At 46.2% G+C, this 487,587-nt stretch overlaps 1 protein-coding gene across 1 annotated transcript; it reads left to right on the top strand.

Annotated features, from left to right (window-relative positions):
* Nucleotides 1-9,248: 9,248 nt before the first annotated feature.
* Nucleotides 9,249-421,773, top strand: MGLL (monoglyceride lipase). The gene is made up of 8 exons (XM_086939284.1): nt 9,249-11,035; nt 149,844-149,982; nt 228,186-228,292; nt 323,146-323,282; nt 328,767-328,877; nt 362,852-362,941; nt 403,678-403,893; nt 417,044-421,773. The coding sequence occupies exons 2-8, from the start codon at nt 149,855-149,857 to the stop codon at nt 417,215-417,217; spliced, it is 963 nt and encodes a 320-aa protein (XP_086795410.1). The 5' UTR covers nt 9,249-11,035; nt 149,844-149,854; the 3' UTR covers nt 417,218-421,773.
* The last annotated feature ends 65,814 nt before the right edge of the window (nt 421,774-487,587 follow it).

Genomic DNA, 487,587 nt, shown 5'->3' with positions numbered 1-487,587 from the left:
CAGTGTAGGCGCCAAGCGGGGTGGGGAGATGCTGCCACCGTCGTCCCTTACCGCCAGGAACCCCTGCCTCCTCGTTGCCTATATAGCCTTATGGGGAGGAGAGCTGCAGCGCTGATCGCTCGCCTTCCTGGGAGTGTCTTGCTCTTGCCTGCCCCGCCCTCCGCTCAACGGTATAGGCTACCGAGTCGGACCAGGGCGGGCAGGCTTGAGTATTGAGCCAAGACAACAATTAAATGCCGTGGGAGCCCCTCTGAGCCCTGTCAGGCGCTAGTAAGTTAAAACGGGTGGTTTTAAAAGTTATTATATCAATTCTAAAACCAGTCAGTGCAAATACATCCAAACTTTAAAATTTTCACATCAATTTTAAAATGAAATGCACATAAAAATACGGGGTCAGTGCTGGAGCGTATTAAAATTATTATTCAATTTTAGCAGTGAGTAAATTGGAGCGCCTTGTGACAGCGCTTCCGCTCAAATACCAGTGTAGGCGCCAAGCGGGGTGGGGAGATGCTGCCACCGTCGTCCCTTACCGCCAGGAACCCCTGCCTCCTCGTTGCCTATATAGCCTTATGGGGAGGAGAGCTGCAGCGCTGATCGCTCGCCTTCCTGGGAGTGTCTTGCTCTTGCCTGCCCCGCCCTCCGCTCAACGGTATAGGCTACCGAGTCGGACCAGGGCGGGCAGGCTTGAGTATTGAGCCAAGACAACAATTAAATGCCGTGGGAGCCCCTCTGAGCCCTGTCAGGCGCTAGTAAGTTAAAACGGGTGGTTTTAAAAGTTATTATATCAATTCTAAAACCAGTCAGTGCAAATACATCCAAACTTTAAAATTTTCACATCAATTTTAAAATGAAATGCACATAAAAATACGGGGTCAGTGCTGGAGCGTATTAAAATTATTATTCAATTTTAGCAGTGAGTAAATTGGAGCGCCTTGTGACAGCGCTTCCGCTCAAATACCAGTGTAGGCGCCAAGCGGGGTGGGGAGATGCTGCCACCGTCGTCCCTTACCGCCCTTGTTGAAAGCTGTAACTTTAGTGGACCTAAAATACCTTATTGACAGTCGTGCTATTTGAGAACACGTTCCCAGTGCTTAACCCCTCTCCTGCTGATGAAGGAACCGCTCCGTCATCAGCTACGGTTGGGCTGTGCTGATGACGGAGCGGTTCCGTCATGGCCCGGCCGCCGCGCCTGCGCGGCAGGTTCTGTTGAGCGGGGCGGGCCATGACGGAACCGCTCCGTCCTGAGCACAGCTCAACCGCGGCTGGTAACGGAGCGGTTCTGTCACCAGCATGCGGCCGACGCGCGGCCTCCCCGCCCCGTTAGCGCTGCGGCGGAATGGCCGCCGCAGCGAAAGGGTTAATTTGTAATAGAATGGATGCCGATGTTTACAGCACTGCTCAGAGACCCATGGCTGGTGCTTTTAAACATCAACACACTGAAAGCCTAGGCTCCACAGACCTGAATCGACTTTGTGGCGCTTCCCTCCACTACCAGACACTCCCTGCCCCTTAATTTCACTTGTGCAGGTTCCTTCTTTCTCCCGCTGCGACAGATTTTCCTTCTTTCTCTTCCTATTTCTTTCCCCTTTGTGTGTTTTTCTCTCTCTTGCTCGTGAACAATGTCAGTTGAGGAAAAATAAGTGCAAAAGTGAGTGCAGGTGGTCCCTGTCGGCAAGCACCGGCTTAAATTAATCACTGCACATTCCTGAAGATGTAGATCTGTGGAAGGCTCTCACCTACAAAACGTTAGAGGGAGAATAATAATTTTGTTTTCAAATCAAAAAGTACATCTTTTGCAGGATTATGCCCCTACTTCTCTCAGGAGATGAAGGCCTGTGATAAAATTGTAGGATTGTAGGGTTTCAATGAGTACTCTCAATATATACTGGTTGATTGCAGTACTCGAACTACTGTGAAAGAAATTGACGAGATTTAATTGTTAATAACCTAGTTGAATTTAGGCATCTTCAGGTTTCCAGGCATACTCCTGGGAAAGGCATGAGTCTTATTGCCAATCTGGATGTCTGGATCGGCCAGGCCATGGAGGCATTGGCCCCTTTGAAGCCTATTACAACTCACAGGTCAGCACCATCAGCCCCTTGGTATTCTGACGATCTTCGCCAGAAAAAAGCCTTGTGTAAAGCCCTGGAACGAGCCTGGAGGCAGAAGTATTCCTTGGAAAGCAAAGCTATTTACAGGATGGCCCTTACGGAATACCGTAGATTGATTGTGGAGCATAAAAGGGCCTATTTGGCCACCAGAATCAATAAAGCCAGCAATGGCGCTAGAGAGATTTTCAGCATTGTTAGATCCTTTACGGACCCTCAAGTGCTGAATCGGAGCCAGCCTGCCTCCCAGTCTCTATGTGACAAACTATCGGAATTTTTTGAGGAAAAAATAGAGACCATATACGCCTCCTTCCCCACAACCAACTGTTCAGGACTGGAGGAGGAACCGATTACTCGGAATATGCTGTCCCCCGCCCTTTTAGAATTTGCAGATATTTCAGAAGCAGACACCCTTGAAGAATTACTTAAGTGTAAATCTGGATCACCTAATGATCCCTGGCCGGCGAAGTAATATAAGGCACTGGCAGCTCTACTTAACGCCTTCCTCAACTCTATTTGGAATGACTCTTTGAGAACGGGTAGGTTCCCTGACAAATGGAAGCATGCCTCCTTAGTTCCCATCCTGAAAAAGCCCAACGCGGATCTGGCCAATCCAAGTAATTACAGGCCAATATCCCTTCTGCCTGCCCCAGCAAAGTTCCTGGATAGACTGGCACACTCTCAGCTTGCCAATTACATAGAGTCCCATGGGCTTTTGCATGATTCACAGCATGGCTTCCGGTCTGGCCACAGCACGGAGTCAGCCCTGATCGAAATGGCTGACTCGGTGAGATGGACGCTGGACCGCGGGTCGAGGGCGGTGTTAGTGCTGCTGGATCTTTCAGCAGCATTTGACACCGTCTCTCGCAAGATTCTGCTGAAGAGGTTAAGGGCTCTGGGCATAGGCGGCACCGTGCTGAAGTGGATCACCTCCTTTTCATCTGACCGCACTCAGCAGGTATACACCCCTCCTTATACATCCTCCATCAGACCACTTAAATGGGGAGTTCCCCATGGTTCTTCCCTGAGCCCGCTCCTCTTTAATGTCTATTTCACCTCCCTGGCTGAAATGATTGCACAGACCGGTGTCAAAACCACCTCCTATGCTGATGACATTCAGCTGCTCTTCACCTTTGACGAGCCCACTGCTTCTGCATTTGATCTTTTGAAATCCTGTCTCGGGAAAATATCAAAATGGATGGACTCAAATTCTCTGAGACTTAATGCAGGAAAAACGGAGATCCTGTTTTTTAACACACCGTCCCCTCTGGAATCCAGCCTATGGTGGCCGGAAGATTTGAGTCAAGCCCCCATACCTAAAGACTCAGTTAGGAACCTTGGGGTCCGCTGGGACAACCACCTCAATTTTAGTGCCCAGGTGCAAACAGTAGCAGCTTCTTGTTTCGCTAAGATCAAAACAATAAAAAGGCTTATTAACTATCTGCCTACTGACTGCCGTAAGACTGTGGTCCACGTCTTGATAACCTCCCATCTCGACTATGCCAATGTGCTTTATCTGGACTTACAGCTGGTCTATGTAACAAACTTCAGACAGTCCAAAATGCTGCAGCTCGTCTGGTGGAGGGAATCCCTCCCAGACAACATATTACCCCACACCTTCGCAGATTACATTGGCTTCCCATCGCTAAGAGATGTGAGTTTAAAGCTATGACACTGGCCTATAGAGCTATGATGGGGAAAAGGACCAGCCCATTTGAAAACTAGCTTATGTCCCTACCATAATTCCAGAACACTGCGCTCGAATTTCCAAATTCTTCTGGTTACCCCCAGATTTAAAAGAACCCGCTCGGGAGGGAAAACATTTAAAGTTTGTGCTTCTCAGCGCTGGAATAAGCTCCCGATAGCCCTCCGTGCATGTCAGATAGAATCCATATTTCGCAAGTCCCTCAAGACCCACCTCTTTGGCTTATAACCCGGTATTTTGTGTCTTTTGTTACCAGTTCTACTAGCGCCGGGACGCCCCGTTGGGGCAGCTGTGCGCTTTAAAAAATACACAAATAAATACATTTTTTGAGTGATAGCATTTTCTTGATACAGAATTGTATGCACAGCACCATGTCTTATTGTTAAAAGGCAGCACCACTATGCAAATGTTTTTCTTTTGCTTTACAAAGAGAAAATATTTTCCCAATGGATAAACCCTTTCTCTTACAAAGTTTGAAGTCATCCATCTCCTGTCCATCTCAAAGAGGGATTTAAACCAATGACTGCTGCAAATCTGACTTTTTCCATCCATGGTGGGAAAGAATTGGTGAGAATACTGTGAATGCCCACAGACAGCCCTGTTCCTGGGCATACAGAACCTTACATGGCAAATTACTATTTTATTCTCCTACTCACATTTCCATAGCATGGTATTTACTCTTGCTTAATATTATGCTAGCACGTGGAGAGAGTGCAGGAGAGTAAATGTATTTATATCTGTTAAATCACGTGTGTGGTTCGCTGGCCATGATAAATCCATCTAATTTAGATCATAAAAGTATTTTTGCCACCAAAATGGCTTTGTGAATTGGGCCCATTATGTCTTATGTGTTTTCTCTACTCAGCCTAAAAATGCAGTTCCTCTGTGCCAAATAATTATGGGTAATGGTATCAATGAATGTGATGAAAATGTTAACTTTAATGAAATCAATAAATAATATATATACAGATGCACAAACAGTAAAATGATATTTATAACCATATTTGGGAGTGGAGAGGAGCCATGAGCCACGAGAGCTGAATCCCCTGGGGTCTCTTGTTCCTTGTCCCCTCCACCCCCCAACAATGGTAATAAGTAGAATATTACTCTCAGCTGTTTTGCGTGTATGGATGATACCCTTCTGCTTTTATCATATGTAGAAATTATTATAAGCAAATGTAGTTAACATCAATGTAGGAAGGTGGCTACCTGACTATGGTTCCCCCAGATTTTTTGCCTTGTGTTTAGCTGGTTTTCGACTTAGTTGGCCTGGTTCCCTGCTAATCAGGGCCCCAGGCTATCTGCTCTCTCTGTAAAATGGATTCCATGTACCCTAGGTGCATAATTAAATTGGCTTGGGTCACCTTATCAGCCCCTGTACGGAGCACTATAGGTGCCCAGGGCATAGGTGCATCCAAGGCCTACCAGGGGCTGCAGCATATCTTTTGCCACCCCTGGCTGGCTATCCAAAATTGACACAACTGGCTGATCACTCAGCTGGGGCAAGGTGGTGTAATCACCCCTTGCTTAGATATAGTATGCCTATATCTAAACCTATCTGGACACATATATACCTATCAGTCACTCCTATGGCAGGCCTTAACAATCCTGGAGGCAGAGTGCGTGGTTTAATGTGAGATGGTGCTCTAGCATGAGCTGAGCCTGTCTGCAGCTATCGGGACCAATTCGCTAAGCAGTTCATGGATAATGCCATACCATATACTATTAAGTGCATTATAATCCTCGCGGTTATATGTTAACTTTGGTTTGGCTTTATCAAAACATGTCGTGTAAGTTGTCATACGATTTGGAATACTACCCCCTCGCCAGTCCTGGCGACGGGAGTAGCATTCCACCCCTCTAGAGGGAGACGACATGTTACTTTGCTAAAACGCGGTTGATTTTAAAAGAGCCTCAGATCCACAAAATGGATGCTTCTGCCACAGACACAAGTCTGACCTCCTGCTGCCGACCGAAACTCAGCACAGGAGGCCTGGACAAAGGCTTTCCTGTCACAGGGAGGTGTCACACCACCCCAGACAGGAGATAGTGGATTGTAGCAGGGAGGTTTGAAAGAAACCAGACACTGCCTGGGGAGCACAAGGCTGCCCCTTACATAATCCGGCCAAACCGGTTCTGGGGCACACCAGCCCCAGTCCCAGCGCGGCCTGGATCAAAGGAAAGGGGTGTATCCACCCCCTTCCTGGGTCCCACCCATAGGAGGGGACCTAGCAGGTAATCCAGCCCCCTAGATTGGTATAAGAATGGGAGCAGTGCCAACGCACTCAGATTATCCTGATGAAAGATTTGAAACAAAATTCTGGACCCTTCAACATCCTACTCAACGTAGAAGACTGAAGAATCTCCCTTGTGGTCAAGAAGTGACCACCCTGTGCAAACAGGCACCATCCCGACCCTCAACGTCTGCTTTGTTGCAGTTCCCGCCGGAACTCAAGCAACAGAGATCAACGAGATCAAGCTTGCCTGCCTTCTTACAGCCCGATCCACAGTCCCTGCAGAGCTGAGACCCGTGGAGGTGACCGGAAGCGTGGGGAAACGCCATCTTGAAAAGACCACAAGACGCTGACCGTGCAGCCCACGAGTGACCCTCGAAGCTGTCCACCGGGGTTTGAGAAGCTCCAACCCTGAGCCACTCTTGCACCGAAGCTCACCCCTCTACACTTGACGAGTGCTGCGTGGGGCCCTTCTGCTCTCTTTGGCTTGACGCGTTGGCCCGGTCACTTGCCAGATGGTTTGTGGCCCTTGTGCCGGTGAAAACCTAAAACCAACTTGTGATTCTGGTTGCTCCAGACTTGCACCAGCTCCTCTGAAAAGGAGCACCCGCTCTAACCCTCCTGGTCCGATTGAGGAGCAATCTTCCAGTCCTGCGTGGATTGCTCTTGCCAAGTGTTGTTTGCTCCGATCTTAAAGCCGACAGCGCCGACGGTGAGAACCTATGTGGGACAGCTCGTGACCCGCTTTTGGACGTCGCAGATGCCCCAGAGCCCACGTGGCAGCGGAGAGAAGCTCCTCAACAACCACCTGATTGCGCCCGACATTGCCTGGTTCCGTCCTGGTTCCTCCCTGGTCACTGCTGAGTGACCCAGACTCTGTCCCCTCAGCTTTCAGGTACTTTACGACTATGATCCACCCTTGGATCACATCGGACACTTCTCCTTCACATCCCCTGCAGCATCTTCAGCTTCAAGCACCAACAGCCTGCGTGACGAAACCCGACGCCACTTCGACCCTATGCACCCGCTTCCTGTGGGTGAGGTAACTCAGCAACGCCAGTGTTCCCACACTGGTACACACCTCTAGGGTCTGTGTCTAAAGTTTTGTCCTTCTAGGTTCAGCGGAAGTATCCTTAAACTCTATTTGTGTAACTTTTACGCACCATTGACTTTGCATTGGTGCATGCGAGCGCTTTAAGCGCTACACCCGAATCCCGCAGGCTTTTCCCGACTTCAGCATTGCTTGTCCCGACTGCTCCCAGCAATTCCCTAGGCCCTAGGCCTAACCACTGTTCGATTGGTATCTCTTATACTACTTTCTTAATATATGGTTTGAGTGGCCACCCGCCCTCATCCATAATTGTGCAACTTTCATATGTTATACTGTGCTTTTGATTTAACGCTTGTGCCCCTTTGCTCATAAAGAGTACTGGGGATTATTTTAGAAATAAACACATATATTTTTATAATATATACTTGTGTGGTGTCCTTTCATTTGATATTACAGGATTGTGAGTGGTAAAACAGCTCGCTTAACACGACCTCTTGAGTTTAGCCTTTAAGGCTGCTTAGTCTATGCTACCATTAGGATAGCTTGTCTATAAGGTTGACTTACAACCAGACACCATAAGGGATTGTTTGGACTGATACAAGGTGGTTCCAGAATTGGAAACATCATATATCAGGCCAACTTCTCACAATCAATAAGAGGGCTAAATCAAGGACTTCCAGGGGACTGGGTCCCTCGGGGTCTCAAACCAGGTAGTAATTAAAAATGGGCATTGAAACAGGTCCCTTTCAGGCCCTGTATTTGTGTCTGTAACTCAACTGGCAAAGCCCTGATCGATTTCTGAACAATGAATGTAAACCAGTTAAGGTAATCCATGACGGTCCTGTTTATATGTCATATGCTTTACTTAATATTGCATTCCCTGAGAGTATTTTCTCCAGGATGTTATATTACAGTAAATGTAATTTCTTTTGTGTAGCATACCACTCTCGAATAGTGCATACTTTGAATTGAGTCGCATCCAGGTGTTTATAATAGGCCACATTGTGCTGTGGTCGAAACAGTGCGGATTTCTCACAGAGCCTGTCAGTGGGTTAAAAGCTTTTTTCAGAATTCATGATCATCCAATTCTTGGCCTCTCTGCAGAGCACAGAGCAACGATGTCAGTGTCAGTTGCATTTGTGATTATATTCACACACACATACACACTTATTTGTAATCCACTTAAAGCCCTGGCAAAGTCTGTGCAGCAAGCTTAATTCTCAGAAAACGTGTCTCGTGAGATTACTTCTCTCTTCTGTGTGGTGACCAGAGCATGGAATGGGTGAGGCGGTAAGGAGTGTTTTTCCACATTGCCCTTGTTGAGTGTGCAGAGGGTCCATGAGGGGGATTATGCCACCCGTGGGTCAATTCAAAGTGCCCTGAGGCATCAGGATACATGAAAAACATGGTTCACGACACTAATTAATATAATTCCATGCAATAAAGAATCGCAGTGAAATACACGAAGATGCTATAATAAAACCACTCACAGTAACGAGATGAATGACAGTAAAGATCACAAATCAATATAAACAATTTCGAAAAGTAGTGAAATATTGGTAATTAAATGAATCACAGTAACTTCCCTCTTGGAAGTTCGCTCTTCGTTGTAAATGTGTATTTTTTCATGTACATCCCTGCATGCTGTGTTGGATTTTGTATTTCTGTACCCTTCATTTTTAGTCTTTGTAATATTCTATTTTGTACCACTTCTCTCTTGTAACGTAACTTGCTCTATGGTACAGCGCTCTGAAAACCTTCGGGTAATGTCCGCGCTTTATAAAAATGCACTAAATAAATAGAATAACAAAATTAAAATAAATAAAAATTAAATAAATGTGTGCAGTTGAACTACTGAAAGTTCTGAAATAAAAAAGTATGAAACAATACAAAGTAAACGCAATGAACACATCTTTTTGTGAAGCCCTGCGACTTGTAAGGGCAGTAGGAGCTTGTGTGAGGAGGGAGGGCACCTGTGGTCACGTGACTCGCCGTCCCTGCCCGTCCCCCGGCCTCCACCAGTGACTGTGCCCCATTGTGTGTGTGTGTTCCATACAGTAGGTGACGTCATGCGGGCACTGGGCGCCCACTGGCCCGCCCCCGTCCCGCGGCCCCGCCCACCCCGGCGGAGCGCGTGCACTGGCGAGGAGCCTGCCTCGGCCGCGCGCGCCGGCCCCTCGCGCCCCGGGCTCGCTCGCACGGTCGGCGTGTAATGTATGAATGGGCAGGAGGTGGCAGGAGGCACCGGAGGGAGCAGCAGTACCGTGGCCCTACTGCCCGCAGCCTGACGAGCCACGCCGGGACCCAGCGCCGCCCGCTCCGAGAGCCCCAGCGTAGGCAGGCAGCAGGCAGCCTGGTGCCAGTGTGTGCAGGCATCCAGCATCCCTGCCGGGGAGGGTGCAAGGAGCGCCCGAGACTCTGCCAGGCTGTCACCGAGGAGGGGGCCCTGAGGAAGTCACAGCTGCTGTCACCGAGGAGAGCTCACTGAGGCTGTCACTGCTGTCACCGAGGAGAGCTCACTGAGGCTGTAACACCTGTCACCGAGGAGAGCTCACTGAGGCTGTCACCGAGGAGAGCTCACTGAGGCTGTCACTGCTGTCACCGAGGAGCGCTCACTGAGGCTGTCACCGAGGAGAGCTCACTGAGGCTGTCACTGCTGTCACCGAGGAGCGCTCACTGAGGCTGTCGCCGAGGAGAGCTCACTGAGGCTGTCACCGAGGAGAGCTCACTGAGGCTGTCACAGAGGAGAGCTCACTGAGGCTGTCACAGAGGAGAGCTCACTGAGGCTGTCACACCTGTCACCGAGGGGAGCTCACTGAGGCTGTCACACCTGTCACAGAGGAGAGCTCACTGAGGCTGTCACTGCTGTCCCGAGGGGAGCTCACTGAGGCTGTCACACCTGTCACAGAGGAGAGCTCACTGAGGCTGTCACCGAGGCTGTCACCGAGGAGAGCTTACTGAGGCTGTCACTGCTGTCACCGAGGAGAGCTCACTGAGGCTGTCACTGAGGATAGCTCACTGAGGGTGCCACTGGAGGAGCGCTCATTAGGACTGTCACTGCTGTCATCAGAGAGGCACCCGGAGCGTCAGTCACTGACTGCTGTCACTGGGGGAGCAGTCTCTGTCTGTCTGTGCTGTCACTGGAGGAGCGCTCACTGGGGCTGTCACTGCTGCTCCCAGTGGAGCGGAATCACTGCTGTCATCGGAGGCATCCAGAGAGTCAGTCACTGACTGCTGTCACTGGAGGGGCAGTCCGAGTCTGTTCGTGCTGTCACCGGAGGAGCGCTCACTGGGGCTGTCACCGGAGGAGCGCTCACTGGGGTTGTCACTGTACTTCTCAGCGGAGTGGGTTCACTGCTTTCACCAGAGAGGCCCCCAAAGAGTCAGTCACCGACTGCTGTCACTGGAGGAGCAGTCTCTGAGTCTGCTGTCACTGGAGGAGCGGTCACTGAGGCTGCTGTCACTGGAGGAGCGGTCTCTTAGTCTGCTGTCACTGGAGGAGCGGTCACTGAGGCTGTCGCAGAGGGGCGTTCCCTGAGGCTGTCACTGCTGTCCCCAGAGAAGCGGAGTCACTGATGTCATCTGAGAGACACCCATAGAGTCAGTAACTGCTGTCACTGGAGGAGCACTTCCTGAGGCTGTCTGCAGAGGAGAGCAGGCTGTTGCTACTTTCACCGGAGAGGCACTCAGAGCGTCAGTCACTCACTGACTGCTGTCACTGAAGGAGCATTCTCCGAGTGTGCCACTGCTCTCCCTGCAGGAGCGCTCCCTGAATTTGTCACTGTGGTCATCAGGAGAGCCCTCGGAAAGGTTGACACTGCTGAGAGGAGAGCCTGTCACTGACACCACTGGACGAGCGCCAAGAAACTCTGCGAGAGCAGTCCACGGGGAGTGCTCACACGCCTTCACTCACTGCTGTCACTCAGCGTCCAACGCGGTAAGTGTGTGTCCGTCACTTTCAGGCTCACTCACTGTTCCAAGTCGTCAAGTCGTCGTCCTGCTGTCGCTGAGGTGCAGTGAGTTAGTGTACGTGCCTCTGAACCCCCCACTGCTAACGAAGGTGCACCTGTCAGCTCTCGGGTGTAATTAATGTAGTTCGACTCTTTGCTGTCACTCTTTCTCACGCGCATTAACTGTTCCCTGTCTGCCCGCAGTCACTGAAGTTTGTATGTCCAGTAAGACGGTCACTCGGGGAGTCCCGCACTAGAGCGGTGTTTAAATCTGTCACTATCAGTAGCAATCGCCAGAGCGCGCCTGTCGCTTCCATCCTCTCTCGGATGCAGTCGCTACTCCAACCTGTACCGGCTGCTAACCTGCCAGGTGCACTCATCACTGCTGCGAGCCTGTCTCTCTCACTTGTGACACTTGTCCCGTGGTTGTCTTGCTGTCACTGGGGTGTGCTGTGTGCGGTAAATGTTGTCACTGTGAAAGTCTTCGTCAGAACAAGTTTAACCCTAGTTCCTAGAGATACTGTTTACTTGCAGTCTCTCTCCTGCAACCACCGCGCCAAGACTGTCTCACTCTGTCGCCAGTCGCTCTGGTGCATGTAGGTCACTGCAGGGAGTTTGTAGTACTCGGCATGTGTTGTCGCTTTATTATGTGCAGTCACTAGACCATGGCTGTCTCTGAGGTGCTCTGTCTACAAGTATAGCCGTCACATTCAAGCGTAGCTAAATATAGCGCTTCTCTGCGCTAAGTTTCATTCGCCTCAGTGGGTGTGGGTGTGCACTTCCACGCTCAGGTGTAGTTCCGACAGTGGGCGTGTCTCTTGCAACTCTGCCAGGTGCACGCACTACAGACCGTCAACCTGTCTCTGCGCTCAGTTTATGAGGCGAACTCACTACAATTTACCGGTCTCTTAGGTCACTGTACTAAGTGCATTCATTCCAGTGAGCCTGTCTGCTGTCAGTTTGTGAGGCGCATTCACAGCCGTGAACCTGTCTCTTCGGTCCCTGTCGCAGGTGTGCACTCACTGCGGCGAACAACCACACTGTACTGTCTTTCACTAGAACGATTCTGTCTCTGAGATGCATTTATTTCAGCAAGCCTGTCTTTGCTGTCAGTCTCCCGGGCACTCAGAATTACTCCCTGCATCGATCCCATGCTGTCACTCTTAAGTGCACTGGCAGTAAGTGCTCTGGTGTCACTGCCCCACGTTAGTCTCTGTCACTTTCTTATTTAATCAGTGTTTTCCGGTGGCCCCCAGCCTGTCACCGCCCCTGGGCACGTGTGCCCGAGGGTGCGCGTGGTGGTCAGTAATTAGCGCCAGTGTTGGCATTTCGCGGGTCCGCAGATCTGACAGACATGGTTGCCTCTGGGGACAGGGTGAGCGTAGGTGTGCTAATAAGGGGGTGGAGCCAAGTTCTACGGGGAGCAGTGAGTGCAAGAAGGTACCTTCCTTTGCTAAGACGACCCGGTTCCCCACTAAGACATGCTACAGGGCGAACCCCAGCTTGAGCAAGGCGTATTTTCGTTTTTAAACATGAAATATTATATTTTTTTACCTGTATTTAGTCCAGGCATCTTGAAACCCTAGTAGATGTTGGGGTGTGTCTGGAGTGGGGTGTCCAGCCTGCCTAGAAGCCCCGCCCCATTATTGATAAAGGTGTGTGCGTGGTGCCCAGCCGGCCTAGAAGCCCCGCCCCATTATTGATAAAGGTGTGTGCATGGTGCCAGCCTGCCTAGAAGCCCCGCCCCATTATTGATAAAGGTGTGTGCATGGTGCCAGCCTGCCTAGAAGCCCCACCCCATTATTGATAAAGGTGTGTGCGTGGTGCCCAGCCGGCCTAGAAGCCCCGCCCCATTATTGATAAAGGTTTGTGCATGGTGCAAGCCGGCCTAGAAGCCCCGCCCCATTATTGATAAAGGTTTGTGCGTGGTGCCAGCCTGCCTAGATGCCCCGCCCCCATTACTCATACTGTTATGTGCATGTGCCCGGTGCACAGAGTTTGCATTTTGTTCCGTGCCAACGAAGGGACTACTAAGCCAGGGCACATTACATACATTTTTTTACTGTGCAAAATCGACACGTTTTGCCCCATTTGTGCTTGTTTGGTTATAGGAAATGAAGCACTGCATGTTTTCTCCATAAAAGCGCTGGCATGTTGGCAAAAGTGAAAGAAATAGATTGTCAACCATTGGGAATATTCGGCATCACAGTTATCACTTATAAATAAATCGCTTTATATTTACAATAATTTGTTTACCAAACATTCCTGATCCCCAGATCACCTTTGTTAGCGAAAAAATGGAGCAAAATGCTTTCGTACTTTCAGTTGCTGCGCGTGTGAGGGCGATGGAACAAGGTGCTTTTCCGCAGGCTTTTAAACCTTCCTTTCACGGGTCAAAAGTGGAGAAACGCGCGCCTGCCCCATTTCTCATTAAGTGAACACAGTGAAAACTGTGAGATCAGCTTAAGTGTTTGCGTCAAGGGGACACATAGTTCTGAGTCCGAGTTACAACACAATCAATGCTTTATTGGACAGTTTAACAAGAAGAAAGTGACGTGTGGCATGCGTTAATTAATCTCAGACACCTACTCCAAGCCACCAAGATTCTTTTTTATTTAACTCATTGTGCCACAGCTTAAGGGGACAAACCAGACGCAAAGCGCCTTGGGCCTGTCCCAAAAGTAACACTGCTAGGGCAGGCGTCCTCTTAAAAGGAGTATAAACAACCCCAGACTTGTTCTGGCGAGGAAGATGGACGGACTAATGAACATTGTCAAACACTCACCACCAGTCACAGATCTGGGTTTAATCCATGTTTTTTTTTTGCTCACCACACCTCCCTAGTTTGGACTCAACCATATGCAAATCAATCTTGACCCTGCTTCTTCTGGGACCAGTCCAGCCCGAACTGTTTCGGGGTATCACACCTCATCAGTCTGGCTAGCTTGAATCCAGTGGCGCAGTGAGCACGGGACCCACATCTGGGCACACCGTTCCCACTTAAGGTGACAAATGTAAAAGCAACAGATGATGGACGGGATGCTGTACAATGTCAAACATTCACCCCCAGTCAAGAGATCTGGCATAAATCCATTGTTCCTTTGCTCATCCTTCCACCCCAGTTTAGACCTGGCCATATGCAAATCAGTCTTGACCCTGCTCCTCATGGGAACAGTCAAGTCTAAATGGCCCCAGGTCAGGTCCTCCCTGGACCGGAAAACTAGTGTTATAAATAGTATAGCTCAGTGAGCTAGCGGGTCTATGACTGGCAATACTGCCACCTATGGAGCATGTCACTGAGGAGAACAAAAAAGTGACGCATGTTTATCGTCAATCCCCTTCTGAAAGGGAACAGGCAAGTGGAAATGACGATATGACATGACATGCTCCAGGCAGTTTCCATATGTTTGGACTCCCTCCGGAAAAAGCATGGAAGAGCTAAGAAGCATTGGCAAACCCAATAGATCTGGATTTTTATTAGGGGAAGTCTTAGTTAATAGTGCAGCAGCATTGTGTGTTGTTGCTAGTTGTCCTGGAAAGAAAATTCCCTAGGGATGTAACACTCGAGGCCTCAAAAATAGAGAGGCTGGCAGCATGGCACTTATGCCCACCAGACTGCTTTAAAAAAAAAACCTTTACTTTTCAATTTGATAAAATTCAATACCGCAGGTAATGGAGCATGCAGAACATGGTGTAGTAATTTCAATCCCAGTAGGCTATCCATCACTTACTCGTGTTCGCAGACACCCCGCGGGTGGCATGCGATCACCCCATGTAGGCATGCTACAAACTGCTACTCTGTTTTTCGGGGTTCTCTTCCCCTCTGTGTCCACATGCCTAGCAGACTGCTTTACCAAAGTCAGGCTGGAGCATCAAAGCCAGTTTTCAGAAAAGGAGTCACAAGATGAAGTTTGCGTTGTAAACTTTAAAGGCAGACCAAGCAAAAAACTGGCAAAAGGTTACTTTTTACAAAGGGTAATATTTAAGTTGCATCTTTACGAAAGCCCATGTGTGCACTCATCTTTGTGAATGAAAAGTTATTAAATTCTACATGTTATCAAGTAAAACCAATCAACTTGCAAGGGCAAGCAGTAAATAACACTGTCTCTTTATGAAAGGATATGTTATCCAAACAGCAAGCCCTCCCTAAAAAAGCCGGAAATCAGTAACTAAAATGTCTCTGTGTCAGCAAAGTAAATATACCAAATGACCTACACTGAGTCTTAATTCCAGCCTACACGTCTTGTTGCATTTGCAGTCTTACAAAAGGACGACTTGATGTCCCATCATCAAAACCTACAGGGAAGACAAATGGACAAAATGACAGTCCACTTAATGCCGGGGTCTTGATAGACAGTTCATCAATAAATAACAAGGCAAAGAGGCCTTGAAAAAACAGGACAGATAATGGCTTAAAGGGAGGTACCCACAGTCCACTCTGTTGCATGTTCTCTTATTCTACTTTCTGCAAGATTTAGCAACATAACATAAGGTCTCCTAGACTGGCAAAGCTGCCTGTAGTCAGACCTACAACTCACTGTAGTGGAATGCACCCAGATGAATTAATAGTGGTCCAGGTTAGTGGAAGACTTTCCAGACATCCCTAGTTATTGGCAAGATTATGCATACACGTGTAGCAAGGCTTGTTTGTTAACAGTATTCGTGTTCTATGAATCCAGTCACTGTTGCACAAGGGGTAACATTGGGACATGTATTTGCTTCTAGTCTTTCAACTGTTGCAAACGTTTGTATGACATGACCTCTGGTGTGGCATGGCTTCCCCTTTCCGCCTGCGTCCAGTGTGCTGTGGGTTTGCATCCGTTGGAGTGTTTGGGGAAGTCTCTTTCTGTGGCCTTACAAGTGTCTCGTCTTGGCTGGTATTTCTGTGTTCACAGTCACTCGGTGGCTGGGCCGCAGGAGTGGGTCTTCCTGGGAGGTCGTTCCTTTGTTTACAGTGATCTGCACGGTAGGATGGAGCTAGTCCAGAGGGCTTGGACCCCAATAGAACTAGTCCGGAAGGCGGGTCCCTCATAGAACCAGTCCGGAAGGCTGGGGCCCTTATAGAACTAGTCCGGAAGGCTGGGGCTCTGATAGACCTAGTTTGGAAGGCTGGGGCCCTGATAGAACTAGTCCGGAAGGCTGGGGCTCTGATAGAACCAGTCCGGAAGGCTGGGGCTCTGATAGACCTAGTCCGGAAGGCTGGGTCCCTTTTAGAACCAGTCCGGAAGGCTGGGTCCTGAAAGAACCAGTCCGGAAGGCTGGGGCTCTGATAGACCTAGTCCGGAAGGCTGGGTCCCTTATAGAACCAGTCCGGAAGGCTGGGTCCCTGATAGAACCAGTCCGGAAGGCTGGGGCTCTGATAGACCTAGTCCGGAAGGCAGGGTCCCTGATAGAACTAGTCCGGAAGGCTGGGTCCCTGATAGAACTATTCCGGAAGGCTGGGTCCCTGATAGAACTAGTCCGGAAGGCTGGGTCCCTGATAGAACTAGTCTGGAAGGCTGGGCCCCTGAGACGTATTCCGGAAGGTTGGGCCCTGATAGAACTAGTCCGGAAGGCTGGGTCCCTGATAGAACCAGTCCGGAAGGCTGGGTCCCTGATAGACCTAGTCCGGAAGGCTAGGGCCCTGATAGAACTAGTCCGGAAGGCTGGGGCCCTGATAGACCTAGTCTGGAAGGCTGGGGCTCTGATAGACCTAGTCCGGAAGGCTGGGGCCCTGATAGACCTAGTCCGGAAGGCTAGGGCCCTGATAGACCTAGTCCTTAAGGCTGGGGCTCTGATAGACCTAGTCCGGAAGGCTGGGGCCCTGATAGAACTAGTCCGGAAGGCTGGGTCCCTGATAGACCTAGTCCAGAAGGCTGGGGCCCTGATAGAACTAGTCCGGAAGGCTGGGTCCCTGATAGACCTAGTCCAGAAGGCTGGGGCCCTGATAGACCTAGTCCGGAAGGTTGGGCCCTGTTAGAACTAGTCCGGAAGGCTGGGCCCCTGATAGAACTAGTCTGGAAGGCTGGGCCCCTGAGACGTATTCCGGAAGGTTGGGCCCTGATAGAACTAGCCCGGAAGGTTGGGTCCCTGATAGAACCAGTCCGGAAGGCTGGGTCCCTGAGACCTAGTCCAGAAGGGTGTGGCCCTGAGACCTGGTCCGGAAGGGTGGGGCCCTGAGACCTAGTCCGGATGGCTGGGGCCCTGAGAGAGCTAGTCCGGAAGGCCGGGCCCTTGAGACCTAGTCCAGAAGGGTGCGGCCCTGAGACCTAGTCCAGATGGCCGGGGCCCAGAGAGAGCTAGTCCGGAAGGCTGGGCCCCTGAGACGTATTCCGGAAGGTTGGGTCCCTGATAGAACTAGTCCGGAAGGCTGGGTCCCTGATAGAACCAGTCCGGAAGGCTGGGGCTCTGATAGACCTAGTCCGGAAGGCTGGGGCTCTGATAGACCTAGTTTGGAAGGATGGGGCCCTGATAGAACTAGTCCGGAAGGCGGGTCCCTCATAGAACCAGTCCGGAAGGCTGGGGCCCTTATAGAACTAGTCCGGAAGGCTGGGGCTCTGATAGACCTAGTCCGGAAGGCTGGGTCCCTGATAGAACTAGTCTGGAAGGCTGGGTCCCTTATAGAACCAGTCCGGAAGGCTGGGTCCTGAAAGAACCAGTCCGGAAGGCTGGGGCTCTGATAGACCTAGTCCGGAAGGCTGGGTCCCTTATAGAACCAGTCCGGAAGGCTGGGGCTCTGATAGACCTAGTCCGGAAGGCTGGGTCCCTGATAGAACTAGTCCGGAAGGCTGGGTCCCTGATAGAACTATTCCGGAAGGCTGGGTCCCTGATAGAACTAGTCCGGAAGGCTGGGTCCCTGATAGAACTAGTCTGGAAGGCTGGGTCCCTGAGACGTATTCCGGAAGGTTGGGCCCTGATAGAACTAGTCCGGAAGGCTGGGTCCCTGATAGAACCAGTCCGGAAGGCTGGGTCCCTGATAGACCTAGTCCGGAAGGCTAGGGCCCTGATAGAACTAGTCCGGAAGGCTGGGGCCCTGATAGACCTAGTCTGGAAGGCTGGGGCTCTGATAGACCTAGTCCGGAAGGCTGGGGCCCTGATAGACCTAGTCCGGAAGGCTGGGGCCCTGATAGACCTAGTCCTTAAGGCTGGGGCTCTGATAGACCTAGTCCGGAAGGCTGGGGCCCTGATAGAACTAGTCCGGAAGGCTGGGTCCCTGATAGACCTAGTCCAGAAGGCTGGGGCCCTGATAGAACTAGTCCGGAAGGCTGGGTCCCTGATAGACCTAGTCCAGAAGGCTGGGGCCCTGATAGACCTAGTCCGGAAGGTTGGGCCCTGTTAGAACTAGTCCGGAAGGCTGGGCCCCTGATAGAACTAGTCTGGAAGGCTGGGCCCCTGAGACGTATTCCGGAAGGTTGGGCCCTGATAGAACTAGCCCGGAAGGTTGGGTCCCTGATAGAACCAGTCCGGAAGGCTGGGTCCCTGAGACCTAGTCCAGAAGGGTGTGGCCCTGAGACCTGGTCCGGAAGGGTGGGGCCCTGAGACCTAGTCCGGATGGCTGGGGCCCTGAGAGAGCTAGTCCGGAAGGCCGGGCCCTTGAGACCTAGTCCAGAAGGGTGCGGCCCTGAGACCTAGTCCAGATGGCCGGGGCCCAGAGAGAGCTAGTCCGGAAGGCTGGGCTCCTGAGACGTATTCCGGAAGGTTGGGTCCCTGATAGAACTAGTCCGGAAGGCTGGGTCCCTGATAGAACCAGTCCGGAAGGCTGGGGCTCTGATAGACCTAGTCCGGAAGGCTGGGGCTCTGATAGACCTAGTTTGGAAGGATGGGGCCCTGATAGAACTAGTCCGGAAGGCGGGTCCCTCATAGAACCAGTCCGGAAGGCTGGGGCCCTTATAGAACTAGTCCGGAAGGCTGGGGCTCTGATAGACCTAGTTTGGAAGGCTGGGGCCCTGATAGAACCAGTCCGGAAGGCTGGGGCTCTGATAGAACCAGTCCGGAAGGCTGGGGCTCTGATAGACCTAGTCCGGAAGGCTGGGTCCCTTATAGAACCAGTCCGGAAGGCTGGGTCCTGAAAGAACCAGTCCGGAAGGCTGGGGCTCTGATAGACCTAGTCCGGAAGGCTGGGTCCCTTATAGAACCAGTCCGGAAGGCTGGGTCCCTGATAGAACCAGTCCGGAAGGCTGGGGCTCTGATAGACCTAGTCCGGAAGGCTGGGTCCCTGATAGAACTAGTCCGGAAGGCTGGGTCCCTGATAGAACTATTCCGGAAGGCTGGGTCCCTGATAGAACTAGTCCGGAAGGCTGGGTCCCTGATAGAACTAGTCTGGAAGGCTGGGCCCCTGAGACGTATTCCGGAAGGTTGGGCCCTGATAGAACTAGTCCGGAAGGCTGGGTCCCTGATAGAACCAGTCCGGAAGGCTGGGTCCCTGATAGACCTAGTCCGGAAGGCTAGGGCCCTGATAGAACTAGTCCGGAAGGCTGGGGCCTTGATAGACCTAGTCTGGAAGGCTGGGGCTCTGATAGACCTAGTCCGGAAGGCTGGGGCCCTGATAGACCTAGTCCGGAAGGCTAGGGCCCTGATAGACCTAGTCCTTAAGGCTGGGGCTCTGATAGACCTAGTCCGGAAGGCTGGGGCCCTGATAGAACTAGTCCGGAAGGCTGGGTCCCTGATAGACCTAGTCCAGAAGGCTGGGGCCCTGATAGAACTAGTCCGGAAGGCTGGGTCCCTGATAGACCTAGTCCAGAAGGCTGGGGCCCTGATAGACCTAGTCCGGAAGGTTGGGCCCCTGATAGAACTAGTCCGGAAGGCTGGGTCCCTGATAGACCTAGTCCTTAAGGCTGGGGCCCTGTTAGAACTAGTCCGGAAGGCTGGGCCCCTGATAGAACTAGTCTGGAAGGCTGGGCCCCTGAGACGTATTCCGGAAGGTTGGGCCCTGATAGAACTAGCCCGGAAGGCTGGGTCCCTGATAGAACCAGTCCGGAAGGCTGGGTCCCTGATAGACCTAGTCCGGAAGGCTAGGGCCCTGATAGAACTAGTCCGGAAGGCTGGGGCCCTGATAGACCTAGTCTGGAAGGCTGGGCCCCTGAGACGTATTCCGGAAGGTTGGGCCCTGATAGAACTAGCCCGGAAGGCTGGGTCCCTGATAGAACCAGTCCGGAAGACTGGGTCCCTGATAGACCTAGTCCGGAAGGCTAGGGCCCTGATAGACCTAGTCCGGAAGGCTAGGGCCCTGATAGAACTAGTCCGGAAGGCTGGGCCCCTGATAGAACTAGTCTGGAAGGCTGGGCCCCTGAGACGTATTCCGGAAGGTTGGGCCCTGATAGAACTAGCCCGGAAGGCTGGGTCCCTGATAGAACCAGTCCGGAAGGCTGGGTCCCTGATAGACCTAGTCCGGAAGGCTAGGGCCCTGATAGACCTAGTCCGGAAGGCTAGGGCCCTGATAGAACTAGTCCGGAAGGCTGGGCCCCTGATAGAACTAGTCTGGAAGGCTGGGCCCCTGAGACGTATTCCGGAAGGTTGGGCCCTGATAGAACTAGTCCGGAAGGCGGGGGCTCTAACTATGTAAATGATTTCTCTTAAGTTTTGTAGGCCTCATTCTCAACGCTGGTTGTGTATAACTAAAGTACGTATGCACAAATAGCTTGATTTACTAGTGCAAAACCACGTTTCCATTTCAGCTTTACACTAATAAAAAGGAAGTTCTTGTGCTGAGGTTTCTGTGTGAGTAAATCTCACCATATGGGTGGGTAGTGGACATTACAGAATGGGAATGTCTTGTATGTCAGGGACCACCCACAGCATTATTTGTTTGTGGGTATTTAAAAAGGAAATTTGGCAACACCTTCCCACTCTGAAAATAGACATTTTTACTCCTACAAGGACCTGAAGTCAAAGGGAACACTCCCCAAAGGCGGTGTAGGTGTAAGAGGAGGGTATTTTCCATAAACAAAAAAAGAAAGGGGAGAATCATCCAGTCTATTTGAGAGTTTGTTTTTACATAAGAATGTACATATTCACTAAAGTTTTCAAGGGTTGTGGCTGGAACGCTGCCCTGCAGCTGGGGAAGGTTCCCAAGAGTAACCTGTAAAATGTTTATGGATTCTAAAAAGTTGTAACTCTGTACTCATGTGAGGGTGGAACCCTGCTGCTGCGTTTTACATTTTAAAGTGAGAATGAAGCCCATTTCATGTTTATTTATCTTATGTGGACATCTTTAAATTCTGAACGGTTCCTCCAAGGCGTTTAACATCTCTCATGTTTTCCCTTTCTTCATTGGGGTTGGGACAGTTTCTCGGGCTCTTGATTAAACGAAGTTTCCATCTGTGCCCTGTGCCACAACTTCTGCATAGGACCTGTTTAGCAAAAGTCAGACTTCTCCCTTATAAGGTATACTTGGTTCTGGCAATCGGCGACATCCGACCTGCTCTCGAACTTACATCAATCAATCATGATTTATAAAGTGCGGCTAATCACCCGATAAGGTATCCAGGTGCTTGCAGGTCCTGGAGGCTTCTTCGAGCAGCCAAGGCTTGAGGGGCATTCAGCATTCCGGAAGTGAGGCGATGGCACAGAGGTGCATGGGGAGAACGTTCCCGGTCTTTGCTGTGATGTCATTGATTGTAATTTTCGGTGGTGCTGCTTGGTCACCTGAGAGGGAGAGTGGTTAGTTTGAGGCATCATGTATTTTTTGTTGTGCCTATGGTCGTTTGCTGCCTCTCCTTTAAGAAGAATGACTGAGTCCTCTCAGAGCAGACAGTAACACTCCCTTTCCGTCATGCACATCTGTCTGTAGGAGCTTCTCATCTAACGGATCCCACCGCGTCGAAAGATTGCAGAAGACCAGAGCTTCAGACTGATCCTGCCTTGGGATGCCACAGAGACCCTCCTCTATATTTCCCTCTCTGGTCTCTGTATCCACATAGGGTCTGAAGCCAGCCCTTACATGTGTGTTGTATGATTGTGTAACAGTTCTTCATATGCATCGCTATTTCAGTTTCCAGGATCTTACTCCACAGTGTAGGTTTGAGATTCGCGAGTCCTAAGTATCCGCAACAGATTTCTACAGTAGGTCGGTGATTGTTGTCTGCCTCAGCTGGTAGTGGGTTCTGCTGTGTATGAGGGGGTGAGCTAGCACCTATCTAGAGGTCATTTATTACTAGCTTCTCAAACACAAGTTACACAAACACAGTCAATAAACATAGGTGTCCAACAGATTTTTTATTTTTGCAGAGATTTATATAGCGCAAACTTGACCCAAATCGGGTATCAGAGCGCTTTACATAGCACCAGTTACGTTGCTTGAGGACACACTTTCATTTTTTAAGATTAAGTGATTTGCCCACAATCACAGGATGTTTTAGCGTCATTACCGAGACTTGAACCCAGTTCCCCAGGTCCGAGGTCGAGCGCCCTAGCCATTAGGCCGACTCTTCTCGACAGATCTAGGTTTGCCCGGTAAGTGTTCCAGCTGTAGAGGCGGAGATAAGTTGTTCCGTAGCATACCTTCCAATGTGGAAAAACGACATCAACCCTCATCATTCTGAAGCAAGGTCTAGGTCTGGTGGTTAGTTCCTGACAAGTGAAGTTCTTCAGTGTCACGAGATTTCTGAGTCACCTATTGCAATTACAAAGGGTCTTGTTGTCAACTCAACTCCGTATAAGGCAGATTTAACGTATCCGCTACCTGAAGGACTCTGGCTTAGCTCCTTAGATTTCATCTGATTCTCTTGCACAGCCTCACTGAAGAATTTCCAGCTATTTCAAATAGTTTTCCCAGTTTTGGGAAATGTTACCATTATCAGCCAGAGGGTTCACCACAGGCACAGCGAAGGCTTGAGGGAGCCAGGTGGGTCCCTCGCTTTGGTCTGGGCAGAGAGAAGGACATACTGTGTTCTGCCATATTGAACCCATCCCTAATGGCTCATCTAGATAGACGGCACAGCATTTAAATTTGTGGATTAGACCAGCGCTTAATTTGTAAACAAATAAGGGACCCAACGTTTTTCTTAGGGTGCAAACCAGAGCTGTAATATCAAGTCTCCCCGGTCTTATGTCCTTTTCATGCCTCTTTCTTCCAGCAACCTACACTTCTCATCTCTTTTTCTCAATCATGCAGATTCGTTCTCATGCTTGCTTTCTCCCTCTGTCACTCTGTTCCTAATTTACGGCCTGATTACGATCGGGACAGATATCCCATCCACCAAATTACAATTCCATTATATCCTTTGACACTTGTAATAGAGCAGACGGAATGCCCGTCATGTTCGTGACGGACTATCCCTTCCGCCAAGATCATAACTAGGCCCTTCGTGTTCCTCCTTCTTGCTCCATTTTCTAGTTTTCGCTTCTTTGCTCGGGATCAAACTCTGGGAATGAAAAATAAGTGCTGGTCTCAAAAAAAGAGTGTTGGGACTCGCCACTTATAACCACTGGCACAAATTAAGCAGTGGGTTAGAGAAATGCTGGGGAGAAGAATTCAGTCAACTACCTGGGATGCTTGTTGTCCTAGGCCTGGCTCTGAGTGTGAAGATGATGCCTTGCTTTGCAGCATTAAACTGGACTTTCTTCATTTATATTGTGCACAAATCAAATCGAAGCGCGTCTAGGCCTTAAACAGTAGGGAAGCCCAAGTCGATAATCTTCTGTCAAAACTAGTTTGCCTCCAGAAGAGTTTATCTTTGAAAGGGGAGGGCTCGCAAAGGAGTTGCTGCATATCAACATTCATAGGTGTAGCCTAGAGCCTTGAAGCCTATGTAACAGGCAGCCGCTGCAGAGCGCCTCTGGGACCGGCTATTTGTGCACTCTAAGCCAGTTTTCTTTTCTGTTTTTAATGCTATTATATATTCTATTTCATAGATAACAAAGGCTTACAGTGACAAGTTATCAAGGCTGCCTGCTCAAAAAATTTACGGCACAGGAACACATTCCCATTGTGGTTTATAATGACATGAAATAAAATAAAAAAAACTATTTATAAGGATATATATCTTGTGTTCAGATCCCACCAAGAGAAGTACTAAAACAAACTTACAGGTCTAGAAACAAGACAAAAGAATGAAGCTACATGTATGATTTTATCAATAACTGATGAACATCTCTCCAAATGAATACCATTCAGATGTGGATAGGCTGCCCCCCCCACCCCCAGAATACCCATCACCTGTCGAGTTATTTCATTACCTCTGCTAATGTGTCGTCTCCTTGGTCGGTCTGTTTCCGCTGCTGCTTCTCTCTATTAGGGTCCAGAGGAGGATAGATTCTTCCTCCTGCTCAGGGGTACAGTCCTATGAGTCCCTGTCATGCCACAGCCCTAGGACATCTTGCACCATGAGTATATAGTACACCTGTCTTGCCCCAAGTCCTCAGAATATCTTCTTGTATTACTACAAGTGACATCACCAGCAACTTCCTGTTCCTGGAAGAACAGAGATTTCAGTTTTGGGAGTTCATGGAGCAGGCTACTATGTGGTTGCTTCCACATCTAGTTTAGTTTGGGTGTTTTGTAAAGCTCAGTGGTCACCCAAAGGTGGATCAGTTTATTGTGGCGCGATGGTCCTTCAGTTTTGGTCAGTAACGGGTACCAGTATGGCTGGAAGCGTGGACGTTCCCTTGGTTTGTGAACAATAGCCCGGATGGGATTTGGGGATCTCCAGCCTGTAGAGTCATCAGTTACGGATGCTTTGATGACTTTGGAGAGCGCCCATGTGGAAGTTTAAATTGTCCTAAACCAGTCCCCATTTATTCACCCATCCCTCTATTGTGGGAGCACAGTACCAGCTTGGAATATTAGTCTACTGCCCAAGAATGGTTTGTGTCATCGGTGCATGGCTGTAGTTAAAGGGTGAATGGTGCAGGCAGTTGTAGTGTCCGCTGAGTTTAAGGTACAAGGGAAGATGCAAAGGGTGACCGTCCTTTCGGTTCGTGGGAAGGTATCCTGGTCATGAAGTTTCTGAGCTGAGGACCTCTGATGGCTAGCTGATATGGTATCGGGGAAAGGTCCTAGTAGATTTGTGGTTGAACGTCCAACGAGCTTTGATACCTGTTAGCAGAGCAAGGCTTGGGTTGTATGAATACACAAGTAGGTGAAATCCATCCTCTGCGGCTTGCTTATTCTTTTCCGTGTAAACCCTGAGTTTGAAGTCACACTTCCACAAAACAGTCCAAAGGTCCCTCTTTCTTGGGCAGGCCCTGGAAGCATTTGCCTCGCCAAGGCTTTGTTGGCGGAAGGCAGTGCCTTATTTCACAGTCTGTTGTAGGGAAGGGGTTGGGCCCTTGATAGCTAACTAGATTGGGCCTCTTAAAACTGTAAAATCAAACAGAATATCGAGTTGCATGTTTTTATTACACTGACTCTACATTGAAAGGACCAATAATCTCATTTTCATTAGAATTTGTGATTTAATTCACATTTATTCATTATTCACTCAGTAACATTTAGGACATCTCATTACATGTCTGATGAAGGGCAAACTTTTTTGAGAGAAGAGTTAAAATGTTGGACAATCAGCACAACAAAAAATACATAAACATGTAATGAAAAGAACATAACAATGGGGAACAGCGTTTACAACGCAAGTTTTACAACGAAGTACAATTACGACGCAACCATTACAACGCAAGTCATTACAACGACTTGCGCTGGGGGGCGCTCTAGGATAGGGAATGCTTTTAATTTACTATCCAACACCTTCCCTACTATCCACGGGGACTGGAGTTGTAATAGTAAATTAAACTATTCACTATCCAGCGCCCCCCAACGCAAGTCATTGTAACGACTTGCATTGTAAAAGTAGCGTCATAAAGGCATGCGTTGTAAAAGCATGCGTTGTAACGACGTACATCCCATAACAATTATTCTGTTCAATTCAATGAGTAGTGAGATTGATAATTCATAGACCAGTCCTTCATTCAGAAATAAAAACACACGGGGTAAATTAACTTTTCTCATTTTTGACAAAGTCTTTACTGCCGGTATAGGCTGCTGGGGGTCGCTAACTATAAATGTTTGAACCAGTGGAATAGGCAATCTGCTACTATTTATTTATTTAAGAAGCTTATAGAGCGCGCAGCTACTCCAAGGGGTCTCCCGGTGCTAGAGGCAGACAGAACACAAAGATGCTTAAGAAAACTGGAGACACAGCAACATACCAGGTGACACAAACTTTTTCCCAACTTGGATGGTTTCTTGCGGATATTTTACCCCAGGCGCTTCCTCTCAGTATCCCCTGCAGGATCCAGTTATTACTGGTCATTTTAATTGTTTATTTAATTAGATCTTTTGTAAAGTAATTGACATCGCTGTTTGGTAGTACATAGTGTATGGCAAAAGGTGTGTATGGAGGGATGTGCAGGGTAATTGCATCTTTAAATGTGTGCTGGTGGTTGCAGGTCGTGGGCATCAACTCTCAGTTTTACTCATATTCTGATCTATCAGTTGTTGTTTCTGCAGTGTTTACCATTTAGGTGGAAAAACGTGTAAATGTTCTGCCTGCTCGAGCAGGTGGGTAGTGTATGCGGGACTGCCAGTGGGGGATGGGAGGGTGAAGTGGGCGTGCGGGGGTTCAAGCCACCCTTGCGCCTGTCCTAGGGGAACACTGTATGCCCCCCCCCCAGGCGTAATGCATTGAGAGGGCGCTTCTCCTAGGCCCAGTGCCTCTAGGCACAGGATGACCAGATCTGGTGTTTTTGGACCCAATATTTGCAGACTCTGACTCTCTAATACATGCCAACCCTCCCAATTTCAAGGCTAGTCTCCCGCCTCCCGATTCCTGCAGACAAAAACCCGACTCCTCGGCGGGCTTCAGCTGTCAGGGGCTGGTCTTGTGTGACTCGGATTATGCACTGCCAGTAACCTGCTCCTCCAAGCAAGTGCACAACATTTTAGTCACGCTTTCTCTGCCTGCCATAGCGATTTCTCTGTGCTCCTGACAGGTATGGAAAAAAAATAAATGTGAATTTCTGATATCCGGTTCTGCAGCAGCACAATTGCAAGTCCCATACACGCCAATAGACCCGATGCAGGCCGCAACAGAAGTCAATGGGAGAAATACATTCTCCCGATTAGTTTTAAAAAATCTCCAACTTTCCCCTTCCAAAATGTTGGCATGTATGCCCTCTAGTAATTGTTAACACTCTGGGTGACATAACACAACATGTAATGCGGGCCAATTTGCGGTGCCAATGTCTGCAGTCTCGTCCACCACTCATCTTTACGCAGGATGTATTATCACAGGCTACCTACCTCTTTTAGGTCTTTCTGTGGCTCTTGTACACTCCTTTCAAGCTCTTCTGCATCTCACGTGACTGACCCAAAATGCCCCTTCTAGCACCAGAAGCAGGTCCAGCAACCAAGGCAGTGATATGTCCCAGCAAGTGAAAATACCATAAATATTTAAAACAAATATATATACCTCTTCTTGGAGGCACATTTTACTCTTTATGTACTATGTTTCTGTGCTGGCTGTTTATTTCTTTTCCTGGTTTATTTCTTGTTTGATTTATGCATTTTTATATAGCATGGACATTACCCTAAGGTGTCATAGCAATTTACAATAGCGCTATTGCTCACTGCGTCAGGTTATTTCCTTTTTATTCTCTTTCCCTTTTTCACTAACTTTTCTAGTCCACAATTTCCGAGATTCAATATATTTTGGTCAATTTTACTGACTGTGTTTATATGTTTCACTCTCCTCTGCTTGCTGTTTGGTATGTTATTTTAGTAGCACTTTCACAGTGCTCATGCACCAATGGTTTCATGGCTCTAGGATGCCAATCGTGACCAGTGCTTAATTTGAGGCGGTGGTTTCCAGGTGCTCCGCATGGGCACTTTATTGACGGCACCAGCACTTAATGGCTGAAACCTGCACTTATGATAGCTGCCACATGGTGGAGCTGTTGGTGAAATTTAAAGATGAGCAGAAAAACAGTTTTTTGTTAATTTAATATATATTAAAAACAACTAATACCAGCCAAGCAAGTCTTTCTTAAAGCTTTGGCGTCCTCAAACAGTCTGAATTATCACACTTGTAGCAGTGTGATGTAAATGTAAAATGTAAATTGATACTTGTATAGCGCACTACTCATCCGCAAGGGTCTCAAGGCGCTTGTACGAATACCGCTGTGGAACCCATCCTGGCTTTCCCTGTGAGGCATCCACTCCTGGGCACCCCCAAGGTGGAGGCCAGGCATCCTTAGCGTTGTGGGGGCCGTTGTGGAGATTAAGCAAGCTATTGCCCAGAGTTGCAGAGTGGGACTCCATGATTGGAATAGGCACTGAGGCGAGACTTATCAGGTCCATGGAATTTTGAGCCAAAGACCCGCCGAGGCGGGGAATTGAACCCTTGTCCCGGGCTAGACCTCTGCATCAGGGTCTGCCACTCTAATCATTGAGCCACACTGTCACTGTGTAAGTACAGTGACAGTGTTTGGTGGAAACTGTGTGACACCCTGAAGAGATCCCCGGCACATATTTTTTTTTTACAAATTAAGCTCTGACCATGACAAGCATAGGATAGGTTTGAAAAGGGGCGAGCTGATGGATTACCAGACCTGTGAAAAGAGCCACATACTTTTAGACTGTCTGAAGATAATTAAGTAAAGGGGGATGGTGAGAGTAAAGAACCCTGGGGAACTCCACAGTCCAATGGTAGATCAGTGTCAGCGAAGAGAGGAAGGTACACAGATTTTGGGTCTGCCAGTAAAGGTTGAACAAAATCATACCAATGATGAAAATGGAAAACCCACCAGAATGGCGTAGCTAGAGGCCACCAACAGTGCGCTGACACAGCCGCCATGAAGCGCCACCCTGTGGTCGCCCAACACAGCGAATTTCGCAGACTCTACTGGGGGCGGGGTGGAAGTCCCTGGGTGAAGACTTACAGCTATATATACTTGTAGAGTTGTTGAGAAATGAGGCCTTATAACAATGTAGCTGCTACAGTTAAAAGGGCATTGGCATATAGCATTTAATGCCTGTTGGAGCAGTCGGTTTACAAAATATGGGAGAGAAAAGAGCATCTGTAAATTGATCTGTCTCCCTCCCTAATCCTCAGAAACATTAGTCAAGTCTTTGGGTTCCAAGGTGAGCATTGATCCCGGGAAGGAGCACCTGACTTCAAATTATATAAAGCTTCTGTGCCAAAAGTATCAACATGACCATGTACTACTATTTCTAACACTTTACTCTCCTTTTCATGAGCTGTTTATGCCAGCTTTTCAGTTTTTTCCTGCTGCTTACTCAACATTTTTTTTCATTTGACAAATTTGCACATTTTACAGATAACTTCTGTATTTTTCTATATTTGTTACATTTACTGAATGTGTCTTCTTATCTAAACAAGTCCCCTTGCTCTCGCCTGCTTATGTCTGACTTTGCCTCACAGTTCTACTAAATGTTTTTGCCTACTACAGTGACTACTCCTATCTCCTCATCTGTTGTGTGTCCTTTAGTCTAATTTTCTAGGTCCACAACTTGCCCCCTTCGTTTTGGTGGCTTATTGCTTCTTTTTCTCAGTTTGCAATCCTCTGGCTTTCGTAGACTTCGTGTGTCCATTTTATTATTTCCCTAACTTTTGTTACCTAGTTTTGTCTGCTTCAGCAGTTCTTATGTGATCAGCAGAAAAAGAGGTTTCAGAAACACTATTGAGAGAGGGGCTTTGGCAGGTCCACATGTTAATTCTCTTGAGTACAGCATTTAATTGGGCAGGAGTTGTGTTACTCCAATTAAAAAGAGTGCTTGCTTTGCACTTTTTATCTTGTGGGAAAGCTTACGGCCAATAAAGCAGGTCTGAGTTAGTTATGGGGATTTGCCAAACATCACAGTAGCCCGACATATTTCTTGTGGAAAGCGTATTTCTTAAAGACAACATGCATCAAAGGGTGGATTGTGACTTCAATATTTTACAGTGTGTAGAAAGGTAATTTGTTACACGGAATGTCACACATTATAGCTGGCAAGGATTTTGTTATTGCTTAACCCTTTGACAAAACTCGGTGGTAGAAAATTTGCACTGGGATAATTGTTGCTATGCCCTTTTAGTGGGGATTGTATTTTGCCAACTATCATTTGGGTGAGAGGGGGTGCAGCACGGACCACGGACACACGGTTTTGTGTGAAAAAGGCCGCTTTTTATTGAAACAGGTGCACATCACACATTTTCCTAGGCATTCTGCCTAACAAAACTAAAGCCTCAATATGCAAATAACGTCATCTATAAATCACACTACCCCACCCCTAAATGTCCCACCACATAACCTAACCCTGTAACTATCTACATCCTACCGTAACTGAACATCTGCAATTGTGACCTTTAACCTTCCCTACTGCTTATCACTGCATCTATTAACATATAAGTAAACTAACTTCCTATAGTGTAATCTTTCACTTCCTGTCTCATCCAGGTGTGAGCTTGTTCACACCCTCCCTTTCAGCCGGGTTCGCGAGGACAACAACAATAAAGTTATCTTAACCCGTGGAAACTTCTTGGCCAACCACCACCCAGAAAAAAGTCTTAGCCATCATTCTTTTTCTGCCACCCTCCCCCAACTCAACAAAGTTCCATTTCACCACAATGAAGCATGTAGTGTTCTTACCAACACTTCCCGGAACTGAAGCAGATGCCATACCGGGAAAGTTGTACACCATCCCCACGAAAAAATTCAATATTCTTGTACTTCAAACCTGCATGCAAAATCCTACCAAAACCCTCATTCCTACAAGAATTGCTCATTTCTCTATTGACCTTCATCGGGGCTTGTGAATGGCTGTTGGCTTGTGAGTGCCGCATCCAAATCCACCTGGGAATGAACTCTGTCTAAATGAGAAACAACCACACCACCGCTGCTTGATCTCCCTTAGATCTCGTTTCATGGACCGCAACAAGGCCAAACCTTTCTTACCACCAAGTCATTCTCACCTAAACTGATTGCCAGCACGTCTGGGCATCTCCTACCAACACCTGTTGAAGCTGAGAAGCAGTTCTCTCCAACACATATCACCTTTTCCCTGCCATGCCACTGTGAACAACCAAGGGTCTAAACCTAAATTAACTCCATAGCCACTCTGAGCTGCTTGCCTCTCCGCCTATTTTACAAACGAGTGGCCCACGATCCAAATGATAGGTCTTCACATTACGGAAACAGAACAGAACGTGCAAAAAAATACAACAGCCTATACCGGTGAAAAGGAAAACAGGACTTAAACACCCTCCCCCGCATTCCTCACATTCCTCCTGTAGCAATCAGGCGGCCACTGCCCCAACTGCATGATGTCCGCCTGGCTCCAGCCCCTCCTCCCTGCTTCTGTGGCTGCTCCAATTCAGAATGATTGTGCTCCATAGTCCCTCGCTGCCTCCAATTGCTTGAGCGATTTTCTCAGAACCGCGAGTAGCTGAAAAGCTGTCACTTGTAAACCATCTTCGCGTAAAAGCAGAAGGGGCATAGTCCCACAGCAACTTACCCATAAACGCTATGCCTGCCAACTTTCCTGCATTGGGACCTTCGATAGCCCCTTCTCTGTCAGAGATAAAATAAACTGTATCACATCCTCTGTTCTCCGCCACCCTGGTGCCCTACTCTGAGGCCCCAATTCCAAGAATTCCCTCCGAGCCTGTGTATAGGACCTCCTCATAGACTCTGCAACGACCCTATCACCAGTTGTAACATCCTCTGTTGCCTGCGGTCCAAAGCACCTTTGGCACTGACGTCTTAACTCTGTCCGCCTCCATGGCCAGCCCATGAAATCTCTTCCACGAGTCGGAGCATTTGCGATGCCATTGTGCACTCCTGGCACGTGCTGTGCTTTAAACAATATATCATGCCTCAAACAGCCCAGCGCGAAAACCCTCAACATCATTAGCACTCAAGCATCCCTGGCCGGCTGCCTGTTCACAATTTGCACCACTGCCATATTGTCTATGCAAAATAGCACTTTCTTGTGTGACAGATCAGCCCCCCCCCATAGGGTAGTCTCCACCACAAGCGGAAAAAATTCCAAAAACACAATACTCCTACCTTCCAATCCTCTGGCCACTGCACCCCCTCACCTCCCCACCAGTACAGACCGAAATGTATGCCCCCGCAGCATCAGAGGAAATCTACACATCGCATGCCATCTTGTTGGGACTGAGCAACAGAAGGCCATTGAAAGATTCTAGAAAAATCTTCCACATCCTTTAAGTCCTTCCCTACTCCTGCAGACAGGCGCAAGTGATGATGGGGTAACAACAGACCTGATAATGATAGACCAAGCCTTCTACAAAACGTCCTACCCACCCGCACCACTCTGCAAGTAAACTTCAAATGACCTAGAAGCATTTGTACTTCCTTTACTCGTACTTTGTCTTTCATCAGCATGGCATGCAACAGCGCCTGCATTGTCAACTTTTTCTCTGCTGGTAGCCGCGCTTTCATTGCCACAAAATCAATTTAGATGCTCAGAAATGCCAGCATTCTACTGGGGCTTACTGTCTTATGCGGGGACAGCGGGACCCCTATGTCTCCCATGAGCTCATTAAAATTTACCAGGAGACGCTGATAGTCCACAGGGCAGGGTTCGCTTACAAAAAGAAAATCGTCCAGATAGTGTGTCACAGCAGCGTGGCCCATGCACCACGTAAATAACCCCTGCAGGAAGGAACTGAAGCGCTCAAATAAAGCACAAGAAATGGAGCACCCCATCAGTAATGCCTTGTCCAAATACCACTGTCCATCAAATTGAACCCCCAGTAACTGGAAATCATCTGTATGTACCGGTAGAAGTCGAAGGCAGATTTGATGACACGCTTGCACATTTCCACTCCTTTGCCCACTCATTCCACCACTGCATTACTACCTCTACCAAGGAGTAAGATGCTGAGGCCAATTCATCTGAGATAAAGTTATTCACAGACCTCTCTTCGGGCCAGGATAAATCGTGTTTATATAAAGCTTACTACCTCTGACGAAATGTCAAAGTGGTTTTTGGCGAGTAGCACGCTACTCCGAAACCCAAAAGGATTAATGTTGGATTAACAAAAATTGCGCTTTCTGTTTCTTGGGACCAACTCCAATAGGTTATGCGATTAAAACGTCCACTGGCCAAGTGTAAAATGGGCTTTTCATCCCTCCCTGCTGTATTTCTGTGTGCAGTTTGCCATGTTCCACCTGTTTATGCTCCCTTATGGATTTCAGGTTATCAGCCCACCTTCTCACTCGAGGTCCAAGATACCCCAGTCAAAAACCCTAACAAAACCAACCTGCAATACCTTGACATCATCCTCCCAGTCTCAGAACTGCAACCTGTACTCCAGACTAACTGGCGTACCAGCCCTCTCCCCCCAATCCTTGTGCTCCTGAACCCCCTCTGAAACTTGGCTGTTGCACCAGTTGTGCGTGTATCCCTTGTGAGCCTCCACACCACAGTGTATGTGCATGTGTCTTCCGGTACATTTAGAGCACCCATCCCTGAACTTGCAGTACCCTCTCATGCAGAACCCTTTGTTAAAGTCCCAGCTTGCCCTCGTTGCGCCCCTCCTTGGTCTTGGATTGCTGTTCCCATCTCCGCATGGTTGGGGAGGCCCTTAATGGGCCGATACACTATGGACAAACCGCTAGCCATAAAAATGGTTCCCACAAACTTTCATGGCCCCATCGTGTGTTGCCATAAGTGTGAATCAATCTCTCCCATTTTGCCTCCGAGTCCAGCGCAATCCAGGCCCGAAACTCGTCATCATAATGTACCGCATGACCTCCATATGTTGCTTGTGCCATCCGGAACACATCCATGTATTTAAACAAAGCGATGATCCGCTCCGGCAACATCGTACAATATACCCTAGCATATATCAAGAATACGGCTGTCCAATTTTCAATTGTCATTGACACCCTGGGCCTTTTAGACAACACGTATTCCTCTCCCTTCGACACCTCCTTAGCCCGCAGCTCCCTCTGCAGCATTTTTTTTTTACATATTCCCTCTTCCATATCTTCTCTTTCGCTGAAAGCATCAGATGTGCCCCCCAGACTTTGTCACACCCATACAGGTCAGTTTCTTGATTTTTAACTCCCTACTTTCCTTCTCCTCTGGCTTGTATCCATAGCCTCCTTCCAAGCATTGCCCGTCTCTACTGCTTTGCCTCCCCTTTACATGTTTCTACACTCAACTTAGCCCCCTCTTTCCTGCCTGCCCCATTTTGTCCCTCACCCTTTACTTTGCTTCCGTGTGTCACTACATCTGTGCCAACCCCTCCATCCTTTGCATACCGTCCCTTCCGCAGCCATGCCCCATCACACTTTTGCTCCAACTAGGCAGCCACACCTGTCGATAACATAGTAGGGGTGTTCGTCACTGCTCCATCAATCTTACCTGGTGTTAAGGTCAGTGCCCTCTCCACAGCTGTGCGATTGGGTGCCTCTGGAGACCACCTGCTTGGCAGCCACACCCTGCAACAAATTAGGGATGGAAAGGTTATCTGGCCTCCCCCCCCCAACTTTAGCATTTGGCTGCCACCATCTCAATTCTGCCTCCAAAGGTGTGTTGCTGTCCACTTTCTCTTCTTCCTCCAAGCTATCATCCTGATAGTCTAACATTGTATGGTCATGAGCCTCATCTTCCACTTTCCAGCTGGGCCCCGATTGCTCATGCCACTGTTCAATCAATCAGTCAGAATTTATTAAGCACAGCAAATCACCTGTGAGGGTATGAAGGCGCTGGAGTTGCTGGCTGCTTCGCAGTGCTTTGTTCATTCGAACAGCCATGTAAGCAAGGAAAATGACGAAAAAGCAGGGGAAAGCAGCCAGAAAAACAGGAGAGGAGAGGAAAAATAAAGCAGCAAAAACAAGGGAGAAGCAGGAGAAAGCACTCAGAAAGATGGGGGAAAGGAAGGAGAAAGCATTAAAACACAAGGCACAAGCAGGAGAAAGCACAGAGAAAAACGGGGGGGGGGGGGAAGGAAGGAGAAAGCAGTAAAACACGAGGCAAAAGCCGTAGAAAGCACTCTGAAAAACAGGGGGAAAGGAAGTAGAAGGTAGTAAAAAAACAAGTCATAAGCAGGAGAAAGCACTCTGAAAAACAGGGCAAAGGAAGGAGAAAGCAGTAAAAAACGAGGAAGAAGCAGGAGAACGCACTCAGAAAAATGGGGGGAAGGAAGGGGAAAGCAGTAAAAAAACTAGGCAATAGCAGGATAAAGCACTCAGAGGAATGGGGGTAAGGAAGGTGAGAGCAATAAACAAGCACTGGCGTTGCCAATAGGTCTCGCATTAGGAAAGTGCGAGCTATTGGTATTGTAAATGACAATTATTTTTTTTAATATGTGTTTGCATTGAAAATATATAAATTAATGGCATTGCTATTTACAAAGCCAATAGCTTACACTTTCCTAATGCGAGTCCTATTGGCTATGGGAATGCTTGTTGTTAGCCAGCAAGGACAGTGCTGTTGTGGTGCTGAGTGATGCTGTTATGGTGCTCAGTGATGTGGTGGTGTCCCAGAGTGATGAGGTGGTGTCCGTGAGTGATGAGGTGGTGTCCGTGAGTGATGAGGTGGTGTCCGTGAGTGATGAGGTGGTGTCCGTGAGTGATGAGGTGGTGTCCCAGAGTGGTGTGGTGGTGTCCCTGAGTGGTGTGGTGGTATCCCTGATTGATTTTGTGGTGTACATCAGTGATGTGGTGGTGTCCCAGAGTGATGTGGTGGTGTCCCCGAGTGGTGTGGTGGTGTCCCCGAGTGGTGTGGTGGTGTCCCCGAGTGGTGTGGTGGTGTCCCCGAGTGGTGTGGTGGTGTCCCCGAGTGGTGTGGTGGTGTCCCCGAGTGGTGTGGTGGTGTCCCTGAGTGGTGCGGTGGTGTCCCTGAGTGGTGCGGTGGTGTCCCTGAGTAGTGTGGTGGTGTCCCTGAGACACACAGGTGGGGGGAGGGCAGCCGATCCGGGCTGACTCACCGGCGGACTAAATTTACACTAAATATTAGTGTATTGGGAAGAAAACTGTTTTTATTAAAGATTTGTCAAATAAGATAGCATCGTTATTAGGAGCACCGCCAGTGCGGGAGGAACATTCTATTTACAATGAATCGGCTCTACGGCAGGTGTAGTATTGGCAATGAAACGTAGTGTTCCTTGATGCGCGGAGGGGGGTTTTAAGATACTGCAGGAGTCTGCAGGGGGGGCGCCGTGAGCTGGAGGTCTTGCGGGGGTGAGCGAGGGCTGAGGGGAAGGGTTATGACTGAGTCTGGGTAGTTAGAGGGGGAGCTGGGTAGTTTCCTAGGGTTATAGTGCGATGGCATCTGGTGTTTTGAAGGGTCCATGAAGAAACGGCGGAGTTCTGTAGTGGTCGGGATGAGGGGATGTGGCGGACAGTAAGGGGGTCTGCAAGGACCGAAGGAGAGGGCGAGCAGCCCGGGACGAGAGAGCTGCAACGCGAGGATGTGGATGCCGGGGGGGGGGGTTGGTGGGAGTCTGCGATGATCAGGAGCGGGGGAGGGGGGTCCTGGGGGCTTTGATGTGAGAGATAAATTAGGGGCGGGGTGGACTCTGGCAGGGGAGGGAACATGGCCTGGAGAGAGGCCGAAGGGAAGCCGGATGGGGGCGGGAGTGCAATTAACATGGTGTAAACGGTCCGAATTCAACGTAATGTGGGGGCTCTGTGGTCTCTGTTCCTCACAGAGTCTGGGTAGTTAGAGGGGGAGCTGGGTAGTTTCCTAGGGTTATAGTGCGATGGCATCTGGTGTTTTGAAGGGTCCATAAAGAAACGGCGGAGTTCTGTGGTGGGCGGGATGAGGGGATGTGGCGGACAGTAAGGGGGTCTGCAAGGACCGAAGGAGAGGGCGAGCAGCCCGGGACGAGAGAGCTGCAACGCGAGGATGTGGATGACGGGGGGGGGGGTTGGTGGGAGTCTGCGATGATCAGGAGCGGGGGAGGGCGTGAGGCTGTGGGGAAAAAGCCATAATTGAATGTTCTGTGAACGTGCATGGGTGAGAAAGTGAGATCTGCCCTCTGTGACTGAAGCCTGCTGTTTGGAGGTAGGGAGGGAGGGCGCGCGGGGAGGCTGAGAGATACCGGAAGAACAAATACATGATTGGAGAAAAGGAGGGAGGAGAGCACGACGAAGAAAACAACAGACATCACGAGAGAAGAGAAAGTGGGGAAGACTGAGGAAAAATTGAACTAGGGACGGACAGCCACAAGCTGCGAGGTCTCCGGCTCTGTCACTGCCCTTCTGCTACGACGAATGTTGCCATACCATGCTCTCAGGGCGGAACTGAAGTGCATGGCTGTGGTTTTAAGATACTGCAGGAGTCTGCAGGGGGGGCGCCGTGAGCTGGAGGTCTTGCGGGGGTGAGCGAGGGCTGAGGGGAAGGGTTATGACTGAGTCTGGGTAGTTAGAGGGGGAGCTGGGTAGTTTCCTAGGGTTATAGTGCGATGGCATCTGGTGTTTTGAAGGGTCCATGAAGAAACGGCGGAGTTCTGTGGTGGTCGGGATGAGGGGATGTGGCGGACAGTAAGGGGGTCTGCAAGGACCGAAGGAGAGGGCGAGCAGCCCGGGACGAGAGAGCTGCAACGCGAGGATGTGGATGCGGGGGGGGGGGGGGTTGGTGGGAGTCTGCGATGATCAGGAGCGGGGGAGGGGGTCCTGGGGGCTTTGATGTGAGAGATAAATTAGGGGCGGGGTGGACTCTGGCAGGGGAGGGAACATGGCCTGGAGAGAGGCCGAAGGGAAGCCGGATGGGGGCGGGAGTGCAATTAACATGGTGTAAACGGTCCGAATTCAACGTAATGTGGGGGCTCTGTGGTCTCTGTTCCTCACAGAGTCTGGGTAGTTAGAGGGGAAGCTGGGTAGTTTCCTAGGGTTATAGTGCGATGGCATCTGGTGTTTTGAAGGGTCCATGAAGAAACGGCGGAGTTCTGTGGTGGGCGGGATGAGGGGATGTGGCGGACAGTAAGGGGGTCTGCAAGGACCGAAGGAGAGGGCGAGCAGCCCGGGACGAGAGAGCTGCAATGCGAGGATGTGGATGACGGGGGGGGGGGGGGGGGGTTGGTGGGAGTCTGCGATGATCAGGAGCGGGGGAGGGGGTGAGGCTGTGGGGAAAAAGCCATAATTGAATGTTCTGTGAACGTGCATGGGTGAGAAAGTGAGATCTGCCCTCTGTGACTGAAGCCTGCTGTTTGGAGGTAGGGAGGGAGGGCGCGCGGGGAGGCTGAGAGATACCGGAAGAACAAATACATGATTGGAGAAAAGGAGGGAGGAGAGCACGACGAAGAAAACAACAGACATCACGAGAGAGAAAAAGTGGGGAAGACTGAGGAAAAATTGAACCAGGGACGGACCGCCACAAGCTGCGAGGTCTCCGGCTCTGTCACTGCCCTTCTGCTACGACGAATGTTGCCATACCATGCTCTCAGGGCGGAACTGAAGTGCATGGCTGTGGTTTTAAGATACTGCAGGAGTCTGCAGGGGGGGCGCCGTGAGCTGGAGGTCTTGCGGGGGTGAGCGAGGGCTGAGGGGAAGGGTTATGACTGAGTCTGGGTAGTTAGAGGGGGAGCTGGGTAGTTTCCTAGGGTTATAGTGCGATGGCATCTGGTGTTTTGAAGGGTCCATGAAGAAACAGCGGAGTTCTGTGGTGGTCGGGATGAGGGGATGTGGCGGACAGTAAGGGGGTCTGCAAGGACCGAAGGAGAGGGCGAGCAGCCCGGGACGAGAGAGCTGCAACGCGAGGATGTGGATGCGGGGGGGGGGGGGTTGGTGGGAGTCTGCGATGATCAGGAGCGGGGGAGGGGGTCCTGGGGGCTTTGATGTGAGAGATAAATTAGGGGCGGGGTGGACTCTGGCAGGGGAGGGAACATGGCCTGGAGAGAGGCCGAAGGGAAGCCGGATGGGGGCGGGAGTGCAATTAACATGGTGTAAACGGTCCGAATTCAACGTAATGTGGGGGCTCTGTGGTCTCTGTTCCTCACAGAGTCTGGGTAGTTAGAGGGGAAGCTGGGTAGTTTCCTAGGGTTATAGTGCGATGGCATCTGGTGTTTTGAAGGGTCCATGAAGAAACGGCGGAGTTCTGTGGTGGGCGGGATGAGGGGATGTGGCGGACAGTAAGGGGGTCTGCAAGGACCGAAGGAGAGGGCGAGCAGCCCGGGACGAGAGAGCTGCAACGCGAGGATGTGGATGACGGGGGGGGGGGGGGGGTTGGTGGGAGTCTGCGATGATCAGGAGCGGGGGAGGGGGTGAGGCTGTGGGGAAAAAGCCATAATTGAATGTTCTGTGAACGTGCATGGGTGAGAAAGTGAGATCTGCCCTCTGTGACTGAAGCCTGCTGTTTGGAGGTAGGGAGGGAGGGCGCGCGGGGAGGCTGAGAGATACCGGAAGAACAAATACATGATTGGAGAAAAGGAGGGAGGAGAGCACGACGAAGAAAACAACAGACATCACGAGAGAAGAAAAAGTGGGGAAGACTGAGGAAAAATTGAACCAGGGACGGACCGCCACAAGCTGCGAGGTCTCCGGCTCTGTCACTGCCCTTCTGCTACGACGAATGTTGCCATACCATGCTCTCAGGGCGGAACTGAAGTGCATGGCTGTGATTGCGTGGAGAGAGAGGGGAGGTGCTGGTGTGGGATGGGGAGGCGGAACTGAAGTGCATGCCTGTGATTGCGTGGAGAGAGAGGGGAGGTGTGGGAGGGGCTTGCATGCGGATTGGGAGAGAAGCCTGATGGGGGCTGGAGAGCCTGGTGGGTGGGCGTGAATGAGAGGAGGACTGGGCTGGGCTTGCATGCGGATTGGGAGAGGAGAGAAGCCTGATGGGGGCGGGAGAGCCTGGTGGGTGGGCGTGAATGAGGGGAGGACTGGGCTGGGCTTGCATGCGATGCGCGTGCATGTTGACGGGCACTGCATGAAAACCGCGGGCTGAAAGCCCTTTGGTTTGACGAGAAAATAGCCGACTTGAATTCTCCCCATTTCCCATTCCTGCGGAATGGTAAAGGCTCGACCTAAAAATGAGGCAAAATTCAGAAGAAAGCACTCCGAAAACAAGGCAAAAGAAGGAGAAAGCTGTACAAAACAAGTGAGAAGCAGGAGATTGTCCTCTGAAAACGGGGAAAAGAATCAGAAAACAGTTGAAAACGAGGCAAAAGCAGGAGAAAGTGCCCAGAAAAATGAGGAAGAGGAAGGAGAAAGCAGTGAAAAACAAGGCAAAAACACATTGAAAAACGGGGGAAAAGAAGGAGAAAGCAGAAAAATGAGGCAGGAAAAAGCACTCAGAAAAATGGGGGAACGGAAGGAGAAAGCAGTGAGAAATGGGGAAAAAAGCAGAGTGGTGCAGCAGCACGGGGAGAACTGAGCCTGGCCCCCGCCCCCTTAGGCAGTGTTAGCGATGCATGAGCGACATTGTCACACACAGACTTTGCAGACCAACCTGCCTGCCCCTCTGAAGCAGGCTGTCGCGACCCATACTGCTGTTCGCAGGAGGCTGCTCATAACCTTCTCACTGTCAAAGCCGCAATGAACCTTCTTCTGTCAGCAAGTGCCATGTCCCACGGCGTCTTCCAGCCCGCTGCACCATGCCCTGCCTACTCTTCCCCTCTGAACTTTCAAGCTACACCTTGCTCTCCAGAGTCAGGCACCTTGTCGGCACCTGCAACTGGAAAAGAAAATGACAGGTCTGGTGTATCAGCCCCTTTAACCCCTGTCCTGGTGCTCGACCTTACTTCTGGCACCCAATGCCACTTGATGTAAAAAAATGTAAATTGATACTTGTATAGCGCACTACTCACCCGCAAGGGTCTCAAGGCGCTTGTACGAATACCGCTGTGGAACCCATCCTGGCTTTCCCTGTGAGGCGTCCACTCCTGGGCACCCCCAAGGTGGAGGCCAGGCATCCTTAGTGTTGTGGGGGCCGTTGTGGAGATTAAGCAAGCTATTGCCCAGAGTTGCAGAGTGGGACTCCATGATTGGAATAGGCACCGAGGCGAGAATGATCAGGTCCATGGAATTTTGAGCCCAAGACCCGCCGAGGCGGGGAATTGAACCCTGGTTCCGGGCCAGATCTCTCTGAACCCTTGTCCAACTGGTACCCCACCATTGTCTTGGATGCCCCTCCCCAGAGTACAAGACTCCCGGACACCACTGTCCCCTTCGCCCCGTCAACTAACCCTCCCCAATATGGACCGAGATAAGCTCTGGCGTCTCCCCTTTACCTTGCTCTGCGGGAGTGTACACTCTCTTGGACTGACTCACCTCGTTTACTCGCTCACTTTCCTGCCACGCTCCCAATGCGGAGACCCCTTCCATCCCCCCCATAGTCTATCTCCCACTCATGCCTCTATTCCAGCAAGACTGCAACTATTACAGATGCTGGACTCCTGCTGGTTGAAACAGCCGGGACAGGGCTTAGTACCCCCTCTCCACCTACCCCCATTTCTACCCCCTTACTTGCAATGGGCCCCCCTGCCACTCTCCGCTCTCCTCCCTTTCTCATCTAGAGAAGCCTTTCCACTTCCTCAGCATGGCCTGTGGGGCCCTGGACTGCTAGTCTTTCTTCTGTAGTCACTCCTCCAGTTTTCCCTCAGTCCACAACAATTGTCATCATTCATATTATTATTATTATAATACAGATTTGTGGAGCGCATGGCTACCCAGAAAGGGTTTCCCCGAGCTATGCTCCTCCCGGTACCACTGTTCATGCCTTTGCTGCACACAGAATCAGAACAGCCAGGTTTTTTAACAGTTTACGGAAAACCAAAAGAGAGCGACATGAAGAAAGTAAGGAATTCCACAGTTTAGGACCTAGATAGGAAAACGCTCGACTTCCTTGACAGACTTCCTCACTCTGGAAATGAATGCAAGATCAGAATTGCTGGAACGCAAAAAAACATTGGGTTTGTATGGCGGCACCAGGGATCTGAGATAGATGGGCCGGAAATTGATATACATTTATGCATGTAGGATGGTGCTTTAAATTGCACTCGTCATTAAACTGGTAGCCAGTGAAGGATATGGAGAAGGCTGGCCGTAGCTGTAAATTTTGGGGGGTGCAGTAGAAGTCTTGCAGCAGCATTTTGTACTTTCTGAAGTTGCTTGAGCAAGACCTTCAGGATGCCTACGTAAATAATAATACCATAGTCCAGCCTGGAGATAATCAAGGCCTGAATAACTGTTCTTTGGACTGAGACAGGAAGACAGCCAAGAATTTTCCTGAGCCATCTTAGAATTCCAGAACAGGTGAAAGCAGCCTAGGTGATCTGATGACTCATAAACAACTTCTTGTCAAGCCAGACACCAACATTCTTGACAAAAGGTCCTAGGGTTAGAGATGCACCCAGAACCTCAGGACACAGATGAGGTCCCCAAAAGTGGGGGTGGTTGACCACCAACAAAACCTCAGCCTTCTCCTCATTCAACTTAAGGGAGTTAGCTTTTATACAAGTTGAAACTTTTGTACGGCAGATATTCAAAGCGTCGGCATTCTGATTCTCCCGAGATGCCAGGGTGACCAGAAGCTGGGTGTCGTCAGCGGTCGAAAAAAGTGTGAGACCACAGCGTTCCACAGTATCCGCACGTGGCCCTACATAAAGATTGAAAAGAGTTGGACTGAGGGTAGAGGCCTGAGATACGCCAGAAGATAAAGGGTAAGTCTTTGAACAATGCTGCTAAGTAAGTCCCTGGAAGACATGATCCTGCAGGAAAGAATGTAGCCAAGTCAAGGCCTTGCCCTGCTGGTAAAAGAAGGAACTCCACGACATCATAGGTAGAATTAAGAGTTATTTCTTCTTTATTCAGATAACAGGTTTCTTAAGCCACGGTGCGGAGCAGTGTGTTCCCTCGGATCACGATCACCAACAGCTGATCGAATCCACGAGAACACACACTCCAAGAACATCATTACATTCTAACCAAGTACATTCCAAATAAGATGACATGCACAACATTCCCTTAAGCCCCATAAAACACCAGTCCACTACAACACCTCCCCCTTTATATAAAAAAAAAACAATACATAAGCTAAAAGCAACAAATAAAGTTCAATAAGTAACAAAATCCCCAAACCTAGCAGGTAATCTAATAGTGCGCCCACTTCTAGCAGACCTGGCCCCCATAACATCCCTTTCCACCGGAACAGCGGCATTGGAAGGTGGAACAACAAATGCACTGCCATTAACACTGGAAGCAGGAGCTACGACTACATTATTTACACTCTGATCCTGCAACCAAAAAGTCCATTCCAATTCATTAGAACAACTACTCTAAGCATGGGCAAATTTTGCGAATTTGCGATCCGAGAATTTGCGGATTTGCGAATTTGCGATCCGCAAAATTCGGGAATTTGTGCGAATTTGCAGATTTTTTTATATTTGCATGTTCGCGGGGCGCTTGACGTGTTCACGTGGCGCTTTGCGTGTTCGCGGGGGGTTTTTTTTGTGCGAGACCGCGATGCGCCCTCTGGTTCATCACTGCCACCCTCTCGTTTTTGTGCCATTCTGCCCCCTGCCCCACTCGTTGTTGTGCCCTTCTACCCTCTGCCTCACTCGTTGTTGTGTCCTTCTGCCCTCTGCCCCACTCGTTGCTGTGCCCTTCTGCCCTCTGCCCCACTCTGTGACCTTCTGCCCTCTGCCCCACTCCTGTTTTATTTTAGAATGGCGCCAGCAAGCTGCCAGCGCTATTCTAAAATAGTTACTAAGTTAGCTTCATCAGGAAGCACTAATAGATAAAATAAAGCAGGTGCTCGAGCACCTGCATTTTATCTATTAGTGCTTCCTGTTGAAGCTAACTTAGTAACTATTTTAGAATGGTACTGGCAGCTTGCCGGCGCCTTCTAAAATAGTTACAAGCTTGAAGCTTGAACTTTTGCCCCCCGGATCCGTTCCGCTCGCGGATTTGCGGATTTTTGGCAAATTCACAGGAATTCGCGGATCGCTAATTTGCCGAAAATCCGCAAAATCCGCGAGCTGAACAGATTTTGCGCCCATGCTTAAACTACTCTTCTTTTTTTTTTAAAATTAACTCAGCCTGATCTTTACGTAACTTGACTAACTGTCTCTTATTCCACCAACCTCTACCGTTGAGGAAAACAGACCCTTTACTAACTTTACAAACCTGAATTGGATCATAAAAATGAGACTCACCTTTCTTAACATTAAAGGGTTTTTTACATAACACCTAATCAACAACAGAAATATCAATATCAACCACTGACCCTTTACCGTCAAAACGTTTTTTCATCAGTGCCTGACTACGCACCACCTTCTCCAACAAACCTGAAGTCTGCACTTTCACCTCATTCTTACCAACCAACCAAGAAGGAATAAGTAAGGAATTAACTTTTCTTCCCCTAAGTAACTCAAAAGGAGTTACCCCAGGGGTGCAATGCGGAGACACATTGTAACTCCAAACTTTCTCTTCCAAAAACGAACTGACATCCAAACCAGAGGCCACAGCTGTCTGAATCCCTTCTTTAAGAATCTTATTACCACGTTCCACCAAACCATTAGATGCGGGGGAGTAATTAGCCACTTTCAAATGTTTAATATCCAGTGACCCCAAAAACGAACACATCCGTTCTGACACGAAATGTGTCCCGTTATCAGTGACTAAACACCTAGGAGCTCCTTCAACCAAAAACAATTTCTTTAAAAACAAGATTGTATTCTCAGTATTAGGCGCGTCAACAAACTTATAATACATCCATTTGGAATGATAGTCAACAGCCAGAATCAAATACCTACACACCTCAGGGAGAATTATATATGGCCCGGAAAAATCCAGCCCCATCTTAACCCAAGCTTGCTCAGGAAATTCAGTGGGATGAAGTGACAACTTTGGAATCTTCCAGTGCTTATCAGAAAGCAAGCACTCTTCACAACCATCAATAAGCCCTCTAACTAGAGCTTCCAACACTGGCCACCAATAATGCTGTCTAATTTTCATACAAGTTTTGGTAACACCAAGCTGGCCTTCATGACCCATCCTAACAATTACTTTCCTCAATTTAGACGGGGGCACAAATTTATCCCCCCTAAGAACAACATTATCCTTTACAGAAAGTTCATCCGTAACCAAAGCAAAATTCTTTAAATCCCCAGAAAGATTTCTCATCTCTGGCCAACCATTTTTACAGCAGTTAAAAACTTTAGTTAGAACTAAATCTTCCAGAGAAGCTTTACTCCAGTCCTCTTCAGAAATAAGGGAACCACAACCTTCCACTGCGTCCAGCATCGCCACACATTCAACATCATCCTCCTCAAAATTCGCCTCATCATCCCCATCCATCAGCATTCTGGACAGACAATCTGCACGAAAATTCTTACTACCCTGAATATGTTTTATATCAAAATTGAACTCCTGCAGCTTTGAAACCAACCTTGATAACCTAGCAGACGTAGAATTAGTATTTGAAACTTTGTTAAAAATGAAAGACAGAGGCTTATGATCCGTCAAAATCTGAAATTTCCTTCCCCAGATATACATTTTAAATTTCTGCACCGCCCACACACAGGCTAGTGTCTCCCGTTCTATTGTGCTGTAATTTTTTTCAAACGGCTTAAGTGCTCTTGATGTGAAAGCCACAGTTTGCTCATGTCCCTTTACATCTTGACTAAGAACTGCACCTAGCCCATTTAAACTAGCATCAACAGTGATCATTGAAGGACAATCATCACAGAAAGCATGCAATGCCTTTGCAGAAATGACTAGATCTTTGACTTTCTCAAAAACACTCTTCAATTCCTCCGACCAGATAAACTTTTGTCCCTTCTTAAGCAGACAGCGAAGAGGTTCAACCATCTGAGCGTAATTGCACACAAACCTAGCATAGTATTCAGCTAGCCCAAGGAAAGAGCACAAAGTATCTTTATCAGTTGGAGGTTTAGTATCTTTAAGAGCTCTAATAACTGAAAACTTTGGACTAATGCCTCTATCAGAAATCGTATGCCCCAAGTAATCAAGTTCATTCACACCGAACTTACATTTGTCAGCCCTGATTGTCATTCCATTGCCTTCCAAAGTGCCCAGAACTCTTTTTAAGAGAGTTAAATGCTCATCACGGTTCTTTGTAAAAATCAGTATATCGTCCAAGTAAGCTTAGACCCCCACCATTCCCTTGAACATAGAGTCCAACAACCTCTGAAAAATACTTGCTGCCGAGGCCAGCCCAAAAGGGAGTCTCAGAAACTTATACGTACCAAAAGGTGTAACAAACGTAGTAAGTTCCTGAGACTCATCACTCAAAGGAATCTGGTGGTAGGCAGACTTTAAATCAATAAGGGAGAACCACCTATCCCCCCCCCAAATTAGCTAAGAGTTCGAGGATCTTAGGAAGGGGATGGCAATCCACCACAATATTTTTATTCAACCCCCTCAAATCTGCGCAGAGCCTAATCTCCCCTGTTTTTTTTCTCGCCACGACAATCGGGGCGACCCATTGGGAAGACTCTGTAGGCTGTATAATTTTTTGATCACAAAGGTCATTTAACATTTTCTTCAACTCCTCCCTAGCACTCAACGGTACAGGTCGTACCTTATGCATGACCGGTTGAGCGTCAGGAACCAGTCTGATTTTATGACTAAAATTCTTTATGCACCCTACTTGATCTTTAAAAACATCCTTAAAATCTTCAAGCAAGCGCTTACAGTCAATTTCCGAACTTCCCACACTCATGACCTCCAAACTTCTCACCTTAATGGGATTCTCATCCCCTGGTACCAAATACAAGCCCATTTTTGCGAGATCCTTCCACCCCACAATATGTTTCCCCTTAATTGCAACATACACTTTTGTCATAATACATCGACCAAGAATTTCAACCTTTGACAAAAAGAACCCCCAACATGTTGATGTCATTTTCTCCAAACGCCTTTGGATTAATATCAGGGGGAGCTAAGTGAACATCTTTTCCCCAATTGTCATAAAAATAAGAGTAACGTAAAATTGTTATTGGAGAACCCGAATCTCCCATCACTGTTGTCTGAATTCCATCAATCAACGCTTCGCAAAAGGGACCCTTTATCTCCAAAAGATCTTCCTTATGATCCAGAGTGAGCAGCAAATTGTCAAAATCTTCAGAACAGGACTCAAAATCGCTGTTCACATTGCTAATTTGAACTACTCTCTTTTGCGCCTTACAGAACTTTTGAAAGTGGCCAAACCTTTTGCAACTCGAACACCGCTTATTCAAAGCGGGACAATTAGGAAAGTTGCCAATGTGAAATTTTGATCCACATCTGAAGCAAAAAATGTGAGGCTTTCTTTGAACTGACATTGAAGGAGTTGCTGGTTTCTTTTCGCTGCCCTTTCCACCTATAGATAGAACCTCCTCATCTGCGGAATCTTCTTGCTGATAAACTATATTAACTTTAGCAGCACAAGCTTGCAAAGCTTTAGTAGAAATAGTGGACCTTTCGATGCCCAGAGCCAAGTCAACTACTTCCGAAAGAAGAGGATTTTTACAACTTAAAATCCTTTCTTGAATTTTATGTGAAGAACAATTAAAAACAAATTGGTCCCTAATCATATCGTCAACTGTTGGACCAAATTCACAAGTTATAGCTAATACTCTCAATGCAGAAACATATTCCTCTACCTTCTCCTCTTCTTTTTGTTTTCGTTTATAAAACTTATGTCGCTCTAACATAATGTTAGGTGTTTCTGAAAACTGGTTTTTTAAGCCTCTCTATAGTCTCCAAATAGACATTCCAACGTCTATCCCCAGACCCAGACTGACCAGGTGGAAGAGGAATAGGAGGTAAACTCTGAAAAATATGCTGTGCAGCCAAACCCAAACTGCCAAAAAGAAGAGCATATTTCCTTTCTGGAGATTATTCTGTTGCATCTATGGCTACTATAAGGTTTTCTAAAAGCCCAAACCACTCAGACCAAATAAGGTTTGGTTTACCCGGCTTTGCCAAAAATGGAGGAGGTTGTGTAAGCTGACAAATTTTTTGTTGATTCAAAGCCATCTTTCAATTTCCCAAAAATTGCAGTTAAATAAAAATAATGTTATTTCAAACTGAACCCTGACACTGGCTACCTTATTGAAGGTTTATCACTAAACAGAGTTCCCAACAGCTCCACTGCTTTAAATAGTTCCAGATATAATTCTTGGCACCAAAGAGTAAAATCAAAAGGGATCAAAAGAAACAACACAGGGGCGTGGCCAAGATGTCGGGGTGAGCGGACGCTTCTTCCCGCAGCTCCTCCGGCCCGACTAGGCCCGAGCCCTTTTTCGACAGCTTCTCTCCCCCGCTGGAGTTCAGCGGCCGTGGAACAGGTGGCGGAGACCTTGGTGCATACACTGGTGTTAAACTTTGGCCCCGGGCTCTTTTGCAGGAGCACACTCGGGCTTCGACGATCTGGCTGCGGAGCACCATTGAATCGAGGTGGAGCGGATCGCCGGACGGAAGGCATGGGTGGGCCCCGGCCCCAGAGACTGGCTACTTGGAGTGGCGTTTGCTTGCCTGCTCGCATCGGCTTGTGCCTTGGAAGCTGGTGCGCCGGATGACTAGCTAACGAGAGATGCCGCGAGGAGAGACAGCTGTTGCCTGAGCATGGAGGCGGTAGCCTGATACACTGCGTGTGCCTCGGCCCCGTAGCCAGTTTGGGAAGGAGTTCAAATAGAGAGCCAGGACACTCGGCCCTCCTACGGCTCGAAGGGCCCGGAGGGGACTCATTTGCTGCGGCCCTGACTCTCTGCATGGTTCGGGCAGTGACCATCGGACTCGGAGGGTCTGCCCGGCTACGCCCAGCCGCCATCTTATCCCCACAGCGGCGGTGACGAAGATCCCCTACGGTGCCGTCCTGGAACACTTCCTGCGCCCCCGGCCCTGAGCCCCGTCATAGGTGATACCACGGACCGGGAGGTCCTTGTAGTGGTCAGCAGTTTTGATATCAGCTGGAGGTGTGGGACGGCCTCCGCGGCAGGACCTGGCCGCCATTTTGTTCTCGAAAGCACGGAACGCGCAGCGGCCCTGCTGCATCAGTCTCCACCCTCGGTGGTGCCTTGCCCGTGAGTGGAGACTCAACGACACCGAGACCTGCTGCCAGTAGCCCGGTATCGCCTCTTTGGCTGAGTGGCGTGCTGCGGTCCATAGTGTACAAATGTCGGGGAACCGTGGCGCGAAGAGAGGTGATCGCACCCTCCCGGACATGCTCAGCAGGGCCCAGCAGCAACGCGAAAGGGCGCAACCATCCCCGAGCTCTTCCAGAAACACAGGAGAACCGGCTGGGGGTGAGCTCCCAGTCACAATATCCTTCATGGAGGACCTGTTCAGCTCACTCAAGGCTGACTTTCAGACGCTGAAGCAAGAAGTGGCCAGCGAGGTGCGTGAGGTCCGCAGAGAAGTGGAGGGCCTTGGTGAACGGGTGGAAACGGTGGAGGCAGCGGCTCAGCGGAGGGATGAGGAGATTGTCCATCTACAGCAAGATGTACTCCGCCTCAGGGAACAGCATGTCGACCTCCAAGCACATAATGAAGACCTGGAGAACAGGTCGAGATGAAATAACATTCGGGTCCGGGGAGTTCCGTCCGCAGAAGAGGGAATGGATCTGGCTGGCTACCTGAGGGACATGTTCAGGGAGATCCTGGGTGAGCCTGCGGACTTCCCGATCCGGATCGATAGGGCCCATAGGGTCGGCCGGCAGCGACAATCGGCGGCGCCTCCTCCGGACATTCTGGCCTACCTCCCGGATTTCCCAGTGAAAGAACGCATAATGGCGGAGGCCCGCAAGAAACAGCCGCTGACCTTCCGTGAACGGCCCGTAGCGCTGTTTCAGGACCTGTCTGCCATCACGCTGCAGAAGCGCAGGGCCTTCAAAATCGCGACGGACTTCCTAAGGGAGAATGAAACACCGTACTCTTGGGGACATCCCTGCCGCCTTATATTCCGCTGGAATGGCGTACTGCACCAACTGCGCTCCTTGCAGGATGTCTGTGGAGTCCTGGGTCTCACGGCTACGGAGGAGGGTGAAGTGACACCAGGCCGGAGGCGCCCTGATCGAGGAGGACGACAGCGATCGGCGAGGCGGAGGTCGACGGCTAGTGCTGGGAGGCCGGACTCACCCACCATCAGGGCAGAAATGGCCAGCGCGCTGAGAGAAGCAGCCAGGGACTCTGCTGCCACGAACGGTGTGGCCATGACGGCGTAGAATCGCTGCAGGGGGAGATGGACATAGCTTCTGCAACGACAGGTTTGGGGGTTGGAGAGGGGGTCTGGGGGGAGGCGGGAAGAACAAGTGGCCGGACGTCCACTTTTTGTACTTTCCGCGGACTTGTCCGTTTTGGGACATGACTGGGACGGTATACACCTGTTACAACGCATTTTTTACAACGCACTACCACTACAACGCAGGCATTACAACGCATACCATTACAACGCATTGCGCTGGGGGGCGCTCTAGGATAGGGAATAAGTATAATTTACTATCCAACACCTTCCCTAGGGTCCACGGGGACTGGAGTTAGAATAGTAAATTATACTTACCACTATCCAGCACCTCAAAGCGCTATGTGTTGTAACGGTATGCGTTGTAAATACCGCGTTGTAATGGTATGCGGAGTAAAAGTATGCGTTGTAACGTCATACATCCGACTGGGACAATGGGTTGTTTGGGTTTGGGTGGGGAGTTGGCCAGTTGCCATGGGGTTGATTCGAGGGAAGTTGGGGATTGTTGGGGGGTGGAGGGGACATCGTCCAGTGTCTTACATGTTATTGCATTGTCTCATTTTGCTTCTCCTGCGCTGCCGTCCCGTGCCCCTCCCCCGCCGATTGGGCTCCCGCGGCCTAGTGCACACAGTCCTTCAGGGATATGGCGACACTGAAAGTAGTGACCCTTAATGTTAAGGGTCTGAACAATCCGGTTAAACGGAGAGCAATCTTATCTTTGTTGGAAGGGACACAGGCAGATATATGTCTCCTGCAGGAGACCCATTTACTAACACAGGATTGTCACAGGATGCGCTCTAGCAAGTTTCCCACACAGTTTTTCTCCTCTACTGCATCTAAGAAAGCGGGGTGGCCATTTTGATAGCAAGTTCCTTCAGGGGGGAGGTGCTGTACAAATTCGCAGAACAAAAGTGGAGGCTGTTGGCGTATCGCCTCAAGCTGGGAGACACGACGTTCACTATCGGCTCTTTGTATAGCCCGAACGACCACCAGGAAAGCTTTCTTGACTCAGCGCTGGTGGACGTGACTGCCTTCCCGGACAGACATGTCATTCTGGGGGGTGATTTGAATATAGTTTTTGACATCTCACTTGATAGGTCCGCGCAGCGACACCCGCAAACTGGAGAACTCTTGCAGGCAGGAAAGGCTCGACTCGCTGATATGGACCTACACGATCTTTGGCGCACACTTCACCCCACGAGTAGGGACTATTCTTACTATTCACATGCACACCGGACATATGCGCGGTTGGACCACTTGTTGGTCAGCGGACCGATGTGTGCCTCCGCTACGGCGGCGGACATTGGGGTCCTATCATTATCTGATCATGCACCGGTTGTGGGCACATTTGCGCTTCCACCGGTCCCCCCCTCTCGTGGTGTATGGCGACTTAGAGACACCCTCTTATACAAAAAAACAGTTGTGAAACACATTGAGGAGTCGATCCGGGAGTATCAAGCACATAACGACAACTCGGACACCTCACTAGCGACGCAGTGGGCGGCGTTGAAGGCGGTCCTCAGGGGGGAGTTCATTTCCATCTCCTCGGCGGAGAATAGGGAGAGACAACGCAAGAGGGAGGAGCTGACTTTCAAAGTCCGAGAACTGGAGCATGTACATCGCCGTACCGGGGCTCCTAGGGTGTGGAAGCAACTGAAGGCTGCTAGGAAACTCTTATCGGCGTTAGACATGGATAGAGCGGAATACGCGGCGCTGCGATTGAAACACGCGTTTTACACGGGAGGGGATAGGTGTGGCAAACTCTTGGCGAATAGGCTTCGTATAGCGCATCAGCGTAACGTGGTAAAGGAACTGCTCGGTTCTGATGGGGTGGCAGTCTCTGACGACGCGGCTGTGGCGGAGGTGTTCCGTAGGTTCTATGAAGAGCTTTACACAGGGGAGCCCCCTTTGCCGCAGGATACTGCGGACTATTTGGAATCAGTGCCCCTTCCGGCCCTGGACCCAGCACAGGCGGAGCACCTGGAACGCAGTATTCATGTGGAGGAGGTGATATCCGCTATATCCAGGCTCAAACATGGGAAGGCCCCGGGCCCGGACGGTTATACGTCCCTGTTTTATAAAGCCTTTTGCCCGGTTGTGGCTCCTATTCTTACCCGCCTATTTAACTCCTTCTCCACGCCGGGGGCCATACCGCCGGACCTGTTGGGGGCAACGGTCTCAGTGATCCCGAAACTGGGGAAGGACCGGACCCTCTGCGGTTCGTACAGGCCTATATCCCTCCTGAATGTTGACCTTAAACTATACACAGGAATTCTGGCGTCTAGACTGGCTCTACATCTGCCGGGCCTAGTTGAGGCTGATCAGGCTGGATTTGTCCCAGGCCGACAAACAGTCGATAACACCAAGAGGGTGGTTCACGTCTTGGAGAAGGCCTCACGGATCCCAGGAGAGAGGATGTTGCTGGCGGTAGACGCTGAGAAAGCATTCGATCGCGTTCATTGGCCCTATCTCGAGCAGGTACTCCGGAAAATGGGTATTGGAGAAAAATTTTGCTCGATGGTTTTTAACTGTTACAAGTCCCCTTCGGCTACAGTTAGAGTTAATGGGTGCAGCTCCCGCAGCTTCATGATTGAAAGGGGTACCAGGCAGGGATGCCCGCTTTCCCCCCTCCTTTTTGCTCTCTATATGGAGCCGTTTGCCCAGAGAATTCGCCAGAACCCGGATGCGATTGGGGTCAAGATGGGGCGGTATGTCCATACGATTAGTCTCTATGCGGACGATGTCCTCTTGACCCTGGATGATCCAAGACGGGCCCTCCATGCATTCAGGAACTGGACGCTTTTTCGAAAGTGGCGGGCTTTAAGATGAATATGGGCAAGTCAGCGGCCCTGGATGTATCCCTGGCTGCGGATACGAGACGTGATCTGCAAAGGCTTTTTCCCATGCAGTGGTCGTCATCCCTGGTGCCTTACCTGGGGATTCTGCTCGCACCGACGTTGCCAGCGATGGTAACGGCCAATTATGCCTCCCTTAGTAGGAAAATCAAGAAGGAGCTGGGCCGCTGGGGTAAAGGAATGTTGTCCTGGCTCGGCAGGATTGCTGCGGTCAAGATGACGGTCCTGCCCCAGATTTTGTATCTCTTTCGAGCTTTACCGCTCCAGCCACCTGCGGGATGGATTAGGCAGCCGCAAGCAGACATTGCGCGTTTCATCTGGCAGGGCCGTAAGCCGAGAATGAAGAGGGTTATCTCCACGCTGGCCCCGGAGTCGGGAGGCCTTGGCATCCCGGACCTCCGGAAATACTTCCAGGCGGTGCAGCTGCGCTACTTGGTAGAGTGGAGGAAGTGGGAATCTGACAAGCACTGGCTCTTTCAGGACCAGGCAGTGGCGGGGCGTCCCCTTCAGGAGGTGCCATTCTTGCGACGGATTCACCGCCCTCCCAACCTATATGCTTCCTACGTCACGCGAGTCCCCTTGAGGGTGTGGGACGCGGTTAATGAAGTTCATGAACTCACCACATTCCCCTCGCCTTTCACGCCGATAGTGGGGAACCCTGATTTCTCCCCGGGACTGGAACCGGGCGCTTTCTCACACTGGAGGGAGGCGGGTTGCCATGCACTCTTCCAGATGTATGACTCTGAGGGAGTGGTCCCCTTTCAGCATTTGAAGCAGGAGTTCCACCTGACTGAGACAGATAGGTTACGATACATGCAGGTCAGGCACTGGGCGCTTCAACCTCAAGTGCGAGACACTGCTGATCGCCAGATAACGCCGTACGAGCGGTGGTTGGTAACTCGCGCCTCTGACGCTAAGCTGATCACGGACCTCTACAAATTCCTGCAACCCCTCCCCCCGTTTCATTTTTATAACCCGGGTAGAGAACGCTGGAATAGGGAACTGGGGAGGACGCTTAGTCATAAGGAATGGGATCAGGTTGCACATCGGGCGAGACACTCTGCATACCACACAGGTCTCACAGAAACACTCACGAAGGTGTCCACGTATTGGTATTATACCCCGGAGAGGCTACATGAAATTAATAGGAATATTGGGAGGGAGTGTTGGAGGGAATGTGGACACACGGGGACTCTCACACATGTACTTTGGGACTGACCCTTGTTGAAGGAGTACTGGACGGAGATCATTGATGAGATAGATGCTCATTTTGAGATTGAATTGCCACGCTTCCCGGCGTATGTTCTGCTGGGCCTCCCGAATGGGCTAATGTACCCGCTGAAGTCCCGCAAAGGCAGGCAAATAGCAATAGCGCTGGGATCGGCGATTCAGAACATATTGATTCATTGGCGCACCACCACGGTCCCCTCCATCACGGGCTGGCTGCACAGACTCTGGCACGTTTTAGGTATGGAAAAGTTATTGCTTATGGTGGCGGGGGACGTGGAGCTATTTGACGAGTTGTGGCAACCCTTTCACGCGCTTTTGACCACAGAATTCAGAGAACTCACCTGTCCAAGGTACCTTAGACTCCTGAGACTGACACCTCCTGTAGTCCCAACCGACTAGGAAGATATGTGAAGGGGGCTAATGGGGCGGGGGGTGGGGTGGGGCGGCTGGACGCATTATTGCCCAGCACTGGACGGGGAAGGTTGGGAGGGAGTTGGGGTGAGTTGGGGTGTTTGGGGGGAGGGGTTCAGGGGGGAGGAAGAGTTGGCTCCTTGCTTTTCTGCCTTTCACTTTTTAGCCTGCTTGACGGTGGCAACCATGTTTAGCCTTTCTATTTTGCTCATTGATATTCCCTTTGCAGCAGCCCTGTTCGCCATCACGCTCAATTATTTTCTCTTTGCTATTTTGATTTGTAATGTGTATACCCTTACCCTCCTTGTCCCCTTTCCTCCTATGTTTTTGCCTTAATAAAAAAGCTTTAAACCTAAAAGAAACAACACAACAGCGAACAAATAGTGCCAGAATCACCAGAATCACCGTGTTGAATTTTCAAATTGCCCAAACCAGGTGTGTGTATCACCGCGATACACGGAGATCCAGACGCGAAGAAATCGGATATTCAGACACAAAGAAATCTGAGTTTGGCACGCAGCCCGTTTAGGGCCGGACTGGGAACCAGAACCGGCCCTGGCAAAGTGCTCGGCCGGCCCCCCTCCCCCCTCCGGGAGGAGAGGGGAGGGGGGAGAGGTGCGACCGCGCTCTGTGACAGGGCCGGTTTTCGGCCGTTTTTGTTACAGGGCCGTTTTTGCAGCATAACGGCCCTGTAACAAAAACGGCCCCAGGGGCCCAAAACCGGCCCCCAACCATGCGGCCCACCGGGGAATTGCCCGGTGCCCTCAACGGCCAGTCCGGCCCTGAGCCCGTTGCCAAGGAAACTGAAGTCACTTTCAACACTTAAAATGGCCGCTCCCTCACGTCATCGGCGTCAGCACGCTTTCCCGGCCTCTTCCCAGGATCTTTTGCGCCAAAACGCTACTGTGACGTCACACGCAAACACTGCCCCCAGCCGTTAGCCTCAGCGCGAGCCTCCGCTCGAGCCGCCAACGACCTCCAGATCACGGACTTCAACAAACTGGTAAGAAAATGAGTCCTACCAGTTTTTTCCGATAACATCCGAAATGCGGTTCCAGACCAGATATAGCACCAAGTTTTTCCGCCTTCGAAATGACGAGATGACGAGTTAGGGGTTCCAGCAAGAAGCTTGCAGGTGGCAAAAGAAAGTCCAATCGTCGCCAAATGTTAAAAGAAGGAACTCCACGAAATCATAGGTAGAATTAAGAGTTATTTCTTCTTTATTCAGATAACAGGTTTCTTAAGCCACGGTGTGGAGCAGTGTGTTCCCTCGGATCACGATCACCAACAGCTGATCGAATCCACGAGGACACACACTCCAAGAACATCATTACATTCTAACCAAGTACATTCCAAATAAGATGACAGGCACAACATTCCCTTAAGCCCCATAAAACACCAGTCCACTACACCTGCACACCCATCTCCTCTTATCCTTGAAGAATAATGCTATAGTTAACCGTGTCAAACGCAGCACTAAGATCGAAGAGAATCAGAGCAGCAGAACCACCTTCATCAAACTGCCACCTTAGATGTTCAGTAATGCAGAGAAGAGCTAAACCCCATTTGCGAGGGTGGAGCAGACCATTTAGTTCTGTATACATTGTGAGTTGTTTATTCATATGTTTTTCCAGAACTTTGGCCAAAAAAAAAGCATTAAAACACAAGGCACAAGCAGGAGAAAGCACACAGAAAAACGGGGGGAAAGGAAGGAGAAAGCAGTAAAACACGAGGCAAAAGCAGTAGAAAGCACTCTGAGAAACAGGGGGAGAGGAAGTAGAAGGCAGTAAAAAACAAGTCATAAGCAGGAGAAAGCACTCATAAAAACAGGGCAAAGGAAGGCGAAAGCAGTAAAAAACGAGGAAGAAGCAGGAGAACGCACTCAGAAAAATGGGGGGAAGGAAGGGGAAAGCAGTAAAAAAAAAACTAGGCAATAGCAGGATAAAGCACTCAGAGGAATGGGGGTAAGGAAGGTGAGAGCATTAAAAAATGAGGCAAAATTCAGAAGAAAGCACGCCGAAAACAAGGCAAAAGAAGGAGAAAGCTGTAAAAAACAAGTGAGAAGCAGGAGATTGTCCTCTGAAAACGGGGAAAGGAATCAGAAAACAGTTGAAAACGAGGCAAAAGCAGGAGAAAGTGCCCAGAAAAATGAGGAAGAGGAAGGAGAAAGCAGTGAAAAACAAGGCAAAAACACATTGAAAAACGGGGGAAAAGAAGGAGAAAGCAGAAAAATGAGGCAGGAAAAAGCACTCAGAAAAATGGGGGAACGGAAGGAGAAAGCAGTGAGAAATGGGGAAAAAAGCAGAGTGGTGCAGCATCCCGGGGAGAGCTGGGCCTGGCCCCCGCCCTCTTAGGCAGTGTTAGCCATGCATGAGCGACATTGTCACACACAGACTTTGCAGACCAACCTGTCTGCCCCTCTGAAGCAGGCTGTCGCGACCCATACTGCTGTTCGCAGAAGGCTGCTCATAACCTTCTCACTGTCAAAGCCGCAATGAACCTTCTTCTGTCAGCAAGTGCCATGTCCCACGGTGTCTTCCAGCCGGTATACAGACAAAATATCGACTCCAAAATATCGACTGGACATAATATCGAGTTTTAAATATAGACTGGACAAAATATCGACTGGACATAATATCGACTACAAAAATATCGTTTTTCAGGTAAGTGAAGTAATATCGACTGTATAAAATATAGATAGCAAAAATATCGAATTTTTAATAATATATAATATTTTATAGTGTATTTTTATGTAATAATATGTGTGAAAAGTGTGTATTAATGTTATAAAATATTTTATTAAATAAATTTTGTTTTTATAATATTTGCGTAATGCAATTCTGTAGCGGGTTGTGGGTTTATAGGGGAATAGGGTGGGAAGTAATTTAATAATAATTAATTAATTAATATATGTTTGTTAATATTTTTAATTAATAATTGATTGATAATTAATTAATATTAATTAGTTAATTAATTAATATAATTTTGAACATATTTTGTATTAGTAATTAATTGGTAATTAATTAATTGTAATTAGTTAATTACATTAATTAGAGTAAATTTTTAATATATATAATTTTGTGTTATTTTTAAGTAATTCATTGGGAAAAAATAATATTAATTATTAAAATAATTACAGCTAATGTGCTAATATATTTACTTTATTGTTATTGTTAATTAATAATTAATTGGTAATTAAATAATATTGATACATTTTGGGTAAAGGAGCATTTTTAGGGTTCAGGGTCAGTTTTCAGTTTTAGGGTAAAGGGGTATTTTTGGGGTTCAGGGTCAGTTTTCAGTTTTTGGGTAAAGGGGCATTTTTAGGGTTCAGGGTCAGTTTTCAGTTTTAGGGTAAAGGGGTATTTTTAGGGTTCAGGGTCAGTTTTCAGTTCATGGGTAAAGGGGTATTTTTAGGGTTCAGGGTCAGTTTTCAGTTCATGGGTAAAGGGGTATTTTTAGGGTTCAGGGTCAGTTTTCAGTTCTTGGGTAAAGGGGTATTTTTAGGGTTCAGGGTCAGTTTTCAGTTCATGGGTAAAGGGGTATTTTTAGGGTTCAGGGTCAGTTTTCAGTTCTTGGGTAAAGGGGTATTTTTAGGGTTCAGGGTCAGTTTTCAGTTCATGGGTAAAGGGGTATTTTTAGGGTTCAGGGTCAGTTTTCAGTTCTTGGGTAAAGGGGTATTTTTAGGGTTCAGGGTCAGTTTTCAGTTTTTGGGTAAAGGGGCATTTTTAGGGTTCAGGGTCAGTTTTCAGTTTTTGGGTAAAGGGGTATTTTTAGGGTTAAGGGTCAGTTTTGGGTTTTTGGGTAAAGGGGTATTTTTAGGGTTCAGGGTCAACAAATAAGATTGTAAAAAATTATTTGTATTATTTTCATTTATTATTTAATTATTATAATTTAATTTAAGTATTTTTAAGTATATTTTAGTAATTAAAATTTAATATTAATTTAATTTAACACTGTTTTTAATAAAGTCGATTTTTTTTACATCTATATTATTGTTAACGATATTTTGTACTCGATATTTTTGTACTTACCTGTTTGTAGATACAAACTCGATATTTTGACTGTCGATATTTTGTCCACAATATTTTGGCAAGTCGATATTTTGTCCCTCGATATTATTTCAGTGATCCCTTCCAGCCGGCTGCACCATGCCCTGCCTACTCTTCCCCTCTGAATTTTCAAGCTACACCTTGCTCTCCAGAGTCAGGCACCTTGTCGGCACCTGCAACTGGAAAAGAAAATTATAGGTCTGGTGTATCAACCCCTTTAACCCCTGTCCTGGTGCTCAGCCTTACTTCTGGCACCCAATGCCACTTGATCCTCTCTGAACCCATGTCCAACTGGTACCCCACCATTGTCTAGGATGCCCCTCCCGGACACCACTGTCCCCTTCGCCCGTCAACTAACCCTCCCCAATATGGCCCCAGATAAGCACTGGCGTCTCCCCTTTACCTTGCTCTACGCGAGTGTACACTCTCCTGGACTGACTCAACTCCTTTACTCGCTCACTTTCCTACCACGCTCCCAATGCGGAGGCCCCTTCCATCCCCTCATAGTCTATCTCCTCCTCATGCCTCTATTCCAGCAAGACTGCAACCACCACAGATGCTGGACTCCTGCCGGTTGAAACAGCCGGGACAGGGCTTAGTACCCCCTCTCCACCTACCTCCATTTCTGCCCCCTTACTTGCAATGGGCCCCCCTGCCACTCTCCGCTCTCCGCCCTTTCTCATCTAGAGAAGCCTTTCCACACCCTGAGCATGGCCTGTGGGGCCCTGGACTGCTAGTCTTTCTTCTGTAGTCACTCCTCCAGTTTTCCCTCAGTCCACAACAATTGTCATCATTCATATTATTACTATTATAATACAGATTTGTAGAGCGCATGGCTACCCAGAAAGGGTTTCCCAGAGCTATGCTCCTCCCGGTACCACTGTTCATGCCTCTGCTGCACACAGAATCAGAACAGCGAGGTTTTTTAACAGTTTACGGAAAACCAAAAGAGAGCGACATGAAGAAAGTAAGGAATTCCACAGTTTAGGACCTAGATAGAAAAAAAGCTCGACTTCCTTGACATATTTCCTCACTCTGGAAATGAATGCAAGATCAGAATTGCTGGAACGCAAAAAAACATTGGGTTTGTATGGCGGCACCAGGGATCTGAGATAGATGGGGCCGGAAATTGATATACATTTATGCATGTAGGAAAGTGCTTTAAATTGCACTCGTCGTTCAACTGGTAGCCAGTGAAGGACATGGAGAAGGCTGGCCGTAGATGTAAATTTTGGGGGGTGCAGTAGAAGTCTTGCAGCAGCATTTTGCACTTTCTGAAGTTGCTTGAGCAAGACCTTCAGGAGGCCTACGTAAATAATATTTCCATAGTCTAGCCTGGAGATAATCAAGGCCTGAATCACTGTTCTTTGGACTGAGACAGGAAGACATCCAAGAATTTTCCTGAGCCATCTTAGAATTCAAGAACAGATGAATGCGGCCATGGTGATCTGATGACTCATAAACAACTTCTTGTCAAGCCAAACACCAACATTCTTGACAAAATGTCCTAGGGTTAGAGATGCACCCAGAACTTCAGGGCACAGATGAGGTCCCCAAAAGTGGGGGTGGTTGACCACCAACAGAACCTCAGCCTTCTCCTCATTCAACTTAAGGGAGTTAGCTTTTATCCAAGTTGAAACTTTTGTACGGCAGATTTTCAAAGCGTCGGCATTTTGATTCTCCCGAGATGCCAGGGAGACCAGAAGCTGGGTGTCGTCAGCGTACGAAAAAAGTGTGAGACCACAGCGTTCCACAGTATCCGCACGTGGCCCTACATAAAGATTGAAAAGAGTTGGACTGAGGGTGGAGCCCTGAGATACCCCAGAAGATAAAGGGTAAGTCTTTGAACAATGCTGCTAAGTAAGTCCCTGGAAGACATGATCCTGCAGGAAAGAATGTAGCCAAGTCAAGGCCTTGCCCTGCACACCCATCTCCTCTTATCCTTGAAGAATAATGCTATAGTTAACCGTGTCAAACGCAGCACTAAGATCTAAGAGAATCAGAGCAGCAGAACCACCTTTATCAAACTGCCACCTTAGATGTTCAGTAATGCACAGAAGAGCTGGCTCTGTGCTATGGCCGTCTTTAACCCCTTGCATGCTGGTGACGGCTCCCGTCCGTCATGGCACACAGTGCTCGTGTGCTGATGACGGCCGGGAGCCGCCACGACCACGCCCGCGATCGGAATGTGCCGCACAGGAGCAGAATTCCGACCGCAGGCAAAAGGTTAAAACCCATTTGCGAGGGGTGGAGCAGACCATTTAGTTCTGTATACATTGTGAGTTGTTTATTCATATGTTTTTCCAGAACTTTGGCCAAAGCAGGCAAAAGGGAGATTGGCCTATAATTGAACCAGGCGAAAGGGACAAGATAAGGCTTTTACAACAGGGCATGACTGCTGCATGTTTCCACGCTTTAGGGACGCAGCCTTCTGAGCGTGATGCATTCAAAAGCTGAGATTGTGGGTCAAGTTTGCAAAACACCGAAGGTGGACAGGGTACTAAAATTGAGCCTAATTTGGTGGCATTGAGAAGCAACGAAAAAGTTGGGCTGTGCAAAGGCAGAAAGAAGCTCAGAGAGCAAGGCAGGAAGCCTTGCTTTCTGAGCAGGTAGGGTCAGGCGTGGAGGAAAAGGAAGCCTGAATGTCTGCAACTTTTTTGGGAAAAAGCTTGCAAATTTGTCACACTGAAGTTGTGAAAGGAAGGAATATGGTGCAATATTGGTGGGATCTGACAATGTTTTTACTTCTTGAAAAGGGATTTTAGGGCAGTTGTGTGCCGAGGTTATTTTTCCAGAATAGAAAGAGGTTCTAATAGAGTTGCAGTTTTTGGGATACTCCTTTCGAGCCGACATATACTTAGGGTTATCCTCCTCACAGACGTATGCCAGACTTTTTCCAAGTGTTTACAGAGCTTTTTGTTTTTGCACAACGCAGCATTAAATCAACGAGCTGGATGAAGGGTTAATAGGAGCTAAAGAGACAAGCAAGAGCCCATGCCATTTATCAATGATGGGGGAGTCTGATTCCACTGAAGCTCTCATGCTACCCATCCCCCCCGCAGCTCATCTGCCTCACCACTGTCTATTTGGTCAGCACTCCAAATGGGATCCGCTATCCCACTCACCCCACCTCTTGGACTCCGCCCCCTCCCCCTCCTTTTTCTCAAGAAGACATGCGCGCTGCCACATGGGCGTGCACGCCTCCACCTGCCTGTTCCCCTGAGCCCGCCTCCGCTGACTCAACAGCGCCCCATGCTCCTTTATTGCTAGCGTGCTTCTTTCCTTTCCATCGTGCGGGCTCTATCTTGTGACCGCTATCAGGCATCACCCGACCACTGCCAGGGATCACATCAGCTCCTGGCATGGCCCTCCTGCCCATGGCCACTGTCAGGGCCACTTGCTGCACTTGTGAGCTGCCCATTGGAGGCCACTCACCTTTTGGTACATTTTGGTGCTGTTCCACGGTGGAGAACAGGCAGTGCTTAATTTGAGCCGGTGGTTTACGGTGCTTGGCACTGGCACTTAATTGTCAACACTGGCGCTTGTGACAGTCTGCCACAAGGTAGCACTGTCTGGCAACACAAAAACTGTTAATTATTAATTTAATATATATTAAAGATTACTATCACTTGGCGCCCAAGACATTGTAATAGCTTTGGGGGCCTGAAATGGTCCAAATGTTCACACTTATAGGAGTGTGATGGTTAGTAGTTGTGTTGTTAGTCATTGGCATCATGGCAGGGGCAATGTGTGGTGCACGCTGCAGTGGCCTCCTGACGAGAGCCCTGGCAGTAAGTGTGGAGTTTGTACAATCTTTTCATCTGTCATGCTGCCAAACCCCACAGCTATCCCCTTGAAACCTTTTTCCTTTATCTACAAACTACCAGATACCAGGTCACTGATGTAAATGACTTGCAGACTACAGGAACTGGTAAGCTTTGTATAAGCTTTATTGCAGCACAGAGATTAGTAGGTCAGCTCCCCGTCCAACCAGAGCTCCAACTGCCAACAAGGCGAAGGAGAACTCCAGAACCCAGAACACAAGGAGAGATCTAGAGTGCTAGCCCAAGGAAGGAGCAAAGCACTGTACAACATATCTCCCCTCCTTGCAAGGAAAGAAAACACAGGAACAAAAAGGAAAGAAACACTAATGCACATAGTCATTCAAATACATGGGTGGGCGGCGGGAGCGAGAGCTCCTCGAACAGACATCAGCTAAGGAAGAGGAAGAAAGAGCAGGAGTACGAGGTACAGAAGAAGAAGCAAGAGAAGTAGAACCGGAATCAATCACAGAACTACTATGATAAGTACACAAGGAAGTGGAGGCATCACCACCACCCACCTCCCCCCGTCCAGCTGACAAGGGAATGGGAGAAGAAGGACCACCAGAGGACAATAAATAACCATTACAGCCATCCACCTTGGCAGGAAACAGGTCATCAGAAGAAGAATCTTTACGTTTCTGGTAGAGAGCTACCCTCCGGTAATTCCAACTCTCACCATTGGCCAATACAATGAAGTGGGGAAAAACTTTCCTGACTTTGTAGGGGCCTCTAAACTTGCTAAGACCCTTAGTAAGTCTGCCCGGCTTAACCTTGACCAAATCACCCACGGAGATGGGCAAGGAGGCACTGTCATGAATTAAGGGAATATCGCTGCCAGAACTCAGCCAAGAAGGGGTCAACTTACTCACTGGTGTGCGACCACGCATTAGTTCAAAAGGAGACTTTTCACCAGTCCTATGGGGTGTGGAGCGATAAGCCCAGACCAGTTCTTGGACACGCTCATCAGAGAAACAGCCAGACTCCACAAACATCTGAATCACGCCCTTAATGAGGCGATTCACCCTTTCACAAAGGCCATTGCCCTGTGGGTTGTAAAGACTCGTCTTCTGATGCCTGATACCACAACCATTAACAAAAGAAGTCATTTTTGAGGACGTGAGTTGAGTCCCATTGTCTGAAATGAGGACAGAAGGGTACCCTTCGTTGTTAAAAATGCCCTTCAAAAACTTAATGGTAGCATCGGTAGTGATCTCCTTTACAAACTGTACACACAACCACTTTGAAAAACAGTCGATAAGGACGATTGCAAAACGGTGATCAGTAGGAAGCTCACTCATGGGGCCTATGAAGTCTATGCAGACACTATGCCAGGGAGTATTCTCAAAGACAATCTTGTGAGTGGACTGAGAGCCTAAAATTTTGAGGCGCTTCTCACCCTCCCTACAGAAACTACACTTCAACACGCAATCTACTGCGTCATTATCAATAGAGGGCCACCAAAAGGTCTGTTTGACACTGCGTTGCGTGAGGCTTTGACCCAAGTGTCCCTCATGGGCCAAGTCCAGAATTCTCTTTCTTAACAGATCAGGGGGAACAAAGCGATCACCTCGCATTAGAACATCCTTTCCCTCTAAAGAAAGTTCATCCAAAATTTTCAGGAAGGGTCTGACGGAAGGACTAACAGTGCTTTCTCTCCTAGCACCATTAGAAATGAGACTGATAACGGCCTTCAAAGTCAGATCCTCCTCCATGCCCTTGGACCATTCATCACGGGAAAATGTACCACCACCTACCGACAAGACATCTTCCATAACAGCAACTGCAAGGTCATCGGACTTGACTTCAGAACTACAATCAGTGGAAGGCATAGGGAGCCTAGACAGACAATCAGCTTGGATGTTTTTCCACCCATGAATAAATTCAATCTCGCACTGAAAGTCCTGCAAACGAGAAGCCAGTCTCGCCAACCTCGGAGAACCCTTACCAGCACCACCAGGAGCTAGAACGTTAACAAGGGGTTTGTGGTCGGTACGTAAAACAAACTTGTAACCCCACAAGTAGGTTCGAAAGTAACTCGTACCCCAGACTGCGGCAAGAGCCTCACGCTCTATTACCGAGTAGTTTGACTCAGAAGTGGACAAAGGTCTAGATGCGAATGCAATTGTCTTTTCAACGCCACCATGTCTCTGTAAGAGAACTGCGCCCAGACCAATGGCACTTGCGTCCACCATCAAGATGGAGGACCGAGTAGTGTCAAAAGGGGTGAGGACATTTGCAGATTTGAGCTCCCTTTTGATCAATTTAAAACAGGATTCATGTTCAGTGGTCCAACTAAACTTGACACCTTTTTTAAGTAAGGATCTAAGAGAAGCCGTCTTGGAAGAAAAATCCCTTACAAATTTCGAGTAGAACTCGATCAAGCCCATAAAGGACCGAAGTTGATCCTTATCAACTGGGGAGGGTGCTAGCTCAATAGCTTCAATTAAATTCTTTTTGGGTTTAATGCCATCTTCTGACAAACAAAATCCTAAATATTCTATCTCTTTCAATAGGAAGGCACACTTCTCTTTTCTTAAGGTTAACCCAGCTTCATCTACTCTAAGTAACACATCGTGTAAGATTTTGTTGTGTTCCTGTAGTGAACTACCATAAATCAAGATATCGTCTTGAAAAAACAGCACCTTATCAAGACCCTTAAAAACTTCAGAGACAAGTCTCTGGAATACGCTAGCAGCTGAGACTAGCCCAAAAGGTAGTCTAGTGAATTGGAATGTGCCTTCACTGGTGATAAATGCAGTTAAGTGCTTTGAGTTACCATCAAGACAAATTTGGTGGTAGGCGTGTTTAAGGTCCAACTTACTAAAGAACCTTGCTCCTCTAAGGGTTGACACCAATTCGCCAATGTTTGGGAGGGGAAACACATCGGCTACAACACACTTATTAAGAGAACGAAGATCCACACAGAACCTGATCTTGTTGTCCGGTTTCTGCGAGATCACGACAGGCGAAATCCAAGGAGATGCCTCGATGGGTTCAATGATACCTCCTTGGAGCATTTCCTCAAGAGTAGCCTTAACTTCATCTCGTAAAGCAAAGGGCACTCTTCTTACTTTGTGTTGTACAGGCGAACTGCCTTCCTTAAGGATTATGCGATGAGAGTATCCGATAAGTTCACCCAACTGGTCCCTAAACACATTTTTAAATCTGGCCAAAATATCCTCCACAGACGAGGTCTCAACTATGGAAACAGGGTTATCAGACCTGGGATCAACTACAATGTGCAGATCGCATTGGTGATGACGGCCTAGGATTGCTGGTCCATCTGCTGATATGTATATTTTCCCATAGGCTGATCTGCCCTTGAAAACAATTTCCGCTTCGAAGAAACCCAGCATGTTAATTCTCTCACCCTGGTAACCAGACGGGAAAATGTCGCATGTCTTCAAAGCTCTTTCTCCCCACACATTTTTCATCAAGGAAGTGGGAATTATGGTCCACTTTGAACCGGTATCAACCATGAGTTTAACAGTTTTCCCATCAATAACAAAATCATCTTTAAAAGGATTACCCCTCTGGTTATCACACGCGCACACAGTGTCAGTCAAGACTAAGATTTTGTTAACATCACGTCTCAAAACATCACATTCATCAACAACTGTAACTTTTGAGTTATTCTTATTCCTACACATTTTAGCAAAGTGTCCTGTTTTACCACACCGTAGACACTCTTTGTTGTTTGCGAAACAAAATTTCCCATCCGAAGGATGAGAAAAGCTACCACATCTCGAACACATTTTTTGATTATTCTTGCTAAGAGATGTCTGTTGTACATTCTTTTTCTGAAGAATGTAGCCTTTCTTCCTGACGATTGCAATGGCGGCAGATTCGTCGTCACTATTTTCACTAAAGGTACTCTTATGAGAGATTTCAGCCACTTTGGTTTCTAAGCCACTTTTTTGCAGTTCTCTCATACACTTTTCGCTTTCTTCAACGACTTTGGCCAGCTCTATGGCGTCTTTCAATGTTGGGTTCTTAGCCGCCCACAAACGTTCTTGCACTTTCCTATTGTTGGCTTGAACAACTAATTGGTCTCTAATTAATTTGTCTGCCATCTGGCCAAAGTTACATTTAATAGATAACTCGCGTAGTCTTGCTACAAACTCATCAATACTCTCTTCAGCCAATTGTTTGTTTTTATAAAATGTATATCTCTGAAGGATGAGATTCTCTTCTTTACCAAAGCGAGTTTCTAATCTTGTTACGGCCTCTTTAAACTCGTCAAAATCAGCTTGTGATCCTGCAGGTAGTACTTGTGGTAAGTATCTGAACAAGCGCTGCCCCTCTTTACCTAACGTGGTCATTAACAGTGCTTTTTTGCGTTTAGGTGAATAGTCTTCTCCATCCAGAGCTTCAATATAGTTATGGAACATGACTATCCAGTCCTCCCATGCTATAGGGGGATTGCCTGGCTCTGACAAAAATTGAGGGGGAAGAGCAACATTGATCGATTGAGCCATGTCCTTTAATAGTTGTCAACAGATTAATAAGAAATAAGTACACCAAACAGTAGAGTAAAAAGAGTTGATGATAAACGCTTACTGTTATTACAGGTGAAGAACTGTGATGAATGGCTGATGCTTACTGCTTCATCACAAGCGTTTCCAACAATGCCCAAAGCGAGAATCTGCACAAAAGTAAGTTTCAAGAGCGTTGTGTGCGTTACTACGCAAACGCTGTATGCACTCCGGTGACACTTTCACTGGAGTGACGCTTTTCTGCTTCCAAACGTGTGCGCGAAACTCTTATGTTCCCCGGCGTGTAACCAGGGTAACAACAATGCCGCCAAAATGGCCGACAACGTCGTGCGTGTACGTCACACGTCAGACGTTCCGCGTCAATCACAACGTGAATCTGCGCGCATAGGAAGACACGCTCAGTGACGTAGCGTTGCCAGGCGACTCACCGGACAAAGAAAGTTGGCTCCGGTGACGTTGCTGCTTGCGATGTTCGGGGACGTAGGCTGGTGATGTAGCTGCCAGTGGTCAGTTGCTAGGAGACGCGTTGCTCCAGACGTTGGTAGAGATGACGTCACCCACTGCGCCACGAACAGGAAATCGGCATGAAAGTCCACAAATTATTCATTACGATGACGCTGTCACTGAGAGGACGGAGGCAATACTCCGCATTCACGCTGTATATCGCACGTGGATTCTTGAGGGAGTTGATACGCTACTTCTCTGGAAAATCACTTCAGGCTGCAGCATTCACAAGGAAACAGTGGTCGGACGTCTCGCCAGCCCAAGTCGCCAAATGATGTAAATGACTTGCAGACTACAGGAACAGGTAAGCTTTGTATAAGCTTTATTGCAGCACAGAGATTAGTAGGTCAGCTCCCCGTCCAACCAGAGCTCCAACTGCCAACAAGGCGAAGGAGAACTCCAGAACCCAGAACACAAGGAGAGATCTAGAGTGCTAGCCCAAGGAAGGAGCAAAGCACTGTACAACAGTCACCTAACACAAAATGGCTGGAAGAAGCTCAAACTGCCCTGGGTATACTCTTGCTACAGCATTGTAGCCCAACACCTGCACAGTCGCCTGGACTGTGATACTCCCCCATGCATCCCTCGGTCAGCTGCCCCCAAGCCCCTATTTCTACATATGTGTGATTTTATGAATGTGTGCCTCGTGCCTGTCTGGTGGAAAATGTATGCTTAAAGCAGAAGGCCTAAACTGGTTATGATGACAGGTCTAATGATAATGGTGATTAGGCCTGAGCGGTTAACTGAAAAAGGTTATGCTCGTACCATAGGTCTGACCTGTTTATAATTAAAAGTTATGACAAAGGTAGTAGGCCTGGGTTATTTAGTGTGAAAAACATTTGTTATAGACAATAGGCATTTAAGAGTAGATTCGTATTACACATTGTTAAAGGCTGTGCAAAGTTATTAGTTCCATAATTTATAGTTAGTGTTGTTTTTCGTCATCATTACTCCATCTGACAAAGTCTGTGGTTTGAAAAAGAGTTGTTCGGCTGCTTAAGAGGGGTTGTTTATTGGTCTGTCAACTATAATTGTGTACATATTTGTAATTTTATAATTGTTTGGCTGATGAATGCTGTACAGGAAAGCTTGTGCTCAATACAATAGGCCTGAGTTGGTTATGTTGATAAATTAAATCTAAAGGCTGATGGCCTGATTGGTACATTGGAAAATGCTATGTCAAAGGCTTAAGCTCTGATCTGTTTCTTTTGAAACTTGACAACATAGACAGTAAGTCTGACTTACATTAAAAGATCCACTATAATTTCCGTTCTCTTTTATTATTGTGTTTTCTTTTTTTTGTTGCATATTGCAGCTCCACAGACTCTGTTACTGGGCCATTGACTTGCTGCACATTTCATCTGCATTGCTCTGCATAGCATGCATCTCCTGCATCCAAACCGGGCAGCCATCTTGGAATGGGTGTGTCCATAATGTATCATAGTATAACCCTCTCAAGGTGGCCAACACTTCTAAATGTGGCGCCTGTGGTATCGTGTTATGTGTTGTGCGCGTGTGTGTCTCGTGTGTATGGCGCGTGTATGTGTATGTGTGCGCGTGTGTGTATGTGCTCGTGTGGAATGCGTGGAATGTATGTCAGGGAGAATGCTGTGAGAGGTAGTCGGTTACTGGAGGGGAAGGCGGAGGATGTGCTATCATGTCGCTGTATTGCCTTCTACTTACATGTCATTAAAGAAGACTTGAAGAACCCTATCTGCCTGCGAGATTGTTTACTTACAATACATGGCGACGAGCGGGATACGGCAGCAGCGACATTGATTTTTTATTTAAAAAAAAAAAAAAAATTCTTCTTCGTTTCCGTTGGATTATTCAACTTTTGCTTGCAACCAAATTCAATAAGAAGAAATGTCCATCAACTGTGAGTAACAAACTATATAACTGTATGCAGTAAACTGGTATGCTGTGGAAAGTTTACCTTCTTACAACGACCTTCGGCAACGCATGGTGCATCTTTTAAACTCGACTCGTGAATGATCAGTCTGCGCGTGCGGATCGTCATTGTGAACCTCCTGACTTCCCGTAGCTGATGTCATCGCGTAGCCAATCGTCATCACCACGCGATATTGTCATCACGTATCACGCATGCGTGTAGCCATTTTGGATCTATTCTGGTATCATAGCAACGCGGCAACCAACTTACACATCAACAGAGGAACGCTTCACCGCGTAACGCGTCCAGATTAACGCGTTCAGTTTCCGATTCTTATTTCAAATGAATACAAATTACTACGTTTATCAGCAAATTCAACGCTAGCCATACCAGTTGATCTACGTTGTTGGTAACATTCATATGACTTATTCTAACATCATTTTTAATTTTTAAATTACTAGTACAATTTTATGTACAATTTCAACACTACAATTTCAACATTATTAAAACTTTGGTGAACTTTTTGTACAAGAAAAATTACATATTAGCTTGAACTTTGGTGAACTTTTTGCGCAAGTATTTACAGAGGAATGTTTTTTATTATTTATTTTCATTTTTGTCAAAGTGTTAAATTGTATTAACTTACATAGTAATTGTAATGTCTTCAATTCATCCACCTCCATTTTTTTTGGCGGAGTCTGGTGAACCTCCTATTGCATGGGATTTATGGATTGATATGTTTGAGGCTTATGTTGAAGTGTTAGCTGAAGAGGAATCTTCTCAAGATAGGAAGGTATCATTACTTAAACATAGATTAGGTGCTGTAGGTTTAAGGGAGTTCAAAAATTTACCGAAAATTGAAAATGCTGGTGATATGGGTGCTTATCAATGTGCCGTCAAACAGATGCAAGAAAGGTTCGGAAGGAAAATTAACGTAGTGATGGAAAGGTTTAAGTTTTATTCAAGAGCTCAAAAAAGTGATGAGTCAATTGATCAATTTGTTTCAGCTCTGAGGGGTTTAGCAGTCACGTGTGAATTTGAAACCATCACGTATGATCAGGTTTTGCGAGACCAGATCCTTATGAAGACCAAATCTAAAAAAATCCAGGAGAAATTATGGTCATCTGGTAGTACTTCATTGAAAAATGCTATTGAAGTTGCCAGAGGCGTAGAAATTTCAGACCAATGCATTCGTGAGGTTAGAAATTAAAAAAATGATATTGATTCTACCTCAATTAATGCAGTTAATAAGGTTGATAATTATAAACCCAAGACTGATAGTAAGATGACTAGCTATTCATCTTATTCCAATAAAAAGGGAAATGAAAAAACTTATGAGAAAGCTAATGAGTCAAAAAAGTTTGCGTGTTTTAGATGAGGGTCTTCTACTCATCTAGCAAACTATAAGTGGTGTCCTGCTCTCGACAAAATATGTACTAATTGTAAAAAAAAGGGACATTTTACTAGAGTTTGTCGGAATTTTAAAGCTAAAGTTAATTATTTACAAGATGATGAGCAAGATGACATTAATTGTGTCCACGCAAATAATCAAGATGATGTTTTCCACGTTGTAGGTGATGTATGTAGTATACAGGACGAATCTGTTAAAGGGACAAATAAGGTAAAAAAACTACCATCATGCCTTGTCAATATCGATGGTTTGGAAGTAAAGGTCATGGTAGATTCTTGTGCGCGGTATACCATTATGGGCATGGACTTGTTTAAATCCCTTTGGCCTACCAGACCATTATTAGGTCCTGATGTACGTCCTGGTAGTTATACTGGGCATAAAATACCTTTAGAAGGGTTCATAATTGCCAAAATAACCTTTGGGTGTAATTCGTGCCAGGGTAAAATTTATGTGGCCGACAAAGGTGCGACTATTTTGGGGTGGCCACACATTTTTGATTTGGGCATGAAAATCGACCCCAGACGGGAGTGTCCTGTGTACTCTATTCAGGACGAATGCGTTGAGAATAATGCTTACTCAAATCTACAAGAAAAGTTTCCTGATGTATTTTCAAATGGGATCGGTAAAATGGTTGGGTTCAAGCACAAAATAATATTAAGAGAAGGTGCATGTCCTATTCGACAAAAACTTAGGAATGTTCCCATCAGCTATAGGGAAAAGTTAGGTGAAATACTTAAGAAACTGTGTAGTGATGGTATTGTCGAACCTGTTGAAAGTTCTGATTGGGTTTCGCCAGTCGTGATTTCGCTTAAATCTAATGGCGATTTACGACTGTGTGTGGACCTAAGGTGTTTAAATGAAGCCATCTGGGTGGACACATTTCCTCTTCCTAATCTGCAGGAACTCACATCTTCTGTTGGTGGTTCATCTTGGTTTTCCAAGATAGACTTAACCAGTGCATACCATCAAATTGTGTTAGAGGACGATTCTAAACACTGCACTGCCTTCATTACCACAGAAGGAATGTTTAGGTATAAACGTATGCCATTTGGTCTTGCCAGTGCATCTGCTGTGTTCCAAAGGGAAATGTGCAGGGTTTTACAAGGTATTGAAAATGCTAAGGTGTTTCAAGACGATATTTTGATATATGGGAAGGACAAAGAATGTCATGATAAGAGTTTATTCGAAGTTCTAGATGCATTGAGAAGAAGTGGGCTGACTATTAAAATGAGAAATGTGTATTTGGGAAATCTGAAGTTGAATACTTAGGACATGTTATATCTAAGGATGGCATTCGACCTAAAATCAGTCATCTAGACGCTATTTTAGCTGTCCCGGAGCCTACTAGTAGAGAACAATTGATGTCATTCCTTGGACTCACAGAATTTTATTCACGTTTTATTGAGAACTATGCTTCAAAAGTTGAACCCTTGAGATCATTATTAAAAAGAGGTGTAGTATTTACATGGGGTGAGCAACAAAAGACATGTTTTGAGAAAGTGAAGAAGGAGATAGTTACTACTCCTTGTCTGAAACCCTTTTTGCCAACGACTGAATGTGTGTTATCTGTGGATGCTTCTGGTTATGGAATTGGTGCTGTATTTTCCCAACGGGTTAAGTCTGAAAAATGATTGGTAGCGTATGCTTCACGCACCTTGACCCAAGCGGAGCGGAATTATTCCGTAATAGAGAAAGAATTATTGGCTGCTTCATGGGCAGCTGAAAGATTTTGAATGTATGTGTGGGGGAGGAAGTTTAAAATTTGCACTGATCACAAACCATTGGTGAACATTTTAAGACCTGAGGGAGGAAAAAATTTAACTCCAAGGTTAGCTCGTTTAGCTTCAAAGCTGCAGATGTTTAGTTTCGACATAGAATACATTCCAGGTAAAGATAATGTAGTGGCGGATGGTTTATCCAGATTACCCAATGTGGATTCTGAGGAGGTTAAAACCAATACTGATTGTGAAATAGCATTTACTGCTAAGGACGTATTTCTTGTAGGTACTCAGGATGCCATTAGTGGTATTTCTGAAACATCTTGGATGAATGAGATGGAGAAGGATGTAGTTTTGAAGGAGGTTAAACGTTTTATAGTTGAGGGTTGGCCAAGAGAATCCAACTTACGTGGTGAATGTGTTGCGTTTTCTAAGATCAGAGATGAATTGTGTATTGTCAATGACATTATTCTAAGAGGTGACAGGATTGTTCCTCCCATTGGTTTAAGGAAAGATATTGCTGAGAAAAGCCACTTAGGGCATGGTGGTATGTCCAGTTCTAAAAGGAGGGTCAAAGAGTGGTTTTGGTGGCCAGGTGTAGATTCCATGGTGGACCGATTGGTAAGGGACTGCAAGATTTGTGGTACTAGTGATAAAGTGGTTAAACCATTAAATGTACCATTAACTATGGTGGAGTTACCTGAATACCCGTGGCAGAAGCTAGCTATCGACTTTATGGGGCCATTCTCAGCTGTGTCATCTATGGACTGTTATGCCATTGTACTAGTTGATTATTATTCAAAATGGCCCGAGGTAAGAATGGTAAGTGGGATGTCAACCGATGTGGTTATTGAATTTTTAGAGGATGTATTCTCAAGAGAGGGTGTTCCTGAAATATTAGTTTCAGATAATGGTCCCCAATTTGTATCACAGAAGATGGAAGAATTTTTACTGGTGATGGGTATCAAACACACTAAATCATCATTATATCACCCAGAAGGAAGCGGCCAAGTTGAACGCTTCAACAGAGTAATTAAGGAAGCGATTGAATTGGCATTGAGTGCAGGCTTGCCTTGGAGGAAAGCTTTGCAAGAGAGGCTGACTGCTTATCGTGTCACTCCCCATTCAGCTACAGGGAAAACACCCTTTGAGATTTTGAGAGGTAGAAAACCATTCTCTGGGTTGGTACCTTGGTGGTTGAGAAAAAGAAACGATAAAATGCAATGCAACACTAAGAATATTGATAAAGAAGTCAGATCTGAGGTTAAGAAGTATCAAGACCGTAATCAGCAGTATCATAGTAATAGACGTACTTGGCCTTTAGTTAGGATCGGTCAGATGGTTAGGGTGAAGAACCCTAGGAAGGTATTGAAAGGTGAAAGTGTATGGTCTACACCCCTAAGGGTAATAAAGGTTTTTGGTAGTGCTGTTGAATTAGAAGATGGTAAAAGATGGAATTTTCGCCAATTGAGTCTTTGTAATGAGAGGAGTGGTGTGGTAGGTGCACATTATGATGGCGGGTCTTGTAGCGGCTATTTGTTAGGTGATGATTTTGGCCTAGTAAAAGAGTTGGCGTCATCTAGCAACACAGGTAGCTGTAGTACCGACTGTGTGTCTGGAAATGGTGTTGGGGATGTTGGTGATGTTGGACCTTCTTCTTCTAATTTTGGTGTTGACGATGAATGTCTTCGCCGTAGTGAAAGAGTAAGGAAGTTGCCTGTCCGGTTTTCTGATTTCAGTTTAGGATGATTCTGTTTGCGGGTACTTAAGCTTTTTGAGGAGGAGGGTGTGTGGTATCGTGTTATGTGTTGTGCGCGTGTGTGTCTCGTGTGTATGGCGCGTGTATGTGTATGTGTGCGCGTGTGTGTATGTGCTCGTGTGGAATGCGTGGAATGTATGTCAGGGAGAATGCTGTGAGAGGTAGTCGGTTACTGGAGGGGAAGGCGGAGGATGTGCTATCATGTCGCTGTATTGCCTTCTACTTACATGTCATTAAAGAAGACTTGAAGAACCCTATCTGCCTGCGAGATTGTTTACTTACAATAGCGCCCATGTTGTCTACCATTGCAAGACCCATTGTTTCATTTTATTTTTTTATTGCAAGCTAGCACCTGTAATGTTTAGGTGGCAACATGTTTTCTTTTTTCAACTTTTACTCATTTAATTTATTTGGCATATGTTTGTCCAATTTGTGTTTGTGTTTTATTGTGGATGGATAAGTGCCTGAATGCAAGAATGAATCTGTAGGTGGATGAAAGGATGCATGAATGAAAGGACGAATGACACAGTACAAATATGAGGACATATTGAGTGCCTAAACTCACCAGTGACTAAAGAACACTCTTAGTTATAAGCCAGGCCTATTGACATTACAGTGTTTGTTATCAGGCGTTTGATATGCCAGTATCTTTGTCTGTTTCACTTTCTCTTTGTATTTCTTAAGCCTCTGTCTTTCTCTCTATGATTTTCTTTCTGTCTCTCTCAAATTGTTTTTTGTCAGATTTACAGCAATAGCTACTAGTTATGTATTAGTAACAAGATAAAATGATACAAACTGTTTGTGATGTCTAACATTTTTCTAATAATCATTGTTTGTTTTTTTTTTATTTATTTTTTATTTTTAGATTTATAAAAGTTTTTTATTGAAAAATATAAAATATATTTTGTAGATTGTGATCATACAAATGTTAGTTGCAATTATAGCCCGAACGGGAACAGGCATCAAATTCTCTCAGTAGTGAGGAACAAAGGAGAAACATTAAAGTACACAAACATATACGTCCTGAAATATTAGATAATAAAAATGCAATATCTCCTATTAACATTTAATTTTAAAAAATATGCATAGCTGAGGATTTTAAGAGTCTGCCTCTGGAGACACTGTTTCTAAACAGCAAGCATGCGTTATACAAATAATACATTTAAGAATGACTGATATGTATGAAGTTAACATAACATAGGTCTGTAGCCCAAGAGGGCAGCTGAGAATGACGTAGGTTAAGCCGGATAATCGATTTACTACATTGTGATTACAGGGCTTTCATGAAGAGGACACGGTGCAGTAGAAACAATATTCCCTGTATTTATTTCCAGATTACAGGGTGCATCTCATTTTAAATTCCTCTTCCTTTCTGTAGCCACAATGGGCTGCTTAACCCACTGCTGTCATCACAGATCAAACATTGTTTACCTGCACTCAGAGCCAGAGAGTAAATGAAAGCCTCTCTGAGAGGCTGTGCTCTGCCAGAAGGGGTTTCAAGGATCAGCCGAGATGCATTTCGAGTCACTGGCTTCAGAAGAGAAGGTATTTTCTGATGTAACTCGAGGGCCTTGTTTCCATTCCTAATAAATCGCTAAATTGAGAAGGTGAATTCGCCTGCCAGTTATATGAAGACGTCTTGAAGCATCCCTCAGAGTTAATCTGATCAGGGTGGTTATATCTGTTGTACAGGGTCATTTCTACTCAATGTGCTGGGAGGGAAGGATTGTGTCTGATAGACAGGCAGGTGCATAGACAGACTATGTAGCTACTTAACTACCAGTCTGTCTATATGCGTGTAAATGCATTATTTGTATAGTGCATGCTTGCTGTTTAGAAACAGTGTCTCCAGAGGCAAACTCTTAAAATCCTCAGCTATGCATATTTTTTTTTAATTAAATGTTATTAGGAGATATTGCATTTTTATTATCTAATATTTCAGGACGTATATGTGTACTTTAATGTTTCTCCTTTGTTCCTCACTACTGAGAACTTTTGATGCCTGCTCCCGCTGGCCCAGCGAATTCAGTTCAAAACATTATGTCTTTCTTTTAAAATTCTAAAACTCTCAACTCCCAAATTACTCTGTAACCTTTTGACCCCATATGTTCCTACCCGTGCACTACGCTCAGCGGAACAACACTTGGTCAGTGTACCTCGGGTCAAATGCTGCAGAGCGGGAGGACGTTCCTTCGGCTATGTGGCAGCAAAGTTGTGGAACTCATTACCCCCACACATATGAGAACTTGAAGATCTGCTGGCCTTTAGGAAAGCAATTAAGACCCCTCTCTTTCCCCTAAACTAAGCTTATTGGACACTGTCTTGCTGAGCTTCATCAAAGTCAGTTGTTTGTGTGCTGCCAGAAGCGCCGGGACGCCTCTTTGCTGGGGCAGCTGAGCGCTATATAAGTCAATATAACATAACATAACATAGCAATACAGCTCTGTGTCAGACAGGGAGAAAGACACATATTAATATAGACTAACTACCTAGGATGACCAGATTTTCAGAATGAAAAACCGGGACAGACCCAGAAATAGAAATAGGACTAAATGTCCTATTAGGTCTTAGGGCTTCTTAATATACAAATATATATCATTATATATATATTTGTGTTCTTTAAACAAAAAAATCACTTTACTTCATTACTTTACCGCCCGTTCTGGGAAGAGCTCCAGAGTCCAGCTGCTGGTGGGCCTGGCCTTTCCCTATGGCCTCTGCAGCCCGATTCACACCTCATTAAATCCTGCTGTGCTGCTTAAATGAGGGGAAGCAGCACAGCAGGAGAGTATAAAGAATTGAACTCTGTCCAGTTTCTAAGAGAGCTATTTGAAATGTGAGCCTGCACATCACTGTGATTAACGTGTGGGTTCACCCGACCCTCCCTTAAAAACTGGGACATAACCCAGGCACTACGGCACTACCCAAAATTTGTACAATTTAGAGAAAAGTGTCAGGGCACCGGGACACTTCTCCAAAAACGGGGACTGTCCAGGGAAATCCGGGACGTCTAGTCACCCTATACCTACATACCTTTTTTTTTTTTTTTACTTTTATACAGCACAAACTAGACCCGAAGATATCGGGTATCAGAGCGCTTTACATAGCACCAGTTTCGTTACATGATGACACATTCATTTTTGTAAGGCACAGGAAGATTAAGGGATTTGCCCAGAATCACAGGATGTTGAGCATCGTTGCCGAGACTCGAACCTGGTTCCCCAGCTTTGACGTCGACCGCTCTAGCCATAAGGCTACATCCTCTCCCATATCTGCCTGCCTATTTATCTATGCGGTCTGTCGGTCTGCCTGCTAACCTACTTCATACTATCCGTCTGTCCATCTATGCGGTTCGGTGCTGTACACATGACCACTGAAGCTCCTAGGCTGATGCCTTTTGTTATTTCTTCCTTCCACACCGTGGCTGCCCTCGGCGCATGCGCAGGGTTCACTGTGTCTCTTGACGGACGGATGAATAAACCATGAGCATTTGGAAAACACTTTCCATTAAGGACTGAGGCAGAGTTGCAGAGGCGATGCCTCATAACACATTTAGGGATTGGTTTCAGATGTTTGTGGTCACAAATGATGCCGGCTCAATAAGTGTTGCTTTCTCTCCCTTTATGTACATCCATTATTTTTATGTCTCGCCTGCAGACAGCTTTCAGCCCTTCCACCTCTACTGAAAGTTCTGGTAAAAGTTGAAGCAGACCAGTGAACGCAGCTCTCAGAGCTCGCCGTGGGTCACACCAGAGGCTGGTTGGGTTCCCAGACAGTCCTCTCTGAGGAACCAGACAGGAGAGCTCCTTGCAGCCCCGGCCTCCTTCCCAGATCTCCGGAAGACCCCTACTACCCCCAGCCTTTAGTGTCAGAACCTGACTTCCTGACCCTCAACTCTACCCCATGCACGTGTGAAATTCCTAAAGGATGATGTGAATGCAAAAAAGATGCTTAACATCCCAAAACCACACCCAAGAGGCTGTTGTGACTTCAAGTGGGTGAGAATCTCTGGGGTAATCCATGGAAGAGATGGTGCTACCTTACCTTCTGCTCATGGCTGAATAGAGTTTAATCTGAAGTACGCATGGGGGGCAGGGAAGGAGGGGGAGTACAACACATCACAAATGTCCTTCCTGAGCATCCTCTCATATTTTCCTAGAAATTATTGTTTTTTGTTAAAGAACGCTCCAGTTCAGGCCCGGACTGGCCATTGAGGGCACCGGGCAATCCCCCGGTGGGCCGCATGGTTGGGGGCCGGTTTTGGGCCCCTGGGGCCGTTTTTGTTACAGGGCTGTTATGCTGCAAAAACGGCCCTGTAACAAAACGGCCGAAAACCGGCCCTGTCACAGTGCGCGGTCGTACCTCTCCCCCCTCCCCTCTCCTCCCGGAGGGGGAGAGGGGGACCGGCCGAGCACTTTGCCAGGGCCGGTTCTGGTTCCCAGTCCGGCCCTGCTCCAGTTTCTGGGATTGGATCACAATGCTTTCAAAATGTATTGGCCTGTCTTCTGAAATAAGTCTCCGTCTGAGCTTAGTAAAAAAAAAGTCGAAATCTCAGGATGCTTGTTTCCGGTCCAGGGAAGACATGGCTTGGCAGTTCGGGCTGGACTGTTCCCTTGAGGCACAGGGTCAAGGCTGATTTGCATATAGCTGGGTCTGAACTGAGGCACCGAAGTGAGCTAAAGAACGATGATGGATTCAACCCAGATCTGTGACTGGGGGTGAGTGCCCGAAAAGTTTCATCTCCTTGTCTTTGCTTTGTGAGGACTACTGAGCACAGTCGTGCGTTTGGGCGACACTAAACTATGCTCAAAAGAGTCTTACATGGCATTTCAACATAAGAGTTTTTTTTAAGAACTCATACTTCCTGGAAAGACACTTCAGCTTTTCACAAAATTATTACTGTCCTCTTTCCTCGCGAACCCTTCTTTCCTTGTGGGAACTCATTCATCAAATTAATATGAGAAGCGCACTTAGATGTTATCACTTTAATATATGGCATGAATATAACATATATAACTTTAGAGCTATCCATACTGGCTTGGCTTCTTCGACTCAAACATAGAACTGGATGGACAGTGTCCTGTGTGACAGCTTGGTATCAAAAAGGTAGAACAAGCCTTCTTGGTTTTCACAGGCCTTATTCCACCAAGGGTATAGCAGATGTTGCTGTTGTTACGATGACTGCCGCTGCTGCTCTGGCCCCTTGTAGATAACTCCAAACTATATGGACATTGTCCTCTGTTACGTCTTGGTACCAAAACACTAGTAATAACTTTCTGGGTAAGCACATGGCTTATTCCACTAGCAGTAAGTGCTTTCTTGAAGAAAGTCACCGAAAACAAGGTTTACGGATGACCAATTTGACATCTGGTCATACATTTGACAAACCTTACTGCTTGGAATCTGACTCCGACTCACAATTAGGCTGACCAGGTCTCTTTGTGCAGCCTGGTTGCTTAACTGATTTTCCACGGGTAATCTTCCCTCAGTTTCTGGTTTAACTTACTTCTGGTGGCGGTAAGCACCCCGTTCTAGTCTAATTTGTATATCGTAGATGATCGAATGAAGGAGAAACACAAGCAATATACTTGTAATCCTAATTCTCAGGCCTAGGCATGTTCTTTAAATTCCTAAGTATACGCCCATCAGAAGGGGAGACGGGCAGAAGGGACATTATTTCTCAGGCCTTGCTCTGTTTAAGGGCCCCATGCTCCTAATGCAACATTTATTAGTACATTTTACAGCAAAACGGCCCTATTAATGACATGGCTGCTAACATGAAATGACAAGGCTTTCTAACCTGACTGAAACCACATTATTATTATTTGGAGTTTTGTATAGCGCACGGTTACCCTCGGGCATCCCGGCGCTTGTTCAACTCCAGGGGGTAGGAGTAGAAGGAGGCATTAAGCGGGAAACAGGTAGGTCTTAAGTAGCTTCCAGAACCGCATAGTACAAGTCTCTGCACGTAGATTCAAAGGCAGCGCATTCCATAAGTTGGCTGTGTTCACTGAGAATCTTCTACCGCCCATCCGGGCTCTTTTCACTCTGACCGTTTGTAGTAAGTATTTGTGGTCCGAGCGCAGGGCTCTGGTAGCCTTATAGGGGAGCACCATACTGCCCAAAATGGGAGGTCCCTTCCCCCGAAGGATTTTATGAGCCGTACAGAGGGATTTAAATATTATCCTCTCCCGTACCGGGAGCCAGTGCAACGCCCTCAGTGCTGGTTTTGCTGATTGTCTCTTAGGGATGTTCATCAACAGCCTTGCTGCTGCGTTCTGCACTTGTTGAAGTTTATTGAGCGTTGCTTCCGGAGCGCCCAAAAAAATCGCGTTGCTATACTCCAACCTCGAGACAATTAATCCTTGGATAAGAAGTTTCCTGGAGGCCAGTGGAAGGAGAGGCAAGATCTTACGGGCTGACCGGAGCAGGCCAAAACAGACTCCCGCAGTTTTTTTAGCATGGGTCTTGAAAGACAAGTCTTGTTCCAGCCACACCCCCAGGCTTTTGATCTCCTTTTTTAGGGCTTGGGGGATCGCCCAGACAGCTAGGCCAGCTGCCTGGCGGCAAAAAAAGTCCTGAATGTCCGAGCAGCATCATCTCTGTTGTGGAGCCATTCAGTTTTAATGCTGAGTTGCACATCCATGTGTGCACCTTGGATAAGCAGGAGTGAAGTAGGTCAGGTTGATTTACCAGCTGGGAAAGGGCCACCACCAACTGGGTATCATCAGCATAGCTGATGGTTTTGATACCGAATGGTGCCACCACATCCTCCAGCGGGGCCATATAGACATTAAACAATGTGGGGCTCAAGGAGGAGCCCTGAGGCTCACCACACTGGAGGGGGATCGAACCTGACTGTGCACTCCCTTCCCAGACTTGGTAAGTTCGGTGGTTCAGAAAAGACGCAAGCCATTTCAAGGCCGTCCCTGTAAGGCCTACATCTGACAGTCGCTGGAGCAACACCTGATGGTTCACGGTGTCAAAAGCCACACTGAGGTCCAGGAGGATCACTGCCACCGATCCTCCTGAATCCAAAATGCTCCTGGCTTCTTCCACGACTGCCAGAAGGGCAGTGTCAGTGCCCTGGCCCGGCCTGAATCCCGTTTGGGAATTCCGCAACAAACCATTAGACTCCAGGAAGTGTGATAGTCGCCTGTTCACCAGTCTCTCCGCGATCTTACCGAGCCCGGGCAGCAACGAAATTGGTCTGAAATTTGCCAGGTCAGATGGATCCAGACCAGGCTTTTTCAGAAGGGCCTTTACTACTGCTTTTTTCCAACTGGGTGGCACCACCCCCTGCGTAAACAATGAGTTGATAAGATCAGTTACAGGGGCAGCGATGGTAGATGCTATCTGTTTGAAATATTTCATCGGGACAGGATAACTAGGCGAGCCACTTTTTATGGCCCCTAGCACCTTAAGAACTTCATCAGTGGTCACTGGTCCGAAGTCTTTAAGCTCGATTTCCACAGCACCCGCTGTTTACCTGTGTCTAGTTCCAGGGCTGGTCGGGGTAGGGAACTTACAATATTTTCTACTTTCATGTGGAAATAGTTGGCCAATTCCTTACATTTCTCTCGAGGACTCTCATGGTTCACTGGCGGTTATGACTGTTGCTTTCCTTATGGGTCCTCTCACAGATCCTATTACGGTTGTTACCGTGCACTGATGGCGGGGTTGGGGGGGGCTTTGGTTTGGTTCATAGTGTTTTGAGGGGGGGGGGTTCTTTTGGGTTTCTTTGTAGGATGGTTTAGAAAAGCAGATGACGGATAGTGGATCATCCGGACCGGCTTCGACTCCCTGTTGAGTCCCCATTGGGTATCGCCGCCCGACCCTTGGGTTGTGGGCTAAATGGCTGTGTAATAGTTCATCCTGTTGGGGGACGGAGGGATGTATTCTACTAATTTTGATCGAATTGATAATGCTGGTCGTTTTGTAAAAATTTACTGATTCCTGCAATAAAAATATATTTAAAAAGATCTTTGAAGATTTTAAAGGACTCTCTAGAGGAGTTAGCCGAATTGCCAATTCTCTCCTCGAAGAACTTAGCTTTGGCGTCCCGGAGAGCGGCTTTATATCCTCTAATTGTCGCCAGATACTCTTTTCGAGTTACCTCTCCCCAATCCTTTCTCCAGCTCCGCTCCAGCCTCTTGCAGCCTTTCCTAAGAGTTCTTAATGCCTGGGTATACCAAGGGGCTGAGCTCATTATGGCACAGAAGCTTGATCTGTCTTCTCTCCTTTACCTTCAGGGAATTTATATCAAACATTGAAGTAGTCCGTCATCCTACCAATGGCCGCGCGTCAGTGTGTTGCTATAGGCCCTGCAATAGCTTCTGTCATGCCTGCCTAAATAGCACCCAGCCCTTCCTGTTAGACCAGGAGCATCGCTGGCACCAGATCACTGCCTTCTTGTTCAGACCTTCTGTCACAATGATTTTCCTAACTGTCTCTGCGGAACATCTTGGTGGTTTGACCCTCCTGGAACCCTTCGAGGAGCCATTTCAGGATCCTCATATCTTACAATGCATAGATGCACCATGTCATGCTGTGCATTCTTCTTCTTTCAGCCCAAAGGATTGATATTGCAATGTTGTTCACTAAAATGGCACAAAAAGCCATAAACTGTTCCTTCTTCATTAGATAATTTTCAAAAATGCTCATATTTGACCCTGAAGATGTGTTTTTGGATCCCCTACATAGGTGAAGATGTTCTAATGTTGATGACTTTCAAGACGAAACCCATATTGGAGAGCTAGGAAAAATAGGCAGAGTCTCTGATCTCGAATACTGCTCTCCTCTGGATGACTCCTTCAAGCACCTCCTCTCCACATTTCAGATTTCGTCTTGACTAAGTCATAGTACCAAAGCTGCTCCAGCCTGCGTTTCTGTGCACGTGTCACCAAGTCTGTTTCAGCTGCAGTTGACAAAGTGATTACTCTTACGGTGATGCCTGACACTGTGCAGGAAATAATGTGCATTTAGATGGTCCTGCGAGAAGACTGTGAGGTTGCAGTACTGTCAATTGTCTCTCCTCCTAGCTACGACCTTCCCTCCTCCCTTACTCTTCCATCTTCCATCTTCCTCTCTTCTTTTCTCTACCTCCCTAGGTTCAGTCACACCCATTTCCACTTCCGCCCTTCTTTCTCCCACTTTCTCTCCATTGTCGTTTCCTCTCTTTTTTCACCACTATTCCCCCTCCTTCTCCTCCCTTCTTTCCATTCCCTATTTTTTCCCCTTATCCTATTCTTCCGTTTCTTTCTTTATGCTTTAGTGCCTTGTCTTCCACTGAATCCTTACAGGGGCTAACTCAAGTTTTGAAAATCCCTGCGTCTTTCCCCAGTATTTGTTTCCTCCTTGTATTAGTTATTTAGATTTTTTGGAGCGTGTAATGGACTTCACAGCCCTGTACAGTGAAGGCAAGCAAGCAGGAAATATTACAATTTTTAAAATTAAGGTTTCCTTTGTGCCAGCATAATGAAGAAGAAAATAAATACACACCAATACCAATAATGGAATGTCATTTGCAAACGTGAAATTAACCCATTGCGGGTTTGAACACAGTCTTTAAAATGGAGAGGTGAAAAGGTGGGTTACATTAATACAAAAATATAACTTTAAGATAAAACTATAGACGTGGAAACTTTATGGCATGCCCTAACGGAAACAGAATCTAAGAGTAAGTGTACAAACATAGAACAAGCATTTACAATGCAATGGTTTTGCCTTTGTTAAAGTTAGAGCTATTGGCATTGCTCTTGACATTATTTTTATTTAGTTTTTTTTTAACATAAATAAATGGCATTGTCATTTACAATAGCAGGGCAGGGCACAGGGAAGGGGGGGGCGAGGAGAGACGAAGGAGAGCTGCGGGCTCTTGTTGTAATGCTTGCATGGATGAGTTGGTGGATGCATGGATGGGTGCATGCATGGATGGGTGTATGGATAGATGCATGGATGGGTGGATGGATAGATGCATATATACAGCCAATCCCTCAACAATTTATGCAATCCACCAACCCATCCAACCAACAACCCATCCATGCATCCACCCATACATCCATGCATCATGCATCCATCCATCCATCCACCCACTGCGTCCCACTCCGACCCCTCTAAATATAACTAATTTTTTCTGTATATAGAGATGACTGTATTCACTAGTATATGCAGTAGACCTTTCTACTCTAACATTCCTATGTGACTCTTGCAGTACATCTATTCATATCCCTTCTATATGTATATAGAAATATAACGAGAATCAACAGTCTCTTCTTTGTTTGACTACATCTAGTACATTTCAATTGTTTTCCTGTTTGTATCTTTTACTTAACGCATGTAAATCAAAGTCCTTAGGTTTGGCAACTGGTTCTTATGTAAAGCGCTCTGACACCTTCGGGTAAAGTTCGCGCTACATAAAATCACATTAAATAAAACTTTACCCCACAAATCCAACCATCCATTTGTGCCTAGGCTTACATTTTACTGCCTCGAAGCACACAGAGAAGGGACAGTTTACTAAGTCGAGGCTTTGTAGGGTGCATGGCAGGGGACAGTTTTAGGCGCCAAGGGAGGGTAGGGAGCAGAGTCAGAGTACTTCACAGAGGTAGGGGGCAGGGAGGATGATTCTAAGGGTGGGCAGAACGGCACAAAACACTAGGCAGACAGAGGGCAGAAGGACACAAAAACGAGGGGGGGGATGATTGTAACGCAGGGTAGAACGGCACAAAACACCAGGCAGACAGAGGGCAGAAGGACACAACAAGCCACGACACAGAGCAGCATTAATTATCATAAATACCTGTAACCTAAAAAAAAAACAATTCCAGCACAAGAGGCATTCAGGCATTCCTCCCAAGGCAGCACACATCCAGACCCCATCACCAACCCATGAACAGGACTCTGATAACCGGAATCATACTGACAGCACTCGCCCCGTGCACTTGACCATTCCCCCTCGCCCTCCAGTATTACACACATTTATAGACACTCCAACCTCTCAATGCGCGAGACTATCACAGGCTCTAGTGCAGAAGGAATCCTCTTACATGAAAGGGCGAATAGAGCACCAGGGCACACAGCTTGAACGACCAGCCCCTCTCACAATACTGGGATGAATTGCCACCTTTCTCACAGTCAGGGCCGATCTTGGGCGAGCTGGGCCCAGGGCCGGGGCGCCAATACTCCGAGGGATGCAGCCGGGAGCTGCAACTTAATGTCATGCAGAGAGCAGCTTGTCCATCCCACTTGGTCTCAAAAGTGTCTCGTTTAAGACTTTGTAATTAGCCTTCCTTTAACGCACCTCATCAACCCCATGTCCTCCCTCCAAGCGTCCTCACAGCTCAAGGACACCCGCCCCCACAACAAACATTGTCCTTCTGCCCAGGGTTACTGTCCCGGTCAATCCGATTTAGGGCCGGCCCTGTGAGTCACATGGCAAGTTAGAGGCTACCAACCACAGCCTCACCTCCCCTCACACCACCAGCAGCCAGACGCAACGGCCGCCGCCCCCACAACAAACACACCGAATTGTATTTCCGCCCAGGGCGCTGTCCAGGTCAATCCGATTTAGGACCGGCTACCAACTAGGACTGAATGCCAGAACGACTCCACGCTCCCTTGAAATAATATACTATGAACATAGATGGCAGCTCTGCACCGGTCTAACGAGGGCATGCGTGTTTGCTGTCCGCTTTGCCATGAAAAGGCGCAGCAACGTTAGCGATATAATTAGGTCTCAGCGGGGACTCCGAAGTTGCAGTTCCAGCGATTGGCAAGTTTTCCTCAGCTGTCCGTGATTGGCTGCTTGCCGGCAGTAACTTGTCCTTCAGTGGCCTATGAAGGGGCTGTTCATCTTTGTTTCACCAATGGCGGGAGGCTCCTGGGACAATCAAGCTGCTCTCCCTGCAGCCAAGGGCGAGTGAGTGAACAGAACGGAATATCTGTGCACCGAGGGCGGTGGTAAGGCGGGCTGCCCCGCCCACCTTGACAGCCTGAAAGCCTGCCTCAGACTTTCTTGCTGCCTGTCAATTTGTAACTGCGGCGTTCAAAATTGGTTTCTGTTAGTAAAATAAGACAAGCAGTGAAAAGTGCTCGTAAGTCGTAACACTGAAAGAAACGTGGTGAACGTGAAAGGGTGTACTCGGAATCGCCGAGGTTAATGGTGGGGAAAAAAATTCCAGCCAATGGGATGAGGAGAGGGCGGGACTTAAAAAAAGACCCAGAAACGCCCCCAAATCGCGTTCTGACGGGGAAAGAGTGATTGACAACGATGTCTTCCAATGGCTAGCCTCCATTTATGGAGCTAGCCAATGGAAGAAGGGGCGGGTTCAAGTCCCCAATACTGAGATAATATTAAATTTTGCCTGCGCGAGCACTGCTGCGCAGTGCTACGGCCAGGCGAAACCTAAAAAAGGCATGCGTATGAAGGAGCAGGTCCTGCCGTGATTGCTGATGAACAATGGCGCTGCTGGGTGAAGTGTGCGAGTGCATCTGCACAAGGAACAGTTTAAGGAATGTAGAGGCTGGGGGCATGGGAAAAGAATATGCTTGCTGGCGCTTCGTGCTACTGTCTGATGCGTGCGAACGTGCATGGAGGGTCGTGTGGGTGGGCGAAGAAATCCGGTGCCAAATTAAATATGCGTGTGGTAATTATGAAAGCGGGCACGTGCTAAACATAAAGGCAGCGCCCGTGTACGTCATAGCTATGTGCTGCGGCCTATAAAGTGTCTGCTGTTGCTAGTCATTACAATTAAATTTAAAAAAGTAGTCCACAAAGGAACCAATAAACAAGTACAGAGTAAGTAAACTGTACTTAGTCTGTGCTGCTTCCTCCAAAATCGGAAGTGACTTATTGCATCCATAGCCAACCATAAGCCTGCTAACAAAAGCAATGCCACAGTTAACCAATGGCAAGTGGCAGGAGAAGTTACCCTTGATATTGTATTTACTACAGGTCTTGCGACAGCTGCGCTGTCTATGCGAGACCTAACAATTGGGGCTTACACAGTATGAAAGGTCAGTGAGCAGCATGTAAATGTAAATGTATAGGCATTTAAATAGCGCACTACTTACCCGGAGGGTCCCAAGGCGCTTCGACCGCTGCGAAACCCTTCCTGGCTTCCCTGAGAGATGGTCCCTTAATGGGTATCTCCAGGGTGAGACCAGGCATCCCCGGCGGTCTGGTGGGGCCGTTAGTGAAGATGAGGCAAGCTAATGCCCAGAGTTGCCGAGTGTGATCGCTGATCAGAGTGGGCACCGAGGCGAGAGAATTATCGAGTCCGCTGACGCTGGTCCAGAAACCTGCCGCGCCGGGAATCGAACCCTGGTCCCGGGCCGTCCTCTGCTCTCGGGTCTGCCGCCTCTAACCAGTGAGCCACACTACTTCACATGAAATACTAAATAAATAATAACAAGGAAAAGCGAGAAAGAGAAGAGACAGATGCCAGACCTTAATACAGCGACGTCATACAGAGGTCACGGCCCTACTCTCAAAATGTTGGCTTCAAGTTTTCTTCATCAGGAATATAAATGTGTTCAGAATCTAAGATGACATGTATCAAAATTACCAAAATAAAAAGTGCATATGTCGACAATGAACATCAAAGGAAGAGTTCCAAAAGAAAAATGACCTAAGCAATAAAGACGCAAATGTACAATGAGGTAAATACTCCAGGCAGCAACTCTGGAGTGCTCCGAGAATTGCCCCTGGTATCCCTGGTGTTAGACTTGTGCAAAAGGTTTGTTACATTAGAGCAATTTGGAGCATTCCACATTATGCAAATTCCATGACATTTCAGAAATTACACTAGTTTACAATTTCTTAGACTTTTTTGCCACAGGAACTTGGGGGGCAGAAAGTGTATCACAGTAGACTGGTTCGAGCAGACACGTTTTTTCGCTCCAGACATTTTGTGCTAGTTTCTTGAGTGACTTTTGAAGACAATGTATACCCTTATGTTTAATTTTCGCTCGAGGCACCCCAGAGTGCATTTCATAAAATGTCGGTGTAAGGCCTGGAAGGTCTGAGCAGCTGACAGGAATCCCATCGCATCAGTCTAGGGTCCAATGGTCAGCATAGGGGGGCCTTGCACCCAGAGTGCCTGGTTTGAAAGAGGAGTGGGCCAGGCGGATGGGTGGGCATGGCTGACGTCGGCCTGAGCCAGATGACCAGCAGTTTGAAGTTAGATCTTCCATAGAGACAGTGTCAGAGAATGCATCTATTCATGCAATGCCCGACACCCTGAGAGGCGCTTCCTGGACAAGTCCCATCCTCCAAAGGGTATCCCAGGCAGGTCCTTGGGAGGATGAGCAACAGGTGCAGCCTGACATGCTTCCTGGTGATCCATGGAGCTAGTGTACACTCCCTAGGCCTTCTGCGGGGTCAGTCCATTGCCTTTTGTCGAGGCTGGGTGCAGCCTGTAGCCTAGGTCTGCTAGGCATCATCTAGACTCCCTAGAGTGAGGCATCACAAATAGCCCACTCCACATATGAGTTCCCTGAAGAAGGGACACAAGGGAGAGTTCCCTCCTCAAGACCCCAAAAGACACAGCCTCACCCATGTGGCTATTTCCAATCCCCCTCACCCATGGGAGCCCCCACCATCAGGGATGCATCAGAGCCGATGAAATGAAGCAGCCCGGAGACCCCAGAAAGTGTAATAACCGTGGGGGGCGCAGGTGAAGCTGTGACCCATTATCCAGCACCCTATGCTATGTGTCATAAAACCTCTCAGGCGGTTACACTGAATGAGTACTTGTGTCCTTGTGCAAATGGGATATGAGGTATGACGTATGCCACTGTTGGCTCATGAGGGCAGGCTAACCCTAATAATGAGACCACCTTTCTGTGAGTGTCCTGGAGAGTTCCAAGCCTGCATTCATAGATTACGAGTGCTTTTGATGTTGATGGGTATATGGAACATGTCAGGAGTCACTTAGGGGCGTATTTATGAGAAAGTCTGGCAGATCAGAGCAGCAAGTCACCTTGCTCTGCTGTGTGACAGGGAAAGGGCGAGAATGTGCTGCATTTAAAGGAACACGGCACATTCCTGCCTTTGTTCCTGCGCTGGTACCATTTTGGCAAGATGCAAGGGAGCCTGTGTAGCAAGCAGGATTGTTTTTGTGCAGGAAAGGACACCTTCCTGCAGAAAAACAATCCTGCGAGGCATATTCCTCTTTCATCCTGCGAGGTATATTCCTCTTTCATCCTGCGAGGTATATTCCTCTTTCATCCTGCGAGGCATATTGCTCTTTCATCCTGCGAGGTATATTCCTCTTTCATCCTGTGAGGTATATTCCTCTTTCATCCTGCGAGGCATATTCCTCTTTCATCCTGCGAGGCATATTCCTCTTTCATCCTGCGAGGCATATTCCTCTTTCATCCTGTGAGGTATATTCCTCTTTCATCCTGCGAGGCATATTCCTCTTTCATCCTGTGAGGTATATTCCTCTTTCTATGTGTGCTGCAGAATGCAACACATATAGAAAGAGGAAGTAACGAGAAGACATAAAGATACGTCTCCTTGTTGCTCCTCCCCTGGGAAGGGGCATCTTTTTGATGCAATCTTAGGTGAACCACTTTTGGTAAGTCTGGGAATGCATCAAAGACCATGGGTGTCACGCGGGAACTCCCACGCAACACCCATGGAACGCCTTCCCAGGCAGAGTAACGCAACGCAGCGATTTGTGCTGTGTTTGCTTTAGTCCAGATTTATGAAGCCACTCAGGGTGGCCTTCCGTGGCTTCATAAATCGCATTTTGGACTTGTGTCGCGCTTGCACCATGTTGCGTGGTGCGAGAGCGACGATATATAGGAAGACACGCAAGGCCACGTTGCGTGGCCCTAAGTGGCTTCATAAATCTTGGGTAAAGCAACGCAGCGCAGATTGCTGCTTCGCCTCACTCTGCGCCAGGGAGCGTTCCTTGGGTGATGTGTGGGTGTGCCCACGCAACATCCATGGATTTCAATGTATTTCTAGATTCACCAGAAGGGGCGGACCTGGGAATGCGCCAAAAGCCTACACCTTCCCAGGGGAGGCGTAATGAGGAGAAATATGTTTATTTCGCCTCATTTCTTCCATTGTTGATGGGTGCTGCATGCAGCACACACAGAAATAGAAAAATTCCTCTGTGGATTGCTTTCGTGCAGGATTGTGTCCCTCCCTGCACAAAAACAATCCTGCATGCGATACAGACACCCTTGCACCACGGAGCAACGGTGCCCGAGTTGGCGCTAGGCTGCAAAACGGCGCCAGCGCAGGGAAATGGCAGGAATGAGCCATATTCATTTAAATTCTGCACCTTCCCGCCCTTTCCTTGTCATCCAGTACAGTTAGGTGACTTGCTGCGCTGCACTGTGCGATAAGCTCATAAACATGCCCCTTAGTTTCTATGGCTGAGGTAAAGACCTTCAGACAGACTTGAGGAAGTGAAACCCTGCACAGTAGGCTGTGCTTGCTGGATGCACCACTGAGGGACGGCCTTGCCCTGACACCATTTGGTTGAAATGATGAGTCACGGATCCAGGTGGGCTTGCCCTGACACCCTTTGGTTGAAATGATGAGTCACGGATCCAGGTGGGCTTGCCCTGACACCATTTGGTTGAAATGATGAGTCACGGATCCAGGTGGGCTTGCCCTGACACCCTTTGGTTGAAATGATGAGTCACGGATCCAGGTGGGCTTGCCCTGACACCATTTGGTTGAAATGATGAGTCACGGATCCAGGTGGGCTTGCCCTGACACCCTTTGGTTGAAATGATGAGTCACGGATCCAGGTGGGCTTGCCCTGACACCATTTGGTTGAAATGATGAGTCACGGATCCATGTGTGTGCCCTGTAGGTTCCCTTGCACTGTAAAAATGCGCTCCAAAGCAACACATCCTTTAGGACAGACCGCAGCGCGTAACCCCCCTGGGTGTGGGGGGTCCTGTTTCCCAAGCACTGGCATCCTCTGTCAAACCACAGTCACGACACGCGCCACTTCCTTTTTCTGACATTTCTTTACCCTGCCCAGTTACCTAAAACGCTTCCCTGTGCCGCGGCTAGTAGTCACTTGGACTCAATAGCCCTCGGCAGCATCGGCTGGAAGCCCTCCACGAGCGGACATCCTTTCATCGGCTGGAAGCCCTCAGCGAGCGGGACATCCTTTCATCGGCTGGAAGCCCTCAGCGAGCGGGACATCCTTTCATCGGCTGGAAGCCCTCAGCGAGCGGGACATCCTTTGGAGAAAGGTAAATAATTGAGTATTGCATCCGCCTGTATTAGAACAGCTCAGGGGGTGAGGGCGTCTGCTGTAAACATCTGTTCGGATCCTGTCACCTTACGCTTCCCTCAGTGCCGCTCAGCCGGTTGAGAGCCTGCTGCTGACGTCCTCTGCACCCTTCACGTATTTGAACCCATGCATCGGTCAGTTCAGCCTTCCATCCTTCCGTGGTCGGTACGCTAAGGAGCATTGCATGGGGCAAGGGCAACCCTGCTGGTTAAAGTTCTCAGAACGTTTGACATGAAACACAAGTTGTTATTATGCCTGCAGTGTGGCAAACACAGACGTTCATCATTGTAGAGTTGATCTAAAGACCTCTATTGACCTCGGTGATAGTAACTTCTTCCGTAGCATCACTTAGATGGAACATGGTGGAAAAAAACTCACTGTGAACTCCATGTGAAGCCCAATACAGAAGTATTAGTATTGTTGTTGCTTTTGTTGTATTACCTCTCAATTCATTTCATCATCATCATCATCCTTGTTTCACTGTTGCTGGCTCCATGGAGTCCGCGAGGCTGTGGTGAAAGACCTCCGATGCAAGTAGCCAGAGTCGACTTCACACCGTTCTTCCTTCAATCATTGCGGAGCCTGTTGCAACCGCATTGCTGAGTTGTGGGGGATTGCACCCGAGGTGGGCTTCCGCCTTCCGCCCCTGCACAGCTGAAGTATTTTCGATGGGTCGAAGAGCACGGTAATATGTCTAGAAATCTGCACCGTATTTTCTGATCTGCAAACCCCGAGGCTGTCCCCTTGTGTGTGAGGAGTGGTGCAAACCCCGTGTCGAGGAATACTGAGTGCACCGGGTGGAGGCTGAGGTGTGAACTTCCATTGATCGCACCTCAGAGTTGCAGTCAGCTGCTTAACAAACACGCATTGACAAAGCCAATGGCATTTGCTTTTTTTTTAAATGAGAGGATTTTTTTCATGCATCACTAACAGTGCAAGCGTCCCTCATACATTGAACATACACAACACAACAGCAGTTTAGCGAGCATACAACGGCCCACGGCCTGGTCGCCCCCACACCCCCTGCCTGCTCCTCCTTACCTGCTGCCAGACACCGAAGCCGAGCCTACGCCCCAGCCGCCGCAGGGCCGCCCCAGCGCCCCAGCCGCCGCAGGGCCGCCAGCCGAGCCCCCAGCTTCTCCCGCCGTAGCAGCTCCGAACCCGCCCCCCCCGCCTGCCGATTGGTCCCCGCGCTACCCGCCTCCCAGCGGACCCTCCCTCACCGCTCCCTTCTTAAGGGGACCCACACCACTGTCCAGGAGCGACCACTGCGCCCACGGCCTGGTCGCCCCCACACCCCCTGCCTGCTCCTCCTTACCTGCTGCCAGACACCAAAGCCGAGCCTACGCCCCAGCCGCCGCAGGGCCGCCCCAGCGCCCCAGCCGCCGCAGGGCCGCCAGCCGAGCCCCCAGCTTCTCCCGCCGTAGCTTTTCCCGCCGTAGCAGCTCCGAACCCGCCCCCCCGCCTGCCGATTGGTCCCCGCCCTACCCGCCTCCCAGCGGACCCTCCCTCACCGCTCCCTTCTTAAGGGGACCCACACCACTGTCCAGGAGCGACCACTGCGCCCACGGCCTGGTCGCCCCCACACCCCCTGCCTGCTCCTCTTTACCTGCTGCCAGACACCGAAGCCGAGCCTACGCCCCAGCCGCCGCAGGGCCGCCAGCCGAGCCCCCAGCTTCTCCCGCCGTAGCTTTTCCCGCCGTTGCAGCTCCGAACCCGCCCCCCTGCCTGCCGATTGGTCCCCGCGCTACCCGCCTCCCAGCAGACCCTCCCTCACCGCTACCTTCTTAAGGGGACCCACACCACTGTCCAGGAGCGACCACTGCGCCCACGGCCTGGTCGCCCCCACACCCCCTGCCTGCTCCTCCTTACCTGCTGCCAGACACCGAAGCCGAGCCTACGCCCCAGCCGCCGCAGGGCCGCCCCAGCCGCCGCAGGGCCGCCAGCCGAGCCCCCAGCTTCTCCCGCCGTAGCTTTTCCCGCCGTAGCAGCTCCGAACCCGCCCCCCGCCTGCCGATTGGTCCCCGCGCTACCCGCCTCTCAGCGGACCCTCCCTCACCGCTCCCTTCTTATGACGCCCCCAGAGCGACCGCGCAGCGGACGCGCGCAGCGGGCGCACCGATTGAGCGCCGAAGGTGCGCCAAAGGTAAGCCCGTCTGCGCCCGTCCGCGCCTGGACCGCGCCCAGTGCCAGGACCCCTGGCTCCCGAGGACCCCAGCCCGCCCGCCGGACGTACGACGCCGCCACCATCAACGCGCTCAACACCGGCCGAATCCCGGGATGCTACCGTGCCACCCCGAGACGCACCCACGGACCCTTCAGCTGTCTCGCCTGCAAGTTCTCCTGCATCCGGACCTGCCCCGCACCAGCACCCGCCAAGCCGAACACCAGCAGCAACCACCTCAAGTGCATCCTGCTCAACACCCGCTCGTCCACAGACACGCCATCGAACTCTGGAACCTCCTCGACACCACAGCTCCTGACGTTGCCTTCCTCACGGAAACCTGGATGAACGACTCCTCAACGCCCGACATCGCCATCGCCATCCCAGAGGGCTACAAGATCACCCGGAGGGACCGCACCGCCAACCAGATGGGAGGAGGCATCGCCATCATCCACAGAGACACCATCCACATCATGACCAACACCGACGACACCCTGACTACCGCCGAACACCTACACTTCCAGATCCACACCGACCGAAGACCACCCTCAGAGGCACCCTGATCTACCGACCCCCGGGACCTCGCACACAATTCAGCGAGGACATCGCCGACTTCGTCAGCCCGCATGCCCTCCCCTCCGCTGACTACATCCTCCTGGGGGACATCAACTTCCACCTGGAGAACAACAACGACCGCAACACCATCACCCTGCTCGACAACCTCGCCAACCTCGGACTCAAGCAGCTGGTGTCCACCCCCACCCACCTCGCTGGACACACACTCGACGCCATCTTCTCATCCAGCAAAGACATCGCCTTCAGCCACGCCACAGGACTCCACTGGACGGACCACAGCTGCGTCCACTTCACCTTCAGAAGAACGACGATCCACCACCACCAGCAACAGGTTGCTCGAAGAAGCTGGAACAAGATCACAGCCGACCAGCTCGCCGCTTCCCTGAGCCAGCACCCTCCCGCCAGCTCAGCGAACCCCAGCCAGGCCGCCGTCAACCTCACGAAGTGGATCAGCAACTGCGCGGACAAACTCGCCCCACTGAGGACCGCGCCCAGCAGACCCGGCAGCAAGAAGGCCCCATGGTTCACCGACGAACTCAAGAGCTCCAAGAAGAACTGCCGAGCCCTCGAGAAAGCCTGGAGAAGGGAACCAACACCGGACAACATGACCACCCTCAAGCTTGCCACCCGGAAGCACCACCAACTGATCCGCGCCACCAAGAAAACTGCATTCAAGGACCGGCTGGACAACAACGCACACAACTGCAAGGAACTCTTCAACATCGTGAAAGAGCTCTCCAACCCCAACGCCGGAAACAACGACATCACCCCTTCGCAAGACCTCTGCAACTCCCTCGCCTCCTACTTCCACAACAAGATCGCGGACATACACAACAGCTTCAGCACTCAACCGACGCACGCCACGACCGCACCAACGCCCCCCACCACCACCCTCCGCGCCTGGACTCCGATCAGCATCGAAGACACCGTCCACATGATGAACTCCATCCACTCCGGATCTCCGACCGACCCCTGCCCTCACCACGTCTTCAACAAGGCCGACGCTGGCATCGCACCCCACCTGCGGGACATCATCAACACCTCCTTCGACACCGCCACCTTCCCGGAGAGCTGGAAGCACGCCGAACTCAGCGCTCTACTAAAGAAACCAACAGCGGACCCCACCGAACTCAAGAATTACCGCCCCATCTCGCTCCTCCCGTTTCCAGCCAAAGTCATCGAGAAGACCGTCAACAAACAGCTGGCCGCCTTCCTCGAGACGAATGGATCCCTCGACCCCTCACAGTCTGGCTTCCGAGCCAACCATAGCACCGAGACCGCCCTCATCGCTGCCACCGACGACATCCGAGCCCTGATGGACAATGGAGAAACAGCGGCCCTCATCCTCCTAGACCTCTCCGCGGCATTCGACACTGTCTGCCACCGCACCCTAGTGCAGCGCCTCAGCAACGTCGGAATCCAGGAGAAGGCACTGGAATGGATCATCTCCTTCCTCGACGGAAGAACACAGAGAGTCCGACTACCACTGTACAAGTCAGAGGCCACCAAAATCATCTGCGGCGTCCCTCAAGGATCCTCGCTGAGCCCCACCCTCTTCAACGTCTACATGAGCCCCCTCGCGGCCATCGCACGCCAACACAACCTCAACATCATCTCCTACGCCGACGACACCCAGCTGATCCTCTCCCTGACCAACGACCCCGCGGCCGCCAGAGCCAACCTTCACGAAGGGATGAAAGACGTAGCCGAGTGGATGACAACCAGCCGCCTGAAACTGAACTCGGACAAGACGGAAGTCCTCATCCTGGGCTCCTCGCCCTCCGCCTGGGACGACTCCTGGTGGCCCCCCGCCCTGGGCACCGCACCCAAACCGACAGACCACGCACGCAACCTGGGCTTCATCCTGGACTCCTCCCTCTCCATGACCAGACAGGTCAACACCGTCTCCTCGTCGTGCTTCAACATCCTGCGCATGCTACGGAAGATCTTCCGGTGGATCCCCACCGAGACCAGGAAGACGGTCACCCAGGCCCTCATCACCAGCCGACTGGACTACGGCAACGCCCTCTACGCCGGAACCACCGCCAAGCTCCAGAAGAGACTCCAGCAGATCCAGAACGCCTCGGCCAGACTCATCCTCGACATCCCACGACACAGCCACATCTCCGGACATCTGAGAGACCTGCATTGGCTCCCTGTCAACAAAAGAATCACCTTCCGTCTCCTCACCCACGCACACAAAGCCCTACACGATCAAGGCCCGAGCTACCTCAACAACCGCATCAACTTCTACACTCCCAAACGCCACCTCCGATCAGCCAGTCACGCCCTCGGCGCCGTCCCCCGCATCCGGAGAACGACAACAGGAGGAAGGTCCTTCTCCTACCTGGCCGCCAAGACCTGGAACTCCCTCCCGACCGACCTGCGCCTGACCCAAGACCACCTCTCCTTCAGGAAGAAGCTCAAGACCTGGCTGTTCGAGCAGTAGCAGCACCCCCCCCCCCCAAGCGCCTTGAGACCCTCCGGGTAAGTAGTGCGCTCTATAAATGTCTTTGATTGATTGATTGATACAAGGTCGAGGGGCCAAGAGGGTGAACATAGAAAAGGGACAAAACGGGAGAAGGGGCACACTAGGGAAAAGGTACATTTCAACCTTTATAGGTCTGCTTTAGCAGTGCATCTGTAGCCCTACCTTATGTAACAAGCAAAAAAAAAAGCAAGCACTCACCTGGATTTCTTACGGGTGCCGTCAATGCCGGACCAGATTCGGGGGCGTTCCCGAGGGTTTTTGGCTGACGTAGTGTGACGTCGCCAAAAGCCAAAAATTCTCGGGAACGCCCCCGAATCTGGTCCGGGATTGACGGACAGAGCCGTCTCCCAATGGCTAGCCTCCATTTATGGGGCTAGCCAATGGGAGACTGGGGACAGACCATGCCCCACATACTATATATCAATAGGTTTTCGCCTAGCGAAACGATGCTTTCGCATCGTTTACGCCAGTCAAAACCTAAAAAAGGGATATTATGTCTTACCAGATTGTTCGGATATCAAACAGGGGCTCGAGATTAGACTATGGACAAAGGACGAAGGGAAAGGAATAAATTGATCCCTGTTCCTTTGTGCTGGGCTTCAGAAGTTCTCGTCCATCTAATTTAGTTTCGTTTATTTCGCTTTTCATCCATTTACTATGACGTAAGCTTCAAGGCACTGAACATCAGTACAATACAAATGAAACATTACAGTTAAAACTGAGAGACAATCGCATAATAAAATACTCACAACATGCAAATGCACAAAATATCCCAACACATACAGATAATGTACAGAAGTCACTTGCAAGTACAATAAAATATACCAGGCATCATCCTAGTGTTCGAGAAAATACACCCCAAGGCTCTCTTTGTTATTTTTTTATTTTGTTTTATCCAAGTATAAATCCACTCCCTAGTTTAGGACCCATCAATAGCATTTCCGATTTACTTGAGTTTATGCCTAGGAAGTTATTGGGCATCTGCTTTTTTTAAAGTCTTTAGCCGGTTTCAAGTTTTTGGTATTAGTGAACTCGTCATGGAGATCCAACAAAGTGTGGGTATCTTTGGAGTACAGGAGACACTGAAGAATGTGGGCCGTTATGATTCCAGCTTGGATTACCGGCTAGTGCCCCACATTCTACAGGGAAGACTACAGTAAAAAAATTGGCACAAATAGCTCTCCTGCGACTGATTTGTAAAAAAAGGATCGCAGCCAGTCCACTATCCCTCCACTCACTCCGGCTACGCATGCAGTAGGCCCTGGCTAAAAGTGTGAAAAACTGCTGAGAAGTCAAAAAGTTCTAATGCCCTTACATCATCCCTGTCCCTGATTTCCAGTTACTTTTGCAAGCCAAGGGTAGAATTCTCAGAGCCACAATGTCTGATACAATGCATGGGACCCCAGGGAACTTTGCAGATTAAGCACCAACACAGACCTGATTATTTTAGGCAAAAATGACAAAATGGAAAGTAGCCTAAAACTGACTAGAATCTTAGGGTCTAAATCCTGCCATTTTAAGAGAAGGGTTACTATGGCATGTTTCATAGAATCAGAATAAATCTTCCTCTTACTTTTACACCTTCTTGTGCTAAATGTACTTCTGTTTATGCAGTCCAAAATTCCTTGTCGGTCTTATGACCAGTTGGATATTTACACTTCAAAAGCTTCCTCCTACTACTATACCCAGCTGATTCTCTCCCTCACCAACGACCCCGCCACCGCCAGAGCCAACCTTCACGAAGGGATGAAAGAGGTAGCCGAATGGATGAAGAACAGCCGCCTGAAACTGAACTCGGACAAGACGGAAGTCCTCATCCTGGGACCCTCACCCTCCGCCTGGGACGACTCCTGGTGGCCCCCCGCCCTAGGCAGCGCACCCAAACGGACAGACCATGCACGCAACCTGGGCTTCATCCTGGACTCCTCCCTCTCCATGACCAGACAAGTCAACGCCGTCTCCTCGTCGTGCTTCAACATCCTGCCCATGCTACGTAAGATCCCCACCGAGACCAGGAAGACGGTCACCCAGGCCCTCGTCACCAGCCGTCTGGACTACGGCAACTCCCTCTACGCCGGAACCACCGCCAAACTCCAGAAGAGACTCCAGCGGATCCAGAACGTCTCAGCACGACTCATCCTGGACATCCCCCATCGCAGCCACATCTCTGGACACCTGAGAGACCTGCACTGGCTCCCGGTCAACAAGAGAATCACCTTCCGACTCCTCACCCACGCACACAAAGCCCTACACAACCAAGGCCCAGGATACCTCAACAGCCGCCTCAGCTTCTATGCTCCCAAACGCCAGCTTCGATCGACCGGCCACGCCCTCGCCACCGTCCCCCGCATCCGAAGAGCCACCACAGGGGGACGGTCCTTCTCCTACCTCGCCGCCAAGACATGGAACTCCCTCCCGACCCACCTCCGCCTGACCCAGGACCACCTCGCCTTCAGGAAGCAACTCAAGACCTGGCTGTTCGAGCAGTAGCGGACCCCCCTCCCCTAGCGCCTTGAGACCCTCTGGGTGAGTAGTGCGCTATATAAATGCTTTGATTGATTGATTGATTGATTGATTGATTGATTTGCACAGACGTCTGATTTACAGGGATTTACTAAAATCCCCTAGAGCAGGAGATGTATGTGCACATTGTGGATGTTCTGGCGTATGCCTTCTGTTCCCTGCATGCCTCTCGGCTCAGTGGACAGACATGAAAATCCTTAGTATTAGGTGTAGCACAAATACACATTTGCAGATCAGACTATTCCTTTTTATCATGTGGAAAAACATGTTTCCAAGGTGTGGAAATCCCTTCCCTGTCCCTCCAGAAAAAATGAATATTTGGATCTTTGTAGCTCCCGATTTGAACACTTACTCCAGACTTTTGGCACTAACCTAGGCGCACAAACTCAGTGTGAAAAACACTTTGTGAAGTTACAAGTTTGTGAGTGTTCACTGCTGCTACAGCCAGCCTGGGGAACACCTTTGCTCACACCCCTCCCTTTAAATTTGAAAGTGAGGACAATCCTACAAATTTGTTACATTTCTACAGTTGCAGGTGCTATCTGGAGGCATAAATGTTCACACATTCTATTTCTTTAATGTGGGATCTGATTTTTGCATCCCATCATGGCACATTGCACGGAATCAGTCACAGAACTGAGGAAAAGTGATCCATGGATGAAATCCTGGGATTCTCTTTATTGCAACCAATCGGGTTTGCGTAGGAGACAAAAAACTAACTCTTTCCATGACCAAACTTTCAAGGTTTTATCAAGTGTTTGTCCATCAATTCTGACCTACTAAAAATGCCAGTGTTAGAAATCTTTCTTTGCTTTGGCTTCCTCCCCTTCTAACATTTCTTCAGTTGTGTTCAATTTAGGCGGATGCAAAGTCTTTCTCACACAAGCAAAGTCTTCTGAAGATCCAGAATGTTAAGCTAGTTTACTTCACATAGTTTCTTGGTTTATCCAAGTTAAGATATTGGGACAGTTTCTCTACGCATATTGGCACTATTTCCCCACAAATACGAGTTGGCACTGAAAAGGTATGTCTCTTTTTCTTGTGAGTCCGCTCTTTTTCCATCAACTGTGTAAAATGGATGTGCGTTGTTCATCTTTTTTCTGACTTTTGTGAAAGAAAAACTTTTTGCCCTCACATACCCCTAGTTACATTTCATATTTCATATCACTTTTTCATTTTTACTTGTAAATCTGAAAAGCACCTGGGGAACACACTTTCATTAAAATAAAAGATTTGATTCAAAGATGACTACCTACTTGACTTACCTTGAGCTATCCTTTAACATTGGACTGGCTCAGTGATGTATGGCCACCATTATCCTTCCGCCTCCTTATGTTTACTTGCTAGAACAGCGCATCACAAAGTCCTCATTTGATTAAAATTGACTTCTCTGACAGAGTCTGGGAATGGGAGGGAACTGTTCGTACTCTGTTTACTGCTATTCCAGAGCTGAGATGCCTACTGGTGATTCGAGCGCTTTATACAGTACCAAAAACATTAACAATAACTTGTGGGAGTTTTCATTTGCCATCTTTGCTAATGCCCTATTAGGAAGACAGCCCCAAACCCCCAAAATGTATGCAGGGCCTTCACTTTTCACACACCAGGGAAGGTATAGAGTTGGAAGCCATCTTGGATGTTCACAATCTAGAATTCACCCTGGAAAAATTGGTCAATTCCTCCAATCCTTGCATCTTCCCAAGTTATAAAGGATGGGGCCGTGTGTCAATTATTGATTTGATTTTTGTGTCTGGGCATCTATTTCAGCACATTTCCAATTTTTATATCATTTATAGCCCATTTAGCAATCACAATCCCCTGTCCTTAGCTCTAGAAGCAGGAACTGTTGGTGACAGTGCACATGGGAATGCCCAGAGTGAGCTCTCTCTGATTGATCAGGGCTGAAGACTCAAATGGTCTTTGGTGGACCTAATGGCATGCCTTTCTATTTGCTGGTTGCACACAAGAGTTTTCCACCTGTTTGGACCTGGATGCAACGGAGAGCGATGTATTACAAACCCTTGAGGTGATCCCCCATGAAGTATCTAGACTATTGTTACTACCGGCACCTAAACCGGGCCTACATGACCCTAGGTGGTTTGACAGAAACTGATGGAGGACCCTGTGCTTCTTAAGGGCAGCCCTCAAACAGGTTTCTACGGATAGGAGCCTAGTTGCAACTTGCAGGAAGGCTCTTGCCACCTGTAAATCTACCCTGCACGAGAATGCTTGGAGGCCATGCATGGGCCAGTTCCCTCTTCCGGAAGGTGGTCAATAGTCAGACATGGCATTTGTGCATTATCTTGCACTAAGGCCCCAGATACAATTGGATTCCCCCAGATCTTTTCACGGCTGATCCCAGGTTATGGGGGCGACTCTTGACCCTGGTCCTGAATGCGGCCACTTGAGCCGGGGCGATGATTTCTTGGTCATCGGGGGTGAGTGTGCCTGTGTTTAAGGAGGACAGGGACAATATGCAATGTTATCCTCCCCTTTCCCTGATAGATGCTTAGGGAAAGGGTCTAGGGAGGGTAGTCCTTAACAGGTTTCTGGAGTGGGCTGACACCAATGACATTTTGAGTGATGTCCAATATGGTTTCAGAAAAGGTAGGTCTACATCTGACCAATGTGAAAAGACAAGGGGAAGTCCCAAGACACTCAGCTAAGAAGAACCCTTTCGTGTGTTTGCCTATTGTATCTCTGAATGCCAAATACCATCTACGAATGTACAATCTTATGAAATTAACACCATATAATACATGAATCAAGAAAATCTTAAACAATGTGTGAGTTTCTAAAAAATGTACAGTTTATTACAAATCGATAAAAACAATGTTACGCAACATGATGAATAGTGCCAAAAAATCAAGTACAATTTCAGTATAAACATAAAAACATTAAAATACACAATTAAAAATGTTCAAGAAATCACAGTTGTTGGAGTAGTCGACGCAGCGTTTCGGTGTGTAAGGATACCACCTTCTTCAGGTCAAACAATTGTGTGAAATGAGTATTTACTATTCCTCTTGTGTACAATTTAGGAGGATGACTGAATCGATGTCACTCAATTTAGTAGAGCAGCTGGTATGTTTAATTCCAGTGCGAGTTCCCTTTCTAATTTCCTCTGGAACTTTGTATTTGAAGAGGATGATGCTGGAGGGGTGCCTACGTATTTATCAATATAAAATCACCGTGATGTGGGGTTATATGTCCCACTCTGCAGTGCCACTTGATGCCCTTAATTCAGCAAACAGCCTCAGAGTGCCTTCAAACACGGTCTTTCTTCAATCTGACCTTTTTGCTTGTAATCGGCCTCCCTGCTCCCCTCACAGCTCCTCTCGAATCTTCTTTCGGGCACGAACACATTCGACTGATCGTGCCCGAAAGAAGATACGAGAATTGAACATACCAGCTGCTCTACTAAATTGAGTGACATCGATTCATGTATTACATGGTGTTAATTGCATAATATTGTACATTCGTAGATGGTATTTGGCATTCAGAGATACAATAGGCAAACACACGAAAGGGTTCTTCTTAGCTGAGTGTCTTGGGACTTCCCCTTGTCTTTTCACTCTCTAGCTCCTTGTCCTAGATTGCAATAAAAAGGAGGCCTCTCTCTCTTTTCTACATACATCTGACCAATGCCTGAACCTCTATCTGATAATTAACAAATACACAGTTGCCCTGCAGAATCCTTCCATTTAGCATTTATGGACCTTACGTCCACATGTGACAGAGTTAATCGTACCAAATGTTGGGCCCTGTTGATCCCGCTGGCGGTTGACTTAAGCATCGTGGCCCTTTGGCTGGCTTGCACTCTGATACTACTACCTCAGTGCGTTTTTCGCAGGGGTTGGCCCACACACGTCGATCCCAATGAGAAGTGGTGTCCGCCACTAGTGAATTTTAGCACCATTCCTGTTCACACTGTATTTAAATGGGCTTGAGCATGCCCTTCTTTCTGTTGAGGCTGACTGTCCACGAGTGGGGGCTAGATGATTTCCGGTATTGTTATATGCTGATGGTGTGGTCCTTAGGGCTCGCACGGCCAGGAGTCTGCAGAAACTTCTGGACTAATGTATCTCCTTCATGGGGAGCCTGGACCTATCTGTATACTTTTGGAAGTCCTACATCATAGTTGCCGGGCCTCGATCCACGAGCTCCAAAATCCTCAAGGTGGCTGATCACTCCTTGGCGAAAGTGTCTACCTTTCCCTACCAATGGGCTTTATTTGATGTGGAAAACAACTGGAAATCCCTAATTGAGGGTTAGACATCGGAACTTATCAAAACCATTGGAGCAGTAAATAGCTTTGCACGTAGGTTCGGCTCTTGGTCCCCACAAGTGTTACTTAAGGTATATCAGGCCAAGTGTGAATCCTAGATGCGAAGTGAGGTTTGGTGGTTCGCAAATTTTGAGAAAATCCAAGTTGTTGAAAACCACATCCTCCGTCGGTTAGAGTAAGCTCTGCAATGCACTCCGGCCTTTTCTGGGGGGGGGTGGAGCATGGATGCTCACATTTATCCGATTTAGTTGCCCTGAGCCCCTTGTTAGGCTGGTTTCAGATTTGCACTAGGGAGGACTTAAAACGTAATCGTCTGATTGATCCTTTCAGACTGTTTGTCCCTTGACTACACGCATAGAATCCCTTGGATAGCATATGTAAAGACAGCTTTTGCCACCATGGGGACAGCTAACCTCTTTTTTGACTCGTATTCGTTGCCCACCCCCCGAAAACTGAAAAATACCAAGAGTTTGCTCCTTGAGCGAGACTTGAGTTCAAGGGAGCAGCTTGAGTTATGGGACACTTGCTTCTGAAGACTGTACAGGGCATGGAGCCCTACCTAAGGTTGGTATGCAAGCCGCAAGCTAGGTTTTTACTGGCTAGGTTTAGATTCATTCAGTTACATTCAATTACATCATCTACTAGCTGTACCCAGTGGGAGGGGGGCTGCGACAGTCGGTCTCCACAGGACATCTTACACTTTTTCATTCTATGTGATTATTTGAGTTGGCCCAGGAAGAGGTTTTTAGTCCCTGTGCTGAAATTACTCAGTTTTACCCACGTATGTCCTGCCCTTGTTTATTTGCGGATGCTCCCAAAAGAATTGTTTTTATTTGCTGTATCTTGCGTTTTACGAGCTGCACTAATGTCTAGGCGGTCGAGACCTGATTGATGTTAGGATTGTGTTAAATGTACTGTATTTTTCTAGGTTCATATATATCTTGTATTCTGTATGGTAATATGTTTTGCCAAGATGTTTTATGGTACCAAGATGTTTTATGGTATATTTATTGTACTCTTTTATGGTTGTTTTTGTCAACCCAATAAAGGGTTTATAATACTGATGATGATGATTAAAATTGACTTTTTCTGAACAAATTCAAAGCCTGTTAATTCTCCCTTGAAAAAGCAACCTTATTAAGAAAAATGTAAAACTTGATGATATGTTTGCCTCTTCCCGCTCATTACCTCGGCTGTAACAACTACTGGCGCGCGTGTTCTAGAAAACTAGACGGCTCCATTTTATGTCCTGCAGCGTTAGATGCAGATTGAAAACTGTCTCCGAGTGAACAACATTAAAAACACAACTGCACATCAAAAGATAAAGCTCTGAAATTTCTATCTGAAAAGGGTTCGACTCCCTTGGAGACTCGTTGAACCTGTACGAACAAGATGGCTAAGCAAGAAATCATTTTAGGCGCTTTTAGATGTTTTACAATTATATTGTTTGCGGGTCATTGTTTTTAAAGCTTGTACGCTTTTTTGTAAGAATATAATGTTGTTAGTGAATGGACGCGAGCTGCTTTTTACATTGAAAATGTAATCTTATATTATTCTTTTTTAACGGTTTTGAAGGCACCTCAAAAGCTTCTACGTACATTTCATTTCCAAAAATGTCTCTGAGCCTTTATTTACTACTATGTCCTTTTTTTAAAAAGACTCTGCAAATATGTACCAGCATTAATATAAAAAGATTTGTTATACAAAAGATCTTTTCATTAGTGTCCCACACAAGAAACATCCCTCTAACATTCTCCATAACAAAGCCTTGAGGAAGCAACCTGTGGTGCGAAACACGTTGGTTGTTGTTTCTCACCATTACTTTAACATTGGTTATTCTTTTTGTGACTGCCTTTAAATTGCTTCTGTGTGCGCTGATATGGCTCTGAATTGTGTAGAACAGTACAGGAATTTTTCCTGTATGGTACAGCAATGGATTGAAAGAAGTTTGATATATTGAATGTCCTTGTGTTAAAGTGATGCATGTTTTAATCCCTTAGAGTTGAAATAAAGGAACATTTTAGACAGCCTGATTTCATTATTTATTTGAAAAGTTTTATAAAGCGCGATCAAGACCCAGACGGGTATCAGAGCGCTGGTGCTCCAATACCTATATTCGTAATAAACATGCACAAGAGCGGTAACTGGTGTTATGCGGGGCACCTTGGTGGCGGAAATGTTGAGTCTAATTTACTTCCATTTAATTAATTTCACATTAGGTTGTGTTGTGTGACTAGTATTTGAATGGCTCACTCCCACCATCTGCATGGTCATGCCCTGCTTTTGGAGTCTGGGCATCCCTTGCGGTCCTGATTGCTCATTGGCGGGAGTCATGGTAGTCTGGTGGTGTTATTGTGGATCTGTTGGATTAGAGAAGACCCGCCTCTCCTGTGCGTTGCTTGCTAATGGTTTATGTTGGATAATGGATCAAACAGAAGGTGTCCAATCTTGTCAAGGATCTTTATAATGAAATATTTATTTCAGAATTTTATATCAAGGCAGTATGCCGCTTTTTAGCCGCTTCTGAACACCAGGTAGAAAGTTGGGGACTAGTTGGTGGTTAGTTGAAACAGATAGATGTTAAACTTAGAGTTTGTAGTCTATACACCAGTTGCAACTAGCATTAATAATTGATGGCGGACACGATGGCGCACAACTCACCATAATACGGAGTGGGAGCTCGATCGGTACGGTATTAATCTGCCAGGATCCTGCTTGTCCACGAGCAGGAAAGGGATGAAATTCCCTTCCTGCTCAGTGGAGCGCGATTCAACCAATCCTGAAGCTACTCTCAAAGCATGAGAGTAGCTTCAGGATTGGGTGGAGCAGGCTAAGCCAGCGCTCATTTTGAGGCTGGGGGCGTGTGTCAGCAATCTCCAGGCTGGCTGTTTCACAACCGTTGGATTTCTGGGTCTACAGTGCTCATGTCGGACTATCCGTCACAAGACAGCCGGCCAATCTGACATGCGCACTGTAGACCAGTGCCATCATCCTGCATATGCAGGATTCACCACCACCTCCACCCTCGCGATGTACACAGTGTCAAATAAATAAAAAGACATAGTTATGCCATTTTATTTATTTGTGTTTGCCTGCTGCACTCGCAGCAGGCGGGATGACGCTCCTCCGCTCTTGAGGAGGAGCCACCCCAGCTATACTCACTTCAAGTGCAGTACTACTGGAGTGATAGCTTGTCAGTTATTAGTAGTGTGACTACCAGGTTGAAGAATAAAGACCAGGTTTTCGAAGAGGGTGCATTGCCTTGCGAGCTTCAAGCACTCTCAACCTTTGGGAAGGTTCTACGGTCCAAAGAGAGCGGGAGGTGCACATCGCCCATCTCATTAATATTAATGAGGGGAGAGTTGGTGGTGAGCATTTTTGGACCAGCGTGAAAGCATGCATGGGACAGGAGACCTGTGTCTCAGCACTTAAACTTTTGATCTGCCAATCTTGTAGCCCCTCTGCCTTAAAGAGCCAACAGCCACATTCCCACAAAAAGAGGTGCCTTGTGAATGGGATATCGGGCACAGCATGTCGTCTGAAAATGAAATACCAGTATTTGTAAAGCGCACAGCTACCTCCGGAGTGGTGTCCCAGCGCTGGGGGCCCTCTGGAAGATTAAGTGAGCTATTGCCCAGAGTCACATGGTGCTGGGCTAACCAGCCGCCGGCGCCCGAACTGCGAACCCCGTAGTCCGGAGTCAGGCACCCTGCCTGCCGCGCCACACCTCTTCCTGATCCCGATGCCCGCGGCCTGCTCATCCTCAGACGTCAACAGCTTACACTCCGCGATTGGTCACCGACTGCCGTCGACTGTTGGCAGCCATTTGTTCTGGGTGACCACAGGGCGGTTGCAAAGCATTTGTGTATTCTCCTACAAGTTGCAAGGAGCATGAAAGACCCTTTCCCACCGCATTGCGACTCGCAAACGTTCGTGATACATGCATTTGCGAGTGGCAAGAGTCATAGTGAAGTGGTACTTATCAATAGCAAACTTAGCCAGACTGACTTTGCAAATTCACCCTTTTCAATATGCCCACCCTGTGTCATTTAACTATTGATTTAAAGGCATTAATATTAATTAAGCAAAACGTTTTCAGTTCCGTAGTTTGAGGCACTTCTGTCTTTGCTTCCTATGCTGCGTTTTATTTTACAATGGCCATGGGTATTTAAAGGTCTGCACTAGAGACAGTCTTAGCTGTCTCACAAACCATGTTTTAAAAAGTCATAATAAACATGCATACATAGATTTATACGTAGAGGAGTTTTCAGCCAGCTCCATGTATCCATTGGTTTGTTGAAGAGTCATTCACTTCCTGCTTCCGTCCACAACAGCATAAAGCATGGGTCAATGGGCCATCCACTTCAGCAATTGTCTCTCTTCACTGAGAGTGATGGTTTTTACCCTTGCACATCCCCCTAGAAAGCAGTCCAATTCAGTGCCAGGGCTGGTAGGACAATCCCTGCTATTCAGTTTTTGGTTTAATTTATTTACTTTTATACTATGTCAATTTTTGCTTGCTTTTTTGCAAACATATGCATGCCTTAAGATGGCAGTGTATTTACTTTTGAGCTCTTTTATGTTTGTGAGAAAAATAAACCAATAAAATATGCTGGTTTGCAAAGGCCATTCGTATTAGCTTTGCCAATGCTCGTTTCTTGTTTCCATTCCTGGAACCATGTTTAAAGAATCACTGCTTGGTGTTTTTTGGAAGAATACCTGACATATTGTGTTTTTGTAAAGTGCACGCTCCCCCCTTAACAGAAGTTTATTCGTACTCAACTCAGTGGCACTCATTTCATCAATCTCAGGATAATGAAAGGCCGAGTAAACCTAATGGGACTCAAATAGGGTTAGCACTTCACAACAAGGCCACCACGTTGTTTCCTTTCCTGGCCTTTCACCCCACAAATCATTTTTACCCGGTGCGTCAGTCTAACCAGCTCTGTGGAAGCAAACAGAGACTAGAGCACTCAGAAGGCACTGCGCTTTCATATCAAAGCCCAGGAAAGAAACTGTGTCCTTGATGACGTGGAGTAAAGTGGAAATCATCGACTCAAACCCGTGGCCAAGAGATGAAACAGATTCCTAGTGTGAATAAATTAGTCCAGTGAGCAAACAGGTGCAGCTACATTTGGGGGGTCATAAAGTCCGCCCCCATCCTATTGGGGGGACCGCCCGCCTTAAGGGCGGGGGTCTTGTGGGGGCAATTAGGATGCGCCCGCCTGCATTCCTGTCATTGTGGCTGGTGGGGTCGGTTCACGCGGGCGGATCGCCACCGCCATGTGGGCGGTGGCGATCCGCCCGTGATCCTAATGGGCCCCAAAGTGTTTTCCCTAATTAGTTTGCTCTTCTAAGCCCTTCCTCAGGTGAAGTCTCTCTGCTGGCATCTTCTCACAGGCACTTAAAGTTACAATTTGTAGGCCTGATTCACAAAACAAGTCACACATCTACACCCACGGATTTATTTACTCTGATGGTTGCAAATGTACCACCCCGGGCATTCACAAAGATTTTCAGGCGTAGGACTGGAGCCAGCATCAGTTGTACGTTTTCAGAACTCCTCCTGGAAACATTTTGTGAATTCTGAATTCCCTCAAGATGGAAGCCTTTTGGCATGTGTAATTCGACATAGTGTACAAACACTCTTAGGGAAATGTCAGCGCAGTTGTGCAAATGCACTGTTTTCTCCACAAACCCCTGCCCCTCCCCCCCGCCACTCCTTACACTTGCACCAATCCCCTTTCTCTTTCCGATCTTGTGAAGAGATTCACTCTTGCTCATGAGAGGATTACATCTTTGCCTTTTCCATGGTGGGTATAGCTTAGCTTTTGGACCACTGTGTTTCTGGAATTCTAGCGCGGGGACTCTCCGAATGGAGTATTCATGCGCTCTACAAACTTTTTAGCATAACATAACAGAAAAAAGTTTGCCTTGCCCAACCCGGATTCGGAACCAGAACATCCTCTCCCCGTCCCCTGGAGCAGGATTGACGCATACTGTGTTATGCCATTTTTGGCTTGTATTCCAGACGGGTAAATGGATTTACAATTCAAATTTACATTTTGTCAACTCCTGGGACTTATTAATCGTCTCATCTGCCAGTTGAAGTTGAATTTACATGTGTAAATGTGTTATTAAATCGAGCCCTGTGTGTCTTGCTAGTGTAAGCGAATACTAGTGCTGAGGCAATGTCCGAGGTATTGTCAGAGCGTAATTCAATTAACTATGCATTCATTGGTAGGAGCGCTATAAATAACGTGCATTCATGGTCTCAATGTGGCTTTGTTAACAATCCAGTTAATGTTAAATGACGAACCCCTGAACTATAAGTCATATCTTCTCGAACTGGAACTATTTTATTAACTTAGAAGTTCTTCCCAATACCATGTTTAGGAACTCGAGGTACCCGGTAAAACATCTGCATTTAGTGACACCTCAGGGTAGGCTGCTTTCCAGATGTGGTACGACTGCTTCCTTAAAAGTTTTAACTCTCAAAACCCAGAATAACATTTAAAATCAGTGTTTTTGTACCAGTTTCTCCACGTTTTTCACTTACTCGAGGTCTCTGCTCCAGATATAATCTGTCTCTGCTTTTACTGGCGCAATGTATTCTGGGAAAATCAGGAGGCACTGGTTTTCCTGCAAAACTCGAATTCCTGATTTGGCCCCAAACTCCTTTTAAAGACTGAATCAGTATTTTTAGGAAGATTGTAGTGAGGGCTCTACAGTACTGCATGGCTCGTTGGATCCTGAGTGATCTTTAAAATAAAAAAAGGCCTAGATTGCTAGTTATATATCTCATTATTTTGAATTGTCATTTAGGGCCGTTTTTTTATTTATGATCTTTTAATTTCTAGCTATGGATTTATCTCACTATAGGCAGGTTTGAGCTCCTAGGCAAACATATTATCGAGTCAATCTTCCTTCTGACATTTTAAAGTCTAATGAGAATTCCCTTAAATGTCAGAGCCATCATAAAGGAAAGTTAGAATGCTGCAAAAGACAGCAGGAAGACGTATGTTTTTTTCTGTGTTTAAAAACGCATTAGCGAAGAAAAAGACTGGATAGTGACTGCCATACTCAATGTGAGCTGCATTTCCTACAGCCTCTGAACTGCATCGCATAGAGACCATCAATCCAAACACATCTTCTATTAGAAGGCCCATGCCATCACCCATCTTTAGTCCAAAAACCGAATTTATTAGAAGGTCCATGCCATCGTCCAGCTTGACCAGGTTCTTGGCGAGCGTTGCCCCATCCATCCTCGTCAAGCCGGTCCACCGTCCTCCACGCCACTCATTATATCTCCTTCTGACCAGTCCCTATGAGTCGCATGAACGTTATCAGATCAGAAGCTTGTTGGACTTCTTATCAATGAGCAGTAACACCAGATGACGACGGGCCCCTCCATCTTGAAGCGTCTGTTCGTCCTCCAGGCATTGAACTCTTCGCATTGTAATGCGCGTCCGGCCACCACTTGACTTCCTTTATGACCACAAAGAAATTACTGACTAAGGTCATAGTAAGGAGGGACTGTGGCCCTATTGCACCTTTTACTTCAAGCTCATTGATAGTTTGAGACCATATCCAGTTCTTTCAATGAGCATTCTATGGGGCTCGGTCCCAATGCGCCACTCAGGGCACTGGGTACCACTCTTGTGCGCTACGGCATCTCCTATTCTCTGGATTGAGCATGGCATCCTGGTCATCTTTGGCCACTCCTTCTGACCAGTTGGTGTAGAGCCCTCTGGTCCTGTCTCAGTACCCTGACAGTATCTCCTTTCTTTCCCGTAAGACAGTTACTGATTTTCAGACCTTTCATATCCCACCTCTGAGCTGCCGGGGTAACTTTATTGGTATCATTTGGACCACTTTCCAAGGGGTCATACCCATCAGTTTGGGCCTGGAGTCAAGGAGTGGTATGCTTTTTAAGGGGACACACAGCTCCTCATGGCTAAACGGTCTGGTAGCAAAGAGTCTGTAACCGACATAAAGCCCCCTCTTTGTTCTCAATGAAATGAAAGGTAAGAATTCTGTAAAGTGATGTGATACACCTGTATGGTAATGTACTGTTATTACGCAAATGCCAATAAAAACAATATCAAATTTAAAACATTAAAATTAAAAAAAACTCCTCCAGTGGTCTTATGGAAGATTGCGAATTCAAGAAAAGTCAAAAATGTACCCTAAATGCAGGCCCCACTTTCCTTTTCTGAGTTTTGAGTATCAGGGTCTTTGTGTTTTTGTTCAGTTGCAGGTTTTCAGCCCTCATGCTGTTACTGGAGTTTCTGTGGCTTGTGGTCAGTAGGTGTATCAAGTACGCCTTTTGCGCATTTGTAAGCAAGGGGTATTGGGAAAAGATCAACCTACTCCTGAGAATCTGACGCCGCGTGGACGCGGTGTTGTGTCTCTGCTGGTGGAGCCCAGTGTGGGTGTGCCAGTACTAGGCGCATGGTGTACTGCGCCTCTCCACTGCAGCTTCTTCATGGTGAGACTGTGTGTAGGACCTCTTCCTTCAAAGATGGGTCTAATTCTCAATAAACACTGTGTGCACATACGTCTAAAGGTTCTATCTGCTTCCGCTCACAACATGCTCATTAACTGAATCAATACCTTTGAGCTTTATGGGCACACATGAAGGTTACTACTGTACAAATACCACCAGAGGGGCTGATTTTCTGCAGTTTTGTCTGTTGAGGACGTGAAAAAGGGCCTTCTCGTGGAGTACAAAGGTTGTTTCCATTGCCAGTATAGTGAACGCCGACTATGATGTCGCTTTTTGGACCTTCGCAGACATGGGCAGTACCTTTCCACTCTCTAGTGTTGGGACAGGGACTGTGTGACGCGTTTGTTGCCAGTTGTTTGCCCAGCCATCCAGGATCTGTGGAGGAGGACTCGCTCTCCCAGAACTTCCCGGGAGCGAGGGAGGAGTCTGCTACCAGGCTCTACTGCATGCGTTGAAAAGCGCCTGTTGCCTCCCACGGCGCGGGATGCAAGTCCAGGCCAAGGGCAGGCCCATCTGCGCCTGTCTGCGACTGGACGTTGCTCGGCTGGGCCCACACCCTTGGTTTTTCCTTGGACATCTGCCTCCACTGTACCTGATACTTTAGGGTCTGGATTTGGGGACCCAAGCCCTTTACAGTTTACATCCTCAGTTACATCTGCAGAGGTCAAGGCTAAGGTGCAGGAGGAGAAGCATGGAGGGGGCTAATGGAGGTCAGTATATTGAGGAACAGCTCTATATTTTGGAGCATTATTAATAGCCCCGTTATGATTCATGATGAAGGCAGTACAGTAGGTACACATATCACGGAGGACGAATGGGTGCACCATTTCAAAACGATGTTCGAGAGTCCTGTTGAGCTTAGTGGCCTGTCAGCTTCCGAGGCGGCTCCTTCACATCTTTTTTTTAGCATAGAAGAGATTGAGGAGGGTATTGTCGGGCTGACAAGCAACAAAGCCCCTGGACCTGATAGCATTCCCCCGGATCTTTTTAAATCAGACCCATCCTTTTGGGCTCCGGTCCTTGCTGCAGTAGATAACGCTGCGCCCTACCTCGACCGACCATAGTGCCAGTTTTTGAAAAGGGTGACCGTGACAGCACACATTGCTATAGGCAAATCTCGCTGTTGGACTTGGTGGTTAAGGTGGTGGGCCGAGTGCTCCTAGAAAAGCTGAATAGCTGGGCCGAGGAACACTCCTCATTATCAGACGTTCAGTATGGGTTTCGCCCAGGCCAATCCACAGTGGCCCAGTGCCTTAACCTAACCATGATTCTCAACAAATACACAGTCGCCCGTACTGGCACAATTTTATCAGCATTCATGGATCTGTCTTCCGCGTTCGACCGCATGAACAGGACCAAGTTATGGCAGTCCATGATAGACATAGGGGTAGACAGGAACATTGTTTCTTTTTTAGAAGATCCCCATAGTGCTGCAAAGGCCCACTTTCGATTTTCGCAGGATCTAAGAGTCTCACGTAATTTAGAAATAAACCAAGGTGTGCGTCAGGGGTGCATTCTAGCCCCCTTTTTGTTCAATTTATATATAAATGATTTAGATAAAGTCCTATTGTCAAAGCGAGTAGATTTTCAATTTTTCGGCCATCGTGGACTTCCGGTCCTTCTATACGTGGATGACGCGGTCCTCATATCAAGGAGGACTACAAACCCTGTTTGACGCATTCTCAGCCTTTATGTCGGACCCAGACCTTTCTAATAATTACTCTAAATCCTATGTTATGCAGGTGGGCATTCGCCTGAAAAAATCTTTTAAATGTAGGGTAGGTTCTGCTAAAGTACCCCGCACTGATGCCTTCTCATATTTGGGGGTCGTAATGGATGAGGAGTTGAAATGGGGCCCTATAAAACATAGAAAGAGGGGAGACTTGGTGCGGGTAAATGCAGCTATCTTTAACTTTGCCTCGAAGTTAGGAAAGAGACCTATCGCGGAACTCTTAAAGATTTATCAGGCTAAGAGCGTTACGACGGCTTCTTATGTCAGTGAAATATGGGGGCATGTTACCACAGTTGATCTTCAAACTGCTGAGAACGCATTCTTGAAACGCTTATTGGGCGTTCCTCGGGGCATGTCCAACATAGTGGTACATGAAGAATTGGGGTGTCTTACCTAAGTGATACATTGGTCCTCCGCCCCCTAATCTTTTGGAGAAAACCTGGTTGAGTGTCGGAACCCCGTTAAATCAACTGATTTTAAGAGAGTGTATGACTCTTGACCATGCCCTCCACAAACCATGGCTCAGATATATCAAGAGTAGCTTTGAAGGGTTGGGTAGAGCTGACTTGTACTCCAACCATGAATCAGTAACTAAAAAGGATGTGGGGTTAATAAGGCAGTCCATTAGCAGTTTAAGGAAAATCGAACCTATCGTCCGTAAATTCTTAATGCTGAAAATAACCCCGTCAGCTGAGCCTTACCTCTTGGGGTCTTTAAGCATTTACAAACGTTTCCTATTAACCAAGTTTCGCCTTGACCTCTTTCATTTTTATTTGGCTATACCAAGGGGTTGCAGGAGAGGGCAGTTGTTAGCACCCTGTGGCTGCGACGGTGTGTCTCCACAGGATCCGCTACATTTTATACTATTTTGTAAATATTGTGAAGTCCCACGAAAACTTTTATTGTCCCGCTTTTAAAGAGGAGGAATTTTACTCAGGCTCGCCCAACCCCTATTTACTTGCAAATGTTGCATGAAGAATGTATTTTCTTTGTTCTCAGCTACCTGAAATCTGCTGTGAAGGCCAGGGCTTGCCTTGATTAAATGTTAGTAATGGCCTGGTTCCATGTTTACACTTATAACATACACATTCCAGAGAAGGTTTTGAGATTACTTCTTTTAACTGTTCATAAAAAATAATTCTGAGGGTAAAGGGGTCATGCACTTAATCTTGTATTTTTGGCTTTGAATCAATGTGTTTTTTGTGGATTGTAACTTGCTTGTGATGAATTGTGTTATTACTTTTATGGAAATTTTTAAGTTTTTATAACTTTTATGGTTTTATACGCTGAAACGAAATAAAGTTGACTGATATGATATGTCAGTGCCCTAAATGCCTCCATGTTTTTTAGGATGTGTTAGGGAAGGGAAGTCTTCACACGGAAAAAGCTTTTTATGTGGCAAAAAGAAAAAAAATGTGCACTTGTGCATTTACCACTCCCCTATTCGGACTTTGTGTATGGTTATGGCTGACAGCCATATGTCTGTCACTTTTGAGAATCACAAAAAAAGTACAAATAAGCAACTTGTAAGTGTATGTTCAAGCAAGTTTGAATATAGTCATTTTATTTGCATCAGTCCCTTCTGTGCAGTTGGTTCTCTAAATGTGTTAAATACACTTCCTGCTGAGATGTGACTGCTACAGGACCATCTTCTTTATAACCTCTTCAGCATCCTTCTGCCCTTACGACTGCTCTCAGCTCCCAGCCGATGGACCATTTCACACAAAGGGGCATATGTACAAGCCCCTATCGCTACGGGAACCTCACTTTTTCCAACGTTCCTGTGGCGATAGGGTCCCCCTTATTTTCATGGCAACGTAAGCCACTTAACATGAGTTAACTCCCCCTTGTAAATAAGGCCCCCATTCACGCTATGCATAGTGCAAAAGCAGTGGGTGTTGTGGTGGGCGATCCACCGCAGCACCCATTGATTTTGACGCTGCCCCCTATTTACAAGGGTGGCGTAAATAGGAGACAGCACCAAAATTAAGACCAGGAAAAACCTGGTCTTAAGTTGCCGCAACAAGAATAAATGCTTTATTTCTCCTAGTTTTTGCTTTTTCCATGTGTTCTGCCTTGTCCAGCACACATGGAAAAAGCAAAACGCCCTGGATTGTGTATGTACAGGATGTTCCCCCTTCCTGCACATAAACAATCATTAAAAGAAATAACATTGTGTACATAAAAGTGACAACACGGCATTTAAAGATTGTTTATGTTCAGGAAGGGACACCTTCCTGAACATAAACAATCTTTTCCCCCTGCACGCAGACACCCGTGCACTATGGTGCAAGGGTGCCTGCATTTGCTCAAGGCTGCTGAGCGTAGCGCCACCGCAGGGGGAAACACAAGGCTGTACCATATTCTTGTAAATATGGTGCAGCCTTGCTTTTCTGAAGTGGCGGAGAGAGGTGTTAAGGCATGATGGCTAACGTCTCACTCCGCCACTTCTTTGTACATGTGGCCCTGGTCTTATTTTGGCGAAATGAGGAGAAATGCTTTATTTCTCCTAGTTTTTGCTTTTTCCATGTGTTCTGCCTTGTCCAGCACACATGGTAAAAGCAAAACGCCTTGGATTAATTATGTACAGGAAGGTGACCCTACCTGCACATGAACAATCTGTTCAAAAAATAACATTGTGTAACTTCCATGTACATAAAAGTGACAAAACAGCATTTAAAGATTGTTTATGTGCAGGAAGGGACACCTTCCTGCACATAAACAATCTTTCCCCTGCACGCAGACACCTGTGCACTATGGTGCAAGGGTGCCTGCATTTGCGCAAGGCTGCTAAGTGTAGCGCCAGCGCAGGGGGAAGCTCAAGGCTGCACAATATTCTTGTAAATATGGAGCAGCCTTGCGTTTCTGAAGTGGCGGAGTGAGGCGTTAAGGCATGATGGCTAACATCTCACTCCGTCACTTCTTTGTACATGTGGCCCTGGTCTTAGCTTGGCGAAACGAGGAGAAATGCTTTATTTCGCCTCGTTTTTGCATTTTCCATGTGTGCTGCCTTGTGCAGCACACATGGTGAAAGCAAAACCCCTTGGATTGTTTATGTTCAGGAAGGTGACCCTACCTGCCCATAAATAGTCTTTTTTTTTTAAATGCCATTTTGTAACTTCTATGTGTGCTGCATGAAGCAGCACACATAGAAGTGACAAGACTGCATTTAAATATTGTTTATGTGCAGGAAGGGACACCTTCCTGAGCATAAACAATCTTCCCCTGCACATAGACACCCTTGCACTATGGTGCAAGGGTGCCTGTGTTGGTGCTAGGCTGCTAAGAATAGTGCCAGTGAAGGGGGAAAACACAAGGCTGCACCATATTCTTGTAAATATTGTCTTGCATTTCCGAAGTGGCGGAGTGAGGCGTTAAGCCAGGACTGCTAATGCTTCACTCTGCCACTTCTTTGTACATATGCCACAAAGTGAGCACTGAAACTGCTACCTTAAGACAGTCTCTGCCACTGTTGTAGGCTGACCGGGATCTTAAATAATGGAAGGGCTGGAGCAGTGCTAATTTACCACCTTAGAAAGAAGTAAATGGTTGCTGTCACTTGATGCTTGTTGTGGCTGAAAATGTAGCAGCACAAGTTCAATACATTATAGCACAATAAGCTACACAAAGCAACATAACAACACAAACAAACGTACCAGAGCATTACACAACAAAGCAGTCAGAATGGACACTGTCACAACAACCACAGTACACCACAACATCACATTGCAATAATGCAGCACACAAACACAGCAGTACAAAAAAAACACATCACCATCACAACAAAGTGCCACACCACAAAGGTGCACATTTTGGTCGCACATTGGCACCCCCAAAAACCTCCTTTCATAATACAGTGGTAAAAGGAGGCTGCACCGAGCACTCATCTCCCAACCACCAAGCACATGAAGTAGCTCCAGTCAAAAATATTTTCTGACCCTATAAAACTAGTAGAACAAGAATAACAAATTTATTGGCTCCATCTTCGTTTTTAGGCCTGGCCAATGAGACAGCTTGTCCTGTCTCGATAGAGCATTTTCCAAAAAGTCATATAAAATATGCATACATAGAGGGGCTTTTAGTTAGCAGTCTTCATTCATCTTTCATCCTTCATCCTGGGTATCAAACAGCTCATCCCTGTCCCTGACTTCAAACAGTCAAGTCACTCATTCTCTCTGGGCTGGATTTTGGAAACTCTCTACTACCTGAGATACCTAAAATCCCCCTTTTCCCACTCAAAGAAAACTACAAGCAGCAGCCAGCCTGGCGAGGGGCTCTAAAGGTTCCCTGCTGCTCCTCATGGTGTCAGTCATGTGATGTCCCAAAGAAGGAGTCTTTCCAAGCTTCCTTCCATCACGCACAGAGCACTCCATCCTACCTCACCCGGCGACTGACAGATGCAGGGGTTCTCCATCAACAGAAGAACTCAGTCAATCTTCTACTTGATCACGATGCGATTCATTACTCACACCCTTCGCTTTACGTTAAGGCACTTAACCTCTCACATGTATTGATAGGCACTTAATCCCGTTTTTAATATGTTTTTTAATACGTTCTTGGCCAAACATTCTTTACCCTTACACTGGTTCGTGTCTTCCTTTCAGCTCTCCTTGATAAAGGGCTTCTTGCCCGAAATGCATTGGAGTTCCTGTTTACCATCCATGTGTTGATTCAACAACAAAAACTTTATTGATATGATGTGAATATCAGTAAGAAACCCTTCAGGATTACTATCATTAAATAAACAGTATCCTACAAGAACATTGGAATCATTTCTTTGATCCACAGTGGAGTGCCTCGTCTAGGGATGTACATGCATATTCATGCGTACACTACTTGCTTTATTCCATAAGCGTTTGACGGAAACGCTACCGATGAGTGCACCCATCCGCCTAAAGAACCCCAAAAACTTTGTTTAATCGAGCAGTGCACCACCCACCTCCTTCTCATAATCTTCTACTTGGGCCATGCCCGTTCAAGGAATTGAAGACCCTCAAGCAGTCGTTCTTGGGAAGCTCACGATGAGCTTGGATCTCCATCCTGACCCTTCCCTCGCCAGCCCCTTGTGCTGTCCTGTTTCAGTAACTCCCTCGCAGACTTTGTGTGATTTGTTTTCTGAATTTTTCCGTAAGAGTCTAACCATTTGCAGTACTTTCCCCTCCACCGTTGACACGCGACTCACTTCAGATGTTTCTCAGAATATGGACGACCAGTGGACCTCTCTTACCTGAAACATCAAAATCTATTGACCATGAAAAATCTACCAACCTTGTTCTTTAATTGCCATTATTAAGTCTGGTTCATCTCTTGATCCCTGCCCGACACGCGTTATATCTTGGTATTTCTTCTCTTCCACCTATTCTAACAGATATCTGCAAAACCGCGCTTCCCACCTCTTGGGAACAAGCCTTTGCGATGCCTCTCTTAAAAAAAACCTTTCCGCAGACCCTACTGTGTCAAGCAATTTTGACCTGTTCACTCCTTTTTACCTTCAGAACATTGGAGAAGAGCTAATTAGCCAGCTGTCTAATTATTGGAGTCTCAGATCCCATTCTGCCTAGGTTTTGTGTGTTACATAGCGCCAAACCCCTGTTTCAAGCCACACTAGAAAAACTTGACACCTTGGTGGATAAGGGAGGTTATGCAGACTTAAAATCCTCACTTCGACAGGTAAACGAACCAATAGCAATGTGCCAAGGATTCCACCAACCTTGTCCCCTGCATTCGTAGTCCGCGCTCCACATGGATAGTGAAACCTGCGTGGGCGAAATGTTGACACTTTGCGCCAGATGTATTAAGAATTGATTCACAAAAAGCAGTCACAAAATGCACACCAGCGTTTTGCAAATTGATTCCTATTTTGTGAACAACCTACACACTTATAGGTCGGTTTGCAAAAATAAGGAATAGGGGTGGATTGCAAACTGACCTCCCTCACTGATATATGCAAAATAGGCTGGTACATCTGGCCCATAGTTTTCTGTCCCTCTACAAGGTAACAACCACCTTTGTAAATAAACTGTTCTGTTCATAAACTTAGAAACAGTAGGTCTCCAAATGTTTATTGTCTCTGTGTGTTCTGTGGGGCCGATTCATGAGGGCATTAATGAATACTGGAAGTGGTACTAACATGAGTACACTTATGCACTCTTACACGCCTTTGTGAATCGGCCCGAAATGACCATCGCCCTATTAGTAAAAGTGTATTGAGGCCGCAGTCCTTTCTATTTGCACTATTGTAACGAAGTATTCCAATTATATTTCAGTTTTAGATGTTTTGGGGCCAGTTCACAAAGGCAGTTGACAATGTTTGAAGTGGTACCACAGGCGAGGTGCTTCATTCACTCATAAATGCCTCTGTGACTCACCCCTAGGACCTTAGTCACCTCTATCCCAGTGAAACGTGCACTACATTCTGTTGAGTGCAAAAAGTAGGGCGGACAAGCACTGGCAAGCCAATAAGTCTGGTCTGTATTTTGAAGCATGCTTGAAAATGAAAAAGCCCACTGCAGTGAAAAAACAAATCAAAAAGAATGATTGCTTTCTGTATAAAATGCATCCATGAGATAAGTGATGTATGTTTTTATGATTGGTGCCCTTTGAGATGTAAAATAGTTCCAGATGCTTTGCAATGGAAGCACTTCATAGGAGGCACAATGTTTCATCAAACAGCCATTAGAATGCGGTGAGATGGTAATACGCCCCCGGGTAGAGCACGTCGCACTTTATGTATATTTTAAAGAACTGACAACATTAGTACATACAGACCACTGTGCAGTGCGGCCAGAGTTAACCTCATGCGTGCTAGCGTTATTTTGCTCGCACGCTGAGATTTTATGAAGTGCACTTTACATGACGAGCTGGGCTCGGCATCAGCGTGCGAGGAGGCTACGCGATGACGAGCCCAGCTCGTCATCAGCCCCGAAGGGGTTAAAAGGAACCTGCAAAAGAACGACACCGGAGCGGTAGATGAGTTAGAGAAAGAAAGAGGCAACGCCTCTTTTTGCATGTTCACTCCCCACATACATTTTTGGACTGATGCTGCTGATTTTTCGACTCTAGTGCACTGAGCCTGCTAACCAGACCACAGTGTCAGTGTTCTAACGCCTAACAAAAGTATGTTGAATTGGCTCTACCAAATTGGCAAGTCTAACTTACTTATAAGTCCCTAGAATATGGTACCCAGGGCATGTAAGGCAGGGTGTCCACCCAGGGCTGCTGCACTGGTTGTGCCACCCTGAGTGTGACAAAGGACAAAAACTCTCCCAGCCTGCCACTGCAGACTGGAAGAGCAGTGTACGCACTGCTAGGTCGACTGCCATTAAACCCAATGGTAAATCCACCACTCCCATAACATTATATGTAAGACTCCCCTAAGGAAGGCCTAGGAGGTCCATGGCAGGGAGCTGTATATTGTTGTGTAAGATCTACATATTGATATGTCTTAACAGCAACACTTCTAAATTGTCATTTGCTGGGGGAAAATTAGTAGCCCCATTGGCTAACTCTGGGTTAGCAACTGGCATCCCGGCCTCGCTAACTTCTGAATGAGACTACCTAACTGGCTACTATAAGGTATCAAATTAATCATGGCATTAAATCCGACTTGATGTCCAGGTTGACATTTATGCCACTTTTTAAGTTACGCAACTTTTAGAAAGTTACCACTCTGTGTTCAGCTCGTCCAGTGGCCTCACATAGGCCGTAGCACACAGTCAACTTTTTGCCTGCCTGGGTAGATGTGTGACTGAATCCCAGGTTAAGGAACAGAGGCAGTTGCTGCAGAGTGAGGTGTTATTATCTCCTCATCCAGGAAAGCCACTTGGGGTGTTAGCCCAAAAGGAGAGTTTCAAAGGGGAAGCCGCCTTTGAAGGACCACCTGAAGCCAAACTCCCAGGCAGGCTGCCTTTTGTTCCTGTAGACAAGTTGGACACAAGGAAAAGAGGGAAAATATGTCCCCAAACTGGTTTTACCGTGGGCTTGTAGCCCTGTAGGGTGGGCTACCGAGATCCTGGCAGCTGAAGAAGGGTCCCGACATTTTGAGTTTGGCTAAAATTGTGCACTCTAGGATAGCCAGATGCCACACTTTGCAGGAAACACGTTGCTAGGCGGGAGGGGACCCAGTAGCCCATTGGCTAGCGACTGCGTGGTCCCCTCAGGGCACTTTCCTGGGATCAATATGGCACCTCTGGCATGCTGCTCACCAGATCACTCTTGACCTGAAGAAAGGATCGAAGAAAAACTGCCCTGCTGCCCTTGAAAATGCTCAGAGAGAGGCTGCACAGTCGGAAGGACGGAACCTGCTACACTTAGGGCTAGTGAAGTTGGAACTGTGCCTGCGGCTCCTGACATGGGTAAAATTTGATTCTCGGCTTCATCTTCATTCAGTTTCTCCATGGATCAGGTGGCTGATCCCCTGTAGTCAGATCAAGGTATACATGAGTTGAAAGTGCCCAAACCGACAAGTTGGTAGCCATTGCAGACGTGTTGCTGCTACCAGTCGCCCAGTGCACAAAAAGAGCAAATCTGAGATAGCCTGTCTGCACCCGTGTCTACCAGCCCCTAGAGTGTTATCAGAGACCGGATTTGTTGTACTCAAGAGACACTATCCCCCACCTAAGGATTTCTCCCCAACTTGCTGTGCAACTGGACCAGTAGGCCAGTATCGGCTGGCCTGCTAATGCAATGCAGAGGACTTTGATCACTGTGGCCAGAGTCGCTCTTCGTCACTCGAGGACTGAGGCAGAACCACAAAGACACCCCTTATCACCCCGCACCCCAACTGGAGCACCCTCTGAGCATCTTTAACCTGCATCCCCAGCATCAAGAGCACTCCGTTGTAGTCTATGGTGTTCACCCGATAGAGCATGGTACTTGCCCTAAAAACACTCTTGTGGCCAGGTAACTGTTCCAAGTATCCTCTCTGGCCCCCTAGGCCTCCATCTTGTCGGATTTGGTCAACCAGAGTTGCTGAACTAACTCTCGCGAACTTTTCAAAAGTTTACAAACTTTTTGTTGACCAATGCCTGTTTGCGGTTGCATTTAAAAGTATTTAAAAGGTCTAAAATCTGTATCTTCAGAACCCTCTGGTTGATTTTGATCATTAAGCTCTCTAACAACTCCGAAAAATATGCTTTCTTTTTATAAAATGTTGTCGTGTTTCTTTCTTATTGTGTGACTTTCTTATTCTGTTCTTTGGTGCTGTAAACGCTGTACACATTGTTCCTTTGCTAAGCCTTGCTGTTCAGAGCCACAGCTACCCAGGGTGGAGGTTAAGGTTTACAAACGAGCCAGACAGGACTCAAGACAGTTTTTACGAGTGTATTAAACAAGAAGGCCCCACAGCCATATCATATAATACACCCAAATCCTCACAAGGTGGAGTCAAGAGTAGGAATCCTTGGTTTCAACAAGACCAGTTGAGGCCTCCTGTGAAAAACGTTGGGCCCGATTCACAGAACTAACTTAAGACAAAATTATAAACTTACTACTTTTGGTATTCACAGAAGTTAGGATTTTGTCTTAAGTTTGTCTTAAGACAAACTTAAGACAGACTTAAGTTAGGATTTTGTCTTAAGTCTGTCGTAAGTCTGTCTTAAGACAAACTTAAGACAAAATCCTAACTTCTGTGAATACCAAAAGTAGTAAGTTTATAATTTTGTCTTAAGTTAGTTCTGTGAATCGGGCCCGTTGAGCCCAAACACTTGTTTAATTTTTTTCATATGAATGAATCACTTGGTCGTAGGTGAGAATCCGACAAATAGAAGGAGGGGAGCAGGTAGAGAAGAGGTAACTTAAAGAAGGAAGATAACTTTTCCTATATTTTTAAAGTATTGTGAGAGATGGTCTGTGTCAGATCAGTTAGCTCTTCCTCAACAAATCCAGCGAAGAGTAAACATCCCAAAATAATAAAGGAATGTACATTCTTCGACAATCTGGAATACTTAAATGGCAAACCAATAGGTAAATGTAGTTCTACTAACAATGATCAAGAAAGAAACATGATACTGGAGTGTGCAAAGTCCTCACTAAAACTGGGCTTTGACAAAACGCCACCCCAAAAAAATACTGCTTCCCCTAATAGCTCAAACTCTTGTACATGCGAGACCTATTCCATTCCGAAGAAGCGGCCGCCACTGTTCGGGGCTGCTTGGAAAGTGAAAGCGCGCGTGGCGCGCTGAATGTTGCAGGAAAACATGTCGTGTTAGTGATCCTGCTGCACCTGTGCACAGGTGCGTATCTACCCTGATAAGATCTCACTGTAGGTTAATGCACCTGCTGCAGCGCCACAGAGTGTAACGTCCTGGCCACGCCCTCTTTTGCTAGTGAGATAGACATGAGGGTTTATGCTCTCAATACAGCAATCCCAGAAAGTTAGCTCCAAGGGTTAATTTGCCTGCTACAGATGTGTGTTTGTAACGTGCAGTCTAATTATATGCCTGTTGTATCAATATGGTATGCCCTGAGGATTATTGCATAAGAAATGTGTATATTCAGGGCAACCGTTCCAATCACAGTAAGATATCTCAGTGAGCTAACTAGCTGTTAAAATGTATCTTCACCCAGGTTTGGTCCCTGCAGGGCCAACCTGGCTCTTCGCCTTTCCTCAGTCGATCCTCTGAGAACATGTTCATATCGGAGCTGGTTCTTGGACGGGGCGGTAGGACTCGGTGACCTATTGATCGATAATATGAAACCTGTCCCCCTGTACCGCTGGCAAAACGTGCATTCTAACCTCAGAAGAAAGGACTTTTTTTGTAGACGACAAAGGGTTTTTACGCTGCCAAAGGTTACTCAGCCTTTCATCCTTTCATGCTTGTTACCTTGGGGGAGGGGTCCTTTAGTTGCAGAGTTTTAATACCTGATGTTGTATAGCGCTCCGAAGGTGCGAGACTGTTACAAGGAGCTATAGTAAAATAAAAAACAACTATTAGTTGGTATACGCTTCAAGACACTGTTTCAGTGTGAATAATACAAAATGCGATGTAGAATTGTGTTTATGTACAGCCTTTGTTTTCATAAAGTTAATATTAGGAGACTAGTTAAGGGATTTTTAAAGCTAATTTTAATAGGTAACTTATTAATAGCTCAAGAAAGCAGGATGCGGTGCGTGGCGGATATGACTGCCCTCGGCCTTCCCAGCATATCAAGGGCACCGTCCTTGGGTGTGACTGACTCTTCCCCACCCCACTGGTCTTTCACGGTTGTTTTGGCACCAGACTGACTCTTCGCTATACTCACCCACCTGCCAGAGGCACTGAGTGGCTGTCACTGCACCAACCCTGCCAGCCTTTCTTGGTTAGCGGTCCTAGCAAGCTTACAGAGGCACCGGTCTGACGTGTGACTGACACTGCCCCAGCCTCCTTTCCAGGGCACAAGTCCTAAAAAAAGAAGTGGGGGGACTCTCCAAGGTAGGCGTGGTCACAGGAAGTGACATCACGACAGGAAGTGACATCACAACAGGAAGTGACATCACAACAGGAAGTGACATCACATGTAAGGCAGATCTATCATTTGCATATAATGCAAGATTTAACAATTGAAGCTGCTTGGTACTTAAGCCTGTGACTTAAGGTCCCTGTATGGAGGAATTAGCAGCCCAAATGTGGATGAAGTTTGGCGAAGGTGACCTCAACACATTTTCAAAACACTACAGGAAAGTTTGACTGCAAGATTTTGTATACATTACAGGTTCCCAGAGAGGCTGCTTCCCACACTCGACAATGACTATTACACACACTAGGGCTCCATATTCACGTTATTCTATCGATGAGTGTTATATGTTATCTCCCCACCTATTGTAAACTAGCGACTCTGTATTACATAGTTTTGTCCCAGCTGCCTCTCTCTAGCTGTGGCTAGATTTATTTATTTTATTTATAAAGTTTTATATAGCGCGAACTTGATCCTGAAGGATATCAGAACGCTTTACAATTTGCAGCAAAGGTAACAAATCAGAACATTAGTCTAACATTGGGAATCTTGGTTGAAGACAATGGAGCTGCCGGGGCATTAACTTGGGTCAATGCCTAAATTTTAGATATATTAACTGGCCATTGTATTTATTTTAGCAGATTTATTTATTTCTATTTATTTTAGGAAATGTATTTTAGTTTTGGTATATTTTAGTTTGACTTATTTGCCTTCATTTACTTCAGTGCAACAAAATATAAACATTGTTTTACTTTGTATTAATACTGTTTATTTTTGTGATAGTTCCTAAAAAAAGGGCCGATTATGACTCATGATTTGTAATGGTTGTTTCCCCCTTTACAGAGACTACTTACTATAAAATTGGGGTGGGCCTAGCTCATGATGTCATTTTGTGGGGACCCCTTGAAGAAAGCGGGCAGAACCTTTGCAAAACTTTGTGCCCCCCTATCCAGTAGTTCAATTATCCAAACACTGACAGGATTGAGCCTAAATTATGCCTGGAGCCGGCCCTGCAAAGATTTTCCCTATTTCTGATTAATTGTACAGTTTTTACCTGTGGGTCGCTAAGTTCACTGGCTGTGGGTTTCCAAGTGACAATCTGGTCTTTTGTGCCCCTATTGAGTTGGTTTCAGAAGGAAAGATGCCAATATCTAACTACACCAGGGCGAAAATGCAGAAAAAGTGGGAACATATGTTAAGTACGAAATGCATCATACGCCCCTATCCTCAGCCTCGTCTACCCTGCCATGTGGGATGGGGCGAGAAAATGTCCACAGACATCCTAAGACCAGACCCGCCCTCTATGTGATTAATGAGAAAAAAACATTTAAGTCTAGCATACACATACTAAAACCAGTGCTTAATTTGAGCCGGTATTTTCCTGTGCTCAGCACCTGCACTTAATTGACAATACCAGGACTTATGACAACTATCACATGGTGGTGCTGTTTGTATAATTTAGAGATGACCACAACAACAGTTGTTTTTTAAGCAAATCTATACTACTATAATAAAGTAAGAACTGTGAACCTTTGAGGCGGGTAAACTCGAAAAGTACACAACCAATCCCAACACCCAATACAGCGTTGGAAAGGGGGGTCCTGTAGATGGACATAGGCTATAAAAAAATAAAAATAAACGTTATTTAAAAAATAAACAATAAAAAAAAGTAGTCCCTAAGAAGTAGCGCCCGCCGTGTGAGCAAACAACGTGGACGTGCATGCTGACATCATCTAGCACGGGGAGGAGCGGCGGACAGCAGCGGTGAAGTCGGGCTGAGATAGATGAAGCGCGGGGAGGAGCGGAACGTGTGCGGCTGACTGAAGCAATGGGAGGAGGCCGAACGAGGAGCGGTGAAGTCGGGCTGAGGTAGGTGTGGAACGTGTGTGGCTGACTGAAGCGATGGGAGGAGGCGGAACGAGGAGCGGTGAAGTCGGGCTGAGGTAGGTGAGGCGCGGGAGCGCTGGGAGGAGGCGGAACGTGTGCGGCTAAGTGAAGGGCGGGGAGGAGTGGCTCGTTAGCGCGGGGAGGAGCGGTGAACTGTGCGCGGATGATTGGGGGCCATGAAGGTGGTGGTTCGGCTGATTGGGGGCCCTGAAGGTGGCGGTTGCGCTCCAGGGGACCCCTGGACAACGTCTGGACGGGCTGCGGCCCTGAAGCAGCCTTTTGCTCCCGGACAACGTCGGGACGGGCTGCTAGTAGACAATAAAACAACTAATACCTGCCTCCCAAGCCATTCATATACTGTTGGGGGTCTCGAACAGTCTGAATTGTCACATTTTAGCAGTGTGATGGCTAGGAGCTGTATTAGTACTGTCATTAGCAGTGACGGCAGTAGCAATGGGTAGTGCAGCCAGGGTGGCCTCTTACTTTTTTACAAATTAAGCACTGACCAGAAACCCAAAATCCTGAAACCAGTAACCCGGGGGGAGGGGGGTAATCACAATGTACATAAGGTATTATTCTCGTAGTACTCTTTACATGCCATACACACCTTTGTGGTATTGGCCCCAAACCTATAAAGGAATTTCATATACAGTTACTAAAAATAGAAAGGAGTGTGTCCTTTTTAGCACTTTCACTAGTTGGAAGTTGGGAGAACTAAGGGCCCCATTATGATGTCGGGCGGATTGCCCCCGCCAGGCTGGCGGTGGCTACCGCCAGGCTGGCGGGGGCAATCCGCCCGACATCCACGCTCGTTTCCCCCCGCCATATTAGTATGGCGGGGAGGACCTCGCCATACCTCGCCAGACCTCGGCGGACGGCAAGACCGTCCGCCGCTTTTCCGCCCCGGTCGCCTTGCGGCCGGGGCGGAAAAAGAATAATATGGTGGCGGTGTCTATTAGACACTGCCAGTCATATTACGATGGGCCTAGGCGTGGCGCCGCCACGGAAAGGCATGCGGTCTTCACTTTGGGGGCCCCCAAAGTGAAGGAGGGGTGGGGGGTGCACACAGGGGGTACCTGTGGTACCCCCTGCATTTGCACCGCGCGGTGCCTGCCTCATTGTGTAAGCAAATGCATACACGCATTTATGGCATTGTAGCGGGCGGTGCAGAGAGCACCACCCGCCACAATGTTATAAATGCAGGATGCGGCCGCCACTGTGGCGGCCACATCCTAATTTCACCCACGGGACCCCCGCCCTTATGGCGGGCGGTCCCCAGTCCCGATAGGCTGGCGGGCGGACTAAGTCTGCCCGTCATCCTAATGACCCCTTAAGTCTCTTACTCAAAGGTTTTGTGAATCATCCCCAACTGTATTATTTATATCACCTGTGTTTGAATAATGAATATAAAATAAAGAACACCAAAACTAGAAAAAATACTCTTCAGTTATTTTTATTTTTTCATACTACTAATGTCCTCTATTATTTTGAATTCATTTCTTGCTTGGGGGAGGGGGGGTCGCTTGAAACACCACAAACACCTTTTCCATCCCTAGACTATATTATTTTAAAATAATTCATTTTAAAACATCATTTAATACATTATTTCATAGTAATTAACACATGTATTTTATATTTTTGTTACTACCTTACTTTTTAGATCCTTTGATTCAACGTTTAAAAATCATTCTTTAATTTAACCATTTTAATATTTTTTTCATTCGTTATGTTTTAGTAGGCTTTTTATTGTTATAGTTTTAAAATGTCTCCTGCTCATATTTATTCCTATTCTTCAGGATACTATTTCAGATTTTCCCTTTTAACTATTACTAATACATATATTGCCCCATTACTCCACTAGATCAAAATGTCTCCTGTTCATTCTATGGTGTAGATATTTTCATTTTTATTTTCCGCTTTGTAAATTAGTAGGTATGATTTTTCTTGTTTCATTTATTTATTTCTTGGATTTACATTTTGAGATTTCTGAGCTTCCATTTTGTCCGCAAGCTCTTATCAGAGGAAACCTACAAAGCGCTTATAGCTTTCCCTGGATATTGCCAAACCCAGTGATAAGGGCTCTGGAAGCTGAAAGGAAAGAGGCCTTTAAAGGCACACTGCTTTATATCAACAGCCCTCTTTACACATAAGCCCTGTTGCCACAGTGATGTCCATAAAAAGCTTGTTCATTAATCTCTACAAGGACTGTAGGTTTCCTGCACACATAAGAGCAGACATCCGGGGCTATTACCTTTGGGGAATAACCTGTGCAGGAGTACGAACCATACATTCATAAAACTAGGCTTTTGGCGGGTACCAGGATTGCCACGTGATGTCATTCAGTTCTGCTCATTTCCTGCCATCACTGTTGGCCCAGCCTCTGCATGTTCTCTGGTTTTACTTGGGTTTCTTTGTCCCTGTCCTAGGCATGCTGACGTTGATCTAAGTCCCCACTAGCTCATCAGATATTTCAACCGGGGAAGAGTCGTCACCTAGTGGTGCTAAAGCTACAAGCCGGCAGACTCACTGGCCGCTGACCTCTGATGCTGGCTTTTATGATTTGATTTGAATATTTGTATAGCGCACGAATGCCCAAGGGTGTCTTTGCGCTAGTGCCGGTGCGAGCCAGAAAGGTTGCCAAAAGAAAGAGCAAGAGCATAATTTTAGTTGGCAAAAAGCCATGTTTTTAGTAATTTTCTAAAAGATAGCAGTGTTGGGCTGTTTTTGATGTCAGCCGGAAGCAAGTTCCATATTTTGGGTGTCCCTAGGATGAAACTTCTTCCACCCCAGTGAGCTTTCTTAAATCTAGGGGTCTGTTAGAGTTTGCTCTGTGAGGATCTTACATTTCTGGAGGTTACAGACCAGGTCAGGTGCTGTTTCAGGTTATTGGGACCATCACAGCCTTAAATGCTAGGCATTGAGATTTAAATATTATCCTTTTTTCAACTGGGAGCCAGTGTAACGTTCTCAGTCTATGGGAGATTGGCTGGGATTTAGAAATATCCAGCAGCAGTCTGACCGCCGCATTTTGAAGACGTTGCAGCTTGCTGCATTTGAATGGCCACATGAAGGGCATTGCCATAATCCTGTCTAGACAGGGCTAATGCTGTCACAAGGGTTTTCAGGGTGTTCGGCGATATAAAAGGACAAACTTTCCTGATTATCTTTAAGATGGAGACGATTGAAGAGGTAAGATTACTCATCTGGTGTTTAAAGGTCAGATTGTCATCAAACATGAAACCTAGGTTCTTCACCTTCTTGACTGGGTGACCAAAAGGAGGTGTCCGTACCCAACAAGAGGACCTCAGTCTTTCCACCATTCGACGTTAGGCAGTTGAAGCTCATCCACTGATGCGCCTGGGTCAAACAGCAGTTGAACCGATCTGCCGTCTCATCCACGTCACGTGAGATAGACACCACTAGCTGGGTATCATCTGCTTAGGAGACAACTGAGAAACAAAACTGCCTGATCATTTTAGCCAGGGGGGTAACATAAAGGTTGAACAGCATAGGGCTTAGAGAAGAGCCATTAGGCACTCCACAGGGGAGCATGAATCAGTCCCCTGTGTTAGCCTAATTTATGGCATTCTGGGCCAGTGTGTCTTATACTTCTGGCTCTAACCCTACCACTTGGTCTTCACCATCTGTGAACAGAGAAAAGCAGTTCTTGCCTCGGACCTTGGTCACTGTTGTTGGCCTTCGTGGTGATTGGCTGCTACTGCACTTCACGCCTGAGACCTTCTATGTTATTGTTCTTCGTTGTGGCCCCCCTGTCTCTTGGAATGTATTCCTTTTTGTGGACCAGCGTTCTGTTACATCATGGGTAATGGTGATGCACACAAGTAGCGCAGTTATCCCGTCCTGATGATGACTCATTCCTAACCTCATCATGGTGGTCGAAACGTTGACAAAGTCACCATAATAGACCATTATCTAAAAACCTTGCATATCTTCTATTCTGCTTTCATAGTATTGTTGTACATACTTGTGGGATTCTTTTATTTCTCTATGGCACAGTATTTGAATTGCTTCACCAACACTCTCAGCTGTCACTGAGGCATTTGCACTTTATCTTATAATCAGTTATTGCCACCATTCTCTTCAACTGTAATATGATAACTGTCAAAACTAAGGGAACTTCCTCCACACAAAAAGGCCTTTCTCTCATTATCGCTCTTTTGAGCATTTATTGCCCTTTTACTGCAAGATATATTTCCTAAATTGTTCTTAATATATCCACAGGAAATATTGCGGTCTATAGTGTACGATATATTTCCTAAATTGTTCTAAATATATCCACAGGAAATATTGCGGTCTATAGTGTACGATATATTTCCTAAATTGTTCTAAATATATCCACAGGAAATATTGCGATCTATAGTGTAAGATATATTTCCTAAATTTTTCTAAGCATATCTACAAGAAATATTGCGGTCTATAGAGTAAGATATATTTTTTAAATTGTTCTAAATGTATCCACAAGAAATATTGCGGTCTATAGAGTAAGATATATTTCCTAAATTCTTCTAAGTATATCCACAAGAAATACCGTGGTCTATAGTATAAGGTATATTTCCTAAATTGTTCTAAGTATATCCACAAGAAATATTGCAGTCTATAGAGTAAGATGTATTTCCTAAATTGTTCTAAGTATATCCACAAGAAATAGTGCGGTCTATAGAGTAAGATATATTTCCTAAATTGTTCTATGTACATCCACAAGAAATATTGCGGTCTATAGAGTAAGATATATTTTCTAAATTGTTCTAAATGTATCCACAGGAAATATTGCGGTCTATAGTATAAGGTATATTTCCTAAATTGTTCTAAGTATATCCACAAGAAATATTGCGGTCTATAGTGTAAGATTTACATTCCTAAATTGTTCCAAATATAGCCACGGGAAATATGGCACTCTATATTTGTATACCCAGTTCACTTTGCTGGATGCATGGCTGGAACGATTACGAATCTGGCACGTCAGTGTTTTAGAAAGGCTGTTAGGACCATATCATAGCGGCTCACAGTTCAAGTTTGTCCAGCAGAGGGGCTAGTAATGCCAAGTTGGTCCCTTATCAAACTAAGGTTACGTTATGTGTTCTGTTATTCATGGGCCATGCAGGTGCCACTGCTGTGACATTGTACTGCTGGTGCTTCGTCTGGGAGTGATTGCAAGGCAGAGCCTGCAGGTGTAGTTGGAGAGATGTGAGGGCGGAGATTGTCATTGGCTTAAAGAGTTGCGAGTGATGCTTGATAGGTAGGGCTGTGCTCCGGTGGTGGAGCGTCGGACCTTCCTCTGAACGTAGACCGGCTTGTGTCTCAGAGGTGTTTATTCGATTGCTATCGGCTCAGTATATTTCTACGTAACATGGTGAGGTTTCCCAGATGCTGCACCTGAGGCTGATAGCTTCTGTCTGAGGTGGATCTAATATTGATAATTGAATTGATGAAGTGCTGGATGAGTGCAGCAGCATGTATTTAGAGCTCTGTGGAGTGAAACAGGGAGGGCAAACCACAGTCTGAATAGAGATGTAGGCATACTCCAGGTGAGATTTGTAGCATTGGGGGATCTCAGTCAAGAAAAAAGAGGTTGAGCGTAAGCTTCCTGGGCAGAAGCTCTGTACCTTCTTCTGTGCGGACATTGGTCTTATTACTTGGAATGCCCAGTCTGCAATGCAAAGGGCTTCCAATGAATTTCAAACACGACAAGCAGACGGTAGAGTTTTGTTTGGCCAGAAAGATGCGATCTAATGGGTGGAGATGCAGAAGATTGTTGGAGCTGTGCTCTACACCCATTGAAGTTAGTGGAATAAAAATGTTCAGGTTGGTGGAATAAGTATTTTGTTGTGCCGGGGATGAGCCGCTTACTGCCACCTGGACAAGTAAGTACACGCACAATGCTGGCTTGCATTTTGTGCAGAATTTACGGAAAGAAAAGATTTGCTTATGGGGACCTAAGAGTGGAACGAAAACTGAGTTGACTTCCAACGTGGTTTGCATCTTGGATGACTCCAAGGTTTCTCCTAGAGTTGGTTAGGATTGATGGCGTACCCGTTTCTGTTGACCAAAAGCGATGGGGCAGGTTGAAGGCGGAACCCTTAATCCAAAAAGTTCGGTCACATACAAGGTATTAAATATTAATGACATTGAGTTTGGAATAGTTCTGGCCATCTAGCCTTCAACAGTGCATCAACAAAGGTCCACCCTGGAAGCATCACCGTCTGATGAGCCTTGTAGTTTCAGATTGATCTCTGTGTCATTAATGAAGATGAAGCAGATAAGCCTGTAAGACAGGGTCAGGCAGAACTGAACATTGGCCATGAGAGTGGCGGCGATGCTGGAGCCCTTTGGGAGAGGGGGTGTAAGGGGAGAAAAGATTAGGAGGGAGTAAGATGATTTGGACTTTCTCTGAGATGAAAGAATACATGCAAAGCAAGATTTTACACAGGACACTCAAAACAAAGAGCCAGCAGAAGACGGTGAAATGATTTACTGTGCCGAATGCTACTGACAGATCCAAGAGGATAAGCAGAGCCACCACAATTCTGTCTCTTTGAGGTTGAGGATGTCTTATGACTTGGGTAGAAGCTGGCTTCGGCACTGCTAAGGTATTGTTTTTGTTGATGAACCTCATCAGCTGCTGGTAGGCTTCAGTTTCAATTTGCTTGGGTTTGCAACATTTCTCTGCTATGGACGTGCAATTGCCATGGTCGTTGACATCTAGTCCTGGTTTCTTAAAGTTGTAGATTCATTTAGGAGACTTTCAAATCTTTGGGAAATATTCCTGAATTAAACAGTGCTTTCAGCATCATTGTTGCTGATTGTGTTGAGAACATAATTTCCATGACGTGGGCTAAAAGCAAGAGTCTTCCAGTAATCCAGACTTTCGATTCAATGCAACCAGATCTTGTAATTCTGCAGGAAAAGATGTACATTGTGGCTCATGAGGTGGAAGGTGATGGTGGAACTGGACGAGAAGAATGGCTATCTGATGAAAACATCTTTCAAGCCAGATAGGCTTCCATCTTCTAGTCTTTTGACCAAAATAGACGCTAACGGGGTTCCATTTGTTTGACTGGTGAATTCCTAAATTAATTTTGAGCTGAGCTGACCCTAAGAGGGTCTATGGAGGGGCATCAGGCATAGATGAAGCAGGGCTAGTAGTATCGAAGTATGGCTTTCTGTATTGTTTCGTAGTAGATTCTCAGATTTGCGTTAGTTGTATTGTTAGGTAATGATGGTTTTTCCATTTATATAGGACAGTTCTGTTTGCAGATGTGAATTTGGGAAACTCTTTTGTGAACCACTTGGTTAGGTTATCCTGTTTTCAGTTTCTCTTCGTTGTGACTTCCAGTGGTTTTTTCTCAGGGTTTCCTTCCCACTGTTTTAAAAAATTGTAAAAATCAGTAGTTACCAGTGTTTATTTATTTTTGCTACATACAAAAATCATGGGATAGTGTTTTTCCAGTGCTTATATAGGGCCTGATTCACAGAATGAACTTAAGACTCAATCTTAAACTTACTACTATTTTGGTATTCACAGAATGCACTTACTCATTTCGGTATTCACAGAATGCACTTACTACTTTTGGTATTCACAGAAGGCACTTACTCATTTCGGTATTCACAGAATGCACTTACTACTTTTGGTATTCACAGAATGCACTTACTCATTTCGGTATTCACAGAATGCACTTACTCATTTCGGTATTCACTGAAGGCATTTAGGAGTCCTAAAGTTAGGACTACTAACTTTTGTGAATACCGAAATGAGTAAGTGCATTCTGTGAATACCAAAATAGTAGTAAGTTTAGGATTGAGTCTTAAGTTCATTCTGTGAATCGGGCCCATAGAGTTTGGATTTTATTTCCTGCTTCTAATTCCTTTTTCTGTACCCTATCCCAGAATTTGCTCTTACAAGTCATTTTTCATTATTTGCTTCACATCCCTACTTGTCTAATTTCCCAGCACTCAGTCCAGTCCCACCCCATTTCCAGGATGTGCACGCATATATTTACAACTCATTCAGATTGGATTGCACCACATAAAAGTTTAATGTTGAGCATTTAACACATCTTCCTGCCAATGGTGCTGGAACATTTTTTAGAGTGGGGTTGCTGCCATCAGTGTTACATCACTGAAGCCATAGAGATTGTGAAAAATCCAAGCATCACACAAAGAACAAGTGTAGCAAGTGAGCCGCTCCAATTCAACAGGAGAGGTGTAAGGGTGTGGTATGTGGCTGGTGGTGCATTTTTTGGAGCACACTGTTGCAAATATATTAATATAGACTGGTGTGGTTGCACACTGTCATTTACAGACAGCACATTTTCCATTGAAATGGCCACTAAATGTTCATGCATTTTACTGATAAAACTATATGGAGCACAAACAGCATTGTGTGGAAATCGGGTCCAGTTACTAATTATCATTTGCACATCACTAATTAAAGTGTCTTAATTTCTTTTTATCCTATTAAAAATCTTTGCTTCCATCACACTTCGGAACTACAAAAACTGTGATTCATTTGTTCTTTCTTAACTGCTGCTATATTTTGAAATATTTATAGAATACAGGTACATGTTTTATTGTGGTAGACACAAATTGACTTCATACATCCTTTGCTTTCACATTAGACTACCGCAAGATTGCCATGTAGTTCACTTTACAAAATCCTCTCACCTTGCAGTCAGAAAACGAAAAGTAAACACCAATCTCCATAGTACACAAATAGGCAGCTATTCCTCAGAAGACATAGGCAGACGTTTGACCTCTGGCTTCGAACACACAGCTAAAGTAACAGGATGAAGACAAGATTTCAAGGCATCTTCATTGCTCATTTACCTTCCAGCATGGTCATTTCTGGGGTTTTGCACAGTGGCGGCCGGTAAGTTTTGGAGGGAGGGGGCAGACGAGAAACACACACACAGACACACATACAAGTCACAACCATGCATTCACACACACGTGCACACACACACACACACAAACTAATTCATTCACAACACTCTTTCCCAAACATTCATACATGCACGCACGCACGCACCAAACAATTTAAAAGAAAACAAAACACACTTACCTTCAGCCAGCTGTGCACTGCCTTGGCGGTTTCAGAAGGCTTGGGACTGCTGCCTTCCCAGGTCAGCCAATGAGGGAAGGTAAGTGTCCCAACGTCATCACAGAGTGGGATGAGGTCAGTGACACTACTGACCCCACCCCACTCTGTGATGAAGAGTCACTGATTGACACTCGACCCTGGGCTCTTCAGGGCTTAAAACTGAAGTGCCCGGGTGCAAGGCAATCAGTGACGCTACCCCTCGTCACTGAGGGGAGGGCCTCAGGGACCTTTGGTGAGCTGAGAAAGTCACGCCCACCGGAGCTGAGACTTTCTCAGCCCAGCTAAGTTCAGTTCAGGCAGCCAGGAGCCTGCACTAAGGGCCATATGTAAGTAGCCAAATACCGGTCGGTAACAGCCGAAATTCGGTAAATTAGCCGTTACCGACCAGTATTTCACTTTTTCTGATATAGGTGGCTGGATTTAAGGATTCGGTTACTTACCGATTCTGTAATTTAAGGAATCGGTAAATTACTGAATCCTTAAATTACCGAATCAGTAAATTATCGAATCCTTAAATCCTATGTAGGGACCACTCAAGTGAGTGCATTTTTGATTTCAGGATTCGTTATTTACCACCAACTACAAGTTGGTGGTAAATATCGAATACCTTTAAAAAAGCAATTGTGTGCTTTTTTAAAAGTGCCATGTGGCAGACATACATACCTTTAGGGCATGTATGTGCGCCACATGTGCACACATGCACGATTCAGGGGTGTAACAGGGTGTCAATGTGCCACCCTGCCACCCTTGAATATGGTCCCCCTATTACCGATTCGGTATTTATCGAATCGGTAATAGTGAATGGCTTCCCATTTATTCCTATGGGCCTCAAGGCCCATAGGAATGAATGGCAAGGTATTCCTTATTACCGATTTGGTAAATACCGAATCGGTAATAACGAATATTACCGAATCTGTAAGAATTATTGATTTTTTACCTACAATCTATTTACCGATTCTTACATACCGAATCGGTAAAATTCTGTATTTAGGAATCGGTAAATAGAAATTACCTACATATGGCCCTAAATACGCATATCTGGCTCCTGGCTGCTTGAACTGAAAATGTACAGTGTCTGTCAGGCTGACCTTTGTTCAGCCTGACAGTGCTTACGGGGCAAAAGATGAAGGGGTGGGCCCCTCCGCCCAAATGGACCGGCCGCATCTTCCTGTATCCAACACCCGTGCTTCCGGTGCTCTGTTCTTCATCCAGATAATGAAGTTCAACCGAATGAAGATCTAGTTGGAGATGTAGGTCCTTGGTGCGCTATTATTCCAAGCCTAAGTCCCTTGTGCCTGTTCTTTGTCTTGAGATACCAAGAAATATTTGAGCCAATAAATGTGGCGTTAGAGTCTATTCTGCACCTATTCTTGATCTGCCTGGCCACATGGAGAAGTCTACTAAGGAATTAGTTTGCAATCTGTGGTAGTAAACTCTGCAAACTTCTAAAGAAGCACATGAGATAGCAAAGAAACTTCATGACCTGCAGGATGCCTTTTCTTGTGTGCCTGTGCAGTTCACACCCTGACTGAAGTTTATTTTACATTGCTGGGACATACCTATGGGATTTTGTGTTTATTTGGAAGGTAGCCTGAGGACCACTAAGCATTGATATTTACAAAGCCTAGGGCCTTTTTTATCTGTGTGGAGTTGCCGAAGGCACTTGACCCGTTCACCGTTCTAGCGGGTTTTCCATCTTGGGGAAAAGAACGAGCAGGGCTCAATATATTTCAAATAAATATGTGACAATAAGAGGTGAAAATAAGGGGTGGTGAAGCAGCTAGGAGATTGAAGAGGATATAGGAAAGCAGGGTAAATGGTGGGGTAATATTGAGGGTGCTGCGAGTGAGGTAGTCAGAAAGGGGAGGGGATACGTAGAGAAGGTATGTGGGTGCTAAAGAGAGAGGCCATGGAGGTGTTAGTTAGGGAGTGTTTATCACTGCAGAGTCACATGCAGCAGTCACATCGTGGTGACACATTGCAGTTGCAAGCTTGTTTACACTAGGAGGTTCACCTAGGAGCAGAAGACAAACTTCAGGTGCTTTACCCAGATGTTGCTGAGGAGGCAGATAATTAATCAGTTCTCTATCACTGCTGCCCAGGATCGGGATAAATAAAATTGTCTGATTAGGTACTCTTGAATGTGAACTGCCTTGGTGGTTTAGGATTAATCAGTGCTTAATTTGAGCCAGTGGTTTCCGGTGCTCAGCAGTGGTACTTAATTGTCAACACCGGTGCTTGAGTCAGTCTGCCACAAGATGGCGATATCTGACTCATTCAGGGATAAACACAACAGTTAATTATTATTTCAATATACATGAAAAATGACTATTACCTGCTGTCCAAGCCATACTTATAGCTTTGGGGCCTGAAAGAGTCCGAATTGTCACACTAGTAGAGTGTGATAATTAGTAGTTGTGTTGTTACTATAATTGGCAGGATGACAAGGGCAATGGGTGGTGCAAGCTGCAGTGGCCTCCTGACGAAAGCCCTGGCACTTATTTATTTACAAATTATTAAGCACTGGAAATAATTCATCCCTCAACAGGTCTGTGAAGTTCATGGAAAAGCAAAACATCTGAGTTAGGCTCACATGTGTGGGACACAGCAGCTGTGTACCTCTCACATCTGAGTACCACTGTTATGTCCACAAGGGAGTAAGATGTCACTCTTAGACCCAACCAGATGTAAGTTGCTTGAAACCTGAAATCACCCTGCCAAGTTCTCCGTAGAGTAAGGTATGTCAGTCAGTGCCGCTCAGTCATGCGGATGTTGGTGGCATGCCGGCAGAGGGTGTACCAGGAGGGCTGATGCATCCAAAGCTGGTCCACACTGGGGGTGCTCTTGTTGTCATCCACCCTTTGGACTGGAGCTCAGGCTGGACACCCTAAACCCGTCTCCCTATTTTTAAGGTCGAGCCTGGGCAGCGAATGGCTACAAGCAGCCGGACAGGGAGACCCAAAACTAACCACCAAACACATAGAAGTGGAGGTATTTCTTGCAAAATACCTTCTACAGGTGCTGCAAACCAGACTGCAAAAAAACACACTCACAGACACGTGCACACGCACGGGTACACACACACACACACTCAAATAAGGATGTCGATAGCAAAACAAGTTCAGCCTATCAATGGTGCCACAGAAAAAAACACGGCTGATCGTATGGTCCTGCAATGATAGAACTAGGGCCAAAACCAAGCAACAGCTTCAGAGTAAAAGTCCACAATCCATGCAAGCAGTCCAGGAATGGAAGCAATTCTTGCAAGCAGCTCTGAGCAGAGGTGGGTTCACCCCCCAGCGTGCAGACTCTGCAGCTCAGGGTGATTTTGGAAGGCCAGTGGGGCTAGGAAAAGATATGTCTCTCTCTTTTTAGCAAGCTAACAGGACTTGGCCACAGTCAATCCCACATTGGGCCAGTGTCTCTTGGAGACAGGTAGGCATTGGTAAAACCATTCACGTATCTACTTATTACCTGTAGAGATCGGCTGAAGGAGTCCAATGCCGCGTGGGCTCATCTCGTGCAACCTCTGCCTCCCTTGGAGAGGCTGAGAAGACCTGATCAATCTGTGCATTGATCAGTTCCTCCATACATTGAGGAGTTCAATGCACTTATAACCATACATGTCCCTTTCTATCTTGACATTTGCAGTGAGTTTTGCCCCCTTCTGGTCCTTCAATCTGTGTTAGGGATCCGAAAGAGACGTCTTCCCTTGGCTCGCCTTTGCCTTGATGTGATGTCTTCAGGTTAAATACTCAATAGGCAAAGAAAGAGAAAACTGGATGTGTGTATGTGTGCAACAGCACTTATGTGGCGCAAACCTGCCTCACAGTATGGAAGAGCTGAACAGCAGACGCGGGTCCTGAGGTGCGATTCATAGTCGTTTACAAGAAGCGGGTTTTTCATAAGTTGCTACTGAGCGCTCAGAAAGTTAAATCAGGCAATCAAAAACACTGGATCAAAGAATTAGGACATTTGTAAGTAAATTACATAGTTTATGTTCCTTATAGTGTCATAAAAGGTTTACAGTAAACGTATGAGGTCTACGACTGGGTTAAGTGGCAGTGATACAGACGTCGCCACCAAAAATATATTTTTGCAAAGTAAAAAATTGAAAGAATAGAGCCCAATACTTAGAGTACTGGGGAGAGGGTTTAGGTTAAGGAAATGGGACATGGGTACAGGAGGGTACATTTAAAAAAAGCAATTTTCACAAATACTTTGAAATTCCAGATCAAAAAACCCTGAGAATATTACCAAAATAATGTAAAAAAACATGGGAGCCCAAGATAAAACACTTCTAGATGAACCAACCTTGCGTCATCTGACATAGAACGCGTTGCACGTTCCCAGGTGCAGCGCAGTGGAGACTGCGCAAGTGTTAGTACTTTCCAAGTGCGCGCACAGCTCTGGAGCAGCGGTGGTGCATGGTACATGGGAGCAGTTCAAGGGCACCCCATCAAGTGAGGAGGAGAAGGTACATGTTCGTATGTGTTGGGGCTAGGTGGGTTTCTTCCCAACGCAACGATGGAGGAAGTACAGTACTCCTTCATGAGTTGTGTCTTCAGCTCTTCTTAGAGCCTCAAGGCGCTGTGGGACACGGAGATTCATTCACTTCCGGGTCACAGAGTAAACAGCACTAGAGAGGGTACTAACACAATAACATTGTTCATTCTGTGAGTGTGCAGCCAAACATTCTTTGCTGTTTGAGAGTTAAACATTGGACTTCTTGGAAGGGATTTTAAGGAGTGAACACATTTCCCAGTACATTCTGTTCTTTTTTTTATTTGACATTAACATACAAACTGTTTCCATTCAATCCATTTGCTGGCAGTGCTTTTCTTAAAGACACTGATATATGCTAGATTAAATGGCCCTCCTTCTAATTAAATCTTGGCACATTTTCTCTCTGCAAAGTGATTTCGAATCCCCTTGAGTGTATTATTAATTATTGTTCTACATTAACCATTCTCACCTATTGATCCATGGATGTTTTAGACAACTTTTTTATCACTATTACATCTTTAAATATATAAGAAAATCGATACCTAGTGACACTGCCTTCGATTTAGAGTTTATAAACTGGATAAGACCCAATCTTCGCAGAAGTAAACCTCTCCCTTGAGCCGGCAGACTACTTTTCTCCAATATCGAGCAACCTTATGAGGGTTTTGCTATTGAGTGCAAGTAACTGAAATATGTCATTGTCTCCATTAGTTATCCCCTTCAGAGCCAATCAGATTCAGATGGGCTGTTTAGGTTGTGTTGTTTGTGTTACTGCTTTCGTTGTTTGTTGGAGACCTCCCTGTGACCCCTCAGGGAAGATTAGGCAAAAAGTTGTTTTGTCATATATCATATTTAGCTTGTATAATACCAAACATGTCACCTCTTTGGAATTTCAGAGAAGAAAAGGACGCTGTGGTAGAGAGATGCTGTGTACTGGATGCTGTGGTAGAGAGGTGCGGTCTACATTTTTTACTGGATGCTGTGGTGAAGAGATGCTGTGTCCTAGATACTGTGGTAGAGAGATGCTGTGTACTGGATGATGTGGTAGAGATATGCTGTGGTAGAGAGGTGCGGTCTACTGGATGCTGTGGTAGAGAGATGCTGTGTACTGGATGCTGTGGTAGAGAGGTGCGGTCTACTGGATGATGTGGTAGAGAGATGCTGTGTACTGGATGCTGTGGTATAGAGGTGCGGTCTACTGGATGCTGTGGTGGAGAGATGCTGTGTCCTGGATGCTGTGGTTGAGAGATGCTGTGTACTGGATGCTGTGGTAGAGAGATGCTGTTTACTGGATGCTGTGGTACAGAGATGCTGTGGTAGAGAGGTGCGGTCTACTGGATGCTGTGGTAGAGAGATGCTGTGTACTGGATGCTGTGGTAGAGAGGTGCGGTCTACTGGATGCTGTGGTAGAGAGATGCTGTGTACTGGATGCTGTGGTAGAGAGGTGCGGTCTACTGGATGCTGTGTTAGAGAGATGCTGTGTACTGGATGCTGTGGTAGAGAGGTGCGGTCTACTGGATGCTGTGGTAGAGAGATGCTGTGTACTGGATGCTGTGGTAGAGTGGTGTGGTCTACTTGATGCTGTGGTGGAGAGATGCTGTGTCCTGGATGCTGTGGTAGAGAGATGATGTGTACTGGATGATGTGGTAGAGAGATGCTGTGATAGAGAGGTGCGGTCTACTGGATGCTGTGGTAGAGAGATGCTGTGCACTGGATGCTGTGGTAGAGAGGTGCGGTCTACTGGATGCTGTGGTAGAGAGATGCTGTGTACTGGATGCTGTGGTAGAGAGGTGCAGTCTACTGGATGCTGTGGTGAAGAGATGCTGTGTCCTGGATGCTGTGGTAGAGAGATGCTGTGTACTGGATGCTGTGGTAGAGAGATGCTGTGTACTGGATGATGTGGTAGAGAGATGCTGTGGTAGAGAGGTGCTGTGTACTGGATGCTGTGTTAGAGAGATGATGTGTACTGGGTGCTGTGGTAGAGAGGTGCGGTCTACTGGATGCTGTGGTAGAGAGATTCTGTGTACTGGATGCTGTGGTAGAGTGGTGCGGTCTACTGGATGCTGTGGTAGAGAGATGCTGTGTACTGGATGCTGTGGTAGAGAGGTGCGGTCTACTGGATGCTGTGGTAGAGAGATGCTGTGTACTGGATGCTGTGGTAGAGAGGTGCGGTCTACTGGATGCTGTGTTAGAGAGATGCTGTGTACTGGATGCTGTGGTAGAGAGGTGCGGTCTACTGGATGCTGTGGTAGAGAGATGCTGTGTACTGGATGCTGTGGTAGAGTGGTGTGGTCTACTTGATGTTGTGGTGGAGAGATACTGTGTCCTGGATGCTCTGGTAGAGAGATGATGTGTACTGGATGATGTGGTAGAGAGATGCTGTGGTAGAGAGGTGCGGTCTACTGGATGCTGTGGTAGAGAGATGCTGTGCACTGGATGCTGTGGTAGAGAGGTGTGGTCTACTGGATGCTGTGGTAGAGAGATGCTGTGTACTGGATGCTGTGGTAGAGAGGTGCAGTCTACTGGATGCTGTGGTGGAGAGATGCTGTGTCCTGGATGCTGTGGTAGAGAGATGCTGTGTACTGGATGCTGTGGTAGAGAGATGATGTGTACTGGATGCTGTGGTAGAGAGATGCTGTGTCCTGGATACTGTGGTAGAGAGATGCTGTGTACTGGATGATGTGGTAGAGAGATGCTGTGGTAGAGAGGTGCTGTGTACTGGATGCTGTGTTAGAGAGATGATGTGTACTGGATGCTGTGGTAGAGAGGTGTGGTCTACTGGATGCTGTGGTAGGGAGATTCTGTGTACTGGATGCTGTGGTAGAGTGGTGCGGTCTACTGGATGCTGTGGTGAAGAGATGCTGTGTCCTGGATACTGTGGTAGAGAGATGCTGTGTACTGGATGATGTGGTAGAGATATGCTGTGGTAGAGAGGTGCGGTCTACTGGATGCTGTGGTAGAGAGATGCTGTGTACTGGATGCTGTGGTAGAGAGGTGCGGTCTACTGGATGATGTGGTAGAGAGATGCTGTGTACTGGATGCTGTGGTAGAGAGGTGCGGTCTACTGGATGCTGTGGTGGAGAGATGCTGTGTCCTGGATGCTGTGGTTGAGAGATGCTGTGGTAGAGAGATGCTGTTTACTGGATGCTGTGGTAGAGAGATGCTGTGTACTGGATGCTGTGGTGGAGAGGTGCGGTCTACTGGATGCTGTGGTGGAGAGATGCTGTGTACTGGATGCTGTGGTAGAGAGGTGCAGTCTACTGGATGCTGTGTTAGAGAGATGCTGTGTACTGGATGCTGTGGTAGAGAGGTGCGGTCTACTGGATGCTGTGGTAGAGAGATGCTGTGTACTGGATGCTGTGGTAGAGTGGTGTGGTCTACTTGATGCTGTGGTGGAGAGATGCTGTGTCCTGGATGCTGTGGTAGAGAGATGATGTGTACTGGATGATGTGGTAGAGAGATGCTGTGGTAGAGAGGTGCGGTCTACTGGATGCTGTGGTAGAGAGATGCTGTGCACTGGATGCTGTGGTAGAGAGGTGCGGTCTACTGGATGCTGTGGTAGAGAGATGCTGTGTACTGGATGCTGTGGTAGAGAGGTGCGGTCTACTGGATGCTGTGGTAGAGAGATGCTGTGTACTGGATGCTGTGGTAGAGAGGTGCGGTCTACTGGATGCTGTGTTAGAGAGATGCTGTGTACTGGATGCTGTGGTAGAGAGGTGCGGTCTACTGGATGCTGTGGTAGAGAGATTGTGTGTACTGGATGCTGTGGTAGAGTGGTGTGGTCTACTTGATGCTGTGGTGAAGAGATGCTGTGTCCTGGATGCTGTGGTAGAGAATTGATGTGTACTGGATGATGTGGTAGAGAGATGCTGTGGTAGAGAGGTGCGGTCTACTGGATGCTGTGGTAGAGAGGTGCGGTCTACTGGATGCTGTGGTAGAGAGATTCTGTGTACTGGATGCTGTGGTAGAGTGGTGCGGTCTACTGGATGCTGTGGTGAAGAGATGCTGTGTCCTGGATACTGTGGTAGAGAGATGCTGTGTACTGGATGATGTGGTAGAGATATGCTGTGGTAGAGAGGTGCGGTCTACTGGATGCTGTGGTAGAGAGATGCTGTGTACTGGATGCTGTGGTAGAGAGGTGCGGTCTACTGGATGATGTGGTAGAGAGATGCTGTGTACTGGATGCTGTGGTAGAGAGGTGCGGTCTACTGAATGTTGTGGTGGAGAGATGCTGTGTCCTGGATGCTGTGGTTGAGAGATGCTGTGTACTGGAGGCTGTGGTAGAGAGATGCTGTTTACTGGATGCTGTGGTAGAGAGATGCTGTGTACTGGATGCTGTGGTAGAGAGGTGCGGTCTACTGGATGCTGTGGTAGAGAGATGCTGTGTACTGGATGCTGTGGTAGAGAGGTGCGGTCTACTGGATGCTGTGTTAGAGAGATGCTGTGTACTGGATGCTGTGGTAGAGAGGTGCGGTCTACTGGATGCTGTGGTAGAGAGATGCTGTGTACTGGATGCTGTGGTAGAGTGGTGTGGTCTACTTGATGCTGTGGTGGAGAGATGCTGTGTCCTGGATGCTGTGGTAGAGAGATGATGTGTACTGGATGATGTGGTAGAGAGATGCTGTGGTAGAGAGGTGCGGTCTACTGGATGCTGTGGTAGAGAGATGCTGTGCACTGGATGCTGTGGTAGAGAGGTGCGGTCTACTGGATGCTGTGGTAGAGAGATGCTGTGTACTGGATGATATGGTAGAGAGATGCTGTGGTAGAGAGGTGCGGTCTACTGGATGCTGTGTTAGAGAGATGATGTGTACTGGATGCTGTGGTAGAGAAGTGCGGTCTACTGGATGCTGTGGTAGAGAGATGCTGTGTCCTGGATGCTGTGGTAGAGAGATGCTGTGTCCTGGATGCTGTGGTAGAGAGATGCTGTGTCCTGGATGCTGTGGTAGAGAGATGCTGTGTCCCGGATGCTGTGGTAGAGAGGTGCGGTCTACTGGATGCTGTGGTGGAGAGATGCTGTGTCCTGGATGCTGTGGTAGAGAGATGCTGTGTCCTGGATGCTGTGGTAGAGAGATGCTGTGTCCTGGATGCTGGGGTAGAGAGATGCTGTGTCCTGGATGCTGTGGTAGAGACGTGCGGTCTACTGGATGCTGTGGTGGAGAGATGCTGTGTCCTGGATGCTGTGGTAGAGAGATGCTGTGTACTGGATGCTGTGGTAGAGAGATGCTGTGTCCTGGATGCTGTGGTAGAGAGGTGCGGTCTACTGGATGCTGTGGTGGAGAGATGCTGTGTACTGGATGCTGTGGTAGAGAGGTGCGGTCTACTGGATGCTGTGGTAGAGAGATGCTGTGTACTGGATGCTGTGGTAGAGAGGTGCGGTCTACTGGATGCTGTGTTAGAGAGATGCTGTGTACTGGATGCTGTGGTAGAGAGGTGCGGTCTACTGGATGCTGTGGTAGAGAGATGCTGTGTACTCGATGCTGTGGTAGAGTGGTGTGGTCTACTTGATGCTGTGGTGGAGAGATGCTGTGTCCTGGATGCTGTGGTAGAGAGATGATGTGTACTGGATGATGTGGTAGAGAGATGCTGTGGTAGAGAGGTGCGGTCTACTGGATGCTGTGGTAGAGAGATGCTGTGCACTGGATGCTGTGGTAGAGAGGTGCGGTCTACTGGATGCTGTGGTAGAGAGATGCTGTGTACTGGATGCTGTGGTAGAGAGGTGCGGTCTACTGGATGCTGTGGTGGAGAGATGCTGTGTCCTGGATGCTGTGGTAGAGAGATGCTGTGTACTGGATGCTGTGGTAGAGAGATGCTGTGTACTGGATGCTGTGGTAGAGAGATGCTGTGTCCTGGATACTGTGGTAGAGAGATGCTGTGTACTGGATGATATGGTAGAGAGATGCTGTGGTAGAGAGGTGCGGTCTACTGGATGCTGTGTTAGAGAGATGATGTGTACTGGATGCTGTGGTAGAGAGGTGCGGTCTACTGGATGCTGTGGTAGAGAGATGCTGTGTCCTGGATGCTGTGGTAGAGAGATGCTGTGTCCTGGATGCTGTGGTAGAGAGATGCGGTCTACTGGATGCTGTGGTAGAGAGATGCTGTGTACTGGATGCTGTGGTAGAGAGATGCTGTGTCCTGGATGCTGTGGTAGAGAGGTGCGGTCTACTGGATGCTGTGGTGGAGAGATGCTGTGTCCTGGATGCTGTGGTAGAGAGATGCTGTGTACTGGATGCTGTGGTAGAGAGATGCTGTGGTAGAGAGATGCTGTGTACTGGATGCTGTGGTAGAGAGATGCTGTGTCCTGGATGCTGTGGTGGAGAGATGCTGTGTACTGGATGCTGTGGTAGAGAGATGCTGTGTCCTTGATGCTGGGGTAGAGAGATGCTGTGTCCTGGATGCTGTGGTAGAGAGGTGCGGTCTACTGGATGCTGTGGTGGAGAGATGCTGTGTCCTGGATGCTGTGGTAGAGAGATGCTGTGTACTGGATGCTGGGGTAGAGAGATGCTGTGTCCTGGATGCTGTGGTAGAGAGGTGCGGTCTACTGGATGCTGTGGTGGAGAGATGCTGTGTCCTGGATGCTGTGGTAGAGAGAAGCTGTGTCCTGGATGCTGTGGTAGAGAGATGCTGTGTCCTGGATGCTGTGGTAGAGAGATACTGTGTCCTGGATGCTGTGGTAGAGAGATGCTGTGTACTGGATGCTGTGGTAGAGAGATGCTGTGTCCTGGATGCTGTGGTAGAGAGATGCTGTGTACTGGATGCTGTGGTAGAGAGATGCTGTGTACTGGATGCTGTTTTTGCTTGTTAGGGGGGTGCACCCGGCAGCCTCTTGTGCTTTTGGAATATGCTCGCCTTTCCCTCAACCATGACGATGAATGGCAGTGGCACTATCTACGGATGGGAAGGACATGCTTAAGTCATAGCACACCGATAGGATTGCCTTCAATTAAAAACATGCTATTGTGATATTTGTGTTGTAACTTAGATTAATTATTCATTTTTTTAAACTATGTACATTTTCATTTACAAAATATAGCATCTTGTTGAATCTGTTGTGTCCACTTGCACATATTAACAGACCGCAGAAAGCAGCATTTCATGATCTCCTTGTCTCTAGGACAAACTTCACGAGTACTGTTCTAGAAGACCCCCCGCAGTGAACGCTAGCACCGAACAACGCAACACTTCATTCAGAAGACACAAATGAGGACCACAAAAACAATCGGGCTGATGTAGAGTTTGGCGATGAGGGTACTCCGTTGCCAAGGCGATGAAGTAACCTCTCTGCCTAACTGAATGCCCTCCCGCCTGATTTACAGATGGGCGGACCTTAATATGTCAGTGGCTAATCTATCTCCATCCCTGGCATTCTCCTCTGCAGAGTAAGGGCCGCTGGCGGAGGTTTGGCGTTTCGATACCCCCCTCCCTCGGCCCCTGTTTAAAGTGTACGGTTGAATTGGCCAATTTTCACTGCCTCGTGGTGGGAGGCAAGAAAAACTGCAAGATGACTCTCACACATTGGGGGAAAACTTCCATGTTGTGGAGGACATCAGCTTTTATTTATTTTAAAAAACATTGGGTTTTTTAAAAGATTAAAAGTATATTAAAAGTTTGATAGACAGTACCACAATTTTGACAGTACCACCCATCACACTTTTAATACATTGTGAAAGGAACTGATGTGAGGGGAGTTCCTGCTCATATTAGGGGATGTCTGCTGGGGGTGCGGACATCTCTAAACTTAGATGGATGACGACCCTCAGCATGGCAGGAGTGAAGTACTCTGCCATACCAAAGGATTTACTTTCATCTACCAAAGTCTAAATGAGGCCCTTGGTTACTTCAACCCTTACCCTGCGAGCTCCATTGGCTTTCAGTAAATACAAGGAGACTTTGGTACCATTCGCCGCAAGGATCATTCTGAACTGAGAGAGCTGATATGGGTTTCTGGTGGACTTCAGCAGACCTTACAGATGGATTCAGAGCATCTCTCTCCCCGAAGTAGGCCTTCCCTGGTACCAGCAATACAGCCTCTTCAGATCTCAGCATCTGAACTGACCCACTCTTCTTACCTTCAGGATACACAGCCCATACTTGTTCTGGTGGCTCAGTGGACTGATGCATCCACTCCAGGAGTCTGTGCTTGACCTCATGGTCACAGGTTCGAATCCCAGAGGTTCCACTGAACCTTCCCAGGCCAATCAAATGACTAACATTGAGTCAGGCAACGATGAACATATGTTGTTTATCGGCAAGACACCCCAAGGCGTGAATGTGCTCCTTACAAATACGCATTAGCTCATGGTTTCTCTTCTGCCTGTTCCTGAACCAATGCCCGTTTCCATACCAAGAACCTATAATCAGTGTTTTAATGGTTTCTATTTGTGAAGGGTTTTCAATGCTCCTTGCAAACCCTGATTCTGTTGCATTTGTCGCAGGGCTCAGAGGCTTTACCCTTCACTTCAGTCCATCCGTGTGAATTAATATGTGAGCCCCCGGTACCCCGCTGTTGTTTAGGGGCACCATATAATGCTGTCAAACATTATTATTATATTTATTGACTGTGTATTCACTGCAGCGTATTGATGCAAGGAGCAAACAGAAAAGTAGAAAACAAAAAACAGGATGAAACAAATCACAAGAAAAACAGGTACCTAATATTTATAGCAAGAGCAGGAGACAGAATCAAGATTAGACCCCAGAATGCCACGTCAGTCCATTTAAAGACCTCCAAAATTGGTGATGGGTCGTGTATAAAATAACACTCCTCCGCAGCACACTCCTTGCCTGTCTGATGTTGTTTTCTAAGCATCTTTTCTTGATTTAGGATGTGTATAAATCCCTAAAGCTTGGGATATCCCACATGGTAGGATTTTAGTAGGGTACTGAGTCTTGCAATTTCAATTAGTTTTTAGAAATGTATAACTTTACTGTTTATTTATATGTTTGCATCAGCATTGCATCCAAGCTGTCATTAGCTGTTCTTGCCAGAAAGCATGATTCCATTGGTCTATTTGATTTCTTCTTCTCTTCAACATATCCATCTTTATGTTTACAATCTTGCAGGCCCCATCTCCATGATGCCAGAAGAAAGCTGTTCCAGGCTGACACCGCAAGGTGTCTCTTACAACGACCTCCCGCACATCGTCAACGCGGACGGGCAGTATATATTCTGCAGGTACTGGAAACCACAGACATCTCCAAGGTAAGCTGATGCATTTCAGTGTTACAGACCATTCCGCCTCACTCCATAGGCACTTTTTTTTCATTACATTGCATTTGGCTTCAGACAATCTATTAGGTGGAGGTACAAGTTACAATCAAGGGAGAACAATTTCTTTGAGGCAGTATGATTGGAGGATAAGCAAAACATTGTGATTGGAGAAGGATGATGTCCAGACCTGTAGGGCCCGATTTATAAAGAATCTCCGCACTTGTGGCGGAGGCTCAGCAGTCGTGGCGGGATCTCTGGATTGCAGCTTCTCGTTGCCGACTTTGCCCTTCATGGAGTGCGGGGATCCCGCCTCCACTGTGGAGCCTCCGTCACGAGTGTGGAGACCCCACCACAACTGTGGAGCCTCCTCCGCAAGTGCGAGACCCTACCACCACTGTGGAGCCTCCGCCACGAATGCGAGACCCCACCACCACTGTGGAGCCTCTGCCACAAGTGCAGAGATCCTGCCACCACTGTGGAGCCTCCGTCGCGAGTGCAGAGATCCGGCTCGAGTGCAAAGACTCCATCACGAGTACGGACACCCCACCACCACTGTGGAGCCTCCGTCATGAGTGCGGATATCACGCCACCAGTGTGGAGCCTCTGCCACGAGTGCAGAGATCCTGCCACAATTGTGGAGCCTCCGTCTCGAGTGCAGAGATCCGGCTCGAGTGGAGAGACTCCACCACGAGTGCGGAAATCCCGCCACCGCTGTAGAGCCTCCGTCATGAATGCGGATATCCCGCCACCACTGTGGAGCCTCTGCCACGAGTGCAGAGATCCTGCCACCACTGTGGAGCCTCCGTCGTGAGTGTGGATATCCCGCCACCACTGTGGAGCCTCTGTCATGAGTGTGGAGATCCCGCTTGAGTGAGGAGCCTCCGCCGCAAGTGCGGAGATCCCACCACCACTTTGGAGCCTCAACCATGAGTGGGGAGATCCCGCCACCACTGTGGAGCCTCCGCCATGAGTGAGGAGATCCCGCCACCACTGTGGAGCCTCCACCATGAGTGCAGAGATCCTGCCACCACTGTGGAGCCTCCGTCGTGAGTGTGGAGAACCCGCCACCACTGTGGAGCCTACGTCATGAGTGTGGAGATCCCGCCACCACTGTGGAGCCTCCGCCACGAGTGCAGAGATCCTGCCAACACTGTGGAGCCTCCGTCGTGAGTGTGGAGGTCCCGCCACCACTGTGGAGCCTCCGCCACTGGTGCAGAGATCCTGCCAGCACCGTGAAGCCTCCGCTGCCAGTGCAGAGACCCCACCACCACTGTTGAGCCTCCGCCACGAGTGCAGAGATCCTGCCACCACTGTGGAGCCTCCGTCGTGAGTGTGGAGATCCCGCTTGAGTGAGGAACCTCTGCCACAACTGCGGTGATCCTACCACCACTGTGCAGCCTCCGTCGCGAGTACGGGCATCCTGCTGCCACTGCGGGGTTTCTGCCACTAGCGCAGAGGCTCTTTATGAATCAGGCCCTAAGTCTACTTCTTCTGAGTGCGCTGGACCAGTCATGCGCACTCTACCTTTTCTCCATGTAAGCTGCATGCACAGGTGCCTGGTTGGTCGACGTCCCGACCAATCACAATGCTGCCATTGCAGCATTGTGATTGGCTTAGGGAAGAGGAGGGAGGCTGCCTGCTTCCTGTTCCCGAAGCAGGCGCCAAGAAAATGTGGGACCCGGGCGGCGAAGGTGAATTAACTTTTAAACATTTATTTTAATTTTAAATTAAACCCCTCCCCACATGGCCTCGTCTTCCTGCGACCCCCCCCCGCGAGTCATGCCAGCCGCGACTGGATCAGAATGGATCAGGCCCTACGCGCTCATAAATGACAAGGGCCTTTCCCACTGTACCTCTGCAATCCCATTCCAATATGGAGTCACCAGTCCACATCAAAGAGGACTGGACTCCACTGACAATCGGTACCTTCAAGTGGGAGCCCAGGGTGGGACATTGGAAATCCAAGGGTCCACTGGGTCCAAGCAGATAGCCGGGGACCAAGTCCAATTAGCAAAGGCATAGCCTGGCAGCACAGCCAGTGGCGTAACGAAAGTTGAAGTGGCCCCCCTGCAAGGTACACAGAGGGGCCCCCGCTCCGGATTTAATCCTGAGCTCTCCGGCGTGTATACAGAGCTGTGGGGCCCCCCCGCACTGCGGGGGATGCGGGGGCCTGTGTGACACCCGTGAGCGCAGTTTGTCGTAGAACAAAACACTAGCCCCCCTCATCACCCCCTGAATATTGGGGTTTGGCGCCACCTGTTGGAATCGAGATGGAGAGACCACAAGGGTAAGCTCCTGCCCCTCATGTTTCATATATATAGACGTGATTGCAAATGGCGAGGCCATTATAGCCGGTTTCTGTTTTTTTATTTGCATAAACACTCATTTCTAACACCGTGATAACTGCTACTGCAAATTACACCAGAGAATTCTTCACAAAGGTGGATTTAGGCATCATTTCAAATGCATGGGATGCAATCATTTAAATGGATATAAAAAAATTCAACCATAATATGTAATCCTTTACTGTAATGGCTTCTGTCCTGCTTCAGAAATAATGTGCACCGCATGAGCACTTTTTCAATGTAACTCTGTTTTTAATGACATCTTCTCTTAATCTGTGTAAGACTTTAACCGGAGTTAATGGCCTTGCGGGGAGCTTTAGGTTACAGGGAAATGGTGCCCATGAGCCTGGGCTCTGGCTGAAGCGTATCACTGGCTTTACCAGTTATAATAACTTCCACTTTAAAGGGAGAGGTGCTCATATAATTAATAATGAACAACAAAGTGGGTATAAGTTACCTTTTGCTGCATGAATATATTGTATTGTATTGTAATTGCATTTATATAGCGTTTACTACCCCTGACGAGGCGTTGAAGTGCTTTTTCGGCAAGTAGCACGCTATTCCGAAACCCATAAAGGATTAGTGGTGAATTAGTACAGTGAAATATGAAAGTGATTTGATTGATGGATATGTTAGTCAGTTATTTGGATTGAGAAGGAGAGTGGAGGGATGGAAGAGGGAAAACGGTTTACATTTATATAGCGCTTGCTACCCTTGATATGGTGTTGAAGCGCTTAATGTGTTAACGATTCATAGTTTGCAAAACTATTGTTACATGTAAGCAACTTTCTCTCCTTTCACTTAGGTTGTTTTGCACTGCTAGGCCAAAGATCAGAGCATCTCTGCTGCTCTCTCTCGCTTCTAGTTTGATTACCCATGCATTAACGCATAATGCACATTTATAATTTTATTGAAACTCAAAACCTAACTCGAGTCATGTTTTGTTACTTTTTTAAATCAATATTTAGCTTCAAGTACAATTACGTCTGTCAAGGGAGTATTCAAGTTCCTGTTCCGTTGGCTTTATGTAGTGTATAATCTGTGACTAGCGTGGGTTCACATTGCTTTTGTTTGTCTGGAAATTATGTATTTCTCAGGTTTTCACCCGTGAGTGGCCCATACAAGGCCCCTTATCTGTTGCCACTTTTTTGGTGCTGTTCCTCGTTGGGGAAAAGGCGAAAATTGTATACTTTTATGGTTGTAACAAACCAAATAAAGTTTTGTTTGACTGACTGACTGAAAAGGCAGTGCTTAATTTGAGCCTGTGATTTCCGGTGCTCCCCAAGGCACTTAATTGTCAACACTGGCGCTTGTGACAATCTGCCACAAGGCGGCACTGTCTGGCTAATTTAGAGATGACCCCAACAACAGGTTCTTAATCCACATAAATACATCATAAAAGACTATGACCTGCCGCCAAATCCATTATAGCTTTGGGGGCCTGAAATAGTCTGAATTGTCACACGTGTAGGAGTGTGTGTAGGAATGCTTTGTAGTTGTGTTGTTGCTATCATTGGCAGCCCTGGCGGGGGCAATGGGTGGGTCAAGCTGCAGTGGCCTCCTGCCGAGAGCCCTGGCACTTCTTTTTTTTTTACAAATTAAGCACTGTATTCATTGCAGACTGTGTACCCTTATTCAGTTTGTGGAGTTGTGTCGTCAGAACGATGAACAGGGTTGTATCAGTTAGGTGATTGGTCATTGCCAGGCAGCAAATGATTTTGGGTACCTGCATCTCTATATCCTCGGTTTCTAATGATTTTGCCAGTTTTTTGGTGTTACTAATTGTTCTACACTATATGCTTTTCAAAAGTAGCCATATGCCAAAGGAGGATGTGACACAGAAGCTGTACATGGCCATCCTCTTTGAAGATGATGCTGATGACATTAACAATGTCACTTACGTAGAACACTATAACGTATCATGTCTAGGCGCTGTATTGCCTGTTAACCGCACAATCAAAATAAGAGGGGGTAAAATTAAGATACAAGATAGTTTTTGATGGCAGACATTTACATTTAGCTGATGAAGTTTCTAGGTAGAGAGGCCCAATGATTGCTACCTTTAGGAAACAAACATTGATTAAGGCAATAGGTCTTGCTTTTCAAGGGGTTAGCCATGGACATCATTTAGGGGACGCCAGGGGTTGCAGCTGCGACTCCTGGCTTGCCCCTTTCAACCCCTGGCACTGTCTTTGCGACCCATGGCCTCAGATTTGGCAAAACCAGTGGCAGGAACACAGGGGTAGCGCAAACATATGGACGTCAGTTGGGGCTCTTCTCTGTTTGCTTTTCTGCATTTTTTATTACGCTAATAGTGAATAACATTTCATGATTTACTATTAGTATATTAAAAAATGGAGTGCAATTAGCTAGAATGTGACATTTTGTTGCAGCTGACGTACGTAAAAAATGCTTTTAAATGTATGTCATGGGTATGCTTGCAGGTGAGAGTGTGTTATCTGAGAGAGTGTGTTTGCATGTGTGTTTGTGTAAGTGCGCGGTGAGTGAAATTCAAAGGACGGAAGATATCAGTTCCGCTACCACTGGCATTTTGGTGAATTGACGTACAAGGTGTTAGCCAACATTTTGGCTACATAAGTGTTTTTTGATTATGCTGAACAGAAATATCAAAAACAAGTGATGAAGCAGTGAGCCAAAAAATAAAACAGGCTTGAAAGTGTGATAAGCGTGGCTCAAATCCACTAGAGTGACTTACAGCACTCACATATAATTACCTTATAGGAAGTCAGCCGGACAGTGGAGAAGTAAAAAACAAAAGTCTTTATTAGGCCAAACAACACTCATATGAGAGGGCCCTGTCCGACCTCACTCCTAGGAGTGCGAACGAGAGGACTGACTCCCTGCATCACAGCAATACATTATAATGCAATACAGTAAATGGGGTACGCCCCTTGTGGAAAACTACTGAGCCCCAGGCCAGTGGACAATGCTCTCATACAGCAGGCATCTGCACCTGCAAGGGATACATTATTATCTCTGCTCAAGGCCAGGGAGCTAGGCTTCGGCGTCTCCGAGCATGAGAACATTACAGATAACATAACTTGTTAGTTTCGCTCACAGTGAGCCGAGAAACGAAAACTGCTGTCTTAGTATATTTCTGTATTCCTGCGGGAGGGGCATGAGCGAGCAGAGCCCGCAGGCACAGAGGGTTACACAAAATGGTGGCACACAGGCTAAGCTAAGAAACTAATATGGTCACACATACATTCGAATATAAGTAATAAGTAAGTAAATGAATTCAGCATAAGTGCGTTTACGTGAATGCATTAGTTAGTCATATGATGCTAACTCACACGTCATCATGGGGTAATTAGAGCATCGAAAAGTGAATTCTATCAGACCCTCCTTTTAGCATCATTGGCTAACTATAGCCTCATTTAATTGCCAAAAGGTAGTGCCGACATACATTCTAGGGGCAGGCCTACATTACTTCATTCGAGAACATCTTCTGCAATAAACATTAACCAACTTGCATCAGCAGGAATTTCAGTAATCATAGAAGTGGCATATTGACCATGTAACTTCTTTTTCGGACGTATATTTGCAGCACACATTGAACAACATGGAGGGAGGCAATATACACAAAGGCAGCATGACAGAATTACACTCACCACTCCAACCAAACCCATCAGTATTTTCCAGCCCCAGGAAGAAAAAGCACCCCAGAGCCACCCTTGGAGAGACCATGTTCCATTATCTTGGTGCAGTTCAGTCGCTAATCTATGCAATTTTTGCACTGCCAAGTTAACAGTCGGGGCGGAGTCAGGGATATATACACAGCAAGAGGTCCCGATGACGCGACAGGCCCCGCCCCTATCAGCTAGTATGACGTCAAGAACCATCCTATTCTGGATCGTAAATAATCTCATAGCCTGAACCTCAACAGAGATGTTAGTCGTAATGTCAGCCTCAACCAGAACCACCTTCTCCATTACCCTAGAAAGTCGTCTAATAGCTCTACTGTTGAATATAGGACCCCAGAAAGGGAGCAGACCCTTAGAAAAATCAGTCCATTGCTGATACGAGGTATCTGTCTGATCAACGTCTTCTACCTGAAGTTCCCTCCTTTTACGCTGCTCTTGCGGCTGCTCTTGAGGACTAGGGAATCGTCGATGAGTTCTGTGGTAATCAGAGGGGGCCACATACACAGGAGGAATCAGATAAGCCAGGTAGCACACCCCACCCCAACCCTCGGGCAACCATAAGTATCCATTTTCACCGCAAACAAAATAGACACTGGGTGGGGCAATCAAAGAGGGGCTAACGGGCAGGCGTATTGAGGCAGTCACATTACATGAGCTATTTCCAACCTTGATGGGACCCCTTCCCTCTATACAGAAAAATGGAGGAGGACCCACCACGGCCAGGGGTATCAAAGACTTGGAGCTGTCGTTACTTTTAGGGGGATGCCTATAAGACAAAGTGGCGTTCAATTTCATGAAGCTATCCCTGAGTCGATCAGTATCATTAGGTGCTAAGAATCGACCCAACTTTTTCTCACATGTCTCTATAAAAGTCTGGTCAAAACGTCCGTCGGTGTATATTCGTCCAAGGGAAGCTGAAGGCAAAGGCCGCACTCGCATGGTCAATGTCCACCCCCTATTCTGCAGGCGTGGAGTCAACGAATCTGGCTGCTGAAAATATTTAACAAGACCTATAAGAGTATACCACCCCACACAACTATTCACTGGCGATAAAGGGAGAGCGAGGAACCTATCTTTTTTATAGGCAGCAGAAGGTAAAAGCCCACAAACCCAGCAATCTGTCATATTGGTAGTGGCATGTGCATGATGCAAAGTCTTAATAAAAACATTATCTTTATAATTTGCACGTATCATTCTTTCACCGTATTCAACTGTCAACATTTGGTGTTCCGGAACAGCAGTAGGTGTGGGTGCAAATGTATGAACAGGATAGTATTTATCTACGAAAAACAGTATCCCAAGAGTCACCAGAAAGGCAATTAAAAATATTACAACCACTACAATTTTTCCATTTCGGGAAAGGGCCAACCAAGGGGAATCAGGCTCGCGTCTCGGGGGAGCTGCAAAGGGCTGCTCCTCATCAGGAATTGGCCGCCCAAAGGGATACATTCTGTATTCTTTTCAACACCAAAAATCAAAACAAAAATAAAAATCACACGACTACTACTAAAAAAATAGTCCCAGACAATCCTTGACCGGCCAGAGGGGTTCTTCAACCCTTAAAAAGGGATCTTCTTCCCTGTGTCCTTCAAAGCCTCACAGGCAGGCTTTTACCGTCCATACCTATCTCCCACGATGTTATTCAGAAAATTCAGAAACAAGGGAAGCACGTAATTCGGGCCCCGCACCACTCTTTAGTCTCATAGAACACAATCTTCGGCTAAACACCAGGGCTCTTACAAGTCCATCCCTACCACTAAATCTTCTTTTTCAGAATGTCCACTAAGCCCTTCTTCCAGTGTTTTAGTCCATCATTTTCCAGCACTGTACTTATTTTCTCCGGGGCCGGAAATTATAGCGAGTGCTCCCTGGCACTTCGGGATCAGAAAACAGAGCAGGTGTATCAGTGGCAGATGCTGAACTTTCCGATATCTCTTTGCTAGCAACAAAAGGAGTGGTAGAGCTCACGGTATTTTCTATTCCGCTGTGCTCTTCTCCAATCAGCGAAGCATCCGAGAAAGGGACATATCTTGGAATAATTTCACATTCCTGGTCAGCGATGCCATCCTGTACCCATTGATCATAGGGCAACGGGAGCGGGACCCTCTTCACATGAGAGGCATGGGTCCACGCCTTCCTGCCGTCAATCCGCAGTGCTGTGCGCGTGGTGAGGAGCACCTGGCGAGGCTCTGACCACCTCGGTTCCAAACAGGACTTTCGTTGATATCGTCGCACCACGACCCAATCCCCTGGGTGGATGGTGTGTCCAGGCCCCTCCGGCAACGGCTTCAGAGTGTCTGCTACCTGCTGATGAATAGAACGAAGATCTTTAGTCAAAGCATACAGATAATCTGTCAACAGAGGGTAAGGAACTTCTGAAAAGCATTTGGGTCGGGGCACTCCCCAGATATTGGCCGGGCGGCCAAATACCACCTCGTGCGGGGAGACGCCCATTTTTGCATTTACAGTGACTCTTGTGGAAAGCAAAGCTAAGGGAAGTGCGTCTGGCCAACGGAGACCTGTACTCTCACATATTTTGGCCATTTTTAACTTGAGTGTGCCGTTAAACCGTTCCACCAGTCCTGCCGCCTGAGGATGCAAGGCTGAGTGGAACTTCTGAGTGATGTGTAGACCTTTGCATATATTCTTTACTAACTCAGCATTAAAGGACGTGCCATTATCACTCCAGATCACCCTAGGTAATCCGAAGCGGGAGAAATACTCCTTTATCAACATTTTTGCAGTAGACATAGCCGTGCAGTCCTTCGTTGGGAACGCCTCCACCCACCTACTAAAAGCGCATACGACTACAAGGACGTACTTCAAGTTGTTGACTCTTTCCATTTCGATGTAATCCATCTGAATCACCTCAAAAGGGAAAGAGGGGGGTGCAAAATTTCCAGTTGGGACAGGGGTACCCTTTCCAGGATTGTGTCTCAAACACACCATACATTGACGAACCAAATTGGTGGCCATCTTAGAGATATTCTTATTGCTCCATACCGGGTCTAACAACTTACAAATGCCTTTCGCACTCACATGGGCAGGACCGTGTGCCATCGTCACTACTGGAAGGACATACGCATTCGGTAACATCCATCGTCTCTTATCTGTCACATCTGTCCAGCATTCATCCGCATCCAGTCGTCCCTGCCCATCCTTCCATGCTCTCAATTCCTCATCCGTCGCCTTGCCCTGTATGTTCTTGACACTCTGTACCGTGTCTGCGAACATATGAATATCTGGGACCCATCGTGCTGGCCCTGCCACAAACATTCGTGGTAATTTTTCTCTAGCAGTCTCTTTTGCTGTCTCGTCGGCAAAAGCGTTGCCTCGCCCGACATCGTCCACTATTGTCTTGTGTGCGCTACATTTTATCACAGCCAATCTTTTGGGTAAAGTCAGTGCTGTTAGTAGTCGTAATATCAGTGGGCCATGTTGGATGCGTTGTCCATGTGAGGTCAAGAATCCCCGTTCTGCCCAAAGTCGCCCATAATTATGAACAACGCCAAAGGCGTATTGGCTATCGGTGTAAATGTTGACATCCAACCCCTCACTCAACTCACATGCTCTCAGTAAGGCGATAATCTCGGCAGCCTGGGCAGAATTGTAGGGTATTCTAGAAGTCTCTACCACCGTCTGTAATGTCGTTATTGCATATGCTGCTGTCGATGTCCCGTCTGGTAATTTAAAACAGGATCCATCAACATACAGTTCCCCGTCATGTTCTTCCATGGGCCTGTCTGTCAGATCCACCCTCCCCTTTGTCTCCTCCTCAGTCCTGTACAAGCAGTCATGTATGTCGTCATCATTTGTGTCACTTTCTGTGGGGATAGGTAACAAGGTGGCGGGATTCAATGTGGCACACCTTTTAATTGTCACATGGGGCGCAAAAAGAGTCATCTCGTAACCCGTCAGACGAGCGCTTGTTAAATGCTGCGTCTGTGTCCTGTTTAGTAAAATATCCACAGCATGCGGTACCATTACTGTGAGATCTGTTCCCAGCACGAGCCCTGCGGATTGTCTTATAGAGACCGTGGCAGCCGCCGTGGCTCTAAGACAACTCGGCAGCGCTCTTGCCACATTATCGAGCATTGCAGAGAAGTACGCACATGGTCTCTGCTTCCCCCCGAAACACTGTGTTAGGACAGACAACGCGCAACCTTCCGCCTCGTGCACATAGAGAACAAAAGGCTTCTGGTAATCTGGTGTTCCAAGAACTGGCGCAGAACACAGAGACTGTTTTAGTAACACAAACGCTTCCTGACATGCGGGGGTCCACGGTAGGGGTTCGCGCACTTCTTTGGTAGTCAGATACAGTAGGGGTTTTGTTAGTAACGCATAGTTAGGTATCCACTGACGACAATACGATGTTATGCCAAGGAACGCGCGCACCTCTCGCTGCGTGTTAGGTACCTGCATGTTAGTGATCGCCTTTATGCGCTCCGGCGTCAATCTCCTCCCCACTTTCGAAAGGAGGTGACCGAGGTAGGTGACCTCCGTTCGACAGTATTGAAATTTCGGAAGGGACACTTTATGCCCCCTTTTCGCCAAGTGGTGCAACAATTTCACAGTAGCATCCCGACAACCCTGCTCATCATCCGATGCTACGAGGATATCATCCACGTACTGCAACATTACATTGCCCGGTGGAAGTTCCAGATCATCCAATTGTGCCTTCAGAGCCTGACTGTATATACTAGGACTCTCAGTGTACCCCTGAGGAATTCTCCTGAAGCGGAAGCTACGGCCAGCCAATGAGAATCCGAAAAGATACCTGCTGTCTTCATGTACTGGGATACTGAAGAAGGCGTTTTTCAAATCTAGGACAGAGAAATATTTGGCCGAAGGTGGAATCATTGTCAATATCGTAGTGATGTCTGAGACCACCGGGTACTGTGGCTCCACTACTCTATTTACCTGGCGCAAATCAATCACGAATCTATAGACATCAGGAGTATTATCTGTTGCATCAGGTGACCGTCTTTTAAGTACAGGCAAAATAGGACTGTTACATATATTCGAATCAGTCTCCTCCACTACTCCAGACTGTATTAAATCTTGAATTATTTGTAACAAGGCCTTCTCACCCTCTCTAGGTATTTTGTATTGTGGTATTCTGGGCAATTTGGCTCCCACCTTCACTCGTATTGACACCGGGGCAATGTCCATTCTCCCCACATCAGTATCACTGACAGCCCACAAGCTGTCGGGTATTCCTCGAAACTCAGGTGGCAGCGGGTCGTCTTTTGAAAAACACTGTAGTGGGCGAGCAACATTGGGGCCTAGAGTAAGATACACGCCATCCGGGGAACAATAGATGGTGGCATGCAATCTCTTTAATAAATCTAAACCCAACAAATTTTCACCACAATTTGATGTCAATAGAAACGGCGAATCGACAGTAAAAGGACCAATCGTTAACGTGAGAGGTTTTGAAATGGGGCTAATCACCGGAGTTCCCGCGAAACCCACGGATATGTTATTCTTGCCAGACAGAGCCGCCCCTGGGACCCGAGAACGAGCCACTGAACTTTTCATTGCACCCGTATCCACTAGAAATTTCTGTTGAGACCCTAGTAAGTCGGCTTCGACATAAGGTCCCCTCTGATCAACTTCCATAAGTACTGGTCCCATGCTCTGTCCTACGCTGTCCTAGTTGTGGGAGAACCCTGTCAAATCATCAACTGAGTAATCATCGTTATAGTACTGGGCACCATCGCTCTGTAACTGCTGCCTATTGGTATTATTGTCAAAATAATTGCCACCCGGTCTCCCGCCTCCTTCTGATCGCGCAGCCTGTCTCCCAAAATCACCACCCCCTCTACCTCGTCCGCGCCCTACACCAGCGCTCGCCTGAAGCAGCGGGCAATCCCTCCACCAGTGCCCCTCCTGCTTGCACTTCGCGCACTGATTCGGTCCCAGCCTTTCCCTGCTCTCACCTCTTCCAAATCCGCCTCCGCGACTTGGCGCCGCACCCCTGCCTCTGCCTCTTGCCACTTGCTGCAACAAAACTCTTGTCTTTAAATCCTTAGCCTTCTTTTCCTGCTTATCCTTGTTCTCATTTTCCCTGTGCTCGTAATATTGCGCCATGCTGAGTATCCCCGAAGGAGAGGACGTCGTCCACGTACTCTCCGACGCCTGCAGTCTAGCTGATATTTCAGGCAATAAATTGGTGACAAACCTGTTGACAAAGAGCCGTAACCCCCCATCCTGTGACACATCCTGTCCACTAAAATCCACGTACGTTTCCTCAAACCTTGTAAAGAAATCTGAGACCGCCTCATCTTTCTTCTGCTTGCAAGCCGTCAACTTGTCCCAATCTACCTTTTTCGGGGGAATGAGGGAGTGCATATACTTTATTATGCGCCCCGGTAAAGCTAATATTTCAGCCTTCGGCTTCTCTCCTGGCTTACGCTCCTTGTCCCAATCCTGCAACTCCTGCCATGTACCACCCAGCTCCTCCGTATGATCCGTACCTTTCACTTGTCGCCACACATCAACCGGGACCAAAAGCCCGAAAAACAATTCAACATCAGCCAACGTCATCACAGTAGAAGACGCCGCTTCCGTAAGTTCTTTGTAATAGGCGGTCGGATTCTTTCTGGAATCCGGCAGCTGAGCCTTCAATGACAACACCTCACTTCTCTTCCATGGCGTGTACACCCATTGCTCCTGAAAGTGCGCATCAATTCTGTTCCTTGTAACGGCCCTCGTAACTGGGTCTAACAACTCGGGGACCTCAGGATGAAAAATAGGGTGCACCTCTCGCATTGGGTGGAGAGTGGAGACCTGGGAAATGGGGCGTACCGGCAGAGGGTAATTCATTCCTATATTGCAAAAGCGCGCGCAGACTACTCATCACTTCCCTTACCCCCGTGTTCGTTCTATACGCTCCAGCCTGTATATCCCGCAAAACCGCCGGGGCCACACCTCCATATCCCTGCTCCCATAGCGGTATCAGTACACTAGCCATGTGCCACAAAGCGTGCTGCTGCATTAACGGCTCAAAATCTTTCATGGTGGACCAAATATCTTCGAACGAATAAATATTATTCCTGGCCCATTGACATGCCTGATTAGCCACCAAACTTTTTTCATCCAAACCAACAGTAGAACGTGTAAGCAGCTTTCGTACCTGTGAGAACAATCCGCTACCTGCGCCGCGACTCGGTGTTAGCATCTCCTGACTGGGGGTGGTGCTAGCTGAAACAGTAGGGAGTGCTAAAGAAAATGACGAGGGGGCGGGTGAAGTGGGCTGGAGTAGAGAAACGAGGGGTGTCGAGGGCAGGGATTGTTGGGGGGCACTCGCTGAAGGACCTGGAATGGCGCTACTAGGGGCTGAAAGTGGCAAGGAGGGGTACAATGGCTGCGGGGCATAAGGGGGTGGAGGCCGGGCATCCAAAATGTCCTCCATCTCATCTGGGTCGTCCTCTCGTACTACGTAACTTTTATTTTCTTTCAACCTACAAAGTCTATCTGCGCGCTCCATGCGTAGTGCATTCTCATTCCCCATGTGTTTTTTCGCTTTCTGCGCCATAGTCTGGGTGGACTTTTTATACTCCTCTTTCTCCTCTCGCATCTTACGTTTCCTGACCTCTTTCTGCCACACTCGCAAAGAGTCGAACATACTCTGGCGGCTACGCCTAGCAAACAGTTTGTCTTGCAAATAATCCAATTTAGCTTCATCAAAAGAACCCGTCAAAGGCCATTGTAAATCCACATTATCAGCAGTGTATCGATGCCACAAAGTACCAAACATAATCGGAACCAGTCCATGTTTAACATACATATCAAAACTCGGTGTCCCTTCAGGGGGTGCAGGTTGGCTCTCGGCCAGTCTAGTATCTGAGGGTCGACAACAGCATCCAAAACATCGCAACTTGCTAAGACACGGCATCTTTACTTTAACTCTAATCACAACTCAAATTTACTCACACACAAACATGTAAATGAACCACGTACACATATACAATATCTCCAAAACACGTGTTATCAAATGGGACAAGGCCCGTCGACCAAGTCCTGGGGAACCTGGACTCTACCGCAGACCGAACAGTACGCTAACTGTTCTGAGGAGGGGGAACGGATCCGCTACCCGTGCGGCACTTATGGATCGCTGCGCACTTTTACCGCGGGAAACCCGGATCACACCTCTTCTGAATCACCACACTAGGAGTTCAGAGTAAGCGCGCCAGAGTCTACCCACGATGAGCCACGCCTTCACCACAGTACCATGCGGTCGGATCGCCACAAACAATTACCTCGAAATACGTCCCCAACCCCGTCAAGTCTGTCAGAGCACCAACTCGTACTCTGAGTTCCCCGGAGCACACTAGCCCCAGGAGCACATCGGCTCCTCAAACCATCGGAGACACTCTAGTCTCTCGGAACACTCCTGTTCCTACAGCAATCACAGGTGGACCACTCACCTTTCGTATGCGGCACCGACCTCTACCGTTCTCCACCTCCGGCTGCCAGGACCAACACGGTCAGCTTCAAGTTCCGCCTTCTGGACCCCGGCGTAAGATCCAAACCGGGACCTCTCCCGATCAGCAGGGTGGGGCAGCGCTGCGAGAACCAAGCTCGGCATCAAATGGGATCCCGGACCCACCGTGCCGACCAGCGGGTCCCCGGTCTTCTGCTACCCACTTACGGGTGAGAAAGATCCTTATCGCGGGGTCCCTATTCGGGCGCCATCTGATAAGCGTGGCTCAAATCCACTAGAGTGACTTACAGCACTCACATATAATTACCTTATAGGAAGTCAGCCGGACAGTGGAGAAGTAAAAAACAAAAGTCTTTATTAGGCCAAACAACACTCATATGAGAGGGCCCTGTCCGACCTCACTCCTAGGAGTGCGAACGAGAGGACTGACTCCCTGCATCACAGCAATACATTATAATGCAATACAGTAAATGGGGTACGCCCCTTGTGGAAAACTACTGAGCCCCAGGCCAGTGGACAATGCTCTCATACAGCAGGCATCTGCACCTGCAAGGGATACATTATTATCTCTGCTCAAGGCCAGGGAGCTAGGCTTCGGCGTCTCCGAGCATGAGAACATTACAGATAACATAACTTGTTAGTTTCGCTCACAGTGAGCCGAGAAACGAAAACTGCTGTCTTAGTATATTTCTGTATTCCTGCGGGAGGGGCATGAGCGAGCAGAGCCCGCAGGCACAGAGGGTTACACAAAATGGTGGCACACAGGCTAAGCTAAGAAACTAATATGGTCACACATACATTCGAATATAAGTAATAAGTAAGTAAATGAATTCAGCATAAGTGCGTTTACGTGAATGCATTAGTCATATGATGCTAACTCACACGTCATCATGGGGTAATTAGAGCATCGAAAAGTGAATTCTATCAAGTGTATTATACCGAAAGGGTTAGCCTGTTAGCAAACTGCAACTACTGTGGCCTCTGAAACAGAAAGTGAGTACTCTGAAGTTTTGTCTGGAAAGGTACAGATGGAAATGGATGCAGACCCATTTGATATGCACAGCTTCTTGCTCCAGTTGTGCATATCGAGTTTTAGTGCCAGCAAGAGCCCACCGTGCAAAGGCAACTGGGCAGTAGCGGCCGTTGACATTTGAAAGTGGTGAGGCATAAAATGATTGTCATACTGCACCATAGCTAGCGAGCGTAGCGGGCGAGCCCGAACAACCTATGGGGAGTTCGGGGGGTTCTCTCCCCTCGAAAACTTTGAAAAAAGAGTGGACAACTGGTGCATTTTCAAGCAAATTTGAGAAAGCAGGAAGGTTAATAAACCAATTGTGAAAGTGCAGTTATAACATTAATAAATAGATGTCATATAACATAGGTAGCTGCTTATTCAGTATAACCACAGAGCTTCATAACAGACTTCGAGATACAATGCATTTCTGAGGACCTCACACTGGGACCAATTGGCCTCTCTCTTGTTCTTGCATAAGGACAGTTCCAATCTCTATGTGGCAAGTGTGAACTACCGGCTCAGTATTCTTCTGGGGTTGTTATACATTATTGAGGTGCCAGGGGTTGTGCATCTTTTACTTTGAGAAATGTGTCTTCTCGTCTATGCCCCCATTCCCATTTGGCTTGGGTCTGGTGATGAACCTCAGGGACTATATGAACATTGCCAGGTTGGTCGCAATATTTTCCTGTGCCTAGAAAGCTATGTAAGTTAGTTGCTGAGTTGGGGGCCAAAGCCAAAGCATCTGGTCAACCATGACCAGTTCCTTGTAGAAGAGGCAGAAGTAGCCAATTAAATTAACCTATTTAAAACAATATGCTTCACTTGTCTCTCTGCAGAGTGAGGCAGTGATTCAGCAGTCCTTTCAGGGTCTCCCACAGTCGGTAGTGGGGCTCTTCTATTGTTTTGAAGTCAATCAGGATGTTGCCACTTATGTTTAAGACCCCAGAGATCTTTTCCCTTGCATCATTCTGGACCACTTTTGCTGCTGATGAAATTATGAGCTCCATCTTCTGGTTCCTTCGGAGCCCGAGATGTGTTGAGAAGGTCATAATGTATCACTTGGCAGGCTCTAGACTCAGCTGGTGGTAGCCAGTGTTAAGGTCGAAATGAGAAAACCATTGGGCTCTGTTGAGATCTGCAATTATTTTGTTCACAGTAGCTGTGATGTGCCGTTCAAGCTTGATTGCTCGATTGGGTAGTCTCATATCAACACAGAAGCGCACAGCCCCTGGCTGCTTGGGTTTCATCATTATTACCATAAGACGACCCAAGGGATAGGCCCTCACACCCTGCCAATGACATCCATCGCCTCCAGGCTCTCCAGCTCTTTCTCAATCAGCAGCCAGAATGGAATGGGACGCGCCAGTGCCACAGAGCAGAGTTTGACTATAGTCTTAATGTGTTGTCTGTGTAGTTCTTGAGGAATTCTAGGCCATTGATGAGGTATTCAAAGTCCTGAAGAACTATCTTGACGTGGCACTCATTTATTTGAATGACAAAGAAAACCAACCCGAAATCTTTAGGAGTGCTGGAATTGTTTAGTGTTCTGGTACCTTGAGTGGTGAGATGGAATTTATTTTCAATGGCTTGCCTGCCGTAACATGCATGTATGCTAAAAGTTCCAGCAATAGTTAGAGGCTCTTGTCTTCTTTGTTCATGCAGAGCTCAGTGTGGGGTGGGGTCATAGTACTTGAAATTGCTGCTAGTGTATGGCATTCACAGATGCTTCCCTGTCTATGATTGCTGTGACTCGTGTATCCATTACCTCACCCACATATGGGCTGTGGTCTCCTTGTCCCTGCTCTCTTCCAATGGTAAGATATTAGGAACACGTCTTCTTCTTCTTCTGAACTGCTTCCTTCGATGGGCTTGGAGGTTGTCTTCCGCTGGCTGGCTGTGCTTGTTGTGATGTTTGACATTGTTGGACCAGGCACACTTCGTCACATAGGTCTTCACTACTTTACACCTTTGCCGACAGACACGTGCAAAGTAGTCAGCTTTACTGCACTTGGGGCACAGCTTGCCTAGTACTGGGCACCTTGACGAAACAAGCGGGTCCAGATCACACTTCCTGCATTGGTTGAGGAGCGTTTTGGGAGTTGCTGTGGTAGCTTGGGTAGCTTCAGCAGTCTTCTTTTTGATTCGTGGAGGGTTGCCAAAGCCTGGCATGATGGACATTCTCGACAATGCCACTTGTTTTATTCATGCGAAGGATCATTTGCCCAGTGCTTAATTTGTGCCGGTGCTTTCCGGTGCTTAGCACCGGCACATAATTATCAGGGCCGGGTCTATGCATCTGGAACTCAAGTCACATCTTGAGGTTTTATAAAATTTACCTTACTGTACTCGCAGCGTGTTTTTCACGCCTCGCGAGTAACTGACTGCAGTTAACAGTGTTGCGGTGCGGCTGTGAGACTTCTTAGTGACTTAGCCTGCCCTGAGGCTGAGTCCAAGATAAGATTTAAATAAATTAATAAGAATAAATAATATGTTGAACAAGGCGGCGCGGGCGCGGCCACGGCCCTTAGTTCAAATTCAGTCAGTTTGCACTGTTTCCACTTGCAGGTGGGCGGGCAGGCAGGACACACACACTGACACTGATTGATTTGGTTGTGATAGGGGTAGGGGCTGGCTGTGCCTGTAGTAGCGTGCGTGCGCAGATTTTCTCTACATTACCATGACCCAGCATTACCACCGCAGATCACCACGAGTCATTGTTGCCTTTGAAGTCAGCCAGAGCGAGTCCCGACCCGGCCGGCCGAAGATGACATTGAGGGCAGGGCGGCCTGTGCTATGCAGGCATCGATCAGCCAGCAGTACATTATTGTCTGGTGATAGCAAGCACCAGACCGCTTAATCACTGGTAATCATCACTCAGTTATTAAAGGCAGTGCCGGCCGGCCCACCACGAGAGTAACGGTAAGAAGTTAAGGAGTAAACAAACTCAGTACTACTAGTAGGCGTAGCCAACTAAGCTAACTAACTACTACTAGCAATGTCATTGTAATTCCTATAATATGCTGTTCCTGGCGTGCCCAAACCAACGCTGTTTTTTTGGGGGGAGCGTGTTGGCGTGACGGTCCAGTTGTCAGATCACCGGCGAGGTGGGAGGCAGGCAGGCAGCTCTATAAGATATCATTCATACCAGATACGATTAATAGGATGTGATTCAGATTCAGATAAGTCAGTGTGCCGCCCTTAGCTGTACACCGACTTCCTGCCAGCGCCGCAGCACTGGTGTTTAAGTTAAAAGCCCCTGGCAGGCTCACTGGTTTGTCCAAAAATGGCGCACAGCCACGCACGAATTAGGCTCCCAAAGTTTGGTTTCACTTTCTCATGTATGGTAATCATCATCTCACGGTCAACAAGCTGCTCCGAGTAACCCCGGGCGTTGTCTGAAGGATAGGCAGGCAGAGGCATCCCCTCTAACTTCCATCAGGGTACAAAACAAACAATTATGTTTAGTATGCGTCTGTATTGGTTTACTAAAATCAAACCATGAACTGTAAAATAACGCTCCGTCCGAATTTCCGAGGCGTCACATCACTAAGCATGAGCGAATTTTGCGGATCTCGCGTTCGCGAATTTTGCGGATTTGCGGATTCGCAATCCGCAAAATCCGCGAATTCCCGCGAATTTGCGGATTTTTTTTTTTTGTGTTCGCCCGTGTTTCTGCCAGTTCGCGAGGGTTTTTACAATTTCGCAATTTGCGAACTTACCTGTCGGGTCGCAAGTTTTGCGAACTTGTTGTTTCTACGTGTCCAGCCTGTTTGGGACACTCTTCTTCATCACTGCCACTCTCTGTCACCACTGCCACTCTCTGACTACTCATGCCACCCTCTGGCCCACCCATGCCACCCTCTGTTTCATCACCACACCCTCTGGTTGTCCAGTGTACATTATTTTCGGCAAAGCAAAGCACACCTTCCCTGCCTCAAGTGACCTGAATTAATTTGGGGCTGATTAATGTGTCACAGAATATTTTTTTAGCTGGCACCTGCTTCCTTAGTGCGCCCTGATTAGTGATCTTTTGCACTTGCTAAGTGCTTTCATTGTTGCAAAATTAGTTACAACACCTGCCCTGCCCCAACTGACAATAATGAATTAGGGGCTGATTAATGGATTTTAACTTCCAGCCTGGCTCCTGCTTGTCTCCCTTAGCTGTAATTCAGGACCTTTGTGGCATATGTGTAACTATTCTGAGGTTCAGAGCAGGGTCACATAATAGTTTCAACTGGCAACTGAACTCTGGAGGGGCCCCTCAGGAAGCACTACAGGAAATGGCTACTAATGATGTGCCTGAACTTTTGAACCTGGTAAGTAGTTACTTTCAGTTTTGCTAAGATCGTATTTCTGCAATTTTGCATTTATTCGCGGGGCGCGAACTCACGCGAACAGTGCGAGCAGTGCGAGCAAAATCCGCTGCTCGCGGATTTGCGGATTTTGCGGGAAATTCGCAAATCTCGCGGATTGCGGATTTCCCGAAAATCCGCAAAATCCGCGAGCGGAACGGATTTTCCGCCCACACCTACACATCACACACACCTTCACTGGAATAATCAGCTTGAGCGCATCCAAAAGAATTGTATTAAAGAATAGTTTGCCCTCACTCGCGACTCGCTCAAATGCTTGGTGGCATCCTGATTCCTGGCAGTCCTCTCGAGTCCTGGCCGGACATATTCTAGACTGATTCTAGGCTTTAAAGTTGAAACCTTGTGCAAGGACAGTGCACGCACCGGCAGTCCGCCCCCCATCTTTGTGAAAGCACGTCTTGTAAAAAGTTTTCAAGCATGCGACTGACTGAGCATGGTTTAAATGCAGCACAGACACAGTACTGGTGCATTGTGAGTACACAGCAGGCGAAAGCCCTCCGTGCCTACGGATCTTTGCAGTGGAGCTCCTACTAGAGAATACAAGTTTACTAATGTTAGCATGCATATTTTAGCAATAATTAACGCGGAAAACTGATCTTATGAACAGTTTTTTTTAAACAATTGGACAAATGATACACGTCAGTGCACGAAGGCAGGTACTTCAAAATGTGAAACTGGCGAAAATAAAATATCTACAGAGAAAGTAATAAATGTGTAATGAAAATAGACTTAGAAAGGTTTGACAGGTGTCGAGTCTTTGTGAGTTTTTAAGTGGGCCTCCCATGATGATTTGCTACGAACATTTATTTTGTGTTAAATGTCCATTTTCAAGAATATCCCACTGGATTACCAACAATCCCATTAAATGATCTAATAAGAAAGTTAGGGAGTTTCTAGTGCACAGGGGCCACATCCTTGGCACCTTGGACCGTTTTGAAAAATACATTTCAAAAGAGCAAATGCACTCTTTTGAGAGTTTTCTAGTTCATTAGTAGGGAATAGAAATAGCTTCTATTGACAAGCTGCCTGCAGGCCATACTCTAGTCAATGCTCACTTCTCGCCTACAGACCGCAGTTCCACAGTGTCGGCAGAGGCCAACTTGCAATAATGGGGCCAAATTACATCAATTTGAGGCAGTAATGGAAATTTTGCAGCCCAATTTGCAACAATTAAAAAGTGCACTTAAAGACATTTTCAACAACCGACTGCTACAAAAGTAAATATCCCCCTGGCCGATCTTTAGAAATGCAAATCCTCAATTGCCTATCACCCATGCACATTAATGCAATCTACCTCTAGCCTGTGCCTATGAATGATTTAATAACTGAATGGAAAGCCTTAGGATGGGAAGGAATGTATTATTATCTGTATCACAAAGATCAGGTTTCCTTTCCAAAATGGTGTTTTCCCCCACATCATAAGTTCACAGGCACCAGCATCCTGGACCAGTGCAATGCCATCCAGTACAGGTGCCATCATCCTGTCTCGCTGCTCTGGCAGTCCTGGCTGGAATTCCCACTTTCTGGGATGGCACAGACAGGAAATTAGAACTTCTAACTGTGGGTAATGCGTGACGGCCATGGCTCCATTGCCTGACATTTGAGCAGTTGAGAGCTTTAGTATAAATCTAAATATTTAGGTTCTTATATTAAAAGATCAGTGAGAGGCCTATAGACCGACCGATTGAGGTTCCTGCTTGCACTGCCTTGGAAGATTTTTAGCTCAAGCTTCCTTGAGTATCATGAAAAGCAGGATGTTAAATAAACTGGTTGCCTTTTTTTCTACCAGTAAGTACGTAGTTGCACACCTAATGAATGAGCCCATAATCTTAAAGGCTCTTGAAGTGTGCAGCATGCCATGGTCTGTGCTTGTAAATTTGTAGTGTAATTGTGCCGTGCCTTAGTATGTATTAAAGATTATGTGCAAAAACAACTGACTGGAGTAGGTCAGCATCAGCCGCCCTCGTAGTATCCTCCATTAATTTAATTTGAACTTCGAAGCAATCCATATCGCGCGGCTCGGGCATCACCTAAGCATTTGATTAAAAGAGTCGGCCCGTCCAGTAGAATCTTCGTGCCACTGGCTTTCTTGAGTAGTTCATGCGGATTTATTTTTCCTAAAAATTGCTTGCTTTTATTTATGGCGGAGGCCGGCAGAGCTGCAGTATCTGCCTACTAAGGAAATACTTGGGGCTTAATAATGTTTATTTATGCCTTCACTTTCTTCACTTCCTTATTACCACCAGCCACAGAAGCATGGTAGCAAGAGGGAGGTGAGGTGAAGAATAACTTTGAAGAGGGTAGGGCGAAAGGGTGGGCAGCAGAGAGAGACAGAGGTAAAGAGGGGTGAGCCGTGAGGTCAGATACCAAGAGAGAGAGATGATGGAGCAAGAGATGGGTGAGGAGAGAAGGAAAGATATATAGAAAGACAGGGTGTTGAGGGAGAAATAGGTCAAGAGAAAGTAAAGACAATTAGTGTTAGAGGTAGACAGAGGGTGTGGGGGTTAGAGAGAAAAATAGAAGCGAGTAAGAGAGAGAAAGAATACTGAGGACTCTGCTGCATTACGCTCCCAAACAGGGTGTTACATGTCTGTGATTGTTCAACAACTTTGAGAGATGTTTGTAATTTTTAGGACAACAAGGTTGTGGTGAAAATGTGCTCTATTTTGCTGCATAGAAAAAATATTTCTCTAGTATGGCCTGCAGCAAAACTCTAGTACAAATTATCTATAATAATTTAGGCCTTGGATTCCTACTCCCGAATGTCATTACATTGAAGTTTATTTTTCAAATATGTAAGTTTGCTGTGTTAAATAAGTCTGCACAGATGGTCACGCCAGAACATAGATGTAAAGTTATCTTTCACTGATACACACCTAATAGTAGCCTACAACACACAGCTATTGTAGGAAGCTCAACAAAGAATCTCTGCCAGCACTGCATCTCTGGGATAGGCTCAGGAAATGGGATAGCTTGCAGTTTCACTCATCTTACCATTAAACACAGGCCTGGCCTACATGCTGCCTGCAAAATTCCCTTGAGGCCTTGCTTAACCCAAGGCACAGGTCTGCTTTTACTATCTGGGTAAGTGAGGTTTCCCCATTTCGAGGGAGGGCAGCTGAGTTCACCTCACCAGTCCATTCCTGAGATTGCCTGAGGTTAAAGTGCCAAGCCCTAGAGGTACCAAAGTAAACAAACTGAATGTGACTGCAGGAGGAGGGTCCCTACACAACCTGCCTTGCTCACAGGACTAACTTTGCTTCACTTCTGTTTCAAAGAGCTAGCCTATTCCTACATGCATATCATTAACAAATAACAACTGGCAATGTCTGGTAGCTACTCAGCTGTCCAAAGCATCAGCCGATATGCTGGAATTCTACCACAGTACTGGATAGAGCAGGAAGTTGAGACACTTGGGGTTGGTGAGTTTAGGATTGTGGAAAGATTTGGTTCATACAGTTCACCAACACCACAACAAGCAGTGGGTTTCAAAATGCTCCACTGCAACATACCTAACCACACCCTCACCACCTCCGTCGGAATGGACAAGGCTCATTTGCTATGTTTGCCTTTAGTGTGATGTTTAGATTTTTCACAATCTTATGATTTCTTCAGTGACGTAACATTGAGGGCAGCCCCAAAAAGTGTACCAGTGCCACAGGCTTGGGTGCCTTTCTTTGACATGTTCATGCTTTCTGGCCTGGGAGCCTTTGTGTGACGTTTCCAAGCTTCCTTGTCTGAGTACTTATGTGTGAGATTTCCATGCTTTCTTGCATGGGTGCTTATGTGTGACATTTCCATGGTTTATGGCATGGAATGGATGCTTTTGTGTGACACACACATTTCCATGGTTTATCGCATTGGTGCTTATGTGTGACATTTCTATGCATTCTGGCCTGGGATCCCTTTCTGAAATTCAGATCAGGTATTACACCTGACTTTTAGCAGTGCCAGTTGAAGATGTGGGTGGAGCTAATTTAGTACATGGGTGGAGCAAGTGGAGGGAGTGGGTGGAGCCAGAAAAAAGTAGGTGTGGCCTCCGAGAAACAGTTCAGCACCTGCACTTCATATTTTACAAATTAAGGACTGCATTTGCCGCAGCTCGGATGATCTGCATTCTTGCATTATCTGCACCGGACCTCTTTCTCCGGGTCGTTATTGATGTAGATGCTCACATTCCCTCATAAATGGACATACAAGCAGTCAATCATCTAGCCTTCTCCTGGGGGAGCCTGGCATAGCTTAAACCTCTTATAGTCAGGATTGATTTGTATGTCAAGATGGGCATTTAGAGGGGCTACTATGGTTTCATAGTCATGGTTGCCTCGAACCTCCAATGTATATACATATATATCCTCTCTCGCAGATGGAGCAGCAGTGACCACTTCTGAAGTAGGTTGGAAGTCATTGTTGAGTCTACTCCGCCATGTCTTCAATTTGGGGGCCTCAGTGACAGGGTTTGCCAGCTTGGTGAAAGGTTGTATGGCTCCCACTAATGCATGCATGGAAACTTGCAGGACCATGTGCTGGCACTGCCGCTGGTCCTCCATTTTGGTTGCGTGCTGAGTATTCAAAGTAGGCTGGTCATTGGTCACCCTACCCTTCTGTGTGGTTGAGTGTTGCAAGGCCCTGTCCAACAGCTGCCAACTGTGCAGCTCACTGGATGCTAATAATTGCTTTAGCCTTCGAGGTACTTACCTCCTAGTGTGTGGTTTGTCGGGGTTGTGGTTTTGGTGCAGGTGGTGCTGTATTGCTTCAGTAGTCTGCACTAATGTCCGCTCCTCCCAGTCGCGGGAGCATGCGTTGATTTAATTTCTGTCCACGGTTATGGACCTGCCTCTTTCCTCCTGTCTTCTGGGTAATGGCAACACTCAGTGGGACTCTGTTGATGGTTGCTGCCAGCCATGCTCCCCAGCTCAGGTAATTTGCATGCCGTTGGTGCGGGCAAGCGGGTATTTCAGCCATCGCTTGTCGGGTGTTGCTGCTTCCCACCACATGCCTCGCCAGCTTCTGCAGTGTTGAGGCTGGTGCAGATCGACGCTGAGGTCTATACCTTCATCGCAACTGTAGTGTGTGGAGATTTCACATGCCGCCCGGCCTTAGGTTCAACAGAGGAAGACATGGCGAGCTCTGGGATACATGTTCTGAAATGGGCCACACTTTTGGCTGCACCTGGCCACCTGTTGCATGTGACACACGTGTGGTGGCTCGTACATGGCGGGAATAGAGGGAGAAGGCCCGAATGAAGAAATTAAATGAGTATCACTCCAGTGCTGTTCATTTTCATCTTCCCCATAAAGTAGGAAAAAAAAGATCTTGCAGGGTCCTTCACATACGAGTCATCGTATCCATCAGCTTTCACTCCCCTTTTTCTAGGACTTTGCTCTGCAATGAACGTGAAACTTGCAGATTTATTTGCAAAATTTAGTTGAAGTACCTCTCTTCTTGGCTTCAAAAGGATCAGGCAAAAGTAACATTTGCCATATTTACGTTTACGTTTACCCATCCACATTATTCTAAAAGCCTGGCCGATGTAACTTACTGTCACACAAAGAATGCATACGTGTATATGGTTCCCAAAATGCTGGAAGAGATTTCTTTGTCTGATCATTCTTTCCTTTTGCATGTAGATTTCCCATGAGCTTTGGCCTAGTGCTACGGAAGCGCAAGAGGGTCATTTGGAGTATGCTGGATGCTTTGCCAAGCTGATGGGGAGACAGTGGACCCGCCTCTGCCGGCCCGTGGCTGTCCACCTGTCATATTCTGGCAGAGATGTTTTGCTGAAAATAGTCCTGCTGGCTCTAGGGCAGCACAGTCGCTGCACAGACAGAGCTGGAAGGGCGTTCGGCGAAGCATCTTTATGTTTTTAGAAAACAAACTCCCAAAGCTTGCCTTTTTTCTGCAATACGATAAAGTAAACGCCCTGATGCCCTGTGGGTTTTCTCAGTGCGTCTGGAACCTTGTGTACTGTATTTTTTTTAATTCTTTGCGACCACCATGGTGCACAAGGCAGTTGCAAACAGGAAAATAAAACAGCACTGGAAGGACCACCCAAACCTGGGATACCTTCAGACCCCGTGAAGCTGGGAGGAGTCCTGTGGTAGGTAGGCTGCGGGTGGGTCTTTCCCTACAGCACAGCCAGCTGAGACCTCGTAATCAGGAATAAAGCGCCTCCCCCAAGCCTCAGTGAGGTGGGGGGACCACAATGTGGTCAGAACAGACCCTTCTCTCATTTACCCGAGATGTCCCCTACTGCCAACCTCAAGATAACCCCCTAAACGTGTTCGAAGAATAAGAGCAGATATATGTATGTGTGCTGGTTTCCTCTTGCCTCCTGGGTGAAAACATTTGAATAAAGGGTGAAGTAGATTTCCTTCTAGATGATCGCCTTGTTCTTTCCTGTGAATATTTAGTTTTCATCTTTTGCTTTTCAAACCTTTATGTGTTGCCTTCCCTGGAGCCCCTTTTGTTCTCCTCCTGTAAAGTGCATCGCACTAATGAGACATTAACAGATAAATAGGTTTGTGCCTCCCTTCTCACATCCGAGCTGAGTGCTTTCATGTGGTGGGTCTCGTAAAATATGTTTACGAAGAGACTGGTACCCACACCCGGTGTGCCAAGGTGACCCTAGCCATCCTCGTGAAGATGAAGGGCAGCATGCCTCTGGCTTCTGCAGGGTGTGCTGTGAGGTCTGACAGGCTCCAATCCTGGAACAGGATGAAGACAGAAGTAAATGATCGTAAGGTATTTACTTCCTTTTGTGTCTCATGAGCCCTTATACTGACGAAAGTCCTATATATCAGTTTGAAAGCTCATGGAGTTAGTGCACTCTTTGCTGATGTCTATGGACAAATGCAAACCTTTTACCCTCTTCTACCCTTTTTCTATCATTCTCAATCCAAATAACTGACTAACTTGTCCACCACTCAAATTACTTTCATATTTTCACTATACTATTTCACCCCTAATCCTTTTTGGGTACTGAAGTAGCGTGCTATGCACTGAAAAAGCGCTTTGACGCCTCATCAGGGGTAGTAAGCGCTTTACTTGTTTCATAAGTCTTGGGTAGTAAAACAAAATCATAACAAAAAAACAATACATATATAAATACATAGAGGCAGTTTGGGTTAGCCCTTTTGATCCATAGGTCGGTTCAACTGTCATTTTCCATTTGCTTCCGCCTACAAGGTGTTAGCCAACATTTTGGCTAAGTAAGTGCTTTTTGATTATGCTGAACAGAAACATCAAAAACAAGCGATGAAGCATTGAGCCAAAAGATAAAACAGGCTTGAAAGTGTATTATACAGAAAGGGGTAGCCTGTTAGCAAATTGCAACTACTGTGGCCTCTGAAACAGAAAGTGAGTACTCTGAAGTTTTGTCTGGAAAGGTACAGATGGAAATGGATGCATACCCATTTGATATGCACAGCTTCTTGCTCCAGTTGTGCATATCGAGTTTTAGTGCCAGCGAGAGCCCTGCGTGCAAAGGCAACTGGGCAGTGGCGGCTGTTGACATTTGAAAGTGGTGAGGCATAAAATGATTGTCATACTGCACTGTAGCTAGCGAGCGTAGAGGGCGAGCCCGAACAACCTAAGGAGAGTTCGGGGGGTTCTCTCCCCTCGAAAACTTTGAAAAAAGAGAGGACAACTGGTGCATTTTCAAGCAAATTTGAGAAAGCAGGCAGGTTAATAAACCAATTGTGAAAGTGCAGTTATAACATTAATAAATAGATGTCATATAGCATAGGTAGCTGCTTATTCAGTATAACCACAGAGCTTCATAACAGACATCAAGATACAATGCATTTCTGAGGACCTCACACTGGAGCCAATTGGCCTCTCTCTTGTTCTTGCATAAGGACAGTTCCAATCTCTATGTGGCAAGTGTGAACTACCAGCTCAGTATTCTTCTGGGGTTGTTATACATTATTGAGGTGCCAGGGGTTTTGCTTCTTTAACTTTGAGAAATGCGTCTTCTCGTCTATGCCCCCATTCCCATTTGGCTTGGGTCTGGTGATGACCTTCAGGGACTATATTAACATTGCCAGGTTGGTCACAATATTTCCTGTGCCTAGAAAGCTATGTACATTAGTTGCTGAGTTGGGGGCCAAAGCGTTCTTTATGTCATCAGACATCTGGTCAACCATGTCCAGTTCCTTGTAGAAGAGGCAGAAGTAGCCAATGAATTAACCTATTTAAAACAATATGCTTCACTTGCCTCTGTGCAGAGTGAGGCAGTGATTCAGCAGTCCTTTCAGGGTCTCCCACAGTCGGTGGTGGGGCTCTTCCATTGTTTTGAAGTCAATCAGGATGTTGCCACTTATGTTTAAGACTCGGGAGACCTTTTCCCTTACATCCTTCTGGACCACATCTGCTGCTGATGAAATTATGAGCTCCAACTTCTGGTTCCTTCGGAGCCTGAGATGTGTTGAGAAGGTCATAATGTATCACTTGGCAGGCTCTAGACTCAGCTGGTGGTAGCCAGTGTTAAGGTCGACATTAGACAACCATTGGGCTCTGTTGAGATCTGCTGTTATTTTGTTCACAGTAGCTGTGATATGTTTTTCAATTTTGATTGCTCGATTGGGTAGTCTCATATCAACACAGAAGCGCATGGCCCCTAGCTGCTTGGGTTTCATCACTATTACCATGAGACGACCCAAGGGATTGGCCCTCACACCCTGCCAATGACATCCATCGCCTCCAGGCTCTCCGGCTCTTTCTCAATCAGCAGCCAGAATGGAATGGGACGCGCCAGTACCACAGAGCAGAGTTTGACTATAGTCTTAATGTGTTGTCTGTGTAGCTCTTGAGGAATTCTAGGCCATTGGTGAGGTGTTCAAAATCCTGAAGAACTATCTTGACGTGGCACTCATTTATTTGAATGACAAAGAAAACCAACCCGAAGTCTTTAGGAGTGCGGCAATTGTTTAGTGTTCTGGTACATTGAGTGGTGAGATGGAATTTATTTTCAATGGCTTGCCTGCCGTAACATGCATGTATGCTAAAAGTTCCAGCAATAGGCAGAGACTCTTGTCTTCTTTGTTCATGCGGAGCTCAATGTGGGGTGGGGTCATAGTACTTGAAATTGCTGATAGTGTATGGCATTCACAGATGCTCCCCTGTCTATGGTTGCTGTGACTCGTGTTTCCATTACCTCACCCACATATGGGCTGTGGTCTCCTTGTCCCTGCTCTCTTCCAATGGTAAGATATTAGGAACACGTCTTCTTCTTCTTCTGAACTGCTACCTTCGATGGGCTTGGAGGTTGCCTTCCGCTGGCTGGCTGTGCTTGTTGTGATGTTTGACATTGTTGGACCAGGCACACTTCGTCACATAGGTCTTCACTACTTTACACCTTGCCGACACACACATGCAAAGTAGTCGGCTTTTCTGCACTTGGAGCACATTTTGCCTAGTGCTGGGCAGCTTGACGAAGCAAGCGGGTCCGGATCGCACTTCCTGCATTGGTTGAGGAGCGTTTTGGGAGTTGCTGTGGTAGCTTGGGAAGCATCAACAGTCTTCTTTTTGATTCGTGGAGGGTTGCCCGGGCCTGGCTTGAAGGACATTCTCGACAATGTCACTTCCATATCTTCTATTTCTTTTATTCAGCTGTTTGAGTGTTCATAGGATCAGATCGGGTACGCTCAAGTTTCATGACTGACATGCGAAGGATCATACCCCGCAGCACTTATGATCTGCATTCTTGCTTTATCTGCACCGGACCTCTTTCTCCGGGTCGTTATTGATGTAGATGCTCGCATTCCCTCATAAAAAGGCATACAAGCAGTCAATCATCTAACCTTCTCCTGGGCGAGCCTGGCATAGCTTAAACCTCTTATAGTCAGGATTGATTTGTATGTCAAGATGGGCATTTAGAGGGGCTACTATGGTTTCATAGTCATGGTTGCCTCGAACCTCCAATGCATATACATATATATCCTCTCTCGCAGATGGAGCAGCAGTGACCACTTCTGAAGTAGGTTGGAAGTCATTGTTGAGACCACTCCGCCATGTCTTCGATCTGGGGGCCTCAGTGACAGGGTTTGCCAGCTTGGTGAAAGGTTGTATGGCTCCCACTAATGCATGCATGGAAACTTGCAGGACCATGTGCTGGCACTACGGCTGGTCCTCTATTTTGGTTGCTGCTGAGTATTCAAAGTAGGCTGGTCATTGGCCACCCTACACTTCTGTGTGCTTGAGTGTTGCAAGGCCTTGTCCAACAGCTGCATACTGTGCAGCTCACTGGATGCAAATAATTGCTTTAGCCTTCGAGGTACTTGCCTCCTAGTGTATGGTTTGTCGGGTTTGTGGTTTTGGTGCAGGTGGTGCTGTATTACTTCAGTAGTAGTAGTAGTAGCTCATCAAAGCCACACTGGCAGGTGCAAGCGTTGATTTAATTTCTGTCCACGGTTCTGGACCTGCCTCTTTCCTCCTGTCTTCTGAGTAATGGCAACACTCAGTGGGACTCTGTTGATGGTTGCTGCCAGCCATGCTCCCCAGCTCAGGTAATTTGCATGCCGTTGGTGCGGGCAAGCGGGTATTTCAGCCATCGCTTGTCGGGTGTTGCTGCTTCCCACCACATGCCTCGACAGTTTCTGCAGTGTTGAGGCTGGTGCAGATCGGCGCTGAGGTCTATACCTTCATCGCAACTGTAGTGTGTGGAGATTTCACATGCCGCAAGGCCTTAGGTTCAACAGAGGAAGACATGGCGAGCTCTGGGATACATGTTCTGAAATGGGCCAAACTTTTGGCTGCACCTGGCCACCTGTTTCATGTCACACAGATGTATGACGTTACTCCGCATACCGTTACAACTACCTACCATTACAACGCGACCATTACAACGCATACCATTACAACGCATAGCGCTTTGGGGTGCTGGATAGTGGTAAGTATAATTTACTATTCTAACTCCAGTCCCCGTGGACCCTAGGGAAGGTGTTGGCTAGTAAATTATACTTATTCCCTATCCTATAGCACCAGCGCAATGCGTTGTAATGGTATGCGTTATAAAAGTCGCGTTGTAATGGTAGTGCGGAGTAACGAATGCGTTGTAACAGGTGCATACCATGTCGCACGTGTGGTGGCTCGTACATGGCCGGAATAGAGGGAGGAGGCCCGAATGAAGAAATTAAATGAATATCAGTCCAGTGCTGTTCATTTTCATCTTCCCCATAAAGTAGGAAAAAAAAGATCTTGCAGGGTCCTTCACATACGAGTCATCATATCTATAAGATTTTACTCCCCTTTTTCTAGGACTTTGCTCTACAATGAATGTGCAACTTGCAGATTTGTTTGCAATATTTAGTTGAAGTACCTCTCTTCTCGGCTTCAAAAGGATCAGGCAAAAGTAACATTTGCCATGTTTGCGTTTACATTTACCCATCTACATTATTCTAAAGGCCTGGCCGATGTAACTTACTCTCACACAAAGAATGCACACGTGTATATGGCTCCCAAAATGCTGGAAGAGATTTCTTTGATAATTCTTTCCTTTTGCATGTAGATTTCCCATGAGCTTTGGCCTAGTGCTACGGAAGCGCAAGAGGGTCATTTGGAGTATGCTGGGTGATTTGCCAAGCTGATGCAGAGACAGTGGATCCGCCTCTGCCGGCCCGTGGCTCTCCACCTGTCATATTCTGGCAGAGATGTCTTGCTGAAAATAGTCCTGCCGGCTCGAGGGCAGCACATTCGCTGCACAAACAGAGCTGGAAGGGCGTTCGGCGAAGCATCTTTATGTGTTTAGAAAACAAACTTCCAAAGCTTGCCTTTTTTCTGCAAAACGTTAAAGTAAACGCCCTGATGCCCTGTGGGTTTTCTCTTTGCGATTCTTTTATTCTTTGCGACCACCATGGTGCACAAGGCAGTTGCAAACAGGAAAATAAAACAGCACTGGAAGGACCACCCAAACCTGGGATGCCTTCAGACCCCGTGAAGCTGGGAGTCCTGTGGTAGGTAGGCTGCGGGTGGGTCTTTCCCTACAGCACAGCCAGCTGAGACCCCGTAATCAGGAATAAAGCGCCTCCCCCAATCCTCAGTGAGGTGGGGGGACCACAATGTGGTTAGAACAGCCCCTCCTCTCATTTACACGAGATGTCCCCCACTGCCAACCTCAAGATAACCCCTTAAACGTGTTCGATCAATAAGAGCGGATATATGTATGTGTGCTGGTTTCCTCTTGCCTCCTGGGTGAAAACATTTGAATGTAGGGTGAAGTAGATTTCCTTCCAGATGATCGCCTTGTTCTTTCCTGTGAATATTTTGTTTCCATCTTTTACTTTTCAAACCTTTATGTGTTGCCTTCCCTTGAGCCCCTTTTGTTCTCCTCCTGTAAAGTGCATCGCACTAATGAGACATTAACAGATAAAAAGGTTTGTGCTTCCCTTCTCACATCCGAGCTGAGTGCTTTCATGTGGTGGGTCTCGTAAAATATGTTTACGAAGAGACTGGTACCCACATCCGGTGTGCCAAGGTGACCTAGCCATCCTCGTGAAGATGAAGGGCAGCATGCCTCTGGCTCCTGCAGGGTGTGCTGTGAGGTCTGACAGGCTCCAATCCTGGAACAGGATGAAGAGAGGAGTAAATGATCGCAAGGTATTTACTTCCTTTTGTGTCTCCTGAGCCCTTATACTGACGAAAGTCTTATATATCAGTTTGAAAGCTCATGGGGTTAGTGCACTCTTTGCTGATGTCTATGGACAAATGGAAACCTTTTACCCTCTTCTACCCTTTTGCTATCATTCTCAATCCAAATAACTGACTAACATGTCCACCACTCAAATTACTTTCATATTTCACTATACTATTTCAACACTAATCCTTTATGGGTTCCAGAGTACCATGCTATTCGCAGAAAAATCATTTCAACCCCCCCATCAGCGCTATATAAATGCAAACCCTTTCTCTTCTCTATCCCTCCACAATACTTCCCAATCCAAATAACTGACTAACATATCCACCACTTAAATAACTTTCCTATTTTCACTATACTAATTCACCACTAATCCTTTCTGGGTTCCAAAGTAGCATGCTACTGGCCAAAAAAGCACTTCAACACCCCATCAGGGGTAACAAGCGCTATTTAAATGCAAACCTTTTCCCCTCTTCTATCCCTTCACTATCCTTCTCAATCCAAATAACTGACTAACATATCCACCACTCAAATTACTTTCATATTTTCACTATACTAATTCACCACTAATCCTTTATGGGTTCTGGAGTAGCGTGCTACTCACTGAAAAAGCGCTTTGACGGCTCGTCAGGGGTAGTAAGCGCTTTAGTTGTTTCATAAGTCTTGGGTAGTAAAACAAAATCATAACAAAAAAACATGCATATATACATACATAAAGGCGTTTTGGGTTAGCCCTTTTGATCCATAGGTCGATTCAACTGTCATTTTCCATTTGCTTCAGGCTATCACAGCAAAAGCACAAGGCAATGGGTCGACCCTCTTCAGCTATTGGCTTTCATGCATTCAGAGTGATCCAATGGGAACATCCACCCATAAAGAAATGCCCTTTACTGCTAGTGCTGATTGGCCAATACTTTGACATTGCCTTTTCTGTTCATTCTTTATCCTTATTATTTATTTAGTCATCCATGAGTGTTTAAACCATTTCTTCTCGTTACAGGAATTCAAATCAAATCATACCTTTCCTTTGTGCCAATAAGATTCAGGTTTTTATGTGATCCACATTAAATTCATAAACTGTCTATATACCTATGCTAAGTACACTTCTGCTAGGAAGCACATGTGGTGTTCCATTAACATTCTATGCAGTTGTTATTTTTTTATTTTAACACTTTCATTGGAAGCACAACTGATATTTTTAGGCAACTGCATGTTTCTTTTTTTGGTATTAATTCTTGTAACATTTGCTTGCAATAAAAAAACATAAAATTACTATCACACTAACTTGCGAAGGCTAGGCCCATTGGCTTTGCCAATGCTTGCTTATGTTTATAGATAAACCATGGTTATCTTTTGTTTATCCGTGGTTGGTATTGGGTGACCAAGATTTGATTGTGTTTTGGGCGCATACTTGACCGAAACATGTCTGTAGTTATTTTGTTCCCATTTGAATGGGCCATGGCCTCACAGTATTGTTTTGACTTTTCCTACTGTGGTGGGACCAGGGTTGATTTGCATTAAGCTGGTGAGTCTTTGGAGTGAGTAATGAATGATGGACTGGAATGCAGCACAGCATAATTATCAGTAGTTGAGATTAATTCAAGCATTCTATCCTCCACTTTTTTGTTTTTCTGTGTGAGATACTGTAAGAGCTAAGGTATGAGTCCACGTTTTCAATGCTGGACCTGACTCATAAAGTCCAGAGAGGGAGACATTTGTCATACATGCCAACTCTCCCGATTCAAGCGGGAGACTACCGATTTCAAGGCTAGTCTCCTGATTCCTGCATGCAAAAACACGATTCTTCGATGGGCGTCTACCGACAGGGACTGCTCTTGTGTGACTCAGAGTATGCACTGTCAGTGGCGTAACAAAAGTTGTATGGGCCCCCCTGCAGGGTGCACAGAGGGGCTCGCTCCGGATTTAATCCGGAGCTCTCTGGCCTGAGTACAGTGCTCAGGGGGCCCCCTGCAGCCCCTGGGCCCCCCTGCACTGCGGGGGATGCGGGGGCCTGTGTTACGCCCCTGCGCACTGTCAGTAATCTGCTTCCGCAGGCCAGTGCACAACATTTTTGTCACACTCTCTGTGTGTTCCTGTCAGGAGCTCGGAGAAAGTGATGTACACTTTCTCCAAGCTCTTGACAGGTACACATTTCTTTTATTTTTTCTTTCCTGATATCCAACCTTGCAGCAGCACACTTGCAAGTCCCATACATGACAATAGACTTGATTAAGGCATCGCTCTCAATAGAAGTCAATGGGAGAAATACATTTTCCCAATTATTTTGTTAAAATCTCCCTTTTTCTTCTTCTAAAATGTTGGCATGTATGATTTGTGGTTGTTTATATTACTTCACACAGAGAAGGTGGCGCAGTAGTTCATGCTGAACAGCTTTGTTGGAGCTAGACCAAGGCTTATTTGCATAATGTTGACCCTTGTCAGAAGTGTCCGAGTGAGCTAAATAACAAGCCGGCAAATTTTATAAAAAGTCAACCGTTTTGGAGGGGGTGGAGCTTCATTACAAGAACTGCTTGAGTAGCACTTCAGCCGACATCCCTGTTATGTCAGGTTCTCGGCAGCTCTTTGACGCATTAATGCAACTCTGCACGGACCTATAACAAATGCACATGGAGACTTAGGTAGTGGTGGTTTACTGGTCTAGGCGCAGGCGGTATAACCACTCCGTCCGTCCAGCCATGCCTTTATTAATTCAGCCCCCCGTGACGGGGGCTGCACCATTCACACCCGCGGAGCGGGAAACGGCGCGCAACACACTGTGGTTACACTTCGCGGGCCCACCGACATGCGCAACAGTTGCATCACTGGCGTGACATTACAATCCCCTCACCAACTTACCCCTTTAAAAAAAAAAAATTACTAAGGTTTTCACACCCCTTAGTGGGCCTCCGCTGCTCAGAGCCCCCACAGACAACCTTGAACTCCACACAGCTGGTCTTCCCTGCCATCGGTGATATCGGCTCTTTATGTGGGGAGAGGAGGAGTTGGACTAACGGCTAGGGCGGTCGACCTTGAATCTGGGGAACTGGGTTTGAGTCTTGGCAATGACGCTGAACATCCTGTGTTTCTGGGCAAATCATGTAATCCCTGTGCCTAACAAAAATGAATGTGTCCTCATGTAATACAACTGGTGCTATGTAAAGCGCTCTGATACCCGATTCAGGTCAAGTTTGCGCTATATAAAACTCTAAAATAAAAATAAGTGACACATTTTGAGTTGGGAGGTCTGAAATAACAACAGACTTAAAGGTGGCCCAGAGTACTCACCAGTGGGTGAGTTTTTTCAGGCATTCCATTCATCAGTGTGTTATTGTCTTTCTGTGTTTTGACGCACTCCCCCTTAAAGGTCTGCTAGAGAAGGTCGCCATGCCTGCTGCGCATGCGCGCTCGGTGCGCCACGAGCTGCTTTGAGACACTTCCCAGCCCAAGCCTGAATAGCATAGGAAAAAGAAACTCGTAGAGTGATAGTATGCAGTCATCATCAAAAATATTTTGCAGGGAACCGGATCCACTGGCTTTTGACAATTCTGGCTGCTTTTTTAAACTTTATGACAGGCACATTGTACTTGTCCACTGATGGATCATGGGGCGGGCACCGTTCTGCATTCTTCGACAGCTGGCTGCGGAACAGAGAAGAATAAACTCACCCCGCCTAGAAACATAAACATTTTACATGAACCCACATCTGTTCTTTATCCACAGTCAAATCAACGTTCCTTTATTCGGTTTTATAACCATCAAAGGTACAGAACATCCATGTAATTTGTACAACAGATTTTGCTTCATTCAATATCCTTAATGCATAAATATACTGTAATAAAACATTAAAATGAAATCATAAAACGTAATCCCAGCAGACCACGTGCAGTGCAATTTCATTACAGTTGTTTCTGTCAGAATATTAAAATGGTCCCTCAAATGAATAGTCCTAGCTCTGCAATGACTAGATTAGTAATTAAAATTAATCCCGGGTTTCAGCGATGTATAAAACTCATATTGTTTTATAAAATGCAGTGTTCTGAAAAGTGCTTAAAAAATGGACTGGCCAATAAATATTAACTATATAAAACACAATTATATACCTAATACATAAATACTTAAAATGCTTTCCACAGGACAACCCTTGCACTAAAATACTAAATTTACAATGATTTCATAAACTTCTCCCGCTTTATCCAGATATTGAACAAGAACCCGCTCACAGAAAAAACAACCGAGCCAGATGTATCAGTCGTCAAGATTCGTTTCGCCGCTCTGAAATATGGTACCTCTATGTACAAACAGACCCGCGCCACCTTTTTCTGCGCCCACCATAGTATTCAGGACAAACATAATATGGTCAAGAGTCTCAGAATCCATGCCACAAGCTGGACAAGAGATTATTATTCCAGTTTTTACTAAACGATCGAAGGGGCAAACAGCCTGTTCTAAATCTAATAATCAAGCTCTTGGCCAACTGTGGTGTTATATTGTCCATATAACTTTCAAAAACAGGAGTAGGTTTAAATGCCAAGAACTGCTTGGTAAGATGACCCTAGGGCCCCTGGTTGGTGTTTCTTGCGACACTAGTAACCAGTAGGTTGATTTTAAGGCCTGCTTGTCCTCCTTGCAAAGTAATTCAGGCCAGTCCCACACTCTGCTCAAATCCAATTTTTTACACCAATCGCGAGCAAACCTTAACCAGGATATCTCCAAGGCATGGTCGATATTCTTTACATCACTCAAGGAATCTCTATATTCAGCTAATTCTGGGGGATTGTATGACGGAACAACGCTGTGAAATAGTCAGCATGCCTTTACCATGCATTTTTAACCCCGCATTTTTTTAGATCGCATATGCTCTTACAACGTATGCCTTTACCACACATTGTTTATATATATATATATATCCGTATATATAAACAATGTATTTGTGGGGAAGACCTCCCACCCCCAAGAACTTAACCTTAAATACGTGGTAAACGCATACATTATAAAAGCATATGCTTTCTAAAAACTTGCGTGGTAAAAAATGCGTGGTGAAGGTACAAAACCACATTGTAAAGGCTGTTTCCCTTTCTGGGGTAATCTCTATACGGATCCAGAATAGTGATGGCTTTAAATGCCCCAGATCGGATGTATGACATCACAACGCATGCTTTTACTCCGCATAACATTACAACGCAGTTTTTACAACGCAAGTCGTTACAACGACTTGCGTAGGGGGGCGCTGGATAGTGGAATAGTTTAATTTTCTATTCCAACTCTAGTCCCCGTGGATAGTAGGGAAGGTGTTGGATAGAAAATTAAACTATTCCCGATCCTACAGCGCCCTCCAGCGCAAGTTGTTGTAACGACTTGCGTTGCAATAGCTGCATCGTAATGGTAGTGCGGAGTAAAAGTTGCGTTGTAAAGGATGTCCCCAGCCCAGATCAGATACTCTTTTCATCCCCATGTCAAAAAAACGTGGGACCAAGGGGGACTTGGACCGGAAGCAATGAATGTGTTGTCCATCACTGTTGGCCTCGTCATATCAGTGTAACCCCAAACTTCTGTTTCATACAATGCAGCGCTTTGGGCCTTCGCTCAATAGGCTTCCAAGGCTGGGGAAATGAAACACAAGTATGTATTCATCTGACAACATAAAATGGCCTTAATATCATAAGGGCTCCTTTATTCATTTGGTAAACCCACCTTAATTTGTCCGACAGGGTCACCCCCAAATAATCAAAACTAAAGACCCTTTCCACCAATTACTGAACAGCTCTTGTTAGCGCTCTTACCAAGGACCATACATTTGGTTTTTGCAGCATCCAATACCAAACCCCTGTGATCGCAGAACTCCAGAAATGTATTTAGTAGATGTTGTAACCCCTTCAGTGACTTCGAGATTAACAATGAATCGTTAGCAAACAGGAGTATAGGTGTTTTAGCCCCCTTGAGAGTGGAAGAATCATGAACGCACTTAGCCAGTTCCTTGGCCACATCATATATAGGGCAAACAGGGTGGGGGCCCGAACGCACCCCTGTCGATCTCCTCTAGCGACTGGGATGCGCTTTATCAACCCACCTCCGTCACTCCACCTGACCTGGTGTCGCTTTTTCATGCAACCTAGCTAGTAATTCAATTAACCCACCTGGAACTCCCATGTCTGCTAGTACTCTCCAGAGACGCTCCCGGGGTATCAAATTGAATGCAGCACGCAAGTCAACAAATGCCAGCTAGAGCTTCTGGGAGGAAATAGTTCCAATAAAGGAGGGCAGATTTAAAAACCTGATCTAAATTACTAACTTTGGCACGAAATCCTGCCTGAAAGGGACTTAAAATCTTCTGATCTTCCATCCACTCCTGCAATCTATTCAAAATCTGCCTGGCGAATATTTTTTGAAGGTTATCTACTAGGATAACAGGCCTATAATTTGATGGACAATTGGCATCTCCTTTTTTGAATATCGGGATTATTTCTGACTCCCTCCAGATATCCGGGGTTTCCTCCTCTCCCCCCCCCCTCCCCCACCTTGCATTACAGAGTATATTCACATAAGTAGCCCACAGCCCAGGTTTTGATTTATTTATTATTTATTTAGAAGTTTTCTATAGCGCTAACAAGACCCGAAGGTATCAGAGCGCTGGGTCAGCAGGAATGCGGTCGGAGCGGGAAACAACTTGGCAACACCCCCACGGTTACACTCCGCGGGCCCATTGACATGCGCAACAGTTGCGTCACTGGCACAACACTACAATCCCCTCACCAACCTACCCTTTAAAAATAAAAAATAACACACTTGCTAAGGTTCCCCCCCCCCCCCCCCCCTAAATGGACTTCAGCTGCTTAGAGCCCCCACAGACAAGCTCGAACCCCACACACCTGGTCTTCCCTGCCATCATGGATGGCGGCTCTCTGCGCCGGTATCAAGTGGCACATGGTGGCACCTTTTGACGTTGCAGGTCTGAAATGACGACAAACTTGAATGTGGCCCAGAGTACTCACCAATGGGTGGGTTTATTATCTGTGTTGTTTATCAGTGTTTTGACGCACTTCCCCTTAAAATGGTCTGCCAGAGAAGGTCCCCATGCGTGATGCGCATGCGCGCTCGGTACACCACGAGGCTGCTTTGAGTAACTTCCCAGCCCAGGCCTGAACAGTGTAGGGGGAAAAGAAACTCAGGAAGTGATAGAATGCAGTAATCATCCGAAATATTTTACAGGCTGGCGTTTGACTATCTGCTTTATTTTATGCCTATTTTAATTATGACGGGCACTCTGTGCTTGTCCACTGATGGGGCGGGCACCGTTCTGCATTCTTCGACAGCTGGCTGCGGGACATTAAAGAATAAACTCACCCCGCCTAGAAACGTCACCATTTCACGTTCTCCCACATCTGTTCCCGATCGGATATCCTTTGAGGCAGGCCAGCGCCCCGATCCATTCATCACTTCTTGGAATGTCCCGATGAGAGAATTCGGTGACAAATTAAAATGTTGTGTTTCTGTGCCACAATATGGCGGCGTGCTATTAATCTAATTACTTGCTGCAGCCTGGGCTCAGAGCAATAATTAGTGCATTAAGAGTGCGCCGGGGCACGCAGCTGCTCGTGCAGCCGAGTGCAGCGTCTCAGACAAAGGAAAGTTAATCTCTGTTTTCGGAGACAAATTACATTTGGAAGGATTGCATTAATTCGGCGATAATACGGAAAAAATGTATTTCTCAAAAGATAATTGGCAGTAAGACATAACGCAAGCATCCGCCGGATCATTGTTTCCCCGCAATTCAGTGGCAGCCTCGCGTGGGAGACAACGGAGAACTGCGGTGTGAAACCACCGCTCCACGCAGCTCCTGCCTTTAAAACCCCCGGATGGGTTGTGAGCCTGCTGCGGAGATCCGCAGGCAATAGGCTTGTATCATGATCTGACCAGCCAGGCATATGAGGCCCATAAAATTAGGTCCCTTCGAACACAGTAGTGCCTGCTGGTTTACAGCGCTGGGATGCCTCAAGGATGTTTTTTTATTTTACGGAGTTTTATATAACACGAACTTGACCCGAGGGTATCGGTATCAGAGCGCTTTACATGAGCACCAGTGGGTTACATGATAGAACATACAGTTTTTTGTTAGGCACGGGGAGATTGAGTGATTTGCCCAGAATCACAGGATGTTCAGAATCGTTGCCGAGACTCGAACCTGGTTCCCCAGATTCGGGGACGACCGCCCGAGCCGTTAGGCCAACTCCTCTCCAGGAGAATAGTCCCTCCCGCCTTCTGTGTCTATCCCCCTGTGACCTCTTGATTTGTCACTTTTGTCTGGCACCGGGAGTGAGTATTCAACTGTGTTCCTGTGGCATCTAGGCGCTTGATTAGCATCTTGCTCACTTAGGGCCTAATTACGATGGCGGGCTTTCGGACGACTGACAGCAATCGGAGCAGGAATGAGACCCCCGGCCAAGGAGTCGCCCGCCATATTATGAAAAGACTGGCGTAGAGGCGGTCAAAAAGTGCCTTTTTCTACTGCGGCTTCTGCTGTGGCCCAGGGAAAAACGATGGATTTGGGCCCAGATCTTTTGACTGGGATGAATGTGTGACATTGATCCACATTCGGTCCATCACCTGTTTTGTTAGGGAAAGGGCCGCAGCACAAGCCGCGGCAGGAAAGAGTACTTTGTGCAAATCCATGCAGCGTGGCCTGGCACACGGTGATTGGCTGTGAGGGGGCGCACTGCATGTGCCCCAGGGCCAATCAGCAGTTGCCCACTGGGACGGGGGCCCTGCTTGGGGCCCCCCAAAGTCCATTTCTGGCAGCCTTTTCATGGCAGAGGGACAACAGGGGGCCTGCTTGGGCCCCTCAAAGCCTCATCCCGTCTGCCTTTTCATGGCGGTCACCGTCATGAAAAGGCAGTTGGAAAGGGATATGATATCCTAATCCCTACAGCGTTGCCTGCGCACGCTCCGCCCCCATTGTAGGGTTAGGATTCCGAACGGGATCTTTGATCCTGTTGGAGGCTGTGGTCCTAACCCCCTACCTCTGCTCTGACTGGCAGTTTTGTAATCCGGCGGTCAGTCCGATTCCCGGGATGTTGGACGGTCCGCCCGACATCGTAATAAGACCCAAAGTCATTCAATGCCCAAGCACTGTGGTGCAAGCCCCGTGGCAATAATGCATCTGATATGTTTGTAGTATAAATATTTCATATGTTGTTGTGGCTGTAAATCATAGCAACTTCTTTTTTATAGCACCGAAGACCGTTTATGCTGGTTCAAAGTGCTGCATATAAAAGATGTTAGCACACCTCCCATCTTCCCAGGACCAACAGAGTATGGTCTGTGCATGAGCGGGGAATGCATTCATGCCAGCAGGGGAGGGTTGGGGACCAGTGGTGTCAGTTGGTCGTACGGGAAGCGAAGCATGTACATGGTGTGGACAGGGAGCTGTGGAGTTATTTGGAGATTCAAATCCTGTCCGTCCTATCCTTATGTCCCCTAAACTGTCATTATGTGAAAGAGGTGTGGGGGGCACAGAAGACCGGCTCGGTGGATGTTCTCTTCGATCCTTGGGCCCAAAACAAACCGAGCCACCGGGTGGCTTCTGTCTGCTACACTCACTCGAACCTAGTGTTTTTAAAATAACGTCCTCTGGGATTTTTTTATACTCACACCTTGTTTATAAAGACCTCTTACCCTCCAATCAAACCACATACATACAACATACAGTCACAACGGTCACTGCTCAGACCAGTGTTTGCCAAGTATTGGCACAAAACCTGCAGTTATTGAAGTAATGGTTGTAATTTATTAAAATATGTTTTTCTAAAAAAAAATACAACATTAAAAACATTTACATCCACAAATCACATCTAGCCTAGTGTGCCAAAAATAAAAGACGAAGCATTAACATTTAATGTAAAAACAGGAGGGGGAAGAGATACCCATCTAATGGCTGAATCGTGCAATGTGAAACCAGAAAACCAGGGACCAATCCCGGCTCCCCTACTTGACCTAACTGTGTGACACTAGGCGTTTGTCTTATTTCCCTTTGCCTCTTTTCCTTCCATATCTTATATGAGCGTACCATGATTTACATGTGTTCTGGATGGGCGCTGTGCAAAATCTTCTCTTGATGTTCAATAAACTACAATGTCTCAAGTATGAGAACAAGCTATTCGACTTGTTTTGCTGATGTGAATGTGTGAAAAATATCAATTCTAATGAACACCTCTCAATGCAGTGATATAATCTGATATACTGAGGTCAAACAAGGCTGCATGTTAACGATACACACTTTTTTTTAATTATGGGGAGAGTTAATCAAATTTTTACACGTGTGTTGCACAATGTTTGCAAGAATGAAAATGTTCCTTAAGATAAGTGATGTTGAATACATTTTTTACATCTTTTCCTTTACTTAAGTTCATCAGGGGGCCACACGTACTAAGTATTTCTGTGTTGGCACGAGGCACACAACGCCCATTGGGCTCAAAGGTCTCCAGCCCCCCCCCCCGTCGTATGTGGCAGCCTGGGCTGCGACATCTTCTCGGAACCCCCCCCCCCCCCCCACCCGAGTACTTCACAGGTCTTTAACCCCCTGCCTGCGGCCGCAATTCAGCGCCGCATTCCAGTCGCGGGTGCGGTCATGACGGCCGGGAGCCGTCATCAGCACACGAGCACTGTGTGCCATGACGTCTCCCGGCCGTCATCAGCATGGAAGGGTTTAAAAGACCATTCACTTGTTAACGAGGCTTTGTTGTTTTTCACCCCTTCTTAGACCCCCTGCACCTCCACTCTGCCTTTTGCTGGAAGAATTAGCCCCCCCCCCACCGAAATTTGACTTTAGTGGCGCCTCTGGTTGGCACCATTCAGTTAAATTATATTCAATCTATCAACTTTGCAAGGATGAAGCTCTGAGTTTTGCCCACTTGAATTCCAGCCTCTCACTGCCAGTCTGTAACTCGCTGAGTCATCATTCTGGCTAAAGTCAAGTCTCATGTTGTGTCTGAGTTGTAACTCTGCACAGGCCTCAATTAGGTCTGGGGTGTGGTCTGTGCTCTATAAATATAGGGGAGACTCGTTGAACACACACCCGAATTACATTCACAAGAGGAGATTGTGTTTATTTTTATGTCTGGGCAGGCGCGGTATGTGTTCATCTAAAAGCATCGATCCATTAGGTGACAGCAGGTCATTAAGTGTTTCTTTCTTCTCTTTTAATTACTTGTACACGCGCCGCACATGCTCCAAGTCTGCTCATCTGAGTTAGCCCACCTATCACTTGTAGTGTTACATCAGTGGGTCAGTTGTTTTGTAATTCAGTCTCAGGATAGTGGAGATGACATTCTGAGGCCTTTCCTGGATAAGATGAGGGTTGAAAGGCATCTGGCCTGAGAGGGCAGACTGTCCATAGTCTGGGGGCTCACACGGCCAGATGCCTCACTCCCCTGGGGAAGGGTGCAGGGTCCTTTTCTGCAGGTGTGGTGGGAGCCTTGCAACTCTGCTTTTTACTGTCTGTGGTCTGTTTGTGGGAAACAGCTCGAGGGAATTTTTCTTGTCAAATTATGAGGTGTTCAAAGTTTAACATCTACTGCGCCCTGGTGCTCTGGAGTTGTGGAGCTCTGGGCATCAATCTCATCGTCCAAGCTGGAAGGATGCTTCTTTTGGTCACCGTGCCACCTTGATGGACATGTTTAAGCTGCGGTACCAGCAGACTCTGACCAGAGGTTTGAAGATTGGGCGAGTAGAGCTAGTGAGTGGACAAGGTGTCTTGGGCCCAGCTGGAGACTCTGAGTCCTTGTTTCAATTGGTTTGGGGCTACTTCCTCTCGCCACTCGAGACTTGTCTCGATGTATCTCAGTATCCTCTACACAACAATGGAAGGCGAAGCAGCGGTCTCCGATAAGGGCCCCGAGAAGACACATGAACATAGTGACTTGGATGGGGTTAGAAGAAATTTTTAGGGGAATTCAGTGACGTTAATATACTCGAAGAACAAAAAAACAAATTGACCCCCTATTACTCCCTATTTTTGGTCACTAAGGCAGTACCTGAAGTGAATCCGTCAGTTGTTCCTGATGGACCAGGAGCCTGTGAGTTATTTGAATGGAAGCTACGGGCGAGAGTCGAAGGTGGCAGAGAGATCTTGGAAGAAAGGTATTGTCGTAAAGTTTCTTTCAGCCTGGGTGAGTGTCGTACCAGACTTACAGGTACTGTTAGTGCCTGCTGCTAAAAGAACATGTGCCAGGGGTGACAGATCGAGCTGACTCCGCAACATCAGCACCATCGACCTACCTCAGTAGGTCATCCCGTACCCCAAGGGCGACCGATTCAGTACTCCTTCCTAGCTTTAATCCTGCGTGAGGATGACCGATAGGAGGATAGTTTTCTACAGAGCCATGAATGTGGCCCATCACAACGTAAAAAGATTGGTCTAAAATTTCTGCGATTTCTAGGGTTCAACAAGGGCTTTTTCAGAAAGGTTTTAGTAGGGCCTTTTTGCAAGAGTCTTGGGTTGTCCACAAGGAGAGCAAGTCATTGATTAGAGCTCTGAGATCCCCTATATATAGGGAGCACAGCTGTTCCAAGGTTTTCTAGGGGCGATATCCAGCTGGGAGTCAGAAGGGCAGACAGATGCCACTAATTTGCACAACTCTGTCACTGACAAGGGAAGGATTCCTTCAGTCAGAATGTAGCTGTAGGTCCAGGAGCAGTGATACTTAACAGAGGACATGGAATGGACTCTGGACTAATGTCAACACCGATTCCCTCGACGCTTTTTTAAAAGAAAATAGAAATTTCCCTGTAAAAGACTTTTGATGGTTTCATCTCATGATTTGCGGCTTAAGGGGAGCTGAGGTCTGATATATGCAAGAAAGTTTTTTTCCTTTGTTTGGGGAGTCACAATTCAGTGGACGAGGTAGCCTGTTTTGAATGGTTTATCGTCTCTTACTGGGTTTTGGCTTTCACCTGGTATATCTTAGTCATTAGATCATGCATTCTTGTCCATGCCTGTTCACTCCTTGCAGCTCATTTTCTTTTATCCTAGGCTGCAGAGAATAACTCGTTTTTCATTTGCTGTATATATATATATATATATATACTATATATACATTTTATGTAATACAACATCTGCCTTACTATCGGGATTAATGCAAACTTTATTCTGAGTACTCACAAAGGTATCCTGGATCTCGACATGTATCGGATGCACTTTGTTCATGCAGCTAATAGATAATAATTATAAGAATATTTACACGGTGGACTGAAACATCCCTCGTTCTCTAGACCATCACTTACATTTTTAGTTTTTTCAGCAATGTTCTTTTTTGTAATTTTGTGCTGGATATTTACACTAATTACAATATTTTATCGATGCTCGATGGGTTGTAACTTTAAAGTGGACAACACAAAGCCAGACGTGGGGATTCACAGCGTTGTACAATATTCAAAAAGTGAAGCAGGGTTGGTGAAGTGCATGCACTTCTTCAATTCATTGATATGATTTTCCTGGCAGGCGCGCTGGCATGAATAATGCAAGCTCCACATTCATTTGAATATTATGCAGCTCAGTTTTAGTAGTGCAGGATGCAGTACATGCTCTCTGTAGGTTTTGCTTACTTTGCACTGATTACAAATTCATTAAATGAAGCATAAATAATAAATGCTTTATTGAAAATTCTGCTGGCTGTGGTCGCTTCTGTGTACAGCCGTTATGTAAACTCACATGATCTTCACATGCCTGTTATTCTTTGGAAATCTTACTCATGGTAGTGGAAATTGATAGACGTTGGAAAATTTTCTTAACCCTGATAGTACTATTGTACATCAACCCCTCACTACTGCTTCTAAATTGTTTCTGTTAGCAGCATCTGAAGATCTAAAGTATTTTCTCAAGAAGCTTCCAAGATATTGTTTGTATTATTATTGTGCCTTGACAAGGATTCACTGACCTGGGTTGTATCCATCATATTAAATCAAACTTTTTTGCTGACTAGTTGGTCTAAATTTTTGACCTGTTCTGAGTTTTTTGTTTTGGTAAACAACACACAATTCAGTCCGCACATGCAGGGCTGTTAACATTGAAACACGGCAATCCAGATTTAATAACGTACATCAGGGCTGTAAGTGGGAAGAAAAACTCATGGGGCCCGATTCACAGAACTAACTTAAGACAAAATCCTAAACTTACTACTTTTGGTATTCACAGAAGTTAGGATTTTGTCTTAAGTTTGTCTTAAGACAGACTTAAGACAGACTTAAGTTAGGATTTTGTCTTAAGTCTGTCTTAAGACAAACTTAAGACAAAATCCTTACTTCTGTGAATACCAAAAGTAGTAAGTTTAGGATTTTGTCTTAAGTTAGTTCTGTGAATTGGGCCCATTGTGCCCCAAAAGGGGGGTAGCAAATTTCTTAAAGGGGTGTGGCCTATCTGAGTAGGGGCGTGGTCTAAATCAAGATAACTAGCATTGTGTGCTTAAGAAAATCATGAAGTCGCATCCAGCAAAGGATAATAAAATAGGCAAAAAAAGTATATTTATTAAGTATAAGCCTGTGTCACTCACAAACCAGACATTCAATACAACCAGTCAGAGGCACACAGAAAGGTTAAACAGGAAAATAGCCACTTTCTAAAAGTGCTATTTCCAAACTTAAAATTTAAAAACCATCTTCACTAAAGGATGTGTTATTAAATTCTGAGTTCAGGGATACCAGATTCCATATGTCTATCTTGCCATTATGGGAAGATATGCAGGTAAACATGTTACACAGCATTCCCCATGTTATCCTATGGGCAAGATAGCCTTTTAATAGTGAAAAACGAAATTGGCAGTATTTCACTATCAAGACATGTTACCCACACTAGTAACACCAAACAAAAACCAGGACATCTGGTCATCCTACCTTTGACCTTTAAGACCCGAAAATAGAGCCCCCTTTCGAGGTCCCCCCAAAAAACTGGGGGGGCTCAGACCCCCACCCCCCCACTTAAAGCCCTGACGTACATTGGTATAATTGATCTCTGAAGCCACGTGGACATATTAATCAACGGCCCATGAATTTTATAAAGCTTTTAGGGAGGGCTTAAAATATGCTTTGTCCATGGTGGTTTACAGGCCACAACCACCACATCATTCATTGATTTAACCCTTCAAATTTACTCTCAGCATCAGCAGCTTTAGACAGACAGATGAGGTATTACTCCTCGAACCTACATCCCTCAAAGTGCCGAACCAACCGAAGGCTCAAAGCACATAAAATAACACATGCCGATTGGTGGGACGAGCAAGCCTCTCCATAGAACAGAATGCACAATAGAGAAAGTCCGGACTCTGTATTGTGGAAAAGTAGGACATTGTGTTAAAAAATTCTCCCAGTTATAAGGAAATGAAGTTGCTCGTCCAAGAATAATAGACAACGGAAAGTTTGCAAATTACAGAAATATTAATTATTGAAAAAGCACAGTATTTTTTTTTACCTGTCTAGATCACAGCTTCACATCGGCCAATTAGGATACACACTCTGATTCCTATGCCTGAGGGTGATTTAGTCCCTTTCAAGTTCTGCACCAGGTTTCTGTTTCTGAGAAAGTGGTAAAAGAGGAAATTCACAGAATCGATGGAACTGAATTGATTTCAGGAGCAGTTTCTCAAGAGACCCTTTTGCTATTAATGACCACCCAAGCTGGGGATATAAAGAAATTATTCTTTGAACCGATGGAAGCTGATGCCGATAGACCTCGGATGTGTTTGAGGATTCACAATCTACCGACCAATTGGACCAACCTCGGATGTATCTCAATTCAACCCACTGAGAGGAAAACTGTTTTCCTAATTCTCAGTCAGAAGGATCATAGCCTTTTACTTGCAAAACTGTGCAACCAATCAAGCAAAGATGGAAGGAAAGATAGAAAAGGCTGAAAATTAAAATAATCCTGTGCAATATGCTGAGTTCTCTGAAATATTTAGTAAGACATGGGTAGACACCCTTCCAGCACACTGGGAAAACGATTTCAGAATTATTATATTTACAGGAGAAGCACTTAAGTACTACAATATCCACAAAAATCTTAGAGAAAGGCTTAATTCAATACTCTACCAGACACATGCATCAAAGGATTTTGCAATCGCAAACGGTGCGAATCGCAAAAATCGGCCGATTGCGATAGCAAAATCTGCTTTTGGAATGCATGAAGGGTGAAGGCCCTCGCAATTTGAGAATTCGCAAATATTTGCGAATTCTCAAATTGCGATTGCATATAGGGAATCGCATTTTGCGATTCCTTCAATGCAATGCATGAAACTTTAAAAAATTGCGATTTCGCAATCAGGGGGAGCAAATTACCATGAGGTTGAACCTCATGGTAATTTGCGAAAACTTTGAAAAATGCACTTTTGTGCATTTTTCAAAGTTTCATGTTGTGCACACACATGCCCTTAGGGCATGTGTGTGCACAACATATGTGCACAGATTGATTTCAGGGGTGCAACAGGGTGTCCTTTGGACACCCCTGCACCCTTGAAATCGCATTCTCAATTTGCGATTCGCTAATTGCAAATCGCAAATTGAGAATGTCTTCTCATTCATTCCTATGAGCCTCTAGGCCCATAGGAATGAATTGGGAGGTATTCCTTAATTGCGACTCGCAATTTGCGTGTCGCAATTAAGGAATATTAAGAAATCGCAATTTATTTAGCGATTTCATGATGCATTGCATTTTGCAATTCCTTAATTGCGATTCCTTATTTTTCGCAATTAAGGAATCGCAAAAAGCAATATTGATGCATGTGCCTGTTAATCACTGTCGGTGGCTCCTATTTTCTTTGTGTAAAAAACAAATCACAAATTTATACCATGTATTGTTTACAGAGAATTGAACATCATCCCCATAGGGATCCATCATCTCTTACGTCTCATATCTGTATACTTCTCGATCAAGTTGAAACTACTAAGATCTTTTCCAAGCTACTTCTCAGAGGGGCACATAATCTGGTACAGATACAGAAAGTGGATGAATAGAAAAAGGCTTTCAATACCTGCAATGGCTGTTTTGAGTATATTCTATAATTTGGTCTATTTAATGCCCCTCTGCCTCCAGCACATTGTGACCAACATATTTCGAGATGTCCTGGATGTATGCATGGTGGTTTGCCTCAACAACATTTCGATATATTCCATGACACTGGAGGAATATTGAAGCCATGTTAAAGAAGAGTTCACGAGATTGACAAAACATTCGCTGTATATCAAGGCTGAAAAATGTTAGCTTGAAGTATCTAACAGCTTATTTTTGGGGTTTGAAATTTCTGTCAAAAGCAATGGTTTGGGTCCAACTAAGGTCCAGGCAGTCCTGCAGTGTCTTGTGCTGGAAAAATATAAAAGAAATTCAGAGTCAGAGATTCATCAACTTTGGCAATTTTTATTTGGAAATTATTAAAGACCTTTCAACCATCAAAAGACTCATTGTGAAATTGGCATAAAAAGCGGTGACATTTGAATGCGGTTCTGAGCAAGAAGCTTTTAGTTTTTTGGAAGAGATTTTCTCATCACTCATGTGTTACCACTCCCTAAAGACTTACTGCTCTTCAAGGTAGAGCCTGAATGCCACTTCATTTGCTAATGAAGCAGTTCTGTCCCAGAGAGAAACTGAGACAGATGAGGTACACCCCGCCGTAACCCATTATGCGAGAACGCTGATAGATACTGAAAAGAATTACTCTATTTATGATAGCTGGTTCACTGAAGACCTCCGGGCTCCAAGCAAACCTGTCGAAAGCTGGAGAAGATCTGGCTCCGTGAACGAACACCGGACAGCCACGCCGCCCACAAGAATGCCACCCGCATAAGGTATGGATGCCATGGAACACATATAGGGGGGAACCGTGCGAAGCCCTGCCGGGGGGAGAGGACTCTGAATCAGAGGATGACGAGGACTAGTAGCAAAGGATATGCCAGCACAATGAGGGGGGGGGGCGGGAGGATGCGGGAACGCAACAATACCGTAGGCGAAATGCTGAATGACTGAACCTATAGAAAATTGTATGTGGATGAACAAACTCAATTGCACAATGATGACCATAGTTGGGTTTTAATGTTTCTTTTTTTTTTTTTTTCTTCTAAAACTTCAAATTGTTGATTTCGGACGTATGTGTCAGAACTGCATTGTCGGGGTATACTTTATGGATAAGGAGCAAAATTGGGCCATGATTTACATATGCTTGTTTCTCCTCACTGTTCCAATACATGGCCGTGGCAGACACTGTTAGTTGCTGACACAAGATATGTTAAGTTCTTTCTCTCTTGATGACACATGCTAATGATATGTACTTGCAACTAACGAATGAAAGTATGAATATCTCTTTTGCAATCCTGACAATAAAGAATTTTCAAAAAAAAAAGAATGCCACCCGCAGACACCATCACCTCATCAGGGCCGCCAAAAGGGCCTCCTTCAAAGACCGCCTAGACAACATGCGCACAACAGCAAAGAGCTCTTCAACATCGTGAAGGAACTCTCCAACCCCAGCTCCAACACCAACGACATCCCACCCTCGCAAGACCTGTGCGACTCGCTGGCCACCTTCTTCCACCGCAATATCACAGACATCCACAACAGTTTCAACGCCACGACCGCCTGACAACCACTGAGACCTCCACCACCACGACCACCATCCGCACCAACCGCCTGCTCTACTGGACCAAGATCAATGACGATGACACCATCAAGATCTTGAACACCATCCACTCCCGATCTCCGTCAGATCCATGCCCATACCACATCTTCAACAAAGCCAGCACATCCATCGCACCCCATCTCCGGAAAGTCATCATCACCTCCTTCGAGACAGCAACCTTCCCGGAGAGCTGGAAGCACGCCAAAATCAACGCCTTACTCAATAAACCCAAGGCGGACCCCAAGGACCTCAAGAACTCCCGGCCCATCTCCCTGCTCCCGTTCCCGGCAAAGGTCATTGAGAAGACTGTCAACGAACAACTGACCCGCTACCTCGAGGAGAACAACATCCTGGACCCTTCCCAGTCCGGGTTCCGCAGCAACCACAGCACCGAGACTGCCCTCATCGCCGCCACCGATGACATCAAGTCCCTGCTGGACAACGGAGAAACGGCGGCCCTCATCCTCCTGGACCTGTCAGCCGCCTTCGACACGGTCTGTCACCAAACACTAGGAACATGCCTCCACAAAGCTGGGATCCAAGAAAAGGCCCTGGACTGGACAACCTCCTTCCTCTCCGGCAGAACACAGAGCGTCTGCCTTCCCCCCTTCCGCTCCGAAGCCATCGAGATCATCTGCGGCATACCCCAGGGCTCATCCCTCAGCCGAACTCTGTTTAACATCTACATGGCACCGCTCGCCCAAGTCGCCCGTCGGCACGACCTCAACATCCTCTCCTACGCCGATGACACCCAGCTGATACTCTCCCTCACCAAGGACCCCCACACCGCCAAAACCAACCTTCACAAAGGAATGAAGGCCATTGCTGAATGGATGAGGAACAGCCGACTGAAGCCTAACTCGGACAAGACAGAGGTCCTCATCCTTGGATCCAACCCTTCGGCCTGGGACGACTTCTGGTGGCCGACCGCACTGGGAACCGCTCCAACACCCACCGACCACACACGCAACCTAGGGGTCATCCTCGACTCCACCCTCTCCATGACTAAACAGGTCAACACCGTCTCCTCCTCCTGCTTCAACACCCTAAGCATGCTCCGTAGGATCTACAAGTGGATCCCCACAGAACCGAGAAGAACAGTCACCCAGGCCCTTGTCAGCAGCAGGTTGGACTATGGAAACGCCCTCTACGCAGGAGCCTTGGCCAAACTCCTGAGACGGCTCCAACGCATCCAGACGCCTCTGCACACCTGATCCTCGACATCCCTCGCCGCAGCCACATCACACCCCACCTGAGAGACCTGCACCGGCTCCCGGTCAACAAGAGGATAAACTTCAAGCTCCTCACCCACCGCACAAGGCACTCCACAACACCGGACCAAAGTACCTCAACAGACGACTCAGCTTCTACACCCCTACCCGCCAGCTCCGCTCCGCCGACCTCGCTACAGTCCCCTGCTTCTGAAGAGTGACCTCAGGCGGCAGATCGTTCTCCCACCTCGCCGCCAAGACCTGGAACACCCTCCCCATCCACCTACGGCAGACCCAAGACCTGCTGACCTTCAGAAAACTCCTCAAGACCTGGCTTTTCGAGCAGTAGCAGCATTCCCCACCCCCGCGCCTTGAGACCCTCACGGGTGAGTAGTGTGCTTTACAAATGATATGATTGATTTATTGATTGATTGATTGATAGAGAACTTTTAGCCATCAAAGAAACATTTAGCCACTAAAGACACAATTTGGAAGTGGTACAGCATAAATTCGCCAAGTGTACCGACCATAGCGATCTTTTGCATCTGACCAGAATGAAACATGCTCGTCATGCTAGGTGGACACTATTCTTTTATTTTTTTGACTATATCATCACATAAAGACCTGGCAGTCGACAAAGAAAGACTGAAGATGTATCTCGACAAGAGTAGCCGGAGGATGGAATCAAAGAGGAGAGCCCTTACGTTATGGCTCTCTTTGCATCCAGTTTACGAAATATCTTCGACCAGATTAGATAATTGCAACAGAATGTAGCCAAAAATCATGGTTGGAAGAGGAAACTCAACACAGAGCCTCGAAGATTGTTTGTTTATGTTGTATTATGGAGAAGCACTGTTTATACCTTGCAAGACCTTACATGTTAAGCTGTTAAAATGATTCCATGACTCTCCAGCTGCTGGGCATCCAAGTCAGTGGAAGATGCTGGAGTTAATAAGTCGAGATCTTTGGTGTACTAAAATGAGCTCTCACCTTAAAGAGTCTATAGAGATCTGTAAGTGTGTGCCAAAAAGAAAAACGGTTGGTTATTGCAACTACTTCTTGTCACATCAGCTTTAGGACATGCTCTCCATGGGTTTTATCATTGATTTGCCTTCATCTCTGGGACCCTCTACTATCTTGGTTGTGAAAGATTACGTAACAAATATGGGGCACTTTATTTCGATACGAGCACGGCTATAGTGAAACGTTCAAATCGAATTTGCACGCAAGGTAGTGCCAAGACGTACGCCCGCACCCACGATAAGGGAAGGCAACAAAGGTTGATTTGAACATTTCAATATATCCGTGCTCGTATCGGAGGATGGGCTTCCTACACCAATGATCAATGCTATTGGATTCCTCCATCCAGATTTTGTTCAAGCATAGATACGTATGAACATCTGGCATTTAAGTGGATTTCTTTTGGATCTTTTTTGTTGGTTGTACGGTGTTCATATATACACTGGAATATCGAGTTGGACAACCCAGAGTGACTCTTTACAGCAAATGGAATTCAGCTGCAACTCTGTACATACTTTCTTTAGCCCTGATGAAGTTCCTATAAAAGGAACGAAACGCGTTGGCTGTCGTGCTGTGTTTTTATACAAAGAAGAATAAAGAGTTCTAAAAAGACTACATTGGCTGTTTTGTGACCCCACCCCTGGTGCTGCTTCCACCCTTTCTTTTTAATTTCTTTTCTGGATTTCCAGTGGGAACCAGCCACAGCAGGTCCTGGAGGCGTTTGGCACAGGATTTGATTATTTATGGGACTCTAAGATTGAAGTGCTTAACACTTAGTCAGCTGTGGGATCAATAGCTTTTTTTTTTTTAAAAACAAGTTTTATTAGTCATGGTTCACATAAATTGCATAGCTCCGGGAACCGGACACTACTGCACACATCAATAGTACCGCAATAACATCCTAGACTTTTATAGAGGAACAATCAACCCCTCTCTCCACCCCCTCCCCCCATTGCCTTAAAGCTGCCACCTAAGTACATTATAAAACCTAGTAAAGCTTGCCAAGTCCACAGAGACACTCAATGCTCTGTTGCGCTGATGCCGGGACCTGAATCTGGTTCTTCAGTTCCAAACTCAGCACAACCTTTCTCACATTGAGCTTAACTGGTGAAAATAAAATAAATAAAAACAGGCTTTTTCAGTTCAGAGCCAATTTGCACATAGCAGGGTGCAGAACAGACTGTTCAACGTGGGCCCAACAAGCAGATTCACTGCACTATGGAAATTGGATTATTGGGGCCTCTCTGTAGTTTCAGGAGGTGGGGATCTGATGTGACCAGTCACAATCATTAAAGAAGAAATGGACACGACACCAGTGTGCCATCTTCGCACTACTGCGGCATACGCTGTTCAATAAAACACTTCACATGCACAGGTGTTAACGTCATTTTTATGGCTGTGGTTAATAGAAACAAACCCAGGAGTCGTGTAAAAGCTAAATAAAATAAGAACATTTACTTTCTTAGCATTGTTTTCTTGGAGGTGCGATTATTAGCATTGAATATTCCCAATGGAGTCAACACCACATGCCCTGCTGCTACCACATATGTAACAGTTGTGGCTGTTTGGACAGTAGCTCTATGTGTTTTTCGGCCCAGCCCCTGCAGGTCTGTATAGCGCCGGGACACTCTGCTCGAGTAGCTGAGCGCTTTATAAGACCACTCATAACATAACATAACATAACATAACAGAGCACTTTCCCCATCCACAAGGACATGGTGCCCCCCACCAGGAGATCAGGGGTGTACTGTACATTTTAAAATGAGACCTTTTAACTCCTTCCATGCTCATGACGAGCTGAGCTTGTCATGAGCCACGGCGCTCCGGTGCTCATGACGAGCTGCTCGTCATGAGCCGAGGAACGCTCGCATGCGGGGATAATTCCCCTGCTGTGCTGAGCATTCCACGGGAACGGGTGTGGTCATGACGAGCTGAACTCGTCATGAGCACAGGAGCGCCGGGCCTCATGACGAGCTCAGCTCGTCATGAGCATGCGGCGCCGTGCGCGCCCCTTCCCCCCAGCACCGTGGGAAAATAACCCCCGCAGCGAAGGGGCTAATCTCTGAAGAAGCTTGCAGAGTTGATCTCATGGGATCTGTTGCCCGGCATGGGTGGCAACAGAGGATGTAATTCCGTTTATTGTTTACCCCGCAGTCCATTAAGCACCCTCCCTGCGGCTGCAAGAGTGCCTCAGCAGTGCCCCACCAAACCCCCATTTCTCTCTCTGGGCACGGAGCATGCGTGGTTCCAGGTTGCAGCTGCAGACGTTCAGAGGAAGCAGCTAGACACTTCACAAGCACTGCACTTTACAGTCACAGCTTGCACACTGCTCTCCTAACCGCGCATGCAAAAATGACATATTCTTAACTTGAGTCCTTTATTATGGGCCGACCGAGTCACTTACTCATTATGGGTTTGAGAGAAGCTCAAAGCCAAGCGACTCTCTTCTTTGCTGTGCCCCACAGTATGTATGCTGACTGCCTTCCATAACAGGCAGTTCTACTTTAATGCAGCATGGGAAGCAGGCACTTCGAGTCTGCACAATGTCTTCAAAACACTTGATGGTCTACTGCGCAGACTCAATTTCTCTGCTGCCCACCTGCAGCTTTTACCCCACCCTTTCCCAACTCGTCACACGGTGTGGTGGTGCAGTGATGGTCACTGACCCCACCCACCCTGTGATGAGCTGAGAAAGGGTTGGGTGGGGTCAGTGGGGCAAATTGTTCCATCATGTCTTCATGGGGTGGGGATCAGTCCTCAAGGCTATATCTTTGCCGAACTGATGACCTCATAGGCCTCGGCGCTATAGCCTTTGCCGGCGGGCGTTATGCATTCGCCAGCCTGCACAAGACAAGTGCGATTGGAGTAACTGCAGCAGCCCCCATCCAGCGAGACTGAGAGAGTGTTCAATTGTTTTTGAAAGAAGCACTGCTCATATCAGCAATCCCGCAATACTTTTACTATAAATATGAATGTATTTTCACATGCTCTGGGCGGAAAAGTAAAGGGGGTGGAGCCCCTGTGCCCCTGTCTATAAACCGCCCCTGCAGAGTTTAGTATCGTGGAAATATGCCGAACAGAACATTGCTCTGTGGAATGGCCTGAAAGCCTAAAAGGATGTTAGTAGCCCATACAAAAAAATGGCAGGTCAAGGGTCGTGAGACTGCACGTCATGATCATGCGATATAAGGAATATACAGGTATTTCACCAACAGCAGAACTGATGGCAATACGTGGGTGGTGGTAGGACGGGCAAGCAAGTGTTGTGGGAGGGGGTGAGGGGGACAGCACTGGAAGAGCAAGTGACATGCGAAGTTGTGGAGCCATCTGGTAACCATGCGTTGCAATGGCTGACCTGGAGGAACCATGGATATGTTGGGATGAACAACCCAAAGCAACATTGAGTAAAATTTCCTGGGCATGCACCAAGCATCCAAAGGCAGGAGAATCAGAACCAATGCACCAATAAAAACCCTGCATTTCTGAATGGCACAAAAACGAACGAATGGCAATTTATGGGCGTGCCAATAGCCCACAGAGGAGATACAACAGGTCTTGCAGAAAGCTTTACCTGCAGCTAGGCTTGACCTAAAATGGTGCTAAAGTATGGGCATCACTCAAGCACCTGTCTATTCCTGGGTCTCTCCCAAACTTCACACTAGTTAGCACTTCCTTCACAGTGGCAGATGTGTTCTTATTCTGTGTGTCTTGAGTAAAAACAGCCTTCTCTGATACTCCTAGTAAACCACCAGTTATACTAGTGGGCAGGTCCACTCAATACAAAATTGAAGAACACTTTAATTCCTGTATCTTCTGAGGCCAACAACAAAACCTTATGGCCTGGAAGGGTTATGATTTATCCATTCTTCATTCTTTCATGATTGTTTGCAGCCAGCCTTATTATTGCTGACTCTATCAGAATGAACAATAAATACCCACATAAACAAGTAGCACAGTGGCATATATGGAAGGCAGCAGCAGCTCCTCAAAAAACCTACACCCCCTACTTATGGGGTCAATACCCACATATCTCCTGCTTCTGCTCTACATAGATTTGTTAATTCCCTTAGGAACCAATTTAACTGGATGAGGACACCACTAGGGAATTACCCCAGAAGATTGTGGGTTTTGTCTTCCCACCACTATGATCGGTTTTAGGTAAGAGATACTTACTTCATTAGCTGCCCTGACTGAACTATTTTAACACTTTATAGGGTGTGCATCCTCAAGTTCCGCCCTTGAGGTTCATGAGGATAAAGAGAAAGATGTGGTGGTAGGTATTTTAGATTATTGGATCCTGGATTTTGGAGTAATCTGCATATTGAACCTTCTGCACTTTCTTCCCATCTTGACATAAGAGAGGCACTAAAAGCTTTTCTGTTTTTCTAAGTTCATGTAACTACTTCTCTTTTTTCTGATATCATTTGGTTTATGTTTTCTGAGCGAAGAAACGCCGGAATAATCATTACTTTATAGGATCCAAAATCGAATCAATCAAATCATACCAAAGTGTGTAACTTCTCGTTACCCAAAACAGTGGTGTCCTATTAATTGTAAGCCTTAGGTAGACAATGAATTCCTTTACTTTTTAGCATTGGACGAACCTATTAAATTTAAGATGGTACCTCTTTTAAGAACATCCATGACCTTGCGCCTTCCTACTTCAGACGAAAGCCCAGCTTTTAGAGCCTGAGTAGACTCTTCAAATATCTAACCCCAATCCGCCCGACCAGAAGCCAACCAATTTCAACTTTTATTGGAATGTATGAGGCTGTTCTCCACTTGGGTAACTTGGTAAAGTCTGGAAGGCGATCCCTGTGAAAACCTTCGTAGCCGCATCACTGTCCTACATTTGAAACCTTCTGAATAATTGGTTGTTCTAAAAGTGAGGTAAACGATGCTCCAATTGCCTATTGGCCTGTAATAAAGAGGATGTGCCCAATGGAAATGCCTTGAATCAAACAATAGCAGCCAGTTGACTCTGATGAGAAAGATAGTCCACTAAACTGTGTTATTCCATGACTGCCAAAGCATACAAGCCATTTGGCCCCTAGGAGCCAGCACCCTCCATCCAATGCTGGCCAAGACACAAAAAACGCAAGATAATTACCTCCAGATACAAGGCACCAGGAATAGTTTATGATCCCTGATTAGTATTTTCTGGCAACATGATCCAGGAAACTATGATAACGCGTTACTTCTTGAAATGCTGCCATTGGCCTTCTATTACGGTCTGTGAAGTATCAAAAAGCCATTGGTCCTATAAATAAGATACTTAGTTTAATTGTTGTGTATTTGCCAATGTATTTGTGTTGCATTATTTATTTTCTCATTCAACAACCTACTGAGCATAGAAAAGTCCAATCTCTATCCACTACCAGTTGCCAGCAGTAAATAATTACTTTCTTATTGTAAAGACTGCAGGAATGAAAGGACGACCTCTTTCGTTAAGAACGTACCTCAACAAAAGAGGTGGTGATCATGTAAAAAGTGACTTACAGAAATAAATGCATTAAGGATGTTATATACTACAAGCAAACTATTCCCTGTTACTCAGGGCCTGCTTATAAATATGGGTCCCAGATTTCCACATGTTTGGTTCCATTTGTTGTATGGCAGTATGTAGAAATTAGATCTCCATTTGAGTGTCCCATCGCAATGTTAATCATAACTTTCAAGTCAATAGAAATGAAGAGTTAAAAAACAGATGAGATTTCCTAAAGAAGCTTCAATAGCTGCAGATTTATGGATGCTTTAGGATGAATATGCTATTGTTTTTCTGTGACTGTACTGCTTAATTATATATAGCTAATTATTGCCCTAAATTGGTACAGACATCAAAATGTGAGTGTACATTTATCAATTAAATCTACGTGGAAATGGAGATGATAGCAACTTCAATCTTACAATAAATATGGATAAGTGAATACCAATTAGATAAGAAAAATAAAGATGGATAATGTAAAAAACTATTCTTTACAACCAGAAGCTTTACTTATAAACTCAGTGGCAAGTGTGATAGTAATCGTGGTGTGGTTATAAAAGTACTGCCCTCCATTACCAACATATTTAAAGTGTGCCAGTTATACCTTTCATGCTCTCTAGTGTTTGCCTGTTAGTTGAAGTCTACTTTGCCTTCTGCCTGTCACTCTCATATATTGTCCCCAATTCCTCCTTGTTACAATGTGCACCTGCAATCTCAAAATGGTAAAATACATAGAAAATCACCTATTGTTTTTTTTTTAATTAGTGAACATTTTCTATACTCTAAAACCCACGGCTAAAATGTTAGAAACAGCTAAATACTACTATATGCAGTGATGCATTGCTGGGTAAAATGATCTTTCAGATGTCATCCATCCCTGGATACATAAATCTCTGATCCGCTTGGGATTTGAATTTCCATTTGATGTGGAGCAGAGAGAGTAAGGTCAGGATTATGACAAGCGCGTTGACGTTTCGATCCAAAAGTGTGAAAATTGCTAGTAGCCACTGAGGGTCTTCTTCAGGACGAAAGGAACACAAGGACAGCCCAAATACAGGTAATGGGAACCTCGACTGTCTTCAAGGTATGATCCACAGTGAGTTGGATTCATAGAAGGAATTAATCATGCAAGGTCCTGGAGTTGATGAGTAAAGGCCAACACTAGTTTGTCTATGATAGTGAAGAGTCCCATCAAGGGGCGGCACGGTTAGAAAGCTCTCCCGGCGCTGCTCGAACATTGATACCAAATGTCCGAGCAGCGCCGGGACAGCTTTCCAAATTGGAGGTTCCCATTACCTGTATTCGGGCTGTCCTTGTTTTCCTTTCTCTCTGCTCTGTATCTAGGGTGAGTGACATCTGAATGATCATTTTTAACCAGTAATGCATCACTGGATATATCTTGTTCACAACCAGCACTTTTTTGCACCTTGTCACCTTAGCACTTGTGCTGTTTTGTTTATTACTTGTGACAGCCTCTTTTTTTTTAACAAATGTTATTGCCTTTTTCTACATGTTATACAACAGGGCGGCTCTCTGGGGCATCAACAGCACTTGTGACAGCCTCTTAGTCTCATTTATACACTATAAAATGTAAAAAGAAAAAAAGTGATTCTTTCCTTCAATATATTCCTTTGATTTATTTATGATTGGTGTGTTTCTTTGTTTTACCGTTTTTTTTCATTGACTGCTATGACACAAATGCTTGAATAATTGTTTATTTTTCGCTAATGTTTTTTGTTCAGTAAGAAAGAAAGCAATTATTTTCATGATTCTGAAAGCAGCGTCAGGATTGGCCTGAATGCAGAGCATTTGTGCTTCTAGTGATACTGGGAGCTTATGCTTCCTCTCTCCAACCCGGCAAAGCAGCTGGGGTTGGATAGAGCTTTAATGCGCATGATGGTTTGGCTGGCCTGAGACAGCCAGCCAAAACATCATGCGCACTTACAACAGTGCCCTGCCCACCACTCCCCATCTGTCACGGCTCCGCCCCCAAGCCTCGGCTATTGTAAGAAAAATAAAATGATAATAAACACTTTTATTATTACTTTATTTAAGTTTTGAAAGACGAAACCGGTCCTAGGTTGCTTGTTTCCATCCCAGGGAGGACCTGGCCTGGCAGTTCGGGCTGGACTGTTCCCATTGGGCACAGGGTCAAGACTGAATTGCATATGGCTGGGTTCAAACTGGAATAGCATGGGGAGCAAAAAATGGATGGATTTAGGCCCAGATCTCTGAACTGGGGCGAATGTATGACATTGTTCTGCATGCTGTCCATGAACTGTTCTTTTTGCATTATTTAAGTTTTGAGGCTGATGGAGGGTGGAGGGGTGGGGGCGGCACTCTTCCCCCTACAAAGCACACACAAAAATGGCGCCCAGGAACCTAATGCAAAAATCAGAGCGCTTTGCAACCAGGTCACGGGTAAGAAGATCTGTCTAAGTACAATACAATGTACGTTTATGATTACTGCCCACTGCCCACCCAGAGTTCATCTCTTTCCCTTAATGCATGCAGTCACTGCATCTGAACCAGTGGTGGCAACAGATGTGCAACAGCTTGTTCTGGTCTGGGAAGAAGTCCTCTGACTGCCAAGGTGAAATAATTTAAGGTTTCATTAGGCAGATAAGAAAATTAGAATGTGGTCGAAAGAAATTAACAAGGACCTTTTTTATATGTATAGGGGCGTGTGTGGCCAACCAGCTGCATCCTTTCCAGGCCCCGTCCCCGCAGTACAGCTGTTCCTGGCAGCTTGCTCCAGTCCAATGGAAAATATTTAAAGCATCTCTGCCTTAGTACGAGGTTATTTGCTGGTATCAGGCAGGATGGGAGGCGAAGAGACATGTGATACAGTCACAGGCGGTGAAGACAGCCATATGCAGGCTGCAAAAGGCCTGTGGCTTAAGAGATAACATTGGTCGTCGATTGAAGAAACACAGCTGGTTCTTACAAGAGCCTTTCGGAGGCCGCTGCAAACACCAGTCTCGAGCATCAGCCATCTACAGGGATTTGCCACACTCGCCCACTTCCATCGCTGGAGAGAGGACCAAAAATCAGGGCCGGACTGGGAACCACCACCGGCCCTGGCAAAGTGCTCGGCCGGTTCCCCTTCCCGCTCTTTGTCGGGGGCGGTTTTCGGACGATTTTGGTACAGGGACGATTTTGCAGTTATGCCGAAAAAACGGCCCTGTAACAAAAACGGCCCCCAGGGACCCAAAACCGGCCCCCACGCGTGCGGCGGTTCCCGCTATGGCCAGACCGGCCCTGCCAATAATTACCATGCTATGTGCAGTGGTGGAAGCAGAAAGCAAAAAAGAAGGATGCAGAGCTGTAATGGCAATGAGGGTAATGACACACGAGGATGCGTGAGGTTTACCAGTGTGGATAGAAAGAGCTAGGAGTTTAAATATTCACGTTCCAATAGCTAAAGAATGAAAACAAAAAAACTCTACAAGTTCCATGATGCAAAGTGCTGTGAGAATCCAGGTCTGAATTAAGGTGGCCGTTACCCAGCAAAGGACAGGAACCTCCTTCTGGCCCACACTCCAAGTGTAATGTCAAAAGCAGAAACAAAGTGTGTCTAAAGAGACATCATCCTCTGTGCTGGTGCCCAATCCGGGCAATTGTAAATGTATTTATATAGCGCTTACGACCCCTGGCGAGGCATTGAAGCGCTTTTACGCTTTTCCTCTTCCTAAAAAATAGGAACTGATTTTTAACAGTGAAAAACGGTCTCAGAAGTTCCCGTTCATTTTGACCTCAGGTTATATAGCCCGCGTAGTCATTACTGGGATATTTTTCTTCAACACACTTTCTCATTTCCTCCGCTGTCTCGTACACTCTCTGCTGGGCTCTTTTAGCTCTGTCTTTACAACCGAGCTGTCGCTAGACATACTGGGCCCGATTCACAGAACTAACTTAAGACAAAATCCTAAACTTACTACCATTTTGGTATTCACAGAAGGCACTTACTGATTTTGGTATTCACAGAAGGCACTTACTGATTTTGGTATTCACAGAAGGCACTTACTCATTTCGGTATTCACAGAAGGCACTTACTCATTTCGGTATTCACAGAAGTTAGTAGTCCTAACTTTAGGACTCCCAAATGCCTTCTGTGAATACCACAAGTCTTAAAGTTAGGATTTGTCTCAGTTTAGGAGTAGTAAAGTTAGGACTCCTAACTTCTGTGAATACCAAAATGAGTAAGTGCCTTCTGTGAATACCGAAATGAGTAAGTGCCTTCTGTGAATACCAAAATGAGTAAGTGCCTTCTGTGAATACCAAAATGAGTAAGTGCCTTCTGTGAATACCGAAATGAGTAAGTGCCTTCTGTGAATACCAAAATGAGTAAGTGCCTTCTGTGAATACCAAAATGAGTAAGTGCCTTCTGTGAATACCGAAATGAGTAAGTGCCTTCTGTGAATACCAAAATGAGTAAGTGCCTTCTGTGAATACCGAAATGAGTAAGTGCCTTCTGTGAATACCAAAATGAGTAAGTGCCTTCTGTGAATACCGAAATGAGTAAGTGCCTTCTGTGAATACCGAAATGAGTAAGTGCCTTCTGTGAATACCGAAATGAGTAAGTGCCTTCTGTGAATACCGAAATGAGTAAGTGCCTTCTGTGAATAGGAATTAGGAGGGATAATATTTTGCTTTGCCTGCCGTAATTTTGTATTCTATGTCATTTTATAGCTTCAGGAGGCCTCAGTTGGTTATGGTGATACCTCAATTTTAACAGCCTGATGCCTGATTGGTTCACTAGGAAGACATATTTCTGATGCCACAGGTCTGATCCGTTTATATTGAAATGTTATGATAAATACCTTAGCATATGTTAACAGCAATAGGCATTTAAGGTTGACTGGGCATTTTTTCTGCACTGACACCTACAGATAGGTATTTTGTTACAAGAAATGTCGCAGGTCACCTTTGTAGGAAGGGATTTTGGTATAATTTACTGCCTCTGACAACCTCTTGTGGTAGTAGATTTGCAGTGTAATAATTCTTGCTGGAATCCCTACTTAGCTCTCTGACAGAATCTTGTAAGAAAAAATAATATTACATACATTCACATACATGCATAAACATCCATACATAGAGGGCCTTTAGACCAGCTTTGTTCGACCATTTCTCTGCCTGAGTGTCATTCGTCCGCCTCTTCCATCCATGACAGCTTACTGCGTCAGTCCACATTGGCTCTTTTGCCCTGTGAATGACAGCGTTTTCCGATCACGCGTGCACATCCACCTTTACTTTTCAATGTTCTATCTTTATAGTTTCCCTTTCATTCCCTAACTTCTCTTCTTTGTATTATTTTAATATTTCGTAAGAGGACCCTACAGCTGTCCAGACAGTGCTGGTGGGCCATTTGCTTGCCTCTCATTTCATCTGCGGTGCGCTGCAACTCACGTGGCCACTTCTTGAAAACTAGGAGACCATTATGGAATGGTGTTGTCCATAGTGAATCATTGCGATTCCAAGATGGCCAACACTTTAGTTCTAAATGCTGGAACTTAAAAACAACAGTAGACTATTTACAATAACTCAGCAAGATGGACTCTTGTTGCAATGTTTACTTTTGTGATTGCAAGCATATGCTCACCATGTTTAGAAGGCAGCATGTTTTCCTTTTTCTACTTGTCTATTTTTAATTTATCTTGCATATTTTGTTGAGTATGCGTTTGTTTTATTGCGGCTGCGTCAGAGGTTGAAGACATGATTGAGTTGTTCGATGGATGAATGGATGCATGTACGAGGAGTGACAGAGTCCATGTATGTTGACTTATTGAGTGCCTAAACCCATCAATGACACAAAGGGCATTTTTTTTCATAAAGCAGACTTATTGACATTGCCAATGCTTGTTACAAATTGAATGTCTATTGGCAATCATGTGTTTTCTGTTCGCTAGTGTCCGTCACTTTACAAATTATTCTTCTGATTAGGAAGACGCAAACCGTGCTGGGTGGATAAAAGATAATCTGTTATTCTAAAGCCGAGGATGCTTAGGCCATGTGCTGGATCTTCAGCCCCAGGTGTGGGGGACAGTTAACCCCTTGCATGCTCATGACAAGCTCAGCTCGTCATGACTGCCGCGGCTGGCCCATGCAGGGCTAATTCCCCGCCTGTGTGGGCGTTTCTATTGGAGTGGGCGGAGTCGTGACGAGCTCAGCTCGTCATGAGCATAGCTCCACTGTGCAGCATGACGAGCTGAGCTTGTCACGAGCACCGCGGCGCCGCGCTCTGCCCCTCCCCCTGCACCGCGGGGGGATTAGCCCCGCGTGGAAGGGGTTATTGTAAACCTTTTCCAGAGTGATCCTGTCTTAAACTAGCCCAGGCTCACACAGAGAAAACTGAACACAAGAGAGAGGCAGGTTTTCATGTGTTCTTCTAGTGCAGAATTATATAGCAGCCCTCGCAAGAAAATAATGTAATTTGTACAGATCACAGTATGTGTAAAAGTTACATTTATTTACACTTTAGTGCCTACCTGCCTGTGTTTTCCATGTTGGGGAACATTGTTAATTAAGGAATTCTGTGCCTCTCACTTGATACAGAATTACAAAACTACTCCCACGTTGGTGGAATGTCCTGGTTTTTGGTTTCCTAAGTCTGATCGCACACATATACCCCCTCTCAAGCATAAGTTCTGGTTTAAACTGGTTCCTAGAACTTTGACCGGCTTCAGCCCTGGGCCATAGGTAGCCACAAGCATGATGTCCACTCTAAACTCAACCCTGTAACTTTCAGAAGCATCACCGCGGCCATGGTGGTTGCAGATGTAATCCACATCTGGCATGAGGTCTAGTTTTAACAGGTTCTTACAGAAACATCACAGCTGCCATGGGGACTGCAAATGTAACCCTTCACTTGCCTGAGGTCTAGTTTGAACAGGTTCTAACTTTTAGAATCATCACTGCTTCCATGGTGACTGCAGAAGGAACACTTTTCTGGCTTCAGATCCAGTTTAAACTGGCTCTAGCTTTAAGATGCATTACCTGCAACCAGGGTGTCTGCAAATGTAACCATTCTCTGGCATGAGATTTAGTTTAAACAGGTTCTAACTTTCAGAAGCCTCATGATCTCGAAGCCCACTCATGGTTGTGCAGTGACACCTGATTTACAATAGTGTGCGTAAGCGACACTTGTGCTTGCATGCCTGGGGGAGTGGTGTGATGGGGTGCACTTGGAGTTAGCCCTGTCCAGGGTTGACCATGTGTTTCAGTTGTTGGCCAGAAGCTTTGGAATTTACGGTTGTTCTTCATTTTTGTAAAATGTTGGATATTTCCTAGTGTACTAAATGTCACTTTGCCATCACTTCAGGTTGCCAGGCAGCAGGCAGGCGCTAGAAATCAGCTTCAGCCCTACAGGGCAGGAGGTCATGGGAGACACGTGTTAGATTTGACTGTGCGGCTTCCCTGTTAGATCAAGGACGTGCCATGGGTTGGTCAACCTGCATTTGAGTAACACACATCAACCAGCCGCTCAGGGAAGGAGGACACACAAGTGTGATGTTGACCTTTTATATTTGATCACATTTTTGCATCTTTTTGTAAGATTTTAATTAATCAAACAAATAAAAATAAATTGAAATTGAATAAAAAAATTGAATTGAAGTATGATGTGGACCTGGAGGTGTTAAACTAGGATTTGAAAAGACTTGATGATAGGGGCCGCAAGTTCCTGGGCGGGGCCGAGCCAAATGTGCCCCATCACACCTCCCGCGTACCACAACGTATGTTTAGAAACACGGAACACTCAGGAAGGCAGCAGAAAATGATGTATTTAATATATGCATTAAACTCTTGATTAGCTCGTTATAGGGATACATATCCCTGCACCCATGTGAATGTCTGCAGGTATATCTGTCAGTCAGTAATGATAAGTATTTAATTAGGTTGCTTGGAGGTGCTGTGCATTTGTATTTATATCACTTATATTTCAAACTCCTTATCTTCACATCAGGAAAACTCACCCAAGTGATACTGTGTCTCACATCTCTGGTCATGCATGCTTATAATAGACATTTGAAGCAGCACCTAATTGCTTGCGCGAAATTTGAGACCACAAATTGAATCACACATATAAATATGGAAAGAAGTCATTTTCACATTTGGTCCCTCACATAAATCACATTCCCATTTATAGGAATAATTGGGCTTCGAACTCAAAGTGAAAATATTTTAAAAGCATCAACAAGATACCTTGGTTAGCACATTTAAAAGTTGCGTCTTTTATTGCTTACTTGTATTTTTTTGGAATGGTTTAACCAAGATATTTTGAATTTACTAGCATTTTATGTATTATATACTTACTTATAGGGGCTTTCAGCCAACTCTCTTCATCCATTGGTCTGTTATTCTGTCGTTCCCATTTTTTTCCACCCACTACAGGGTAAAGCCTGGGGCAATGGATCAACCTACTGGAGCCATTAGCTTACTTCAGCTTGAGTGATGGCATTCTGCCCTTTCACAAGGAGCACTTCCACCCACAAAATAGTTCCCATAAGTGCCAGGAACTTCTGTAGCAATGTGTGCTTTTTGAGACAAAAAAATATTTTTGCTTTTAGCCATCATGTTTTATTTAAATTGATGACGGACCAGCAGCTTCCACAATAATACAGTTTTGCAACAACCATGATAAAAGAAAACAAGCATTGAAAAAACCTGAACGCTTTTGGCTAAAGCCAGACCTTTCAGTGCTGCCTTTGCTAGTTTTGAAAAGGTGATTTTGTGTTAAGAGGTAGTAATGGTTGTGGATCATAGCTATATAGGAGTCTCAAAAGCATCCTTCAGCTGTGCCTTAATTTTTCGTCTGTTTTATAAGAAACATAGTTGCTAGCAGTAAAGCAATTATGCTGAAATAAAATGGTTTACTTGGAGGATTGGATGTTGTACCCCTTGGATGAAAGGATGCAGGGATGTGGCAGGCAATTGGGTAGACCTTATCTTTATGAGTGATTTTTGTTATGCCTAGTGCATCCGGGCTGTGTGACGTTAGCAAACTTTACTTCTACCAACTTCAGGGACTTTTTTTAAAATGTCATTGACTTAGGAAAACTACATAATGTTGGCAAAGTTTTAATTGTTCCTGGACAGTTGTGTGAAGCTGACAAATGTTGCCAATTAAATGGTCAAGTGGATGTGATCTCACTTGACATGGCTGATTTAGTGCCGACAGTACAAACCCTGCAGTGTCTGGAAGGGTCATGGGACTGCTGGTGAAGCGGGACAAATCCCGTCTGATCCAAATGCTGTCGCAAGACCTCTTTATTAAAGAAACCCCAGGTGAGACAGTGATGAGATAGGAACCAGTCATGTTCTGTTTTTTGTGTGTCTTGTTGACGACTCCCACTCACGGGCAGAGTGGCACAATCCAAGATGGCGGTGCTCCCAAGTCTGCTTTAGAACTTTGCAAACTTGGCTTGACTACTACGGCCCATTATATTTAAGGAGCAGGACTCTGCTTGCTTCATTGATGTGGAGCGCTGGACGGCACAGGATAGCGTTACGAAACCTACCACCAGCGTCACTTCCACCAGCTTCAGGTGGACTGGGTGTGCTGGACCCAGAGCTCTGTGACCAGGCAGCCTAACTCCATGGATGTTCAGGGGGCTGGCTGAGAAAGTGACCAAATCGATCAACTTGTGGCTGGTGGCGGAGCTCTGCGCAACATGATACGGCACATGAGAACACATAGCAGGGCTGATTCGCTCTGCCCCCTGTCGTTGGGATTGATGCCTGAGAAGAATAGCAAAGCCAATACCAGCTTCTCAAAGTCGTCTACACATTGGGGACGCAGGCAAAGATGTGACTCAGAGCTGGGATATCCCAAGTTGACAACCTCTTTGAAAGCAGTGGAATTCGAACCTTCAATGATCTGCTTATGAGACACCTTTTGGAAATGTCTGTGTCAGGTGTGGTACCCGGATATCCTTGTCAGAACATTGTCTGACATAAAGAGCGTACCTTAAATAACATCTACAAAAATATTGCCGCATTAGCGTTGATAATAGTAGATCTACACCCAGTGGAATATTTTTGTAAACAATATTTAGCACAAATATTTCTTTAGGACAATTCTTCTGTGTATATTCTGACACACACCCATATTCTGGCATACACCCATTTCTTATGGATCTGTGGGGAGCAAGATATATTTCCGGTAGGGCTGATAATTGCAGATCCTCCACTTCATGAGGTGTTGCATGAGCGGTGACGTGACGGAATTGATAACTTTGGTTAACAAGCCGCTGATAGAAATGTCCAATTGTGATCTACTTGACTTGAGAAGTAAATGGAGAATACTTGGGCAGGGAACAGTGGGTTTTTGAGTGGTATCTGCCCCTGTGATATCCCTTCAAAGCCCCCAGAAATGACAGACTCAAATTATTGTAGTATAACTTGTTATGCAGGATATTTCTGTCTCTTTTATGGATACGCCATTAAGGATACGTCATCTATTCCTGGTCCCCTCTAAAGAAAGCCATGGATGTAGGGCTATGGAGGTAGACTTCAAACACACGGAATCCGATTCAACATTTTATGTAATTCACATAGGAATGTTATGAGTAGTATCTTTTTATGTCTTTAGTCTCTGCCACGAGTGCTGAGACTCTGCAGTCATAAAGATAGTACCCGTAAAATTCCTTTGGGAATTGCAAAAAAATCATAAACTTACACATAGGTTTCAGCGCCTTGAGTCCCTCACGGGTGAGTAGCATGCTTACAATTCCCTGATTGATTGATTGATCGATTGAAGTTTACCTTTTTGAATCGGGCCATGAGTTTGGAACTGCTGGATTGAGTTGTGTTGGTCCACAATTGTCTCCAGTATCACAGAACTGACATGGTGGGTGAAACTGATGAAACAGGAGACTAGTAACTCATAATAGAAAATCTTAATCTAAGTGTACGTTTATTGTTCTTGCAATGTTTCTAGCAAGGCGATTATTTGGGATAAATTAGGAGCCCAGTAGGACCTTAGTACTCAGAATAATATATTTGCTGAAAGTGTTCCAGATGAATGAACAGCAATGCACCCCTGGAGGCTGTGAGAGGGCTATATGCGTGAGCGGACTGGCCCATTATCTTACATGGACATTGAGTGACCGGTTCAGGATTGGATGAACTACTGCCCTACCTGATGCTTTAATGAGGCGCTAAATTGACTCCAGTCTTTTTACTATCAAAGACTGCAGTTTAGGAGACATGATGTGTACTACCCCCGAAAATAGTTTTAAAATTAATTTAGAGTTAATTTTCTTTATATTACGACGGCAGAAAAGAAACAGGCATCCTATAATGATGGCAGTGTTTTGTTGTGGGAATGTCTGTGTGTCCTGCATGGTGCAGGTTTGAGTTCTTGAAGGCGTGACTCAGGCTGCTACTTTCAACACCTTAGTGGCTTTCCTGGAAGCCTGTAGTTTCTCTCTTCTCTGCTCTCCCTTTACCTGCCTTCAGCAGGGCGATGAGCCATGATGCAAACAACTCAATTGAAGTTCAATGTTCTTCCTATAATTTTACCAACACAAAATCTGCTTTTAGCATATTCTTAAAGTTATTGTGTATAAACCAACCTCAAACAGGGATTCTCCACCACTTTGCAAGTTCATAAAATACAAAGAACTTGACAAAATGTTCTGATGGAGGAGATGAGGAAAGTCTTTACAAAAAGAAAGGGTTTCCCTTGTACCAGAAAGGACTGGGAAGTGCAAACAGTATACAAAAAGATTTTCCTTTCTGTGCAAACCACTAATATTAGACTCAAAACCTTATCATACAGTTGGAATAGAACCTGAAGTATATACCTCAACACACAAATTGAAAAATATTTGTCTCGATTTTATTAAAAACTGGCAATTAATGCCACAAATGTCATGATATTTGCAAACATATAATACAAAATTCACAATGTAAAAAAAATCTTTTGTTACACAGAATACATAATGTACATATTACAACAAATCAAATACAATATAAAAGCAGTCCTTTTGTCAAGATGAGGAAAGACCATTGATCTAAAATAGGAGCGTGCAAAGTTTTTCGCTTCACCAAAGTTCACAATGTTCACCCTTCACAAGCGTTGCAAAGTGCATCCTGATTTTCCATGCAGGTGAGTATTTTTTCTCCCTGTAAGATAATTTTTCCCTTGCTAGAACCAGCAATTGAGAATGTTTTTCTCACGTTTACCTTTTCTTTTCACAAGTACAGAATTGACACAAAAGCTTGTTTTAAATAAAATCAAAGGCTGGCTTATTTCTCCCAAATCAACCAAACCAGGCGTGTAACACGAGTCCTTCCTCTATGTCACCACTCCAACCAAAAAGATTTGAATTGATAGGATGATATTGCTCCTGTTGATAAGAATGAATAACCAACTTGCTTTGATGAATTCATTTACATTTATTTAAATCATTATTTAACATGATATCCTTCATTTTTTGAGGTAGGGACCTTTTACTATATGTATGCAATCACTTTAGAGGCTACACAACACAGTTTCAGTACGTTCTAATTCAATGAGCGACTTATCAAAACTTTCAATCCACAAGTTATTAGGTAAGTGTTTATAAAGTTTAAGTTTTGCTCTTACAGTACCCTCCTCCGCTACTGGGTCAGAACCAACATTGTAGATAGATGCCATAAAGCACCAAGACCTGCTTCAGGAGACAATACTCCAGCCTATCCTCAAAAGCTAAAAACAGTTCCAAGCACTTGACGTTGGGCGCCGTCCAACCCTAATCCCGGTTTCCCAGGGAAAGCGGCCAAACCCTATTTAAAGGTTGGGCAGAATTCCGTTCCTCTTGTCTATAACTAAGGTTTCAAAGATGGACCTGAAAGACGTACTGATCGACGGTTCATAGGAAAATTTTATGGAGGAGAACAAGAAATTAAATCAGCTACATGAGCACGGTGTGAACCCATTTCATGATAGCCTACCCCTAAATATCTATATGTCTGAGTTCATTTAACCATCTGATAGTCTTAACTTGATGTCATCTAAACACTACAACATTGATTTTTCATTGTCAATTGTCAGATTTTTCCTTGCATTGAGCACCATAACTATTAAGAGTATGTTGTAGTCCTTCTTTCGATAAGCCGACCAAACAGTATCCTCAGGGTACTGAAATAGCAACAAGGAGCTTCCATCTAAATTGGGGGGCGCTCATCCTGATATCTATAGGCTGAATAAAAAGGGTGCCCGGACTCAGAACCTGAGGAATTGTTTCTAAACTTTATCTGAACCCACGCACCTTGGTAAAGGGTTTGAATAGATTAAAAAAGTTCAAACTAGTTGTCCCAATTTGTCAATGTTGCCCATCTTCGGCCTCTGTCTGTACTGTCAAAGGCCCTCCTAAAATCATGAAGCATGTGTAAATACAGTTGGACTGTAAGTGTGTACACTTATTAACTAGCATGGCCAATGATATTACATTCTACAGGCTACCAGACTTTGCCTAAAACCAAGCTTAGGCCGTGACATAAGTCTACTGTTTAAGGCCCATTCCTGTAGGTCAACAAGAAGTAATAAGCAGTGGCGTAACTAACAACAGCCCCCGCAGCCCCCGCGGTGCACTGTGCACGGGAAGGCCTGAGAGCTCCTGACTGGGTCGGGGGTGCCCTACATGTAATTTGCAGGGGGGCCCCCTCATGTTTCGTTAGGCCACTGGTAATAAGGCAAACCATTTTGCCTCAGCATTGAGGAGAGTTATTAGCTGATTGTTGGGATGGGAGTGTCCGTTGCTAGGTGTACCGTTGTGTTAACCTGCCCTTGAGTGCACGAATACGAGTATCTGGTATCCAGTTTTTTTTATTTTGGCCCCTGCCTCAAGCTAATCTACTGTGTGCGTGAAGGTCTAGGTCTGTCCCTTGACACTAGTGAGGTTCTGGACCTATTACATGACCAGTAAGGGCTCGCCAAGCGTGTCCTGATATGTTTGCCAAATACCGTCCTTGGCCTGTGTTTAGCATGTAGGGCGGTGGTTGCAGCATCATGTGTTTTGTGGCTCGGTAGCTCTGACCAGACCTGTTCCCTGTGATACTGAAATGGTCGTCTTCTGGCCTTCTTGTGTAAAGTTCCATTCCCATGCGCTAACCCAGATTCGAGCACTAACATCCCAAGTGCATGTTATGCAAGTCCATGTATGTGCCCTGTGTGGTACATGCATTGTGTGCCTGGGTGAATCACAGTAATGGAGGCCTGCGGGTTCCACTTTGGAAGCTCCTGGCCTATTGTTGTGCAGAAGATTGAGGTGCAGTTGTTTTCCAACTCAGCAGAAGTTTACTGCTGAAATTTCTGAAGCTAGAGGGAGGAGACCTAGATTTTGAGTTGGGGAAAGAGGAGAGAAGGCTCCTTTAGAATTTTTTTTAGGTCTTATTGCCGAGAGTAGCTCGGATTGGCCTTCCGGAGTCTTCCGTTTGGTGAATGGTGGGGGGTGAAGTGTGGTTCTGTCACCTTTTGTCTCTTTCAGATCACTTTTGAGCTGGCTGTTAATAGAGTTTGCTAGGTTCAGAAAGCGAGAAAGCGCACATCTCTTTATAGATAGTCCAGGCTCGATACTACCCTGCTGTGTAGAGCATCAGGACCACAGCGAAACAGTTCTGAAAGTGCAAATTTAGAATCCACATCTTCTGTTAACTTTCACTGTATGAAAGTGTGAGAACCGCTGGCTCACTTGTGGTTCAAGTTCCAAGTGCTTTTTAACCAGAGAAGATAGTTCTCCACAGAGTTCTTATAGAAATGCTGTGCTGCGAGGTCTGGTGTCTGCCAGAAAGACAGCTCTTCTCAGAGGTGATGGTACATCTGCCGGAGTCTTCCCTGGAAGGAAAAAGCTGTCCCCTGACTTGAACACCTGGAAGCCAACTTGCCTTCTGAGAGAGGGAAGGAGCCTACCAACCCTGCAGGAGGTGTGACTGCTAAGCGAGAGCCAGAAACATTTTAATCGTGGCAATGTGAGAGTCCATCAAAAAACAAAGGGTGACGACAGGAATCCGCGTGCTCGAGGAAATGGCCAAGCACTCTCTACAGATGAGCGGATCGTGTCGGGAATCGTGGTGCCAACAACTTGTGCGGCTGCATCCACGAAGTGTGACCGAGAGAGCTGTACCCGCTGCATCGTTGCCATAGTAGTAAACATCACAGGACATCAGAGACAAACAACCCCACAACTGAGGCTCAGTATCCCCCATAGCCCCCAAAACAGGATCTGACACCAAAACCTTATGGATTCGTTCCATTCATTCAAAAATAATGGTGTGAAGTAGCACTTGTTGAATAACACTTGCAAATTAAATTATTTGATATAAACAAAGCAAAGGCAACCCATTTACACCTTTGGCTCCATCAGAGCTGCTCTTTATTTTCCCCGCGATCATGTTGAGGCCTAGATTTGATTTTGGCCCTGGCTAAAGCCTTTATTACTCAAGGGCGGAAGCGTCCACCGCCCCCATGTCCCTGTAATGAGATTGATTTCTCAAAGTAAGTGCCCTTGTGAAACTGTCTGTGCCTGGGAGCTAGGACCGTCCTCATCTCTGCCACAAACGCAGACATTCGCAGGAAGGGTCGACGTATTTAGTTCTGAGAAACCGCAGAGATGCTTTGGGCATCTGAACATCTCTTCCTGGAACTTATAAACATCTGAAATATCCATATTTGTCCCAGCCATGTCTGTTCAGTGATTGTTCATAAGGTGAAACATCTGAGAGCTGTCACATGCTCTTGAGAAAGCTGTTTTTCTGTTGGAGTAGCTACCATTGTCTCACCTATCTGTTCTGGGAAGTGCTTTTAGTAGGACAAGGTTTGAATATTCAGTGGAAGATTTTTAGGTTCAAGCAGTTGGATGAACATTGTTTTTAGGTCTGGCGTTGATACTGTTTTACCTTTTTTACCAGCCTCATGTATTTAAAAAAAGCATAAATATGAAATACATGCATAGAAACACGCATAAAAGGGTTTTGGGTCAATCCTCTTTATCCATTAGTCTGTTCAAGTGTCATTCACATTTTGCTTTCACTCATCTCATAATTCACAATGGACTAAAGGGTCCGCCCTCTTCAGCCATTGGCTGCTTTATCAATTTTTTTCTTGTTCACATTTGCACAACCTCCTAAAAATCAAGCACACTTCAAATCCAGGGATGATGGGCCAATACTGTACTTTGCCAATTGTTTTTCTTCCTTTCCATTCTTTTCTTATGTTTTTGTCATCTTTATGTTTTTAAACCATGCCTTCAGGTTTTTGAAATTCAAAAATTTCTTTGTATCAAATAAAATAATATTTTCTTTGATGTGCATTATATTTAGTAAGGGTTTCTCGCTGTGATCTCAATACACCTACCTGCTAGGATGTACTTATACTTTTTTATTAATTGCGCACTATTAATTATTTTTTTTAATTTAAAAAGTATACGGCTTTCACACCAGCTTGTCAAGGGCCGAAGACCTAATAGATTTGTTGGTTCTTGTTTTTATTGGGATGAAGTAGTTACTAAAGAGTACCTAAGAATTTGGTAATCTTCGTATCTGTAGTCTGCACTTTGAGGATGGCACAGAGCATTACCCATTGGCTGTAATGTTCTTTCTGGAACTGCAAATTCAGGCCCTGTCTTGTAACGGATGTACATTCCACAAAGGTCATTTCATAATTGTACTGTGGGAGTGGCGCTATGCAAATGAGGGAATCCCTTTGCTCATGCCAGGCTTCACATCGCTGAAGTGAGCGTATGAACTCTCTGGGGCATGGGCTGAATCTCTGCCACCCTGGAGGTGCTGCCCATTTAGTGCCAAGAAAGGGTGTGCAGAATTTGTGAACCTAGACAAAGTGGGTCCCTCGCTCTTGGGGTACTCCTACACAAATTCTGACTTAGTAGATGGTATGGAGTGTCAAACCTGCACATGGAATTCCTAAACCAGGACCCTGGAGGGGAGCTCTGAAGTCCAGGCATGGTTTGCTGCAGTGCAGTGGTCCCTTTCTCTTACCATAAAGGTGCTTCACATAGCTCCTAGAAGTGAATGTCTTGGTACCTTTATCCTTCCTTTTTTATTTCCCGTTGGCGCTTTAGGAGTTAAACAAGAGATGGGCTCTCACTCTCTCATCAGTGGGTTCAAATTGAATCCTTTGGGAGCTACAAATGATGATTAATAAATTATGTGTACTACTCGCTGTCCAATACTGCTAAAACTTACATTGCCCATATAAACATTGGGCCTCCACTTTGCCAAACAAGAGAACTTTTCTAGTGGTCAACTTGACTGATGGACAAAGACATCAAAACTAACGATGCAGTAAACAGTTCTCCTCACCAGTATTTTTAGTTTAGCACTTTTCCATTTGACTCTGAGAGACCCTGCTGTTGTGAAGAGACGAGGTCCACAAAGGTTTGTAGGTTCAAGATGAGATTTATTCTTCATAGAGGAACAGCTTGACATCCACAAGGGAAGCACACAGGTGGCATACAACACCTGCTAACTTATCAAGTATATATTACCTCAGGAAAAGTCTTTCTTAGGAGTCCACCGCCAGCAGTGCTGAATGCAGGTGTTGCTGAATACCAAGGCTGTCTTGTTCTTGACTCAACCTCGTGCCTCTTTCAGCCTCCACCCTACACTTTCTGTCTCTTCAGCTCATTCTTGCAGGCTCTGTTTCATTTCTACTTTCTCCCAGTTTTCCTGTCTTTCTCTCCCTCCTTCTTTCTGTTTTCCACCTTTCTCTCTCTTGCTCTATGTCAACGTCTCATGATACAAAATCAGCCCTGATGCCCACAACGTGGGTAGAAGGTTTTAAAAGAAACAAGGGTAAACAAACACAGACCTGGAGCAGAATGTCTGTAGCAGCCATTATTGGCCCGAGCCCCTCCATTGTCTTCATTGGAGCCCTTGACGCTCCAATGTTCTAATGACCTGAATCACAGTGATACACTGTGCAACCAGCATGGCCTCCTGTGAGCACTACAGGTATTACCTTTTCAAGAGCTACAGCAGTGTGACCGCAGCCGATCTGATGGGGTCTTCTTCAGGCCCCCTGGTACAAGGGAGCAGCTGCAGACAAGCTTGAAATGCTGTTAAACCGCTGCTACTTGGTTGTGTGCTGAGCGCTCTGCTGCATTTACTGTTTCACTAACTGGCTGTGCATGAAATAATACTTTTTTGGTTAATGAAGCACACAGCCTCTGGTTGCTAATAACGGCCCTCCTCGGAAGGACTCATTCTGAAACGGAGACTGCTGCCACCATCAACCAAACGGGCCCTGGTACCCTCGTGCTGGTCCACATGCCTGCCCTTTAGAGGAGGAGGAGGAAGCCGAGCTCTCTTTAAAACAGCTTTTCTATATCTCTCCTGGTGGGGGAGACTAGACACAATCAAGATGATGCTTTCTCCTATAGTCCTCTTCACAATATCTAACATTCCATTTTCCATTCCCTCCAAACATTTACAAAAAAATTAACTCCATTTTGTCTGACTTTTTGTGGGGTCATAAAAAATCTTATATGTCCTTGGCCAAACTTCTCTATTTCTCACATTTTCCTGGGTAGCGTCTCTTCTATCTGGGATCACTGCATTTTCAGAATAAGAATAATTGATTTATTGTTAGCAGTGGCTTTCCAACAAATCACTAAATTTTGGAAGGATTCCACCAAAATATTGTATCAGGCTTGGTGGTATTCTGTGTGCTATAATCACAGATTAGACACAACGTTTGTATACCCAATGATTTTGGCCACCAAAAGAAGAGAAATGTGGGGTCCTGTCACTACGTTTTTTGTTGCAAGTGCTAGATGTTCTTTGTCTCAATCTCCATTGCAACAAGAAGTTACTAAACCTCCATGACTTCCTCGAGTTTGTTATATATGCTTTTCTTATTATATACTTTATACCTACATTGTATATTTTTTCTCCATATCTCTTGTAATATCTGCTGGTTATATTCACAATCATTTTTATTACTTTTTCTTTTCGTTATGTCTTTGGATTTATTTAACTCTTATTACCAACATTACTTGTTTTGCTGTATGATTTTATATAACACTTTCATTGCTGTACTTTGTCAACTTTTATCTTATTTGCTTCAATAAACTTTCTCTTGAATTTAAAAAAAACAAACTGCTTTTCATGCTGGTCAATGCAAACATGTGCATGTCTGCTCTGTCTCCATTGATGAAACTTAAAAGCCACCACTACAGTCATATTCTTGAATTTTCTGTTTGATAGCCCCACATTTTGTCTGTGTAAAGGCATGAAATAGATTTGTTGGAAATGTCTAATGTGTGTCCATTTGGCATTGATAATGACATGCTTACTAAGTCTGTTTATTTGTTAATATCTGTTTCTTTCTTAAACTCCATCTAGGGCCCTTGTCTATGTCGTGCACGGAGCCGGGGAGCACTGCGGCCGCTACGATGAACTGGCGCAAATGATGATCGGCCTTAATATATTTGTATTTGCTCATGACCATGGTAAGTGTACATGCCAAACACCATGTGGTATTTTGTCGACCGTTGGATGGCTGGCTAACGAGAAGCACTGCGAGCCACTCCATTGTTGGCATCTGTGTTGCCCTCTCAGAGTCTCCTGTTGAAGTTTCAAAGGCTGTAAATTTTCCAGCCGAAACGGTAGGTTGAATTAGATCACTCTATTGATGTAGCCGGACTGTAGCTTTATTAATCAATTACATTTGTTGTGCAGCTCAGTGTCGTAGTGATGTTGGGGAGATTGGGATGAAGCCAAGAGGCTTTATAGTGTCTGGCATGATCGTCATTGTCATGTGTCGAGGTTGGCGCCCCATCCTATTGGAAATCACCTTCCTAGACCTTAATCTGAATAGGATTGGTTTGTCGGTTCCGGGCCACCTGTTTCCATTTGGGGGCAAACTGTGTGTTGCTTCTAATAGATCCCTTCAGTCCTGGCTTATGGGGTGATTAATAAGCGTACCCTTAGTAGAACCCATCTCTGGTCTAAAAGAAGGGTGAATCTGTTAGAGAAGTTAGGACTCATGTGTGATTGGTTTAGTGCTTTTGGACTCACTCTGCAGTCAAAGCAGGTTGTAAAATGACTAGTAATCTAGAAGAATATGGCACTTAATAGGACTTCACCGTTGGTGGAAAAGTCAATATTGCATCATTGCTTATGTTATGCTGTGTTATGTAATGGGTACATGTATGGTGCACAATATGCCTTTTATATGAAATTGCATTCATTTCAGTTGTCCAGGGGTTATTTTCCAAATTATTCCAAGGTTTCCTTTGTAAACCAGAGTCTGACTCAGTTGTGAAGCTGTGCTATCAGTAGCGTGAACGGGTATGTTCCTGTGATAGGTGAATAGGATAACCTGCGTGAGATATGAGGGAATGTTCTTGGTGTTTTTTGGGAGGGATAACACAGGGCTAGATTGGGAGTTGATTGTAATATTCAACTAATGCGTAAACTCTTCTTTACACGTGGCTGGGAACTATGAGCTTGAAGATATTCAACGCATACGATAATTATCTGATGCGTTAAATATCTCAAAATGTGTTAAATTTCGGCAGGTTAAACCTGCCGAAATGTAACAGGGGAAAACATACGGTATTAACCATATCATGTAGAATTTATTAAGTTAAGCACCAAAATCCACGTATTTCCCCACGAGCTCTTAATAATGTACTTTGTGATATGGTAATTTATCAGCGGTGATAGATAACGTCTTAACTTGTAACCAGGCCCTTAGAATTTGGGATGGGTAACAGTGAATAATGGGGATGTTTCTCTCCGACGCGTTCTGTGCGACTTGGAGTTGAGAAGAGTGGCACTCAAGTTGTCTATGATGTCACTCAGAACCACCAAGTGACATTTTTTAATTTTTCTCTGTAATACGTCTTCAATTTAAACTTGCATATCGTCCACCTACATAATCGTCTCCTACTTGTAACTGGTATGTCTGGTTGGAGGGATTATAGAGGAGCCGTATATGACACTATCTTCCCTCTCTCAACCAAATATTTAAAAAAAAATAACAGCTTGGGGCTTGCCATCCCCACTCTCTACATCTGCCCTCCTCCCCCACATGTAAACAAGCATTGGCATAGCCAATAGGTCTCGCTTTGGGACCTTATAAGTATTTAGCCATGCAGCACATTATCCTGGCTGCTGTAACATGTACTTTTATTTCATGTGGTGCTGGTAAATGGCCGCACACCAAAGGATGGGCTTCCGTGCTACTTAATAGCAAGGAGTACGGCAATCACGATACGAGAAACTTGGGGACAATTCTGTAAGCATGGAGGCAGGGGATCATGGTAGGAGCAACACGGAGGCTGGCAGTGATGATACCTGAAGCTGACAGTTGTGATACTGGGAACACTGAGGGTGTCAGTCACGATTCTAGAGACAGGGGGGCTGACACGATCATACAGACAGGGAGGATCCTTCACTCTGGGATGTGTCCATAGAAAAGGCAATAGTGAAGTACTGCTAGAGAGGGGCTGACGGTCTTTCCGCTGGAGGATGTGTGAGCTGGCAATCAACAGTGTAGAGTGGAACCCATAAAGGTGGGCAACTGGCAGTGAGGAGGGGTCTTGCACACCAGAGGAACACACTGTCGGATTCCTGAGACAACAGAAGCAAGTACTCAGGAGCCCAGAGACAAGGGAGATGTTGGCAATCAGGGTCCCAGATACATCTGAACCTGATGGTCAGTTTCTACGGGTACTTCATGAACAGAGTTGTCTTTTGCTCGAATCACTCATCGTTAATCTCCTGGCTCGGAATATCGTTCTGGTTAAAGCCCTTGGAAGTGTAGGCTCTGCTCACCTCCGTGCAGCTCCTGGACTTCAGGTCCCCCAGCGCAGAGGCGATCAGAGCCGCTAAAGTGCAAAGCAGGCGCAGACAGAACATGGCGAAGGCGCTGGGACTGGCAGCCAGACACAAAACAACAGAGGAAAAAAAGTTTTGAAAAGTAAAAATAAAAGAGGCCTCCTTGTGCAGCAGCGGTGATCTGTGTATTTCATGCACAGTTCACGTCAAATCGCTCCCACAGATAAAATGGACCGGGCAGGGAGTCCTAGTGTCTGCAGAGAGGTGCTGCTGGTGCCTGACCTGGTGCCTCCCGATCCTGTTCTACCTCACTGCTTGCTGCCCTGCACACTTCGTACTCACTCACTCCCAGCAGCTGCTCCTCTGCAGCCAGCGGCACATGGGCGGCAGGTGGAGCAACGAGAAACAGCTCAAGAAAACTTGGACATGGAGCACCCTTGGCTGAGCCGGAACGAGGCACAGATCACTGCTGGAGTTCCAAATCCTGGCACGTAGATTCACGCAGGATGCGTGAAATCGCGGATTCGGATTCATCACGTCACTTCCAAATTTCATGGACCCAGATTAAATCAGCTGTGATAGACTAAGCTAAAATGAAGATAAAAATTGCGCGCGCCTCGAGCTCACAAGTGGTGGGAGTACGACCGAGAGCAGGGACGTGCAGCGTTTCCATTGCGGGAGCGAGCGTGATAATTGCTACCAGATGACGCCACTCGCTCCTGCAAGGGAATCACCAAACGCGAACGCGTTGCCATTGAAAGCAATGCAACGCATGCACGTTTTTGTGGACAAAAGCGAGTCGATTACAAGAGGTCTTTTTCCTGAGCAGTGCATGCGCGCTGCGTAGGCGAGACCTCAAAATCTCTATTGTTCCTACACAGCTCCACCCACCCACCCACACAACCCTCTCTTCAGCCCTCCACCAAATTCTGACACATACTGAAAAACATATCTAGGCTCCCCCCAGCCTGTTCTTATACCCTCACAGTCACCCAAATTAAAATAAACTGGCCAACAATCTCTGTGCCTTCCCTCACCCTCCTGGGAAAGCCTGCTCTTTTCACTCTCTTACTCATAGTGCTACGAGAGCCCTTGTCAGCTCTGCATGTTTTTCGTTGTCAATGCCGGTCAAAATAGACCCATGGTGACAGTGCCCCGCCTGACTGCTCCGTTGAGTGCCAGGAGAGGCAGAAGGCGAGTCGGACCACAACGAGCCTTTCCGCTGCCTCGCTCAAGTCTCCACAGACCCCAGGGAGGTTGAGAAACTCAGGGGATATGACCACTTCCACTAGTGACGTAACAGCGTTCGGAAACAACATTTACTTCCCATTCTTGTTGAGTCACAGCAGTCAGTAAGTGAATTTCGATGCAAGCCTTGCAATGGTTCTTGTAATTGTTCTTATTCTTGATGAATCTCATAAAAATTCAAATGAAGCTTTAAAACAGTGAACCACATTTTTGAATGAACTGACTGTGGGTTTTAATGTTTGTGCCAGTGTACTCTGCAAAAAGTTTGTGAATGCCGGACACCGTTTTGAGAGCTGGGGGTAGCTAGCGGCACCTCGTTTTAGTCTACGGTGAACAGGGACAGGGAATGAGTATCTGGCAACAACACCACCGGCTATACCTGTAGAGGAAGGGACTGTGCAAGGAGTGAGTAGAAGCACTCCATGCACTATACAAGTAAGATCCCTTTGTCTATCGCTGTTTTCCATTTTCCTGTTCCCTACCTGTGAGTAGCGCTTCCCACGAGGAATAGGAAAGATGTCAGTGTGATCCACAGTTGTTCCCGATGATGCTGTGGGGTGTTCACAATTCCCTTTTTAGAATCCATTAGGGAGTCTCTTTCCCAGTAAATTGATCTGTTCTGATTGAGGAAATCTTACAGACAAGGGCCTTATTTACAGGGTAGGTGTGTCCTTAGTTTGTAGAGATACCTGCCTAATTGGCGGGGACCTCACTACTGTGAACGGAGTCACAATGCTGCTCTTCACTGCAAAGAAGTTTGCAGAGCAGGCACCATGTTGAATACGTCTGCTTGGCAAATTGTTTTGCTCATTGAAAGCAAAATCCCAAAGTGGGAGTTTGTTTTCTTTGAAGAAAAATTAAACGGTCCTAATGGGTGTTCAATGTTTTCCTTGGCCTTGGGGACAAGTTAGCATTTTTCTTGCTCACTTCTTGCGCTGCTTGGCAGATATGGGCCGATAAAATGAGTGTCCTTATTCCTGTCCTAAGTTGGACGGGGCGGGCATCACTGTGAGGCAGTGGTCCTGTGGCGGGTGGACCACTGGGCCAACGGTTACTTCCAGCTTAGCCAGCAGAAGCTCTGCATGGCCGTGACTAGCCCAACAGTTCGCCGACTCTAAAGAGAGTGAGGAACCGCAGTTTTGATTGGGCGAGAGGACCGCCAGTTTACGGTATTCCTTCCACTGCGGAAACTTCTAAATGAGGCCCTAGTAACCCAAAGGGCTTTCCTTGTACTGCTTCAGCCCTAACTTGAATAGTTTAAGGAATTGGCTAGTCCCTACATTTAAAAACTATTTATGTTGTATTATCTGCAAGAGCTTTCTTTTTGTCCTTATTCATTGGGGCGTGCTTGAACATTTGTTTCCCGCCCCAGACTCGTTTCTATATTTGTCCTGCAGGAGATATAGAGATAATGTGTCTCCATTGCAAGCAGTCTTGGATCCAGCTAGATCTTCCCCTTGTGTTGCGTCAGATGCTTTAGATGCTCCACTTCCTGTTCTTCCGGTTTCCCTCCTCATCACTCAAACACACCCCCAGCATTCTTGATCAATTTCCTAGAAGCACCAGTGAAAGTATGCAGATGTGGTTCTTTTTCAGCCCTGTGCACCACTACCCAACATTAGAATGGTAATGAGAGATGCAAATAAGCGCATGGGGCGTCTGTAAGGTCAACATAATGTCACACGAGGAACCGGACAATCCAAGGCAATTGACCTTTCCAGTGTCACAGATAAAGTATGTTTCCACAAACAAAAGATGCTTTATGTGACTTCACTTGTCTCTAGATGGTAAACACAGCACAGTAGCAGACCTTTGCTCATGGAAGGTGGGAGGGATAACCTGCAAACAGTCCAATGAGAAGGCATGTTGTGAAGAAGGTAAGGCTCTTCCCCACCCATCTACCACTGGTAAGGGCTCTTCATTGCCTCCCGCTCCTCTCCCAAAAGACATTTATCCAGTTTAAATCATGAGGGGTCAATACACAGTCCGCTGTGCCTCCTGATAGACGCGGTCTTTGGACTCCTTGTAGTCATTGGTATGTAATTTACCTGCTACATCCTCTCCTGTTGAGAGCTTGATTCTGTGCTACTGCCAAACATGTATTCACAATGAACGGGCATTGCTCGGATTGTATACCTAAAAATGTGCAAAATGCTAATAAAAAAATATTTAAAAAAAAAAAAAAAAAAGAGGGGTCAATACACAGAAAAATGAATAACATTATGGATCCTGCCTGCTCGGCCAAAGAGTAGCGAAAGTTACAATGTTCATGTACGGTAAGCAGTAAGCGAGCTCCCACGGTGTCCAGACAAAGACCTACAAGAACAAACAGATGTCTGTTCCCTTGATTACCTTTTGATGCAAAGCCTGATCAGCAAGGCACTCCTCAAAGAAGCTACATGAGATGCTGTGTAAGCAAACAACAATCTAGGTAAGACATGAATAATTAATAAAACCATCCCAGTTTTAAGTTAAAGAAGAATTGATAGCTCTCTGTGTGACAGAATTCTAACTCTACCTCACCGATGAGGCTTAGTTAGTCCAAAACTGGACCTGGGTTATTTGTATTCCTGTTCAGAGGACAACTGGGGCAGTAATATGTAATGTTTGCTCCATTGGCATACCTTAAAATAGCTAATGCCAGTAGAGTATTGGCTCGTTTGAGGACATCCTTCACTTAGTGCCATTTTGCAACAGCTTTTGGTTGATTTATGTTTGTCATAAATACACAGTTCTTTTACCTACTTTGTGTTCCTCTTTCTCGGGGTAGATACGCACACCTATACGGTCCCATAAAGATGCACTGGAATAGCCAGCAGGTCGGGCTTAAAGAAGGAGAAAACAATTTTATAGGGCCTGGAGGTGCCTTGATGCTGCCACCACCAGCCCAACAGGAACTCCCCAAAAAAAGACCACACCAACTACAGATTGAAAAGCAATGTTTGAGTCATTCCTGAAAGGAGAGTGATCTTCAAGTGATTGCAAGGCCTAGGCATCTTCAAGATGTGAGAGCAAGATGAAGGAACGGAGCTGACTTTGTTAGTAAAAGTTAGAGAATCATCAAAAACTGCACCCAGATTTCCAGCCAATTTAACTGGAGTCGGGTGCCTACCAAACTCTCTAGGCCGCCACGAGAAAGACCAGAAGTTTGATTGGTTTCCAAAAATAAGGACCTCTGACTTCTCCGTGTTTAACTTCAGGCAGTTGTTACTCATCTAGTTGCCAACCTCCTGCATTCAGTTGTTGAAGTTGGTAGCAGCGGACTGGATGCCGTCAGTTATAGTAACAACTATCTGAGTATCATCCGCATTGGAGAAGACAGAGCGACCAAATGATGTAATCAAGGTTGCAAAAGGAGAGATATATAAGTTAAACAGAGTAGGGCTCAGAGGGGAGCCTTGTGGGACCCCTCATGGAAATGAGAGAGGATTGGAGCAAAATTGATTACAGATCACCATCTGTGACCAACCCAATAAGAAAGAGTGTAGTTACTGAAGCACTTTATTCTTGATCCCTAACTGGGGCAGGGGGGGTCACTTACATGGAGTGGCTCACTGTGTCAAAACAAAAAAACAACTAAGGAGCGTCATGCCAAACATGAAAAAAGGGAGCAAGCATGTAACAACACCCACAGTCCAAAGTTAACTGTGAGAGGAACCTCGTTGGGTTGATCAGAAAGCCCTCACTCACCAACATAGTTGGTGACATGCTTCATCATCGTACCCACCAGGAGTGGCTGAATGCCACCCTAGTGAGCTGCAACGCCAGATTACTTAGATTATGATTATGGTTTTTGTATGGTCTTTAGATTATGTTTTTTTGTGAAATGTGAACATTGCAGTAAGTGATTTCAAAATGCCCAAATTGTGTCAAAAAAAGAATTTATTTGTTTTGCCAATTGGACATGTATAAAAACAAGGTGTAGTATAAAGGACCACAATTAAAAGTTCCAGGTTTATCCCTTGTGAGAGATCAACATGTTTCTGCCTATGTGAGTGTAATTAAACAGGCTTTCGTCAGGACCGAACCCCGGTGGTATGGGCGCGCTAAGACCCACCCTAGCCTGGAGTCGCTAGTGTTAAAAAGAATATATCAAAAATACTAAACATTTATGTTTCAGCAATTTACGGGTTTTAGAAAACCAAGACAAAGATAGAACTGCTAGGTCAGAAGTAACCTCAGTAACTTGTGAGATAGAATCAAGTGCTTCAGAGACCCAACCCTCATAAGTCCCTGGCGCCTCTTCGGCTGCCCCAGGGCAAGAAAAGGAAGAATTAGCAAGCGCTGTCCAAACACTAAGTGCAAAATCTAACCGCGGCCAAGGAGACCGATAAATAATATTCCTGACCAAGTGTGCTTCAATTTTGGCAAACTGCCCCAAGTCCACCCCCTACTTTTTTAGTCCGATCAAGTCTCAGAATACTATAACTGGTAAGATTCGCTATAGTTAGATCAGGAACAGGGGATTCGGACAACCAGGTTTCGGCTACGAAAATAATATCCGAGCTGCTAAATAAATTCATCAAATTAAAATTGATTTCTTGCTAAAGATCTAGCATTAATCAGGAAGCATAATATATTATCTTCCACTGTCTTAATATCGATCACAGAAGATAGAGGAAGAATTGAAGATATGCGTTGGGGGAAAAATGGGCAGACATCCCTCACCATTCGTAGGAAAGTAAGTGCATCTGAAAATGCAAGCACAACCTCTTTGCTTTGCCAATGCTTGTTCTGAAATGGATGACTAATAGGAGATTATTCATTCATATGTGCCACGTAGAAAGGACAAATTGAAAACCGCCTCTTTCCTGGCCCCTCTCAGCTACATATACTTGTCAGACACTTTTTTCCAATTTTATGTGCTTTGTCACAATGTGTATGTGAAAATTAGGCCTCTGATTTATAAAGGACATTAAAATTTGCGGGATGACCAAGGTAAAGCCCCAGGATGCTGCAGTAACCAAGGGAGGGGGCTGGTGGTCTTTATATGATATCACTTTATATAAATCAATATTTCTTGATGAAGCTGATGAAAAGTCCCAGCCCCAGAGCAGTGCAGTCAGCACAAGCAGGCATCTCTCTCAGGTGTTCAGTTCATTCTAAACGAGACAAGAGTGATGTTCAGATGGAAAAGAGAGATTAGTAGTAAACCCAGGAAGCATGAACATGATATTTTAATATGTTCAAGGCCACCGTAATTCGTTATGGCTGTCACCTTTCATTACAGTTAACACCATCTGTTTGATCTTTCGGGAAATGTTGATTTTCTTTCCTTTAATTGAAGAAAGCTGCAGAATTATCCAGAAGAAAATTAACTCCTTCCTGCCCAATTGCCTGAAAGGCGCGCATGCTCAGTGTCCACCACTGACTGGGATGCGCACTGCATTAACAACAAGCATTGTCTAAGCCAACAGGTCTCGCCTCCAGAAGGTGGGTGCCAACATATTGTCTTTGCTAATGCTTGTTTACGTTGGCCCTACTCACGCATTTGTCTTTTCTTTTGTGTACCGTCTGCCATGTTGGAATGGTAAAGTAAATAGAAAAACATAAATACGAAGTCGTTGTGCTCACTGGCACAAGTATGTGCACACAGCTGCCATTTTGGTTACCATTCTAAGATGGCGCTTCTGTGCAGATACATTTGTCTGCGTTACAACTGAGACATGTGGTGTAAGCGTTGTAATGAATATGTAGGCATACATCATGATGCTTGCCAGGTGGCCATTTTTAGTTTTTTTAAACTCTTGTTCCAACACGGCTGACAACCAGTGCTTTAAATGGGCCGGTGCTGTCCGGTACAGAGTACCAACACTTTTTTATTTTGAGAGGGAGAGAACCGGCATTTCTCAAGAGAAAAGCTATACTTTGAATTGGAAAGTACCAGCACTTCTCAGAAACAAGCAGGTACTCTGCTACAGACTATGGACTATGACTATGGACGAAAGATCGGAAAGATCGGAAACAACCAAAAACAAACTACACAGCTGCCTCTCCGAAATGGCAGATTGGATGCGCAACCACTGCCTTAAGCTCAATGCCGGAAAATCTGAAATATTACTGTTCGGAGGAGCCAAACTATCGTGGAACGATACGTGGTGGCCACCGTCACTGGGAACAGCTCCCACCCCGAAACAGTACGCCAGAAACCTTGGCATTATGATGGATGACGCACTGTCCATGAAAGATCATGTACGCATACTTTGGGGTAAAGGATTTGCAATCCTGAAACTCCTAGCCAAAATCTTCTCTTGGATCCCACTGGACTGCCGACGTACGATTACCCAGGCCCTCCTAGTCAGCCGCCTGGATTATGGCAATGCCCTATTCGAAGGGATGAACGAGCAACTGTTCTCCCGCCTACAGGTCCTTCAAAACCAGGCAGCCAAACTGGTATGCAATAAAGGCAAACGAGACTCGGCATCAGCATGCCTGAAACAACTTCACTGGCTGCCAATGCGCCAGCGTGCCACATTCAAACTGCTCTGTCACACGCACAAAGCCCTCCACAAAACAGGTCCTACAATCCTACAAGGGAAAATCGAGTTCTATATTCCAAATAGGAACTTAAGATCCAATAATTCAGCCCTAGCAAAACCTAAGCGCATCTACAAAACAAGGACAGGTGGACGAGCCTTTTCTCACCTGGCGGCCAAACGATGGAATGAACTACCTATGGATCTTAGACACACTACAAACCTCCTCCAATTCCGGCATAAACTCAAAACCCACCTTTTCCCTAAAAACTAACTCCCCCCGCACAACCTCAGCAGTCCCCTTTTCTTTTTAGCGCCTTGATATCCTTTGGGATGAATGTCGCGCTCTATAAATACCAGAAATAAATAAATAAATAAATAAATGTTTCCATTTCAAGCACTGCTGACAACCATGTCCTATCGGTAAACTGAAACTCTAAAATAAAGAGCTTGCAGCACATAGAGGTGAAACGAGCAGAACAGTAGCACTTGGCAGCTGCTTGACCCTGGGAATAAAAAAAAATGAAATAATGCAGGATGGGTTGGTCTGGTGGGTGAACCCTAACACCAGCAGGCAGAAATGTGGGTGCCCTAATAATAATAAAAGAAAATAAGAAGAAAGTAGGAAATTAGTGTAACTCTGTCTGTGCCGTACCTTTTTAAGTAGTCCTCATCTACAGCATGCCGTAGGCTGATATCAAGGCCGATGGAAAACCCTGCCAATGACTATAGCCGGCTGCAGCACAGTAGCCAATGTCTGAAAGGGGCTGTCCAAAAGCCCCTTCTGCATCTATTTGTGTGTTGTGTGGTGTATGGTATGTGTTGCGGGATGATAGGAGCCCTCAACTGACAGCTAAAGCTCTCTGTAGGCAAGACCTAAAAAGTGTACTCTAAACACAGTAACGCTGTTCACACACCACTTAGTTTTTGTTGGCTGGTGCCCACAGCCTCCATTTGAAGCCCCTTGATGGGCATGGGGTGCATTGCTACTGTACCTACCTTTAGGCATCCTCCGAGTGTACCTGTGACATTCCCTACCCTCTCCCAGTGGGAGATTGAATGGATTTGGGGATCCAGTTGGTGTAGCACTATGGGTCCTATTCTGATGTTGGTCGGATGCCTCCGACCTGCCTTGAGGTGCCTGCCACGCGGTGCAGGGATAAACAGAATCTCCCATTTCTCCGTGGGAGCTTGTGCTAAGGCAGGTTTACCGCCGCAGCATAAGCTTCCATTGAGAAATGGGAATATGCGACTGCACCATCTGTGGTCGCATTGTAATGGCGGTGTCGGGACCGCGGACCGGAGGTCCGTCGGTCCGGAGACTGCGGCGATGTCTGCCCGACATCCTGATCAGGCCCAGAATGTGTGTCAGCTCTTGAAAGATGTACATATTCCAGGTCCGTAAAAGTTCTCCTACCTGGAGGTGTCCTTCAGTAATATGGGGACTGTGCATATTTGAGGTGGGGCCATACCTACATGCAAATTAAAGACTGCTCTCTTGAATGTGTGCTAAGAAAGGATGCACATTCCTCATTACAGAAGGGATCCCTTACAAGTGCTTAATTTGAGCCGGTGGTTTTATGACAGCAGCCACATGGTGGCACTGCTTATGTAATTTAGAGATGAGCAGAACAACAGTTGTCTATTAAATTAATATTCATGAAAAACAACTAATACCCGCAGCCCAAGCCATTCTTTTAGCTTTGGGGGCCCTGAATACTATAAATTGTTGTAGTCGTGGCAATGTGATGGTTACTAGTTGTGTAAGTATTGTCTTGACCAGCGCTACCACATGCAATGGGTGAGCAAACTGCGGGGGCTTCTTGACGAGGGACCTGGCACTTGTTTTTTTACAAATGTACCACTGCGTTTTACCCCTTTGACAAACGGGTACTGTGATGGGGTACAGTCTGCTTTTGCTTCTGTGCCCATCACTCAACAGTCATTTCGAATCCATGTGCAACTAATTCATGGAGAAAGTCAACATGTACCGCTGTAGAGTAACTCTCCCTTTGACCTGGCTGGTTTCCAGGGGGCTGCGCCTACAGCATATACACAACCTGCCCTCCTTTAACCCTGAACTCAAACAGTTGCCCCCAAGTGAAGATCAGAATGCATGGCCTTCCCCTGTTCATTCAAAGCATTGGTGGTAGGGGGCGCTAATTAACACTTGACTTGACTGATGTCATTCTCTGCATGCTTGATTACCTGTCTTCCAGGTGGTACACGGGGTTCAGTGTATTGCATCGCGCAAGAAATCATTGTCCACACCTCTTTTTAGGAGCAAGAAAGGCCACTTTTATTTTAGGACAGGTGCATCATAAATTTCATGAACACATTCATTATTTATTTATTTACATAATTCAACTCTACAGTAAGACGAAACCTAAATCCCAAAACCCCGAACAAAAACTCCTGCCTACTACCCCTAGCCTACCCAACGCTACCCTCCAGGATGGCCAACCCGCTCCAGGCTGCCCACCCCCACTACCAAAAACCCGCCTCTAAAAATAACAAAGGCACCCATCCTAACAGTGGCAAACCTATAGAAACGAGCAGCACCTAAAGCACCGCAAAAGAAAAAACTCACCCAAAACTAAAAGAAAAAAGAGGGAGGGTGGGTGGGGCAAAACAAACCTCCCTTCTATCCTCCCGCCACGCAGTTCCCAACCGCCAGCCTGTCTCCCTTATATCAGCTCGCTAATCAGTCCCCACCTGATTTCCTGATTCTCGCGCGAACCTACCCAGGAAGAGACCGGCTCGCGCCTGGCTCTCCCTGGGTCCCCCCTCGAGCAAGAAATCATTGTCCACACCTCTTTTTAGGAGCAAGAAAGGCCACTTTTATTTTAGGACAGGTGCATCATAAATTTCATGAACACATTCATTATTTATTTATTTACATAATTCAACTCTACAGTAAGACGAAACCTAAATCCCAAAACCCCGAACAAAAACTCCTGCCTACTACCCCTAGCCTACCCAACGCTACCCTCCAGGATGGCCAACCCGCTCCAGGCTGCCCACCCCCACTACCAAAAACCCGCCACCCAGGAAAACCTTTAGCGTTTTCCTGCCCCACCTAAAGGAAAGGAAGGAGCGCACCACAATTGTACCTGAAGAACTTTACTAATCAAATCCCTGAGTTCCAGAAGGTAAAAAGAGATGCCCAAAGCAGATAGATGCACACCGTCCTCACAAAATAAATGATGTTCAGAGACCTTTAAATGATAATGATCCAAACAGTAGATACCCAAATGATGACAAAAAAGTCGCATTGTCCTGTTCACTTTCCTTCTAGCCTTTTCCAGGGCAGAATGGTTCCTCGCCCCACGCCATTGCAAACGAGGCACAAACTCGGTCCATATCAGCATGGTGCTCACCCATGTGGTTTTGATGATTTCCAGGTCTTGCTTCATTAGTTTTAACAAAGTCAACCCAGAGAGAGAAACCAAGTCATTCTCGCCCAAATGTAGCACCAGGAGATCCGGAGGGCCCCCCAAACACTGTGAAACCAAAGCAGCCAAGGCCGGAAATAGCCCACCCCAGCGCATGCCCCCTGTTCCATGCCAGGAGACTTCGTGTGTCATGCTGTTTAGCCCAAGTGATCTCCCACAGAGCTGATTGGCAGCGGCTAAAGCTGCTCTTTTAACAAAAGAGTGCCCCAGTATCCACACCCTCCGTTTGCATCCGGCGACTGATGGCCAAGGACCTAGGAGAAAAAGAAATGTTAGACAAGCAAAATGGCACTACTTTCTCACATATTTTTCACAGCACTTGGAACGCCAACGACCAATGCGACGAATCTGGGACCAGTCCCACCCCAACCGAGCGGCCTCCGTCGCCGCCCCAATTCTGAATGAATGGGTACCAAATTGAACAGGATCTTTCCCCAAGCGCAACAAAACCTTGCGTAATACAGCCAACAATTGAGATGCAACTATGGGACTACCATCCGCATGACAAAATATGGACCCCTGGAGAAAATGTGGAGAGGACATAAACACTTCCCATTCCCCAACCGGGCAACATGCAGAGATACCACTCCTGCCAAGGAACACCCACTTACCCCTCCCCATCTGGTCAGTTTTGGATGCCCGCAGCCACAGCCGCACTCTGTCACTTTCAAACACCACCTCGCTGCTGGTCATACCTACCCTGCCCCGTAACCCCAGCAACTCCGATGCCCGAAATGCCCCAAAGAACAGCCAAACAAAACACAAACGAAATTTGGCACACTCAAAAGCATCATGACAACACACCTCCAATTCCGGCAACAGCAACTGGAGCAACTCAAAAGTCACTGGCTGCCGGAGCTGCTGACCACCAGCCCGAAGCCTAGCCAAACCTTTCAACACTTTACGAACCAACACCCCCCCAACTGGATCCCTCCCCCACCAAAGCTGCCCATAAAAAGAAACCCCAGCCAACTTGCCAGAAATGGTAGTGGGCGATAGGCCTTTGTCCGCCAAATGTAAAACAAACTGCAAGATGCATTGTTCATCAGACCAACCAGCCCTGATCGGCCCCATCGAATCCTTACCGAACTGCAGAAACTCATTCCAGGCCTTCACATAACCCCGCCTTGTGGAGTCAGCCACAGAATTTTCCACCAATTGGTGGACCCTCAATCCCCCAGGTCCCATACGTACTGTGGGATCGCTGTTGGTTCCAGGTCCGCCCCAGGAGCTAACTTGCGGAACTCGGACCACTGAAATCGAGACAAAGAGTCAGCGATGCAATTAGAAGTACCAGGAACATGCCGTGCTTTAAAGACAATATTTAATTGCAGACACCGCAGCATGAATGCGCGCAGAAGCCGCAAAAACCGCAAATCGCGAGCCTTTTGGTGATTGACAAGGTGTACTACTGCCAAATTGTCCACATGAAACAAGACTGAGCGATTCTGAAACTCCTCCCCCCATAGATACAAAGCAACCAGCAGCGGGAAGAGCTCCAGAAACGCTATGCTGCGACCCTGCTCCTTCCAGTGCGCCGGCCAGCCGGCCGCGCACCATCGACCTTCCCAAAAGACTCCGAAGCCGTGAGCCCCCGACGCATCAGTGAACAACTGTACTTGCCACACCATGTCCTCATCCGCAAAAAACAAGGACACGCCATTGAACTCCTGCAGAAAACGAAGCCAGACAGTCAAATCGGCACGCACAGCGGTGGTAATGCGCACCCGATGATGGGGAAGGCTCGCGCCGGACATGGACAGACCCAGACGTCTGCAGAACGTCCTGCCCGCCCGAACAACCCGGCAAGCAAAATTGAGGTACCCCAACAGCTTCTGAACAGTTCTCAAAACGACTTTCCGCTCCCCCAACACCAGATGTATGAAAGCAGACATTTCCTTCACTTTAGCTTCAGGCAATCTCGCCACCATAGACAGAGTATCAATTTCAATCCCCAAGAAAGTCAGGGACGTACAGGGACCCTCTGTCTTGTCCGGCGCCAAGGGAACACCCAATTCCTCCGCCAGAGCCTGAAAGATGTTCAAAGCCGACTGACACTGCCCAGAGCGACCTTCCCCAATGAAAAGAAAATCATCCAAGTAATGACAGACCAATACGTGGCCACTAACAAAAGTGAATCGCCACTGCAGAAAGGTACTGAAAGTTTCAAAAAGGGAGCATGACACTGAACAGCCCATGGGCAACACCCGATCCACGTAGAAACTACCATCAAAATGCATTCCCAACAGACTGAAATCCCAAGGATGGATGGGCAACAGCCGAAAAGCCGACTGAATGTCGCTCTTTGCCAGCAAAGCCCCAACACCAGCCGTGCGCACGAGCCGTAAGGCGTCGTCCACCGAAGCATAATTGACAGTTGAGTCAGCTGGATCAATAAAGTCATTAATTGATGTACCCTCGGGCCAGGACAGGTGATGGATAAGACGAAACTCCCCTTCCGCCTTCTTGGGCACCACGCCCAGGGGTGATACAATCAAGTCAGGCAGAGGACAATTCACAAAAGGACCAGCAATCCTACCCGCCGCAAGCTCGGCATCCAGCTTTCTTCGCACAACATGGGGACTCTCCTTCGCAGACTTCAAATTGTCCAACCACCTGCCCACCCTGGGCCCCTGATACCCAATCCGAAACCCAATTTTGAAACCCCAAGACAAAATCTTAGCGGCCTCAAAATCTGGATAATCCACCAGCCAGAGATCGAGGACCTCCTGCCTAATAGGAGTAGGGGCCCTTGTAAACAGACTGTTGCTGCTGTCCCCTACCCCCTGAACCTCTTCCCTGATCACCCAATCGTTGTCCGGGAAAACACTGGGTGAGGGCATGCTTCCCTCCACACTGCGAACACTCATGTTTGTACCTGCAAGCTGGCCTGTTACAGGAACCCCTGTTAAAATGCCAGCATGTGCCAGAGGCGGCTGATTGACCTCTGCCCCAAACCCCCGCCCCAGACTGAGCGGGGCGAGCTGAAAAGGGCCGATAATACACTGGCTGCCCACTAGCCGTGTGGGTCGTAGCAGGTGGGTTTGCCGATGCCATCCATTGCAACCATAACTCGGAATCAACCTCACCCCACGAACGCTCAGGGAAAGCGCTCATGCGCGCCCTGAATTCGTCATCGTAGGACAACCATGCAAAGCCGCCAAAATAACTGTGAGCCTTGCGGATGACATCTGCATATTTAAACATGTCTATTGCCTTCTCAGGATGACGTTGACAATAAACGCTGGCATAAATAAGAAAGGCCGAAGTCCAATTCTCTATGGACTTCGGAACACGAGGCCTCCGAGCCAATTCTAATTCCTCCTCTTTCGACCCTTCTTTTGCCTGGACATCCCTATGGAGAAGTCGGAAAACATCCACAAATGCCCCAGACCATATCAGATTCTTCGTTTTTTCGGACAAATGGGACCCCAAAGGCATCCCCACCCCAGAATAAGGCAACTTTTTCGGTAGGATACTATCCTCCGTAACTCGTGTGGTAACCACCCCGCCATCCCCTGCTGTAGAAACCTCTTTTGCAACTTGCCCCGTAGAAACATTCGAAATTACAGGCCGCTCAAGCCTCGGTGCCAGAGCGACTCGCTCAACCACAACCCCGTCACCCGTACCAATAGATCTTGTACTCTTAACAGGGAGACTCTCCCTAGGTTGCCACACAGACCACCACCCATCCTTACCTCTCGGCAACTGCTCCGACTGCAGTGTGACAGCCCCACGATCCCTCTGAGAAGGTCCAGACCTCACTGCCCCTCGTACACCTGCATGGTCCGCTCGAGACTCCTGCAAAACACGAGAAACAGTGGGTTGCCCCAACCCACCCCCCTGGGCCCGTGCTGCCAAAAGCCCAACATCTTTGTCTCTCAATTCCCCTTCCTCCAAATCCTCATCATGAAAACTCCCACAGAAAGCTTCATCAGAAAATGCAACTTGGTCACTGCCACTGGGCATAGCCCCATCACCAATACCCCCATCATAAAACTGCCAGTCAATGTTCTGAAAGCTGTGTGCACTGAAAGCTGTAGAAGAGCTATCCGCTCCAGACAGCCCCCCTGTAAGCCCACCACTGGAAACAGCCGTGTGGACAGTTCCCGGGCCCGTGGAAACAGCCGACAGCCGCCCAGCCGAAGGCGCAGAATGAAAACTGCGGCCGCTCGAGCCAGACAAGGAAGAGGACCCAAAAACAGGCTCCCCTAAAGCGGAATCTCCATCACCCCCCAATGCACGACCCACCGACGCCAGACCATGTGCACCCCCAGGCCCAGACTCAGGACCACCCAAAAGGCCACCCGGCCGACCCCTAGGGACCGGGAACAGGGATGGACCCGTGGCCTGGGGCGCCCCCCTTTGCAACAAACCCTTCCCACCAGGAGCCGGGGGCGTGGAGGTGGTAGGCCGTGGGCCAGGCACACCGGTGTCCGCAGACTTGCTGGCCGGGGGTGGCAGCGCGTTAGGTGCAGCACCAGCATAAACAACGACATGAGCAGGGGGCGGGGCTCCAGGTGGGGGGCAGGCCGGCAGCGCGGCCGTAAGGGGCCGGACATCAGCCCCACCCAGGGGTGGGGGGCCAAAAGAGTGGGGGGGAGCAGTACCGGGCCCCGTCATGGCGGGGGAGAGCATGAAACATTGCCCGTTCAGCCACAGGCAAGAAGAGGCCCCATCCGGCAAGGGCGTTACTGCGTGGAAAGGGTCAAAAGGCACCGCTGCAGGGGGGGGGGGGGTTGCACCCGCCCAGGCATATCCAGGCTCCGCCCACGCTTAGGCTTGGGGCCCGCCTGAGGCTTCCCCGACTTCCCCTGAGCCAGCCCGCCGGAGCGCGGAGCCTGCCGGCCCACTGAACGCCCCCGCCTCCCCCCGGGCGCCCCACGTGTACCAGCATTAAAAAATGGGAAAGCACATACCTGCTGGAGGGCGCCCGGGGCATCCGGCGGGGGTTCCACATCAACGGCGGGCAAAACAAGCCCAGGCCCGTCTGCCGGCATGGCCGCCTCGCCGTCCTCCTCCTCCTCCAGGCCCGTCGATAAACACGCCTCCACTGCCCTGGAGACGCCCTCCGAAGCCTTGCGAGGGGGGCGGGCCATGCCGACCCACGCCTCCGCCGGGACACCCGGCCGTAGCAGGTCTTCACGCCCCGCCTCACAAAGGATTTGCACAGCCCTCCGGACCTCCGCCGCTTCCTCCATGACCCAGGACAAAAGGTAAACCACGAGCGCCGCAAAACAAACCTCCCTTCTATCCTCCCGCCACGCAGTTCCCAACCGCCAGCCTGTCTCCCTTATATCAGCTCGCTAATCAGTCCCCACCTGATTTCCTGATTCTCGCGCGAACCTACCCAGGAAGAGACCGGCTCGCGCCTGGCTCTCCCTGGGTCCCCCCTTCTGGATAAGAGCTGGGTTGGTAGATTAGATTTTTTTCCTCAGTCCAGATGAGCCCTCCTCGGCTTCCTGTTGGGATCAGAGTTCTATTCAAGGTAGGCTGTCTTACTTTTAGAAGTAGCAACAACCTAGCCCCCACTTATTAGCCTAACAGGATTTCCCTGGATTGTGTACAATACCAAAACTTACAATGTGCTTCCGTTCAGGACAGTGCTTGCCATTGGTTGGGCTTCCTGTCACTCTCATTTGCTTGGTTCTTATTCAATGACCTTCATTCCTCTTCTTGTGTTTCTCCCTCCCCTGGAGCATAGCTTCTTTACCATCTTTTTGATTAGATGATTTGTAATCTTCCATTGCACACATTCAGGGAACTACTTTTTTCTTTTTCTTTCAGCACTCCACGAGAGTCCACGTTTTCTAGCTCTCTCTGATGTGCTGGTTTCAACCATACCAAACACCTTCCACCTGCCCTCCCCTGCGTGCACTGTTTTGCTTCCTCATCCTTTCCCCCAGTTTCGTTCTTTGCTTTCCCCACCCCTCTCAGGCTTTTATTTTTTATTGCTTTCGACCTCCCTCAGGCCTAGCCTCAAATACCTCTGTGGCTCCCTGCGCCCACCCCATCACCCTCATCTCTATTATTCTCCAAACCCCCTCAAGCCTTTACAATGTTTTTTTACATTTTGCTTATATATTTTTGGGGGAGGCCTGGAAGCTGTCATGTGCTGCTGGGCTGTTGCAAAATGCAAAAAAGCCTTATTTACTAATTATTACTTGTTTACCCTCTTCCATGCTCGTGACGGCCGGGAGCCGTCACGCGTCACGGTGGGCGTGTGCGGAGGATGGCCCCCTCCTGCCCACTAATAAAAAAATCCCGCACAGCGCGTAAATTTCGCGCGCACAGAAGGGGTTAATAATCAGTAGCGGCTGCCAACATTGAAATATGGTGGGACGCGATGCCCAACAATCTCACCATAGAAATGTTGCTTTGCTGGAGGGTCTGGTTGCCATCTCTCTCATCTCTCCTCCGCACTGACCGGGGCGGAAAGGGAAGGACTTCCTCCCTTGTAGAACCCGAAACCAACAAATCCTGGAGCTGCGCTGCAGCTCCAGGATTGGTTGGAGCAGGCTAACCCAGCGCTCATTTTGAGGCTGGGGGCAAGCAGCTGCAATCCCTTGGCTGTTTCGAAGCCCTGGGCTTGCAGGCTCTTAAATGCGCAGATCAGATTGGCCGGCTGTTGGCAGTCGGGCAACCTGACATGCGCACTGGCTGAAGTAATAGTGCAATTGCACTAATCAGCCCCACCCACCTGCCCTCACGCTGTAACAGCGTGAGCCTGCCACACATAATAAAATGTTTTTTATTACCATTTTATTACTGTATGTGCCTGCTGCCCTCGCAGCAGGCGGGGCGGCGCAACTCCGCCAAAATGGAGGAGCCGCCCCTGTTACTAATTCTAATTGCTCCCGCCATCTTGGATTGGTAAATAAACAACCAAAAGCAACTGCATTGTTCATTAGGCGCGTGAGGCAGATGTTGCATGCACGCACATACCACATCACATACACGCCTGTAGAATGATGCGGCTGCCATCGCACCTTTTTGCCCTATTTTCTTTACTATGCTACACAGGATTGCCAAAAAGCTTTGGCGCAGCCAAAAGAGCAGATAGGTTCACCCTGAATTTTCCAATGCTTGTCTTAACAGGAAGCTGTTGAGAAATCTTTGGACCAGACCGGAAAATGCCTTGCAGTCTTTCTTGTACTCCACCTTCAAGCGCCCAGAGGCTGCAGAAATGTGCAATCAGTGCTTGACAACCATCAACAAGTATATCAGGCAGTTTCATGTAGCTCCCAGTTGTGTGCATGTTTGAGAGCTCTGTTCTGCACACTCTGCAGACATGGCATCTCAAGCTGTGCCCACTGCTGGCGTTTGGCCTTGGTATAAATAGCTGTCTGCAGAGCTCAGGATGCGACACAAGTACAGCTGATTGTCACACATGTGCAGAGAGACCCCACCCCCACCCCAGCTAACCTGGGCTGTTCCCTTGCATTATTTGTATATTAGACACAGAGTTTTGAAATGCATTTCCCTGGTCCCCATGGGGGCTTTGCTGCTTCCTGCCGGGAGGAGAAAGGCGTTCTCATCTCCCTGTCTCATCTTGTGCCAGCGGGGGGTCTCTCAGAGCGCCCTGTAGGAGTCCGCGTTAAAGTGAATTGCTGTAGTCAGGCTCAGGAGGACACGACAGTAAGTATATCTGACTGCAAGGTCGTCTCGAGCAAGGAAAGGTTAAATGCTTTTTCCAGCCCCCTGCTGGAAATAAAACATACCTTACCGTCACCGTTCTCCTGTTGTCTCAAGGGCACCTGTTCTAAACTTGCTTAGAGAGTTATTCAAAATCTGGAGCAAAGAAAACTCAGTGGGTTAAGGACCTGTTACAGACGTTTGTATATAATCTGCAGGTCATACGTCGTAAGTAATCATGCCTTTTTACTTTAAAGTGCAGATTGTATGGGTATAAATATTTGTGTGCGCCTATATGTATTTGTGTGTGCACAGACAGACAGACAGACAGACCGACCGACCCCAGAGTGCTCCTTTTTAGATTGAAGCCTACCAGGCAGTTCATCTGTCTGGGTGTAAATGATATCTTCAGGTCATTCTCATAGCTTCCCTGGGAATGCATTCTGCCCATTGCTTACCATTGGCTTTGTTTTTGTAACCCACATTTGTTTGCTCTCTATTTGCTGGCTTTATTTATTTTCGGCTGTCCATCTTGTTTGCCCTTCTTGTGGAGCATACCCTATGTACTGTATTCTTCCAAAAGTGTTTGCTCTCTGTAAGCAGGCCTTTAAGTCTTGTTCCTATTTTGTCACATTTGCTGTGCATTCAAAGACGGAGGGCAAATGTCAGGCTCTGTCTTCCAGGGAGCAGGGTGTTTGCTTTTCTTTCTATGGCGAAGATTTATGTGGCAATCTTGCTATGAAAGCAAAGGCTTTTTTCTAGCACGCAACAAAATGTAAATGTTTATAAATATACTGTGCAGATACTTCAGAATATATCAGAATTAGGAAAGCACAAATGCAGCAAATTTTTGGTAATTCTGAAGTGTGGTAGAAACAAATAATTTAATATGATAAAAACGATTATATGACATGCCACTCCACTCTGCCACTCCAGGCTACGATACTCTATTCCCTCCGCGACACTCCACGACACTCCACGCCACTCCACTGCACTCTACTCCATGAAACTCTACTCCACTCTATGACACCTTTATGCCACTCCACCCCACTGTACATTATGCTACATCACTCTGTGCCCACCACTCTACTCCACTGCACTTCCTCCACGACACTCCACGCACTCTAAGCCACTCCACTCAAAGCCACTTAATGCCTCTCCACACCACTCCACTCTATGTCAAGCCTCGAAACTCTATTCCACTTCACAACACTTCTCTCTACTCCAAAGTATGCCGCTCAACGACACTCCAGGCCATTCCATTCAATGATACTCTACTCCACTCTGTGCCACTCCACTCTATGATAATCGGCTACACTCTACACCACAACACTTTACTCCACTGTATGAAACTCCCACTACGCCACTCAATGCCACTTTACTCCACTCTGCCCCACTCTGCTCCACTGTACATCACTCCACTCTATGCCTTTCCACTCTACTCCACTCTATACTCCATCACACTCCACAACACTCAAGGCTACGCTCCACCACTCTATGCCACTCCACTATACTCCACTCCTCGACACTCTACTCTACTTCACTCTACTCCATGACACTCCACGCCACTCCATGACACTCCACTCAACACCACTCCACTGTACTCCACTCCACCCCACTCACCTCTATGTCACTATCTTTTAGCCAACATGGCTAAAACACATTGACACAGACAATTGCTGTCGCATAGGCAAAACCTATTGGCTTTGCCAAGGCTTGTTTCCACTGACTATTTTTCCAGAAGGCTGGAGCTTTCAGAGGCGTGTTTCTCTCTCTCTCTCTCTCTCTCTCTCTCTCTCTCTCTCTCTCTCTCTCCAGAGAGATGAGAGAGAGAGAGAAGAGAGAGAGAGAGAGAGAGAAAGAGAGAGAGTAAACGTGCTTTTGGTTCCCAATCTGGCTCAGATATTGCACAGTGGCAGTCGCCATGCCATCGGGTAGCGCAGTCAGCTAAGGTCTGGTATGACGAATTTCATGCCGTTGTGTTCAGGCGAAAAAAAGGTCAAAGGAATAGGGTCAAAAAGTTGGGTTTCCAATTTTATCTCCCATAGCATGTTTTTGCTCACGCCTACAGGTAAAACTGCTAAACTGATTTACCCAAAACTTGCCATGAAATTAGAACTTTTGTTAGAAAGCATTTCTTTTTGGGTTTTGTGTAAATCTGTTCAGTAGTTTTTGAGGTATAAGCATTTAAATAAGGTGCCAAGAGTGAAAGGGTTAACATTTTTGTACATCTTTGCCATTTAAGCCCTTGGAGGCGTGAGGACTTAATCCTTGGCCAGCCACAAACAAAATAGTTTTTTAAAAAGGCCTCCCTAGTCGAGTGAGCTTTTGGCTCTTGTTGACCACTTGGGGCCTGCGGGCGACAACCCAAGGCCGTGGACCAAGACAAAGCTGATTGGCTGGCTACAAGAGTAAAATTACTCTTGGCTTCTGCATTTCAGGATGTACAGCACGGTCCCAGTGTCCTGAAAAAAAAGGTGACCTTGGGGAGCAGACCAGGCAAAACACCTTACACCCAGGCCACAGTAGTGGGACCCTCAAAGGAGAGAAAAACCCCAGATAGTTTGCGATACAACGCAGACTCGTTTTTTAGGCCAGAGACCCAGAGCACCTAAAATAGGATGTTTAATCTAAAGCCTAAAATGGAACCTGCTGACCAAGGTCTAGTTGTCATAATCATCGACTGCGATTGACATGTAGGATATAACATGTTTGTTGCCTCGCTATGGGGAACCGCAGGCTATCGATGCCATTATAGGTGTATAGGTGTACTGTGTCTGCAGCGTATAAAAGTGAATAAACAAAAAAACAAAACAAAAAAAATATATACATATATATATATATATATATATATATATATATATATATATATATATATATATATATATATATATATATATATATATATATATATATATTCTCACGTCCCTCACCACTGCAGAGGGAACAGAGCACCACGGCAACACAGGTGAGTTGTCAAATTCCTTTATTTCAGGCGTTGTGCATGACGCATTTCGTTTTATGTAAAAACTTCCTCAGATGCTGCCAGGAATCTTGCAAGTGCTTCTCCCGCCCACATTTAAAAGCAAATTGTCCCGCTACGATTGGTCAGAACACTGCTGGTCACAACGTGCTGGGTAGCCACAAACACCAGAACCTGGATTCGCGTGGAGCAGACACTCAGAGTAAGTACAAACCCAAGTGGGCGTGGTCTGCTCCCTTCTCCCCAGTGTTGACCTTTGTTCTTTTGGATGGGCGATGTGACAGCTCTCCGTGTGCCTCACCCCACCGCTGAAGAATCCCATAGAGCCTGTGCATACCGCCTAAGTAAGCAGTATGTCCACACGAAGTCATAGTCCACTGTGAAGCGGTTGGGCTGGTCTCGGGCATGCGGCGTGTCCTGGCGCTTCTACAAAAGAACCTTCAAATTGCCACCAAACTGCGCCGGACTCTCTCGGGGTGGGTGCTCAAAGAGGCGCTCGTGGCTGCACCCCATAATATTGAATCTCACGTCCCTCACCACTGCAGAGGGAACAGAGCACCACGGCAACACAGGTGAGTTGTCAAATTCCTTTATTTCAGGCGTTGTGCATGACGCGTTTCGTTTTATGTAAAAACTTCCTCAGATGCCGCCAGGAATCTTGCAAGTGCTTCTCCCGCCCACATTTAAAAGCAAATTGTCCCGCTACGATTGGTCAGAACACTGCTGGTCACAACGTGCTGGGTAGCCACAAACACCAGAACCTGGATTCGCGTGGAGCAGACACTCAGAGTTAGTACAAACCCAAGTGGGCGTGGTCTGCTCCCTTCTCCCCAGTGTTGACCTATGTTCTTTTGAATGGGCGATGTGACAGCTCTCCGTGTGCCTCACCCCACCGCTGAAGAATCCCATAGAGCCCGTGCATACCGCCTAAGTATGCAGTATGTCCACACAAAGTCATAGTCCACTGTGAAGCGGTTGGGCTGGTCTCGGGCATGCGGCGTGTCCTGGCGCTTCTACAAAAGAACCTTCAAATTGCCACCAAACTGCGCCGGACTCTCTCGGGGTGGGTGCTCAAAGAGGCGCTCGTGGCTGCACCCCATAATATTGAATCTCACGTCCCTCACCACTGCAGAGGGAACAGAGCACCACGGCAACACAGGTGCCAATGACACCTACTTGCCATTATAGTCCTACAAATTTTACTATTTGGACTGTAGTAGCTGACCCAAAGCTATAATATTGGCCTAACCACTCTGGTATTTTTATTTTTTAATTGCATATTTAATAATTAAACACTTTTATTTATTTTGAGTGTTATATAGCGCAATCAAGACCCTTTCGGGTGACAGAGCGCTTTACAAGAATACCGAGAAAGATATGATACAAAACAGTAGGCAATATAGAAAAGCAACATATAACTAAATTAAGCTGATAAAAATGTACCTAAGCAAATGGTGAGAAGCGCACGTAGTAACAACTGGCACGGGCAAAGTCTGATAGATTTCAGCACGATGTGTAAGTACCTGGGAAACGAAGGCGAAGCAATGTGGGTCTCAGTGGACTGGGCGAAGGCGTGGCAAGGTGCCACGGTATACACAAGTAGGAAAGAGATGCTCATGGGGTGGGGGAGGTTTGTCCTCGATGTGAAAGGAAATCATTGAATAGTTGAGATTTTACGTCTTTCCTGAAGATGGATGTAGATGTGTTGCATCTGATCTCGGGAGGGAGAGAGTTCCAGATTTTGGGAGCAGTTCCGGAGAAATATTGGGTGTAGGTTTTCATCTGATAGTGTCAGTTTTTTGTGTCAGGTAACAGAGGGTATTGTGATGCAGCGCTTTATGGATCATAAATGCAATTTTGAGATGGATCCTAGCCTCATAGGTTATCCAATTAAGTGATTGGAGGTTGGCTGATATGATCACTTTTTTTGATCTGGTGATGAGTCCGGCTGTTGTATTAAAAGTAGCCTTCACAGGTGCAAGTGTGGTTTTCATAAGGCCCACCAGTGTAGCACTAGTATCATCTAATTTCGATAGTAAAAGAGCTTGAACCTCAGTTTTGAGATCTGCCAATGGTTTGAGTTTCCTTAGTGTGTGCAGTTAAAGCTCCTCTGGTGGCGGCACTGAAGTGCTTTTATTGTCCGAGGTAATACCTAGGGATTTTAGAGAGTCAATGATGTGTGGGGTACAGTTCAAGACAGTGAGATGCTACAGCCACTCTATGATAATAGGGGTGATGGCCGATGGTGAGCTCAAAAGGAATTCTGTTTTGAGGGCGTTTAGTTTGAGGAGGTGGCTACGAGTCAACCAATGTTGCGTTTTTGTCAGGAAGTTATTGAGAATATTGATGTAGTCGGGGAGGCGATTTTCATGTAGAGCTGAGTGTCATCTGCATACATATCGTAGGAGATGTGTGCGAGTTTGGAGATTTCAGTTAGGGGCTCCATGTCTTGATTAAACAATGTCAGGGAGAAAATACAACCTTGTGGTACACCAAGCAATGCTGGTGACTTATCGGAAAGAGCACGGCGGATAGAAAGTGCTGAGATCTGTTGTGAAGCAAAGAGGAGAATCATTTTAGCGCGCTGCCGGAGAGGCCCATCTTTTGTTCTAATGGGTCCAAAAGGGTATCACGGTTGACCATGTTGACAGGTCAAGTAGGTTTAGTAGGCAAGTTTCATTCTGGCGGAGTGAGCGTAGGGCATCGTCAACAATGTGGACCAGGGTCGTTTCAGTGCTATGTCAGAAGTCAGATTGACATTGGGCGAGGAGCTGGAATTGTTCAATGTGGTTGCGAAGCTGTAAGTGCATGCATTTTTCTAAGAGATTGGCTAGCGTTGAAGTTTGTTGGAGATAGGACAATAGTTGTAAAGGTCGGACTGGTTGGAGTTGTTTTTTTTAGTTTGGACGTAACCTGGTCAATTTTGAGGCACTCGGGTTTGGAGCCTTGGGTAAGTGAGGCATTGCTTATCAATGTCCAAAAAGGAAGTAGGAAGTGAATAGACTCGTTGGAGCGAAGAGGATCGTTGAAGTGGTTGGAGTATTTAAGAGAGGTCAGAAGTTTTAAGATGTCATCTTTGTCGAAGGTTTTAAAGCTAGACCAGGTGGCGTTGTTTTTGCGTGTGTGGGGAGGGTTTCTTGAGTATTTGTCCTGGTCGAGTGGAGTGGGGAGTAAAGGGGGTTCACGTGGTAGAAGTTTCATAGCATGCTGGTTCTGGCTCAAACACAAAAAATAGGGTGTAATATGATATTTATTACCATTGTTGAGTGTGAAAAAGAGCCATGATCACAAGAGGTGAACCCTTGAGTGAGTCTTCATATCATAGAATTTTTCTCGCATTTTTGTTTTAACAAAAGGTACTAATCCAAAACATGGATTCAATAGGTTTTTATTTGTGCAGTAAGGTAAAATGACATTCAACAAACCTCTACCTATTGGTAGAGATGTTTCTATATTTAAAGTAAATGTGATCTGCAATTTGTGCGTCAGTAAAAGGTGTTTTTCTTGTGTCTGTTTTTCTGTACTATGATAATAAAAATTAATTTGACCGTTGCACTGTAGTAATACTGGTATGAATATGCATTCAGTAGCACCATTGCTCTAAATAATAAGTGTTATTAGGCCAAGTTTATTTTCAGGTCCTTGGTATAAAAATGTGCTTAATTAGTAAGGAAAAGCTTCAAACATCTCTGAGCTAAGCCATAGCTCAGTTTTTAATTAGCAGTCTACTTGTGAAAGCCAAGCAAACCCATAACATTTTAAATGCAATAAAGATTCATTATTAGCTCTGCTGTGCTGGCAGAAGCCTCAACAGTATCCGAGCATAGCCCAGGCTGTTCTTTAATCAAGTCTGTTCATGAAAGCTAAACATTCTAGTTGCTGTCAGAGTCCATTGGAAGCTCTGCCTTCCTGCCAGCATCTTCAACAATCACTATGTAAAATCATTGCTTCTTATTTAGTCAACAGTCTATTAATGAAAGCTGAACATTCTAATTGCTGTCAGAGTCCATTGGAAGCTCCACCATCCTTGCAGCATCTTCATCAATCACTATGTAAAATCATTGCTTCTTATTTAGGCAAAAGCATATTAATGAAAGCTGAACATTATAATTGCTGTCGGAATCCATTGGAAGCTCCGCCTTCCTGGCAGCATCTTCAACAATCACTATGTAAAATCATTGCTTCTTATTTAGTTACCAGTCTATTAACGAAAGCTGTACATTCTAATTGCTGTCAAAGTCCATTGGAAGCTCCGCCATCCTTGCAGCATATTAATGAAAGCTAAACATTCTAATTGCTGTCAAAGTCCATTGGAAGCTCCGCCATCCTTGCAGCACATTAATGAAAGCTAAACATTCTAATTGCTGTCATAGTCCATTGGAAGCCCTGCCTTCCTGGCAGCATCTTCAACAATCGCTATGTAAAATCATTGCTTCTTATATAGTCAACAGCATATTAATGAAAGCTGAACATTCTAATTGCTGTCAGTGTCCTTTGGAAGCTCCGCCTTGCTGGCAGCATCTTCAAAAATCACTATGTAAAATCATTGGTTCTTAGTTAGTCAACAACATATTAATGAAAGCTGAACATTCTAATTGCAATCAAAGTCCATTGCAAACTTTACCTTGCTGGCAGCATTTTCAGCAATCGCTGTGCAAAACAAATGCCTCTTATTAAATCAACAGTCTAATAATTAAAGTTGAACATCCTAAATGCCATCAATGCCATGGTTTGCGGTGCCTTTCTAGCACAGCTCTGGTTTCTATGAGCAGAATGGGTTATCAAGAATGCATATCTGAAACCCTGTACTCTAAACTACACAATTAAACACTTTTCTCTTCATGTTACTAGAGACATTCAAGCATTATAGTACTATATTTCACTAATTGTTTTCAATAATCCTTTTCTTGTTTAAAAAACATTGTCTTCGGGCTAACAGCACCTAAACATCATGCAATTTACAAAATACATACCTGGTGACTCGTGTAATATGTTGCTACTTGGGTTTTGGTGACACTCACAAACCACGTGGCATGTGGCCTTGTGGTTCGTTGTGTCATCAGAACCCTTTGAAGGTAAGAAAACAACTATACTACATGGCAGCCTGCTATGAATGCTCTATATACAGTGACTCACTAAAATTGAAGCATTATTATGCATCTTACAGGGAGTCCACCAAGCACTGGGCTCATATGAATCAGACTGTGGCGTGGAGGGTGCTATGAGACCAGAGGCGGCTACAAGGGAAATGTTGAAATCAAAGCTTTTCCTGCAGTCAGACCACTTATACCCTTTTGGAAATTTTGGACAAAGTGATGTTACATTTTTCCCATCCCTTCTCACCCCAAACACAAGAACCTATAATGAATGTGCTGCAGCCTCTAGGAAAAGGAGAGAAAGCAACTGTTTCTGGAAGTCCGATCAGACCATTTGAGAATTGCAAGCAGAATTATTGGCTACCACAATAGGAGAGATTTGGATATCAACATTGGGTTTTGTAGCCAGATGTCAAATTAGGACCACGGAGACAGCTAACGGTGGGTGATGTGCATGAGGGACTATTTTACATCATAAAAGTACACTATACTGCCACATTTTAAATTATTTGTCTCAAAGATGAGTAGTAAACAGCAAGCACTGGTTTTTGGGTCTCACCTCCTAGACATCACGAGCTGTCTGTTGGTGAAAAAACATGTTGCTAGCTTACAGTGCGCTAAGAGTTCAAATGTCCCTTATCATTGCTTGGCTTTAGTTTCACTATCATTTGCCTGCTTATTGTTTGTTAGCTTGTGTGGGTTATTCTTCCTCTTCTTGTCTTTTTTCCCGCCCCAAGGAATGAGCCCATTACTTGTGTTGTTCCACTGCTTGCTTTTCAAACACTACTTCTTTCTTTTGGGCTCAGCACTACATGAGAGTGCATGTGTTTTCCAGCTGTCTTCCTCATGTACTTCTCTTTCCTGGCGCACTCCGTGTTACTCTGTGTTGCCCATATGTTTCTCCCCGGTTCCCTCCATGTTCCTGCGTGTTGTGTTCTTGTCCGTGTGCTTCTTCCCACTTGCTCAGCATGGCTCTCTTTCACCTGTTGCTTCTTTCCCCGCCCTCTGGGTTGGTTCTATCCCCTCGCCATTCATGTTACTTCCACCACCTGTACCCTCTTTGTTCTTTACCCCACCCATGCCCTCCTTGTTGTTTCCCCTACCTCTGCCCCACCTATCCCCTCTATGTTGTTTCACTCTCCAGCATCCTTTGCGATTCTTCCCCCACCTCTGTCCTTCTGATGCTTCTCCCTAACCTCATCCTCCATGCTGCTCCACTACCCGTGCTCAAAAAATAAATGAAATGCGTTTGCACCACTTTTTTTTTATTACCAATCCAACTTGGTAAATAAAAAAAACAGTCTTCTCATTTTCTAGCCGTGCACATGCTCTGTGCATGCACCTACAGAATGGTGCAGCTTTGTACATAACACCTTTAGTTTTTGTTTATTTTTTTTAGCCATGCTGCATGCAGTTACTTCTCTCTGTGCCCGTCAAAGGAGCAACACAGTGCAGTAATATCCTGATATTTGGCTTTCATTTTGATTTTTGTGTAAGTGCTGTTTCCAAAGGATCCCATCAGTGCACAAATAATTGTTTTACGTCAGCAGTTCTCAACCTTTTGACTTCTGTGGACCACCAGTGAATCATGACTGGAAACCAGGGACTCCCACTGAGTCATTATTCGAAGCCAAGGACCCCCTCCTAAGCAATTTCTATGATGTAAACCTCAAAAATATTTACAGAAATACAGAGACAAGTATTCAACAAACCAACAAATATTGAAATATTATTTTTAATTCACAATTAAGTATTAAAAAAATCTAAATGTTAATGGGGAGGTTGGAGCTTTTCTAAATTTGTTTTTTCATTCTTAAAATAAAAGAGATATGCAAAACTCTGGCATATCACTTTGTCTTTTTTGCTCCTAATGCATAATCTCTTTTTGTTGAGGCCCCCCATTGTCCAAAGTATTTTATGTTTGCAGCACTCACAATGCTCCAATAAATCAAGCTAAGGATACCAACCGAATTTGTAGCCTCTAATTTAAAATACTTAATGTTTACAGAACGTTTTAACCTTTTAAATTCTCCTTCTTTACTGATATATACTTTGTAAACCTTAAAGTTTAATTTTCTAAACAGTCGCTGGGCCCGATTCACAGAACTAACTTAATATAAAATCCTAAACTTACTACTTTTGGTATTCACAGAAGTTAGGATTTTGTCTTAAGTTTGTCTTAAGACAGACTTAAGACAGACTTAAGTTAGGATTTTGTCTTAAATCTGTCTTAAGTCTGTCTTAAGACAAACTTAAGACAAAATCCTAACTTCTGTGAATACCAAAAGAAGTAAGTTTAGGATTTTGTCTTAAGTTACTTCTGTGAATTGGCCTGCTGAGCCACTGAGCAAGAATAGCGGCTCCCCAGGGGTCCGCGGACCACAGGTTAAGAACCACTGCTTTACATGATGGCAGAATATAAAGGCCCTGATTTAGATCCCAGCGGATGGGTTACTCCAAAGGGATTTATACTTCGATGGGACGTGAGATCCATCACCGTGTGGCAGAGTAACCCGTCCTCTGAGAACTAAAACAGGCCCAAAGTGTGGCTTTGACTACATGTTTTTAATTTAAGTTGCAGTAAAGAATTAGAGTGTGGAGAGAGGTGGGAAATGAGTTTGCTGACATTAACATCAAAAACCTACAGAATGGATTTAGTTTCAAAAACAAAGAGTAGGTTCACAAAAATATTACATTTGCTACGTTTAAGTGCCAGAACAAAAGGCTCAGGTTAAAATATTTAGCTGTAAAATGACACCTGAATGTTGTTTATTCTTCCACACAGCCCAGTATAGATTTCATACCATGAATTTAGGAATATATAAAGCTCGCCTTGTTTGTGGTCTTTCCAGAGCAAACATAACTGTGCATGGTTTTTCCTTGCAACCAGTGGTTAATTTGTGAAAACATAAGTGCTGCGCCTCTTGTCAAGAGGCAGCTTGCCCCAGCCCATTTCTCTTGTTCGCTCTGCCTAAAACAGAACCAACTAATAACCATGAAAGTTGGGGGAGGATGTGATGTAATGGCTAGAGCTGCCGATTTCGGAGCTGGGGAACCAGGTTTGAGTCTTGGCATTGGCCCAACATCCTGTGAATCTGGGCAAATCACTTAATCTCCCTGTAAATGAATGTGCCCTTATCTGGTGCTCATGAAATGCGCCGGTGTTGATGATTAAGTGCTGGTGCTGAGCACCGGAAACCCCTGGCTCAAATTAAGCACTGCTAGCAACTCCTCTTGTAATGACATAGAGAGGTAGATAGTGAAGAGTTAAAAGACTCATGTTCACCAAAGTGTAACCTGCTCAGAGACTTGTGATAATCTGCCAGCACTCCTAGCATAGTTCATGTAATTACAGACCTCGTGATGTATAAGGAAAACCGGCCTTACCATTTAAAACTCATCTTTTTCTATGTGCTGCAAAAGGTCCCGCTCATGCTCCCCCTCTGGGCCAGCACAGCGTATAGCATGAGGAAAGGGGCGGGACCACTTCACCCATTGGTTTTCCTGCACAGTGTGTGACAGCCTTCTGTCATCTTCGCATGTGAACATCTGTCTAAAAGACGGGCATTTCAGTACCAAAGCTTGTGGCTCAATAAATTACTTTACCAATGTTATTTCTTTCCATACTTTAGTCAATATTATGTTTTTAGCCACTCTTATGTATTCAGGCTATATCTTCAGGTTAGAGTAATTTAAAGTTAGTAATGCCTTTCACAAATGAGTATTAGATTTTCCTATGGAAAGCATTAAAACTGAAATGGGTTTATGTATGTCTTTTACGTACACCTACCCCCGACAAAATGTATATTTCTTTTTTATTGCAAGCATATGGCCACCGTGTTTAGGCTGCCGCAATTTGTCTGTTTTTTTTCTTATTTTTCTTTTTGTGTGCAATAAAATAGAACAAAAAACACAACAATTTAACCAGCTGGACGAGGCCAGACCCATTGGCTTTGCCATTGCTTGTTTATTGTTTCCCCCACTGTAGCAGTCTTTCTTTTAATGTTTTAGTCAGTACTCAAAATGCAAGTCAGGCCCTTGGCTTTGGCAGTGTTTGTTCTGTATATATCCCACGGTGGCATCCTGGGGAGAAACTGGATTGTGGCTTAGTTGTGATTCAATATAGAATTATTTCTTGTTCTGGAAATGCAATTTTAAATAAAGATATAAATCATAAGTCCCCCCCTTCGGCCTATCCCAAGCATTAATTTTTACAGATTTAATAGGCCGGTACAAATATACACTGTCACTTTAAAAACAGGTCCAGGAAGTGATTGTAGAAGAGTTTTGGGTGCGCCCGAGTGGAGGAAACACCGAGACCTTTCGGGAATGTGGAATAATTCTTGGAACAAGGCGTGCTTTGCTTGGATCTCTGGTTTCCTGAGATATATTGCTTTGTAGTCATGGCTCTGTTATTAAAAGGGGGCTTAGCCTCTCTAGTTCCACTTAAAAGTTCTCATGATTTTAGCATCACAAAAATACTGCAAAGTGTAATTGTAGCGCCTTCAGTTCTACATTTTGAACTAGAGTGCTTACAAAATGTCTTGTAAACTAGCAGTTGTACATTGGCTGTGCCTCACTGAAATGTTATCTTTAAAACATGAAGTTAAAAGACAAACTTGTGCAAACAAACAGAACCAGGGCAGCGCAGGGCCTCGTTCATCAAAGCTGCAGAGGAAAGGTGGTGCTCAAGTGGTGAGTGAAGGCCTCTCTGGTGACAGGTGGGGACTTTTCGTGAATATCTGGCTTCCTCCTCCGCGGTCAATACAAAGGAGAAAAGATATATTACAGAAAAACAGCCCTCATGTGTCATTGTACAAATGTGATATAAATATGCAGACATATTCAAAAGGAGCTTAGACGGCCATCTGTCAGAGGAAACAGAAAAAAGGTGAAATAAGGGAACAACGTGACTTAATTGTCATATTTTAAAATGCAGTCTTTGATTGAACAATGCTGTAGAAGTTAATTTGCGAAAGACATGTGAAGGACGGTGAATAAGATGTCAAAAAATCAGATTCACAGGGCCCGATTCACAGAATGAACTTAAGACTCAATCCTAAACATAAAACATAATCATTCTATTGAACTTCGTGAGGCCCATTTTAAGACTATGATGGACTGGTATCTCACCCCAGCTAAACTGCATCGCGTGTTTCCCGGCACTTCTGACAGATGCTGGCGGGGCTGTGGCATGCTGGGTGACTTTCGCCACATCTGGTGGGATTGTCCCGCTATCCGCCCCTACTGGGAGGAAATTCTTTCCCACATTAAGGACATCCTGGGCTACCCCATGGCTGACTCAATGGCATATGTATTACTAGGACTCCGAGAACCTTTGCTGGAACATCAAACCCGGGCGGATAAGAAAATCCTTTGGTTGTGCATTGGGGTGGCGAAGACCACCCTAGCAACTGCATGGAAAAAGAAGGGGCCCCAGCAATCTCTCTGTGGTATGCTAGATTGTGGAGATTATTAAGCATGGAACGCATGGCTGAGGTTTTTCTAGGCGATTTTAAGAATTTTGTCTTTCGTTGGGGTCCGCTGGTTCGGTTCCTATCTAGGGGATTACCATCGGCAGTATACCCGCCTACGTTGCGGAGCCTACATCTCTTCCAAGTATGAATGCTGGTGCAATGTTGAGTGTGAAAGCGAAGGACGCCACCACTGGGAGGGGGGGTGGGGGTGGGTGAGGGAAGTTTCTAGTTATTGTTTGGTTGGGACATTTCTGCCATGCCTGTGGCGGGAGGCACTCAGCTGTTCGTTCAAGAGGACTTATGCTGGTTGCGGTTCTTTGCAACTAAAGTGACCCTATGGACTCATGATTATTAACTGGTACACACCTCTGGGCTACAGCTATGGTGACTGTTAACTTAAGAAGCCCTAGTGGCCCGAGGGAGGGGTTGCCCATAATTTTCAGTTCCTCCCGCCTGCTTTGTTTAACCCCCTGCAAGGGATGTTGTGCGACCAGATTTTACTTCATACATATCATTTTGCTAATTCGCATTCGCAAAGGCTGAATTTCGGCCTATGCGAATGTGAATTTGCTTCATACATATGGCCCTCAATTACAAATATTAATTTATCAACAAGTGCAATCTATATATAAACATATATGATGAACCCAAAGACAAACCATAGGTCAGCGAAGCTCTGTAGTAAATGCCTGCCGAGTTCAAGGCCTAATCGAAAAATCCCATAAAAATTAAAAGCAGCCATTCCTATCTTAAGCAGGTAAAGTGCAAGTGCTTACTGGTGTACTGAGCCCCAGAGCAATAGTATAAGGCCTGTTGTTATGTTTACCAATGTTTAGTATGCAAGTTATCTGCCTAAAATGAGGGGAGTGCCACAAGGGATCGAAAGTGGCAAAATAATTTGCTGCAGTTCACGTTGGATCCTGCATGGAGTTCCTAAAAACTTTGCGAAGCAGCACAGAGTTTTCCGTCTTGTGCGGCCCACCAATGTTAAGTTGGTGAGCGAGAAAAATCATACGCTAGACCACCTCCAGGCAAGATTTCTCAACGCGAGCAATTGTGGCAGGTCGTACCGCTCACATTGATTAACATGCCACTTGCGTTGAGGAACATGCCACTTAAGTAGAACATCTACTCGAGCAGCAGAAAAAAGTAACGTCCTCTTGCGCTGCATGTGGTGCCATTCATGTGGATTTTCCAGTGCAAGACAAACATCGGCACTTAAAATCGGCGCGAGCAGTGCAGCATACCGCACTCCGACTCTCGCGGAACTCCGCAAAGGGCAGCAGAGATTTTTCAGCACTTCGCAGAGTTCTGCTTAGCAGAGCTCCTCGAACTCCGCCCAGGCCTACTACAAAGGGGGAATCCCTCCTAGAGTCTGAAGTGCTAGTGCAGTAGAGTGCACATCCCAGAACAGTGCAGACAATAAACTCCTCTACCATAGACAGAATAAGGCAGACTGTTGAGTCAAGCAAAAATAATCAAAATGTAGCATTAGAGCACTAGCCATATAAGCGAGAGAAGAGAGCACTGAAGGAGCACCCTACTGACTCCACGATGCCATCATGTAATGCCCGAGTGGTTCAGTGCAGATCCTATCAAATTCTACATGCATGGATCTGGCCCAAGGGCTGATTATACCAGATATAGCTGCAAAGGGAGAATCCCTCGTGAGGTATAAAGTGCGAGTGGAGTTCAGTGCGATTCCCATCATAATCAAAAGTGCAAACATTGGGCCTAAGAGGAAAATAAAGTGAACAAGATGTCTAGAGAGTCAATTGAGATTGTTCCGTAAAGTAAAAGCACCAACCACTCACGAACAGAAGAAGAAAGTGCGGAAGCGCCTTTTCTCCACAACGTTGTTTTATTCAGCAGAATCGATGCGGCCTTCGTTAATTTTACAAATCTTGCTGTTAATTGACTTGATTCCCCTTTCAAGCATTCTCGAACTGCAACTTTACAGGCCCTTCTGTTTGATTGTCTGAAAATGCGTAGGAGCCAGGACCGGACTGGCTACTGGGCGTTTTGGCATACCGCCAAGCTGGGGGATGATGTCACTGCGGTGGGGACTAATTTTGTTGATGGATACCTGCGTGTGCTTTGAAATAAACAAAGCAAAACAAATTTCGTTCAGCACACGCAGGTCCCCATCAACGCAATCAGCCCCCAGCTCGGTAGCATGCCAAAAACGCCCGGTAGCCAGTCCGGCCCGGGTAGGAGCCAGAAGACCCTACAAGAAGAGAGAAAGGGGCATAAGCAGAGGATGTTTAACCCCTTCCATGCTCATGACGGAACGGTTCCGTCATGAGCGTCGGTTGAGCTGTGCTCAAACGGAACCGTTCCGTCATGAGCCGATAGGCTCATTAGAACCTTCAGCACAGCGCGAAAATTCGCGTCGTGCTGAAGGGGTTAAAAGAGCTTCCTTTGTGGTACAACAGACCCTACATGAGATATCTTGGTCGCGTGTTAAAAGTCCATGTTAATGTTAATGCCATTTATAACGCGCTCGAATCACCCCGAAGGGTATCGCGGCGTATCCACACTTGTACGCTGTAAGAGAAATATGGCTAAGCCGCAAGCCCAGGAGGTGTAACTTGATGTTAAATTGATTGGCTGCAATAGATATGCCTGGAAAGTTATTGGTTGGTATAATCCCCATGTTAAATGTGCATTCTTTTTTGTGTGAATGGTTTGAAATCATCTTGGGCTGACAGTCGCCTGGCTTGTTTCAGCAATATTTTTGATAGCTTTTTGCTGGGAGATCAGCTTAGATAAGCTCTTTAGCGGCGAGTTGATCGATCGTCGCTTGACAAAATAAATGCATTTCTGATGATTTATCTTGGACAATGTTCCACAAAAGGTGCTTCAAGGACTCTGGCTCAGCTGCGGATAACTTAGCACAAAGAGAAAGAAACCTTGCGTTGAACACATACTCTTGGCAGGCCTGATTGAACTCCAGGCCGATCTGTACCCGCGCCTTCAAAGCCGGTAGCTTGAAAGGCACCTCTAACATTGGCCAAAGAACCGCATGTAAGAGTCGGCATCAATTTGCAATCAATGAGTCAAGTCAATTCCTTTATTTTCGATAAATTAATATCATATAAAGACAAGAAAACACAGTCATAAAAAATATACAGTCAATTGCAATAAATACACAGTTGATTACAAATTTAAAAATAAAACTAAGTTTTTCTTAAAATTCATTCCATGTAGTATAATATAATGATTTTACGAATTGTGGTGAGATCCAGGCTTGAAAGGTTCTTAAGCAGGCACTGGATGGCAAAAGTAAGTGTGTTTGGGGGGAAGAAGCCTTTCCCTTCGGGCAGCCAAGCTCTGGAATTCGCTTCCGGTTGTAACTAGGTTGTAACTAGGTTACAACCAAATAGACTCTTGTTCAGGAAAATGCTCAAGACCTGGCAATTCCCGTCTAAGTAAATATAAAATATATCCTTCTCTGGAACAGTTCTCAATACACATTACATTTTTAGTGCCAAGATGCCTCGGCATTCGTGCGCTCTATAAATGCATTACTTACTTACTTACTTACTTTGTTGCTTTTCCAGAGCCTCAATTTGAGCAGTTCGAATTTAGCATTTAGCCATACTCCAAAGTTTTATTATTGGACACTCTTTCGACTTTCTGGGCGTTTACAAACCTATCCTTGTCCTGTATTTGATGTTCCTTTTCCCAAAGACTAGAATTTTGGTTTTGGCTGAATTAATGGTGAGTTTCTTGGTTTTACACTAATCAGCCATACGGGTCAAGGATCTTTGGAGCCTAATTGCTGTTTCATCCAGTAATATATAGTGTCATCAGTGTATTGCAGTAAGTGTAAGCTTCTAACTAGGATTATTGGTGGAAACATATTGGCAGCACTGATGTGGTCCTTCAGATCAGCTCAGTATAAGTTGAAGAGCCAAAATACAACCTTGTTTGAGGCCTCTGTTTATTTGTGTAAATCTTTGCTGACATAGACCACTTGCTAGACACTCTCACTTTGACCCTATAATAGAGCAAAGGTTCAGGATGACTGACAGAAGACATGGTGGAAAGCTATTAATAATGAGTTCCAAGATACAAGAGCAATCAACTGGATCTTTCGCCACAGCTGTCGCCTTTATGTCGAAATACCAATACACCTGTAACCAGGTCCAGTACAAACCATATGCAATTGGTCAACTTGGATATCTTTTATGTTGGTCAAGTTCCCAACTGCAGTGTATATACTTTGATATTTAATAAGGAGGTGTATACATCATCCTACCTTTAATAATGATTACACACACATATTGGTATTAGATTGGGGTGGGTGGGAAGAACCGCGAGTGGCACACAGCATCACTGGTGCTGTTGAGCTGCGGCTCGATTAGGCCGCATCGCCATAATAATGCGCTGATGACCACGAGGATAAATAACTGTAGTTTTAGGAAATGGCAAATGGCTTCATGTTACCCAGTTGTTATAAACAGGAACAAAACACTTCAGATTTTGCATACGATAAACAATGCTGGTTTTACTCACATGTGGTGTTTGCTACCTGCAGGTTAGGTTGTGTGTGGGAACTAGGACCTTTTTACTAAAGTTTCGCCCTAACTTCAGAGTCTTAGAACTGTTTTAGGAAAGAAATATGAGTGTGATTTAGCAAGAGTTTATCCCTGGCGTAAGGCAATTTTACCAATCACATAACCCATAAAAGAGATTTAAGTCCGGTAGGACACTCTAAAGCGGTGGGCCCCAATGTGCAGCTCTTGAGCAATATGTTGTTTGTGGCAAATTTAAGCATTGCTCAGCAGTGATTCCCTACCTTAGGCCATTGTTTCTAGTGCAACACAACACCTACCTTTTATGTAGTAAGGAAGAGATTATGGAACTGACTAGAGTGGGTGGGACATCCACCAGTGGTTGCCAGTTGTCCCACTTTCACCAAAAGTAGAAAAAAACACATCTCAAAGGTGCCAGGTCAACAATTTATCTGATTTCCACTGCTGTGTAGAGTCATCTTTCTTGCGCGAGCAAGAGTTCACAATGTCAACAGAGACCACAGTATGGAGAAGTAAAGTTAGTTTAATCATGATGGACACATCACGGTGTCCCTCAGTCTTGCAGTGCCTGGTTGGACTGTTCCCATGATGAGCAGGGTCAAGACTATTTTGCATATGGCTGAGCCCAAACTGAGGTGGCATGGTGAGCAAAAGAATGATGAGTTGGGATGACACACCGAGTGATTGCCCGTGGTTAGACAAATTGCAAGCATTTCTCCCATCACCTTTTGTGTGTTTCATGTACCGCTCTAAATGGCATGGGTATGGCCAAACTTCGGTGCACGCTCACTGTGTCACTGGAACCAAGCTGTACCCAGCTGATGAGCAAATAACTAGGGCAAAACCAATCCTGGGTTGTTTGTGTTGCGTTTCAGGGAGGTTCTGATTTGGCAGTATGGGCTGGACTGTTCCCATGAGGAGCAGGTCAAGACTGATTTATATGTGTCTGGGTCCAAAACTGGGTTGGCGTGGTTTGCATAATAAGAATGCGTTTGGATGTTATTCCAAGTGATTGTAAGTGGTTAGACAAATTGCAAGCTGCCTCACACTCTCTTTTGTGTGTTTTACGTTTTAGGTCTAGAGAATATCATTGTTGACATGAATGATGCAAAGAACATAGACGTGATGGGCCCAACCCCAATAATATGGAACTCCTAGTTGTAGCAGGAGCTCCATGCTAGCTTCCCACATCATCCTTTGGCCGCCCAGTGGTAGACACTGGAGTTCCTGCCCTGGCTGCTAGGAGTACGTTCCCACTCTGCACTATTCCCTGTCACTTCACACACTTTTGAGCTTCAAAAGACAGCATAGAGCACTTGACAGAAACTGTACAGAGCTAAGGAAGATGTGATATAGCACAGGTTATACAGGGAACACTAGAATCTAAAGAGTGCACTGGCAAACACATCACCTATTAGGTAATTTAAGGTGGTCACAGCCCATCAGAAAAGCAACAGGTACAGAAAGCGGACTGCTGTTGCTGCAAACTGTCATCTCTGATGCCTGCTTTCTCCAGTCCAGCAGGCGAGGCGGGTGGATAAAGTTATCCTGCGCCAAAGCATCTGGAAGCCAGTAACATTGACATACCTTCTGAGATACATAAGGCTCCATGACAGCCCCACTGAAGTGAGCAGTACAAAGAGAACCTCTTGTGGAACAGTGTGATACCATGAGGTCACTGCTGCTGAAGGTGGAACCAAAAACCAGGCCAGTGTTGACGTCAGGAAAGGGTGTGTGTTGCTCTCCTTAACATGATGTGATCATCAAGTACCAGGGCGGTGCTCATGATTTCCTTGTAGTGAAAGATGGTTCCCGGTGGTTGATGGCATAACTAGTTTCACCATTGGAGAGACAATCTTCTTTTGATCCATAAAAAACTTCAAGTGAAGCATTATGCCCATTTGGCCCCATGTGCCCGTGTAAACCACAAATTCGCCTGGCCCCACCAAAGCCCTTCTATTCTGACTAAAAATACGTAGCAAGACTATTTTAAAATGAAAAAACAGATGGACAAATTAGCAAAGATATGAAGAAGTGTCACTACGCTGGAAAAAAAATGTTTTGAAACCCAAACCCAAATCCATGGCCCTCTAACCAGTCAGGTCCACATTGACCCATCTACCCTCGCATCGAGTATCAGGCCATATAAAAAAACTCAATGACCTGAACAAACCGTTCATTGAGCAAACTGGGAATATCAGCCAACTTGGATCAACAGAAGTGTGAGCTACCTGCCATCTTCTCACTACCAGTAACTCTTCAATGGAATCTCTTCCACTCCAGGCTTCAAGGAGCCCTACACGCTTCATGTAGAAGATGCCTCCGAAGACTATACCTGGAAGCTGTGCTTTGCATCCTGATTAAACCACTACTGTGGACAGACCATCCTCTAAAATCCTTCACACTTGGTATACAAGCGAAACCAGCTAAACCTGGCAAAACGCAACGGCTGATTAACCGTGCCTGGAAACTAGTCACTGAAACCTCGTTCCAATCCAACTTCATGCATCAAAATACGCAGGCACTTGACAATCTCCCCGTGAATGTGTGCGCAGTTACTCTTGAAACAGAAATAAGGGCAACACTGGACACTTTGGCCCCCAAACAAAAACAAAAACCTATGAAATCACTAAGACCAGCCACTGAGAAGTGGTATACACCACAACTCAAAATGCTCAAAAGAAAGTGTCATAGCTTAGAGCACCAATGGAGAGAGTCAAAAGAGGACTTAGACAGACTAAAGTATAAATCTGAACTCAAGACTTACAATCATGCCAAAAGAAATGCCCAAAAACTCTTTTTCGCACAATGAATTCATGACAACTGTAATACGGCTAAAGAGCTATACAAAATAGTGAAAGAACTTAGCAAACCAGCTGGCCTGTCCCAATCCCTACCCCCATCAATGGAAGCCTGCAAAAAGATAAATGATAAATGATAAAATGAGCAACATCTACTCTTCTTTCAATCTCACTACACAAACAGACATAGTCACCTTGGATCCCCAAACCCCACACCCAGAGACTCCATCAGAAATGAGCAACTTCACACCACTGACAGAAAATGAGGTTCTTAAAGCAATGAAAGAACGTAACGTAAACGTAAAACGTAAACGTACAGGAATTTATATAGCGCAAATCACCAACTGGTCTCTAAGCGCTTGCTTAGGGAACCCGTCCTGGTATTCCCCTGTGAGATAGCCCCGGCAGGGTATCCGCAAGGTGAAAGCCAGGCATCCCGCCGCGAGGGGCCGTTGTGGAGATTAAGCAAGCTATTGCCCAGAGTCGCAGAGTGTGAACCCATGAATCGAGAAGGCACTGGAGCGAGAATTGTCGAGTCCATGGACATTTTAGGACTCAAGACCCCGCCGAGCCGGGAATTGAACCCTGGTCCCGGGCTGACCTCTGCTTCCAGGTCTGCCTCCTCTAACCAGTGAGCCACACTTCTCCACTAGTGAAATCTGGCTCTCCCCTCGACCCCTGCCCTCATTTTATCTCTGCTCAGATTGCCCCCATCCTCTGCCCATACATCACCCAGCTGTTCAACAATTCCTTCAAAACTGCCACCTATCCGTATATCTGGAAACAGGCCAAAGTAATCCCCTTGCTAAAAAAAGCCGGATCACATGTTCTCAATCCTGAGAACTATTGTCCAATCTTCCAACTTCCCTACCTATCTAAAGTCCTGGAGAAACTGGCTAACAAGCAATTGATACACTACCTGGAAACCAATAATTTATTGGATCCATCACAAACGGGTTTCAGGGCACGGAGGCCACATTGCTGGCAGTGCTAGATAACATCAGAATATGCACTGATCAAGGTGGAGCAGTTGCGCTGATACTGTTGGGCTTGTCGGCGGATTTCGACACGGTCTCTCACAACAGAATGCTGGAAATTCTCCATAATAAGGGTATTCACTCCAACGCTCTGCAATGGCTCAGATCATTCCTAAGCAATCGTACTCAATCAGTTCGCCTGGGCCATTATCAATCTAAACCCAGCACCTCCAGATTTGGTGTCCCACAGGGGGCATCACTTAGCCCCACCCTATTTAACGCTTATGTTTAATCTCTGGCCAAAATCGGTAGGAAGTGGGGAATCGACATCTGCTCTTACGCAGATGACACGCAACTGATAGTATCACTCAAAGAAAGGCCTGAAGTCTCCAAACAAAAACTTCATAACTGCTTGACAGAAACGTCCCAATGGATCAATGAGCACTGTCTAAAACTGAATGCGGGGAAATCCGAGATTTTACTTTTCGGAGGAGCCACGTGGTGGCCACAAACATTGGGCACTGCCCCAAGTCCTAAACAATGTGCTAAAAACATAGGTGTCTTTATCGACGACACCTAATCTGTGAAGGACCATGTACGGATCCTTTGTGGAAGGGATTTTGCGACGCTAAAATTACTAGCAAGACTGTTTCCGTGGATACCAATGGACTGCCGGAGATCAGTCATGCAGGCCCTGCTGATAAGTCAACTCGACTATGGCAATGCATTATTCGTAGGCATGACCGAGCTCCTGTTCACAAGACTTCAGATACTCCAAAATGCCCCTGCCAAACTGGTCTGTAATCAAAATAGGAGAAGCTCTGCCTCAATGTGCTTGAAAACACTGCACTGGCTACCGGTGCGTCAACGAGCAGTATTTAAATTGCTCTGCCATGCCCATAAAGCACTGTACAAAAGCGGCCCAAAAATACTCCAGGATAACATTTTATTTATTATTCCCTCAAGGAGTTTGCGATCACTACATCTTGCGTTGGCAAGAACAAAACGCATTAAGAAAGTCAGGTCCGGGGGAGATCCTTCTCATACTTAGCGGCAAAAAAATGGAACAACATGCCTTTGGATCTACGACTCACCTCTAACCATCTATCATTCCGGAAAAAAATGAAAACCCATTTGTTCCCCAAAAACTAAAAGAAACATCAGCTTGACCCTTGTCTAGCTTTACCCGATTATGTGCATCTAGCGCCTTGATATCCCTCTGGGATGAGTGTAGCGCTCTATAAATAAATACATAAATAAATATGGAAAGCTGACCAATCGAACCAGGCACATGAACATAAAAATAGGACTTGTCTTGAATACTTATAGTAAAAATAAATATAGGACTTGTCTTGAATATTAATAGTAAAAATAACAAACGGGAGCTTACTAACTTCTCAGTTCAAATTTCACCAAATCATTATTCTGTGCAGAGGGCTGCGTCTATTTTGATAGTGTCAGCCTTCTGGGTGAGTTCTGTCAGAGACTGCTGGCTCAGTGTCACGCAGAGCACTTCAGAAGGGACTCCCCTGGAAGCTTAGCATCTTCACCGCAGTTTAATAAATGTGCCACCGCTGCTCAGTCAGCCCTGAGCCTCTTTGACTGCCTCTGGTGATATAATTAAAGACTGTCTCCTAGGCATATTTTTTATTATTTCATCACAGATGGCAATTGGTTGGTGCTTAATTGACTTCCCAGACTTGATTTAAAAAGAGATTTAACCCTTGGTCTACTGAGCGGCTCTTTCTTTGTGCTTAAATTCCAGTCTTCCGAATGAGAGAGAGAGAGCGAGAGAGACAGTGTGTATACGTAAATGTAAATGTAAATGTGTGTATACTTGTAAAGCGCACTATCACCTAGAAGGTATCTTGGCGCTGTATACCGCTGTGGAACCCTTCCTGGCTTTCCCTGTGAGATGCCCCTTGTGTGTGCCTATACAGTTAATCAGCAAAATAATTTGTGCATACTCATAATAAACGTTTTTATTTTGTATTTCAGTTTTTCCTATGCATGTTTGAAAGTATCTTAAAAATGCTGTACAAAGCAACAACAACCATTGGCAAAACCAATCGGTCTCGCCTTTTGGCTTTGCCACTGCTGACCTATTGACTTTCCCAATACTTTTCTCTGATGCTGTTCAGCATCAACTAAAAAAATGCATATTACTGATGCTGTAGTCGTGCAGTGCCCCGATAACTAGGCACTGACTAGAGGCGGCAGCAAGGAGGGATAAGGGAGCAACGAATTGTGAGAACTTTTATTTTATAAAAACTGAGGAGAATGGGGAAAGATAAAGAAAGCAGAATGCAGGCTGCCGGGTGGGGTAGCCAGTGGCTGCTCCTTCTCAATGGAGGAGCGTCGCCCCACTGGCTCAGAGCCAGCAGGTGAAAAATAAAACAATATTTTATGATTGTTTTATTTGGCAGCTGCTGGCTGAGCCTGCGTGTCTAGGGAGGGCGGGCTGGGCCATGGGAGGGAGGAGTGGTGTGCAGTTCTAATTGCTCATGATTGTTTGGCCGGCCGTCTTAGGCCAGCCAAACAGACATGCTCAGTTAGGTTTCTCCAACCCAGCTGTGTAGAACAGACGGGTTTCAGAAACAGCACAGACTCCCCGTGAGGGGAGTGCCAAATCAGCCTGCTCAAGCCAATCCCTGCACTGCTATCATAGCATGAGGGCAGCGCAGGGATTGCACAGGGACTCTTTGATGCTGTCCCACTGTCTACTTGGACCGGAAAGAAGAAGAACAACGAGGCGCGACACGAGAGGCGGTTGGCAGCTTCAGGAAAGTTTTTTTTTTAATGTTAAACCCTGCCAAACCCCGCCCGCGTTCCCCTGCCCTCCACTTCTAGTTTGTGTCGGCAGCCACTGAGTAGAGCACCCGGGTGCGAAGGGAGAAGCAGCAGACAGGATAGAGAGGGAGAGAGAAGGAAAACAATGCATTTCCATTGAGTGCTAAAATAAAAGTAAAAAATACTTCCGTAAATGTAAATTGTGTAAGGGCACAAGCCATTCATTCAGAAAATAGTTAGTAGTAATTGCTCCAGAATTAGGACAAACGAAGGACAAGGAGAAAAATGATTGAATACGAAGTAGGGAATGAAAGCCATCCAATCAAGAGCAAAGGCCCCTATATATATAGAGAGAGAGGCTGTCTTTATGCAAGATCTAAAAAGGCAGATTTGTGAGTGATTTTATTGATAATGGTAAGAGCAATCATGAAGTTGAGGATTGTGGAAGGGAGGTGAGCTGAAACGTTAAACCCATAAGGGTCTAGCGTGCGACTATATCTAAGCTAAGGGATGTTGGCCTACTTTGAAGGTACATTTGAATTTACTCTGATGAAAGTATTTGACCTCATTTTTTTAAAAACTGCAATGTGTAACCCTCCATATGTCAATAATGGCATCCATTGTGCCTGGGTTATGTTATGTTATGTTATAGGAGGTTTTATAGAGCGCACAGCTACTCAACAGAGTATCCCGGCGCTGAGACAGGACAAGTTGCAGATGCCAAAAAAGGGGGGGAAACATCGACCCTGAGAGTGGAGCGCTTAGCCTGCTTGTTGGAACAACCAGGTTTTCAGTTTCTTCCTAAAAGCCAGAATGTTTGTGATTTGCCTAAGCGGGAGAGGGAGCTTATTCCAAAATCTAGCCGCCAGCACCTGGAAAGAGCGGCTGCCACAGCGGGCTTTAAGACACTTAGGAGTCACCATGAGGTGTTGGTGAGCTGACCTAAGAGATCTGCCAGGAGTATAGTAGGAAATTCTTCTGCGGGTGTAAAGTGTCCCCATGCCAGAGCTTTGAAGAGTGTTGTGCAGAGGACTGGTAACCAGTACAGATTCTTCAGATGGTGGGAAACCCGGTCTCTAGGACCGAGGATCAGTACTGCCCTTGCTGCAGCATTCAGCACGACCTGCAGTCTACTGAGCAAAAACTCCGGAAGGCCCAGATAAAGGACGTTGGCATAATCCAGCCTGGAGGTGATGAGGGCCTGTACTACTATCTTTCTGTGCGAAATAGGTAGAAAAATAAGACCCTGCGGAGCATTTTCAGGAGGCCAAAACATGTGCCTACTACCGACTGTACTTGTGGTGTCATGGATAGAGTCTCATCCATATTCACACCCAGATTCTTTACGGTCCTAACTGGTGATTGAGGGGGAGACATATCTGGGGGCCACCATTGTTTCCGAGCATCCAGGGGAGGTGTGCCGAAAAAAATGATTTCAGACTTTTCTGAATTGCATGTCAGATGGTTGAGCCTGAATCAGGCAAAAGTATCTCTCAGGCACTTGTTAATCTTCTCCCCGTTGAATTCCTCTCCCTTCTTACACGTAAACAGCAGTTGGGTGTCGTCGGCACATGATATAATTACAACCTCGCCTGCTTCGATCAGCGAGGCCAAGGGAGCCATGTACAGGTTAAAGAGCACAGGGCTCAACATGGATCCCTGAGGCACACCAACACTTAGGGAAGGCAGACTAGCTGAAAACGGAGGTTACCAAACCTCTTGACGTCTAGTCTCCAAAAAAGAGGAGAACCACTTCAACACCGTGCCCCCAAACCCGCACTCCTGCAGTCTCAGCAGTAGGTGATCATGGGGCACGGTGTCGAAAGCCGCAGAGAGGTCAAGTAAGATCAGAACCGCCTTTCTGCCTTCATCAAGGGTCTCTTTGATGGAATCAGAGATTGCCAGCAACGCTGTCTCAGTGCTAAGGTTGCCCCCCATAAGCTATGAATCTCCCCTTATGACATAAATTACATACAATACGACAGTGCTAGAATTTGGCAATAGATGCCGTCCATCTGCTAGGTGTGGCCCATATGTCAAAATTACCTTTAGTATGTCAGGGTCACCATTTTTGTCATTGTTTCCTCCACCTACCCCATGTAATATTTGTCATCTATTATACCAGAACTTACCTCCAGTATGCAGCACTACCATTCGCCATAGGTATCCATATGCCAATAATAACTTCTAGTGTCATTTTACTGCCAGCATCCCCCTTGCAAAGAATTATTTCCAATAAGCCAGTGTCCAGATTTTGCCACGGGTGCCTAATATGCCAAAATGACTTGCAAGTGTAACACCTAAATACACACTCTCACAAACTTATGCTGTCATAGGTTGACTCGCTCACAATTATCTCAGTCCCTTTCATGGTCTCATACTTTCTCACACTCATTTGCACGCACACATGCATTCATTTTTATTCAGTCACTCTGATTCACATTCACACTGAGTCACTCTCACTCACTCTATCACACTCATTCCCACGCATTTTCATTTGCCCAAACTTACTCTCCCTCACACTCACTTATTCTCTCTCACACTCATTACCTCATTCTCATTCTCACTGGCTCCTTCTCTCTAACACTCTTACTCACCCACACTGATTCATATTTACTGACACAATCTCACTCTCATCTCCTCACATATCCACTCACATCAATTCTCATTTACTCCCAATCATAGTCAGTCTCACTTTTACTCACTCTCACTTTCACTCACTCCTACTGTCACTCTCGACCTCTGATTCTCACTCAGCCTCATTTATTATTGCTCACTGATTTTCACTCATATTTACACTTACTTTCACTCGCTCTCACTCACTCCTCGTCACTCACTGTCATTTACTCACTTTAACTCACACATGGGCTCACGCATACATACACGCACACACACAGAGTCTGCCACAGGCACACACACACACATGAATACTAATGACCCTAAGATTACCATTACTTGTGATGCTGCAGCGCTTTTACAAATGGGCGGCACCTGGGCGTGTCAGACTCCTGGGGCGGGGCCTGGGACTTCAGAAGCCAGGGATAGTCTAACAGCTGGCGCGGGCACACCTATGCACCTGCTCCATCCATCAGACAGATTCACTGCCTCACGCTATGTGCTGCTTGACCCTTGGTCTGGTCCCCATTTTTTATTATATTAATTGAAAATAATAGTTTATCATTTTCTATTAGTTTTGTAAAAAAAAAAAAAAAAGGAACAGAAAACACAGAATGGCAGAGCCTTGACTCCAATAAAGGCAAGTTGCCACTGGTAGAGGGCAAGTTAGTGGCCAACAGTGCCTCTTAGTACTGGTGTGTGGGTCACCACCTTTGTTTGATGGGCCCTAGCCACCCATTTAGAGAGACGTTGTCAAGGGAGGTTTTATTTATTTATTTTTTATTTATTTAATGCGATTTTATATAGCGCAAATATTACCCGAAGGTGTCAGAGCGCTTTACAAAAGAACCAGTTGCGTTTCATAAGAACTTTGGATTACACAAGTTACATAAGAGATACAAACAGGAAAAAATTGCAAATGTACAAATTGTAAAGTCACACAACAAAGAGATACACGCAGACATAAAATTGCAAATGTACAAGTTGTAAAGTCACTCAAGGAAGAGATACAAATGGATAAACTCTAAACTCATAGGAATGGTAGTAAGTACAAAGGTCTACTACATATACTTGTGGTTAGAGTTATACATAAATATATATGCACATAGTAAATGTACTCATGATTACATTTTACCAGCGATTAGGCCAGGACAATTAAATATTACATATTTACAGAGTGAATGGAGAAATAAAACATCAAAAGGGTAGAAATCTCCTATCACTCACAACTTTCCCAAGAGAGGGTGGTCACGTTATAATGTCGTTTATCTAAGCCGACTCCGCCACGCTGCAAACGCCTCTACTGCGATGGGCAGTCAATGAGGCTTTGATCAAATATTCTGAAGTACTTTTCAGATTTAGAGACAGATCCATGTATTTGTTCAAATTTTCCACAAAGATTCCACAAAACTAACAGACAGAAGTTTTAAAAAAGCACAAAAAAAGGTGAGGGGGTAGGACCCGTTCAGTGGCGCCTCGACAAACCACTGCTATCTCCAGTACCAACTCAATCTGGTGCAGAGAACATCTCTCTTATTTATAGACTGGGATATCCAGCTGTCTTTGTCTGGGATCCTCCGGTTTCAGGCCTTTCAATTGTTATTGATTATGATTCCCTAAAAGTGGACTCTTCTTTCTTTGAGGGGTCCCCAGTAAGATCTTTGAGTTTACATTCTCCTTGACCAAGGCTTACCTAGTATTTCCCAGCCTGCCCGTCCAGTTAATCTTTCTTGCATTATAGGCCATCCTGGGTCCCTTCTTTCGTTGCCCAGGATTTTTTTCACCAATATTCCTTTATTACTTTTTTTATTACGGTTTTCCGCTGATGTCTGTGAAGTTTCAGGAGAAGACTTTGATTTTCCGCTTTTAGCTCTACCGCCCTAGTTTCTTCACAGGATGGCTTGCATCTTCATTGTAATTTTTAGTAAATGTATGGCCTCTCTCCTATCAAATGCAAACGTTGCAAATCAGTCACCTGCACCAAGAGTGTTTTATTTTGCTTTTTAAATTATTTTTTCTCCCATTTAAGGTAAAAAAAAAACCTCAACTTTCAACCCTACTGTGGAAAATGTCGAACTTTCTAAGAAGCCCTAAATTATATCATGAATCTACATTTCTGATTTTCTGTGGATTGCGTACCTACCTCATAGAAGTGCTATTTTTGAAAAAGAAAAAATCCTTTTGTGAATAAAATAGCTCTAAATGTTTCCTACGAACTCATTTGTTAACAGGATAATACACATTTATGCGGAGGAGGATGGATTAAGATAAGTGGTAATTAACACGCATCAAGTCATTGTTTTGAGCTTTGTTTTTAGTTTGATGCCTCTGACAGTTTGAGATCACCTGCCTAAATTTGTTCAGGGACGAGTGACAAACCAACCTAGTATTCCGAGGCGATGCTGCCGGGTACACGTGGTGATAAATCTTGGAGATAATTGATTTCTGAAAATCTAATTAAGTTATTCCCCCGCGCTCCCACACCTATTCTTTCATTGTCACGCTCATTACAGCCTCCTTAGGTAGCACATAGACCGTCATTAAGATTATGCACCTAAATATGCTTCTAAGCCAAGCCCTAAGATTACATTCGCTCAGCCGACATAAATTTATGACCCGTTTCATAATGACAGACTGAGAAAATTAATAATCACCGCTGTATGGTTGATATCCTTTTAAATTAAAACATTGGTCATTTTGTGTTGGTTTGAGATTCTGGAAGGACCGGTGAATAATATTAGAATAGATATAGTGGAGACCCCCTGCTTTCCGCTTTTGTGTAGATTTAGGGTCAATTTAGACTATTCCAGCTGCCTCTTGGAGAGTTGACCAGGTCTATTTTCTATCTTAACTTTTTGTAGAAAAGAGGAAAATGCCACCTATTATTGAATTTTTGAGTGCTTTTTATTAGGGATATTCCTGTAATGGAAAGTGGTAAGGCTGCTATTCTGTGTATACTCTGCTAGCTACACACTTTATTTTTAAGTAAGTATTTGATATAGAGTAGACTAAATTTCATGGATCAAGGGAGCAAATTGCATAGAGCGCGTATATCGTGCCAGGATCATCTTAAACATGAGGCGCTGTACCTAGAAGAATGTAGATTTCAGGGTTCATTGAGACCAGGCTATACAAGTCAGGATATGATGGTGAGCAAGGCTGGGACAACACACAGTACAATTAAACTCCAAGGGCCAATCTTCATGTGCAGGGGAAGAGCATGTGCAGTGACACCAGGGCCCACTGAACCCTGAATATTGATGTATTTTGCTACCCAGCCAGCCAGCAGCCAGCTGGCTCATTTCTCCTCACTTGCCCATAGGCCATGACCGGAAAAGCCTTATCAGGCACCAGTCGTTTCCAGTGGAAACTGGGCTGGGGAGGAGAGGGTAATCTTTGCTGCGGGGCACCGGTTTTGTTGCGTGCTGTCGATTGGCTCTCAGAGCAGGAGCACGAGCCGGCCCAGCAATATATCTTGAATTTAAATTGTGCAGCACAAGTCCATTACATATATGATAAAATTCTGGAACGTTCAAAATAATATATTTCTTTACATACAATACATTTCATGCTATCATATTAAATGATGCCATTGAGTTGAGTGCTAATTAGAAGGGATAGATTCTAAACATGAACTCGTACACCCACGACTATTGCCCTAAAAATGATGCTATTGGTGAACCAAGACCTGGCAGTTCGGCTGGACTGTTCCCATTGGGCGCAGGGTTAAGACTGATTTGCATGTGCCTGGGTTCACACTGGAATAGCATGGTGAGCAAAAAAACGATGGATTTAGGCCCAGATCTCTGTACTGGGGTGAATGTATGACATTGTTCTGCATTCTGTCTATGAAATCTTCTTTTTGCGTTGGTGAACTAAGAGGCAAGTGAGTTGTGCTGTGCCTCCTATATGTGGCCTTATGTATTTTTATAGCTGTAATAACATCACAGGGTATTATCCATGTAAATAAGTTTTTGTGCACTGCATACATTTAGATGGTGTGTTTCAGTGGGCTCTCGTGATCATGATGGAAAAGGAAGCACTGAAGAAAAACAATTGCACACGATCACACAATGTGATCAAGTGGAAGCCGGGACTGATGCAAGCTTTCCCGGTTTCACGTCATGGAATTCAGCCTTTACATGTTTATCTTTTTCTCCTGTTTTAGGTCAAAGCTGTGTTTAATTATTTGAGGGTTTAAATCACAGCATTCTGTTAAATACATACACGTTACACGTTACATCAGGTTGATAGAAGCAACCTTGCTGAAATCAAAAATTCAAAGCTCAGGGAAGTCGGGTACACTATTTTAATCTTGATATCACCAGCTGCAACCCTAACTTAACAAAGAGCAAGGGGAGGCTCCTCCATAATGGCGGTGGAGTATCGCCCCTCTGGGTAGAGTCAGTCACAAAAAATATAAAAACAATAATATATAATTTTATTTTTCTCTGACGGGCTCTGGCTGACGGTACGTGCATGCGAGGCGGTGGTGGGCCGGATCACTGACATAATATCGAATTCACAAATATAGAATTACTAAAATATCGAAGAATATATAGAATGCAAAAATATCGAATTCCTATCTACAAACAGGTAAGTACAAAAATATCGAATCATAAATATAGTTTTAAAAAATATAGTCAGTCAAAATATCGATTTTTTTTTAAACCTCTTAAAAGTAATTTAAAATTAATGAAATAATAAATATAACATTTACTATTACCACTCCAGTGAGTGCAACAGTAGGGAAAGCGTTGGATAGCATAAGGGTAAAAATTACTATTCGATATTAAATTACTTACCTTCAATTCGATATTTTTCACCACTATATTCTGTCCATTCAATATTTTGTCCATTCTATATTTTGACTTAGATATTTTGGTAATTCTATATTTTGAATTCGATATTTCGTCTTGTTACCGGTGAGCCATGACAGGCAGGAGTGGTAGGCACTTAGAAGTGTGCATGCAAGTTTGGCTGGCCGTCTTAGGCCAGTCAAACAGACTTGCGCACTTTTATTTCTCCAACCTAGCTGTATTGACAAACTGGTTGGAGAAACGCTGCAGGCTCCCAGGCAGGGTCTGAGCCACAGACTAGGCCACTCAGACCAATCCTGGCACTGCTGTCATAGCATGAGAGCACCGTCTGGATTGGGTGGGGAGCCTGTGCCTTCCCAGAGACTGCCAGGAGTGAAGCACTGAGGCAACCATCGTCCTCGGGGCAGCCAGAGGCACGTTTTTAAAAATATTATTTTTATCCCTCAATTCTCCGTCCCATCCTCTCCCTTCCTACCCCGTCACCCCCACTACTTTCGTTGTGCTGCGGCCACCCCCACAAAATGGCCGACTTTAATGCAGACACAGCACCTCAGTGACGGCAATTACACCTAATAGTGATAGTAAAGGTCTGGGTGATGCAACTGAGATAGAGGCCTCCACATCACACGTGTGCAGTGCAGAGCTCAGCTGGAGACTGACTCCTGCGGAGCTCAACCTGTGCAGGCTTTTTGCAGTCTCTAAGACACAGGTGTGGAGGGAGCATGTTCAAAGGCTTAAGAACCTCTAAAGGGCTGCGGAAGTGCTGAGGTGAACAACCATCCAAATGCACAGCAAGCTGATACAATCATTAGCATAACGAGCACTTCCACAGCACCCCACTGGTCTTTAGCATATTCCCAGCTGTAAACGATCACAGTGCAGCACTTGGTAGCATTGGGAGGACCCTTCGACATTGGGGCTTCATGAACCCTTGGCTCGTTTTTGGCTCGAGGGTTCCAAGAAGAAACCTCCAGCCGAGCCAGAGCCAGGCATCTGGTTCGAGTCTTCAGTGGTTTGCCCACCTCTACCAGCTGGGCATGCGGCAGCCTAACTTTGGAAGGTGCAACGAATCACACACACTTTCCCTCGCATCCCCCAGCCCCAAGGTAAGCCTGTTGGCTACAAGTAGCAGGGGGGAGGGCAGTGTTTAATAGGCATGGGCTGTAAATTCCGTTCCGCTTGCGGAATTTGGGTAATTTTGCATTCCTCGAAGAACGCGGAATTGCCAAAATTGCCCGATCCGCAGCTTCACTGAATTTTTTGCTTGTTTGCGCTTTCAAAATCCGTATTTGCAAGATATTTCTCACCCGAGCTCGCAAACAGCGTTCGCGAACAGGAAAAAAGCATCACGAACGAGCGGTACAAGCAATTCCGCGCGGTCGCAGAACTTTTGCGTGCTCGCGGAGATTTGTTACCATTTTGCAGAGCTTTGCGTAGCGCGACTATGCAAATTCCGCCCACCCCTATGTTTATTTGAGCCGGTGGTTTCCGGTGCTCGGCACTGGCACTTAATTATCAACACCAGCGCTGTGACAGTCTGCCACAAGGTGGCGCTGTCTTGCTAATTTAGAGATGGCCACAAGAAGAGTTAATTATTAATTCAATCTACATTCAAAATGGCTATTACCGACGGTCCAAACCATTCTTATAGCTTCGGGGGCCTGGAATTGTCACACTTGTAGGAGTGTGATGGTTAGCAGTTGTGTTGTTACTGTCATTGGCAGGAAGGAGATGGGTGGTGCAGACTGCAGTGGCCTCGTGACGAGAGCCCTGACACTTATTTATTTTCTTAACAAATTAAGCACTGGGAGAGGGTACCTACTCGCTGGCTGAATATGCTACGGCACCAGGTAGGTTGCTGGCTGTGGTGGTTTAGTAACACCAGAGACCTCCATTTCTGTTATTCACCCAACCCTCTAAGGCTTCTAAGCGCAGGAATATTCCTTCTGCAGCGTTGGACCAGATCAGAAAAGGGTGAGGGCAGTGTTTGCGAAGGGTGATGTTTTATTGCAGAATCAAGACCAGAGCTCCCATCCCTGGTCAAAGCACTGAGACTGTTCCCTTGTCCTAAATCGCTTTATTAATTGTCATTCATTCTTGAATTAATTCATCCATACACTTCTCACCATCCAACTATCGTTCATTTATTGAGCCATGTAGTCGTGTCTCCAATCTCTCAATATTGGATAACAAAAATGTGCTGTAAAATAAACAATTTTTGCAACTTTGTTCTCTAGATTATTTGGGGAGTTGAGCCCCTCAATTCCACTTGGCTGTGGTCAGCTCGCTCGCGCAGTTTGTGACAAAATTTGCCCATGGTCCTTCTTGTTGCCAGCCCCGCCCCTACATCTTTGTACTTTGTGCAGGAAAAACCTCTCAGACTTACCCCACAAATTTTTAAGACTATTTTTCAGTTTTTCACTTAGTGTGCAGAATAATGTCTTTCAATGTATTCAGTTGCGGGCCAATTATGAACCCTGTGCTGGAATGTTCAATCTTCTCAGAAACTTTGCTAAAATGTTGAAGTTTGAAATGGAAGCTCACTCCTTTTCAGTTCTAAGGGGAGAGACCTCATTTAATCTGGCTCAGCCAGGAACCTAGCTCCTTTTTCAAGCCCTGAGCGCTTCGGAGCCGACAGATTCTCGCTTTTACTGGACTCGTTAAATTCTGTAAAGTTTTGTAACTTGGAAGGAAACAGATGAAAGCGTGGAGGCTGCTCGAGTCCACGGAGTTGGGAGGGTGGCAGGTTCCCCCGCCCCGCCGAGTGCCAGCCGGGTGTTCTGTGTTCATAGCTCAAAGAGGTCGGCTTCTAACCTTTCCTTCAGCAGAGGGAGGCGCAGAGCGTGAGACCCGACCAGGGCTGCACTTCAGCGCTAGATTAAATGCTGGCACAGTCTGATGAGCTCCCAGCCCCAGGCGAGATATTAATGAGCGGGAAAACTCATTATCTCCCGACACTGTCAAAAATGTATATTTGTGTTGGTTTGAAGCTCCGTCGGAAAGAGGACTGACAAACTACTGAGAATCACCATAAATTGTGCATTTCTGTCTGTTCAGCACAGCAAGTGGCAGGGCCGTCTTCTTGCCATACTGAGAAGTGTGTTCGACCTAGTTATTTTTTAATATGTCAATTATTTAAACATTACATCATGCCTGATATAAAAAGTACAGCTGCAAGGTGCAAACAAAAGAGACAGCGACAAGTACCATATTGGTACAGGTTTGCCTAAGCGATGGGGATTGCGCTGCACTTAAAAATTCCGGGGTAACGGAAGTTACATCATACACCCTTTGAGCTTAACAACATCACCGGAAGTGACATCATGTGATCTTTGACCCTGAATCTTCCCATGCAGTGATGTCACATGACATTAACCATGGTGGCATCACAATAATTAATGTTGCTGAAGTTCCATAATAACTGTACTATTAAAATAACAAAACAACACAGACACAGGTCAATTTTAGATGTAATCTATTTTAACCCCTTCCCTGCGCTGCGAATTCCGCCGCGGCGTGGGTGGGGTTAGGGGGTGGGCGTGTAGCTCCGGTACTTATGACGACTTCACGCCGCCATGAGTCACGGGTGGCGTGTGCTCTTGACGGCATGGAGTCGTCATGACCCCGCCCACTCATTAATTTGCCCGCACAGGCCACGTGCCGCGTGGGCGGGGCGGCAGCGGCATGACTGCAACACGCCGTCATGAGCACACGTCGCCCGTGACTCATGACGGCGTGGAGCCATCATGAGCACCCAAAGGGTTAAGAACACAACATGATATGTCAAGGAAACATTTGTCTGATTTGCAGTAAAGGAGCAAAGTGAGTTAATCTGACATCGTCTATGGGGGGCAGGGTGATGGGCAGATTTCCCCCTACTGAAAAATCTTTGAAAAAAATGACTCTAATAGTGCATTTAGGAGTTCGATTGTCCAGTGGCGGCCGGCACAGGTAAGCACGGTGAGGCGAATCAAAGTTGACAGACAACGGAATAGGTATAATTAAATAAATAAATGTTACCTATTCCGTTGTCTATTGACTTCCCTCCCGCCTCACCGTGCTTACCTGTGCCGGCCGCCACTGCAATTATCACATAAATGTGCTAAAAAGCCATAAGCTCTGAAAAGACACTCTTGAAAAAGCTTCCACTTAAAGCCCTGGTGACACCACGACAATGCTGCTGCTATTAAGTTTCAAAAAGAGAAGGGAAATCCAGACAGAAAATGACTCTCTCTAAAAGATTTCCCTTCCCCTAGAACGCTCAACTGGCATGACGTCATGCCGGAACTTCTCCACCTGTGAGAAGTGAGCAGTGTGACCACGTGCACATAGATGTACCTGCTGTCACTGCAGTCCGGATAAAACGGACCGCCTGTGGCAGGGCACAAAACAGAGCCCGATAAAGACCCGTTTCGAGGCCTTCTTTAACAAACTGCCGGTGCTCAGACCCGGCCCACTTGAAGCCCTGCGGAAGGGTGGTCCAGAGCTTGGAGGCTCGGGATCCAAAGAAACAACCACCCACCTGGGCTTTCTTAGCACAGGGAATCACTGCACGTGCTGTTCCAGAGGATCTGAGGCCGCCACCAGGTGAATAGGGTTTCACCCAGTTGGAAAGATAGTACGACCCTCTGTTAAGAATTTTTTGACCGAGACACACAGCCTACAAGAGGATACATTTTTCCAGCGGGAGCCAGAGTAGTTCAGCCAAGGCCAGGGATACATACGCCCGTATCGGGAGCTTCAAAAGAAGCCGGGCAGCTGCATTTTGCACACTGTGAAGCAGGGCCGGACTGGGAACGGAAACGGGCCCTGGCAAACTGCTCAGCCGGCCCCCCTGGGGTGAGGGGGGTGCAGCAGAGCTTTTTGCGATGGCCGGCTTTGGCCAATTATGTTACAAGGGGCCGATATTGCAGACCCCGGTAACAAAAACGGCCCCCCAGGGGCCCAAAACCGGCCTCCAACCTGGCGGCCCACCGGGGAAACGGCCGGTGCCCGCTACGGCCAGGTCGACCATGGTGTGAATCTCCCGGATCCTACCCTGGGCGGCTCCAATTTAGAGTCTCTTACAGTAATCCAGTCTTGAGATCACAAGGGCATGCACTACGGATTTTCTAACTGCCAAGGGAAGAGGATCACAGAATAATGTAGCCTTGCATTGTGATGGATGACATTGTTTTCAACCTCTCTGATTCATCCTGGAAATGCTGTGGTGCCTATCTTTAGTCCAAGGAATATGCACCCGAAGATCTTTTTACTGGCCCATAAAGTCTTCTCAGGCAAAACCCATAAATATGAAAAAATCTCATTACTTGGACCCTGTCAAAAGCAAAAGATATAATATGGGTTCGATGTCTCCCTGGCAATACTAATAACTGTTCTTTTATTCAGCACTTGCTGCCCCAATTATTGCTGTTGTCTAGGACTGTAAATAACAGATGGTATTACAAGACAAAGCAGTGGTACTCATTAGATTGACCGTAGAAGGATAGCAGGCTGGGGAACACTGAATTCAATGGCCAGTAGTGCTGTGATGTTTACAGCTGAAAATAAATGTATATAATGCTAGCTCAAACTTCACGAATCTCCAAATTTGCACCCCTGATGGTGTGGAATTATTTCTCTTAAGGCTGACTTTCATCCTTCACAAGTCCAGAGAACCCTCTTTTAAAAGGACACCGGCAATGGATGGGTGTTATGGCTCACCCAGGTTTGCCTGCTCTTCCCTTCCTGGCTTACTTGAATGCCTTATCTCTTGGTCCTTCTTGTATGTCACTCAGGGACAATTGAAACATATGTCATGGTCTCCATTTGTACAGAGGGCTTTTTTCTCAGTACCCTGGATAATTTCTAGCACATGATGTCTTTTGCAGGTCATGTAAAGTTTTTGATGTAGCACTACCTAAACTTGCAGGCATCAGAGCACTTTACATTTACATTTCAGTGCACATAGAATATTGCAGGGAAATATTTGAGACATAAAAACAGGCATTGGACAGCAGGTACCACCTAGTAGGATAGAGAATCACATTAAAATAAGATGGAGTCTTGTGGATCATGGAGTACATATGTGGCATCGTACGGTAGGGCTGGATGGGAGTCAAGGATGAAGGAAGATGTAGTCGGTGAATCATCAATTTGTTTCTAAAGATCTGTGGAAAGGAGGAAGTTTTATGATGGATAGAGGGGTTTCCAATATCTTCTGGCGTGTCCTAGAAAAGTTTATTTGGTAGGCCTATTATTCTTCCGAGTAGGGGGATTCGATCAAGTTTTCTAATCTTCAAGGTGAGCCTTGAGACAGACTGGAGGATTTTAAGAGTGGCTAAGCATGACTTTGAAAGTGCAAAAAGGAGGCAAGAGTCAGATGTGCTTCACAAACTGCTCCAAAATGAGCAACACTGTGGAAATTGTTGGACTTTGTAAGGGTCAACTTTACTATTCCCCCTTCAACCTGAGAACCAGTAGGGACAGTGTTGGATTTTGGAAATGTCAAAACTGCTATTCCCACTTCAGTGTAAGCAACAGTAAGTAAAATATTAAATGTAGGAAAGCTCAGATTTAATTTTCCCTATCCTAAATTAATACAAAATGAATCACATATTATGTACAATGAATAGACATAAAATATATTTTTATAAACATGTTAAAAATGTTTGTAACTTATGGGGAAATAAGCCAGCGCGGATCGCTCAAGACAAGCTGGTGCGTAGTTGGTACGATGGGGGGATAGCCCTCCCAAATATACAACTATATTATTGGGCCACGCATCTCAAAATCATTAACCACTGGCTACATGCCCCGCATGACGAAGCTGCGTACCAAGCGGATAGGCGGGAACTAGAGGAGGATGGACTGATGTCAGTCTTATACAGCAAACGTAGGCCCCCCTCGCTGATTGGCCCAACAGCACATACGATTCAAATATGGTATCAGGCGCAGGCCCGATTGAAATGCCTAGGGGTTATCACACAAATTACGCCACTCTGGAACTCACAAAGGTTTGGGCGATTCCGGAATAGTAAGGGATTTAAAAACTGGGATAATATAAGTATATCCACCGTGGGTGATCTCTGGAAGAGGGGAGCTGTGGTCGAGTTTACACACCTGGTAGCCCAGTATGAAATGGGGCAGACAGAGAAGTTTAGGTATCTCCAAATCCGACATGCGCTCCAGGCGCTCTTAGCACCAGGTACTACTATACCAGAGGCAACTCCTTTGGAGGACAGACTTCTGACGGAACACATGAATAAAAGGGCGACATACTTCACGTACCGTAAGTTAGTCAATAACCTCCCAGACCCAACGTCCAAGTTGTGACAAAAATCGTCCCGTGATGTGGGTGACTTCGATGAGGCGGAGTGGCAAGAGGCACTATCATCGCCGCGTGAAACGGCCATACCCTCACGGCTCAGATTGGTCCAACTCAAGGTGCTGCACTGCATGTACCACACTAGAACAACACTCTATGCAATAGGAAAAGCACAACACCAATACTGTTTGCGAAACTGTGGGGAGGAGGGTACATTTTTTCACACCCTTTGGGACTGAACAAATATCTCAGCATATTGGGCTACGGTAATGTGCACCATATAGCAGACTGCGGAAATCTCTATACTGCCAGAACCAAGACGCTGTCTGTTAAATGTGTGAGAGCCCAATGACCTCACCCACCAAGCGCAGGATTGGGTGATGCTAGGTATGACATTTGCTAAGCGCAATATTGCTATGTTGAGGGGGGCAAAAGAAACACCTACACTCCAGAAGTGGTGCAAGGACATGGACGAGGCAATGGTAGCCGAAAAGGCGTTTTTTCTCCACCGTGGGTGTCCCCGAAAATGGGAGAAGGTATGGGGAGCATGGAACAAGTTTAGAGGATATATCTGTGACCCACCTGAACTCGAAGCAGCTGATGTATCCTCATGGCATGACTGTGATGTTGGAGGGGTTGGGGATGAGGGCCAAGTGTACTGTTCCTTCCAAACTGTTGTTGTGGGAATGTGTAGCGTTTCCTTACTTGACAGCTCTGATTGCAGTCACTTGGGAATATCTTCTGAATGTATTTTTGCTCTGATTCTCAAATCAATAAAAAGTTGTTTTTTTAAATTAAAATGTTTGTAACATTTTATTATTTATATACATTATTTAAAGCAAAAAAATTAAATTAAAACATGTTAAGAAAATAGATTTCAAATATTCTCCATCCTATTATGTAAAAATCCAACAACAATATAAACAAATTAAAGTAATAACAGAAACAGATTGCAATACATATTATTTTAAAATATAATACTATAAAAAAAGCCTTAATAATTATAAATTATTAATATTTCCATTATTAAAAATGATTAAGTTATTAACACAATCACTGCTTTGCTGTTTAAAGCAACACATTTTGAATAGCTGTGGTTTGCTAGTTAAAGCAGCACATGTTGGAGGACTGTGGTTTTCTAGTTAAAGAGCACATGTTGGATGGCTGTGGTTTGCTGGTTGAAGCTTCACATGTTAGATGACTGTGGTTTGCTGATTACAGCAGCAAATGTTGGTTGGCCTTGGTTTGCCGGTTAAAGCAGCACATGTTGGATGGCTATGGTTTGCTGGTTGCAGCAGCACATGTTGGATGGCTGTGGTTTGCCGGTTAAAGCAGCACATGTTGGAGGACTGTGGTTTGCTGGTTAAAGCAGCACATGTTGGATGGCTGTAGTTTGCTGTTTAAAGCAGCACATTTTGGATGGCTGTAGCTTGCTGGTAAAGCTGCACATGTTGGATGGCTGTTGTTTGCTGTTTAAAGCTGCACATGTTGGATGGCTGTGGTTCACATGTTGGATGGTTGTGGTTTGCTGTTTAAAGCAGCACATGTTGGATGGCTGTGGTTTGCTAGGTAGAGCTGGCTGCACATGTTGGATGGCTGTGGTTTACTGGTTAAAGCAGCACATTTTGGGTGGCTGTGGTTTGCTGGTAAAGCTGCACATGTTGGATGGCTGTGGTTTGCTGTTTAACCCCTTAGCTGTGGCGGCTATTCCGCCGCAGCGCTAAGGGGGAGGCGGGGCCGCGCGGCGCTCCCGTACTCATGACTGAACCGCTCCGTCACGGCCCTCGGGTGGGCTGTGCTTGTGACGGAACGGTTCCGTCACGGCCCCGCCCGCTCTTAAGAACATCAGCGCAGGTGCGGATTTCGAGCCGCGCAGGCGCGGCGAGCGGACCGTGACGGAACCGTTCTGTCACCAGCACAGCCCACCCGAGGCTCGTGACGGAACCGTTCCGTCACGAGCACGGAAAGGGTTAAAGCTGCACATGTTGGATGGCTGTGGTTTGCTGGTTAAATGTAAATGTGTGTGTCTTGTAAAGCGCACTGCTACCCGGAGGCGTCCTGGCGCTATAGACCGCTGGGGAACCCATCCTGGCTTTCCCTGTGAGATGTTCCCTCCTGGGTATCTCCAAGGTGAAACCAGGCATCCCCGGCGTTTGTGGGGGGCCGTTGTGGAGATGAGGCAAGCTGATGCCCAGAGTTGCTGAGTGTGATCCCTGGTTAGAGTAGGCACCGAGGCGAGAATTATCGAGTCCGCTGACCCTGGTTCACAACCCTGCCGTGTCGGCGATTGAACCCTGGTCCCGGGACGTCCTCTGCTTCCGGGTCTGCCGCCTCTAACCAGTGAGCCACACCACTCCACTGTTAAAGCAGTACATGTTGGATGGCTGTGGTTTGCTGGTTAAAGCAGCACATGCTGGATGGCTGTGGTTTGCTGGTTAAAGCATCACATTTTGGGTGGCTGTGGTTTGCTGGTAAAGCTGCACATGTTGGACGGCTATGGTTTGCTAGGTAAAGCTGCACATGTTGGACGGCTATGGTTTGCTAGGTAAAGCTGCACATGTTGGATGGCTGTGGTTTGCTGGTAAAGCTGCACATGTCAGATAGCTGTGGTTTGCTAGGTAAAGCAGCACATGTTGGATGGCTGTGGTTTGCTGGTTAAAGCAGCACATTTTGGGTGGCTGTGGTTTGCTGGTAAAGCTGCACATGTTGGACGGCTATGGTTTGCTAGGTAAAGCTGCACATGTGGGACGGCTATGGTTTGCTAGGTAAAGCTGCACATGTTGGATGGCTGTGGTTTGCTGGTAAAGCTGCACATGTTGGATGGCTGTGGTTTGCTAGGTAAAGCTGCACATGTTGGATGGCTGTGGTTTGCTGGTAAAGCTGCACATGTTGGACGGCTGTGGTTTGCTGGTAAAGCTGCACATGTTGGACGGCTGTGGTTTGCTGGTAAAGCTGCACATGTTGGATGGCTGTGGTTTGGTGGTAAAGCTGTACATGTTGGACGGCTATGGTTTTCTGGTAAAGCTGCACATGTTGGATGGCTGTGGTTTGCTGGTAAAGCTGCACATGTTGGATGGCTGTGGTTTGCTGGTAAAGCTGCACATGTTGGACGGCTATGGTTTTCTGGTAAAGCTGCACATGTTGGATGGCTGTGGTTTTTTGGTAAAGCTGCACATGTTGAATGGCTGTGGTTTGCTGGTAAAGCTGCTCATGTTGGACGGCTATGGTTTGCTGGTAAAGCTGCGCATGTTGGACGGCTATGGTTTTCTGGTAAAGCTGCACATGTTGGATGGCTGTGGTTTTTTGGTAAAGCTGCACATGTTGAATGGCTGTGGTTTGCTGGTAAAGCTGCGCATGTTGGACGGCTATGGTTTTCTGGTAAAGCTGCACATGTTGGATGGCTGTGGTTTTTTGGTAAAGCTGCACATGTTGAATGGCTGTGGTTTGCTGGTAAAGCTGCTCATGTTGGACGGCTATGGTTTGCTGGTAAAGCTGCACATGTTGGACGGCTATGGTTTTCTGGTAAAGCTGCACATGTTGGATGGCTGTGGTTTGCTGGTAGAGCTGCACATGTTGGACGGCTATGGTTTGCTAGTAAGCTGTACATGTTGGATGGCTGTGATTTGCTGGTAAAGCTGCACATGTTGGATGGCTGTAGTTTGCTGGTAAAGCTGCACATGTTGGATGGCTGTAGTTTGCTGGTAAAGCTGCACATGTTGGATGGCTGTAGTTTGCTGGTAAAGCTGCACATGTTGGATGGCTGTAGTTTGCTGGTAAAGCTGCACATGTTGGATGGCTGTAGTTTGCTGGTTAAAGCTGCACATGTTAGATGACTGTGGTTTGTCAGTTCAGCCTCTGGTGTATGTACTTCGAGGCAGTACACATACAATAAATGTTGAAATGGGCAGCAAATCAGCAGTGCTATCTGATTGTAGCTGGGGAACGCACGCGGACGTGTAATTCATCACACCGCTCGCCTGCCAGGCTCCTGCCTCCCCGAAGTCGCCTCGTTGACCAGGGGTCAGTCATTAAACCAGGCGCCCCGACTTTGATTGACAGGTGCTGGGGTGTGACAGCAGGTTCTGTGTTAATCAGCCGGATGTGTGCATTTTTAGACACACAATCTGTCACTCCGGGGATGCAGTCTTTCAAAGCAGAGTTTACGTTCTCCTCCCGCGTGGGGCAGTTCTGTTCTTTATTCAACTCCCTGAACCGGAAACCCTCAGCCGTGCTTCTACCCGAAGTGGACAGGGTTAACCCGTTGCTTTAGAAAAAGCTGTCAGCGTCACGCATTGCCAGCTGCAGAGCGGCCTCGTCGTTTTTTGGATGCCGCGTCATAGCTGACTGAAAGTTACTTTTAATATACTGGACTCCCCCCACGGCCAGGAGTAAGTTCTTGGTAGTGTGTGAGCTGTATACATCTCCTAATGACATGAAGGGAATTGAACACCTTTCTTGACGTTCAGCCACATAAGGTGGCTGCCGGCCTCTCCCTGAAACACCAAGTAATTCTAGTTATGGAATGTTTACCTGTCAGAATTAACATCATCTGACGTCTGCCCCCTAGCGGCACCCCATGGTAGTACACCCAAGGTTTTTTGAGTAGTGTGATCTTGAACTTCTGCATCCCCCGTGACACTGGCTAATGTCTCCGCGCAAGGATGCCTTGGAGCATCTCAAGCATAGTTTAGGGTCACACTAGGACCCAAAAGTAGGCAGGGCGCCAGAGATAAAACTGGCCCACACGCAGAAATATTGTACCAAGACTTTCCATTATGCACTGTTTTAGTTGTATTCGGGTGGCACACCTTTGAAAGAATGAAACTGTGGCAGGCGATTTATTAAATGGCCAGTGAGCCACTACGCCTAATGCAAAAGTGGATAATATGGGGATTTTCCTTCTTGAACAAGCATTGGCAAAATTGTTAGTTCTGGTTTTAGTGTGCTAATACATGTAGAAACTGGCATTCTCAAATGCTGTTTACACGTGTTGCATGAGCTAATGCTGTTTACATATGTTGCATGCGTAAATGCTGTTTACATATGTTGCAAGCGCAAATGCTGTTTACACGTGTTGCATGCACAAATGCTGTTTACACACTTTGCATGCACAAATGCTGTTTACATACGTTGCATGCACAAATGCTGTTTACATACGTTGCATGCACATATGCTGTTCACATACGTTGCATGCACAAACGCTGTTTACACACTTTGCATGCACATATGCTGTTTACATACTTTGCATTCACAAACGCTGTTTACATACGTTGCATGCAGAAATGCTGTTTACATACGTTGCATGCACAAATGCTGTTTACATACGTTGCATGCACGAACGCTGTTTACACACTTTGCGTGCACAAGCGCTGTTTACACACTTTGCATGCACATATGCTGTTTACATACTTTGCATTCACAAACGCTGTTTACATACGTTGCATGCACAAATGCTTTTCACAAACGTTGCATGCACAAATGCTGTTTACATACGTTGCAAGCACAAATGCTGTTTACATACGTTGCATGCACAAATGCTGTTTACATACGTTGCATGCACATATGCTGTTTACATACGTTGCATGCACAAACGCTGTTTACACACTTTGCATGCACAAACGCTGTTTTCACACTCTGCATGCACATATGCTGTTCACATACGTTGCATGCACAAATGCTGTTTACATACGTTGCATGCAAAAAATGCTGTTCACATACGTTGCATGCACAAACGCTGTTTACATACGTTGCATGCACATATGCTGTTTTCATACGTTGCATGCACAAACGCTGTTACACACTTTGCATGCACAAACGCTGTTTACACACTTTGCATGCACATATGCTGTTCACATACGTTGCATGCACAAATGCTGTTTACATACGTTGCATGCACATATGCTGTTCACATACGTTGCATGCACAAACGCTGTTTACACATGTTGCATGCACAAACGCTGTTTACATACGTTTCATGCACATATGCTGTTCACATACGTTGCATGCACAAATGCTGTTTACATACTTTGCATTCACAAACGCTGTTTACATACGTTGCATGCACAAATGCTGTTCACATACGTTGCATGCACAAACGCTGTTTACACATGTTGCATGCACAAACGCTGTTTACACGTGTTGCATGCACACATTCTGTTTACACATATTGCATGCACAAATGCTGTATGTTTAGCACGTTAAAGGCTACTCTGTTGGCTTTGCCAGTGCTGGGAAAACGCAGCAGAACAGGATTGCTTTCTGTATAGACTGCAAATAGGATATAAAGAAATAAACGGTACAGAGGCAGTGCTTAATTTGAGCCGGTGGTGGGCACCGGCTCCTATTTTGGGTGACCGGCATTTATTTCCATGCATCAGATATTTACTGAGTACACAGAGGGAAAATACTCAGATCGGGGGAGCGGAGGGAGAGAAAGCCGGCAAAACCAGCAAAAAGGTGGAAAACAGGAACCTGCAAGTGCAAGAAAAAGGGGCAGGGAGTGTCTGGTAGTAGATTAAAGACTACCAGCCTGGTATTCGGTGTGCCGACGTTTAATTGCACCGGCCACCCGCATATGAGTAGAGCTTCGGCAACTGCACTCTTTCTTTCACAAACTAAGCAGATTGTGACTAAAATTACCTTGTTAGCTGCAAAAAAAACCTTGGTGAGCTAAATGTTCACTGTGGACATCTTCATAAGCCTGAGCGGAGCAGTCCAGTCTAATGGAATTCCGAGTTTAATAAATGAAGTTTTAGTAGAACCTGTTATTTAGAGAACTTGGGGCCAGATGCATGACCCTTTTAGTGGTCGCAAACGAGAAATCGTCCGATTTGCGAGCGCTAAAAAGGGTTGTGCTATGTACAAACCCTATTTTACGAGTCAGTAACCTGTTATCTATTCGCAAAACAGTGTTTGCGAGTCGCTATTAGGAAGGGCGTGCCAACAGTGTCCTTTTCTCATAGCTAGTCGTACTGGTATGTACAATTGTTTTGCGACCTGAAATGCGGTCACTTTTGCAAAGTCCTGAGTTTTGTTACCAGTAGGATGAAAAAACTGAGGGGTTTGTCAAACAGGGCGGGACTGGCAGTAGAGGGCACCTGGTGTTTTTACCAGTGGGCCGGATGGGTGGGGGCCGGTTTTGGATGTGTGGGGGTCGTTTTTTAGGTTTTGACTGGCCATGCGCTTTGCGCATGTGCCAAAAAACCTCTTGAGTTGTGTGTGTGGGTTGGGATACGCCCCCTCCTCCGATTGGCTAGCTCCATAAATGGAGGCTAGCCATTGGACGAGGGGCCTGTCCGTCAATGCCGGACCAGACACGGGGGCGTTCCCGAGATTCTTTGGCTTTTGCCGACGTCACGCGACGTCAGCTGAAAGCTGGGAACGCCCCCGAATCTGGTCCGGCATTGCCGGCACCTGCCTTCCTGCTCTGCGTGTTTGTTCCCGCCCCTGCCCCCCCCCACCCCCCCTCCCGCTCTCCGTGCACCTGCCTTCCTGCTCTGCGTGTTTGTTCCCGCCCCTGCCCCCCCCGCCCCCCCTCCCGCTCTCCGTGTGTTTGTTCCCACCCTCCCCTCCCGCTCTCCGTGTGTTTGTTCCCACCCTCCCCTCCCGCTCTCCGTGTGTTTTATTTATGCGTGTTCGCAGAAGGGGCATGGGAGGTGAATCTGTCCGTCAACGCGGACCCGTTTTCGTGTTTTTCAGGAATTGTCCCCATCGCCGCCCGGCCCGCGACCAGGAAGTCAGGCAGGCCGGGGGCGGTACTGCGGGACACTCGTCATTCCCCAGGCCGCGCTCTGATTGGCTGCCGGCCCGGGACCTAAGTGGAGGAAGAAGCAGCCTGCAACCTACGCCGGAGACCGAGGAGAGTCCCGAGGAGAGGGAGCTCTTAAGCCGCCGACGAGACCCGGTGAGTGCCTGAGAAGGAAGGGGGAGGCGTCGGGGCACTCTGCCGGTGCAGCGCATGTAACGTTTCCACTGAATCCCTGGCACCTAACATTTCCGGGATGCCCACAACCCCCGCATGAACTCAGCGCCGGCCGGGGGCTCCCTTTGAAGAGCATGGAAGTGTGAGGGGCCACAGTGTTTACTCTCCATCCTCCAGAAGGTGCTGCGAGAGGAGGTCTGTTGGGGTGGAGCGGTGCAGAGGGTACACCGATGAGGAGGGCGCTGTGGTTGCTGCAGACTGGAGGCACGCGCTGTCCGACCGCACAAGGATAACACTTACAGGCAGTGGTGGGTGAGAGAGGCGGGGGCGGACGCTGAGATGGGGAGCCAGGGAAGCAGCTTCTGAAAGCAGGCGGAGCTAGGGCAGAGCTAAGGCCGGGGACGAGGAGGGAGGACTCTGGACACAGGAGCCAGGACCGGAGAGTCCGGGTCGGGCGGTGGGAGAGCAAAAGTTGGGATGGAATTGGGCAACCGTGGTTAGGAGCGGAGACTGCATGAGGTCGGGCCTAACCAAAACGGGCAGAGCTAGAGGGTACAAACGGAGAAGGACAGGACCTTGACGAATAGGAGACAAGCGGTCAGGCAGTGGGATGGAGGAGCTGGGATGGCTAGAGACAAGGAGCTAAAGGGCAGAAGCCGCGGGACACCGCTTGGGGTAGGGGTTTGTAGGCTAGAACCTGGGTGGACACCCTTACGCCGCAGTCCGAGTCTGAATGTAGGCTGGCGAGGAAGGAGTCTGTCCGGGAGGGAGGGACCCACGGAGGGTGCCCTGCCAGCAGGTGAGAGCCGAGGGAGGGGCACCGAGCCGCAGCCAGCGTCGTCCCAAGCAGGAGCCACAGAAACCACATGAGCTACCGGAGGAACAAACCCCCGCCCACCTGTGCCAGCAGCACCCGCCCTGTGCCCTCCGGTGCCAGCAGCACCCAGGAGCAACATCTGCGCTGTGCCCACCGGTGCCAGCCCCGGGAGCGGCAGCCCTCTCTGCCCTACCTGGACGCCCTGGGCTGCCCGATGCCCCCTCTTGCCCCTGACAGGTGAGGCTGTGCGCAGCCCCTGGAGCGGATGCCCGGCTCCAGCCATGCTCGAGGGGGGCTGACCTCTGACCCTGCCCATGGGGCGAGCCCTCGGCGCCCTCCTGACCCTGCTCTGCCTCAGCCTCGGAGGAGCCCAGCCTTGAAGTACAACACCGACGCCCCCAGACTGACGGCCAACTTCGTAAGAACCCTTTGCACTTTTACGAGCGTGTGTGTCCTGGTGAGCGGGTGTCTGTCACTGCACCGAGAGTGTGTGTCCTGGTGAGCGGGTGTCTGTCACTGCACCGAGAGTGTGTGTCCTGGTGAGCGGGCGTGTCACTGCACTGAGTGTGTGCCCTGGTGAGTGGGTGTGTGTCACTGCACCGAGGGCATGCGTGTCCTGCTGAGAGGGGGTGTATGTCACTGCACCCAGAGTGTGTGTGTGTGTCCTGGTGAGCGGGTGTGTGTCACTGCACTGAGAGTGTGTCCTGGTGAGCGGGTGTGTGTCACTGCACCAACAGTGTGTGTGTGTGTGTGTTCTGGTGAGCGGGTGTGTGTCACTGCACCCAGAGTGTGTGTGTGTCCTGGTGAACGGGTGAGTGCGTGCCTATCCTGCAGTGAATGTGTGTCTATTCTGCAGTGAGGGTGTGTATATCCTGCAGTGAGGGTGTGTATATCCTGCAGTGAGTGTGTGCCTATCCTGCAGTGAGTGTGTGTCTGTCCTGCAGTGAGTGTGTGTGTCTATCCTGCAGTTAAATGTACTTCCCACTGAATCCCTGGCACCGAACATTTCCGGGATGCATCGCGCGCCGGGTTCTGTAGTGAGCAGCAGGTGGGGACTCACGCCCCCTGTGTACCCCCCAGGGCACCCTGGCTCTTACCGTCACTCGCTGCAGCCCAGGGTCCCAGACAGCTCAGCAGGGCGGGGAGAAGGCCGGCCACGACCACCAGCGAGGCCATTCTGCAGGTGATTTTCACAGCTCGCTTCGGTCGGTGCCCGAGGTTGCTCTGAGCCTGGCAGCTTCAGAGCAGGTGCACCTAATATTACCTGTTCCCGCGTGGAGATAACCGTCACAACAATCAATACCAGTGCAGGCAGGCGCTATAAATGCCTTTCGCGAAGGTCGTGTTGATGCATTTCGACATTAACATGTGGCACGAAGCCAGAGACAATCCCCACACGCGCCCAAGCAGGTTACACAGACATGAGCAAATGTGCACCACCGCGCTACGCCTGGTACAGTGCCTAAAATAAAAACAATAAGGGCCGGGCCCAAACCTTTGTTCAGAAGGCTGTGACTGACTGGTGCTATCGCATGCCAGGAGGGCTGACTAACAATGCGGATATTCTTGATTCCATCTTATGCCCCCGAGATGTAGCTCACTCAGTGAGTGAGATTAGTAACCTTAGAAGGACTAGAAATTGAGGAAAATAACATTTAGGTTCCAGCCTTATGGCCTGCTGCTGTTCGCATGCAGCTACTGGATAATAATAAACATCATTTAGTTAAATTCCAAGGACTGTAATGTGTGACCTGCGGGTGACACAAATATCTCTTCTATTGAAAAAGCTACATAAAATACAAATATAATGTTAAGTTATATTTCACAGCAGGCACGTTAACCCAATGCTATTTTAAGATGCGTCACAACTGCTAACCCCTATTGATACTACTCTTCGAATAACTTGGCAATTGGCGTGTATACAACCGTCTCTCCAGCATATATCTTAACCACATATGATATTTTTTAAATTGAGCCGGTTTGTGACCAATTATGCCGAAACAGATTTACTACGGGGTTTGACATAATTAGGAAGGTCTTTGCCACAACTGTTTTAATTAATGTATACGTTGACTGGACTGAGAGCCTCATGACTCGACCCCATTTTTGCTGCCATTCCTTGACCCCCAATTTGCCGGTTAGCAAGTCAATGTTTGCCAGATCCTGCACTCCCGCTCACAAACCAATGGTTTCCACACAGGTGAAACAATGAAGCGACTTCCTGCAGCCCACCCCAGACCCGCAGCCCTCTGCCCTCACCTCACACTCTGGAGCCGCCACTCTTCTCCTGACAACAATTCCCCGGACAGAAAGATGCCAGAGACACACGGACATAGAATTAAATACACACAGACACATCAGTGAGAAAGGTTCCTTTTATTAAAGTTACAATTCGTGTCTCCCTGTTGCCTGCTTGTGCCTCCGTTTTCGTGTCTCCCTGTTGCCTGCTTGTGCCTCCGTTTTCGTGCCGTTACTCTGTTGCCTGCTTGTGCCCCTGTTGCCTGCTTGTGCCCCTGTTGCCTGCTTGTGCCTTCGTTTTCGTGCCTGTGAGACTGAGTGCAGGCTGTGAGTGCAGGCTGTGAGTGCAGACTGACGGACTGTGCGTACCTGTGTATGTATGCAGCTATGTGTACAAGAGCTAAGTCATGCTGTGTATGTTGCTATATGTGTACAAGAGCTAAGTCATGCTGTGTATGTGTGTATGATGCTATATGTGTATTATGCTATGTGTATGTGTGGGTCTGTAGCTGTGTATGCGTGCAGATGTGTCCAGGAGCTGAGTGATGCTGTCTGTGTGTAATGCTATGTTTGTATAATACTGTGTGTGTGTGTGTAACTGTGTCTGTCTGTATAACTGTGCATGTCTGTAGCTGTGTGTGTATGTAGCTGTGTATGCAAAGCCTGTCAATGTGTGTAGAGGAGGAGCTCTGTGTGTGTGTGTATAGCTCTGTGTACATATACCTACAGGCTCAAAGCTTTGAAGACTTCTAAGAACATTATGGCGTCATCCAACCACATGCAGCCAGTGCTTATTTTGTAAAAGAATCGGTGCGGGCTCCCAAAGCTCTGCTCGGATGTCTGTGGCCTGCGCTATTAAATGTCGTACACCAATCACCAAGGCTTCGTAGTGTTAAATCCAGCTCATGCCTCTCTAATCCACCACGTGGCACTCCCGCCCCCTGTATCTTAGTCAGTATTTGTAAAGTGCAACTCTTGCAGGTTCCTGCTTTATCCCTTTGCAATGTTTTTCTTTCTTTCTTTCTCTTCCTCCTTCTTTCCTTTTTGTGAATTTTCCCCTCTCTTGCTCTCAGTAAATGTCTGATGCAAGAAAATAAGTGCCGGTCTGCAAAAATGAGCCTGTGGGCCCCACCGTCAACCACTGGTTCAAATTAAGCATTGCATGCAGCAGAAACATAAATGACAAAATACATAAATGGTGCCCTGCAACCAGTAATTGAACGGCTTCTCCCCAGAACCGCAGAAGTGAATCGCCTTCAATGGGGAACACCCACTCCTTAGCTCCAAGCAGTCAGTTTAACTTTAAAAGGAACCTTGTTAGACAAATACCGACATCTTTTAAAGATTATTTATTTATGTTTACAAAAAACATAAATAAAAATAATGTCAAGAGCAATGCCAATAGCTCTAACTTTAACAAAGGCAAAACCATTGCATTGTAAATGCTTGTGATACAAGAGGCCAGTTTTACCGCAGTGCTGCAATATCGGCCTACGTACAAAAAGCAACAGAAGCTTTTCCCCCCTTTAGCCCACCCTGGGGACGGTCTAAGTTAATTGCCAGGGTTGGTTTGCGTTCCCAGTCTGGCACTGCTCTCAAAGGGGTGTGGTGGATCTAATTAAATGCGTGGCTTAAAAACAAGTAAGCTACAAATCTGTGCTTAGCATAGAGTGCAGCCTGATTGGTATTTCGCTGCTTCTATCATTTCATCCAGGTATGTAATACAAGTAACATTACACCTACAACAAGCCAGGGCTATTGGCTCTGTCAATGGTTGTTAGTTTCATAAGACATATTAGCAACAATTATGGCTTTGTTGTATATAATATTGAAAATGCTTCAGTTCTGAAATGATGAGACTGTGAAACAACTACGAGTCTTATCTGAAGTTACATCAAAGACAGTGAAGGGTGGTTCTGTGGCAGAGATACGTTTTTCTTTCGCCCTGAGGGTGAGGGCAAAAATGGAGAGTCCGAAAGAGACCCGTCTCAGCACCTGTTTTTTTAAAACTGCCGGTGCTCAGCCCCGGCAGGACCTGGCCCACTTAAAGCCCTGGATGGGGGCATGTTTGGGCCATGGTAAACCTTCCTTGTAGAATGGTAGCCCCCTAGCCGGCAGCCCTCCAGGATAATGTCAGAACGTAAGAAGGACCAGTCCACAAGCGGGCCGAGCCGCCTCTGTCGCCAGATGATGACGAGTCGTGAAAGTACTCTAGAAATCAAAAATGGCATGTTGCTGCAAATGATGGCCAGAAAATAACATTGCTTTAGGAACTAAGCCTAAAATGGAATGTAAAAACATGCTTTTGAGAGGTACACATCTTTAGAGGGCCCTTTTTGGGACAATGATGAGCACTGGGCCAAGAGCAGCTTTAAGACTTCTCTTCTGCCTGCCAGAACTTCCAGCTGTGTCGGATTGTCGGTGCCTTTAAAGGAAGACACCAGACCAAAGCTGAGTGACGGGAGAGTGGGTCAGGCACAAGATGCTGTGAGCACAAGTTTGGGAAATTTATTTCAAGGTTTCAAGGTTCACAAGAACTGGAATTTAGTGCCTATAATGTATTTTAACCGAAAGTCATCTCCCATGGTTTGTATTCTCATCCATTTCTTGAGGATTCCTATTTAAAGGCTTGTGTGTGGTCACTCTGTCAAGGAAAGGAAGTCTGACTCCAGTCTTGGGACGATAAAGCATGTTTGCAACCTGGAGCAACTTCGGAAAAACTCCAGGAGAATTCCATCACTTGTGGTTTCTGATTGACCACTGTCATACATCTGCCTGCGCTGATGCTTAAGCGACTGCTAGGTAGCCGTTTTCGGCGATCATAAGCCAAAATATCACCCTAAATGTTGTCTCAGACACTATATCTCTCATCACTTCATTGTCAAGCTAAATGCATATTGTCGACAAACTGGATGTTATATTTTTGTAGGATGATATTTCGACCATGATAAAGTGGTAGAAATGGGTGCAATGTAGCAGTGAGGTTAATAAAGTGGATGTGACATTTTGCTAGGTTGATATAGTGGTAGAACCATTTGTGATGCAGCTGTATGGTCAATAAAGTGGATGTGATATTTTGGTAGGAGGATATTTTGACCGTGATATAGTGGTAGAACTTATTGCAATGAAGCAATACGGTCGATAAAGTGGATGTGATATTTTGATTGGATGATATTTCAGCTGTGATATATTGGTAGAACTGATTGTAAAGCAGCGGTAAGCCCGATAAAGTGGATGTGATACTTTGGAAGGATGCTATTTCAACCGTGATATAGTGGTAGAACTGATTGCAATGTAGCAGTAAGGTCTATGAAGTAGATGTGATATTTTGATAGGAGGATATTTCGACCATGATATAGTGGTAGAACTTATTGCAATGAAGCAATACTGTCAATAACGTGGATATGATATTTTGGTAGGATGATACCTTGAGCGTGATATAGTGGTAGAACTGATTGCAATGTATTAGTAAGGTCGATAAAGTGGATGTGATATTTTGGTAGGATGCTATTACAACCGTGATATAGTGGTAGAACTGATTGCAATGTAGCAGTAAGGTCTATGAAGTAGATGTGATATTTTGATAGGAGGATATTTCAACCATGATATAGTGGTAGAACTTATTGGAATGAAGCAATGCTGTCGATAAAGCGGATATGATATTTTGGTAGGATGATACTTTGAGCGTGATATAGTGCTAGAACTGATCGCGATGTAGTAGTAATGTTGATAAAGTGAATGTGATATTTTGGTAGGATGATATTTCGATCATGGTATAATGGTAGAGCTGCATCAAGGCCTTTCTCAGGCATTGGATCCCAATCGATCCTATGTCAGTAGTCATCATTGGTAGAAAAAGGACCTGTGTAAAGCAGGCTTCTTCAAGGGTCTAAGGGATCACTTTTAAATCTTGCATCTGTAAAGAGACGAACAGCACGATAAGAAAATGGATCAGGGTCAGGAATGGAGAAGAGGTAGGACCTTAGTGGTCCAGTGCATACCATTTTTCTACAGTGACTGGCTTAGTGGCTTCCTGTAGCATGTGGGGCAGTCCCTTTTTTCACTGAACATAGACATTGTCCAGGGCGCTTTTTGCAGGTTCTAATGCCAGTGCGTTCAGGGCTGTCACTTCCATAAGACTGCTGTCTTGTAAACAGAAAAGGCGCAGAAAAAATACATTTTCTTAGTAGAGGGGGAGCATTCCTGTGGCAAAATGTCATTTCGCCTGGCACGCCAAATAACATTCATGAGTTTGTGACTTGCGAAGACCCATGCGTACGCTGTGATTATTTTGCACAGCTGTGGATTTTCATGGTCCATCACTTGAAGGTAAAATTTGAATGATGTACCTTCATTATCACAGTATTTACACATCTGTCCGCATCTGGAGGAATGCACACTGCAGTGCTCTGCCAGACCAGGCAAAGATGGCGGCCAGCAGACTCGGGTGATATACTTTCATCTTCCTCTGACTGGGCTGCGCTCAAGGGCCTGAAAGAGGTCAATAGCCTGTCAAAAGCTTTGTCCATTAGAGCTTCAGTCGATGCAATGATCCCTTACTTAATTACTGAAAAATGCTTTCCTCTTAAACTAAACAAGTGTCGAGGCACTTTAACGGCACCATTAGCCTTCACTGGGCCTGGAGGCGCATTTATAAACAATAAACTGCAGCGAATCGGCCTGCACTCAATATCGCAGTAATATTGCCTTGCTAACACTGGGGAGACATTTCTCCAGAGTTAGCCAGAAGGAATGCATTTTTTTCCGAACTCTTTTCTTGTTAAAAGTATTTTTATTGCTCGACCTTTATCCTTGCTGCTTTATAGAAAGGAGGGGTGCAGGGGAGAGAGTGAGCAGGGCTGCAGTATATTAACTTACAATAATACTAAGAATCATATTTGTGTACAGTACGGTAAGTACGGGGAGAGGAGTTGGCCTAACGGCTAGGGCGGTCGACCTCGAATCTGGGGAACTAGTTTCGAGTCTCTGCAATGACGCTGAACATCCTGTGATTCTGGGCAAATCACGTAATCTCCCCGTGCCTAACAAAAAATGAATGTGTCCTCATGTAACGCAACTGGTGCTATGTGAAGCGCTCTGAAACTAACCCTGAGCGTAGTTCATATAGAAGCGCTACGCGTAGCTAAGCGAAGTGCACTTCTTACTACACAAGCTATGCGAACTGCGTAGTGCGGTAGGGAAAATGCTGTTTGCACTGATTGCACAGTGCCGGATGCTTGTCCCCACTGTGCAATCATTGCAAACCGCATCTTGCACAGTGCAAGAGCTTGTTTTCTGCGCTCGTTTTCTGCCGCTCGAGTAGAATTGTACTCGAGCGGCAGCTTTCTCAACGCGGACTGGTAGTGTCTCATCGCGAGCGGTCGCGAGCATACCAGACCACTCGCAATGAAAAAACTGACCTCCGCGCGTTGAGAATCTCACAGGGAGGTTTATTTACCACGCTTGCGATTGGCAACTTGATGTTGATGTTGCTGATCGCGAACGAGGAAAAAGTCTCGCCGAGATGTTATTTTGCTCGCTCACGATCGCCAACTTGACATTGATGACAGCGAGCAAGCAAAAAATTCCCGCTACGCTATGCGTTTTTGTTCTGTGCTACGAGCAATTCGCGTAGCGCGTAGTTGCACAAACTACGCACGCTCTACAAGCTTAGTGTAGTCCTACGCCCAGGGTTATCTGAAACCCGATTCGGTTCAAGTTCGCGCTATATAAAACTCTGGAAAGTAAAAAAAAATAAGTAACATCTATTACTGCTACACACTGGTACTCAATCTACCTACCTGGGAAGGATGGAAGGTTGAGCCAGACTTGTTAGAATTAGAACACGTGATCTGCAGATCATTGCATTTTTTAGCAGGGAACGTAGATTTTAGTTTTGAGTCAATGGTTCATCAATTAACATGTCTTGGGCCAGTGAATCATTTAGTTGAACACAACATCTGGAGCTGAATTGAGTGTCATTAGGCCTTGGCCTGGTGGCTCTGTGGACTCATTCATCCATCCTAGAAACCTGAGTTTGATCTCCTAGCCACAGGTTAAAATGTCTACGGGTCCACTCAGCCTTTCATCTTTCTGAGGTTGATAAAATTAGTAACATAGATTTGGAAACTATAAATACTTGTTGTTTACTGCCAAGATGCCCCAGTGGGTGAGCAGTGCCCTTTACTAATACACTTGTTATAATATCAGTTTTTGCTGTGCGGTTGAGGGGGGCTGTTTTCATGGGTGGGTTTGTGATAGATACGTTTTAAAGGATGCTCTTGTGACGGCCTTGGGCGCGGTTCGAGTGGTCCAGAGGGGCCCACTTGTGGGCCTCAGTAGCCTCCTTTACCTGTTGGTAACTATAGTCCATATGATTCACATTGGCCAATTCAAGATGACATTATGCGGTAAGTTAGGTTCTTGCAAGCTTAGTTTGACACCTATATTATGCAACTCAAGGAAGGGGATTATGAGATGTTCTGATCTTAGTGCCAGAGTTAGTTTGTGTGTTATCAAAGGACGTTGGGGTACATAGATCACAGAAGGGGGAATCTGTTGAACAGCAATGAAATCTAGCAATGGTGAAAGGCACTGGTTCTTTCAACTGGGGGTCTCCATCAGGGAAATTTGGGGGGATTAGCAAGAATTTCAGGTTTTGTGTCAAATTAGTTTATTTCGGCTATATACCAATAAAACAGTGTACACGTCATAAAAACCTGATAAAAACCGTTTAACAATTAATATACATGCAGTATAGGAGAAAGCTCACGATAAAATCCAAAACACAATATGGCAGTAGCTGCATATGATATCAGATTTCTAGGGGTCCACAGATATCAATAAAGCTAAGCTGTACATTGTCAACTACTCTCTTACCTCAAGCACTGTTATGACAAGGAAAAAAAGGCAAGTGGCCATTAACTTTTCCCATCATTTTCTTTTCTACTTCAAAAAGTTCTAGAAATGTTGGAAAACAAGTACACATTTAATCTATTGTACACATAAGGAAATTAGATGTTTCGTTATGGTTGGAAACGTGAGGATAGGATGTGTCGTTAGGGACTAAAACTTTAGAGCAACAGAGAAAAAGCTTGTTAGAAATACTATGTGAGCCAAGAGTCTACTTTTTCAGGTGAAGGACTATTCCAGAGACAGCGGGCTAGATGTAGGTAGGCTTTTACCGGTCGGTACCGACCGGTAATAGCCTTTTCATATGTAGGAGGCTTTTTTACCGATTCGGTAAATAACGAATCAGTATTTACCAATTCGGTATTTACCGAATCATCATTTACCGATTCTCGGATTCTCATTTCACTTGTTTTTTGGAAATTCAAGTAGTTATACGGGAAGAGAAAATAGAAACACGTCTTTACCAGAAACCAACGACTGGCAACACATTGTTGCTTGCCAAAAGTTTCCACCCGCATCACACAATTGCCAGTTTGCCCTACGGCGAATTCTTACGAATTCGAAGAGCCTGCAGTACAGAAACTGCACTGAAGGAAGCACAGGAATTTACTAAATGTAGATTTATGGCACGTGGATACAATGAACAGAAGCTTGATCTGGCTATTAAAAAGGCTGATAAGATGGAAAGATCAGCTCTTATAAAATCATTCCAAGTATCCACTGTGAGTACCAGCTTGTCCACTGAGACAGCAGTAGAGACCAGCCGGGTACCAAAAACAGAGAATCCTTGTTGATTTATCACTACATATAGTAGACAATCTCAGTTCATAAGAAAGTTTATCAACACAATGGCCCATAATGCTCACTGACACTGTTCTTAATGGAGTTTTAACCGCCAAACCTAATTTCACATACCGCAAGGCACATTCTATGAGAAGTGATTTGGTCAAAACTAGCCCCGAGCTTTACCATAAAGAAAGTTGGGTCTCCGCAAAAAATGGTTTCTTCAAGTGCAGCACTTGCAGGGCCTGCAAATTTGGAGTCAACACTAGAACATATATCAATGCATTCTCGGAAACCCCAATTAAGATCAAGGGTCACTACACGTGCAGAACAGAGTATGCCGTGTATGTGTTGAAATGCATTTGCGGGCTCCTGTATGTAGGCAGCACAAAGCTACAAGTGCATGCTAGAATCCTGCAGCACTTGAGGGCAACAGTCAATTCTGACCCAACCTATCCAGTGGCTAGACACGTACAATTGGAACACGAACAACAATTTAAATGTGTTACAATATTTTGTGAATGACAGTGTACAACCAAGTAAGAGGGGTGGGAATCGAGAAAAGTCACTACGTCAACTTGAGACTAAATATATCTTGGAGCTTGACACTAAAACCCCAAGAGGGCTCAACATTTGTGAGGACCTACATCACTATCTCTAGATTGTTTTTATATTCAATTTTATTAAGAAACTATATTATATGAAATTGGCCTTGCAGGAATACTTATTGATGCAAATATATAACTATTTATCAGTACGTATTTATTGTATTTTTAATCTTTTTATGAGGGGTTTAGTTCATTGTCCTGGTGTTCAATTGATGTGTATTTTATCATGAATCTATATTTTTATGGATTTTTGGTTTTTACTATTTATTGATGCCATTGCATGAATCTATTGATCACATGAATTTATTAACATATGAGGTTCGGTTTGCTCCCATTCAAGTCTTATTTTGTCACCTTGTCTAATTATGAATTGAAGCCCAGTAACTAGTAATTGTACAGTAAGGAAAGAAATAATGTATTGAATATGATAGCTGCCTCTGCTCTTAACCCTGCCCCCTGTTATTAGTATTGTTTAGCTTAAGCGAACTCCCGGCTGGGAGTTTGATGCACTTTATATTTAGCACTAGAGCACAGGCACTTTAACTGTCATCAGTCGGGACTAGTTATTTAGATATATTCTCAGATGGTTTTGTGTTCGAAGAATAAAAACAATGAATTTCAAAACTGATTAATTATAACAAATGTGGTGGCCGACCAATCCAAATTCGTATGGGAATTGGGTTATAAGTAAATGGCCAGTCGGACGCTTTTATTGAATATTTCCTTGTATTGGAACAGTTATATTTCTTAGCTTCATTTGTTTTCTCAGTGTGTATGCGCACTAAGCGTAACAAACGTTGTGAATGTCCATTTCTCTTGTTGCTATAAGGTGCACCTTAACAAACGAAATGTCGACATGTAAACTACGCTAATGTATGATTATATTTTACGCTACATATTGCTTTGAAAACCAACCATCTGTTATGTATTGAAAAGTTTATCTTCGTTTTCATTATGAAGTCTGTTTTCCCGTTTCCCTCATTAAAAAAAGACAAAGTCTGCTTTCTATGTTTTTGTAATAGTCTGACGACTATCTTAGCTCACAATTGGTGAATGGTGGTTTTAAATGTGAATGGGGAAATCTGTATTAACATCCGGTGATCAAGGCGACCGAGTTTGCCGAAACGCGTCTGGTGTTTTTCGGCACAGCAATGCACTTTTGATGAATTATACACTAGATGGAGTAAGTACAGCAGCAGGAACGACTACTGTTCATGTGAGCGCCGGGATTGCCTAGCAAAGGGGGGGGGGCATGTAGCAGCTGGTGACTCCTAAAATAACAGTGTAAGAGGCTCCCTCAGGTCCCCAACGCCCAAGCCACAAGAGTCAGAACAAACCGGGCCGTGAAGCGGGAGGGAATCAACCCGCCTCCCCATGAAGTCACAGGCTGCCATTGACGGCGGCCACTTGCCTGGTCCGTTCCCGAGGCGGTCCTGGGTCAATCAATACCTTGATTAGAGTCTGTTGCATTGCCAGCAAGTCCCAGGACACTTGCAGGGCAGATCCTTGTATCGCGCTCCTGGCAGACGCGAAACATATCACCAAATATATATATATATATATAGAGAGAGAGAGTGTCACAGCCGCGGCCCGTGGAGGGAGTTGCGGTGGGGCACAAAGGCGGGGTGGGGGAGGGTCAGGGTGGGGGGTGCTAAAATCCGGAATATGGATAATTGGAGGTAAGTAAACAATTTTCTAAATAAAATGAATTTAGTTACGTGCCCTGCATCGCATTTTGCGATGCAGGGCGCGCTACAAAATTTGTTTTATTTATTTATATGTTTACTTACCTCCAATTATCCATATTCCGGATTTTAGAATCCCCCACCCTTGCCCCTCCCCTGCCCAACCTTTGTGTCCCACCGCAACTCCCTCGACGGGCCGCGGCTGGAGTGAGAGAGTGAATGTGAGAGAGAGCACAAAATAAATATTGGCTAAATGATTGTATAAGCACTTATAAGGTCGAAATAATGGTAGTTTAAGATAAAAACTTAACATGAAAAGGACCATTGCGAACCAGATGTGTGAAAAACGAATAAAAAAAAAAATAGAAAGTTATTAGTTTATAATTATTCAGAATTTGCCAGAGGTTTTTTTGAAGATCGATTTTCTTCAATTTGTTTTATAGATCAAAGTAGCTTTACATAGATCAGCCCAATTAATAAATTATGGACCAAACTAGGAGATATTCAGAACAGTCCAGGGGCCTATAAAACGTTTTACCTTTTGCATACGGGCCGATTCGCAGAATCGGCCCATTTGCGAACGGTAAAAAGCCTTTTGGGATGTATCATCCCAAAAGGCATGCGCAAAATAGGGAATCGCAATTTGCGATACCCGAAATTTGCAGTGCAGGAAGCAGCAAAAAAAGTGCGACCTGGCTTTATCCCGAAATAATGGTGTTCGAAATAGTGACACACAACCATTCATTTATAAGCGAAACCGCTCCTTTTGCTATGGAAATGTGTTTTGTAGCTGAATTGAGGTTTTATACAGGTTGTCTAAGGTGATCCCTCGGAGGAATCTTCTTTCATTACCTGCCTTCAGCTTTCATATGCAGTCTAAAATTATCCTCAGTGCAGATTCACTTGAAAACTTTGAACATATCAAAATAATCCCCTGGCAGTCTGATGCAGAGCGGTATCTTTCAGGAGAGATGGCACTTATTGATGCCGTTTGAGGCTATCTGAAGAGCAAAGTGTCTTTTAGAAAGAACTGCTTCATCACTAAACTAGAGAAGAGGATGCCACTGCTGCTAATAACCTATTGCATGGTAAGCTGTTACATTTTTTAAAGTGGAGAAGTGTGGCTCACTGGTTAGAGGAGGCAGACCTAGAAGCAGAGGTCAGCCCGGGACCAGGGTTCAATTCCCGGCTCGGCGGGGTCTTGAGTCCTAAAATGTCCATGGACTCGACAATTCTCGCTCCGGTGCCTACTCGATTCACGGGTTCACACTCTTTCGACTCTGGGCAATAGCTTGCTTAATCTCCACAACGGCCCCTCGCGGCGGGATGCCTGGCTTTCACCTTGCGGATACCCTGCCGGGGCTATCTCACAGGGGAATACCAGGACGGGTTCCCTAAGCAAGCGCTTAGAAACCGCTCGGTGATTTGCGCTATATAAATTAATTTACATTTACATTTAGAGCACACACTTTTCCTTGTAAATTGCTCTTTAATGCTTTTATAAGGAGTCTCATGAACACAGCAAATGTTAGGACACACACTTCAATTTCACCAGGTAGTAGTTGTCCTGTCACACTTCAAAAGTGATCCTTTTGCTGACCCTCACAAAGGTGACAAAGTAAGATACCTTATAATAGAATATGGTCCAGAGAGCATTCTGAGACATTAACAAGCCTAGGCTAGCACTTAGAAGTGAGAGACTAGCGCTATGCTCTCAAACACCGAACAAACAGCTCAGCTACTCCTTCCATGTGGCAAATGTCAGAACGTTTTTTTCTTGCATGTCAACTCTGGGTACATAACCTACCACCTGCCTCCATTTCCTTCAGGCAAGAATTCTATTTTTTATGCTAATAAATCATTTTGAGCTACTTGGTAGCGAAATTTTGAAGTTCGAGATAAAAACTTAACATGAAAAGGACCATTGAGAACCAGATGAGTGAAAAACGAATATAAAAAAATAGAAAGTTAATGGTTAGTAATTATTCGGGATTTTCCTGAGGTTTTTTTGAAGATCGATTTTCTTCAAATTGTTTTATAGATCAAAGTAGCTTTACATGGATCAGCCCAATTCATAAATTATGGAGCAAACTAGGAGATATTCAGAACAGTCCAGGGGCCAGATGTATCAAGCGTTTTGCCTTTCGCAAATAGGCCGTTTCGCAGAATCGGCCTGTTTGCGAACTGTAACAAATTTTTGGGGATGTATCATCCCAAAAGGCATTCTCAAAAAATGGGAATCGCAATTTTTGCGATTACCTATTTTGCAAATGCATTTAGAGAATCGCAATTTGAAATACCCCAAATTTGCAGAGCAGGAAGCAGCAAAACATTGCATCCTGGCTTTAAGGAATCATAAATTATCACCAACTTAAAGTAGGTGGTAATTTGCAAATTCCTAGAAAAATGCAAATTTTTGCATTTTTCTAAGTGCCATGTGGCGCGCACACATGCCCTTAGGGCATGTATGTGCGCCACATGTGCACACTTACCTGTTTTGGAGGTGCATCAGGGTGGCCTATTGGCCCCCTACCACCCTTGTAATTGCGTTCGCAATTTGCGATTACCAATTTTGTAATCGCAAATTGCGAATGTCTTCACATTCATTCCTATGGGCCTCTAGGCCCTTAGAAATGAATGGGAAGGCATTCCTTAATAGTGAATCCTAATTTGCGATTGGCTATTAAGGAATAAGTAGGAATCGCACATTTTTTGCAAAACCTACATACATTGCATTTTGCGATTCTATAATAGCGAATTGGTAAAAATGTGCTATTATAGACTTGCAAAATGCAATGTTGACACATCTGGCCCTAAGAATACTACAGGTATCTTCTGCTGTAGTCTCAATCGTCCAGATGCTCGTATGCAAATTAACCCATACGCAAATTACGTTTTTAAGGATTTACTAAACAGCCGGCCCAATTCTCAAAGATGGTTGCGTCTTACTCCAGGCGTAGAAGTGACGTAATCATGAATTTCCAGGAAGAAAATATGTTTACTTAAGGAAGCAATAATCATTTTGTGTATGTCTTGCTCTTGTAGATACATCATTTAGTCATTCTTAATCCTGGAGTATGAAACAAATTCTTACAGATAAAGGTTTATGAATCAGACGCCAGCTATCTTTTTGTCTTGTGCAAGTTGTGTGACTATGGTACTTACTTTATGAGTTGAAAGGAGCACATCTGAAATATTTACAGGTAACTTGTATTTTTGTCTGGAGGATATCTTTGGGAATTGAACCCAATGTATGTAACAAAAATAAATGCACCATTACAGCACTTTGAAGTGTTGTGACAGATATTTTAGATAAACCTAATAACCAGCACCGTTCCTTCAAAGTCTTCACAAAACCAACAATCACAGGTATTGATCATTCAAAGAAATCATGAACGGATGTTAATTTGTTCTGCAAAATAAAATTGTAAATGGATACTTGTATAGCGCACTACTCACCCGCAAGGGTCTCAAGGCGCTTGTACGAATACCTCTGTGGAACCCATCCTGGCTTTCCCTGTGAGGCGTCAACTCCTGGGCACCCCAAGGTGAGGCTAGGCATCCTTAGCGTTGTGGAGGCTGTTGTCGAGATTAAGCAAGCTATTGCCCAGAGTTGCAGAGTGGGACTCCATGATCGGAATAGGCACCGAGGCGAGAATTATCAGGTCCGTGGAATTTTGAGCCCAAGACCCGCCGAGGCGGGGAATTGAACCCTGGTCCCGGGCTAGACCTCTGCATCAGGGTCTGCCGCTCATTGAGCCACACTTCTCCACTCATTATCTTGCACATTTGACTCTGTGGGATTAAATTTGATTTCTCTATGTTGTTACCAAATCTTTATTAAAATAGCATTATAGCCCACTGCCAAGTGCAAAACGATTGTTAAGGAGTATAAAACCTGGTTATAGGGAAGGAGATGTCCATTAACAAACAGAATCAACCAAGATAGAAGGGCTATAATGCTATTAGAACATTCCACCCACTCAGGGTAAAATGTTGTGCATTAAAAAGGGAGAATCAGAAAGACAAGTGTTGAAACATTAAAGCCGACACCAGACATTATCGGCCCGCTCCACTCCATCCTCAGTGGCGTTCCGCGCATTCCATTGTACTAATTTGATTAACTTGTTACTATTTGAAACAGACACTAGGATTTAATAAAGTTGTTTTGTTTACCTTTAAAAGGGAAGAGAGCTGATATATATCTCATTTTGTTTCTTAAATGCAGTTTTTTCAGATTTATTGTGTTTCCCACATATTGATGTTTCTGTGAGCTGTTGTTGTTTCCCCATGACTGTAATTTAAAAGAGGTATTTTGTTACAACGTTCTATGCTTTAAAGTGAGATGTTTTGACTCCTCGACAGCTGAAATTGAGGGGACTATTTTAGTTTCTAAACACTGTGATTTGAGAGTGTTATTTTTGTTTCTTAGATACTCTGTATTAAGTGAGCTTGTCTTCCAAACGAAATATTAAGATTTAACCCCCTGGTGTGGTTTGGGCCCATAATGGGGGGGGGGGGGTGTGGCACATACCACAGAACAGCTTGTTGGTGTGAAAAGGCCGCTTTATTGGAAACAGGTGCACCTCACAAATAAATTCCCTTGGCCTGTGCCGTACAAATCTAAACCTCACTAAGTATAAACTTCCTAACATCCCCCACCCCTCCCCTAAACATAGTTCCCCCTGCAAACAATTACAAACACCAACTTGTAATTCCACATTTCCTACCTACCTAACTATATAACTTCTTGTATCTACCCCAACTGTAAACCAGTCCTCCTAAATCCCCCCCCCCCAGAACTTAGGAAAAAACAACACTCAAAAGTCGTCCTCACGACTTTCGACCCCCCCGTAGGCATCCTGTCTCTTTGGGTACCTGCATACCGCTAGAACCTTATCCAGGGCCTCTTTCAATTGCACAATGTACAACTCCATCACATACCGCGAGAGGTGGACCCCATCCTCCCTAAAAAAGTACAGTGCCCCATAGCGAAGCTCTGGATGTTCCATTCTACCCACATCTTCTTTCTCACAAAAACTCCTTATCTCCCTGTTAATCTTCCTGCGCGCCCTATCAATGGCGGCAGGCCGGTCCACTCCTCTCCAAGTCCGCCTAGGCACCAAATGCAACCATATAACATGGCAGCCGGACCACTGGCGCCACACCTCCAACAAATCCCTTTTCATCTGTTTCACCAACGCCAGGCCCTTGCACTGAACCAGATCATTCTCCCCCAAGTGTATGAGCGAAATGTCCGGGCACACTCCCCTCCAAACCACCTAATCCAATGCCGGCAACAGTTCATGCGACCTCATGCCCCCTTCCCTTGCCAATGACATACAAACAACCCCGGATCCAATCCCAAGTTTAGACTCCGGTTCATATCCCACTCTGCACGCTCCGCCTGCTTCACAAATGAATGTCCAATAAGGAGGATCGACAGGACAGCCACCGCACCTCAAAAGTCACAAATGTAAGCCACAGAAAAAATTCCATCAAAACCGGTCCTCCATCCCGACCCCCCTCAACCTGATGTACGTCTTATAGCAATCTGACTTCCACCGCCCCAACCGCATGAGCTCCTCCCTCCCCCAACCCTGTTTTGCTGCTTCCGTTGCCGCCCCTGTGCGAAAGGATTGTGTCCCAAAAGCCCTCGGGTCCTCACCCATGGCTCGTAGGGCGTGCCGCAGAACCCCTAACAACTGGCCCACCCCACCTTCCAAAAATTCCCGCCAGGCTTGTTCATAAGTCTTCCATGTAGAAACGGCCACTAACGATTTTACCAGTTGTACGACCCTGTCTCTCCCACTGACCACAGCACCGGCAGCACTGGCGTCTTGGGTTTGTCTGCCTCCGTGGCTAGCCCATGGAACCTCCGCCACTGTGAACGAGACAAAGCATCCGCAATGTCATTGTCCACCCCTGACACATGTCGGGCTTGAAACAAAATGTCATGTTCCAAACAACTCAGAATAAAAACTCTCATCAACTTTAGCACCTGTGTATCCCTGGCTGACTGTCTGTTGATGACCTGCACTACCGACATGTTGTCCACTTTGAAAATCACCCGCTTGTGCGCTAGCTCCCACGCCCAAACCGTCACTACCACTACCAGCGGGAAGAGCTCCAGGAACGCAATGCTCCGTCCCCCGCCTTGCCAATGCGGTGGCCATTCCTCCGCGCACCACCTCCCCTGCCAATACAGACCGAAACCGCCAACTCCCGCCGCATCCGACGAGATGGTCACGTCCCATTCCCAATCCTCAGGGGGGCCATGGGCACACCATTGAAGCACTCTAAGAAGGTCTGCCACATGCGCAGGTCCTCCTTCGTCCCCGCCGACAAACGGAGGTGATGATGCAGCAACGTAAGACCAGTCAGCGCCAAACCCAGCAATCTGCAAAAGCCCTACCCGCGTGCACGACGCGGCACGCAAAGTTCAAATGCTCCAGCAGAACCTGGACCTCCCGAACCGTCATCTTCTGTTTCCTAAACATGGCGTACACCAATGCCAACATATGTACCTCCTGGTCCTCTGACAGGCACGCTTCCATGGCGTCGAGTTCTATTCCCAGAAATGACAGCACCGTACTCTGGCACCAGGGGCACACCCAGGTAGCCCAGGAGTTCCGTAAAACCGTCCAGCTGCTGCTGGCAGTCCGCCAAACCAGGCCGGCCCGCCAGAAAGAAGTCATCCAGGTAGTGCGTCACCGTCTCATTGCCTGTGTGCTAGGAAAAAGCCCACTGCAAAAAGGTACTGAAGCGCTCAAACAAAGCGCACGATATCTAACACCCCATGGGCAACGCCTTGCCACGAAAATATCCCCTTCAAAATGGATCCCCAACAGCTGGTGATCCTCTGGCTGAACGCTGACTTAATGTTGCATTTTGCCATAAGGGCGCTTGCCCCGACCGACGCCACCATCCGGCGTGCCACATCCACTGACGAGTAAGACACTGATGACTGGTCCGAGGAAATATAATCGTTCACCGACGTCCCTTCCGGCCACGACAAGTGCTAATCAAGCAAAATTGCCCTGGCTCCTTCTTAGGCACAATGCCGATCAGAGAAATAATCAAATTCTTAATGGGCACCCCCCTAAAGGGGCCCGCTATGCGCCCCTCCCGCACTTCCTTACACAGCTTGTCCCGCACCACTGCCTTGTGCGCATTGACTGACTTCAGGTTCTTGGCCCACCTGGCAATCCTCCGACCCTCGTACCCCCACCGGAAACCCTCCTGAAACCCCCGCCGCAACACCCCTGCGTCTCCGGTCCATAGATAAGACGCTAAGGGGGCTTCCAGCCGATCTTGTCTAACCTGCGTAAGAGCCTTTTCCCAATGCTCCTGACCCCCCCTTTTCCTCCCCTACCCCTATTCTGTGCCCCTGACGCTGCGGGCTGTTGACCCTAATTTCCGCCCTACTCCCCAACAGTACACCACTGGGTGTCGCTTCCCACACTTGGAGCACTCATGCCGAAATCGGCAATACTGTCTGCTCCATGCGCCCATGTTGTAGTCCCAACAGGCGCCAACGGTGGTGTTAGAACCACCCCCTCCCTGCCCCACCCCTCCACGGGTGGGGCGGCCGGAGAGGGGCGGGGCGCTAGCAGTAGGCCGCTGGCCGTATAAATCGTCTTATCAAACTTCGCACCCCCCATGGTCTGATGGTACAAATCCGAGTCGAGCTCCCCCCACTTCGCCTCCGGATCCGCTGCCAAGCGAGCTCAAAACTCCTCATCATAATGTGACCACGCGTAACCCCCATACGTGACCTGTGCCCTCCGGATCACGTCAATATATTTAAAGAGCACGACCGTCCGCTCCGGGTACTTCTCACAGTACACGCTGGTGAATATCAAAAACCCCGCTGACCAGTTTTCAATAGTCAGAGGCACCTTGGGCCGCCTAACCAGTTCTTGCTCCTCCTCCTTGGACCACTCCTTCAGCTCACGATGTAAGAGCTTCAAAATATCGCTGAAGTCCCCCTTCCATATCTTCTCCTTGGTCGCCAAGGACAGGTACGCCCTCAGAGGTTAAGTGATGCCCATATAAGGCAGTTTGCGCACCGGAATATCATGACTCTCCTTCCCTTCCGTGCCCGCCTTACTCCCCCCGTCTGGCGCAGCGCCCCTGGCCCCGCCAACGCCCGCTTCATCCGGGCCCACCCCTGTGTCCTTCACGTAAGTGCCTTTATTAAGACGCACCCCTTCCCCTTCTCCTGTCGCATCCGTCCCCACCGACACCGTACACCCGTGGGCCAGCCCGACCCGTTACCGGCTCCTCCACTTTCCTTACCTGGCGTCAAGGTCGGCGTCCGCACTGGATCCCGCCGCCTAACCAGTGGAGCAGGTGGGGCCGCCACTCTCTGCTCTGCACCTCCTTTTGTCCTGCAAAACACTAGAAACAACATTACTCCGCTCCCCCGTCCTGCTCCGCCCCGCCCCTCCCTTATTTCCCCCTCCTCCGAACTCTCTTGGTCATAATCCAGCTGGGACCGCATCTCCTCCAGATCAGAACCTGTGCCACCTACACAATCTTGCCCCCGGCCGCCCTCCATGGGCTCCAGCCGGCTAAGTCCTGCCCTCTCCCTACACACACGTAGCAGCTCCTCAAGATCCACACTCTCCCTTCTCCTCTCCTCCAGCTCCTCCTTAGGGTCCCAATCAATGCTGATGGACCTCTGCCCCCGTCCCCCGGCGGCCCTCTCGACCCTTCGGGGTGGGGCTGGTGGGACTTACCGCCCCGCCTCCCGTAGGACTCTATTGTCCGGTCCCTTGTAAGAGCGCGACCGCCTGCATAAGGCAGAGCCAGCCCATCCCCTCGGCGTAGTGGAGCGGCATGCTGCTCTCCCAAGCACCTCACCACGCGTTCCTGTCAGGAGAAATAAGTGGAGTACAGCATGCCGGGGTTTAAAATCGCACCCGCCCCGCCCATTCCCCCGCGTCCAACCAAGCCCCCCGCACCCCTCCCCACCCCAGACAAACGACCCCCCTCCGAAAGGAGTATCCCGCCAAGCCCCCATCTCCCCACCTCCCTCTCCCATCCCCCACCCCCGTCCCCCCAGTCACCTACCTCCGCCTCCCCCTCGCCCCACGCCATCGACTCCACACCCTGACGTCCAGAAACCTCTCCCACCCCTCCGCCAGCAGCCCCGCACTCCTGCCTCACCCCTGGCGCACCCCACCTCTCCCCCATCCCTCCTCCAACGGCCCCCGCCCGCCCCAGCCCTCCCGCATCCTCACGGGCCGCGCCATGCATGCCTGCCCGGAATCCCAGCTCCGCCAGCCCGTCACCAAGCCCCGCCCTCCCTCTGTCCACACCCATTCCCCACTCCCTCCACAACACTCTCCCAGGCCGCCATCCCCCGCCCCCCTCCCTGGCGTCTGGGGCCCACTTGTCCCCCCAAAGGTCTTTGCTCCCAACTGTGAGCCTCTGGCACCTCTCCCCAGGCCCCCTGCCCCTACCCCCTCCTCCTCCTCCCCCGAGTTATCAATCAAGAGGGGAGATGCGCCATCGCTCTCTTACAAGGGGGCACCCCCACCTGCTCCTGTGTGTCCTTGTGGCCTTTTAGGCCCGCCCCGCCGCTTAGCTCTGAACCCGCCCCTCCTGTGTCGATGCTCCCGTTTGTGGCACCCGCTCTTGCCGCGAGGCCCCCCAGCCCCTTCCACAAATTCTAATGCTGGCCTCGGGCAGCGCCCCGCTCCCGCCCCTTCCCCCTTCCCCATACATTGCGGCACCAGACGCGCGGCCTCGCCGCATCCCCCGGCCGCGCCCTCCGCCCCCAACCTCTGCTTACGTAACGGCAGCTCTGCCACCATGACCGCCACGGCATCGCTCGCCTCACGCCGCGGCGGCCTCACCTTAACACCGGGCGGCAGGATGTCCATGAGGCCCGCGTCTTCAAGGGGCGGAGGGCCTCCACCACACAGGGATTTTCAAGACGAGCCATCCTGCTCTCCACAACCGACGCCCACAGGTATCTCGCTGCACACCGTCGCCTGACAGCCCGCTACCAGCCAAGTCCTGCACCACGTCGAAAGCGTGTCGTAGGCCTACAAATAAAATTGCCCCCAGTACAACTGCCACCGGCTGCTACCATCGAAATGGTGGATAGTTTCCCAAGATGGCTGCATAAATAACAACCCAGCCCAAAGAAAGCCCAAATGTAGCCCACCCAGCCCAAGGCGCCTAAACCAGCCCAACCAGCCTCACTTAGCCGTTGGCTGTACTCCCCCCCCCCCCAAACCCCCTGGGAGGGGCATGCCTCCCGCTGGTCGGCCGCCCCTCCCAAAGCTCTATTGACAGATTTTGTGCTTAAATATAGATGCTTAATTGCCCTTATACTGTGAGAAAAAATTATCATGTTTCTTTTGCCAGTTTCTGTGATTTTCATTGTGCTGCTATTATTTCCCATATTGAGGTATTCCTGTGAGCTCTTTTCTTTCCCAACTTTTGAGTTTTAAATAGTATAGCTGTTTTTGTACCTCAAACACTGTGTTTCAAATTAACTGTTTTGTTTCCCATTTTCTGTGATTAAGTGAGTTGATTTTATTTTCCAAATTCAACTTTTGAGTGAGCTTTTTTGTGCAGCATATCCTGTGATTTAAATGAGCTGGTTTGTTTACCATCTTCTGAGATTTAAGTGAACTGTTTTGTTTAACATGTTCTGTGATTTAAGTGAGCTGCTTGTTTCACATAGTCTGTGATTTATGAGCTGTTTTGTTTCCCATACACTGAGATATTTTGTTTACCTGAGTCTGTGATTTAAGTGTGCTTTCTGTTTCCACATTCTTTGATTTAAGTGGGTTTTTTGTTACCATATTCTGTCATTTAAGTGTGCTATTGTGCTTCCCACATTCTGTAATTTAAAGAACTGTATTGTTTCCCATATTCCTTGTTTGAAGTGAGCTATTCTTTTTCCCATATTCTGTGATTTAAGCATGCTGTTAAGATTTCCATATTCTGGGATTTAAGTCAACTGTTTTATTTACCAGTTTTTGATTTAAGTAAACTGTTTCGTTTCCCATATTCCATGACTTAATTGTGCTGTTGTGTTTACCATTAATCTATGCTTTAAGTGAGCTGTGTTGTTTCCTAGATTCTTTGGATTTAAGTGAGCTGTTTTGCTTACAGTAGTCTATGATTTAGGTGAACTGCTTGTTTCCCATATTATGTGATTTAAGTGAGCAGTTTTGTTTACTATAGTCTATGATTTAAGTGAACTGTTTGTCTCCCATATTTTGTGATTTAAATGTGATGTATTGTTTACCATAATCTATGATTTAAGTGAGCTGGTTTGTTTCCTAGATTCTGTGATTTAAGTGAGCTGTTTTGTTTACAGTAGTCTATGATGATTTAAGTGAGCTGTTTTGTTTACAGTAGTTTATGATGATATAAGTGAGCTATTTTGTTTACTATAGTCTATGATTTAAGTTAACTGTTTGTTTCCCATATTCTGTGGTTTAAGTGAGCTGTTTTGTTTACTATGGTCTATGGTTTAGGTGATGTGTTTGTTGCTCATATTCTGTGATTTAAGTGAGCTGTTTTGTTTATTATAGTCTATGATTTAAGTGAACTGTTGGTGTCCCATATACTGTAATTTAAGTGACCTGTTTTGTTTACTATAGTCTGTGATTTAAGGGAAATGTTGGTGTCCCATACTCTGTGATTTAATTGGCCTGCTTTGTTTACTATAGTCTGTGAGTTAAGTTAATTGTTTCCCATATTCTGTGATTTAATTGAGTTGTCTTATTTACTTTAGTCTATGATTTAAGTGATGTTTTGCTGCTCATATTCTGTTACTTAAGTGAGCTGTTTTGTTTACTATAGCCTATGATTTAAGTGAACTGTTGGTGTCCCATACAAACACGAAAGCACGGGTGCACCACACCACAGTACACAAGGCCCGATAAGGCGAGGGAATCAGGATCGCAATATGATAGTCACGATCGAGAAAAAGAACATCCAGAACCGTCACAACCAAGGGACTCCTTCCAGCACTCGGTGCTGGAAGACTAGTCCCGTGGTTGTGACGGTTCTGGATGTTCTTTTTCTCGCTCGTGACTATCATATTGCGATCCTGATTCCCTCGCCTTATAGTGCCTTGTCTTTAAGAAGCTACATGTAGATGTGTAACATTATTTAGTCTTCATCACCTTTGAAGCTTATTTCCGAGGCTCCAGTGACACACTCCTTGGAACCAGCCAGGAGTCCAAGCTGGACGTTTACATTTACGCTCTGAATTATTGGAACCTGTATTTATGCTGCACTTAGATTAAATCACGCCCTGACAAACTTCACGCAGGTTGGATGTCACACCCTGTGTTACTATTTGTGACCCCATTCTAGAGGGCACCCGATCATCGCTGACATATCTTGATGGATGATTCCATTTCCCTTTGTGCTGCAAACTTTTTTTAGCCTCCGTTACTCATGGAGATACATCGATTTTCTTATACTTTGCCCTGAAGAAGTCCCACACTGGGACGAAACGCGTCGGCTGTACTCTTTTCCCTACCACGTAATGGAATAAAGAGATCAAACTGAGGAACCATCCTTTTGTTATTGTTTGGATTTGGACTTATAATCGCTCCATTTGGATTGTGTACTGTGGTGTGGTGCACCCGTGCTTTTGTGTTTGAATTGTCGAGTTCCTGAAGGAACAAGCACTGTGATGGTGGGTGCTGTTCGGTGTGCACACAAACCCATATAGAGACGGAAGGGGAATTATTGTTGGAGTAATAGTAGGTTAGGTGCTGACAACGAGAAGGTCCCACTGTCAATCTAAGTTTTGTTAGTGTTGGTGTCCCATACTCTGTGATTTAAGTGGCCTGCTTTGTTTACTATAGTCTGTGATTTAAGTGAACTGTTTTGTTTACTTTAGCCTTTGATTTAAGTGATGTGTTTGTTGCTCATATTATGTTAATTAAGTGACCTGCTTTGTTTACTATAGTCTTTGACTTAAGTGAACTGTTGGTGCTCCATATTCTGTGATTTAAGTGAGCTGTTTTGTTTAGGTGATATGTGTTAATTGATGTGTTTGTTGCTCATATTCTGTGATTTAAGTGAGCTGTTTTGTTTACTATAGTCTATGATTTAGGTGAACTGTTGGTGCTTCATATTCTGTGATTTAAGTGAGCTGTTTTGTTTAAGTGATATGTGTTAGGTGATGTGTTTGTTGCTCATATTCTGTGATTTAAGTGATCTGCTTTATTTACTATAGTATGTGATTTAAGTGAACTGATGGTGTCCCATATTCTAAGATTTAAGAGAGCTCTTCTGTTTCCTGTTTTATGTGATCTAAGCATGCTTGTTTCTCCCCCCACAGTCGGCCATGGGCAGAGCGAAGGAGACCGCATGGTAGTGTCTGATTTCCAGGTGTTCGTCAGAGACAGCCTACAGCACATCGACCTCATGAAGAAGGAGCATCCCGGATTACCTCTTTTCATCCTCGGCCACTCCATGGTAAGCGGCTCATTTAAGCCTTTGCATCTCATGTGGCAGCTGCAGTAAAACACATCTGCAGCTAGTCCTTTGGATTGTGGAAGACAATGGCACATAATAATCAGCACAGTCCCAACACTATGGCTTATTAGACATAAAAACGGTGGAATGGCTAGCGGCTGCGCGCACAGCCATTATTGTGTATTTTTATATTCATTTCACTGCTCAGCAGCTGTCGTGCGGCGCATTCCTTCTCATCTTTCATAGCAAATGGGGAAATTCACAGTCTGCTGGTCTGCAAGCTGTTTATGCTACATTCCTCATATTAGTCTGATTTATTACAAAACAGTAACAATAACATCATTTTAGGGTACCTTCCTGGGTTGCAATGAACCATCATTATACTATTCTGCATTTTTGTCTCGTCTACTCCCAACTTGCAGAAACAGGGACAATCTATAAAGCGCTCCTTTGAAGTTGTTAAGAAAATTAAAGTAGCGCTCTGCTCACAAGTGCCCCTACTGGACTATTCTAGTATAACTCCCCAAACTCGATCCACCCACACCGCTGTGCGCCTCACTCTTAGTTTCACTTTTCATTAAAGTTGTTTCTTACACATACATGAAGCATATTCCTTGGGTCTTTTTCTTTAGTAGGATTTTTTTTCTTTCTTTGAACAATTATTCATTTTCTTTTCCCTTTTTGGCATGTTTTCTGGTGTTGCCAGGTTTGAATCCTCTAAGTGGCATCTCTCAAAGAATTCACTTGGCCTATATCTTTTATTAGGCATTGACCATATAATGAACTGCTTCCTGAGCTGGTTGAGAATAACTAGACCTCCCCTGTGGAGAGTTGCTGGTTGTGGCTTGAGGCTGGTGTAGTAGCATTTTTTTTATTTTGCTCCCCGCCGTCCTTCAAGACGGCATTCAGTTGCCTAGGAGACTGCTTTTGGTGAGCACCAGTGATGTAATTGACTGATCAGTGACCCGGCGACTCTGTTGAAATGAGCATTTTCTCACTTGGCAGCTCCTCAAGATGGCAACTGCGAGTGCTGCTCAAGCAGGGCCAGCCGTGGAGACTAAAGTATCTGATGAAGAGGGTTCGTTGGTGCTCTAGTAACTCTCTGTACTTGAGAAGGTCCCTGCAGGTGATCAAGAAATGGTGGGCATGCACAACAGCCAGACTGAACTTACCTGCTGGAGACTCATTGGCAGAGCATGCTGACGGGGAAGGCGCTGTAATGACTCGTTGTGCTAGGTCCCTGTGGCAGAGGCACTAGTACACAGCATGTGGGCTAATATGCAGAGTCATCCGATGGGCCTTCGTCCGACTGCATCACACTTCAAAGCCAACACAGAGTCCCTTCTTTAACAAACACCCCTTTAATAAGTGGGCACATTCAGTGCACGTGCTGCCCTCCCCGATAAAGATCTTGATCTCGGTACATTGTGACTCCACAGCATACATGAAACTAAGCATTGACTGGCCAGTAAACATATCTTTGCTTACTTTTCTGGCTGTCCTCCCTGCTCTGTATTGAGATATAGAGAAGGCCTATCCTGATCAGACATTGGTGGGACATAGATTATATGTGACAGGGTACAATAAGTGTTAGATACAATGTTGATAGATTTTGGTCTCCTAAAGATTGATCAACGGAAGATGTTGGAGCAATCAAGCAAATTGGAAGCCACACTCAGAATGCTAAAACTGGCCACAAAGGATGTCTGTACGCAACCCTCAACCTCACTGAGTGGGTATTCTACCTCAAATACAGTGTAAAGCAGGGGTCTCCAAACCGGTCCTGGAGGGCCGGATCCATGCCAGATTTTTAAAATTACTACATGTATCTCAATGGGGATATCCATAAAATCTGGCATGGATCCGGCCCTCCTGGACCGGTTTGGAGACCCCTGGTGTAAAGGATTCAGAAGACTGCACAAGGAGAAGCAATGTTTGGGTGATTGGCCTTCCAGTGAGAGCTGAAGACTTCAACACATTTTTGTTTTTGTAGCACTGGCTGTCACAAAAGGTGCCCCTCTTAAGGATTGTTGATATTCTAGGTGCTGAAAAGAGTGCAGAGAATCAAGTTTACCTTCTATACCAGCCACGGCAAGATTCCTAAATTACCGTGACCATGATCTGCTGCTCCCAAAAGTGAGAGAAGCATGTCTCTTTGGAATTAGGAGCACCAGGGTGATGACCGTCCCTGACTTTATGCAGCTGTATAACAGCAAACCATCCTTTTACCAAGTGAAACACAGACACAGAGAGATGGGGCTGAAGTACGTAGTCCTATTCCCGGGAAAGCTGATGGTAATGGTGGACAATTACACCTGCTTTCACCCAGTAAACACCAGATGTGGTAATTGCTAACAGCCAGAATAAAAATGGCCCAACCAAACAGACTAAATAGGTGCTGTGCAAGAGGGAAGAAGCAACAGCCGCTGCTGCAAGACTTAAGAGAAGACAGTAACTCTGACTATGGACAATCCAGGTAAAAATTAAAATCCTGATGCACAATAGATCCAGTCTTCAGGAGGTGAACACGCCATGCTGCCTGTGACTCAGAGGCTGGCTGATGAAGAGGTAGGATTGATGCGTGAATACTGAGACTTAGGGTGACCGGGCAGGGCAGTGCTAGCCGTTCAGCAGCTAGAAAACAAAGAGTTGCAGAGAATTTTTAAGAATTTTGATGAAGACTTTGGAGAGGCCGGCGGTGATCATGTGAATAAATAGGCCCCAGCCCTTCAGCCCAGGAGAGGGATTGATTGGGGAACTGGTTTCTCATTTTTTATGTGGGTCCACCTGCTATGTGGGATTTGCTGACAGGGGCACTGAATAGGATTGCCTAGATCTTTCTATAACCTTCCAGAAGTAAGCATCCCCCTTTGAAGAAGCTGAGACAGAAGGGCGTCATTAGGTATATCACTGAGGATGGCATCGCCCATAGTCTCACCCTATCCACATGATGTGTTGCTGTTCTTGAGTGATGGGTGGGCTGAGTGATCCATCAGGTCACTTGAGGTGTTGAGCAGGGTGTCCGGGGGAACTGAAACAAGTCCAGTCTTTTCTTGTTACACCCCAGAACAAATGGAGCATGGCTGCCAGAGGTCCGCTGCAGGTTAAAATCGGATCCTAATATGATTCGATACCCTTGAGTGTGGATTTACCACATGCAAGCGAATATCCTTGATACAACGCGATCATTTAGATCATGGTACATTATATCGCTATTTTTAGAACACAAATCGTTACAACGACTTGGGCTGGAGGGCGCTAGATTTAGGAATAGTGGATTTACTATTCCAACTCCAGTCTACGTACAGTAGGGAAGGTGTTGGAATAGTAAATCACACTATTCCTTAGTCTAGAGCGCCCTCCAGTGCAAGTTGTTGTAACGACTTGTGTTGTAAATACAGCGATGTAAATGTATTGCGGTGTTTTGACCGCGTTGTAAAGGTTGTTTTCCTAATATACGGCTTGCTCTGGCTTCAGTGAGAAGCTCTATCAGTTGCAAATAGGGTAGCGCTATTAAAGATGGTGGCCGTGCCTCAAGTTTTGCACTACTTTGGGGTCCTACTGATATGACTTCCAGGGCGATCTTCTGCGAGCCTGACTCTGTAATGCAAGACCTGGTGTGGTGCTCGCTTAGGGAGACCCAGGGTGGCGTTGCCTAAACTGCCCCGCCACGTGGTCGATGAGGACTGCCCGACACAGATTATGAGTTCCTTTTATTTGGCAGCACAATTACAGTGGGCAGCACTATGGTTGTTAGAACAAAGAACTGATGCCATGAGGCGACATACTCAGGCTCCCGTGAAGGAGGACCTGTCTAGTCTGGTCATGAAACCTAGAGGCAGAACAGACACAACTGCACCATTTTGGGGGGTTTTCAGTTGTTGCGGGCGGGGTACATTATCTGCAACAGGCACAAACATTGACACCATGCACTCCAGAGATACCTCTATCACCACTGTAGGGCATTTGGGGAAGAGGGATGAAGACCTCATTTGAAGCCTGGGAGGAGCTAGGCTTCGGACGTGTGGGTCGTATGCGAAGCTGGTTCGTTCAAGGCTTACTAGGACCGACTATGGGATTATGAGATCACTCCAGGACAATTCCTGTTTCTTGGGTCACTGAGGGCTATGGTAAGAAGAAAATGGATGGTGGGGGACTTTGAACCACCACACACAAGGGTCTATTGGCGCTATACACTTCAGGTAAAGGGACCAGTGTGGTGTCAACACTGTACTGGCAATTACGTGTACAATCTAAATACTCTTAGACAGGGTTCTGAATAAGTTGGCAATAGCACTAGACAAGGAGGAGTAATAAGGGTAGGGTCTGAGCACAGGCCCAGGTGCCTCGAGAAACGTTTGATTCACACTGCTTAAATGTAACGTTTTGCATAACATATATTACACCATGAAAAACTAACAAGTACTATACCAGAGCAGCTTCACAATGCCCGCAGTGTGGTGAAGTGGGAGTAGACTTTTCTCACATGGTCACATGGTCTAGGGTCGTCCTTTTCTGTACTTGTTTGTTTGGCTGGTGACTCTGACAATGCCAGTGCTTAATTTGTGCCGGTGCTTGCAGGTGGTGAGGTGGGACTTATGTTTCATCATCAGACTTTGATCCAGAGTAAGAGTGAGAAAGCCTGTAAAGAGAGGAAGAGTATGATAGAAAAAGAACCTAGAACTGTAGCCCAAGTGGTTAAATTAAAGTGAATCAAAACTACAACACCTGGAATGCATTGGTTCGTTAAATGGATGTCCTGGATTGGAAAATGGTATTCTTGATGACATGGAGTAATCTGGTACCTTTATCTAAGTTTATTTCACCCCAATTATTTACAGTTAGGCATATCGCTAGCGAGAACACAGTCCAGTGCATTCTGGGAGTTGTAGTCATAGGTCACCTTCATTGAACTAGAGCTGAAGAATATGAAATAGCTATCATCAAAGTGGAGTGTGGTTTCTCTGATTGTAGTGAGTCATCAAGCAGCCTTACTCATTTGGGAAGTGACTGTACATAGCCAATTGCAGTCGCATTTAATCATAACTGCTAAATTTCCCAGGTCCATGCGTGACGTGCTGCTCCATTCCAGGTTTTATTTTTCTGAATTCTGGAACTTGTAGTCTTGTTTCATAATAAAACAAAGAAGACTCCATGTCCCACAATTCAAAATAAAAACTCCACATCACACGTGGAAGTGGGAAACCTGGCAGCTGTGCATTTGCCATAACTTCCTGGTCTTAAACGTTTGTGGAAAATAACCTCTGTTGGGGCGGGGGTGGGGGGGGGGGGGGGTGGAATGCTCGCACTTCGCTTTACCTCAAAGCAGAATTATGGTAATGAGCCCCCAGCAGAGGGTGAGGGTGAGGTCTGCACAGGAGTGGAAATATTACTTTAAAAATTCCACGGGCATAGAAAATGCATGTAAAAAGCAAGTGTCGGATATTAATTTTTCTCACTCTCTGGTGGTGTGTCTCTTTGCAGGGAGGGGCCATCTCCATCCTGACGGCTTCGGAGAGGCTGAGCGACTTTTCCGGGATTGTGCTAATCTCACCTCTGGTTCTCCCCAGCCCGGAGACGGCGTCTACATTCAAGGTGACAATATGATAATCCGCCCTACCTTTTAAAGTTTCATTCTGGTTTCCGAGTCAGCCGCGAGACTCCAACATGTGGGCTTCGGGGCGAGGGACGGTCGCTCCCGACTGACATCTGTGTAGCGCGTGACCCGCCAGACGTGTCACGTGGCATGAAGGGCAGGTGACCGCCGGGAGAGGCACTTTACAAAACTTGTAAAAAACAGCCTGCGTGTGGTTAACAAGGGCGTAGGGAAGGTGAATGAATGTCAACCAGTGGGCGAGACACAGAAATCACACCTCTCACTGCCTCGGCCCAGACTACAAATAGTAGGACAGAAAATGTTGTTTGGCTGGGATCCGAATTATGAGTTGTGCAAGCTGTTGTATCTGGTAATGACCGGGTGTGATAAAGTCTGTTGACATGGATTACATTTTGTTTGTCCAAAGCCGCCAAATGTGAACAAAAGGGAAAGAGGCCTGGGACATGCCGGGTCATGCCGGGTCATGCCGGGTCATGCAGATTTTGGTGCGAAAAACAGCCGAATCCAGATGTTTTTTCATAATTGGAGATAATTATCACAACTGATAAATTGCTAACCCAGTGGTACTGAATATTTATCAGGTGCTATAATTATCTCATAACCCTCTGGAGCACTGTAATTGAGTACTAAGGGCGTAATAGAATTCTGCCCAAGTAATCATTTCGACCAATGCGCAAACAGGGGTTTGAGACGGGATCAGAATTTTCCACCCTGTATGTAATCAGGACCACAGTGTGTGACAGGTCCTTCCTCTAAACTACATGCCGCAAACATCTTTTTTAGGTTACGCTTGCACAGCGCTTGCACTGCTTGCAAAATCTCTTGTGAATAATTGTTATATTTTAAATGGGGATTTGAGCCTGCACATTTCTTACCTCTACTTGCCATTGTTTGACTCCCACGCCACTCTCGTTTCCTTGCTTCCTATTGGATGGCTCCTCCTACTTTTCTCCGGCTTCTTTATGGGCCTCAGACTTTGTTCCTGCAGTGGAGCATGGGCCAAGTTCTACTTCCAGTGGCCAGTGTCCTTCCTCAGGCCACAGGCTCCTTCAGGTACTATTTTTTACTGTTGGGCACCTACTCCCCTCGCCATTGTTCTCTTTAACCCCTTCGATGCTGATGACGAGCTGGGCTCGTCATGGCGTAGCCTCCTCGCACGCTGATGACGAGCCCAGCTCGTCACGTAAAGTGCGTTTCCGCAAAACCCAGCGAGCGAGCGGAATTCCGCTAGCGCGCATGGTGTTAACCCACTCACCCCGCCATCTTTGTTTCCCACCCTCCTCCCATTTTATTTCCTTCCTCTTAGCTCTTCTCCACAGTCTAACCCTCACAGCATGACTTACTATTTAGCTAACATTCAGTCCCAGATTTCTTCCCTACGGCCCAATATGCCCTTCCTACTACAAAGTGTGTCCCCTTCAGGCTTCCACAGATGTGATGGACCCAACCCCTCCTTCCCCAGTTAAGCGCCCTCCAGCCACCCCCAAAGTCTATCAGCCCAAACTCCTCCCTCATGTGTTTTCTGACCTTTTCTGCACATCCTCTCCATCTGCCTTCTAACTCGTACCAGGTTTGACACCCAATCCAAACCCTTTATGTCTTGATGAAAATGCACTGCTACCACCCTTCCTCTACCACGCTTACTCCTTGGCTGTCCCTGCCGCCTGCCGATAAGCTACCGCTCCAATATGTTGCCCCCTATCCCAAGAGACCTCACTCTCCTACACCGCCCGCCCCTTTCTACTGCTCTGTTGTGTTTTTCACAGCGTGGTTCCTGTCACACCACCTTGCTTCATCCTACAGGTACCTCACTCAATCTCCGATTAGCGCTTCTAAAAGACAGCACCCTCATCTGTGTTGCCTTATCTCCGTTCCAAGCACCAAGCCACAGGTGCAATTCCCACTGCTGATCCCAGTTCTGGTCATCAATTTCCCAAACAGGACATCTTATCCCCACCCATCACCAGCCTACTACTTCCTTAGGCCCACCCCGCAGCCTGTTCTGGGAGAAATTTCCCTTTTCACGAAAGCTTTATCACGCATAGCCTTTACAACGAAACCAGCACCACGACTGCGTCATTACTGTGCCCGTCTTTATGCCAAATCTTTTTCTATTTTGAATATCATTACCATATGTGTCACTACAGAGAAATGTATTTATGTTCTGGAAGTCATATTGCCAATTGACTCGTCGCCCGACATTGACTGCTATCGACACTCCTTCCAAAGCCTTTCTACCTCTGCTTGACGGGACCTGATTTGAGCTTCTCAGGTGCGGGGTGGCAGTACTCCTTGCTTCCCGTAGCCTCGTGGTCTTCCTCTGACCCACAACCTTCAATACACCCAATTCACCCACGGAACCCGCCAAAGGCCCTCCCACATACATGCCAACTTAAAATGTTGGCATGTATGAAAATACCTAAGCATTATTGCCCTCTGCTCAGCGCTGTTATCTGTAGTTCATACCTTCAGGAGAGGGCATTAATCATATTAAGTGCCATCCTTGTAAATGTGAGTTACACCCAAAGAACAGGGCATATAGGTAGGGGGTATTAACAGCAGTTAATGCCCCACAGGACATTGCCAGTAAGCCTGTTCGAACCCCCGACCCTATTTTCAAGGATACATGTTGCTGCTCTGTCATTGGATGAGGAGTCCAGGGTCTCTGCCAGCAACAATTTGGAAAACATTATGGGGACCAGAGAGGTGTGTGGATCATAGCATTAGCATTAATCTCTGTCTGGTCTGCGGGGCACCTACTGGAGGCATAAATTACTGCAAAATGTTGGAAAATTGCCTTTCTTTAAGTGTTTTGGGAGCGCTCCATGAGGCAAACTTCTATTTTGCTTAGGGCTGGGTAATAACTCTTCATATGTTAAAAGTGTTCAGAGGTTTTTGAAATGTGGGCAAAAACCATTAAGGAACCCTAATACAAAAATGATTTTACATCTGGGTGCCCTTTCCGGACAGAAACTGGCAAATCATGAATCATGGAATCAGGTACACTTACAGAGGGAACTTTTATAGCAAACAGCAAATATGGGGAGGCAGATTTTATAGAAGGAGGGAAAGGGCGTCCCCTGGCGTAGTGTTTCTGCCTGGAGTTTCCCAGTGCGCCTCTAGCGCCAGTGCTGGTGTACAGGTGACATTTCAAACAGAGATAAATGACTTACATGTAGGACTGATGTGGGACAAGATTGTGGGCACAGCTGGGTAGTGACCGAGGTAGGGACAGGGGTGCTGCGGTCAGGCAGGTAGTAAAGGCTGGGGTAGGCGTGTATGTTGGCGAAGGTGGGCAGTGACTGAGTTAGGGATATGTTGATTGTGGCAGGTGAAGTAGGCGTGCGGTGGTCATACTGGTAGCGGCTCCCCGTGAACATCAGACACTCCCCGACCCTGCACACGTTCAGGAAGGACATCAAGACCTGGCTCTTCGACTGATCCGGAGCTGCACCCCCCCCCCCTCCCACCACCCCACCCCCTAGCGCCTTGAGACCCTCACGGGTGAGTAGCTCGCTTTCCAAGCCCCTGATTGATTGATTGATTGAGGGAGGGTGGGACAGCAGCCTGGAAGCAAGTGGGTTGTAACTGAGGTGGGTAATGACAGGTGGAGCAAACCAGCTGTGACGTAGGTGAGGGGAACAGTGTGAAAGGCAGGTGGTTAGTGAAAGGAATGTCAAATGTGAGCAGAGGTATAGTGACAGGTGAGGGAAGGTGAGAAGTGGCAAAGGTGTATCAGGGGTAAAGGGAATGACGTGTAGTATATTATGGGAACAGGTGGGTAGTGGTTGGTGAGGCCTGCGAGCAGTGGCTCTGCTGACTGGAGGGTAGGGGACTGAAGGTTAGTGAATAAGGTGTGGACAGAGTTGTGGGGTCTGCCAATAGTGTCTGGTGTGTGGGCCTGTGTGTGGGGGTGCACTGGGCAGTTATGGGTGGTGTAAGTATGTGTGTGGAACAGGTGGGTAATGACTGACGTCAAGAAAGACAAAAAGTGGTTAAAGGGGGGCAGGGTCACAGGAGGCAGGAGAACAGTGTGAGTGCGCAAATAGTGCCTTTGATGGAGTCAGTATATGGGGGCCGGTGGGTGCCTGCTGAGATGAGAGCAGGTGCATAAGAGGAAGGTAAGTACTGAATTAGGCTGGGGAAGAAGCAGGGTGCTCACATCATTTTTATTTTCAGGGATGAAGTGGCGTTCAGCAATTAAGGAGAATTCTCCGCAAGGGCGGGGAATGTGGCCTAACGGTTAGGGCGGTCGACCTCGGAGCTGGGGAACTGGGTTCAAGTCTCGACAGGGACGCTCAACATTCTGTGATTCTGGGCAAATCACTTAATCTCCCCGTGCCTAATGTGGAATGTGTCCGTCTGTAATGTAACTGGTGTTCATGTAAAGCGCTCTGATACCTCCGGATCTAGTTCGTGCTATATAAAACTCCACAAAAAAAGTGGGAATCCAGCATGGAGCAGCGGAGAGTGATAGTTGTGCACCAGCCCAATCGGTGTCACTTTATCCACCCCTATCAGCGTCCCTATCTATGTCATACTCCTCATCCGTTCCACACTCCATATACCCACCACCCTTTTCTATGTCATTTATTTGTTTATTTATGTATTTATATATAGATTTTATATAGCACTAGCTAGGCCCGATGCAAGATGCAAGACTATTTGATTAAGATACATGCATATATACAGACGGGGAGAATTGATAGGCAGTTAAGGTAGTTACAATATACGGACATTAGAACACCATGAGTTAATGGAGTACATGACATAGTAGGCAGCTGAAACAATCAATCGAGCGTCGCAAGGGGTCTAGTCCGATTGGGTGTGAGCTTTGGGAACATCTGCCTTATCCCAGTCACCCCGTCCTTTTAACCCTACATTTTCATCTTGTATTTCCAAGCCCTGCCACTCTGCCTGCCGCTGCTACTAATCTTGCACCTGTCCTCATCCCTGTCACCCTCACATATTTCTCGTCCCCCCACCCTTCCCATACGATACCCCTCTCATCACTGACCCCCTTACCACCCTGAACCCCTTCTCATTTCATCACCTTTCCCATCAACATCACCTTTCTCATCTGTCTTCGACCCCCTTCCAGCCACACTCCCCAGCCTGGCACCCTCCTGATCACTGTCACCTTTCCCATCCTGGCACCCTTTACATCTCTGTCACATTTCCCATCCTTCACATCAGAGTCACCCTTCACACCTCTGCCACCCTTACCATTTCTGCCACTCTTCACATCTCTGTCACCCTTCACATCACTGTCACCCTTCACATCGCTGCCACCCTTCTTATCTCTGTCACCCTCAATCACCTTTCCCATCGCTGTCACCCTTCACATCGCTGTCACCCTTCACATCGCTGTCACCCTTCACATCTCTGTCACCCTTCACATCGCTGTCACCCTTCACATCGCTGTCACCCTTCACATCTCTGTCACCCTTCACATCGCAGCCACCCTTCACATCTCTGTCACCCTCCCCATTGCTGTCACCCTTCCCATCGCTGTCACCCTTCACATTGTTGCCACCCTTCACATCGCTGTCACCCTTCACATCTGTCAACCTTCACATCGCTGTCATCCTTCCCATCTCTGTCACCCTTCACATCACTGCCACCCTTCACATCGCTGCCAACCTTCTTATCTCTGTCACCCTCAGTCACCTTTCCCATCGCTGTCACCCTTCACATCGCTGTCACCCTTCACATCTATATCACCTTTCCCATCTCTGTCGCCCTTCACATCGCTGTCACCCTTCACATCTCTGTCACCCTTCACATCGTTGCCACCCTTCACATCTCTGTCACCCTCTGTCACCCTTCCCATTGCTGTCACCCTTCCCATCGCTGTCACCCTTCACATTGTTGCCACCCTTCACATCGCTGTCACCCTTCACATCTGTCACCCTTCACATCTCTGTCATCCTTCCCATCTCTGTCACCCTTCACAAAGCTGTCACCCTTCACATCTCTCTCACCCTTCACATCGCTGTCACCCTTCCCTTCGCATCTCTGTCTCTGTCCCTCTCAACCTCCTGTCATCTTCCCTGTTCCTGACACACTCCTGTTCACTATCACATTCGGTCCCTATCACGCTCCTGACTCCGTCAGTGACCTCTAGCATCATGAGGCAGACGCCAGCTCTTCTTGGACCACCTCTCGCTTGATGACGTGGAACCTTGTGGCCTACTCTGGTAGTACCTGTGTAGTGCTACTAACGTATTACAAAAGGTTATTCACAATCCTGCCTGCAGAGGGCTTTGCCTCCCCCTCAACTATTTTTTCTATGAGACCGGAAATCCGCATACCCGCAAGTATACATTTTAGTAGTAAATGTGGAAGGGACAGTTGGGAGTGGCTTTAAAATGTGGAATGCTTAATACTAACGTGGATGGTTGAGGCGGAATAAGGAGGAGTTTAGAGAGCGTAAGTGGGGATTTAGAAAGGGACGTGCACCCACCCACTAAAGAGGAAGGCCATTCTTAATCACAAACTGCACGTCTTTAGTTACTGCAGCCTAAAAGGATCCAAAGCAGTTGTAAATATACTTCAGCTTAGACCTGGAGTAAGTCCAGCACCACATATGGCCTACCACTGGTACTGCAACACCCTCCAATAATTTTTTTAATTATGTACTTAAAATAAAAGCACATGGAAACTAATGTCAAAATAGATGAAATTATTTAAACTTTTTAAAAATCTAAATATATTTTATTTAATCTTAAAACAGTGAGTATAATTAAAATATGATTATTAATTTATTTTAAAATATTTTATTAACCTATCAATTTAAAATGCATGTAGCATCAACATGTATTAGGAATAATTAAATAGCTTTTAGTCAGTTCTAGATAACACTTGTAATAATTGTAAATTCAAAACAAATATATATATATTTTCATTTTGGGTTTGATTTTTTTTCAATTATAATTCTGAAAAATGTTTTACATTTTATTTTAATTTAATAATATTGAAACAAATATTTTTGTATTTAAGTTATTAGCATTGTAACTTTTTCATACTATTGTACATTTAAAATAAATGTATACAATTTATTAACTTTAATATTTACCATAAAAACATTTTCCTAATTTATTTTAAAAGTTAAATCTAATGAACTTATATATTTTCTCTATACTTTGCCATAAAGAGTTCTCTTCCCTTTTTGAAGAGATCCCCTCCAAGTGCGCGGAGGGTGAAATAAGGTCATAAAGTCAGAACTAGTAGTAAGTTTATGGTCGTATACTAGTACAGGGGGTGGGGACATGTAAGTGTACACTTTCGAGTAACTTTACTCTTGTAAATAGTGAATAGCCAAAAGTAGTAAAGTTACTCAAAAGTGTCAAAGTAAATTGACTTGTAGCAAATCTAGACATGTAAATTGGTAGGGTGTTTAAATATTGATTACAAAAATATAGTTGACAAAAATATAGTTGTATAAATATCGTTTACAAAAATATCAACTCCCTATACCTAAACAGGTAAGTACATAAATATCTACTCAAAAATATTGATGTAATAAACATAGATGTTAAAAATATCGACTTTTTTAATTAATTAAAATTACATTAAATAATTAAAAAATATAAGTATTATTAACAAAATACATTACATTACTTTTATATTTTAACTATTTATAACAAATTAACTCAATTTATTCTTTATAAACTAAATAAATGTGTACATATACATATATTTAACACATAAAATTATATAACAACAATAATACATACATTTAATAAAAATATGAAAACATTAATAGTTAAAACATTTGATAGCGAAGGGGTAGAAATTACTATTCCCACTCCACTGAGTGAAACAGTAGGGAAAGCGCTGGATAGCGTAGGGGTAAAAATTACTATTCCCACTCCACAGAGTGCAACAGTAGAGAAAGCTTTGGATAGCGTAAGGATAAAAATTACTATTCCCACTCCAGTGAGTGCAACAGTAGGGAAAGCGCTGGATAGCGTAGGGGTAAAAATTACTATTCCCACTCCAAAGGGTGCAACAGTAGGGAAAACATTGGATAACGTAGGGCTAAAAACTACTATTCTCACTCCAGTGAGTGCAACAGTAGGGAAAGCGCTGGATAGCGTAGGGGTAAAAATTACTATTCCCACTCCAGTGAGTGCAACAGTAGGGAAAGCGCTGGATAGCGTAGGGGTACAAATTACTATTCCCACTCCAAAGGGTGCAACAGTAGGTAAAGCGTTGGATAGCGTAGGAGTAAAAATTACTATTCCCACTCCAAAGGGTGCAACAGTGGGGAAAGCGTTGGATAGCGTAGTGGTAAAAATTACTATTCCCACTCCAGTGAGTACAACAGTAGGGAAAGCGTTGGATAGCGTAAGGATAAAAATTACTATTCCCACTCCAGTGAGTGCAACAGTAGGGAAAGCGCTGGATAGCGTAGGGGTAAAAATTACTATTCCCACTCCAAAGGGTGCAACAGTAGGGAAAACATTGGATAACGTAGGGCTAAAAATTACTATTCTCACTCCAGTGAGTGCAACAGTAGGGAAAGTGCTGGATAGCGTAGGGGTAAAAATTACTATTCCCACTCCAGTGAGTGCAACAGTAGGGAAAGCGCTGGATAGCGTAGGGGTACAAATTACTATTCCCACTCCAAAGGGTGCAACAGTAGGTAAAGCGTTGGATAGCGTAGGAGTAAAAATTACTATTCCCACTCCAAAGGGTGCAACAGTGGGGAAAGCGTTGGATAGCGTAGTGGTAAAAATTACTATTCCCACTCCAGTGAGTACAACAATAGGGAAAGTGCTGGATAGCGTAGGGGTAAAAAGTACTATTCCCACTCCAGAGGGTGCAACAGTAGGGAAAGCGTTGGATAGCGTAGGGGTAAAAATTACTATTTCCACTCCAAAGGGTGCAACAGTAGGGAAAGTTTTGGATAGCGTAGAGGTAAACATTACTATTCCCACTCCAGTGAGTACTACAGTAGGGAAAGCGCTGGGTAGCGTAGGGGTAAAAATTACTATTCCCATTCCAAAGGGTGCAACTGTAGGGAAAGCGTTGGATAGCGTAGGGGTAAAAATTACTATTTCCACTCCAATGAGTGCAACAGTAGGGAAAGCGCTGGATAGCGTAGGGGTAAAAATTACTATTCCCACTCCAAAGGGTGCAACAGTAGGGAAAGCGCTGGATAGCGTAGGGGTAATAATTACTATTCCCACTCCAAAGGGTGCAACAGTGGGGAAAACGTTGGATAGCGTAGGGGTAAAAATTACTATTCCCACTCCAGAGGGTGCAACAGTAGGGAGAGCGCTGGATAGCGTAGGCATAAAAAATACTATTCCCACTCCACAGGGTGAAACAGTAGGGAAATCGCAGGAACTAAAAAAAAATAATAAACCATCTATCAAATTTCGTATAAAATTTAATGTAAATTATAAATATATTTAATATATACATTTAAATATATTATTATTAACAAACACCTACACACCAAAAATTAATTACTCAATTACATTTAATATTTACTAATTAATTAATGATTATTATTGTATTTTCAAAATATTTACATAAATAATTAATTGACAGCTTTCACACCATATACACTTATAAACACCACAACACAAACTTAAATGTATTTACTCTTTTAAAAGTTAAAATTATTTAATTATAAATAATTTATAATTAATTAATGACTTATTCAATAAAAATGTAATTACTTCACTACATTTTCACTTAAAAATTCCAGTACACACACCTAAAATTAATTAAACAACTAACATAATTAATTAACATAATTAATTATCAATTACCTAATTGAAATTAATCAACTAATAATTATTAAACTATTTATATTAAATTAACACATTAATTAATCAATTATTTTAATATATTTAAATTACTTCCCACCCTATTCCCCTTTAAACCCACAACCCGCTACGGAACTATTAACACTAAATTCAACATAAAATATATTATTAACTAATAAAATGCTACAAAATATAATTCATTGACAAACAATACTCATTAAAAACACTAAATTACCTATAATTATAAAAAAATCGATATTTTTGTAAACTATGTTTTTGTAAACGATATTTATTACAACTATAATATTGTTATCGATATTACTTACCTGTCTGTCGATATTCTGGTCAAACTATATTTTTGTTGTCGATATTTCTTCTTGACGATATTTCTGCGGCGATATTAATGTAACTCGATATTTTCCCGTCGATATTCCCGCTCTACACCATGTAAATTACTTTTGTGAATCGGCTCCCTTGACTTAATGGTAGCAGTTCTTGGTATATTGTGGGCATTTTGATTGAAACACTGATGAAAAGTGCACGACTGTGCCACCGTTTCAAAGTTTTCTTGGAGTGGGTACACCTCAGACTCCCCAAGCGAGGGTCAGGGTCCGTTGTCACACACTGAAGCCACTGGGCCACATCATTTGTGCAGTTGTAGAACCTATCTCTTTTTAGCACGTTTAGGTACAGTTTATGCTCTGGAGGCGATACCACCTCTATCCGTCTCCTCAGAAAACCACTGAAGTAATAATGCCTCACTCACCCCCCCCCCACCCCTTAGCTTAGTGCAGTCTGTACCGGGTATTCATGCCACACCACTGTGAGTCCTTTCCAGCCACCACTGCTCACTCCTGCCTTCACATCACCCTTGCTTGGAAGGTTTGGCATCCATGACTGACCACTGACACCTCTCAAAGAGCAATTAGGCCTTCTGGCCCAAAAACCTGCCTCTGCCGCTACATGTATGATGTGTTTCCGTAGTCCTAGGTTTGGACTTCGGGCTTAGACCATCAGCATTCACTAGGAAGGCACAGGAGATGTGGAAGGCAATCGTGAAGGTAGCGAATGAACACATGAGTTTACCTTTGTTTGCATTCACAGTTATCAGCTTTCAGGGGCACTTGGACGGTGGGTATTGGAAATGCATCATTGCATCATTGTGGAAGTACATTCCTTGTATAACATCATCCTTCCCATGATTCCCAGGAAGGATGGAGTTGCCTCCAGGAGGGAGACCCCCCCCCCCCCCTTGACCCCTGCTGGTGTGGTCAATGTGTTTCTTCTGTCACACCTGCAGCTTGACAGTCCTTGAAAAGGGTGGTGTAAGTGTTCAAACTGGCAGTAACACTGACAGGTCTTCAGTGTGTAGTGAAGGTGTGAGGGAGGGGATACCTCCACCTGGAAAAAATATGTTTGCGTTGAAGAAACCGACATAAATCTGCATATGCTAGTGTACAAGTCCACAATACTTACTGCTGAGGATTGTCTGTAAGGAGTATTTCGTAAATCCCCATTCAGCTGCTCGAAATGGGATTACGAACTGTACCGTAACACCGCTCTTCCAGTGTTTTTTTCCCCATAACCATTTTGCCAGATAAAAACCTGTCAAAATATTTGGGAGGCAAATTGCCCGGAATAAGTGTAAACTTGCCTGCAGAACAAGGGGTGTTAACCATTAACTTGGATTCTTCTCCATGTTCTTCTTATTATTATCATCAACACCATCATCATTATCATTATTATTATTATTGTCGCATTTATTGTTTGTGATATTATAAGGCATATAGTACCCCTTGCTGTACATTATAAGGATAGTGTAAGTCACTAAGGAGTTCCATAGTTTTATAAAGTTATGGAACATCCGAGGTGACTTGCAATATCCTTATCATGCACAACAGGGAGTACTTTACCCCATATAATACATGGCCACATCATCACCTTTGCCACAAACCACTTAAAACCTTGGTGTGTATCTCTTTCATATGAAAGAGTGAGTGTGTTTGCAAACATGAAAAATAAAGATAGAACCTCTAGTGAGCAATTAGTGAAAAATTAAGCACATCAAGAACCAAGCTGCAGTTGCTCGGAATGTGAGAAAACAAGCAGAAAGGCTCTAGCTTGTCTCTATGTAAGGAGTCTAAAAGATAAACATAGTCTCTCTGCTTGCCATTCTAAGCTTTGAAAATAGAGCAGAAGAAAGAAAAGCAACTCACCCTTTTTGTTGCTTTAGACAGCTGCTCCAATTATGCTCCGTGCCCTGACCTGACTTTTACCTCGGCTGCCTGCTCTGGCAGCAGGCATTGTGACATGGAACTCGACTGTAATAACTTATAATAGCCGAGTTTTAACGTCTATTAGAACATTGGAATTTTGAGCGTTCTATTGAAGACAATTGAGTGCGCCGGGCTTATTGTGACCACCGGTAGAAGCCCTGAGCATCAACATTCCCATGTTTGTTCACAGCTGTTGCTGTGAACAAAGGCCTCACGGAACCCAGGGAAATTTCAGCCCCCTCGGGCTCTGTGAGTACTTCCTTTTAAAAAGTCGAACATTCTGCCCTCTAGTGGCGTGATGTTCTAATATCCTCAGAGCCCTCCGTTGCGGGCTCTACCGGCCATTAAAGGTCCACTCCCTTGTTAAAGGCCCCCGGCTTGGTGGAGCAGACCTGTAATGTCCGGTAGAAAGGCAATATTATCAGGGACTGGGTCGCCGATGATAAAGAAATCAGAGACTGGTATTTATACAGGGATTACAGAATCCCATGTATTATAACAACAATACTGACACTATAATACTTTTAATAATAAAAATACAAATTATAGTAATACTTATGATTGCTTCATTATTGTGCGGTAGCGATTATTATATGTTACTATTATAAATATTAATAGTAAAAATAACAACCACTAGTTTAACTAGATGATACTGATATCAATCGCCACCATCATCATCAGAAAATGCTAAATTTACCCCATAGTTGGTTGTGCGAGGAGAATCGTACACGGTTGGGCTCCACCTGTGCTTGTTGCAGTTCAGCGTTCATGTGATGCTGGTCACGTGAATCTTAATTAGTAATAATCATAAAACATGATTCTCTAACAGTTTCATTCAGGTTGCTTGGCAACTTGTTGCTTGGTAACATGGGGAAAAGTTACCTTTTCAGTTCCTTCACGAAACGAGACTGTTCAGAGGAAGTCTCAAACGGGTCCCGGGGACCCCACCATTCTGTTATAAAACTTGTACGACTGGGGTGCGTGCACATGTGTGTGTGTGACACGTGCATCACACCGGCATTCACGGCCAGGGCGCGTGCAGACGTGGCTGTGACTGTCATCATTACGCGGCATGCCGCCCCCCACCAATGTTTGCACTTCTTCTATCCTATATAGTTGGTATACAATCGTTACAACAAAACTTTTACAACGCACTACCATTACAACGCGACCATTACAACGCAAACCATTACAACGCATTGCGCTGGGGGCGCTCTAGGATAGGGAACAAGTTTAATTTACTATCCAACACCTTCCCTAGTGTCCACGGGGACTGGAGTTGGAATAGTAAATTAAACTTTTCACTATCCAGCGCCCCAAAGCGCTATGCGTTGTAAAGGTTTGCGATGTAAAAACCGCGTTGTAAAGGTATGCGTGGTAAAAGTATGCGTTGTAACGTCATACATCCATATAGTTACATCTTAAAAGTCAAAAGTGTATTTACAATTATCCATGAAACATGCATGCTCAATAAAAATGGTTACATACAATATGCAATACACAAATTAATAAATTATACATTAAACCGGGTTAGAACCTGGCACAAAGACGAGAAAAAAAGATAAAAGAGAACAGACATCAGAGGCGTCAGCGTGAGCAAATTAACGCACAACAACCAAACTGTTTGTAAAGTAAAAAATGTTATATTCGAGAAATAAGCAGTTCCACTGAGTCACGTGGGAAACACGACAGCAATATCACACATTCAAAAATCCATATAGAACAAATGAAACTGTCTGTCCAGTTCATTACAGGTTATTATAAGGACATTGTTGGTAAATATTGACAGAAACTCTGGGGTTAAGTAATTCTTTGGCATCTGCATTTTCCACACATGCCACATAATCCACCACCTGCTGAACAATGTGCAACATTTTTTTTTCTAATTTTGGCAGATCAGAAGTTACTGAATAAAGTGGCACACATGATGCACAGGGTTGCCACCTACCAACCCAGCCTTGTCCCACTTTATAAAGAGGGCATACTACCCTGCTTCACTGGGCACACCCTATCAGTCGCCCTATCACAATGCTCTGCCCGAAGCGCAGCTGCAAACTCACGCCTGCCCTCAGAGCAGCTATTACTGAAAGGCTATTTGAAGCCGCCGGTCCACCTTTCACTGTGAAGGAGACAACATGGCCGGCAGGGCACAAGTCCTAAAAAAAAGAAGTGGGGGGGGGGGCGCTTACGTCACGACAGGAAGTGACGTCACGAAATGTGGCTTGCACCATCAGACTCATTGCCACCCCTCGCTCACACCTTAGATGCGATTGCATCAAAGAAGCCAGCGCGTGAGCAGCGTTCTGAATGAGCTCCGATCTCGCCCCAGAGAGGCCAAAGAGTGAATGTGTGGCTCCATTTGCTCCAGTTATCGAGCTCCCGGAAAAAAAGTGGGGGGGGCGCCGTCCACCCGCGTGGTACCCCAACTCGAGCCCTGATAGCCGGCATTACAAAGGGGGGCTGAGGTCCGAAGGAATGTGGCACTGAATGACCTCACCCACCTGCTCGGATGCCTCCTCTTCCAAGGACTGGCCTCGGATGAGGGTGGGGGCACGTTTTGTGCCTCTGTGTGGTGCACAGTCAGTGTGCCTCCTCTTGGCCTCTTTGCCTGTGTGCTTGTGTTTATAATATGACAGGGTGCAGAGGTGAAGTAGTGGGCCTCTCCTTGATCTCAAGCCTGTGATACTCAGTGGGCCTGTCCTTACTCTCAGGCCTGTGATACTCAGTGGGACTGTCCTTACTCTCAAGCCTGCGATACTCAGTGGGCCTGTCCTTACTCTCAGGCCTGTGATACTCAGTGGGCCTGTCCTTACTCTCAGGCCTGTGATACTCAGTGGATCTGTCCTTACTCCCAAGCCTGTGATACTCAATGAGTCTGTCCTTACCCTCAAGCCTGTGATACTCAGTGCGATACAAAAGTGGATGATGGACGGAGCGTTTGAGCAAATCAAACACTCACCCCCAGACAACTGATCTGGGTTTAATCCATCACCATTCTTTAGCTCACTCAGCGACCCCAATTCAGACCTGGCCATATGCAAATCAGTCTGACCCTGTGCCTCATGGGAACAGTCCAGCCCGAACTGCCAAGCCATGTCTTCCCTGGACCGGAAACAAGCATCCTGGGACCGGTTTCGGATTCATAATCCTCATCAGCCAGGCTATCTTGAAACCAGTGGCCAAGTGAGCAAGGGACTCATGCCTGAGCATACCCTGCCAACTTTGGGCGAACAAAGCGATACAAAAGGGGGCTCAGTGGGCCTGTCCTTACTCTCAGGCCTGTGATACTCAGTGGGCCTGTCCTTACTCTAAAGCCTGTGATACTCAGTGGGCCTGTCCTTACTCTGAAGCCTGTGATACTTAGTGGGCCTTTCCTTACCCTAAAGCCTGTGATACTCAGTGGATCTGTCCTTACTCTCAAGCCTGCGATACTCGTGGATCTGTCCTTACTCTCAAACCTGTGATACTCAGCGGGCCTGTCCTTACCCTAAAGCCTGTGATACTCAGTGGGCCTGTCCTTACTCTCAAGCCTGTGATACTCATGGGGCCTGTCCTTACCCTCAAGCCTGCAAAAATCAGTGGGTCTGTCCTTACTCTCAAGCCTTTGCTTCTCGGTAGTCCTGTCGTTACTCTCAAGTTTGCGATACTCAATAGATGTGTCCCTACTCTCAAGCCTGCGATACTCGGTAGATCTGTCCTCACTTTCAAGTTTGTGATACTCAGTGGGTCTCTCCTTACTCCCAGGCCTGTGATACTCAGTGGATCTGTCCTTACCCTAAAACCTGTGATACACAGTGAGCCTGTCATTACTCTCAGGCCTGCGATACTCAGTGGATCTGTCCTTACTCTCAAACTTGTGATACTCAGTGGGTCTGTCCTTACTCTCAGGCCTGCGGTACTCACTGGGCCTGTCCTTACTCTTAAGCCTGTGATACTCAGTGGGCCTGTCCTTACTTGCAAGCCTGTGATACTCAGTTGGAGTGGCATTACTCTCAGGCCTGTGATGCTCAGTGGGTCTGTCCTTACTCTCAAGCCTGTGATACTCAGTGGGTCTGTTCTTACTCTCAGGCCTTCGGTACTCGGTGGGCCTGTCCTTACTCTTAAGCCTGTGATACTCAGTGGCCTGTCCTTACTCTCAAGCCTGTGGTACCCAGTGGGTCTGTCCTTACTCCCAGGCCTGTGATACTCAGTGGGCCTGTCCTTACTCTCAAGCCTGTGATACTTAGTGGGCCTGTCCTTACTCTCAAGCCTGCGATACTCAGTGGATCTGTCCTTGCTCTCAAACCTGTGATACTCAGTGGGTCTATCCTCACTCTCAAGTTTCAATACTTAGTGGGTCTGTCCTCACTTTCAAGTTTGCAATACTCAGTGGATCTGTCCTCACTCTCACATTTGCAATACTCAGTGGGTCTGTCCTCACTCTCACGTTTGCAATACTCAGTGGGTCTGTCCTCACTCTCAAGTTTGCAATACTCAGTGGATCTGTCCTTACTCTCAAGTTTGCAATACTCAGTGGGTCTGTCCTAACTCTCAAGCTTGCAGTATTCAGAGGATCTGTCGTTACTCTAAAGCCTGCAATACTCAGTGGGTCTGTCCTCACTCTCACATTTGCAATACTCAGTGGATCTGTCCTCACTTTCACGTTTGCAATACTCAGTGGGTCTGTCCTAACTCTCAAGCCTGCAATACTCAGTGGATCTGTCCTTACGCTCAAGCTTGCGATACTAGGTATATCTGTCCTTATTCTCAAGCTTGCGATACTCAGTGGGTCTGTCCTCACTGTCAAGTTTGCAATACTCAGTAGATCTGTCCTTATTCTTAAGCCTGCGATACTCAGTGGGTCTCTCCTTAATCTCAAGCTTGCAATTCTCAGTGGGTCTCTCCTTACTCTCAAGCCTGCGATACTCAGTGGGTAGATCCTTACTTTCAAATTTGCGATACTCAGTGGCTAGGTCCTCACTCTCAAGTTTGCAATACTCAGTTAGTCTGTCCTTATTCACAAGCCTTCAATACTCAGTTAGTCTGTCCTTACCCTCAAGCCGGCAATACTCAGTGGGCCTCTCTTTACTCTCAAGCCTGCGATACTCAGTGGATCTGTCCTCACTTTCACGTTTGCAATACTCAGTGGGTCTGTCCTAACTCTCAAGCCTGCAATACTCAGTGGATCTGTCCTTACGCTCAAGCTTGCGATACTCCGTATATCTGTCCTTATTCTCAAGCTTGCGATACTCAGTGGGTCTGTCCCCACTGTCAAGTTTGCAATACTCAGTAGATCTGTCCTTATTCTTAAGCCTGCGATACTCAGTGGGTCTCTCCTTAATCTCAAGCTTGCAATTCTCAGTGGGTCTCTCCTTACTCTCAAGCCTGCGATACTCAGTGGGTAGATCCTTACTTTCAAGTTTGCGATACTCAGTGGCTAGGTCCTCACTCTCAAGTTTGCAATACTCAGTTAGTCTGTCCTTATTCACAAGCCTTCAATACTCAGTAGATCTGTCCTTATTCTCAAGCCGGCAATACTCAGTGGGCCTCTCTGTACTCTCAAGCCTGCGATACTCAGTAGATCTGTCCTTATTCTCAAGCCTGCAATACTCAGTGGGCCTCTCTTTACTCTCAAGCCTGCGATACTCAGTAGATCTGTCCTCACTTTCAAGTTTGCAATACTCAGTGGGTCTGTCCTCACTCTCAAGTTTGCAATACTCAGAGGATCTGTCCTTTCTCTCAAGCCTAGGATACTCAATGGGCCTGTCTTTACTTTCAAGTTTATGATACTCAGTGGGTCTCTTCTTACTCTCAAGCCTGCAATACTCAGTAGGCCTGTCCTTACGCGCAAGCTTGCGATACTCAGTGGGTCTGTCCTCACTCTCAAGCCTGCAATACTCAGTGGTTCTGCCCTTACTCTCAAGTTTTCAATTATCAGTGGATCTGTTCCTATTCTCAAACCTGCGATACTCAGTAGGTCTCTCCTTACTCTCAAGCTTGCGATACTCAGTGGGTCTGTCCTCACTCTCAAGCCTGCAATACTCAGTGGTTCTGCCCTTACTCTCAAGTTTTCAATTATCAGTGGATCTGTTCCTATTCTCAAACCTGCGATACTCAGTAGGTCTCTCCTTACTCTCAAGCTTGCGATACTCAGTGGGTCTGTCCTCACTCTCAAGCCTGCAACACTCAGTGGTTCTGCCCTTACTCTCAAGTTTTCAATTATCAGTGGATCTGTTCCTATTCTCAAACCTGCGATACTCAGTGGGACTGTCCTTACACTCAAGCTTGCGATACTCAGTGGGTCTGTCCTCACTCTCAAGCCTGCAATACTCAGTGGTTCTGCCCTTACTCTCAAGTTTTCAATAATCAGTGGATCTGTTCTTATTCTCAAACCTGCAATACTCAGTAGGTCTCTCCTTACTCTCAAGCTTGCGATGCTCAGTGGGTCTTTCATTACCCTCAAGCCAGCAATACTCAGGGATCTGTAATTAGTCTCAAGCCTGTGATTCTCAGTGGGCCTGTTGTTACTCTCAGTATGACCTCATCTACACCAAAAATAACGAGTCTGTCCAGTTAGGATGGATTCTTGACCTGACTGATAAAAAGTGAGAGTATTGTGATGAAGAACAGATTGATAGGCAGCCTGTTGAAATGGGGGGTCAGGAACAACGGCATAGCCTGCGACTGAAGCCGGGAGTCTGTAACTGAGTGAAGGTACTGCATGGGGACCCCATACTCTTGTTTTTCCAAATCCTCAACTCTTGCCATTTCTACCAAGTAGGAATAAACATTTGTTAACTCACATTTATCCATCACCTCCTCACTGTCAATAATCTATCTATTTATTTATGACATTTCTAATTGGGTGAGTGAATTGTTTTATAGAGTGAAATCATATAATAATACATTCTGTAATGGAAGCACTATTTTAACTAGGGATAATAATATCTTTCTTGCTGTCGGTTTTACAATAGATTGCTCCTGATTCGAGTTAAAGTCAGAAATTGGGTTTTATTTCTGAAAGATCAGGTTTATGCTTCAGACCCAGTAAAATTGTTGTAAGGGAAATGAAAGCTTGCCTTTCTCAAAGTTACAAGCCTGTTGAAATGTTAAATATTTGTTTGTAATGTGCTTCTTTGAAACAGAGGTGGTGTTAGTGGGTCTGTAGGCATGGCTATTGTTGATAGCTCTTACAAAACAATTTTTGTTTTCCCTAATGTCCTTGCCCCATACGATAATTCTGCACAAAACGTTCAAAACAACTTCATGGGTTTTCACAAGTTGGTGAAGGGTGGTTGAGAGGCCGCTCAAGGGATGGTCTCAAAAGCTAATTTCTCAGATTTTAATCAACATAGAGAAAATTGCAAAGGATAGTTCAACACTAGAGGTAGGCAGAATTTGCATAATCGCGTTATGCAAACGTCAGCGAACCATTAAAAAATCTCAGCGAACACGCAGAAAATCTGCGAACACGCGGAATTGCTTGTGCAATTTCACTTTCTCCGCGGAACGCGAAATTACCTAAATTCCGCAAGCGGAACGGAATTTAACGCCCAGGCCTATTCAACACCCCTTTTGGCAGGATGGCACTGTCCATTGCTTTTTGACTTCTCTTTGTGCTGTTGTCTACATCACTTCATTGTTTTTTGAGAAATGTACCAACATACTGATGTGAAAAATGAAGCGATGTATTGACAGTTAGTCTTTAAACAAGCCAAGAACTCCGGCATTCAAATCCAAACTCTGAATTTGATTGGCTGTTCAGAGCTGATGTCATCTTTTGGAGACTGCAAATCGCTGGAAGTTTTCGAAACCTGTGTTGAAAATATGTTCCATTGGCTTCTGAGAGAAGTTAGAATTCTCAGACTAAGAGAGACATGACACAGTCTAGAGGGCCAGAGGTGCATTTTTCTGCAGAGAAGCACTAGATTTGGAGGTCAGTTTCATTCTACATGTGCTGGGGGTGCACTGATGCGTCAGTCAATGGCCAAAGAAAGTAATTAGAAAACCCAGCTCATTCACTGATAGAAAATTGACAAGGATCATTTCTGTTGCTTACTATACCAATATATGTTGTAAAACTAAAAACACCTTTAAAAACTTTACTTTAAGTTTTTTTTGTGCAAAATAAAGCCTAAAAACACGGAAACCACCACTTATTTTTAGCTATGCTGCCAAAACGCCTGAACACTATGCTTAGGACATCATACCTTACATCATTCATGACATCACAAATGATAAATAACTTCATCATTGGTGACAACTTATATGAAATCATCAAAGAAATCACCGACGTTGCATCACATGTAATATTAAGAGTGAGATGAAAGGCTGCTGTACCAATGACAACCAAGATATGTCTTTATAAATATTCCATAGAAAACTGTTGTTGCGCTGACGACTAACAGGTGTCCTTTCCAGATACTGACTGTAATCAGAGGTCTGTACGTCCCGCAGCACATCAAGAGAGGGCTGAGAAAAAGGGGGTCCCAAAATGCAATTTCCCCATGCAGTATCCACAGGGATTTCTGACCAGAGCTACAGCCCAAACAGCTGCACGAAATTATACCAAACTTGTCAGAAAGCTAGATTTTTACCCAGAAACAGTGGCGGCTGGTAGCGAATGGGGGTGGTGAAGCGGTGAGCAAGGGGGAAAAATATATATTTTAAAACCACTCACCTTTTCCACTGCCTCTCCTCCTTCTCCGCTTCTCTTCACTTCCTGACTCCAGTCCGGAAGAAGCTGCAGGAAGCACCCGGGCACACAGGCTCCCCTGAGCCAATCACAATGCTGCAATGCAGCGCTGTGATTGGTCTGAGCACCGTGGATTGGCGCTTAGACGGGGACAGGGAGCCTGTGCCGGTATTCTCCAGGCTGTTTTACAGCATTTGGATTGTGGGGTGCATTTGGATTGTGGGGTCTACAGTATGTATGTCAGGCTGGCTGTCGTAAGACGGCCGGACAAACCGACATGCTCACTGTAGTCCAGTGCCGTCTTCCTGGATTTGCAGGATTTAGCCCCGACCCCACCCTCGCGCTGTACACAGCACGTGCCGGGGCGGTGGCAATGAAATAAAATGGCATTGACATGGCATTTTATTTATGTGTGTTTGCCTGCTGCTTTGCCAGCAGGTGGGCGACGCTTCCCCGCTGCTGAGACAAAGCCGCTCCTGCCTCCTGATGTTAACGATGGAGTGAGGCAGAGGCATTATAAGGCATAGGTGTGGTGTTGCGCTCTAGTCTACTGCAGACAGCGCGATGACGCGCTGCGCAGTAGCTAGTGCGTGAGACACGCGCATGCGCAGAGCGAGGCTGGGGAAAGAGCGCAAGGACTTTGAGACCATAAGCGACCGGGGCCCCAGGGAGTCAGACGCTCGGCGCTCTATGGAATCAGTTATCATTGTTATCAGTTAATAAATACTGGAGCTGAATACCCAAGTCTCATGTGCTTTGTGGGGACATTATAACAACATTACAGTGGCGACGAGGACTGGGAGCACCCCACTGTCTCCACAGCACTAGTGGACGGCGACCGGAGCACCAGGACCCAGAAGCTGGTCTGAGTCGACCTGATCATCTCGGAAGTGCTCTTTTCCATAGAGCGTGGCAGCAGCAGCAATCCAGGACGGAGGGCAGACGCGTGGTACCAGACCACTGTCGAGGAACAGTAACAAGGGATACTGTGAAGGTCAGTGCAGTCTCAGAGAGCTGAGAGGCCCTAGCCAGGACCCTGGCAGGAAGAGGGGACACAAAGGAGGAGGAAGTAGGTCCACCTCCCCCCAGCCCCACGCAGGGAGCGGCCAACAGCGCACCGGGCAGTCCAAGAGGCAGAGGAGACGTCTCGAGTGGGGAAGGATCCCCTAGTACCCCAGGCAGCCCGGGGAACCAAGCAAGGGGTCCCAGAGTAGAGCCAAGAATGGCCAACCAGGCAACTTCACTGACCGCCCCCGTTCCCTTCCTGCCCAGACCAGGTGAACCCCTGATGAAGTGGGAGGACTGGAGGGAGTACTTCAAGAACTATGTGGAAGCCTTGGAGGACGAGAACGGTGAACCTTACACCAGTGCCCGGAAGAAAAGACTACTACTGCACAACCTGGGCCCGGAGGGCGTGAGGGTGTTTGCGAACATTGTACCCAAAGAGCGGCTCGCCACGGAAGTGGATGTTTTCAAGAACGCTCTGGAAGATCTTGACGACCACTACCGTCCTGCAGTTTGTGTATCCATTGATCGGTACAACTTCCAGCAAAGGAAGCAGGAGGTAGGAGAGTCGATTGATGACTACGTCGCTGCCCTGCGCCGCCTTGCAATCACGTGCAATTATGGACAACTGCAAGATGAGTACATCAAGGATCAGATAGTCATGCACACGACTAACAAGGCAGTCCAGGACAAACTATGGGCTCAAGGTGAAGCTTCGCTCAAAGACGTCATAGCCATAGTAAAAAAGACAGAGCTATCCAAGCGCTGCGCAGACGCAGCCAAAAGGGAAAGCGCGCAGAAACAGATGGTCAACAAAATCGATGAAGCCTCTGCGGCATATAAGCAAAAGGGGCCCACCGGCGCTCGGAAACAGGAGCCGAGGTGGACAGAGAAGCAAACCGGACCGGGAAGGCAAGCCCCGGACAACAGATTTTCATGCTACAGGTGTGTAAGCGCGGCTCACTCGGCCCAGGACAAGCGGTGCCCAGCGTTTCGCGCCAGATGCGCGTTCTGTGGCCTGGTCGGCCATTTTGAAAAAGTGTGCCGCAAGAAAGGGAAGAAGGCCATGGTGAGGTGTATCGAGTCCACTCCATCGGAAGACTTAACGGAAGAAGACCAAGAGGATGACGATTTGGTTCTGTGTGTGGATGATCAAGTGCTAGATGTGACAGGCAAGCGCTCAGACAAGCCGCGCACGGACATGTTCATAGGAGGGGTGAAGGTGCACATAGCCATCGACTCGGGATCCCCGTGGACAATAGTGCAGCGATCCGTGTGGGAAGAGGATTTTGTACCCATCTTGGGGCCGATGCTACAACCGCCTGACATCCGCCCTATCTCGTACACCAACAACGCGATCCCCATGGTAGGATTCCGTGCACTGCGGTTTGAATTCAGAGGTAGATCAGCCACCTGCAAGCTGTACGTGGCGGAGAGGGGGCCCTCTGTACTTGGCTGGAGAGACGCAGGCGACCTAGGAATCAAATTGGATCCTGGTGGCAAAGAGCAAATCCTCCTAACTGAAGATAGCCAATCACTCCAACGTGATGAACTAAAGCAAGCCTACCCCAAGGTCTTCGGAGGCACAGTGGGGAAATTAGAAAAATTCGTTCATAAGATACTGCTCAAGGAAGGAGCCCGCCCGGTGTCTCACAAGGTCAGGAACATTCCTATTGCCATTAAAGAAGCAGTACAGATGGAGCTCCAAAGGCTAGAGCAACAAGGGATCATCGAGCTGATTGACAGTTCTGAATGGTTGGCCCCCTTGGTCGTGGCCAGGAAACCCAATGGAAATGTCCAGCTATGTGTGGACCTTCGTGAACTCAACAAATGCCTAATAGTAGAAAAGTTTCCCCTGCCAAGGATTGAAGAAATGCTGGCGAGAACAAAAGGAGTGTCATGGTTTTCCACCATTGACCTCACATTGGCGTATCACCAGATCGACTTGCACCCAACGAGCAGAAAGTACACCTCGTTCATCACGCCCTTTGGGTGCTATCAGTTCCGCCGCATGCCTTTTGGACTGGCCTCGGCAGCTGCCGTATTTCAGAAATTAATGCACCGACTGTTTAAAGATCTACCAGGAGTCCAGTATTTTCAGGACGACACCCTGATAATGGGGACCACCCAGAAGGATCACGACAGCAAACTGTCTAGAGTGCTCACTGTGCTGCAAGAAAAAGGCCTCACGGCGGAGTGGAGCAAATGCAAAATAGGAATGTCGTCAGTGACTTATCTAGGACACGAGATCGGGAGTCAAGGCATATCACCCAAACGGCAGAATGTGAGAGCCATCAATGATGCCAAGGCCCCAAGCACCAAAGAGGATATTCGGTCGTTCCTTGGGATGGCCGAATACTACAGCAAATTTGTAAGACACTTTGCCTCTAAGACTCATAAGCTCCGCCAACTCATCAGAGACAAATCTAAGTTTGAATGGGATGCAGAAGCACAAGGCGAGTTCGATGGCCTGAAGAAAGACATCAGCGAGGCAGTGCCCTTACAAGGCTATGACCCTTCAGGCAGTACCATATTGACAACAGATGCCAGCGACAAAGGATTGGGAGCTGTTCTCGCTCAAGAAAGAGAGAATGGCACTGTAGAGACTATCAGCTTTGCATCTCGAGCTCTATCCCCCACTGAACAGAAATATAGCGTCATCGAGAAAGAGATGCTGGCGGTTACTTGGGCAATGGGAAAGTTCAGGCAATTTATCTGGGGCACCAGGTTCAAACTACAAACCGACCACAAACCATTGGTCAAGGTCCTGACATCGTGCGGCCACGACACGGCTACACCCGCATTGCCAAGATGACACTCAAACAATTGGACTACACATACGATGTAGAGTACCTGCCAGGGACACAGAATAGGGTAGCAGACTACCTAAGCAGAGCCTCCGCCATGGAAGACGCCCCGGCGACACCACAGGATACAGAAGAGATGGTAGCGGACATAGTTGACATGGAGACGACGATAAGCAAACAGGAATGGGCGAGGCGTATGAGAATGACCGTGAGATTGTGGAAGTCAAACAATATCTCACCTCCGGATGGCCAGACAAACGGAAACTCAAAGCGGAATTGAGGAAGTACTATGAGGTTCGGGAAGAGTTGTCGTTGAGCGATTCCGGAATATTCTTGTACCGAGGAGAAAGAGTGGTACCGCCGGAAGCCATAATCCCGGCGCTATTGAGACAACTTCACGAGGGACACCTTGGCATTGTGAAGACGAAAGTCAGGGTGAAACAGATGTACTGGTGCCCCGGCATGGGCAGTCGGATAGAAAGGCAAGTAAGAGAATGTGTCCAATGCCAAGGTGCTGATAAAATTTTGAGACCATTGAGACCTGCGCTGGGAGAATTTGACCGTCCCCATAACCTGTGGGAAGACATAGCAGTGGATATCCTAGGACCAGTTCTCGACGACAGAGGCATAAGCAAGTACTTGTGTGTGGTTATTGACAAATACTCGAAATGGCCCGAGATAGATGTGCAGGAATCCATGGACACGGACACTGTGCTAAAATTCCTTACCTCACTGTTTTTGAGGGAAGGAATACCAAAAACTATATTGAGTGACAATGGCCCACAGTTCACCTCAGACAAATGGATCAGGTACATGAAGAGAAATGGAATAAAGTCCAAACACACAGCAGTCTATCACCCAGCATGTAATGGACAAGTGGAGCGTTTCAACCGTGTGCTGATGGGGTCAATACAAGCTGCCATAATGCAAGGTAAAGAGTGGGAAACCGAAGTCCAAAGCATGTTATGGGCATACAGGATTACACCGACGGTGTTAGGGTACAGCCCTTTTCAGATCTTGAGGGGCCGGTTCCCCTTCACTAGAGACAATGTGGTGTGGAGAGAGAAAACCGTGACTAGTAAATGGTCTCCGGCAGTGGTACAGCACAACATGGAAAAAGCTCAAAAAGTGTATGCAGCACACTACAACAAGCGACACAACACCAAAGGCGTCCTGTTGGAAAAAGGGGAGTGGGTCAGAGTCAAACTCCCAACTCTTCAGAAGAAGGGCGAAAGCAAGTACAGCAAACCATTACAAGTGTGTGAAGTGTATGGTAGAGCGGCTCTACTCAGCGATGGGAGAGTGTGGTCCCAAGACCGCATGGCAAGAGTCAACAGGATCATGCAATGGCCGGCGATCAAGGTAGAGGAGCAACAACCCGGAGGAGAGGATGACATACAGACAAGAACAGGCAATCAGGAGGAACGACAGGAAGCAAAGGACAATGAAAAGAATGGAGAAGCACAGACAGCGGAAGAATCAAGAAGCAGTGGAGCCCCGCCTGGGGACATGGAGGACAGTAACCAGGCGGACACTAGAAGCCTACCTGAGGAGGGTATGAGTGAAGAAGCCAACCCGGTAAGACGCACCCGCACCGGGAGGGCGGTCATTCTGCCTCCCCGTTTCAAAGACTATGATATGAGTGACTATTGAAGCATACCCCCTGCTGTTGTTGTTGTTGGTTTGTGAAGGGGGAGATATGTGGTGTTGCGCTCTAGTCTACTGCAGACAGCGCGATGACTCGCTGCGCAGTAGCTAGAGCGTGAGACGCGAGCATGCGCAGAGCGAGGCTGGGGAAAGCGCGCGAGGACTTTGAGAACATAAGCGACCGGGGCCCCAGGGAGTCAGACGCTCGGCGCTCTATGGAATCAGTTATCATTGTTATCAGTTAATAAATACTGGAGCTGAATACCCAAGTCTCATGTGCTTTGTGGGGACATTATAACAACATTACAATAGGCAAAGTGGACAATTGCCCAGGGACCCCACCTTCCAAGGGGCCCCCAGTAAAAGTGAACCTCCTTTCTATTTGATCTCTATCTATTCTATTTCTCTATGCAAACTGCTCCCCCTCTCTGCCTACTGCTACCACTGAGTCTATCTTTCTACCCTGTGTCATTAGGATTTTTGGGGTGTTATTGTACGAGCCCCTGTTAAAGTTTAACATTTAATTTAATATTCTTTGATATCGTGTAGGTTTCAATTAGCTGAAAATAGGAATGCAATTCAAATTTGTTCTGTACAGGGGCCCCCGTAATATGACTTGTCTGGGACCCCAAAATCCTGAAAATGACACCAGAGCGAGATGTTGTTCATGCTAAGCTGTTTTGACACTGTGTGGTCCACCAACTTCACACAGCGGCCTGGGCACTCTCAGCCCTGATGGACAATTGGCAAAGCGACCTGACCCGCTAACTTTCAGCACGCGTAGGCAGTGGCATAGAGTGGGCGGGACCACAGGAGCCGTTGCCCCAGACGCACAATTCTTAAGGGCATTCTTAGGGGCACAACATTTCAATGGGATTGCAAAATTTTAAAAGAAAAGTGGAAGGATACTTGCCTTGTCCCGAGCACTAGCAAGCCACGCCGCTGCGCTGAGGTCGGGATGGTGCTAATTTTGGATTTTTGGCTTCCTGTAATTAGTTTGCCATTCACTTCAGAGATTATGGTCCCTTTGAAGGCTACTTTCCATTGTCCACATTTTCCACTATTAAGTTACTTAAGGGGTACATTTAAATGGCACAACAGCACCGCCCTCCTCTTTGGAGCTTTCTTGGCACAGCAGTGCTTCTGAAAGCTTTCCCATTTCAAGCCTGAGAGACCAGATGGAAATAGATTTTGTTTGGTAATGCATGCACATTTTCCTGCTTTTAGCTGTTTACTTGGAGGTTTCCCTGAGCTTACAGTCATCAAAAAGAATGGCACCTAGGCAACGGGTACACTCTGCATGGGAGGCGGCTAAACATGCTGGGCCTCAATCAAGCTGAAGGGAAGGGGAGAAACAAGAACTTTGCAGCCTGATGAGGAGGACAAAAGCAACAGCCATGTTTCAAAGATACTGTGTCTTTTCAAGGTGTTTTTATATATATATATATATATATATATATATATATATATATATATATATATATATATATATATATATACACATATATGTGTGTGTATATATACTATATATACATATATATGTGTGTATATATATATATATATATATATATATATATATATATATATATATATATATATATATATATATATATATATATATATATATATATATATATACATATACTCTCACACACACAACCTCCCCTCTTTAATTGTGTTTGCATGGAGGCATAGAGTCCCCAGGGCTAACGGCTAATGCTGCTCCTCGTGGCAAAGGCTCAAATTCCGGCCATATATGGCTAAAGGCCATGTGCAGTGTGGGGTTGACTGCATGGAAGGGGTTGGATGCAGGCTCTGTGGTCAACCCCCGCGCGTGGCTAAAGCCCTGCGCAGCATGGGGTTGGCTGCCTTGGGGAGGTTGGGTAATCCTACGCTGCTTGGCAGTGGCTCAAACTCCTTCCGTGCTCGGATGAAGGCCATGCTTTGCGTGGAGTTATCTGCATGTGGAGGGTTGGTCTTGCAACCAGGCCCTACAGCCAACTCAATGCTGCACACAGCCGAACGCCGTGCATGGCTAGTGGTTAGATTTACGTACGGTAACAATTCATTACTTTACGTTACAAAAACCTAGAAATTCACTGAAAGAAACTAAGATTAAAGTAACTTTATGGTTAGATGAAATGGTTAGTAACAATGTAATGTTTGATACTCTAAAAACCAATGAATTTTACGTTATAGTTATAATTATAGTTGTATCAGGAAACTATGACCCGTGCTCTAAGGTAACTATAACTCGCACCCCCGCCAGTAAGGCTGGATGGGTAGCTGCTACATCATTTTTTACCGGCAATCATCGCACAACTGTACCTGTAATAAAGGTTGGTAACCTATCGTTGGACTTGAGTGCGTCCGTCTCATTGTGAGCTATCAAGGTGTTTTATATATATATATATATATATATATATATATATATACACACACACACACACACACACACACACACACACACACACACACACACACATAGACTTTTATTATACTTTCAATGAAAAAAACTAAAGGTTAAAGGGGCTTTATAATTAGGGGAGAATGTCAGTTTAAAACATACCGTTGCAAACTAACAAAACCACTGAAATTCACCAGTTATAGTAATTTCACATAACTATAACTCGAGCACTAAAGTAACTATAACTTGCGCCCCCACCAGGTAGAGTGTTATCGTCAATTATGTCATTTTAGATATTGCAGTGATGGTACCGGTGATGTCATAGATCATGTCAGGAGTGATGTAATATGCGAGGTAATTAGCAGTGCATGACAAGGGCACGAGTTTCAGCTACTGTATGGTACTCCTGCTGCCCTATACTTACTCCTGCAGCGTGTTCACAGCGCTGACAGGCTCAGTAGTAAAAAGGTGGAAATGTACATTGACATAGATTTCTTTACCTGGCCACCGTGCAAATGGTGGTCCTATTTTTAGCAAAGTCCTTTCAGTGCTCCTCCTGAAAACATGAACTGCATGGGTGTGTTTCACACCCAGTTTGCACACTTATTCCTGCCATTTTTTGGTATTAAAATTAAGTGCAAAAATTGGATGTGAAAACCCCTAGGAATGCTTGTGAATTCCCACAATAGGAGGCGGTTAATGTGTCCTAATGTGCTGGAAACAACAATATTTTAATGCCTGGAGAGCATCTTCAAATAGTACTGCACTGGATACTGTAATGTGCTTATTTTATGTGCTAATATTATGCACTATGGCTACTACTAATAATACAAATATTAGTAATAATAAGCATGATACTGGAATACTGCATGTGCAGTCAGCACTTTGTAGTTAAGTAAGAGTTACACAAACAATACATAAGAATGAAGTTAGCATGACAAACAAGTTGCATGTACCATATGGACCCCATGTGTGCGCGGAGGATATGCGGATCGCTACCGTAACCATGGTAACCTACTATAGGTTAAGGATATTCAGGGTTCAGAAGCAGAAATGTTGGGCACAGTACATTTGTAGGACTTATTTCTGGAGTTCTTTTGTGTGGCTCTAATATTATCACCATACGACCACTTCAACACATTTGGTTTGAGATATACGTACACACTGGGGGGCCGATTCACAGAACTAACTTACGACAAAATCCTAAACTTACTACTTTTGGTATTCACAGAAGGCGTTTAGTAGTCTTAAATTAGGATTTTGTCTTAAGTTAGGATTTTGTCTAAATTAGGATTTTGTCCTAAATTAAGATTTTGTCTTAAATTAGAATTTTGTTTTAAGTTAGGATGTTGTCCTAAATTAGGATTTTGTATTAAATTAGGATTTTGTCTTAAATTAAACTTAAGTTTAACTTCAGACAAAATCCTAATTTAAGACAAAATCCTAACTTAAGACAAAATCCTAATTTAAGACTACTAAAGGCCTTCTGTGAATACCAAAAGTAGTAAGTTTAGGATTTTGTCGTAAGTTAGTTCTGTGAATCGGGCCCTGGGTTAGTAATTTACACTTGGTTTAAAAAGTTACACAGATTAGACAGTTCTTGTTGCTCTCCATCGAGTAAGGGGGTGTTCCACCAACGGGGGTGACTATAGAATGTGTAGGGCAGTTTGTCAGACCAAGATTCCTGGTTGTCTCGACTGTATTTCTACAATCGCTGTGTAGTGCATCATCAAACGTTACACACTGCATACGTAGAGCTCCTCCAGATCCCAGGTTGGTTCCCCGACCAGCTTTCTTCGATCACTTCAAGCTGTGTTGCCAAGCTGTATGCTTTGGATTGGCCCCCAGTAGATTCCAGCCTAGATATGCGTTGACGTTGCCAGCTAGTAAGTGGTGGGTGTGAGGGTCTTTGTCCAGTCGGCCATTGGCATCTGAAGACCAGTCATAGTACAAAGGGTGCATTCCCTTATATGTACTGTCAGTGGAAAATTTACTTGAATGGATTCAAATTAAGGGTCCTCTTCACCACTGATGAGATGATTCAGCTTTCCTGGTTGGTTGGGATGATTGTGTTCAGAGGCGGGGCTCTCTCTTGGAAGTGACATACCACCGTAATTTTTTGCCTGAACTTTGATTGACAGATTGCATGACTGCTGGCTGATCGGAGGTTCCTGGGTGGCATGCACTGTGGGGCCAGCCTTTATGGATAGCCTAGACTCTGTCTCCAGGGTACCTCCTTCATCATCTAATAGAATTTGTAATGTGAGTCTAGGCCCCACTGGAAGACCATTGATCGTTTTCAGGCCAGGCTTGGCGTGTTTGTCTCACAATGTAATACTGTGATCATGCACTTTTTGCAACTAGTCCATTAGTTACAGTAACGGCCGGAGGCAGGACAACAACAACGAAAAAAAGGAGGAGAAAATAACTTACCTACCGTCTGCAGCCCGTCGCTTTATGGTCGTCTGCTCCTCTCGTGTCTCCACTGCAAGCAGACGCTCCCAGACTCCCCTGCAGCCAATCCCGAAGATGCTCACATGCATGACAGCAGCTTCATGAATGGCCTGAGCACAAATGATTTGCGCTCATAGGGAGACAGGGAGCCTGTGCTTTGCTGTCTCTAACCCAGCAACACAGCTGGGTTGGAGAGCGCTTCAGTGTGGATGACGGTTTGGCCAGCCTAAGTTGGTCGGCCAAACTGTCATGCGCACTGATAGCAGTGCAGCCACTCCTCACTGGTAACTGTCATCCCCACTGGCCCCGCCTCCAAGACTCGGCTGGGAAACCAAATAAAAAGATAATAAACCCGGGTTTGTTGTTGTTGTTGTTTTTTTTACGCTGTTGGCAGGGGGGCAATGCTCCTCCACAATAACGGAGGAGCCGCACCTGATGTCTGCCCCCCATGAGGGCGATGCCTTAATGCCGATTGTAAAGTAGAACATTCTGTTTTCCGCGTTGCCCTTCAGTTGTCTTGTTTCTCTTTGTAGGATTATACTAAGTTTTAGAGGTTGAAATAGATTGCATACTGTCTCCTACACATATGTTGGAAGCTGCTCATGTTGGACTGATTTTAATGGGGTATTATTTTTATTTTTAGTGATCCACTTGCCAGTATTTCTCATGAATGAGGCCAGGATTGACTTTAATTATGCTGAAGACCAGCACCAAAAAGTCATGGAATCTTTGCCCTTCACAACAGGGAGGGGTCTGATCCCTTCCGTCCAAATGCTATGTTTTTGTTAAGAATATGTAGCCTGCAAACCCTTATTCCAGAGAAATATTGGATTTGAAATATTATAATTTATCTGTATGCTAATGCCTTGAAAAACATTCGCCAGACCTACCTGCTCGAGGTGGGTACGAAGGGTTAAGAGCATATCTGTCCAATGAAAGGAACATTTCAGAGTTGCAGAACTGGGTGGTTCTATTGCCTACTAATCATGTAGGCTATGGACATTCAGAGTGTGTACCGTCCATCTTTAGCTATGAGAAGTGGAAAGTAGGACCAGTGACCCCCTGGATCCTCAGGGACGTAGCAGCATGGGCAGTAGGACTTCAGCTACAGTGCTTAATTTGAGCCAGTGGTTTCCGGTGCTCGGCACCTGCACTTAATTGTCAACACCTGAACTTATGACAGTCTGCCTCATGGTGGCGCTGTTTGTCTAAATTAAAAAAAGAGCACAATACAGTTGTTTATTAATTAAATAAACATTTAACAGGAATAATATCTGCTGTCCAAGTCATCTTCATAGATTTGGAGGGCTGAAATAGTCTGGATTGTCACTCTTGTAGGAGTGTGAAGGTTAGCAGTTGTGTTGGTTCTGTGCATGGCTGGCAGGCAGGGGTAGAGGGTGGTGCAAGCTGCAGTGGCCTCCTGAGGAAGACCCTGCACTTCATCTTTTACAAATTAATCACTGGGCCTACCCCAGATGCCAGTCCAGTGTTAGGGATACCCGAAAAAAATCTTGAATGAAATACACAAAATGACACGTACAGTAAGGAAAATATGAATTAATGCATCTTTTGAAGTGAAATCTTAGAGTGAGGTTCAAAAACATCCACTGAAGGGCAGCAAAGTCTAATGGTAAATAACACAGAGGAGCAACGGCCTGAACTACTAAACCCCTGCAGACTGAGCTTTGTCTGTTTGTGTTGTAGCCTTGGTGAAGAGCATGATAGTGGCTGAAACACAGATGGTGACTGAGTGTTGATTTGTCTGTGTCCATAGGTGCCTGTATGCCTGTTATCCGTGTGCATGACTGCTGGTTTGTTTGCCTGTATGTGGAGGCTGCTTTTGGTGTTTTGGTTTGGGTGCACAAATGCCTGTGTGTGTTGATGATCTGCATGAATAGGTTTCTATGGGCCAGATGCATCAAGGCAAAAACCAGTCGCAAAGGGGCAGATTCTGAGAATCTGCCCCTTTGCGACCGGTATTTTTGCATTTGGGATGCATCATCCCAAATGCAAAAATCTCAATTTACGAAATCGCAACATTGTGATTACTTAAATTGCATTGCATTTAGGAAATCACATAAAGTAAAAAGAATTGCATTTTCGCAATTAAGATTCACAAATTACCGTCAAATGAAAGGTGATGTTAAATTGCAATTTCTTTGAAAAAAAGCACCAAAATGCATTTTCAATGTCCCATGTTACACACACAAATGCTCTTGGGACATGTGTGTGCGTAACATGGGTGCACATATCAATTTCAGGGGTGCAACCGGGTGTCCTTTTGACACCCCTGCACCCTTGAAATCGCATGCACAATTTGCGAGTACCTGTTGGGTACTCTCAAATTGCGCATGCAATTTCCCATTAATTCCTATGGGCTTGTAGGCAGATAGGAATGAATGGGAAGGCATTCCTTAACTGCGTCCTCGCAATTTGGGAGTCGAAATTTAGGAATGTTTGGGAATTGCAATTTTTTAAGCGATTCCTACATGCATAGGCTTTTGCGATTCCTTAATAATCGCAATTAAGGAATCACAAAAGCCTTCATTGATGCATGTGCCCCTTCATTTCTTCTGACATTGGTGTGTATGTGTGTTGTCCAAGACATATCAGTGTGCATGCACTGTATACAATCCAGACCTATTGGCTTTGTCAAAACATATTAATTCTTGTAATGGTTTGGTATTCTGTTTCATGGACTAAAAAAGTCCATCCTAAAGTTCTTCATACGTAAAGTTGTTATGGTTCACACATGTTCATGCAAAAAGTAATGTTGTGTACACGAAGCAAAGTGAACTGTCGCCGTTACTAGTTCACCACTGGTAAAGTGTAGCACAATAAAGTGCTTGTGTGTCTTTTCCACAGAGTTCCAACCGGCTCTTTTTCTCGTCTCTTAGGTTTTTGCAGCTAAGGTTCTCAACCACGTCCTCCCAAACCTCACCCTGGGATCCATTGACCCCAATTGTATTTCTCGGAACAAGAAGGAGGTGAGTTGTCATGACTGATGCCCCCTGCAGGAGCTGGTGGGACCAGGAGACAATTAGCAGAATCTGTGGGACTTTTTTCTGCAATGAAGCGGCACGTGCCTGCTGTTCATCATTTCTTGGAAGGGGGGAGAATACCAGGGCTCGACCAGTAGCAAAGGTAGGTCTAGAAAATGTTTAAATACTAGCACCCTGTGCAATATGACCACGTCACAACCCTAAACAGTGCTCTCTGTAGGGTCCGGCCCCCTCTAGAGTTACACCCAGGGATCCTTCAAGAATGGATGCATTGGACTGGTTCACAATCGGTCCATTATTGGAAGGTGTTTTTGAGAGGACAGTCATTCTGGTTTCTCAATGCCCAGACGTTTATAATGCTTTTCCATCTCTTTTACTCTGTCACTCCTGGGCCATTTCATGCTCAGAAGAGGAGGCGAGGAGCTGCCTAATGATTGCAGTGAGCACATACTCTGAACATCACACCATCGCCGCCAAGCACAAGAATGGGTCAGCAGACTCAGATTGTGAGGGCTCACACAATGTGATGAGTCAGGCAAATTGATTGTGTTGTAAGCAATAAAAAACGTAAAGGTCAGCACTCAGTGGCGGAACCTCCACTATGGTGAAGGAGCGTGCCCCCCACCCCCTGCCAGAAAATGTAAAAATAAAACGGGTTTAAACCCTGTTTTATTATTGTTTTTTTTTGCTTGGGACGGGCCGGGGTTATGATAGGCAGGAGGGGGAGTGGTGAGCTCTATCTGCACTGCGTATGTAATTTTTGGCCGGCGGTGTCAGGCTGGTCAAAACAACATGCACAGTGACCCCTCTCCAACCCCAGCTGCATTGGTGGGGCTGGAGAGAGCAGGTATAGACTCCCAATCTATCCTGGAGTGCACATCGTCGCTCAGGCCAATCCTTAAGCCGCTCTCATGTGAGAGCAGCTTCAGGATTGGCTGCATGGCAGGCTGGGAGCAGAAGAACGGGACACGTCTCTCCTCGAGGGCAGGACGTAAGTTTAATTTTGAATTTCTTGTCCCCCCGCCTCTTTTGTACAAAAAGTTTTAATCTCCGTTGTGTCACCCTCCACCCCCTCCCCGACCCTGCCTCTTTTACCCAATACGAGCCGCTCCTGGCACCTATCCTGGTCTCATGAAAGGGCAGAAAATGCATGTTTTTCCTGCAGTACATCTTTTATAGATTTGTGTGTTTGATTTCATCCACATTACCCTGGCCATGAGACCAAGGATACCACCTTTGAGAATGGATACCACCTTTGATAATGGGTACCACCTTTGAGAATGGGTACCACCTTTGAGAATGGGTACCACCTTTGAGAGTGGGTACCACCTTTGAGAATGAGTACCACCTTTGAGAGTGGGTACCACCTTTGATAATGGATACCACCTTTGAGAATGGGTACCACCTTTGAGAATGGGTACCGGATACCACCGTTGAGAATGGGGACCACCTTCAAGAATGGGTACCACCTTCGAGAATGGGTACAACCTTTGAGAATGGGTACCACCTTTGAGAATGGGTGCCACCTCTGAGAATGGATACAACCATGGAGAATGGATATCACCTTTGAGAATGAGTACCACCTTTGAGAGTGGGTACCACCTTTGAGAGTGGGTACCACATTTGAGAATGGATGCCACCTTTGAGAATGGATACCACCTTTGAGAATGGATACCACCTTTGAAAATGGATACCACCTTTGAGAGTGGGTACCACATTTGAGAATGGATGCCACCTTTGAGAGGGGGTACCACAGTTGAAAATGGAGACTACCTTTAAGAATGGATACCACCTTTGAGAATAAGTACCACCGTTGAGAATGGATACCACCTTTGAGAATGGATACCACCTTTGAGAGTGGGTACCACATTTAAGAATGGATGCCACCTTTGAGAGGGGGTACCACAGTTGAAAATGGAGACTACCTTTAACAATGGATACCACCTTTGAGAATAAGTACCACCGTTGAGAATGGATACCACCTTTGATAATGGATACAACCTTTGAGAGTGGGTACCACCGTTGAGAATGGATACCACCGTTGGGAAACGGGTACTTCCTTTAAGAATGGATACCACCTTTGAGAATGAGTACCACCGTTGAGAATGGATACCACCTTTGATAATGGATACAACCTTTGAGAGTGGGTACCACCTTTGGGAATGGATACCACCGTTGGGAAACGGGGACTACCTTTAAGAATGGATACCACCTTTGAGAATGAGTACCACCGTTGAGAATGGATACAATGGATACCACCTTTGATAATGGATACAACCTTTGAGAGTGGGTACCACCTTTGAGAATGGATACCACCGTTGAGAATGGGGACTACCTTTAAGAATGGATGCCACCTTCGAGAATGGGTACCACCTTTGAGAATGGATACAACCTTTGAGAGTGGGTACCACTTTTGATAATGGGAACAACCTTTGAGAATGGATACCAATGTTTAGAAGGGGGACTACCTTTAAGAATGGGTACCACCTTTGAGAATGGGTACCACCTTTGAGAATGGGTACCGGATACCACCGTTGAGAATGGGGACCACCTTCAAGAATGGGTACCACCTTCGAGAATGGGTGCAACCTTTGAGAATGGGTACCACCTTTGAGAATGGGCACTACCTTTGCGAATGGATACCACCTTTGAGAATGGGCACCACCTTTGAGAATGGGCACCACCTTTGAGAATGGGCACTACCTTTGCGAATGGATACAACCTTTGAGAATGGGCACCACCTTTGAGAATGGGCACCACCTTTCAGAATGGGCACTACCTTTGCGAATGGATACCACCTTTGAGAATGGGCACCACCTTTGAGAATGGGCACCACCTTTGCGAATGGATGCTACCTTTCAGAATGGGGACCTCCTTTAAGAATGGATACCACCTCTTTTCAGCAGTGGAGATCTGATCAACGTTTTGAGAAGGCAATCGAAAGCCACTGATACGCTGCATTGCGATTCGGAAGGAGGAGGGAGACGCCTCCTTACCTCCCCTTGACCTTCAAGTTCGCACTCAGGACCACATCTACAAAGTGTTTTTGCAGTTGGAAACGTGCCGACTCGCAGAATCGTCCCGTTTTCAAAAGCAAAAAAGCTTATTGAAATGTACAAATCCCTATTAGCGATTATTCTACCTATCACCAAATCATAAATTGGGTTTGCAATTGCGGTATAAGGAAGGGCCTTGTCCCTTACTAATACCAAATCACAGTGCTATGTATGAACGTTTTGCGACCGAAATGCGGTCACAGAACATTTGCATTTTACCACCCTCTTTCAAGTACTTGGCAACCCATTTGCTTATGAGAAGGGGTCCCATGGGACTCCTTTCCCTTTGTGAATATATGTGGAAGCATTTTGTAAGAGCAGGCAGGGGTCTCACGAACCACCGTCTACTCTTAAAAAGTGAAAAGAAAACTTACATTTTTATTTTTGAAACACATCCTGTTTTCCTTTCAGGAAAACAAACTGAATAAAAAATAAAAATAACCATTAAAAGATTGCTTTATTAACCCGTTGATCGTGGCTGAAATTCCGCTGCAGTGCGGGTGATTTATGACTGGGCGTGGTCAGGACGGCCCCCGGCCGTCCTCCGCACACACCCACCGTGTCGGCGGACGGCCGGGGGCCAGCCGACGCACGGAAAGGGTTAAAAAGCAATCACAGACATGGTGGCCTGCTAACCCCAGCAGGCCACAATCCCTGTGATTTTTGTGATTCCCATTGGGTCGCAAACCGAGACCTACCTCATGAATACTCATGAAGTAGGTCTATTTGCGACCTACTAGGAATCGTAAAATGTGCATTTGTACATGGGTCTTTGCGATTACCAAATGGCGAATCGCACAAATCCGCTATTTTGTCGTCGCAAACCCTTACCTTTGTACATGTGGCCCTCAGTCTCGAAGTGTACTTTGATGGTCCATTTCCGACTCACAGAGCACCTTCTGTGCATTGCGGCTTGCCTTTCTGCTTCACAAATTGTGTGATTTTGTGAATCACAGACCGAGAAGGCTTTGTACGGTTGTCCCTTAGTGTTGCAATGAAGTGACATTACACTGCCCAGTGAAACTGGGAGCGGGATAGGCAGCTGTTCTAGTTGGCTGTCCAGGGTTGTATCCACCATTAGTGCAGCAGGTGCAGTGGCACCGGGGCACAGAGCCCTGAACTACCAATAGAACCCCGATGAATACTGTATTTACTACCTCAACAGCAGTCAAAAGGGACATGTTCCTTGCTTGTAGCAGGGCGGGTGGCATTCTTGCTACGCTACTCTGGCTGGCAAACGTCCTTTCAGCTTACCAAGCCCAGGGCTTCTGAGTTGATTGACTGCCACCCAAGGTTCTGCTAACAATGCTTGTTGGGCTTGATTGTACACACGGAACACTGTTCTCTGCGTGCCCCTAACACCGCTCAGCGCCGCTCCTTTCAATCATTGCATTTGGATCGGACCCAGAGGCTAATTGACAACATACGTCTCCTGGTCGCCTTCGGCTCCAAATCGAAAAAACACTTTTACAGCAGCAAATTACAAAGTGTGAACAACTTTCTTAACAGATACTGAGCGCAACCGTAGAGCCCTAGAGCGTTGGCGGCCACTTAGCCACCTGCAGAAACTGCTGGTCGAACGTGGTCCACAAAGAGCATACCTTCAAACGAGAGCTTGTGCTTGGTAGTTTTATATAGCGCAAACTTGGCCTAAGGACATTGGAGCGCTTTAAATGAGCACCAGAGATATTTGTGTGTGCGTGTGCGTGTATTTATATATATATATATATATATATATATATATATATATATTTGACAAAGGCCTCTTGATGGCTGAAACGCGTCTCTCCTTGTGGTCGTGATCGAGGGCGACCTGCACTGAGAAATAAATGCCGAATCCAAAGCCACTTCGTGTCCATGCCTGCTTTCCATGGCGTCCCTGTGGGAGTTGGGTGGATGCAATATTTCAAAGAAATAGTTCATTCCATAGATGAAACTAGACGCGTTTCGGCGGACGAATCCGCCTTGCTCACTTCTATATATATAAATCCACAAAAGTTGCCTCAACGGAGGAGTCCGACACAGGTTAGTATAGCTTGACAGATTTATTCAAGGCTGCAGGGTATGGTAGGTAACAGGAGCACAGGAAATTAATGTAGCCGATGCGTTTCGAGCCCCTGCCCTTTGTCAGAGGCTTGATGGAAACTGGCGTACAGGACAAACGGTGCTTCTAATTTTATTGAGTTCCCCGCCCCAGTGGGGGTTGTCGCTCGCACGGCCTCCTGGTCCTCGCGGTGCAACCTTAGTACTGCTCAAGTGAGCCGTCGTGTATACCAGCCAATAAATCATATTTCATACCACAGATGAAGGATCCAACTCTTAGCAAGCAACCACTCTATGGAACTCTGCCAAATGTCCTTGTGGATTGTCAAATCATCCCTGTTTGCGCATACCCAATAAACCTGACTCCACCTCTTCTAGTCTAGAGAATTGACCAACGTTGGTCCATGATGGCCCGATCCATGCAATATTTTCAGGTTAACCAATGACTACGTAAGCAATTCCCCATTGAGGCCTATTGTATGTTAATTGGTTCTGTGTGGATATTCTAAAAACTTGGCATGGCTCCTGGTCTTGTAGACCAGCAGTGTTCTTTCTGCTTGTGGTCGATTGTCATGTGCCGCTTTACAATGCCACGGACTACTGCCCGGGAGATGCCAACGGCCAGCAACGGAGACATCCCTCCATAGCCATGCACCCGATATTTAACGTGACAAGCTGGCAAGCACTACAGCCCCATCATTGAGACAACAAAGCGTCCTTCCAGCATCAGCCTCCAAAACCAACATTAATGGAATGCACTCTACTGACATGGAAAAACATGAAAAGTCCCACAATTTAACAGCCCAGCGTGCAAAACAAGTATCAGACGCTTTTTACAAAGAAAAAATATAAATGGTATTATACCAGTGTATATCTGCATAGAATCAACCTTTCCTTGCACTCTGCACTTTGTACCGTGGAATACAAATGTTGTGGCACTTTGTATTAATCAACCACTACTATTCCAGCATTAGCCGTACACGACCAGGCACCTTTGGTCCTCAATCACCTTATATCTAAGTGGCCCTAATAGTCACTTAGGGATGGAAGGAGTCTCCCAGCTAGGTTAATAGTGTCGTCAGTGCAAAATGTAATTGCCGACTCTCCCTCAATCAGTTGTAGTTAGATGAAATTTCCAGGAAAGGCACACAATGGATCCATATTTCCCTGAAAAAAGCTATCAGTGAACTTTAAGCCACCCTGAGCAATGAAAGGACAAATAGCCTAATCACATCCTCTCTGCATCCTTCCCTTTTCTTATGAAAAAAAATGCATGTCCTCCGAGGCAGATTCCCAAGACATTTCAACCCTGCATGCAAGGTACAAGATCTTTTGATGCACCTCATTTTTTGACCAGAGCAGACATATACCTTATTTCATGACATGGTCGTACACGTTTTGTGTCACAGCGATTGATATGTTATGTGACATGGTCTCATGCCATTGAATCATGCTGGGCTTATTTCCTGGGGCAGCTGGACTTTTTCTTCTATGCCTTATATCTTATTTAGGTTTCACAGTCTAGTATTGTCAGGGTTGATTCTCTGGAATTCTGGATGCATCTGTGGCACATTTGGTTGTATTCTGGAGTGTAATGTGCTGAATTTCCCACAGTAATGGTAGCCATCATCTACAGGAAATGACAAGCTTATGCTGTTGTACATCCGCATAGGGTACCAGAGAAAATGGCCAGTTCCCATGTCAACAGAGGCTCCGCCCTACATTCTTCACTATGGAAGGCGACTCTAGTTTAAGTGAAGCATTTAGAGCAGCGGTTCTTAACCTATTGACTACTGTGGACCCCCACTTAACCCCTTCCACGCTGATGACGAGCTGGGCTCGTCATGGCGTAGCCTCCTCGCACGCTGATGACGAGCCCAGCTCGTCATGTAAAGTGCGTTTTTAAAAATCTCAGCGTGCGAGCAGAATAACGCTAGGGCGCATGAGGTTAATGATTATTGGAATCCGGGGACCCCCACTGAATCATTTTTGGGATCCGGGGACCCTCTCTTAATCATTACTTGAAGCTGAGGACCCCCGCCTAAACATTTTCAATATTTTGAGCAACAAAATATCCAGAATTGACAGAAACAAACATTCATCTAATAAATACACAAACGATTCGATATTTTATTTCATTTGTGAGCAAATATAAAACAATCAAACTTTTAATTCTAATAGGAAGGTTGGAGCTTTTCTAAATTCAATTGTGGCTACTTATCGTCCATACTATAATATTTTTGATGCACCTGCACGGCTCCCACGAATCAATCTGAGGATACTGACTTAATTTTTAGGTTCTGATTTCAAATTCCTCGTTATTTACAGAACATTTTAAAATGTTCATTTTGTACATTTTGCTTCTTTGTTTATATACATTTTATTTGTTTAATAATATTTAATTTTCTAATCAGTGATAGACCCCTGGGTAGGCTGAGCCCACCCTCAGGGGGGTTCTGGACGACAGGTTCAAAACCACTGATTTGTAGTTTGGATGGAATTTCTGAGGAAATTTAAAATACAGAGTAGAGTCCAACAGCTTAATTTCCTCCACCATAGGGAGAAAACTGTGGGGGAAACTCAGACGGGGATTCTACTCCGTTTTTAGAATTACCTCCAGGATTTTCAGTTCCCTCCAGACTCCTAATGAGACCCCCTGCGTCGATGTGCACCACAACAAAGTATTTCCCCTGTGTGAATGCCCAGTGAGACACCCCGGCTTACATAGCGCCTCTATGGCTATTCCAAGTTTTCTCACCCTGTTCCTAAGAGAAAAGCGAATTTCACGCTGTAGCTCGTCAATGTTGTGATGTGACGTGTATCCAAACAAATCACTGACACATTATTTTGAATCCATTTGCGAGTCCGCCAACAAATTCTCTGCTTTTATTAGTACAGATGGAACTGTACACACAGCTGCCAGAGTGAGATGGGGAAGGCTAGTGAGCTAATGATGGATGGATGTTAAATATTCACTTTCCCTATTAGCACATAGTCTCGAAAAGAGAAGCTACTTGTGCCAAATCTGGATGTTTACAGAACAGAGAGGTGTTGCTTGGTTACCAAAATACCTCAAATGGGTAGGAAGAGCCTTGGTCTCCTTTATCTTGAGAGCTGGGTGTATTTTTTGCAGCAAATCAAATTGTTTTATACAGTGTGAGGAATAAAATATGGATAAGCAATCAAGTACCTCATTGTATCAATAGCTGTGTAGGGTGCACCGTCCTAGAAATTCGTAAATCTTCGATTCTGATCTCCTTTCTGACGTGGGGTCATCACGAAGGGCTGATATTGTGGTAGTACAAAGCAATCATCTCCCAAATATTCTCGAATACTGTAGAAACTGTGCACTTGATGGGCTGGCCAGATCGGTGCAGGCTTATCCCTAAAGTACACACGGGATTTCATGCAGGAAAGTTCACAATGCACATTACAGCGGCTCTCCGCTATTGGCCAGGCAGAGTACACATTTTCTGCCCTAAATATTGTTTACAAAATTATTGTTGTCATAAAAAAAAAATCTATGGGCCAGATGCATCAAAGGGTTTTGCCCATTTGTGTCTATAGGAAAATGTATTCATGCACATGGCCCTATATATCTTTATGGTGGCTCCTCTGAAAGCACATAGATCTCCGCCGGAAGGCAGAAATCTCCAAATTTGCCCGTCAGTAGCCTGCCGGAGCAGTGGAGTACATCCATCCATTGCCCTGAAGGAAGAGAGTGCAGCCCACCAGAGTCTTACTGAGGTCCTATGTTTTCACACGCTACCTTACAGCAAACCTTGTTCGATAACGTACACTGAGGTGGAGGAAACATGGGTAGGGTCTTCAAAAAGATTCTTGGAGAACACATCCCAACGCGGAACCACAACCCGCTGCCTGAGGGACTGTTTGATTCAAATGAAGACCAGATTGGAAAAGACAGTGGCCAAGAAGAGACCAAAGGCTTGCAAGAAGTTCAAGAGTGAAACAGGGATTCCCACCTCCAAGTCCAGCTCTACTAGGTGGTCCACCTTTGGCAGTGACTCCCGGCAGCTCCGGCTGAGAAGCACCCTTCACATTGGCATCTAAGGCTTAGCGCCTCTGTCCACTGAAGGACTTGGTTTTGTAAACCTTTCTTCCAGTCGTAGTCGTGGGCTTCTATTGGAATTCTCCAGGGCATACTATCAAGCTTATTAGCACCGCTTTAGAGGTGTGGGTTGCCAGCGCCCGGGGCAAGGCAAGAATCCTTCCACTTTTCTTTTACAATGTTGCGCCCCTAAGAATTTAGCACCCGTGGCAACCGCATCTCTGCACTTGCCACGCTACGCCACTCCTGGCACGTAGGTGGGTGTGGCTGGTTTACTGTTGAAATGTCTCGTCCTCTCCCCTCCGCCCCCGGCCACTGCATATTATGGTTGGGCCCTCCACCAGCTCATATTATACACAAACGTCCCAAAAGGGTTTCCTTCCATCAAAGAGACCAGCCTTAGTTCAGAGAAGAGAGAGGCTCTCTGAAATAATACGAGCGAGAGGCAGCACAGATCACATGACTGTAATTTGATGAAGTCATTTCCTGTCCTCTTTAATGCTTCTCCCTCCAGAGCAGACCTTCTGCCACTTTCAAAGCATTTGGGCAAATGAAATACTTGAGCAATTCCTGTCAGCCAAAATTAAATTATGCAGCACACTGGAGACTGTGTTGGGTGGTTACTGACTGACTGCAGGAATATCCGGCCGCCGTGGACTTCAAACACTGAGAAAAGAACAAACGGATTTCTATCAGTGTGTGATGTTTTGGTACAGCACACTCCTATTTTGTTTTACTTATCCTAATGTTCCCAAAATAACTGATAATTTTAACAACATTGGCAAGCTTCGAAAGGAGACCTTCCCCTCTAAAGATAGTCTTTACATTTTGGAAGAACTCACATAAATCATTTTTTTTTTTTTTTCTCGGACCAGTTCTAACACCAGGACAGGTGCAACAAGGTTTGTCGAACGAAAACATCTATCGCAAAGATAGCTTGGTGGGTTAAGTCTACACTGCAAAGAAACCTTTAACCTGTTAGTCATGTACTTGTTACATGATAATAGCAGGGTTTTTAGAGTGCGCTTACACCAAGGGGTATCCGCGATGATTCACCACAACGCCAGGGGTAGCGGAAGTGACATCACATACCCTTTGACCTCAATAAAATCACAGGAAGTGACATCATATGACCCATGACTCTGATTTTTTTTTTACATGTTTCCAGGAAGGCATGGGACATGAACTAACATCACCACAATTGCGGATAGTATCACAAAGTCACGCAAAGTTGTGCTATACACTGTTATGCATTATTTTGTATCAAGGAGGCGTTCTATGGATGGTGCATGGATGTTCCATTGCAACCGCCCTGGATTTTGTCACAAATCCCTATCTACAAACATTGATAGACAGCAATTTGCGCCAAAATCTTATACCTCCTTGAGACAGTCATAACAAGAATTTCTTTAGTTTCTGCACGTTTTTCCAGCTTTACATGTGTGCAGCACACCTGCAAAGCTGGAAAAACCTTAATGCATACTTTTTTGTACTGGAAGGCACCCTTTCCAGTACAAAACCTATACTTCAGAGAATGTGCACGCCTTGCACTATGGCACAAGGATATGTATGGCTACGTATAGTACGCCAGCGCACTGAAAGAGTAAAAATGTGCTATATCTTATTAGATTTGGCACTTTTTTTCACTCCTCCTTTGATGCAAATTTGGTGCAGCTCTGTCTTGCATCAACGAATATTAAATCTGGCCGTCAGTTTCAAATAATCTCACTCACTACTTGTCACTTGACTCTCATGCACTTACACTCACACGCTTACACTAACTCACACACATGCATACACAGAGAAACAGTTTCTCACACATATGCACGCTCTCTTACATTTTAAAACGCTGTCCCCTCAAGCACACATACAACATACATTAAAACCGTTTTTACTTACCACAGAGGTCACCACAGGTCCTAAGTGTGCTCCATTTTTTATTACGACCCCGTAAAGAAATTACTCTTTCTAAAATTATTGGGAGAGTACAAACTAGCCATATCAGCTGCAAAAACTGCCTACTTTTCCAACAAAATCCTTAACTCTGCGCAGAAATCTAAAGATATCTTTGCAATCGTAGACGAGCTCTCACACCTGGATAGGGTAACTCTCAAACCTCTTCCGTCTCAAGCACTCTGCGACTCCCTCAACTGTTTCTTTATAGAAAAAATTATCAAAATCAAAAATAGCATCTCCTCCACTCCCCCGGCTACACCCTTAACTGAGGCTGCACCCTCTGTCAACCCTCATTCTTTGACTCAGTTCCCCCCGATATCAGAAGAAGTCTTCATCAGTCTGCTTTGGCTCCCCCACAGATTGCTGCCCCCCCGCGATTCTCCGGGCTGCCTTTTCAGCCTGCCCCACCCCTCCACTGGCCCTCCTGAACAACTCCCTTCTGCTCGGTGAGGTTCCCAGTCAGTTTAAGAACGCGGAAGTAGTACCCATCTTGAAGAAACCCAGCGCTGACCCTACAATCATGGCCAACTTCCGTCCCATCTCCCTCCTCCCCTACCTTAGTAAGGTACTTGAGTCATATGTCACCAGCATCCTCAGTTCCTTTGTTGAGGACTCCAACTTCCTAGACCCTCAACAGGCTGGGTTTAGACCAGCCCACTCAACCGAGGCGGTCATTCTCTCTGTTATGGAGGAACTCCGCAGAGGTGCTGACTCTAACACCAGCCAAGCCTTAATCCTCCTGGACTTGTCGGCAGCCTTTGACACGGTCGACCACTCCATCTTGGTTGACCGTGTCAAGGAGGCTGGTATTGGAGAGACGGCCCTTGATTGGGTTCGTTCCTTTTTGACAAACCGCCACCAATCTGTTCGAATCTCCCAATTCTCGGCGGACAGGATGAAACTCACCTGCGGAGTCGCGCAGGGCTCGTCTTTGTCTCCACTCCTTTTTAATTTATACCTTACCCCCCTGATCCGCTCCCTCCAGGGAAGGAATGTCACTGCATTTAACTATGCAGATGACATTCAGCTCATCTTCAACCTTGACTCACAGGAAGCGGCCCAGGATTTCCAGTCCACCCTTTGCCATATCAGCGACTGGATGGGCGCTCACCACCTTAAGCTTAACCCCGACAAGACGGAGCTCGTTCTTGTCGGAGGCCCAGCCAATCCATGGAACTCCACCTTCTGCCCCCTTTCCCTAAGCCCCCCTCCTAGTCCCGCTGATAAAGTAAAAAGCCTAGGGGTCTATATCTCACAAGATCCTTCCATGAATCATCAGATCAGCGCTACAGTATCCTCCTGCTTCCACCAGCTCAGAAAAATCCGGAAAATAGCTCACTTCCTGACCACTGAAGCTCTCACCCTGGCGCTGTTGGCGTTAGTCATCTCCCGGATCGACTACGCCAACGCCCTATACGCAGGCATTCCGCAATACCAAATAAAGAGACTTCAGTTAATCCAGAATCAGGCCGCCCGTCTTATCCATCGTCAGCCAAAACATCACCACGTCCGTCCCCTCCTCAAAGCCCTTCATTGGCTTCCTGTGTCGGAGCGCTGCAAGTTCAAACTTGGCTGCCTAACCCATAATTCCCTGGCCGGTATCGGCCCCTCTTTCATCTCCTCTCTTCTTCATCCGTACGCCCCCCCCCCCCCCCAGACACCTCCGTTCCTCCCATCACGCCCTCCTCCAGACACCTAGGTTCAGGCGTAAAAAGCACGGAGGCCTTAGATTCTCCTTCTTGGCCCCCTCACTCTGGAACTCCCTACCTTTAGATCTCAGACTCTCCTCTTCCTACCCTCACTTTCGGTCTCTCCTAAAAACTCACCTTTTCCGCGGTGTCTATACATAAAGTTCTTCTTTCTCCCCTCTCTGCCTCCTCCTGGGTTAGTGATCAGCGCCAAGAAACCGTCCGGTGAACGCAGCGCTCTACAAATCGTTTTTACATTACATTACATTACACTAATAGGGAATAATAGAATATTATTCACTACTCGTATAATGAGAAACAGGCAGACAATAAGGCATTCGGAGCCCACTCTTGTTCTTGGCATTGATTTTGCCACCCCTGAGGCGGGGAACATCGTTTACAACGCGGTGTTTACACCGCACTACCTTCACCACGTGGCCATTACAACGCAGGTCGTTACTACGACTTGCGCTGGATGGCGCTGTTGGTTAAGGAATATTGTAATTTTATATTCCAACACCTTCCCTACTGTCACGTGGGCTGGTGTTGGAATATAAAATTATAATAATCCTCAATCCGCGCCCTCCAACGCAAGTCGTTGTAACGACTTGCGTTGTAGAAACCGCGTTGTCAAGTACCGCGATCTAAAAGATTGCGTAGTACTGACATACATCCCTTGAGGCTAGGGGTTGCAAAAGCAGAGCCAAGGGTCGCAAGGGCCAAGCCCAGAGTTACAGCTGAAACCCTGTGCAATCCCTAAATGATGCCCATGTTGAGTGGTTCAGGAAGCTGTGAAAACAGAGATTACAAGCCAAGCCATAGTCCCTTAACCCCTTAAATATTTAGAAATAAGCCAGGTGTTAACGCATTTGCAGAATTATAGGAGTTCATGAAAGGATGAACCAAGAGAGTTATAGAAGAGGGCTCCAATAACAAAACAGGCATTGGCTAAGTCAATGCATCTTGCCTTTGGGGTCTATTGGATTTGCTGTATATTATCTGCAATAAAGCCTTTTCAGGTCTCACCTACGCAGCGCACATGCGCTACATAGGAAAAAGACCTTTTGGAATTGATTCACTTTACGCCCTAAAAACGTGCATGCATTGCTTTCAATGGCAACACGTGCACATTTGGCGATTCCCTTGCGGGAGCGAGCTTTGGCGCCATGTGTTAGTAATTATTGCTCCTTGTGCTGCTTGCTCCCGCAAGGGAAACGCTGTCACTTTTGCTGACTTTACATTCGCGGGAGAAACGTTTTCACTTTTGCCGACTTTACATTCGTGCGTCAAACACTTTCACTTTTGCCGACTTTACATTTGCGCGAGGGCTTGTCTGTTTTTTGTGAGCCCGCGAAGCAGCAGCGCGAGGCGTCCGTGAGAGCCCCGGGGTGACATCCAGAGCCAGCCCGCGCGAAGTGCCCCTTTTCTTTTCCAGCTGCCGCAATGGGAGTGGTGAGCAACACCATTTCACCCGGGGATGGTAAGCCGCGAGGCGGGAGGGGATGCATGCCCTTGGGTCCGTGCCGAGCAGGAAGCTCTCCTGCTAGAGTTTAGCGGGAGCATCCACTCCCAGGGGCCACTTTTCCAAGCCCAGCCGAGAGAGGCTACAGGGATTTAAATGGCATGCGTTGACAGCTGCGGAAATAAAAAATAAAAAAGGGGGCGCCCACCCTTCTTTATAACCAGGATTTAGACTTGCTTCTTCTGCTCAGCTGCTCCCATTTTGTCCGGCAGATTTAGCCGGGGAGGTCTGCTGTCCCCTCTGACTGCACGCGCACCCCTCCCACTTTCAATAACGTTGGGGCTTCCCTTTCTAACCGAACAGCATCCTAGGAGATGCATTTACTGTACCCTGAGATGCATTTACTGCCCCTGGTCATGTCAGTTATGTTTAGCATGTTTGGGCGAAGAGATTGTGATCATCTGGCTTTGGGAGATGCAGATATTGAGGGACGCGGATGTTTGCCCAAGATCACATGATTTTGGTTTAGTCAGTAAACCAAGATTTTGACCGATCTCTCCAAGAACCACAGCTCTATCTGTGCTCTATGGGTCACATAAGATGGCTACATTTGCCCATAGATATCCCAAGCATATTTACTTCGGGCTGACTGTTCTGTACTATGGGAAGTCACTGTGTCGAATGCACTGTTTATTCTGGCAACACAACTTGGATCGGGCTAATAAATGTGTATATGTCTGACAACGTCATTTGTCGTAAGGACATATATGATCCATTACACCATTAGCACTTGAATACAGTATCATCCGGAATTCCCACATTATTTGCTTACAAGCTTTGCTGACATTTTTTAAAAGTAATTTGACTCTCTAATTTAATGTTACTTGTTGCACTTTGCCCATTTCAGATATGTTTTTCAGCTAGCCGAGATTGGCTGTTAACTGATTTAAAAAAAAAAAGAAAAGACATCGATAAGTATGAATATATATGAATTTGACACCTGTTGTGGATTTAGACACCTAAAATACAATTAATTTCAAGTGTAAATTGTATTTTGATTCCATGCTGATTGTTTGTGCAGACTAAACGTCTAAGTGTACCACATTAAGTAGATTTGAAGTGCTAGTACTAATTACATTTCCCCAGGAGCACACACTTAAGTAGTAACACGGGTACTAGAATCAATTTTCTCGTTCTACAGTTGCGAACCCTTAGATCAAGTCTCCTAGCACAAGCAAGCCCCAAGACCTGTCTTTTTAGTTGCGAACATATTTTGCAGTAATGTAGTAATGACATTTCCCCAGTAGCACACACTTAAGTAGTAAAACGGGTACTAGAATCCATTTTCTCGTTCTACAGTTGTGAACCCTTAGATCAAGTCTCCTAGCACAAGCAAGCTCCCAGACCTGTCTTTTTAGTTGCAAGCATATTTTGCAGTGATGTACACTGCTAACAGGTGTCTCCCCTGAAAGTCTTAATACATCCTCCTTTAAAAAAAAAACAATGTACAACTAACTAGGGTAGAGGAGGCTGCTGTAGTTCCAGCATGTGGAACATTGCTTTACTGGGACAGCTTTAAATAGTGCTACCGCCTGCTGCTCGTTTCCTACTGTCTCTTCTGGACATGCTATACAGGGAATATTGGCGGTGTATTTGTAATCTGAAATAAAATAAGGTTGCTGCAGCATTGCCTATCTGCTGTAAACTGCATGCTCCTTCTTTTTTTTAAGTATTTACTTGATACAGTAATGTTCCACAAAAGATGTATGACAGATTTTTGCTAAATAAATTGAAACATTGACATAAAAACTCCACATCAGCAAAAAAAATGTTGACCGCACTTCTCTGTTCAAACCTTATTGGTAGTAAGGACGCTTGCTTACTAATAACCTTTTCTTTACAAAGTGCTACTAATGCATGTCTTTAAGTGCACAATGAATTAGGCAGTGCATAGGAGCATGCAAGTTTGCGGATGTATCTTCTGTGCAATCTAGACGTACCCGCTTAAACTCTGATCGAGTGACTCCTGCCAGTGCTATTACCGTAGGGAATTTCTTGTTTTACTTGGCTTTTCTTGAAATGTGAATGAATTTAATAGGGTGTCGCTTTGCCTGGAAAGTTGGCATACCAGATTCTCACTCTAGACCTGATCAGGACCACAACTTGGCTCTATCGAGGTATGTCAACATGATTGGTCTCTATTCTTGCCGGATTTAGGACTTAGTGCCAGGAGGATGTGTAGTAACTGGACCAGCAAGAAGTTAAATCACCAAGATCTAAAGGCCGCCCTCAACTGGAGACTCATGACTTTTCAGTGGACTAGGGGGATATGGGATGATAAGATAGGATTGAGCCCTGTCAAAGATGGGAAGAGATGCTGTAGACAATGGCCTGTGAAAAGCCATGTTTTTATTATTGAAGTTTGAGCGAAATAAAGCATAAACAAGTCCTAGTGTGGCAACCCTTAGCAAAACAAACTTTTAAAGGGACTAATTTAGCTTATTTGATTAGGGATCTCCGTTTCATCACTTTCACATCTCTGTTCCCTAAGAAATTGTTGTAAGGACTTTATAGGATATGTGTGCAGTTCTCTTGAAGGTCTTGATTCTACATTATCATGTTACTAAAGCCAACATAGTCCTCCTCAAATCTTGCCACACGAGCTGCTACCCCATAACAAGCAACACACCTCAGTACCCGGCTAAGATCCAAACCTCGGAATCACCAGCCTCAACCAAGAAGCCGTACCCTCTCCAGAGTGGAAACCAAGTGACACAAAAATGAAACCCCGCAGGAACAAGACTTCTCATTCTCTATACCTACAATATGGCACAGCTTCAACCATCTAGAGGGCAAGCCTGCTCTTTATTGTACACCATCATAAAATAGACTAACGTAAACCCCTTGGGTCCACCTTCTCCCAAATGTACATGAGCCTAAATCATCCATTTACTTGAATATTGCTTTGTTACATCTTCGCTCATTTTGTGCCGTTCATGGACAAATTGCCTAGTGATTGCTATCATGTTTCACTGTCTAATATTGCCCTGTTAAGTGATGCTTCTGACCCACAGGAATTGCTGCAAGGATCTTAAAATAAACCCAACATAGACTTTGTCTCCTGTTTATTTAGAAAGTTCTCATTCCCACTGTGAGAAACCCATAACAATCTACCAGAATTAAAAAAAAAATACAGGAAAATCCCAAAGGCGAACTACAAGCTTCCTCCAACCTATTGTCCACTTGGCCACCCAAGTGTTTACCTTCCTAAATAAACAAGCATTGGCATAGCCAACAGGCATTTATATACACCTTATTACTAGCCCTGGGCGGAGTTGGCGGAGTGGGGCTTCGCGGAGCTACGCGAAGTGGGCGAGAAACTACGCCCACCTCCGCACTCCGCGTAGCCCCACTCCGCAAACACCACTGGCCGCCAGCCCCGCCACCCGCCTCCCTCCCGCCCTCCCTAAATACTTTCAAATAAAGCAATCAAATAATTTAAAAACCACTTACCTTGCCGCCGCTGCCCGCCGCGTCCCCGGGGCTCGCTATCTTCCGTCTTCTTTAGTAATGCGCATGCGCGGGCGGCCGCGCATGCGCATTTTCTCGTGAAAATGCGCATGCGCGGCCGCCCGCGCATGCGCATTACTAAAGAAGACGGAAGACGGAAGATAACGAGCCCCGGGGACGCGGCGGGCAGCGGCGGCAAGGTAAGTGCTTTTTAAATTATTTGATTGCGCTATTTGAAAGTATCTAGGGAGGGCGGGAGGGAGACGGGTGGCGGCCAGCTACGCTTCGTCTGCGGAGCGTGCGTAGTGCCGCCTGGCTACGCCAGCTCCGCAAAATGCGGAGTAGGCGGCACTACGCACACTCCGTGCACGGAGCGTAGCTGGCCGCCCACCCCTACTTATTACCCCTATATATGGGGCGCTGAAGCGCTTGTCTGACTGGCAGCCTGCTTTGCTACTTTGTCACTGTTTTCCTTTCTTTCTCTCCCTCCTTCTTTCTACCTTTTGTGATTTTCACCTTTTTGCTCTGGGTCAACATCTCATGATGAAAAATAAGTCAGAATCCGCAAAATTGAGCACCTTTGCTAACCACCTGCACATGATTTGACCAAATGTGCTGTCCCCCCTGATCTGAGTTCTGAGTCCGGTTGGCCTGCAGGTGCTGTCTTCCATCAGTGGCCAATGCTCCATATTGCTTTCTCTGTAAACGTCAAGCGGTTGAACTTGATGGTGCTTCTGGTAAACGGATGATGCAAGGCCTTCAGAAATGACATAACCTGAGCTCTTTGTCTGATTTCTAGCATTACACTGGTTACCTTATTGTGTTCCACCTGAGGTTCTGCTTCAGGGAGTCACCAAATCTGGACAGGACAAGACGATGCTCTGGATCAGCATCACTCAGTGGGTTGATGTGGAGGAGAAGCAGTGATGCTGAGAAGCAGAACCCGAGGTCAAGCCCAAGTCCATCATCGCTTCAGTCCTTTCATGCTTGTGCATTAGGACCTCGCTGCTTCCAGAGGCAGTAGGAAAGAAAGTTTCTCAGTGAAGGAGTCCTAACCACCAGTACTAGTTCTAACAAGCCAATTAGTTTACATTTATCCCTGGATCCTTAGACAGCATGTACTGAGACATCAAGACTCCTGGCATTCCCTCTCTCTTTCCCTCATCAGACCCACCATCGTGTGTGTGCCCAAGCCAGAGAGATGGAAATCTCACCCATTCTGTTGATGACCTCAGTCAGTGGTTTAAGATACTCGTGAACCAGGAATGTGGAGAGAGAAGATCCTTTGGGGACAGCACAGTTTAGTGTTTATCAGTATCAATGTCCTCCATCCTGATTGTGTTGCTTCATTCTATAACAAAACCCATTGACAGGCCCGAGGCCGGTTTGACTACTCCCAAAAGCCCTTCAGCGTACAGAGGGCCACCATGTCAAAAGAGGCCGAAACGTCTAGCGAATTCAGGTCTGCTATTCCCTAATGCGTCCCTTGATCCCAGCTAATATTCCTTCAGATTTTCCAGGACTGACTCAGTATTGTGTCAGTGTCTAAAGAAGGACTAAGTTCTTGATGAATCCCATAGGTGTCAATATGCCCTTTCTTTTTCTTGGTCCTGACCCTTTCATAAATCTTGTTCATGAGAAGGGAGGTCTAAGGTGGGTCCATTATTTGAATAACTGAAGGATGGACACAGGGGCGTAGCTTGGGGGAGGGGGGTGTTTGAGATATTACACCCCACTAATAAATGTATCTTCTGATGAATAGTTGGGTACTTATGCTTTCAGTTGGGTATGGAGAGGTGTCTATTCTATTATTCTATTATTCTATTAAAATTATTTGTACCGCGCGCTATCACCATAGGTTTCTTGGCGCTTAAAACAGTAACCAGTGACCTAGGGAGGGGAGTTAGTCGAAAGCAGCTTGAAAAAGCAAAGTTTTTAAAGATTTTCGAAACAGCTCATATTTAGGGCAAAAGCGGAGAAAAGGCGGCAAGGAATTCCAGGTCGATGGGGCCAGGACCGAAAAACTCAGACCACCGTGTTTTTTCCTTTTAAATCGGGGGACATCCAGAAGGTTGAGTGACGCAGAGCGGAGAGCTCGAGAAGGGATGTGACGAGACAGATTTGAGGATATAAACAGAGGGGCTGCGTTCGAAAGTGCCTTAAAGGTAGTGCATGCCAGTTTGAAAGTGGAACGCTTCGAAATGGGGAGCCAGTGAAGAGAACGGAGAAGGGGGGTGACATGTTCATATTTGGGCAGACGAAAGATCAGCCGGGCAGCCTGATTCTGCACCAGCTGAAGTCGGTGGAGGTGACAGGCGGGGATTCCAGCATACAGACTATTAGCATAGTCAAGCCTGGAAGTTATGAGCGCGATGACAACTTGAATTAGTGCTTCTTTAGTAAGGAAACGACTGATCTTGCGAATTCGCCTGAGGTGAAAAAAACAGGCAGATGTCACCGCGTTAATGTGCGGCTTCATGGAGAGATCATTGGAGATGATCACCCCCAGGCTTTTGACAGAGCTCACCGGGGTGGGTGCTGACCCCAAAGTGGTGGGCCAGAAGGTGGCATTCCAAGGATGCGAGGGTCCTCCTACCAGGACAAGCTCTGTTTTTGTAGGATTTAACTTTAAATGACTATGATACATCCACTCCGCAATGGACAGCATAGTGGACTGAAAATCGATGCGGGAAGACGAATGAGAAGTGATGGGAAAAATTAACTGAAGGTCATCAGCATAATTAAGGATTGTGACTGGGGCGTTTCGAAGGGAGGCTAAAAGTGGCTGGAGATACAAATTAAACAGGAGAGGGGAAAGTGCAGAACCCTGGGGTACACCACAAGGAAGGGAAGTGTAAGGAGCGGAAAAAGTGGAAAGATGAACAGATTGAGAACGCTGATGAAGGAAAGATCTGTCAGATTTCTCCTGGGAGGTTTACATACACACACAAAAAATACACACACACTCATCTCTGTTTTTTCTGTTAAAACATGCTGGTTATTTCACAAAATAATGAGTTTTAAGTACCCCTGGCAATCCCCACTCCTCTCCCTTTCCTCTGCCCCATAAGCCCTCTCATGCCTTGCTTCTAATATAATTTATTTTAACATGATATGTCAGCAGGATTGTTGTAAAATCTGAAGCTCACCCCCTCCCCCACTTTTACTGGCCAAGCTACGCCCCTGGATGGAAAGTTGTCTTTTTCAAAACAGACAGGACAGAAATGTGTTTCAAGGAATACAGGATCATTCTTTCTACAATAAAGGAACTGACTAAATTTATGAGAGAAAAGTCAGATCATCTAAGCAATCCCATATGTTTAACAGAAGATGAGGGAGAGCACAGTTATCTGGCTCACAGCATAAATTCTTTGCAATTTCTGTCACCTAAAGAACATGGAACATTTCAGAGACAATCCCTAACGCTAAAATCACTTTCAAGATGTCTCAGAGAATATCCCCAGCAGGGCAAAGTGCATAGATGCTGTTTGCAGGGCAAAGCACATCAATGCTGCTGTATGTCAAAGACAAAGTGATACACTTATCATTTGGTAGTAAACCATTTTCAGCCTTCCACCAAATAGGTGCTCCAAACTTGTACATGTTGAGTGGCTATAGCCTTCTCTTTGAGTGTTGTCACGTTTAGCTGATCCTTGGCATTCAGGAACATAGCCCCAAAACATAAAGTCCCAAAACAAAGAGTAACAAACCATAGAGTCCCAATCCATATAGTAACAAACCATAGAGTCCCAATCCATAGAGTAACAGACCATAGAGTCCCAAACCATAGATACCTAATTCATAGAGTCCCAAACCAGAGAATCCCAATCCATAGAGTCCCAATCCATAGAGTTCCAAACCATAGAGTCCCAAACCAAAGAGTCACCAACCATAGAAACGCAAACCATCAAGTCCCAATCCATAGAGTTCCAATCCATAGAGTCCCAAATCATAGAATCCTAAACCAAAGAGTGCTAGTACATAGAGTTCCAAACCATGGGGTCCCAAACCAGAGTCACCAAATATAGAAACTCAAACCATAGAGTCCCAATCCATAGAGTAACAGACCATATAGCCCCAAACCATAAAGTTACCAAATATAGAAACTCAAGCCATACAGTCTAACCATAGAGTTCCAAACCATAGAGTCCCAAACCAAAGGGTCACCAACCATAGAAACTCAAACCATACAGTCCCAGTCCATAGAGTAACAGACCATAGAGTCCCAATCCATAGAGGTCCAATCCATAGAGTCCCAATCCATAGAGTTCCAAACCACAGAGTCCCAAACCAAAGAGTCACCAACCATAGAAACGCAAACCATCAAGTCCAATCCATAGAGTCCCAATCCATAGAGTTCCAATTCATAGAGTCTCAATGCGTACATTTCCAATCCATTGAGTGCCAATGTTACTACGCATCCATCACCCCGCATGTTGTTACAATGCGGTTGTTACAACGACTGCATTGTAACAACACATACCATTACCCCGCAAGTCGTTACAGCGGCTTGCGGAGGTGGGAGAAGGTGTTGGATTTAAAATCCAACACCTTCCGTACTGTCCGCACAGACTGGAGTTGGAATAGTAAATGATACTATTCCAACATCTAGCGCCCCCCTCCGCAAGTCGTAATGGTATGCGTTGTTACAATGTAGTCGTTGTAACGACCGCGTTGTAACAACATGCGGGGTGAGGGAAAGCGGAAAAAAGAGTCATATTCGTGCCAAACCATATCAGGCTGTTCCTTTGTATTTGTGAATTCCCGCTGGCTAAGACATGGGACTGGAGTGGTGCATAGCTACTTGGAGGCAGTGCTTAATTTGACTCTTTTTAGGACTCCTAACTTTACTACTCCTAAACTGAGAAAAATCCTAAATTCAAGACTTTCGGTATTCACAGAAGGCAATTAGGAGTCCTAACTTCTGTGAATACCGAAATGAGTAAGTGCCTTCTGTGAATACCAACATGAGTAAGTGCCTTCTGTGAATACCAAAATGGTAGTAAGTTTAGGACTTTGTCTTAAATTAGTTCTGTGAATCAGGCCCATAATCCGACCACCTTCAGGGTATCACAGGCAGCTAGGATTTGATCAGCAGCTTGTTGCCCCCTGGAGAATGTGGCATAAGAAAGGAGGTTTTCCTGAAGTGCACAGGCATCATATTCCCCTGCAGGCCCACACAACAGTAGGACTAGGCCCAAGCCCAGCTGTTCTGTGGCTTTCAAATGCTGGGGGCTTTTCATTCTGCTGACAGCATCTGTCAGATTCCAATCTGCTCTTGTGTGAACCCTATCATGTTGGGCTTTTTCCGCACCTTGTTGTGGGGCGCCTCTAAAGGCCTGTCATTTTGGCTCGGCCTTTATATTTAGTTACCCATAATCAGGGAAACTGGCATTATGCTGGAGGGGAGGACTAAATTATGCTGCAAGGTTGAGTAAATTATGCATCAAGAAAAGGCAAATTATGTGGCGTAATGTGGCATGTTTTATGATAGCATTACTTCATTACTTTGTCACTTTTACACTTCGTAACACTTTCTGGCCAAATATCTCACCTTATTAGTACCATTTTAACATCAAATCCAGCAATATGCAATTGAAAAATGACCATTTTTCAATTTTATATTGCATAGGAACACGTGTTTCCACATTTTTAGTAACTTTTGAACCGTTTGAGGTAGAAATAGTTTTTTTTGGTTAAAATCTGTGGGTAATGCAGCAGATGGTGGATTATGTGGCAAATGCGGCAAATCCATATTTATAAGGAAAACGTGACGGACACAGAATCGCATAATTCCATAGGCCCTGCCTGTAATGGACCAATGTTTAACTCCTTTACAAACTAGATTAGAAGTGGGAGTGTGGCCTGATATAAGCCAGGCCAGCCGGTATTCTAACTGTAAATATCTTTTCTGCAACTAAAACCTCCGGAAGTGTTTTGCGTATTTAGCCCCAGAGCTCATGCCAGATGCAGCTGTACTTTCTAATTATACCTTATTTTGCTCTTGTGCTAAGCCGTGACAGCACATCAGAAACGGAGGTACCCAAATTCCTTGTATCCAGTAGCATCTGGATTCAATCAAAAATATTTTCTGCAACATTTGCCTGTTGTAACACTTGCATATGGCAAAAGCTTAAGGTATTAGCTGTTTTCTAGAAATGCAATGAATCTTAAATTAGTTTGCTGAAACCTTGGCTCTAAATCAAATTTTTTATCGTGGACTAACAATATGACTTTAATTCAGAAACACCAAAATAAAACTTTGCACTGTACTGACTTGAATAAGGCTATCCTAATATATATGTGTGCATGTATATATGGGTTTTTATATAGCCCATACCAAGCTACAAAGCAGCGGGGGTGTACAAAGGTGGAATTTAAAGATGGAGTGAAGAGGACGCAGCCTCTGTCTGGAATGTCACACCCTGTACATCATGATGGCTGCAGCTAGAAGCATTCATAGAATTCCTTGTTTCTTGGGCCAAGTACCAGAGAGGAGCTGCTCTCTGTTACACCAGCGCCCCCTCTGGATTAAACTGGAGTAGCAGAACTAGGGAATCCAGCTTTCTCCCAACTCCCAGTGAAAGAAGCCTGACCCACCCACTTTCAGCCGGTGTCTGCCGATGGAAACTGAGTCAGGGGCGCGGTGTGGTCTGGGAGGTGTGACCTCGACATGCGCAATGGGCAACCTGTGTACAGAAGGCGTGAGAGCGAGACATTGGGCCTGCTAGTCCAGGGGTGTAGGGCTCCCAGTTTTCCATTTTTACTGATTGTTACAGATAAATACAGACAGAAAACAACGTGCTTCCTGTCTGTATTTATTTTTAAAAATGGAAACATATAAAAAGTCTGGCTTCTTTAAGTGACTTTCCATACTGTTTTTCTTTAATTCCAGACCAACAGCTGAGAAGATAAATGGCATGGGAAGTTAAAAAACAGAATGAGATGTCATTAAATAACAATATATGTCAACATCCATTTGTAGTAAAATGCCAATATTTACCTGTGGGTGTATTGTTATGTTATATTTGGCTGCCTAATTTGCTAAAATACGACATTCGTCAAAGTATGAGCACATATTTATTAGTTAAATAAATGCAGAAATATATCATATTGCCACTTCATTTATTTAGAGCGCACAAAATAAATATGGATAAACACTCACAAGCTGAGCAAAAAATAAATATGGATAAATACAGACGGGAATGTTAAAAAGATAAATACCATAAAACTGAGAACCGGAATCATAAAGCAACCATTGAGCAGCATTGAGCATTGCCAATAAATATAATTTTACCTCCTCATTTTTCCTGAAGGCCTTCAAAAGCCATGGGTGAAACACCACACTTGGAAGGCCACAAGGCCTCACACGGACATTTTCAAATTGATAGCTTTCTCTGTCTATGCTCCTGAAACCCCCTTAAGACTGATCTAACCTCATAAAGTCTTATTTGGCCTGAGCATCTCTTCCTGCTCTCTGGTTAGAGAAGCACTCTGGTAACTCTAATGGGAGATGTTACCAGGGCAGCCGATAATCCTAGATCCACCACATGGAAAGATGGTACCCTAAGGTGGCTGCTTCTGCCACAGAAGAAGCTGCTTAGGGCGAAAGGTCTATGACAGAAAACCTACCATGCCCTTGTGAAAAGTCTCTAAATGTTTTCATTGATGAATCTAGGTAAAACCCCACTTAAAGAGTGGCTAAATGATGGGATATCATTCACTGCTCATGTGTCTGATCATCAACAGCTCAGTCTCAGGGTGGGAGTTACCTGTAAACGTCAGTGGTCATTATGGTAAGGCCATGATTAAAGAAACCTAGCTTAAAATGGTTGTCGTTAGCAACCCTGGGTCACATGTCTGATTTACCAGTGTAGGTCTAGTTTATAGAATGCATTGTGTCCCAATAAGTTCCTCCTCTGGTTGAGGACAGAATTCACACTCCTCAATACAAGGAAGCAGCTCCAAGCAGCTGTGAATGAGGATCAGGCAAGCACAGTGCCCCTGCTAGCACCATCCTTGGTCTAGCACCATCATTGGGCCATCACCATCATTGGTCTATCAGTATCACTGGTCTATCTCCATCATTGGGACATCACCATCATTGGTCAATCACCATCATTGGGCCATCACCATCATTGGTCTATCACCAAAATTGGTCTAGCTCCATCATTAGTCAATCACCATCATTGGGCCATCACCATCATTGGTCTATCACCATCATTGGTCTAGCTCCATCATTAGTCAATCACCATCATTTGTCTAGCGCCATCATTGGTCTATTTCCATCATTGGGCCATCACCATCATTGGTCTATCACCATCATTGGTCAATCACCATCATTGGTCTATCTCCATCATTGGGCCATCACCATCATTTGTCTATCACCATCATTGGTTAATCACCATCATTGGGCCATCATTGGTCTATCTCCATCATTGGGCCATCACCATCATTGGTCTATCACCATCTTTGGTCAATCACCATCATTGGGCCATCACCATCATTGGTCTAGCACCATCATTGGTCTATCTCCATCATTGGGCCATCACCAGCATTGGTCTATCACCATCATTGGTCAATCACCATCATTGGGCTATCTCCATCATTGGGCCATCACCATCATTTGTCCATCACCATCATTGGGTAATCACCATCATTGGGCCATCGCCATCATTGGTCAATCACCATCATTGGGCAAACACCATCATTGGTCTATCACCATCATTGGCCCATCACCATCATTGGCCCATCACCATCATTGGTCTATCACCATCATTGGTCAATCACCATCATTGGTCTATCTCCATCATTAGGCCATCACCATCATTTGTCTATCACCAACATTGGTCTATCGCCATCATTGGGCCATCACCATCATTGGTCTATCTCCATCATTGGGCCATCACCATCATTGGTCTATCTCCATCATTGGGCCATCACCATCATTGGTCTATCTCCATCATTGGGCCATCACCATCATTGGTCTGGACGCTCTCCTGGATTGTGTTGAAGAAGAAGTGTGAGGAACAAAGATGGCCTCCACTTGTGCAGCACGGGAGGCTGTGTGTGCCTGCATATCAGCATCCAGGATCCCTCAGAGGAATCAGAGTTAGGGGAGATGTGTGTCCATAGTGCCAGGGTCCCCATTTTAAGGCACTTTCTGGAACTAGTGAAAGCTAATTCGCCACCTCTTCAGACTAACAGCAGCGGTTTCCTCGTGAGGGGGCATCGCCTCCCTGCCCGCTGCAGCCGCACTAAACATGAAAAATAAAAATGGCAATGAAATTATTTCATTGCTGCTTTATTTTTCACATTTAGCTGTGCAGCAGCCTGCAGCCGGGATAAATGGGGGCGTGCCCTCCTCGCTACTGATTGGCAGCATAGAGGACTGGAGGAGCAAGGTGGGCCCTTCAAAGTACCCGTGTAAATTTGGCCTGCTCTCTTGAGCCAGCCAAAGTGATATGCGCACTATGCAGATCTCCACTCACACTCAGCTGTCTTAGACAGCTGAGTGGAGACCAAGCACTGGCCTAAAGTGCGTGAGGGAGCGCCCAGCCAGGACTCTCCATCCAATCCTGGTGCTGCTCTCATGTTGGTGAGAGTAGAGCCAGGATTGGTTAATGGAATTTCCTGGAGGACGTAGCCCATGGAGCCAACAGAAGAGGGACCAAGGAGGACGTCGGGCATGCAGCACGCAAGGCAAGTGACTTTACATGGGTGAGTGCTTCCAGGTACTGAGTACACTTTACATGGGTTAGTGCTGTCAGGTACTGAGTTCACTTTACATGGGTGAGTGCTTTCAGGTGCTTAGTACACTTTACATGAGTGAGTGCTGCCAGGTACTGAGTACACTTTACATGGGTGAGTGCTGCCAGGTACTGAGTACACATTACATGAGTGAGTGCTTTCAGGTGCTGAGTACACTTTACTTGAGTGAGTGCTGCCTGGTTCTGAGTACACTTTACATGAGTGAGTGCTTTCAGGTGCTGAGTAAACTTTACATGAGTGAGTGCTGCCAGGTACTGAGCACACTTTACATGAGTGAGTGCTTTCAGGTGCTGAGTACACTTTACTTGAAAGAGTGCTGCCTGGTTCTGAGTACACCTTACATGAGTGAGTGCTTTCAGGTGCTGAGTAAACTTTACATGAGTGAGTGCTGCCAGGTACTGAGCACACTTTACATGAGTGAGTGCTTTCAGGTGCTGAGTACAGGGTGAGTGCTTTCAGGTACTGAGTACACTTTACATGGGTGAGTGCTTTCAGGTAATGAGTACACTTTACATGGGTGAGTGCTGCCAGGAACTGAGTACACTTTACATGGGTGAGTGCTGCCAGGTAATGAGTACATTTTACATGGGTGAGTGCTGACAGGTACTGAGTACACTTTACATGAGTGAGTGCTTTCAGGTACTGAGTACACTTTACATGAGTGAGTGCTTTCAGGTGCTGAGTACACTTTACATGAGTGAGTGCTGCCAGGTACTGAGTACACTTTACATGAGTGAGTGCTTTCAGGTGCTGAGTACAGGGTGAGTGCTTTCAGGTACTGAGTACACGTTACATGAGTGGGTGCTGCCAGGTACTGAGTACACTTTACATGGGTGAGTGCTGCCAGGTACTGAGTACACTTTACATGAGTGAGTGCTTTCAGGTGTTGAGTACACTTTACATGAGTGAGTGCTGCCAGGTACTGAGTACACTTTACATGAGTGAGTGCTTTCAGGTGCTGAGTACACTTTACATGAGTGAGTGCTGCCAGGGACCGAGTACACTTTACATGAGTGAGTGATTTCGGGTGCTGAGTACACTTTACATTAGTGAGTGCTGCCAGGTACTGAGTACACTTTACATGGGTTAGTGCTGCCAGGTAATGAGTACACTTTACATGGGTGAGTGCTGCCAGGTACTGAGTACACCTTACATGGGTGAGTGCTGCCAGATAATAAGTACAGTTTACATGGGTGAGTGCTGCCAGGTAATGAGTACACTTTACATGAGTGCGTGCTTTCAGGTGCTGAGTACACTTTACACGAGTGAGTGCTGCCAGGTACTGAGTACACTTTACATGAGTGAGTGCTTTCAGGTACTGAGTACACTTTTCATGGCTGAGTGCTGTCAGGTGCTGAGTATACTTTACATGAGTGAGTGCTGTCAGGTACTGAGTACACTTTACATGGCTGAGTGCTGTCAGGTGCTGAGTACACTTTACATGGGTGAGTGCTGCCAGGTACTGAGTACACTCTACATGGGTGAGTGCTGCCAGGTACTGAGTACACTTTACATGGGTGAGTGCTGCCAGGTGCTGAGTATACTTTACATGAGTGAGTGCTTTCAGGTACTGAGTACACTTACATGGCTGAGTGCTGTCAGGTGCTGAGTACACTTTACATGAGTGAGTGCTGTCAGGTGCTGAGTACACTTTACATGGATGAGTGCTGCCAGGTAATGAGTACACTTTACATGAGTGAGTGCTGCCAGGTACTGAGTACACTTTACATGGGTGAGTGCTTCCAGGTTCTGAGTTCACTTTACATGGGTGAGTGCTGCCAGGTACGGAGTACACTTTACATGGGTGAGTGCTTTCAGGTGCTGAGTACACTTTACATGGGTGAGTGCTGCCAGGTACTGAGTACACTTTACATGGGTGAGTGCTTCCAGGTACTGAGTACATTTTACATGGGTGAGTCCTGCCAGGTACTGAGTACACTTTACATGGGTGAGTGCTTTCAGGTGCCGAGTACAATTTACATGAGTGAGTGCTGCCAGGTAGTGAGTACACTTTACATGAGTGAGTGCTTTCAGGTGCTGAGTACACTTTACATGAGTGAGTGCTGCCAGGCACTGAGTACACTTTACATGGGTGAGTGCTGCCAGGTACTGAGTACACTTTACATGGGTGAGTGCTGCCAGGTGCTGAGTACACTTTACATGGGTGAGTGCTGTCAGGTGCTGAGTACACTTTACATGAGTGAGTGCTTTCAGATACTGAGTACACTTTACATGAGTGATTGCTGTCAGGTGCTGAGTACACTTCATGTGGGTGAGTGCTGTCAGTTACTGAGTACACTTTACATGAGCGAGTGCTTCCAGGTACTGAGTACACTTTACATGAGTGAGTGCTTTCAGGTGCTGAATACACTTTACATGGGTGGGTGCTGACAGGTACTGAGTACACCTTACATGGGTGAGTGCTTTCAGGTACTGAGTACACTTCATAAGGGTGAGTTCTGTCAGTTACTATGTACACTTTACATGGGTGAGTGCTTCCAGGTTCTGAGTACACTTTACATGGGTGAGTGCTGCCAGGTACGGAGTACACTTTACATGGGTGAGTGCTTTCAGGTGCTGAGTACACTTTACATGGGTGAGTGCTGCCAGGTACTGAGTACACTTTACATGGGTGAGTGCTTCCAGGTACTGAGTACATTTTACATGGGTGAGTCCTGCCAGGTACTGAGTACACTTTACATGGGTGAGTGCTTTCAGGTGCCGAGTACAATTTACATGAGTGAGTGCTGCCAGGTAGTGAGTACACTTTACATGAGTGAGTGCTTTCAGGTGCTGAGTACACTTTACATGAGTGAGTGCTGCCAGGCACTGAGTACACTTTACATGGGTGAGTGCTGCCAGGTACTGAGTACACTTTACATGGGTGAGTGCTGCCAGGTGCTGAGTACACTTTACATGGGTGAGTGCTGTCAGGTGCTGAGTACACTTTACATGAGTGAGTGCTTTCAGATACTGAGTACACTTTACATGAGTGATTGCTGTCAGGTGCTGAGTACACTTCATGTGGGTGAGTGCTGTCAGTTACTGAGTACACTTTACATGAGCGAGTGCTTCCAGGTACTGAGTACACTTTACATGAGTGAGTGCTTTCAGGTGCTGAATACACTTTACATGGGTGGGTGCTGACAGGTACTGAGTACACCTTACATGGGTGAGTGCTTTCAGGTACTGAGTACACTTCATAAGGGTGAGTTCTGTCAGTTACTATGTACACTTTACATGGGTGAGTGCTGTCAGGTACTGAGTACACTTTACATGGGTGAGTGCTGCCAGGTACTGAGTACACTTTACATGGCTGAGTGCTGTCAGTTACTGAGTACACTTTACATGGGTGAGTGCTGCCAGTTACTGAGTACACTTTACATGGGTGAGTGCTTTCAGGTGCTGAGTACACTTTACATGAGTGAGTGCTGCCTGGTACTGAGTACACTTTACATGAGTGAGTGCTTTCAGGTGCTGAGTACACTTTACATGAGTGAGTGCTGCCAGGTACCGAGTACACTTTACATGAGTGAGTGCTTTCGGGTGCTGAGTACACTTTACATTAGTGAGTGCTGCCAGGTAATGAGTACACTTTAGATGGGTGAGTGCTGCCAGGTACTGAGTACACCTTACATGGGTGAGTGCTGCCAGATAATAAGTACACTTTACATGGGTGAGTGCTGCCAGGTAATGAGTACACTTTACATGAGTGCGTGCTTTCAGGTGCTGAGTACACTTTACATGAGTGAGTGCTGCCAGGTACTGAGTACACTTTACATGAGTGAGTGCTTTCAGGTACTGAGTACACTTTTCATGGCTGAGTGCTGTCAGGTGCTGAGTATACTTTACATGAGTGAGTGCTGTCAGGTACTGAGTACACTTTACATGGCTGAGTGCTGTCAGGTGCTGAGTACACTTTACATGGGTGAGTGCTGCCAGGTACTGAGTACACTTTACATGGGTGAGTGCTGCCAGGTACTGAGTACACTTTACATGGGTGAGTGCTGCCAGGTGCTGAGTATACTTTACATGAGTGAGTGCTTTCAGGTACTGAGTACACTTTACATGGCTGAGTGCTGTCAGGTGCTGAGTACACTTTACATGAGTGAGTGCTGTCAGGTGCTGAGTACACTTTACATGGGTGAGTGCTGCCAGGTAATGAGTACACTTTACATGGGTGAGTGCTGCTAGGTACTGAGTACACTTTACATGGGTGAGTGCGTTCAGGTGCTGAGTACACTTTACATGGGTGAGTGCTGCCTGGTACTGAGTACACTTTACATGGGTGAGTGCTTCCAGGTTCTGAGTTCACTTTACATGGGTGAGTGCTGCCAGGTACTGAGTACACTTTACATGGGTGAGTGCTTTCAGGTGCTGAGTACACTTTACATGGGTGAGTGCTGCCAGGTACTGAGTACACTTTACATGGGTGAGTGCTTCCAGGTACTGAGTACATTTTACATGGGTGAGTCCTGCCCGGTACTGAGTACACTTTACATGGGTGAGTGCTTTCAGGTGCCGAGTACAATTTACATGAGTGAGTGCTGCCAGGTAGTGAGTACACTTTACATGAGTGAGTGCTTTCAGGTGCTGAGTACACTTTACATGAGTGAGTGCTGCCAGGCACTGAGTACACTTTACATGGGTGAGTGCTGCCAAGTACTGAGTACACTTTACATGGGTGAGTGCTGCCAGGTGCTGAGTACACTTTACATGGGTGAGTGCTGTCAGGTGCTGAGTACACTTTACATGAGTGAGTGCTTTCAGGTACTGAGTACACTTTACATGAGTGATTGCTGTCAGGTGCTGAGTACACTTCATGTGGGTGAGTGCTGTCAGTTACTGAGTACACTTTACATGAGCGAGTGCTTCCAGGTACTGAGTACACTTTACATGAGTGAGTGCTTTCAGGTGCTGAGTACACTTTACATGGGTGAGTGCTGACAGGTACTGAGTACACCTTACATGGGTGAGTGCTTTCAGGTACTGAGTACACTTCATATGGGTGAGTTCTGTCAGTTACTATGTACACTTTACATGGGTGAGTGCTGTCAGGTACTGAGTACACTTTACATGGGTGAGTGCTGCCAGGTACTGAGTACACTTTACATGGCTGAGTGCTGTCAGTTACTGAGTACACTTTACATGGGTGAGTGCTGCCAGTTACTGAGTACACTTTACATGGGTGAGTGCTGTCAGGTACTGAGTACACTTTATATGGGTGAGTCTTGTCAGTTGTTATGCACACTTTACATGGGTGAGTTCTGTCAGGTACTGAGTACACTTTACATGAGCGAGTGCTTTCAGGTGCTGAGTACACTTTATATGGGTGGGTGCTGCCAGGTACTGAGTACACTTTACATGGGTGAGTGCTGCCAGTTACTGAGTACACTTTACATGAGTGAGTGCTTTCAGGTGCTGAGTACACTTTATATGGGTGAGTGCTGCCAGGTACTGAGTACACTTTACATGGGTGAGTGCTGCCAGTTACTGAGTACACTTTACATGGGTGAGTGCTGCCAGGTAATGAGTACACTTTACATGAGTGAGTGCCGTCAGGTATTGAGTACACTTTACATGGGTGAGTGCTGTCAGTTACTGAGTACACTTTATATGGGTGAGTCCTGTCAGTTACTATGTACACTTTACATGGGTGAGTTCTGTCAGGTAGTGAGTAAACTTTACATGAGCGAGTGCTTCCAGGTACTGAGTACACTTTACATGAGCGAGTGCTTCCAGGTACTGAGTACACTTTGCATGGGTGAGTGCTGTCAGTTACTATGTACACTTTACATGGGTGAGTTCTGTCAGGTACTGAGTACACTTTACATGGGTGAGTGCTGCCAGGTGCTGAGTACACTTTACATGGGTGAGAGCTTTCAGGTACTGAGTGCACGTTACATGGGTGAGTGCGGTCAGGTCGCTCGCGCTCATTGTGAGTGGTCAAGCTTATGTTTTTAACTGTGTGTCTGGTATTGCGTTATTCCAGCCAAGCACTCTTCACCTCACTTGAAGCGCTAGCTGCACACTCGGTCATTGCTGCTATTCCTACCTTAGGGGCTCTTTCACCCTCTTTCACCCTCCCCGGTCCACCGCGAGCTAGGCTCGATTGTTGTGGAGGGAGTTCTCTACTTTCTCTTTCCGACAGCCCTGCGTTCCACATTTCCGGTTGGGGTGGAGGAAGCGGTCTAGTGTTTCCACCACTATCCCCCATAAAACTCGAGGTGGTGACTGCTCGCGAGGTTGGTCGCGCTCATTGTGAGTGGTCAAGCTTATGTTTTTAACTGTGTGTCTGGTTTTGCGTTATTCCAGCCAAACTCGAAGTTGTATTCTTTTCAAAAAAATTAAAGAAGATTGCAAGTGTCTGTTTTTTGGCACTCTTCACCTCACTTGTAGTGCAAGCTGCGCACTCGGTCATTGCTGCTATTCCTACCTTAGGGGCTCTTTCACCCTCCCCGGTCCACAGCGAGCTAGGCTTGATTGTTGTGGAGGGAGTTCTCTACTTTCTCTTTCCGACAGCTCTGCGTTCCACACTTCCGGTTGCGGTGGAGGAAGCGGTCTAGTGTTTCCACTGCTATCCCCCATAAAACTCGAGGTGGTGACTGCTCGCGCGGTTGGTCGCGCTCATTGTGAGTGGTCAAGCTTATGTTTTTAACTGTGTGTCTGGTTTTGCGTTATTCCAGCCAAACTCGAAATTGTATTCTATTAAAGTAGATTGCAAGTGTCTGTTTTTTGGCACTCTTCACCTCACTTGAAGCGCTAGCTGCGCACTCGGTCATTGCTGCTATTCCTACCTTAGGGGCTCTTTCACCCTCCCCGGTCCACCGCGAACTCTGCTCAATTGTTGTGGAGTTCTCTACTTTCCCTTTCCGACAGAACTGCGTTCCACACTTCCGGTTGCGGTGGAGGAACCGGTATAGTGTTTCCATCACTATCCCCCATTAAACCCGATGTACTGGCCAACGCACAGTGGCGTGCCGGCGGCGGGCCGAAGGCACGCCAAAGGCGAGCCCGTCTGCGCCCGTCCGCGGCAGACCGGGGCCAGGGGCCAGCTCTCATGCCCGGTTTATCATTTACTCTGCAGCCAAATTAAGATCCCTCCAGAGGACGTATGAACTAGACAGCATCTCCAAGAGAGCGTTAGGACACGAGGGCATACTGGCCCACAACACCAATTCACGCTGCGCAGACTATTTCCCATCAAATAGCACTATTCCAATTTTTACTAACTTAGTCGCTGAACAAGTGCCAGGGCCCTGTACAAAGAAGTCTAGTGACTTTGAAAATTATTACTTAAATACTCGATCCCTTGGGAAACATCAGCTAGAGATTTTCTCTCTGATAGATACACACAGGCCGGACATCCTATTCTTGATAGAAACATGGCTGTCCCCTGACTCGATCCCCGACATCCTGGCAGCTACTCCGGATCCCTACTACATAATTCACGTAGACAGGGAATCCGGTAAAAAGGGTGGGGTGTAGCAGCAATCATCAATCAGAAACATCAATTATCCTCGCTCACCACCAGGCAGGTACCCTTTACAGAAAGCCTGATAATTAAATTAGAATCGCCCAATACCTCCTTTGGCTTGCGTGATTACCTACCGTCCCCCCCAACATATGCCCTCATTTCCTCAGGAATTCGGCGACATGATCGTGCAACTGGTGATTAATCATTCAAGAGTCCTAATAATGAGGGACTTCAACTATTGGCCCGAAGACAAAAATGAATGCTAAATTCCTCACCAGCCTAAATTGCAGGCAGCACGCACAAACTGACACGCATATCAAGGGCCACTCTCTCGATCAAGTGTGGACGCAAAATGTGACCATTTCCCAGCTGGCAGTCTCTCCTTGCACCTGGTCCAACCACTGCCTGATCACTTTTACAATCTCCGACACCACCGCTTCTTCTATCTTGAAGCCAGGCAGCACGCAAGCTAGAAACTGGAGTAGGGCTTGCCTGGAGTCCTTTTAAGTCTTTTAAGGCACTATGCTTGTCGTTTAAGATTCTCAGGATGGCTTCCCCCCCGATTCTTGACAATCTGTTGAAGCCTTATGTTCCCTTGCGCCCTTTGAGATCCATGGGCCAAAACTTGGCTGTGGTTCCGCGATTTAGATTATGTAGAGCGGAAGGACGTTCCTTCCGAGTCCTGGCTGAGAAGCTGTGGAATTCTTTACCGTCCCACATCCGCGAAATTGATGAGCTGCTGAAATTCAGGAGATCCATCAAAACGCATCTGTTCCCCCATTCCTCTTAGGATTCTGTCTTGTGAGCTTCCTTCTTCTTTCTGTTGTGTTGTGTCTGGATTCCCTTCCAGAAGCGCCGGGACGCCCCTTTGCTGGGGAATCTGTGCGCTATAGAAGTGTTATTAACATAACATAACATAACATAACATTCCATTCTAGCGGACACGGTCCCCCCGACCCACACCGGCTCCCTCTCCACCCAGACTAGGAATCTCACATCTTAGCTAAAATCAGCCAGTGATAAAGTAGCTCCCCTGAAAACCATTAAAACCAAAAGGGCTCATGATGCTCAAAGATGGTTCTCTTCCAGCCTAAAGGAACTTAAACGGAGACTCAGACAAGCTGAACGGAAATAGAGAAGGAACTACACTCCAGAATTCAAAATAATTTATCTGGCCCTTCTCAAAGAATATAAGCGGTCTATCCTCTCTTGTAAAACCGAGTATTTTTCGCAAAAAATTCAAAAATCTGCCAATAAAGCAAAAGCGATATTTTCCATTGTTGAAGAACTGACAGGTCCCGAGAGAGTCACTGTGCATCCAGTTCACTCGCAATCACTGTGTGACTCACTAAATCACTACTTCTTTGACAAAATAGCAACAATAAAGTCCAGTATTCCACAGAACAACCTCCCTTTGGCTCCATCTGGCGTACCGCAAACACAAGCTGTTCTAAATCAGTTTCCCTCCATTTCCATGGAAAACTTTTTCGATTTGATCAACAAAGTCAAGTCGGGCTCTCCCCTCGATAGTGGTCCACCTCACATCTTGCGGGAAGCTTTTCGCATATGCCCTGACCCCCCTATCTCTCTGCTCAACACCTCTATCAGTAGTGGCACGGTCCCGAACCCTTTAAAAATGCGGAAATCCTTGCCATCTTAAAGAAACCAGGTGCTAACCCTCAGTTGATGAGTAACTATCGGACGATTTCCTTGTTGCCCTTTTTGAGCAAAATACTGGAGGCCCACGTGGCTGGCTGTTTCAGCTCGTTTATAGAGGTGTCAAACCATCTTGATCCCCACCAGGCGGGTTTCCGGCCAGCCCACTCTACAGAGGCAGTCATTTTGACTGTCTTGGACGAACTAAGAGCGGGCGCAGATCAGAACTCTCCTCAAGCATTGATACTCTTAGACTTGTCAGAGGCATTTGACACTGTCGATCACAACATCTTGATCGCCGTGTCCGCGGCGCTGGGATAGGTGGCCAGGCATTGAAGTGGATCCAATCTTTCCTGACAGACCGATACCAATTAGTCCGCCTGGGCAATTTCTGCTCAAAAAAAGGAAGAATCCAATGTGGAGTCCCCCAGGGCTCCTCTTTATCCCCTCTTTTATTTAACTTGTACCTGCAACCCTTGATTATTGCATTGAAGGAGATGGAAGTCCAGGTTTTTAATTATGCGGACGACCTTCAACTAATTTTTAACATACAACACACCAGCTCCTCTGAGTCCAATTTGAAGGCTGTTATGACTTACATCAGCAGCTGGATGAGCGCCAATCAGCTCAAGTTGAACCCTGATAAAACGGAGCTTATTTTAACCGGAGGGAAAATCAACGCATGGAATTCTAACTTCTGGCCAACATCTTGGGGTTCCCCGCCTAAAGTAAAAAGTCTGGGGATAATGATAAGCAATGACTTATCGATGAACCCTCAGATCAGTTCCGTAGTGCCGACGTGTTTCTTCTTCCTACGGAAAATTAAGAAAATAACAAGATTTCTCTCAAGCGAAGCACTCACCTTGGTCTTCCTGGTGCTCATTATCTCCCGTCTGGACTATGCCAACTCCCTTTACGCCGGTATCCCGGCCTATCAAGTTCAGCGCCTGCAGTTGATCCAGAACCATGCGGCCAGACTCATTCTCCAACTTTCTGTGCGCCAGCATGTGAAACCAATGCTGAAACAACTCCACTGGCTCCCGGTGAGACAACGTAGTGTTTTTAGGTCTCGCGACCTATCGATGTGCGCAAGCGCATCTAGCGGAGCGAGAATTCAAGTGGCGAAAACATCGTGAAACCAAAGGGCTTTCAGCCCCGCGGTTTTCATGCAGTTCCCGTGTACATGCACGCGCATCGCATGCAAGCCCAGCCTCTCGCATTCCCAGGCTCTCCCGCCCCCATCCGGCATCAGGCTTCTCCTCCCCTAGCTGCATTCCTCCCACACCAGCAACTCCCCCCTCCCACACCACTCCCACACCAGCACTTCCCCCCTCCCACACCAGCACCTCCCCTCTCTCTCCCCGCAACAGCACTCCTCCCACAACACAGCCTTGCCCTAGGCAGCACTCCTCCCACAACAGCACCTCCCCCCTCCCACACCAGCACCTCCCCTCTCTCTCCCCGCAACAGCACTCCTCCCACAACACAGCCTTGTTTCTTTTCCTTTTTATTCCACCCCTCTCTCCTTCCTTTTCCATCTGCCTTACCCTGCTAGCGGGCCCCTCATCCGTCACATGCTGCCCTGTCACCCCTCTCCCCTGCCTCTGCTCCGTGCAGATCTTACCCCTGCGTTCCGTCTCTCACGGCCCGTGATGCGTCCCAGACTCACTCTCAGACTTCACAGAGACTGTTAGTTTTCTTTGATTGTAAAGGGGATTGTTGGGGGGCGGGGTGTTTGCAGATGGCAGAGAGGCGCTTACACTGCTGTCTAGTGAAATAGATGGCTTGCACGCCATGTCAAATCCGCGGTCCCTTTATAATCTTACATTTCCAATATGTGGCAGTCTTCTCTCATTCTGCCTGCATTTCTCTTAGGTCTCTTGGAGTGGCGCTACTGCTACAGCAAGAGGTTTGCTTGAGGGGCAGGAACGTGGCGGGACTGGGAGATGATGCGGGTTTTACTTCTGCCTACCGAGGTTCAACAAAAATCTTTACATTTTGGGCAGATCGTCTCATTTGCTCGTGCATATAAACGTGAATGTAATATGCATGTTTGCTAAGTGCACGTTCACCTCTGGAGCTTCTTGGCGCTGAATAACAGAGGTTTACTGTTACCCGCCGCAGTGATACTCATTTTATGTTTCATGTAAATATGTCATTTAAAAGCACTTCTATTTTTTACTGTCCCAATCACGCGTACACCCCTCCGTTTTGTGTAATCTAATTCACAGCACTGCGCTGCGCCAGATATACAGGGACGTGTCTGTAGAGCTCTGTTTGTCACTGCAACAAGATCTACGACACGGCAGTCTTCTAAGGAACTGCCTCAGTTGTGTGATCCTGGCCAACTCGCTCTGTATCACTGCGTTCAGATCGGCATTCATCAAAGTGAAGCAAACCAAAACCAGTGCCTACCATTGTGTGAAAATAGGACAGTGTGTAATCTTATTTCAAGCATAAGTCATACATCTCAGGATTCGCTCACAATCCCTACTTTATCACAAATTCAACACCCTGCAAGCGGAATGTGTCAATTTGTGTGCGTGTGAATTCGAGATCCTACATTTTCAAATTAAATAGTGGAAAGTATGAGGTCCTAGAACCATGCCCTCGAGGGACCCCTCTGTGACACACCCTGAAAACGCCCATTATTATATGTGCACACATGTTGGTTCTATGAGAGCAGTTACTTCACAGCCTAAAGGCCCCACTCCATGTGACATCCCTTTTATGCACCATATGAACATGACATGAACTTGCTTAATTCTTAGATGTTTGTATTTAGCCCCTATGCAGAGGGTTGAAGCGATGAGGAAGGTCACGTGCCCAGTAGATGCCCCAAGATTGTGAAGACAGGTTGTCTTTTATTCTGAACCCTCTCAGATGTATGCATGACCTTAACATATGCATGTTCTTTCATATGCCTGGCCCTAAGATGTCCTCAGACATGCCTGACCATAACATACTGTGAACAGAATATGAATGTACTTACATATTTTCTCAGAGATGTCAGATGCTCTTGGGTGGTGTGCCTGCATGTACGCAAGAGCGTGTGTTGCTTTGACTAAAAAAACAAGCACTGGCGTTGCCAATAGGTCTCGCAGTAGGAAAGTTGGAGCTATTACAATTGCAAATAACAATGCCTTTTATTTTTGTTTTCATTTTAAAAACATAAAGGGCTTTGTCATTTACAAAACCAATAGCTCCAACTTTCCTACTGTGAGACCTATTGGCAACGCCAGTGCTTGTTAAGCTGGCCTGCATGGTACACAAGGCGCTATTTGGAGGAGGGCCCAAGTTCATCTCCAACAAGATCAGGAAATATACGCCGTCCCGCACTCTGCGGTCATCCAGCCAAAATCTACTGATCACCCCTAAGTTTAGACATGCTAAACACGGGGGCCTGCGTTTCCCTACCCTTGCTCCTCAAGAGTGGAATAAAATTCCCTTGTCTTTACGCACAACAAATAATCACCTCCAGTTTCGAAAACAGCTGAAACCCTGGCTTTTTACACAAGCTTTTTCCATCTAATCACTCTACTTCGATCGAGCGTGACCGCAGAAGCGCCATGAAACCTATCCGGTGTACGCAGCACTATACAAGCATTTTTTACATTACATTACATGGAGTACCAGCACCCTTTAATGTGAAATTGATGGTAGCAGCACCTTTCATCAGGGGTGCGGTATAAGAGAGTACCAGCACTTCTTTGTAGCATACGGGTACTCTGGAAAATGGGTATTTGCACTTAACTGTTTCCATTTCAAGCACCTCTAATGTTAGTAATAAAGGCTTAGAAAAGGCAACCAAGTATGGTATCAAATAAGCAAACAACCTCTCTTCACATGAAACCAAAGCAATGCTTTGCTTTCCTTCAAACGCAGTGGTGTTAAAGAAAAAAACATACTGTAAAGTCTAACGCTGTGTATATATATATATATATATATATATATATATGTGTGTGTGTGTGTGTGTGTGTGTGTATATATATTCCGTACATAGCAATGACGCGAGTTTCAATTTGTGCTCTAGGTCGAACTTTATGCCAATGATCCTCTGGTGTACCACGGTGGGATGACGGTTCGGTTTGGGATGCATATGTTGAATGCCACGACGCGAGTGGAGAAGTCACTCCCACAGTTCACTTTGCCATTCTTACTGTTGCACGGCACTGAAGACAAACTTTGTGACATCAGAGGGTCACACACCATGATCGAAAAGGCTCCGTCTCAGGACAAGACTCTGAAGGTAACATATTTTTATTGGTAACATAAAATATAGAATTGGTGCATTTCAGAGAGTGAGTTTGATGTTTTGTTGAGAGAGAAAAAAGAAGTTCCAGTGGCTGCAACAGTGCTTAATTTGTGCTGGTTTTTCCATTGCTTGGGTCCATCACTTACTTTTAAACACTATACTTATTTTTCGGAGTACACCGGATTGTGGCACGCAGAGGTAAGTGTTTTGAGCACAGCATTAATATTTGGAAATTAAGGGGCATATTTACAAGAAACTGGCAGAGCGCCGTGTTACAAAATGAAATCCCCTTTGGAACAATTATAAGCAGTCAAATACACATACACGTAGCACATAACTAGTTAATACATTCTTTCAAACTTGAGCAATACTAAAGATGATGCAACACAATGACTAAAGGATAACACAGGGATACTATAATGCAATTTCAGTAAATCATGTTCCAATTTTGTGATTATATCTATCCAATTGGAAAAGTTGTACAATCCAATGATTTAGTGTATCCCAGTACACAAGGGCATGAAATTGCATTATAGTATCCCTGTGTTATCTTTTAACCATTGTGTTGTTTTTTTGTTCCCACTGTGTGATCATTATCTGCATATACTGTACCCGGATATATTGTTTATCCTTTTTTAATGTAAATGTTTTTTTTTATGATTTCTGACTATTTTCGCATCATCTTTAGTATTGCTCAAGTTTGAAAGAATGTATTAACTAGTTATGTGCTATGTGTATGTGTATTTGACTGCTTATAATTGTTCCAAAGGGGACTTCATTTTGTGACAGATTGTCTTTTGGAACCCTACCCCTTTGGTATTTTGGGTCCCTCTCTTTAATTAGAGAGAGCGCCGTGTTACACCAAGATTGGTAAAGCCGCACTCCGACATTTTGAAAACGCAGGGATGCACCATATTAACAAGAGTGCAGCGCACCTCTGTGCTACCCCTAGCTGTGGCACTAAAAAAGCTTCCTAGTGCCAGCGCAGGCCCTCTAGCGTCATTTTACTAGGGTGCCGTCAGTACAGGGGCAACTGTGTATGTGCAGGAAAGGACACCTTCCTGCACACAAACAATCTTTACAGGCGATTTGCTCTATCTATGTGTGCGGAACAATGCAGAACGCATGGGAAGAACAAAATGCAAGGAGAAATAAAACATTTCTCCTCATATCGCCTGCTTAAGACCAGGTATTCCCTGGCTGTATTTTTGCCTTGAAAATATGGGGCAATGTCGAAAAGCAATGGTTATTGTGGGGGAACGCTCACTGCAGCACCCATTGAACGCCCCTTTCCCGCTAAGTACTGCATGAATAAGGGAATTACTTACAAGGCAGAATTGAGTCATGTTAAGTGGCTTAATGCCGCCTTGTAAATAAGGTGAAGGAGTTAACACCACCAGAACGTCGGAAGAAAGTCACTTTCTGGTGGTGATAACTCCTCATAAATATGCACTAAAATGTACTAAAAAAATATTCAAACTTGCACTTCCAAGGCATCCCTTCAGCTTGGGGTGACCTACAATAGTACTAAATGTCACACCTGTTTAAGTGTGAGGGTTAGAAGGTAATGTAGGTACTGGCCCTCTGCAGCAGTGGGAGGAGCTGCGGGTGGTGTTGGCTACAGTGGAATACCCTAGACATTAGCCTTTACATTCTTACAAATTAAGCACTGGCCCGCTGCGATCTGGAGCTCTGATTTTCAACTGGTTTCCCAGAAACTGCAGCAATCGATTAAGTCTCATAAGCAATACGTAGTGCCTTAAATGTATTGCACCAGAATGTCGTAACCAAAGTGTCATCTGACAGGAATATTGTGCTCTAAATATAGTGTACAAAATTATTGCCCCATTGGAGTTAATAATGCACAATCTACAACCAGGCATTAAGTTGCAGAATTAAAGTTGGCAAAGCAAATACTATCTCTCCTAAGAGAGACTGAGAAGGATTATTGTAGTGCAAATCTGCTGTTCCCACGGTTTGTTCGAGTGGATCACCAACACCCTTGCCTACTGTGGTAAGCGGCAACATTCCATGTGATAAAATAACTGCCTACAGGCTTTAGCACAGTGTAATAACAATCTATCCTTAACACCTTCGACGCTTATGACGAGCTCAGCTCGTCATGAGGCACAGTGGAAGTGAAGCTGTGCTCATGACGAGCTGAGCTTGTCATAACTTCCGCAGAACGCCCACACAGGGCTAATTCCCTGCCTGTATGGGTGTTCTACAGGAGTGGGTGTAGTTGTGATGAGCTCAGCTCGTCATGAGCACAGCTCCACTGTGCAGCATGACGAGCTGGGCTCGTCACGAGCACCGCGGCCCCGCGCGCGGCCCCTCCCCCCCCCCGCATCGCGGGGGAATTAGCCCCGCGTGAAAGGGGTTAAGATTATATTGTCTTTAACACATACTTTTCACTATAAGTGGGTCAAGTTTACTGGCTTTATCATAACGTTTCATAATAGGCAGATCAAACCTAGGAAATCTGGCGGGGTTTTCACAATGAACCAATGACGCCTATCTCCTTTGACAGTGGCTTTACCTTACTCTTACTACCGACCCATTCAAGTGCTCATAAACCAGCAACCATCCTGAGTAGAGTTATCAAATTACAAATATGTAAGAAAAATACAGCTTGCAAAACTATGTACATTAATCACAGTGAAAAACCCCAGTGTTTGTCAGAGTGGGTGACCAATGCCAAAACCGATGACTGCTATGGTGATCTGTGAGATTCTGTGTACCAAAATACCTATCTGTAGGCTTTAATGTACAGTAATAACAATTTACGCTTCAATGCTTATTGGTTTTAAGAAATGCTTTTCACAATAAATGCATCAGACCTAGTGCCTTTACCATAACATCTCAAAATAAACAGAGCAGGCCTACAGCCTTGATCAGTGGCTTGCCACCATAACCTACTTAGGGCCTGACATATATTAGCGGTAAGATACTCTGCAACGGAGACGGAGCATGCCTACTGCCATTATAAGGGTTGGGCCACCACATTTATTTGCAGGCTGACCATAGTTTGTTAATGGCGGAAACTACTCGGTCTCCACCGTGGCCTAAGTTCTCCAATGTTCCAATGGAGTATGGGCCACCTGTGAAATGGCTATATGGTCCCCCACCTAATTTAGATGGGATAATATATAGGCATTTTTTAAGTCCCAGCAGTAAGGGGCAGTGAAAAACGAAGACTGTCCCCCTCACCATGGGAGATGATGTAGGGGTTTTGTTTTTCAAAATAAAAAAAACTATTGAAAGTTCACTGTACAGCTCCATCATGTCTGGCGGAGCCGTATGACAAAGTTCCAATACATTCACAAGAACCACCATGATGGCGACTCCTGTGAATTGTAGAAATGCTGATGGATTTGTTCCAATCAGGCAGGTGTTCTTGTGGCTTCGAAGTTATATCATTTAACAGTTGCCTGGAGGGGTTTAATGTGGGTCTAGGTACTAAGATCCAGTGAGGGGACCTGAAATAGTAAGGCTTAGTGGCATATTCACAAGAAAATGTCGGAGTGCGGAGCTGCACCAAATTTGGCAGGGGGCTTAGGGGAATATTCACAAGAAAATGTCAGAGTGCGGAGCTGCACCAAATTTGGCAGGGGGTTTAGGGGAATATTCACAAGACAATGTCGGAGTGCGGAGCTGCACCAAATTTGGCAGGGGGTACTCCATTCAGGCAATTGAGTCATTTGCTCTGTCGCCCTCGCAGAGTACAATCCGTCAGCGAAATTATAAATCAGCCACTAAGTCATGCTGTATCGAATATAACCTTTGCCACAAGCCAAAAAGTCTGATACAAGCAGTAGAATTAGTGGAAGCACATAAATCCGGCCCAATCAAATGCTGTACTTGATGAAACCACCATGTGGGTGGAGCTCTGAAAACTCTTTTTTATTGATCATATATGGCTAGGTGACAGCTGCATTGCACTGCCGGGTTAAAGTAATATGCATGGATTTTTATGTCTGGCTCGACAGCTGCATTGTCAATCCTGACCTAAAAATCCTTGTAGTTTATTGTAGCCCTGAGCATCCCATGCTGCTCTCAAACACAGCATTGCATTATGGAGCCTAAAGTAAATGATGGAATGGAAGGGTGTTCCTACTGCAATACATGTGTCATGCCTGGCCTCCTCCTTCTGTGCTGCCGCCAGTGAAAAACAAACAAACACCGTAAATTATCTACTTATCTAAGACATGTTAACAGCATTACAGTGTTGTGTGCCTACCCCTAAAAGTTCAAGCTCAGTAATCAGAATAATTAAGCAAAGTGATCACAGCTGTGTAGAGGAGAAGCACTTTTTCTGTGGAAGCACACAATGTCTGCCCAATCAAAACGTACACCTGACAACCAACATGTGGGTGGAGCCAAAGCCCTTCTCTGTAGTACTACGGAAAGCTCTTTTCAGGTTGATCACATTATGCCTGGCGACTATTGTGCTGTCAAGCTGGACCTAATGAATGTCAAGTCATTTGCATCAGCACAGGAGCTCACTTGACATTCCTCTATGCCTTAAGTGCATCCACCTCCGCAGTGGAAGCACTTTTTATTGGAGAGATCCCCGCCAGGCAGACTGAGATCTCTCAACCGGGTGGCTCGTCCTCCATTGTAAGGCCAGGCAACGGCCTCCGGGACACGACAGGCTGTAGGTCCATCCACCAGGGTCTAAGTGACCCTCTAGGAGTATGACTTGCAAAAAAAGAAGTCAAAGAGAAACAATGCAACACAAAACTGTTCTTTTGACCAGATGTAGAAGGTTTGCCAAATTTAATTGTAAACAATTTTCCCTGAATGTGAGACATCATTCCACAACGAAATGTACACAAGTGACCGGGGCCAGCTGCTCAAGGCAACAAGAAAATGGCAAAGAAAAGGAACAACTTAAGTAAACAAGCAAAAACTTGGCAGGAGCAGGCTAATTCCAATCTGAAACTAACAAGTGTGGGAGAGTATAAGGCCAGACTCGCAGTGGACAAATGATCCCACATCATGCAATATGAATGACCTCACACTGAGTGCACCACTCTACTGGTGCCCAGAACTGAACGATACGAGTGAAACAAGGCACGCGGAGAGAGGTAACTAAGCAACAAGTGTCAGACCAATAGCTCTGACCAAAGCAAAGTTCAACACCCGCAAAGCGACCAATAAAGGGAAAGATCACTAGAGGAAGAACCAACAAAAGGCATGCATGCAGAGCGATTGAAGGATGTAAACACTGGCCCTTGAGACGTGAAGGGATAGGTCAGCTATGAATTAGAATCCTCTGAAGGACAGTAAGTCCAATACCAATGAAACGTGAAAAGAGTACGCGAAGAACCTGGAGTCCACAGTCAGGAAACGTGGGAAAAACAACACAGGAATGAAAGTGCAGGGAGTGCCAAGGTAGCAGTACAGAGTATCCTAGCCATCACTTGTGATTATCATCACAGCAGTCACAATAGCAAAACAACATAATACAAAGGATCAAGCATGGGAGATGTTGACATAAGTACTGCAAATAGAAGCACACTAAGTAAGAGCATGGGAACTGTGGGACAAACACAAGCTGCAGCTTGATCTAGTGGGACATGAGGGTCAGAGCACTCACTTCAGAGACAGAGACAAACAACAAGCTCAAACAAGCACTTTATGCACAATTTAATCCTGAGAAAACAGTGAACCAGGAGACACATGGACCAGGAGCTGGGACATCTATGGAAGCCTTTGTTGTTGGGTTGGAAAACTAGATACATTACATGTTCAATGCTTTAACCATCAAGATGCACTTTGACTGCGGGTAATGTAGGGCTGCCAGTCAACAGCCATGCAACACCGGCTCCCCGAAAGGCCAATGTCATTAATGCTAATCTTCAAATGAAGCACACACCAGAAGTGGACTTGGAGGCACAGACATGGTTTTCCAGGGAGTGTACAAATGGTTCTGTGAAACCACCTTGGAGCCATGCCTCACACAGTGTCAAACCTCAGAGACATCTCGGACGACGTGTTGAGACGTGGTACACTCCATAAAAGGAGCTCGAATAATAGCAAGCTCAAGAGAAGGGAGGAGGAAACAAGCCAAATTAAATCCGTTGATACAACTAAACTCTGGAAATCAGTGATCAGATGCACCAGAGGAGACACACAAAATGGTAGAGGGCTGAGAGGCAGTGCTCAATTTCACCAGCAATTAACAGAGGCAAGACCCACACAACGCAAAGAAATAAAGCAAGACATACTCATCAACATCAAGAGCAGTCTTCAGACAAGGAGAAGAAAGAACTTGTGTCTGTCAGGGTTGAGTGAAAGTTGCCGGCTGCAGCCAGTGCCCAAGGTGGACATGTTTATGAGAATATCTGAGGCTTGACAGCTAGAAAACCCCCTAAATACACCTGTAATTCTAGGAGCATTTCACCACATTTTGTTGGATCAACAAATTTACAAGTCCCACCATGTCAAAGAGTCTTCACATAAAAAGCTGTTTGAAGACACATCACACCAAGAGGCATCTCACCAAAGTCTTGTAATCAACAATTGCACCATGGTTAAGAAAACCTCCCTTAGAGAACCATCCAAAAAACACGGTGACCTAGAGAGCCATTCCTATCCTGAGGGCATTGAACCCCATTCCAGTGACTTCACATAATCATCAGCTACACAAGAACCTGAACATCACATGTCCCGAAAGACAAGACTATCTAAAATCATCAAACAAATTCTGCTTTAGAAAAAACAGCTGCATGGGAAGACACAAACGCCTTTTCTTCAAGCGGTGGAGAAATGTTGTGTCAGTTTCCTTAAAACCAGGGGGACATGCATCAGATGTGTCTCCTGTATCCAAGAAGGTGGGATGTCATGTTGAAACAAGGAGATTAAAACCCTGCAACATGGAATCCTCCAAAGTCCACAACAAGGATCCTAGTCACTGCTTCCTGCCCCAGCAGCTGAACATGAAGTGTGCAGATGAGCAGGCAGCGTAGAGTAGTGCCAGGACTGCATGGGCGGAGACAAGGTTGCACCAAAGTTGAGAAGCAAAATATAAGATAGGACACTGGGAATAAAGTGGTCTAGAAGAAATACCTTCCTGTTCAGTCAGTCAAAAATACTTTATTCGGTTTCAAACATAAACCACAAAAGTATACAAAAAACATGCAAATTGATCCTTCCTGTTCGTCTTTTGTTCTTGTACAGGTAAGGATTCAACACCATGGCACAAGACAGAGCAAAGGGATTCCCCCTACGCCCACACTTCAGATGTCTGACCATTTGGAAGAGATACAACGAGTATAGCGACAAGATTGTATCCAAAACTCAGCCACCTATACCCAACTCGTCTAGGCTTCAGGTCAGGATAGAATGAATGCAAGAGTCAAACACGACCCACGTGTCCTCACGATAACAGCATGGACATTGTTGTCGTCTGATGTCTGCCAACTACAGTAGTCCATCTCTCAGTGTAAGGAAGATTGGCTTTGCCCCTCTTCCCGGCTTAAATCCAACCTGGGTGCCATCCAAAAGATGGTTAGTTTCAAACAATTCTGGGACTTGGTGCATGAAAACAGATTCCAGCTGCCTACGGCATGTTTGAAATGTTCCAGTTGTTTCTTATTCGATGGGAGGTAACAATGGGCGTCTTCAGTAAAGATGTCACCACAGTCCTCTTAAAGTAAGAGGGAACATGGCATGAGCTCAAAGACTCAAATTTATTTTGGAAGAGTACCCTCTCTGAAATCTTAGAATTGTTCATCCACAAATGCACTTTGGTCGGCCAGTTCGGCCCATGTTCTTAATTAAAGCAACCAAAAAAATTGCGGCTCATATTACATCAGAGATCTTAGCTCAGACGTTTGCACGTTATCCACATCTGCCTTGATGGGGTGTTGGATATTTCTGGTGTTGTCTGGTAGATATCTCCTGCTTAATTCATCAAGCAGATCAGGGAAGGAAGGAACCTGTGAACACTTAGTTCCCTGAGCAGTAATGTTCCTCTGAATTCTTGGCTGTCCCATTAGGGATATTTGAGACTTGGCCGGCTTAAATGTATCTCTTAGATTCTGGAAGCGGATGCTTACAATTTTGTTGTTGTAAATAAATTAACGCTTGATCATCCACATGATCTTGTGAGCACCAGAAAAACTCAAGTTTATGCCTTGAGAGATTCCCTATCAACAGATCAATTCAATTCAATTCAATTCAATTCTTTATTTCGATACAACCATATCATAAAAGGTACAATTTTTTTTTAAAACAATCAATTTCATCCAAAGGCATTTTCCATAGCGATACAACTCTTACTAATATGATTTTTACAATGCTAATTATGGAGGGGTGGTATCAAACACATTTTTTTACAATAAATACTAAAAAGGCACGTATCAAAATTAAACAGATCCTCGTTGAAGTAAAGTTCCCTGTCTTTGTAATATTAACTAATTTGAGAAAATTTGCACTCTAAAAAAAAAAAGGAAGTACCCATAAATGTCCAAGGAACAGAAGTTGGGTGAAACACTGATTCTTCAGGGGGGCACGATTGAGAGATGATTGGGGCAAGCGGTTGTATGCCACCCATCTATAAGTGCAGGCTCTGCGGGCCTTATCCCTTCCCATAGAGGGACATATGTTTTTGTGGCCATCCAGCAGTGTTCGGAACGAAATTAGATGAGCGACTTTATGTTTTGTGGTGGAACAATGGAGGTTGAGCCTGTTCGCTGGAGAGGAGCTGGAAAGCCAGATACTCCATCTGCAGAATAGTTAAGCCTCTGTTACCATTGAGAATATGGAGAGAGTCTGGCCAGTTAGAACAGATGCCCTGAAGCAGGACAATGGTTTTGGACAGTGATGAAACATGTTACTGAATTGAAAGCCCATGGAGGTGTCTGCCTAAGCTAAGGAAAGGGATGCACATGAGTTGGTGTCTGGGATCAGATCTGCTGGTACACACATGATCACCGGTGGACCAGCAGACGCTAAAGAGTTGCATCACTGTCTGTATAATGAACTGTAAATAAGCACCTTGATTGCTTATAGCGAAATGTAAATAGATCTCCAGCTCAAGACAGGCTGTCACCTGCATTGGTTTGAGAAGAAAATGACTTGAGTCTGAGTGACAGCGTGCCTTCCTTTCATCGAAAGACCTAGCCGCCATTGGTGAGAGACCATCAAGATGGATATTTATGGCTTGCAAAAATGTATCACCACTGTCAGCAAAATGTTGGTCTTATTCGGGGCGAGGTGAATGTTACTCTTTGTTTTCTTACTTTGATTTAAAGAAAGCCAAGTTCAACATTAAAGATCTACACTTCTTGAAATGAGGCAGAAAAAACAAATAATGCAGCATAATATCATTGCATTCCAATCAATACATGGTCTGTTACTCAAACAGTATACTGCACTAGAAGAAGAAGATCAGCTTTACTTGGTGGAGTCGGGTGTAAGTTCTATTGCAGTTAAGGAAATAGGATCATAAATGAAAGCAGGCAGAACAAAAAACAAAATAGCACCTGTAAGTCCATGTCTTGGATGTTCTTCACACACGGCGGCGTGATAGACAATGACTGGAGCTGAATGAAAATGTAGGTCAGTGCCGGGGTGAGAAGATATATATAGATATATATATAAAAACTGCAAACATGCTTCACATGCAAACACAAGATCTCAGAGTTGGGATAAGGCTGGCTTCTGCATCCTTTGTAAAATCAGGATTTTCTCCTCCAGGCAGAGAGTGTAAAACAGATCACTGGTGGAGAATAGTGACTGTTTTTCACTTCTAGTGCATTGCCTTATGACATTATTGTGATTGAAACAAGGCTTTGGAGCATAGTCAACTCAGCGGATAAAGATTTTAGTTAAGGCCGTCATTGTCTGACCTGCAAGAAAACAATGGGAGAGGATGTGGCCTTACGGCTAGAGCAGTCAACCTCAATAACGTTCAACATGTTATGTTATGTTATTTCCACTTGTAACGCGCACGGATACTCATGAGTGTCCCGGCGCGGAGCTCGAGGGGAACAAGAAGAAATTAGCAAACAAAGGGATGTGATTCTGGGCAAATCACTTAATCTCCCTGTGCCTAACAAAAAAAATGAATGTGTCCTTCTGTAATGATACTGGTGCTCAGGTAAAGCACTCTGATACCCAATTTCTCGTGTCTAGTTCGTGCTATATAAAACTCTAAAAAAAAAAATTTAAGGCAGTACTTAATTGAGCAGGTGGTTTCCGGTGCTCGGTACCAGCACTTAATTGGCAGCACTGGTTTTTATAATAGTCTGCCACATTGTCTGATTTAGAGTTAGTACATTAGCACAACAAAAGTTGTTTACTAATTCAGTGTACGTTAGAAATGACTAATTCCTGCCGGCCAAGCTATTCTTATAGCTTTGGGGGCCTGGAATAGTCTGAATTGTCACATTTGTAGGAGTGTGATGGTTAGTAGCTGGTTTGGTACTCTCATTGGTAGTGCTAGCAGAGGCAATGGATGATGCAGGCTGCAGTGGCCTCCCGATAAGGGCCCTGGCACTTCATTTTTTACAAATTAAGCACTGTTTTTAGAAGTGGTATACATCGCTAACGGATTTGTTTGTAGTTTGGAGTGGAAGGGTGGAGAATTCTAATTCCATGAGCAAACAACATAAAAAGTGTGTTCAACTGTGTTTCTGTCGAATCGGCTGAGACTGCAGAACGAGAACTGTTGATGGTTTGGTGCAATTTTCCCAAGCAGCTGCTAATGATCCAAGTAAATTTACCATAACGGTGAGCTCTGATGAAATGCGCTCAACTTGTTGGCCAAGCACCACCTACTCGAGGCCAACTTGCAGAGTAGTACACCTTAGCGGTTCCTGGCGCCCCAGAATTCCGGATGAGGGCAACAGCCTCTTCTGAGATGCCTGGGGCCGATTACCCTTGCCTACCTGAAACTTTGCAGGTGGTAAGTTTAGCAGGAGTGGAATGGATTTCGATTGTGACATTGACCCTGAGGAATAGAGAGTAGATGGGCAAATATTGGAGATATTACCTGTTAGTCAGTTGACACCTCTAGTAAAATCAGAAACCACACTTGGGAGTTGCAACAATGAAATAATCATCAATAAAGAAGCCTGTTCTCTTTTCATCTGGGCCAATAATCTGCCAGTCATTGTAGACAGGGGAGAACATGGTGAATCCTCGCTGACCAATCCTGGGGGAAACCGTCCACACCTGCAGCTTACAGATCGGCTCTCAAGTTGCTAAAAAGACTTCATTGCAGATTTAGGCTAGAAGACTACCTTCAGTTGCCCCCTAAAGAAGAAACAATTTTGAAAATGGAACAATGCAGATAGCGGTCTGGATTGCCAGCCCTCTGCTGTATTCTCAATAGCATGAAACTGCTTTGCTTGGACTGATATGTTGTGATTAAGGCAAATATAGCAAAAGTCCTAAAAAAGTGCTCCTAAGCTTGTACCTGCCAGGTGATGGTTATATCTGCCCACTACTAGGCTGTTCTTGGGTCAAAGCACAGAAGACCATCCACCTTTGTGTTTTACAAAACTATAGATTGAAAAGGAAACCGTAAGCATTTATTGTTAATTTAATTTCAGAGACAACTCCCTCATGGGTCATATTCCTCCAATGTAAGAGCATGAGCCATGCCTTCCACCCTATTCCACCCCATCCTAGGATTATAATACGAGATCAGAGAACATAGCACAAATGTCTGTCCTGTTTCAGGCATTAATGTGATCAAGCCATTATGCTAGTTCAAGTTGGTATTCTCAATGTAATGGGACAACTTCGGAATACACTAGACTTCCTTGGGTGTTGAGTCTTTGATCTTTGAAGAGCTTGACAGAGTAAGAGTTCTGGGACTATTGCTTCAATATAGGATGCTGACGAACTACTATCCTAGCCGAGTATTGGAGAGAGATGTAGGGGTAACACGTAATTTATTTTTCATGTTAGAAATTGTTTGACTCCAGGAGTTGCTGAATTGAAAGTTGCAACTCTGTTTTGAAGCCTAGGAATTCCATCTATCTCGAAGGAACATTTCTGGATTTCTCTTTTTTGAGTATGAAACCCGGATTCCCTACTGTAAGAACGTTGAACAATACTGGGTTTTTACATTGGGTCTATGTTACATTTTTACTGCCAGCAGATATGTGATCCAGCACAAAAAGGTGTACTCTCAAGGGGCCCGATTCACAGAACTAACTTAAGACAAAATCCTAAACTTACTACTTTTGGTATTCACAGAAATTAGGATGTTGTCTTAAAACAGACTTAAGACAGACTTAAGTTAGGATTTTGTCTTAAGTCGGTCTTAAGAAAAAATCCTAACTTCTGTGAATACCAAAAGTAGTAAGTTTAGGATTTTGACTTAAGTTAGTTTTGTGAATCGGGCCCAAGATGTCTACAAATCCTTTAAAATAAAGTGCGAAGCCAGGTCACAGACCAGACCGTGCGGCTAACCCGAAAACCAAGCACAGCATAACTTGGCCACCATCGAAGGGTTGGGCGCAGAGCCTGGCAAAAGGCTGTGTGCATTGGCGGTTGCCCACCCACAAAGCGCTGGGCACTGAGCCAAGGTGCGGGCAAGTCCTAGCTGCCATCACCTGCTGTGCACAGGCAACAGCTGTGGTCTGCAAATTGTGCCCGCCCATTGAGTGTTAGGTACTGGTCTGGCTGCAGGGCAGGCCACACGGCCAATCCCTTCAGTGCATGACAAAAGGCTGCACGAAGCTGCAGTTGGCTGCCCACAGCTGGTTGGTTTCAGTGCCTGGCCCATACCATGGCAAGCACAAAAATTGCAATGGTTCTCCCCTCACAATAGGTATACTGATAAGTTACAAAATATAAAGCACAACGTAATTAGATAACAATACACACTCAAAGCGATCAGTAAAACCACATTCAAAGTCATCCTGGTGTTAAGAGTAGTATGTAGTATGTGTTATGATATGTAATCTTTCCTGTTGGACTCTGCAGAATTTCTTGAAGCATAGGCTAATTTATGTTTCCCTTCCTTTCCCCTTTTCTTAGAGCAATATATCATACTTCAGAGGCTGTTACAATATAATACCTTTAAAGTTCCTTTGTATTATCCTTTGTGACATCTCTGTTGGTGCCTTCCATTTCTTCATCTGCGTCTCTTTCATTTTGTCGCTGTTTGTGATTTCAGGTGTACGAAGGCAGCTTTCATGTCCTCCACAAAGAGCTACCTGAGGTCTCCACTGCCGTCTTTAAAGAGATTGAAACTTGGCTAGCACAAAAGATCACTGAGGCAACCGCGGGACAAGTGGCGACCGCGGGACAAGTGGCGACTGCGGGAGAAGCTTCGTGCCCGAATCCTTAAGAAGTCTGTCTTCTGTTGTTATCAAAGCATTCAGCGGCTTTTCGGAGCACTGAAAAACATGGACCAGAGAAAAGTGCTTCCTGAACTCTGTGATACAAACATTTAACATTCCTCCTTCTTCTGCACTGTCCTACAAGAAGGCCATATCTAACCAGGAAGATCCTTTGGACAGAGGAGACAATAGTTACCATGTTGAACCTATCAAAGACTCTCTAGGGAGGACCTGACTCCAGGGTCCACCCTAATCTTCAGTACTATTTAGAATTGCTGTTGCAAATACAGTGAGGAGGGGTGATTAAGTCCAGCTGCTGGACTTGGATGACCTACTGCAATAATCTAGAAAAATGTACTTGTCATCTCCTGTTTGCATTGATGGAAGGGGTGGGTGGACGGTGCGACGCGAAGGGATTTCAATGGTTTTGCACTGTCAAGAAACTGAAGAACCTGGTGTCAGCCCAGGTGATCAAAGGAAATTTAGCTTTGCATTGTGGAGTAAAACCCCTGCTTTCTGAGTCGTTAACTCAAAGCAGCAAAGACTGACACACAGGAAATCTAAGAGCAATATGGAGGAAAAACATGAAACACTACCATAGCACTTTGCAAAAAACACATGTGTCATTCCTGAAATGTATTTGTTGCCTGACTTGCCATAGGAACCCTGCTTACTGGTTTGTGCGAATACTGCTTATGTTTGGGTTTATTTCGGTCTGGTTCTCGAGAAGTTGTTTCCATAACTTATTCAAATGATAATTGGGTGTTAAAGAAAGGGTATGTCATGTGGCTTGCTTGCCACTCCCAGAGGGGATATTATATATTTACCTGAAAACTGGGATTTCAGCTTCAACGACAAGAGTGCAGAACCCCTTGTCCTACCCTGCAATTGGGCTGAGAACAGATACGAATGTTGACCCCCTCGAACCCAGCAAATGTAGGGACTGTATGACCCATAATGCATAACATCTCGCAAGCAAATGCACCGGCATAGCACGCGCATAACATCCCACAAGTAAAAGCACATCGATAGCACGCGCATACATCCCGCAAGTAAATGCACCCGATAGCATGCGCATAACATCCCACAAGCAAATGCACCAGATAGCACGCACATAACATCCCAAATGCAAATGCATGGCTGGTAATAGACAAGGCTTGTTTTAGAGGGGTGCAGGAAATCTCCCCAAAGGCATTAGGTCCCCTGAAAAACCTGAGCACATATCACAACTGTTTTGGGGGCAGCCTCTCAAGCCAACACTATACAATACGCATGCAGCTAGATTATTCATTTAGGTATACATGCAGCGAGTAAGTTACATTTTTAAACATAGTTACAAGTTGTTTTTGAGCTAAATAAGGTTTCTACAAGAATAAACCTGAAACTAAAAAGGAGATGTGATAGTGAGAAAACCATAAGGATCTCTATTAAAGTCAAACTGTATGGAAATTGATTCCCTTGAGGAAATATTAAACAAAATAAGGCCCATTTTACCAGGCATTTTGCACATCTAAGCAGTGGCGACTGCTGGCAACCACAAGTGGGGAGGCAGCGGGTGGGGGGGGTTGAAAAGTAAAAATAAAAGATCACTTATCTGTGTACGGTCACCGCCTCTTATCCGTCCTCTTCTGTTCCTGACTCCCGGCAGACCACAGGTTGCCAGACTCCTGTAAGCCAATCACAACACTGCTGTCATGCTGATAATACTATTACCAGCATGACAGCAGAGTCATGATTGGTCTGAGTGGCCTGGTTTGCCGCTCAGACAGTGCCTGGGACTGTTCTCCACCCGGCTCTGTAAGACGGCCTGCCAAACTGACATGCACACTTATGGTGCCCACCACTGCTTTCCATCATGATGGTTCAGTCCCACCCCGCCCTGGCTCAGCACTGAAAAATAAAGTGAAAATAACATTGTGTTATTATCAATGTATTTCCCTTTTTGCACTACTCAGAGAGCAGCGGGGCGACGCTCCTCCCCTTTATGGAGGTGCCTTTGTTGCATCTAAGTTAAACTTGGGTGTACAAAATGCCCAATTTGTGCATGTAAATTTCCAGTTTGTTCTGCAGAGTAAGGTTTTTAATTATTTTTATTTAGGGAATTTGCACAACCCCAAAGAATAAATCTATGAAATGTACGAGCCGTAAGCTTGTAGGTGTACTCGTGAACACCTAGGGGCACATGCATCAAAGGAAATTGCATTCGCAAATGGTGCAAATCGCAAAATTTGTCCGTTTGCGAATGCAATTCCCATTTTTGGGATGCATTAACATTTTTGTAATTTTCGCAAGTTAAGAAATCGCAAGATTGCGATTTCTTAAATTGCGATTGCATTTAAGGAATCTCAAATTAAGATACCTTAAATGCAATGCATCAAACTCTAAAAATTTGCGAACTCGCAAATAAGGGGAGCAAATTACCATGAAGTTGACCTTCATGGTAATTTGCGAAAACTTTGAAAAATGCACTAAAGTGCATTTTTCAAAGTTCCATTTTACACACACACATGCAAAATTTACTTCAAAGCAGATTTCAGGGGTGCAACAGGGTATCCTTTGGACACCCCTGCACCCTTGAAATTACATTCTTAATTTGCGAATTTCTAATGGTGAATTGCAAATTAAGAATGTCTTTCCATTCATTCCTATGGGCCTCTAGGCCCATAGGAATGGATGGGGAGGTATTCCTTAATTGTGATTCTCAATTCGAGAATCGCAATTAAGGAATTTTAAGATATCGCTATTTTTATAGCGATTTCTTGATGCATTGCAGTTTTCAATTCCTTAATTGCGATTCCTTATTTTTCGCAATTAAGGAATCGCAAAATGCAATATTGATGCATGTGCCCCCTAGACCTTTATTCTGTACGTTGCTTTCAGGGAGAGAAAATCTACAGGAGTAAGTATGGTGTGTTTTCCCCCTTTTCTTCCCTTATTTTCTCCACATGGAAATCAGTTCTTCTTCTGGTAACCCCTATTTACACACTCACTCTGCTGATTTTCCACAGAATTGTGTAGAATTTGAGGTTGAAAGATTTTGCAAGAAACACAGGAAGTAAGACCATAAATTCCCTTTCTTCGCTGTGGTAATTTTCCCTTACCACAGCAGCGTGTTTGCGAATCGAACCCTCAAATACCATCAGATCAGTGTGATTGGATTGAGCAGATTCTGGGAAGCTCAGACACAATATGAGCTGCTATTTATACCCCAGGCCTCGCCTGCTGCTCTCTTGAAGCACTCCCTTTCTTCTGCTCCAGGGTGGCAGGGTGCCCGCGGTGCATCTGACACTCCCTATTTCTGCAGCTTAGTTGAAAGATTCCCTGAAGCAGCAGCAGACACAGAGGACAGTCAGGAGGAATTATATTTAATTCAACCTGATGCTCTCTTCTCAGCCCTCCCTAGTTTCCATTCTGTTTTTTCACCATGATTTTTTAAGCGGTACTAACATGGCGAAGGTAGAATGCAGTAATTCGGGTATCTCTGATTGATGCTAAAAAGCTTCTGACATCTTCAACCACCGCTGCTAAGGATGCTCTCACATTTATTTGTAGGTATTCTGAAAGTGCTGGGCTGAGTGGGGCGAGCAGGGTGGCTTGCACCAGCCGCGGATTTAATTTTCCCTTGTGGTCGTCTCTCGAAATCCCCCCCAGCCGGCCCCACCGCCTCATCGCTCTCACCTGCAGCGGCCGCGGCTGGCAAGCACAAGGAAAGGGGCATTGAGTGGTGTGTGGTGAGATGCCCATGCTGCCACATATCTCGTTCACTCCTGGGGGCTGCAGCAGGGGTGCCAATGCACATCTGTCCCTGGCCGCAGAACTGAAATGCAAGGTTCCTCGCCCTCTTCTTGTCCAGTTCTGCAGAAAGCACCATTCAGCTGTGCTCCCAACGTTTCACAGGTGAGGCAACTGCAAAACGAGTCACAGGGAGCTGCGGTGTGCCGTAAATTACACATTGTGGTCAAGTATAGAAAGTGGGATCGTCAATGGTGGAAGCAGCAGACTTGGGGGACCTATTCTCACAGGCATTTTGGAGTACGTTAAGTAGAACATCTGTAGTACTCTTTTACGTACACTTTAAATGCCTTTGTGAACTGGTCCCAAAACATCTAAAATGGAAATAAATCTGGAGTAGTCTGAGAATATTGATATACAATTAGTATGCATGGAAAGGGTTGTGCCCTCTTTGCATTTTTAGTAAAAGGTAGTTGACATACATTAGCTGATTTACAATCGCATGTAAGAGTGCGTAAAAGAGTGCTCCTGTCATTCACATACTCATAAATACTTTGTGAGTCGGTCCCCGGAGGCTTTCTGCTTCCACCATCCACAATTCAGATGTGGACTGTAGCTGCAGCTTGACAGCCCCCATCATCTTGATTATGACACTCTGGGCCCGATTCACAGAATGAACTTAAGACTCAATCCTGAACTTACTACTATTTTGGTATTCACAGAATGCACTTATTACTTTTGGAATTCACAGAATGAACTTACTACTTTTGGTATTCACAGAATGAACTTACTACTTTTGGAATTCACAGAATGAACTTACTACTTTTGGTATTCACAGAAGTTAGGATTTTGTCTTAAGTTTGTCTTAAGACAAACTTAAGACAGACTTAAGTTAGGATTTTATCTTAAGTCAGTCTTAAGTCTGTCTTAAGTTTGTCTTAAGAGAAACTTAAGACAAAATCCTAACTTCTGTGAATACCAAAAGTAGTAAGTTCATTCTGTGAATGCCAAAAGTAGTAAGTGCATTCTGTGAATACCAAAATAGTAGTAAGTTTAAGATTGAGTCTTAAGTTAATTCTGTGAATCGGGCCCCCTTTTTCCCACCACTACCACAATATGAACTTCCTTCAAAATGTGGATAATCCTGGGAATATCGCAAACAAAATGGTATGCAGTTCCTTAGAGAGAAAAGGAGAGAAGGGGTGCGGGGTAGGTTCCGGGTGAGACAGCCACTGCTGAACCGACGTTAATATTATTAACGGACCCTCCACCTATGTTTCAAAGGAGCTAGGTATTCGGTAAAATGGGGTTGGCCAACAAAATAAGGTTCCTCATTGTTAGGTTGTTTTGAGTGCTTGGTTCACAGGTGATACTAATAGTGAACCAACCACTGTGTAGATAGTATACATTGATTGGTCCTGAAGAATTGCCACGTGATCCCCCAGACACAACTGGCAAGAAACATGTTGACCACCAATTAAGTAGCCACTACTGGACATTATCTCAGCAGTGGCTCAAACTTTCCCATTTTAATTGTGACCAGTGGGCTTGCTGATTAAATTGGATTTGGAGCACCACTGAACCCCATTTTAGCCTTCCCCACACTCACTCACATCCACACCACAAGGCCCTATACCCGCACTGCACCCTACGACCTGGGATAAAAAGATTTCCGACAATACCCGTCAGGTATTGCAGTGCTGGCCTGACGAGGAGCATGCCCTATGATGAAGCATGACACCCAGACGGGTGTATGAGGGCCCCATTTCCCAAATTGGGAGACACCCTGTCTCTTCTATTGGGTCAGGGTAGTAGACCGACCCAGCCTCTTCCCCTTCTCTCCTTTTCTCTCTAAGGAACTGCATACCATTTTGTTTGCCTGATCCCCTGGGGACTCGTGTGCTGGACCTCTAAGCGCCCTCTGTCCTTCCCCTTTTGATACATCCTGGGAATTACATCAAGCCAGCCTTCTTGGTGAAGGTTTCAGAAAAACTCAAACAAATGTTTAATGTTCTCGTATAGTGAACATTCAGCACATTTGGCCCCAGCCTTTTCATGGAGCTGATCAGCATCCCTTGACACCTGAGGAGAAGACACTAATATTATGCCTTTGTACTTGGGACCAATGACATTCTGATTCTCTTGGACTAGTTGAGAGCTCAATACAACTCCAGATTATGGTGTGCTGATTATTGAAAGATGCACGTGACTAGGTGCGCACTGCCCTGGATGCTCTCATTTCTTTTGAAAGTCATGCAGTAGGTACAGCTAGGAAACATTTCCCCACAGTGTGCATCTTTCAATGCACACCTGTACAAAATGACTCCTGACAAACTGTTAAACATGCTGTTTTGATTTAAAGGCATCTAATTGTTGTGGGTAGTTGTAGTGGCAGAGTTTACACAAGGCTGAAGGCACTCCCATATAGATAGGTAGAGGTAAGGTGCCACCCAGTGGTGGTGAGGAATTACTGCTAAAGGCAATTTTTTTTAAATTACATGGGGGAGTGCTCCAGAAGGTAAGTTTCTATTTGTCTAGAGGGCTGAATATCCAAGCACTTTTCTTGAATTTAGAATCAACGACACTGCAGATCCCCTTTCCCTTTAATCGTAAACGGCAAGGACCGGGCACAGACTGTTGAAAGGAGTTGGTCATTCTACAGAGAGCACTTTACGATTGAAGGAAAAACACTGAATTTTACGAGGAGGCCCAGATGTTTGCAGGGTTTGCGAAAACCAGGTTTACAGTAAATTACCAGGGTTAATGACTTCTTAAGGGACTCGCCAGAGTGAAGATCTAGTCTCCAAGGTGCCATGCTGCGGTAAGTGCCCGTAGATCCACTTAAAGGAAAGAGAAATTTCTTTCCAGCCAAGACATAAAATGGCTTGAGGGGATTAGTACTGAGAGACCAGTTGTTGGGTATACCTCTTAAGATATCCATCACATCTGTTACAGAGCAATAGTCGTCGGACACTTTATATTATCTTCGAAATGGAAGCCGGCCTCTGAGTTTGTGTTGCATAGGCCTGCTCTCCAGGGTTTTATACACTTAATCTTGTCCTTTTGTATTTTACACCATTCTGCTAACTTTAAACTTTCGGGATATTCTTCACTTTTTCGAATTCTTTAATCAACTATATTGTCTGCTAAATTGTATGGCAGTTCAGTAGTGTATCCTTATAACCTTATAGTGAAAAAGATGTGCTGAAGTATGCAATTTGTTAAAGGAATAAAATCTATATTATTATTAATAATCACATTGTGCCTTCAAGTGTGCTGTTCTGGTCCATCAGATGGACCTTTTGCTTTTTGCTTGTAGACTTTTGTTCCCATGAAATATTAACGGAAGATAGATGGTACCACTTTATTACTAATTCATCACACTTTAAAATATATAATTGTGTAGCAGTAATTGCACATTAATGTTTCAGCATCTCTTGTAATAATTATGACTTATGTAATTGGGATCAAAGAGCTCTTTGTGGAGAAAACATCAGATCTCAAAATCTCACGTGGCTACTCACAGAATACACTTAGGATGCAAGAAGGTAATGGATGGAAGTGCTTGAATCATTCTGAATCACTGGTAATCACTCTGTCTGCACCTCTGTTCATCATTTTAACTCATGAAGAACCAGCCATATGCAAAGCGCTGTCGTCCACGGGTCTAGAAAGGATCGTCCAATTTTAACTACTAGTCAAGCGGCAACAGGCGTTATTTAGCGTTGTTAGTCAAGGACTGCTTGAGTTCCTGTGGCACAAGGAACTTGGAACCCATGTCTCTGCATATCCACACTGTGTAGAGTGTCTCACTTAGCATAACCATAGTAGCTGGAAATGGGTGAGTTAAGCTCACTTACTGTAAATTATTTGCACTCCGGTCCATAGTTTTTTTAGCTCGTCTGAGAAACCATTTTGCCACACCCCATGCGGGCGAAACATGTTAGTTCCATCACAACAAAGCTTTTTCTACACAATTCTTAAACACTATTTTTTGATTTACCCAGCTGTTTGCATTGCTATGTACTTACCACACTGAGGCTAGAGCATAAACTCACATCTTTACACACCTTTCCCCAGAATACACAAACTGGTTTCCTTTCATTCCCACCACCCAGGGCATAGTACATGTCCTGATGAAGGCCTGCTCCATGAATCTTTCAGTAACATGTCAATGAGACAGCATGGTTTGGTCAGGAAGCATGTACCTATTCACAGCTATGCTGCAGATTGAATCTGAGAAGGAAGGTGTGTTGTCTCGTATGTAAGTATCATGTGTGGCAAGATATGCTGGGGAGAAGTGGAGCACTGACCATAGCAGGATGGAGAGACTCAAGAACAAAATTGTGGAAGGAAGGAGAATGACTCATGATCATGGCGGACTGGGAGCAACCCCATTGATGATCAATCAGGAGGTCATTGATTGGAAATAACGTTAGCATACTGTAAAATGAGATATGCTTGCAAGAGTTACAGTGCACTGGTACAGTCCTCCAAAAAGACCTGCTGGGATTCTCCTAAGTCTACGTGTTAGTGAATATTGAGTCAACCGCCCACCAGGGTCTTTGTGCAAATTACTCAGTATAGGTAGCTTGGAATGGCTACACCCGGGAGCTGCTGAAGGCTGAACACATGTACACATGATTTTTTGTGATTGCACAAGAGGAAAAGGACAGGAGGCCACCAAAAGAGGAAACAGGGCACATGTCAATTGGCAACCCTGTCTGGAACATAGTGCCGTACCACGTCTGGTTGAAGACAAAGCCACTCAGGTGGTTCCTGGGACCCTACAGTACACAACCTCTTAAGTCATATTATGTCTAACAATGAGTAGGATCAAGGGAATAAAATAGATTTTGACACAATCTATTTTTAGAGGGATCATTCTGTGCAGAAAAACATTGCTCTCTTTCCATGGTACTGCGTCTCCAACAACCACCAACAAAAGGCATTCCAGAATGTTCCTTTGATATCTGCTTTGGTTCTAAGACTTATTGTGACATCATTCTTTATATGGCCCTTTTAAGGGGTCTTTAGCACTGATCCAAACTAATCCATTTAGCTTTGATTAGCTCTGATTTGATTGCCCAAACACAATCTCCTCAAAGGCTTTGTTTTTCAGAAACACCTGCAAGGATCTTTAGCACCACAGACTCATCAGCGTTGAATTGTGGGGCTGATTGAGACATCCATCATACATTTGTGACCCGAGAACAATGCATTGTGCATCGCTCCACTGGACCTAATAGCACTCTGTGTGAGTCCCTTTTTTCTTCAACTCATATAGGTACACGATTGATAGCGCTGCTCCACTTAGCAAACAACACAAAATCCACACATTCACAACTTCTCTTATAATGCCAGACTTAGCAAACATTTCCATCCAGAAGTTGAATAGTTTCTTTGTCCCATATTTTATATATTTTTTTATATTTTCATCTTAACTCAACCTCACTATATCAAAAAAGAGTAATTTAATAAAAAAAGTGGTTTACCTTAAAATTCCAAGATGATCTTCAGCAGTTATCCCATTACGTCAGAGATAGCAGCTGTCTGCGTCATCAATTCACAGTTAGAAAGGACTTCCAAGACTTGGCACGCAGTTTTACATCATAGTTGGGCATTGAGGGGCAGATTTACAACAAACTAACGCAGCATGGTGCAGAAAGTCATTTTGCTGCGCCGTGCTGCGTTAGTTTGAAAGCATAGAGATGCGACATATTTACAACAATATGTCGTATCTCTGTGCTTCCCCTGCGCTGGCGCACAAGCTGCAGCCATGCGCCAGTGCAGGCACCTTTGCACCATGGTGCAGACATGCCTAGGCCGTGGGGAGATTGTTTTTGTACCGGAAGGGCACCTTCCTGCACAAAAACAATCACTAAAGGCATTTTCCTCTTTCAATGTGTGCTGTAGAATTCAGCATGCATTGAAAGAGGAACAAGCATTTACAATGCAATGGTTTTGCCTTTGTTAAAGTTAGAGCTATTGGCATTGCTCTTGACATTTTTTTTATTTATGTTTTTTTTTAACATAAATAAATGGCATTGTCATTTACAATAGCAGGGCAGGGCACAGGGAAGGGGGGAGAGGAGAGACGAAGGAGAGCTGCGGGCTCAGGGAAGGGGGGGCGAGGAGAGACGAAGGAGAGCTGCGGGCTCTTGTTGTAATGCTTGCATAGATGAGTTGGTGGATGCATGCATGGGTGCATGCATGGATGGATGTATGGATGGGTGTATGGATAGATGGATGGGTGGATGGATAGATGCATATATACAGCCAATCCCTCAACAATTTATGCAATCCACCAACCCATCCAACCAACAACCCATCCATGCATCCACCCATACATCCATGCATCATGCATACATCCATCCATCATGCATCCATCCACCCACTGTGTCCCACTCCGACCCCTCTAAATATAACTCATTTTTTCTGTATAAAGAGATGACTGTATTCACTAGTATATGCAGTAGTGTGTGGTGGACTTAGTTTGAGTGTTTGTTTCCTGCACACTCACACACTGCCCCTACACATTCACACACTGCTCACCCTGCACACTCACACAATGTGCACCCTGCACACTCACACACTGCAGTCACTGTCACTCTGCAGTCACTGTCACTCTGCAGTCAGTCTGCACTCACTGTCACTCTGCACTCACTCTGCACTCACTGTCACTCTGCACTCACTCTGCACTCACTGTCACTCTGCACTCACTCTGCACTCTCACTCTGCACTCCCTCTCGCTCTCGCACTCACTCTGCACTCACTGTCGCTCTCGCACTCACTCTGCACTCACTGTCGCTCTCGCACTCACTCTGCACTCACTGTCGCTCTCGCACTCACTCTGCACTCACTCTGCACTCACTCTGCACTCACTCTGCACTCACTGTCATTGCACTCACTCACTCTTGCACACACTGTCACTCTTGCACTCACTCTGCACACACTGTCGCTCTCGCACTCACTGTCACTCTCGCACTCACTGTCACTCTCGCACTCACTGTCACTCTCGCACTCACTGTCACTCTCGCACTCACTGTCACTGTCGCACTCACTCTGCACTCACTGTTGCTCTCGCACTCACTCTGCACTCAGTCTGCACTCGCACTCACTCGCACTCACTGTCACTCGCACTCACTCGCACTCGCTGTCACTCTCGCACTCTCTGCACTCACTGTCACTGTCGCACTCACTGTCACTGTCGCACTCACTCTGCACTCACTGTTGCTCTCGCACTCACTCTGCACTCAGTCTGCACTCGCACTCACTGTCACTCGCACTCACTCGCACTCACTGTCACTCTCGCACTCACTGTCACTGTCACACTCACTATCACTGTCGCACTCACTCTGCACTCACTGTTGCTCTCGCACTCACTCTGCACTCAGTCTGCACTCGCACTCACTCTGCACTCAGTCTGCACTCACACTCACTCTGCACTCACACTCACTGTCACTCGCACTCACTCTCACTCTGCACTCACTCTCACTCTGCACTCACTCTCACTCTGCACTCACTCTCACTCTGCACTCACTCTCACTCTGCACTCACCCTCACTCTGCACTCACTGTCACTCTGCACTCACTGTCACAAACACGTTGCTCGGGGCATTTGTTGACAAAGCAAAGCAGTTCCATTACGTGTCAAACAGGTATGGATGGAGCAGGTTTGCTTTCCCATGTATGTCTGTATTTGAGGTGAGTTGCATGAAAAAGATGCATCACCTTATCAAAGAGGAACTCCAATAGCCCCCAGCACCTCCCTTTGCCAGGAGGATGTGAACTCCTACACAGAAGCAGGGCAGAGTCCTCCATGCTGGGCCCTTGGCCCAGGATAGAAGGAGACGCATTCTATGGAGAATGACAATGTGCTAAATGGGGACCCTGCCCCAGACCTGACAAACAACACCTACATCTGACCTCGGGAATTTGTCCTCGGGCCCCAGAGAATAAATCCGACCCCGCCCCCCCCCCCCCCCACACACCCTTCTTCGGGCAAGAAAGTCGTGCCATTTCCAGGGAATTCCAAGGTTAGGACACAGAGACGACTGCTGACATGACACCGTGCCAGCCCCTCCGCCTCGCCTCCTCCTGCTCTTCCTCTTTTTACCTCACCGGATCGTACCCGCAAGAACCTTATCTGTTTTGGGAGTCGCTGGGCCTCAACCCTCCGCGCTGCCAGATGTTCCTCAATGCCACTCCCTTGCCTACATGTTTGTTGTCCATGGCCCTTCGGATTGTGGCAAGCCCTCAGCCCACCCTCCCACCCACTCTCACGTGACCAGCCCCTCTGACCACCCTCCTACCCACCCCTCCAGAACCCAGTTTGTCCGCCCAGATTCCCAGTCACGTAGCAAGCGTGACACGAACTATAGCTTAAGTGAAGAACATTGCCTACGAAAGTCCGCGCTATATAAAATTGCATAAATAAATAAAAAAATAATCACCAGTTGCTTTACACACGTACACACTAATTTTGTAATGCACAGGCAGATTAAGTGATTTGCTCAGAATCACAGGCTGTTGAGCGTCCCTGCCGAGACTCGAACTCTGTTCTACAGCTTCGAGGTTGACCGCTGTAGCCGTTAGGCCACATCCTGGTAAACCTAACCTCAAAGGAGCAATGTTTTTTGCAAATAATATTTACAACACAATATTTACGTCAGGTGATAATTTTGTTATCGATACTCTGACATACAACCAATGTAGTGCCGTCCCGTTAAATTCCTGTAGGACTAAAACAGGCCCCTCCAGTTGATATTAAACACAGCCGAGATGCAAGAACACAGAAAGCGTGTTCATGGATGGCCACAATAAAGCAATGTATGCCATACGCAATAAACGGCATCTCGGTAGGATTTTGTCCAAATGTTCCATCTGCTTCAAGGCACCTCTCGCTCATATGGTGGCCGGGTCTCACTTTGCGTATGTCAATGGTTTGCATTTCTTTCCTGTGTGTATGCCGTTAGTGGGTGAAAATGTAAATGGAGCCCTCCGCGGTGTTGTGGCCTACCACGCCAAGCCAAAGGCAACGTGTGGAGGACAGAGCGGCCTCGACGGCTAGGGTACAAGTCAACAGCAAACATTGAAAATAGATATATTTTGCCTTTAAAGCTCTTTGTGGTCTTGTGCTATTCAGTTGACCGCGTTTGAGCCTCTATTCCTAGGTAGACGCTGAGATGTGGAAGGCTGAGAGACGATTACAATAAAGAAGAAAATAAGCAATTTTAGAAACGACGCCAGAAACTGGTCAGTAATGACTGCTCTTATAGTGTTCCAATGTTTACCGCACTATATTATTGCACTCACGCTGTATTGGAATATATCGGACACGTCTTTGTTTGTAGGCCTGAAGCCTCCCTGTGGCTGGCACGTGACGCTGTGTCACTCGTACCTGGAAATGAGGGGGGGAGGGGGAGCATGACGGAGGTCACTCCGACGATAATGAACTCCAGCACACCGGACCCCGCGCAGGGCTACTGGACGGTGACGCATCCGCATCAATTATCCCTCATTGGAATCATGATGCGTGGCCTTTGTACTCAAATCAACCTCGGCAGCAGAAAGGCTACGACCATACAATACCGCCTCGGCCGACAGCCGATTATTACAGCAGCGGGGAATAACACACGGAGTAAGGCCCCCAGAGCCCGTCAGAAGAGATAATAACGAGGCGTACTCAAGTACCACCCACAGACGGGTCATACTTACACACAGATCACCCAAGACAACGCCATCTGTGCAGCGCGCATGCAGCACGCGCGCTCTCCAAAGGGGGTGTTTTCTCCGTGTCCGCGTCTATTTTGCAGTCCTTTTCATACTGCGGTGACACAAATTATAAAGTGTTGTGGCAGCGCTGACACCGCCTCCTGCGCTCCGGCACAGATACCGCAATTCTGGGACTTTCCGAAGAGCGCCCAGGCACCCAGATCTCGTGCAGGTGCTGCAACACCACAAGACCGAACTTGGGTCTGGGAACAACCTGGACGCTTCCTGCAACACCAGAAGACCAAACTCACACAAAGCAATCTCCCAGAGCGGCCAGACCCCCTGGGTCCGTAAAAGAGAAATCAACGCGACAGGCTACTGCCCGGGCGCCGCGTGAGACAGGAGCAGGAAGGCGGGTGCCCTCAATCCAGGACCAGATTCGGGGGCGTTGACGAGAAGAGGCTTTCGGCTGACGTAGCCAAAAGCCAAAAATTCTCGGGAACGCCCCCGAATCTGGTCCGAGATTGACGGACAGAGCCCTCTCCCAATGGCTAGCCTCCATTTATGGAGCTAGCCAATGGGAGGAGGGGGCGTATACCCGACCCCACACACACATATCATAACGTTTTTTGGCACATGCGCACTACGTGCGCATCGCCAGTCAAAACCTAAAAAACAAGGAGAAATAAAAACATTTCCCCTCGTTGCGCTTTGCTACGCCACCTCTAGGCTGGCGTAGCATTCACACGCTTCTCCAGATTTACAATTTCTTGTAAATATGAAGATGTGTCTTGTTCCATGGGTGTTGCGTGGGAACACCCACAGCAACACCCATGGAACGCCCCTTCCACGCACTGTGCTGTGTGTGAAGGGGCCATATTTACAAGAAGAAAAGTCACGCAGGGTGACTTTTCCTCTGCTTGTAAATATGGAGGAGCCCCCTGTGCCACCAGTATGTCACGAAAAGTGACGTAGTGGTGGCGCAGGGGGCTTGTAAAACTGCCCCTGAGTGCCATGTCACATTTCACCCATTCATGGTCTTTCATGGTCGTTCCTATATTCATGGTAATAGGGTTCTCTGTACTCCTGCTCCTGACCCACGCAAACAAAGCCCTCCACAACATTGGACCACAATGCATGAACCACCGCCTGCCCTTTCACCCAGTAGCGGCTGCTACTGGACCCAGGAGGTGGGCGGTGGGGGGGAGCGGACTAAAAAGGGAAAAAAACACTTACCTTTAACGGCCGCCCAGAGCCTCTTCGTTCTCGTCATCTTCCTTCATCCGGCAGTCCCGGCCTGCAGCAGAAAGTACCCGGGCTCCAAGGCTCCCCTGAGCCAATCACAGTGCTGCAATGCAGAGTTGTGATTGGTCTGAGCGCCATGGTTCGGCGCTCAGACGAGGACTGGGAGGTTTTGCATGTTCCTCACCAGGCTGTGTAAAGCAAGCCTGTTGGGGAAGATGCAAAGGGCGCAGGACTGTTTCCGCCACTTCCAAAGAGCCACTGACTGCAATTGGAAAACTAAAATGATATTAACGATACGTTATTATAATTTTATTTTTCATTTTGTTTATTGGGGCAATGCTCCTCTGCCTTAGTGGAAGAGCCGCCACTGCTTCCACCAACCCACCAAAAACCTGAGTTCTGCACACCTCACCCTCACACAGACCGCACGCATCCGCCGTAGCCGCACCGAAGGACGCTCATTCTCTCACCTCGCCGTCAAGGCATGGAACACCCTCCCTCTCCACCTTCGCACCTCACCCTCGCTCAACCACTTCAGGAAGTAACTAAAGACCTGGCTCTTCGACTGTGACCCGCAGTACAGCGCCTGGATACCCCCTCAGGGGATAAGTAGCGCTTTACAAATACTACTTGATTGATTGGTTACTGGCAGTCTCAGAACCACTTTGCAGCACTGTACCTTGTCATTGACTATGCAGCCTGCCTCAGGCAACTTCAACTAGGTAGCCAGGTGCTTTTTCATGTCCATCCGCTTGCAAAGACATAACACCACTTACATAGGTTGCATCACAATTCAGGTCTCCTTTCATTGCAAGTCTCCTGAGGATCTTACCCTCACCTCTCCCACCTTTCGCTTTTCAAAACATTATACACTTGGCACTGCCAGATTCATCCTTTATGCCATTCACTGCTGACCATAAGTTCATTGACATTTTCTTTCGCTTTAACCCCTTCGGTGCGCATGGTGGGCGTGTGCAGAGGGCGGCCGGGGGCTGTCCGAATCCCACCCACTATTTAAATCGCCCGCACAGGGCGAAAATGTGCGCAGGGCCGAAGGGTTTATGTACAGTGTTGCGTTGCACGAGTAGGCAGGTACATGCTTTAGAAAGTCCTGCATAAGCAAGTCAATGAACAAGATTATGCAAATGATTAAAAAAGTTGAGCAGTGTCAGATTGACAAAGGGTGATGCGTCAATGACATCATCAGCGTACCCACAGTGTGGCTCTCAGCCTTAGAATGTGGCCCAAAGGCCAATGACCAGCATCTGGCATCGGATTTGTTTTCAATGTGCATCCTCCAGTACAACTTTCAGTGCACAGGCCCCTGCTCAAGCGTAAACCACGTAAAATGTGTACCTTCTCCTAAATTACATACGTTATGCATAGGTACAGCACACAATATACTGACTGCGTCTGTTTGATTTGGCACAAGGATTTGATGCAAATCCATGTCAGGCCACCATGGTTGGTTTGACTCTTGTCCAACCCAGTGGGCCTTTGTGCTGCTCTGCCCCAGATAAGCCGGCTTTGCATAAATTAACGGGAGATTGACAGTTCGCAGCACAAACCTTTCGTGATCTGGACCAAGGGGTGTTTCGTGTCTCACTTAGCTGCATTGGCAGTCAAGACATTTCTTGCATGCTAGATTTAGCAGATTACCTCAGCAAACCTTGGAGAACCTTTTTTAATGTAATGAGGCAGTTAGCCATATGCTGGCACCAGGCTTGGAACCCTCCTCCTCCCCGAGATCCCAATCTGATTCTGGCTTCCATTATGCATGGGCCATTTGAGCCCACAGCTTCATGTGATTTACATCTGTTCTTAGAAGACATCATTCCTTGAGGCAATTAGTTAGGCAGGTGGAGGGAGGGGAGGGGTGGGGTGGAATTTCAGCCCTAGAACATAAGAGACCTTTACTGTGTTTCACAGAGAACCCGGTGCTCATAACAGAGGGCCCGATTCACAGAATGAACTTAAGACCCAATCCTAAACTTACTACTATTTTGGCATTCACAGAAGTTAGGATTTTGTCTTAAGTCTATCTTAAGTCTGTCTTAAGTCTGTCTTAAGTCTGTCTTACATCTGTCTTAAGTCTGTCTTAAGTTTGTCTTAAGACAAATTTAAGACAAAATCCTAACTTCTGTGAATACCAAAAGTAGTAAGCTCATTCTGTGAATGCCAAAAGCAGTAAGTACATTCTGTGAATACCAAAAGTAGTAAGCTCATTCTGTGAATGCCAAAAGTAGTAAGCTCATTCTGTGAATGCCAAAAGTAGTAAGCGCATTCTGTGAATGCCAAAAGTAGTAAGTCCATTCTGTGAATACCAAAATAGTAGTAAGTTTAGGATTGAGTCTTAAGTTCATTCTGTGAATCGGGTCCAGCATTTTTTGCGAATTGCGTAGATTGTTTTTTATTATTCCCACCAAGTCCTGGTTCTTCTTCTTCTGACGAAGCAGCCTTGCAATGCCTTGGTGTGTTTAGAGCCCTAAAACTTTGCCAAGCAGTTTAGGAACTTGCACCGTCTCCTTGCCAATGGTCAACTCAACAATGACAACCAACCTACAACCCAACCATTGCCAGGTGAACTCCTTGCATTTCTTGCTTCTGTCAAATGTGTCAAGTGTCCCTTCCAGGCAGACTTGTGCTCATTGCAGCAGAATAACAACAAACATGTATTTTTGGGTGCTAAGGCTACTGACATCCGAGCCTGGATTGGGAAGCCTGATGCTCCTCAAAGCGGAACTTGTGGTACCCGGCATGTGAATGCATCCAGGTCATGCTGCCCTTTCCAGAGGAGACGTCTCCGCAAAATTCCCGCGGCTGAAGGTTCCTGCCTTTCTTTTCACCTCATTTCCTGAGCTCCTGCAGGAAGAAGGAGACGATGAGGTGGTGGAGGAGCAATGGGTGGGATTCTGAACTACTTGCACACACTGCTGTTTTTCTAAAGGACAGACCCACCCTTTGCCATTCTCAGCATTTAGACATCACCTTCACCTAAAGAGTCAATACGTTTCTTTAAGAGGCCGGACTTCTCAAAAGGAATGCCCGCCCTTCTGCGCTCAAGACTCTCCCACTGTTTAATTGGTCTCTGCCTGATGAAAGAGCCACTTTTCCATTAGTCTTTTATTGAAGGTATATATTCCCCAAAGTTGGGTTGGTCCAATTTCTTATCAATCTGTAATGCCTATGTTATTGCCTCGGGAGGAGTGCATTAAGTGCATACATTAATACAATGAGAGGAAAGAAAGCCAACTTAATTTTTGCCTGCAACTACCACTCACCACTCAGCTGCCACCTTTGAAACAACACACCCCACAGAGGTTCAAAGTCTGCTTAACTTACCTCCCAACATTAAACAGGGTATTTTGGTATGGAGCTGTGCGCACACCGGTCCCTAAACCCACACACTCGGGGAACTGTGGGGCAGATCTATAGTTTGTTGTTTGGTCTGTTTTTAATCATCTATCACACATATGACTTCTCTCGATGTGGGAAAAGACTACATTCAAGGGGTGGTCAAGTGCTGTGGTGCTTCTCTCAATGTGGGAGAAGACCACAACCAAGCGGTGGTCATGAGCTGTGGTGCTTCTCTCAATGTGGGAAAAGACCACAACCAAGGGGTGGTCATGAGCTGTGGTGCTTCTCTCAATGTGGAAGAAGTCCACAACCAAGGAGTTTAAGAACTGTGCAGCTTCTCTCAATGTGGGAAAAGACCACATTCAAAGGGTCGTCAAGAGCTGTGGTGCTTCTCTCAATGTGGGAGAAGTCCACAACCAAGGGGTTCAAGAACTGTGCGGCTTCTCTCAATGTGGGAAAAGAGCACAACCAAGGGGTGGTCAAGAGCTGTGGTGCTTCTCTCAATGTGGGAGAAGTCCACAACCAAGGGGTTCAAGAACTGTGCGGCTTCTCTCAATGTGGGAAAAGACCACAACCAAGGGGTGGTCATGAGCTGTGGTGCTTCTCTCAATGTGGAAGAAGTCCACAACCAAGGAGTTTAAGAACTGTGCAGCTTCTCTCAATGTGGGAAAAGACCACATTCAAAGGGTCGTCAAGAGCTGTGGTGCTTCTCTCAATGTGGGAGAAGTCCACAACCAAGGGGTTCAAGAACTGTGCGGCTTCTCTCAATGTGGGAAAAGAGCACAACCAAGGGGTGGTCAAGAGCTGTGGTGCTTCTCTCAATGTGGGAGAAGTCCACAACCAAGGGGTTCAAGTACTGTGCAGCTTCTCTCAATGTGGGAAAAGACCACAACCAAGGGGTGGTCAAGAGCTGTGGTGCTTCTCTCAATGTGGGAGAAGTCCACAACCAAGGGGTTTAAGAACTGTGCTGCTTCTCTCAATGTGGGAAAAGATCACATTCAAGGGGTGGTCAAGTGCTGTGGTGCTTCTCTCAATGTGGAAGAAGTCCACAACCAAGGAGTTTAAGAACTGTGCGGCTTCTCTCAATGTGGGAAAATACCACATTCAAAGGGTCGTCAAGAGCTGTGGTGCTTCTCTCAATGTGGGAGAAGTCCACAACCAAGGGGTTCAAGAACTGTGCGGCTTCTCTCAATGTGGGAAAAGAGCACAACCAAGGGGTGGTCAAGAGCTGTGATGCTTCTCTTAATGTAGGAGAAGTCCACAACCAAGGGGTTCAAGAACTGTGCGGCTTCTCTCAATGTGGGAAAAGACCACATTCAAGGGGTGGTCAAGAGCTGTGGTGCTTCTCTTAATGTAGGAGAAGTCACAACCAAGGGGTTCAAGAACTGTGCAGCTTCTCTCGATGTGGGAAAAGACCACAACCAAGGGGTGGTCATGAGCTGTGGTGCTTCTCTCAATGTGGGAGAAGTCCACAACCAAGGGGTGGTCAAGAGCTGTGGTGCATCTCTCAATGTGGGAGAAGTTCACAACCAAGGGGTGTAAGAACCGTGCGGCTTTTCTCAATGTGGGAAAAGACCACATTCAAGGCGTGGTAAAGAGCTGTGGTGCTTCTCTCAACGTGGGAGAAGTCTGCAACCAAGAGGTGGTCAAGAGCTGTGGTGCTTCTCTTAATGTAGGAGAAGTCCACAACCAAGGGGTTCAAGAACTGTGCGGCTTCTCTCAATGTGGGAAAAGACCACAACCAAGGGGTGGTCAAGAGCTGTGATGCTTCTCTCAATGTGGGAGAAGTCCACAACCAAGGGGTTCAAGAACTGTGCAGCTTCTCTCAATGTGGGAAAATACCACATTCAAAGGGTCGTCAAGAGCTGTGGTGCTTCTCTCAATGTGGGAGAAGTCCACAACCAAGGGGTTCAAGAACTGTGCAGCTTCTCTCAATGTGGGAAAATACCACATTCAAAGGGTCGTCAAGAGCTGTGGTGCTTCTCTCAATGTGGGAGAAGTCCACAACCAAGGGGTTCAAGAACTGTGCAGCTTCTCTCAGTGTGGGAAAATACCACAACGAAGGGGTGGTCAAGAGCTGTGGTGCTTCTCTCAATGTGGGAAAAGACCACAACCAAGGGGGTTCAGGAACTGCACATCTTCTTTCAATGTGGTAGAAGACCACAGCCGAGGGGGGGTGGGGGGGGGGGGGGGAGCGGGGGTTGCAGAACTGCATGACTTCTGTCAGTGTGAGGAAAGACCACAGCCAAGGGGGTTTGAACTGCACTGCTTCTCTTAAAATATGAAAAGACTACAGTCAAGGGGTTCGGGAACTGCACTGCTCTATTCAATATTGGAAAAAATCAAAGGAGGTTCTGAACTTCATTATTTCGTTCATTGTGGGAAGAGACCACAGCCAGAGGGGGCTCAAGAACCACACTGCTTCTCTCAGTATTGAAAAGACCACACCCCGGAGGTCAAGAGCTGCCCTGCTTCGCACAATATGGGGGAAAGGCCACTAAGAGGTCTGTTCCTGCAGGATATTACCTCCATCACTACTGGAAAAGACCACAGCCTAGACAGTAGTTGGAGGAGCGTGTTTCCTCGATTAATATGAAACCAACACAGCCTCAAGAGCTGTTTCTTGTGTTCATTGCTGCAATCTCTATGTGAAAGGACCACATTTCAGAGATATTATTCAAGAGCTGAACTGTCTGCTTCACAATTGAAAATGGCCTATTGGCCTCATTTTTGAAAAGTGACGCATCGCTGCGTGAAAACAGCAATGCGTCACTTTTCATTGAGCCCTCCTTGCGACACCAATGATGCTTCATATTTAGAGTATGACGCATCATGTCGCAAGGAGTTACAGACATGTCAGTATTTCTGACATCTGTAGGCACAAAAATGGCGCATTGCTGGAGTGTGTCACAAAAGTGACGCAACTCCAGCAATGGGTCATTTACACATGGGCAAGTCCCATGTGAAATGTGCTTGCGTCAGTTTTACGCCTGCCATGAGGCAGGCATAAGATATTGACGCATTTGCGTCCTAGAAGTGACGCAGTGAAATCTTATAGATTTCACTGCGTCACTTCTATAACCCTTTCTTGGGTCGGAACGCCCCTCCTGCATACATTATAACTGGCGCTGGTATAATGTGGCGCAGGGTTTTACAAAGTGACGTATCTACCCAGATGCGTCACTTTCTAAATATGACACAACATGCTGAATTTTTTCCGCCACTGGTACGTCACAAAAAGTGATACACCAGCGGCGCAAAAGTGATGCAAGGGCTCATAAAAAAGCCCCTATGTCTTTAGTTGTTGCTGCCTTGGTGTGGGAAAAGACCAGAGCCTACAGGGCTGTTACTCACAAATGCTGCCTCAGTCAATTCAGGAAAGTACCAAAGCATAGAAGGTATTTCCTAAAAGGCATTGCCTCAATTGCTATTGGAGAAGACCACAGCCTAGAGGGCTGTTTCCAAAGTGTATTGCCTCAATCGGTTGGGTAATAGGCCCCATAGGCCTATTAGCCAGTGGCTGAATCCACATCTCCGTATCATCAAGATTTCTTCTATCGCTGCGGGAATATCGCTGGATTAACAGCGATATTCCCGCATAACGCTGCTTTTGATGTATAATTTATCACACTGGAGAAACGGGTTGTTGCTAACGCGTTATCCGGGCGATAAATTACAGCGATAGGCGGCGATAAATATAAAAGCGCTAAGTGCGCTTTTTTCGATATTTATCGTTGTCTGTTGCTGATATGCCCCAACATTTCTAGATATAGCTGAGTACTGTCAGTCTGCTGGTGGATGAAGGTGGCCCACTCAGTGGCCAAATGTGCTATTTGCAGAATGTATACATTCTAGGTGATGTCATCTGCCCATGTGGCATCCCATGCATCACTGACAAGGCGGTGGCCAGGAGCATTCCATGATCATAATATATTATGGTATGTATAGCTCTCACTGAAAGCCATTAGTATTCTAAATCTGATAACTGCTGTGATGTAGCAACGGTGGGTTACAGATCTTGTAACTCAGGGGCATATTATCAAGGGGGTTTATCTCCGCTTTTTTGCCTTTAAAAGCCAAGAAAGGGAAGATAAAATTATCTCCCTATTACCTAGCTGTCGCTAACACCAGTTAGCGACAGCTAGTAGGAGATAGCGACCATCTTGGGCCCCGCTTTGCATGTCAGTGATATTTATCACTAATGACATGCAAAGTGGGCGTGCCAAGATGTTAGCGACTGGAAACAGTCGCTAACATCGCTATCTCCTATTACCAACTTTTGGAGATATTCGCGCTAAGCGCAAATATCTCCAAAAGCTAACACCTCCACCTGAGCAGTTCTTAGCCATGTTATCCAATGGTAGGTGGATAACATGGCTAAGAGCATTAGCTCAGTAATGCATGAATATCACAGACTTTTCAGCGATATTCATGCATTTTGGCCGATTTGTATCACTTAGGAGATAAACCTTGATAATAGCAAGGTTCCTAAACTATAAAAATCGCTGCAGCTCGGCGATAAAAATATCGCCGCTAAACCAACATAGCGATAATTATCGCTAGTTGTTGGTAATATGCCCATCACTGTTACTCATAAAGGAATTTAAGTATTGCTCTGGCTGAGCTCTGTGAGAGCCGATCAGAGCAGCTGTGGAATATGGGGAGTACAGCTTCTGAACGAGAGGGAAGGCACAAAGAATGGTGGGGGTGGGTGGCAGGACATCAGGGGGCATATTATCAAAATATATATCGCCGCTTTTTCGGCACATAGCGCCGAAAAAGCTGCATTTTTTTAATCTCAATATTATCAAGGCATCACTAACATGCATTAGCGCATGTTAGCAGCCGATTTTGTAACGCATCTCATGACAGCGAAAGCTATCGCTAATGAGATGCAAAGTAGGCGTTCCCTCTTATGACAACATGAGAAATGATCGCAAAACCAACATCGCGGTATTAACAACTCAGCCCCTGACTTAGCCTTATTGCCTATGGGAGGTGGATTGTATGGTTAAGTACACACTATCGTATCAGCAAGCTTTTCTATTATCGCTGCTCAGTTATCTCTGGATTTCTCGTGATAATGGGTGTTTTTGCTGCTATCGCTGGATTTCTTATCGCCTTTGAAATGAGAGTTGATAATACTGCGCTATCACGACGATGAAATCCAGAGATATCCGGCGATTAGTAAAACGGCGCTAAGTGCGCTTTGCGATAATTATCGTAACTGGTTGTTAATATGCCCCCAGGTATTTAAAAAAAAAGTTGGGACAGGGAGCAGAAGCCTTGTTATGTACAACTTTCCCCATGAGTGGCATCATAGAGAACTCAAGACTATTTTTGTCTATTTCATGTCACTTAGAAACTTGATGAAAAACATCCCTGTGATTCACTGTTACCCATCTATAATTTTATATCTTTTGTTACTAGGTTAAAAAATGATTAAGCAGAAGAGATATCTGCACCAACGTCATGTCGTAATGTGGGGGAAGAAAGGGAGGGAAGAGGGAGGTGACATGAAGACTACAGAGAAAGAAGTAACGAATAGAATAAGTGAGGTTTCAGTTTTCTACTAAAAGCAAGAGACAAAAGAAATTGACGTTGAGACTAAGAGGGAGGTTATTCTGGAGCTTGGAAGCCATGAAAGAAAAATAATGTCCACCTAGGCGAGCATTGTTGATGCAATGAATTGTAACATGTTAGATGAGGGAAGGAAGAGGCAAGTAGGCAAAGAGGCAAATTTGTTCCTAAGGTCCTTAGGACTAGTAATTTAAACTGCTCAATGTTTAACACGTTCTGACTATGTCTGATTCAGTACCACAGTGCCACACCCATGTTTTATCATGTCATATAGGGGCATATTACCAACAACTAGCGATAATTATCACTACGTTGGCTTAGCGGCAATGATTTTATCGCCGTGTAGCGACGATTTTTATCGCTTAGGAGCCTTGATATTATCAAGGTTTATCTCCTAAGCGATACAAATCGGCCGAAATGCATGAATATTGCTGAAAAGTCCGCGATATTCAGGCATTACCGAGCAAATGCTCTTAGCCATGTTATCCACCTCCCATTGGATAACATGGCTAAGAACTGCTCAGGGCAGGTGTTAGCTTTTGGAGATATTCGCGCTTAGCACGAATATCTCCAAAAGTTTCTAATAGGAGATAGCGATGTTAGCGACTGTTTCCAGTCGCTAACATCTTGGCACGCCCACTTTGCATGTCATTAGTGATAAATATCACTGACATGCAAAGCGGGGCCCAAGATGGTCGCTATCTCCTACTAGCTGTCGCTAACTGGTGTTAGCGACAGCTAGGTAATAGGGAGATAATTTTATCTCCGCTTTCTTGGCTTTTAAGCACCCGTGGTGGTGGATGCTGCCTGCTGTGTGTTTTGTGCAGGGGGTAGGGCCTCCTCAATGCAGCTGGGCTGCCCTGCTCCTGGAGGTGTGTAGCCGTAGCTCTCAATGAACTCTTGGAGGGCGTTGGTGTCGAAGGTGTGGAGGTCCTCTTCGTCATCAGTGAAGAGAGGTTCGGACTGCTCTGCAGGAGGTGTTGATTTTCCCTCTGCAATGTGAAGGGGAGATTCAGTTTAACATTGTGTTCACATGTATGTTGATGCATTTTACATGTTTACATACAGACTGCATGACAGTGTACATTGTGACTGTTTTTTGAGGAGCTGCCTATTTGATGCGTGACAGTGGACATTTCGACAACATCACGGATGTGTGTTTGGACTTGTGCATTTTCAACTCACATTTTCCTGCTACGCCAAATGTGATTGACCAGTTTCTACACACAAGCGGCACCAGTTGTCCTCTGTTCTGTTGTGAACGTGTTGCGGTTTGTACCACATTGTTGTCAATGTTGATGTGCTCTGCATGTTATGTGCGTGTGCTGCATTTTGGGAGATTCGCCCCTGAAGCTCTGATTTTGCTTCCCCTTATCCCTTTCATGCGGTGTGCCTTTGACTTCTGTGCTTATACAGTGCTGAGATGTTGCAGACTTGGGTACATTGGGCTCTTGGTGGGAGTTGGGAGTCTGGGGCATGGTTTTTCTGCAGATGTGTTGTTGACGTCAGGGTTTGTTTGTGCATGTGGATGTGTCAGAGTGTGACCTGCTCCTTTACGGATGTGGTACACACTCAGCCACCTCATTGTCATGGCGTGCAACATGACTGCAGCAATGCTATTCGTCATGCAGTGCCACTTGCATTGTCAGTGTTGCTCACAGACAAGCCGCTTTGCCGGCTTTAGCACATGTGCATGGGTTGGTTGTGAGATTGGTGGTGTGTGGGAAGGCCCCCCCCCCGGGCACATAGTTGACGGGGGCCTACTTGCTGTTTCTAGGTGTGCCGCAGTGTGCCAAGGGGATCAGAGACATGCTCCAGAGTCATTGTGGGTGTGCACTGTGCTATATCTAATTGTGCATGTGTGCCATTGTGCCCATCTTCGCCCGTCCCCCCAGTCCCTGGTCGTTACTCACCCTGTTGCTGTTGTGTCAGGTCATGTTGAGCAGTGTCCTGTCTCCCAAATCCTGCCACCGTCTCCATACTGATGACTGTGGCCACCATTTCCTCCATCTTATCCAGCTCCTCCTGTGGTGCTGGACTCCCACTTCCAGTCTACATTGCTGCCTTCTGGTTGTTGGCGAGTTTCTGCTTGGTTTTGTGCTTCACATAATTCCAGCACCTCTTGACCTCTTCCATTATCCTCCTCAGCACTCCGACTGCATTCACATTGTCCACGATGGACTGCCATATTCCATTTTTTGTTGCCAATGACACAGTGGAGGTGACGAACAGTAGTTGATGGTGTTCTATCACCTCCGTCATCAGGATCCTGTTTTCCTGCAGACTGAACCGCGTCTTCCTCTTCTTCATGTCCTTGCCCTTCCCTGACCCAGAGGTCCCAGGCTTGTCCTCCATGGAGCTTGTGCAGTTCTGGTTGTCCTCTGTACTTGCTCTGTCTACCTCCATTGTGCTTCGCAGTTGTTTTGCTTTTGTTTGTGTTTTATTTCTTCTACTTTTATAGTGATTTTTCCCACCTGACGTGTGTGAATTGCAGGCCTGGCGAAGATTATCGCTGATTTTTTTATCACGGATGGGCCGATCGTAACTTTTTTCACGTTGGGGTTAACATTTTTATCGCCGTCCCGGTGACTTAATCACGGACATTTGACGCATTATCGGGAAAATATTGCATTTTACCGCCATGTTGTGAATAGGACGTTAACACAGAGTTATTTTCCTGCAATGGAGGGTGATATGAAACATTGCGTTAACCGATTTTGGCGATGATTATCGCTTGTTCTTGAGGATATCCCCCAGAGAACACATAAGATTTAGGTTCAAACCCCTGCCCACATATTTTTATATAGCGTTTTTTATCAAAACCTATGGGCACTTGCATGTGTACACCTATGTACCACCCATGGAATTTCCCTTGACACAAGCAGCGCATAGAGCAACTTTGGGTTACTTTGAAAAAATGCAAATCCTGATTTGTGTTGCATAGTAAATGCCAGCATAAAACTTTGTGTTTGGTTTGTGTTACAAAAGTAACACAAAACCTGTGCAAATTGTTACTAAATCTGGACCCTGGTATCCTGTGGGAGTGATAGGAAGCCTGGGTGAATCCCAGGGAAGCAGGGAGGTGACAGCTCCTCCCCCATCCGGCAACCTCTTCCTAATCGATACATTTACCTCGGAGGCCCACCAGCCGAAGAGGGAGTTAGGAAGAGATTCAGCTGGGAGCTCCCTTTACTTGCAGAGGATTTTATTTTATTTTCAACTCTGCTTATTTACAGATGATAACCTTTTAGGCCCCCATTATCCTTCCACATCACAGCTGGAAATAAATCAATGATTTCAATAGCTATCTGATGTCAACAAGGCCTTAGACTGCGTCATGTACTCTCGCCCGTCACCCGTTGCCAGGCATCCATGCGTTGAGTTCTTCTTCGAATGGAAGAGCCAGGACTTCATTTTTGTGTGAATTGTGCAGTTACTGTAATCTTTTCGCTGTGATTCTGGCCTCCATTCAAAGCCTAATAACGTATGACGTCTGCCCATTCAGCGTCTGCAGCTGTTAAGAGCGCACGTGCATCGCAGTCGTCCAGGAGAAAGAAAATGGTTTACAAAAGCACCCCATAGTGGATTGCTTTGCATAGGAATGGAAGAAAATGGCTGTCCCATTCCTGTTCCTGTGACCATCCTGCTGTTACTGATGAATTTGCAGGGAGCATGCATAGATTCCGACACAGGCCACGCCCCAAGGAACGCCAGAATGTTAACAAGCCCCAAATATGCTTCCACTGCTGACAGCTTTGTGCAATTGAACTGCAACACACGATCAATAGCACGAGAAGCAATTATGGGCCGCAGTATTTATGCATCTCTGTAAACACAGGCGCGAGACCGAGCTAGGCTGACTTCAGCATCTGCAAATTCACTGAGGCAGAACTCCCAATCTAGGCTTCGATGCAATTTGCATAAGTGCAATCATTTAATTTATATTTTTAGCTACAGAGCAGAAGAGGCTTATTGTGCATTCTGCACAGGCGAGGACCACACACAGAGATGCCGCAGCGAACTCGCGTTTAATTAATATTTTTTTCTGACCACCCATCTCATTCGGTTCATCCTAGTGTGGCCTGTTTGATATTCAACTCTACAAGTGCCGCAGACTTTTTTCTCCTATAAAGCGGTCGGGTCAATTCCTGAGCATTAAAGATCCACAAACTACATCAACCAAGTCTACCCAGAAACTCCAGATGGTCTTTGTATCCACTATGCGGTTAAACACAGGGAGAATATCCCCCAGGCAGAGAAAAGTGTCTCAGGTGCTTCCGACACTACACTGAGATGCCATGATGTTGTTCGTAATCTAGAGAGAAGAGGTAGTTTCCTCTTATTTTCACTGTCTTTGATCAACTGCAGGACTTCTCAGATCTTTCATTGACTTGTACTCATTTTTCTTTGTTTATAAGAGTTTAATCGCGTTGTGAGTCTGAATTTGTAATTGATTTTTTTGGCCCCATCTGATGACTCATGCAGACCTTCTGCTGATGCACAGCAGTCCATGCACTGGTTTGATATCCTGACTCCTGATGGTCTGGACTTGAGTGGCAGGTAGAGAGTACAACGTGGCTCTCCTTATACTCCAGGAGTTGTTCAGTCATTTGAGTCCCAGTAGTAAGCGTTGTTGAGCATTTCAAAACTCCCTCAGGGGGAGGTGTGATACAGATTAGTGAACACAGCTCACAACTCAAAATGCACCCAGCAGCAGCAATAAATAATTGTCTAGCCAAATACTCATTTTTATAACAAAAGATAAGTTTTTTATTTCTAATGCTACCCACAGAACGGAAGAATATGGCATGAACACACAATGTAAACCGTCCTCCCCTGAGATCGGGGCTCTAGTGTCTCTCTGCCGGTTCCCTGTCCCACTCACTCATCCCTTTAGTGATTGTGGTTATTCCCCATTCACTAATGGTAACATCCAGAGTATGCCCCACTAGTAGTTCAAGTCTCAAGAGCCCACTACAACCCTGATGTAAAGTCAATAGTGTTCCATTGCACAGGTGCTCGATTTTAGCAGCAAGCTCTCCCTGGGAGACAAGTCTTACCCGCTCTGGCAGAAGTGAAATGTTTGGAGTCCTGGAGTCCACCCCGTCCACGGGCGCTTGCAGTAGCTCTAGTCCCAGTCTGGTGAGTTGCTCACATACGGGCTCAGAGGCTGCACTCTGCTGGTGAAGGCTCTCTCCTTCAAGGTTGTGCTCCTGCAGCAATAGAAGGTTTCCGGTGGCTTTATTCTGTGGGTTAAGAGTTCACACACTCCCGATGGGGGGAAGGCCACAACGATCCTGTTCTTGGTGCCACTTGGGTTCTCCAGTGGCACCCGCACTCATCCAACTGGGTCGAACCATCCTCAGTCCTTGCTACTCCCAGTGACCTACGGTGCGCCACTTTCACTGTCCACGGGCTTCGGCCTGATCAACATGGCAAAGTTATCCACAGCAGCTTCTCCTGGCATACATGGATGCTGCACTGCTACCGCACAAGGCTTCGGCCATTACCACACGGCAGTCTTGTCCATAGAGGTCTCTCCTGGTCTACGGTGTTGCTGCACTGCTACCGCACAAGGCTTCGGTCCATACCGCATGGTAGTTTTTACTTTGGCTATCTTCACTGCAGAAATCTCCTTGTACACGGGGCCGCCGACACGGTCCTGCACACAGAAAATGACCACATTGAAACAGCAATAGTCTCCTCAAACCTCGCATAGGGAGTCCACTCGACAGGACTCCCTACTGGACCTTGCTTCCTACAATGCTCTTCTCTTCTTCACAGGGCAACTTTGTCTTGGCACGCAGGCAGAAACGGGTGCTCCAAGGGTAGAGGGTTTTGGATTCTCTCGATGATGTCCCCTTTCCCAGCAGGCAAACTAGCAGGCTTTGATCCCCAGTCCTAGGCACAGGCAGAAGTTTTGCAGAGTTTCCGCTAGTCACAAAGCCTCTCTGGCCACTTGGCAGATGGCAATTTTCTGAATCTCAACCTCCCCTTCTTACAGTCCATTTCCAGACACCAAATGTGATTTAGGGTCTCTGAGTCTTTGAAGGTTTATGTTGGGATTCTGCTACTAATGAAGTGCCCACTCCTCTCCTCCCTATTCCTCTTTAAAAACAGTCCTTTGCAGCAGGGATGTCTCTGAAGCTCGTAATCGCACAACACAGACCATGGAAGTGACCATAGTTCACATAGATATGTGTATCAAAAGGTTAGCCTAGTCTCCAAGGCCTACTCTTATCAGCCCCATCTCCTTCCTAATATGTGCCCAGGCCCCTTCCTTGTGACCTCTCTCTGAATCAAAGTGCACCTTTTCAAGTGTACAGGGAACGCCTGGTCCTTCCCTCCCCAGTGTGTGCCCCACCCAGTTTACAGATATGCAGCATCCCACAAATCTGACTGGGGGATCTCTCTGCCTCCAATTCATGTTTCATCATGCAGGCCTGGGTCTCCCAAATGGAGCCCAGGGCCCTCCAATTATTGTACCATCCATAGGAACACGTATGTTTATATACAGAATACACACAGTGCTATATCCTTCATATACTGTACCAATCTGAGGTGCGTATACAATCAGCACTTGCATTTAACATGCACATAGTGCCCGACACGACATCCTTGATGTACTCTACCACCCACAGGTACACATACACACAGCACATGCACTCATCCTGCACGCACTGCACTCCTCATGTATTCTACCACCCACAGGTACACATACACACAGCACATGCACTCATCCTGCACGCACTGCACTCCTCATGTATTCTACCACTCCCAGGTATACATACACTCAGCACGTGCACTTATTCTGCACGCACAGCACACTTCTGGCTTATTTACAAGTCCAATGCACCACCGGTTCATCACTTTTTTTGATGCACCAGCGGAGCAGTGAGCCTACCCATATTTACAAGGCCTTGTAACGCCACCGTACGTGGCTTTTTATGACCTTGCAAATATTTCCTCCTTTCATGCATTACTCCGCATGAACGGGGCGTTCCATAGGTGTTGATGTGAGTGTTCCCAGGCAACATCCATGGAACCTGACGCAGTTCCAGATTTACAAGGTTTTTATAAATCTAGGAATGTGTCAGAATCCTACGCCTCCCTTAGTCCTCCCGGCCTAAGGGAGGCGCAACAAGGAAAAATATCTTTATTTTTCTTTGTTTTTTCTTTTTCCATGTATGCTGCATTCTGCAGCAAGAGAGAGAGAAGAGGAGAGAGAGAAAGAGACCCATGGCAAAATCATTCCTGAATCCCTATTGGTCAAGCACTACTTCTGTGCCCTGATGAAGGCTGCATATAGTTTATCTGTCCTCACACAGCTTCAATGTTCTCAGGTGACCTTTGGCAACCTGATGTCCTCATTTCTATCAACATTTTGAAGTACTGACCGGTGGCAAATGTCACTGGAACATATCAAAGCTGTCTACAGTGACTCCTCCAATCTGCAGGAATTCTGTTCAAATGCTCAGATTTTTTGAGAAGTCAGCAAAGTTCATTGAAAGTAATCAAGCATGTCATTTTTTGTGATGGGTTTTGTTCTTGCGTGAGGGTTGCTGGTCTCCAGCCAGGAAATGTGTCAGTGTCGCGAAGGCAGCATTACAGGGCCACAGATTTGTATCCCTCATAGTTTTCTTTTCCACAGTATTTTAAACAAAGTTAAAATTGGAAACTCCATTTCATCTCAAACCAAACAAATATGAACTAACAGGAAGTGTCAGTCATAAACAAAAGACGCTTCTTTGGGGATGCCTTTCCAGAAAAAAATACATCAACTAAAATCTTATCTACTTATAAAAAAATAATAATAAAGCCTCTAATTTTACACATCAATCTCCTTACACCATTTTAGTCTCACATATAATGAAAAAAATTCAGATACACACAGAATTGTCAAACAAGACCTGTAAAGCAGCAAGTCACGACTGATGACTCCTACATGCTTCCTTCCTGCATATGCAGTCTTTTGCCTCGGGCTTCCCTTCGTGAATTTATATATAAAGCCTACAATACAAAATCAATTACATGTCGCACTCACAGAAAGGGAGAAAAGTGATTTGCCCAGGATCACACAATTTGTCTTGGTAGAGATTCGATTCAATTCAATTTCAATTTCAATTCAATTCCATTCAATTCAATTCATGGCATTTGTAAAGCGCACAGTTACCTCCGAAGAGGTGTCCCAGTGCTAGCAGACAGCACATTAGAGATAAAGAAACAGTGACAATTACAGAGCCGTAAGAGAGATATCGAACAGGGATGTTTTGAGATTGCTTCTAAAAACTGATTCCGAAGGGGCTGCAGCGTAGACTGAGCAGCAGAGAGTTCCACAATTTGGAAGCCAGGTAACAAAAGGAACGACCGCCTCGTCTGGCTTTACCTATGCGTGACATGACACGGGGGCCGTATTAAATATGCGAAAAACAAGGACCCCCTCGGTAGTAACTCCAGCAGACTCCTAGGGCAGGGTAGACAAAATGTATGCAAAAAATTCCTAGGCAATCTAAACAGTAGATAAACAAGTAACTGGACCCAAATGCAGAAGGAACAGTCAAGGAGAAAAAATAATTATTTGTATAAAATAAACATGTTTTTAATAAACATAGTAAAAATCATATAGATAACTGAAACTAATCAGGCTATATGACAATTCAAATTAAAAATATATACAATTAATACATATAATAACACAATTTACAGCACTTTATATAAAAAGACACCATGAAATACTGAAAGGTGTCCAAGAACAGAGTGACGATAAAGTACTCACCGGGGCCGTATTATACATGTGGCGCATTTTCCTTCACTGCGCCGGGCGCAGCTTTTAAATGGTGTGCCCGGCACAATGAAGGTTAATGTGCTGTATTATGATAAATGTGCTGCCCCCAGGGCAGCCGCAAACTTGCAATGTCCCCAGGGCAGGTCAAAAACAGAGCGGCTGCTTTGTAGCCGCCCCGTGTTTTCAAAGTGCAGGCAGCGACCCGCCAGCACTTTGAAGGGGGAATAGAGATCCCCTTGCAGGCGGGTGCTGTCAGGGCCTGCACCTGTCTGCAAGGGGAAGTCTGGGGGTCCCCTTTCCTTCCTACAGAGGCTGCCATCAGGGACGCACTGACAGTACATCAACTTTTAGGTGGCGCATGGTCAGTGTGACTCCTGAGAGCTTCTTTGCCTCGGCTCCAGCGTCTATAATACGGCGCGGGCGCAGAGGCAGAGGGATTCCCTCATTTGCATGGGGCACGCCTTCATGCGAATAAGGGAATGCCCCCTGCAGATTGCCCTGGGGCTTTATGTGCGCCAGCACTATCAGTATTACAGAAAGGGCGCACAAATGTCTGCGGCACCTTCTGTAATACCAAAGTCCCCCGGGGGTGCATAAAGAGGACGCAAACGCCCATTGCGCCTCCAGCGTACTTGTATAATACGGCCCCTGTAGTCTACCTTTGACTGACACTTCAAAGGCATCACCCTGTTGTAAGTTTTTTCTAGCGATAAGTGCCCTCTTGCACAAGTGCGTGTTGCACGACAGCCAACAGACCTAACATTTCCCTGGAAGAAAGAAGAACAGTTGTATGAATTACTGGGACATGGTGACCTGGGAGGTCTCGCGCCGCGATATGCATGTTTGACCTATTTCCTAGTTGCACAGGTATCTAGAGTGAGCCTAACAAGTCAATATACGTTGTCTCTTCTCGTTGGCAAGGTATAGTTCGTGGGTGTTGTGCTTTCCTTGTTGTGCAGCAGTGGTGTTGAGTCACCAGTCCTCATGGGGCTATTTTTAACCTTCTCTTTTTTTACTATCAAACCGCGGCCTGTGGGGCCCATTTTCTTAGCTTGCACAGGGGCCCATGGCACTCTTGCTACGCATCTGACCTACTAGTTTTATTCTATTTCAGTCACCCTGGTGCGTTTCAACTATGTCTCCGAGTTACAATAACTCAAGGCCGATAGCTCCTTTTCTGTGTGCCAATAAGAATCATGGGGCAGATTTACAAGCCCCTTGCGACACATTTACGCTGCTGTTGCGTCACTTCTGTGACGCAGCGTAAACGATGCACCACATTGCGCCTTATTTACAATGTGACGCATATAGGGAGATGCATCACGTTGTGAAGCCCTGCGCCACATGAAACCTGCTTCAGGTTTCATGCGGGTGTTCCGGCGCAGGGTGGGCGATCTGTCACAGGAGCGTCTCATAAAAGTGACGCAGTGAAATCTACACGATTTCACTGAGTCACTTTTACGGCCATGCTACGTCAAAACCCTGCGCCTGCTTGAAACAGGCGTCAGGAGTGACGCAGCATATAAGGCATGTGGTGCCCCTGAGCACTGCTGGAGCCGCGTCGTGCTTGCGACATGACTCCAGCAATGCGCCGCCCTTACGCCACGGGATGCAACAAGTTTTCAGGCGCATCCCTTCTGATTTGCAGAGATGCGCAAGACCTCGTAAATCTGCCCCAATGTGTTACTGTGATGTCCATTAAAACTACAAAAACGGATTCTTTGTTCAACTGCCTGCTGTGAAGCATGCACAGTGTTCTTTTACAATTACATGCTAAAGCAATTTTTTATGTTATACATTTTTGCTGCAAGAATATGGCTGCCAAGGTACGGGAAGGCATTTTTCTTCTTTTTTTTGCATGTGTTTGTAATAAAACAATAAAAAAACAACGATCTTGCCACTTTGCCAAGGCCAATATTTTTATTGTATAGTGGTTGGAACTGTAATCAGGGCTAATTTCTATATTAATATTTGCAAAGAATTTATGTTTACATATAAATACCAATTAGGATTACATGAGGCTCAACCTCATAGTAAGTAGGAGCCACTTTTTGGGGGGGTGTGGGGTGCTCAGCTGGTTTGCCTGGGGAGTGACTTGTTAAGGATGTGCATTGTTGAAGAGTGACTTTCACAGGTGTTTGAGGTTATGTTAATCGGTTCATTTCACCAGTTTCCCAGGTAATGATTAATACAGACATGGAATGTTGACCTTGTCAAACAGACCGGGCCCGATTCACAGAACTAACTTAAGACAAAATCCTAAACTTACTACTTTTGGTATTCACAGAAGTTAGGATTTTGTCTTAAGTTTGTCTTAAGACAGACTTAAGACAGATTTAAGACAAAATCCTAACTTAAGTCTGTCTTAAGACAAATTTAAGACAAAATCCTAACTTTTGTGAATACCAAAAGTAGTAAGTTTAGGATTTTGTCTTAAGTTAGTTCTGTGAATCGGGCCCTTCGTTTTTATCAGAAACCATTTCTAAGCAGTGGGTGGGGGCAGGCAGCTCTGCTTTTGCACTGTAAACGTGCATTCTTGGCACACACATGGAAACAAAACATACAGGCACAGGAAAGCCTTGGGCATCCACATTTTACTTTAGTACTGCAGGCTCAACGGTGCTGTGACGTCTATTTTCAACACGAATGAGCAATTCTGACTTGTAATTGGCTGACCTCGCCCCACGAGGCGCCTCACAATAAAGCATTCCCTGCCGAGTGACGACTCTAGCTGGGTTATCAATCTCGGCCCTGGAGGAACTCCTTGAGTGAAAACTGCTCTATGGGCTTTATTAAACAAACTCACAACAGTCCGGCTGTGCGTGGCTCAACATGGTGGCCCTCAATAGTGAAGGACTAAAGAGAACCTTTCACGATTGGTTATTGGTGATTTCTCCACTTCTGAGGCCTAGATCTGGGATGGGGGGGGGGGGTACAGTGGCTTCCGTTTGAGCAGCTGTGGTTCTCCAGCATGGGTAGCCAGTTGTGGACACTGGTGAGTTGATACCATGTGGCGGCCATCTTTGAAGGGACAATGCTGCATAAGAACGGCAGGGCGCCCTAAGAGATCTTCTGGTAGTTTCCATACAATGCAACTCAAGTTCTCTTATCTACATCATCTTTAAGAAGACCTGGGCTCAGTGCTCGGACCACGAAAGATGAGCGCCATCTTTCTTCTGGTTGGGCAGAGTCTCCTGCAGCATAATGGTGCCCTGCAAGCATCGCAGGAGAGGATTGGAGCTGTGCCCCACGTGACCAATCAGAGGGAGACTTTGTCAGTAGGCCTTCTCAAAGGGATAGGTTGAGAGGTGAGGGGCACCAGACCTCTCTTGCTTCCCCTGGATCCTTAAGACAGAATAACAGTTCAGGATCTTATAAAGCAGACTGACCAAAGCATCCGAGCCACAGTAATAAACATTCATAGTCATGGAATCATAATCCAGCCACATTTGGTTTGGGTACCTATCCCATAATGGTATGTGTCAGGGTTTGTCCGAAGGGACTGCATTATTGCGTATATAGGAACTGCCCTTCTCATACCATTTTTGAGCCTTTTAATAGCTCAATGACCATGCTCTATCATGTTCACATTTTAGACTATGGTGCTACCCCAGGGGGTGGTGTCCAGTTTTGTCATGACCTCGAAGAACTATATTTAATCGTTTGAGATGTCATCAGTGACGCCATCGATGAGGTCATTTAACATGTCATGAGTTACGTCATTTGTGAGGTCATAAGCAGTGCATGGCAGAGGCGCACTTTATAGTTATATCAGTAAATTAGAACTGGTGAATTCTAATGTTTTGGGGGGGTTTATCTCATTTCAACACCTAACTATAACATCACTTTAACCTTTGTTTTTTCAGTGAATTTCAGTTTTTTTGTGCACTGTAAGAGCTTATTGCCATATTTAGCTATAACATCACTTTAACTGTTGTGTTTTAGTCTAAAGTTTTTAGTTCTAATTGAGCCAACTCCCCTCCAGCGTACTAACTTCAGACGCGCACAACAGGGTGCTGGCCGCTGGGCTTTGCCTCTGACAGAGTACCTGCACTTCTATTTTTCAATTTCACGCACTGTACAAGACCAGTCACACACCGGCCAGCTACTATAGCACAGAACAAACATGTATTTCTGTTGGAGTGACTAGTGGTATCATTAGACAGTAATAAAGGGGGCGAGTTGGCGCGAGTGATGAAGAGAGGAAACGCTGTTCAAGATTTGCAGTGCAGCTCTGGGGTGCCAAAGCTCCCCTCCACCCTGCTCCCAAAAGCGCGCAGTCGACAGCGGGCCTTTTTAGCTGTGATTGCAGGAACGGAAAGCTCCCGCTGCCGACATCTCCTGCACTCCTGCCAAATGCACAAGTCGAACAGATGGACCACGTGCTCAATGCAATAACAAGGCCTCGGCGCCGTCCCGGAAGCGTCTGGAGCACGCCGCTGCACTGCGAAGGCCTCGTTAGTATGCACAGGCCTGACTGGGCTTCCGGCTGCCCCACTTTCCAAAACCAAGTGGGACGTGGGCTACTTTGACATGCAGGCAGACTGAATTATAAGAGGAAGAGCTTGAATGTTTCTAATAGATGGGCCGTCCCTCTGAGAGGTCCAGAGAGGCTCAGCCCACTTCCAGCTTTTGAAACCTGCTTTCAAAATTTCCCTTTTATGAAATGCCCAAAAATTAAGAAGTATTTCACTTTGAAGACCCTACTGGTTCATTCTTTGAGGTGCACTGCACACAAATTACATGAAAGATAGAACAAAAAAACAAAAGCATGTATTAAAATTAATTTAAACTAAACAATTGTACTGAATTTCCAAGGGTTGGAGGTAGCCATCTGCAGGCGAATAACCAATTATGATTATGGCTCCCTGTTTTCCATTTTTACAGATTTTTACAGATATATACAGAAAACCCTTTATTTTCCTGTCTGTATTTATTTTTAAATGTGGATGAAAACAGAAATTGGGTGCGCTTTGAGTGACTCTAAATACACTTTGCCATGACTACCAGGTCAATACCTATGTGGATTCATAGGTAAGGGGGTTAAAGAAGATAGAGATTTTTATAAAGAAGCTTAAAAAGCAGTAGATATGCACAAGGCTGATACTGAAATGTGCCTATTTTCATATAAGTGCATTGATTTATCTTCTGCGGGTGTTCATACCACTGAAACCTGGCAGGCATTCAAGCATGACTGCATATTTTTTGATTAAATAAATGTGGAAATATACAATTTTTTTGTTTTTTCTACAAAACCCATAATAAATATGGATAAATACAGATCAAGTTGACAAAAAAGAAATATGGATAAATAAAGACGGAAATGTAAAAAATATAAAATACCATAAAACCGGGAGCCCTAATTATGATCCACCTATAATCTTTGCTCTGAAATCTTTAACTGGAGATGCTCAGCCTTTTGGAATGGGTACTCAGTCAATTACAAATTCAACACAGATCAGGTGTTGTCCATGGACGTCAAAATGTTTTAGGTAGTGGCAGTGACACCATGCACCTCCCCTCCACCCCCTCCCCCAGCTGACATCACAATTGTTCCATCCTTTAGCTCCTCAAAAGCCTCCTTTTGTTGCTAAAAGACCATGGGAAGGTCAAGAAGAGGAAACTACAGGAAGCGAACAGGGCTTTAGAAATCCTCTTTACTTTATGTTCCTGCTGGTGCCTTCATGAACCCTACACGAGGGCTGTGTCAGTAGTGGAAGCCGTGACCCAATTTAACATCAATGATAGTGCTTTCTGTTGTCAACACAGTATTTCTTGGCACAAACAACCAAGAAACAACTAGAGAAGGCAAAGCCAAGATCCCCCAAGGAAGAGATTCAATATTCAGGAAATTCTGTCAGAACAAAATGCTACATGGTTTTTATTCCAGTACTTGCAGCAAACTGGCGCGGTGCCTGGGAAGGGGTGGGTGTAAGCAACGGGCCATAGGACGCTCACCAGTAAGCAAAGCTTTCAAAGCTCTTTGCAAATGGAGACCAAAGGAGATTAGTGTCCAGTACAGATTTCACACCAAATTGGATCATTGAATAAAAATGGCACTTGTGGACATTTTGTGACCGAGGCTGTTATTGAAAAAGAAAAGCAACGTCAATCTACTCCAGGGTCTGAAAGATCCAAAGCGCCCTGAGAACACCCTCTTCTCTCGAGACAATTTGGTATTACCTAAGGTTTGAAGGCCATTGTCTATTCTATTCATTGTCTGTTCTGTAATCGCCATTACATCTGTGCAAGCTAGCACCCTCACACTGCTGGGTCTGCAGAGAGAATAAATGACTCCTTTTAATAATGTGTACGCTTTTTTGCATCCTTATAGGCAAAATCATTTATGGGAACATGTTAAGTGCACGCAGCCTGGCTCATGCTTTGGGCGCTTCCTGAGTTAAAGTTACCTGCCTTTCATCAGTAGACTGTGGTCACCAAAGAAGGCCAATGCGATATGTTAGATCAAGAATCTTGTTTTGGTCCAATTTCTGGAATTTGTTTAAGAACATGCATGGACTATTGAGGAACCTACTAGCAGCCCACCACCATGGCAGGGTTTGACAGGTATGAGGGGCAGATTGTTTGGAATTTGGGAAATGCAGACCCCTGAAAACACTAGAAAGGCATCCAGACTGAAGCCCACACTCCTGACCCTAGTTTGACAGTGAATGCTGGGACAAAGAAGTCTGGGAGAGGAAGGAAAGCTAACCCCCACTGTGTGTGGCCAGAAGCCATGTGCAGGATGGGATTGACTGCTTCCAGGTGGGCAGACCACCTTTCAATGAACATAACTTTATTTATTCTTTAACTACAAACAAAGGTTAAAGTGCAGAAAAATGAACATTTCAAAATTTAGACTTAGAACTTTAATTTACAATTTATGCACCACCTTCAAATTATTCTAACTCATGCACCTCCATAGACAGTGTATTCAACTCGGTAACCACACTACATTACATATAACTTGCTCCTTCTCCTTGCACTGCTTATACAATTTTATATTATCTCACTTATAACATAAAATAACATTACAACAACAGTTATGACATCGCAAATCAAAACATTTCTTTATTGCAGCTGGTTTCACGTGCAAAAAGACAGTTGATGGACGGAATGCAGAACAATGTCATACATTCACCCCAGGACAGAGATCTGGACCTAAATCCATCATTTGTTTGATAACCATGCCATTCCAGTTTGAACTCAGCCCTATGTAAATCAGTCTTGACCCTGTGCCTCATGGGAACAGTCCAGCCCGAACTAGCAAGCCAGGTCCTCACTGGAATGGAAACAAGCATCCTAGGACCGGTTTCAGGGTTTCACCACTCTTCAGCCAGGATAGCTTGATTCCAGTGCTATGGAGAGCATGGGACCCACATCTGGGCTTCCCCACTCCACTCGGGGTGACAAATGCAAAAAGAACAGTTGATGGACAGAATGCAGAACAATGTCATACATTCACCCAAGTACAGCGGCATGGAGAAAAGTTATGACATCGCAAATCAAAACATTTCTTTATTACACTGGTCAATGTGTTTCGGCAAATAGCCTTTGTCATCTGGTTGTGCATCTCCTAATCTTCCACTTGGATTCTTTTTTCATAAAAGCACTGTCTTTATCTCCTTTTAATTGTTAGCAGCATGTAATAAAGTGCACATTAAAGGCTGTAACATATATATATATGTATATATATATATATATATATATATATATATATATAAATATATATATATATATACACACACATATATATAGACACTTATATATATTTATATATAGAAACATATATATATTTATATATAGAAAGATATATATATATTTTTTTTTCAGAACCTTTTCCATTTGCATTTGCTGCGTGCCTCCCCTACGCGTTTCGGCAGTCGCGCCTTGGTCAAGGGTACAATCGGCAGTTCAGAATGACCAGCAGGAAGTACTCCTTTTCTATCACATGATGGTACTCCAATGAGCCTCTCATGTGAGAACAATATTTTGATGCATTCTGGTCCTACTAGTCCATGTTATTTTATCATATTCTTCTGTAGATGCACAACGTTCATGCCCCAATTAACTCTCCAATCACCTGTGAGAACAGCCACTGCCTACAATTCCTCACAGGCGGTATGTGCTCATCTTTTGAAAGGCGGTGCAGTCTCTTTACGGCTTTCAGGCAAAGTCGTTAAACCGCTATGTCCTGAGGTTGCGCTCCCCGGGGCATAGCTAGTCAGCCGCACCCAGGAGATTGGGTCCCCGGGGCTATTAGAGGCTCAGGGAAGGGGGCCGTGCAGCCCCCCTCCCTTAAAAAAAATAATGGGCCCTAGGGATGGGGTACTCAGTGCCTAGGGAGGCTCAAAGTGGGGAGCCGAACGCGTACCTCCCCTTTTTAAGAAACGTTGGCCCCGGGGCTGTGCTCTGGGGCCTGTGATGGCTCATAGAGGGGGCTCCATTACCCCTTTCCTTTTTTGTTAATTTTGCCCCCAGGGTTGGGTTATACAGGACCTATAATTGCTCAGGGAGGGGGGGCAAGTGGCCAACTCCTGTTTTTTTTAAGAATGTGGCCCCAGGGGTTGGTTCCCCGGGGCCTTCTAATAGCTTCCAGACGGCCTCTTCATTGGACCGTTTCTTGCTGGACTGGTCTCTGGTGTAGCCTATTTGAGCACGTTAAAAATGAAAAATGAGATATGTATATGTATGCTTTTTAATACTTTGCATGTCTAAATCAATTTACATTTTAACTGTATTTCTCACTATATGAATATGATACAACAGTAATTTGAAAAACACGGACCGCATTAGTTAAAGCACATGTCAATACTGCGAGAGATCCATTATGTGGCATGGACTGCTTATATTGTTTATAATGCTTATTTTTATTCTATTTTGAATTATATGCTGTGCCTGGTGAGCTAACACTGTTACTCGTTTATGTTATGCAATACTGTTCATAAAGACCCGTGAAATATAGAGACCATTTCACAAGGCCCTGAGAAATGTGGGTTTCATCATCATAAATACAGCCCCCACACCACTCTGCACAGCTTTATCCTTGTTAAAGCCACTATGATTATGTGGCATCAAGGACCAAATTATGCAGCAGTGTTATCTACGTTATGTGGCATAAAATACAGATGTTTGTATTATGCCGCTGACCGCGGGACCCGCAGGGGAGCATGGGCGGGGCAGCGCCTTAGTCCCACCTGGCTAGCGAGCATCCTATCAGCGCCCCTCCCTGCGTCCACCTCCCGAGCCAAAAGGGGAGGGCTCACCTGGGGAGGAGGGCGCCCCCCCTCGGTACTTAACGCGGCAGCACCATGCTGACAGCCCCAAATGATGGTGGTTGTACTGCACAGCATCTCTTGAGATCACAGAAGACACAACTTGCACAAGCAAGAAACTATTAATGATCCAATGTGAAATATCAGGCATGGGGTTCATGCATAAATAGGGTCTATGGGCCTTATTCATGACATTTGCTAATTTACTACTAAGTATAGGTGCAGATGTACTACTTGTTGGAATGTTGCATGGAAAGAGACACTCTGGGGCATGTTATCAGGCGGGCCATAGGAAATTAGCGCCGCTTTAGCGGCCGTTTTCGGCCGCTAAGCGGCGATAATTCTATCGCCCCATTAGCAAGCTATCGCTAACAGCAGTTAGCGACAGCTTGTAGGGGATAGCGAGCTGTTTGGGGCCGCTTTGCATGTCAGCGATATTTATAACTAATGACATGCAAAGTGGGCGGACCCAACCTGTTAGCGACTGAAAGCAGTCGCTAACATCGCTATCGCCTATTATCAACGCAGGCGTAGCGATGGAAATATTTGCGCTAAGCGCGGATATCTCCAAAAACTAACACCTGCTCAGAACAGCTCTTAGCCATTATATCCAATGGGAGGTGGATATAATGGCTAAGACTCTGTTAGCGATAATGCGTGAATATTGCTGTATTCTGAGCGATAGGCACGGATTTTGCCGCTATCGCCGGGAATTTAATCGCTTTTGAGATAAACGTTGCTAATAGCACGTTATCCCTCTGTGCGGAGTTCTCCATGGCGGTGAATTTTGCTCAGAGGGAATGGATTTCCCTGTGCAAAAGCACAATATTTTCTTTTACTAATTGAGGAAATTACTTTTCTCCATGGGGAACCTCTTCCCCCGCACCACCACCAAATTTGGGAGTGATCCGTTCTCCGTCCCACCCTTGAAGGGTAGTTTCATCAACCCTCTGCTGGAGGAAATCTCTGTCCATTTCCAGTATGAGAAGGAGTTTTATCATAGTTTGGAAGTCTGAGAATGTCCCATGTTTGTGGGCAGTTCCAAACTTTCCAGGCAATTCCTAACTTGTAAAATCCACTTGTCGGTCCTTGAATGGGATTAACTGCTTTAAGATATCCACACTCATTACTTATGTCTGACAAGGGAATGCCTTTGTGAATTCCAGGCAAGCGTAACACGGTAAATGTGGTCTTAAAAGTAAGTTTCCAGATTTCCATTTGTGAATAGAGCCCATATGTTTGAAAAGTCAGCGCTAATAATAGTGCACAAGCTGGTGAACATTACATTGAGATACACACAAGCAAGATGTAAAGTCAAAAAGCCAAACACCTGACTTTAGAGAAAACATGTGATTTTGTTTTTTCCTTAAGCCTTAGTCACACCCCTCCACAGATACCATGGGGGACCAATGGGAGAGACCCTCCCCATCCTCCCCACCTATACTGTACCCCGGACAGTCCACCCCCGTCACCCCTCAGTGCCCCTCTCCCCCTCAAGTGATGTCCCACTCCAAATCACCATTGTGTCTGGGATGAGCAAGAGGATGGGTAAGTGAGTTGAACTGGTTTGGACAAGCTCTATCGGTGACACCACCACTATGACGTACAACTGGGCATGTGCAACCTTAGTGTGGGCAAATGGCTTAGATGGGAGGTGCGTACCTACCACCACGCAGGTTGCACAGCATCCCTGTTTGTGGTTCAGCAATGGCCCCAGACTGTCCAATGATATCAATCTGTGGAGTTTCTTGCTAGCACTGCTGCACTCTATCCTTCACAACATGAGCCAGCATTTATCAGGTATGTAGAGCTTCACACATCCTCCATGTAATTAAATAGCTTAATGCATGCTGGTAGTTGTAGTCGTTAGTCCATTCCCACTAAACAAACAGTTTACAATGGTTTGTAAAAGAAAACCCTGGATATTTGGGGCCCGATGTAGGTAATCTCAATTTACCGATTCTTAAATACCGAATTTTACCGACTCGGTATTTAGGAATCGGTAAATAAGATGTAGGTAAAAAGTCAGTAAAATTTACCTTCCCATTCATTCCCATGGGCCTGGAGACCCATAGGAATGAATGGGAAGCTATTCACTATTACCGATTCCGTAAATACCGAATCGGAAATAGCTGGAGTATATTCAAGGGTGGCAGAGTGTCACATTGACATCCTGTTGCACCACTGAATCGTGCATGTGTGCACATGTGGCGCACATACATGCCCTAAGGGCATGTATGTCTGTCACATGGCACTTTGAAAAAAGCAAATAATTGCTTTTTTAAAGGTATTCAGTATTTACCACCAACTTGTAGTTGGTGGAAAATAACGAATCCTTAAAGCAAAAATGCACTCACTTAAGTGCTACCTACATAGGATTTAAGGATTCTGTAATTTACCGATTCCTCAAAATAAGGAATCAGTAAATTACCGAATCCTTATTTACAGCCTCCTACATTGGAAAGGGCGAAATCCCGGTCGGTAATGGGGAATTCACAGATTTTCGGCCGTTACCGACTGGTATTTAGCTACCTACATCTGGCTCTTGATCCTTAGTGACCTGGAGAAGCAGAAAGTGTCTGGTTGTTGTAATGTTTTAGCTTGATCTCTGTAAATGGCTGCCTAAGAAAGTAGCTGTACTGCAAGTAAGACAGCGAAGTGCTCTTTGGGAACATGGATAATGACATATTGGGTGAGAGACATGTTGGGCCCGATTCACAGAACAAACTTAAGACAAAATCCTAAACTTACTACTTTTGGTATTCACAGAAGTTAGGATTTTGTCTTAAGTTAGTTCTGTGAATCGGCCCCGTTGTGCCTGGCAACGATGGACTCTCCACTCCCGCTTAGCTCGTCCACTTGGCCCTTCGTTCTCCAGCCTTTATTGTTTGGCCCCTTCTCAGTACCCTTCAGGTTAGTCGTTGGCTATATCCCCTCTGGCTTGTCCTTGTTGTTTGTCTGTCTGTCTGTTGTCTGTCACCATCCAGCTGCTGCAGCTGAGCATAGCATTCTTGGGATCAATGCTGGTGTCCGGGTCGATGACGGGTTTGATCATCATTTCCTCCAGCCTGGACTCAGGTAAGTTCTTCAAACCCGTTGTTGGTAACACCTCACTGAATCTGATCGATCTTAGTATTACCCATCCATTGCCATTTTGGTATTTCTCATACCTATCCAGCATTCATTTCATATCATGCCCAAAAGCCAGTTAGAGTGTCAGTCCACAAATAGGGGCTATTCCATTCCAGGTCTTCCCATTGCCCCTTATGACAGCAAGTGTTCCTGTGTCTTGTCCTTCTCATTTACCCTCTCTTTCTCATGTGATATGCGAGTTGGCCATACCACTAGAGCATCTAGGGGACAGCTGGGATTCTCAAAAGGTCTATATCTTCAGTAGAAGCTTGAGGGGCCAGGGTGCCTGACAGTTTTGTTTACATTCTTAGAGGTTACAGTCCAGAGCCAGGTACTGTAAGTGATGAGCTTTAACACTTTGTCCAGCTTCCTGATTTAATTTCTTACTATAAACTTATAGCCCGCCGTAGCGGGCTATATCGGCTATTAAAGGACCGCTCCTGCCTTAAAGGCCAGAGCAGAAGGTGAGTGACTTTAACAAGGGATGAGACTTTAATATAGCCTTATAGCCCGCCGTAGCGGGCTATACCAGCTATTAAAGGCCCGCTGAATCGTTAAAGGCCCGAGCGGAAGGCGAGGGACTTTAACGAGACAGCGGGACTTTAATTGCCGGTATAGCCCTCCTACGAAGGGCTATAAGGCTATTAGAACATTCTGCCACTAGAGGTCAGACTGTTCTAACAAATTAAACAAAGGGTTCTCGAAGCTCGAGGGGATATAAATCCCCTCGAGCTTCGAGAAGCCTTTGTAGAACATTGGAATGTTGCTCTGCGGGCCTTTACTAGCCCGTAGAAGCAAGGAGCACTCCATTGTCTGCAATGGATCTCCCAACATTCCAATGGTCTATAGCAGGTATAGCCCTGCTACGAAGGGCTATAAGGCTATTTGGACATTCTGCCACTGGAAGGTAGAATGTTCTAACAAATAAAACAAAGGTCTCTCAAAGCTCGAGGGGATTTACATCCCCTCGAGCTCCGAGAGGCCTTTGAAAAACATTGGAATGTTGCTCTGCGGGCCTTTACCTGCCTGTAGAAGCAAGGAGCACTCCATTGTCTGCAATGGAGCTCCCAACAGTCTAATGTTCTAATTACCGATACAGTATGTGTTGCAGAGATTCGCACTAACTGGTAAAAAATGGGTCGAGTTTAAACTCTATTACAAGACCCAAATTTCCTTGCGGACACACAGAACTTTATACCATAGTTTTTTTTCTTGATAATTAGAACAATGGAATGTTGGGTGCTCCATTGTAGACAATGGAGTGCTCCCTGCTTCTACGGGCAGGTATAGGCCCGCAGAGCATCATTCCAGTGTGTTACAAAGACCTCTCAGAACTCGAGGGGATTTAAATCCCCTCGAGCTTCGAGAAGCCTTTGTTTAATTTGTTTGAACATTCTGCCCTCTAGTGGCAGAATGTTCTAATAGCCCTATAGCCTTCGTAGCAGGGCTATACTGGCTATTAAAGTCCAATCCCTTGTTAAAGTCCCTCGCCTTCGGCTCGGGCCTATAACGCGAGAGCAGGCCTTTAATAGCCGGTATAGCCCGCTACGGCGAGCTATACCAGCTATATTATGAATCAGCCAAGAATCACAAAATTTTGGGTAGGATTTAAGGCCACACTTTTAGGGGCTTAAACTCGCCAAGGATGCATTAGAGAAAAAGGGAATGTTTGAAGAAATTAAAAACTTCCTTAAGCTATTCTGAACATAGGTTTATCCAATCTGGTAGACCGGATAAATTGGCATGATGGGGAAAAACAAATTGCGAACTGAAACATCAGTAGATACAATAACATATTGTAAATGTGGTTGCCATAGGAGAAAGAAGTTACAAAGAAGAGGAACACATAGGTTTGTGGTGTCTGTGACCCCTTGGATTTGTCTGAGGTTGGACTGCTTTTTGGTCATGACTGATTTGCATATAGCGGGGTCTGAACTGAGGGCAAAGTGAGCTAACGAACGATGATGGATTCAACCCAGATCTGTGACTGGGGGTGAGTGTCTGAAACGTTTCAGTGCTCCATCCATCATCTCCATGTGTTTGCTTTGAACTGCTTTTATTGTCAGTTCATGAGCATTCTGTTGGAAGGGATTGATTTCTGCCATTGGTTCTCCTAACTTCCTTCTGTTGTACTGGACATGTTTTCACCTATTCCATCTTTTAGGGGAGTTCAAGGGTTTCCTTTTTAGGTCTCGCCTAGGCAGCGCGCATGCTCTGCCCTAGGAGATCCTTTAGCCATCGGTCTTCACTTTTCAAGCACTCGCACTTGTGATTGTGACGGCATCCACCTTGCGGAAGCGAGCAGCGGCGCAGCCACGTTAATTAAAAAACATATGGGCGCTGCTCGCTCCCGCAAGGTGGATGTCGCCACAAGCATGGTGCGAGTGCTTGAAAAGTGAAGACAGTGAAGACCACTTGTTTACGTTGTGAAGCACTTCCAACCGTCACTGCCTCTCTTCCCTAGCAGCTTTTTAAGGTTTATTAAACCAGCGCGACAGCTGCACTTGCTAAGCCGAATAGTGAATAATGGCAGCTGTGCGCTTTTCTTTTCTTCAGTGCTTGTTTGCTTCTAATATTTGTCCTCTTTCTGCTCTCCCATGTGCCCCCTTGGAGATCTGTCTCTCCTTCCGCATTTTGCCAGCCCCCTCCTACCCAATAGTCGTCCACCACCACATCCACCACGTCCACCACCACCTCCACCACGTCCACCGCTTCCACCACCACCACGTCCACCACCACCACGTCCACCACCACCACCACGTTCACCACCACCACGTCAACCACCACGTCCACCACCACCACATCCACCATCACCACCACATCCACCACCATGTCCACCAACACCACGTCCACCACCACCACCACGTCCACCACATCCACAACCATGTCCACCATCACCACCACCACATCCACCACTGCCACGACCACCACCACCACCACATCCACAATGTCCACCATGTCCACCACCACATCCACCACCACGTACACCACCACGTCCACCACCACCATGTCTAACACACCACATCCAACCTTATGTCCACCACCACCACGTCCAGCACCACGTCCAACCCACCACGTCCACCACCACAATGTCCACCACACCACATCCAACTCCATGTCCACCACCACCATGTCCGCCATGTCCACCACCACCTCCACATCCACCACCACCACCACCACCACGTCCACCACGTCCACCACCACCATGTCCACCGCATCCACCACGTCCACCACGTCCACCATCACATCCACCACCACATCTACCACCACCACATCCACCACCACCATGTCCACCACCACCACCATGTCCACCACCACCATGTCCACCACCACCATTATGTACTCCACCACCACCACGTCCACCACCACCATTATGCACTCCACCAGCACCATGTCCACCAACACCATGTCAACCACCACCACCACGTCCACCACCAGCACGTCCACCACCACCACGTCCACCACAACATCCCCCACCACCATGTCCACCACCACCACATCCACCACCACCACATCCACCACCACCACATCCACCACCACCACGTCCACCATGTCCACCACCACCACCACTATTATGTACTCCACCACCACCATGTCCACCAACACCATGTCCACCAACACCATGTCCACCACCACCACCACGTCAACCACCACCACGTCCACCACCACCACATCTACCACCACCATGTCCACCACCACCACATCCACCACCACCATGTCCACCACCACATCCACCACCACCATGTCCACCACCACCACATCCACCACCACCACGTCTACCACCACCACCTCCACCACCATGTCCACCACCACCACCACCTCCACCATCACTAAATCCACCACCACCACGTCCACCACCACCACCACATCCACCACCACGTCCACCACCACCACCACATCCACCACCATGTCCACCACCACATCCACCACCAACGCCATGTCCACCACCAAGTCCACCACCACCACGTCCACCACCACCACCTCCACCACCACCACATCCACCACCACAACATCCACCACCACCACATCTACCACCATGTCTACCACCACCTCGTCCACCATCACCACATCCACCACCACGCCCACCACCACGCCCACCACCAACACGCCCACCACCACCACGTCCACCACCACCACATCCACCACCATGTCCACCACCACGTCCACCACCACCACGTCCACCACCACCACATCCACCACCACCACCACATCCACAACCACATCCACCACCACCACGTCCACCACAACATTCACCCTGTCCACCACATCCACCACCACCACGTCCACCACCACCATGTCCACCACCATGTCCACCATCACGTCCACCACCACCACATCCACCACCACCACCAAGTCCACCACCACCACGTCCACCACCACCACCACCAAGTCCACCAAACCACATCCGCCACATAAACATCCACCACCACCACGTCCACCACCATCACCATCATGTCCACCACCACCACGTCCACCACCACCACATCCACCACCAGGAGGCTTATGGGTGACGCTGTGCTATATCCATAGCCCTTCCCTCTACATTGCTGAAGTTGCTTCACGCTTCCGACACAACTCCAGCAATGCGTTATTTTTGCGCAGACAGAAACATCAGTAAAACTGACTTTTCAGTCATTCCTTGTGACATGATGCGTCATACAGTAAATATGACGCATCCGTCATGTCGCAAGGAGGGTGCAATGCAAAGTGACGCATCGCTGTTTTCACTCAGCGATGTGTCACTTTTTCATAACTTAGGCCCTGTGTTCAGTCTTCTATAAGATATGCCCTGTGTGTGCACTGTACATCAGTAATAGTGAGCATTTGGTGCACTGGGTGATGATACACTGAGTTATACATTGCATGAAAGGGCATAGCTCCCAATGATTGTGCACACGTGGATCACCACACATCTCCAGAACAGCGAGTTCCTGGACCGTGGCCCCATATGGAGTCTCGCACCCTTCTACAAAGGCAGTCAGCCACAGAGGGACGAATGTTGAAAGACGTGTACACTGTGTCCAGCACCAAAGAAAAGGCGAGATTAACTCAGCTGGAACACAAAAGATTTAATTATTTTTTAAATATTTTTATTAATTTGACCCACGTATTTCATCATTATACACAGCAGACATTTCAATAGATAGTACAAAGTAAATCGACGACATTATCAAAACAGACAGTAATTAAGTAGACCCCTCATAGCTTGCCAAACCTGGTCCAGCTCAGACATTTAATTGATCATTAGAGAAAAACACTGCCCCCAGTGCTAAACAAATGTTCTCATTCTAAATCTTACAGTGCAGGTGCTTGCTCTAAAACCAAGGGGATTTCACAGTCAAGAGGCTGTAGGACATATAATGCAGAGGGATCCTGGCCTTACTATAAGCAAATCAGTCACCTCAAAGATAACAATAACTACGTAAGATGCAAATACATGATCAGTCCAATTAAGTTATAGCAGATAGAAACATTAGTTTACAATACAGCAGCAGTCAGTGCAGGTAAGCTTGGTGAGGTGGGGCAGGGCGGGCGAGGGGGGTGTCGACAAGCAACGGAATAGGGCAAATTAAATAAATAAATAACTCCTATTCCATTGTCTGTCGTTATTCCCCCTGCAGCGCCCCATCCCACCCCACCACCCTTACCTACACCGGCCGCTGCTGATAAAATACCAGTCTATCTGTCAGCATATTCATAAGCAGCAGCAAAACTAGAAACCCTCACCTCCATTATTATCATCAAGAATAGCTCTAACAAAGAGTTAAGATTGATAATCATAGTGCCCCAGATGCTAACAGCAGGTTCTTAATCTAGATCTAAAAGTGCATGTGCTTGTTCTAAGACATAAAGTGCAGGGTCATAGCAGCAGAGGTGTCTTTACATAAAAGCAGCATTTTCATCACCCCATGGATACCAGTAGATTTATAAAGTGCAAATAAATGATGAAATTAGTAAAGCAAAGAGGAGCACTGTTAAATAATATATGTCATGCAGTGCCAAAAAGCAGATATCAACAGCGATGGCAGACACTGGACAAGCTGGCGCAGTTATAAAAAGCTCAAATAAATGGCAGTAGTGGTTCTCCAGATTGCACCGGTCCGTGTTCCAAAATCTCTGTCCCTCTGTGCCTAATCCCAGCGTTTGGACTGCCCACAAAACTCAAATCAAATTAGGAAACTCTTTATGAGAGGGCAACATACTACCACATAATTCATTCACATATCCATGTTTTTTCTTTGCTGCAATCACTGAAGATCCAGGAATTGTAATTAGAGTCCTTTGTGTTAAGAATTATTCTCCAAGCGCTGGAAATATTTTCACATATCCTTTACTATAAGCCAATTTCTAATCTTTTTTTGGCAAACACAGCCAACACATTTCACCCATTATAGGGACTTCATCAGGGCAGCAAATATCTCATTTTTGTACTTTGTTCTATCTGGTTCTCATTGATTCTCATCTGTTAGAATGGAAAGCAGGAGCATTTCTTATCGCAACGTAGGAGCAACTTTGCATGTTTTTAATTGGTTGCAATTGATCAATTGCGAGTTGAGCTGTAGGCAGTTGGTTGGCATCAAGTCTACTTCCATGGTCATTCAGTTGGCGAAGGTGGTTCTGGAGGTGGTTGTTGTTTCTGTCAGGGAGAGGATGAGTTGGTTGTCATTGGCGTAGGAGATGACGGTGAAGTCTTGTGATTGAATGATGTTGGCAAGCTGTGTCATATATATGTTGAAAATGGTGGTGCTGAAGGACGATCCCTGTGGGACTCTGCATATTAATTACTTGTTCTCTGATGTGGAGAGAGGCAGCCTGAACCTATGAGTTCTTCCTGTGAAGAAGGAGCAGATCCATTTGAGAGCGGATCCTTGTATGCCAATATCGTTGAGTGTTCTGATGAGGGTGTTATGGGAGACAGTGTTGAAGGCCACAAAGAGGTCGAGCAGGATGAGGGCCACTGTTTTTCCTTAGTTCAGTATGATTCGAATGTCATTGGTTGCCACGATGAGTGCTGTTTCTGTTCTGCAGTGCTTTCTAAATCCTGATTGATTGTTGTCCAGAGGATGGTGGGTCGTGAGTTGCTTTCTCAATCACTTTGGGTGGATAGGGAAGCAGGAAGATGGGTCAGAAGTTGCTCCGTTGATTTGGGTCAGCTGTGGGCTTCTTGAGGAGGGTGTTGATTTCTGCAAGTTTCCATTCATCTGGGAAAGTGGCGGATGTGATGGAGGTGTTGATGATGTAGGTCAAGGTGGTGCTGATTGGTGATGTTCCCAGGTAGGAGATGTGGTGGAGGCATGGATCTGCTGTGGTCCCTGAGTAGATGGTCCACATAATTACCACTGTGTCATTTCTGGGTAGGGGCATCCATTCAGTCAGGTGGTCATCATAGTTGGTGGTGGGTAGGTTAGCAATGCGTTCTTTGGTGTTGGGTTGGCTTCCAAAGTTGCTGTAGATATTTGCGATTTTCCTTTGGAAGAAGTTGGATAGGTTGTCGCAGAGTTGCTGGGAGGCAGCAATGTTACTAACAGAAGCTAAGGGCCAGGTGAAGTCCTTAATGATGGAGAAGATCTCCTTGCAGCTGTTGGAGCTTCCTTCGATGTGGTCCACTAGTGGGGATTTTCTTGATGTCTCTTATTTGCTGGTGACAGTGTCTGAGTGCAGCCTTGTAGGTAGTTCTGTCAGTGGTGTCGTGGCTGGCTCTCCATTTACTTTCTAGCTGTTGACTTTATGACGTCATGATCCTCCTGGGCTTGGTGGGTTCTGGCAGTGGCGTGTATAAAAGAATGGTTTGTGGCATAGAGAACAAAACTCCTGCATGATTGGAAGAGAAAGGTACTCCTATGTCCTGGCCCAGGATCAGGTACCTTCATCTAAACAACTTCAATCCTGATTCCCCCCTCCTAAGTCTCCCACCAGACCCAGACCCACTCAACACACCTAGATTGTTGATCACATAGTGAAACAAATATCTGGCCCAAAAGCGATAACAAAATAAGAAAGCACCAGCAAGAACAGAAACAGCATGCAGAGATAGGGAGAAAACGCCAGCAACCCAACCTAAAAAACACACAGACACAAAGCAGTGGGTTCACCCACAGGCTTGTACACTGCTGGGTTCCCACACAATATGCAAGAGTCGATGCTTGACTTGTAAAACATATAGGGGCAGATTTACAAACCCCGTACGCCACATTTGCGCCGCCGTTGCGTCACTTTTGTGACATAGCGGCGGCGCAAAGCCAGCGCCATGCTGCAGGGAATTTACAATGTGACGCATCTAGGGAGATGCGCCACGTTGTAAAGCCCTGCGTCACATGTGGGCGTTCCGGTACAGGGGGTGGGGCGTTCTGGCGCAGGAACTCCTCGGAAAAGTGGCTGAGTGAAATCTACAAGATTTCACTCAGTCACTTTTCCGACCCCGCTGCGGCAAAACCTTACGCCTGCTTGAAGCAGGCGTAAGGAATGACGCAGCACAGCTAGGATAAGGCCCCCCTGCAGTGCTGGAGTTGCGTCGCGTTGTGACACAACTCCAGCACTGCGTCAACTTTCCGGCATTAGATGTGTCACGCATCCGTCGATTCTTCATGGTGCACCGCATTATAAATGCGGCGCATCCATGGTGGCGCAAGAGGTGTCTGCCGTGATGGAAAATAACTGGCGCATCCCTGCTGATATGCAGGGATGCGCCAGTTATTGTAAATCTGCCCCATAAGTACCAGAGACCAAATAATTCCCAAGACTCCGTTTGAGCTTCAGCACCCACTGTCCCTGCCAATGCTGCCAAATGTCTCTACCAACAGAACATATTACCCATCACCCTCCTGCATATGTGACAATGTGGACTATTCCAGGTCACAGAAAGCTGTAAAAAGTGCCTGGGCACTCTGGCATCATTATTCTTCAAAGTATACTTAAACGTTATACACTCTGCTGATGTGCTTTGTTGGACAAAAGCCAGACAGCACCACCATATGGCGGGCTTTGATAATTATGTGCTGGTGTTAAGAAATACCTACTGGTGCCGAGCACCAGCAATCACTGGCACAAATTAAGCTCTGAGCTGTCCATCACGTTATTTCCCTAATACCCCAAATCTGAACAGTTATTTTTGCTACCATAACACGTAAGAGCTCCCAAAAGACCACAGACCAAAATCACACACTCCAAAAGTTTCTACGTTTTGCTGCCCTTTTACTAGTGCTGGGTGTTAATGTTGCCCCCTTCCCTTCGCCTGCTTCTCCGATTGAGGATTGTGGAGCTGCGCATGCTGCGGCCTCCAGTCTGGCCAGCTGCGGTGAGGAGGATGTGAAAAGAGAACCCTTTGCATAAAAATGCACAGCAGATGATATAGACACAGCTTCTATTGATGTTGTAGAAGTGATAATGATTTGACAAGCCCTGTGAAAATGACGCCTATTGTCATGTGTGTGCAAACATTCCAGAGGGAACGAGCACATGACCATAACTGATATGTAAATAGAACACAGTCCAGTACCATCACTTCTGCACAACTTCCACTTAGTTTCCTATCTACATAATACTCACAGGGGCATATTTACAAGAAACTGGCAGAGTGCTGTGTTATTCCAAAATTGGTAACACTGCTCTCCGACAGTTTCAAAATGCAGGGATGTGCCATATTTAAAAGAATGCAGCGCACCTTTGTGTTATCCCTTCCGCTGGCGCTAAAAAGACTGCCCTGCGCCAGGGCAGGCACTCTAATGCAATTTTTCAAGTGTGCCTGCACTGCAGGGGCAATTGTTTATGTGCAGGAAGGCACACACTCCTGCACATAAACAATTTTGAAAGGCAATTTACTGTTTCTATGTGTGCTGCAGAATGCAGCACACCTAGAAAGAGCAAACAACAAGAGGAAAATTTCTCCTCGTACCTCCATCCTAAGACCGGGTTTTACCTGGCCTTAGTGTTTGGCGCTGCCTCATCCTTGTAAATATGGGACAGTGTCAAAAAACAATGGGTGTTACGGCGGAATGCCCACTGAAACAGCCATTGCACGCCCCTTTCACCGTAAGTGCTGTGTCAATAAGGGCATTATTTACAAGGGGAGCTGCCCCGATACCAACTAACCACACAAGCAATCTGGGGTTCATACTAGACTCAACTCTCTATGACCCAGCAAGTCAACTCAGTTTCTTCCTCCTGCTTCAACACCCTGCGCATGCTCCGCAAGATCTACAGATGGATCCCAACTGAAACCAGGGGAACTGTCACCCAAGCACTCATCAGCAGCAGGCTGGACTACGGCAACGCCCTCTAACCAGGAACCACAGCTACACTCCAGAGGAGACTCCAGCGCATACAGAACTCCTCCACAAGCGTCATCCTTGGACTCCCTCGCCACAGCCACATCACCACCCACCTAAGAGACCTGCACTGGCTCCCAATCAACAAGAGGATCACCTTCAAACTCCTCACCCACGCCCACAAAGCACTCCACAACGCCGGACCAGCATACCTCAACGAACGACTGTCCTTCTACACCCCGAACTGCCAGCTGCGCTCCACTGACCTCGCACTCGCCACCGTCCCACGTATCCGCCGAACGACCACCGGTGGCAGATCATTCTCCCACCTTGCCGCAAAGACATGGAACACCCTCCCTGCCCACCTGCGCCGGACCCAGGACCTGCTGACCTTCAGGAGACATCTCAAGACCTGGCTGTTCCACTGGTAGCTGCCTCTCCCCCCTTAGCACATTGAGACCCTCACAGGTGAGTAGTGCGCTCTACAAATGCCTGATTGATTGATTAATTGATTAATTGATTGATTGATTGATTGATTGATGAAAGCCATGTTCAGTGGCTTAATGCCGCCTTGTAAATATGGTGAAGGAGTTAACGCCACAAGAACGTCGGAAAAAGTGACGTTCTGGTGGTGTTAACTCCTTCCAAATATGCCCCACAATGTCTGTCTTTACAAACTGTTCACGAGTTGTTCATTGCATCTTAACACTTATGTTAAGCCATGTCGGTTGCTTGTAACACACTGTGCACTGACGGGCAGGGCTGGGCAGGTCTTTTATTCCACCGAGCATTTCCCTGTTGGGCTAGAGCCCTTGAAAAGCGGTTCTGAAAGCTCAGGGCCTCTCCTGACCCCTTCCGCTTTACGGAGTTAACTTCAGCTGGTGAGGGAAGGCTTCTAGAGTTGGAGGAAGCAAAAGAGAAGAGAGAGGAGAGAAGGAGAGAAAGAGAGAGAGAGAATGGGTGGATGAAAAAAGAGAAAAGCGCGAGGACACGAAGGGAGCGAAACTGGTCTGAGCTTTTTTGCCAAGGCTACTTTTGGGTTCTCAGTCCAGCCCTGGTGACAATCTGCCTGGGCGTGTCAGTGAGGTAGAAAACAGAAACAACAATGAAACAACCAGGGCTCCTCAGAGAAACCCAGATGGCACTGCCCCCTCCCTCACAGAGGGACAGATTTGCAAGAAAGTGCTGCAGCGTGGCAACGCAAGCCTTTTGGCTGTGCCACGTTGCTGCACTTTCAAAGCACAGGAATGCGACATATTTACAATAATATGTTGTATTCCTATGCTCTCCTCTGCGCTGGCGCACAAACAGCTACCATGCGCTGGCGCAGGCACCCTTGCACCATGGTGCAAGGATTCCGTTGTCATGGGTAGATTGTTTTTGTGCAGGTGGGGCACCTTTGTGCACAAAAACACTCACTACAGGCATTTTCCTCTTTCAATCTGTTCTCTTGAATGCAGCATGCATTGAAAGTGAAAAAAAACGAGGAGAAATAAAAACCTTTCTCCTCATTGTGCATAGCAGGTTTACGATTCCTCATAAATCTGGAAATGTGTCTGGTTCCATGAGTGTTGAGTGGGAACACGCACAGCAACACCCATGGAACGCTCCTTTCGATCAAAGTGTTGCGTGGAAAGGGGTCATATTTACAAGGACAGGAAAAATCACGCAGGGTGGCTTTTCCTGTCCTTTTAAATATGGGGCAGTGAAATGCGCCACCGGTGTGTCACGAAAAGTGACGCACTTGTGGCGCAAGGGGCTTGTAAATCTGCCCCAAAGTATCCGAATTCAGACCACTCCTTCTTTGTCTCTCTAGTTTACTAATTGACACCTGCGGAGCCCAGTGTTGAAGAGAAGGGTTGAAAGACGTGGCTGGGCGCTTGGCGGGGACACTGTCATTTCCCAGGTTCCTAGAGAAGCATTCATGGTACAGGGTGGTATTATGGTGTTAAATTAAATGGTAATTTTTATTCAACATCCCTTATCGTTTTTGTGTTGAACGTTTCTCAATATTAGATGCACGATTTATGCAATGTTACTTTATTTGTCATTTCTTTTTTTAAATGGTCAGGTGCAATATATTTTATTAAAATGTTAATAGGTGTATTAAACAAAACTAAGGGCCTGGTTTAGATCTTGGCGGACGGGTTACGCCTTCAGTATAGTGATAGATATCCCGTCCGCCGAAATATAAATCCCATTATATCTTATAGGATTTATATTTAGACGGACAGGATATCCGGCCCGTTGTGACAGAGTAACCCCTCCGCCAAGATATTAATCAGGCCCTAATATTTAATATTTTTTATCTTAAACAAATAGTAAAAAATACAATTAAAATAATTTTAAATAAACTGTAATGAAAAAAATCGATTTAATTTAATTTATGTAAATGTTTACATTTGTTAACATTAGTGCCTGTCTCTATTGACTTCCAAGTGAGTGTGTTGCAGTACCACTGGTTTGCCATGTGTGGTGCTTAACTTTCTACAAGGCTCGGCTGTAGTACATTTATGCCTGTTTTGTCAATGGACCTATAAAAGTATTATACTTGTGTATTTTGTGATTGTGAATTGTCTTGCTTAGGTGTGGGTGTGTTTTGTATTAGTATGTCCCTTCCTAAAGCCCTCCTTTAATTTGACCAAATCCCTCCCATCTTGTAGTAATTAGTCCAGATTTTTTCTTCACTCCCTCTAGTCTCCCACATTTACTACTAAAACAAGTGTGGAGGTCTCCGGCACTGGTCCGCAGATCTCCATACAGAAAAGATAGGAGAAGCAGAGGCGGAGATCTTCAGCTGGGGGTCTGTGGGGTGCATTGTGTTGTATTGCCTCCAGGATGGCTTTCGTGAATAGGGCCCTTTGGCACCAACACAAAGTCATTCAAAACAGCCTATGGGGCAGATTTACAAGCCCCTTGCGCCTCATTTACGCCACCGTTGAGTCACTTTTGTATATCGAGGCGGCGGCGCAAATCCTGCGCCATGGTGCGGGGTACTTACAACCTGACGCATCTGGGAGATGCGTCACGTTGTAAAGCCCTGCGCCACATGTAGGCGTTCCTGCGCAGGGGGGGGGGGCGTCCCAGGGCAGGTGCGCCTCCTAAAAGTGGCTGAGTGAAATCTACAAGATTTCACTCAGGCACTTTTAGGCCCATGCTGCGTCAAAACCCTGCGCCTGCCTGAAGCAGCCATAAGGATTGACGCAGCATTAACTAGATAGGGCCCCCATAGCATTGGTGGAGCTGTGTCGCGCTTGCGACGCAACTCCATCAATGCGCCACTTTTGCGGCACAGATGCATCATGCATCTGTGCTGTTTTTTGCCCCCTTGTGTGCCGCATTGTAAATGCGGCGCATCCATGATGGCGGAGCTGTGGAGCACAATAACTGACGCATCCCTGCTGATTTGCAGGGATGCGCCAGTTATTGTAAATATGCCCATAGTCTTTAGCTCATCCTTCAGGCACTCTCTCTGAGGAGCCTTTGCTTCGCGATGAGAAACCTCTTCTTTGCTTGTAGAGTAAAGCGGCAAACATTAGGCAGAAGGCTGTTCCTTGGCTGGGGATTCATCTCTGAAATGCCCTACAATGGAATTTCTCAAACACTTCGGGGCTTATTTTTATTATTGGAAATAGTGGCGTACTGGCGGCGCAAGGGGCTTGTAAATAAGCCTCTTGGGGCCTCATTTATGAGAATTGACTCATCGCTGCGTGAAAGCAGCGATGCGTCACTTCTCACTGTGCCCTCCTTGCGACACCAATGATGCGACATATTTACAGTTTGACGCAGCATGGTGCAAGGAGTTACAGATACGTCAGTATTTCTGACGTATCTGTATTGCGCAAAAGTGATGCATTGCTGGAGTGTGTCACAAAAGTGACGCAACTCCAGCAATGCGTACTTTCACATGGGGCAAGCCCCATGTGAAAGGGCCTCGTCAGTCTTACACCTGCTGTGAGGCAGGCGCAAGATTTTGAGGCAACGGCGTCCTAAAAGTGACGCCGGTGGATTTCACTGCGTCACTTGTACGACCCTTCCTTGCGTCAATACGCCCCTCATTCATACATTATACCTGGCGCAGGTATAATGTGGCGCAGGGGTTTACAAAGTGACGCATCTACCTAGATGTGTCACTTTGTAAATATGGCGAAAAAGGCGCATTTTGTATGCCACTGGTGCATCACAAAAAGTGACGCACCAGCGGCGTAAAAGTGACGCACGGCCTCATAAATGAGGCCCTTACTTTTTTGCTACATCCTTTCCAGACATGTGAAGCTTGCAGGAAGGTGATCAGTGCCAAGACATATCAGGCAGTGTAATGTGCCCTATACCATTGTTCACACTCACTAACTCACCATGAAATGTTGCTTCACCAGATATACTTGTTTCTTGTGGTACCAGAGTGAAATTGTTTCCAAAAGGTAGTGTGATTCAGAGTTTATAGCCATCTTTGGACTTGGTTTACAAAGGTTGGTGTAAGAGTAGGTGTAACAATGATTGTAGTTGTCTTAGCTTACTCAGGATTCTCAAAATTGGGTGCACCAGTAAGTTTAACGTATCAGTGTACTTGTCATGGCATACTCTTGTGTTTCAACGCATTTAAGCCTGTTTTGTCACAGTTATGACTGTTTTATTATTATAAGTGTGTTTTGTATGAGCATGTCTCTTACTAACCCTCACCTTAAATTTTAGCTAACATCACCCATTTTGTAGTACTTACTTTCCATTTTACCACCACTCCTCTATGTCCCTTTTACATTAAAGGTGGAGATCTAGGACAAAAGATCTGTGAATTTCATTTTGTAATGCGTACGGCTGGAAGTACTACTTAAATTACTCCAAAGTTCCTTTTGTGTATCCGACACTTAGGGGCAGAGTTACAAGCCCCGTACGCCACATTTGCGCAGTTGTTGTGCCACTTTGTGACACAGCAGCAGCGCAAAGCCAGCGCCATGCTGCGGGGTATTTACAACGTGACGCATCTAGGGAGATGCGTCACGTTGTAAAGCCCTGCGCCACATGTGGGTGTTCCGGCGCAGGGGTGGGGGGGGCGTTCCGGCGCAGGAACGTCTCCTAAAAGTGGCTGATGAAATCTGCAAGATTTCACTCAGTCACTTTTACGGCCATGCTGCGTCAAAACTCTGCGCCTGCTTGAAGCCGGCGTAATGATTGACACAGCATGTTAGGCATAGGTGCACCCCGAGCCTTGCTGGAGCAGCGTCGCGCTTGCGACGCAGCTCCAGCAATGAGTCAACTTTACGGCAGCAGATGAGTCACGCATCTGTCTATTCTTGCCTCATGGTGCGCCGCATTGTAAATGTGGCGCATCCGTGGTGGTGCAAGAGGTGCCTGCCGTGACGCAAAATAACTGGCGCATCCCTGCTGATATGCAGGGATGCACCAGTTATTGTACATCTGCCCCTTATTCTCCAGAAAATATGAGGGAGGAGATAAATTAATCTTCAAGCAGGGCCGGAATGGGAATCAAAACCGGCCCTGGCAAAGTGCTCGGCCACCAAGACCCTTCTCCATCCCCTCCCAAGGGGTTGGGGGTGCAGCTGAGCTCTTTGGCAGAGCAGGTTTTCGGACGATTTTGTTACAGGGTTATGCTGCAAAAACGGCCCTGTAACAAAAACGGACCCCAGATGCCCAAAACCGGCCCCCACCCGTGTGGCCAACCGCGTGATTGCCCATATCCGTGAGACTGTGCAAATTCTAATTTTCTATGAACTGTAATGTCACATTTCAAGCCACAGGTGCTGATTTTGAGTTTTGCGGTGGAGAACTTTACTCTCGCTGTACCACGGGTCCTCCGCTGTACCACGGGTCCTACGCTGAGCTCGTCATGAGGCACGGTGCTCCGGTGCTCATGACGAGCTCAGCTCGTCAGGGGCCGTGGAACGCTCAGGTGCGGGGAGAATTCCCCTGCTGTGCTGAGCGTTCCACGGGAGTCAATGCACCTGTGACGAGCTGAGCTCGTCATGAGCACAGGAGCACTGTAGCTCATGACGAACTGAGCTCGTCATGAGCATGGGGGCGCTGTGCGCACCCCTCTCCCCCCCAGCACAGCGGGGGAATTACCCCTGCAGCGAAGGGGTTAAGTATGAACAGTTAAAAAACAAATATATGGTTTGTGCAAACAATGCTATATGTCAGGGACTACCACATCTTCCATGACATTTTATTTAACCCAGGGCGGGTAACTCTGCTCCGCCAGCGGGGTTTGCGGAGATTTGCGTACTCCGCGCTCCATGGTGACGCGGGAGGGAGTGGAGCGGAGCGTATTGCACAGAGTTTTTTTAAAACTCTGTGGAAATACGCGTAAAGGCGCTACGCCCGCTACGCCCAGGGTTAATTTTTATCATGGTTGAGTACTACTGAGTGAATAAGAGCCCCATTTTGGGCTATTCCTAGAATCCAATATGATTGCACGATAAAGCATTAGAACCTGCACAACTCATGTTCTGAAGTTCTTTTCATGAACTCACTCCCTGACTGATGGACCCAGGCTGTCTCTCCTCCCACATCAGGAGAGGGAGGGCTCTCAGTCCCTGTGCTACCAGCAGATGCTTTTGTACAAGTTTGCTGTCAAACCTGATGCACATTTTAAAATAATGTGGATTACACAAGACATCATAAACTATGCTGTTAAGTCTGTTTATGTTACTGACTCAATCAGAGATAAGGCCCTCTGCACTCCCACAGTTAATCTATTTACCGCCGTAGGCTGCAGGGAGCTCCAAATCGCCATATTGTTTGTCATCTTCTCTGTTTGAGAATTAATTCACTTGCTCAAAGGAGCTCAGATTGGTAATGTGTCCCCAGGCTTGAAAAGGCTTGAAAAGGAGGCAGATTTAGATTAATACAGAAGAGAACCTCGCGCAAAAGGGCTTCTCTGCCCCAGAACTCTTTGAGGCTGTTCTGTTCCATTCACTGCCATGATGTTTGCATCCTTTTTTTAATTTGATTTAGAATGTATAAAGCGCAGCAATTACCCAAAGGCATCAAGGCGCTATAAATCACCATCCTAGCCTAGCATTGTTTGAGTGCTCGGAGAAGCTGTATTTACAATCAGATTTAGTCCTAAAAACGTTTGTGTTTTTCCACAATTCCAGTCCTATATCCTGTGTAGGTGAATCAAGCTGCAAAACCAGCACTAGCTGTGTCATTACTGCTGGACTCCAGCTCAGTCTGCTGCTTGCTCAAGATCAAACAGAGTGTTTGCCTGCATGGCTGTGATTTATTTATTTATTTTTAAAGGATGTACTCAGATTTATACAGCACAAACAAGACCCAAGAGAAGTAGAGTGCTAAGCATAAGGTATCTGAATCAGTCCCTGGGCAGATTTTACAGGGTCAATTCTGGGTTCAAAATGAGGACTTGAGAAGGTGGGGGCATATTAACAAGAGGCAGCGATAATTATCACTGGCCGCGCCCAGCGCGAGTTTCCTTATCGCCGGTTATCGCTGGGATTTATCGCCAAGCTAGTGCTGTATTTACAATGCTTAGCGCATTGGCGATGTAAATTCCAGCGATAGCAGGGAAATGTCCCAACGTCACAGGAAAACCAGCAATGTTCCCTGCTAAACAGCGATGACCTTGCTGATACGACCTTGTGGTTGTAACCCCACATTCCACCTCCCATGCAAAGTATGCCTAACACTGGATTTTAGCAAATGTGAAAATCCAGCGTTAATGGACGGTTAGCGCAATTTTGTTTATCGCTACAGCAGCCGGGGCATTGTTGTAAATATTGCAAAGCTGCCTTTGCAATATTTCCCCATGTAGCCTATTGAGGCACGCCTACTTTGCATCTCATTAACGACGCGATGCAAAGCGGGTGCTAAATCACAGAAACACGCGCTAGCGTGTCTTTGGTAATATTGTGATAAAATTATCGCCGCTTTTCGGCCAAAAACGGACGCTAAAGCGGCGGTAATTTTATCGCGGCCCCTTGATATTATGCCCTGTGGGTGTTTGGCAACCTCTAGCGCTATTGTGTGAGCTCATTTCAAATTGACATGCGAACCCGAAGAGTAACCAAGGACCCCGGGTATCAATTATTTTAGAAAAACACTGATCCTTAGAGCGAGAATAAAAAAGAAAATAACATATAGACCTTAATGGGTACTATAGATATTCAATGCCCAGCCGGACAAATCATTTTTAATGTGCAATTTTGATCAATATTAATTTTCATAAGGAACAACACAAAAATGAAAAAAAGGGGACGCAATCCTGCACCCGATATAGGAGAAAGCAAACCAGCAAACAAAAAACATACAACATAAAGGATTTCAGGCAATAGAAGAGCAATGGCGGCTTGAAATAATCATAGAATCAAGCAAGCTAGCCAGAACAGTAGCCACATTCATTATACAAATTGCGAAACAATGGTACTGTTTAAAAATGTCGACAACGTTTCGATCCCTAGCTCTTAAAATACAGTGATCATCATCAGGACTGGGGGCCCGATTCACAGAACTAACTTAAGACAAAATCCTAAACTTACTACTTTTGGTATTCACAGAAGTTAGGATTTTGTCCTAAATTTGTCTTAAAACAGACTGAAGACAGCATTAAGACAGACTTAAGTCAGGATTATTATTGATCAAAATTGCACATTAAAAATTCTTTGTCCGGCTGGGCATTGTGTGAGCTCGAGCACTCATTCCTGTGCCCTACGTCACAACCTGTGGTGCAAAATAGTTCACAAGGCTTGCAAGTGATAACACTGATGTGTTAAATGCAATCCCTACCATTATTGGACTGGCCATCTGGGTATTTTTGCACGTTTCCGCTGGGCCAATAGGCATCGCTGGCTATCGCTGGAAATTACCGCCATGCTAGCGCTGTATTAACAACGCATAGCGCAATGGCGATAATTATTCCAGCGATAGCTGTGTTTTCCATGGAACATTGCTGGTTTTCCAGCGATGTTCCATGGAAAACGGCGATAACCTTGCTGATACGACCCTGTGGTCGTATCAGCGGAATCCACCCCAATGGTAAGTATACGTGAGTCAGCATTTTAGTAGACATTTGTTTTTGGTGAAAACCGTGGTTTTCGCCAAAAACTAACGTCTGCTAAAATGCGTGGTCCTCGTAAATATTGCGATGTGCACATCAGCGATAATTTACATGCAGTACTGCCCAGTGACGCCCACTTTGCATCTCATTAGAGATGCAAAGCGAGGCGTCGGGAAAACAGGTGCTAACACGCGCTAATGCATGTTAGCACCCACTTGTAAATAGGGCGAAAGTTTTATCTCCGCTTTTTTGGCTTTTAAAGCCAAAAAAGCAGAGATAAGGCCCTTGTTCATATGCCGCTTTACTAGCATTGTATGGTGCAATGCGGAACCGTTTTGAATTTTTTTGGCCAGAGTTGGGGTAGTAACCAGTGGCGTATAAAAGGCGCCCTGGTCCATGGTGCAAGCAAGGAAAATAGGCCCCCCTTTTTGCTGGATGGGTAGTGAAATGCGGCCATATTAGGGTTCACTCAGTCCCGGTGTCAGTGCACCTGCTGCACTTTTGACAACTGAACCCCAGGTCCACTCCTATAAGTCACCTCGACCATGTTGTTGGAGTGCGACAGGATCAGTGACGAGAGCTGAATTTTTAGGAGGCAAAAATCTCGAAATAATGCGACTATCTCCCCCACACCCTTGGGCCAGACTGGAAAAGGCTTCGGGGCTGCTTGGTTTTGACGCACTGCTCGATGTCTGCACAAAGAAGCCCATTTAAAGCGCATGTCTTTGACGAATGCATTTTAGCAGCAATGTTCTCAGTATAGAAAACGCTGCAGACAAAATGAAAACCATGATATGTCAAATACTGTCAGGAACATATCTGCAGCGCCCCAAAGCCTTTAAAGAAAGATGTAAGTGCTGTGGAAATTGTAAACAGACCTCGGTCGCCATGGAGACGGCCTGTGTGACAGCAATCATGCGGCCACATTCCCTTCGCCGGAGTAAATACACCGTTGCGAGTCGATAAAATGGATGCGACGCCCTATTAGTGCGAGGCAACGCGGGGAAAAAACGCGGGAAGCGCTTCCGTCGGCAGCCGTGGGCGCATTTCATCCAAGGGCCGTCTGATTGCATTTGCAGGCCTCGGCGATAGACAAACACAGCGGGTCTGCATCCGGGCTCCAAGTCCCGATATATACATAGCTGCAAAGACCCGAGATGCTGTGTCAGGACCCCTCAAACCACTCCTGGCAATTCACTGAGACGAAGTGTGTGCGTCCTCGTGGAAGCTCTGGTGAAATGCGTGCACCAGCTAATCACCGATACAGCGGGACATGGTGCACAATTAGTGGGTGCACAATTTGGACATCATTTCAGTTCCAAATTCGAAGGACAGATTTACAAGCCCCTTGCGACACATTTACGTTGCTGTTACGTCACTTCTGCTCAGCGGCGGCGTAAACCATGCACCACATTGCGCCTTATTTACAACGTGACGCATCTAGGGAGATTAGGTTAGGTTAGGTTTCATGTGGGTGTTCCATCGCAGGGTTGGCGTACCGTCGCGTACCGTCGCAGGGACGCCTCGTAAAAGTGACGCAGTGAAATCTACAAGATTTCACAGAGTCACTTTTCCGAGGCTGCAGCGACAAAACCTTATGCCTGCTTGAAGCAGGCGTAAGGAGTGGCGTGCCACGGTAGGTATGGGCGGCCACTGTGCATTGCTGGAGTTGTGTCGCGCTTGCGAAGTGACTCCAGCAATGCGCCGCCCTTACGTCACAAGATGCGACACGCATCTGCCTATCCTTACGCCAACAGTGCACTGCATTGTAAATGTGGCGCATCTGTGGTGGCGCAAGGGGAGACTTGCGTGTCGCACCAGTTCTGGCACATCCCTGCTGATTTGCAGAGATGCGCCAGACATTGTAAATATGCCCCGAAATTGGGGAAGTTGGTGCAAACGGCGCCTGATTTCCCCAGTTCTGCGTAAATCTGGGGCTGAAATTGCGATGGGCTTTGACGGTGGAGAGAGGGGAGCCGAGTGCCTGTCTCGTGCACCTGCAGCGCGTAAAGTTAATTCATTAAGCAGGATGGGGCTTATTTACAAGCTCCCTGCGCCTCCGATGCGGCACTTTTACTATGGGAAAAAGTGACGGCACAAGGGGCTTGTAAATAAGCCCCGATATTTCTTCAAGTTTGGTCCAACTTAATAGTTTACCTTGGTAAATGCGATTAATAGGGGCCTATTTATGAGAAGGTTGGTCACGTTTGCACCACGCAATCTGCTACATGAATGACACAAACCTAACACAGAGCAGAGCTCTGCTTGGCTTTACTCTTCCCCGAGAAGGCGTTCCATGGGTGTTGTGTGTTTGTTTCCACGCAACTCCCATGGATTTTACCATATCCTCAGATTTACAAGAACTTGTAAACCTGGGGATGCGCAAATATCTTACACCTCCCCAGGTGAGGCGTAACGTAGAGAAATATCTCCACTTCTCCTTGTATCTTCCTATTTCTATGTGTGCTGCAGCAGCACACTTAAAAAGAGGAACATGCCTACCAGGACTGTTTTTGTGCAGGAAGGTGCCGCTTCCTGCACAAAAACAATCCAGCTTGCAACACAGGCACCCTTGAATAGTTGGCGCAAGGCTGCCAAATTGGCACCAGCACAAGGGAAAGGACAAGAATGTGCCGTATTGCCTTAAATATGGCGCATTCCTGCCATTTCCCTGTCACGAAGCGCACCGAGTCTGCTGCGCTGCACGGCATCACAAGCTCATGATGAGCCCCTGGCTATGTTTGGCCCGGGTGAGATATTTATCACATCTACGTTTGGTTAATACCTCCTATTCCGAGTTTACAATGAGGCAGAGCAAACAGAATCAGGGGCATATTAGCAAGAGCTTTATCGCCGCTTTAGGGGGACTTTTTGCCGCTAAAGCAGTGATATTTTTATCGCCCTATCAGCAAGTTGTCACTAACAGCAGTTACCAACAGCTTCCAGGCGATAGCGACGGGTTTGGGGCCCGCTTTGCATGTCAGCGATATTTATCGCTAATGATATGCAAAGTGGGCGTACCCAAACTGGTAGCGACTGAAAGCAGTCGCTAACACAGCTATCGCCTATTTGCATCGCAGGCGAAGCGATAAAAAAAGTCGCCTAAGCGCGAATTTCGCTAGAATCTAACGCCTGCTAATAGGATCACTTACCTGTGTATTCAATGGGAGGTGGATTGTCAGGTTAAGCCTCCATTAGCGTTAATGTGTGAAATTAATATCGCTGGATTTCCAGCGATATTCAGGCATTTCGCCGCAATCGCTGGATATTTTATCACAGTGGAGATAAACGTTGCTAATAGCATGTTTTCTCCGCTAAAATATCCCGCGATAGGCAGCGATAAAAATAAAGGCGCTAAGCGCGTTTTGCGATAAATATCGCAAGTTCTTGCTAATATGCCCTTCAATTTTTAAGGCACCAAATCCCTCATGTTTTCCTTCTTTTGCCTGACCCCTTTCCCCTGATCAGGGGTAAGCTGTGAGGGTGTGATAATTATCACACAACTTGTAATTCTGATCCGCTGTGCGGACATCTGTTTACACTGGGATGGATTGAATTTAGCCATTAACTCATAATGAGGGCCTTATTGCTTTATTTTCAGGTATGACAGCTCACAGTCATTGATCAATGTTTGCCTCTTCCTGGCTCTGAGCTGTGCTGTCTGACACTGAAGCGCCAGGGCTGAGAAAAATTGGTTTAAATTAATTCACTTTAGACGCTGCATGCGGTTTATACAGGCACTTAACTCCTCGGTTCTCCAGCAAAGCCCATCTTGATATGGCAGCCCCAGGAATGTACCCTGTTGCTCTCCAAACGTTTCACCAGGATTAAACTCCCTGAGTGTTCTAGGTGTAATTCGCAAAGAGTGCAGAATTAGGGGCAGATTTACGAGTTCTGGTGCATCTCTGAAAATCATCAGGGATGCGCCAGAACAGATGTGACACGCAAAACCACCCGTGCGCCACCACTGATGCGCCGCATTTACAATGTGGCGCACGTATGGGCAGATGCATGTCACATCCCCCAGCATAAAGGCGGCACATTGCTGGAGTTGCGTCGCAAGCACAATGCGGCTCCAGCAAGGCTCGGGGGGCTTTATGCCTAACATGCTGCGTCACGCCATATGCTTGCTTCATGCAGGTGCAGGGTTTTGACGCAGCATGGCCGTAAAAGTAACTCAGTGAAATCTTGTAGATTTCACCGGTCACTATTACGAGGCGTACCTGCGAGGGAATGCCAACCCTGCACCGGAACGCCCACATGAAATCTAACGCAGGTTTCATGTGGCGCAGGGCTTTACAACGTGATGCATCTCCCTAGATGCGCCACGTTGTAAATATGGCGCAACATGGTGCATAGTTTACGTTGCTGCTGCGCCACAGAAGTGACGCAACAGCGGTGTAAATGTGTCGCAAGGGGCTTGTAAACCTGCCCCTTAGTGCCCAACTTGGACTTCCATTTCGGGTGCCGTTTTACCCTGAAGATGGATTTGTGTGGGTTCTGGAATGGGATTAAAGAGGCATTTTAACCACTATATTGGTAGATCTGCACTTGAGGTATACGTCATCAGATATACTAATATCAGCTATTCACAAAGCTTTCTAAGAATACAATTGCAGGACTATTCGAAGGGCTTTATGAATAGCAGAATTGTAGATTGTGGGAAATAATTTTCCCTGTGGAGAAACCCCCTTCACCCAAACTAATTTTGGAGCTGTTCCCTTTCCACTCCAACCTTGCAAAGCCACTTGCTCATCCATATGACAGGAGAACATGCCCAACTACTTCCAGGCCGGAAATGTGGCAGAAACATGCCTGTGTTCTTCAACTTTCCAGGGCAGTCCCATCCAGGAACATCTAATGCACACCTCTGCAGTAGAATATACCAATTCATAATGTTACACTGTTGTACTATAATAGCAAACATTGGCATTGTTTTCCATGTGGAATTTTCGCTTTGTCCATTCCTGGCACTGAAAAATCAATCCCTTTATGCATGGAGGTTGAAGGACATATTTCCAAAGCAACTCAACGCTGCAAATAAAGTTACTGTGCGGCGTCACCCGTGAGAGCAGAACGGCACCATATCTTCGAAGAAATAGCGCCAACTTGCTCTTTCCAAGTGCTGCTGCACTTTGGACTGCCTACCGCCAATGTAGGCACCCTTGCGCCATGGTACGAAGCTGTTTGTTTTGTGGTTAGGATAGTATTTCTGCAGGAAAGGGTAGACCTTCCTGCACAAATAGCTGTCCTTTGTGACTATTTAATTTTTTTATGTGTGTTACAGAACGCAGCACACATGCAACAATGAAATAACGAGAAGAAATAAAAATATTTCTCTTTGCTGCGCCAGACTCAGGCAGGCGCACCATTTTGTCGCAAGCCTGTGTTTAAATCTTTTTGTAAGTATATGTGTCAAAACCCGTGGATGGATGCAAGTGAATACCCATGCACCACCTATGGAACGCCTTCCTGATGCAAGGAAACACAAGGCAGCACAATGTGCTGGGTTGCGTTACTTTTTTTTTGTTGTTGCAGATTTTATATAGCGCTAACTCGACCCGAAGGTATGGAGCACTGTTGTAAATAGAAATGAGATCTCACGAACAGGAACTTTCAGGAAACAGCTTTATTGCAGCACAGAGCAGGTAGGACCATCCCTCATCTGACCAGAGCTCCAACTGCCAACAGGGCGCAGAAGAGCTCCAGAACTATGAGCGCCACAGTAATCTAGAGTGCCAGCCCAAGAAGAGAGCTAAGCACTGTACAACATATCTTGCCCCTTTAACAAGAAAAGAAAACAAAACATAAAAGAAAAACAAAAAGATCAATGTACATAGTCATCCAGATAGGTGGGTGGAAGATGAGAGCGAGAACTCCTCAACCTGGCTTCAAATGGGGAAGAAGAAGAAGTAGTGGGAACAGAAGTGGTGGGGACAGAATCAACCAAAGAACTACCATGCACACACAAAGACGTGGAAGCATCCCCACTACCCACCTCCCCCCGTACTTGAGGCTGAGAGGTGGAACAAGAACCTCCGCCAGAAGTCAACAAGTACCCATTGCACCCCCCAGAATCACCAGCCACTAAACCATCAGAAGAAAAATCTTTCTTCTTTTGGTAAAGAGCTACTCTCCTATAGTTCCAACTTTCCCCATTGGCCAGAACAACATAATGTGGAAAGGCTTTCTTAACTTTGTAGGGACCTCTAAACTTGCTAAGTCCCTTAGCACACCTACCCGGCTTTACTTTAACAAGA

The sequence above is a fragment of the Lissotriton vulgaris genome, chromosome 9 (genome assembly GCF_964263255.1).
Source record: "Lissotriton vulgaris chromosome 9, aLisVul1.2, whole genome shotgun sequence".
Classification (NCBI taxonomy): Eukaryota; Metazoa; Chordata; class Amphibia; order Caudata; family Salamandridae; genus Lissotriton; species Lissotriton vulgaris.
This window is presented reverse-complemented; position numbering and strand designations above follow the sequence as displayed.

What these genes read in the sequence shown, in the direction of transcription:
- MGLL (XM_086939284.1), top strand. Translation starts at nt 149,855, where the DNA reads ATGATGCCAGAAGAAAGCTGTTCCAGGCTGACACCGCAAGGTGTCTCT. An exon ending in AGACGGCGTCTACATTCAAG is followed by an intron (nt 328,878 to 362,851) that starts GTGACAATATGA and finishes CTCGTCTCTTAG; the next exon opens with GTTTTTGCAGCTAAGGTTCT. An exon ending in CTCAGGACAAGACTCTGAAG is followed by an intron (nt 403,894 to 417,043) that starts GTAACATATTTT and finishes TTGTGATTTCAG; the next exon opens with GTGTACGAAGGCAGCTTTCA.